Source organism: Hemitrygon akajei, chromosome 20, assembly GCF_048418815.1.
Source record: "Hemitrygon akajei chromosome 20, sHemAka1.3, whole genome shotgun sequence".
In the NCBI taxonomy this organism is placed as follows: domain Eukaryota; kingdom Metazoa; phylum Chordata; class Chondrichthyes; order Myliobatiformes; family Dasyatidae; genus Hemitrygon; species Hemitrygon akajei.
The window spans coordinates 51,275,684-51,679,932 of record NC_133143.1 but is presented as its reverse complement, the minus strand read 5'-3'; the positions used below and the strand labels follow the sequence as shown (position 1 = coordinate 51,679,932).

Sequence of the window (404,249 nt, the reverse complement as noted above, 5' to 3'; positions counted from 1 at the left end):
CACAATCTCCATCAGCACAGGTTGTGTGCTTTACCCCTGCTCTACTTGCTTTATGGTCATGACTGAGAAGGTAAGCACAGCTCCAATACTGACACCACCACTGTCATCGGTCAAATCAAAGGTGGTGGCAAATCAATATATAAGGAGGGAAATTGAAAATCTGGCTGAGTGATGCCACAACATCAACCTCTCACTAAATGTCAGCAAGACCAAGGAGTTGATTATTAACTTCAGGAGGAGGAAATCAGAGGTTCCTGAGCCAGTCCTCATCGGGGGATCACAGGCGGAGAGGGTCAGCAACTTTAAATTCCTCGGTGTTTTCATTTCAGAGTGTCTATCCTGGCTCCAACACGTAAATGTCTTTAGGAAGAAAACACAACAGCACCCCTAATCCCTTAGAAGTTTGCAAAGATTCAGCATGATATCTAAAACTTTGACAAACTTCCATAGATGTCCAGTGGCAAGTATATTGACTGGTTACATCGTGGCCTGGTATGGAAGCTCCAATGCCCTTGAATTGAAAATCCTACAAAAAGTAGTGGATATGGCACTGTATATCATGGGTAAAGCCCTCCCCGCATTTGAACACATCAATATGGAGCGCTGTCGCAGGAAAGCAACTTTCTTCATCAAGGACCCCCACCATCCAGGCCATACTCTCCTCTCGTTGCTACCATCAGGAAGAAAGTATAGGATCTTCAGGATCCACACCACCATGTTCAGAAACAGTTGTTACCCCTCAGCCATCAGGCTCTTGAACCAAAGGGGATACCTTCACTCAACTTGAATTGCCCCGTCACTGAAGTGTTTCCACAGCCTATGCACTCTTCATCTCATGTTCTCGATATTTATTGCTTATTCGTTTACTTTTTTTTTCTTTTCTATTTGCACAGTTTGTTATCTTTTACACATTGATTGTTTGTCCTGTTGGGTATGTTTTTTCACTGATTCTATTGTGTTTCTTGGATTTACTGTGTATGCCTACAAGAAAATGAATCTCACGGTTGTATATGGTGACATACATGTACTTTGATGGAACTTTGTTCTGCTGAGCACTGAAGGCATGCTGTGTTGGTGCCAGAATGTGTGGCAGCACATGCTGCTGCCCCCCCAGCACATCCCTGACTGCTGACACAAATGATGCATTTCACAGTATGTTTCGAATACATGTGACAAATAAACTTGAATCTCGAACACGTGAGAGACAGTTAAAGGTCAGCTGGTCAGAATTCAGGACCGGCATGTTCCTGTGAAGAAGGCTGACAAAGATGGCAAGGTTTGGGAATCTTGGATGACGGGAAATGTTACAAATGTAGGTGACAAGAAAAAGGAAGCCCATGTAAGATTTTGACAATGAAGTCAGACAGAGCCTTTGAGGAATATAAAGGAAACAGGAGAGCTTCTAAATGGAGAATCAGAAGGGCACTTGGTGAGTAGGATTAAAGAGAACCCTGAGACATAGTGAAAACAAGAGTAGGGAGAGGATAGGACCACCCAAAGAAAGGAAAGCATTTATGCCTAGAAACAGAGTACTGGACAAAGATTAATAAATACTTTGCAGAGTATTACATTGAGGAAAGGGAGATCAGGGCAGGATATGTATATTATGGGAAGCGATGTTGATGAAAATTAAAGTGGGTACGTCTCCAGAGTCTGATGTGATCCCTCCAAGGTTATTGAGAGAAACAAGAGAGGAGTTTACTGGGGTACTGACAAAGACCTATGTATCCTCCTTTAGCCAGAGAAATGGAGAATAGTCAATGTTGTTCCTTTGTTTCTGAAGGGCAGTTTCAACAAACCAAGAAATTATAGGTCGATGAGCTTTATATCAGTGTCAGGGAGACTATCGGAGAAGATTCTTCGGGATAGGATCTACTTGCATCTGAAGAGTGCTGACTTATTTAGAAAGGTCAATGTGGCTTTTCATGGGGAGGTCATGACTTACAAACTTGACTGAGATTTTTGAGGAAGCAATGAAGATGATTGTTGAGGGTAGAGCAGTGGGTGTTGCATACATTCACTACAGCAAGACTGTGTGTGTGTAAGGTCCCACATGGTCGGCTGATTCCAGAGGATTAAGGCATATGGCATCCAAGGGGACTTGGTAGATTGGTTTCAAAATTAACTTGGCCATAGAAGACAGGGGGTGGTGATGGAGGGCTGTTTAATCTGACCAGTGAGATCCACAATGATATACAGTATCTCACAAACGACAGAGCTGGAAATACTGGCAGAGAAATGGCAATGGAGTTTAATCTGAACAATTGGGCTGCTGCACATTGGGAGTTCGAATTTAACAGGAAATTATCTAGTATATGGCAGGTCCTGTTGACGTGCAAAGGAATCTTGGGTTGAGGTCAATAGCTCCTGGAAAGTAGTTATGAAAGTAGATAATGTGGTAAAGTTCTTTAGCACACTTACCTTCGTCAGTCAGTGTGCTGAGTATAAAAGAAGGGAAATCATGTTGCAGCGGTTTAAAATTACGGCGGGGCCACATTTAGTGTACCGTGTTCTGTTCTGGTTGCCACAATACGGGAAAGAAGTGAAGGCTTTGGAGAAGATGCCAAAGAGGTCGAACGAATTGTTATCACGACTGGAGGGTGTTAGTTTTATCAGAGGCTGATATATGTTTGTAAATTCATAATGAGCGAGATAATCAGCATCTTTTCCTGAGGGTGGATACTAGAGGACATAGGTTTAAGGTGAGAGGGAGAATGTTTAAAGAAGATTAACAGGGCAATTTCTTATTTTAGAAGAGTGGTGGTGCAACATGCTGAGTGGAAAAGTGGTGAAAGCAACTTTTAAGAGGCAATTAGAAAGACACAGGAACAAGCAGAGAATGGGAGGATACAGACTGTGTGCAAGCAGGTGAGATTAGTGTAGATTGGTATCACGATCAATTGTGGTTGGAAGGGCTTGTTCCTGTACCATAATTAGGAACAAGCCTTTGCAAACAAATAATAGTTTGATATTGGAAGGTTATACATTCATAATTTATAACCTTCTAACTACAAACTAAAAATATCATGTAGATTTAAAAAATGTCTGATCACATTCAAACCTAATACGAATTATGTTTTCTGATAATTAATGATATAAATATTATCTCTGAATTTAAATGCTTCCTTGATGTAAGGTAGTGAAACTACCATTTAGCTAGAAGTGCAATTACTCTATCTACTAGGTTAAAATCATGCATTGCTTATAAAGTTAAGGTACAGTAATAACTGTTTTATAAGACAATAATAATATATCCATTTTTAAGAGAGTTTTAAAATAAATTACTTTAATTTCAAGATTATGATGACAATTTTCTTTTTTTGACAACTAATTACAATTGGACACGTTTAAATGTATAATTATAATCCACTTAATGATGAGTGAAATATTAGATGTGACATAATGGGAACCATGTATTATGATTATGTACTGGATATAGAATTCTTAAACATTGCCTGACTTCATTTATTTCCATTTACATTTGGTAATTTATGATTTTATTCACCAGTTAAAGCTGTAAGTAATAGAAGGCCATGCTGTTCTACCACTCAGTAAAGATCTTCCTGAGTCTGTCTCTCAGTCCAGTTTTCCAATCTGTCACATCCTCATCTCCTCAAGTCCAAAACAACTTCAGTCCAGATCTTGAAGTTATTCAAATAAATGACAATCCACAACCCTCCTAGGCAGTGAATCCTAGTAATGTTTATTTTATTTTAATCTTATTTAGAGGGCATCAAGTGCTAGAGTCTCTAGCCTAGGATATAAGTTTCCCAGCATTGATCCAGAGAATCTCACTCCCTGCCCGTATAGGCTAGTCAGACAATCTCTGCCAATGGGACAAACCCATGAAGCATTGACAAGGCAAGTAGACCAATTCTTAGATGTTAAAACCAAAATTGCACGTTACTCCAGTTATATTCTAGCTAATACAGCGAATCTTTGTACTCTTGTACTGCAAGCCCTTTGGCACTATAGGCCAAAAGAGGGTTCACAACAAGCAGAGAATGGGGGGACATAGACTGTGCACAAGCAGGTGAGATTAGTGTAGATTGGCATCATGATCAATTGTAGTTGGAAGGGCTTGTTCCTGTACTATAATCAGGAACAAGCCGTTGCAAACAAAAAATAGTTTGATAATTTATAACCTTCTAACTACAAACTAAAATATCATGTAGATTTTTAAATACTGACCATTCTTATGAAGGAACAAATGAACTCTCTCTCCAAACCTTCTCCCTCTTTGTTCATGGCTTATTAATGACAGAATGATCAAAAAGTCCTCATTTCCCAGTTGGAACACTGGAGGAAAAATAAATTCAGTGAAAACAGGAAAATCTTGGAGTTAAAATAAAACTATAAATACTGTAGTGTTCTCGCACAGATGTAAAAGAACTCTGAACCAAACACCAAGCATAAACCAGTCAATGAGGCAGTCCCAGTAAGATTAACCATTTACTGTTCACTCTTCCATATTAACATATGGTGAAAACTGTTGATAAAACAATACAAAATATATACAGTATTTGTTTCCTTCTTGACATCACATTTACATCATAAATACTTGCAAAAGTAAAACTACAACAACTATATTACATTAAAGTGCAACATACAGTTAGAATCTACCTACGCCATCGACTGGCTTTAAATACACTTCAACACAAACTATCCGCAACTCTTTAAATAACAAAAAACATAAACTTTATCAACCGTCATTACTTTTAACAGAATCAGCGTTAACATTTTAAATTCAACATATCGATTATCTCATGAACTTATGGCGTTGCTTCACTAATGTTTCTAGTGCGTAGAAAGAAAACCTTTCTCGCGCTGATCCTGCACACATAAGCCCCCTCCTTCCCATTTCTCCAAACCAGTATTTTCCCACAAGACGCGGCGAAACCGGGTGTGACATCATCACATGCCGTGATATATCACAGACAACGAATTTACTTTAAACAACCTTAACTTTAACTAGAAAACAATAACAAATGAATTACTAAAGCGAAAATATAATAAACTAAACAAATGCCTTAAAGGCAACACACTCCCCGCCCGACCTTCGTAAGGTCACAATGAACATAATACAAAACTTCAGTCTCTAAATCAGTCCCTAGGGAGAAGTAGAATGACTTCTGCAACTGGCCTTTGGTAAATTTTTACATCACCTTGGTCAGAAGTTTTCAACTCAACCTTCCTGACACGTCCTTCCCTACTAGGGAATGTGGCAGTGATTCTGGCCATGTGAATGAGGAACCCAAGTCCTCTCACTAAAGAATTCAAAGTGGAGAACCGCTGAAAGCGTTCATTAGTACGTATCGATTCTTCGAGGTAGGTGACTCCTGTTTGTATTTGCGGCCTAATTTCCGAGTCTCTTTCGGGTTCGATCAGCTCAAATGTCTCACTCATTTGAGTTTTTTCTGTTGGTGGCTGATACAGAAAGTGGGGTCCGGTGAACCAGGATGTCTGAGCCAGGCGGGATGCAGGTAAGGATCTCGATGCGTGGACTGCAGGGTTATCCTCGGTACGTACATAATGCCATTGTTCGGGCTTTGATGACAGGTGGATACGTTGAACTCTATTATGAACGTACACGTAGAAGCGTTTTGATTCGTTATAAATATAACCAAGCACTACTTTGCTATCTGTGTAGAACTTGATATCGTCCAGCTCTAGGTCTAGCTCGTCCTGGATAAGATCTGCCATTTCCACAGCCAGGACAGCTGCGCACAGTTCAAGTCTTGGAATTGTCGGCTCGGACTGAGGAGTGAGCTTCGCCTTACCAGTTACAAATCCTACTTCAACTTGACCATCCTTCCCGACTACTTTCAAGTAAGCCACAGCACCGATGGCCTTGGTAGACGCATCCGAAAAAACACACAATTCTGTGTGCGCTGCCTCGGTGGGTGAGGTCGCAGTGTACCTACGTCGGATATGAAGCTGTTTTAGATCTTGAAGTGAATCTCTCCAAGCCTCCCACTTGCTTAGCTTGTCTTCTGGTAGGGGAGTATCCCAGCCAGAGAGCTCAGAGGTAAGTTCTCTGAGAAGGACTCTTCCCTGGATCGTAACTGATGCCAGTAGACCCAAGGGATCGAAAACACTGTTGACAGTGGAGAGAACTCCACGGCGGGTGAATGGCTTGATCACGATTGGCACGGAGAACGTGAATGAGTCAGTCGTAATCTCTCAAAGGAGGCCCAAACTCCTTTGTGTGGGTATGGTTTCTCCATCTAAATCTAGGTCTTTGATTGCCGGAGCACAGTCATCGTGTGGAAAGGCCTCCATTACTGCCTGACAGTTTGATGCGAACTTGTGCAAGCGGAGGTTTGACTCAGCGAGTGAGGCTTGTGTACGTCGGAGCAGATCGATTGCTTCATCTTCTTTCTGTAGTGATATCAAGCCGTCATCGACATAGAAGTGCCTTTCTACAAACTTAACGGTGTCATCGCCATGCTCCTGTGCGCCCTCTCTGATGGCTCTTCGCAGCCCATAGATGGCCACGGCAGGTGATGGACTATTGCCGAAAACGTGGACTTTCATCCGGTACTCAGTGACTTCCTTGTTAATGTCATTGTCCATGTACCATAAGAAACGGAGGAAATTGCGACGGTCCTCCTGTACTAAGAAGCAATGGAACATCTGCTGGATGTCCGCTAAGATTGCGACCTTCTCCTTCCGGAAGCGCAGCAGGACCCCGAGAAGGATATTGTTAAGGTTGGGGTCTGTTAGGAGCACGTCATTAAGGGAGATACCAGCGCACTGAGTACTGGAGTCAAAGACCACCCTAATCTGATTGAGCTTTTGTGGGTGGTAAACCCCAAATGTTGGGAGGTACCAGCACTCCTCGCCTTCCCTCAGTGGTGGTGCTACTTCAGCATGTCCATTAGCGAAGATCTTCTCAATAAATGCTACTATAATACTAATAAATGTTGCTGTATCTCAGGTTTCCTTTTCAGGGTTTTTTGCAAGGACGTGAACCGCTTGACTGCCTGCTCTTTGTTGTTTGGCAAGCGCTGGCATGGTTCTCTGAAAGGTAGTGGGGTGACCCAATTATTTGTTTCATCTCTGAAGACTTCGGTGTCCATTATTTTTAAGAAAATGGCGTCTTGTGCTGATGGAGCAAGTTTATTATCATGCTCAGTTTGAGCAAAGACTGACTGACCCAACGTCTTGTCGGTTACTTTACATTTGTTAAAGCCTTGTCATGCTTCCTTGATACACATGAAACTTGTGCAGGGTTGAAAAATGGAATGGCGGCCGCTCTCTAGCACATTGGTCTTGAGTGTGTTAACTGTCGGTTTGTGTACATTGCCAAAGCACACCTCTCCTATCACCACCCAGCCCAGATCCAGGCGTTGCGCAAAGGGGGCGTCGTGTGGTCCATTGACCTGCTGCCTAACCTTGTGCACCTGGAGAACATCTCTTCCTAATAGCAGGAGTATTTCTGCTTTTGGATCCAGTTCTGGGATGTGCTTGGCCATGTGGTGGAGATGTGGCTGGTGTAGCACTGCACTTGGCGTCGGGATCTCAGTGCGGTTATTCAAAATTTCATTGCACTCAAAGAGTGGAGGGAGACAGATAACAACTTTACCATCCAAGGACTTGAGCTGGAAGCCTTCTGCCTTCCTTCCATATGTTTCCATGCTGCCTGAGCAAGTTCTAAGGTAGTATGGGAACTGATTACTCTCAATGTTGAACAAGTCAAAGAACTCTGGTCTAACTAGTGAGCGATTGCTCTGATCGTCCAGAATTACATAGGCTTTGATGGCCTTGTCTTTGGCTCCCTTAGGGTACACCTTAGTGAGGCAGATCTTTGAACAAGAATGGCTTGACTGAGCTTGACCGCAAACTTCTGTGCAGCTCGAGCTGACAACAGTTGTCCTGGAGTGAGCCTCTCCCTCCCCGCCATCCTGTTGTGAGGGTGAAGGAGCTTTGTCAGTTTGCGGTAACGGGCCGGGATGCATGGCCCCATCGTGATTAGTGCTATTACATTCCGAGCACCTCACGGGGATCGTACACTCTCTAGCGAGGTGAGAGGTAGAGGAACAGCATTTAAAACATATTTTTTTCTCCTTGAGAAGGGCCATTCTCTCTTCAAGGGGTTTTTTCCTAAACGTTCTGCATTTTTTGAGGGGGTGGGGTTTGTTATGCAATGGACAATTCTTGCTAGGGTCATTGTTAGTTGTAAAGACTTCAGTTTTACGCACTGAGACAGGTTTATTAATGTTGAAATTATTCAAAGTGGATTTAACTGGCTTGGTGTAAATTGTACTGCTACCTGGACTCATGAAGCTAGGGTCGTTTCGCTTCTTTGCCTCATTGCACACAAACCTAGTGAAATACTCAAAGGGAGGAAATCGACCATCGTTCTCTTCCTTGTACTCTGAGCCAACAGACACCCACCTTTCCTGCAGCCCAAATGGAAGTTTGTCCACGATTGGTCTAATCCCGTATGAAGTATCTAGGTATGATAGACCAGTTAAATAGCCATCTTCTTTGGCGCTTTGAATCTCCATGAGTAAATCTCCGAGCTCTCTTAACTTAGTGTGGTCCTTGGCTGACACCTTAAGAAAATTTTCCAGACATCGAAATAGTGCCGTTTCAATAATTTCAGGGGCCGCATAGCCCTCCCGAAGTCTCTCCCATGCTTTGCGTAAGGCTAGCTTGGGGTTGTTAATGTACACTGAATGTATGCAGCTCACCTGTTCGCATGATTCTTTTCCCAGCCATTTCGTCATAAGATCCAACTCTTGGGTTGCTCCGAGCTGGACTCCGTGGATAGCGTTGGCGAATGAGGAGTACCATGCACGGTAATTTTCAGGTTTATCGTCAAACTGATATAGTCCTGAAGTGACGAGATCTCGTCGTGCTAAATACTGTGCCATGGGTTCAACTGCTACTGGCATGCTGGCTGGGGGAGTATGTCGGCGGGTATGTGACTGAAGGTGTACATTTGTTATGGAATTTGCTGTTCTGAATTCAGCCTTTGCCTCTCCTCTCGCCAAATCTGATAAGTTTGGTGTCGAGAAGTATTTGTCATCAGCCCTTTCATTCTTGAATTCATCGCGGAGTTGCAAGGGTAAATTGTCTTCCTCAGATGGATGTGATGCAATTGGGCCTCTCTGAGACTCCTCGTGAGGTGGGATGTTAGCATTTAAGTATGGAGAGTAAGAACGAATCTTCAAGTCCATTTGAGATCGGACACAGTCGCTTGTGCGTTCCAATCTGGTCTTTTCTGAAGTAGATTTTACGTCAACCAGAACATGCATTTCTTCAGCACTTTCTATTATCTCTGCTTCCACCCTGGCAGCTTCTGCTACTCGGTGTAGCATCAGCACTTCTAAAACTCTATCCTTACCTTTTCCAACTGGTTTTCGGCTTCTCTGGCAGCCGCTTCCTTTTTCGATTTTGCTTCTTGTTCGGCGTACAACGCTCGCACCTTGGCGGCTTCTGCCTTAGCTCTTGCTTGGGCAGCTTTACTTGTTGATGCCCTACTGCCCCTGTCGCTGGATGGCAACGACTTGATGCTGGATCGTGATGCCATCGTAGCACTTGAAACACCTGATAATGCCGCCTTTTCACTGTAGTGTTCTCGCACAGGTGTAAAAGAACTCTGAACTAAACACCAAGCATAAACCAGTCAATGAGGCAGTCCCAGTAAGATTAACCGTTTACTGTTCACTCTTCCACATTAACGTATGGTGAAAACTGTTGATAAAACAATACAAAATATATACAGTATTTGTTTCCTTCTTGACATCACATTTACATCATAAATACTTGCAAAGGTAAAACTACAACAACTATATTACATTAAAGTGCAACATACAGTCAGAATCTACCTACGCCATCGACTGGCTTTAAATACACTTCAACACAAACTATCCGCAACTCTTTAAATAACAAAAAACAGAATCTTTTAACAGAATCAGCGTTAACATTTTTAATTCAACATATCGATTATCTCATGAACTTACGGCGTTGCTTCACTAATGTTTCTAGTGCGTAGAAAGAAAACTTTTCTCGCGCTGATCCTGCACACATAAGCCCCCTCCTTCCCGTTTCTCCAAACCGGTATTTTCCCACAAGACACGGCGAAACCGGGAGTGACGTCATCGCATGCCGCGATATATCACAGACAACGAATTTACTTTAAACAACCTTAACTTTGACTAGAAAACGATAACAAACGAATTACTAAAGCGAAAATATAATAAACTAAACAAATGCCTTAAAGGCAACACAAGTACTGTAATACTCAGCAGGCAGGCAGCATTTGTGGAAAGAGAAACAGAGTTAACATTTCTAGATTTAAAATTAATCTGAACTGGAAAAAAAAAGTTTTGAATCCTATTTGACATTCCCTATCATCTGCAACTTTTGTCTGTTTTAATTAAGGTTTTCAGCATCTGCAGCTTTTAGATTTTCGGACCTCAAGTCATGTGACTCATGCACATAGCAGTTTCCATCAGTTTCTCAGCAGAAGACTGCAAGAAATAATTTGTCCAAATTAATCTTCTGAACATTGAACAATACAACAGAGGAATAGACTCTTCAGCCCATGATGTGTCGAACTAGTTAAAGTAGCAATTAAATGTCTATCTAATCCCTTCAGCCACCCCAATGTCCATACTCCTCCATTGTTTGCACAGGTGATGCTCATGTAAATGGCCAAAGTCAGACTCAAGAAATTCAGCCTAATCAATGGCACTACATATAATCAAGTCATATCAGTGTTCTATACTATGGTTCTGAAATTAATTCCAGAGATTTTGCCAGAGCTGAATTTTAGTTCATTTTATATCTCTTTTATGCCTGAGTTTCAAAGAGCTTCACCCCCTCCCCCCCCCAGGAACAGCAGAAAATAATCCTGCTGGTGTTTAAAATCTTATACAAATGGAAAATGCTCAGGCAGCATCTTTGACATGAGCACCAGAATTAGCATTTCAAGTAGGTGACCACTTATTCATAAAGGAGATAAAACAGGTTTTAAAATGCAGAGAAGTGGTAGGGGTGGAAGGGGAGTAAAAAAACAGAAGGGGAACCTCTGATAGGGTAGCAGGTAAGAGAAATTAAATGACAAAGGGATGATAGTACCAAGCAAGAAGTCAATTTCTTTCTTTTTACACATCCAAGAACAACTCCCTTATCCTGACAATCTCATATCTGCAAAAATTGCAGAATTAAGCTTTGCTTGAATGCCTGCAATCTGCTATCAGCATCCACCGCTGATTTTCACATTCAATAGAACAACGTGCACTTCACAGGCAGCAGTAACATAATTATTTTGTGTGCGATAAAAAGTCATTCTTCTCATGGAATGAAAAAAATATTTTAATCAGGAAGGGTAGAGATAAAATCACTGTGAAATTTCAGATGAAATTGTCAACATGAAAATTCAAACATAATCTGCTCTGAAGAGTTATAAATTCCTAGAATTATGTAGCACAGAATAACACCATTCTGCCCACTGTATTTTGCCATTTTTCAGAAAGCATTATCCAACTTTTCCTACTTCCCTGCTCTTCCAGTCAGCCTGTAATCTTCATATCTATTGAATCTAGTTATAGATAACACACTCCTGAATTTAATCCTTTCACTTATAAATAGCAAAGTCCTAACACAGGACTTGGTGCTCATTTTAGTTTTGCCACGAAACTGATAGTAACCTATAAAACGTGCACAAACAGAGTTAAATTCAGAGATTCAGAAGTTATCAACGGCCAATTCTAATCAAGTGCTGGAGATACTGCGAGGTGCCGTCTCCAAACAAGTCCATCTTGACACATTTCAATACATAGTTGGGGACTTCAACCAGGCTTGTTTGAAGAAAACCCTGCCCTGTTACCATCAGCATATAACCTGTAGCACTAGAGGTCCCAACACACTAGACCACTGTTATACTAAGATAAGGAAAGCCTACTGCTCCATGCCCACACTGCATTTCAGTAAATCAAATCACTTGCAGTCCTTCTACTTGCATACAAACAGCGGCTAACTAGCAAACTCCAGAGATTAGTACAACAAAGAAGTGGTTACGGGAGGTAAGGAGCAGTTATAAGATTGTTTCGAGTCAGTGGACTGTGCCGTGTTCAATGACTTATCTGTGGATCTGAATGAATACACCATGGTTGTCACAGACTTTACTAAAACAGTTGTAGATGAGTCTTCCCCAATCAGAAGCCCCGGATGAACCATGAAACCTGCAATCTGCTGAGGGTCAGATCAGAGGCATTCAGGCCAGGTGAACGAAAAAAAACTACAAGAGATCCAAGTATGATCTCTGGGAAGCCATCTCACGGGTGAAGTGGCAATTCCAGACTAAACTTGAATCAACAAAAAATACTCAACAGCTGTGGCAGGGCTTGAATACTATCACCTTTTATAAAGTTAAATCAGATGACAACAGGGCTCTGCTTCTAGATTAGCTCAATGCCTTCTATGCTCACTTTGACTGTCAAAACATGGAGGAACCATCACAAACTCTCAGAACCCCAGATGATTTATTGTGAGGTCAACGTGTGAGCAGCCTTCAGGAATCCAGCCCAAACGGGGTACTTGGCCAAATACTAAAGACCTGTGCTGATCAACTGGATGGAGTGTTCACTGAGATCTTTAACCTCTCACTTCAGCAGTCCGAGGAACCCACCTTTTTCAAGTAGGCTTCAATTATACCAGTGCCTAAGAAGAACGTGATAACCTGTCTCAACGACTATCATCTAGTCATACAAGGCTATATGCTTAGCCCTCTACTCTACTTGCTTTACACTTATAACTGTGTGGCTAAGCACAGCTCCAATGCCATATTCAAGTTTGCTGATGACATAACTGTCCAGGGCAGAGTCATAGGTGGTGACAAATCAGCATTTATGAGAAAGATTGAAAATCTGTAAGAGTGGTGCCATAGAACAACTTCTTACTCAATGTCAGCAAGGCCAAGGAAATGATTACTGACTTCAGGAGAAGGAAACTAGCGGCTCATGAGCCAGTCCTCATTGGTGGATCAGAGGTGGAGATGGTCAGCAATTTAAATTCTTTGGTGTCATCATTTTGGAGAATCTACCCTGGACCCAGCACTTAAGTGCAATGACAAAGAAAGCCTCTACTTCCTTAGGAGTTCAGGAAGATTTGGCAAGACATCTAAACCTTTGAAATTTTTAATAGATGTGTAATGGAGAATATATGGACTGCTGCATCATAGCCTGGTAATGCACTTGAACAGAAAATCCTACAAAAAGTAGTGGATACAGCAATGTCCATCGTGTGCAAAGCCCTCAACACCATTGAGCACATCTACACTAAATATTGTCACAGGAAAGCAGCATCCATCATCAGGGACCCCCACTGCTGAGGACATTGTCTCTTCTCACTGCTGCCATCAGGAAAAAGATACAGGAGCCTCAGGACTCACACCACCAGGTTCAGGAACATTACCCCTCAACCATCAGGCTCTTGAACCAAAGGCTATAGAGAACCTCACTCAACTTCAATTGCCCCATCATTGAAATGTTCCCACAACCTATGGACTCACTTTCAAGGACTCTTCATCTCAATGTCTTGATATTTATTGCTCATTTATTTATTACTTCTTTCTTTTTGTATTTGCACTTCATTGTCTTTTGCACACTAGTTGAATTCCCAAGTTGGTGTGGTCTTTCACTGATTCTGTTATGGTTATTCTTCTATTATGGATTTATTGAGTATGCCTGCAAGAAGATGAATCTCAGGGTTGTATATGGTGACATATTTGTACTTTGATAATCAATTTAGCTTGAAATATGATTCACTACCAGACCAAGGGTGTATCTATTGTAGTTTATCCAACATGTTCTTGAGCTTTCAGTTAATAAGAGCTTCAAGTATTCACTAATTGTTCCTGTGCAGAATACCTTCAATAAGTTGTGCTTTGCTAAATGAGAACTAGAGACCATAGGTTTAGGTAAAAAGTGAAGTATTTGAGGGATCTTCTGCACTGAGAGGGTGGTGCAAATGTGGAAGGAACTGCCAGTAGAAGTAGCGGATGTGGGTTTGATTGCACTGTTTAAGAGAAGTTTGGATAAGTACTTGGAGGGGAGGGGTATGTACAGCTACGATCCAGGTGTGGGTCGATGGGACTAAGCAACGTAACAGTTCGACACTAGATGGGCTGAAGGGGCCTGCTTCTGTGCCGTACTGCACAATGTCTCCACCAAGGATGTGTATCCACTGCAGCTTTTCCAACATGTTCTTGAGCATTCAGTTAATCAGTAAGAGCTCTAAGTATTCATCAATTATTCCATTCTGAAACACCTTTAAGTTGTGCTTTGCTACATGAGGTTTACGTGACTTTATATTGACGTATTAAGCTGTTATTACTGTTGAGCCAATCAAACAGCTGCAAAAAAAAGTAATTTTATATGTGTGGAATTCGATGAGAAGAACGGTTAAAGCAATCAATCATTTTTTTTAAAAAAAGAAAAGGATATATTTATTTTTTTCTTGACTTCTACCTTAATCTCACATATACTTCAATCTTCATTTTGCACTACAGGAGACATTTAAAATACCAGCAATAAATTGTGCTCCTGCTTCGTTTGCTGAGAACTTTGTGACATATTAGTTATCCAGCCAGCTCAATGACATCACTGTTGCTGGGTTCCAGAGATCCATTGAACAAATGTTTGCTAATAACCAAATTCAGAAAAGGGGGATTCTTCACCACAGAAACAGTCAGGTCTTTGTGCACAACTTTCTTCATGGGTATTGCTTAGTCACCAACCGGAAAATCCATGACTTATTTTTAGACAATTTCACAATGGAGGTCAAGGAAAATCTACAGCACAATACAGGCCCTTTGGCGCACAATGCTGTGCCGACCATGTACATACTTAGAAATTACCCAGGGTTACCCATAGCCCTCTATTTTTCTGAACTCCATGTGCCTATCCAGGAGTCTCTTAAAAGACCCTACCATATCCGGCTCCACCACTGTTGCCAGCAGCCCATTCCATGCACTCACCATTCTCTATGTAAAAAACTTACTCCTGACATCTCCTCTGTACCTACTTCTAAGCACCTTAAAACCATGTACTCTCATGTTAGCTGTTTCAGCCCTGGGAAAAAGCCTCTGACTATCCTCCCACTCAATGCCTCTCATCATCTTATACACCTCTATCAGGTCACCTCTCATCCTCCATCATTCCAAGGATAAAAGGCCAATTTCACTCAGCTTATTCTCATAAGGCATGCTCCCCAATCCAGGCAACATCCTTGTAAATCTCCTCTGCACCCTTTCTATAGTTTCCACATCTTTCTGAGCACAGTACGCCAAGTGGAGTCTAACCAGGGTCCTATAAAGCTGTAACATTACCTCTTGGCTCTTGAGCTCAATCCCATAGTTGATGAAGACCAATGCACCGTATACCTTTTTAACCAAAGAGTCAACCTGTGCAGCTGCTTTGAGCATCCTATGGACTCAGACCCCAAGATCCCTCTGATCCTCCACACTGCTAAGAGTCTTACCATTAATACCGTATTCTGTCATCATATTTGACCTACCAAAATGAACCACCTCACACTTATCTTGGTTGAACTCTATCTGCCACTTCTCAGTCTAGTTTTGCATCCTATCAATGTCCCACTATAACCTCTGACAACCCTTCATACTATCCACAACACCCCCAACATTTGTGTCATCAGCAAACTTACTAACCCATCCCTCTACTTCCTCATCCAGATCATTTATAAAAATCAAGAGAAGGGGTCCCAGAACAGATCCCTGAGGCACACCACTGGTCACCAACCCGTCTACAATCACTCTTTGCCTTCTGTGAGCAAGTCAATTCTGGATCCACAAAGCAAGATGCCCTTGGATCTCATGCCTCCTTACTTAATAAGTCTTGCATGGGGTACCTTATCAAATGCCTTGCTGAAATCGATATACATCTCCTGCTCTACCTTCATCAATGCATTTAGTCACATCATCAAAAAATTCGATCAGGCTCGTACGGCACCACCTGCCTTTGACAAAACCATGCTGAATATTCCTAATCATATTATGCCTCTCCAAATGTTCATAAATCCTGTCTCTCAGGAACTGTTCCATCAACCTACCAACCACTGAAGAAAGATTCACTGGTCTATAATTCCCTGAGCTATCTCTACTCCCTTTCTTGAATAAAGGAACAACATCTGCAACCCTCCAATCCTCCAGAACCTCTCCTGTCCCCACTGATAATGCAAAGATCATTGCCAGAGGCTCAGCAATCTCCTTCCTCGCCTCCCACAGTAGCCTGGGGTACATCTCATCCGGTCCTGGAGACTTATCCAACTCGATGTTTTCCAAAAGCTTCAGCACATCCTCTTTCTTAATGTCTATATGCTCAAGATTTTCAATCTGCCAATTCCTACAATCGCCAAGATCTTTTTCCGTAGTGAATATTGAAGCAAAGTATTCGTTAAGTAACTCTGCTATCTCCTCTGGTTCCATACACACTTTTCCACTGTACACTTGACTGGTCCTATTCTCTCATGTCTTATCCTCTTGCTCTTCACATACCTGTAGAATGCCTTGGGGTTTTCCATAATCTTGCTCGCCAAGGCCTTTTCATAGCCCCTTCTGGCTCTCCCAATTTCGTTCCTAAGCTCCTTCCTGCTAGCCTTATGATCTTCTAGATCTCTATCATTAGCTAGTTTTTTGAACCTTTCGTAAGCTTTTCTTTTCTTCTCGACTAGATTTTCAACAGGCTTTGAACACCATGATTCATGTAACCTGCCATCCTTTCCTTGTCTCATTGGAATGCCACACAAATATCCCATGAACATTTGCCACATTTCTGCTGTACATTTCCCTGAAAACATCTGTCCCAATTAATGCTTACAAGATCCAGCCTGATAACTTCATATTTCCCCTTACTCCAATTAAACACTTTCATAACTTGTCTGTTCTTATCCCTCTCCAATGTTATGGTAAGAGAGATATAATTGTGATCACTATCTCCAAAATGCTCTCCCACTGAGAGATCTGACACCTAACCACGTTCATTTCCCAATACCAGATCAAGTATAACCTCTCCTCTTGTAGGCTCATCTACATATTATGTCAGGAAACCTTCCTGATCACACCTAACAAACTCCACCCCATCTAAACCCCTTGCTCTAGGGAGATGCCAATCAATAATTGTGAAATTAAAATCTTTCACGACGACAACCCTGTTATTATTACACCTTTCCAGAATCTGTCTCCCTATCTGCTCCTTGATATCCCTGTTACTATTGGGTGGTCTATAAAAAACACCCAGTAAAGTTATTGACCCTTTCCCATTTCTATCTTCCACCCGCAGAGACTCAGTAGACAATCCCCCTCCATGACTTCCACCTTTTCTGTAGCTGTGACACCATCTCTGATCAGCAGTGCCACGCCTCCCACCTCTTTTGTCTCCCTCCCTTCCCTTTCTGAAACATCTAAAGCCTGGCACTCGAAGTAACCATTCCTGCCTCTGAACCATCCAAGTCTCTGCAATGGCCGCAACATCATAGCTCCAAGTTCTGATCCACACTCTAAGCTCATCTGCTTTGTTCATGATGCTTTTTGCATTAAAATAGACACATCTCAAACCATCAGTCTGCATGCATCCCTTCTCTATCACCTGCCTATCCTCCCTCTCACACTGTCTCTAAGCTTTCTTTATTTGTGAGCCAACCGCCCCTTCCTCTGTTTCTTCAGATTGGTTCCCACCTCCCAGCAATTCTAGCTTAAACTCGCCCCAATAGCCTTAGCAAAAATCCCTGCCTGGATATTGGTCCCCCTGGGATTCAAGTGCAACCTATCCTTTTTGTACAGGTCATGCCTGCTCCAAAAGTGGTCCCGATGATCCAGAAATCTAAATCCGAGGGGTGGTTGGGGAACTTCCATAATTGCTGGGTTAACAATAATAAGATTCACCTTCAAGTTGACAGAAGGTCATAGTAGTGGTGAGTGCAGGGATGAAAGAGGTAATTTCTAAACTTAAAAACTTGTGGATATCAGCAAGATATGGTTAAATATTTGCTTTGACTAGCAGATTCTGCCACGTCATATTCACATAAATTGACATAGCAAAGACTACTAAGCTGCAGAATCAGTTTGTTAATCCAACATTACTGAGTGTAACTGGAGAATCAGGTTGTTTTACTGGACCATGGCATCAGATTGTTGATTGTAAAGTCAAAATGGTGTGCTGAAAGATTAAATGAGGAGCATGTATCAGTAAAAAGATAGGACATACTCAACATTTATGCTCAGAAGTTGTTTTAGGCAAAAATATATTTTTGATCGTCGTCATTGTAATAATGTGGGAAATACAGAAATCAATTTGCACACAAACTCCCACAAGAAACAGTGCAATGACAACCAGATTATCTGATTTTCTGGTGTTCGTCAAGAGATAAAATTTGGCAGAAAACCAGGCATACTTCTCTGGCCTTTTCAAAAGTACCACTGAATCTCCTTTATTTTCATGGGAGAGCAGAAAGGGCTTTTTCTTGTTTCATTTAAAAAGCTCATCTAAAGAGTGAAGCACTCTGTCAGTACCACCAGGGAGATTTTGTGCTCAATATTCGACAGAGGGCTTTGAACTCATGACTTTCTGACTCATGCAAGAGCATTGTCATGTGAACTGTAGCTTTCATTAAATTAATTACATGGTAACTTCCAAGAGATGCTTAGAAAGAAATAAAAGGAAAGAATACGGGAAACTGAACAGGAAAATGTATGACTAAAGCATAATGATTGGTAACAATAATATTCTGAGCAGTTAACTGGGAATTTGCAATCACAGAGAAATAAATACCTATAACAGGAAATTTGGAGACTGCTGATGCTCAGGCCCAGGGAATATTTGACACTACTAAGTTGCGCCAGGCTGCTAATATGTAATAGTTGACAATCTCCCACGGTAGCCTTGCCTTAGAAAAATCATAAATAACTGTCTTTATTTGGCTCACATGTTACACCACAAAACTGAAAACCACATAGCTTCCTCAGGAATTGTTTGTTAAGCTAGAAAAAATGTTACGGGTTGAGAATTCATCCATTACAGTTCAGCTGGTCTGCAGTTTTTGAGGGCACAGACTTGGCATCTTTGAAATAAATAATGAAAGAAAAGTAAATAATTATCTACCTCAGAATATCCTGAAGTTCCTTACAATTAATGAATCAGTTCTAAGGAGCTGGCACATCAAACTCCTGTAAATAGCAATGCAATGTAGACCAGTTAATCTCCTTATGAGAGAAATATGGCAATAATTTTCTTCATAACTCATGGGGTCATTTGAATCTACCTGATAGAGCAATTGGGAGTTTTAACATCGTGGCTGAAAGAAGGTAATCCTGATAGTGAGCCCTCCTGTAGTGCTGCAATGGCCACTCTGCTTAAGTCTCTGGAATGGGACATCAATCCACAAATGTTTCAGATGCCAAAATGCCACAAACTGAGGCACAGTAGTGATGTTAGAGGCAACCAGTAGAGGTACTCAAATGATAGCCATGTGGTACAGACTTAAAGATAGCACGGTTGAAGTGAAAACTTATTATTTAGGAAACCTTTCTCTTAATTTTTAGAGAAGTGGAAGTAGCCATTAGAACTTTGGTCAAGGTGGTTTCAGATGGGCTGAAATGTCAAATACGTCTAATTATTTTATGTATATTCATATGTAATTTGCTGATGATTCTTATAGCCTGCTGCAACAATTTTTTTTGCAAACACACTTGAATGCATACATGTGTACAGATTCAAAGACACACACATACACTTACACACTTGCTCGTGTGCAAACTGCCTTTGCATATACATTAATATGTACAAATTAATCCAGTTGAAGCACTCAAAGGTTAATAAACATACAAACAGGAGCATACACACATGTATATGGACACATTTAATTGCACAAATAAACACAAAGATGTATTAGCGTACTTATATAAATACAATTGTAAAAACATGCAAATAAAGAGACCCGGAGCACAGAAAAGATCCCTTGGAGCCTCATGTCCATTGTGACCTTTATGCTCACCTACAGTAATTCTGTAAGCAGAGTGCTGAGTCTTTAATTTGAATCACCATCTCTTAGCAGCTTCTGGCCTATTTTTGTCCTACGGTTTAGAAATTTTGTGACAAATGCAATTTCAAGAAAACAGCAATTAAACAGCCAGCATTAAAATCCCCACCAGTCCATTAATGGTTTATGTAGAACAAGGAACTCTAGTTCCATCATTCACCTGTACTGTGATGGTTTCCAGAATACAGTACTTTCAATTATCTTCAGCTTCCGTGGTGTGTTCACTCTAGGTTCCCATTCTTGATCACTGTCCATTGCCCTCTGCTGGATTTCTTGGGGATGTCAACCAAAGACAAGAACCTAAAAAGATTCCAGTGAACTCATATTCTAGCCATCAGAACTTAGGGATGCTCACCTAATTAAGGTGTCAAAAGATAACTGATACTCCTGGAACTGGAACGCATTAAGAAGCCAACCCCTTCAGGTTAGGAGGGAAAGAGAATATTGACAAGAAAAACCAGGCAGCATTGACTTCTGTGGCAGCATCCCAAGTATGGACATGGCTGATAGCCATTATCATCCTGACTACACCCTGATGCCAGGAAACACAGAAATGTCACTGATAAAGTTTAGTATCATTTTCCATCCCTCACTGTCCCACAACACAAGATGCTTTATTAGTAATTTCAGACCACAGAGGCCAGAATATAATGACAACACATTTCCTTTCCTTATGAACATCGTTAAAAGCCATGTAGTCTCATGGTTACGATTTGTGATTTTATTACAGTTTCTTTTTACTTGAAGGTAAATTCTTCAGCTTCCATGTTGGAATGCTCCCAACAGTCTTATTCACCAGATATTTGCCTATATATATGATGGTAAATGGTTGTTGATGTTTTGGTTGACATCAGGATACTGCTGAGTAGCATACACGGAAGAAAAAGAGGTCAACCTCAGATAAATCACGTCACAGTCATAGGAAAAAAATGGAGTTCCCTGCTAAACCAATCATCTAGTATATTTAGTTTCTCCTATATGTTGGATGATTGATTTAGTTGACTAGTTTTACCCCACCTGTGCTGCAGGTAGAGGTGGGTGGGATTGCATTCCTAGAAAACAGGCTATATTGCAATTTTCCATAATGTAAAGCTAGTTCATGTGTGCAGGCATCAAAAACGCAAGTTGAAAAGAAATTGTGATGATTATTTCCACGCAAATTCCATGAGAAATTTTATTCAGTTCCCAAATTTTGGGTTGTGATTCATGAATTCTGTAAGGGCAAATTCCCATAGCCTGAACAGCCAGAACACAGAAACTGCCTGCAATAGGCATCAGGCTACCTTGAAGGGTCATCATGTTCAGCCCTGTGCATCTGAGCTAACTAAGTACAGGCAGATACTGACTGTAGGCATTGAGTTGAATCTGGTCTAATTTGGCCAACAACTATTTTGAGAACATGTTATGTGTAAAATGGCTGTCATATTTTATAGATTACAACAGTGGCTTCACTTCAAAGGCACTTTATCAGGTATAAAATGCTTTGGGACTCGTCTCTTTCAGGTGTGTGCTTAATGTTAGAATTTAAGTTCAGTTAGCATGGAACAAGTCTATGGAATCCTGTTGACAATGAATCCCAGCAAGGTTGGTTATATAGAGTTACGGAGTCATATAGCATCAATTCAACTGATCTTCAGCTTCTTTTAACTCTCAGCACCTCAAGCAACTATCATGTGCTGAAGTATAAGTTGTTTTGAACTAAGCACCTTTTTATCCCTTGTAGCTCATTTCGAACTACTAATCTAGTTTCCCATTTATATTAATTTGAATAACTTATAAAGCTTGAAACCAGTTAGATGGACCCCTAATATTAGACCATAAGACATAAGAGCAGAATTAGGCCGTCTGGCCCCTTGAGTCTGTTCTGCCATTCAATCATGGCTGATCCTTTTTTTTCCCTCTTGAACCCCAGTTCCCGATCTTCTCCCCATAACCTTTGATGCCATGTCCAATCAAGAACCCATCAACCTTTGCCTTAAATACATCCAACGACCTGGCCTCCACAACTGCATGTGGCAACAAATTCCACAAATTCACCACCCTTTGGCTAAAAAAATTTCTCTGCATCTCTATTTTGAAAGGGCACCTCTCTATCTTGAGGCTGTGCCCTCTTGTCCTAGACTCTTCCACCATGGGAAACATCTACCCTGTCTAGGCCTTTCAACATTCGACAGGTTTCAATGAGATCCCCCTTCATTCTTCTGAATTCCAGCAAGTACAGACCCAGAGTTATATATATGATAACGTTCCTCATATGATAACCCTTTCATTCCTGGAATCATCCTTGTGAACCTCCTCTGGACCCTCTCCAATCCCAGCACATCTTTTCTAAGATGAAGGGCCCAAAACTGTTCATAGTATTCAAGGTGAGGCCTCACCATTGCCTTATAAAGCTGCAGCATCCATCACATCCTTGCTCTTATACACTAGACCTCTTGAAATGAATGGTAACCTAGTATTTGCTTTCCTCACCACTGACTCAACCTGCAAGTAAACCTTCAGGGTGTTCTGCTCAAGGACTTCCAAGTCCCTCTGCGTCTCAGATTCCTGGATTTTCTCCCCATTTAGAAAATAGTCCGCACATTTATTTCTACTACCAAAGTGCATGACCATGCAATTTCCAACATTGTATTTAATTTGCCATTTTCTTGCCCATTCTCCTAATACAAGTCCTCTGCATCCTACCTGTTTCCTCAACGTTACCTGCTCCTCCACCAATCTTCGTATCATCTGTGAATTTGGCAACATAGCCATCAATTACATCATCTAAATCATTTATATACAGCATAAAAAGTAGTGGCCCCTACACCGGTCCCTACACTGACCCCTGCGGAACACCACTGGTCACTGGCAGCCATCCAGAAAAGGATCCTTTTATTCCCCACTTGCTGCCTCCTACCAATCAGCCAATACTCTAACCATGTTAGTAACTTTCATCTCATAACATGGGCTCTTAACTTGGTAAGCAGCCTCATGTGTGGCACCTTGTCAAAGGCCTTCTGAAAGTCCAAATATACCACATCCACTGCATCCCCTTTATCTATCCTACCTGTAATCTCCTCAAAGAACTCCAATAGGTTTGTCAGGCATGATTTTCCCTGAAAGAAACAATGCTGACTTTGTACTATCTTGTGTCACCAAGTACTCCATCACCTCATCCTTTACAATTGACTCTAACATCTTCTCAACCACTGAGATCAGGCTAAATGGTCAATAATTTCCTTTCTACAGCCTTCCTACTTCCTTAAAGAGTGGAGTAACATTTGCAATTTTCCAGTCCTCTGGCACCATGCTAGAGTCCAATAATTTTTGAAAGATCAATTCTAATGCCACCACAATCTCTAACGCTACCTCTTTTAGAACCCTAGGATGCAATTCATCTGGTCCGGGTGACTTATGTACCTTTAGGTCTTTCAGCTTTTTGAGTACCTTCTCTCTTGTAATAGTAACTGCACCCACTTCTCTTCCTTCACACACACTACAACTTCAGCCATACTGCTAGTGTCCTCCACAGTGAAGATTGATGCAAAATACTCATTTAGTTCATCAGCCATCTCCTTGTCCCTCATTATTACTTCTCCGGCCTCATTTTCTAGTGGTTTTATATCCACTCTCATTTCCCTTTTATTTTTAAACAGACTTGAAAAAAACTTTTACTATCCACTTTGATATTATCTGCTAGCTTGCTTTCATATTTCATCTTTTCCCTTCTAATGGCTTTCTTTTAGTTGCTCTCTGTAGATTTTTAAAAACTTCCCAATCCTCCATCTTCCCACTAATTTTTGCTTTATTGTATGCTCTTTATTTTACTTTTACATTGGCTTTGAGTACCCTCATCAGCCATGGTTGTACTATATTACCATTTGGGTATTTTGTCATTTTTGTATGTTCCTCATTTTCCCCAGAAACACACACTATTGCTGCTCTGCTGATATCCCTGCCAGCAGCTCCTTCCACTTTACTTTGGCCAACTCCTCTCTCATGCCACTGTAATTTCCCTTACTCCGCTGAAATACGTACTGCTACATCAGACTTAACTTCCTCCCTATTAAGTTTCAAGTTGAACTCAATCATATTGTGATCACTGGTTCCTAAGGGTTATTCTACCTTAAGCTCCCTAATCGCCTCTGGTTCGTTACATAACACCCAGTCCAGTATAGCTGATCCCCTAGTAAGCTCAACAACAAACCTGCTCTGAAAAGCTGTCTCTTAGGCATTTAACAAACTCACTCAAGATCCATTACCAACCTGATTTTCCCAATTGACCGGTATGTTGAAATCTCCCATGACTACCATAACATTGCCCTTTTTACTCGCCTTTTCTATTTCCTGTTGTAACCCGTGGTCCACTTCCCAGCCACTGTTGGGAGGGCAGTATATAACTGCCATCAACGTCCTTTTACCCTTGCAGTTTCTTAACTCAATCCACAAGGATTCAACATCTTCTGATCCTATGTCACATCTTTCTACTGATTTGATGCCATTCTTTACCAGTAGAGCCACACTACCCCCTCTGATATAGCGTGTAACCTTGGACATTCAGCTCCCAACTACAACCGTCCTTCAGCCACGATTCAGTGATGGCCACAACATCATACCTGGCAACTGGCAATATTGCAACAAGATCATCCACCTTATTTAATATACTATGCACATTTAAATACAATACCTTGAGTATTTGCTATCCTTTCTAATTCTGCATCCCCAATGATTTGATACTCAGCCTGTTGGCTGCAACTATGTCCCATCACCTGCCTGCCCTTCCTGACAGTCCGTCTGCATGCTATCTTTACTTTTTTACCATCTGTCCTGTCCTGAGTCCCTTCACTTCAGTTCCCATCCCCCTGCCAAATTAGTTTAAACCCTCCCCAACAGCTCTAACAAACCTGCCATGAGAATATTGGGCACCCTCGGGATCAGGTACAACCCGTCACTTTTGAACAGGTCATACCTCCCCAGAAGAGATCCCAAAGTTTCAAGAACCGGATGCCCTGCCCCCTATACCAGCTTCTCAGCCACAAATTCGGGAGGTCCTGCTTCTCAGCTTTCTACCTAGTTCTCTAAATTCTCTTTTCAGGACCTCATTGCTTTTCCTTCCTATGTCATTGGTACCAATATATACCAAGACATCTGGCTGCTCTCCCACCCCCTCCAAAATGCTGTGGACACGATCTGAGACATCCTTGACCCTGGCACCTGGCAGGCAACATACCATCCGGGTGTCCGTTCACGTCCACAGAATCTCCTGTCCATTCCCCTCATTATGGGGTCCCCTATCACTACTGCTTCTTTTTTCTCTCTTTCCTTTCTGCACCATGGACCCATAGTCAGTGCCTGTAACCTGGTCGCCATGGCATTCTCCCAGGAGGTCATGCATCACAAAAGTATCCAAAGCAGTATACTTGTTTTTGAGGGGAATGCCCACAGGGGTGCTCTGCTCTATCTGCCTTTTTCAATTTCTCCCAACAGCCACCTAGCTACTCGCCTCCTGCAACTGCGGGGTAGCTACTTTCCTGTAACTTTGATCAATTATGTCCTCACTCTCCCATACAAGTTGAAGGTCATCCAGTTGCTGTTCCAGATCCCTAACACGGTCTTCAAGGAGCTACAGACAGATGCACTTCAAACAGATGTAGTCCCCTGGGAGATTCTGGGTCTCCCAGTTCTTCAACATCTGGCACGAAGAGCAAACCAGAGCCATTTAAATGGTACATTAAGAGAGGAAAAAAGCCAAAAAGGAAACCTTAACAGACGCTTCACCTAGAGCCGATGCCTCTTTTGAGCCAAAGCCTGTTGCTTCTACTGTTATCACTGGCCTACCCCCAACAATGTCTGTTCCACTTATCCCTTCTGTACCTTTTACTTAGTTCGCAGAGCTCTGTTGGCGCCACTGATAGGCCCTAAACAATATTATTTCTGATTAAAAATTTCTGATTATTTAGAATGCTGATTTACTATAAACAAAAATGAATTGAAATATTTGGTTATAGATGCTGCACATTATAAAAGTTTATAGCAATAAATTAAGTTGTGCTGTAAGCACAGAACATATGACAGAAAAGACAATAATGCATGTAAATTGACCAGCTAATGAAAAACAAAAGAGGAAATCAAAAGATAAGTCAGGTAGTAGATAGACTAATATTCAGACACCCATTATCTTTTTAAAGTTGCAATAATGGGAAATTTAAAAAGCTCCTTTATTTTTTGTTTTTCAAATACAACACTACATTGTCTTTAAGTGTCACAACATTTAAACTATTTACAAATAATCTGTGAATCAGCTGTTCTCTCAGAGAAGATTAGTACATCTCAGTGACTATGTCACGTTAATGAGTATGCAACTCCTAGGAGTTAGTTTTTAAAGTCTACAAATTTCTATGACTTCATTTTAAAAAGCCATGATTTTAGAAGTACCACATTTACAGCATTAACTAGAATCAATCGTTCTTAATACTTATGCTTTTCTGTTTTTTAAACAAGTACTCAATAATAACTGCTGGCAATACACTAAATGTGTCCTCTTCTTGTACAAATGATATGTTATAGGAAAACTGATGTTAATCTGTTAAATGTAATTTAATTAGTTAATCAACAATAAGAACAATCTAGAAATGATTAAAAATTGGCCGCACATCATTGTGCGTAACTGGCAGGGAAAAAGGATTTATAAAGTGAGTCAAAATCTTTTGATATTGGAACATCTCACATTACTGTTCCTTGAGAAAATTATGGTCGTTAGCTAAATTTAGCTCTGTTCCTTCGGGTCATAGAGGTGTGTCGTAGCTCTCTGGGAGCTGGTCCAGTTGATACTGGCGCTGCTGTTGTTCTTGATGTTGTTTCATTATCTCTTTCACCTCATCCTCCAGTTCTGGGGGAATTATGAATTGATCATCTGGATCTGGCTGGGCAGGGGCAGCAAAATAGCCACCAGTCTTTTTCAAAGGTGCATCAACTGCCACCTCAATCAAATTATGGCTCTTCTCCGATGGGGCAACTGAACCATTTCCACGCCTCCTACCAATAGTCCCTGTCGTGGAATACTCGAACTTGCTCTTATCATCTCCTGGCCAGTCATTTTCACTGTGAACTTTAAGGAGCATCATTTTTTCAGAGGCTTCATCTTCATTTGCACTGATAACTATTCCTTCATCACATGCATCTGGAGGTGAGTGTAAAGCCATTTTTTCCTTAACCTGAATGCAATGTATGTCAACCTCAACTTCCACTCTGCTTCCATTGGAAAAGACCCCCTCAATGGGCTCCTCATCTTCACTGTCTAGTCCATTGTCTGAAAATGCACTAGAAAAGGTGGCACTGGACAGCTGCCGCTGGAATGAGTTTGTCAGACATACTGGGTGCAACATACAGCGCTGCTCGCTGTGGAAGATGGAGCATCCATCATTCATCGTCACCTGAGGTGGCTCATCTGAGGCTGTTGAACCCACTTCACTGCTCATTTCAGAGGTGGAGATTTCACTGCTGATCTCAGAGGCAACGCCACTGCTGGAAGATGGCATCCCTAAGTTATCTGCTGGCCTGTCTTTAATAACCACATTTACCGATGGTGGGAAAATGCCAGGGCTGGATGGAGGTACCCCATTCACATCACAACAACAGAAACAGTCCTCACTAACATTTAGCTGGACAACCACGGCACTGATGCTGTCATTGCACCCATAGCTCTGAGCCAGACTACAGAGCTTTTTGGCAGCAGCTTTGGCATCAGGTACATTTCTTACAGATTCCACAGCTTCCACATAGGAAATACTTTCCCATAGTCCCTTACTGCCCAGAATGAAGAATTCATCTTGTGGTGTGAGGGTAACAGACTGAACATGAGGTCGAGGTACGACGTATGGATGGAGGAATGCATAGCCTAAAATTCTTGTAGAATCAGTTACGCCATTGACTTTATTGTCCTGCAATGAGAGATGAATTATTAATTTCAGAACAAAAATCCAATTGGCAGATACAGAAGTCAAACAGATTTATGCAAATTCTACTTGGGGCTAAATATGCAAAAACAAAAAAATGTACTCTTTTTATAGACAACAGGTGCAGGAGTAGGCCATTCAGCCCTTCGAGCCAGCACCGCCATTCAATGTGATCATGGCTAATCATCTATAATCAGTACCCTGTTCCTGCCTTCTCCCCATATCCCTTGACTCTGCTATCTTTATGAGCTCTATCTAACTCTTTCCTAAAAGCATCCAGAGAATTGGCCTCCACTGCCACTTTTTTAAAGATTTATGTGTGGACCAAAAACGTGTGACTTCTTAATGTCATAATTTGCTTAAAACCAGGACAAAAAGTGATTATTTAAAACTATTTTCAGATAAAGTATCTAATCAGTAAATTATTAAGGACAATATTCACATCCCACTAACCTTTTTGTATCAATGAACCTCTCCAAATGTCTTTCTACCATAATTGTTCCTGTCTCTACCACTTCGTCTGGCAGTGCATTCCATACATCCATCACAATCTGTGTGGAAAATTGTATGGTGACCAGAACTACATAGAATATTCCAGGTTCAGATACATCAATGTCTTATACAGCTGTAACAAAATTTCAAAATGCTTGTACTCTATGCCTGTTGTGACATGCAGACCTTTGCCCTTTTCACTACCTTGTCCATCCATGTTGCCACTTTCAGGGTCCTATGCACCTATACCTTTGGGTTTCTCAATTCTACAACACCTCACAGTGTCCTGCCATTCACTGAATCCATCCAGCCCTGGTTTAACTTCACACATATCTGAATTAAATTTCATCTCTCACCAAAACAATTTGGTATCCACCCTGAATCCCATGTGATCTCACCTGCTGAACCAGACTACCCAAAGTGGACTAGAAAAGTCAAAGGCTTTTCTTGTCCACTTAGACAATGTTTAATGCCTTGCCCTCATCAATTGTGTTTGCCACCTCTTCAACAAACTCAAGATTGTTGGACACAATTTCCCATTCACAAAACTTTGTGGACTATCCCTAATGAGTCCTTGCCTTTCTAAATGCATAAGGATCCTGTCTGTCAAAATCTTTTCCAGTAACTTTCTCACCACTGATGTTAGCCTCATTGACCTGTAGTGCCCTGGCTTGTCCTTGCAGCCTTTTCTTAAATAAAAGCATATTAACCACTCTCCAATCTTCTGGTATCTCTACTAGGGCCTCAGCAATTCCTTGCCTGGCTTTCCACCCACTCTTGAATACAGGCCTGAGGCTTCACGACAATCAACACTTCCCCTTTCATAATACTGACATATTTCAGAGCAGCACTGTTCTTATCCCCTAGTTCCCTCACAGCAAATGCAGATGGTAAATACATCATTTTCTTATTTCTGTCAAATGGGATGTGGGGAAATAGCTTCAAGAGGAGAAGGAAGAAAAAGTGTTTTCTTTGCATCAATACTGGTTCTATTGTCTTTTTCAGCACTTTAAGGTGGAATATTGGTAATATCATTACCTTCAGGAATAGATTCCGATTTTATAAATTGCTCCTGGATAGCTGTAGCATTTTGCATGCCAACAGGTCAACCAATAGAGACATCCCCAAGCCAGAAAAAAAATTCATATTAAGCGTATAACCTGAATAGAACTGATACTTGAAAGACTAAAAACAGCTCATACTAATTGGGTTAATTGGAAAATCAGTTTCTGAAGGCTGAATACTGGATATTTTTACCTCAGTGACGATAGCTTTGTGCTTTTTAACCCTTTCTAATTCTTCCTCACAGCCAACAGTGTACAGCTTTGAGAGAGGCAATGGTTTTCCATCTCTGCACAGGACAGCCTGACATTTTCCAACATTAGCTGCAGTCAGCATGAAACAACCACTGGGATCCATAGGATCATGTTTTATGTGGCAAAGGACTGCAGAACCCCCCAGCTTCTGGCCAGCTGTTCCAAGTTTCCTAAAAATACAAGAAAAATGATTATTAATAACAACTTGGGTGAAGAGTAATTAAATAACCAACAGAATAAAAGAAAAAGTTTTCAAACACACAAGACTTAGTACATCACAAATATCATAGGCAATGAAAATTTTCTAACTTAAGAAATACATTGATGCCATTAGCTGAAAGAATCATCTATGGAGGTGAATAAAGAAACTGAGATGAACTATGCAGAATTATTCAGTTTCAGAATGTCAGCAATATATAGACATAAACTGGAAGCAATTCTGTTTACTGAGGCAGTTAAAATTAATTTTAAAATTATAAGCAAACAATGTGATTTCTCAGCTGCCAAATAACAAATGGCTCTAAATCTGCAACAATAATATTGCAATGATAACAGTGCTGTTTGAATATAAAAATTCATTAACATTATAGAACACAGCACCCAATATTGACTGCATAAAAAGAAAAGTCAAAACTAATTATAATAAATTTCACAATAAATCTTTATACACCTTAAACTAGTGATTGCCAACCTGTCGATCGCGATCGACTGGTCGATCTTTGAGACTTTCCCATTAGATCCCGAAAAAAAAAAGAAAAATAAATACTGTTGAGAGATTGTTTCCGGGTTGCGGGGTTTTAGTTCCGTTCTTTCTGCCCAGTGCGCATGTGTGTAGCTCCCCCGCCACACACTTGACTACACAATGTACTTAAGTGGTCCCCAACCACCGGCCCGCGAGGAAACGATACGAGTCAGCTGCACCTTTCCTCAGTCCCTGTCATGCCCACTGTTGAACTTGAATACACGTAAAGTCATCAGTTGCCTAACCGCAGTGATACCCTCACGCCAAGGATCACTGGTTGGCTTCGTGTGGCCGGCGGGAAGCGCCGTTGCTACTGGCCTAGAGTGCGGACAGACGGGCGCCGTCTCTAAACCTGTTTACCACACCAAATGTTCGTGGGGAACCCGGTGCTAAAATATTCGCAGACGACCTAATTTGGGCTCAGGATTTCGTAAGTAGCAGAGCAGCTACCTGAGCAGTACCTTGCTGCGATCTACTGAAGCAAACTCTTGTCAGCCGATAGATCCCACAAGGGGGGCGGGGACGCACCCTGTTGCACTCCCCGCTCGGTCGGTCTCTCTCTCCGGACGGCGAACGCCACGGCCCCGGCACGGGGACCTCCGTCCCTGACCTTGTCCTTTCACCCCACCCACAACCAGCTGCACCTGGCCAAGGCGTCTGGCTGGTGGGAAGCTGGCGTTCAGGCCGGGATGCTGTCTAATGAGGCAATGAAGCCCTCAAAACTGCTTCGGTACCTTCAGTCCAAGCACCCTGCACTTGAAGACAAACCCATTGAGTTTGTTCAGTGGAAAAAAACGTGAGCAAGCAGGACAGCAGCTAAGTGCTGAGAGCCACGAAAACTAAATTGTGGAATAGACTGGACATAAGGAACCTGCTTCGAGTATCGTGGTATTCCGATTGTGTTTAACACATCCCCCCACCCCTCCGCAAGAATATTGTCAACATCAAACCGGTCCGCAATGCAAAAAAAAGGGTGGTGACCCCTGCTGTTCATACATTATTTCTACTTCCGGGTTGCGGGCTTTTACTTCCGGTCTTTTCTGCCCCGGTGTGCATACGTACAACTAATCAATTTGGGGTCAATCTCACCTTTCACTAAGGCCGAGGTAGGGGATCTTGGGCTTAAAAAGGTTGGTAACCATTACCTTAAACTGAAGACTAATTTAATCAAATAGTTCATATTACTATTACAATAAAAATCCTCAAACTTGGATCTCATGTTTATACCATTTTTATTTACCCTCAGCCGTAAACAATTTTCCATATACAGTGGATTCTGGTTAGCCACACCACTAGATATGACTAACCATTCTTGACAGTGAAGAACTACATACTCTATTTACTGAGCAGGAAAATCAGGACCAGTACATTTGGCCCAATTAAATGGCTGCCCAGATTAGCCGAAGTTTCATGTTAATATTTATAAAGGTATAAAAAAGACAAACTACCATTTAATTAAGTAACAAATTGTGTATTTAAATGAACTCACAACAAATTGAAACAAAACCAATGCTGCTACAACACTATAACACTGTGTATTTGTTCCTAATAGTTATCAATGGAGGAATTGATCCAGTGTACACTGCTGTGTATAGGGTGTTCAGGGAGGTGTAGCAGCACTGGTGAAGGGGCTTGTTCTGTCTTTTCTGGAGCAGCTTACTCATCTTTGGTCCCCACTAGACACTCACTCTCACCAGTGGCTCCAAGTAGGTACGTGCATGCAGCAGCAGTCACACCCTGATACACTGCTTTGACAGGCATGCTGAACCACGTGAAGGTAGCCAATGGGCCTTATACCCTGGTGAAATAGGGGCACGCCTGTCCTAGCATGTGAAGTCAGCTCATGCGGGCTGGCTGGATGAGATGAACAGCGAGAGACGATGGCCAAGAGGGTGGTTCTGCAACACTTCGTGGAGAGTGAAGTACATGACAAGGCACAGAAGACATGGTTATCCACTGAAATCAAGGTTGACCTCAGTTTGTGACAAGTAATTGTAGCACTGGACCCAGACTTCCGAGGTCAAGAAAGTGGAACTACCCCAGTGCAATGGCTTTTCCATTTTAAAAACTCTTCCACTGAGGTTTCACTGTCAGCATCCTGCCATGTTCTTTTGATTGACTGTAAATGAACAAAATTAGTGCAGACGCCTAGTGTAGGTAATGGACTGCCTTCATACAATACTTCTGAAGAGTGCATCCTCCAAATATTCACTTGCACTGAAACATTCAAAATGTTTGTCGATACCTTCAAATTCATAGTTCCTAACTTGTTGAACTAGTGAAATGGTTTTGTTTACAGTCCTGGCATCTCCAAGCCACAGTGAGCAAAACAATTCTGAATTGTCTTACTGCTTATTTCTTGCCAGCTATAAGTGACAAAAATCACTGCTTTTCGAACACACACAAGTGTAACTGACACTATTTTAAAACTGTAACATGGTGCAGTTTCTAACGGCCACACAAGTTTACGTAATTAGTTTGAAACTGTTCGGCAACAATTTTCTGTACCAGTTAAGTAGCATCGTGCCCCAAACAAATGAAGAGAATCCCGGCTATTTTCTCAATTAGTTTTGTTTTTTTTAAAAAAAGAGTTGTTCCAAATAAGTGGCTGTTCCGATTAACCAGAATCCACTGTATACCTTTAATAGAAATCCTTATCCACAAAAGACATTCATATTTTTTAGTTCTACTTTTAAACTTCTTCCAATTTGTTAAATTTAAAAGACTTCAATGAATGGAACCACTTTCATATCCCTTTCAGGACATTTTTTAGCACTTCACAGCCAATTAAAGTTTTAGAAATATAGTAACAGTTGAAATGTAAACATAACAGCCAAAATGCACATTAAGTACACAATCTGTTCAAGTGATGTTGACCCGGGAGTAAATTTTAACCAGTAAATCAGGGAAAAATCCTTCCCTACCATGTCCAAGGATCCTTTCTAGAATTTTTGAGAATGGAAAGCTTTGATTCAACAGTTCACCTGTTTCATTCAGACAGCACCTCCAACAATGTAGTGTTCCTTCAGTGTCAAAGTATTAGTGTATAGTTTCCTTGGGTCTATATCGATTATGTTCAATAAGATTTTAAAAACAATCACATTTCCTTCAATAAGGAAATGTGGCATTTAGCCTCACATTTTTGTAAAATATTTCCCTTTAAGTTCTAATCATATGTGGTGGAGTTACTGCTTTATTCTTGCCCTTTACAACCCGAGTAAAGCATCATATAAGACCGTAAGACATAGGGGCAGAATATTTAAGTAACTGTACAGTTATTTAATATTTTCAAGACACATCTCAAAGTGCTTAAAGCAATTCCTAAGAACTGAAAAAAATTGATCCTCAGTTCAAATTGTTGCTATCAGCCAATGATAGCAAGGGTATTACAACAGGCATCTGTATTTCCGATGAAGAGATGGTAGGACTAGGGGGATGATGTAATAGCTCAGCTAGTGACACCAATTAAGAATAGTACCGTGTGCAATTTCCACAGTAATCAAACTGATTCCCTACTAATTGTTTTTAATAGTGGGGAGGGGGAAAGTGAAAGTCTTCAGATATACACTCAGCTCATGCTTAATTGGAATTGCAAATGAGTTTCCGTTCTTGAACAATCCAAGAAAAGATACAAGAAACTGCAGACGCTGGAATATGGAGCAATAGAAAACAAACTGCTGAGTGCTGGAGCAACTAAGCAGGTCGAGAAGCATCTGTGGAAGCAAAGTGGCAGTCAACATTCCTGATTGTGACAATGCATCAGGACAATCCAAACTTGGTACAGAGCTAAAGAACAGCTTGAATGATAAGCAGTGCTAATACGTAATACTAGTGGCAGTCCTTCGGAATCGAAGAAGACACGCTGTTGTGCAGTTCATCTGTGAACATGGAGGTGGCTCTGCAGTCCCAGTCTGGAAGCACAGAGCCTAGCACAATGGGGGCACTGGAAGTCCGTTGTTGTAATAATTGTGGCTGCTGTTCTGTGATGCTGCTCACAGTTTTCCAACAGTTTTTGGCAGCGCCTGTCTTCAAAACTAGTGTAGGCTTCATAGCACAAGGCTCGCCAGTGGGTACCGTCAGCAGCCGCAGCGTCTTTGTAGCGCTTGCGTGGACAACCTTGTGGTCTCTTTCTGGTCTCCAGTTCACCATAGAGTACCTGGCAAGACATACAGTGGTCGTCCATTCTGATGATGTGTCCCACCCACCACATCTGGGCTCTGATTGATTATCAATGCTGGTGGACTCCATGCAATCCAAGACCTCCAGATTGAAGACACGGTCTTGCCAACAAACGCCAAGGATGGAGCGGAGGGGCGCATGTGAAATTTCTCCAGTTGCTTGATGTGCCGTCAGTACAGAGTCCAGGTCTGACATCCACATAGGAGAGAAGGGATGACCACAGCTCTGTAGACTTTCAGCTTTGTGAAGATGCGGACGTTGTTGATTGAGCACTCTGGTACGCAGCCTCCCCAGAGCCTGGCTGGCCTAGCTGACTCTGGAGTCAATTTCTTTGTCCAAAGACCCATCACTCAATATGATGCTTCCCAAGTATTTGAAGCTGTTTACAGTGATTTTTGGTTCTATGGGGTTGGTGTTTGGCATGGGCTGGTGAAATACTTCAGTCTTGTTCAGGCTGATTGTCAGGCCAAAGGGCGTAGCAGCGTCTGAGAATTTGTTCAGCATCAACTTTAGATCACTGTCTTTGTGCTCCAGGAGCACACAGTCATCAGCAAAAAGGGTTTCTTGAATGACTGTTTGGAGGCACTTTGTCCATATGTTCAAGCAGCAAAGGTCACAGAGAGAGCCGTTCAATCGGTACCTTATGTCACTCCCTCCTTCAGACCTTGGACAGCACGTGACAACATGCAAGTGAAGAACAGATTAAACAGGACTGGGGCTAGTACACAGCCCTGCTTCACCCCATTGGAAATGGCAAATGCAGCTGATGTATCACCACTGCAAAGGACCTGTCCTGTCATTCTGTCGTGGAGCAGCTGAATCATCTTTACGAATTTCCTCAGGCATCTGTAATGTCTGAGGATGATCTAGAGAGCCTCCCTGTTTACAGTGTCAAATGCCTTTGTCAGGTCACTTCTCTTGGACTTGCCTCATGGCAAATATCATGTCTACTGTACTCCATTCTGGCTGAAAGCCACACTGAGCCTCCGGGAGGTTCCTTTCGGAGACAGTGACAAGTCTGTTCAGGAGAATGCAGGCAAAAATCTTGCCTGCGATGGGAGAGCAGTGAGATACCCCTGTAGTTTCTGCAGTCTGATTTGCTTCCCTTGTTTTTGTACAGAGCCATGATGAGGGCATCACGGAAGTCGTCAGGCATCTCCTCTGTGATCCAGATGTCTTCCAGGATGTCTTGGAACACCTGTAAGGCATTTGGGCCTAATATTTTGTAGATCTCAGCAGGAATGGCAGGATTGTGACAATGCATCAGGACAATCCAAACTTGGTACAGAGCTAAAGAACAGCTTGAATGATAAGTAGTGCTAATACATAATATAGTACAATTAAACACAGAAAGTGCATGATAGCTTGATTGAAAGACCCAGAGGTTTGACACTCCGATATAAAAAAAACGTGCATTGCAAGCTGAATGAGATGCCTTATATTCTTGAATCAGAAAGATACTGGGACAAAAGCCAAGAGCACATTTTCATTGTCATTGCTTTGTGGAACAAATGAGTTGCATGGGTTCATTGTTGCAAATGGCCACTTTTCTTGAGTGTATTATTTTAAGCATTCCATTTTCCTGTCTAATTTTAAACAAAGCAGTGAGCTAAGTCCCTGAGAATTAACAAGTGCATTTAGAACAGCGAGATTCCAGCTATTCACCATTTATAGAAAAATTGTTCTTTTTACACACCATTACATACAACAGTAAAAAATCTTTCTCACAGTTATAGTGGCACTGAACTTTAACATGACTAAAAACATATTGCTCTAGTGCATTATAATTCCACAGTTTTACATATTCATATAGCCTAAAAGAAGTCTATTTGCCAATTGGATCTTTATATTGACTATTTTATGGATCAGGAGTTCCACAGTACAAAAATGAATAAATAATCTTCCCTCCCTTCTCAATGAGTTATAAAGTATGAACAGCTTAAAAATAATCTGTACCACACCTGCACTTTGGATCCCTAACTTAAAAATAGTAACTTACAATAACGTGCACCTCACACATGAAAAATTCTTACTATTTCAAAGACTTGATTATAATAACAATGGATAAAAAAGCACCATTTCATTTGCTTGTCAATGCAGTTTATGAGTTTACTTTTTCCGAACACAAATGGTCATTCTTTCAGATACTGATCAGTTACCACACAGCAACTGTCCATTTGAGTGGAACTTATTCTGATTTCCCTTTCACTTTATAGGAAGGTTTTACCCACTCACTGTATCCTTGTTATTTCCTGCTTGGGGTCATGAACATAAGGAGGATTACTGGTGGTAATGAATGGCACAGTTTCACAGCATTGTGTTTACTGAGGTACTTCACTGCTTCTGTGTTATCAACATGCATAGAAAACATATTAAAACACTATGAGGAAAATGGCATCCTAAATTATTCAGGCTTCAGCACCAGCAGTAAAGACTTATTTAGTAGTAACTAAAATGAATGGAAAATATATTGATTTTTTTCTTCATAATTTAAAAGAACAAATACAATTAAAAGTACAGACAAATAGAACATGTTTGAACAGAGCAAGACATCTCATCATCAAATTACCCTCAGTTCAACCATGCCAGTTTAATTAGACAATTGATACCAGATAGTCAACTAAATTTCCCCATTCAAATAAGACAGTATTAAATTGCAGAAGTAAATCTAGCCAGGAACAATATCACATCATCATGTAATTGATTTCCAATGAATTTACTAACCTTTGCATGACCAGGAAAGTATTAGTCATTAACTCCTCATCAGTCTTTGATTTCTGCAGCTCATCTGCCAAAATGTCACTCATGGTGCACTGCAACAGGTAGGGCACTTCTACATTTCGATCACCATCAAAGACACCATACAAAGCCTCTCTGTTATCACAGAAGTTATTCACTGACAATGCAGCCACACACAACCTTGAGTGAGTAAAAACAGAAATACTGTTACCTTTCCCTTCAAAAATAGCTTTCTTACTTTTGATCAGTATATTAAGATTTGAAGCACTGTTCCAAATATACATCAGGTGGTCTGGGCACCTCAGAAATTGCTAATGCCCTGGGATTTTCACGTAGAAGTCTCCAGAGTTTACAGAGAACAAGTGGCATTTCTGTGGGCGAAAATGCCTTGTTAATGAGAGAAGTAAGAGGAGAATGGCCTGACTGGGTCAAGCTGACAGGAAGGTGACAGTAACTCAAATACCCCATGTTACAACAGTGGAGTGCAGAAGAGCATGACCATACACTCAGTGGCCATTTTATCAGGTATAAGAGGTACCCAATAAAGTGGCCATTGAGTGTATATACCAAAAGTTTAAAAAACTCTCTCAAAATAATTATATTACATACTTACAAAATGTAAAGTTTATTTTAATGCTTAACATTTGTTCTTAATTTTTCAGTTAAAACAGAAGAAGCCTTGCAATTATTTAGGCAGGCCAGTAGTTTGCAACTGATAAGCACCTAGTTTTTTATTTAAGCAATGCAGCTTGTTTAGGGAATGACATAGCCACTAAATATCTATTATTCAACTTGAGTTCCCTTGAATATTCATTTTGTGAGGATGCTTTATTTCTCCTTTCAATTCTTCTGTAAACTTACTTCAGTGGGACATAAAGAAGTCTTTGAATTTTGAAAATCCATTAAGACACTAGTCCTTTACTTCTGAAGACACAAGGATCTTATATAGATATAATGTGTCAGTTACTTACTGCATCCCAGCAACTGCATAGACAAAGAAAAGAATCTTCTGCAAAGACAAGGCCATATCACAAGAACGCAAACCTAGTTTCCGAGAACTGGTTTCTTCAGTAATTTGAAAAGTACTTTTTACGTGAGAACCTCGCAAACCAGGAGAATGTACATTACACAGCACTAATTAGATTTTGCTTTGCCATTATCACAGAATGACATACCTGTTTTTAACTCCAGAGGCTTCTGTGTAACCATGGCTCCACACAGCTGGTGCACCAGGTGCCTCACCAACTGCAAAGGATGTAGAGGATTGATCTACCTTGAAGCAGCGAATGTTACTGAGGGGAACAAGGCAAGAGGAATTAAAGGGAGAAAAAATTAAAACAAATAGATCACTTTTGACATTTATAAGAGATAATTGTATGCCCGAATAAACAGAATATCATTTGATATTTAAAAATAAAATCTGCAAAAAAGCACATTGCTTCTGGTGAAAGCATTTTATGAGGTTTCTGAAAATTGTTTTAAGTATAAACAGCCCATAAAACTTATAGCACAAATATCAAGTCACCTGAATGGTTCCAGTTTTTATATATAAAATATTAGTAGTGGTTTACTGGATTCAACATTCCATGGAGATTAACACCTAATAATTTATTTAAGTGATGCAAAAATAAATAATTTTCAGCTGGTATCACACAGTTTGTTAAATCTCTCAGCTTTGCAGTGAGCATGCCTTTATTCTTCAAAGAGTTATATCGTATTTTAAGCTCTGCTAGGCACAGTGATCATGATTTTAGGTATTTTTTATTTGAATATTATTATTCTGATTACTGAAAGCTTTTTTTAGCCAACTATGACAATGTTCAATTCTGAAATTCTGATATCAGAAAAGAAAGTGTTTTAAAGAATAATTGTGAAAAGTAAAAATGCTCTAATTAAATAAATATGCAGATCAATAAAGTTATTGAATTTACTTTCAATGCATCCTTTAAGCACACATATTCATTTTTACACAAAGTTTCCACCCTGGGAAATGTACTTTTTGTTGTGCTTCTGTGAGAAGTAGTAATTTAGACTCTACACAAGACAGGTCATAACAGGACTGCTTGTTGACATAATATTAAATTGGAATAGTGACTGCTTACTTCAACAGCTCCAGAGTTTTGTGATCCAGGACCAGTCTGGGATTTCCAGTCAGGTCTAGTTCTTGCAGTTTCGGTGGCAAATTTTCAGGCAGTGTGATCTCGTTCAGCTCATTACAGCTCAGGTCAACACACTGTAGAAAAAAAGCAGACAGGCAATGAATCTGGCTGGATTCCAGTTCACCAACCTACTGATTCCCATCTTTACTGAATTATGCAAGGCTCTATTAGCTCCTGCCTAGGCAAGAATCCAGCAGATTTATGAATTGCACTCTTGCACAAAATGAATACAGCTAAGCTTTCTTTCTCCCTATTGTAAGGATGGAGCAACAATATTAATTCTAGTTGAATAGGCTGGTAAAATAGCCAGTCATCTCAAAAAATAAAGAGGGGAGAACAGCCCATTTCCAAGTTTGAGCTTTTAATTTGTACTCATCAATTGCTTCAGTGAAACTTCGTTTTTTTGAGTATTGCATTACAACATAATTGTACATATTATTTTTACTATTGTTGCATTTATAAAGTATTTAACATGTACTTTTAGAATAATGAAAATTTAAAGATCATGGTCTTATAGAGGCTATGCAATTACAAAGAAGTCACAGTTTAAAAAAAAATTAATTCCACCTCAAGGAAAATCAAACTGAGCTTCACTCTTCATTTAATTTGTTCAAATGGCAAATATGTTGTGTACAAAGTATATTGAATTCAAATCAAACACATTATTTATAGTCTTCTTGGGAGTTTTATTAAAGAATCATGTTCTCGGAAAAGCTGTTTTATTTCCTCTGACATATGCAAATCCCTGTGCCAAATCCTGCATGCTGACCTATATCAGCATCAAACCCAGTATTACTGCTGGATACAGAGATTACATAGATAACAAAGATGATTCTATGAAATTAAGAATGTATAGCTCCATTTAGATTCTTTTTACTGTTAGAAATACAGTATTTCAAAGCTTATTTAAAGAAACATGCTCAGATAAAACTCAGAATATGATTACAATGAGCATTAAGAAAATATTTTTTGATACACTTAAGGTTTCCACAAGTCATTTTGTTATATTGAGAAGCCACAACATAATCCAAGCTCAGATTTGTGTTGACTGATAGAATTTCACAATTATATGCTTGCAAAATAACCATTTTTCCATGGATATACTGTACACACTTGGATAAGTCTTTACTGCTTTAATGTCTGTATGAAGGTCCTTTGATTTATGAATATGCAAGTTACAACTTCCTGCCATATCACAAACCAACTCCATAATGTACATATCTTTGATTTCTGAGTTTTTTTTTGCCAGGAGAATCTTTTACGTACTGTAAACAATAATCAGCTTCATCATTAAAGATCATTATCCTAATGCTGTAAGTTCTGCTCTTTAAGTAGACTTCAAAACCTGACAAAAGACACTGCAATCTACCACACAGAGCAATTGATTGTTGATACAATTGGCTGTAGGATTGTGTTATTTCAGGAAGTGTATCATGTACAGAAATAATAAAGGGTTTACAATGAAGAGAATGAACAAAAGTTAAACTTGTGGTTTGAGGTTTGGAGTCAAGGCTCTGCACATATTCAATGATGATCCAAGGAAGAATGAGTTTTTATGCAAGAGCTAGAAAAGCATGGGATTGGGATGATTCTTCTGGAAATGCTAATACATTCAAAGTCAACCACAGCTGGTTTGAATGCTTTGAGAGGTGCACAAATTTACACGTTACTTGCTTTGTGAGTGTGGCAGCGTGCAGAAAATACGGTGGCAAAAAATTTTCCAAAGGAGGAAAGTAACAATTCTCCTAATCAAGTGTTTAATGCAGATGAGTAAAACATTCTAAGATTCCAGACAGCCAAAAATCGTTTTACTCTTCATCTTGGAGGCAATGCCAAGGGCAGCTTTAAATTTAATTTTCTCTTAATCCACTATTCAGGACCTAAAGGACCTAAAGCAGTAACTCCCAACATGTCCTAAGGGGGCTTTAGGGGAAATAGAAGATGTCAGGGGGCGTTCAAGATTATTGGGGAGGGAGGACTGACCATTAGTAGAGCAGGCATTTCCAAAAAAAAGAATGAGGCACTGGAACACAGGGTGAACCATAGTTCTACAGGTGGTGAGCACTCGTTGTCACAACATGTCTAAAGCTCGGCAATCTCATCCAACCTTACCAACCAGACAGACATTACTGGAGATGCATAAATTAGCAACCAAGGTGCTCAATAGTTCCCCTTGACTCATGGCACGGAACGAATTGATGTAATTTAACAGTTGGTAAGTCAAGAACACCCTTTCAGCTTTTTCTACAGGTCTACAGAAAGCAGGTCACGCTACGATATGGCGCTGGCCGGAATTAAACAGTGAAATAGAGCTAATCAGTGAATCTCTAGAGGTGTTCAAAGTGACCGTGGCTTCATATGTGTAGTCAAGAATCATCTTTGGGGATTATGAGACCTTACGTGATTGCTTAATTGTACTAACAGGAATAGTATAAAGGTAGCTTGTTGAACACCGGCTCTATCCCGACTAACATTCAAGTTCTAATCTGAATCCTTGTCAATGCAATTTTTGCTTCAGTGATCATCATCATCTTTGCCTCGTCATTCTTTTGCGTGCCGCTACCGTTGTTCCATCTGTGTCAATTCACTGTCATCATCAACATCCGATAGGCATTCCCAGTTAATTTTTGTTTCAATTTAATCTTGATAATGATGGATAAATATGTACAGTGCTATCTCTTTGATCCTGAAGGTGGTGAAACCTTAAATTATAATCCTGCTAAGAAACAAAACTACAGAACGTGCGTCAAAACAATGTTACATACCTGAAATGTGGTTTTATTCCATCTTCATCAGATTAGCGGTGCCCCAAGTGTCTTACTTGTAATACTGTACTGTTCAATGAAGCCATGAAATCAAGATTGCAGGAACACTTCCATAAAAGACACCCTGAAAGGCTACTTATGCTATTACTCAGTTCCAGAAGATGAAAGAAGCATTTGAAAAGCATCGCACACTGAAGTCATTTGTCAAGAAAGCTATAAATGATCTTGATCGTGGTCTCACTGCTTCTTATAACATTTCCAATTAATAGCAAGTGTGGAAAATCTCATACAATTGGTGAAAGATTAATAATGCCTGCTATATCTGAAGTGCTCACTATTGTTTTCAAAATGGATACCAGTATATTAAAATCAATTCCTCTGAGTAATAACTCTGTAGCTTGTTGTATGCATAGAGCTACAAAAAACAGAATTTGGGACCCAACTGGATGAGTCAACTGTGCGAGACAATGAGGCATTGCTAATGGCATATGGTTTATCAAAACTGGAAAAGTTTATGAAGTGATTCTCTTTTGTAAAATGTTAAAAACAAATACCAAAAGGGAATCAATTTACAACCAGCCCAAAATGGATGTTGAGGATAGAAGTGTTCTGATTAGTAACATGATTTCTTGTGCAACAAATGGAGCTCCATATATGACAGATTGCCATGCTGGTTTAATGACATTGATGAAAAAAGAAATTCCAAGTCTGTTTGCAATCCATTGTGTAATTCATCATCAACATCTCGTAGCCAAAAACCTCAGCCAGCAACTTTCTTCAAACATGACTCTTGTAATATCTGCTATCAACAAAATTAAAGCTCCTCTGTTAAATAGCAGAATATTTCGCCAGTACACCAAGATAACGATGAAGTGTTTAAACGTTTACTTCTTCACACTGAAGTGCACTGGCTGTCAAAAGGCTGCTGCTTAAAACATTTTTTTGATCTTTTTAACATTGTGGTTGAATATTTGCTTAAAGTTGACAAGAGCTTGGGAAACAAGATTGAACGTCTATGTGGAGATGTGGCATACTTAGCCAATCTGTATGACAAAATGAACATTCTAAATATGAAACTGCAGCGTGAGAATTTCAATTTCATCTGTTACGAATGTGCCACAACTCTGAGGGGCCGAAGGGTACAAAGTCGCCCCCTCCTTTTTGAGAATCGCAAGATCGCTATTAATTCGGGTCTGGGACCCAGGAAATGAGAGAGAATCCACAAGGTTTGGAATGTGTCCTGGCCTCAGCGAAACAAAACCATTGATAACGGCTATTGTCTCTTGGAGACGGAATTGTGTATTGAGTACTGTACTATTCATTGAAGCCCTCAGGGGACGACCAGAGTGGGCTGGTTGAGGGATTGCATCATCCCAACCTGATTGACATCTGAGACCCCGTGAGTAAGGATAAAAGAGGGTCTGGGAAACAACCCCTTTAGACGCACCAGGAGAAACGCTGGAAATCCAGTGACAGCATTTTATAGCAAAAGCCAGTGGGGCCCGTGTGCGTCCTTCCCTTGCCTGGGTTGGCGGGCTCACCACAGAAGAACGGCTTAGCTAAAGGAGAGGCCACAAGTGTGGGATCGAAATCATAAAAGGAATCGGCAAGTTTTTCTCCAAATCTCTCTCTCTCTCTCCAACCATTGCAACCCAGCGGTCCCCAAAGGCTGCAGCCTGCATGAACTGAGTGACTTTTATATTTCCATCGGACAATACATTTTCCCCTAGACAACGATAGAGCTTATTTCTTATTGATTATTATACCCGCACTTTTAGATTTAGTATTGACGACGTATATTATCTGTATGTTTGCATTGATATTATTTTTGTGTTTTTTTACTAATAAATACTGTTGAAAATAGTATCATCAGACTTCAACGGACCTCTCTATCTTTGCTGGTAAGTGACCCAGTTACAGGGTTCGTAACACATCCAAGCAAAAAGTGCAGCTTCCACTCATAGTGGAAAATTGGAAATATATAAACAAAACATTGGGAGAAGAATGTTCTCACAGTTTTAAAAGATGGAAAGTATAGCACTCTCTTTCACAAATGGTGATTTGCAAGAGTACTTCTTACACCTGCAGTCACTGAAGGATTTTCAAAATTCAAGGATTTGAACAATCTGGAAATTCTGGACTGGGTAATGAACCCATTTCTTTGCAAGGAAGGTGAACAGTCAGAGAGCTAGCAAGAAGAAATTATCAAAATTCAGAATGATGAAGAAACAAAAATGTTTTTGCTTTTCAAAAATGTTGGCTTTTATGGTATGTGGTTCCATTGTCATAAGTAGTATCCTGGCCTCTGGAGAAGAGCCAACTGCTCTTCATTGCATTTCCATTGTCCTACCTTGTTGAAAGAACCTTCAGTGCAGTTTAACACATACTCACAAAAAACAGAATCTGCTTGGAAATTGTTTTGCGTGGTGACTTAAGGCCTTTGCAGTTACAACTTGAACCAGATATTTCAACTCTTGCTAAAAACCATCAAGCTTAAGGGTATCGAAGCTACTGTACAGTGCACAAGTACTGTGTAAGCTAGGTTTAAAGACAAATAAAAATTTAAAGCAGTATCATTTTTCTCATGTTAGCATATGGCAGACATGTTTTTACACTATGGGGGTGGCAGGAAGTATATTGTGCTTAAAAGGGGTGTTGGGAAGTATGAAAATGCTTTAGGGGTGTGTTGGCAAGTATGAAAAGAGGCTGGGAAACATGCGTCTAGAGGGATATTCAAAGGTCTATGTTACAGTGGTGTGTTCACTGTTCCAAGTAAATTTATTGTCAAAATACATATATGCCACCATATACAACACTGAGATTCGTTTTCTTGTGGGCAATCACAGCAAATACAAGAAACACAATGGAATCAATGAAAGATCACACTCAACAGGACAGACAACAACCACTGTGCAAAAAAAAATCCAACTTCGCAAATACAAAAAAAAAGATAATTATAATAATCAGCAATAAAGATCAAAAACATGAGATGAGTGTCCTTGAAAGTGAGTTCATAGGTTGTGAGAACAGTTCAGTGTTGGGGCAAGTGATGGTGAGTGATGGCAGTAGCGAGAGAGAGTGTATGGTCTGAATTGTGGGGGTCCTTGATGATGGATTCTATTTTCCTGCAACAGTGCTCTGGGTAGATGTGCTCAATAGTCATGAGGACTGCACCCATGATGGATTAGCCATATCCACTACTTTTTATAGGCATTTCTGCACAAGGGCATTCGTGTTTTCATACCAGACAGTGATGCAGCCAGTGAATATATGCTCCACCATACATCTATAGAAGTTCGTCAAAGTTTTAGATGTCATGTCTAATCCTTGCAAACTGCAAAGAAAGTAGAGGCACTGCTATTCTTTTTTTGTAACGGCACTTACTTGCTGGACCCAGAACAAATCCACTGAAATGATAACCCCAAGGAATTTAAAGTTGTTGATGCTCTCCACCTGTGGTTTCCTTCCCCTGAAGTCAACAATTAACTCCTTGGTCTTGCTAATATTGAGTGAGAGGTTTTTGTTGCAGCACCACTTAGCCAGATTTTCAATCTCCCACCTTTATGTTAATTCATCGACATCTTTGATTCGGCCAATCACGGTGGTGTCATCGGCAAACTAAAATATGGCATTGGAACTGCACTTAGCCTCACAGTCATAAGTATAAAGCAAGCAGAGGAGGGGGCTAAGCGCACAGACTTGTGGTGCACCTGTGCTGATGGAAATTGTGGAGCAGATATTTTTGCCAATCCAAAATGACTAGGGTCTGCAGGTGAGGAAACAAAGGATCCAATTGCAGAAGGGAGTATTGAGGCCAAGGTCTTGAAGCTTATTCATTGGTTTTGAGGTGAAGATATTATCGAATATTGACCTGTAGTCAATGAAAAGATCCTATTGTATGCATCTTCGCTATCCACGTTCCAGGATTGAGTGAAGAGCCAATGAAATGGCATCTGCTATTGACCTGCCTGTTGTGATGGTAGGCAAACTGGAGTGGATCCAAATTGCTTCTCAGGCAGGAGTTCATATGATTCATCACCAACCTCTCAAAGCACAACATCCCAGTAGATGTATAATTGAAGCTGCTTGAAGCAGGGGGGTACCTCAGATTGCCGAAGCAAGAGGTTAAAGATATCAGTGAACACTCCAGCCAGTTGATCAGCACGTCTTTAGTGCTCAGCCAGGTACCCTGTCTGAGCCAGATGCTTTCCATAGGTTCATCCTCCTGAAGGATACCCTCACGTCAGCCTCAGAGACTGAAAATCACAGGGTCATTGGGGGCTGTGGGAGTTCGTGAATGTGCTTTCATGTTTTGATGGTCAAAGTGAGCATAAAAGGCATTGAGCTCATCTGGGAGCAAAGCCATGTTGTTGCCAAAGTCGCTTAGTTTCATTTTATAAGAGGTGATAGCATTCAAGCCCTGCACAGCTGTTGAGCATCCTTCAGTGATTCAAGTTTGATCCAAAATTGCCACTTTGCACGAGATGGCTTTCAGGAGTTCGAACCTGGACCTCTTGTATTTCAGTTGGTCACCAGACCTGAATGCCACTGATCTGGTCCTCAGCAGATTGCAGATCTCAAGGTTCATCCAGGACATCTGATTAAGGAAGATTCGAAATGATTTTGTGGGAACATACCTGTCTACAGCTATTTTCATAAAGTCTACAACAATTGTGGTGCATTCATTCAGATCCTCTGATGCGTCCTTGAATATAGACTCGAAACAATCCCGCAGCCAATCCTCAGTCTCCTTCGACCACCTCTTTGTTATCCTTATCTCTGGAGCCTTGCTCTTTAGTCTCTGCTAATATGTACATGGGTACAGCTAAGTAATCAGATTTCCCAAAATGCAGTTAAGGCACGAAACTTTAAGCATTCCTAGTTGTGGTGTAACAGTGGTCGAGGGTGTTGGGATCCCTGGTGCTGCATGTGATGATGATAATCCCAGACAATGATTTGAAAAACCTCAGGGGTAGGCTGTTTCTTGCTTGCTAATTGTGGCATTTAGTACTTTGGGTGCTTGCTTAACATCTGCCTTTGGCGGTATGTAAAATGGGGTCAGGATCACACAGAAGAGCTCTTCATGGTAAGGAAAATAATTGGCACTTAATCAGATGGGGGTAACACCATAAAGAGTTTATCATGAAACACAGACCCCCACCTTTTGCCTCTTCCAAATCAGCAGTTTCTCCACTTAGAAGCCCTTGGGTCTTTCCAGTATATCCAGCATGTCTGAAGTGAGCTATGTCTCTACGGAACACAGGGCACAATAATTCTTCATGTCCCTCCAATACAGCAATCTTGCCCTTAGGTCCCCAATCTTGTTCTCCAGCAAATGTACCTTTGCTAACAAGATGCTGGGTAGAGTAAGTTACCTTTCCTGGCTAGGAGTCCTCCACTCCTCCCTCTCTTTTGTATCTTCATCCACTTACTTGTGTCACATGTGCTTGCTTGAGAGTTAAATTTGCTGAATCCTTCAGAAGATTGTGAAATCACTAGTTCATTAAGATGGTTCAAAAGTACATCGGTTAAAGGGAAATTATAGGCTGCAGATTGCAATGAGAGTAATTTGGAAGCAGTATATTTAGAAATTTTGTTAGCAGCCTGCAACACGTCACTGTAGTTCATCAGCAGTGCCATCTGGGTGTTTATAAACAGTAATGCTCTTCCAAGATTACATCGTATCACTTCTCTCCATCTTCATCAAGCAACAGCAGATGAGAAATAAACTGGACAAAAGAGCCACAGGGCACCTGACTAACACTGAGGATGTGCTAACAATGTGCATATGCGGTTATTGCCCACCATCAACACTTTATTGTTACAAGGTACAGACCAAGGAACTGTTGCTGCTTTCAGACATACTTTATTGATCCTGAGGGAAATTGGCTTACTACCTGCAGTGTGAAATGAATCAATATGAAACACATATTCCAAGAGGCCATGTGATAAGGAACTTCATCAGATAAAGAGGAAAGCTATGCAGAAATTCATTGACATTGTGCTTTAGTCTATTCATCAGCCAACCAAAAAATAGTCGCAGGAAGACCCCTGCATAGAACATTGCAACCTCCACTAAGTTCACACCGATATAAATACCATCTCTCACCCTGCCCTCCATGACCCAATATACAGTAGAGTTCAGGAATAGACCTTTAAGGCCATTGAACCATTCAATAGTATCGCAGTTCTTTGCCTACCACTCCAACTGTGCCAACTTGCATAAAAATTCCATCCTTACAGTTATCAAGAATCTATGTCAAAGAAGATTCTGCGTTTACAAGTCTTTAAGAGTTACAAAAACTCTCCACTCTCCAGAATCAAAATAACATAGCCAATGTGTCTATGTCAACCATCATACTTATCTATATGAATTCTATTTACCTAAATTTGTCTATAGCCACCTATGCTATTGCAATTTAACTGCTTGTCTAAATGCTACTTATTCGTTGTTTATAGCTTCAGATTCCTGCAGCTACAGTTTCGTGTCTCCTTCCTCTTATCTTGTAACTAAGTGCTCTTGATTTAGATAACCCCATGATGGGAAAAGGTTCTTACCATTTCCCCAAGATATGTTCCCCAAATCCCCAATTCTATCCTGTGAGCGGCAGGGCTGTGGGAGAGTAAATGAGATCCATTGGGGTTGTCCAGAACTGGGGGGGGGGGGAAGGGCAGGGTGGAGGCTTGGGGAGGCGGCTTAGGGAGTTAGCGAAAGCCAGTGAAGGGGAGGGTGGTGGTGAATAGTTGAATAAAAACAAGTTGACAGCTGCAAAGGTATGAGAATTCAGTTGCTCTGGGTGAATGGATGGAGAATGGCAGTGGCAGCGGGTGGAAAGGGAGACAACATAATACTCACTTAACATTATCCCATTCAAGATGTAATAATTCCAGTTTCAATACAAATCCTAGTGTTTACTTTCGGCACTTGTTACAGTTCATTGTAGATCATGGGGTCCTGGATTACTTACCTTTATTTCTGACAGATGCATCACTTCAGGAAAGACTTCAATACAGTTGGAATGTGCAATAATGGTGTGCATTCGCCTGCAATTCATTATTGTGGTTGGAATGGTTTTCAGTTTGTTCCCACTTAGATCAATTTCTTCCAACTCTTCAAGTTTTGCCATTCTACTGCAAATAAGAATGAGGAATGTTAATGAAAAGGCTCATAATGAGGGAGAAAACTAGCATCTTATTTACTTAGGGAACTAACAAATCAGGAAGCTACGTGGTGGAGCAATGGAAGTATAGGAGCTCTTCATCTCCGCAAGGGGGATAAATTTATGCTCAAGAGTAAATGGCCTTCACATCAGTAACAGACATACTGCCTACATAACAATCATCTTTAACACGGCAGTGGTTTGCTTTCACAAGTGAAGCATGTTGTCAACCCACACATTTATCCCAGTCAGTCATAGTTTTCAAGCAATTGGCCCATAAATCAATGGAAGCTTTGTAATGTTCTACCAAATTCACAGATGCAATTACCCAGGTTTCTCTCAAAACAGAGTCTGATCGAAAGAGACTTATCACATTTGAGCTGCTCGCCTGGGAAACCTTACCTGGCTGGAAAGCTCTGAAGTCTGTTATATGCAAGGTGCAGAACCTTAAGACAAGTGTGTCCTGTCAGCAATGGCACACATTTATCAGGGAGATAATTATTTGTTAAATACAGTTCTTGTAACATGCTGTGGCTGTCCTCTGACAGGCAGGAGGGAGGAATTATCTCCAGTTTATTTGCTGAAGCATTGAGACTACGTAAACTGTTGAGGGACAAAGAGAACTATTAGTATTTCAAACTAATCACCACATTGTTTTGATAATTTATTATTTCAAGATTTTACATAATATTACAGAAAGCATAAGTTATAAAGAATATACCACAGCAGGTCTCTAAATAGGTAAACTATGAAAGAACAGCAGCAATGCCAGAATATTTAAACTAAGATACAAAGAATCTTTATATTTAAAAATAATTTTTGGTTACTCATTTCCCTAAGGTTGAAACAACCTTAGAAAATATTGAACTATTTCTATGCATTAATTAGAAATAGGACTTAATAAAGTCTTGCATTTATTTTGTCTTTCTGGAATTTTATGATTTTATATACATCTTTTGTTAAAGAATTAACTCCTTGCACTCTACTTATTCATTGCCCGTAAGTACATTTTGAACAGGAAGGTAATCTTGGCTATCACATTTGAATTAATTCTTTGAACCACTCAAAAAGACAAGCACCTAGTAAATGGGTAAGCAATTTTCTTTGTTGCTCGCATAATCTTTAGAACTTGCATTGTGCTTCATAGGCCATGACTTCTAAGAGGAAAAATAAGGAAATAAGGCTTTGCAATAGGGCTTTAGGAAATGTGCTCTGTTAACTTGCAGATGGGGAGGCTTGAGAAAGTTACAAGAGAAATAAAAAACATGTAAGGGTTAAAGGAGCATAATGTCAATTATGCTTGGCTAAAAACGATGAAGACAGAAGACACAAACACAAGAAAATCTGCAGATGCAGGAAATCTAAAGCAACACACACAAAATGTTAGAGGAACTCAGCAGGCCAGGCAGCATCTATGGAAGAGCACAGAATCGGCGTTTTGGGTGGAGACCCTTCACGATGACTGGAAAAAAGAGAAGTCAGGGCAAGAGGGTGGGGGGAATGGAGTAAGTAGTACAATGTAGTAGGTGATAGGTGAAATCGGGAGATCAGGAGAGGAGGAGGGGTGAAGTAAAGAGCTTGGAAGTTGATTGGTGGAAGAGATAAAGGGTTGGATAAGGGGGAATCTGATAGGAGAAGATAGAAGACCATGGAAGAAAGGGAAGGAAGCGGAGCACTAGAGGGAGGTGATAGGCAGGTAAGGAGATAAGGTGTGAGAGGGAAACAGAAATAGGGAATGGTGAAGTAGGGGAGGGCAATTATCAGAAGTTGAAGAAATAGATGTTCATGCAATCAAGTTGGAAACTACCCATATGGAATATAAGGTGTAGCCTCATCATGGCAGTAGAGGAGGCCATGGACCGACAGGACAGAATGGGAAAGGAAAGCAGATTTGAAATGGGAGAAGACAATTTTCTCCCCAGTATAATTAATTTGATTTTAAGAAAGATGAAATCATGGGATTAGTCTCCTGAAACGATTAAAATGTGCATTGCATGAGCTTTGTAATACCCATTATCCTAGCTTAGTAGCTGACACTGGGCTGCATCTTGTTCAAACTGGCCAGTGGATGACAATTGACAATACTATATGCCTTGCAGATGAATGAGGTTGCATGAGATATGCCAACTACAGCTGGCTTAAACTAACAGGTCAGATCTAAAGAACATCTGTCTCCTCAGTTCAACAACTTATCAAATTACTCAATAGTAGTAAGCAGGCACTTCACTATGGAACTGGAAACTGACCAGCATTAGCACTCATCCTTGGATAAGGAGAAAGGAGATTAAAACATTACACAGACTTACATGTGGTTTCACTAGTACCCACATAATTAAAGCAAAACCAGAATGGGGGAAGATTTTTTTAAACACAGGCTGCCTACTTAGTGCTACAAGCAGATATAATATTGACATTTGAAAAGCAGTTATATAAACAAATGAATAGACAGGGAATGAAGGGATGTGGATTCATGTACAGGCAGAAGTGACTCAGCTTAATTCAGCACCTTGTTTGGCATAGACATCGTGGACAATAAGGCCTGTGCTGTATTGTTCTATATTTTATATTTTAACTTCCCTACTTTGAAATTCAATTCCCCTTAAAATACACATTAACATTCTGTGAGCTTACTTAATTAATTATACCTACAGACGTGCCTTTTGCAAATCATGTGTTAAGAATACCTGGATGTCTCTGCATTTTGAATCTCTAAAACACCTCCCCATTGACAATAGGCTCCTTTTTTAATTTCTTCTGCCAAATGGATGATCTTACATTTTTTGACATTAAGCTATCTATACTTGTAGCCTTGTTCCTCTTCACAACCAACTTTCCTATTAATTGTTGTGTCATCAGAAAATTTAGTAACCGTACTTTTAATAACTTAACCTACAATGTTTACATAAATTTTGAAAAACGTAATACTTCAGCACTATTCCCTGTGGTAGATAATTCACTACATCATGTCAACTAGGAAAAAAAAGCAGATTCTTACTCTCCTTTTCCTATTTGCCAGCTGATTTTCTACCCATACTATTATTTAAACTACACCAACAATTTTTAATTAACACAATAACCTTTGATATGGCACTTCATAAAATGTCTTCTGGAATCTAAGCATCCAAAGGACAAATTACTTTAAAGAATGCCAATAAATCAGTGGAACATGACTGATTATCTTGATGTTTTCCAAGTGCCCAGCTCCACTTTCCTTAATAATAGCTTTCAATATAAGCTTACTGGTTTATAGTTTTCTGCTCATTGCCTGTTGCTTTTTGAATGAGGGAGTTACATTTGCTGTTTTGCAATTTAATGAATTTCTCCAAATTATTTTGGAAAACTACAACCCACACTGACTATCTGACCAGCCACTTCTTTTGTGATCCTTGGAAGAAGTCTACAGTCTGCAGCTCCAACTACTTGCTCAGTATCATTTCTCTGGAGACTGGATTTTTCCACGATCCTATTTGTGGATGATATTTGTACCCTCTCATGGTAAAGACTGTGATAAAACATCTGTTCAATTCACCTGCCAATTCCTATTTTCCATTATTCCACTCCTCACTACCTGTAGAGCCAATGCTCCTTTCTTTTACTATAAACAGAAAATGTTGGAAAAACTCAGCAGATCAGGCAATATCAAAAGAAGGAGAAAGAGTTGATGTTTCAGATGTGGATCTGCAGTTTATGATAATGAAATATCTACTACCATTCAGCTTTTATGAAAAGGTTTGAGGGCAACTCGGTTAAATGGTTGTGCTGGATGTCAAGAACTTCGACTGGTGTCTGCTCAAGTCGCTCTGGAAGTCTTCGGAGTTGGTTGTGACCAGCTAGAAGTTTGCGTAAACTACCACCGCAGAACAACCTGATGAAGGATATACATACAACACTGAGTTCAATGCTTCTCATCAATGAATGTATAACTCTGTCAAGAACATTTGAAAAAATACAGAAAACAGAGTAAATTAAAGTAGAAATAATTAAAGCTTTACTTTACTCACATCTTAAATAAAACATTTACTGAATTAATCACATTACAGTATAAATGAACAGTGAGGCACAAAAATATCAGCCTTGATTTTGCTAAGAGGGCTCCACAGTCCACAATATACAAAGTATATTTGCATATCTAATTATCCTGTGCATTTCATGGGCATATATGCATAGAACATGTCAGACAAAAACCTCCTGACCTGATTGTAAAAGCTGTGAGACAGCAGGGCCAAAAATAACATAATCTGATCCCGTGAGTGGGCTGAAACAAACCCTGCATAAGAAAATGCTGAAAAACTTCGACAAACAGCAAAGTCATGACCTAGATTTGGCATCTGTCTAAGCTGTTAACTACTGATATTCACAAATATTTAAGATATATGAAAAAGTGTGTTAAGAATTGAAATATAATTTTAAAAATCACCCAAAATATTTTAAATTAAAAACATTACTGAAAAAATCTTGCCTTTCTTTCACACAATGAAAATCCTTCATTCACATGGATGTACTTATGAATGCTGCATCAAATATGCATGTAAATGCTCTAGTTTAAATGCTGAAGAATCCCAGCAAATTTATCCTTCATGTCCTGTACTGAGTTCAGGGCTTAAAAAGCATTCATCTAAATCAGCTTCGACCAAACTTATTGGTATACACATGACAGTTAACCATAGAGTTGTCAGCAAAATTATAGAAAGGAACATCCAACCTTGTTTTCTGGATTTTATATATCCCATTCTGTAATCACCATCTCTTCGGAAAAACTGAATGCAATCTCAATGGCTTTATCATGAGCTTACAAATCCCCTGAGCAATGTTATCTGCCCTACAGGATCATATGACTGGCTGTCCTATTCATTTTCCAGATATCTTAATAAATTAACTATCCAATCACCCACCTTGCTGAAAATTGTGAACCGATATGTCATGCCTACTGAGGGTGGCGGTTGACAGCTTTACATTTCAGTCACCGACAGGCAGTTTAGTTTTGCAGAATTAACTTTTGTTTCTTTGATAGTGTGAATGGCCAGTTGGAATAAATTGGATTATATATCTTGTCTCTTATTTATCTGCACTAATCACTACTTAGGGATCATGCCAACATTTTGAATGCAAAATCAATAATAATCACAATAAACTAAGAATGCAGAGTAGTTTCAAAGAAACTTCTTCTGCAAATGATTAATGGTTATGAACAGAAAAAAATGAGGATAGGAATGATATTTTCTTTGCATCAGAACTTCAAAACTGTGGTGCTTGACTGTACAAAGTTACAAAAATCAAAGATTGTAGCATATCTGCCAGCTGGGTCCCACTCTGGTCATCCTATTGCCGCATCATTTAGATTCATTACTTTTTCTTTATCCCCTTCTCTTTCAACCACTCTGACATTGTAACTTTTATCACCCAATTACAGGATGAGAAATCATAAAACCAACATTTGCTTGCCACTATCTATCCTTAAGGATAACATGGTGAGCTACCTTGAACTGATACAGTCTGTCTCAATGTTGTTACATTGGAAACACTAGAATTTTAATCTCACAAAAACAACAAATAGTTTCAAAGTTCTACATCAGGGTTATGCATGGTGTGGAGGAAAACTTTGAGGTGATGGTGCTCCCATGCACCAGATGTCACCCTTAGACTTCCCAGTGGTTAAGGCTGTGGTATTGGACAATGCAGTTTGAGAAATCTTGACAAACTGTTAGTGCTTTTGTACATACTAAAGCATAATGTACCAATGACAGGGGTAATGAAAATGGAGGATGGGTTCCAGTCTACTAGCTTTCAGTGTCATCAAGCTTCTCAGAAGTCAAGTTTTCAAGAGTATACTGAAACTTTCTGTCCAATCAGATTAGAATTTTAATAACAATTTTAATAACAAAATCCAGCAGTCTACATTGTGAGTTACATTGATTTATAACTATATACTGGGGCCTCTCTCTCAACTGCTTCAACCAATTCCAATCCTAGATCTCTTCCAATGTGAAATTTTTTGCTCTCATCTAAATACACAAAAGCAAAATATGAACTAAAAATATAAATGCTGGACATACAGCTTATGTGAAGAAAGAAATTAACTATTTCTCTCTTCAGTTGCTGTCTTATCTACTGAGTACTACCAGTAGTTTTGGCCTTTATCTCAAAATCACTTCTTCCAGTTGCTCCACATTTACTGTTTCCCTGAACTCATTTTATTCATGAAATACATGCTAAAAATAATACCTGATTCCTTAATCACTTACATTATTAATGTATCCTATCTGGCAAATCATTGCTTTTACTTTTAACTTGTTCTTGGGTTATGATAAAATTAATTTCCCTGCATTTTTTCCTCAGAAATTCTCTATCAAGCCAGTTACCTCTTTGGTTGTTACCCTTATAACAAAACTGCTGTTTACTTAACAAAAATCTGAATCTGCCTTCCCATCTGACTACGAATCGTAAGCACCACTGTGAGCACAGGCTATTTTTAATTTCCCTTATATTGCTTGTTCTTTTAATTCCTTGAAAGTAATAACCATCTCATGCTGCTGTAATATTCTTTTGTGTACTTCTGTGTCTATTTTCCACCTATATCTATGTTTTTTTGCCCCTTTCTGTGTCATCACAGTCAGCTCCAACATACCTGAAGGTTGATATTTATCCTTTATTCAGCTTTGTTAATGCTGATGGAGATGCCATTGCACCAGACTCCCTCTCTGGTGAAAGGCTTTTTAGGCTATCCCTCAGAATCAAGGATGACCTGCTTCATTGAAAACTACTACTATATTGACTGCCCAATAATGTGCAGTGATGTTGGAAAATACCACTGAATTTTTATCCATAAACATCACCTATGATCTTTGGTTATTCCAGCACTTTTGTGACCCAGATCATAAACTTTTCCAGTCATTATTTTATGCCAAGTATAGAAAGGCTATCCCAAATAAAGGTTCTCTCCTTACATCTGTTTCATTTCCAAACATCATCATTTTAATCAACAGTCTTACATACCAAGTCCCAAACATTACAATTTCAATTCTAAACCACATTTTAAATATTTATGATGGTAACTTATGTTTAAGTTTGTCTGTCACATCCTTAAGAATTCACCTGTGTTTACTTTTAATGGAACAGTTCATATAGATCTTGATTTTAGCATAGTATTTTTGGATAGCCAGAGGCAGGTTCTTAATTATACTGCATAGAGATGAATGAGTTATTTTTGTTGTTTTTTTCTGCTGTAGCTGTCATACAGTAAACAACACTTACCTTGCAGGCAACTCACAGAGCTGATTGTGACTGATATCCAAGACTTCCATTTTCTTAACTTCACACACCCATTCAGGTAAACTATCCAGTCTGTTTCTGTATTTGCAAAGCAATGTAAACACAGTAAATCACTGATAATCAAGAATTGCCTCTATTCTTTAATAACATTTCAATCCAAAGACAAGTAATTAATTTTCCTTTTTTTTCGGCAATGGTAATTGTCCAGCCACACAGACTGTCTTGTCATTTTTGGAAGTAATAAAAGGCTCGTTTGCACTAGCTGCATATTCAGTCTACTTAGCAATGCAAGGTTGAATGTGTGTGTTACAACATCAGAACAGGCTGAACTCAAGTACATTTGTAAATTATTAGCTCTCTCTGTTTTAAATTAGAGTTGACATTTTATGAATAAATGCTTGAATCCTTCTTCTTCTGTTAATTTTTGAACGAACTCCATGAATGGTACTTCATGAATCTTAATACTGTACTCACAATTTAGTATCCTAGTTGCTTCAAAGCTAATATAGGAACAGAAACACAACAGAAGCATAAAGGACAGCTTCTCTCCTTCAGTTTCCGTTCCAAAAAAAATTATTTTCAACGGGCTGAAGAGAACAGAAATATACCCTAAACAAATCAAACTAGAGATAATCTAGCTACAAAATGTCTTTAATAAAAACAGAAGGATCCAAAAACACATTGCAGTTCAGGCAGCATTTGTGGAAAGAGAAACAGAGTTAATGTTTCAGGTTAAAGTCTATTCATTAGAACTGCCTGTTCTACTGGGTGTTTCTTATACCTAGTATCTTCACTTCAGATTTTTAATGTCTGTAGTTTTTGTTTGATTTATCACCTACCTTGAGACATCCATGAAAGTGAGATTGTTTGGGACTGGATATATATCGATATATACAAGTTCTGAAACAAAGAACAGTTTAGTCATTTTATTTTAAGTGGCATAAGAATGTCAATTTTTATTTTTGTGTTTCTATATTAATTGTATGGTCTCTCTGAACAACATATTTCCTTGCATATCACACTTTCCTCATTTTTGTACTAATGATAACCTTGCTAATACTGGTAAATATTATACTGGCTACCTCAGCTCTGTGAGGCAAGAGGTATTACTTCCTTCCTGCAATGAGGCTGGCATCCAAAATTACGCATCTCCGAGTGTGTGCTATAATTAACATGCTTACTACCTCTCTGCCAAAAATGTACAGCCGAAATGAATGTCATAACTTTGTAATTCACTCATAAAAGAAATATGGATTCGCTGAGATTTGATTAACAAAGTTATGTTGGGGTGACATATTTGTAAATTATGTACTCAGATGAAATGGCAAAGTAATTATGTACAGTATTTATCCATGACTTTCTTCCAAAAACAGATGAACAAAATTGGTTATTTTTTAATATAAATTTATGCTTCAAAGAACATGTCTTACGAGATAAGAAAACAGACTGAAAAAGAGTTTGGCAAAAATCTACCTATGAGGTACAGACTTGTGAAAGAACTTCTTTCTAACCACCTTCTGATCTAAAGACTTTGACCTACCATGTGGGAACAACCAAAATCAAGATCTCAATAATTATGCAAGACTTCAGGGTTTGATAAGCATTACCCACATGATGCTAGTTTGCTTATAGAGGTCCGGTGTCTCAAGTTCATCTATGTCACCATTTGACTAAGCTGAATGTCTGTCATACTGTCACCACAAGGTATTCTATGCAATTCTTAAGTATACAAGTTGGAACTTCCATTACATAAAGCCTATTTTCAATGTAGTTTTCACTGTTTGATTTAAGGGTAATATAGTAATTTTCCTCCAATTATTACTTTCTTTACAGAAAGGCATAAAGCATTTAAAACAATTCAGCATTCTTCCTCGTCTATATGGTTGAGTTCCAGACCAAAATAAATAGAATCAGATTTAATATCACTGGCATACATCATGAAATATGTTGTTTTGCAGTATATAACAATAAAAAACTATTAATTACAAAAATACCTATATATAAAAAAATTAAATTAAATACATTTATCAATTAATCCAGAGAGGGAACTAGATGTGCAATGTGCTTCTGGAGATAAGGAAAGAAATAATATTTTTGATGATAAAAATGGCTACTATTGAGATCATGAGTGCAGCAAAGTACAGAATACGTACGGTGGATCTTTAGCACTGTGTTCCATATTTAACTGAGGGAATAGCATCCTAATTTCCAACACTAACTTCAGATTAAATCAGCAGTAGCATCTTGTGTACTACTGCCTGTGCAGCCAGCTGCCTTAATGGACTGTTCATAGAGCCAATGGGCAGCACAGATATGTCTGCTCTCAGGCTAAGAAGTCTGTCCAAGCCTGTAGGGCATTAAGCCAGGCACAAGAATGGCAATTTCCTTTTAAATAACTGGGAGACATTGGCACAAAGGAGAAAAGCAAGTAGTTGTATACTATATATTCTGGTTGGCTTTCATTAATGAATTAAAATTAGCATTTTAGCTTATTAATTGTAAATAAAATTTTAATGCTTTCAATTTTAGGCTATGTTTTTGCATAACCTGAGCTTTACTGAATGCAGAAAATGTTTAAAAGCAATCGATTTCTCAACTGCTCTTACACACACTCTGGAAGAAAGAGCTTAGCCAGTTGTCAAAGTGATTATTATAAATACTGCTCATTGTGCCACAGGCTATGTTTCACTGAGCCATGCCAAAGTGCTGGAAGCTGGGATTCACACAGAAGACCATGTCGCAGACTACACAAGAACAAAAAGTATGATCCAGGGCAGGATGACAACAATTTTTGCACAACCAAAAAAAAAGCCCCATAATTTTGCTCCCATAATAATTTATTATGGGAACTGCTGCTAAGTTAACAAATTTCACGTTGCATGCCGGTGATAATAAACCTGATTCTGATTCTACAAGATAATCAAAGCATTTTAGTTTAGTTCACATGCTAAGTAGTATTTGGAAATATAAACTTACCATTTGAAGCAGCATAAAGAGTCTTCAGAAAATATCCACTGACTTTAAGACTAGTTAGTTGGTTTCGTTCACAATGTAATACCTCAATATTCTGAAATACCGTGCAATCAAGGGCAATCAGTTTGTTGTCACGCAGATCTAGATGTGTGACATGCTGCAAGTAATCCATATCTGCTGCTTCCAACTTGGCAATGTAATTGAGTCTAAATTCAAATAGATAACATTAAGCTACCTTTTCACAGATAATTTGGATTTGTCAAACGGTTATTCCTATTATTTATTATATTTATATTATTTAAATATGATCTCTTCATATTTTAATTACAAATAATAGGCTGCACAATTTTTATTGAAGAAAATCAAGAAGTAATATGTCTAAAAAATTAAAAAGGACTATTAATAAATGCAGATGCTAAAATGACATGATGGCAGAAACAAGTCAATTTGTTTGGTGAGAAAGTTCAGTATTGAAAAGGTGAGTGAATTATGGATGTGAAAGCAAATAGACAGCTGCATGGATGCAATTGAAATTAGAACATTCATACACAAGTCAAAGTATTCCATCATTACACACACAAATGAATGCTTTAAAACATGAATCTCAAAATCACAGATGCAAGGACCTTCTTTGCACAGAATATGCATAAGCCACATGTGCAGAAAGTATGAAATACTTGATGCAACTTCATTCTCTCCCATCCATTCCCTCAAAGCTCTTTTTCTCTAATCTGAAAATACAGAAAGTTTTGGTCTGTTGGTTCCTGGGCTGGTTAACAAATAAAACTCTGAAATGGTTTTAAGGCTAGTACCTGGATGCTCTAGTTTCACCAGCCAGGGAGCAGCTGCATCCAGATTAATTTTGCATATAAGCACTCAAACAAAGATGGTAAGTGGCCAATAAGGAGCTTTATGAGCTGCAGAAAACATTACAATTGCTTGGATTTTAGGTAGTATTAACATATCAAAATGTCCCAAAAACATTTTACAGGATTGTTATCAATGGGAGACTCTGCAACTAGCCACTTGAGCTGATCAAAGACTTGGCTTAAGAAGTAAACAGAGTACTTAATGGATGCAAGTAGGTTTAGGGAGAGAAATCTGGAAGTTTAAGATGCTAGAACTGGAGAAATGGAGAAATGCTGCCTTTAGGGCCAACAGCATGGAGGGAAAATAAAGCTGAGATTCTTAAAATCAAAGATTTATTTAATCCAAAGATACTGCAGGTCATCAAATTTGGATCCCAGATCAATGGGACTTAGTGAGATTCAAAATATAACCTGTAGAGGTTGGATGAACACAATTCATGCAACGTAGGAGGAGGAAGCTGTTGAGTACTTTGAAAAGTCTGGAACTATAGAAGGTGTGAATGAATGTTTCAGCAGTAGATGAGATGGGTTAGAATCAGGTGGCATCACGGATATGAGAAAAACAATAATTGATGAAATGCACATATGGCTGTACAGTCAAAAAAGGTTATAAACTTGTTGTTGGTAACAGAAGTATCAGTATATTAAAAACAGTGAAGTAGTGGAGAAATTTGCTGTATAAAGTGACTGTGACTATCCTTCCTTATTCTTCTTGACCCATTTCCAGTGCTTGGTACAGTCAGACGCACCATTCATCTCCTCTAATGTTCAGTCAGGAAGAACTAACTCTAACCAGCTTATGTTCTTTCCTCTCCAATCCCTTTGTCATTGTGATCAAAAGTTGCTCAAATAATTCCCTATGACCCAATGTCAGCTTGCCCCTACATGCTAACTGTCCATCAGCAAAATCATCCAAAAATATACTTGGTTTCACATGAAAGTTAGCAAAATACTGCTCTATCTTGCCAATGCATTTCATAATAATAAATTACCTTGATATCCCAGTGTCTTTGATTTGACAAATTACTTGTCTGATACTAAGCATTAAATGTACAGCAATTTCCTCCAATATTATAAAGGTTGGTCAAAGCCACGGAAGGGAACACCAAAATTTACTGGGATGACAGCAGCAAACAGTATACAGCATACAGTCAGGGCACTGAATCAGTGTGCTGTAAATGGAGTTTTAATACAATGTTGTGAAGACAAGCAATTACAATTCAGAACTATAAGGTTGAAAACAACAACTTGACATACAAAGGATATGTTGAACATGGATAATATATAACATTGAAACATTGATTTCAACATCTTTATACAATTTCTAATTCAATACATACAAATGATCTCAAATAAAGATTCAATTTACTTCATGAAATATTAACCACTGACAATAATATTTGCCACATTTCTCTGATAAACATGGCTTTCTGAAATTGAAATAATTATCAATGCTGCTAGAAAAATCTGACCCGTTTAAACATGTCAGACTATCCTACTGATTCAAAGGAAAAAGAACATAAGCTTTTATTTGCTTAGGTTTTATTTCATCAGAGAGATAGAAATGTATTATGATGAAGCCCACAAAACTAAGCCAACACAAGAACTACCTTAAATCAAGATGTTTGATGTGAGACATTCTGCACAAACTTTGAAGGCTCAGGATCTCCAAGTAATTGCCTGACATACAAAGTCTCTCCACAGCTGTCAGGTCCTCCAAAACTTTTGGAATATTTTTGAACTCATTGAAGGACAGGCCCAGGTAACTCAGTTGCTTCAGGTTCCCCAGCTCCGATGGAAGAGAACTGAGACAGTTGCCATCCAGTAAAATTGTCTGTAGGCTACATTTCAGAAAGGTAAAGAAAAATAATATTAGTTTCTTTATCACCAACGCCTATTCCTATCATCTGTTCAACAGCATGGTACTAAGGCAATGTTAAATAAATTAATTATAAATAAAAACGTATATCATGAGATCTGGATACTTACTTATCCATCTTGCCAACTGTTGCTGGGATAAAATGCAGGGCATTGCAGGAAAGGTTGAGTTCTGACAGGGTGGGAATATCACAAACAGCAAAAGGAAATTCTCCCATGTGGTTATTTGACAGATTTAGACTTTTCAACTTCATAAACCTGCAGTACAGATTTAAAAAGAAATTTAATGTAAACTGAAGCAGCAATCTGACCTTAAAAAGTACACCATATACAATAAAGCATTGGATTGATAATTGTTCAAGTTTTATTGAAACTCATTAAAAAGAATCACTTAATCTTAGGTTTCCAAACAACAATCTTGATGAGCAGGCAATTTGCCATCATTGAGGACGGTCTCTTTAATATCTCAGCTTGAGAAAACCGGATACACATTACTTGCCTTCTTTTCAAAGTAAGGATTACTGAACATAGGCTCTATCTAAATATAGCTAAAGAGATTCTATTCAAAAGTGGACCATAGCCAAACCATATTAATGCATTTGTGACCCAAATGGGGCTAAAAACATATCCAATGTACAGCACATATGCTTACAGTTTACACAAGGACCGATCCACATCAGTAAAACATACCATAAAACATTTTTAAATGAATGTTATTAGCAGTCTCCATTTTCTTCTGATGTTCCAGGTATGAAAAAGTACTTGAGCACATGGAATTAGCAATCATTTATTACTGTCACACATGCAGAGATAGGGTGAAAAGCTAGTCTTGCATACTTCATACAGATCATTATCCAGTATTGAGGCAGTACAGTACAAGGTTAAATGCAGAATAAAGTGCACCAGCTACAGAAAAAGTGTGGTACAGATATTCAATAAAGTGCAAGATCGTAACAAAGAAGATTATAAGGTCAAGAGTCCATATTATTATACTAGGCAGGTGCTGTCATTGAGACTGGTGATACATACTTTGAGGTTTTTGTATTTTCTGCCCAATGAGAGAGGATAGAACATCCAGGCTGGGTAGGGTCTTTGATTATGAAGGCTGTTTTAGCAAAGCCATGAGACCTATAGACAGAGTATATGGAGGAACTGCTAATTTCCGTGATGCACTGAGCTATGCCCACAACTCTCTGCAGTTCCTTGTAGTCACATGCAGAGCAGTTTCCATATCAAAATGTGATACTTCTAGATTGGATACATTTCTCTGGTACATGCACAAATATTAAGCAGGAAAGTAATATCATAGTGAGTAGCTCTTAAAACTAAAATTGGAATTGTATATAATGGACCTATTGTGTAAATTGCTTGGTGTTTGCTGCAATATCTGTAATTGGTGCTACCTGATCTTCCTATGGTGTATGTCATGAAATTTGTTGTTGTTGTGCAGCAGTACATTGCAATAGACAAGAAAAAAAAGTAATGATTTAGTTTAGTAATGAGGATTTAATGTCCACTCTGAAATCTATTGGCAGAGGGGAAGAAGCTACTCCTGAATCTTTGAGTGTGTGCCTTCAGGTTTCTGTACCTCCTCCTTGATGGTAGCCATGAGAAGACGGCATGTTCTGGGTAATGAGCATCCATAATGATGGATGCCGTTTTTTTGGGGCATCACTCCTTGAAGATGTCCAGGATGCTGGGAAGGCTAGTGATGTATTAATTAAGATACATCACTACTGGAAAGGCGTGGTTAAGAATTCATCTTGCTTGGTTTCTGCAAGAATCTAATGTCAGCAAAATACAAGGATGCATAAAATCACCTCAACTGCCAAAACCAAACACAATGAAATATAAACTACGTACCTAAAAGGAAGGTAATGCCCCATGTTTGAGAATCTAGGTACTAATATTAAAATTTTCAGATCTAAAGTTATGTAAAGGATATAAATTTGGAACTCTTCTCAAATGCAGTTAATTTGTCACCCGCAAGTGCTTTTGTAAGAGTGTGCAGTAAATAAATGAAGTACAAAAATTTTCAAGTCATAATTAAAAGAACTTCAGTGGGTATTTATGTCTTATGGGATGGATCCAATAGGCATAGGACTAGTCCTTCAAATTATCATTCTTTCTGAAACAATGCAATTTGAATATTGTGTTTTTTAAAAAATTACATGGTCACAGAATTGCTTGCTGTTGCATGTAGTTAGATATTCCCTTTTTTTCTCCCAGAAGTCATTTTAATTTAAGCTCAATAAATATCTACTTCATAACTACATAGTACAGCCAGAGGTGAAATGAAACATATCCAACACTCCAATGAAAATGCAGCCTTTTAGAAAGTAACACTAAATGTAGGGAAAGTAAGATTAAGATCTCCCTGACAGGGATTTTAAAAATGGCAGCAGAATTTTTCAATTATATAAATCACCATAAAGCTATTCAACTATTTTTCATCTAGGAAAGATATGTATTCACCCCTGACTTCCTCATGGGTTGTCTGATTGCAACACAGCTTGATCAGTTATCGTCTGTGAAGGCTGAAGCCATTAACAGAAAACAAATAACTATAACTGAACAACTGCATAGAACCAATAAACCTCATGCATCACTGTGGAAAAATGGATCAAAACTATGGAGCCCTAAAGCAAATCTACATTGTGCCAGAGAACAGGGATCTCTCTCATCAATGAAGCAGCTGGTTAAAACAAAAATGATGCTAAAACAAAGTGCGGTCTTTCATTGACCACAAGATGGTAAAGAAATGGTCTTCAGAGGCCTTCGAAGCCTTGAAGGGGTGCTTTGAGTTTACTGTACTGACTGGAATGTGCCATGTGAACCATATGGGGAGGACATTAACGGACTTACTGATTGCATCATTAACTAAATCAGCTTCTGTGTGGACACTGTAATACCATCAAGGACTGTTCGCTGCTTCCCTAAAAACAAACCATGGGTCACCAGTGATCTAAAGGCTCTTCTCAATCACAAAAAGAGAACCTTTAGAAATAGACAATAGACAGTAGGTGCAGGAGTAGGCCATTCGGCCCTTCTAGCCAGCACCGCCATTTACTATGATCATGGCTGATCATACACAATCAGTACCCCGTTCCTGCCCTCTCCCAATATCCCTTGACCCCACTATCTATAAGAGCTCTATCTAACTCTCTCTTGAATGCATCCAGAGACTTGGCCTCCGCTGCCTTCTGGGGCAGAGCATTCCACATATCCACCACTCTCTGGGTGAAAAAGTTTGTCCACATCTCTGTTCTAAATGGCCTACCCCTTATTCTTAAACTGTGGCCTCTAGTTCTGGACTCACCCATCAGCGGGATCATGCTTCCAGCATCCAGTCTGTCCAATCCCTTAATAATCTTATATGTTTCAATCAGATCCCCTCTCATCCTTCTAAATTCCAGTGTATACAAGCCCAGTCGCTCCAATCTTTCAACATATGACAGTCCCGCCATTCTGGGAATTAACCTTGTGAACCTATGCTGTACTCCCTCAATAGCAAGAATGTCCTTCCTCAAATTTGGAGACCAAAACTGCACACAATACTCCAGGTGGGGTCTCACCAGGGCCCTGTACAGCTGCAGAAGGACCTCTTTACTCCTATACTCAATTCCTCTTGTTATAAAAGCCAGCATGCCATTAGCTTTCTTCACTGCCTGCTGTACCTGCATGTTTGCTTTCATTGACTGATGTACAAGAACACCTAGATCTCGTTGTACTTCCCCTTTTCCTAACTTGACTCCATTTAGATAGTAATCTGCCTTCCTGTTCTTGCCACCAAAGTGGATAACCTCACATTTATCCACATTAAACTGCATCTGCCATACATTTGCCCACTTACCCAACCTGTCCAAGTCACCCTGCATTCTCATAACATCCTCCTGACATTTCACACTGCCTCCCAGCTTTGTGTCATCAGCAAATTTGCTAATGTTACTTTTAATCCCTTCATCTAAATCATTAATGTATATTGTAAACAGCTGCGGTCCCAGCACCGAACCTTGCGGTACCCCACTAGTCACAGCCTGCCATTCCGAAAGGGACCTGTTAATCACTACTCTTTGTTTCCTGTCAGCCAGCCAATTTTCAATCCATGTCAGTACTCTGCCCCCAATACCATGTGCCCTAATCTTGCCCACTAATCTCCTATGTGGGACTTCATCAAAAGCTTTCTGGAAGTCCAGGTAGGAAGATCAGGAGGCAGGTAGGAACTGACACATGTGCAGAAGGAGCTAAAGGAGAAGATCAAGGTAGCTAAAGAATAGTACAGAAGCGAGCTGGAGGACAAGCTTGGGCAGAGTAGCACACTGTGAACAGGCATGAATTTGAATTGACTTTATTTCTTACATCCTTTGCATACACGAGGAGTTAAAATCTTTGTTACGTCTCCATCTAAATGTGTAATAAGCAATCATTGTAATTTATAATAAATACAACTGTAATAGATTGTGGTTGGGGTGACTTGGGTCTCCAATGACCCTAAAGGCCCTTTCTTCACACCTGTCTTTGTAAGTGTCCTGTATCATGGGAAGTTCACAACTACAGATGCGCTGGGTGTCTGCACCACTCTCTGGTAAGGGAAGTACAGTTCCCATACCAGGCAGTGATGTAGCCAGTCAGGATGCTCTCAATTGTGCCCCTGTAGAAAGTTATTAGGATTTGGGGGCCCATACCAAACTTCAACTGTCTAGGTGAAATAGGCGCTATTGTGCTTTTTTCACCACACAGCTGGTATGTACAGACCACGTGAGGTCCTCGGTATTGTGGATACCGAGGAGCTCTTAACCTCAGATCCACTGATGTCAACTGGGGTTAGCCCATCTCCATTCTTCCTGTAATCCACAACCAGCTCCTTTGATTTTGCAACATTGAGGGAGAGGTTGTCTTGACACCACTGTGTCAGAGAGACTACTTCTTCCCTGTAGGCCACTTCATTATTGTTTGAGATTAGACCAATCAATGTACATCACTGACTTCAACCAGCCTTGCTGTAGAGCCTCAGAATGTAACTGTGAATGGGCTAATAAGTTAAATCAATTCTTCAATAGGTTTGGCAATTGGCCTCCTGTTCACACCCCCTCAGGACACTTATCCAGGTGCTGAGGCACACAATGCCTCCCCTCCTCCAGTTCAACACATAGATTGACATTACAGGCTACCACTGTCTACAGCCCCTCCTTGTCCTGCACCAACCATCCACACCTCCACATACCAGCTATTACCGTCCTGAACTTCACATCCGCCAGCTCCCACCTTCCTGGTCATCTTCGCCTCACCTTCACTACTGAGCAGGTGAGAAGGGCTCTGGGGAAACTCAGACATGGCAAAGCATTGGGACCAGATGGTGTGAACCACAAAATCCCGAAGGAGTGTACTGAGCAGTTATGGGGGTTGCCCAGCGTATTTTCAATCTGAGTCTCAGCCTGGAAAGGGCCCCCTGACTGTGTGCAAAACATCATGTGTGGTCCAGAGCCCAAGAAGGGCCAATGAAAAGTCTTAAATGACTACCGTCCAGTGGCCCTAACCTCACACATCATGAAGACCCTAGAAAGGCTTGTACTCGCTCACCTTTGATCCCTGGTCAGATCATCCCTCAATTCCCTGCAGTTTGCCTACCAGGAGCACATTAAAGTCGATGATACTCTCAGTTACCTGATGAACAGAGTCTACTCCCATTTGGATAAGCAGGTCAGCACTGTCAAGATCATGTTTTTTGATTTCTCAAGTGCCTTTAATACCATACAGCCCTCACTGGTGGGGGAAAAGCTCCATTCATTGCAGGTTGGCATTTCCACTGTAACCTGGATAATGGACTACCTGACTGGCAGACCGCAGTTTGTGCGGCTTCAGAGCTGTGTGTCAGACATGGTTGTAAGCAACACTGGGGCCCCACAGGGACCGTATTGGCTCCCTTCCTGTTTACTCTGTATACCTTGGACTTTAAATACAATGCTGAGTAATGTCATCTGCAGAAATTCTCTGTTGACTCAGCAACAGTTGGGTGTATAAAGGGAGGATGGGAGGATGAATACAGGGCCCTTGTGGAGGACTTTGTCAAATGGTGCAAGTTGAATCATCTGCAGCTCAACATCAGTAAGACAAAGGAGATGGTGATCGACTTTAGGAAGACTAAGCCTGCACTGCTCTGTTACTATTGATGGTGATGATGTGGATGTGGTGAGGACCTACAAGTACCTGGGGTTGCACCTTGATGATGGACTTGAGTGAAACACCAACACAGAGGTTGTGTACAAGAAGGGCCAGAGTTGCCTCTACTTCCCGATGAGACTGAGATCCTTTGGAGTTTGCAGGCCTCTCCTTTACATGTTCTACCAGTCTGTTGTCACCAGTACAACCTTCTATGCAGTGGTGTGCTGGGGCAATGGCATCAACATGGGTGATGCCAACAGGCTCAATAACCTGATTAGAAAGGTTGGCTTTGTTGGAGGAGTCAAAATAGACACACTGTAGTCTTTAGTATAACAAAGGACTCTACAGAAAATCCTGTCAATTCTGGACACCCTCTGCATGCCTCCTTGGCTGAACAGAGGAGTACTTTTAGTAATAGACTAATACAACTGCGCTTTTCCAAAGAGCGCTATATGAGGTCATTCTTCCCCGTGGTTATTAGGCTCTATAATGAGTCAACCTATTGCTGTGGAAGTGATGACCCCCTCCTGTTAGACTGTTAATTAACTCCTGTTAATTTTCTAATATTTGTATATCTGTGGACTTACAATGTTATTGTGACAATGTAATTTCCTTTGGAACCAATAAAATATCTATCTATCTAACTCTATCTGAATTTATTATGGTTATTAGATTTATTGAGTATGACTTCAAGAAAATGAATCTCAGGGTCGTATATGGTGTCACATATATACTTTGATAATAAATTTAAACTTTGAACTCTAAACAACGTATGTCCCTGAAATTACAATAGATGTCTTCAAGTGAGTTCTCAATCTTATGCACTAGTACAGAAGGTATTATTATTCAGTCAGTAAATCCACATCTTGAAGTCCAACATCTTTGATCAACATCTTGGTCACTGGTACAATATATATATATTATTTATGGCTCTATATTAAATTTTGACTGAAACTGCTCCTGTTGAAACAACTTAATTACCTCTTTCATCACATTAACTGTAGTATTTAAAATAATTGCAATTTGTTTCTTATTGTTTCATATGGAGAGTACAATCATTCATCTAATCTGTCCGGATGAAGGACTGCGATATCATTCAGAGATTGTAGAATAACATTTTATGCGATTTACTTTGATTTCTAGCATCTGCAAATTTTCTCTCGTCTAGAATAGCATTTAGTGTTTTTTTATTTAAAGAAATGAGTCCTTCTAATTATAGAGTTGGAAAAAGTTTCCAGAAAACATGTATTCCATTAAAAAAACAAGTCCTTGTAGAAAACCTTGAAAAGATGTACAGCACAACTAAATCTAAGTCACAAGAAATTCTGCAGACACTGCAAATCTCGAGCAACACACACAAAACGCTGGAGAAATTCAGCAAGTCATGCACCATCCCTCCTATCTTATCACATGATTCCCTTTCAGCACCCTCCCCCACCATCCAACTAACTCCCCCTTTCACCTAGACCCAACAAGCTTGTGCTCCTCCCACTCCCCCTCCTTTTTATTCTGGCTTCTACCTTTATCCTTTCCAGTCTTGATGAAGGGTCTTGGCCCAAAACTTTGATTGTTCATTTCTGTCTACAGATCTTCTTGACCTGCTGAGTTTCTCCAGCATTTCATGTGTGTTACAATCAAAACTACCCTGCATTTGCTTTCAATCAGTTTCCATATTGTGCTGATTGTAATCATTGAGGTTTCTGAACACAGTAATATTTAGTAGAATATCAAAAATAAATACATCAATGTCATTTCAAGTGAACTTCTCCACAGAAAAGTGATGTGATTTTACAACACTTAAGTGTGAATGCAAGGAATTTTCATAAAAGTTTACTCTTAAATATTTCACAGTAGATAAAACTGTTCTGCCTGTATGAGATGTGAAAGAAACGTTCAGAAATAGCACTGATGTAGAGAAAAAAGTGATAATTACCAATGACACTTAAGTCCCTCAATACAAGGTCTTCAGTAACGGTGGACAGGGCAATTTTTCTCTTCCCTTGACCCATGGAACACCACAAAGCAAATTAATCTCTCTACACCATGTAGAACAGTGAAAATGAGGTCCTTGATGTCCACAACGCTAATGCAGAGACATCCATATATTTATTGGACAGTACAGCACAGGAACAGGTTCTTTGGCTCATGATGTCTTTGCCAACCAATCTAATCCTATCTGTTTGTTTGTGCTCTACGTTACTTGCCTGTTCGCATTCCTGTCTAAACAGCTCATTGTATCTGTTACCATTACTTCCCTTGGTAGCACATTTCAGGTACCTACCATTTCATGTGCACAAAACTTAACTCAAAACAGCATCCTGGTGAACTTCTTATTCTTTCTCTTTGAAGTCTTTGCACTTCCCTATAATACAGCAACCAGAATTGCACACAATAGTTCAAATCTGGTCTAACCAAAGTTTTACAGAGCGACAAGATGACTTTCTGACTTTTATACTCAACATTCCAACCAGTGAAAAAGCAAACTGCAGGTTTTACCACACTGTCTACTTGAGTTGCCACTTTCAACAAGATCCTTCTGTACATCAATTCTCTTAAGGCTCCTACGTCTTACTGTATCCTTTCCTCTTAAATTAACCTCCTAAAGTGCAATATCTCACACGTCCAGATTAAACTCCATCTTCATTTCAGTATCCACATTTCCAACTGGTCTCTCTCATGTTAAATCTTTTGACAACCTTCCTCACCACCTATTAGCTAATTTACTAATCAGATTAACTGCATTTGTGTTCAGCTGTTTATAGTGCTTATAAAAATATTCACCTCCCTTGGAAGTTTTCAAGTTTTATTGTTTTACAACATTGAATCACAGTGGATTTAATTTGACTTTTTTGACACTGATCAAAAAACTCTTTCCATGTCAAAGTGAAAACAAATCTCTACAAAGTGATCTAAATTAATTGCAAATATAAAATACAAAATAATTGATTGCACAACTATTCACCACTTCAGGTCAGTATTTATTAGAAGCACCTTTGGCAGCAGTTACAGCCTTCAGTCTGTGTGGATAGGTCTTTATCAGCTTTGCACATCTGTACACTGCATTTTTTCCCCATTCTTCTTTATAAAACTGCTCAAACTCCATCAGATTGCATTGGGATCCTGAGTGAACAGCCTGTTTTAAGTCCAGCGACAAATTCTCAATTGGATTGAGATCTGGACTCTGACATGGCCACTCCAGGATATTAACTCTGTTGTTTTTAAGCCATTCATGTATAGCTTTGGCTTTATGCTTGGGGTCATTGTCTTGCTGAAGAACAAATCTTCTCTCAAGTGGCAGTTCTCTTGCAAACTGCATCAGGTTTTCCTCCAGGATTTCCCTGTATTTTGCTCCATTCACTTTACCTTCTACCTTCACAAGCCTTCAAGTGTCTGCTGCAGTGAAGCATCCCCACAGCATGATGCAGCCACCACCATGCTTCACAGTAGCGATGGTGTGTTTTTGATGATGTGTGGTGTTTGGTCTACACCAAACATAGCATTTAGTCTGATGGCCAAAAAGCTAAATTTTGGTTTCATCAGACCATAGAACCTTCTTCCAGCTGACTTCAGAGTGTCTCACATGTCTTCTGGCAAGCTCTAGGTGAGATTTCTTATGTGTTTTTCCCAAAAGTGGCTTTCTCTTTGCCATTCTCTCATAGAGCTGTGACTATTGAAGAACCTGGGCGACAGTTGTTATATGTGTAGTCTCTCCCACTGAAGCTTGCAACTCATTCAGAATTGTCATAGGTCTCTTGGTGGCCTCCCTCACTAGCCCCCCTTCTTGCATGGTCACTCAGTTTTTGAGGACGGCCTGCTCAAGGTACATATTCTTTCTATTTCTTGATGACTGAATTTACTATACGCCAAGGGATATTCAGCGACTTGGAAATGTTTACGTATCCATCTCCTGACTTGTGCTTTTCAATAAGTTTTTTGTGGAGTTACTTGGAGTATCCTTTTGTATTCATGGTGTAGCTTTTACAGGATACTGACTCACCAGCAGTTGGATGTTCCAGATACAGGTGTATTTTTACTACAATCAGTTGAAACACCTTGCCTGCACACAGGCCTCCAAAAACAGATCTCCATTTAACTAATTATGTGACTTCTAAAACTAACTGGCTGTACCAGTGATAATTTGGTGTGTCACATTAAAGGGGGGAGGGGTTGAATACTTATACAATTATTTTGCGTTTTATATTTGTAATTAATTTTGATCACTTTGTAAAAATCGGTTTTCACTTTAACATGAAAGAGTCTTTTTCTGTTGATCAGTATCAATAAAGCCAAATTAAATCCACTGTGATTCAATGTTGTCAAACAATTAAACATGAAAACTTCCAAGAAGAAAAATATGTTTTATAGGTACTGCATATTATAAACAGCAGACATCCCAACACTGATCCCTGCAAAACACTAATGGTTACAGACATCCTGTTAGAATAACACCCTTCTGCTCTCTGTCTACTATGGCCAATTTAATTTTGCATGTGCCTTAATCTTCTGGATCAGCCTATCATGAAAGGCATTGTCAAAAGCTTCATTGAAACCTGTGTGTACAACACCCACTGCCCTACCATCAATCACCTTCATCACCTCCTCAAAAAACTCAATTCACTGGAGCACATCTTCATTTGACAGAGGAATGGCGTGAAGTACCTTAACCCAACTCAAGGAACATAGGAAACTGTATCAAAATCACAGAAAGAGCAAAACAACTTTCTAAAATATATATAACTACTGTGAAGATGACAAGCAAAAAAATATAATTAACATTTCTAAACTTCAAAATCACAACCATCCAGAGAGTTCACAAGACCAAAAACACAACAGATTGTTTTATCTGGTCAAATCAATGGCAATGCCTAATATTTAAATATCTGACTTGTGAGCTTTTTAAAAAATTGTACCAGAACATGAAATTTAAATATAAGTAAAAACCTAAATGGAAATCTGAAACAAAATAAAAGAATGTGCCATAAAAACTCATCAACTTTTAATGTCTAAAATAGTGGTCCAAATCAGACAAAAAAAGTGCATAAAAATGGGTGAGCAAACTCAGATTTTTAGTTCACTTGGCAAATGCTGAGATGATGTTATATCAGCAGCAGGAGAGTCTAAATGCTTATAAGGATAGAACATAAAGAAGGGAACTTGGATAGATGTCTGACGAAAATAGAACTTTCGAATAGTATAATTAAAGAAAAAAAGTTGAATATACTGTATACAGTTCAGGATGTTCCAAAATGCTTCTCAATCAAGTTTAGTTTACTGAATATTGTGTAAGTTTAGTGAGGTAAGGGGTACAATAAAAAACCTGCCTGCAGCAGCATCACAGACACATAGATTTAGATAATGCGCAGAATATAAAATATACATAAAGTTTATCAGTGAAAAATAGACTGCAAAATGAGATAGTAGTGCATGGAAAATAAAGCATTATCAGTAACAAGTTATCAGAGGTTCATAAGATGGTCTACAGTGTTTCGTTGCTGAGGTAGATTAAGGGTTGTGCAGATTGGACCAAGAACCTTATGGCTGTAGGACAACAGTTGTTCCAGAACTTGGTGGTATTGTACTTTGGGTTTCTGTACCTTCAGCTTGACAATAGCAGAAAGAGGACAGGATTCAGGTGGTGGGAATCCTTGATGGTAGATTTGTAGCAGCAGCTCCCGTGGATGCTCTTAGAAGTGGAGAGGGCTATGCCTGGGATAGATTGAGTTGGGTCCATTATCATTTGCAGCCTCTTATGTTCTAATGTGCAGGAATTGCCATACCAGACTATGATGCAAAGAGTAAGGATACTTTCTACAGCGTATCTATAGAGGTTTTATTGGAGTATTTGGTGACATACCAAAACTCCTCAAGCTTCTAAGAAAGTAGAGGTACTGGCACCTCTTCTTTATAACAGCATCTATGTGCTTAAGTCATGATTTTCTAATAAGGACCTAAAAACAAAACCAATCAGGCTGGAGAGCACCAAACTGAAATAAACAGTGAACACCACAGATCCAGATGAATGAATGGTAAAATTCAGAGGAATAAAATACTTTTGAGAGAAAAGAAAATCAAAGTTACCCCAATCAGAAAATGTTTGAGTCTTACCCATTAAAATGGCAAGATAAAACGAATATCCTTTCCCTCCCCAATTGCACCTAAACCAATCTGTTAAGGCTACATCATGAACAAAATTCACTTGCAAAGGGAAAGAGCCAAAGTCATCCAGATGTATAGTAGAATAGAGATTCTATGTGATGAGCACAAAGTCAGTCACAACCATAACTTAATCACAGGTCTCTATTCAATGTGTGACCTCTGACTTAACTTTTTAATGTATAATGTGAGTGAAAATTGTTGTATTAAAATAACTGTTATGAACGACACATTTTATTGGAGGTTGGAAGCTTCTAAGTGATCTATCTGCAGGTATTGTTGTTTTTCAATAGCTGCATAAAGCACAGGTCAAAATAACAGGACGTTCACTGAAGAAGCTAAGGAATGTATTGTGTCAGAAAATCTGTTAAAGAGCAAAGTTAAGAATGTTTTAAATAGGATGTCATGCAAATGCTTAAGTATACAACCTGCTATAAAGATTGATGGGTGTATTTAGAACTAACTGCATTCCACCCAAATATTTCATCCTATTGAAGTACAATATTTAGAATTTCACTGACACTAACACTGGGATGATGGCATCAAAAGCATGGGGATATCACTGTCTGGAAATTGCTCTCCAACTCACATATTATCCTGACTTGAAAATATCGTAGTTCCTTCATCATTGCTCAGTCTAATCCTGGAACTCTCCCCCAACACCTTTAGGACTGCAGCAATTCGTGAAGACAGTTCATCACTACCATTCAGGGCAACTAGGTATGATGCAACTAAATGCCAGCTCAGCGTATAAAGTCCATATCTTTTGAATAAATACTGAAAACAAAATAAGACCATATATTGAAAATAAAAATAGTTACCTCTGAAGGTCACTCAGTCCTCCATGTGCTCCAGGCTCTGAATTCTGCTTCAGAAAATTCTGCTTAAGGTTCAAATGAGTAAGGTCCTGGCTATAGAAGAGGTTACTTGGGAGAGTTTCCAAGCTGCAACACGATAAATCAACTGAACTAATTCGCTGGGACACAATCTGAAAGAACAAGCAAAAACGTTTCTCATTTTGGAAAGCCTATTTCACTGATTCAATTAGAGGAGCTAAGGAATGCATGGCAGCAGAAAATCTGTTCTACAGCAAAGTTAAGAATTGTCCCAATTGAAGATTTTCGTGAAACATTTGCATCTTCTGAAATCAAATGCTGTAGGAAAACCTTCAAATGGATGAGCTGTGAGACTTTTCTAACAAAGGCATAATATTATTGGCTGAAATAAAAAAAAGAGGATGTTAACTTCATACGGCACTTGTCAAATAACCTGAGCATAATGCATTTCATAAACTCATGCATAACAATCAAAAATCAAACAACTATATGAACTATTCATTGTAAAAATCATAGTGATTATATTATCGAAGGAGAATATTAGGCTCATGTTGATTTCTAATGTAAACCACTTTATTCTAGCCCCTCCCCCCAACGTTTTTCCTATGTCTGATTAAGTATTTTCCCTCAAATGGCTTTCCAAATAGCTTTTATTTCTACCAGACTAACAAATAATAAGTTCAAAATTATTTCCACTGTCTTTGTAGAAAAGTTCTTCCTTAAATCCTGTGTGCCTTTTGCCCTCACTTTAAATCCAAAGCAGAACAAATATGCATTTAAGTTTTGTGCATAAAAACCGGCTCTAGAGCAAGGTAAGGAGACAGTGTTGTAAGGCCAGACATGATTTCTGGCCCAACTCATTATCTATGCTAAAAGTACACGTGAGTGAGAATGCAAGCAACTCTGCTCAGCCTTGAGTTCAGTTGAGTTTTAATGGATTAATGCAGCAATAGTGGAAGACCTGGCAGTGGATAAAAAATGAAAACTGCCATTTGGATAATTTAACGCAGATTCAGAATCACAGAACACTACAGTACAGAAACAGGCCCTTTGGCTCATCTAGTTTGTGCCAAAATATTATGCAGCCTAATCCCATCAACCTGTACCCGACCATAGAACTCCCATCATTCAAACTTCTCCTAAATGTTGAACTCTATCTCACATCCACCACTTCTGCTGACAGTTCTCACCATCCTCAGAGTAATAAAGCTCCCCCTCATATTCCCCTTAAACATTTCACCTTTCCCTCTTAATATCTAAGTCTAGTCTCACCTATACTCAGTGGAAAGAGCCTGCTAGTATTTACCTATCCACATCCTTCATCGTTTTGTATACTTCTTTCAAACTCCCCTCACTCTCCTATGCTCCAGAAAATAAAGTCCAAACTAATTCAACCTTTCCCTATAACACAGGTCTCAAGTCCTGGCAACAATCTTGTAAATTTTCTCTGCACTCTTTCAATCTTATTGATACCAAAGTTAAGTTGGATGCCCATCTAAGTATATACACATTTTATCAGGATTATTTGCATTCCATTCAATGCTTTGTTTTACTGAAATCTTGATGGCACATTGAAGATATTTTTCTTTCTCTGCCCCTACTCAAAAAAGCTCTGTTACCAAAAGACAAAAGAGATATTTTTTAAGACTTGCTTGTACTGCCATAACAACAACATAAGATAATGTTATGACAATATAAACAAGTCTGAAAAAAAGTTTAGCATGCAATTATTTAATATTGAGAGAATGTTACTGTGGACACATATGGAAGGTGGAAACCAAATAAAAATCCAAATACTCTGGGATCCATCAGTTTTCATCATTTAAAAAACTTTCAAATTTCTGGACAAGTAAACAATTGTGAGGTTGAAATCTTATTGTGGCTGTGCCGTTATGTTCTGTTTTCCCCTTGATGCCCTGTGCCCTACCATAGCAGACTGTGGTGATTAAGACGGTGTAAAGATGGAGAAGAGGCATTGGCAAGAGAAAACTATTAAATAAACAGAATATTGACCAGTTCACAACTCAAATTATTCTGTATTGCCAATGAAACTATTTATATTATGGTGTTATCAACATAACAAAGTTGGAGGCAAACATCATCACTAAAACATTTACTGCACAGAGATCATATCATTGCCCATTCCAGTGTCACTTCATCAGCTGTTGGTAATTATGCTAATCCCCTGTCCTGCCTTTCCTCACCATATTCTTTTTATCAAATATATATGCAATGCAATTAAAAAAATATCCAGCTGAATTGAATTGACTTTATTTCTTACATCCTTCACATACATGAGTAAAAATCTTTATGTTATGTGTCCGTCTAAATGTGCAATATGCAATCATAGTAATTTATAATAATTTATAACAAATAGAACAGTCAGTGTAACATAGAATACACTCAAATCAGCCTGAGTTAATCAGTCTGATGACCTGGTGGAAGAAGCTGTCCTGGAGCCTGTTGGTTCTGGCTTTTATGCTGCAGGACCATTTCCCAGATGGTAGCAGCTGTAATAGATTGTGGTTGGGGTGACTCGGGTCCCCAATGATCCTATGGACCCTTTTTTTGCACTGTCTTTGTAAATGTCCTGAGTCATGGGAAGTTCACAACTACAGATGCACTGGGCTGTCCACACCACTCTCTGCAGAATCCTGCGATTAAGTGGGGTAGAGTTCCCATACCAGGCAGTGATGCAGCCAGTCAGGATGCTCTCAATTGTGCCCCTGTAGAAAGTTCTTAGGATTTGGGGGCCTATACCAAACTCAACCATCTGAGGTGAAATAGGTGCTGTTGTGCCTTTTTCACCACACAGCTGGTGTGCACAGACCACGTGAGGTCCTCGGTATTGTGGATGCCGAGGAGCTCTTAACCTCAGATCCACTGATGTCAACTGGGGTTAGCCCATCTCCATTCTTCCTGTAATCCACAACCAGCTCCTTTGTTTTTGCAACATTGAGGGAGAGGTTGTTTTCTTGACACCACTGTGTCAGAGAGATGACTTTTTCCCTGTAGGCTACCTCGTTATTGTTTGAGATTAGGCCAATCAATATAGTGTCGTCAGCAAATTTAATTAGCAGATTGGAGCTGTGGGTGGCAACACAGTAATGGGTATACAATGAGTAAAGGAGGGGACTGAGTACACAGCCCTGAGGGGCTCCTGTGTTGAGAGTCAGAGGGGTGGAGGTGAGTGAGCCCACTCTTACCACCTGCTGGCAATCTGACAGGAAGTCCAGGATCCAGCTGCACAAGGCAGGGTCAAGGCCGAGGTCTCTGAGCTTCCTGTTGAGCCTGGATGGAATTATGGTGTTGAATGCTGAACTGTAGTCCAATCACAGAATAACAGAATGGTTACAACACAGAAGGTCACTGGTGTTTTATGTACCAGCTAATTGCAAGAGCTGTCCAACTTGTCCAATGCTCCTGCCCTGTCCCCACACTGAACTCTCTTTTTAATGCACAAGAAAATCTCTTTCCACTACTACTCCTGGCAGCCACCAAAACATTCCATCAAAAATGTTGATCAAAAACATACAATCAAAGTTGAGAATCATGGTTTCCCGGATACAAAACCATGCTGATTATCCTTAAAAATATTTAAGCTTCTCTCAATGCAGATAGATCCCATCACTCAGAATCCCCTCCAGAAATTTCAATAACAGTTAGGTTCGTCAGCCTATAGTTCCTCAGCTTATCTTTGCAGTCCTTCATTAATTAAGGCACAATATTAGCCACCTTCCAGCCTGCTGGCATTACATCCATGGCAAGGGAAGATAGCTATAGAGGACAGAAATTTCCTCCCTACTTTCACATAATGTCTTCGGAAACACTTGGCACTTGATCAAGCCCTGGTGATTTATCCATCATTACGTTCCTTAAGACCAACACAGCTCCCCTTTTGTAAGTGGATGTTTCAGGAGATCACTATTCTCTTCTCTGAGCTTCCTACATTCCATGACCTATCCCATAGTGAAATAAATACAGATGAAAAATATTAAGTCCTTTCCCATCTCATACTGCTCTCCATATAGACAATAGACAATAGGTGCAGAAGTAGACCATTCGGCCCTTCGAGCCTGCACTGCCATTTTGAGATCATGGCTGATCATTTACTATCAATACCCAGTTCCTGCCTTGTCCCCATATCTCTTGATTCCCCTATCCATAAGATCATATATGATCATAAGATATATATGATCACACTGATCCTTAAGGGGACCTATTGTCTATACAGTTATCCTTTTGGTCTTAATATCCCTTCTGTACAATAATTCCAAACAAACTTATTTGCCATCTCATGGAGCTAGGACCTAGCACATCCACCTGCAACTAGATCATTGACTTTCTGACCACAGTCAGTGAAGAAAGCCTGCAACACCTCCACAATGATTACTTTAAAAAGGAGTAACCCACAAGGCTGAGTCCCCCGTCCCTTAATTTATGCTCTATACTCTCATGAATGTGATTCTGATCTTAACTCCATGTGGGCCAGATTTCGAATGCTGACAACATGGTGTACAGGAAGGAATAAGAGAGCCAGATAACCTGGTGTCAAGATAACAACTTTTCCCTCAATGTCAGCAAAACAAGAGCTGATGATTGACTTCAAAAGGAGGGTGGAGTATATCTCCTTATGTATTAATGGTGATGAGGTGGAGATGGTTTGAAGCTTCAAGCTCCTCGAGGTAAATATCACCAACAACTTATCCTAGTTCAACTATGTAGACTCTATGGCCAAGAAGCTCACCAACACATCTACTTCATCAGAAGACAACTAAGAAAATATGTCATGCCTAGTTGACACTCTTCCATTTTTATAGATGCACTATAGAAAACATTCAATCCAGATGCATTTTAGCTTAATTACCGTTTGGCCCCAAGGCAGCAAAAAATTGCAGAGTGTTGTGGGCATGGCCCAATCTATCACAAAACTAGCTCAACCTTCATTAACTCTGTCTACACTTCCCACTAGCCAGGAAATCAGGTAAAGACCCTTTCTACTCTGCTCATTCTCTCTTCTCCCATCTTCCATTGATACAAAGCATCCCTTATTTAAAAAAAATATAATTTTGCATTTTTCTTCATTGCTTGAATATTACCTTGAGTTTATACTCTGCCCTTATTGATTTTCCAATCAGTGAAATGCATTATTGATTTTTTATTCTTGTAAGTGAACCTCCTGGTGCAGTGAAGATCATCTGGGGGTTGATTAAAAGGTAGTACCCTAATACATCATTGAAGTAGTAAGTTTTGAGCAAGTTTGAGTGAGGTTAATGTTTATACTTTCAGCTGTGATGCCAAATCAGCTAAAGACATTCCATGTAAACATAAAACAGAAATAGAGAAGATACAAATGAAGCTATCTTTGAAAGAGCAGAGTGATAAATCAGCATGCAGAACTGAAAAGAAGCTGCTTCAGAGAGATTTGGGAATAAAAGCAACGGTTGAAGTTGTTGAGTTGGATGATGGGGAATCCAAGAAGATTAACTTGGATATAAGTACTAGGGAAACAGGATTGGATTCTAGGCTAGGATGTGAATAATACTTTCCATGAGGTTATGTAGGTTCGTGATTCTGATAAATTCACCATGACTAGACAGTGGTCAGCTTTAACTTGGTTTGTTTGTCCCTCCCTGCCAAAGGAGAGATCCAAGAATTGCATTTGCAATTTGGTTTTACTTTACATTTAATCTCTAAAAACTATATGTGCTTCACAACTACCCATGCCCCAACTCATTCTTCTTATAGCCTACTAACTGTGTACCTAGGCTGTCCTATCAAAGTAGTAACTGGAACTTAAACAAAAAAAACCTTCCAATGTTATTTTCATTACAGGCTAATTAACACAGAGTACACCTTGAAATACAAAATTGGTAAGTGAACTCTAGTAATCCTTTACAAAAAAAAAGCTGAATAAACAATTCAGTGGAATTTGCCAGAAGCAAATAAACAAGTTTTGAAAAACTGTTCTCGTGGTGCTCTGCTGTGCCTAAATGACTATCCAATCTTGAATCACAGCATGCAGCACATAAGAAATGTTTGCTTTCTTGCCAAAAGCAATAATTAGAAACACAAGGTTTGACACCTAGGGTTAAATGCACACCCACATACAGACTCACCTTTGATGCTTGCCGTAGCCAACGTAAATATTCTGAGAAAATATCAAAACTGATGTAATAGGACTGACCCTGTGGTCCTGATGAACTGAAAGCCAAACAGTGCTGGTATTTTTTCACTTCTTCCACCTATAGAAAAAAGAAACATCAGTTCCTTAAAGTGGCAAATTTTATATATCTCTGACTAATTCAAAAAATGTTGTAGATCTTCAGCTGTTGAGATCTTTGGCTGGCTCCTGCTTGCCAGTGGACCAATATTCCTTTCAGTATGATCCCAGATTCAATCCTCTGCTGAGAGCCAATGTAGGATTGTACAAACCAAGACCTTTTACTGAAGCAAGTGGTCGACTCTGCTAATAGTTGACATCTGGTGAGGTTATAATTATAAATGTATTCACTTATTCAAAATAAATTAAAATATAGAAGAAAGCCCAGAAAACAATTTAAAAGATATAATTAGTTAAATTAAGTACCACTGCTCACTTTAGCCCTGCAAGTAAATTTCTTCCAGTAATTCCTTACACCCACCAATCTCTATGTGAAAAACTTACCATTTAAATACCTCTCCTCCCATCTTAAACCTATGCCCTCTATTTTCAGACTTCCCTATTCTGGGGAAACCACTGTGACTATCCATCATACCTATGATTTCATAAACCAATATAAGGTCCATAAGACATTGGAGCAGAACCTGGCCATTCAGCCCATCGAGTCTGCTCCACCATTCCATCATGGCTGATACCTGGTCCCACTCAACCCCATACATTGCCCCCCTCTGGTGCTCCTCCCCCAACTCTTCTTGTTTCCATGGCCTTCTGTCTCTTTCACCAATCAACTTCCTAGATCTTAGTTTCATCTCTCCCCCTCGAAGTTTTACCTTTTGCCTGGCGTTTCTCTCTCCCCTCCCTCCATCTTTCAAATCAATCCTCAGCTTTTTTTCTCCAGTGCTGCCAAAGTGTTTTGGCCCAAAATGTCAACTGTACTTCTTTCCATAGATGCTGCCTGACCTGCTGAGTTCCTCCAGTATTTTGTGTGTGTTTGTATCCAATTAGCTATCTCACCCTGGATCACATGCTATCTAACCTTCAGGACTAACCCGCTATTTGAGATTTTGTTGGAGATCTTGATAAAGTTGTAGCTAGAGTTATGCAGACAACTACAGGAATCGTTCAGCATTATAACATCTCAAAGCCATTGCCCTTGTCAGTGCTCATAGTTAGTTCCTCAAAAAACTGCATCAAATTCATAGGACACTATTTCCCAAGCACAAAGTCATTCAGTTTATCCCTAATGAGTCCTTGCTTTTCCAAATACAGAAAGATCCCGTCCTTCAGAATCCCTTCCAGTAAATTTTCCACCACTGATTTTAGGTTAACTGGCAATATATATTCCTAGGTTGTACTTGCAGTCCTTCAAAAATAAAGGCAGAACATTATCACCCTCTGGTGTTCAGGTACCTTATCCACGGCTAAGATACACAAACCTCTGACTAATGCCTTATAAAGCGTCAACATTACTTGCTTACATCCTTGCTTTACTAGTCCTCTCAAAATGAATGCTAATGTTACATTTGCCTTCCTTACCACAGACTCGATCTGCAAGTTAACCTTTAGGGAATCTTGCACAAGGACTCCCAAGAACCTTTGCACCTCTGATTTTTGAACTTTCTCCCCTTTTAGAAAATATTCCATGCCTTTATTCCTTCTACCAAAGTGCATGACCATACAATTCTCGACACTATATTGCATCTGCCACTTCTTTCCTGCTTCCTCAATCTGTTTAAGTCCTTCTGCAGACATCCTGCTTCCTTAACACTATCTGCCCCTCCACCTATCTTCGCAGCATCCTTAAACTTGGCCACAAAGCCATCAATTCCTTCATCCAAATCGACATATAATATGTAAAGAAATGGTCCCAACACTGATCCTTATGGAACACCACTAATCATGATCAATCAACCAGAAAAGGACCTATTTATTTTCACTCTTTGTCTCCTACCAGTAGCCAATCATTTATCTATGCAAGTACCTTTCCTGTAATATCATGAGCTCTCATCTTGTTAAGCAGTCTCATCTGCGGCACCTTGTCAAAGGCCTTCTAAAACTCCAAGGAAACAACATTTACTGACTGTCCTTGAACATTATTTCCTCAAATAATTCTAAGATTTGTCAGGTAAGATTTCACCCAAAGGAAACCATGCTGACTTTCCCTATTTTACCATGTGCCTTCAAGTATCCTGAAACCTCATCTTTAATAATAAACCCCAACATCTTTTCAACCACTGAGGTCAGGCCAACTGGTCTATAATTTCCTTTCCTCTGCCTCCTTCCCTTCTGACATATGCAATTTTCCAGTCCTCAGGAACCATTCCAGAATTTAGTGCTACTTGTAAGGTCACTACAATCTACAATCTCTTTAGCTACTCCTTTCAAGCCCTGGGGTGTAGTCCATCTGGTCCAGTTGATATATCTACCTTTCACACTTTTCAGCTTCCCAAGCACCTTATCCTTAATAACAGCAACGACACTCACTTCTGCTCACATTTCCTGCATTCTGCCAGTGTCTTCCACAGTGAAGACTGACATGAAATACTTATTAATTTTGTCCACCATTCCTGTGTCCCCTATTACTATCTCTCTAGCATCCTTTTCCAGTGGTCTGATATCCCACTCTTGCCTCTTCTACTTTTTATATTTCTGAAAAAAACTTTTGACACCCTGGCCAACATATCTTCATATTATTGGCCAACATATCTTCATATTTCATCCTTTTTCTTTTTACGGCTTTTAGTTGCTTTCTGTTGGTTCTTAAAAGCTTCTTAATTCCCTACTTTCTCAATAATTTTTGCGATATTATTTCTCCTCTCTTTTGCTTTGATGCTATCTTTGATTTCCTATGTCAGCCATGATTGCTTCATCCTCCCTTTAGAATACTTTTTCATCTTTGAAATGTATCCTGGATCACTGGGGCCTCTTCTGCGGTATGACCTGTACAAAAGGACAGGTTACACCTGAACCCAAAGGTTCTGTATATGGTTGTTTGTCTGGTCTGCACTTGGTTTTGCTGACATAATCCAGATTGGGAGCACAGAAAGCAGTAAAAAAAGCTGGAGGTGCATGTGAATTTTTGCCTCATCTGGAAAGGCTATATTAATCTTGTTATGATGGTGAGGGAGAAGGTACCAGAACTAGTGCAGGGGATTATTAGATTTTTCACTTTTTCCGAAGGTAGCAATACTTTTCCAGAAAGTTTCTTAAACTACTTTAAAATTTAAATGTCAATTATATAGTATATTCCATAAGTAACAAGTATTGCTACAATACCTTTCCACCAATCAAAGGCAGTACATGCATTTTTCCAGATTGGCTGTTTTTCACAGATGAAACAATCAAACAAGTACCACACAGGATAACTTGACGCCGGGTCCACTTGTGAAGTTGCATTTTCCCCTTTCGAACGTTGAATAGCCCACTTAGTTGAATTCGCTCTAAGTGTTCAATATTGTAAGGTTTTCCTATAAGGCAAAGAAAACTATGAGCCATTTGGCTTGGGTAAAACAAAAAGATGAACTATTATTTAATTTGAAAATGGCATCAAAATAATTCAGAACAAAAGAGGGAGAACAGGATGAATGGGAGTGGGAAGTTGTGATACCTCATGATTGATCAGCTTGCTAATATCACTTAAGTGTGGTGATTTCAATAACCAATTGAAAAATGTAGCAAATCAATTCAGGAGACAAAAGACATTTCCAAACATTCAATATCACTGACAGGTTTGACAGCTAGTAAACCTTGAGGCAGGACTTTAATCAGCCGTCAAAACCACCTGTCAGCACAGATAGCTGAGAGAGGTCCTGTGCTACACTACGTTGTGACTCCCCCAATGTTCTAGGAGACAGATTTCCAGACGACTCAGCCCACAACTCTTATGAAGTGTCCTCATTACCACTGAGGGCTCAAAGTTCAAAGTAAATTTATTATCAAAGTATGTATATATTACCATATTTTAAAAATATCTACAGTACAATACAGGCCCTTCATCCCACAATGTTGTGCCAACAATGTAACCTACTCTCGAAGATGCCTAGAATTTACGTAGCACATAGCCCTCTATTTTTCTAAGCTCCATGTACCTATCTAATAGTTTCTTAAAACACCCTATTGTATCCACCTCTACAACCATTGCTGGCAGCATATTTCACGCACCCACAAATCTCTGTGTGAAAAACATACCTTTGACATTACCCTTATATCTATTTCCAAGCATCTTAAAACTATGCCCCCTCATGTTAGCCATTTCAGCCTTGGGAAAAAGCCTCTGGCTATCAACACGATCAAAGCCTCTCATCATCTTACACACCTCTATCAGTCACCTCTTATCCTCTGTTGCTCCAAGGAGAAAGACCAAGTTCACTGAGCCTATCCTCATAAGGCATGCTCTCCAATCCACACAACATCCTTGTAAATATCCTCTGAACTCTCTCTATATTATCCACATCCTTTCTGTAGTGAGGTGACCAGAACTAAACACAGTACTCCAGGTGGGGTCTAACTAAGGTCTTATATAGCTATAACATTACCTCAGGGCTCTTGAACTCAATCCCATGGTGATGAAGACCAACAAACCGTAAACCTTCTTAACAATACTGTCAACCTGCGTAACAGTTTAATAGACACAGACCTGAAGATCTTGCTGCTCCTCCACAATGACTAGAGTCTTCCCATTAATACTATATTCTGTATTCAAATTTGACCTACCAAGATGAACCTATTCACACTTACCTGGGTTGAACTCCATCTGCCACTTCTCAACCCAGTTCTGCATCTATCAATGCCCCGCTGTAACCTCTGACAATCCTCCAGACTATGCACAACACCCCCCAAGTTTTGTGTCATCAGCAAACTTACTAACCCACTCTTCTACTTCCTCATCCAGGTCATTTATAAAAACCACAAAGAGGAGGGGTCCCAGAACAGATCCCTGGGGAACACCACTGATCACCGACCCCCAAGCAGAATACGAACCATTTACTACCACCCTTTCTGTGGGCAAGCCAATTTGGGATCCACAAAGCAAGATCTTCTTGGATCCCATGCCTCATTACTTTCTGAATGAGCCTCACATGGAGATCCTTAGATTCACTTACCTTGAGATACTACCATGAGATTCATTTTCTTGCAGACATTTAAAGAAAAAAGAAATACAATATAATTTTCCGAATACTCTATATAAACAGACAAAGACTGGAAAACCCTTTGATCCAGCAGTCATGGACATAAATACCAGTACTTAGTTTGCACTTGGATAACAGCCAGATCAGCTCACTAGTTTGCCTAACACCGAAGCAAAATTACTTCCCTGCTGCTCACAGTTAGCTCCCCATTGCATCACTAGGAGCATGATGACCACTTTGACAACCTAACATATGATTAATTTGCAGTTTTATGCATGTGAATGTCGCTTTTATCATGTTATGTGCATGCAATGTAGCTGCAAGTATGTTCTTTGGTGAATATTTCCACTTAATTGTTTACCTGAAAAATATCCACCAAAAAGACTGATACTTTGGGCAAACAAGTAAGAGACAAGCTAAGTACAACAAGTGCAAGAGTTCAAGCAACATTTGTGGATGAAAGAATATCAAATCTGTCAACTTCCATTTCATATATCAAGCATTCTTCCCTTTTCAAATGAAGATCAAAGGTGGTCCTAATTTTCTAAAAATAATTTAAAAAAAATTTCACACTCCTACTTCCTCCTAGATGATTAACATGAACACTTGGTGATACTTCCCAATTGTCTCTTTTTGAGATAGGTGGGAGTAATGAGGCCTATGAAAGGAAGGAAGAGATGTCAAGACCTGCTGAACAGTTCAGATAATTCCACAAATAAACCATACCATATGCAGTCCAGCTTTCAACAGACTTATTAGTAGACAGCAAGCAACATTGCAAAATATCAGTGAGTTACAGGTGAATACACAACTAATTAGATGAACTGGTCTAACTTAACGCTGATTTTGATATGCCTCATAAATAAACAGCCACCACCCTAAACTGTTTTCATGACATAGAATGAAGAGCTACTTAGGGCCAATGGTGAAATATACGTTTTATTCAGATACTAAATTAAGTTTTTCTGTTTGTCACATGTAATTCCTTTTTAATGTCTGAGTATGCTAATAGAACTTAAACAGGCAATTTTGTTTTCATTAGATTTTTGTTGTTAATACCAATGCTTGCTATTCCTCCCACCACTGCTGACACCCATGAATGAATCATTTTATTTGAGCCTCTGACAACAATCCTCTTACTAAATATTGGTGATATCAGTTATATAACATATAAGACAACCTACGCAAATAATGTGTATTTTGTTTAATTGGCTAAATATGTTAGACAACCACCTCTGGCCAAAAGATTGATTGTACTCTTTATAGCTGACAAAAATCACTCCATATCTAAATATAGGAGAAGGATAAATGACTCATTTCTTGGTTACTATGTATGTAACTATTAGGAAGTACAGTAACAGCAGAAAATGCTACAATGTGAAGGCAGTAAATGAACAAGAACATAAATATCTTGAAAAATCTTAAAACAAAGTTATCAGAAGTCCTGGATTCTCAAAGTTAATCATGATCAAAACTTATTTGGAGCCAAAATCTGCACATTTTAGGAGAAAAACCCTCTAAGCACCCTGACAGCATATTTTTTAATATAATCCAAAGAGACCATTTAAAACTCTGCAAGTAATGGTGTGAACATTATTGAGTTTCCATTTTTGCAAATTCACATGTGACAGACCATAAATGACCAAGCGAAGGTTAAGCAGTTTACTGCAAACACATCTATACAGATCTTTATCTCATTGGTTGTTGAATACACAAGACTGTAAACAGTTTCCATTTTGGTCACATTGTAAAAGTATGGTAGAAACACAATAAAAATCAAAACAGTTACTGAAATTGGCTTATTAGCCATAGATTGCTGCAAAGAAATATAAAATACATTTTGCAATATAGCAGCAGGATGCACATCAGCAGGAACTGTGGGCTCTGGCACTTTTGCTAGCAACATTTTGATTCTAAATACTTAACTGAAATATGTTAGCAAAGATTTCAGATCAGTTTTCTTCTGCATAAATTATGACAAGCAAAGTCAATAATATTAATTTTGATGGCAATATATTCCTCTGAAATTCCAATGACTTAGAGGCATGTGATGTGGACTTCCAATTTAGACATCTGATTTTCTCCTTTCCATTCTAATAAATGTTGATTGAATTTCCTTTTCAGAAGACCTGGTCAGTATTACAACAAAAAAAAATCCTTTGACAGGGGTTTAAAAGATTTAATGAACTGACTAGATCCTCAGTTACTTCCAGATACAAGCCTAGCCAATAGAGTAGAATACTAGAACACAGCTAGAAAAAGATGAGAAAATGCCAAAGTGAGAAGGACACTCCAATAGGAACATTTAAAACACCTGTGATATTTCAAACAAAATAATTCGTTATTCATAGTTATCAAATGCTTCACAATATTCATTTAACAATAAATACAGTTAAATTCTGATAATCCAACATACAAATGTTTGGATATCTAGATAGTGTTGTATCTGACTTGAACTTAACAGTCCAGAGTGGGAGCAGGTGTGCAGCCAGAACCAGGGTCTGGAGTATGGCCTCAAGGAGGGTTCAGACTCTGAACGGAGTACTTGCCTGGAGTACTTGCATACTTGCATACTTCCTGTTCCCATTAAACTAGTGTTCACTGCAAAATTCATTATAGCATTGTGTAATGAGTACATAAAGTAAAATAATTGTGTTTTGGTATCAATAACGTCCAATAATCTGGAAAACTTGCTAACCTGATATCACCATATTCCCAAGGGTCAAACACGAGAAAATCTGCATATGCTGTAAATCCAAGTAACACACACAAAATGCTGGAGGAACTCAGCAGGCCAGGCAGCATCTATGGAAAAGCGTTCAGTCGATGTTTCAGGCCGAGACCCTTCAGCAGGACTGGAGAAAAAATATGAGGAGTCAGGGTTAGAGGGTGGGGAGAGGGGAAGGACAAACACAAGGCAATAGGTGAAACCAGGAAGGGGAGAGGGATGAAGTAAAGAGCTGGGAAGTTGATTGGTGAAAGAGATACTGGGCTGCAGAAGGGGAAATCTAATAGGAAAGGACAGAAGGCCAGGGAAGAAAGAAAAAGGGGGAAGTGCACCAGAGGGAGATGAAGGATACTCCCAGGGGTATGGGTTATCAGAGTTTTATTACATAAATGAGTATCAGTTCTTTGAACTACTACTCAAAATTGATGAAGTACTATATGGTATACAATTCTTAAAATTCAAGTAATTGACTTGTACTACTTTGCACACATTAACTGATGATGTTAAGATTTGTTGAGTATCAAAACTGCAAGTTATTTTAAAGATACTATGAACACAGAAAGTTTCTGGTATTTCAAGTTATGAGGCTCAGAGTTTGAGACCTTAATCTAGATTTAGGATGACAATTTTGGGAAACAAACACACACACACACACAAACAAACAAACAAAATGCTGGAGGAACTCAGCAAGTCAGGCAAGGCATCATCCATGGAAATAAATAGATAGTCAACGTTTCAGGCTGAGACCCTTCTTCAGGACTGAGAAGGAAGGGGGAGATGCCAGAATAAAAAGGTGAGGAAGGGGAAGGAGGCTAGCTGGAAGGTGATAGGTGAAGCCAGGTGGGTAGGAAAGGTAAAAGGCTGGAGAAGGAGAAATCTGATAGGAGAGGAGAGAGGACTGTAGGAGAAAGGGAAGGAGGAGGGGACCCAGGTGGAAGTGATGGGCAGGCAAGAAGAGGTGAATGGCCAGAGTGGGTAAGAAAAGAGAGGAGGGGGAGGGACATTTTTTTCCCAGAAGTTCAAGAAATTGACGTTCATGCCGTCAGGTTGGAGGCTACCCAGATGGAAATTAAAGTATTGCTCATACACATCTCTCAGTACCGGGGTGGAACGGCAGCGTAGTGGGTGGCATAGTAACGTAGCAGTTTGTATAATGCTTTACAGCACCAGTGATCAAAGTTAAATTCCCGCCACTGTACGTAAGGAGTTTGTGTATGTTGTCCCTGTGAGCACATGCACCATCTTTCCTCCAGGTGCTCTGGTTTCCTCCCATGTTCCAAAGATGTACATGTTAGTTAGCTGTACACATGCTATGTTGGCAACACTTGAGGCTATTTTTGCCGAAACCCTAAATATAATCTGCCATCACTACATAATTTTTAGCCTCCTTTACCTAAGAACTCCCCAGCACATCCTCATATTGTGTTATTTGTTTACACAAATTATACATTTCACTGTATGATACAATGTTGCAATGTAAATGTGACAAATAATGGTAATCTGTAATCTTATTACAGTGCATTGTTGACTGTGGCAGAAAGAAACCCAATTTGTCCTCTAGTTCAGCTCCCATGTTCTGCTGAAGCTAATGGTTGTTTCACTTAAATCAAGTACATTTACTTGTCATGGCACACGTTACCATTCAGACCATTATGTCCTTGCCAAAAAGGATTCCACCAGTTCCATTCCTTTCCTATTTTCTCATATATGTCTGTGCACTCCCCTTTGATTCTTTTGCCAGTTACCCAAGAGGTTCTTTACAATGGCCAATTAACCCTCCAGTACTTCTTTGGTATATGGAAGTAAATAGGATGGCTTGTGAAAATCTACATACTTATGGGAGATTGTGCAAAGTTTGCAAAGTCAGTGTCTAGGGTCAGGATTGAACCTGAATATTTGGAGTTGTGAGGCAGCTGCACTAACTGCTGCACTTCTGTGCTAAACTTAATATGCTATCTGTCACATTCTGCATGTTCCTAGTATTACTTTGTTTATGAGCTGTTCAAAAGCTTACAATGTATATACCTTCCATCTTAGCAACAGCAGCTGACTTGGTGCTGACAGAAGATGTAGTGCCATGAGATGGCAATATATTTCAAATATTCATCAGTTTATATTTGTTTATGTGTAATCTGATTTCAAAATCCCATTACAACTTAGAGTCTTTACTCCTAATGTTCCAATAAAATGAAATAAATTGGGATGTAAACATACAATTTAACTACTACTTCAAATAAATTGTACTGTCAGCATAAAATTTCAATACAAGTTTCCAATGGAATAGTGTACACAAATAATGAAAACAAAAACCTACAGATGCAGGAAATCTCAAATAAAAACATAAAATGATTGATAATTCAGCAAGTCAGGCAGAATTTGACAAAAGAGAAACAGGGTTTATGATTCTGGTGGAGACTATTCATCAGAACATACACACTTACGTAAATGGTACAGCCTCATAGGCCTGATTTTATTCTCACAAATCAATGAATCTGTTGTAAAAAGAAATCATTCCCAACTTGTACATAGTTCTTTCCTTTTGCTTGTTTTTCTTTCCACTCTTTTCTATAAGTATATACCTCAGATAAATACTTTGTGGAGATTTGTGATATATATGATTATATGATATATATGTACAATGTCTGAAATACATCTTATGGAAATGTTTGTTTGATGATGAACTTCAATAAAAAATAAATTACAAAAAAGATACAGCACAAAATCAATGTGGTGTTACTAACAATTCTCCCTGATTGACTGGACTCTGGTTTATACATGTTTCGTCTTATTTAAGCTACTGTGTTCTTGCTCAGCAGAAGGGACAACAGTGCATCCTTTTTGTCTGTCTTTAGTTTCAACCTCCTAAACCACTTTCATAAATCTTCTCTGGATTATGTGTATTCATGCAATTTATAGCATCCTTCTTGGTATGCCTATTCCAGTTAGAATTTTAGGCTTCAACAGCCTTACTACTGTTGACAATGTTCCTCTGGTTCTATAATCATCAGTCACAGGGCCAAGGGAAAAATAAACCTGGCCATTGGCATATGTTTCTACACCATGAAATTGAATTATGTGTCTGTGTACTTCTTTTGCTTTTCTTAAAAACAAGGCAGTGTTCTTGCAGTATTTCCATTTTTCCATTGATTTGGGGAAGTGTGGTGACCAAGTTCTTTTAATGAATTTCCACTTGGTAAAGTCATCTATAGAGAATTCTGTCATCGTAGGTCATAACTTTACCTGAGCTTTTAGCCTAAAAATGAGAGCTATTTTCCCCAAAACCCTAAATATAATCTGCCATCACTACATAATTTTTAGCCTCCTTTGCCTAAGAACTCCCTGGTACATCATGTTCAATCACAGGCTCAGGCTCATTTTGCCTTGCCTCCATAGATCTGCCTAGAATATATTTTTGCATGCTGTCTTTCATTATTAATCCAATACAGCAATTCTCAAGGTCTCCTCAAACATTCATTCTAGCCTAGCAGTGATGAAAATCTGCATCTTAAAATTCTCTCCTAAGATTTTAGTAGCATCATTGTTTCATTGCCAAAATAAAAAACTTCAGAATTGCTGAGCTTACCTCGCATGTAGAAGTATGGTATGAGAGTGTGGGAACTCCTGTTCATTTTCTGATAACTGTATACAATTCTTTCAACTCTAAGTCATATGTGTCTTATTGTAGCTTATTCATCAGAAATTGTGGTAACACATCATTCAAATTAGATACTTGAAGTCTGTGTGGCTTCTATTGGTTTTATGGCTGGATAATCCACATGACTCTATGTGCCCGCGAGGCACGTTTTACTCTTTGGATGGCTGACAATTTAAGCACAGAACCAGTCTATTTGTTTCTTTGGAACTTGAAGATTTTTCATTACTATCACTTCAAGGATTTTGTAATTAGTATTCAGGCTTTTTACTCATGAATCATAGGCTTTCTTAACCCTGAATGTCGCTATTTCTTTTCAATTTGGGCCCCCACTATTGTGTTGATGTTTTGCATGATAATTACTCAAAGATCCTCTGAGTTGACCCTTTGTCGAATCACCTCTTTTTGGTTCTTATTGAAGCATTGCTCTAACTCTGTCATGACCATTTCTTTAATTTGTTTTTCTGCTCGCTCATAATGTCTATCCAGCACTATTCAACATGTTTTCTTGCCAGTTGGATCAATGATTCAACCTCATCCAAATGGGTTAAGAAATTTGCTTTATTTGACAAACCTTAGGAAATACTGAAATAACAGTAACATCTTTAGGGTTTGGCATTTTTATCCCTACTTTCATCTTTGCCGATTTGTGCTTTGTCCATTTCTGTGGTAAATTTTCCAGAAGGTTAAAAGAACTTCTCAATGTTGAATACATTAAACTTCATTTTTGGCACCTAGCACACTTCAGGTATTTGCTCTGCTCAAATCTGATTAAATATCTTCAATTATTTTCATCTTTTCATCTAATTCTTCTTTGGTGCCTGATTCATATTATATGAATTCAGACATATCCTTAGCTTGTACAGTTTCTGACTCTAACTCATTTTTGTAATTGGTCTTTGATTGCTGGAAAATTTCCCAATAAAATGAAAATAGCCAAGGTCATTCCAATATACAAAGCTGGAGATAAACATGTATTTTCAAATTATAGACCAGTTTCTTTGCTCTCAGTTTTCCAAAATATTGGAAAAAGTATTTGTAAGAAGGTTAAATGATTTTATAACAAAACATAACATACTCTGTGAACAGCAATATGGTTTCAGAAAAAAACAGAACCACTACAAGAGCATTAATAGATTTTGTAGAAGAAATATCAAACGCTATAGAAAGAAATGAATACGCAGTGGGAATATTCCTTGATTAAAAAAAACATTTGACACCATTGACCATAAACTATTATTAACAAAATTAGAAAGATATGGTATTAGAGAGGTAACACATGACTGGTTAAGTAGTTATTTGGAAGACAGGTATTAGTATGTACATATAAACAACTCAAATTCAAAACTTTTGAGGGTAACTTGTGGGGTTCCACAAGGTTCAGTGCTTGGTCCATTGCTGTTCATTTTGTATATAAATGATATACGTATGGTCTCTCAGACATTAAAATGTATATTATTTGTTGATGATATTTTGTAGTGGGAAACATCTGAAACAACTTTTGGATACAGTGGAGAAAGAACTAAAAATTATAACAAAATACTAACAAATTATCACTGAATCTAAGTTAAACTAAATTCATAATATTTGGAAACCGTGTACCAAACTCATATAGTAAACTTGGAATAAATGATGTTGAAATTGATAAGGTATCTGAAACAAATTTTTTAGGAGTGGTAATTGATAGTAAAATAAGCTGGAAACCACAAATAAATTATGTCAAAATTTATTGCAATACTGTACAAAGCACAAGATTTCTTAAATCAGGAATCTTTGTACACATTATACTGTTCACTTATAGTCCCATACATGACTTACTGTGTAGAGGTATGGGGAAATACATACAAAACAAATACACAAATTCAATTTTTCTACTCCAAAACAAAGTTATAGGAATTGTAAATAAGACAAGTTATTATGAGCCAACCAAGCCACTATTTATTCAACTGAATACTTTAAAGTTCAGAGATTTTGTAGATATTAAAATAATACAAATTATGTATAAATTAAAAAATGGACGGCCACCACTAAGTATCCAAAGGTTGTTTAAAATAAGAGAAAGTCAACATGATTTGAGAGAAACATGTATATTTCAAAAACAAAGGATAAGAACAAATGTGAAAAATCATTGTATTTCAGTCAGAGGGGTGAATTTATGGAACAGTTGTTGTAAGAATTTAAAATATCTGTTTTTTGTTGTAATTTTGTCCTATGAAATCATTGTTGTAAATGATGCTTTTTGTTATGTTTGTACTGACCGAAATAAATTAATTTCATTCATTCATTTCTGCACATATGAACTTTGATATCCAAAAGGCAGAAGCTGCACCTTAGTCAGCTTTTAAAGCTTAGATTTCAGCTTTCATTTGACAACCACAGGTGTCCTGATGAAGAGTATTGGGCCAAAATGTCCCCTGTCTATTCTCCTCCATAGATGCTGCCTGACCTGCTGAGTTCCTCCAGCATTTTTTGTGTGTTACTTGTGTTAATTTACAGATGTTTTCAGTTCCTTCAAACACATCTGTAAATTCATCTGGGAGTTTATTTTGCACTTGAAGAATCAAATTCAATTTGTTAATGGGATACTAGCCTGTTAACTTGATTTTATTTCCATAGAGGTAATTTACAAGTATTGATAAGGGTAGTACAATTGATGCAGTCTACATGGACTTCAGTAAGGCATTTGACAAGGTCCCACATGCAAGACTAGTCCAAAAGGTATGAAGCCCATGGGATTCAGGACAATTTAGAAAATAGGTTGGTGAGAGGAGGTCAAAAGGGGCCTGGTTAAAGATTGATTTTGCAATTGGAAGCTGGTGATAAGTGGTACCCTTACTGATTATTGTATACATCAGCAAAATGGATGTGAATGTGCAAGGTAAAATTAGTAAGCTCAAAAGTTTATAGATGAAATAAAAATTTTCATAATAATAATCATGAGCTACAGAACAATATTAATAATTTGGTAAAATAGGCAGAGAAATAGCAGATGAAAACTAATCCTGAAAAAATGTGAGGCAATGCATTTTGTGAGAACTAATAAGGCAAGGGTATCCACAATAAATACCGGTACTAAGATTCTAGGAAATACTGAGGAACAGTGGGGTCTTGTTTTAAATGTCCAAATAAGTTAGAACTGCACATACTTAATGTCATTTGTAGTGGAGAACGCTGATAAGGGAAATAGATTGGGTGGACGGTGATAAGCCTTACACCAACCAACAGGATATTGCTAACCAAGGAGAAAAAAGATAAGGAGTAGGAAGGTTACAGGGGATTTGAAGATTTTTTTTCTTTCAGAGGGAGGTTAAAATTTAGAATTCACTGCCTGGGGTATGCTGAAGGTAGATTCATATATTAACACTTAAGAAGATAAGAACATAGGAAATAGAAGCAGGAGTAAGCCACTCAGCCTCTTATGCCTGCCCCTTTAGTCATTATCATTACGGCTGATTTCATTTCCTCTTCTGTGCCAGATCCCTACAGCCCTCTAATCCGATCTTTCTAATCTCCCACTGGTGGGAACATCTTCATATCTACCCTTGTCAAGCTCCCTAAAAATCTTACTTATTTCAATATCACTGCTCAGTCTTCTAAATTCCAGAGAACACAGATCTAATTACTTCAGCAACTGGCATTATGACAATGCTCACATCCTAGAATTAGCTTAGTGAGTCTTTTGGTTTGCCTCCTATAACAGTTTATCCTCTCTGTGCATTGTACTCCAAGTACATCCTCATTGGTAGCCTGCATTTATGGTGCACATTCCATTAATTTAGCCAAGCATGCTGTTTTGCCAGAATGTTTACATAATTTATGCTGTATCTGTTCTTTCAATCTGTGCTTCTCTGAATGACCTTGGTTACCACAAATCCAAGTTCACTAGTCATTAATAGTACACTATATGGAGCTTCAAGATCATGTAAAGTGCAACCAAACCTCTCAGATAGTCACAGCACAATCAACAAGCCAAAAACAAAATGGCCTACCTTTCTTTAGATTATGATTATGAAATTGACATGCAGCTAATTTATTCCCTAGCTTGTGCTATGCACAAAACTTTTGCTCCTGATACAAATAATTTTCTCATTTTTTCCTTGAACTCATGGATTAAAACCTTTAGCCTGAAGTTGCATTGTGGTTTACCTCTTTAATTTGCTGTAGATGACATGATGATCTCTACAGCCCTCCACTGGACTGAATAATTTATGAACTATGACTCATTCTATCAAAATTATGGAAAATGCAAAGTTTAAACCTCAGTGAAGTAGAAACAGACCTGCCCAATACAATGAGCATTTTTATTTTTATTTTAAAAAAATAAATGCCTCAATTTAAGAAAAACACCAGCTCAGATATGGGCAATAGTAAATAGCAAATGATACTGCACTTTGTGTGGGAAATCTATCTTGTGACACAAAACTACTTATCTTTTCTCCAAATGGAATTTGCAAGCTGTTAAAACCTAAAGTGAAAGTAATCATAAATCTAACATGAAAAATAACTGCAAATAGAAATTCTAATTAAGGCAGAAAATATGTCTCCCTCTTAGATTTTCAAGTTATTTAAATACCTGGCTGATCCTTATGACCTTTCCTCCTGGATACTATTAGCAATCAGGAACTGTTTTACCTATCTGTTTGTCTTGTAACATAACTGTTAAGGAACTTGAGTGGAAACTGTTATTCACATTTTTCAGCTTACTCAATATAAATACATTATGAATAGTTTTCTTCCTATTTGTTTAAAAAAGTAAAAGAGCTAAAGTTCTAATGTTAGGGCTGGTACTGATGTTTAAGTGGGCACGTAGTAGAGTAGTGGTTAGCGCAACACTATTACAGCTCAGAATGTTCTGGAGTTTGGAGTTTAATTCTGGTGCCATTCTGTAAGGAGTCTCCATACATACACCCCGTTGAATGTGAGGGTTTACCCTGGGTGCACTGGTTTCTTCCCACTGTCCTAAGATGTACCAGGTAGGTTAATTAGTCATTAGAAATCGTCCCATGATTTGGTTAGGGTTACTCAGGGTTGTGGGGCTGCTGGGGTGACATGGTTAGAAGGGCTGGAAGGGTCTACTCTGCACAGTATTGTATTGCGAAGCAAATAATAATAATAAATAAATCCATTTAAATCCATTTGGGAAAATGAACAATGAGCGTATAGTGATAGAAATACTTCCACCAGAAATTATTAAAGCTGAAAGATTCCACAGAGATGTTGTATTTCCAAGTGAATTAATGCAGTTTTAAAGTTCAGTAAGTAGATAGGCCTAATTTGTTAACTGTTTAATTCTAATTTGCTGAATGGTAGTTTATTATTAAATAAGTTTCATGATATTCAGTTGAAGGGCAGCACAACTGATGTGGTCTTAAATTCAATCTTTTGTAATACTGTGGAAAATAAGTGTATCGTGCACATTTTCTAGCTTTTTAGGAAGGAATGAATAATGACATTTTGGTCACCTAAAGTGTTTGTTGAAGAGTATGCTTAAAGTGTACAGACAATATAAAATACATCAGCAGCAGAGCTTACAACATTTAAGTATGCTGTATCAACATAACTCATCATTATTGACAATTGAGAATGAATGGCTTAACAGCTCATTATGATATGCTCTACTGACTCAGTTAAAAAACAGCCTTTGACCCCAAGCAGCCATTTTTTTTTGCTTTACAGAGCATAACTCTACTTCTGATAGCAGGATTTCTTTTATGAATAGTTGTACATTGACCCCTGTAGCATTACATAAAAAAACTCATTAAAGTTTTAGATTGAAGACAGCGATTAAAGCTTTAGCAATCATTGCATAGCATTCTGCTGTTCCAGTGATTTAAAAGGCCTTTATATCTGTAGCAGCTTATGGTATTCTCAAAATCATATTTTGCCGTGTAGCTAATGAATGCAAGGTCTCGTCAACTGTATAGTGAAGTTGACCTTTGTCAAGTGGCTAAGGGTTTGGCGGGGGGGTGGGGGGGGGGAGGGGAGGGTATATGGCAGCTAATCCAGGCTGATATTTCAGGCATTGTCAAATTCCATGACGAAGTTTTCATGTATCATGAAGTCCCAATGTACCTTAAAGTCAAGAACTACAACAGCAGCTACAGTATTGTTTTATGTTCACAATTTAAGTTAATTAAAAATTTAATTTTGTGACTTCAGACAGGATTTAAATCTCATGTTTTAAACACAAGCAGTCAGTTTCCCCAATACTAGAACAGAGAACATTAATAGGAGAAATTAATGCTTAACTAAGCTAGATCCTTCTGCCCACACAATATCCATATCTCTCCATTCTCTGAACATTCATGTGCTTAACAACCTTTTAAATGCCTTTCTTGTATTTGCTTCCTGCATCAATCCCAGGCCACGGCAATTACCGAGCACTAGACCTTGAACTCTAGTTTCACCGATTTGCAAACCCAAAGGGTCATTGGAAATCAGTTTCCTGACAAATAAAAGCAAACATGACATACACTTTCTTTATCACCCTGTCAACTTGGGCAGAAACCTGCAGGAAGCTATAAACTTTTTAAACAAGATCTTTCTGGATATCAATACTAAGAGGCTCCCTTTACATTTGATCTCCCAAAATACAAGGCCTCACACTTGGCCAGATTAAACTGCAAATTAATGTTCAATTATGGAAATGCTGCATTTTATTATACTCTTATACTTCTAATTAATGCTAGCTTATATAACCGTATAACAATTACAGCACAGAAACAGGCCATCTCGGCCCTTCTAGTCCACGCTGAAAGCTTACTCTCACCTAGTCCCACCTACCTGCACTCAACCCATAACCCTCCATTCCTTTCCTGTCCATATACCTATCCAATTTTTTTTAAATGGCAAAAATCAAACCACTTCTACCAGAAGCTTGTTCCACACAGCTACCACTCTCTGAGTAAAGAAGTTCCCCCTCGTGTTACCCCTAAAATTTTGCCCCTTAACTCTCAACTCATGTCCTCTTGTTTGAATCTCCCCTACTCTCAATGGAAAAAGCCTATCCACGTCAACTCCATCTATCCCCCTCGTAATTTTAAATACCTCTATCAAGTCCCCCCTCAACCTTTTACGCTCCAAAGAATAAAGACCTAACTTGTTCAACCTTTCAAATTTATATTATGTATTTTTACTTTTAGTGACGTGTATTCATAAATCTCTTTAGCAATGTACACCAAATGCTGCAGGAACTCAGCAAGTCAGGCAGCATCCGAGGAAATGAACAAATTGTCGATGATTTGGACCAAGACCCTTCTTCAGGACTTCCAGGACTGGATTTCTAGCATCTGCAGAATTTAGTGTGTCATAGATCTCTTTGTTCCTGTGTCCTGCAATTTTCTTAGCAATGTGTGGTTTCTTAATTTTTCTTACCAATATGTAGCATTTCAAAACTGCCCACAGGAGTTACTGTGTCCATTCTGCATGTTTTCCTGTAGTTTATCACAATTTACTTTAGTAATACCTCCTCCCAATTAGGAGTTTACTGCAAATTTTGATATAGTATTTCTCATTCCAGAGTCTTAATAGTTTATCTAAATAGTGAACAACAGTGGCTGTGGTATCAACTTGTTGAATTATTATATCCAAAATTGTTCCATCAGACCATATTTTGGTATCTGCACACATTCATTGTATGAGGGTAAAATGAGTTTTTTTTCCCCCTGTATCAAACCAATGTACAGAGGGACGTGTTTCAGTCAGCTGGAAGAACACTGATGGTATCCCATAGAAGAATCTCATTCTCACCATTAATAATAATAGAAGTATTCCACTAGAATCTGTTTCTTTTGCTGTTACATAAAGCTAAATCACATGGTAAATTAATATTGGTCCTCTTTTGTTATATTCATAAACATATTCTAGTATTATAATACCTTGCCACTTTTAACTCCGTGTCAGCTTGACAGATCTATGTTCTTCATTTCTGATTCCCAATCAACAAAAGACAAGAAATGAGAACAACTGATGCCATTACAATCCCCAAGTTTTATTTTCGCAAATTTACCAGGCCTATATGTGGGGTGCATTTATTCTACTTTTCCATGGGTATGACAGGTCTTTGTTGTACAATCGACAATGCTTAGATTCAGAGATCTTGAAACAAGTAGATGATTCTCAAAATTGCTAATACTAAGAGGTGTTTGAAAATCTAGAGATGCAAAAGGAAAATTTTTTTTACACACATACTTTAGAATATTTTACTGAAAATATAAACCCTTTGTTATGGAGAAATTAATCTTGAAAATTGATGAAGTCTGAGTGAAACAGAGGAAATTGTTATTTAAATTTAGACACTATACTGACTCTTACGATAACAGGAGGTGAGAGAGTGATTGAGTGCATGCATGCATATTGAAGGGTTAGTGGACGGAGGTGTTGGTGATTTCTGCTTGGCATTCAATTGGCTGTGTGTGAATATCAACAGTTAAAAGTGCAAGGTGTTGTCAGAAATTTTAGTGGAGGTTGGTAACACTACTTTTAACAGGGGAGTGGGAAAAGAGAGGTATTTTTCCTTGCCAGAGTTGCACAATGGAAATCTGAAATGCACTGAACACTTACTTTAATCTGTAGCCCGCAACCTGATGTGCAATCTTAATGGGTGCAACCCCACATCATAGCTAGAAGTTTGAAAATAACAGCTTTATACATTGTCACTATACACCTAACTCAAGGGTAAATACAAATTATTGCATGGCAGTATTAACATTGAGAAAAAATATTCACACAACAATGAAACTGTTAATACCTAAAGTTGTTTAACTTCAACATTATGACTGTGTATATGTGTTACAATAAAGCTATATTTGGAAGGTAATAAACAACTAGGGAAATAAAGAATTTCAAACTAGCAAAATATATTAATGCAGCTTATCTTAAAAGTAACCTATGACACAGAGGAAGGTGATTCTGCCCACGATGTCCAAATCATGGAAAGAGACGACTTTAATAAGAAATGCTGTAACTGAAACAACTTATTGAATTTGTATGTTACTTATCACAAGAATATTTTTTCTTAGATGGTTCAGGAACACGAGGAGGCCAAAATTAATTATTTATAAACATTGTTATTTTAAACATGCATATTCTTTCACTGCTACTGCTGTAGATGTTCTCTACTGGAGAATTTGAACTTTAAAATGAGCCAAAGCTCACATTCCACAGATACTGGTTTGTGAACCTGACTGTAAATTTTGAAGCAACAAATTTAACTGATCTTCACCTACAACCTTGATACCCACAAAACCCACATCAACTTTGCTGTAAGTTCCCCTTACCGTTGTACTTAAAGCTTCCTCTGTAGTAAGGTGTAGATATCATGAAGTCCATTTATAACAATTGTTTCTTTCAGGATCCACAATTACCGATCATGTGGCACACCCCTTCATTCAATATCACTTCAATTAAAATTAGTTCACCTTTCAGTGCATAGTAACTGAAGAATCACATTGCTAATGTTTTCATGACCTTCATTTTACCAATTAAAAATGAGCACTGAAATCCATAACAAAAAGAATCAATAATAAGTGGCTCATGTTAATAAAATCTTTGCATGGTAAAAATAAAGATGCATGGAATAATATGTATCAACGGTAATGTGCTCTGAAGATATACTCAAAATAGATCTATTTTCAAAAGTATTGTTATTTCTTTTTAAAAATATATGATTTAATTAATTGTATCAGGATAATTTCACTCAAAATACCAATACTTTAAAACAAATTTCTTAAGGTCTTATTTGTTCATGTGAATCATTACCATCCCAAACCCCTATGACTGCTGAAATTACTGAAGTTCAACACCCAAGAAATAACTCTAAAGACAGAACTAAACAAATTTGAAATATCCAGGCATAAATCACACACCTTTAATGGTTATCCTGTTCCTTTAAAAACCTTATTGACATAGGGGATGGGGAAGGGCAAGGAATAAGAACTGCAAGGGTAAGAACTCAATTACATTGCATGATCCATAACATGTCCATTTTGTCCACAAGTTTTACCTCAAACAGTTTATATTCAAACTTTACCCTTTCTTTTTCCAAATGCCAGGAGATCTGTTGTGCATAACGGGTTTGTAAATGTTTAGTTGGAGAAGACCCGAACATTCCAATTTACAGCTGTTAAACCTGGTTTAATATTATTCTGAATTATACACATCAGAAATGTGTCTGAACATTTATTTCTCAGTCCTCAATAAAATCACTTCTTTTTATTAAAATAGTGACTGTATAACATTCTAAATGATGGACATAAGCTCTTGGATACCCATAGAATAAAACAAACAAAAAGTCCACACTTAAAAAGACCAATTACAAACGTATTTGTTCCAAACATCCACTAGCAGCAGCTTTACACTGGCTGCATGACCCTCTAAAATTTCAATTGCAGAAGGTGACACACAAAAGAAAACCTTTTGTCTGCAGGGTTGTAAATTAAATTTGGACTTTGGCTAGTTTTTTAAAAACAGCCTTGTAAATGAATTAATACTAACTTACTGAAAGATATTATCGACAACCAAAATGCTAACATTCAAAAAGCAAGTACTTTTGTCTTCAAATATTGAATTTTAAACAATTTCTTTCACATGAAATATTAAAATGTTAGCATTTTGTACTACTATGGTATGTCATAGCTGAGATTGGCATGTCTGATACATCAGTTTCATTATTTCTGTACAACTTCTCACTGCAGGTTGGTGTAAATCCCAATGCTCCAAGTCTCCTGGGTTATAATGTTGCGAAACAAAGCAATAAATTATCCACAATAATATTTCCCCTGAGCAACACTGAACATCTGAATGCCTCAAGGAAATAGGAAATTGATGTTCTGAACATCAACACTACAAAGCAGAAATTCAAGCAGTTTGAAGATCTCGGTTCTTAAAACAAGACCACTGCAGATTGTGCAGCACCTTAGCTTTATGTTGCATATTGCAATGTCAAATCAGCATCTCACCTTTGACTAAAGACACATTTTTCCACCTTCTTTAACAATTAAATGTAAAGACTGTGATAAATAATGATGCAGTAATGGTCAGGAGTTCCAAATATACCATCAAAATGAGGTTTATTCTTCATACACAAGAAAACAAAAAGCTGTAAATACTCAGCAGATCAGGCAGCATTTGTAGAAACAGCAACATTTAATGTTCTAGGGCTGAGACCCTTGAAAAGTCACTGACTGGAAACATCAACTCCATTTGTCTTCCCTACTAGAATTCAAACAAATCAAAACTATGACTGACTTTAAACCTGAGTTTCATTACTTTAAAAGTAATTCCACCAATGGAAGGATAAAACTATTCCCCTTTTAAAAAAAAATCAAGTAGGCTTGATTATTGAGCTTCTCAAAAGATTGGAAACCAAAAGTATGGAATGCATAGAGCCTCAAGTAAACCATGTGTCAAGTTTGATCACTTAGAACAGCCTAGTGCAGATTTACCAGAAATATAAAAGAAAATTATGAGGAGTTGCACAGCTTGGTGTGCCAACTGTCTTCCTGTGACCACAAGAAACTGCAGAGTGTTGAGGACACAGTTCAGCACATCATGCAAACCAGCCTTCTCTCCATGAAGGCAGTCTGCTCTTCTTGTCTCCATTTTGTCTCCCTAGTACAGCAGCCATCATAATCAAAGATCCCACCCAACATAGAAAAGTAATAATTTTTCAATAACAGCAAAAAAGTGTTGCAAGTACCCTCAGGTCAGGTAGCATCTGTTTTCACTATTTCAGTTTGATAACCTTTCACTATAACTAAAGAAATACGTTCAGAAAACTGATGAGGTCAATAAACCAAAGGGAATATCTATGACAAAATGGAGATAAGTGAGGCTGAATTACACAAATAGTAATGACACAGTGAATAAGGGATACGGATATTACATAGTTGAAATAAACTAGTTTGGTTTAATTAGTTCAACACAACATTGTGAGCAATAAGGCCTTCTATGCTCTACTGTTGTATATTCCAATATTGGAGAAAATAAAATATGAGTATTAAACTACTGGCTGAATTCACAAAATTGAATTTTTAATAAATATAAATTATAAAGGTTTATTAATTGCAGATGTTCTGCCTGTAGTCTGTAAACTGTTAAATACAGGTCATGGAAAGTGCTGGATATCTTAAATACCCTGTACAATCAGGCAGCATCAGTGGAGAAAGAAAGAACTTGAGTTAATGTTAACAGGTTGATTACTGTCATCAACATTGGACAGTTCTGATACAACCTAGAAAGGCTGGTTACTTGCAATGTTGAACAAAGAATAGTACAGCACAGTACAGGCCCTGGTTGTCAACCAAGAGTGGTTGTCAATGAGACAGTAGTATACTAAATACATCTTTAGTTTTTGATTATTTTAGGAGATAACCATAACTATTTTTAAAAGAAGAAAACCGGAGTATTTTCAAAACTAATATATTTGTACTAGCATGTATTACTAGCTACAAAAATAGTTTGCATACACACCTAAAGATTCTGACGTGTTATTTCCTTGATCTTTAAGTTTTAATCAATTTACAAATTTTTGAACAAGCTGCTGCTGCAGTATCAATACTAAAGATTTAATTAAAATTAAATTCTCTTCATACAAGTATGAAATGATTCCAAATATGTTAATATGTTATACAAATATGTTAAGTGGTTTTAAGAGTATTAATTAAATGCCTTATTGTTGGATGCTTTTTGGCAGTGACATAGGCCATCTAAGATCTGAGAGTTCAGTTGCAAAACAACCTAATTTATAAAACAACACTGAGTTAATGTAAAAAACCATAAGCAAAGGTTGAAGTGTGGGGTAGAAATCAAAAAACATAATTGTTGAACCTTACTACAAGCAGAACTATATATATTCAAAAATACATAACTATACATTCATCAAACTTCAATGTACCACATGATATAGACAAAATGGGATTTTAGTTTCCCAGTTTAGAAGCAACAATTATGGCTATGTTCCCTTGAGATACTACTAGGCTACAAATCAGAATTTTTAATACGGTCAGGGATTGAAACCTTATCTCTAGAAGATGATCCACTTTGCTGAAATGTCTGGCTTTCTAAATCTGCAGACCAGTTGTTCAACTGCTTACAGCATTAAATAAAAAACTACACAACTGTCAATATATACAGTAGAACTTTGACCAACTCAAAGTACTGTAATCCTGGTTTGAAAATCTTCATCGATATGAGTATAGATTTTGCATCTAGTTTTCCTAGAGGCATTCATATTTTAGGGTAGGGTTACACACTTCCACAGAAAGATATGTCTACTCAGAGAATAATACATACAAAAATCTATCTGTTAACTCAACTGCAAAGATACCCACTTGTGCTTCTGTGATGCCAATGTACACTTCAAAATGTTAAAATATGGCAGAATATATAATCTCCATCAATTTTTTTCTGCCCTTCTGAGTTGTCAGACGACTAGCTATTTAAGTTTAGAATTCTGAATGGCAGCACATATTAATAAGCCATAAATCTAACAACTATATTATAACAATGAGCTGAACTGCTTTCCGTATCAAAAAGCCTATATACCAACAAGGCATATGTTGACTTCAAAGGTCAACTTAGATAAATGGGAAAGATTTCAGACAGTGCTTCCTCACATAACGGAAAAAGGACGGAAGGTTTTATTTACTTTGCTATATAGCATTTTCCTCTGATGCCTGTGAGAAATAAAGAAGGAACTACTAGGAAAGGTAAAAAGGTAGAATATCAAAGTCAAGGACAGTGGATTACAGTTAATTGAGACACATTGGGACCAGTGTATCTTGGCCGAATTAAGCGGCTACCCCAATAGCTAAAATTTCATAGAAATAACTAAAAGGCATTAGAAAAAGCAAACTACATTTTAACTAGGTAACAATTTATGTATTTAAATGAAAAACAGAGCAAATAAGATCACTACCAATACCTTCCCAGTAGTCTAAAATTCTATGTTCCTAATAGTTATTGGCAAAGTAATTCATCTGCCATGTTCTTTTGATTGACTGTAAATGAACAAAACCAGCGCAGACACCTAGTGCAGATAATGGACTGCCTTCACACAATACCTTCAATGATTGCATCCTACAAATCTTCATTTTCATTTTAACATTCAAAATGATTGCCAATACCTTCAAATTGTTTGCAGCTCCTAACTTGCTGAAGTAGTGAAATCATTTCATTTTCACTCATGGCTACTGCTGACATCTCTAAGCCTGAGTGCTTGAAACCATTAATTGAGAAAGTTGCTAGGAAAATTGATGAAGGCAAGGCAGTAGATGTTGTCTTCATGGGACTTTTGAAAGGTCTTTGACAAGATCTCAAATAGAGGGCTTGGTCAAGAAGGATAAGTTGCTTGGCATTCAAGATGAGGTAGTGAACTGGATTAGACATTGGCTTTATGGGAGAATGGTAGTAGATGGTTGTTTCTCTGACTGGAGGACTGTGATTAGTGGTGTGCCACTGGGATCCGTGCTGGGTCTGTTGCTGTTTATTATCTATATCAATGATCTGGATGATAATGTGGTAAACTGGATCAGCAAATTTGCAGATGATACCAAGACAGGGGTGTAGTGGAGAGTGAGGAAGACCATCAAAGCTTACAGCAGGATCCGGACCAGCAAGAAAAATGGGATGAAAATGGCAAATGGAATTTAATGCAGACAAGTGTGAGGTGCTGTTCTTTTGGGAGGATCAATGAGGATAGGTCTCACAGGTTGAGTGGTAAGCAACTGAGGAGTATGGTAGAAGAGAGGGATCTGGGAATTCCTTGAAAATGGTATTACAGGTAGATAGGGCCATAAGGAAAGCTTCTGGCACATTGGCCTTCACAAATGCTTCTTTTTCATGTAGCTAAAATTGGTATAAAATTGATATTTTTGCAATAATTTGTTACTCAGGGTCCTGAATTCAAGGCAAGTTACAATCTGATTCCTTTTATGTTAAAATATATTTACAAGTCCTCAAACACCTTTTTTAACTAATAACAGATACTGTTCTCTCATGAAAAAGAATATCCCCTCAAAAATCTGCTCATTAATGTTACTTCACTGCTCCATTAATCTGGCAAGATATAAATCTGCTCAGTCTGAGAACATTTCCAAATAATTCACAGCCGCTGTATTGATACTAAATGAGAACCCAAACAAATTCATGCTAAATAAGTTACTGTGGAATTTTTTAAGCAATACAGAATTCCAATTTTTTTATTGAAATAAATATTATTTCAATTATTATTTAATTTATAGATGGATAGAAGTGACACATAACTTTTCTGTTCACACATATATTCTTGTGCACAGTGCAATGTACAGTATCATTCTTTATTTATTCTGAAGACATCTGAACACTTACATAAACCTTGCATTTTTCCATGAACAAATAAAGATGAAGACACGACTGATAAAATTAGGCTTTAAACAAAAGGAACAAACTCAAAGAAACAACCCACATTAAAGAATTATGGGTGGCACCGAAGAGCTTTTACATGTATTTAATAATGACAAAAGATTATAGGAAATTAAAAATCATGCTGTTTTGTTTACTGTAGTCTGCAATGTATGGATGACCAGCTGAAAATCTAAAATGGAGATTAAGAAGAGTATCATTTCAAAGCAGCAGTTACACATTCATTGTTCCTTGTGAGATGTAAAGAGTAATATGGCTCAGACTGCTATGTTTCTGACTGCACTTAAGGTCCACTGTTTGTAAGTTCAGCAAAGCAGTAATTTGCAGATGTAGTATTCATGTACCTAGTTAATGCTGCTTCTGATTTAAGTTTACTGATTCTTGTCTTTGTACAATGCTTCAATTTTGAATTTTCCTAACACTGCTGTAATTTCCATCAATGCACTTTATCAGTTTCCTTTTTTGTACAATGATATCAATAGTTGTTTTCATGACTAAAATTAGAACAAATTACACTTATATCAGTCTTTTGGTTTCTTAACATAGTTCACTCAAAAAGCTTGACAAAACTTTAGTTAACAAAAAGCAGAGTGAACAGATTGTGCTAAGCCATGTTTAACATTTGTTATCCAGCACTGAAAACCAAACCCCCAAAGGTGTGTGTGCGCGCAGGCGTGTAAATAAATATAAACAAAATCTAGTTCCTGCATGGAGATAAATTCACAGTATTTTGAAATAAACATTACAGCCTCTTCTCTAATCTTGTAAAAACATTTCAATATTTGCTTAGTGTTCTAAATGATGCCTGAAAAGTTAACTGCAATTGAGCCTCTACTCTAAATGACTCTGCTGGATTGGAATATGAGGAATTCTTGCCATTGAGATGACTAGGTCATCATGGATTGCCTTTATATAGGTAAATGGCCTGGCTATTAACTTTTTTTTTCTTTTTTCTATGCTAACTGTATCCTTTATCCTTTCCCAGCCATCATCAGCTTGGCAGTACCTCACCTGCATATTGTGATACAGAGTTTCTAATTAAAAACAAATATGTGCAAGATGTTGCACGTGACACAAATACTGCTCACAGAAAAGACTATCCTCACAAATACACATAACCAGACACTGCCATTTCATGGGCCTCATACAAAGTCACATTAGTATTAATATTAAGCGGTATCAGAGACTAATGATTGGTATCAGAGGTTAATGATACCAACAACCTTTAGTTCTTTTACCACGGTAAACGGTTGAGAAGCAACAGCCAGTTTATTGTTCTAAACTGTTATACTGCAAACAAACAGAGAGTAGAAAGTAGTAGTCAAAGCTGCCTGCCCATGAATGTTCTTTATCACTTTCTAATGTGAAATCTGCACTTGCACATAGCCCAGCTCTCACAAATGGTCAGGAGTCAGATCTGGGCTGTTATAACCAATCCAACATTGAGTTACCAGTGCACAATAAAAATTCATTTGACATCGAGTAGTCTTGACATTCCAGCTTTAATAGAAAGGGAATAACTAGCCAGATTTTCATTTACAAAGATTAATTTTTGGCATTTCAGGGAAAAGGAACTGGGATGGGAATGGTAATTTCAATCTTTTGCAGGCTTAATGTTCTTGCTGAGCAGTAAAGGAGCTACCTCTACTATTTCTCAAACTCATAGTCTTGCACAAGCAAGCAGCTCTTGCTAAGTAAGTTTTGGGCAACAACTGGGGAGCCAGATATGACCCCACAGTCTAAGGAAAATAAGGAAAAGAACCACAGCTTTCCTCCAATTCATTACTTTTCTTCAGAGACATTATTTATGGCTTTCCCTCTCTATACCGTCATGATTTCATCCAAATTCCTGGCTTTCTGAGAAGTAGGGTCTTGGTTATTGGGTGATAGCTCTTACAACACTCAACAGCATGATCACATCAGGGCTATTAGCAATGTGCTGAGCCTTTTAAGCTCTCTTTATTCATTATCTGTTCCCTGAAGTCTAGGAATGGGTCTAAACTGATCCATTCTTGATAAAGGCAGGTGTCAAAAGAGGCTGTGTCATTACATTAAATGTTTTCAAAGTTTCCTTCACAATTCTTGTTGCAATGTTGTATCACACCTCCATGAAACTTCTTGTTGGAGATTAGCAAATCTTTCCAACTAACAGAGCTGTTGAATCTATTGTTTAATCTGATGTTGGATGACATTCTAGAACATCATCCAACCTCAGCAGTCAAACAACAGGTCATCGACAAAATCTTTACTGAAGCACACCAGATCCATAAGGCAAAAGTCTCTATCAACCTGCCTCCCCTGCACCAAACTATCCTTTGACAACATCAAGATCCTGGAAAACGTGAACCAGCTCTGTATCTCAGGAGAAACTGCTTGGCAAAAACAGAGATCAATTATGAAATTCATTGCTGCCTCAATGAGCTAACATAGCCTCTGGTCAATTAAGGAAAATGGTACTGAAGATCAAGACATTAAACCTGGCACAAACTCACAGTCAACTGCCTCTCTACATCTCTGAGCTTAGACTTTTTATGTAGGTATCTCAAGACACTGAAAAAAAACTCCTCCAGCTAAACTCCTTGAACTTCACTGGAAGGATAAGCAAAGCAATGCCTGTGCCCTCTCCTAGACTAACACCCTCATATGAAGCCTCAAATTACACACAGCCAGCCACACTGGACAATGCCTGACACCAGACCCTTGAAACACTTATTCCAGTTTAGGTGGTCATGGGAGCAGAAATAATTTAGAAAAACATACAAGTGTGAGCCAAAATCTTCCATGGAAAATATGTAAGATTCTCATTGAAACCTGATATTTCAATCTAATGACCAAAGTGGAAAAGGAACATTTAGGATGTTACATATTGTTTCAATATTAATCTTTGGGTGAACACTAGGACTCATTATACATGGTGGAATGGATGGATCACATCATAAACTACCCAGCCCATCACCTGTGATCCTGTTCATCTACAAAAACTGTCTGTAGTTTCCACAGTGGTCTCAATTTGCCTACCTAAAGAATGCATAAGATTGGAGTGGAAGTAAGTCATCCTCAATCCAGGGAACTGCCAAAGAAGAAATGTATTTAATGCAAAAAGAGAACATCTCTAACCACAAACATGAGAAAGTCTGCAAAAGCTGGAAATCCAAAGCAATACGTACAAAACATTGGAGGAACTCAACAGGTCAGGCAGTATCTATGGAAAAGAATAAACAGTTGATATTTCAGGCTGAGATTCTTCTTCAGGACTGAGAAAGAAGGGGGAAGATGCCAGAATAAAAAGGTGGGGGAAGGGCAAAGAGGCTAGCTGGAAGGTGATAGATGAAGCCAGGTGTGCGGGGAAGGTCAAGGGCTGCAGAAGAATGAATCTGATAGGAGAGAGAGTGAACCACAGGGGAAAAGGAAGGGGGAGAGACATATAACCGGTCAGCTTGAGTCAGAATCTTTCAACACTGCCTCACACCTCTCATCTGAAGTACATAGTCAGCACCTTAAACAAAGCATTTGAGCAGGGATGGAATTCACAATTATGTAACCTGAAGTTTATCCTACAAGATGATTTAGTTATGTTGTAAAAGGGCAAAGCAAGACTAAAGAAAGTATCAAAAAAAAGCTGCACTGCTCCCAGAGTTTCTGTGCCTTGTCATTTCTCATCTAAACCTAAAATAACTGCTCTGAACAAAAATCCTTCCTAAATATTGAACTAATATGATATTATATTATCAAAGCTAACTCCCTTTTTTCTACCACGTTCCTACTTCCATTCTAACTATCCAGAACATTAAAGGCCAAAGAATATTCAGATTCCTGTCTTCATAACCTTACAACAATGTCTCTATGATAGCTATGACATCATAAGACCATATAAGTGCAGAATTAGGTCCTTCAGTCCATTGAATGGTCTGCCGTTCGAATTTGGTTGATTTATTTTCCTCACTCTCCTGCCTTTTTCCCATAACCTTGACAACCTTATTAATTAACAAACCTGTGAAAAGCACATGGCCCAGACGTAGTCCCCGACTACATTTTAAGATCCTATATAGCAGGATTATTTGCAAAGATTTTTAACCTCTTCCTACTTCAACCTGAGATTCTCACTAACTTTAAGAATACCATTAACATTCCACTACTCAAGAAAACAAGGCAACATGCCTAAATGACTACCAACTGGTGGTCCTGACATTCTCCAACATGAAAAGATTGGAAGGGCTGATCATGGCACACATTAACTCGAGCCTCCCAGACAACCTGAACCCACTGAAATTTACCTACTGGTGAAACACGTCCATAGTGGATGCCACATCCCTGACCATTACAAGCAAATTCATCTCCATACTCTGAAACATGGGACTCAAAACCTCCCTTTGCAATGGAATCCTTGAGTTCCTAACCAACCAACAGACCACCATCAGTAAGGATAGGCAGCAATACCTCTGACACAATTATCCTCAACATTGGTGTTCCAAAAGGCTGCATCCTCAGTTCTCTACTTTACTGCCTATACACTCATGACTGTATGGCCAGATTCTGCTCTCACTTGTTATACAAGTCTGCAGATGATGCCAGCATAGTGGGCCAAATCGATGTGTTGAAGTTCAGGAAGGAGATAAAGAGCCTAGTGACATTGTGTCCCAAATTACTCCCAGAAACAGTGGCCACTGCTGATCAACTATCAACATTACCCTCCAATCAATTGTAGCCACCTCCTCTCTCATGCCTCTGCAGTTACCATTACTCAAATGCAATACAATTACGTTAGTACATCTTGCCTTAGGCAACTGCCAAACAGCTGTGCTATTAACAAGATACTGAACTTTAGACCAACAAACAAGCTCAAACAAACTGATTTGTTGTATTAATAACCTAAGGTCAAAATGCTGTCCCTGGCATATAAAAGTTAATGTACATCATAGATCAACATACAATTCTTCACTTTTCCCCCCAGAAAGCAATCCAGTAAGGCTATTTCATATAATTCCACTATTTATTCTTGGTAGCGGAAAACTCGTGCAGCGGTCCGATTTTCAGAATTTATTACTGATTTAACTGATTGAGTAGGTGTGTATTTTGACAAGGTATCACCTACAGCTAATTCTAAAAATTGTCTCAGTGTAAGATAATGTATACAAGGACACTGACATTCCTCTATTATATCAACTACATTGGCATATAAAAGTTTGGGCACCCCTGGTCAATATTTCTGTTACTGTGAATAGTTAAGTGAGAGGAAGATGAACAAAAGTCATAAAGTTAAAGATAAGACATTCTTTTCAACATTTTAAGCAAGATTAGTGTATTATTTTTGTTTTGTACAATTTTAGAGTGAGAAAAAGGAAAGGAGCACCATGCAAAAATTTGGGCACCCCAAGAGATTTGAGCTCTCAGATAACTTTTACCAAGGTCTCAGACCTTAATTAGCTTGTTAGGGCTATGGTTTGTTCACAGTCATCGTTAAGAAAGGCCGGGTGATGCAAATTTCAAAGCTTTATAAACACCCTGACTCCTCAAACCTTGTCCCAACAATCAGCAGCCATGCCCACAAAGCAGGAGACGGCTATAAGAAGATAGCAAAGCATTTTCAGGTAGCTATTTCCTCAGTTTGTAACATAATTAAGAAATGGCAGTTAACAGGAACGGTGGAGGTCATGTTGAGGTCTGGAAGACCAAGAAAACTTTCCGAGAGAACTGCTCGTAGGATTGCTAGAAAGGCAAATCAAAACCCCTGTTTGACTGCAGAAGACCATCAGGAAGATTTAACAGACTTTGGAGTGGTGGTGCACTGTTCCACTGTGTAGCAACACCTGCACAAATATGACCTTCATGGAAGAGTCATCAGAAGAAAACTTTTCCTGTGTCCTCACCACAAAATTCAGCATCAGAAATTTGCAAAGGAACATCTAAACAAGCCTGATGCATTTAGGAAACAAGTCCTGTGGACTGAAGAAGTTAAAATGGAACTTTTTGGCTGCAATGAGCAAAGGTATGTTTGGAGAATAAAGGGTGCAGAATTTCATGAAAAGAACACCTCTCTAACGGTTAAGTACGGGGGTGGATCGATCATGCTTTGGGCTTGTGTTGCAGCCAGTGGCACGGGGGACATTTCACTGGTAGAGGGAAGAATGAATTCAATTAAATACCAGCAAATTCTGGAAGCAAACATCACACAGTCTGTAAAAAAAGCTGAAGATGAAAAGAGGATGGCTTCTACAACAGGATAATGATCCGAAACACACCTTAAAATCCACAATGGACTACCTCAAAAGGCGCAAGCTGAAGGTTTTGCCATGGCCCTAACAGTCCTCTGACCCAAACATCATCAAAAATCTGTGGATAGACCTCAAAAGTGCAGTGCATGGAAGACGCCCCAAGAATCTCACAGAACTAGTAGCCTTTTGCAAGGAAGAATGGGCAAAAATCCCCCAAACAAGAAATGAAAGACTCGTAGCTGGCTACAGAAAGCGTTTACAAGCTGTGATACTTGCCAAAGGAGGCGTTACTAAGTACTGATAATGCAGGGTGCCCAAACTTTTTCCTTTTTTGTTATTTTGAAATTGTAAAAGATGGAAATAAAAAAGTAATCTTGCTTAAAATATTAAAGAAATTTGTCATCTTTATCTTTATGCCTTTTGGAAATCAGGTCATCTTTTACTCGCTTAGCTATTCACAGTAACAGAAATTTTGACTGGGGTGCCCAAACTTTTGCATGCCACTGTATATAGAACTTCCCAGTTTGAAATAAAGACAAATCAAATTAGAAAAAATCACAAAGAAACAAAACTTCAGTCGTAAGCTAATTAATCTTCAAGTCAAGTTGCACTCGTTAGTTTGCTTACATGTTTAATTATTTATTAATTGATTGATTGAGATACAGAATAGGCCCTTCTGGATCTTTGAGCCATGCTGTCCAGCGACCCTCAATTTAATCCTAGCCTAATCACAGGACCAATTAACTTGCACACACGGCATTGCGTGAGTGAGGGAGAGCAATGCATTAAAACAAATTCTTCCAAGGAAAGTTCATTTAAAATACACACACGTATATCCAACCAGGTGAGTTTGGAAAAATTATTTACACTTATTGCACTAGATTAAATGGAATACACTTTGGAATGACAGTAAGAAAATAAACTTGTTATTTCTATCACAAGTATCACTTTGAAGAATCAGGCGATTAGCCAGCAATCATCAAATCTGAGTGCACTTCTACCCATGACAGTGATCTGTTGTTGATCACAAGCTATCCCATAGGCAAAATATTAATACCTGTAACAAAGTAGATTTAACGCATAGGTAAATTTAAATATTTTACGGTGGAATGATAGTAAACATATTACAGCAAATTTTAATTCATGCCACGCCACACACAGCAACCCCCAATTTAACCCTTCCCTAATCATGGGACAATTTACAATGACCAATTAACCTATTAACCACTACTTCTTCAGACAATGAGAGGAACAGGAGCGCCCAGAGAAAACCCATGCATTCCACAGGCAGGATGTACAGACAGACATACTTTATTGATCCCGATGGAAATTGGGTTTTGTTACAGCCGCACCAACCAAGAATAGTGAAGAAATATAGCAATATAAAACCATAAATATTTAAATAATAATAAGTTAATCATGCCCAGTGGAAATAAGTCCAGGACTAGCCTATTGGCTCAGGGTGTCTGACACTCCTAGGGAGGAGTTGTAAAGTTTGATGGCCTTTACAGACTCCTTACAGATTATGTTGGAATTGAACTCCAGTGCCCCAAACTGTAATAGTGTCATGCTAACTGCTATTTTATATTCATACAGCATATTTATGACCATAAGACATAGGAGCAGAATTAGGCCATTTGGCCCATCGAGTCTGTTCTGCCATTTCATTATGGCTGATCCAATTTTCCTCTCAGCCCCAATCTCTTGCATTCCTTCCATATCCCTCCATGCCCTGAACAATCACAAATCTATCAACATTTGCCTTAAACATACACACAGACTTGGCCTTCACAGCTGTCTGTGGCAATGAATTCCACAGATCCACTCTCTGGCTAAAGAAATTCCTCCTCATTTTTGTTTTAAAGTGATGTTCCTCTATTCTGTGGCTGCGTCCTCTGGTCTTAGACTCTCCCACCATAGGATATATCCTTTCTACATTCACTCTATCAAGGCCTTTCACCATTCGATAGGTTTCACCCATCATTCTTTTGAATTCTAGTGAATACAGGCCTACAGCCATCAAACACTCTTCATATGACAAGCCATTCAATCCTGGAATCATTTTCGTGAACCTCCTTTGAACCCTCTTCAGTTTCAGCACTACAATCTTTTGAAGATAAGGGTTCCAAAACTGCTCATAACACTCCAAGTGAGGCCTCACCAGTGCTGTATAAAGACCCAACATTACATCCTTACTTTTACATACTAGACCTCTTGAAATTAATGCTAACATATTTGCCTTCCTCACCACAGACTCAACCCTTAGGAAATCCTGCACAAGGACTCCCAAGTCCCTTTACATTTCAGATTTTTGTATTTTCTTTCCATTTAGAAAATACCCTTTCATTTCATCTACCAAAGTGCATGACCATACACTTCCTGACACTGTATTCCATCTATCACTTCTTAGCCTATTCTCCGACTCTAAGTCCATTTGTAGCCTCTCTACTTCCTCAAATATTTCTCATTGGTATTTATTGTATCAACATCAAATACACACCATAAGAACTCCCATCAATACCAAGACTATCTTGAAGACCTGACTACTTAAAAGGTTGCACCATTCTTGCTGTTAATTATTCAGACTTCAAACATAACATTTTAAAAGAACACATATGGTTTGTTACAACTAAGAACCCTGTCTGTTCCAAATCCAAATGGGAGGTTTTAGAGACAAAGGGCAGCTAGCAGCAGTATCAGTACATGAGCTGTTAATGCTTTGCTCCCACGCACAATTCCACACCCGACCCAGTCTAAGCAGTAATAAGAATGGCTGTAAATTTGCTTTTGTCTCAGAAAAGTTTCATTAATAAACTAGCTATACACTTTCAATTGTCTTAGAAGTGCTTCAGATTAGCAGCAGCTGATTGAATTTATAAATGAGGCATAAATAAACTTTGTATTCACAGATAAAGGTGTTTTCATATTCACAGATAATGTGCATACAGGTGTCCCCTGCTTTATGAATGTTCACTTTACGCCACTTCGCTTTTACAAAAGACGTACATTAGTAACCAGTTTTCGCATTACAAAGTGGATTTTTGCTTTTATGAAAAATTTATCTATATAAATTAATGGTTCTTCACTTTATGCCATTTCAGCTTAAGAAAGGTTTCATAGGAATGCTCTACCTTTGTAAAGGGGGGGGGGGGGGGAGGACACCTGTATAAACAAATTTTGTACATCTACAGCAAATCACATTTTATAGCTTCTCAGTATATCTCCCAGCTCTTAACATTTAATTAAATAGTTTTTCAATTCCCTTATATATGTGATTACTATCCCACAAATAGCACTTGCTGAGCAGGAGCATTGGCCAGAGAACTGCAAGTGCTCACAGGAAGACCAGGGCATCAGATTACTAACTCAACCAAAGAGAGGTGCTTCAAAGACTGTGGCACTTCCCTGTTATTGATATGCCATTTTACATTCATATCATGGTCACATTTTGAATAATTACACACCGTCAACTAGGAAAATCCCAAAATGAACTTACAAAGAGACTTTTGAAAATAGAGCATTGTTTACTTTTATGAGTTTGCATTTAACAAATTCTTTTAACATTGCAACTCTCAGCTAAGCTTCCCAAACTGAGGCACAATAACAGAAGCATTCTCAGAAAAAAATTACACCACATATCAGAATAAGCTGGAAATTATAAGTTACTAGCACAATTTATGAGATCCTTAAAATAACTGGTGTAATATTTTTTGCTGTATATGCACTCCTCATTTGCAATTTCTGTTCTGCTTTTGTATTTTAAAAGCTGAAACTTCCATTGGCAGTTCCGGCATCTTATTGACTTCAACTTGACACATATTTGATGATAAGGTGATCAAATATGAAAGTCCTCTCTGCTTCAGCTGAGGGGTCAAACTAGCTTTTTAAAAACTGCAAATCTATGTTTTCAACAGTAACATCAGTGCTTTTCTGATATAGAAGCCATGACCTAGAATTGGGCAGTCCAAATGGACAAACAAGAGAATAATGCTATTATTTTCTACCCATTAAAAACAAGCACACAGGTGACCCACCAAATTTCCTGTGTTTATAACAGCAAATTCTGGATCAATTCAGACTGGGAGGAACTACAGAAACAATGCAAGTTTCAGGTAACAAATCAGATGAAATGGATTTAATAAACTTTATATTAACAATAGATTTGAGTAAGAAGCAAAAGGAAATAACTGACACACATGCATAGCCTCATTTTGTTCTTTTATAGTACGATTAAAGTTTTTAACTGTGTTTTCCCCTTGTGATTTTGTAAGAGGGCATGGCATTGCCTTCAATGTAAGTTTTATAAAGTCAAGGTGCATAATTTAATGATTTCCATTCATCTGACAACTAAGTAACACAACTAATCACAAGCAACACACACAAAATGCTGGTGGAACGCAGCACGCCAGGCAGTATCTATAGGAAGAAGTACAGTCCTTATGAAGGGTCTCGGCCTGAAACATTGACTGTAATTCTTCCTATAGATGCTGCCTGGCCTGCTGCGTTCCACCAGCATTTTGTGTGTGTTGCTTGAATTTCCAGCATCTGCAGATTTCCTCGTGTCTGCGTAACTAGTCACACGTTTTTTTCCAGTCTCAACAGTCTAAAACATGGTTTGAAAAGGGTTTGCAAATTATAGAAACTATTGTTTAAAATAGGTAAATCTAGTTTGCAAACACCAGCCTGAGCGAATGACTGAATTCTATTTCAAGTTCTCTAATGGAAAAATATTACTAAGTGGACATAGAAAAAGATCAAAGTAGGTGCTTAAATCCTCCTTGAAATTGCAACATATCTACCAGTTTGGCTTATGACCATTCAACGTGGAGAATAAACATTTGGAAAAGAATGTCCAGCTCAGGAATTAGATAGTCACTCACTTAGATAGTGTTACTTTAAAAATTATTTCTATAATTTGCAAATCCTTTTAAAATCATGTTTTAGATTTAGATGAAAAAAAAACTTATGGTTGGTCATCTGTTAATTTTTAAAAAAAATACTGTGTGGAACAGGCCCTCCCAGCCCTTCAAGCCACGCTGCACAGCAACACTTGATTTAACCCTAGCCTAATCATGGGGCATGATGCACTATTCATTTCTTCCCTAACTTGGAATCTCATCAAGAGTTGAAGTAATACATATTGATTTAAACTAGCTATTTTAAATAAGTTGTTGTTCAACTGTAAAAGAAACAAACCTGAGAACTGTTCTAGTTTCTTGATTGATTGTACCCGGGACCAGACAAGATTAATCAGTGGTTTTAGCTTGATATTCCACAAAAGACTACAACATCAAAGATAGTGTCTGCTTTGCCAACAAAATAGAGAAAATACTGACATTATATTAAAATATTGCCAACTGTTTTATCTTTACAAGTTGTTACCAGAGGCTTAAAACACAAAATCAACAAATGAATCAAATAAATAGTCCATATATTGCTCTATAACCAAAGGGCAGTAGTACACTTTCCAAATTAAAAACTGCATTTCTTCATTATGAAGTCAGTGTAAGAAAATGGCTAATCATTGTCTGTGATCACATGAAAAGTGACAACAATCTTTACTCTGGAAATGCTAGGCTTTAAGTTATCCTCTGAAAATAATGAACATCTTGTTTATTCATTTGTTTTGGTTCATATTTTTAAATTGCAGAGATCACTGTCTATATGTCGACTGTTGCTGCCCTTAGTAAAAAAGGAAATAGAATTCACCTTGGAAACAAATGTCATAAATGTACATTCACTTGAAACATATGTATAATTTAGACAGCTATGATATTTTCTGTGATGTTTTATCAAGTTGGTTAAAGGACTAGGGAAACCTTCATGCTCTGGCTGGGAAGGTGAGGGCAAGAGCAGTCCAGTAAACAGAAGAAACAAAATCACAGTCACTTTCAATTCAACAGTCTCCTTCTATAAGTCTACTCTCATCCCTCTCCTCCATGTCAGAGCAAGGATAGCATTCCCATGATCCCCAGATTCTAATCTACCAGACTCAAGATTCAATGGAGTATCCTTCAAGATTTCCACCACTTTCAATGAGAATTCATCACCTGACTCACATTCCTCTTAAGTCTGCAATGTGTGCAGCCTACCTTCAGCATCTTGAGAAAAGTGCAGGGGACCAAAGACAACTTGCAATGGAATTGAGAAATAAAGTGACAACTGGAAGCTCAGGGTACCCACTTGGACTGAGAATAATTGGTCCATGAAGTAGTCACTCCATTTCCATTCTTCTCTCATGGCATTATTCCATGCAACTACAGAAGAGGCAGTATCTCCACTTTTTACTTGGCCCTTGCTACCATCCAGAGTCCCAACCAGTCCTTTCAACTAAACAAACAACTTACTTGTACTTCTTCCAATCTAGTGAACTGCACTTAGTAATAACAAATAAGTTCTTCTGCAATGAAAAAAAAAACAAATGCAGATTAGGTGATCACTGTGAACCAACTTTGGTAAATTCAAAGTGAGCACACTGACCTTTAACCTACATGTCTGTAGCCTCCTGCACTTTTCTAAGAAGACCTAAGCTAAGCTTGGAATAGCATCCCAACATCTGATAACACAGCATATGGCGATGAAAGTAGTGTATGACACTCTTGCCTCCACCAACCAAGAATGGGATGCCACATTGCAACTGTAGAAAACATTGGCTAAGGACACACTTAGAACATTATGTGCAGTTCTGGTCACCACACAATAGAAAAGGTATGATTGAGCTTGAGAGATTTAAGAAAAGATTCACACAATTGATGCCTGAATTGGAGAGCTTGTGTTATAGTAACAAACTGGATAAGCTGGATCTGGTTTCTCTGGAGCAAAGAAGGCTACGGAGATTGCTGCATGGCTTGATTTGAAGGGCTGGAAGGGTAAAGAGTAATCAGAGAAAATTATAATGATTTCTAAAGTTTACCATTTTGCAGCTGAAGGTATGATCAATAATGGTGCAATGAGTATAATTGGGAATGCTCAGGAGGGCTGTGGAGTGTTAAGAGGTAAAAGTATAGAAAAATCATAGAGGGATTTTAAAAAGATGGGCATTTTAAAAAGGGATGTTGATTAACTGGGTCATTTGCTCCCTAAGCACCATAGTAAGTTCAACTTTACTGCAATTCCATTGAATTTCTTCCTCTATTGTTAATCTGCAATTCTAGATGGAAATTTCCTTATAGCTCCTGACAGCAAGATACATGACCCGATATTCAGTTATGTAGAACAAGCTTATTATCTGCGGGGGCTTACTAAGTGATGACAGCTTATCTAAATATTTTTAATGATGCCTAGTTTCAGGATGGCTTTGCCTCAAGGTTGGAGAGTGTTCCCTGTAATGTGCTACCTTTGTGCCCAAACATAAACCATTCTAATTTCTGGATGGTTATCACCCTATCAGAGATATCCTTCCACCATCCACTCTGCAACATAAGACCAACTTTTTCTCTTTTCCAGTTCTAAAACAGGGACATTGCCCCGGATTATTACTGCTTCTCTTTCAAAGATACTGCTAGAACTACTGTGAGCTTTTGGCATTTTCAGCTTTACTTCAGATTTCAAGCATCTTCATTTTTGTTAAAATTTCTCTTTACTGGACCATTGAATCAGAGCAATCTACAGGTTAATCTTATTGATCTAAGTAATTTCAGTCACAAAACTGGAGCATTGATAAGTTATTTGGGTGGTTTGAAAAGGAAACAAAAATCAAGCAAAAGAACCTTATTATATTTTTAAACTATTAGACTTTTAATTTCAAAGAAATAACTTCATGCAATCCATCCACTTATCCAATTTTCATTTTTAAAATAGTCATCAATGCTTTGAATGTGATTTTTGATCAAAATTCAATAGCCAGTTTATTCTTAACAAAAATATATTATTTTGCAAGAGCTCTTTTATCATAGTCCATGAAACCCAAATGTCAAACTACAATAAAGAGCAGCCAGCAATTCAAACAGTTGTTATTAGGACCATTTGTTCTTTCTCACTACAGCCAAGAGATAATAGCTTAACTCAGTAAAGAAATGCACAATTTAAACAAAATACTTATAGAATAATTTTCTCAGACTTGTAAGATAATGCCATTCTAAGCATATAAAGACCGTAGGAATCATCAGCAAATTTTACTTCTACTTGTAACAACATCAGCAAAAGGTCACACAGAGATACCAATAAATTTTGTAATTCACAATGCTGGTAAACTTGATTAACAAAAAGTTGGTCCATTACTTTTTAACCACACCAACTTTAGGAAGAATTTATTTGAACACATTCTTCTGCACTTTATTTTAATAAGGTGTACTGCATCTCAACTGTGTCATCTCATATATCACTAGACAGCATTATCATTAAAATCTTTCCCCCTTGGTACAGGTATAAAAGAAAGAGATTGAGGTGAAAGAGAAGAGTTTTAAAGGGAATTTGAGAGGAAAGGATTTTTTTTTAAATAAGCATAATAAGTGGTGGATGAGTCTGACACCTCACTTTATCTGAGAAACAATTTGACAAGTTTTTAAATACTAATGACATGAAGGATATAGATCCAATGTGGGGAAATGGGATTTGTGTAGATGGACGAGAAGATTTACAAGGATGTGGTGGACCAAAAGGCCTGCTTCCAAGCTTACAACTCTCTGACTTAAACTTCATCACAAATTTGAACCGCATCTTTAACTTTGTGAAATGTTTCAACTCAACTCAAATGAATATCAAACAGTGAATTATAAAAGAGCTATACGTCCAAAAGTTTTATCAATTCTTTTAGCAATCCAATGCCAGAGACTGAAGGGTGACCTGATAGAAATATATAAATTATGACAGGCATAGATAGTCAATGTCATTTTCCCCAGGGTGGAAATGTCAAGTACTAGAGACTACAGATTTAAGCTAAATGGGGGGGGGGGGGGGGGGGGGGGAGGGGGGAATTTAAAGGAGATTTGCAAGGCACATTTTGTTTTTTCACAAAGAAAATGGTAAATGCTTGAAACACGCTGCCAGTGGAGGTGGTGGAAGCAGATACGGTAGCAACATTTAAGAGGCATTTAGACAGGCAGGGATGGAGGGATATAGATCATGTGATTAGTTTAAATTGATACCATTGTTTATACAGACATTGAGTGTCAAAGGGCCTGATCCAGTGCTGTATAGTTCTATTTTTAATTCAATGGTCTTGAACATTCTGACAGAATAATGACATTTCAATAAACTTACTAAAGTTAGCAAGAAGACATTCTTTATCGTCCTATTACAATAGTAAATCACACTGATAACATTGCAGGTCACAGTAACTCAAATTCCTGATTTAACCCACAGAATTCTATTGTATTCTCTTTTCCTGCATAAATCTCTGACAAAATTGGTGATAAGAGTTAAGAAATTACAGAAATAGGAAAAGGACTCCATTTTGAGTTAAGGTATTTCAATGACACGCTGGTAACTTATAATTTATACTACCAAATCTATGTTTGCTGAAGATAGGTCAAAAATAAGCCATAAGAACAGGATAAACGAATGAGCAAAGAGGTTGCACATTGACAGTAATATGTCAGTATGCAGGGTTATACAGTTTGATTTGAGAAACAGAAAGACAACCTTTTTATATGGTGAGAAGCTAAGAAATGTACCGTAGTTGCAAAAAGGAATTTTGGCATGCTCATTCATGAATGCAGGTCAAGCAAGAAATTAGGAAGGCTAATGGCATGGTGGCTCCAATTACACAAGAAAGTCTAACTTAAATTGTACAGACCCATGGTAAGAACAATGTGAGAGTACTGTTTGCAGTTTTGATTTGCATACCCAAAGGGCATTAATTCCCTGTGGAGTGGTACAGCACACATTCAGTTGAGATGTGAGAGTTGTCCGATGAGGTGATATTGAGTAAAATTGTTTCACACTCTCTGAAATGAATAAAAGAATTAGAAGTGATCTCACTGGAATATATAAGGATTCTGAGAAGAATTGACAAGGCAGATATGAAACACCATTTCATCAGGCTGACGAAGCACGACACAAGTTCACATGATAAGGAAATGGTCACTTAGGGATGAGGCAAGGACAAACTTCTTTACTCAGAAGTGTGCCAAATCTCAGAGATTCTTGATCCAAAATGGCAATGGATGTTCACTCAGTACAAATTTCATATTTTCAATAAAAGTACGAAAAATATTTTCAACATTTTTAAGAACATATTTGAATCATTTCCACTTTCAGTTAAGTTTACACTACTGTTCTTTTCACTGGCTGTTAACTTTGTATTTCTTATAACTTGGTTGATGATCATTGCCATTGTCGTTTTCAATGCTTATATTTTTGCAATTGGTAAAGGAAAAAAACTTCCGTATAAAAACACCCAGGTCTCTCTCTCCAAAACTCAATATGCCTGAGGTAGATCAGCCATGGTTGGGTGGCACAGTGGTTCACACAACGCTCTACTGTATCAGCGATCTGGGTTCAATTTCCACTGCTGTCTGTAAGGAGTTTGTACGTTCACCCTGTGACAGCGTGGGTTTCCTTCCACAGACCAAAGACGTACCAGTTGGTAGGTTAATTGGTCATTGTAAATTGTCCCTTGGTTAGGATAGTATTAAATTGGGGGTTGCTAGGTGGTATGGTTTAACAGGCCTGAAGGGCCTGTTCCATGCTGTATCTTAATACATACATAAAAAAATGAATGTCAGTCTATTCCTGACCTTATTTTAAACTGCAGACATATTTGTTACATTGTCTTTCTCATAATAATGTCAACACAGTGAAACATTTTCTATCCACTACCATTTGATACTACAAGAAATCACAGAGAAAACAAACTGACCAAAAACCAGAAATTTACACCAATCTTGTATTAATCCCATTTTTTTATTCTCAGCATATTCTATTAGGGCAAGAATAAACTTTCCAATGTTACAAAGTAGAGCAAACTTCAAGCTTTGAACAGTGCAACACAAGAACAGGTCCTGCAGCCTGAATGTTTAGGCATGTTCCAGTTATTATACTAACAATTATTCATTAAAAACATTAAAAAAAAACACCAACTGGATCTACATAGCCCTGAATCTCTAATATTGTACAAAATTAAAATTCTCATTTTCCTGAAATTATTAATACAAAGTGCAAAACATTCAAAAACAAAACAAGTATTTATCAATGAGTGCTCTGGAATTCAGTTTAAATAACCCAATGGAGCAAATCCTTTATTTTCCAAAGAAAAACAAATATGCAGGCACAACCAAATAATAAATGTGTAACGGGCTCATGTGTACATAGAGAAGAGTGCATTTCTCATCAAAACTGAATACACTCAACAGCCAGAAACACACTGATCAAAGAACAAACAATTCCTCACAGAATGCAATAATGAACAATGAAAGCTGTTTAGGGAAATGACCAACTATATGTTAGCACTTTAAGCCCCATTACCCAAAATGAAACAACAATTTAAAAAACAAGATTTCAAATTCAATATTTAACATTACAAAGATTGAAGGATTACACGTTATCTACTTGGCAAACTGAAAACAACTGATGGCTGCAAGCAATTATTTGCTAGCTTGTGTTTTTGCTGTTAAATGTCACATTACAATGAAGCATTTCTTCAGAATGGAAAGACTGAGGAGAACATTTTTTTCACATATGAAAAAAAGCAAGTTTATTGATTTAGTTATCAATCTTTGTGCATGTTCTCCTGGCCTAAATCCTCCTTACTCATTCTTCTCTTGAATTCCTCAATACAATTTGACAAGGCATGAAAAAATACATTGCTAATTGCAGTGCTTTTCAAGGCATTTTAATGTTGTGAAAAATCACTTCAAAATCATTTTTCTTCCTTTCAGATAATGTCAAGTTTGACTCCCTGTGCACAATGTTTTGCTGGCTATTTGCTGCCTTTCATGACCACTTTCTCTTTTGCAATATTTAGAACTTGTTGCATAGTTCAGTTTTTTCCATTCAGAATTCTGCCTCCACAAGTTGACTTTCAGCTGTTGCTTTATTCTCTCTCTTACTGGTAACTTCCTCTATTCAATTAACTCTAACTGTCCTGAAAGCATGCAATTTCTCAAGTTTCTTCTTGGTAACCCAGCATTGTATAGTATGAACAACACACACAAAATGCTGGTGGAACACAGCAGGCCAGGCAGCAACTATAAGGAGAAGCACTGTCAAAGTTTTGGGCCGAGACCCTTCGTCAGGACTAACTGAAAGGAGAGATACTAAGAGATTTGAAAGTAGTGGAGGGAGGGGGAAATGCGAAATGATAGGAGAAGACCAGAGGGGGTGGGATGAAGCTAAGAGCTGGAAAGGTGAATGGCAAAAGTGATACAGAGCTGGAGAAGGGAAAGGATCATGGGACGGGAGGCCTTGGGAGAAAGAAAGGGGGAGGGGGAAGCACCAGAGGGAGATGGTGAATAGGCAGGGTGATGGGCAGAGAGGAAAAAAAACAAACAACTAAATATGTCAGGGATGGGTTAAGAGGGGGAGGAGGGGCATTAACGGAAGTTAGAGAAGTCAATGTTCATGCCATCAGGTTGGAGGTTACCCAGCCGGTATAGTATGATAGTATATAGTATGATCTTTGTTAATCATTTCTTTTGTTCTGAACTGTTGGTTTCAAGTTAATTAAAAACAAACTTTGTTCTTCTAACTCAGACTCAAAATTACTATATTGGCACAGTAGCACTCTGCACAGCTTCATAGCAGAGCTCTAGTCAGAACAAGGACATTATCTACACCAGGGGTGTCAAACTCATTTTAGGTCACGGGCTGGATTGAGCAAAATGCAGCTTCATGCGGGCCGAATCAGTCGGACGCGTGTGAACGCAGCTTTTGTTGCCTCCGTTTTTTCAGCCTGCTCTCATGTGTCTCAGTCTCTGCTATAACTACAAAGTGTTTCACTTTACAAATTCCGTTTCTTATGAAGAAGACTGCCGAGCAAGACTGCCGAATAAACACTAAAAACCCTGAAAACCTGGTACCTGAATAAACTCAGCATTAGCCATATCATACGCCATAGGCGCTTCGATTACTGGGGCCAGCTTTAATAGTAATTAGATATTATCTTGCGGGCCAAAGATAATTATCCGGCCCGCGGGCCTTGAGTTTGATATATATGATCTATACATTTAAAAAAAATTAAAAATCTAATTATGCTGCACATTGTGTGCCAAAAACCTGGGTATCAAAAACCTAGTGTAAACCCCCGTCCTCCTCACTGCTGCACAAAGCTCTATAGTAAATGTGAAGTAATCTCAGCCCTCCAGATTTGTATGCACAGCTGTACAAGAAAGCTGGCATGAACAGGAAGCTGTCAGCCACAACAGCCAGGATCTCCTGGTGGCCGCCAAGTTCAAATCAACTTCCTATTCTCACACTGACCACGACCTTGGCCTCATCTACTGCTAGGAGGCCAAATGCAGGTTGGAGCACCACCATCTCATATTCCATCTGGATAGTCTTCAACCCATTGGCATGTACATTGAATCTTCTGATTTCAGGTAACCTCAACCCTCTGTTTCTCCTACTTACATTTTTTTTTAAATTTCCCCTCATCCTGGTGAAACTCACACTCCTTCCCTTCTCCTCCACCCTCATGACCTGTCCAGCACTTTGCACTGGTTCCTCACCTCCTTCCATTTATTCCATGGTCCACTGATCTCTTCAATCAGATTCCTCCTTCTTCACCCCTTTATTTCTTCCAATTATCACCTCCTAGATTCTTATATCACCCCCCCCCCCCTTCACCTGGACTCAAATATAACCTGCCAGCATGTACTCTTCTCCCTCCCCTACCTTCATATTCTGGCATGCTCCCTTCCCAAAATGTCAGCTATTCATTTGCACATGTTGCTCCACATTTCCTTTGTCTACAAAACATTATCTATTAAAAAAACTTGTTGATAGACCATCTGGATCCAATAATCTGTCACATTATGATGCATTAGATGGGATATAATTTGCTTTCCGCCCCTTTGTGTTAGCCTATGCAGTTCTTCCTATCCTAGATCAAAGAGAGGAGAACTGTGTAACCAAGAGAAACAACAGATTCCATCACATTCAAGTGATGAGAGAAATTATACAATCAAGGTGATAGATGCCTGCAGCCCCTGCTAGTCTCCAAAGGTACACAATCATCAAACAATCCAGCCCAGACTAATACATCCAAGTATCCAGAAGTCACATCCCTCAGCTCAGCTACACAGTTCCAACCTTTGAAAACAACTTATCCACACTGGGTCATATGCAATTTATTACTATGGAGGTCAGTCAGCGCAGCATGCAACAAGGTGATGAGCAGGGGATCTGAATCACCCAGGCACAGCAATGGAGAGGTCAAGGGGTTGGCTGGCTGGGTTCAGTCTTAATCTTCAGTGCTACATGTGTGTTACTGGCAAGTGGTAGATGGAATACAGTGTAGGGAAGTGTATGGTCATGCACTTTGAGCAGAAAGAATAAAAACATGGACTATATTTTAAATGATGAGAAAATTCAAATATCAGTGACACAGAAGGTCTTGGGGAGTCCTTGTGCAGGACTCCTAAAAAGTTAACTTGAAGGTTAAGTAGGTGTTAAGAAAGGGAAATGCAATGATAGTATTCAATTCAAGAAGATTAGTATAGAAGATCAAGAATGTAATGCTAAGGATTTATAAGGCATTGGTCAAACCGCATTTGGAGTATTGTGAGTAGCTTTGCTCCCTCATATAGGAAAATATGTGCTGGCATTGGAGAGGGCCCAGAGGAGATTCACAAGAGTGATTCCAGGAATGAAATGGTTAATGTATGCCGAGTGTTTGATGCCTCTAGGCCTGTACTCACTGGCGTTTAAGTAAATGGGGGGGGGGGGGTGGGGGGATCTCACTGAAGTTTATAGAATATTAAAAGGCCTAGACAAGTGGATGTAGAGAGGATACCTCCTATAGAGGTTTGAGTCTAGGACCAGAGGGCACAGCCACAGAATAGAGAGACTTCCATTTAGAACAGAGATTGGGAGGAATTTCTGCAGCCAGCTGGTGGTGAATCTGTGGAATTCATTGCCAAAGACAGCTGTGGAGGCCAAATCATTGGGTATATTTAAAGTGGAGGTTGACAGGTTCTTGATTAGTTAGGGCATTAAAGATTATGGGGAAAACACATGAGAATGGGTTGAGAGGGATAATATATCAACCATGATAGAATGGCAGAGCAAACTCAATGGGTGAGTGGCCTGATTCTGCTCCTATGTCTTGTTCTGCCTAAGAATGCGTGGATTTCCTCTAATAAAATGGGATTAGTGTAAATGAGCACTTGACAGTTGGAGCTAAAAGACCTGTTTCAATGCTGTGTGACTCTATTCCAGAGTTTGTCTCAGGGTTCCAACACAGTAGTAGGGTGGGTGGGAATCGCAGCAGGTTTGCAGCTACACAACACGGGCAGAATTTCTTACCAAGTTCCCAACTTAGCAGGCCTTCAGTAATGCATCACTCCATTTATCTTGCTATTACTGTACTTGCACTTAGTTGACTAGCAGCCTTAGTTCTGGAGTACACCTAATATGCTAAGCAAAATACTAATGCAATGCAACAGTATATATTGCATTTTCTAGATAGAGTGGTAATGATATGCAAAATTTAACTACTGTGTACACAAATAATAATATGTAATCACAATAACAATAGCAGCAATGTTTCAGAGTCTTGTTACATTCCCTTTAAGTACCTAGCTAAGTACACTCAGAGGTAGCGGTAATATAATGGAAGACCACCTGAGAATACAAAGTCCAGTATGTTCAAGGTCTGAGGTAACCTGCTGTTCACCAACCAGCTGTTTCACACTTTTCAATGTGGTGATGGATCCCTGCTGAGTAGATCAGAATAAAATTGTTGAAAATTGTTGACATGTTGAAAAATTGGGTTGAATCATCTGGGAATCTAATAAACCATTTTGAAATGGATAGGAGAACAAGCCTTGATTGCAAGTTAAATAAATACTGCATAAACAATATAAAGCGATCAACTACAGGTCAGTAATGACATCAGATCTTTGTTAATGAAGGGTAGTACAATGGGTATAACTTGATCCATTAATGATACGAGATAATTTTTTCAGTCATGTATAAAACAAAAAAATTCTGTAAATCTGAATATTGATTTGTGAACTGAATGAACGAAGTGGCTACAATCTTTAACCAAAACTACTGTCTGAATAAACAAAGGTTTGGTAATTCCATTAAATTTAAAGTTTAACTTCTGAAGGAAAGAACTGATATGTTCAAATATAAAATAAGAACAGAAAATGCTGGAACTCCAACATCTTGACAGACTCCACCCATTGAAAGAGAGAAGCAAATTGAACCTTTTAGTTCAAAAAACTTGAGAACTGGGAAAATGTTTAGTTGCATAAAATTTTTTTGGGTGAGGAGGGAAGAGGGCAGAGAAAATGAAAGAAAGTGTGTGAGGATGTGAAGATCATGAAAGATTGAACACGTGGTGCTGCTGCCAGCTGAGAAGTGTTGATAAAGTTATTTCTGAATAGACGTTAAAAACAGAAGTGGATGAATGAAATCAGAATTAGCAGAGAGAAAAATAAAACAAGTGGTGGGAATATGAGATACAAGACTGGAATGGGTGATTATCTGTAATAATCAAATTTAATATCCATTCTGATTACAATAATATGCCATGTTGGGAGATAAACATTGCTCCAAGTTTACACTGAGCCTCAATGGATTATTCAGGTGATAAAGACAGAAGTCAGAATTGAAGTGGGAGGCAACAAGAAACCATGGGTCACTTGTGAAAACTGAATGGAGATATTCTGTATTTGGTTTCCCCAATGTGGAAGAGCCCACACCAAAAATACTGAATACAGTACAATAAAATTAAAGTGTTACGACTAAACTACTAGACTGCTAAACTGCTAAATCTGGAAAAAAGTAGTGTTTGTAGTCCCTGGAGGACAAGAAGATGGTGGTAAAAGAACAGGTTTTGCATCTCTTGGTGCCACAGAGCACAGAAATAAGCTCTTTGGCCTCAATGTCAATGATCAAGTATCTATTTATACTAATTCTGTTTATCAGCACTTTGAGAATAGCTATCCTTAGTGATTTAAGTGTTCACCTAGATAGTTCTTTAATTAGAGTACCCATTCAGGCAGTGTGTTCGAGCTACTCTCTGGCTGCAAATGTTTTGTCTATATGACATCTAAATGTCATCTCTCATAACCTAAGCCTTCTAATTTTACATTACAGAGTCATAGTGTGAATGGTTCCTTCAGAATGCTGAAAGGTGGTGGGTGGGGAAGAGAGAAAGAGATTAGGAGAAGATGCATCTAGTGGTGGCATCACATTCAAGGAGTCCACTGATGGAAATTGGTGAGGTGGAAAGTGAGGGTAACGAGAACTTGTTCCATTGGGACTGTAGGAGAAGAATGAAGAAATGCAGGAAATTAAATAAATGAATTCAAGTCCTTCCAAAGAGTTTTGGCCCAAAACGTTGACTGTACTCTTGTCCATAGACGTTGCCTGGCCTGCTGAGTTCCTCCAGCATTTTGTGTGTGTTGCTTGGATTTCCAACATCTGCAAATTTTTTCTTGTCTGTAAATGAATTCATTAACTTGCTTGAGAGGAAACAAATGTTAATGGAGAAAGGCACATCAGAAACTGCAGTATAGACAGCTTGTCAGAACATATACAACAGAATAAGAGACTGTGAGAAGGAATGACATCCTCAAAAGATTCAGAATGTATTGAAGTTATCTGTGGGAATCCATGGGCTCAGTAGTTTACCAATCTGGAGATCTATTCTGAGTAGTCAGCATGAATGTGACCACTCAGAACAGATTTCCAGATAAGTTGACTACTGGTTTATGTACTGAAGTAAAACACTTCGTAGCAAAGTTTCATAGTTTAAATACTAAAATAGTTGTTTGAACAGCAATTTGTGCTGTTCTAATTCCCAATACCCAACTAAATCAGCAGCTTTTATCAGAGGCCAAATTAATAAATTTACTGCAATTACCTTTGAGATCTTACAGGGTTTCAATTTATACAAAACAGAAAAATGAAGTTAATTTCTTACACTTTTTCCTCTTCCTGGGGAAATGAGTGTGCGTACCAAGTTATAACCTTTACACTTCTAAAAGAATGTACCGTAGATTCCGGATTTTAAGCCGCTACTTTTTTCCCACATTTTGATCAGCTTTGAACACTGCGGCCTTTACTACGGTGTGGCTAATGCATGGTTTTTTTTCATGCCGCCAAAAACATTTTGCCTCGTAACAGTAGACCAATAAAATTGATGAGTAGTTCACAGAGGTCCAATGAAATTGTACGATAAATCAAGCGCACTTACACAATTAAATTATTGTAAATCAGTCATTTGTACTCACCCTCATCAACATGGAAAACACTCGAAGAAAAGCATTGTGCTGCCTTTATGGCAGTTATTTAGTTTATAATATTTTCGCTTAGTAATTCATTTGTTAGTATGTTTTCTGTACTACAGCCCGGAATGCTAGACGTCACATCCGGTTTCGCCGTGTCTTGTGGGAAATACCGGTTTGCGATAAACGGGAAGGTGGGGGGAGGGGGAGCGGCGGAGCCAAAACGTTGCTTTTAAGTTAAAGGCGATCAATAACTTTTCCTGGTAGGCTGCAGTATATATATTTTTACCAGTCGCTAGGAGATATTGGAATGTATATGCAACGTAATGTGTGTGTTACCGATACGTATGTATATTTAAAAGTAGCCGTATTACAGGCACGGTTCGAAAAAAAGCATTTGCAATATGTATTTGTTTGTTACCATATGGATTTAATTAAAAGTTAAAAAATCCTCACGTGTAATATCTTTCTGTGTAAATATCTCATATTACAACGTGGGACACCTGCGGCCTAAAATCCGGTGCGGCCTGTACAAGTACAAAATTGATTTTCTTTCTAAAATTAGAGCCAGCGGCTTTTAATCAGGTGCGCTCTGTAGTGCGAAATCTACGGTATTTAATTTTTTGTATAAAATAAAATTATTCTTTTCAAATGCACCCATGTGAGAGACTCATTCCTGACAAGTACAGTGGTTTTTGTAAACACTGACATTTTCAACAAAAGCTTCCAAGCTTTTGATCACAAATTGTCTCCTCTGCATCCCTTCAAAGAAAAGGTATTAAGATATCCCCACACATAGAAAAGCCATTTTATCTGTGAGTCAAAGATTTCAAAGGTAAGTTACACTCATCACTATTATCAGGAAAATGATTTATTAGCAACTTAGGCATTCTGATTCTGTGAAGTGTTACGAATGTGCCACAGCTCTGAGGGGCCGAAGGGTGCGGGGTAGCCCCCTCCTTTGTGAGAATCGCAAGATCACTATTAAGTCAGTTCAGGGGACACAGGAAATGAGAGAAAGACATGCAGAATCCACAAAAGGGTTGGAATGTGTCCTGGCCTCCGAAAGGCGGACCCATTGATACCGGCTATTGTCTCTTGGAGATGGACTTGTGTATTGCATCCTGTACGATGCAATCGAAGCCCCAGGCAATGAAACGAGGAGGAGGTTGGTGGAAGGATTGCATCATCCCAACCTGAGACCCTGTGAGTCAGGATAAAAAGAGGGTCTGTGGGAACAGCCCCTCAGACGCACCAGAAGAAACGTTAGCGATCCCGTAATAGCAAAAACCAGTAGAAGGCCACGTGCGCCCGCTTCCATTTGCCCGGAATCAGTGGCCTTTGCCACGGAAAAACGGTTTTTAGCTAACAACGGGTAACTCAACTCCCAACGACTCTCGAAGGATTGACATCATAAAAGGAGTGGGCAAGTTTTAACCCGTCTCTCTCTCCAACCAAAGGCTGCAGCCTACAGCTTGACTGAACTAAAGTGACTTTTATATTTCCATCGGACAATACATTATCTCCTAGACAACGATAGAGCTATTTCTTATTGATTATTATTATACCCGCGCTTTTAGATTTAGTATTGACGACATATATTATCTGTGTGTTTGCATTGATATTATTTTTGTGTATTTCTATCAATAAATACTGTTAAAAATAGTACCATCAGACTTCAACGGACCTCTCTATCTTTGCTGGTAAGTGACCCAGTTACGGGGTATGTAACAGAAGTAAGGAAAACTTCTCAAATCTCCTCTATGATTCATTGAAATCATGCTTGATAGGTAACCATTTACCTGATATTCCTTAGATTATTTGGTTGGAGTAACCTATTAATGTCTCTTGGGATTTCTATCATTTCAGTTTTTGACCATTTAGAAAGAGTTCCCTTTGCAGGCCAAGTTCAATGATCACTCATTTGTCTGTTCTGAAATCCATCAGCCACAGTTCTGTCAATTCACTTCACATATTAATGTCACTTTGTAACTTTATACTTCCATATTCATTACTCACAACACTAATGATGTTCTCTGTATTGGCAAGCTTTTCGCTCACCCCTATAGTCCCTCTGAGGTGTCTTGTGTTGGACCCGGACTATTTGTGTACCTATTACCCGCACATTCAGTACGCTGCTTTTCACTCAAGGAAAAACACAGACCTAAAAATTGCTCACAGTTCTGTAAGTATCTATTTTCTCTTATGGGTGATTTTAATTGAACACTATTTAGAAGTTCCTTTGTAAATAACATACATACACATTCCACAATGGGATTGCATTTCACAATCTGGAACCCGACTCAGGCATTTAGGGATTACAGGAAAAAAAAGGTTGGAAAGTTTATGAGGAAACAGTATCTGGCAACCTTGAATGAAAAATGACCAAGTGAATGAAATGCAAACACTGCTTGTAACCTTCTCTCAGTAAGGTAATATTACAAAAGGGACTACATGCCATAAGTACTTAAGTTAACTCAATCATCTTGCGTGAAATGTGCCATATCAACCGAAGTTTCCCTTTTAATGATCATTATTTTATTAATGTCTATGGATATTACGCATAAAGTATATGGATGTTATTTCCATCTTTTCAACTATAACTCCTTCAGGATTATCAATAGTCACTGGTTTTCTAATCACTAGCCTGCTCATCTCTATTTTAAGCTTTTTATGTTATAAGGATATAGTTTAAACACAAATTATAATAAATAATGGCAGTTTGAACATAACAAGACAAAACCTGAATATGTTAACCTGAAAAACATTGACTATGGACTTTTCATTGTAAATATCCAAGAATAATCCTTTGTTTGTATGTTTTGTTTGAGGAAGAGGATCATTAAAGAAGTAGTAGAAAATTCAAGCATTCAGTAACACGGCAAATATATTAGTCAGGTAGAACATGAGTTTAAATGCCAGAACCAAGAGTTTGATCACTTCAAAACCTGGAGTTGCAAAACGTACATCTATACTGCCAAATTCTAACAAAGTACTTGAAAGCACTCCTAATGTGATTTATGAAGATTAATATTACATACTTTATTCAAAATTTGTAGCAAGTACAGCACCTGGAAATATTGGGGGACTACCATTGGACCAGAAAATGTGGTCCTGATGAGGTCTTCATATGAAGTGCAGGGGCCAAGTCCTCCCCTCCCTAGCATCCTTCTGGATAATGTGCACTCATTGAAAAAAAAGATAGGGGACCACAGAACAAGAATGCTTTACCAGAGGGCCATAAGGGACTGCTGTGTAATCTGTTTCTCAGAGCTCGCACCTAACTCTCTGGACATAGCACTTCATCTAAGTCTTCTTCAAAGATACGTCATCTAAGTATCACGTGTTATGAGATAACTATGTCAGGTGAAGGAAAAGTCATCGGCACCTGCTTTACATTAAGTTTGATGTGGTATATGACCGGACTGGTCTTGTCCCATTCTTGTTCCCACAACCTCGATGCTATCATTGTGATTGCAGTCTACTTCTCATCCTGGGCAGACATCAAGCTCGCATTTAAGGAACTAAATGCCATAATCATCAAGAATGAAGCAGTTTACTACGATGCCTGCCACGTTGTGGCAGATTATTTTAATCAAGCTAACTTGAAGAAGTATCTGCTAACCTTCAATCATACATCACCTGCAACACACTGAATCACTGCTATACCACCATCAGTCTACCACTCCATCTCTTGTCTGCACCATGATAAACCCAACTATCTGGCAGTGCCTCTTCTGCCTGCATATAGATAGGGAATAAAGAGCACAGCACTGGTAAATCCGGATGGGAGGCACAGAGTGTGAATTCAGGATTACTTCCAGTAAATGCACTGGACCAAGGTCAAGGATTCACCAGAAAATCTAAATGAATATGCCAAAGTCATCCATGAATTCACAAGAACATGCATGGTGAGCATGTACCCATGTAATCATTTCAAGTCTTACCCAACCAGAAGCCCTGGATGAACCAGGTTGCAGAGGTCTAGATGCCTGGCAGTTAGACCAAGCAGACTCAGAGTCATATAAGAAATTCTGGTATGACTTCCAGAAAGCCATGGTGACACCCATCAAGAGGATAACCCCACAAAAGGCATCAAGTTCAGAGGGTATGCATGACTGACTACTAAAGACTGATTTGGTTACAACTGTCTGGAGTATTTATGGACATATTCAACCTCTTGCTTTTAAGGTTTGAGTTTTCCATTTGTTTCAAAGAGGCATGTATTGTGTAAGTGCCCAAAAAGAGCCTGGTGACTTGACCCACCATCTAACAGAGATTACCGGTACATCAACTGCAATAAAGTACTTTGAGAGGATGGTTTTGACTTCTGCCTCAGGGATGACCTGAAGCTGCTTTAATCTCCCTACTGCCACAACAAGTCAAAACACATGTGATTACTCCTGGCTCCTCACTCTGCTCTGAAACATCTGGACAACAGGAACATGTGTATCTGACTGCTGTTCACTGACTACAGCTAGGTGTTCAAAACAATCATCCTATCCAAACTTATCATCCGGCTTCAACACCTTGGCCTCTATACGCCCCCACTTCAAATGTATTTTTAACCTCCTCAATGGCAGACATTAACAGAGAGGATTGATAACTTCACCTCCTCCTCACTGATCATCAACACAGGTACAACCCTACTCTACTCCCTATATACATGATTGTGTAGCTAAGCATAGCTCCAATGCCATATACAAACTCTCCAATGGCACCACTGTTATGGACACATCACAGATGCTGATGTATCAATATACAGGAGCAGGGCAGGACAAATGGTTTAATGGTGGAACAATAAGAAACTCTCGCTCAACATCAGTAAAACTAACAAGCTGGGAGGAAAAGGGGAGGAAAGTGAAAATATACCAGGATGCATTGATGGATTAGCGAAGCAGAGAGTCAGCAGCTTTAAAGTCTTGGACTTTAAGATCCCTATCATTCAGACCATGCAATCTTCTGTTATCTGCCATTTGGCACGAGGTACAGAAGGCTGAAGTCCAACAACAGCAAGTTCAGGAACAGCTGTAGTTCTTGGACCAACCTGTACAATCCTAATTGTACCTTAGTTACAGCAATATGATTACCACTTTGACCTTTTTGCACTACAATAAACTTTATCTTGTTCAAATGTTGTTCTTTCTTGTATAATTTTTGTTGTTAATTTATGATTTTCTTGTGAAAGCTATGTATCTGATGCTATGTGCCTGTGAAGCTGCAGCAAATAACTTTTTCATTGCATCTGTACCTTTTGTGTACTTCGGCCTATGAGAATAAACATGACTTTGATTTCTAAAAGGTCTACAACTTTGCAAAAAAATCTAATGCATGGGAGAAAGAATAAGGACATAATCCACAAAACTTCTCAAGAAAAAGTGTTTGTTACTGTTTGAAGTAACTGTTTGTTACTTCAAGGGTATTAAGACCATAAGACATAGGAGCAGAATTAGGCCATTTGGCCCATTGAGTCTGTTCTGCCATTTCATTATGGCTGATCCATTTTTCCTCTCAGCCCCAATCTCTTGCATTCCTCCCATATCCCTCCATGCCCTGAACAATCACAAATCTATCAACATTTGCCTTAAACATACACATAGACTTGGCTTCCACAGCTGTCTGTGGCAATGAATTCCACAGATCCACTCTCTGGCTAAAGAAATTCCTCCTCATTTTTGTTTTAAAGTGATGCTCCTCTATTCTGAGGCTGCGTCCTCTGGTCTTAGACTCTCCCACCATAGGATATATCCTTTCTACATTCACTCTATCAAGGCCTTTCACCATTCGATAGGTTTCACCCATCATTCTTTTGAATTCTAATGAATACAGGCCTACAGCCATCAAACACTCTTCATATGACAAACCATTCAATCCTGGAATCATTTTTGTGAACCTCCTTTGAACCCTCTCCAGTTTCAGCACTACAACCTTTTGAAGATATGGGTTCCAAAACTGCTCATAACACTCCAAGTGAGGCCTCACCAGTGCTGTATAAAGACCCAACATTACATCCTTACTTTTACATACTAGACCTCTTGAAATTAATGCTAACGTATTTGCCTTCCTCACCACAGACTCAACCCTTGGGAAATCCTGCACAAGGACTCCCAAGTCCCTTTATATTTCAGATTTTTGTATTTTCTTTCCATTTAGAAAATATCCTTTCATTTCATCTACCAAAGTGCATGACCATACACTTCCTGACACTGTATTCCATCTATCACTTCTTAGCCTATTCTCTGAATCTGTCCATTTGTAGCCTCTCTACTTCCTCAAAACTACCTGCCCCTCTAGCTATCTTCATATCATCTGCAAACTTTGCAACAAAGCCATCAATTCTATCATCTAATCAACGACATATAACGTAAACAGAATTGGTCCCAACACAGACCCCTGTGGAACACCATTAGTCAGTGGCAGGCAGAAAAGGCTTCCTTTATTCCCACTCTTTGCCTCCTGCCAATCAGCCATGGCTTTATCAATGCCAGAATCTTTCCTGTATTACCATGAGCTCATACTTGTTAAGCAACCTCATGTGTGGCACCTTGTCAAAGGCCTTCTGAAAATCCAAGTACACAACATCAACCAATTCTTCTTTGTATACACTGCTTGTTATTTCTTCAAAGAATTCCAACAGATTTATCAGACATGATTTTCCCTTGAGGAAACTATGCTGACTACATTTTATCATGTGCCTCCAAGTACACTGAAATCACATCCTTAACAATCGACTCCAACATCTTCCCAACCACTGAGGTCAGCCTAAATGGCCTATAACTTGGATAGACAGGGTCTAATTAGGAACAGTCAACATGGATTTGTGCATGGAAGGTCATGATTGACAAATCTTATTGAATTTTTTGAAGAGGTTATGAGGAAAGTTGACAAGGGTAAAGCAGTGGATGTTGTCTGTATGGACTTCAGTAAGGCCTTTGACAAGGATCCGTATGGAAGGTTAGTTAGGAAGGTTCAATCATTAGGTATTAATATTGAAGTAGTAAAATGGATTCAACAGTGGCTGGATGGGAGATGCCAGAGAGCAGTGGTGCTTAACTGTTTGTCAGGTTGGAGGCCGGTGACTAGTGGTGTGCCTCAGGGATCTGTACTGGGTTCAATGTTGTTTGTCATATACATTAATGATCTGGATGATAGGATGGTAAATTGGATTAGTAAGTATGCAGATGATACTAAGGTAGGTGGCGTTGTGGATAATGAAATAGGTTTTCACAACTTGCAGAAAGATTTAGGACAGTTAGAAGAGTGGGTTGAAAGATGGCAGATGGAGTTTAATGCTGATAAGTGTGAGGTGCTACATTTTGGTAGGAATAATCCAAATAGGACATACATGGTAAATGCTAGGGCATTGAAGAATGCAGTAGAACAGAGTGATCTAGGAATAATGGTGCATAGTTCCCTGAAGGTGGAATCTCATGTGGATAGGGTGGTGAAGAAAGCTTTTGGTATGTTGGCCTTTATAAATCAGAGCATTGAGTTTAGGAGTTGAGATGTAATGTTAAAATTGTACAAGGCATTGGTAAGGCCGAATTTGGAGTATTGTGTACAGTTCTGGTCACCGAATTATAGGAAAGATGTCAACAAAATAGAGAGAGTACAGAAAAGATTTACTAGAATGTTACCTGGGTTTCAGCACCTAAGTTACAGGGTAAGATTGAACAAGTTAGGTCTTTATTCTTTGGAGCGTAGAAGGTTGAGGGGGGACTTGATAGAGGTATTTAAAATTATGAGGGGGATAGAGTTGACGTGGATAGGCTTTTTCCATTGAGAGTAGGGGAGATTCAAACAAGAGGACATGAGTTGAGAGTTATGGGGCAAAAGTTTAAGGATAACATGAGGGGGAATTTCTTTACTCAGAGAGTGGTCGCTGTGTGGAATGAGCTTCTAGTAGAAGTGGTAGAGGCAGGTTCGGTATTGTCATTTAAAGCAAAATTGGATAGGTATATGGACAGGAAAGGAATGGAGGATTATGGGCTGAGTGCGGGTCAGTGGGATTAGGTTAGAGTAAGCGTTCGGCATGGACTAGAAGGGCCGAGATGGCCTGTTTCTGTGCTGTAATTGTTATACGGTTATATGGTTACATAATTTCCTTTCTTCTGCCTCTCTTCCTTCTGGAAAAGTGGAGTGTCATTCGTAATTTTCCATTCTTCCAGAACCATTCCAGAGTCTAGTGATTCTTGAAAGACCATTAGTAATGCCTTCACAATCTTTTCAGCCACTTCTTTCAGAACCCTGAGGTGTACACCATCTGTTCTAGGTGATTTATCTGCTTTCAGACCTTTCAGTTTCCCCAAGAACCTTTTCCCTAGTAATGGTAACTTCACACACACTTTATGACCCCTCACACCTGGTACTTCCATCGTATTGTCCATATCTTCCACAGTGAAGACTGATGCAAAATACATACACAGTTCATCTGCCATTTCCCTGTCCCCCATCGCTATCTCTCCAGCATTGTTTTCCAGCAGTCCGAAATCCATTCTCACCTCTCTTTCACACTTTAAATATCTGAAGAAACTTTAGGTATCCTCATTAATACTATTGGCTAGCTAATTTTTGTAGTCCATCGTTACCTTCTTAATGACTTTTTAGTTGCCTGTTGGTACTTGAAAGCTTCCCAATCCTCTAGTTTCTCATTAATTTTTGCTATATTATATGCCCCCTCTTTGGCTTTTATGTTGGTTTGACTTCCCTTGTTAGCCACGATTGTTTCATCTTGCCTTTAGAGTATTTCTTCCACTTTGGGATATATATATATATATATTCTGTGCCTTCCGAATTGCTCCCAGAAATTCCAGCCACTGCTCATCTGCCGTCATCCCTGCCAGTGTTCGTTTCCAATCAATTTTGGCCAACTCTTCTCTCATGCCTCTGTAATTGCCTTTACTCCACTGTAATACTGATACATCTAACATTAGCTTCTCCTCAAATTTCAGGGTGAACTTGATCATATTATCATCATTTTCCCCCAAGGGTTCTTTCACCTTAAGCTTTCTAATCAATACCAATTCACTGCACAACACCCAATCAGAATAGCTGATCCTCTAGTGGGCTCAACAACGAGCTGCTCTAAAATACTGTAGGCACTCCAGAAATCCCCCCTCTTGGAATCCAGCACCAACCTGATTTTCCCAATTTACCTGGATATTGAAATCCTACATGATTATTGTAACATTGCCCTTTTGGCATGCATTTTCTACCTCCTGTTTAATTTGTAGACCACATCCTTACTACTGTTTGGGAGTCTGTATATAACTCCCATCAGGGTTCTTTAGCTCTATCCACAGTGATTCAACACCTTTTGACCCTATGCCACCTCTTTCTAATGAACTGGATTATAAAACTTCTTAAGTATAAAAACAAAAATATCCAATTGTTCACTTGCATTTTCAGAAGGCCTTTTACGAGGTACTGCACATTAGGCTGATCACTGTATAATAGGAAAGCTACTAGCATGGACGTAAGATTGGCTGAGTTGAATATAATGACTTGAATCAACTAAACCGATTAACTGAACCAGAACCGGGTGCAGAAAGAATCAAACTGGGTGAAAGACAACCAAACTAAGAGGTGATGGTGCGGTAGATGTGACAGTTTAACCTTAAAATCATCAATTATTCCAGCATGGCAAGTGTGAGCATAGCAACAAGAGACGAGGTAATCATCCTGCATCAGCAAGGTCTCCCCCAAAAGCATAAATTTTGTGGCAGACAGGAGATTCAAGATATACTGTCCTAATTCTTCAGAAGAAGCACAAAGCAACAGGCAAGGTTGAGGACCAGAAATGCAATGGGTTGGCCACAGAATCTAAGTGCCTCAAACTAACATACTTTCTAAATCGGAAGTAGTACAGGACTGCTATCAGCTCTGAAGTCACAGAAACCACTGGAACCCAAGTACATCCTTCTACAGTCCAGAGAAGTCTTGTCAGAAGTGGTCTTCATTGAAGAGTTGCTGCTAAAAAGCTGTTCCTGCGAAGTGGAAACAAAGCCAAGAGACTCACCCACACACAAAAACACAAGGACAGGGGTGTTGAACAATGGCAGCAAGTGGTCTGAACTGACAAGTCAAAATTTATAATTTGTGGCTCAAACAGGAGGCAGTTTATCCATAAGAGAGCTACATAGTGTTACATGGATGAGTGCCTGCAGCTAACAGTGAAGCACGGCTTTCCTGCAGGTTTAGAGCTATATTTTTAAAAATGGAGTTGGTGATCCCGTCAGAATTAATGGAATCTTCACTGTTGAGAAGTACTAGCAGATTCTCATCCATAAGCAATACCATCAGGGAGGCATCAAATCAGTCCCAATTTCATTCTACAGCTGGGCAATGACCCAAACAGACAACCAAAGTCAGTGAAAAGGAGAACAAGGAGTTCTGCAACAGATGCTATAGCCTCCACAGAACCCTGACCTCAACATCATTGTGGTTGTTTGGGAAAGTGAGACAGCCAAAGTCTGCAGAAGAACTGTGGCACGTTTTACGAGATACTTGGAACAACCTACCAGCCAATTTTGTTATGAAACTGCATGACAGTGTACACAAGAGAACTAATGTGGTTTTAAAGGCACGAGGTGGCCACACTAAATATTAATTTTATTTTTTAAAAAACTATTTACTGCTCTTTATTGTATATTTTTGATATTTTTGAAAGTATCATCACTTTACAATTTTTTCAGAAGTGCCCAAGACTTCTGCACATTACTGTTTGTCAATAATTTGGATGATGATATTGATGGGTCTGTGGACAATACAAAGATAGTTGGAAGGGCAGGTAGTATTGAAGAAGGAGGCAGTTTACAGAAAGACTCTGTCACATTAGGGGAATAGGTAAAGAAGAGGCAGATGGAATACAGGATGGGGAAGTGTATGGTCATGCACTTTCTGAGAAGGAATAAAGGCATAGACTGTTTACTAACCAGCGAGCAAATTCAGAAATCAGAGGTGCAAAGGGACTTCGGAGTCCTCACGCAGGATTCCCTTGGCTTATTTTCAGAACCAGTTGGTGAAAAGGCAAATGCAATGTTAGCATTTATTTTGAGAGAACCAGAATATAAAAGCAAGAATGTAATACTGAGGCTTTATATGGCATTGGTCAGACCATAGTATTGTGAGCAGCTTTGGGTTTCTTATCTAAAAGATGTACTGGCACTGGTGATGGTCCAGAGGAGAGGAGATTCACGAGAATGATCCTGGGAATAAAAGGGTTAATGTATGCTAAACTTTTGATGGTTTTGGGCCTGTACTCACTCAGGTTTAGGAGATCGAGGGGCGATCTCACTGAAATTTATAGAATATTGTAAGGCCTAGAGAGAGTGGACATGGAGAGGACATAGTGGTGGAATCTAGGACCAAAGGGCACAGCTTCAGAATACATACAAGGATGACCCTTGTATGTATACAAGGTGAAAAGATATGGCAGAATTTCTTTAGACAGTGGATGATGAATCTGTGGAATTCATTGCCACAGACAACTGTGGAGGCCAAGTCATTGGGTTTATTTAAAATGGAGGTTGACAGGTTCTTAATTAGTAAGAGTATCAAAAGTTTTATGGGGAGAAGGCAGGAAAATTGGATGAAAAGGCTTATTAAATTAGTCATGATGGAATGGTGGAGCGAACTCAATGGGCAGAATGGCTTAATTATGGTCCTATATCTTATGGTCTTTTAATGTACCTCCATACATGCAACACTAATAAACTAATCCAACATGGATTTATGCTCCTGTACCTTAGCACACAGCCTTATATGTGCTAAAGTAATTTTTAAGTGTAGTCATTGTTTCTGCCTTCAATTTTTTAGAGCTGGATAATAAAATTCCTGTCACTGTGATTCTTTTTTTTTCAACCAGTTTAATACAATAAGCCACTTTACCTTAGCATTTTATTTTTCTATTAATTCAACCATGCCAGAAGATTTCCTGAATTGTTAAGATGTTATCCCTTATATAGTGAAATAATACATTTTTCATTAAATCCAATGAGTTGTAAGAGAGTATGGGAACTGAAGCTTTGGTAAGTGAGAAGGAACATAAAAATTGGTCCCCAGTGGGAGAGGGATCCAAAGAACACGGGTCCGAGTGAGAATCAGTATCCATTAATCTGGCTACAATTTGATCCAGATTTCCAAAAAGATGGATAGTTGGAGTTTTACTGTATATTAAATACAATATTCACACTGACACTGTTTATTATCATCTCAAAATATTCAAGTTTAATCACTAACAAATTTTTGTTGGTGGTTACAAACCCAAAGTCCTGATGAATGGTCTCAGCCCAGAACATCACCAGTGGCAATGAATTCAATAGATGCTGCCTTGACTACTGAGTTCCTCCAGAATTTTGTGTGGTTGCTGATGGTCCTAGTTCGCCTGTCCTCCTTTAAGTGAATTAAGCTTTAGATTTTTTCCAACAATCTGCATATCATTACTGACCAGCCTTTCTCCTTGCTTCAACAGCCAAAGAACATTGGCAAACTAGAGTCTGTGCTAACAGCTCCTTGATTTTTTTTGTGTAAGGAAGTTAAGATGCCTTTTAGCTGGGGCTGGTGGACAATATTTCTTTGAAGATGCCAGTCTTCTCTGTGTTCATCATGTACAATATTTCACTCTCTTCTTCCATCAGGTTCAAAAATCCAATTTAATGTCAGAGAAATGTATACAATATACATCCTGAAATGCTTTTTCTTTGCAAACATCCACAAAAACAGAGAAGTGCCCCAAAGAATGAATGACAGTTAAACCTGAGAGCCCCAAAGTACCCCCACAATTTCCCCCTCCCATACATAAGCGGCAACAAGCAACAATCCTCCCCACCCCTACTGGCAAAAAAAAAGCAAGCATCAGCACCACCACTGAGCACTCAAGCGTGAGCTAGGCAATAGCAAAGACATAGACTTGCAGTTACCCCAAAGACTTCGCATTTCAGCTGGCATTCAACAAACCACAGGTTCTCTTTCTCCTTAATAAGGGAGAGAGAGGTGTCCCCCATTTTCACAGCGACATAACAACATCCCCTTGGTTTACAATGTTAAAAGCCCGTTCTGTGGCTTTTTATGATCTCAGTGTCTGAAAATCACAAAGATCTCGGGTCTTCGGATCCACAGCAAAAGATTTTCCAGCCTCGCCAACAACACACGAGTCTCCTGCCGTAACACTGACCCTTGATCTGCCCATCTGTCATTAATGTTAATGACATTTTCACCCATCTCTTTTGTGCGTATAGATTTTTCTTTTTGAATTTTAAGTCCTTTGACTTCCTCAAAAGAGACAGCCATTTTGATCATTAAAAGAATGGCATACTAGGCTGATCCTCTATTTCTTCACATATTTTAAGAACATCGTGTGTTTTTTAAAGAAGCTCATCTTACTACTTTGTTTAAGCAACACTTCACGATTATAGACAGGAAGTCAATAACATTAATCACGTAGAGTTTTATAGCATAAATGCCTCATCCATGCCTTCGGCCATCTTACTTCTTCACACTGTTTAATTCTAATCTTCTAATTTTGTGTAGGGCATAGTAGCTAAAAGGCTACCAAAACATGCTGCATCATATTCCAACACCTTTGACAGTTATAATTAAAAACATAATATTTAGGAACACTACATAGTGTAAATGACCAGCAGTTTTAAGGAAAACTGCAAACCATGGAAATGAGAAATACAAACAAGAGAATGGTAGATTGATATTTTTGATGGGATCCAGCATCCTTCAATTGCTACTAGGAGAATACTATTAATCCATAGCAAATCTATTTTACAAAACATGTAAAATAATCCAAAATAAACTCAAAGGAATGGACTGTGTTTTGTATTGCCACAGAGGAGGTGGCTTATCTCCAAAATAATCAAGTTTTATATTTTATAAAAAATAGGTGATTTAATTACATCAAGGTTAAGAATGCAAAATCAATTGTGAAAATTTTATTACATGGAACAATTTTTATCATTTTACAAGCACAGCTCTTTCACAAATTGAAGGTCCATTTAAATACTGCTTTTGTTTGAAATAATCTTGCTTTTAAGCCTATTTAACTGGGAAACATCTACTTTAATACATTAAAATTGAGAAGAAATAAAATTGAAGAGGAATGAACCAGACTCTGATCATGGAAGCTTATTTCTAAACTGGAAACCAAAGCAAAAGGCCTCTTTGGGGTCTATACTGTATGCACTAGACCAGAAATGCAGATGCTGACTGTTAAGAACAAGACTGGATTGTTAGAGTCCCAGAGCAAATGTGCTGGAATACAAACAATATGTGAAGACACAAAAGACTGCATATGCTGGAATCTGGAGATCAGTGGGTCAAGCAGCTTTTGACAGAGGGCAGGGTGGTTGTCTGTCAAGATTTCAGGTCAAAACCCCACATAAGGGCAAACAATACTTGCCACAACAGGACAAGAGTTCAAATGCAATTAGAGTTCATGCCTGAGAGGCTTTTAGCTCAAGGGTTTGCAAAATTCAAGGGAAATGATGCAACATCGCCCGGAATCCCTTCTCCTGATTCATATTTGCTAGAGAAAATGCAAGTCTCATTATTTTCTAATATTTTTTTCTATTTAAAAACAATGCAATTTTTAAATTGTGCATTATACTGAGAGACTATTTTTTGTACATTTTTTTTCCTGGCCACAAATACAGTATTAAATAAATTGTTCATTCTTTGAACTGTATACAATCTCACATTCAATTAAACATAGCTGAGACATTTTGGCATTGGTGTATAATGTAACTAGTGTGACACTGTTAAGTACAGGTTTTCAGATGAAACAGTCATTATTTGCTGTGATAAAAATAGAAAAATACATAAGGAAACATTTGGACAGAATAAATGTGATCTATCATGCAAAGTGCCAGAAAATTTAAAAGGGAGTAGCTGCAGGAAGCCAGATCAAAGTGGTTAATTGAAAGTTACTTTGAGTAGAAGGACAAGCTTGTGATTATTTTGATTCAGTGAACTGTAAAAAAAAGCTGCATCCTCAACGAGTACATTGCTGAATATTCTCTGCAACAATTTAAGGTTTTGTCTGATTAGACAGTAGTAGCTGTGTGGAAAAGCTCAATTAGTTTCAAATAATTAAAGGTTCAGTTCATAAAAGCATTGTATAGCTAGAATGGACACATTTGCACTGTGGCATGTAATTTATTTTAATATTTTTGTTTTTTAATATACTCAAACTGTGGCTGGCTGACCACATGATGGCCAGAGTTATGCCAGGATAACTGCAAAGGAAGGTATAAAAAGAAAAAAATAAGCAAACACTACATTTTTTCCAGCATTAAGCAAACACTTCACTTGCAAGGTGTTTTAGCTTCAATCACTGGTCGACCATCTAAAATTTAACTCTTTGACCAGCTTCATCATGATTTACGTATTTGTTTTGATACAAACCAGCCAGCTTTTTATATAATTTAAGCTTTTCTTATTCAAATTTGCTAACCATTTTATAGTACATAACAAGGGATTCTGTGAAAATTCACAAGCTCTGAAATTCATACTTAAGGGATGGATGTGGAATCTCCTTTGTAGTCATGTGTTAAGTTAATTTCCTCTCATGCACATTATTGCCACCTTGTTTTCTGAAAGATCTGTGATGAAACCCAATATTACAGGCCTACAACTAATAAAGATACCAATCCTCCCTACCAAAACATCATGTTGCACATTTAACTAAAATTTTATATATTGTTAACTAGAAGCACACTAGTGAATTGAATTAAATTAGGTGCAATGACACAATTGAAAAGACATACCTTGAGGGAATTTTTAAAACATTTAAAAAGAGAGCTGTATTTAGGGAGGCATTTCCAGCAAATGTAATTAAGGAAGTCAAGCCCTGCCCCTACTGATAAGCTAAAGGAAATGCAGAAGTTGAGAGTGGGAGGGAGATAAAGATGTGTTTGGTGGTAGGATCCCTCTGAAGATGGCGGAAGTTGTGGAAAATGATGTGTTGGAAATGAAGATTCAAGAGGTGGTAGATGAGTATGAGAAAATATCACTGTTAAGGCAGCAGGAAGATGCGGTGAGCTCGGCTGTTCGGGAAATGGAGGAGATGAGGGTGAGGACAGCATCAAAGGTGGAGGAAAGGAAAGGCACAGCTGAAACAGGATAATGGAAGGCAGTGAAATGTTGAATTAGTCAACTTCGGCAAGTTGGTTAAAAGAAAGGAAGACAAGGCATAGACATTAATTTTAAAAGTGATATTGAATAAATGAGTGAAAAAAGAGAATTTCTTTTCCCACAGCACATGATAATGACTTAACAGAAGGGTAACCTGACAATAGCCACAACAAAAATATCAAACTGCAACATGAGGAAAGATTCAACAACTAAATATACATTTATTGGTATTAAATTATAAAGATGTTTCAGTAAGATTACTTAATTAAATAATTTCTGTGGTCTGAATATGTGGCAGGATCAGGTAGAATGACAAAGATTACTTACAAAAGTGAATTCTGATTGAATGCTTAAGCCCCATGAGTGCTACATAGCTCTGAAATGGCTTGGCTGTAAACCAAGTTATTGCTTGTTTTAACTTTCCAAGATAAGGTTTGAACTTTGTGTAAGGTACAGAACATCAGCATTCAGAAGAATAAATAATCAGTTTTAATTGCAGACATAAACAAATAGCATTCAATATCAGCATTACTTTTATTGATAAGTTGTTGCAGATAATTAAGACAAAACTAAAATTATCAACACATAACACAACTACATAAAAATTAGTTTTATTTGTTTGTAACATGTAAATCGAAACATACAGTGAAATGCTTTATTTGCATCAATGACCAACACAGCTTGAAGATGTGCTGCAGGGACCCTACAAGTATTGTTGCACTTCTGGCGCCAACAAGCGTGCTCACTAACCCTAACCCATGGGTTATTGGAATGTCATAGGAAGATAGATAGATAGATAGATACTTTATTGATCCCAAAGGAAATTACAGTGTCACAGTAGTATTACAAGTGCACAGATATACAAATATTAGATGAGAAGAAAGAATAAAAAAATAAGTTACCTCAAATAGTCTAACAGGAGGGTGTCATTCCTTCTTCAGCTGTAGGTTGACTCATTATAGAGCCTGAAGGTGGAGGGTAAGAATGACCTCGTATAGCGCTCTTTGGAGCAGCACAGCTGTCTTAGTCTATTACTAAAAGTGCTCCTCTGTTCAGCCAAGGAGGCATGCAAAAGGTGAGAAACATTGTCCAGAATTGACAGGATTTTCTGTAGAGTCCTTTGTTCTACTAAAGCCTAAAGTGTGTCTATTTTGACTCCACTAACAAAGCGAAGCTTTCTTATCAGTTTATTGAACTTGTTGGCATCATCCATGTTGATGCCATTGCCCCAGCACACCACTGCATAGAAGATTGTACTGGTAACAACAGATTGGTAAAACATGTGAAGGAGAGGCCTGCAAACTCCAAAGGATCTCAGTCTCATCAGGAAGTAGGGGCAACTCTGGCCCTTCTTGTACACAACCTCTGTGTTGGTGTTCCACTTAAGTCCGTCATCAAGGTGCACCACATAGAAGACTGTATGGGCGACAACAGACTGGAAACTAGAGCATTCGAGGAAACCCATGGAGTCAAAGGGAAAACGTACAAATTCCTTACAGACAGCAATGGTAAATGAACTCAGATCACTAATTACTTGCATCATAAAGTATTATGTAAACTGCTATACTACCATACTGTAATTGTGCTTTTTGATTATTGAAGAAATAACCACTTCCAGGAAAATAGTCTTACATATACTGAGATCACACTGTTTTGGCATAAGAAAGGCAAAATTTCTATTAAGAAATGTAAAGACTTCTACAGGACAAATTCAGTTGTTATTTTTGCCATAGATTTAAATGTGGCATTTCTAATTTATATAGTCAGTTAATTTCTTATTCAATTTTAGATTCCATTCAAAATGCAGAATTAAACTCAAAGTACAGCTGATTAAGAAATTAAATTGAAACCAAATGCAGATTCCATTTACCACATTACTTGTAATAAGACATTAAGGAAGATTTTAAAATCATGGTTCTATTTTATATATTGTACGATATGTATTTATTTCTCAATACCTGGGTATTGCTGACAAAGCTAGCATTATTCCCATCCCTAACTGTGCTTTAGAAGGTGGAGTTGAGACTCCACCTTGAACTACTGTTATCCTTCCAGTGTAGGTACTTGCACTATTATTGGGCAACAAGTTCCAGGATTTAGATCCACTGAGACAGAAAACCCAACAACACATTTCCAAATCAGGATGGTGAGCAGCTTGGAGGGGATCACACAAAAATTGTTGTTTCCATGTGCCCTTATCTCTCTTAGTGGTAGAACCACCATTTAGGTCATGATAGTTCAAGAGCTTTGTTGCCCTGTGGATTGAGTAAGGGCCACTTCATAGCAGTACAGATTACAGCTTCCATCACTGTGCTCATATACTGTACCTGAAGTTACCAACTGATTATTCAGACTACAGTACTGCCACTGAGCATCCAACTGCCAACAAAATACTGTATTGGAAAATCAATGCTTCATAAATCCCACTGCAATCCCTCAATTTGTTTTACCTCACCCAACAACCTTCCTCGAAAGATTGCAAGAGTGTCAATTGAGAACATGGAGACATCCAGAAAGCATACTTTTTGGTCTACAGTTGGCCTAGCTTCCATTCAGCTTCTGAGGACACAGATTTGTGATTACATGAGATTTCCCCCAGTATTCCATCAGCTTCACTAGCAAAATGGGAGAACTCTGAAGAAATACTACTTTTCCTAGTAAATTTTCAGAATAATGACATCACTGTAGAGTTTTTGACTTGAACATCCTAAAATTAAGCTATGATGGCAGATGGAAGGAACTACATGCTTGGAATGCTAAAAGAGATGATGAAGTCAGTAGTAATTCAAGATCAACAGAACGATGGGGCTACAGTACTACTGGAATAACTTATCTATTTGCTTGTGTTAATGTAAACAACAACAAAATATTTTGTGCTCAATTTTAATTGGAACTTTCAACATACCATTTCATTTCCTTCAGATTTTTTTTCTGGTAAAAATTTTTAATATACACTTTCCTTGTCCAAAGCATCCCTCCAATCTTTGGCCTGCATTGGCTCATTTGGTCCTTAGTAAATCTCACTAAGACCTCACCAATACACTTAATTCTTTCAATTTCAGTTGACTCTTTCAACTTTGCCCTAGGTGGTTCAATACACTTCTGAAATGTTTTACCACATCCTAAGGAACTCACAAAACCCTTCATGATTCATGTATAATTAAATTTGAAAGTAAATTTGATCAAAGTACATATATATATATATATATATATATATCACCATATACAACCCTGAAGTTCATGTTCTTGTGGGCATACTCAGCAAATCTACAGAATAGTAACTATAACAGGATCAATGAAAGATCAACTAGAGTGCAGAAGTCAGAAGCTGTGATGATTGTACGCTCTAGTATCAATTGTTTGGTAACAATAAAAGTAAAGTAAGTAAAGACATCACACTGTGCAAATGCAAATATTAATAAATAGCAATAAATAACAAGAAATAACAAGATAAAGAATACTTAAAGTGAAATCACTGGTTGTAGGAACATCTCAATGGATGGGCAAGTGAGTGTAGTTATCCCATTTTAATCAAGAGCTTGATGGTTGTAGGCTAGTAATTGTTTGTGAACCTGGTGGTACAAAGCCTTGTGCTCCTATATCTTCTACCTGATGGCATTATTCAGAAAAGAGCATGGAAAAGAGTGGGGAAATCCAATGATGGATACTGCTTTCCTATGACAGTGTTTCGTGTAAATGTGTTCAATGGTTGGGAGGCTTTACTCATGATGTACTGGGCAGAAATCACTACGTTTGTAAGATTTTCCATTTAAAGGCATTGGTGTTTCCATACCAGGCCGTGGTGCAGCCAGTCAATACACACTCCACTACACATCGATAGAAGCTTGTCAAAAATTTAGATGTCAATCCGAATCTCCACAGACTTCTAAGGAAGTAGAGATGCTATCATGCTTTCTTAAGTGCTGGATCCAGGACAGATCCTCTGAAATAGCAACACCCAGGAACTTAAAGTTGCTAATCCTCTCCACCTCTGAATCTCCAGTGAGGACTGGCTCATAGACCTCTGGTATCCTCTCCTGAAGTCTACAATCAGTTCCTCAGTCTTGCTGACATTGAGTGACAGGTTGTTGTTACGACACCACTCAGCCTAATTTTCAATACCCCTCCTGTATGCTGATTCATCACCACCTTTGATTCAGTCCACCACAGTGGTGTCATCAGCAAACTTGAATATGGCATTGGATCTGTGCTTAGTCACACAGTCATAGGTGTTAAATGAGTAGAGCAAGGGGCTCAGTACATAGCCCTGTGGTCCGTCTGTGCAGATGGAAATCATGGAGGAGATGTTGCCAATCTGAACTGACTGGGGTCTACAAGTGAGGAAATCCAGGATCCAAATGCTCAAGGAAGTATTGAGGGCAAGGTCTTGGAGCTTATTATATTTGAGGGGATGATGGTATGAAATTAAGGAGATTGAGAGGGGATCTGATTGCAATATATAAGATTATTAAGGGATTGGACAAGATAGAGGCAGGAAATATGTTCCAGATGCTGGGAGAGTCCAGTACCAGAGGACATGGTTTGAGAATAAGGGGTAGGTCATTTAGGACAGAGTTAAGGAAAAACTTCTTCTCCCAGAGAGTTGTGGGGGTCTGGAATGCACTGCCTCGGAAGGCAGTGGAGGCCAATTCTCTGGATGCTTTCAAGAAGGAGCTAGATAGGTATCTTATGGATAGGGGAATCAAGGGATATGGGGACAAGGCAGGAACTGGGTATTGATAGTAGATGATCAGCCATGATCTCAGAATGGCGGTGCAGGCTCGAAGGGTCGAATGGTCTACTTCTGCACCTATTGTCTATTGTCTATTTAGCAGTAATTGATAAAGTGCATTCTGATGTATGCATGTTAGTTGTCCAGATGTTCCAGAATTATGATCACATTTCATATTTTCACACAGCAGTCATGCAGCCTAACTAAGCCAGCAAAGGGGCTTCCTTTAAATATCTCTGTTAACAGTCGTCCTTCCAAAAACACACGATTGAGTATTACACTGGAATCTTGCCTATATTATGCACAAATCCTGTAATGTGGTTGGAAGCCAGACTCTAATGCAGATGAAGGCATTTTATCAACTAAACAGAAGTGACATTGATTGAGATCCACACAGTATTCTGTATAATAAGGATCTGACATGATCCTCACAGGTTTGTCATCTTATTTTCACCTACATATAGTCCGTATGTCTTTAAAATTCAAAACACAATGGAAAACAATTGAACATATTCAGAGGAGACAATATTTCTCCATGAACATCTCTATATTTAGTAGTCTCCATGATATAATGAGTTAAAGATAATTTGGGTCTTTAATTATAAAGTAATACAAAGATGATTTTGTTTATTTCTTTTTCCAGCAACACTGCATTAGACAGAAGGAACACAGCATTTATGTTTTAATAAATTGAATGAATGTGCAGAGACATTACATTCAGTTCAAATAATATAACTGAAAATAATGCATGTGATTAACTACTTCATATATTATTTAAAAATTATCCACAGGTACACTGGAAGCCATGACGGCCTGCCCTGGGGTTAGAGTACTGTGTATGGATGTGGGTGGGAGGGAAGAACAGGGCTTGTATTACTGTTGTTTCATTGCTTGTGTTCTGTGATGTTCTGCCAAGCATTGCGGGCATGCTATGTTGCTGCTTGAATGTGTGGCAACTCTTGCTGGCTGCCCCATCATGTTATCAGGTTACGCTGGTTGTTAATGCAAACAATGCATTTCACTGTATGTTTTCATGCACATGTGATAAATAAATGAAACTGAAGATGAAAAAGGAATGTTTTCAGAGGCTATTCCTGATTAAACTTCAAATTCAAAGAGGTGCATCTTTTTTATTAAAGGCTGTAAGAGCACAAAGCAATTAGAAGGGATGGACAACGAGGGTATATATACCACCAGACTAGACATGCCTAGGCATTATCCCTGATGAAGATGGCAGAGATCGTCATCAAAATGTTGGTTAAAATTGATAGCTGTACCCAGCTGGAAGACCAAGAAAAGTTTATTCATCGTATACACAAGATGCTTTTTCAAGATTTGGGATGTTAGAAAGGTGTACTGTACAAGGCTGGAAATAAGAAAAAGATGAGGACATTTAATACAATTAGTTGACTCTGGTGACCTAATTCCATAGACCTCTCCCTTTCACTAAAAGTTTAAAATTAACAATTAACCTACTTCAGAAAGCAGACAGAAAATGAAAAGGGAATTGGCGGTGAAGGTAGCATTGGCGTTGGTGACTGATAGCCAAAGGCAAGTTCTTCCTATGAATTAACATGAGCAATATTCTGTTAATCCAGATCAGAACATCAGACAGGCAATACAAGAGAAAAAAATAATCAGTAACAGTAGGGATCATGTATACAATGTGGACTGTACAATATATTTTCAGATGCTATTGCTAAAGGTCATAATGAAATGAAGAATAAAACTGACTCATGATCTTGCAATGGACCTGGAATCTATGTAGTCCACATCTCTATTTCATAGCAACTTTTAGCATGAATGCTTAAAAACCAGGTCCAGTCTTTATTTTCCAGAAGAAAGTCACCTATCTTACACCCAAATTAATACCATGGTTATACAAATGGTAACATTGTCATTTAGCAGAAGGATTTGATATTAGGTTTCTATTCTTCACATTTTCTTTTCCTTACTCAATTGCACATCTCATTCCTGAGTAGAGCTGATGATAATTTGCTATGTACATAATTTGCTATGTTCTCTTTGGAATCATTAGAATGCATGGCACAGAAAATATTGAATGGATTGTGAAAAGGCACCCAAACAATCATGGTGATTTAAGACATGTTATAATTAAGAGTATGAGAGTAAAAAAGGTTAACATATTCATGGGAGATTTTAATCTCTGTATAGACCAGATAAATTGGCAGCTCATTCCACACTCTCACCATCCTCTGAGTGAAGAAGTTCCCCCTTAACTATTTCACCTTTCACCCTTAACCCATGACCTCCAGTTCTAGTCTCACCCAACCTCAGTAGAAAAAGCCTGCTTGCATTTACCCTATCTATGCCCCTCATAATATAATATACCTCTATCATATCTCCCCTCAATTTTCTATGTTCTAGGAAATAAAGTCTTAACCTATTCAACCATTTGCTATAACTCAGGTCCTCAAGATTCTGCAACATCCTTGTAAACTTTCTCAGTACTCTTTCAATCTTATTGATATCTTTCCTGTAGGTAGAGAAGAGAACTGCACACAATACTCCAAAGTAGAAATGATGGATCTGTATACCCAGATCCCTCTCAAAGAGCCAAATAGCCTAATTTTCAATATTTTATGGTAAGATAATGTTAAAAACAATTGAAATTATTCATTTCAATGCACAAGAATGACAAGTAAGTTTTTTTTGAATAAGAGAAACTTGGTAGTGTTGATATTCAAAGGAACCCAAGTTTCTTGCAGAAATCACTACAAGCCTACTTACTGGTACAGCAAGCAAATAGATAAGCAAATGCTATGGAAGATTTCAGCACAGAAACAAGGATGTCTTACTGCAATTACAGTGTACAGGCAGTCCCCGGGTTATGAACGAAATCCGTTCCTTAGTCTGTCTTTAAGTCGGAATTGTACGTAAGTCGGAACAGGTTAGCCTATCCTTCGATGCCTTTTGCCCTAGTGCACCTTTTCCCTCTTTCGAAATATAGGTCCTTTCAGGCATAAGCCAGTCTTGTCTACATTAAATATTTGGTCTGGCAAATAACCTCCCTCCTCAATAATTCTTTTCCAACATTTTAGGAAAATCACTCGCAGCACTTACGTCGGCACTCGCTGCTTCACCTTGTACTTTAATATTATGTAAATTTGCCCTCACTTTGAAATGATTGAACTGACCCCTACTCACAAGTTCTTCATCACAATCACCTTTACTTACTGCACGTGCAGCTTTTAAATCATTGAAAAGGGTTCCAGCCTTTTCTTGCACTAAAGTAAGGCTAATAGGCATATTACGCTGATTTTGATCATCTACCCAAATTATCAATAGCCTTTCCACTTCAATAGTAAAATCACTGCATTGCTTAGTAATACTTATAGCTTTCATTGGGGTAGGGCTGTAGCCTAATGCTTTTCCAGTGACCGATGGTGTTACATGTCTTTCCGATCGCTTTATTATTTCCACTTTATTTCAATCCTGATCGTTTTCCTGTCCTTTTCTTTGATGCATCACCAGCTCTTGCATCGGATTTACGCTTTAGAGACATGGTTACACACACATAGCAAAGTCCCTGTAAATATAATTGTGTGGAGAGTGAAATAAACAGAAGATGGGAACTATCAATCCATCATTTTAACTCATTTACCGCGTCCGTCAACAGAACAGAAACACTGCAGATGCAGCTGCAGCCGCGGGCGGCAAGTCCTGGGCTGCCCCGGGTCCTAAAGTCCACCCACACTGAGACAGGTTAAATGGGACAAGTGGGGGCGGTGCTGACTGGAAAAGTGGGGGGGGGGGGGGGGGTCAGGGTGAATCTTGCTAAGAACAATTTAAGCCAAATAAAAGTTACACACTCAACACAGCGTTAATGGCAACGTGATCCGATTTAAAATGGCGGACAGCGTTCTCCTTCCTCGAGCTGATCAGTTTTTAATATAATTGGCTTTATAGCAGTCCATTTGTAAGTATGAGTTGTCTGTAAGTTGGATGTTCGTAACCCGGGGACTGCCTGTATAGGACTTTGGTGGCACTATATCTGGAATACTATGTACAGTTTTGGTCTTCATAACTAAAATAGATATAGTTGTCAGAAAGGGAAATTTACAAATTGAAGGATTTTTTTTCCTAAAAATAATAATGAGGAAGAACAAGTAGCCTAGCAATATATTTTTAAAAAAAATTTTTTTAAATTAGTTTTTCAAAACATTTTACAAAATTAAAAACCCCAAATCCCAATGAGGAGCATTAATACAGTGCAAGATTAAGCATACAATAACAATATGCTACAAAGGAAGAGAATTTAACAAAAAAGCACCTAAATTAAAAAAAACCCTAGTCAAGAGGAAGGTTATGAAAGTACTCGATAAAAGGTCCCCAGACCTTATGGAACTTTAGATCCGAATTAAGAACTGAATAATGAATTTTTTTGAGGTCCAAGCAGGCCATAATGTCATTAAGCCATTGCGCATGAGTGGGCGGGGCAACATCTCTCCATCTAAGGAGGATCAAGCGTCTCGCCAGGAGAGAGGCAAAGGATAGTATTTGGCATTTGGTCGGACCCAGACATAAATCTGTCTTGCCCCAAAAACCGAACAGAGCAATTAAGGGGTTAGGTTCTAGGTGCTGATTCAGAATACCCGATAATGTAGTGAAGACATCTTTCCAGAATTTCTCCAAGCTAGGACAGAACCAGTACATATGGATGAGAGAGGCCACGCCCCTCTTGCATTTATCACAGAGCGGACTAATGCCAGGGTAGAATCGAGATAGTTTAGATTTAGACATATGGGGCCTAGCAATATTTTAATATAGTTTTCATGCTATTGTCAGAATCAGTTTTTTTTATTATATATATATGCCAGCTATGCCACTTTCCTTTAAAAGAAGGCAAGTTCACTGTAACTAAAAAATGTCAATGGTTATCTCATTCTCTGGCTTACAGGTACTTTATAAAAGATTGCAATTTATTTTAACAAAATTTCACTTGGGGTGACCACTGTTGTACACATATTTAATTAACTTATGACAATATAACACTCCACTCCAATATTTATGCTAAACTTTTCAAATGCTTTGATGAAATGCTACAGAGTTTCAAACTATGGTCACAACACCCTGGCAACTGTGCTCATAACACAGTTGTTATTTTAAAAGCATACAGTAGCAAATCAAAGGTCAATTAGAGCAGTAAACTCTAAAGTACAGATTATCACAAGTAGCTCAATTGCTCTTGGAGGCAGTGGCGTGTTTTGCTAACAGTTGTTTCTCTGCTCTGCAGCTCTCTTTTCTCCCATGAATGTGAGAACTTCCTGTGTGTTCACTGTATTGTGAATAGAGTTTGGCAACAAGTCAGAAAGCCAGTCCAGAGCACTGCAAATGCATTAAATTCAAGTTCTGTCCTGCCACTAAATTAGAGGAATTCACATTTTCAATAATGTTCTGAATGGATTCTTTTTTAAGTAAGATATTACAATGAACAACATCCGGAGGAAAACTATTTGAAACAACTGTGGTGGGGTCATCTGGTTAGAATTCAATGTGGTTTCAGTGGCTGGCTTTCACAAAGTTTTATTTGTTTTTTTTCTTCTGATTTGATAAAATCACAGGATAGTATGGTTATAAGCAGTTTCCAATGCTCTCACCTCCTGTCTTCAACTCCACCCTAACCCCAAACATTTGTTTACCTATCAATCTTTACATATGTTACTATGGAAACTCTTTTGTGTTGTGCCACTATGTCTCTTTGATATTGATGTTTTCTACTGCTTCTATTCTGCTTTTAAGCAAAGCTGAACAATAGTTAAGTGTTTATATTGAGTTTTTGCTCATTTGGAGTTGATTTGACACCGAGATAGTAAAAATCAAAACATTAACTGGTGTATGAAAAACAATAAAAAGATGAGTATCATTTAAAATAGCTAAACTAATTGTGACAATGCACCATACTATTTCTTTCCTTCAATTATATTTACATGTGCAAAATTTGTATTCTTGATTTAGTCTCAACTGATCCTAATAAACAAACAATAAACACACCCTGAAACCTAGTTAAAAATATTATATTGATATTTTCCAACAACTAAAATTCCATGCAAGCAATAAAAGTCAATCATAACATGCTTTCAAAACATGGATACAGTTAACACAAACATGTTTGTCTGAGAGATCTGTGCTCTGACAATTGTGAAAAAAGCCAGAACAGTAAAAGATTAGTGCAAATAGGGTGAAAACAAAATAGGTATGTGCGATTACTTGACAGAAAATGATGATTTTGCTAAACAAATAATTAAGAGAAATGGCATGGCTGCCTTTTCTGAGGTGAGTGGCAAAACTACCTATTTCAGTGTACATTGACAGTGTTATACATACAAAATTTAAACATCCAGTCTCAAGCTCTGAAGGAATACAAATGCCACTACAACAAAAATGAAATATGAGAACAACTTAACTCATGAATTGCGTGGACAATGGTGCAGTTGGGGATTTCACACAGACTTCTTGAGAATCTTTTTCAATAAATAGTCACTAATGCAAGAAGCCTTCGAAAGGAAGACCTGTATTATAGCAAACCATTGTCTGAGGTTATTGAAATTATTTGCTATGCCCATCAAAAATAGCAAGTTAAAAAGCCAGTTTGTTTCATGTCTTCAGATAAATGGCAATATACCTGTAAACTTCTACTTGGTTTCTAAGACAAGAATGGGAGGAACTCTATGATGGCCGAAGTGTAAATTTGGAAAGACTGCAGTTCCCCCTCTCTATTAATTGCTTCAAAAATTTTTCAAAATATTCATTATTCTCTAAGTGCATTTCTGGAATAGTTATTTTAAAAAATACAAAGCTAACTACTTCAGCCACATGCAAGCAAATCATTCCCAAAACTGAAATAAAATTTAAAAAATTAAAAATTCAAGCTCAGCAGGTGTTTTTGAGTAATTACATTGTCCTTTTCCTACAATTACTAGCAGTGAGTTAAATGAACATCTTGAGGACCAGCAAAAATATAACTGCTACCAACAAATACCGAGTCACTAACACTGCAGTTTACATTGGCTGATGGCATAGACTGTCTGTACAAAGTGAAACAATGTGTTTCTGCAAGTATTGTCTCAATAACATACTTTAGATCACTTGCACTGCAATTAAATATGCAACAAGTTAAACATTATAGAAGCAAGTGAAAGTATTCTGGGTGTCAGCATTTCAAAAATTGTTTAAGCACCAACTCCCCATCTCAACCAAAACATTAGTTTGCGAATGAAGCTGTATGAAAAGTAGTGGTAAAACAACACAATGAAAAGCTAATCAGATATAAAACTGAAACCCAACCTAAATTTGACTGACCCACAAACTAACTTAGGAAATGGGCCAAAGACAGACAGACAGACATACTTTATTCATCCCGAGGGAAACTGGGTTTCGTTACAGTCGCACCAACCAAGAATAGTGTTGAAATACAGCAATATAAAACCATAAATAATTAAATAATAATAAGTTAATCATGCCCAGTGGAAATAAGTCCAGGACCAGCCTATTGGCTCAGGGTGTCTGACACTCCGAGGGAGGAGTTGTAAAGTTTGATGGCCACGGGCAGGATTGACTTCCTATGATGCTCAGTGTTACATCTCAGTGGAATGAGTCTCTGGCTGAATGTACTCCTGTGCCTATCCAGTACATTATTGAGTGGATGGGAGACATTGTCCAAGATGGCATGCAATTTGGACAGCATCCTCTTTTCAGACATCACCGTCAGAGAGTCCAGTTCCACCCTCACAACATCACTGGCCTTACAAATGAGTTTGTTGATTCTGTGGGTGTCTGCTACCCTCAGCCTGCTACCCCAGCACACAACAGCAAACATGATAGCACTGGTCACCACAGAATAGCAGACAGAATTTAACTTGGACAAGTGTGAGGCATTGCACCTAGGCAAGTTTAAATTTTTTTTTTTAAAACAAAATATACTTTATTCAAAAATGAATTATATACAATAAACCATTCAATGACTCTCAATTCTTTACAAATGTTTCTATTACGGTCTTTACATTTCCACGCTTTTTGCCACCTACATGGCACTCTGTTATTCCATATCTGCATACCCTTGTTGAGGGTATACACACGCCACCCCCCTACCCCTAAACTCCCGCGGGAGAACAACTCTAAACTGTGGTCCTTCCCCACCGGGCCCTTGCGGTGGCTGCACCAAGTTTCAGTGTGTCCCTCAGCAAGTACTCCTGCAGCCGAGAATGTGCCAGTTGGCAGAATTCTCCCATGGACATCTCCATGTGCTGGTAGACCATCAAGTTTCGGGCCAACCAAAGAGCGTCTTTCACCAAGTTGATGATCTGCCAGCAGCACCAGATGTTGGTCTCCGTGTGCGTCCCCGGGAACAGCCCGTAGATCAGAGAGTCCTCTGTTACGAAGCTGCTGGGGATGAATCTCGACACTGTCCCTTCCATCCTCCTCCACACCCTCTCCGCAAACCCACTGTGTGCAAAGAGGTGGGTCACTGACTCCTCCTCACTGCAGTCCTTCTGTGGGCAGTGGGCTGTGGAGACGACGTTCCGGGCATACAGGAGGGATCGGACTGGGAGGGCCTCTCTCACCGCCAGCCAGGCAAGGTCTTGGTGCCTGTTGGTGAGGTCTGCCGATGAGGCATTTTGCCAGATGAACTGGATGGTCTGCTCAGGGAACAACCCCACTGTGTCTATCATGTCCTTCTCCTGCAGTGCCTGCAGGACCTTACATGCTGACCACTGCCTGATGGCCCTGTGGTCAAAGGCATTGACCTGAAATAACTTCTCTACAAAGGACAGGTATGGCGGCAACGACCAGCTGATAGGGGTGTTGCGCGGGAAAGTGGCCAGACCCGTCCTTCGTAGCCAGGGGGACAGGTAGAACCTGGGCACATAGTGGTACTTGTTGCCCACATACCTGGGATCCACACACAACCTGATGCAGCCACACATGAAGCTGGCCATCAGGGTGAGGGTGACATTGGGAACGTTTTTGCCCCTGTTGTCCAGGGACTTGTGCATGGTGGTCCGTCTGACCCGCTCCATCTTGGATCCCCAGATGAATCTGAAGACAGCTCGGGTGATTTCCGAGCTGAAGGAGTGAGGGACTGGCCACACCTGCGCCAAGTACAGCAGCCCTGACAGCACCTCACACCTGATGGCCAGGTTCTTGCCCGTTATCGATAGGGAGCGCCCTCCCCACAGTCCCAGTTTCTGTTTGACCTTGGCAGTCCGCTCCTGCCAGTTCTTGTTGCACGCCTCGGCCTCTCCAAACCAGATCCCCAACACCTTCACGCAATCAGACCTGATGGTGAAGGGGACATTGGATCGGTCAGGCCAGTTGCCACCTAGGCAAGTTAAACAAGGACAGGACTCACACAGTAAATGGGAGGATCCTGAAAAGTGTTGTTGAACAGAGAGAACTAGGGGTACAGATACTCAATTAACAAAGTGAAAACACAGGTAGACAGGGTGATGAGCGTATCTGCTTGTTTGCCTTTATCATTCAGGAAATTGAGTACAGGAGTAGGAATTTCATGTTACAAATGTACAAAACATCGGTGAGATCATCACTGAAAGACCATGTGCAAATTCAGTCATCAGGGTATAGGAAGGATGTTACTAAGTTGGAAATGGTGCAAAAAAGAATGATGAGTATGTCACCAGGGTTGGAGGGCTTGAGCTACAAGGAGATTGGATAACTGGGACTTTATTCTTTGGAGCATAGGAGACTAAGGATTGGATAATGAGCTTTATAAAATCATAAGAGGCATAGATAAAGTTAATAATCAGTCTTTTCTCCCAGGGTAGGAGAGTCCAAACTTAGTGAGCATGGGGTTTAAGCTGACAGGGGAAAAATTTAAAAGGTATCTGAGGACAACATTTTCACCCAGAGGGTGCCATGAAGTTAAAAGTTCAAAATAAATTTGTTATCAGAGTATTCACTTTCTTGCGGGCACAGCAAGTACAAGAAACACAACAGAATGATTGAAAGACTCCATCCAACAAGATGGACCACAACTAATTTGCAAAAAATAAAAAACTGCAAATTCAAAAAGAGAGAAATATTAATAATAAATAAGTAACAGATATCGAGAACATGAGATGAAGAGTACTTGTAAGTGAGTTCAAAGGTTGCAGAAACAGTTCAGTGATGGAGTGAGTGAAGTTATCCCCTCTGGTTCAGGACCTTGATAGCTGAGGGGTAATAACTGTTCCTCAAGCTAGTAGTGCAGGTCCTGAGGCTCCTGAACCTTCTTCCTGGTTGCAGCAGCAAGAAGAGAGCCTGGCCTGGATGGTGGGCATCCTTGATGATGGACACTGATTTCCCACAACAGTGCTCCATGTAAACACGAGGAAATCTGCAGATGCTGGAAATTCAAACAACAACACACACAAAATGCTGGTAGAACACAGCAGGCTAGGCAGTATCTATAGGGAGAAGCGATGTCGACATTTCGGTCCGAGACCCTTCGTTAGGACTAACCGAAAGGAAAGATAGTAAGAGATTAGAAAGTGGGGGGGGGGGGGGGGGGGGGAGGGGGAAATGCAAAATGATAGGAGTAGACCGGAGGGGGTGGGATGAAGCTAAGAGCTGGAAAGGTGATTGGCGAAAGTGATACAGAGCTGGAGAAGGGAAAGGATCATGGGACGGGAGGCCTCAGGAGAAAGAAAGGGGGGGGGGGGGGAGAGCACCAGAGGGAGATGGAGAACAGGCAAACAACTAAATATGTCAGGGATAGGGTAAGAAGGGGAGGAGGGGCATTAACAGAAGTTAGAGAAGTCAATGTTCATGCCATCAGGTTGGAGGCTACCCAGCCGGTATATAAGGTATTGTTCCTCCAACCTGAGTTTGGATTCATTTTGACAATAGAGGAGGCCATGGATAGACATATCAGAATGGGAATGGGACGTGGAATTAAAATGTGTGGCCACTGGGAGATCCTGCTTTTTCTGGCAGACCGAGCATAGGTGTTCCACGAAACGGTCTCCCAGTCTGCATCGGGTCTCGCCAATATATAAAAGGCCACACCGGGAGCACCGGACGCAGTATACCACACCAGCCGACTCACAGGTGAAGTGTTGCCTCACCTGGAAGGACTGTCTGGGGCCCTGAATGGTGGTGAGGGAGGAAGTGTAAGGGCAGGTGTAGCACTTGTTCCGTTTACAAGGATAGGTGCCAGGAGGGAGATCGGTGGGAAGGGATGGGGGGGACGAGTGGACAAGGGAGTCGCGTAGGGAGCGATCCCTGCGAAAAGCAGAAGGGGGGGGGGGGGGAGGGAAAAATGTGTTTGGTAGTGGGATCCCGTTGGAGGTGGCGGAAGTTACGGAGAATTATATGTTGGACCTGGAGGCTGGTGGGGTGGTAGGTAAGGACAAGGGGAACCCTATCCCGAGTGGGGCGGCGGGTGGATGGGGTGAGGGCAGATGTGCGGGAAATGGGAGAGATGCGTTTGAGAAAGGTGCTCCATGTAGATGTGCTCAATAGTGGGAGGGCTTTGCCCGGGATGGACTGGGCCATATCCACTACTTTTTGTAGGCTTTTCCATGCAAGGGCATTGGTGCTTCCATACCAGGCAATGATGCAACCAGTCAATATACCTCCCCCCACCACCACACATTCATAAATTTTTCAAAGTTTTAGTAGAAGTCAAGTAGAAAGTGGAACAATTACAAAGTTTAAAAATATATAAACATGGATTGTTATCACTTACAGGGATATGGGCCAAACATAGGGAAATGAGACCAGCTCAAGGATGGAACTTATTCGGGTAACGAGTTCGGGTGAAGGGGTTGTTTCCATGCAGTCTATGGCCTTAACCCAAACCTGACCTGACCCTCAAGGAGCCACTGGCACCTATAATCCCAATCTGGCACAAACACAGTGCTTGAACCCTCTCACCCAAGCATTATGGAAGCCCAAAATATTTCCTCTATAATGCATACAGGAGGCTTTATATAGAGCATTTACTTATGAAGTCTTTGTTATCAGTACACTTACCTATAAAAGGCCAACCTGGCTTGATTTGACCTCTGAATTATAATTTATTTTCATATCCGACTTGACACACATAATTGAATATGGTCACACTCAGGTTGGGTGTAATTGCAGGGTACTTCAAACAAATTTGTCACTGAACCACTTAAGGAAAAAATAGAATAGATGAGCAAAAGTTTCCTCAAGGAGTGAGATTACAATGAGCTATTTAGGGAGATTTGAGAGAAATCGAGAGATAATTGCTTGGACAGATGAAAGCATAATTGACTATGGTGAACTGCTATGTAACAGAGTAATATAGCATTATCCAAGCACCCAAGAGTATTTAGTACATCTCAAACACAGAAAAGGTAGCTGGCAGGGGGAGGAAGCAGCAATTTGTTACAATGGCACCAATAGACTCAAGCAACTAATTCACTAATGGATGAGAGCTGATCATTCACTGTTTTAGCAGGTGAATGCAGGGAAAGTACATCAGCCAATTTATCTTTTTTTTACTCTGAAGAACAAGACAATTACCAAGGCAGATATCAGGATTAAAGGAACTACTAGCATGATTGCAACAGCTTCAGGATATACTTGATGAAGAGTTAACTTTCTCCTAATCCACCTATTCGGTCACCTGCGGACACAGACACAAACTGTATTTGTTCTGGTTGCAAGGCTAAATGCCAGGACAGAGATCAGTAGAGAAGGATGAACGGTCAAGGGAGTTGCACGGGGAGTAATCCCTGCGGAAAGCACAAAGTGACAAGGGGGGAGGAAAAGATGTGTTTGGTGGTAGGATCCTGTTGGAAATGACAGAAGTTGTGGAGAATTAAGTGCTAGATGTGAAGGCTCCAGTCCTGATGAACAAGTGCTACACCTGCCCCCTACACCTCCTCCCTCACTACCATTCAGGGCCCCAAACAGTCCTTCCAGGTGAGGTGATACTTCACCTGTGAGTCTGTTGGGGTCACCTACTGTATCCAGTGCTCTCAGTGTAGCCTCCTGTATATCAGTGAGACCCGATGCAGATTGGGAGACTGCTTTGCTGAGCATCTACACTCTGTCAGCCAGAAAAAGTGGGATCTCCCAGAGGCCACCCATTTTATTTCCACTTCTTGTTCCCATTCCAACATGTCAGTCCATGGCCTACTCTACTTTGCGATGAGCCCACTCTCAGGTTGGAGGAGCAACACCTTATATTCCGTCTGGATAGCCTCCAACCTGATGGCATGAACATCGATTTCTCGAACTTCCAGTGATGCTCCCCCACCTTCACCATTCCTATTTCCCTCTCTGACCTTATCTCCTTATTTGCCCATCACCTCCCTCTGATGATCCTCCCCTTTCCTTTCTTCCATGGTCACCTGTTATCTCCTATCAGGTTCCCCCTTCTCCAGCCCTTACCTCTTTCACCTATCAACTTCCTAGCTTTTTAATCCACCCTTCCCCACGCCCAGTTTAACCTTTCACCGTGTGTTTCATCCTCCCCACCCCCCCCACCTTCTTATTCTGACTCCTCACCCTTCTTTCTCCAGTCCTGATGAAGGTTCCCAGTCTGAAACATTAACTGTATTCTTTTCCATAGATGCTGCCTGGCTTGCTGAGTTCCTCCAGCATTTAATGTGTGTTGCATGAATTTCCAGCATCTCTCGTTTGTGATTGGTCACTATTGAAATCGTCAGTAATCTTTGCAATGATTTAATAATAGAGATTCAATCACTGTGGAATCAATATTCTCTAAATTTGGAGTTACACCTTTATTGTATTATTAGTCAATAGCTTTGGGTGGTTAGAGATGCATGGCAGAACCAAAAGTCAGCATTGTGATATGATTAAATGGGACTGCAATTTCTTGTATCAGAATACGCAAATTTAAATGCTAATTCTGTATTCAGATATCAGATAACCTGATCCTGCACTCTAACAATCAGATCTACCTTGTACTTATAAACATCTTAACTCATGAGTACGGACACTTCCCAACTAAAGGTGCCACACATTAAGTCGGATGAATACATTCATTTGCAGGTGCATTTGTCACACTATGATAATTAATAGTTGATGCCAAACCACATCTTTGGCCCTGGAAATTTAATTTTACAAACACGGAGTCTTATTTTTCATGTTAATTAGCACTAGCAGTTACAAATCTTGTAGTCTTGGCACTGGAATCTACTGGTCATTTCCAAATTTTATTTCGTTATGGGCTTTAAATTTAATTTCCACCTGTTTAAAATTCTAGCTATTTCAGAAAGGATCCTTGCATTCAATTGATAAAGATGCCTTGGTACTTTATTCTTTGCTCACAAATGCATTTGTGTGTACCTGGGCTAGATCAGATAATGTGTGCTGCACCCCAGGACGTGGGAAGTGTGCTTTGTCAGGAGAGTAATGTACAGCTTTGAGCAACACACCTACTGCAAAAAAGAATGATGCAATTTGCTGAGAAATAGGAGAAAGTGAAATAAGCATAAACTACTTTGGTTGTGTATGTGTGGATGAGGGTGGGGATGGGATGAGAGGTGTGCAATAGACTCCTCAAAAAATTGTTTTTTTAAGTTCTCCTCGGTCCCATAAGTTGAAACGTAAAATGCTGAAGTAAGCAGCAAATGACAAAGAACACAAAAAAAAACAAGCTGAAGTTGAAAAGAGATTTTAAGAGGAAAAAAGTAGCAAAATTCATTGATTAAACTCCAATCAGACTGGCGGCCCAGAGAGGATAAAAATCAGGCTAGAAAACAGTGATCAGTCTTCAAAATCATAGTCCATAAGACATGTTAGCCATTGCAATAAGGAGCTCCATGAAACATTGTTGGAGAGTCAGAAACTACTTGGAGAGTCTGCACATTTCTTCAACAAATCTATGAAATATCATACTGCATACTGTTTATTCAGATCTTCAAAATACAATTTCTACGATTTTCATTTACACGTGAAGTTACTTTTGTAAGTGATCTTACTGCAATGAAACACGTTGGGCTTTTTGTAACAGTCCCAAAAAAAAGACCAGCCAGCAAATTTTTCACAAGTCATAAATTCTACACCCTCTTCTTTAAACCCATTCCTGAGCATCATCTCAGATGTTAAACACAGACTGCTCACAATCTCCATATCCTTACCATCTTCATATTGAGCTTCATATTTCAAATCTTGTTATTAGAAATAACTTGAGTCAATCTCTCTTATTCATGTCTTTGTCCTTCCCAGTCTGGCTAAGACAACATTTTGCTGCCAACCTCTTACTGTGCAATCTGCCTCAACCATAAAGTTTACCCAAAACTTTGATGTATACACTATTAACAATAGCCATGCACACATGCAAGATTTGTACTTTGCCAATAAACAATTAGAAATATTGTACTTAATTTTCTTAATGGCCTTGCCATCTCCGACCAGCAATACTCCCTGCTCTTTCAAGCTCTCCTGTGACTTTAAAGTTATTCTCCTTCCTGTATCTTGTGAAATAAATCATGATCTTACATTTCTTTGGTAAACAATTCTATCTTTCCAATAGACTCTCCTCTAAGACTCACATTATAAACCCATCCAACCACATTTTGTATGCATTTATTTACTGCTCATAAAAGTAAAATTTATTAAACTTTACTACCTTACAAGCACTAAATACAGAATATTATATTTTTACATATCCCTTACAAGAAACAACTAATTAAAATTTATTTTCCTTAGCACAACAGAAAACACTGGAAAAATAGATTACAAGCATTACAAGTATACGTGAAACAAAACATTGCTAATCTGTTTGAAGAAATGTTAAGTCCTTCAGAAAATTAGTTAGCCCAAGTTAAAGGATCAGCTCATATTAGAAGCCAGTATCTTGGACTTAAGAGCTCCATTATGAATCACAAAAGGTTTACCAGAAAGGTGATGTTTTGAACAATGATGACAGTAAAGTTATTCTCACTTAAGAAATATAGTTCAGAATCAGAATCAGGTTTATTATCACTGGCATGTGACATGAAATTTAACTTAGCAGCAGCAGTTCAATGCAATACATAATCTAGCAGAGAGAGAAAAAATAATAAAACATAATAATAAACAAGTAAATCAATTACACATATTGAATAGATTTAAAAGAAAGTGCATGCACTGTTTGATATTATGCAATTAAATGATTGAACTTTATAAATCTTAATCTAGATAGAGGGTTAGTACAGAAAATAAAAAGTAAAAGGACCCATTTAAAGAAAAAAGTCTATTGCGCATCATTGGAGCTCACTGTTCATTCATTTGCTCCCGTTGGACCTCCACATGTGGCCGGCCCTCGGACCCTCGCTCCTCAGTCCAGTGATCTTCTAACTCTCTCCATTCACGTCCTCTCTCTCCATCGCTCCCCAATGAAAGATCACCAAAATCTCTCTTCCAGACTTATGAGAAAGAACAATATTTCTCCCCTTGGATAACATATATTCCAAAGCCCTGTTATCTCTAGTTATAACCTAAACATTGCTGCTACAGAGAAACTATTACATTAGCAGTGAAACATTACATAGAAGCCATTACATTAGCCTTAGCAGTGAAACCTTACAGCGTGTTACATGCAAAAAGAGAAATACTGTAGGCTTAAAAAAAAGTGCGTAAGTGTCCAAAACTTCAATGACCATTTAGGAATCAGATGGCAGAGAGGAAGAAGCTGTTCCTGAATCGTTGAGTGTGTGCTTTCCGGCTTCTGTATCTCCTACCAGATGGTAACAGTGAAAAAAAGGCATGCCCATTATGCTGGAGGTCCTTAATAATGGACGCTGCCTTTCTGAGACACGGCTCCCTAAAGCTGTCCTGGTTACTTTGTAGGCTAGTGGCTAAGATGGAGTTGACTAGATTTACAACCTACTGCAGCTTCTTTCAGTCCTGTGCAGTAGCCCCTCCATACCAGACAGTGATGCAGCCCATCAGAATGCTCTCCACAGTACAACTATAGAAGTTTTTAAGTGTTCTTGTTGACATGCCAAATCTCTTCAAACTCTTAAAAAAGTATAGAAGTCTTGCCTTCTTTATGACTACATCGATATGTTGAGACCAGGTTAGATCCTCAGAGATCTTGACACCCAGGAACTTGAAGCTGCTCACTCTCTCCACTTCTGATCCCTCAATGAGGATTAGTATGTGCTCCTTCGTCTTACCCTTCAATCAGCTTTCATCTTACTGACGTTGAGTGCCAGGTTGTTGCTGCGGCACCATTGCACTAGTTGGCATATCTCACTCCGTACGCCCTCTCGTCACCACCTAAGATTCTATCAACCATGGCTGTATCGTCAGCAAATTTATAGATGGTGTTTGAGCTATGCCTAGCCACACAGTCATGCGTATATAGAGAGTAGAGCAGTGGGCTAAGCACACAACCCTGAGGTGCACCAGTGTTGAGCATCTGCGAGGAGGATATGTTATTGTTAGAGTGATTTTTGGGTTTAGGTCATTTACATTTAGCAAATGGCTTTGACCAACAGTCTTCTATTCCTTGACAATGGACTGTGGATTTAGCCTGTAACAATGCATTTCCTAAAAGCTGTGAATACCAGTCGGCAGACGATGCTGGTGCCTGTGGGATGGACGTGAACCAGAAGGTGTGAAGTTTGCACGTAGCTTCAAAGGTAGCATTATCTATACTTTGTAAATATGGATTGTCCTTCATGTTAAGCACATAATACCAAATAAATGCATTGTGTATTCAGTTTGGAACTATGGATTCCTAAAAGCCCAGTCCAGACACTGCTGGCACCTGTGGGATGGATGTGAACCAGAAGGTGTGAAGTTTGTATGTAGCTTCAAAAGAAAGTCTTGTCTATACTTGTAAATATGGAATTGTCTTTTGTGTTTAGCAAATAAATTTCGAGCCCCACATTGTGCCGGCAGACCTTTCCACTGTAAGCGTCTCCCTATGATGAAGCTGCATTGTGTCTACCAGTAACTCTCTCTCTGGTGATTTCATTCATGCAACAACAGTTATCACCAATCTGCACAGACTGTAGTCTTTCGGTTAGGAAGCTGAGGATCCAATTACAGAGGGAGGTACAGAGGCCCAGGTTCTGCAACTTCTCAAACAGGATTGTGGGAATGATGGTATTAAATGCTGAGCTTTTAATGAACAGCATCCTGATGTAGGTGTTTGTGTTGTCTAGGTGGTCTAAAGCTGTGTGGAGAGCCATTGAGAGTGTGTCTGCCATTGACTTATTGTGGCAGCAGGCAATAGTTTATTTTTAAATGTCTAGGTCAAGTTAACTTAATAAGTACTTTGCTCTAGTCTTCATGTGGAAGACACTAGTGGTATGCCAGAGGTCTGTGAGTGTCAGGGAACATGAGTAAGTGCCATTGCTATTACAATGAAAGAGTCCAAGACAAATTGAAAGGTCTTAAGGTGGACAAGTCACCTGGACTAGAAGGTCTACAAGCCAGAGTTCTGAAGGAGGTTGCTGAAGTGATAACTGATGTATTGGTCATGATTTTTCAAGAATTACTTGATTCTGGCATTGTCCCAGAGGACTGGAAAATTGCAAATGCCACTCCATTCTTTAAGAAGGGAGGAACACAAAAGACAGGAAATTATAGGCCAGTTAGCCTAACCTCAGTAGTTGGGAAAGTGCTTGAAGTCCTTTATTAAGGATGACGTTTTGGGGTACTTGGAGACTAGTGATAAAATAAGCCAAAGTCAGCATGGTTTCTAGAAACATAGAAAACCTACAGCACAATACAGGCCCTTTGGCCCACAAAGCTGTGCCGAACATGTCCTTACCTGAGAAATTACCTAGGGTTACCCATAGCCCTCTATTTGTCTGAGCTCCACATACATGTCCAGGAATCTCCTAAAAGACCCTATCGTATCCGCTTCCACCACCGTCACCGGCAGCCCATTCTACACACTCACCACTCTCTGCGTAAAAAACTTAACCCTGATATCTCCTGATACCTACTTCCAAGCACCTTAAAACTATGCCTTCTCGTGCTAGCCATTTCAGCCCTGGGAAAAAGTCTCTGATTGCCTACACCATCAATGCTTCTCATCATCTTACACACCTCTATCAGATCACCTCTCATCCTCCATCGCTCCAAGGAAAAAAGGCCGAGTTCACTCAACTTATTCTCATAAGGTATGCTCCCTAATCCAGGCAACATCCTTGTAAAGTTTCTGTAAAGGAAACCTTGCTTGACAAGTCCATTAGAAACCTTTGAGAAAGTAACAAGCAGGGTGAACAAAAGAGAAACAGTGGATGTCATTTACTTAGATTTTCAGAGTCCATTTGATAAAGTGCCTCACATGAGGCTGCCTAACAAGATAAAATCTTATGGTGTTACAGGAAATATACTGGCATGGATAGAGGAATGACTGACAGGCAGGAAGTAGCGAGTGGGAATAAAAGGGGCCTTTTTTTGTTGACTGTCAGTGACTAGTGGTGTTCCTCAACGGTCAGTATTGGGACCGTTACTTTTCACATTATCAATGATTCAGATAGTGGAATTGATGGCTTTGTGGCAAAGTTTGCATATGATATGAAGATAGGTGGAGAGATACGTAGTGCTGAGGAAGCAGTGTGATTGCAGTAGGACTTAGACAAATTGGAAGAATGGGCAAAGAAGTGGCATATTGGATACAGTTTTGGGAAATGTATGATAATACATTTTGGTAAAAGGAACAATAGTGCAGATTATTATTCAAAATGGAGAGAAAATTCAAACATCAGAGGTGCAGAGAGGCTTGGGAGCCCTCTTGCAAGACTTCTAGAAGGTTAATTCACAGGTTGAATCTGTGGTAAGGAAAGCAAATGCAATGTTGGCATTTATTTCAAGGGGAATAGAATACAAAAACATGGAGATAACACTGAAGCTTTATAAGACGCTAAGGCTGCTCATGGAGTATAGTCAACAGTTTTGGGTCTCTTATCTCAGAAAGGGTGTATTGTCATTTGAGAGAGTCCAGAGGAGGTTCACGAGGATGATTATAGAAAAATTATAGTTAGTTAACATATGAGGAGTGTTTGGCAGCTTTAGGCCTGTTCTCACTAGAATTTAGAAGACCGCTTGGGCATCTCATTGAAACCTACCAAATGCTGAAAGGACTAGATAAGGTGGATGTAGAGAGGATGGTCCCTCTGGTGGAGGTATCCAGAACTAGAGGGCACAGCATCAAAATTGAGGGGCGACCTTTTAGAACAGAAGTAAGGTGGAATATTTTTAGTCAAAGAGTGGACAATCTGTGGAATACTCTGCCACAGACGGTGGTGGAGGTCAAGTACATGGGTATATTTAAAGTGGAAATTGATAAGATTCCTGATTGGTCTGGACATTGAGGTATATGGTGAGAGGGCAAATGTATGGGGTTAAATGGGATCCAGGACTAGCCATGATGAAATGGTGAAGTGGACTCAATGGGCTGAATGGCCTAATTCTACTCCTATGCCTTATGGTCTGGTTAGCTTCCAAGATCCAGACATTTAATTTTAGATCACGATTATACCACATTGAATATTGAGCTAGTGTGACTCATTTCCAGTTTATAACTACCCCCCATGTTGTCATTGTTCAGGTAACAGAAGTTTGCCTTGACAGATTTCTCAAAATCCAACCCAAAAATTTGAGATCTAGAATAAAATTTGCTCTCATTGAATTCATGTTAAAATAAAGAAACCCCAAAATTTGTTTCTTAACACATAAGCAAATGGCATAACTTTATATAATGGAAAATATTGATACGGGCCTTTTACTTGGAGTACAGCCCTCCTCTGCTCCCATAAAGCAGGAGTCACCTGTATTTTCCTACTCACATAGTGAACCAATTGGTTTTTAACAATGCAGTTATCCAGCAGCCAAATTAATACCATAACAAGCTTTCAACCACCTGCAAAGTAGTTAGTGCTCAAGATTATTTTGAGTCATGCTATGAAAATTAAAGGCTAATATTATTAAATTTATTTGATTTTTCAATGGTATTATTTTACAGTTGCTGCATTAATAAATCCAGCTTGCAAAAATCCATTATTTCATTTCTTCTATGTACAAATCCTATTAAAAAGGTGACTTGTGGATACTTAGTAACTGTAGCATGTTTACACAAAGCATACTATTTGGAATTTTAATAATGGTAACTATTGAAAATGCCAGTAAATCTTTTTGCACCTCTCATGAAGTCATCTTATGTTAGAATTGTTCAGAGAACATTCAAAGCACGACCCTAAATGATAAATACATCTAGTATAGAATGCAGCGTTATGGTTGTTTAACCGTCACAGGAAGAATTACTCTCAGAGCCAATTCTGAATTGAGTTTAAAGGGCTGATCACAACTTTGATTGTCACTATGGTAACCCTGGCCTGGTCTCAAGAAATAACATGGGTCTTAAGAGGTCCCATCTATTGTAAGTTATTCCTTTCAGACTGTGAATCAGGCTACCAAGTAGAAAAGACAATTATAAAGAGTATTTATTTTCTTGCAGTTTTCTGAAGGAGCACAGCACCAACCATAAAATGTGACTTCATCAGTACACCAACACTGTAACTCCAGCAAAAACTTTGCAAATTGGAAACATGAAAACAGCTCTCTAGATCTCCAATAATAATACAAAAAATCACACTCACAGCCATTTGTTGAGAAACCACAAGTCTCCAGTACCAAAAATAAAACTGAATTATCTTTTAGTTCCAGTTCACCTACATTTCCATTTCAATATATTGTCCCAATTTGCCCAGCTATATGTTCAAGTAAATATATTTTTAAATAATTTTACTACCCTGTATTCTTTAATATATTAAATTAATGGTAAAGCACATTTGCAAACATTCATAGGTAATAATTTAAGAGATATATTCAATGAAGTTTCATGTGTTTACACATGGTACAAATACACCTTCTAAGTTTATCATTCACATTATCAACTGATTAAAATAACAGTGCCAAAGATACCAGCTGATCTTTGTTGTGACAACATTTGGTTTTGCACTAAGACCCAGAGGCTACATTAATTTAGGATGATCATTCTATCTCATCTGATTCAGCTACTGACACAGAATTTAATCCTGTTTGTGCTAAATTAGCTCATATTAGTTAGATGAGGCAGTAAAACACTATAATTTGTCTAATTATCACAATGTTACAGAAGGCAAAAATCACCTATTTTTTTCTTCTATCATCTTCATCATAACTTCCTGTTACATAGAAAACTTACAGCACAATACAGGCTCTTCGGCCCACAAAGTTGTGCCGAACATGTCCCTACCTTAGAAATTACTAGGCTTACCCATAAGCCCTCTATTTTTCTAAGCTCCATGTACCTATCCAAAAGACTCTTAAAAGACCCTATCGTATCTGCCTCCACCACCATTGCCGGCAGCCCATTCCACGCACTCACCACTCTCTGAGTAAAAAACTTACCCCTGACATCTCCGCTGTACCTACTCCCCAGCACCTTAAACATGCGTCCTCTTGTGGCAACCATTTCAGCCCTGGGAAAAAGCCCCTGACTACTCACACGATTAATGCCTCTCATCATCTTGTAAATTGTATGGAACAGACCTGAAATCATAAGACCACAAGACATAGGAGCAGAATTAGGCCACTCAGCCCATTGAGTCTGCTTTGCCATTCCACCATGCTGATTTATTATCCCCCTCAACCACAATCTCTTACCATCTCCCTGTAACCTCTGATGCCTCGACTACAAAGAACCTATCAACCTCTACTTTAAATATACTAAATAACTTGGTCTTCTGCAGCTGTCCATGGCAATGAATTCCAGTTTCACAACCTTCTGGCTGAAGAAATCCCTTCACATCTCTGCTCTAAATGCCTCTATTCTGAGGCAGTGACCTCTGGTCCTAGACTCGTCCAGTATAGGAAGCATCCTCTCCACATCCATCCTGTCTCGGACTTTCAATATTCGACAGGTTTCAATGAGATCCCCCCCTCCTCCTTTATTCTTCGTAACTCCAGCAAGTACAAGCCCAGAGCCATCAAACACTCCTCAAACATTCATTTCCAGAATCATTCTCTTAGCTATAGGACCCAAAACTGCTCACAATACTCCAACTACAGTCTGACAATGCCTTATAAAGTCATCCAAATTATTGACACATAATATCAAAAAAGTGGTTCCAATACTGACCCCTGCAGAACACTACCGGGTAGTCACCTGCAGCCACCAAGAATAGACTCCCATCAGCCCATCTCTTTGCCTCCTGCCCATTAGCCAATCTTTATCTCTCCTGTAATACAATTGGTTCTTATCTTGGTAAGTAGCTCATGTGCAGTACCTTCTGAAAATCCAAGTAAACAACATCCACTGACATCTTTTCTATATCTTGTCTGTTATTTCCTCAAAGAATTCCAACAGGTTTGTCAGGTAAGATTTGCCCTTAAGAAAACCAAGCTGACTTTGGCCATAATTATCATGTACCTCCAAGTACCCTGAAACCTCATCCATAAATAACTCCCAACATTTCCCCAACCATTGAAGTCAGGCTAACTGGCTATAATCTCCTTCTTTCTGCCTCCCTCCCTTTTAAAAGAGTAGTGTGATATTTGCAATTCTCCAATCATGAACCATTCCAGAATCTAGTGATTTTTGAAAAATCATTACGCCTGCCTCCACAATTTGTTCAGCTACCTCTTACAGAACCTTGAGGTGTAGTCCATCTGGTCCAGGTGACTTAACTACCTTCAGACCTTTCAGCTTCCCAAGCACCTTCTCTCTAGCAATACAATTGCCCTCACTTTTGTCCCGACACTCACAAATTTCTAGCAGACTGCTCATCTTCCAGTGAAGACTGACACAAAATATTTAATAATTTCACCCGCTATTTCTTTGTCCCCCATTACAACCTCTCCAGTGTCATTTTCCAGTAGTCCAATACCCATGCCTGCCTCTCTTTATATATCTGAAAAAAATCACTTTTGCATCCTCTTTGATATTTTTGACTAGCTTGCCTTCATAGTTCATCTTTTCTCTCCTCATGGTTAGAAACATAGAAAACCTGCAGCATAATACAGGCCCTTCAGCTCAACATGCTGTGACAACCACGTACTTACTTTAGATATTAACTAGGGTTACCCATAGCCGTCTACTTTTCTAAGCTCTATGTACCTATCCAGGAGACTCTTAGACTCCTATTGTATCCACCTCCACCACAGTCACCGGCAGCCCATTCCACGCACTTACCACTCTTTGCATAAAAGATTTACCCCTGACAACCCCTCTGTATCTACTTCCAAGCACCTTAAAACTGTGCCCTCTCATGTTAGCCATTTCAGCCCTGGGAAAAAGCCTCTGACTATCCACACAATCAATGCCTCTCATCATCTTATACACCTCTATCAGGTCACCTCCCATCCCCTGTCATTCCAAGAGAAAAGGCCAAGTTCACTCAACCTATTCTCATAAGGCATGCTCCCCAATCCAGGCAACATCCTTGTAAATCTCCTCTACACCCTTTCTATAGCTTCCACATCCTTCCTGCAGTGAGGTGACCAGAACTGACTACAGTAATCCAACTGGGGTCTGACCAGGGTTCTATAGAGCTGTAGCATTACCTCTCGGCTCTTGAACTTAATCCCACAGTTGATGAAGGCCAATGCACCATATGCCTTCTTAACTACACAGTCAGCCTGCATAGCAGCTTTGAGTGTCCTATGAACTCAGACCCCAAGGTCCCTCTGATCCTCCACACTGCCAAGAGTCTTAACATTCATACTATACTCTGCCCCAACCTTTGTGCCATCAGCAAATTTACTAACCCATCCCTCCACTTCCTCATCCAGGTCATTTATAAAAATCATGAAGGGAAGAGGTCCCAGAACAGATCACTGAGGCACACCACTGGTCACCAACCTTCATGCAGAATATGATCCGTCTACAACCTCTTTTTGCCTTCTGTGGGCAAGCAAATCCTGGATCCACAAAGCAAGGTCTCCTTGGATCCCATGCCTTCTTAATTTCTCAATAAGCCTTGCATGGGGTATCTTATTAAGTGCCTTGCTGAAATCCATATACATTACATTTACTGCTCTACCTTCATTTAGCCACATCCTCAAAAAATTCAATCAGGCTCTTAAAGGAACCACCTGCCTTTGACAAAGCCATGTTGACTATTCCTAATCATGTTATGCCTCTCCAAATGTTCATAAATCCTGCCTCTCAGGAACTTTTCTATCAACTTACCAAGCACTGAAGTAAGAGTCACTGCTCTATAATTGCCCGGGCTATCTCTATTCCCTTTCTCAAATAAGAGAACATCTGCAACCTGTCAATCCTTCGGAACCTCTCCCGTCCCCATAAATGATGCAAAGATCATTGCCAGAGGCTCAGCAATCTCCTCCCTCGCCTCCCACAGTAGCCTGGGGTACATCTCATCTGGTCCCGGTGACTTATCCAACTTGATGCTTTCCAAAAGCACATCCTCTTTCTTAATATCTACATGCTCAAGCTTTTAGTCTGCTGTAAGTCATCCCTACAATTGCCAAGGTCCTTTTCCGTAGTGAATACTGAAGCAAAGTATTCATTAAGTACCTCCACTATTTCCTCGAGTTCCATACACACTTTTCAACTGTCACACTTTTGCTCTTCACATTCTTAGTTGCCTTATGTTGGTTTTTAAAATATTCCCAGTCCTCTAACTTCTCACTAAATGTTGTTATTTTATATGCCCTCTCTTTACTTTTATGCTTTGACTTGCCTTGTCAGCCACAATTGCCTCATCCTCCCTTAAGAATACTTCTTCATCTTTGGGATATATCTCTCCTCACATTCTGAACTGCCCCCAGAAATTACAGCTACTGTTCTGCCATTATCCCTAGTTGTGTCCCCTTCCAATCAACTCTGGCTAGATTCTCTCTCATGCCTCTGTAATCCCCTTTACTCCAATGTAATCCTGGTACATCTGACTTTATCTTCTCCCACTGAAACTGCAGGGTGAATTCCTTCACAGCATGACCACTGTCTCCTTAGCATTCCTTTACCTTCAGCTCCCAATCAAATCTTGTTCATTACACAACACCCAAACCAGAAATACCTTTCCCCTAGTGGGCTCAACTACAAGTTGCTCTAAAAAGTCATCTCATAGGCATTCCACAAATCTCCTCTCGAGATCCAGACTAATTTTCCCCAATACACCTGCATTCTGAAATCCCCAGTGACTACTGTAACATTGCCCTTATTACATGCCTTTTCCATTTCCCGTTGAAATTTATATCCCACATCCTAGCTACTGTTCGGGGGTCTGTATTTAACTCCCATCAGGGTCATTTTACTCCTACCCACTATACCCACTATTTAACTATACCCACAAGAGTTCTACATCTTCCAATCCTATGTCACCTCCTTCTGAGGATTTGATTTCATTTTTTTACCAACAGAGCCACCCCAATCTCTCTGCCTACCTGCCTGTCATTTCAATACAAGGTGTATCCTTTGATGTTAAGTTCCCAACTGTGAGCTTCTTTCAACATATCTCAATGATGCCCACAATGTCATATCTGCCAATCTTTAACTGTGCTACAAGATCATCTACTTGATTCTGTATACTGCGTGCATTCAAATATAACATCTTCAGTCCTGTACTCATAACTCTTTTTGATTTTGCCAACATGTTATATTTCAACTCATCCCATTGATTACAATTTTTGTCCTATCATCTGCCTGTTCTTCCTCACAGTCTTATTGTATTCTGCATCAACTTGTATACCAACTGACCCATACTCAGCCTTAGCACTCTGGTTCTTATACCCCTGCTAACTTTGTTTAAGTCCATCCCTCTAACTATTGAGACCCCTTTCACTACCACTCTGCCTGACTTTACCCACCCCTACTGAGCCACAGTGTGCCACTGGGCAGAAGCTGCTGCTGTGCCTTAATCAGTCATCAGCCAGCGGTATCCAAAGCTGTATATTGTTGCTAAGGAGAATGGCCACAGGGGAAGCCTACAATGACTACTTACTCTCCTTACTTCAAAGTTCATATATGTCACCATAACAAGCCCTGAGAATCATTATCTTGTGGGCATACTCAATAAATCCATAATAGAATAATAATCATAATAGAATCAACTTGGGTGTTCATAAATCAGTGCAAAAGACAACAATCAGTGCAAATACAAAAAGATATAATAATAACAAATAATTAAGCAATAAATATTGATAACATGAGATGAAGAGTCCATAAGTTGTGGGAACATTTCAGTGACGGGACAAGTGAAGTTGAGTGGTTATCCCCCTTTGTTCAAGAACCTGATGGTTGAGGGGTAATAACTGTTCCTGAACCTGGTGGTGTGAGTGCTGAGGCTCCTGTACCTTCTTTCTGATGGCAGCAGTGGGAAAAGAGCATGACCTGGCTGGTGAGACACCTTGATGGTGCATGCTGCTTTCCTGCTTCAAGGACATTGGTGTTTTCATACCAGGGTGTGATGCCACCACACGGCTATAGAAGTTTATCAAAATTTTAGATGTATGCCAAATCTTCGCCTTCTTTATTCTTGCACTCATGTGCTGCCCGTAAAAGGTCCATTGAAACGATAACACCGAGGAATTTAAAGTTGCTGACCCTCTCCACCACTGTCTCATGGACCTCTGGTTTGCTCCTCCTGAAGTCAATAGTCTGCTCTTTACTTTTGCTGACATTGAGTGAGGGGGTGTTGTTATGGCACCGAAGAACTAGATTTCCAATCACCCTCCTATATGCTGATTCATTACCATTTTTGATTTGGCCTATGACAGTGGTGTCATCAGCAAACTTGAATATGGCATTGGAGCTGTGCTTCTCTTGGTGGCCACCCATTTGCTATCTGAATCCTGCACTCTGAGTGTGACCACCTCAGTAAGAGTCTCATCCCTGAAGTTTTCAGCCTCCTAGATAATCTTGAGTGCATCCAGCTCCAGGTACTTGACCTAGTCAGTCAGTAGCTAAAGTTGGGTGCACTTCTTGCAGATGCAGTCATCAGGGAAACCATTAGGTACCCTGAAATTCCACCTCTCAAAGGAGCATCCCACTACCATCCTGCCTACACTTGTTATATCTCTAACATCTCGAGCATAATTTCTAGTCTAAGACTGGCCACTCTGCATAAACCCCACTTTGTTTTATTGGCTCTTGTTAATTAACGCTAGTTACTATTAACTCAAACAATCGCACACACTGAAGACAAGTTCTGACCAGCCCTGCTAGCTTCTTAAAACTGGTGCAGTTTTCAAAAATCAGCAGATATTGGCTGCACAATTTATCATGCAGTTTTGTATAAAATTTTGACAGTAATTATTCTTCACAGTAACCAAGCTGTAATTGTTCATTCAGTACAGAAGTCAAGAACTTTCGGCATAAGAAAAAAAACTGCTTACCTGCAACTCTGCTCATATTAAAAGGACAAATTAAAAACAAGTTCCAACATGGCTTAGCTAACCAGCTGCATATCATAGGAAATCACCGTACTCACAAATACATTTAATGGATACTTTAAGTATGAGTAACAAAATGCAGAGCAAACAAATGAAGCTATACTTCTAAAGTTTATCAAAGTGACTGCAAAGATAACGGAGACAAAATGTGTCAGGAATATTCTGTTAACTTAATGCAATGAAAAGCACTTTTATAGATTGTGGTAAACGGTATATGATCATACTCTTCAGAAAACAATGCATCTTAAAAGAAATTAATTTCTCATTAGTAGTTTTATTATTCATCTGCAAGCTTTGATGGGTTATTGAATAAAATTATTCAACAGTAGATGCTTTTTTAGATTCTGCTCTGTGAATGGACACCTGAATAGCAGTACCAAGATAAATAGAACTCTAGTTGCAATGAAGTCTACATCTCTAGTTCATTTTCTACCATCTTGAAGATGACACACAATGAAAATCAAACAAGAAACTACAGATGCTAGAAATCTGAAATAACAGCAGAAGATGTTAGAATTATCATCAGCACGGGCAACATCTTCATCCCAAAAGTACAGCTGTGTTTCTTTTTTAACAAATGCTGGAAAAACTCAGGCAGCATTTTGTTTTTATTTTATTTTTAGATTTTTGGCACCTGTAATTATTCTAATTTTCAATCACTACTAAGATTATTTTGAAGACAAACTCACTTCCCATTCATTGCATGCCTTTTTTGTCTTGCTCATCGCAGTGGTTTGACTTTTCCTGTTAGTCTTCAACAAACTTTTGACTAAAACTGCCTTCCACAGGTGCTACCTGTGAGTGTTTTCAGCATTTTCTGTTGCACCACAGTTTCAAATACTACACAGTACAGAAAGGAGTGATCACACTGGAGGAGCTGCAGAGGAGATTTACAAGGATGTTACCAGGATAGGAACATTGTAACTTTGAGAAAGATTGTTTTCTGTGGGAAAAAAAGCTCAGGTGTTTAAAATTATAACACATGCAAATTATAAAGTAGGAAAGATTTATTTCCCTAAGTGAAGTGATGAAAAACTAAAGGGCACAGATTTAAAATTATTGGCAGGATAATAAAAGTTTGAAAAAAACTTTTTTCCTACAGAGATTAGTTGAATCCTAAACTCACTGCCTGAAAGAGTAGTAGACATGACTGAAAGGCCATGCACCCCAAGCAGGGAGGTGGGATAGGACTGGATTACTATTTTAGCCAACACAACTACAGTACAATTGGTTGAATCCTGATATGATTCCACCAACTAAACAATAATGAAGCTGTTGACTAACTACAGCTACTAATCAATTAGAATACAGCAGATACAGGCTCAAAAGGAGAAACTAATTTAGTACAGTGTGTTTTTGGATTTAAAAAGTTTTAAAGTCAACTGCTTCTCCAGAACATGCTGTACTTAACATACATCATGTCTCAAATTGCTCAGACACTGCATAATAAAATTATATTGATTATGCTACTCTGTCATTAAATTATGTAAATTTGTGGTAGATCCAATGTGTATACAACATGTAGATATGGCCACATATTCCATGAACATCAGAGAAACGTCAGAGCACGAGATGCGTTCCAAATGAATGAATGAAGCTAATTATTGGCTGTGGCAAGGTTGCAACATTTGAGGAAAACACCTGTAAGAACAACCAGCAATATTTTTTTTATTGCAAGAAACTTTATTGGCACTACGAGCAGACAAATTCTGCACTGGAATTGCACACCAAACATGTTTCAATGATGAGCTGATGATACTTTTCAATACTTGTCTCCCAGAACTCTGCTTATTTTTCCTCCCAGGATTATTCTAGTCTTTTCAATTTAAACTCTTTTGTTGCAGTTTAATAGTTTCATTAAGGTTTAGTTCATTTCCAAATCTCTCATGCCATTTTCATTTTATCTATGTACAAAAGCAAAGAACTGTTTAGCTATTATTGAAAATTAATCTCAATACTGCAGTTGAAGCTTGAAACAAAATTGAAAAGACAAATGAATTCAAATAAACCTTTTACATCTCAATTTCTCTCAGCATTTTGGAAATTATACCCCTTACAGTCTTGGTATTACTACCTCGCATTTATGCAGTCCAGTCCCTTGAATGTAGCATGACTGATGTGTTTATTGGCATTAATTGAGTGGAGATTTTTCCCCACTCTGAGGCTATGCAAAAATTATAATATACATTAAATATTTTGTTGGACTATCTCTCTTATACACTGAAAGTGACGGCTGGCAAAACTTATGTATGTTCCCACAAGTGACACAATATTATTGAAAATTTATGTGAACATACATAAAGAACATTGATCATGCAAAACAATGACAAAAATCATGTAGATTTTTACATCATGTGTTATTTTACATTCCTAAATACAATCTGTAGTGACGAGAAAATCCATTACTATCTCCAGTAAACATATTTGGAACATAGTGAATCTCAATCCAACAACTCAGGGATAATATGGCCAAAAAAGCATGTATATAATGGCAAGCAATAGCAAAATTCAACAGTTCTGTGATTACAGTGTTGTTCTTCTTTAAGTCCTCTGACAACATCCTACAACTATGGAAGGACAAGCTTGAATATTTGTGAACATTTAACAAGTTCTCCTTTCTGCGATACAAGGCCACTACCTGACGACACGAATGCCCTAAAATATTTGCCCAGAAAATACAGCAAGCAACAATTTTCCATCTACTATTTTCCCTTCCTTCAGTGAAAATTAAAATTAATATTCATTAAAAAGTTGATTGGGAGGAAGTCATGCTGTAAATGGGAATAAAGCAAGTTCATTAAATTTGATGACATTTCCATGCGCCTTTGCCAACAAACTTTATCAACTTCCATTCACCTTTTTCACAAAAGAAATTGCCAGCAACTGATGAATGATACACAACTACCATACCTGTATAAAATCGAATCAAACAGCCAATTTCAATGTCCATTCCTTCCTCTTGTATCCTGTAAGGATCCTTAAATCCAAGGTTAAAGAGGTACTCATTTTGAACTTCAAGAGGAGTTTCATGTGGCTCCAACCTCCTAGTTGTTTCACCATGAAGCTGCACATACATCACTGGTGTAAGCAAACCGTCATTCGTCCCCATTCTCCAAGTGCCAAAAGACAAGGGCTTCAGCCTGCTATCACGGTCTTGCCTCAGCTCAGGCTTGTCCAGACATTCGTCCTTGGTCACAGTATCATTTGTAGCATCACCATGCACATAATGAATGTGCGGTGTCAAGCTATCCAGCGAAGGTCTATGCCTAACAGCCTCAGTGTCCACGGTCATCAGCTTCACGACAGAATTATTTAATGATTTGAGTCGATTAGTGTTACCACTCAAAGACTTGAGGTTGCTACTTTCAGAAGCAGATTTTGGCGCCTCTTGGACAGTGCCAGCTACTGAATGCGCCTGTCTGTGGCTCACAGTGTTTATTTCTTTCTGCACGGCATTGTTATTCAATGACATCCCAACCCTGGTGAATGTGACATTATCTTTCCTGCACCTAATGGTATACATATTTAAGCGCTTCCCAGTGTTGGTGCCAGTGCCCAATGACGATCCCATTTTTCCACGAGCAGGAACCCCTAACTGTCCATGCCTATTGGCAGCAATTCCTGATCTTGTGCTCACAGAATCCGTCTGCCTTGGCCTGGCCAATAAGGCAGGTGCAATTTTTCTGGGTGCCCCCATCCTGCCACTGTCCATGGAACACAACTTGGCGGTTCCTCCGCCGTCAGCTGGAATCGTCTTTACCTTGCACCCTCCAGTCTGCTGGCCAGGATACAGCAACCTGGCAGCTATCTCGGCTGCAGTGGTGTCCAGGGTGCAGGTGACAGGTCGCAGGTAGGAGGACAAGTACCTGTCGAAGACGTGCAGGCAGCCCCTACGGACATCGGCACGAACCCACTCTTTCTCAGCCGCACTCAACGCCCTCTGCCTCAGTCCCGGCATGGTCTTGCGGTCCAAGCTACGAGTGTGACAGCAAGGAGCCGCCGTGGAAAGGTTCCTCCGTCTCCTCCTCAGAAGCAGCGAGTTAGAATGGCCACTCCAACTGACGGCACCGCCGAGCTTCCCACCGGGAAATAAGACCGCCGACGAACGGGAAGGCGAGACATGTCCTCCCCCTTCTCTGCAGGAATCCAGTCGCTGCACTTCATCGGCGCTCATGCCGCTGCCGCCGCCTTTCACTTTACTACTTTTGCACCTCGCAACGCCCGAACTCTGCCTCCGGAGCGCGGGATCCATGTTCCCGACCAGTTGTCGCTGTCTCACACGCCACACACGAAAAAAACAAGCAGGGAGAAAGCGAACAATAACAACTTCTTAGTTTTCAAGAAAGATAAAATCCAGCCCGGGCCATGTATCTATTTCTTTTGAATTTCGGACCAGAATAGCAGCATCCTGGGAGTGTCAGTCCGCTGTCACTCCGTCCCTCCCTCAGCCACTGACGCCATTACGGAATGGAAGTTGGGACACGGAACGCGGGAGAGGCGCGCGGACGCCTCGTGAATAATGCATCAGCTCGCGCCGCTGATTTAAACCATTCCTAAACTTGTTCTCTCCTCATTTGGATTTTTTAATAATATATCAGAACAGCAGATATTTCATGAAACACAACATTTGAGAAGCAGCCGATGCTATCACCAAAAGGGGCTTAACGCATGGATTTAACGTTACGCCCCGTTAAGCGCCGCTGAATAGAGTAGCGGCTCCGTGACGTCATGACGGTCATTCTGTGGGGCGACATCACGACGGACAAGGCGGTGTTACTGACCGTGGTGCATCGTGGGAATTGGAGTTTCATTGACAGAAAATCTTTCACAAACCATATGAGCAGCTCCCGTAAAACGGAACTGCATTTCCCGTCGTGGGGTGCAATTCTCCAGCAGGCTAACGTGATCTGTCCATTAATCCCTTTTACCATAATGGGTGCGAGCTGCTGAGAGTAGAAAAGAAAGGGGAATAGTCTCCAAATGGAAAAGTGGAATTGCACCATCGGGACTGGATAAGGAATGCAGTCTTTTTCATCTGGCACCCTTTCACCAGCTCTGGATCGTTAGGGGACCACCCTCATTACTTTCGTCTCTATTCCTCACCATTCATGCTTTCAAAGTCGACCTCGACCTAGCCTGCATAGTAGGTATACTTCTCCCGTTAAAACTGATTACATTAAAGTTCACATTGTTATTGGTTTCATCATTGCAACATTTTAGCTCCCACGTTTTTCTAAATTTGAATAAGACTTCTGGGTTAACAACATATTTGTAATAATATCACTGCATTTTAAAATTTTAAACTGGCTCATTATTACAGAATACACGCAATGCATGCGTAAAAATGACAATTCGCTTATTACTCTTTAATAAACCAAGTGTGTTAGAATAAGGATATTGTGTTTTCACAATGAGGTATAATTTGAATGGGAACAAAATCAGTTAAGTTTAAATGTAGCAACGTGCGAGGTGGAGTACTTCAAGAAGAATCAAAAGGCGCACACACACAAGTTCGAGGTACACTGCAGGTCAGACAGCAGTTATGGAGAGGAATAAACATTTGCTGTTGTGACCAAGGCCACTAATCAGGACTGGAAAGGAAGGGAGAAGCCAGAAAAGAGCGGAGGAGGGGAAGGAGTACAAGCTGGCAGGTGATAGGTGAGACCAGTTGAGAAGCCAGGAAGTGTGTGTATGAAGTACAGAGGGATTGGTAGTCGTGCAGGAATCACAAAAGTGTTAAGCAAATGCAGTAGGTAGTTACAAAGGCAACAGCTGGAGTTATTTTTTAAAAAAAATTGTACCGCAATGGTAGCAAGAGCACTTCTGGAGTATTGTGCAGGGTTTTGCTTCCCTTAGGAAGGATATAGAGATTATAGGAAGCAATCTAAGAGATTCACCCAATTCCTAATCTTGCCCTATCAAGACTAAATAGGTTGGGTCTGTATTGTTTGGTATTTGAAAAAAATGGATCATTTTTATGTAAGATCTAAAGAGGCAGTAAGATACTGAGATGTTTTCCAATCATGGGGGAATTCCTTCATTTGGGAAGTCTCAAACAGAAAGATTTCAAGGAAATGGTGAGCCATTTAACATGGCTGTATGGAAATTTCTTCTTGTAAAGGGCAATTAATCTGAAATTCTCTAGATAATTTAAAACATTTAAAGTTAGAAAATATTTGAAATATCATAGAATTGAGTTTTGTAGGGGAGTTGTAGCTCAGAGCAGATCAGCCATGACCATATTGAATGGAAGGATAGGCCTGAGAGTCTTGGTGGTCTCTGCCATTTTCTAAGGCCTTACCATGAATAAAACAATTTATTAACATCTATATTACATTATTCAGCTCACCTCTGTTTTTCTACACCACTGTGTAGATGCTTTACCTGTGATGGACTGGGCTGTGTCCACTACTTTTTGTAGGAATTTTTGTTAAAGGGCAGTCCATATTGACTGGCTATATCACAGCCTGATGTCTTCACCACCACATGTCTATAGAAGTTTGTCAAGATTTTAAGATGTAATGCTGAATATTATTGGCAAACTTCCAATTAGGATGCTCCTATGCTTTCTTCATAATTGTATTTACATACTGGACCCAAGACAGGTCCTCTGCAATGATATTACTGAGGAATTTAAAGTCGCTGGACCTTCTCTAACTCTGCTCCACCAATGAGAATGACTCATGGACCTCTGGTTTCCTCCTCCTTAAGTCAAATAATCAGCTCCTTGGTTTTGATGTCACTGAGGCAGTGTTGCCATGGCACCACTCAGCCAGATTTTCAAGCTCCCTCCCATATGCTGATTCATCACCACCTTTGATTCAGCCTACAACAGTGGTGCTGTCAGCAAACTTAAATATAGCAATGTAGCTGTATTTAGCCACACAGTCTTAAGTATAAAGCGAGTAGAGCGGGGTGGGGGAGCTAAGCACAGAGCCTTGTGGTGCACCTGTATTGATGGAAATTGTAGAAATGTTGCCAATCCAAACTGATGGGTCTGCTAGTGAGAAAATTGAGGGTCCAATTGCACAAGGAGGTATTGAGGCCAAGATCTTGAAGTTTATTGATTAGTTTTGAACTATCAATAAATAACATCCTAATGTTTTCATCTTTACTATCCAGATGGTCCAGCATTTATGAAGACTCAAGTGTTTAATGAAGAAGTATCTGCTGTGGACCTGTTGTGCTGGGAGGCAAATTGGACCAGATCCAAGTCGCTCCTCAGGAAAGAGTTGATAGGTTTCATCACCAACCTCTCAAAACACTTTATCATTGTGGACACGAGTGCCACTGGATGATAGACATTGAGGCAGGTTACCACGTTCTTCTTAGGCCCGAGTAGGCCCGAAACGTCGACAGTGCTTCTCCCTTTAGATGCTGCCTGGCCTGCTGCGTTCCACCAGCTTTTTGTGTGTGTTATTTGAGCCAGTTGATCAGCACAGGTCTGTAGTAATCAGTCAGGTACCCCATCTGGGCTATATGCTCTCTGTGGGTTCACCCTCCTTGAGGTTGAAGTAAACCAGTGGTACTAAATACCTAAGAATAAAATGCTTGATTGTGTGTATTATACTATTATGCTTTTAATTTCTACTGAAGCATTTACGCGTGCCTTATTGACCGTACTCTCATTTAATTGATTGCACAACGTAAAAGCCAATTGGAAGCACTAATGTTGAACACTTCATTATCTAGTGCAAACGTCAAACTAAGTAAATGTGAAAAGCAGCAGTCTCAATGATGGAAAATAGCAAACAATACCAGGCACAAGGTGGGTACATAGAAATAGTTTAAACTGCATCTGAGTTGTGGACATCAATGTTGGGTAATACATTGAGACACAAATATATTTCACGACAAACAAGGAATGAAGACACTGAATGGATTGTGATTGCATGTAAGCAGCACATTCATGGCTTAAAGTGAACAACTGATTCATAAATGGCTCTTTAGAAGATCTCTAAAAAAAGTATCCATACCCTCTCCCTTCATTTCTTATATAACATCCACAAAGATATAATACAAATAGACAAAGATGCAAATATATTGTAGCATATTAAAACTACTTGAAGACAATTTTCAGTAAAGATACAACACATTGCACTGAACTGTGTTTTTTCCTTCTTGAGGAATTAAAATGACAAAACGGTACAAGTTTTACAAGCTTTACGTGTCCCAGCTATGTGCAAAGCTGGATCACTGTCATGAGTGGATGTGAACACAACATTCTATTCATGTGTGAACTGGCCACATTCTATTGTGCAAGTCAAGGGAGTGAAGATTAAAGATAAATATTAGCTTTGTCATGTGTACGTTATCGTGAAATGCATCCTTTGCATCAAATAAAATCAGCAAGGATTATGCTGAAGAGTCTGCAATTATTGCCACAGTTCTGGCTCCAACATAGCATACCCAAAACTCACCAGCTCTAACTGTGTCTTTAGAATGTGGGAGGAAACCCACACGGTCATGGAGAGAATGTACAAACTCCTTACAGACAGTGGCAGGAATTGATCACTTGTGCTGTAAAGTTTTGCGTTAACCGCTAAACTATTGTGCTAGTAACAGTGATAACACCTAAAGACAGCAAATTTGTTTACATATACTCTTCCAATTTCTAAAGACTATGGGACAAGATACTTATTTATACAGTATCTGAACAGAGAAGTCAAAGTAATTTTGACTTAAACTATGCCTCTGAACATGTTGATTCTGCACAGATGTTTGGTGCCAAAGTTGAAGTAGTAGTTATACAGAATCTTATTGATCATGTTGCTTAGTTCCAACTCCGAATCAGCACTGCTTCTAGCATTGGAACAATGATGTACATTTTTATTTGGTTAATTCTTACCCAAATAGCAAAAGCACAATTTTCAAGAAATTAGTTTATCAATTACAGCAGGCTTGTTAACTAACTAGGTATTCTTTCTCCCGAACATTTCTTTGTGTTTATGTAGATTGTACCGTAGCTGTGAATGTTTTAGTACAATTTAAGATAATAAATTGTTCCTTCTTTCTAAACTGCCTTCAATGGTAGTCTCATTTTTAAAAAAAAAATCCGCACAAATTCACTGTTTCAGCTGATCCATTTAAGACAACTTGAACCATAAGCAAAAAGCATAACAATTATTTTAAAGCAAATAGCTAGGGCTGCAATATGCATGTGGGTCTCCAAAGGAAGTCTCATCCTTATTACTATTGTGAAGATTCCAATTTTAATAGCTCCTCTTACCTTTGAATGCTCCAAGCACTTTACAACCAAAGCTATTTTTGCAACATATGCACTGATAAATATAGGCAACAAAAAAATGCATAACGAACATTTCCCCCCTCAAGTTGTTGTTTGAGGGATGAGCATTGGCCAGAAACCAGAGGACAACTCCAAAGGGATATTTTGTTGTCCACCTGAATGAACAGTTTAAAAATGTTTTATTCTCCAAACTGCAAGAATTCATTAATGTAATTGGCTACCTAGCCAACTTGAATGCATGACTGCTCCCCTTCAAATACATTTCTTTTTCCTTCTGGGCTTATGTCATAATTGTCTCTTATTGGTTACCACAGGCAGGATTAAATTTTTGCATTATGTAACAAACAATTAACATGCTTACTAAATTTCTCATTAATCGGTATTTCTTGTTCTACAAAAAGCAATTGATCAAATTTTGTGAAAACAGCTACTACTGAAGGCAAAAGCTGCAAGCGTTCAGACAAAAAGACGAAGTGCTCATAACATTTAATGGTGAGTGGGGTCCTCTAGTGGTCAGTAAAGAAACAGCTAATTTCTAAATCTTATTAACAATGCTAACAGAAAGAATGCTTAATATAACGCTGCAGATAAATTACAAAATAGGAAAATAAGGAAATGTTTAGACTATATTGTAGTAACACCAGAAATACCACACGTGTATTTAACCCACAAAATTGACAGCAAATTCACAAGCTGCATCGAACGCAAGTGCTGTCCATCCATGTTCCTCCATCGACTCGTTTGTAGTCAGTCCCAATGAAATCAAGATCATTAAGCTAGCAAACTCTGACCCTAACAATACAGTTCCAAAAAATTCCCCAAAATTTTTTACATTTAAGATCTATCATGTTGTAAATTCTACGGTGTACGTATTCTAATATTTAGCAGTAAAGTTTAAAAAACATATTCCCTCTTAAGTCTGTAAGAATTGACAAGTGTCCCCCAGTTGTGGTTTGAAAAATGACGATTTTCACAATAGACATCACAAAAATATTAACTATATAAAAACAAAATATTTTTTTAAAAAGCACTCAGAATGCAGTGTTTCCTTTGGCCTCCAAACTCATATATAACATTAAGGTGTTAAAAAGGAGAGGGAGAGGAAAGTTGCGAGAGTATAATTCTAAGTTCTAAGCAACTTAATTGTGCAAATAGGTTCATGGGTGCTTTAAATGCAGTTATGGGGTGGTTTACAGAATAATCTTGAAAGCAGATCATCTTCATTTACTCCTACTGGAAAAGTGAGGGAGTACACCGTCTATGGAACAGCAGCAGCCTTCATAATGCACGTTGATTCTTTTTGTTGTACAAGGGGGAGTCTGGACTAATTTTGATAACCTTTGTACATTAGTTTTCCAAGGAATGCTGATATATTGGAAAACATTTGCAGAATAATTTGGTTCATATAGGACTTTGAAATAACAAAGGACTGAAGTGATGATATTTAAGGGGTATATGGAAATTAATCAAAATAATAATTAAAGCAAACAAAATGCCTTCTCCCACCTCCTCTATTCCAGGATTCACCATACACCAAAATTCAACTAGATTGGGCACGTAACTACTATAGCTATAAGAAAAAGGTCACAGGCTGGGAATAGAAAAACAAAGTGACTCACCTCTTGATACCTCAAGGATTTTCCCCAATTTATTAGGCACTAGACAGAAGTATGAATGATGGAGTACTCTCCACTTGCCTGAAAGAGCGCAGTTCCAGCAATTCTCAAGCAGCTTTGCATAACCCTGTTCACTGGCTTGACTCCAGCTACCCTAAACACTGGAACCATGTGGTCAGTGTGTACTATCTAATTGAATGCTCTGGCAACATCTGCCAATCAGTGAGGGTGACCGGCATACCAGGGACATGGAAGCAAACACCTGCAAGATCTCCAAGTCTCATAACTTTGAGCTAGAAATACATCCAGTGGCCACTTTTTGGTACAGTCATACACCTGCTAGTAACACAAATATCCAAACAGCCACAACTCAAAGTATAAAATCATGCTGACATGGTTAAGAGGTTCAGTTGTTGTCCAGATCAGACATTTGAATGGGGAAGAAATATGATCTAAATGACTGACCATGGAATGATTGATGATGCCAGATAGTAACTTGAGCATCTCAAAACTGCTGATCTCCCAGGAGTTTCCACGCATAGGTCTCTAGAGTTTAAATAAAATGGTGTGAAAAACAAAAAAAAAAATCCAGTTATGTGGTAGTTTGGGCAATGTTCTGTTTAGAGTGGTAATTGGGTGGGTGAAAATGCCATGCTAATCAAAGAGGTCAAAAGAGGATGGGCAGACTGGTTCAAACTAACAGGAAGGTGACAGTAACTCAAAAAACCATTTCAACACCGGTGTACAGTAGAGCATGTCATAATGCAACAACTCATCAAACTTTGAAGTGGATACAGCAGAAGACCACAAACAACTATAGGTATATTTGAAAGACACTAACTTCCAACAGTGTAGCATTCACTGAACCACATGCTGGTAAGCTATTATATTGGCTTAATTTGATATTGAAAATTCACCAAGATCTCATTCAACAAGCTGCAATATTTACAGTACTTTACACCAAGACTGTGTATAATATAATAATAAAAAAATAAAGTTAATCACAAGAGAAAACAAACTTTGATACTTTTGAAGTTTTAAACTTTGCATAAAAATTAACAAAAACATTGATTTAGAATTTTTCAAAACATCATAATGGTATAGATTGGTTAGTAGGAAATGACAGTCATAACTGGATCATTTTGTGGTTAAAGCTCAAAGCACATGTAATATCAAAGTATGCATACTACATATAATCTTGAAAGTTGCTTTCTTGGAGGCAGCCACAAAACAACGGAACACCACAAAGTGGTTTGGAACCTCAACTTTTTTTTTGCAACTTATAGATAGCATGGATGAAGGATTAAAGATATGATTGCTAAATTTGTTAATGTCCAAGACAGTTGAGAAGTGTCTTCTACACAAAAAGAAAACTGCTGGAGGAACTCAGCAGCCCAAGCAGCATCTGTACTGGAGAGGAGTTAACAATGCTTCAGGTCAAAACCCTGCATCATGAGAGGGAAGAAAACTTGCTTAAAGAGTGAAGTGGGAAGGGGCAAGACAGGGCTAGTAGTTGAACTAAAGGAGGACAAAGCATGATGGGCAAAAGGAACCAGATGGAGGGGGAAAAAGGCTTTTCCTCGATTATGTTTTGCTACATTACCCGAAACTTCTCTATCCATCTTTTACATCTGCCCTTTTCCTCTTTATATTGATATCTTCTTTCTCATTCAAAAGGGTCGTGACCCAAAACATTGGCAATTTCTTTCTCCCACAGATGCTGCATGACATACTGTGTTCCACCAATTTATTGCTTCAGATTCCAGCATCTGTATCTCTTGGAACTCAGTACAAGTTTGCAAAGGGATAGACATGGATTACAAGTAAAGACCTGGTTAAAAAAGAAAACACGATTGGTGTAAAAATATAGCATATGTGATAATGTTTCAGAAAATTTGTGGGGTAAAATCTAGTTATAATACTAGGACATATTCCTCTGCTCCAATTCAAATAACCAATGTGAAATCTATCATATCCTGAGGTTTATTACACCTTAAATCTTAAGTAATCTGCTTAATTTCTCATCTGAAAGTGGGACTACTGATAGTACAGCATTTCCTCTTTGCTGCGTTGGTACATTAGCTACATATAGAATCTATTTCCTGATTGAGAAACAAGTGCGAAGGGAAAGATAAAAGATTTTAAGAAGTTGATTAGATACAGTATCTTTGAATAGATGTTTAAAATTCTTAAGATATTTATTGCTCCTTCTTAAATCATAATGGGCTTCTCAGCCCAAAATGTTGTGCTAACCAAAATAAAAATTATTCCATGACCAATCTAACTCTTCCCTCCTACATAGCCAATAATCCTTTTTATACATCCAAGTGCTTAATTTAACAATCTCTTAAGATGTCCCTCATGTATTAGCCTTAACTACCATCTCCAGCAGTGCATTCCCATGCTCTTGCCACTGTGTTCAAAAACCCGACATCTCCACTCATCTTAAAAGCATGTCTTCTGGTATCAGCCATTTCTGTCCTGGGGGACAGGATGCTACCTGTTCACTTTTTACCCCATCTTATATATTGCTCTCAAGCTGCCTCACATCTTCCTACATTCCGAAGAGAAAAGCCTCAAGCTCATTCACCCTTTCCTTTGCAGACATGCTCTCTAATCCAGGCAGCATTTTGGTAATCTCTCTGCATCTTCTTTAAAGTTTATGCATCCTTCGTGCAATGTAGCATCCAGAACTGAACCCAGTACCTCAAGTGTAGTCTAACCAGACTCTCAGAGCTACAACATTACCTAGTGGCTCTTGAACTGAATTCCCCAACTAAAGGCCAACACAAAACTCAGAGCCAGAAGAAGCTCTGCTTCTTGTCTATGTCCTTTTATAACCTACAACCTTCTGCACAATCCACATCAGCAACCTGCCATCTGCAAACTTACTAACCCCACATTCCTTCCTCATCCAAGTCATTTAAAAAAGATATACAATAGAATTGATGAAAAACTGCACACAAAGACAGAACAACAACCAAAGTGCAAATATAAAAGAAAAATCAAAATAGTATTAATAAATACACAATAAATAAAGAAACGAGTTGAAGTGTCTTGAATGAGAGTATATCAGTTGTGGGATCCATTCAATGTTGGGGTGAGTGAAATTATCACCTCTGGTTCAAGAGCCTGATGGTCGAGGGGTAATAAGTTCCTGAACCTAGTGATGTGGCACCTGTGGCTACTGTACCTTCTTTCTAATGACAGCAGCAAAGAGAGCAAAGCCTGGTCCTGAATAATGAATGCTGCTTCTCTGTGACAGTGCTCAGTGGTGGGGTGGGCTTTACCCTTGATGGTCAGAGCTGAATCCACTACTTTTTGTAACTGTTCTTGGGCACTGCTGTTTCCATACCAGGCGTGATGCAACCAGTCAGTATACTCTCCACCGCACATCTATAAGGTTTGTCTAAGTTTTAGATGGCATGCTGAACCTTCACAAACTTTTAAGACAGTAGACACACTACTTTGTCTCCTTTGTAATGGTACAGTACTTGCAATTCCTCTGACATGATAACCTCGGGGAATTTAGAGCCCTATCGCACAACCTGTCTTCATTAGTAATGTCCTTTAGACCAGGTCATAAGTAATAGAAAACAGCTTCAATTTTTGCATAGTAGGGGAATTAAGGGTAATGGGCAAAAGACAGGTAGGTGAAGATGAGTCCATGACCAGATCAGCCACGATCTTACTGAACAGCGGAGCAGGCTTGATCGGTCAGATGTCACACTCCTGCTCCCATTTCTTATGCCCTTATGTTCAATTAGACATTTTGACTACCTAAAACAGTACATCATATATTCTCACCAGTTGAAACCTCATTTCATTACAATAGCCTGGACCATTTTGAATGTTGTAGCATTGATCATGTGGATAGTCAGAGGCTTTTTCCCAGGGCTGAAATGGCTAACACAAGAGGGCACAGTTTTCAGGTGCTTGGAAGTAGGTACAGAGGAGATAAGAGATGTCACTGATAAGCTGCTTTAAAAAAAATGCAGAGAGTGGCGAGTGTGTGGAATGGGCTGCCGACGACGATGGTGGAGGTGGACAAGATAGGGTCTTTTTAGGGACTCCTGGATAGGTACGTGGAGCTTAGAAAAATAGAGGGCTATGGGTAACCCAAGGACATTTCTAAAGTAAGGACATGTTTGGCACAGCTTTGTGGGCCAAAGGGCCTGTATTGTGCTTTAGGCTATGTTTCTATGTTCTATATTTCATTTAAAGTATTGTAAATCTGAATTTTCTGGTCCAATTTTGATGCAAAAATGTGCCAAGAATCAGAAATTAACAAATCTGAAGGTAGGGCTTTGGCAGATCTGGAAGCTTTCATAAATTTTGGGTTCAGGGCTTCTTCAGTGTAGTACTGGAAGCTCTACCAAGAGTCAGGCTTTGTTTAGGATTAGTTAAGTATCAGCCTAGGATAACTACAGGTATCAAGCCAACAGCAGTAGGTTTCTACCATTGTCATTTGGTTGCCTGACAATTTGCTAAGTAATTTAAGATTTGCTTCCAGTGAGTTGACGTTCCTCTGTGCAAATAAAGCACAAAAAAAGTCTCTTCTAATATCACTATTTCTTGAAAGAACATGTATAATTTCTTGCCACAGTTTAGTTCGGACTTGTGCATTTTGAATTATCCTTACTTAAACAGTGTTGGATATGTAACTAATCTCACCAGCATATGAAGGATCAAAAATTTACACAAATAGCACAAGTTAAAGGCCTTAAGAACTCAGTATGTATTTGGGTAGTAAGGTTAAAAGACCTCTGAGTATTGTTTAAGTTGCTACAAATTGTTTAAGTAGAATCATGGCTGTTTTTCCAATGAGAATTTAACATGCTGAAGTTACAATGGCAACATTTAAAAGTCTGAAGATAAACATTGTGTTACTTTTGGAACTGGAAATTCTGAGTTAGTATGCATCACAAATAGCATTAATGGAGTATTACATTCTATGTATATCACATTATCCCAGGAAGCTCAGCATCATATCCTTGCTTTTACAGTATAATCCTCTTGAAATGAACACTAACATTGGATTTGCCTTCCTTACCACCAACTCAACCTGCAAGTTAACCTTTAAGGAACCCTGCATGAGGACTCCCAAGTGTCTTTGCACCTCTAAATTTTCATTTAGAAAATAGCCGAAATACTGACAGTTCATTCTCCAGAGAAGTATTACATAAATGCAAAGGGTACCTGTAACTGACTCTTCATATTTATCCAATACAACTAAAGCTAACAAAAGTTATGGCAAAATTGTTAAAACAGGTAGATTTCCAGAATGACAATCAGGAAAATATCTTAAAAGTTTATGTTAGCAACTTCAGTATTCTTGATTTGTCTAACAATTTGTAATTATTCATTATTGGGTCAATGTTATAGGATGATGTTTGTTACCTTTTAGAAAGGAAAAAAAAACATTTGTTTCCAGGTAGACTTTAACATTTGCAACACTTATTACCTTAGACATGGTATTTGGAGAAGCACCTAGATCTGTGCAGGCACGAATAATCATCCCAAGAGCAGATAATTTCCCCAAGGCCCATATTCTTGCAACCAACCATGCTTGCATTGCAAGGATCAAAAGTAACAAGTTAACCAGAAGTCATCAATTTATCCATCAAAAAAGGTAAACAAAATAAAAAGGGCACATCAATAAAAAGGCATGTCTTATTTGTGCTTGATACGCTGTTTCTTTTAGTGCCTTTAACAAGGGCCCTGGAAACTTCCACCAAAAATATGTTTTGGGACAACAGAATAAACTTGGAACCACCAAACCACCAATTAAGACACAATTCTGAGATTCAATATTCTTCTCCATCTGTATTCTGCTCACTGAACTGCCTATTCCATAGTTAATGTCAAAACATTAGATTTGAGTGCATTACAGGCAAGGACAAAGCTTAAAATAAGAAGCTGTAATAAAAGATTTTTATTTTTTATTGCTATTAATTCAGGGGAAAAAGTTGCATAAAATCCCAAAATTGTTCTAGAAATATAAGTGACCTTTCCAGTACATAACATCTTGAATATCAAAGAATGCCAGTAAACAAATGAACAAACTGAAGGTAGCAATATACCTCCTATATACAGTACAGTTTTTAAGCCATAAAATTAGTTCTAATACAACCAAGTTATTTAGAACACATCGTCTTACAGGCTCATGTAGTTTCTCAGTCTCTCATTCTAATTTTAACAGCACAGTCACACTAAGATAGTTACTTTGTATTCAATTGGTCGTCCAAAAATCCAAGTAAAAGAAATGTGCTTTAAGGAAATTAACTGCCACACTTCATCTGGAGATTTGAAAATAAGTTATTAACTGATTTACTCAGGTGGCAGTTTTCTTTTTAAAATCATGCAAGAAATAATTCAGGTCGCTGTCCTGTACACAAAGTCTAGCTACTCAAAGCAGCTCAACTAGAATAACCAAACAGATTAAGCCAGCTTCATTTAAAAAAAAAATATTGTAAGCATTTTGTTGACATGGGGCTTTATGACAAGACTTGTAAAATCCTACAAAAAACTCATATCCTATGACACTGTTGCTTTGTTTCAAGTCAACAAAATACATCAGCCCACTTGAGGGGATACTTCATTTAAAGAAAAAGCAGACCACTGCACACAAATATCATAGTTCTGTATATTTCCATTAGAGTTAATGTTAAAGGAATGCCAAACAAGATTAGACAGCAATCCTTGAACCAAAATGCAACAACCCTCAAAAACCACCATCATCTTGTGAATGTCAGTGCACTTTTAAGAAATAAACCCAGAAATACAAATAGTGCATATTGGCTTTTTCTCTCAAAAAACAAAAAAGCAGCAGCATAAATTAGGGGCATTGCTGACATGATTTAATACCATCTAAAATATTGAGTGTCAATCTTCACATTGTAGTAGTGGAAAATTCATACGAATTGGTAAATATCAATTTGCAGAGCTTATGCTACCTAAATAAATGTTTCAGTGGTTTCTCTAATCATGGTACTTTAAGATTTTTTGTATCACTAAAAACACAAAATTAGTTTTACATTAGAAAATCCAAGTAAACACTGCTCTAGGAAGGTCTAGCTTAATGTTTTTTTTCAGTCTCTAAAGAATTAAGTAATTTCCAATGTTAGTTAATGGTACAGTATAAAGAAGGGGTTCAGAGAGAAAGAGGTGCAGCTAGCTGTTCAATATTCTACCCAAAGTCAAAGGGGAGAAAAAAAAATTGTCAAATTCAAAGTCAAAATAAATATCACCTAGAGTAATAGGAGTAATTAGCCTCTCTAAATATTTTTTTTTGAAATCAGTATGTTTCTAAGCTCTACTGAAAAAGAACACTAACCAGACAACTTTGAAAACAGTGTTTCCTGTTTTATATATTTTTAAAAAAATCAAGATTATTACAGCAATTTTCCAAAATGTTTTCTTCAAAAATCATTATAAAAGGTATTATCCATGCCAATGTCTAGATTCTTTTTCTTTTTCCAGTAGGTCAAGGAACTTTTAAATTCATGTCTAATTTTGAAAGTGGAGTTACTTCTACATAAACTGAAAAAGGATAATATTAAATGAGAACAAAAAGAAATTCAAAACACAAAGACAATTTGATGCAGACAAAAGATGTAATACGATGTAAGATGTGACCTAGCATTTCAACTGGCAGCTGTCTGCTCATTCCAGCTCAGTGTCTACTGGACAGGTAGATTCTGAAACACTGCCATAAATTATTACAATGTACATTGCACGTGCCACTTGGTACAATACATTCATCAGTGCAAAACCAGAGGTCATTATTGTAAGAATTTCTAGGACATTACACAAACTGCTCTGCTTGCTGCAGAAACACTGTAGCCAAAACAGGTGAAGAGTGTTCAGATGAAACAAAAATGCCAAAATTCAAGGCAATCCAGACTTCAGTGACCATGTACTAATCCCAAACAAATGGAGAAAACCATTTAATTTTTTTTTTGCTGAATGAAAAGAGGATCAGAAGTGTGATTAGAGCCCACATTACAAGCTCACTGCTTATGATGCCAAATTTTCTAGCTTAGTCGGCTGAATCCAAATCACGAGGTGGGGCAAACTTTAACTTGAAGGCACCTGTTTTAAAAAAGATGGTATTAGTTAAAGTTCACTGCAGGATTTATTACAACATATAACCATATCAATAATTTAGAGATAAGAACTTTCAAATTGTATAATAATTTAGACAGTACATTCCAATATATCAAAGATGATTGCAAAGAATACTTTTGTTCAAATGGTTTATTTAACAAGGGACTATTTCTGTTTTGTAGCGATGGAAGAATTTGGAAGCAATCTTTAGCTCTCACTTTCTACTTCACAGAGATATGGCTCTCTTCCACCCTCCCCCCCACCCTTTGCTAGAGGTGCACAGTTGTTTGCAGGTGGGGATAGCAACCAAATTTATAGTGTTTCAACTATTTACAGCAATGCACTAACATCTTTACAAAACTACCGTCAAAGATTGTCTTTTGTTCTAGTCAAATAATATCTGAATACGATCTGGTTCATATAGTTATGAAATGTTTTTGCCAAACACTCCCAACTTCAGCACAACAACAACGCAAAGAAATCAGAGCAATGTGAATTAAAAAGCAAGACACTAAATGAAGATAATGCCAAGAACATTTGTTCTATGTGGAAGTATGTAGTCTGACATTTACCCCTGGCATCCTATTGTTAAAAGAAAAAAAATCCAGAAATTGCTTCTGATCATTAAGAAATCAATAAAATGGTCAGATTTGCAAAGTAGAGGCTGAATTATATTGAATCCTGGAATTTTCAAAGTTGTACCGAACTTAACTTTCAACTCATTTAATAGACCTGCAGGAGATGGTGAGTTTGCTGTTCCTTGTAATGGCATAACACTGGTTTTGTTACCTGTCCACTGTCCAAAACTTCAATCAAGATTCAATAATTCAATTACATTGGTTAACATACCATAACTCTCAGTACTTATAAACTCAGATACACAGTTTACATACAGGGAATATGTAAAAGCCCACTTTAAAGATTCTAGTAGTGTGACAACCTGATAATTCTGCAACAAGTTTTATTTGTGTTAAATACAACACAATGCTTACCTGGCTGACTGGCCTCCATGGATGGCTGTTTACAGTCCTGTGCATGGTGTCCACCTATACCACAATTATAACAAGATACAGTTCCATTCTTTTTGGGTCCTAACCCATTACCATTGTTGCCCATGTTGGTAATCGGATACGTGAATGGAAATCCTCGGATAAATCCTGGAATTTGTTGCATCCCATAGTTTGTCTGATTTGCCATAGGGTCATGTATTAGTCCACTAGTGTAAGGATTTTGATAAAAGGGCATCTGGGTTCCATTGTTTTGATGTGCTTGGTTGAGGTAGCTACCATTACAAAGTGAAGTCATGCCACTTAAAGGGATCAATGGAACTCTGATAAACTGGCTAGGTATTGTACTAGGGTAGTAGTAATTAAACAGTGGATTACTATTGGTCCCACAGCTACCTCGGCACCCACAAGAACTACAAGCTCCACAAGCAACCTGCTGAGCTTGTTGAATGGTTCCATTAGTATTAGTATTTCCTATTGTATTGATATAAGAGGTGCTATCACTCTGAGCTGTGCTATGAGTTAATGCGGTATTGAGGCTTGGTACAGGACCCGGAGTGTGGGTAGGAACTGAAGATCCAGTGGACTGGGTTTGACTTGCAGGAGATGGTGAGTTTGCTGTTCCTTGTAAAGGCATAACACTGGCTGGAGTTCCGCTCAAGTTGTATGAGCCAGGTGGAGGTGGCGGCAGCCCAGCAGCAGGAAGCATTACTTTTAAATTGGCAGATTCAGGTGCTGCTGCTATACTTCCATCTGTCTGAGGCAACAAGGTGTTCAGTCCTGCTAAGTTCTGTATTGAAGGTTTAGCGGTGGGATCTAAAACAGAAGATGGTGCAAGCTTCCCAGATGGAGAGTGGCTGTGAACTGGGATAAAGGCAGTGTTGGCCGACCCAATATTCACAGTGCCTGCTGGTGGTTGGGGTCCAGGAACATGGCAGTTCTCCAAATTAATCTGTGGTGCTGTCATTTTATGTCTATGCACCATTGGATGTAAAGCAGGACCAGCAGCCTGCAGAAGGAAAGGAGCTGCCACAGACAGAGGTGAGGGCATTAGGTCCAATCTCTTCCCTGCTTCTGCAGCACCAACTGACGATACATGTGAAGAATCTCGAAGAGAGACGGCAGCAGGAGGGACAGTCGCAATCATCCCCACAGTTTTACCATCTACTGGAGAAACATAGTCTGGTTTTGTTCCACCATTTTGCATCATGTAGTGTATTGGAGGCATCATGGGAATGCGAGGAACCAAAGGGGTTGCCAGATTTCCTGGAATAGTACCATTCTCACTCTGCACTGGTGCAACCTGAGCGGTCGGTCTGCTGGTAGATCCACGGGAAGAGTTACAGGCAGCACGCTCCTTCTGCCTATCCTTCCCAGAATCCTCTGAAGTGCTGTCAGAATCTGTTCAAAGAAAGTAAGACAATAAAGATAGTGACAATATAAAGGCATTGCACTGGTAACATTATCAATTGAAGGATCTACATTAACCTTTATGAAATAAGAGCTGCTAAAGCTTCATAATGTTCAAACAAAAACAGCCATGGCAAAAAATTGTGGTATTGTTCAATAAACAGCTACAATGAAATGGAAAAATAGGTATTTTCCACAATTAGCAGATACAATTCACAAAGTCTGATCGGATACAGCTTTGCTTGAAGAGCAAAGATGCAGCCACAAAGCCCAAAGCCCATTTTGTCAATTGCATGACTTGCATCTTGATTGACCGCTCAAACCTTCTACTCCCTTTATACTTTTTCCCCGACAAAAATGTCAAATACAGATAAGCAACACAAAACCAATATACTTCTGCATGTGTGTTATTCATCCAGACTTTGCATACAACTGCATTTAACAATGTATGCTGGGGTAAACGTTGGAGAATAACCATTATGTTTGAATAAAGTATTTTAAATATTTATTTGTGTTGGCATCTGTGGTACCCTGCATGGTCCTCCAACTATTTCCACTGTACCTGGTTCTCACCTCTTTATTTGAGGCATGTCTGTGCTACATCTAGGATACCCTCTAGTGCTCAATATTGAACCAGGGTGGGCCCCCCTGCTGTGACAGCACTACTGGAGTGAGAAATACGCTGACATAATCACAGACCGCAGTGGAATTCAAGTTTGTGCAAATGATGCACATGGGCCTCACAGATGCACCACCTTGCATTCTGAATCTACCCCCTTTAGCATCCCTCATTACTCCTTCAAACTTACTCTGAATAGCATATCCTTCACAGGAAAGTTGCCTATGAGGCATTCCTTGAAATAAACACTGAAGCCCTCACTTAGTTATCTATTCTATCTTATTTTCAATACTCTTTACAAGTGGCATTCAACACAGAAGTGCCAATTCATCAGTTGAAATCAGCATGAAGTTTTCCTTGACCATGTTTTGTGAGAAGGCATGACAGTTCATGAAGAACTGAATCATTTCCTCCTAAGAATCTTCCACTGTGATACCACTTGTAATTGTATAGTTTTATTTTAAATTGTAAAAATTCTCAGATATGTTGCACAGAGTCAGGATACTAATAGAGGACAGGAAGAGTTAAGGAAGACATACATTGGCAGGAAATCTAACTAAAACATCCTGTTCAAACAATGGAGAAACCAAACTGCTGCAGATTTTTCACAATATTTACAGAAGCGCAATCATGAGCACCAGCCTTGCTCCACAGTTGTGTCAAGATTGTGGGTTGAAGACCCACTATTACTTCCAGATAACAATGAATGACAAAATATGGTTTGAAAGGACTCCCCATTTACAAACGGATGGATGGATCCAAGGCCCTATTTATCTGGCGGAGGCAAACAGTTATGCAATTAATTGTACAGAACATAAGTTTACTCTTCATCCTGGGAAATATGCATTTCTCTCACTGAAATGGTCTTAGAGATGATCTGCCAGATGCTCTGTCCACCAGAGAAAGCAGGATCTCCCAGTGGCCACACATTTTAATTACTGTCAAGATGAAGCCACACTCAGGTTGGAGGAACACCACCTTATATACCGTCTGGGTAGCCTCCAACCTGATGGCATGAACATTGACTTCTCTAACTTCCTTTAAAGCCCCTCCTCCCCTTCTTACCCCATCCCTGATATATTTAGTATTTTCCCCCTCCCCCTTTTTTTCTCTCTCTCTGCCCATCACTCTGCCTGTTCTCCATCTCTCTCTGGGTGCTCCCCTCCCCCTTTCTTTCTCCCTAGGCCTCCCATCCCATGATCCTTTCCCTTCACCAACTCTGTATCCTTTTGCCAATCACCTTTCCAGCTCTTAGCTTCACCCCACCCCCTCCAGTCTTCTATCATTTCCCATTTCCCTCTCCCCCTCTCAAATCTCTTACTATCTTTCCTTTCAGTTAGTCCTGACGAAGGGTCTCGGCCCGAAACTTCGACAGTGCTTCTCCCTATAGATGCTGCCTGGCCTGCTGCGTTCCACCAGCATTTTGTGTGTGTTGTTGTTTGAATTTCCAGCATCTGCAGATTTCCTCATGTTTGTGATGATGTGCCTCTTTGGCTACGTGCAAATTAGTGTAACTCTCGGTTCGGCTAGCAGTTTAATATAGGGGATGATAGCTCCCGGCCTGGCCAAACTTAAGAAATCTTGTTTGTGTGGATGCTGAACAATGTGTTCCATTACAAATGAGTACCACAAAATAACTAGTACAGAATATGTGATTAAATGATTGAGCTTTATAATTCTTGATTTGACTATATGATTAGTAAAGAAACAAAAAAAGGGGCCATTCTCATGAAACAGTCTAATGCGCAACGTTGAAGCTCACTGATAAGGCCGTTCATCCACCATCAACCTCCTCCAATCATCGCTAACCTTTGGACCCTCGCTACAAGTCCACTCCATCCAGCGGTCTACCAACTCTCTCCATTCACGTCTTCTCTCCTCATCTCATCCCAGCAAAAGACCATGAATTCTCGGCTCCCAGATACACAAGAACAACATCCCGCTCATTGGCTAACACGCCCCGTTATCTCTAGTCATAACCCAAACATTGCTGCTACAGAGAAACCATTACCTTAGCAGTGAAACATTACAGAAGGGCCATTACATTAGCAGTGAAACCTTACAGCGTGTTACATTGGTTATTAGATTTGCTACTGCACCATTGACTAATATTCCAGAATAATTGATTTGGTCTGACACAACAGTATGTACTTAAAACCAAAACAAACAACTTTGACATAAATAAACAAGTTACTCAATTCCTTTCTTACTCCTAAATTGAATAGGTTAGGACTTTATTCCCCGGAGTATATAGGAGATGAGGGAGTATTTGATAAGGGTCTACAAAATTATGAGAGGTAATGATAGTATAAATGCAAACAGTCTTTTTTCACTGAATTTGGGTAAAACTAGAGCTAGAGGTCACAGGTTAAGGGTGAAAGGTGAAATATTTAAGGGGAACCTGAAGAGGAACTGCTTCACCCAGAGGATGTTGAAAGTGTGGAACGAACTGCCAGCAAAGGTGGCAGACACAGGTTCAGTTGCAACATTTTGCCTTAGTAAAAGGATGGGAGGGGTATGGTCCAGGAGCAGGTCGATGAGACTAGGCAGAATAACAGTTCAGCATGGACTAGATGGACTGTATGCTGTTTCTGTGCTGTAGTACTCTACAACTCCAAGATTGTTTCAAGTCATTTCTAGTGCACAAGTGTAAAGAAAAACAATTTGTTACTCCAGATCAGCAGCAGCACAAAAAAAAACACAATAAAATAATGAACACAATAAATATAATACACAAGATAGTCTACATACGTAGATTGAATATACATAAAGTGACACCAAGTACAGTAACTATTTTCAGTCCTGTTGGTCCTGGCATGAATGCAACATAGCCTCTCTCTGAGTGGGACCAACAATTCATGAGCAGGGTGAGTGAAATCTTCTGAAAATCAAAGTCAATTAATGATCGAAGTACAATATGTCACTATATACAGTACTGTGCCAAAATCTTAGGCGCATATATAGCTAGGATGCCACAAAACCTTTGCACAGTACTGTCATTTTATGTATTACACTGTACTGCTACAAAATAAAATAAATAAATAACATGACACACATCAGTGATGATGGGTCTCTATTGTGGGCTCATGAGTGGGAAGGGGGCAGCGAAGGGGAACCATGATTGGGGAAAAGGCGGAGAGGAGAGGAAACCACCAGAGAGACATTCTGTAATAATCAAGAAACGAAATGACCTTGCCTGGTACATCAGGGCTGGTTGTACCTGCACTCGTTCCATCCCCTGCCCCGGCATTCCTCTGCTATCTGCCCCACATACGTACCATGGCACTCCACCCTCAGCATTCCCAACAACATTTGGTCCTGCCATATTTTCAAACTATCTCTGCTCTACATTGACAAATACAGTACAGGGCAAAAGTCTTAACACACTCTGGCTATATAAATGTGCCCAAGACTCTTTGCACAGTATTGTACAATCCTGAAATTCATTTCCTTGTGGGCAATCATAGCAAGTACAAAAAACACGATTGAATCATTGTAGATTCATGCTATTGCTGGCCATTTTCTGGCACTATTCTGTATACAAATATACATGTATGTATATTTGGTATATCATATATATATTCTAAAGTATTAGCAGAAGGTCATCAAAGATGAACCTTGTGCATTTTGCTATATTAAAGGCAAGATGTTTTTAAACTACTGAGGTACTAAATGATTTTGAGGAAACTGAAAAGTCATGGAATTTAACAGAAAGGGTGATTATTGAGATTTACAGATTATACATGCTGTCATAGGGCATCAGAGGGTGGTGCAAGTGTGAATGAGCTGCCAATGGAAGTGGGGGATGCGGGTTTGATGTCAACACTTAAGAGAAGCTTGGAAGGGTATGGTGAACTAAAGTCCAGGTAAAAGTCAATGGGACTAGGCAGAATAATAGTTTGACACAAACTAGATGGGCTGAAGGGCCTCTTTCTGCACTGTAGTACTTTGATTCGATGACTATTTTTGTGAGCCATGAAGAAACTACAATGTGCCATAAATCAGGCATGTGAATCATTCCCTCCAAAAATCTGCTTCTTATAAGCCCACTTACCTATCAGAAGCAAACAACCAAGCAATTTATTATAGAGGAACAGAAAGCTCACCCTCTGTCATGGGAAATAATCATTCCTCTCACTGAAATGGTCTGAGTGATGATGTGCCTCTTCGGCTATGTGCAGACTGGTTACAAGATTTGCCACTGCACCACTGGTTTACTCATTCCAGAGTAAATGATTTGGTCTGACACATTAGTATGTATATATGGAAAAAGCAACTTTGAAAAAACATTTTAACCAATTCCTTTCATACTCCTTCCCAACTCTGGCTTTCACATTCTAAATTTATCTCTCAATTTCTAATCTCGGGTGCATAGTGTTAAGAGAATCACTGCATTCAAAGCTTTGATTACATGTTCTTTAGTTCACCCTTACAGGGGAGAAAATGAAGACAGAAGTTAACAAAATACAAGGAATGAAATTTCTTGATACATGGTATTAAGGCCAAAAGAGTTAATGTTAATGGAGCTAGGATACTAAGGAGCAAGCCAGCATAGGAAGAGAAATGAGAGAAAATCTGCAGATGATGGAAATCCCAGCATTTTCTGTGTGTTGCTTGAGGAACTCAACAAGCCAGGCAACATCTATGGAAAAGACTAAAAAGTCAATGTTTCGGTCCAAGAACCTTCATCAGGATTGAACAGTCAATGTTTTGGGCCAAGACCATTCACCAGGACCTGATGTCGGCCCAAAATGTCGACTGTTTACACTTTTCCAGTGGAGGAAGATTGCTGGTTAAGGGGGGGGGAGTCACAGCTGGATGAAAAGACAATGATTTGAAACCCTTTAATGAATTATTATATCAAGACAGATGTAAAGAAAGGACAATGCGCCGTGCAGGTACCATTCTAAATCACATTAAGTAGTGAAACAAAGTAGAGAACGCAACAAACTTAATTTACTAGAGAATTTCAGATGGGTAGGTTAATAGTTTTTGCATTCAGGTATTTTGTCTTAATTGCTTGAACCACCTTTAAGTATTTCAGAGATTTGTTAATTTAGTGTTAAAGTTGCTCACACTGCATGATATCTAGTAACAAATTGAAATGAAATAATGAATAAAGGCAATACAGGTCCACAATCCCTTATCCAAAATTCTGAAATCCAAAAAGCTCTGAAACCAAAGTTTTCTCTGCCATAAGCTGACGTCACTCAGGTGTGATGTGGCAGCACTACCAGAGGCCGCCAGAGGTCTGTTGAGGCTCAGCGCTCATACTGGTTACACTTGCATTTGTTGTTTGCTGATATTTTGTGTTCACTGTTGACTTTATGTTTAATTTCACTGTGAAAATGTCAAAAAGAGCTGCAGATACCCCTATGGGTAACAATGAGTAAAAGAGAAGGGAGCATCTATCATTATCAATAACACAGGAAGTGGAGTTACTGCAGAAGCTTGATCGTGGTGTGTCTGTGCGGTGTCTTACTGAAGAATATGGTGTCAGAACTACCATTGTTAAAGAAACAAAGTCAAGTTACTGAAGTTTTATAGTGACAGTGATGTTCTACATTTATTCCAATAAGTCATTTACCATGTGTTTGATTCGGTTTGTTTGAAGCTGTATATTTTTATGTTTTATTGAAAGTTTTTGTTGGAAATATTTTTTTTTCTTGTCCTTGGTCCCTAAACAATACAGTTTAAGAACTATTTACATAGCATTTACATTGTATTAGGTATTATAAGTAACCCAGAGATGATTTAAAGTACACGGGAGGATGTGTGCAGGTCTGGAGCTCTGCTGGGTCCTAAAGTCCATCCACACTGAGACAGGTAAAATAAGGGTCTTGAGCATACATGTTTTTTGGTATCCCCAGGGGTTCCGGAAAATTCTGAATTCCAAAATGCAACTGGCCCCAAGGATTTCGGATAAGGGATTGTGGACCTGCATTATACATCAGTATTTATTTGCAATACTTAAAACAAGCACAGCAAAATACAAGTAGCTCATTAGGGTGGTTAAAACAACATCCCCATCCTGGCTCTTATGCTTCAATGACAATATTTTTGAGTTTTTCTATCTTCAGGAGTATGAAAATTTAAAACTGCCACAAACCTGTAGGATTCAGTCTGCAACTATTTCAGTTGCATCAAACACCTAATTCAGATTTCCAATGCAGTGTTACCCAACAAATTCAACCCTCTGTTACAGATTGAAATATAGTACATGCACTTGCAAGTCAGCCCATTTCAACAGCCTTTGTGTCAGAAAATTCTAATTTGACTGCAGGAGATTAAAAAACAATCTAGCAAGATTTTAAAATTGCAGAATAACTCACCTTTGTCTTTCTCATCTTCACTTTCGCAGCTCTCTCTTCCATCGTGTCTTGGGCTAGAAGGAGAACTGTAGCTTTCTGAAGAGCTGTCTCCACATGCCTCTAGACCACAGCCAACATCCCTTAATTCTAAAACAATGACGTAGATGCCATTGAGTAATAAAGCAAAGCCAATTACTTTGCTTTACAAAGTCTGTGGCATAGTATTCTATGGCATTATTTTACAAAACCCCCCTCTTGCCATCCTTGTTATTGTACTGGCCAGTTTGAACTACACCCCTCCCCCCCATTCTTCCCAATTTCACTCCAGAAGTAGAGATCAGATGCAGGAATTAATTCCTGAAGAGGAAACTCTTCTATTGTAAACCCCAATACAACCGTCAGTCCCGTAGCAAACCAATTAGCAGATTGAAAATGAGCATCTTCTAAAAATTACTAGACATTGCAAAATGTACCAAAAATAGACACAAGTGCAAATACTTCTTGAAATGGTGATAAGGCTGCTTTCATTGAAAACAAAATGAGAAATTAATTCTGCAGAAAGAAAACCATCCTGAAATAGCACTTGCATTATCTGAGAATATATATTAAAACGTCAATTGCATTAGATACAATTAGTACTACAAAAGAGCAGTAAACAGGTTGGGGATTATTTAGTATTAGCCACTAGATGGTGTAACAACTTCAGCAGTAAAATAATGTATTACTGGAGAACTGGCCACAAACTCCAACATACACAGGGCGATACTAACTGTCATTTTTCACAAATTGAATTCATGACTGTGATTTAATTCTAATCAACATTGGTTGATGAAAGGGAAACCAGGTTTACCAAATAGGCTAGTTCATCAAAAAGAAACAGAAGAGTAAACAGAAGGGAATCTATAGATGTAGTGAACAGCACATGACAAGGCACCACAAAAGGCTGCTGCACAACACACAAGCTCATGGTACCAGCTTTTTCAGGTCTTAGGGCATCCACAATGTAATTGTAAACAAAATGAATTAATCCTGAAACAAAACCAGAAACTACACTGTCCAAGTGTGCATCCATTAGGCCAAAGAAGCTGTCAAGTTGACAGTAACAGTTCTACCCACAACCATTTTATGAATACCAAATATGTGCCTTCTTTTTAATTTATCATTAGTTTTCCAAACAACCATCATGGCTGAATAAAACTCTGGTATCCTTCCATTGTGAAGCAGACTCCCTTGGCAAGCAGCAAGTGAAAACACTGCACTGCAAATAAATAGGAACGACTTACAAAAGGAGGAAAATGTTTGAAGAATACAAAGAATAGAGAAGTAGCAGTGTTATCCAAAGTTATCTCATCTAGATTTAAACTTACATCCATCCTACGAAAACTGGTTAGACCCATTCAGCCTTCTGCCTGACCCACCTTTCTGTACCTTGGCTAATCTTTTTCTCAGCTACTTTCCTGTATGAACTCAATATTCCACAATTTCATTCATATGTGAAAACTAATTAGTCTTAAAAAATAGTCAGCAACTGACCCTCCATTGTAATACAAGGCAAAGATTGGTATTAAGTGAGATAATAAGCAATGATCACACGACTGCATGAGGCGTATTTGCTAAACCTTTTTTTAAAAAAACATTTCTTAGAAATAATTTGAATGCACTTCTATAGAGATTCAAAAACTGTAAAATTGCTAAACAGCTTTCAAATTTCTGTTTCAAAAACTTCAAGGAATTCCAAAAGATTTCCAAAATACAGTCACAAAAAACAGCACGATACTATGCTGAGCAATTGTGCGAGCAGGGTTCTATAGTTTTAAGTTGAATACCAAAGCCAATATAATACTGCTGCTGTTCATCCCAAACAGGAAATCCACTTACTTTCCAGTGATAAGCACACAGCAATAAATAACACATATTCCTACAGCACATCTAAAAAGGATGACCAAATCTGCATGGCATCTTAAGAATTAAACTGACTTGTCTTGGAACCCATCTTGGCAACAGCCATAGATCAGAGCATTTGCAATCAGCTGATGCACTTGATATTCTTTGCAACTGACCTCACAATGAGACAATATGAATGCCCCCCAGGATGGAAACCTTTTGGAGGCCACTCACTTTTGCCACTTTCCTGCATCAAACCTATACCCCAGGAGTCCTTAAGTAACTGAAATTCTACAATTCTCTGCAGCAAGTACTTTTGTAACTGAGTTTCTATGGACCCCTTATATAGAGAATGCTAAATACTCAGTGCACGCAAGGTTAAAAAAAAAGTACACGTTCTGAAAGGCAAACCCCTTTTTAGATAGATAGATAGATACTTTATTCATCCCCATGGGGAAATTCAACTTTTTTCCAATGTCCCATACACTTGTTGTAGCAAAACTAATTACATACAATACTTAACTCAGTAAAAAATATGATATGCATCTAAATCACTATCTCAAAAAGCATTAATAATAGCTTTTAAAAAGTTCTTAAGTCCTGGCGGTAGAATTGTAAAGCCTAATGGCATTGGGGAGTATTGACCTCTTCATCCTGTCTGAGGAGCATTGCATCGATAGTAACCTGTCGCTGAAACTGCTTCTCTGTCTCTGGATGGTGCTATGTAGAGGATGTTCAGAGTTATCCATAATTGACCGTAGCCTACTCAGCGCCCTTCGCTCAGCTACCGATGTTAAACCCTCCAGTACTTTGCCCACGACAGAGCCCGCCTTCCTTACCAGCTTATTAAGATGTGAGGCGTCCCTCTTCTTAATGCTTCCTCCCCAACACGCCACCACAAAGAAGAGGGCGCTCTCCACAACTGACCTATAGAACATCTTCAGCATCTCACTACAGACATTGAATGACGCCAACCTTCTAAGGAAGTACAGTCGACTCTGTGCCTTCCTGCACAAGGCATCTGTGTTGGCAGTCCAGTCTAGCTTCTCGTCTAACTGTACTCCCAGATACTTGTAGGTCTTAACCTGCTCCACACATTCTCCATTAATGATCACTGGCTCCATAATTTTGACTGCAATTCCCTAGTTCTAGTCACCCCAGTTAATGTAAGCATTCCTGTATCTATTCTGTCTAGGCCATTGATTTTCCTTTGTCAATGTCACAATGAGATAAGCTTCCATTCTTCAAAGCTCAAGTATCAGAACATCTGCCTATTCTCACTTCACCCTTGCCCACAACTGCAGAAATTAAGCTGGTAAACTTTCACTGCACCCACAACCCCCATCACAAGTATATTCTTTTTTCAAGATGTGAGACCAGACTCAATCATAATATTCCATGTGTGATCTCACTGGACCCCTGCCTAATGTGATAAATCATTTTTGCTCTTCTGTTCAAACCCTATTGCAATAAAGGCCAATATACCTATAAGCTTTCCAAACTGTTTCTTGTACCTGCATATTAATTCTCAGCTTTGTGTACCAGAACTCCTTCTGACTCTCAATACCTTTCAATCTCAAGAATTCAAAATTCATTTACCAATTCCTCACTAATTTATTCCATCCTCTTCATGGTTTCTCTCTCCCTCTACTTAAATAAAGAGTTTACATTTGCTACATTCAATATGTACACACCATCTTTAATCCTGAATTTTGGACAATGGCATTCAGCGTATTCACTCTCTCTCCAGCCACCTCTTGAACATCCATAGATGCAGAGTCCTCAGTCTTGAGGAATGATCAGTTTTCAGTCCTAATAATCTCTAATACTTCAAAAAAAAAAAAGTAGTTTCTACCATCTCCTCATTCATACTTGATCTGTGATTTTCCACTATTTCCTGATTTCCGGGGATGGGGAAATTACCACTGCTCAGTAATTCCGTATTTCCCAAAATAAAATCTGCTCAACCTTCACCTTAGTCTTAGGCACGTCATCAATTCCCATGCTCGCTTGTTTTTTTTGTTTAAAATCTTCCTCTAGAACTCTAGAATGGGCAAGCAACACAGACTTTTGAACTCTTACCTGCAGAGAACAGCATCTATGTTACTATGCTATCACTATATGACTACACATACTTTTCCACTCTAACCTGAATTTACCCTTGTACCACACAGCCTGCTGCTTCTGCTCTTTTTTGCCAGAAGCTTAAAGGAATGAGATTCCCAAGCTGCTTTACTTGTACTCATGCTTTCCTGACCTTATTGATTAAACAAGTCTATAATTCTTAATCAATGGGTTTAATTACCCCTTGAAACAAAGAATCAAGCTAACAGTCTTCCTCTCAGTACATCAGAGTTCAAATCTTGGACTATAGCTTATCAACTCTACAGTGCCTTGAAAAAGTATTCAGCTCCCATGCTATTTTCACATTTTACTGTCATTTTCTGCATTTTATATATACTGAAGTGCGGTTTTTGAGCTAATCTATGAAATATTGTGCATCATGTCAAATCAAGAAACATTCCAAAACCTGCGAGCAATCTACTAGATATTAAAAACCAAAATTGAGAGGCTGGAAAAGGTATTCATCCCCTTTATAATTACTATGCAAATTTTCCTCAGTAGCAATACATTACCCTACCAACTCATCCAACTTGTTGATGTAGAAAATTGAAGATCACCAGTTTTCAGTGAATTCATAAGAATAAATACCCCCTCTCTCAGTAAGGTCCAACAGTGTGGTACATTTTCAACAGACCAAACCAAAATGAAGACAAAAGAGCATTCAAGACAAGTCAGGGAAATGATTATAGAAAAGCACAAATCTGAGAAAAAGTACAAGAACCATTCCAAAGACACTGAATATACCACGGAGTTCAGTGCAGTCCATCATAACCAAGTGAAAAAAATATGAAACCATAGCCACACTGGCTAGGTCAGGCCACCACTCTAAACATAATCACCAGAGAAGAATGGCACTTGAAAGAGAGGCTACTGTGATGTCAACAGTAGAGAATGAGGTGCAGAAGTCAGTGGCTGTAACAGGAGCTGCACAATCTCTAAGGCCTTGCAAAAAAAAAAGGGGTACTTACAGAAGAGTGGCAAGGAAGATATAGCTTAAAAAAAAAATGAACAGCATATCCTTGCCCATAAAGACTGCAATGTGTTACTTAGAAGATACTGTACAGATGTGGAAGGTATTGTGGTCAGTTAAGACTGAAGTGGAACTTTTCAGTCTCAACCTAAGCAGTATGTGCGGCATAAATCTAATACTGCACATCACCCAGGTAACAATCCCTACTATAAAGTATGAGAGAGGTAGAATCATGCTATGGGGATGCTTTTCAGCAGCAGGGACTGTAAATCTGTCATGACCAATGGAAAGATGAATGCTGCTAAATATAGAGATATCATGGTTAAAAACCTGCTAGCCTCTGCCAGAAAGCTTAAACTGGGGAGGAAGGTCAACTTTCAGCAGGACAACAACCCAAGCACACTGCCAGAGCAATTGTGGAATGGCTTCAAATGAAGAAAATTGGTATCCATGAGTGGCCCAGTCCGAGTCATGCCCTTAACTCGATCAAACACCTCTGGCAAGACCTCAAAATTGCTGTCCACTGCCACTCCCTAACTAACCTGGCACAGCTTGAGCAATTTTTCCAAGGAGGTACAGGCAAATCTTGCTTCATCATGTTGTGCAAAGCTAATAGAGACTTATCCATAAAGAATACGGGGGGGGGGGGGGGGGTAATAGCTGTGAGAGATGGTTCAACTAAGTACTGAGTGGGAAGTGAAAACTTCTGAAATGGTGACATTTCAGTTTTTGAATTTTTAGTTTTTCAGACTTTACAAGTTTGGGCTCTACTGTAGGGGGAAGAAAAGGAACATGTGATTCACAAATAAAAATTCTCAGTTAAATTGATCAAAATCCCTGGTTGTCAACAAAAGGTTGGAGACTGAATTCATATTCAAAGCACTGTAGCCAATCACCATGGACTCCATCAATTCCCAGACACAATAGCTGCAATACTCATATTGCTCTATCATACTGATTTTAATATAATTTTATATACGAACAATTAAATAAACTGAATTACTTTGTTGTATTTACCAATCCAAGTGACTTAAAAGTTTCCACTCTAAATACTGCATTTGGCAGGCAGTACCCATCGAGCCTAGGCAGAACCCACAGGTTTTGTATTCCTTGGTTCAACAAACTTTCAAGCAGCTGACTCGAGTTGACTATTCCTTAATAGTTACTACAGGATGACAAATTATTAAGTGAGTTCTATACCTTTTCCTGATCCAGTCCATATACGATGTACAGAAGGAATTCTGAGAATGCCATTACCAACTGGTGTCCTTTGATTGCCACGGTCTACCTTGTTTTTGCTGTGGTGAAGCAAACAGAATTTGATTAAAAAAAACACCTTCCCCCACCACCGCAGTTTCCTCCCTGCTGCCCATTTCAAAATTTCTCAAGTCCTACCCTTAAATACACAAGTCAAAAAGATAATGAATCATCTGTATGACAAGTGCTTTCAGTTATTGTTATTTTAATGCTACATCATTGCTTCTCAACCCAAGGATAGCAAAGATTTTTGTTGCACTGGAACATACCACTTAATTTCTCTTCCTGATTTAGCCTTCCAACTCTCCCTCCCGGTGATATTCAGTTAAAATTAATTCCTTGCCTCACTCAATGCTTAAACAGTTTTAATTACAAATGATATTTAAATACATACACATCGATCCGAGTGTTCAGCTTTTTATTCCCAGAAGCAGTATTTCTTTTATCTTCTGTCAAACACTACAGCAGTCAAACAAAAATAAATGCATGATTAGTATTCACTGGACATTTAGTCATGGAGTAAGGTACAGGGAAAATAAACCAAAGTGGCTTTTTTGTGCATCCTGTACTCCAATATTCCAGCATATGCTTTCAACATCCAAGTTAATTCATAACTAAAGAAAATAAAATCCTTTCTCTAAAACATTCTGAATTATAATATGAACTAAGTGGCATAATTTTAAGACAATGCAGGAATAAATATGAAAATATATGCAAAAATCTTTGAAGAGGGCAGTTACATTTAGGGAGATTGTTTTAAAAAAGTATTCAATATGAACAGGTATATTTCTATAATACCCTACAAATAAAAGGTCATTCATCCCACTGACTATGCCAGATGAGATTGATCCCATTCTCCCACTCAATTTGTCCTAAAGCTCATTAGTTCCAACACTCACCTACAGAATACAGTCATTGAATTGCGTAGCACCATCAGGCCCTTTGGCCTTCTTGATCTCTACTAACCACACCCAATTACTTTAATCCTGCAGTTTCAGTATATTTTAAATACATGCTCCTTTTTACAATGGTAAGTACAGATATGGTATAAGACAATATATAACTGATATTGTGATGTTCTCAATTTGCGATTTGAAAATTAATATACTAATAAATAATGGAAGTTAAATTCTTTCCAGAGTACTTACTTGCAGGGCTCAAGAACTTAAGATAAGAATTTATTATGTTAATATAGCAGAAATTTATTACAGGCACAGAGGAAGTCAAAGGTGCCAGAATCATGGTACACCTCCAGCCCATCCCATATTATGAACGTTCTAATTAAAAGATGAAAAATTATCTATTGGATTAACAGCAGTAAGTCAGCCATGATCAAATGGCAGAGTAGACACAATAGGTCAAATGCCCAAACTCTGCTCCTATGTCTTGTGTCCTACAGTCAACTTTTCAGTCCCGTAAGACATAGAAGCAGAATTAAAGCTATTCAGCCCATTGATACTACTCTGCTATTTCATCATGGCTGATCCACTTCCCGCTAAACGGCATTCTCCTGCCTTCTCCCCATAACCTTTCATGCCAACTATTCCAAGAACCATCAACCTCTAACTTAAATGCACCTATTGACCTGGCCTCCACAATCGCCTGTAGCAATGAACTCTACAGACTCACCACACTCTGGCTAAAGAAATTCCCCCTCATCTGTCTTCTAAATAGAATCCCTCTATTTTGAGGCTGTGCTCATCCACAAAAGGAAATATCCTCTTCACATCCACTCTAACTTGACCTTTTAACAATCGATATGACCACCAATAGACTACTTTAGCAGAAGGAAATTAAGTCCAAATATATCCTTACATATTCACACAGTTGCATATCAAAAAATGTGAATCCTGACTCTGTATCCCCTCATTATACATTCTACATTATACATCTTATAACATCATAAATACCTGCAGCAAATTACATTTTGTATTTACTTAGCTACAGACTAGCATTAAATATACTAGCCAAGATCTCTTCAGGCCCCTTCCTTACTTATTTTCTCAGACAGTTCAAACATGCTGGTACCTTTGACTTTTTCTCCCAACTATGATCAGCAGCATTTCACTTGTGGTGTCATGTCCTTCATTAGATGCCTGCACACATATCACAATCATACTTGTACTGATTCCTCATCTCTGCTCTGCATGCTATTCCAAAAAACACAACAGCTTCTGTTACAGTGCCTTCACTAAAGTTCAACTCTCAGCCCCAGAGTTACCAGTTGCATGTTTGTCCAGCTTTTACATCCTGCATCCTCCAAGTCACTTCTTCCAGCCACATAAAACATAGAATCACAAACACGAGAAAATCTGCAGTCCCGATGAAGGGTCTCAACACGAAACGATGACTGTTTGCTCTTTTTCACAGATGCTGCCGGACTTGCCAAGTTCCTCCAGCAAACTGTGTGCATTGCTCTGCACATTAAATGTAGTTTCAAAACTAGACAATTTATCAAGAGTCACTAGTCTCCTTATCTTCCTCCATGTTGCAAAAACAAAGGAGCTGGTTGTGGATTACAGGAGGAATGGAGACGGGCTAACCCCTATTGACATCAATGGATCTGGGGTTGAGAGGATAAACAGCTTTAAGTTCCTCGGCATCCACAACACCGAGGACCTCACATGGTCCGTACACACCAGATGTGTGGTGAAAAAGGCGCAACAGCACCTCAGACAGTTGAGTGATTGGTATAGGCCTCCAAATCCTAAGAACTTTCTACAAGGGCACAATTGAGAGCATCCTGACTGGCTACATCACTGCCTAGTATGGAAACTGTACCCCCTTAATCGCTGGACTCTGCAGAGGGTGGTGCAGACAGCCCGCATCTGTGGTTGTGAACTTCCCATGATTCAGGACATTTACAAGGACAGGTGTGTAAAAAGGGACTGTAGGATCATTGGGGACTCGAGTCACCCCAACCACAATCTATTCCAGCTGCTACCATCCGGGAAACAGTACCACAGCATAAAAGCCAGGACCAACAGGCTCTGGGACAGCTTCTTCCACCAGGCCATCAGACTGATCAACTTGTGCTGATCTGATTACATATTACATTGACTTTTCTATTTATTATAAATTACTATGATCGCACATTTAGACAGAGACATAACCTAAAGATTTTTACTCCTCATGCATGTGAAGGATGTAAGAAATAAAGTCAATTCAATTCAATGCATGCTACACAAATGACAGCAGCTTTTGGCAAGGTGAACTAAAGTCCAAGAAAACAAATGAAAAGTATTGAGTTCCTAATCTACCAAACCAACAATTAACTCAACCACAGAATTCCAACCAAATTTCCATTAAATTTGAGGATCCTCAGTTTATCCATATTTCCTTTAATGAACTATCTGCACAAGCACTCCAAAAATTCCAACATACTTACTGATAAACAGCATGTAATTTAAGCTAGTGAGGCAAGAGATGGAAAATTCAACTTTGAAGAACTCTGTAATGAAATCTCACCAGTCAAGTTTTCCTAACATAAGGTACTAATTTCAAACATTAAAACATTGTAAATTCCAAAAAAGCTTCAACAGAGTTTATTTTAGGGACTTGATGGAAAATAAGTCAGAACAATTACACACTGAACAATAGTTCTCAATCCAAATTACGGTGAAGCATGTTGGAACAGTTTTGATTTCATTTCAACAGAGGCTGAAGATTGACAATGTACTATATATTAGCTAGTCCTTATGCTGCCAGCTCAAGGTTTTGGCAAGTATAGGGCACATGCTGGCAGAAACTCCCTAACCAATCCATTGCCAGAGATTTCCTATTATAACTTTCACTAGAGATCAGAATTGCTTGCTCTGACAAGGAGGAGGAGGTACAATAATTAATATTATGTTTAATAACTTCTGACATTATTGGCAAAACTAGATGTCAAAAAAAGCCAGCAATGCTGAGGGAGAACAGTGAATGTTAAAGTGGGAAACAATATTTACAAAATAATCAGTCCAACCCAATAATTTATTTCAAGTCAGAGGTTCAGGGTGGGGGAAGAATAAAGCTCAGGGATTTTCTAAAGTTAGTCACTATTTAAGATTTTATGATTGCTGCAAGTTAATCAGCTTCAAACAGTTGAATTAAGATTAAGGCAGAAAGTGCACCAAATTCACAGCTCTACTGGATAAAGGAAAGTCCACGTGTTCCTCCTTTTGGGAGAAAATACTTAGAAACAGAAATCAGAACCAAATAGACTATGGGAGTCTTTAAGGGCCAGACACAGTAGTGTACTGCAAGAGAAAATAGGAGCTCCCGAACATTTGTATACCATGGACCAATACCATTAAACAAGGGGTCTGTGGACCCCAGGCTGGGAACCCCTGACTTAAATAGTAACATTTAATGAAAAATCAAAAAGCAGAGAAAAACAAAAGAGACAGTGCAAAAGATGGATAGTAATTTTAAAAATCAAGAGTGCAAAATGTTCGACAAGAGCAATAAGATTAAAGCAAACAAAATCCTACACCTACATGTTCCATCATAGCTGTACAGTGCTCAGTGCTGTGTTTTGTGCTATAGCCCCTTTTCCTCCAGTCCAGTGCACCATTCTGTTCTGAGTGCTGTAAACCAGCTCCCGGGGATTTAACACTAGGGACACTGTAAATAGAAAGGAAAAACAGTTCAGGGGAAGCACACTAATGAAGTGATAATTTTTTTTAAGCATGACCAGAAATAATATTCACAGCCAACGATCTCCCCCATTAACCCATGTAATAGACAGTGGGCATATACAGCATTAAAAATAAATATAGTCTACCATTTGAAAATAAGTTATTTTTCTCATTCCTTCACAATTCTGCTTCAATCTATGAATTCAAAAATGCATTTGAAAAGCAACCTCGTACATTAAAAGGTGAAAGTTTTAATAACATACACCAACTTCACAAAGAACTTGAAAGCAGTACTTTAATGTTAAAAAAGCAAGATTAAATATGGCATTGTATTTGCATGTTTAAAATAGAAATGAATGTAGATTTCTCACTTTCTTTTGAATTGCAAAGCCACCAGTAATGGTTTGCATTTCTACACCAAACAATTCTTACATAACCAAGAAATGTTACTGGTCTTACCTGCAGCCTCTAGCTTTTCCCATGTTTTTGTAATGAATCGTTTGCTGCTTTCCATCTAAAAAAAATTTAAAATCCTACTTAAAATTATTGCCCAATCTTTTCTTCTCTTAAAGTAGTTATTACTGAAAGGGGCAATTTCCATTCCCCATGCTCAATTTTGAGATACCTTCCAGCATCGGAAATACAATTTCCTATATAGCTTTAAATTTCACTTTCCTGTTCAAAAATAAAATCCCAAGTTACATTTCTCAGTGTTGCATTCACAAAAAGGATTGGAAATTCAGGGCAAGATATAACCAATAGATATGGACTACATTGATGAGGACAGAGACTTAATAAGCCTCTGGAATGGCAAAAATGCATGATAAGAACACAAGTTGTGGCTTCACAATGTCAGACATACTTTACATATACCCGGTACTAAATATTGTTAACAATTTAAGAAATTAGCTGCCAACATATCCACTAAAATGTGCTGTCAATACTGCAGAATTGCTTTAGTCAGCTCAGTTTTACAAGATATGTTCAACACAATAAATCATGAAGCTTTTAAAACGATCTGAATATACAATTGTATACATGTAGCATCATTACCAATTGATCAAATTAAGCACCACTTCTACTTTAAAGTCACATCAGAGCAGTAATTTCTGCTCCACTACATTAAATTCATTTCCTTGATTAGTTCTCTATGCAAAAGTGACATAACATTAAGTTCAACTGTATTAAATTAGAGATTTATTTGGGGGGGATGGGGAGAAAGTGGAAGGTGAAGGGCTAACACAAGGAATGTTGTATGAGCAACTATTTATCTATGGGAGACTGAATAAGGCACAGAATTTGTCACAATGTGCCTTCGCCATCTACACCTTATGTACTGGTATTCAAAAAAATTGAAAAGCCATTTTCACAGATGCACATTACATACATTTCTATCTAACCACTAACATTTAGTAATTCCTATTTTCTAAACAGCTAGTTAACATTGTTCCTTTTTCCCGGATCTGCATCCTAAATAAACAATTTACACAATTGGTGTCAGGCTGAACTCCAAGAACTCAACACCACAGATCCATGCTACCATTACAACTACCCACTTCTATTCTCATCATGACAAATCTGCTCATGCCCTAGTTCATCTGACTCTGAAAAAGTTAGACATCTTTAAACTCCATTCTGTTCCCTGCAAACTTGAAATTGCACAAACCCCTACAGGTCTTCTCCTAAATTACCCTCAGTACCACTTAGTCATCAAGCTTCCTTCCTGACATATTGACTCCCAGTTAAATGCATTAATTTGGAAAGTTTTCACCCTTGTGTTCAAATCTCATTTTGATCTTTCCTCTCCATCTTCTCTGGCCCTACATCCCATAAGAGTTTCCACATCTCAAATTTCAACTTCTTGATCATTCCCAATGCATCCATGTTTTCATCAACAGCTTCATCTTTAGTGAAATTTCTAGAATACCTTCATCTTTTTTCCCTGCCCCAAGAGGCTCTTTACAGACCTCATCAGGCTTTTCCTTGTCTGCCTAACATACCTTTGTTGACCAATGTCACATTTTATTTAATACTCTTGCTGTACATTACTTTGCGACACATTGCAACCACAGTAGTGTAGGCATTAATGTAGCGCCATTCCAGCTTAGAGCAGAGCTCAATTCCAGCACCATCTGTAAGGAGTTTGCACGCTCTCCCTGTGATGTCATGGATTTCTTACAGGTGCTCTGGTTTTCTCCCACAGTCCAAGCTGTATTGGTTATGTTAATTGGTCATTGTAAATTGTACTGATTAGGCTAGGGTTAAATCAGCGGGTTGCTGGGCAGCACAGCTCGTTGGGCCAGAAGGGCATATTCCGTACCATCTCTAAATAATTAAAGACAATGTATAAACTCCAAACAGGAAGGGATTATGAGTTGCTTTCAGGGGTAACAAATCTTCATTATGAGGAAACATTGTTTAAGTTGTGAGCATCTCTGTAGAATGTAGGTTTAATTGAGACATAGGAGAAACAAAATGAACAACCCAGTCAGCCTGTCACGCCTACTTCAATCATTCAATAGATTCATGGCTGATAATCTATCCCGATTAGATATTCCTACTCTTTCCCAATTCCTCTTTGTGTCATTGACTCTACATAAGTTTCAAATATTCAGCAGTTTTACCTCCACAAAGTTAAAATTCCATATATTTACCGCACTTTGACAAAGTTTCACCTCCAACCTGTTGTAAATCATTTGTTATGTAACCAGAGACAATGATCATTGGCTCTGGGTACACAAGAGAAACATTTTCCCCACATCCAACTGTCTAGCTCTGTCAAGACCTTATAAATTCTAATTAGATTCCCACTCATTCTTCTAGCTCCAATGAATACACACCTGTCTATTTAATATCCTCATACTGCAGTCTCACCATCCTAGGAACCAGTTTGGCAAACTTTTGTAATGTTATTCTCAAGCAGACGAATATCAAAATTGTACATAATACTCTAGATGGGGTCTCCCACAGGCCTGAAAAAATTTGGAAGACTGTCTTGCTACTGTACTAAAATCCTCTTCCTACAAAAGCTAACAAACCATTTCTTAACACCATAGGCAAGAAAGTTAATCAACAATTCTACTTCATCAGGAGGCTAAAGAAATTTAGCTGGTCCCCAACAAAATCTGAAACTTAAAGCAAACCATAGAAAGCTCCTACCCGGATGCATTGTGGCTTGGTGAGGTAACTGCTCTGTGACTGAATACACAGTCACAGTTGTGGATACAGCTCAAAACATTACAGAAACCAGTCACCCCTCCATGGACTCAATCCCTCAGCAAAGCAGGCAGCATAATCAAAAACCTCACCACCCCAGGCAACAAAGAGGTACATAATAATGACACTGATTGGCTGAACGGTGTCACAACAATACTCTCTTACTCAGTGACAGGAAGATCAAGGAATTGATTGTGGACTTCAGGAGAGGGAAGTTGGGAGAAAGCACACCAGCTCTCAGAAGGGTCAGTGATGGAAAGAGTGAGCACCTTCAAGTTCCTTTCTGTAGGGCCCAGGATTGAACTGCTGAACTGCTGACAGCCTGATGCAATCACAAAGGCAGTACGTCAGCAGCTCTACTTCATGAGGAGATGGAGGAGATTTGGTATGTCACCAGAGACTCCTGCAAATTTCTACAGATGTATGGTGCAGAGCACTATTACTGATTGCATTGTAGCCTGATGTGGAGCCTCCAATGCACAAGATCACAAGAGGATGCAGAGGACTGTAGGCTCAATCAAGTCCATCATGGGCACAACCCCATCCTTGCTTCCATTGATGACATCTTCAAAAGTTGGTTCTTCAAGAAGGCAGCATCTTCATTAAAGGTTTTCACCATCTCAGATATTTCTTCTTTGCCATATCATCATGGAGGAGGTAAAAGAATCTTAAAACCCACATTTAATGTTTTAAGGAAAGCTGCTTCCCCGTCATCAGAGTTCCAAAAATGCACGAACCTATGAACAGTACCTCATTATTCGTCTTTGTACTACTTATTTTTGTAGCTTATAGTAATATCTTGCACTGCACTGTTGCTGCAAAATAAATTTCATACCGTACATCAGTGATAATAAACTTGATTCCGATATTCTATTTTGTCCTCTCCCATTGGGCAGAAGATACAAGCTTCCATGCACTGCCACACTCGAGCAGTTTCTATCCTGCTGTTATAATATAATTCCTCTGTAGCTGCTGCACTTCATTATGTTCTATTATTGTTTTAATTTATACTATTTCAATGCAATATGCAATCAATTGATCTATATGAGCATTAAGCAAGACAAGCTTTCCACTGAAAATCAGTAAATGTGGCAATAATAGACCAATTCCAAATACACTTGCATATCTGAGTCTTGAAAATGAATATGAAGGACCCATTTTCCCCAAAAGAAAGGCCAAGAACTAGAGAACACTGATTTAAAGTGATTTCCAAAGAATCAGACAAGAATTCTACAAAAAAATTCAGTCAAGCAGTGATGAACGTCTTTGACTCATTGTCTGAAAAAGTGGCAGAGACACAAGACATCATTACATTTGATGCGTCAATCTACAAAACTACAGACAGATCTGGGAAGTGAAATTAAATTAGAATGCTCTTTTAGCCATCACACAAGAAACCTAAAGAGCTTTCTGTTTAATTTCTACATTTAAGTTGCCATATCTGTGATTCCATCTCACCCAAGATTGAAATTGGTGGAACTCAATTCCATATGAACATTTTTAAAAAAGTGTTCGAATTTTGTTTTGACAGTAGCAATTAACTGGAAATAAGCAGTCCACATTTCAATGCTTATATTCTAGTTGGTGACCTTTCCAGATCAAGGGCTTCACAATCCAATTAAAGCAATTGTAATTAACTTTGAAATGACGTGGTTTCTCCAAACCATCCATTGTCGACATTATATATTCTGGCACACTGGAATTTAACAATGCTTGCATTGTTAATGCCCTTGAAGAAACTGGTTGAAATACCCATTCAACTCTACAGGTGTTGTACTCAATTAACAGGATCAATGTTAAAAAGCACAAGCACAGAATGCAAAGACATGTACCTTCTTCCTGACTGGAAGCTTCAGAACTGTCTTCTTTGAAGTGCTCTGCAGATTTAGACAATTTTAACACTGGCTGTAAATCTGCTGCAAAAGTACGAGGCAATTTAAACAACAAAAACCCAAATCTTCATTATTCAGTGAACATCATCAACCTAGCTACGCAAAGACTATAAGTAAAAGGCCTCATCAGGTTGCAGTGAAATAACTACAAGTTACTTGCCCTCATGAGAGCATTTTCTTTCTTCACAAACTTTTTTTGAGAGTTTGAAAAGCCTCAAGGACCCTTCAACATATCAGATTTTTTCTCTTTATGAAACAAGACCATTTCTCTAACCCAACTCAGTTCAATTGCTATTGAAACCATCTTTGTTAATCACCATCATATCCAACTATTCCAATCAAATTCTACAGCCCAACCCATACAAGGACTTCAAGAGCCAAAACTAGAATAATCCAATTCTCAGTATTTAAATCTCCAGCTCCAGTGTCTATCCCCACTTCTGTAATCTTTTACAAAAATGACCTTGGAATTCCTACACCCAGCTCATGGGAAATGGAGTAACTGTTCAGCCACTCAACCCAATTCATCCACTCACCATGATCATGACTGAAACTCAAAAAATAACTGCAGATGCTCAATATTCAAAATAAAAGTCTGAAACTGCCGACCCATTGTTATCCGGTAAATCTGCAGATGCTGCATGGCCTACTGAGTGCTTTCAGCATTTTCAAAGATCATGACCAATAATGGTCATATATCCCTTAATACTGTACCTTCTGCTAACAAAACCTTTAGCCTTAGATTTAAATTAATTTCAATCTCACACACCTATTTTCCACCCAATCATTATACAGCCATATATTAATCAATGTGTTCAGTTTTCTGTGATTTCCCCCTCTATTGCTCCAATGCCTCTACTTCCATCAAAACTAAACATTGAGGTAAGCAGGCCAGTTTACGAGGAATACTAATTATTGGAAATTAAAGATCCAAAGTCACATTTCACATTGGTGTTTCTGGAAAAAAAATCATGCATGTTGTGTTAAAAGGGTAGATGTAATACTTACAGAAGGCTTTTGATACAGTACAGCATTAGAGGTTATGGTAGAGATTGAAGCTCATGATGCAAGAGATAGCATTGGCATGAATAGAAAGGACCTTTCTCTAAATGGTTAACTCATAATGAGTATGTGGCACAAGGATCAATGTTGGGGTATACATTTATTTTGCCATGTATACAAATCATTTGGATGAAAGTACTACATCTATGGTAGCCAAATTTGCAAATTTCACGGTAGGAAAACAACTTGTGAAAAGGAGCACGCAATATGACAAAAGGTACATAGGTAAGTTAAGTGAATGGCAAAGAATTGGCAAATGAAGAATAATGCTGCAAAATGTGAAATCCATTTTTTGCAGGAAAAGGGTAAACAATCATTTCAGTCATGAGAGATTTCAGTGACTGAGTGGATCATTGACAAATAACTAATTTGCAGGTTAAAGCAAGTAATTAAGAATGCTAACATGAAGCTACTGTATTGCTAGAAGGATTGAATACAGAAACAGGGAGGTTGCATTTCATAGAGCATTGTTGAGACCACATTTAGAGTAATCCCTACAATATTGGTCTTCCTATTTCAGGAAGGGTTAGGGTGCTGAAAGCAGTTCAGATGTTTATTAGACTAATTATGGAATTGGAAGTTAGTTTTAAAGAAAAGGTTAGACAGACTAGGCTTATATCTGCTAGGGTTCAGCAAAGAGAATATCTTCTCCAGTGAAAGAAACTGGAATTTCTCCCATATTCCCATGGGAGAATGAGAAGTGGTCCATTTAAAATAGATGAGAAATATTTTTCTGTGAGCAGTCAGTACTTAGAACCCTTCCTCAAAGTGCAGTGCAAAGAGTCTTTGAAGATTTTGAATTTAGAGGTAGACAGTCTTGATAAGGGCATGGGAGGGTATCTACAATAGACAATGGTATAATGTCGATCATTTTAACCACAACCTTATTAAATGGCAGAACAGACTCAGAAGGCTTCCAATGCACAACTTATGTGTAAAAGGCTCAATACTGTTATGTGCTTTCAGATCATTTAATCCCCATTTGCAATTGCAGTGCCAATTATTACGATTTCTTTTGATATTCTAACATGTTTTTCCGAGTCGAAAGAGTTACAGCTGAAATGTTAATATTTTCTCTTTCCAGAGTATGTCTGACTCAAACACTTCTAGCATTATGGTTCTTCAGGTTCCCAGTGTTTTTTTTAAAAAAAACCTGAGTTATCTCCAGGAGGCAGCTTATGATTAAAAACCTTATGAAGATGTTTCTGCAAGAAAACAGTTGAAGAATGCACACACGTCAATGACTCCATAAACCTTACACAACATTGATTACTTACTGTGATACTGACTGTGGTCAGAAGACTTCCCAAAGAATTCATGAACATGCTCACTTTTCAAGAAGGAATGAGGTGATGCCGAGAAGAGTTGCCTAATGGATAAAGATCAAGAAATAACTTCACTCTTTGCACTGGACAAGAGCGGAGCAACAATCACACCAGAAGCAAAAGACGATAAAAAAAAAAATCACTATTTCGCAGCAATAACAAAGTCAACTTAAATCTGCTGAGAAGTGACTACGTAAAATTACAAAGAACAAGAATCTAAACTAATTACCATTTGACACTATGTATATAGTGTTTTTCCAAATAACAAGCTCCATTCATGCAGCAAAGGCTTCCACAAATATGTACTTAAGATATAAAGTCTGATCATTAAAGATACATTTATATTTTGCTTAGATTAAAGGTAGTTTGCTCTTGCAATCCAAAGCAATAGAGAACAATGCAAAGTTTTAAAGGGCTACAATTTCATTTCATTTTGCTCTAGAGAACAGACACGAGACTAGAAGGATAAATGAGTACCAAGGAGCAGCAAAGAAGTGAACTGCTCAGAAAATGTGGTAAAATTGTGGAGCACGGAAAGAGGCAGCTCTAAAACTGGTTCCCTTCACCTGGGTCACAGAGTAAATTATGAAAGCAAAATAGGGTAGCATAGTTTGTAACACTCTGGTCTCAAGAGTCAGAAAGTTGCAGATCAAATTCACTCTGAATGCTTGTTCAACAAGAAAAGCATTCCAGACCCTTTTGGGGATGCTGACTTTCAGATGAGCTAGCCCCAAACTCAACACTCAAACTGGCTATACAGAATTCCATGGCACCATTCTGAAAAGCAGAGAAATTATCATTGTTTTTGTAAAAAGTCCCCTGTACACTGACTAGCAGCAGCATTTCCCAATTGTAGCAGTGATTATACTTTAAATACTTCATTGACTTGTAAACTGCTTTGGAATATCTAGAAAAGAACACAAAATACACCATAGAAATGCAATTCTCTTTCAGATAATGCAAATTTTTAAATAGTCAGCACATCAAGCAGCATCTATGAAAGCAGAAAGCACAAGTATTTCAGACAGCTGATGCTGACAGTAGCAGCATGATTTCTCTCTGCACAGATGGTGCCCAATTTGCCAACATGTTTTTTTTTTCCATAATAACAACTTTGAATGTGAACTAAACTAATAAAGGTGCACAGGCTGATTAATTTGCAGGGCCATGAGGAACAGATGGACTGGAATTTTATGTATTAACCTTAAACTAAACCTATAAAATAGGGTGAATGGTCTCCCAAGATTCTGCTGAATCAAACATTAAAGTAATGTTTTAAGTAGAAATACCATCAATAAGATTTTATATTTATTGAGATTATCTACAAAAGCACTGATGAGTGAATGTAGCAAGGATCAGGTTAGAAACAAATTACAACAAAGCTTCATTAACAGTAATGCCGTGGGAAAAAAGGAGAAGGATGTCGAGAGAAATGAGAAATCAGGTAAGGAAACCGGACTGAAATATATTAGAAGGACAAAGTATGGAGGAGTTGTAAAGTTTTAAATGTCCATGCTGCAATTACAATCAGGAGACCCATGTTAGATAGCCAGCTCCATAAAGAACTATGTATTTTTCAGCCTAGTGTCAGCAGTTTCTTCATATCCTTGTAAGTCTGCATTATTAGTTTATCATAGCTAGCAGTCAATCTATGATAAACTAATACTGTAATGCAGAATCCAGAAACACAACTGATGTGATTGTACCTCTGAAGACAGAAAATCAAGGTTTTCTTTTGAAAACTCATTAGTTTGATGTTTAATTACTTAAAGATCCTGTTTTTAGTTTCAACAATAAATTTTAAATAACTTATTGCACTTTTTAAGATTTCCAAATATCAGATAAAAAAAACTTCAGTTTACATGGATTTCAAAGATGGTTGGAACTTTAACAGTTAAAGACTTCCAGAATTGTATGGGCAGGCCTTTATTCATGGGCACTTGCTTAAATCCTCAATTGGATTCTTGCTGGAAATATTTTCTTTTTCAAAATCAAATAGGGAAATTCTCCATGCCTGAAATAAAAATAAAAAGGTGAAGATACTCAGCAGTCAACCCATACTGTTAACTATCCGAACCTTTTGTTCTTTGGGGAGATGGTAAGGGTGAAGTTGAGTTATATTCTCGAATTCGAAATTGGAATGCTTCCTGTGTCTGTAATGCCCGGGCTCATTTTTACTGTTATGCTACATGTATTTCATTTAGCAGCTCTGTAAGAGCAGTCTATTCTGTTTACAGCTTGTTTGGGTTATTGTTGAGGATAAAAGATGAGAAATGTGTGCCAACCAATTGGGATGGTCGAATTAAGAGAAGGTTTCTCTGGTGAGAGACACTAAGGTTGGGTTTGGAGTTTTTACTCGAGAGGAGATGAAAAGAGAAGACGCAGGAGAGAAGTCGTAGGATTCGACTCGTGAGTCGATGACGCCTGGGGCGAGATCAATTGAGGATTGGTGCTGATGGAGAAACTTTGAGCTCCAACTTGTGCACCTTTGACTGTTCAATTAAAATAGGCCATTTCTTTTTTTTTCGTTCTTTTCTTTACTAATCCTTTAGTCGAATTAAGATTCATAAATATAATCTTTTAATCGTATGCAGTGTACTGAATGTTATTTCATGGCACCACCTTGTAACAGGGTAGCAAATTACACAGCATCCATACAAACAGGATTGGGGTGGCAGAGCACCTCAATCTCAAAAGTTTGGCGGGGCCGGAAGTTGTTCTCCCTTGACTTTATGCAACCAAGGAAACCAGGGGGTTTGATGTCTAAGAAAATACACCTACAGTAAGGCAAATAATCCAGCAATTGAACCAATCCAAATAGGGGATTAACAATGATGGGGAGGAAGGTATCATTATTAATTTTCAGTGTGCGAATTAAAATTAACACAAGCAAAGTGAAATGCTGGGAAGGATTAGGGTTCAGAGGAACAGACAAATAATTAAAATCCAGCGGACAAAACTAAAGGTCAAAAAGAAAACAAAACTGAGGAACAGCAAAAAATAAACAGAATCTAATCAATGAGGATGAGGAATAGAAACCGGATACTTAAAAAAAGAGCTACTATTGCAGGAGGGACCTCAAAGACAAGCTGCAATAAAACAGACTTTGCTGAAGGAACTCTGAGGCATTTTTGCGTTGAAGCAGAAAGAAAATTTACAATGTTCTGCTGGGGTTTAAGAGTGAATTAACAAAAAAGGGTAGAAACAACTGCAAAAAATTAAAAAACCTTGAATGATCCCTTTGATTTCCATTAAAGCTTTTTATTTTCACTACAGTTTTGATTTTTGGTCATTTAAATGAAAAATTAACTTTAAATAGGTATTCACGAAGTAAAACAGAAATGGTTATACCTAAGCAGAGGAAACATCAATTTAAAAAAAAAGCTGTCAGTAACTACCTTACAAGTGACTCTAAATCAAGGTTCTTTCTGTCTTCTCTTGTCTGGGAACTGTGACTGAATGCCCGCAAAACAGTCTTGCCAGAAGTATCAATAGAAAGATCCTTGGGAAGCTGCATGGAAAGAAAAACAATGGTGGTATCAAAAAAATATCAAGTGAGGACTTTGTAATTCACAACTTTTTCAACTCACAACATAACTCCCAAATGTCCTGACTAATAAAAGTGATATAAATGGTAATTGCAAATACAAATTAGACCCAGTAACTACTTGATTATTAATATCCACAGTTAGAATTGTTATACAAATACTGAATATTTAACTTCCAACAGATGATCAGCAATATTTCAGGAACCAAGAATTCTTTTTTTAAAAAAAAGTAATTTTTAAAAGGATATCCACATTTCAAGAAATGGGGTCATTTTAATTTCCATCACTGACAGTCCTTAGATTGAAGTTAAGAGCCAAGTATAGTGATGGGTGGGTGTGCAGTCGATAGACTAGGCCAGGTAAGGAGGACAGATGTCTTTCTCTGAAAGATGGTAATAAGCTACACCAGCTTCACCTCAGTTCAGTAGATTTATGGTCATTATTGCTGAGATTAAGTTTTCTTCTCAATTCCAAATAATTTTACTTAATACTAATACAAAATCCCCAGCTGCCATGGTTAGCTTCAAACTAACTTCTCTGAATCAATTCATCCACTAACTTAATTGCTACTGCAACAGTGCAGGAAGAACCAAAACAGATCTGACTCACATTTAACACAATCTCCTCTTAGCAGATTGTACTACAACCAAAAGTGCCTATATAAATCTGATTTAAAGTCTTATGGAAATATTGCTGAAGGATGGGCAGATAATTGGTTGACTGGCCTGACAACAAACATCTAGGGAAATTATTGGAATTCATTATGAACTTCTAAAGGTCAAAAGACATGAATTCATGCCCATGTTTTAGAAAAGAGATATTGTTAACGAACATAAAACATTGGAGAAAATCAGCAGGTCAGACAGCACATATGGACAGGAATGAACAATCGATGCCTCATGCTGAGATCCTTCATCTAATTCTTTAAAAATACACATTTTTATTACTTTCTGAAATCGATGTTTCAAGTTGACTTTTGCTCCCCATTCTTTGGTAAGTGTAAACAGTTTGAAAACATGTATTCATGTATTTATCTTCAATTGCACTACCTTAAAAAAAATAACATGACCTTCCCAAATAGCCTGACATGGCATGTTGTTACAAGAATGGCTAGTAAGAAAAACACAGTTAATTTCTGCTCTAAACTAACAAAGCCGGGTCTCTGAGTTCGTCATTTTTAATAGCAGTATGAATTCTAACTATGGAGATTTTTCAAATGGCATTTGATAGGACCCTGCATTCACTACTACGGGGAACAAAGTTTTAGGATTGTTAAAACATTAAAATGCAAAATGAAGTACATACACTATCAATCATCTCAATGCACAACTTTTGAAGCATCTAATAATTAGAACTTAATTATGGAAAATGTTTCTCCCTGCCTACAATTCTGCTTGATTTAATAAAAAAGCAAATTAACAATAGAACTTATAAAATTAAATGCACAACTTTGATTGCTGTCCTGATCAAGCAACTCGGTATGGGTCAAGGAGCTCATTAATGTTCTTGTTTTAGGTTTAGTTATTAACATCATGTTGGGCTTCATTTCAGAGAATGTTGAACTGTATAACAATCCCAGAAATAAATGCAAAGAGTCTTTTGGGGTTTGTAAAGCATATCTACAGACAGTAAACATGTCAATGCCATTCACAGGATACCACAGTTGGCATATGAATAACACTTAAACTTGCTCAAATTGCTTTTCACATTGTCAGTACGATTACTCCTCCTGTTTGAAAATAGCAATTTGCAACTAAGGAACCTGGCACCTCAGCAGGTCACCAAATAGGTGGAATTTTTATACAGTTCCTTAGTCCTACACCAATTCTTGGTTAGGAATTGGTATTATGTAAAATATCCAAGGTTGCGTGGAAACAAAGTTCAGCAGTGAACAAACTGTAAAGATATAATGAAATACAGCCTTTTAAGCAATGGAGAAAACGGGTGCCAGATAGAGTGTAATGTAGGAGTGTGAAGTTGTCAATTTGGTATGAAACTGAATGTTCCATGCTCAGCAATGAAATCAACTCAAAAATAGTTTAACTTGGAGGAACAGCAAGCAATTAGTTTGGTAAACTGCAAACCAGGCTGGACTGGAGAGCGTAAGTAGTCTTTTTGCAATGTTGCAGGATCTTGATAAAATCAAATTATGTTGGAGTTTGTTTATCTTAGCCATACACAAATATATTTTGTCTACAGTGAATACAAAATATGTTCAGTGGACAGATTTCTTTAATCAGTTGGATGGGAGCAGAGAAGGGAAATGTGCAATGTGTATTCCTCTGAACAAAAATGATATAATATTTCGAAGAGTCAAAATCATAGCATGAAAAAAAAACTTTACAATCTGCCAACCATCAAGTTCCATACACTAATCCAATTTTATTCTCCTCAACTGCTTCCAGATTTTATCACTCACCCACATGATAAGGACAATTTACAGGAGCCAAATAACTTACTAAACCATAGTCATTTTTGATGTGGGAGGAAAACTGAATATCCAGAGGAACCTCAGTCATGGGGAGAATATGTAAACTTACACACACAGCATCCGAGGTCAGGGCACTGTGAGACTTTACTAGGTCTACAGCTTTGTTACCATATTTCGCTTAGGCTTTAAGGTTAGAAGCTAGGACAATGGTTCTGCTGGCAGCTACATTATCACTGGATGTGGTATTAGCCATCAGAGGTGACTAGTTTCTTCAAATAGCTGCAGTTCTTTGTAATTCTTTACACCAAAGGGCTATGGATTCTCATCAACTGTGGTCAAAGCCAAGATTGAGCACTTTGGGACAATAAAGAATCAACAGACATGAGACTAAGAAATATGATTATCCATAATCTTAATGACTGGCAAATAAAGATCTAGAAGTTCTCTTAAATATTTTCGATTATAAAAAGTAGGTTATTAACTATGAATTTGCCATTTTATCAAAAACAGACAACAAATTGGAAATGATTTGGAATTTCCTCATCTCATACCAAAATAGCCAAGCGAGCGTTCAATTTACAATTAAGACAAAATCCAGAAATAAAATGAAAAATGCGGAGATAGTACTAGTAGATGATAAAAACATTTCCCCAATTAGCAAAAAAAACTTGTAATTTTATGTAAGAAATTGGCATGAAAATTATAAATTAGACTTTCCTGTGAAAGAATTTGTTCCATTCTTGCATCACCTTTGTGCAAATTTATAACTTCAGACAATAATACTTACTTTAGTTATAAACTCTTGAAGATCATGCTGCGTTTTTCTCACAGTACACGTTGAAAAATCAGTTCTAACAACCTTATATTAAAAAAAAAAGCAAAACAATATTAAGGTTACAAATATCAAGGTGTGCTAGCAGCATATTAACAGTACAGGAACCCAAACTAAAATTTTGTTTTTAGTTTGAAAAAGCCTACTTTTTCACTCCCCCCCACCCTTATTTTTCAATAAGCGTCTCGAAATATCTGACTAAATTTGCTTAAGATTACCTTTACTCAGCTACTATCTGTTAGAAGTTTCCATATTTAGAATATTTTTTTTCTCTTTATCCATTTAATTCTTTGGAATCATCTTAAAGTTGCACTGCTACTGTACTACTAATATTTTCTCTTTTAATCTTTTTATTAGTATTAAAAATATTATGAACAAAATACAATTAAAATATTAATAATGGATTACAAACATATAAACTCCCATTACACATGAAGGAATACATAAACAATGAATACAGTATAAGTAAGCTTTCCCAAAACATAAACCATAAAGTATATATATTGAACAAGGTAAGTCTAGATATTCCATAATAATATAAAAAAAAGAGAAAAAAAAATAAATCTATATATGAAAGTTAACTAATCTACTAATCTAATATCTAAGAAAAAAAACAAAAAAGGAAGAAAAAACTAAAAAAAACTAAAAAAAAGAGAAGAAAAAAAAAAGGGGCTGTTAATAGTATCTCACAAGCATACATAAACATCAATGTCGTCAACTCCGATCCTCTCAACATACATATGATTAAGGCTGAAAAAACCAATAAGCCTGGCACAGGGCCATTACATCATATGAAAATATTGAATAAATGGTCTCCATATCTTTTCAAATTTAATAGAAGTATCAAATACAGCACTTCTAATTTTTTCTAAATTTAGACATAACATAGTTTGAGAAAGCCAATGAAATACCGTGGGAGGATTAATTTCCTTCCAATTCAACAAAATAGATCTTCTAGCCATCAAAGTGAGAAAAGCAATCATTCGACAGGCGGAAGGAGATAAGTGAAGTGAGCCCATCATCGGTAAACCAAAAATTGCGGTAATAGGATGGGGTTGTAAATCAATGTTCAGTACCGCCGAAATAATATCAAAAATATCTTTCCAATATTTTTCCAAAATCGGACATGACCAAAACATATGAGTTAAAGACGCGATTTCTGATTGACATCTGTCACAAATAGGGTTTATATGAGAATAAAAATGAGCTAATTTATCCTTGGACATATGGGCCCTATGCACAACCTTAAATTGTATTAATGAATGTTTGGCACATATAGATGATGTATTAACTAATTGAAGAATTCTATCCCAATTCTCAATAGAAATAATAAGATTAAGCTCTCTTTCCCAATCATTTTTGGTCTTATCAAAGGGCACTGAACATATCTTCATAATTATATTATAAAGTTTTGATATAAGCCCTTTTTGAAAAGGGTTTAATTCAAACAAACTCTCCAAAATATCTGAAGACACAAAATTTGGGAATGAAGGAAGTACCGTACTTAAAAAATGCCTAACCTGTAAGTATCTAAAAAAATGAAATCTAGGCAAATTATATTTATTTGCTAATTGCTCAAAAGACATAAAACAGTTGTCCAAAAATAAGTCAGAAAATCTTAATAATCCCTTAGTTTTCCAAGCCAAAAAAGCTTGATCTATAATTGAGGGGTGGAAAAAACAATTAGATACAATAGGACTATTTAACACGAATTGAGTCAACCCGAAAAATTTCCGAAATTGAAACCATATACGTAAGGTATATTTAACTATCGGGTTGTCGATTCGATTCGGCAATTTAGAAAGAGCAAAAGGGAGAGATGTCCCTAAAATAGAACCCAGAGCATAAGCAGATACCGATTTAGTTTCCAAACTCACCCAATGAGGGCCAAAAGGACCATCCCATTCTTTCAACCAACATATCAAATATCTAATATTAACTGCCCAATAGTAAAATCTGAAATTGGGTAATGCCAACCCACCATCCTTCCTTGTCTTCTGTAAGTATATTTTACCTAACCTGGGATTTTTATTCTGCCATATATATGAGGAAATTTTTGAATCAACATTAGTAAAAAAGGATTTTGGAATAAAAATTGGTACCGCTTGAAAAATATATAAAAATTTAGGTAAAATAACCATCTTAATAGCATTAATCCTACCTATCAGAGACAAAGATAATGGTGACCACTTAGTAAACAAGCCTTTAATCTGATCAATTAAGGGTAGAAAATTAAACCTAAATAATTCTTTATGGTTTTTTGTAATTTTAATCCCTAAGTAAGTAAAAGAGTCTTTAACTAATTTAAACGGTAAAATACCATAGTTTGGGACCTGTCTATTCAAAGGAAACAATTCACTCTTATTAAGATTTAACCTATACCCAGAAAACTCACTAAATTGAGCCAACAATGATAAGACTGCTGGAATAGATTTCTCAGGGTTAGAGATGAATAATAATAAATCATCTGCGTATAAAGATACCTTATGAATATCTGTTCCACGATTAATACCCAAAATATCCTGTGATTCTCTGATGGCAATTGCCAAAGGTTCTAAAGTGATGTTAAATAGTAATGGACTAAGAGGACAACCTTGTCTAGTGCCCCGAAATAAACGAAAAAATGGAGATCTTTGATTATTAGTAAACTCCGAGGCTACTGGAGTTTGATATATCAGTTTAATCCAAGAAATAAAGGTCGGACTGAAATTAAACTTCTCCAGCACATAAAATAAGTAAGGCCATTCAACTCTATCAAATGCTTTCTCCGCATCTAATGAAATAACACATTCTGAAGTATTGTGTGAAGGAGTATAAACAATATTCAATAATCTCCTAACATTGAAAAAAGAATAGCGATTTTTAATAAAACCGGTTTGGTCTTCCGAAATAATTTGGGGTAGTACCTTCTCCAGTCTGGAAGCCAGTAACTTGGAAAAAATCTTAGAATCCACATTCAATAAAGATATTGGTCTATAAGATGCACAATCAGTAGGGTCTTTATCTTTCTTCAGTATTAAGGAAATGGAAGCTCTATAAAAAGATTGAGGCAAATTCCCCAATCTAATTGCTTCTTCAAAAACCTTGCATAGCCAAGGAGATAGAGTAGCAGAAAAACATTTAAAAAATTCTACTGTGTACCCATCTGGACCTGGTGCTTTCCCAGAATTCATTGAGGAAATGACCCCTTTAATTTCCGCATCCGTAAACGGAGTATCTATTACTGAAAGATCATCAGATGATAGTTTTGGAAAATTCAATTTCCCAAGAAAATCACACATGGTATTATGATCCTGAGGGAATTCAGATTGATACAGGGAGGTATAAAAGTCTTGAAAAGACTTATTTATCTCATCATGGTTAACTGTCAAATCCCCGTTCTGCTGACGAACCATAGTGATTTGACGTTTAACTGAAACATTCTTCAGCTGACTAGCTAACAGTTTTCCCGATTTATCACTATGTATATAAAAATCAGATCTGGTTTTCATTAATTGATTTTCAATCGGAGATGTGAGTAATAAACTATGTTCCATTTGAAGTTCAACCCTTTGTTTGTAAAGCTCCTTGCTAGGAGTAGTCGAATATTTCTTGTCAATCTCTTTAATTTTATCAACCAATAAAAGAGTTTCCTTCTTAATGCGTTTTCTCAGACCAGCAGAATAAGAGATAATCTGTCCACATATATACGCTTTAAAAGTGTCCCAAAGTATTCCGCAAGAGATATCCTCCGTGGAATTAGTTGAAAAGAAGAAATCGATCTGTTCCTTCATAAATTTAATAAAGTCCGGCTCTTGCAATAAGGTAGAGTCAAATCGCCATTGTCTAGCACTTAAAGCTGTATCCGTAAAATTAATAGAAAGTTTTAATGGAGCATGGTCGGAAATAGCTATAATATGATAATTACAACCAATTACCGATGGAATAAAACAAGAGTCAATAAAAAAATAATCAATTCTCGAATAGGAGTGATAAACATGTGAGAAAAAAGAAAACTCTGTCATTAGGATGACGAAATCTCCAAATATCAAAAACTCCATTATCAGTCAAAAAGGAGTTAATACAAGTGGCCGACTTATTGGGTAGAGTCTGAATAGGTGTAGATTTGTCCATCAAAGGAATTAGACAACAATTAAAGTCACCACCCATTATTAACTTATATTCATTTAAATTAGGTAAAGAAGTAAATAAGGACTTAAAGAAATCAGGACAATCCACATTTGGGGCATAAACATTAACCATAGCAACCTTTTTATTACCGAGTAAACCCGTAATTAACAAAAATCTACCATTCGGATCCGAAAGGATATCATGTTGAACAAATGTAATAGAGGAGTCAATAAAAATTGAAACTCCCTTAACTTTGGCATTCGAATTCGAATGATACTGTTGACCCCGCCAAGACCTAAAAAAGCGATATTTGTCCTCCTTCCTCACATGAGTTTCTTGTACAAAAATGATATGAGCATTAAGTCTTTGGAATACTTTGAAAATCTTCTTTCGTTTAATCGGATGGTTTAATCCATTAGTATTCCAAGACACAAAGTTAATGGTTTGAGCCATGTTTCTAAAGTCATCCCTTTGGTATATAAAGGGTTAACCATGTTATAAACTCATGCACCCGGAAGAGGAACAAAAATAAAGAGCGGACCCGGAAGTGACGACATCGTAGACATATTTGTAGTTCAAGTACAGCCCAAGTAAAAAAACTAAAACAAATTGATAAGAGAAAAATTAAAAAGGAAAACAGACCAACCCCCACCCCCACATGAAAAAGAAAAAAAGCCAAAATATGGCTAGAAAAAAGAAAAAATGAGACTAACTCTACCCCCATATCAGCGGCAGACCACTCCGTGTTTAAAGGATATATATAAAAAAAACCACCCGAACTTTAAGAATTATGATCGCAGTACTAAAAACTACGCTTCTTAATATGCTGAGTTGTAAAGAAAAAGGGAGTATAATCACTAAAAGTTTATAAATCGGGTTATAACCCAAACAAATCAAGAAGTATTTAAACTATGATAAGCGATGCATTATAGGAAGAAGACGAAAAAAAAGAAACAATAATGCCATCTTAAACAAAACCAATACTTTGCAAAAAACCATTATCTTGATATTAAACAAAAAATTCACTTCGAAAGGTTAAAAATATACCTTCAAGGGAACAAAAATAATAGACAAGAATATAGTATAGTAGTTAAAGTGTATAAGACAAAGCGATTAATATAACGAAAACACACTTTAACTTAAATATGAAGTATAGGATAAACCTACACCAATAACCAGAGACGAATCCTGGTTTAAGGAATCGAAAACCATCTTTCACGATCAGAATCACTCATTTAATGGAGAGTAGTAACTGTATCAGTAGGGAAGTTCTCCTCCAAATACTTTTTCGCTTCAAAGGTAGACAGAAATACTTTACGCGGAGCATTCGGGGGGGGGGAGATCCTGAGCTTCGCCGGGTATAAGAGCGCAGGTTTTAGATTTTTCTCATAACATTCAGACATCAGAGGTTTAAAAAGCAGCCTTTTCTTCATAACTTCTGGGCTAAAATCTTGCACCAAACGAAAACAATACTCATGAAATTTAATCATCCCGGCCCTTCGAGCTTCACGAATGAGTTGTTCTTTGTCGTGTACGTAATGAAATCGGACGATTACCACCGGGGGCTTATCTGAAACCGTCGGTGAACGACTCCAAATTCTATGTGCTCGGTCAAGTACCGGGGGGTTTTCTGGAAAAACCGACGGAAACGCATCTTTTAGAAATTGAGCAAAGTATTTCGAAGGATCACCTTTTTCTATGCCGTCTGGGAGACCAAGTATGCGTAGGTTGTGTCTTCTGAACCGATTCTCCAAATCGACACTCTTGGCTTTAAGTGTCTCCACCAGTTTAATGGTCGAAATTAAATCCTGTTGCAATTTTTCAATTGTCAAATCTCGTTTCCGCGCTTCATGTTGCAGAGACGCGATAAGCGCTTGCTGCTGGTTAATTACTGAATCCGTCTTAACCATATAATCTTGAAAAGCCTTTATATCTCGTTGAAAAGCCTGATGTTGTTCCTCAAATTTTTTATCCAAAACCTCCATAAGCAGTTCATAAGTTAACTCAGTGCGTTGCGGTTGAGCTAGTTTCTTTCCATTACCGTTCGGGTTTCGCCCCGGTTCTCGTCCTTTGGATCTAAGAGCCATTTCTGTTTGCATATCTTCCAAAATTCACAATAAAATCTTAACGATAAGCCCGAGAAAGTAGCAAAAATCTTTTGGTGTAGGTAACAATAAGTTGAATAAGGGTGATCAAAGGTTAAAAAAAGTAAAGGTTATGGAGCGGATCTGAAACAGTACTCACTCCATGAGCGTCTCCCGCTGACTGACTAATATTTTAATGAGACATTACCTTAAAGAAAATTATCAGGCCGACTCTTAAACTTTTTCAGCCCCACAGAAAAGGATCTTCTCAAACTATTATTTGGAAAGTGGTCTCCAGTTTAGTATTATATTCACTTTGTTTTAAGTGATTCTCAGACATGAAATGAAACTTGTTTCTGTCCTGTCACATTAGAAAGTTGCTTGCCCATAGTTCCTGCAGCTGATGTTTATACTCATCAATCCTATTTATGAAGAACAGTCCAACAAGAGCAAAACTCAGCCTCTGAGGTGGAATAGGGGTTGTGGCAAGGAGGAAATTGAGAGATTGATGACAGAGGAACAACATGAACAGGTACTTCACTTCTGGGATTAGTATACGAGGTCTGCAGCTTCTTTCTAGCATACATTATGCGGATTCTGGATCTCAAAATTAATAAAGCAAGCAAACCAAGGAAAATAAGGGAGGGGAACAAGCATGAATTGGTGTAGACATGACTTTACAAAAAAAAAAAATCAGTAACACCTTCCATTATATAGTAATCAAGGATGATAGTGAATTGGAATTGCAGAATTGCCAGACAATGCTTCAGAGTAATAATAGCAATGAAACATTAAACAATGTGGTCAGAACAATAGAATAATTAATAAGAAAAATTGCCAAACTGTGCAGCGTTTTAATCAAGTGGTTATCAAATCACAGCTTATAAGCTGCACAATGCCCTTTCACAAAGATGTAAAGCAATTCAATTCAGGGCAAAAAACAGAGTTAAAACTTCAGAAGACCTGTAAATCAGGAGGACAATGAGATCCAGAACAGCATCTCCAATACAAGTAGACAAACATTGGTGGGGTAGGGGGGAGGGGTGGAGACAAAATGAAATTAAGCAAATGTTGCTCTCCAATCTCAGAATTGTCCTAAAGCAAGCAATGTACCATTATGCAACTATGTCATAGTGTCATAGAAAATTACAGCACACAACAGGCCCTTTAACCCATCTAGCCCGTGCCAAACTATTTAAACTACCTACTCAATTTGACCATAGTCCTCCATACCCCCTACCATTCATGTACCTATCAAAACTTCTTTTAAATGTTGAAATCCAGCTTGCATGCCCCTCATGTTCTCTTTTAACTTTTCATCTTTCACCCTTAAAACATGATCTTTGGTTGAGTCCCACCCAACCTCAGGGGGAAAAAGCCTGCTTGCATTTATCCTACCTATATCCCTCATAATTTTGTACACAACTATCAAATCTCCTCTCAAGGAATAAAGTTCTCACCTATTCAATCTTTCCTTGTAACTCAGGTCCTCTAGAGCCAGAAGTATCCTTATAAATTTCCTCTGTACTCTTTCAACCTTATTTACATCTTTCTTGTAGGTAGGTAACCAAAACTGCACACAACTTGGGCAAGTTCTTATACTCAATACTTTAATTTATGGAGGCCCAATGTGCCAAAAGCTTTCTTTACAACCCTAACTAGCTGTGGTGCCACTTACAAAAAATTATGGACATGAATTTGCCAGATCCCTTTGTTCTACCACATTCCTCCGTGTCCTACTGTTCTCTGTGCAAGACCTACTGTTTGGTCCTACCGCAGTACAGCACCTCACACTTGCCTAAATTAAATTCCGCCTGCCATTTTTCAGCTGGTCCAGATCCTGCTGCAGGCCATGATAGCCTTCCTCACTGTCCACTACACCCACAATCCTTGTGTCATCTACAAATTTGCTGATCCAGTTAACCACATTATCATCCAGATCATTGATATAGAACAGTGGTCCCCAGCTACCGGGCCGCAAAGCATATGCTACCAGGCTGCGAGGAAATGACTTGATTTGGCAATATGAAACGATATGAGTCAGCTGCACCTTTCCTCATTCCCTGTCACACCCACTGTTGAACTTGAACGCACGCGAGGTCATCAGTCGATCACTAAAATCAAACGACGCTTGAGAGTTTCTTTGGAAGAGGTGGTAGGGGACATAAAAGGCCTAACGATGATGATAACACAGAGACAGCTGAGGCCGAGACTGCAAAAAAAGTTTCCTTCGACAGAAAATACGAGTTGTACATAAAATGTGGCTTTAATGCGGCCAGTGACTCGCACTCTCCAAGCCCTGTGTGTGATACGTGGAGACAAGCTGTCTAATGACGCAATGAAGTCCTCAAAACTGCTTCAGCACCTTAAGTCCAAGCACCCTGCACTTAAAGACAAACCCGTTGAGTTTTTTTGAGCAGAAAAAACGTGAGCAAGTGGGACAGAAGCAAGTGCTGAGAGCCACCACCTCCACAAATGCTGCTGCTCTGAGAGTATCATACTTAGTGGCTAGCTGTATTGCTAAGGCTAAGAAGCCTTTCACTGTTGGTGAAGAATTGATTCTGCCTGCTGCCAAGGACGTGTGCCGTGAACTGTTGGGAGAAGCTGCAGCTAACAAGATGACACAGGTTTCTCTTTCAGCTACCACAGTTTCAAGGAGATTCGATGACACAGCGGAGGACATCGCAGCACAGCTGTTGGAACGGCTTAACAAGTCACCATGGTATGCTATCCAGGTCAACAAGTCTACTGATGTCGACAACAAGGCAATACTGCTGGTTTATGTGTAATATATATTTCAAGACGATGTGCACGAGGATATGTTATGTGCACTGCTGCTGCCAACTAACACAACTGGGGCAGAACTATTCAAGTCCTTGAATGACTACATGTCAGGCAAACTGGTCTGGTCATTCAGTGTTGGAATATGCACAAACGGGGCTGCAGCTATGACTGGACAGCTGTCTGGTTTCACTACCCGAGTCAAAGAGGTTGCTCCTGAATGCCAGTCAACACACTGTGTCATACACAGGGAAATGCTGACTAGCTGAAAAATGTCACCTGATCTTAACAGCATATTGAATGACATTGTTGAAGTTATCAATCATATCAAAGCAAAGGCCTTTAACTCACGTCTGTTCAAGCAGCTTTGCAAGGAAATGGATGCAGAGCACAAACGCCTTCTCTTACACACTGAAGTCAGGTGGCTATCAAGGGGGAGAGCCCTGGCCAGGGTTTTTGAGTTAAGAGAGCCACTACAGAGATTTCTTTCAGGAAAAAAGTTACCACTGGCAGCACACTTCAGTGATGCGGAGTGAACAGCAAAACTTTTATCTGTGTGGCATCTTCAACCTGCTCAATGAACTCAATTTGTCACTTCAGGGGAGAATGAGAACTGTCTTCAAGTTGGCAGATAAAGTGTCTGCTTTCAAAGTCAAACTGGAACTGTGGGGATCGCAAGTGGACAGGTGCATATTTGACATGTTCCCAACATTAGCTGGGATTTTGGGAGAGACTGAGGCTGCACTGTCCTTCTCACAGCTGGTGCGCGATCACCTATCTTCGCTGTCGACAGAATTCAAGCGTTACTTCCCAACCACAAATGACCCAAGACGTGCAAAGGAATGGGTCCGTGACCCATTTGTGAATGTCCCCGGTGAATCATCCATGTCATCACAGGAAGATCAACTCCTCGAGCTTGCAAATGACGGTGGGCTGAAAAGTATGTTTGACATAACATCTCTGCTGGTATTCTGGATCAAAGTCAAGGCTGAATATCCTGAGATAGCCACAAATGCACTGAAAACATTGCTTCCATTTCCAACATCATATCTCTGTGAAGCGGGGTTTTCTGCAATGAATGCAACAAAAACTAAATTGTGGAATAAACTGGACATAAGGAACCCCCTTCGAGTATCGCCATCTCCCATCACCCCTGATGGGACCATCTTGTTGCAGGGAAACAAGCCCAGAGCTCCCACTGATTCAGCGATATTGGTGTGTTGCAATGATTTTATATGTTCATACAAAGAAAACATGCGTTGTGTGTTTAATATCCAAACGTTACTTAAAATGTTATGATGCTATTGACTTATAAGTGACTTATAATTGGCTTATCACTATATTCATGTGAGGAAAATATGTGGTGTGTTTAACATTAAATTTGTTAGATAAACTCTTTTAGAAATGAAATTGAGTGTATTAGCTACTTATAACTGACTTATAGTTGACTTATCACCTATATTCTGGTCGTGATTAATACCCACCCACCCCGGTCGCCTGGTCCGCAAGAATATTGTCAATATTAAACCGGTCTGTGGTGCAAGAAAGATTGGTGACCCCTAATATACAAACCCCATTTCCAGAAAAGTTGAGATATTTTCCAAATGCAATAAAAACAAAAATCTGTTATATGTTAATTCACATGAACCCTTATTTAACTGACAAAAGTACAAAGAAAAGATTTTCAATAGTTTTACTGATCAACTTAATTGTGTTTTGTAAATATACACAAATTTAGAATTTGATGGCTGCAACACACTCAACAAAAGTTGGGACAGAGTTAAAAAAAGATTGAAAAGTGCACAGAATATTCAAGTAACACCAGTTTGGAAGACTCCACATTAAGCAGGCGAGGTATCATGACTGGGTATAAAAGTAGCGTCCATCAAAGGCTCAGTCTTTGCAAGCAAGGATGGGTCATGGCTCACCCCTTTGTGCCAAAATTTGTGAGAAAATTGTTAGTCAGTTCAAAAGGAACACTTCCCAACGCAAGATTGCAGAGAATTTAGGTCTTTCAACATCTACGGTACATAATATTGTAAAAAGATTCAGAGAATTCAGACATCTCAGTGCGTAAAGGGCAAGGTCGGAAACCACTGTTGAATGCGCGTGATCTTTGAGCCCTCATGCGGCACTGCCTAAGAAACTGTCGTGCTACTGTGACAATTACAGTCACCTGGGCTCTGGAGTACTTCAGAAAACCATTGTCACTTAACACAGTCCATCGCTGCATCCAGAAATACAACTTGAAACTGCATTAAGCAAGGAGGAAGCCATACATCAACTCTATGCAGAAACGCTAGCGAGTTCTCTGCGCCCCAGCTCATCTCAGATGGACTGAAAGACTGTGGAACCGCGTGCTGTGGTCAGATGAGTTCACATTTCAGCTAGTTTCCGGAAAAAACAGGCGTCGAGTTCTCCGTGCCAAAGATGAAAACGGCCATTCTGATTATTATCAGCGAAAGGTGCAAAAGCCAGCATCTGTGATGGTATGGAGGTGCATCAGTGCCCACAGCATGGGTGAGTTGCATGTATGTGAAGGTACCATTGACTCTGAGGCGTATATTAGGATTTTAGAGAGACATATGTTGCCATCAAGGCAACGTCTCTTCCCAGGACGTCCATGCTTATTTCAGCAGGACAATGCCAGACCACATTCTGCACGGGCTACAACCCCCAGTGTGGCTTTGTAGACACAGAGTGCATGTGCTTGACTGGCCTGCTGCCAGTCCAGATCTATCTCCTACTGAAAATGTATGGCGCATCATGAAGAGGAGAATCAGACAACGGAGAACACGGACTGTTGAGCAGCTAAAGTCTTATATTAAGCAAGAATGGACAAAATTTCCAATTGCAAATCTACTACAATTAGTATCCTCAGTTCCAAAACGATTAAAAAGTGTTATTAGAAGGAACGGTGATGTAACACAATGGTAAACATGCCTCTGTCCCAACTTTTGTTGAGTGTGTTGCACCCATCAAATTCTAAATTTGTGTATATTTACAAAATACAATTAAGTTGGTCAGTAAAACTATTGAAAATCTTTTCTTTGTACTTTTGTCAGTTAAATAAAGGTTCACGTGAGTTAACATATCACAGATTTTTGTTTTTATTGCATTTTGGAGAATATCCCAACTTTTCTGGAAATGGGGTTTGTAGAAGACAAACAACAGAACCTGCACCAATCCCTGTAGCACTCCACTAGTCACAGGCCTCCAGTCAGAGGGGTAACCATCTACTACCACTCTCTGGCTTCTCCCACAAAGCCATTATCTATTCCAATTTACTACCTCATCTTAAATGCTGAGCGACTGAACCAAACTCCCATGCAGAACTTTGTCAAATAGCTTACTAAAATCCATGTAGACAATATCCACTGCCTTGCCTTCATCAACTTTCCTAATAACTTTCTTAGCCATGCTGACTATCCTTGTTAGTCCACATCTATCCAAATATTCATATCTGATCGACAGAAAACCTTCCGATAACTTTCCCCATTACTGATGTCAGGCTCACCGGCATATAATTTCCTGGTTTATTTTTTGAGCTTTTCTTGAACAGCAGAACAACACTGGCTATCCTCCAATCCTCTGGTACCTCACCTGTTGTCAAGTATGATTTAAACATCTCTGCTAGGGCCCCAGCAATTTCTGCACTTGCCTTCCACAGGGTCTGGGGAACCCTCAAGACTTTATTCCACCAACATGGTTAATATTTGCATTTGCGACCACTATGCAGAATGTTTCCTTGGAACACAAGGTCTGTGCAATACAGGTTTTGTGTATTATTCTTAAGTATTTAACCTAATTCTGTGGAGTACAGTTGGTTATCAACAGAAACCGGTGTGAAAAAGTAAACAAGCTTTATGCCCATGATGTTGCAGTTACTTGTAAAAGTAACAAACTACTGTACTTTATTTGTGCAGAATTGTTCACCAATTCCAAAATTCCACCTAAAACATGAATGGAATCTGATTTTCAACTGCTCAAATATATTATAAAATTTGTTAAGTCCCAGAAGTAGCTACAAATTAAGATCCAATGAAAACAAAGGAAATTCCAATTCCACACAGCAATACAGAGATACATCTCCCAGATCAAAAGCAGATGTCAAGATTCTCAAAACTGTGGTCAAGAAAAATGGCCTAAAAATGAATTGCTGGAATACCAGGGAGGACTGGGCTTTAAAAGGCAGCACATGAATCTTTTAAAACTGAATTCTGGATGTAAGCACCAGGAATGAAGGATCCTTAATTCAAGACCACCAGTGCGGGATGCATTTCACTTGCTGCACAAACTTCTATGAATCATTGCATTCCACACAATGGTTTGCAAAAGTGAAACAAAGTAGCACTGATGCAAACTAACAGATAGTCAAATATATCCACACAACTTCTTGAAAACACACCAACCACATTTCCAGAACCTAATGATCAGAATGAAGTTTCAACACAAATAGATTTGATGTTATTTGTCTTTAAGAGGTAGAGTGCTAGAAATAGAAGTGCATAAAGAAAGTGCTTCATGGCTCTCAAACTCCAGAACATTACTACATGTAGATTTGCAAGCCAGTAGGTTTGGTCATTTTTACTTAAAGTGAACAACATGCACATTGCAATTTTGGCTACTAGGACACAGGGTATCATTTAAGCACTTGCAGTGCAGAAAAATTCCACAAGGTTAGCCACAGTCCCTCAGTTGAAGGGCAAAAGGAGGGGGAGAAAAAACACTTTATTGAATGCCATCAGGAGAAGGAAAAGATAAAAGGGCAAGTAACACGCAAATTTAGAACCAGGGCCTAAAGTTCTTTACTCAGATTTACTCTGACAGGGCAGTCACCCCATATCCAAGCTTACTTATTCCAGGTGCAGACTGCCCATCATGTTGAGTCAATGCATCTCAAGACTCTTGCGAAGTAGCCTAATAGTCCTGGGCCCCCAATAGTAGGTTGAGAAAAACAGCAGAGAACATATTGACAGCGAGCATAGCCCCATCCCAGCTTTGCCTCTTGTCAAAACACAAGGGTTTCAATAAACACCCAGAGGCTCTTAAAATTATTTTAAAACGCTTAAATAAGCCGAAAACACCTAGAAAAGTTAGTAAGAGAGTTCACTTTCTTATTTCCTCTGAATCCCCAATAATACCAGTATGTTCATGGATCTGTTAGATGTAAAATAACAAATGCATAACAGATCAATCAGCATCTGTGTAGGGAAAAACAATGTTAATGTTTAAGATTGATAAATGTTGATGCAAAACATTGTTTTTATCTCCACAAATAGTATCTGATCTGTTGAATATTGCCAGCATCTTTCATTTTTGCTTTAATATACTGTCTCTCTTCCATCACAGGATCTGACACCACATCATTAGCATAAATCTGAGAATCTCATCAAGACTCAGCTGTGCTTTGTAATCCATGGAATTCCAGTAGTGAAATATTTAGACAGACATTCCTAATTTTTCCATCAAGTTCAGGGCCCAGACAACTGAATACATTTATGTACTGTACATATCCCAGACTTGGCCTCTGTTTAAGTAAATGACAGCAGTACCATTTTGAACAAAGTAGACCAATATTTTCCTTGAAAGCTTTGATTCTATACCTCTTGAGAAACAGAATTTAACGACAATTGCCCTTACTATCAAGTCCACATTTGAAGCTACAGCATCAATGAAACACAATAAAACTGAAGCTAAAGGGAATCATGGAGCAAATACTGTACTGGCTGGAATAGTAACAAACATAAAAAATTGTTGTGGATATTAGGGGGCAATCAAAGGTCCTCCTCTCTGTCAGTTTCTTGGGCAAATGCCCCAGGCAGAATAACCTTCAATTACTTGAATGTCCTTTCCTCAGTCATCATGTCGGTCATAGCATTCAGCTCTATGTACAACTCTGTAGATGCATGTAACGAGATGGAAACAACATTGAGGATTAATTAACTTCAAATACATTGCACCAAGTGCTGGGCAAATGATCCCTCCAACTCTCATGACACTCAATGTCCATTACCATCACATAGTTCATAATAATCAAAGCTAACAACATATTGCAGCCACACAGCAGACAGAGTACCTCTCAAAGTCCAATCACATGTCCCTGTTGTGAGAGGTGGAAATAGGCAAGGCCAGCCAACAGGGCTCTGATCAAGCTGTAAAGGTCAATCCCCTCTACAGTGGATACAATGGATTACAGAATCATTGATGAACTTTGATCATACCATCAACTTTGTAAGAAGCTCTTTGACGAGTGAGCACATGATGCAGCACAGGGAAAATCATCAGGATCCTGCACAGCCAACTACTCTTTTAAAGTCCATATCAATCTTGGGTACCTGGAATGTGAGAACCATATACCAGGCAGGGAAATCCACCATCGTAGCAAAGGAAATGGAGGTGGATTGGCCACATCTTGAGGAAGCCAAGCAACATCAACAGGCAGGCATTAAAATGGAATCTCCAAGGAAACAGGAAAAAGGAATGTCCAAACAACACATGGAGGAGAGATGTTGAGGAAAAAATTAGATGGGGACACTCCTGGTCCACCCTTGAGAAAATGGCTCAGAACAAAGTACATTGGAGGCAGGAGGTCATCAGTGGCCTATGCTCCACTGGGAGCTAAGGGCCTAAGAAGAACAGAGTATGAGTATTCTTAAGCAAGTGGTTCACTGCCCAATTTAACAAATTGCTAGAAACTACCGTAGATTCCGTACTACAGAGCACACCTGATTAAAAGCCGCTGGCTCTAATTTTAGAAAGAAAATCAATTTTGTACTTGTACAAGCCGCACCGGATTTTAAGCCGCAGGTGTCCCACGTTGTAATATGAGATATTTACACAGAAAGATATTACACGCGAGGATTTTTTAACTTTTAATTAAATCTGTATGGTAACATAAACAAATACATAATGCAAATGCTTTTTTTTCGAACTGTGCCTGTAACACGGCTACTTTTAAATATACATACGTATCGGTAACACACAAATTACGTTGCGTATACTTTTTTACTGAACAGTGCACGAACAACATTCCAATATCTCCTAACGACTGGTAAAAAAATATATTCTGCAGCCTACCAGGAAAAGTTATTGATCGCCTTTAACTTAAAAGCAGCGTGTTCGCTCAGGTCTAATATGCTCGCCCCCTCCTTCCCGTTTATCGCAAACCGGTATTTCCCACAAGACGCGGCGAAACCGGATGTGACGTCATAGCATCCCGGGATGTAGTACAGAAAACAAATATACTTAAAACACTTCTAACTTTAACTAGAAAATACCGTAGATTCCGGATTATAAGCCGCTACTTTTTTCCCACATTTTGAACAGCTTTGAACTCTGCGGCCTTTAATCCAGAGCGGCTAAAACATGGTTTTTTTTCATGCCGCCTCGCAAACATTTTGCCTCGTAACAGTAGACCAATAAAATTGATGAGTAGTTCACAGAGGTCCAATGAAATTGTACGATAAATCAAGCACACTTTCACAATTAAATTATTGTAAATCAGTCATTTGTACTCACCCTCATCAACATGGAAAACACTCGAAGAAAAGCATTGTGCTGCCTTTATGGCAGTTATTTAGTTTATAATATTTTCGCTTAGTAATTCATTTGTTAGTTAAAGTTAGAAGTGTTTTAACTATATTTGTTTTCTGTACTACATCCCGGGATGCTATGACGTCACACCCGGTTTCGTCGCGTCTTGTGGGATATATACGGGAAGGTGGGGGCATTACGCGAGCGCGTCAGACCCGATTAGACCCGATCGCGTTACGCGAGCTCGTCAGACCCGAGCGCGTCAGACCCGATTAGACCCGATCGCGTTACGCGAGCTCATCAGACCCGAGCACATCAGACCCGATTAGACCCGATCGCGTTACGCGAGCTCGTCAGACCCGAGCGCGTCAGACCCGAGCGCGTCAGACCCGATTAGACCCGATCGCGTTACGCGAGCTCGTCAGACCCGAGCGCGTCAGACCCGATTAGACCCGATCGCGTTACGCGAGCTCATCAGACCCGAGCTCATCAGACCCGAGCACATCAGACCCGATCGCGTTACGCGAGCTCATCAGACCCGAGCGAAAACGCTGCTTTTAAGTTAAAGGCGATCAATAACTTTTCCTGGTAGGCTGCAGTATATATATTTTTACCAGTCGCTAGGAGATATTGGAATGTTGTTCGTGCTGTTCAGTAAAAAAGTATATGCAACGTAATTTGTGTTACCGATACGTATGTTAAGCCTAAAATCCAGTGCGGCCTTTACAATTAAAAAATTGAATTTATTTCTAAAATTAGAGCCAGCGGCTTTTAATCAGGTGCACTCTGTAGTCCGGAATCTACGGTACTAACAAATGAATTACTAAGCGAAAATATTATAAACTAAATAACTGCCATAAAGGCAGCACAATGCTTTTCTTCGAGTGTTTTCCATGTTGATGAGGGCGAGTACAAATGACTGATTTACAATAATTTAATTGTGAAAGTGCGCTTGATTTATTGTACAATTTCATTGGACCTCTGTGAACTACTCATCAATTTTATTGGTCTACTGTTACGAGGCAAAATGTTTTTGGCGGCATGAAAAAAAAACATGCATTAGCCGCACCGTAGTAAAGGCCGCAGTGTTCAAAGCTGTTCAAAGCGTGGGAAAAAAGTAGCGGCTTATAATCCGGCATCTACGGTAGGCATAAAATGGAATATTCATTTACCTTCACAAGCCAAGTTCCAAACAAAAACCTGGACAAGTGAAAGGCACCCAATTTTGCCATATAAACATTAATTCTATACACAAGGATGAATCCATATGATGCACCAATACTAGAACAATTGCAGTTTGGTAGTAAATGGCCCTTTGCAGCAATGCAGTGTGAAAAACAGGAGTGAGACAAGGGATTGAAGTACCCAGAAATAGATCAAAGACCAAAGCCTAAGAATCTAGAAGGACTTTACTGCCAATTAAATAGAGATGACAAAAAAATGCAAAAATCAGTCTGCAGGTCAGAAGCATTTGTTATAAAAATAGCACTGGTGCTACAGTTTGATGACAAGTGAAAAACAGGTTTTAAGTTGGAGAAGTGGTGGTGGGGGAGTGGGGGAAAAATGGACAGGACAAGGGAATCTCCTTGATACGGTGAGGTCAGGTTTGCAAAGATAAATTCAGTGTTTACACCATCACCTGGTTTAGGAATTAGATATGATTAAGGGTTACATCAACTCCCCCTTTCCAAGAAGCGTCCTGGCATGCTGAATGCATCTAGCATTTTGATTTAATTTCAGATGTTCAGCAATCGCTGTAGGCATTGCTGTAATCCAAGATAACAAAGCTGCCTATTTAAACTCTGCAAAATCTCATGAATAGCGATTTAATAAATATTACAAATATTAGCAAAAATATTAAATGAAATGCACTTCAATAGTGAGCCTTAACATTTCACTTAAAAAAAAAACAGAATATGTGACCAAGTATGTTAGTCATGATAATGGACATGTCCCTAGAGTCTGAACACTCAGCCTCATGGCACACAAAAGCCAACAAGGCAAATTAGCCAAGACTCTTTATTATTCATTGTAATTACAAGAACCAGATAAACCATTTTCAACTTAAAAGAAATTTATTAACTAAATGTGAGCTCCAGTGTTCTGATTATTATGTCTTGTAAACAATGACCAGATTTAACTCCATACTTTTTTGTTCATATTCTCCACTCCAATTATATTATTCAGCACGAAAGCAAATTTCAATCTAAAAATATAGTCCTGTCACAATTACACCACTTTAAACAGGAATCCCATGCCTCTGCCCCCACACTGTGATATTTATTTTCCTTGCATCAAATTGCTTTCATTGCCAAAAGATGAATCATCAGCCTGCTAAGCAACAAAGTCATACTTATTTAATTTGCCTTCATTATATTTTTGCTCTGGGATAGATTTCTTCAGTACAAAATGGGAAGCATAGGTCACAGTTAATAAACAAAATACTATTAAGAACTAGTAGTGTCATGCCAAAAGCTTAGCTATTGAACCTTGTTAAACAGGAATTCATTAGGGTCCATACTATAGCAAGTTGGGAACTTGAGCAAATTGTATCAAAAATTTTAAAAGTCACTCAATCTTGCTACTCATGTTGAAGGCCACTGTCATCAATCAACATTCTTGGACAGAGATGAGCTCCTGAACCAAGTAGTTCTATTCACATACTTAATGTAAAGCAGATAATGAGGCTCAAAACAAATTTCTCACCATAAATATGACTAATTTTAGCATTTAGCTTTTATTCTAGGATTTTCTGCCTTTCCATTATTTTTTAAATAAAGTAATAAAAAAAATCTACTCACATCGAATGTGTACTCCCAGTAGTTTTCTGGTCTCTTCTTTGTTACATTCTTCAAGGTAATATTATCAATCTGCACTCCTGAAAAATTAAACATCCAGGATTTCAAGATGCAAAATATACACCCAACAATCAGTTGGAAATAACTCCTATTCACAAGGATACAATTTACCATTGTTCTTACTGGTTACACAATTAACTTGTATGTCATTCCTAACCACTTTGCTGAATGGAGCTATTGCAAAACCTTGTACTTACTTATTTTCCAGAGCAACTACAAAATGTTTTACAGCAATCTGTAATCTTGTAAATGTACTTGCACACTAATATGGCAATTATTGCAAAAAAAGTCATTTAACTCATTTACTAATCAGAAGAGATCCCTCAGAATTTACATCATAAGCAACACCGTGGCCAAACACTCACAACATCTCACTGTTTTGGAATTATGCCAAGAACAGTATTTACAATTTTGTCTTAGCAACCAAAATGGAAAATAATTGTCAATGATATTAAATGCAAAGGGTAATGAAAAGAAAATGGTGCTGATCCCAATACTGCTCTGTCATCAACAATGCCTTACACTTAAATCTTATTTCTTTACTGCACAAGATAATAATTTAGCTATGCCTGAGCCCCAGGATACAGAATGAAGTCATGGAAAGATCACATTTCAGAAAGAAAAGTCAGCTTCAAATAAGACTAATTTTTATTTTAAGTATTTCACCACATTCCATTGGGTTAGGCATTTCATCTCTTTAGTCACAATACTGCTGGAATATACTGAAGGTGCTGGAGCAAATTAAAACACCATTTCCTACATTACAAACAATTTTAAGAGTCTATTTACTTCCAAAAAATGTGTAACGGTACAATCATGCAGCTATTTATAATGCACAATAACGGAAACTTCATAGAAAATTTATGACAGAAAGCTATTGAGATTTTTGAGTTTCTTCCAGTTGAAAGGGAGCAATCCCAACATCAAACCACCTTGCAACACTACAGTGCTGCAAGTCACAACTTTAATACATGTACAAATAATCTGTGCCTCTACTACCCTTTCAGTGAGCCTTAACTGACTTAAGTGGTTTTCCCCAATTCCCCTCTGCCTCCAATTAAATTTATACCCACTGACTTTCTACAGATGTGCAGTAAAAAACATTCTGACCAGTCGCATCACAGCCTGGTATGGAGCCTACAATCTACAGGATCACCAGAGGTTGCAGAGGGTTGAAAACTCATCCACTTCCATAACATGCACAACTCTCCTTGCATTTAGGACATTTTCAAGAGGTAGTAGCTTAAAAAGATAGTATCATTAAAGACCCTCACCATCTGGTGCATGCCCTCTTTACGTTACTACCATCAGGGAGGAAGTACACCGACACTGAAGACCCACACTCAACGTGTAGGAACAGCTTCTTCCCCCCATCAAATTTCTGAACAGTCCATGAACTCGTCAGCACTTTTCTTTATTCATCTTTCACGGTTTATTTTAACAGTAATTTTTATGTCTTGCACTGTACTAAACAAAAATTACAATACATGTCAGTAATAAATCTGATTCTGAGCCTCTGTTCCGAACAAGTACCCCAGTTTTACCAATTTTTCTTTATAGCTACAGTTTTTCCAAATCTGAACATCCTTACAAGTCTCCTGAGCATTCTCTCCAATCAAATCAGATCTTTCCTGTTACATGAAAACCAGATCTCCATGCAATATACAGGAATAACTTATTCTGGACGTTAAGTGAAGGAGGAGGCTGTATTAACTTTTCCAAATTTACTAATTTACTTCATTTGCCTTTCAGTTGCTTTACAGAAAATCTAGCTCCATGCAGAACATCACAGGTTCTTGGTAGGCAAAAATTATTAACATAGAGCAGTACAATGCAGAACAAGCCCTTTGGCCCACCATGACGCCAAAATAACTAATCCCTGCCTGCACATTTGCCTGTTCATGTATCTAAATGCCTCTTAAATGTTGTTGTTAGAATCTGCTTCTACTGCCTATCCTAGTGGTATACTGGGCACACCTACCATTGTGGGGGGAAAAATCCTGAAAACTCTCTTTAAACTTTTTCTTTCATCTTAAACCTACACCGTGAAAAAAAAGAGCAGACAACTTACCCTTTATACCCAGAGAAATCAAAGTCTATCCCACCTCCCACAAGAAATATTATCCAACATCCTGGCAAACCTCTGCTTGCACCATCCACATCTTTCTGAACATGCGGCATTCAAAACCTCAAATACGGCTTAAGCAAAACTTGGTACAACAGCAGCATGACTTGCCAGCTTTTATACGCAATCCCAATGAAAGCAAGTATGCCATACATTATCTTTACCACCCTATCTACTCATGTTGCTGCATTCAGCGTGCTATGAACAGCAGGCTCACCCTGCACATCAATGCTCTCAAGGATCCTGACATTTCTGCATACTTCTCTCTTGCATTTGAACTCCCAGACGGCAGCGCCTCAAACTCATTTGGATGAAATTCCATCTGCAATTTCCCTGACCAAATTTCTAAATGATGCGTTACCTGCTGTATCGTTTGACAACATTCCTCATTATAAACCAATTTTCAAGTTCAAGTTGAATTGTCATTCAACCATGCACATGTATACAGCTAAACGAAACAGTGTAGCTCTGAAGACAAGCTGCAAAACACAGCACAGATCATTATGATGGCTCATATTCACCAGAGGGGGGAAAAAAAACAGTATGAGCACAAGTCCCTGAGTGGCATCGTCTGAAGATTGATGGTGCATGGGATGTTGTCTTGGCGCCATGTTCCTACACGAGCAAGTACGCAACAGTTCTTCATCTCACACTGGTTCAGCAATCCGAGGCAAATCAGCTTGTCTCACGCAGGGTCAGTCGCAAGCAATCCAGCCTGTCTTCCAGGGAGCAAACACTGGAGAGCAGCACCAATAGGAGGGGCCAACCCCCAAACCAACATGGATTCCAGCATACCCACCACACCTCTGTTATCTCCCACACTGTCTCCAGCATCTCCTCTCTAGGTAGCTGTGACAGACAATATCGTGGCATAACAGCCTGGTCCGCACGACAAAGAAGGCCACACAGGTCCCCAGCTGTCAGCTGCACTGATGACCTAGACTTAGTATTTTATATTACCAATATCCAGTAGGGTTGATCACAAGAAAAGCGTTTAAGGCACACATTTCCACTACTTGTTGGACCCAGAGAGGCTGCTATGACCAAGCAAAATTACATAGATTTTCATCTAGTTCATTTATATACATCAGTTTACTCAGAGAGTGATAGCTGTGTGGAATGAGCTTCCTGTAGAAGTAGTAGAGGCCAGATCAGTTGAGTCATTTAAGGTAAAATTGGATAGGTATATGGATAGGAAAGGAGTGGAGGGTTATGGGCTGAGTGCGGGTAGGTGGGACTAGGTGAGATTAAGAGTTCGGCACGGACTAGGAGGGCCGGAATGGCCTGTTTCCGTGCTGTGATTGTTATATGGTTATATGGTTATAAACAAGGGGCCCATAAGCACATAAGAAATAGGAGCAGTAGACCATCTGGTCCATCAAGCCTGCTCTGCTATTCAATAAGATCACAGCTAATCTGGCCATGGACTCATCTCCACTTACATTTTCCCCAAAACCCTTAATTCTCCTACTATGCAAAAATCTATCCAACCTTGTTTTAAATTGCAATGACACTTGCAGAACACCACTGGTCATACACCTCCAGTCAGTAAAACATTCTTCTCATTGGAGACCTCAGCAAATGTTTTACTAAAATACATTTTAACAATATCTATTTCTCTACCCTTATCAATTATCTTCATCACTTACCCATAAAACTCAAGCAGATTGGGCAGGAATTACATTCTCCATACAAAGTTACACTGATTGCCAATAAGCCCATGCTTTTCTAAAAACTTGCCTACCAGTAATGGAAAACATAAGGAAACTCTATTTTATTCAACAAGTCTCAAATGTCTCATTGAAAAATTCTCACCAATTCAACCATTACGTAATCTCACAGCTAATACCAAATATGAGCAAAGTCCCAGATTAATTCTGCTTGTCATTCTGCCTCTCAAATGACTGAGACACCACTTTTGCTGTACTACTAAGAATAAGGAAGAAACTAGATTAAAGGTGGAGTGAGTGAAATGCAAAAATGACAGATAAAAAGGAAAAGGCATTAAAATAATGGACCACAAATTTTCAAGCAAGGCGTTAAAAGAGAACAAGAACTATTTTTCTTATTTATCTTGTAGTACTTGGATGCACATGGCCAATAAGAACAGCATTTTTTCCCCCTATCTGACTTTCAAATCCAGCCAAAAAAGTAGATGGAAGAACGTTTTGTACAAAATTCCTTATCACACATAACATTATCACCAAATCACTAACTTGCCAACCATTAAATCATTTGCACAGCTAGTTGACAAGCTAAGAGACTAAACATTTAAGGCCTCTAATCTCCTCTTGATCTTTTCTAGATCTGGACGAGGCAGGTCTGTGTTCCAGCATGTAACGCCTTGCTAACAATACAGACACACCAAAACAACCACAGCAAAATTATCTCTTGACATCAACAAAAATACACAGGAAAACCCAAACAGCAAGGGCTCCCTTTAGTTCCCTCATTCTTCCCCTTTGTTAATAAAACTTTTCCATGAGATAACTTTGGCTCTGATTCACCTCAAAATTTCCAAATGGAAAAAACAAACTAAAGACACAGCTAGTTATTAATCTTAAAGGCTAGTCACTTGGGTCTCCAATCTGACTGCTGCTTTTTCTGGTTAAATTAGGGTCAGTTTTAGATCTGAGGGAGAATGAACAAAAACCTTGTAAAAGGACAAAACTGCATTATGTGCTTCACTGAAATTCTACAGTGATTATGTCGTATTAGTATCTATTTGTAGATACTGCATCAACAAAATGGCATGGAAAGACTGATGCACCTACAGAGCTTGGATTTAATTCTTTTTTTCTAGAAGAGAGAATATGTATTTTATTGCATTGTCTAAAACCCAGTCATTCATTATACAATACTTTCCAAGTTTAACTGCGCTTGTCAAATTGGGGTCAGTACTACATCATGAGAACAAACAGGATAAAAATGGAAGTGTTCAATAGGTCAGAGAGAATCTGAGGAAAGGGAAACAGTTAACATTTTACAATTTGAAACTGGTAATTAAATAAGTTAAATTTGTAAAGATAGGTATGGAAAGAACAATGAGGAAGGTCTAAAGACAGAGAGAGAATGAATGATTGTGGTGCTGTTTCCATTATAACAGAATACTCTATTTTCTTTCTGCCCCTAACCCCAACCCTCTCCCACAAATCAGTGGCTTCTGCTGTTTTAGAAACGTCGCTTCTTTCTTACACATCCGAGGCATTTTTCATTACTCACTAACCTTCACCACCTTCTCAATGGGCCTCATCTTCCATTCTCTAATTTTCCCTGAAGCTTTAAACTAGCTTCATCTCTGTTAAACGAACAACACAAAAATGAAGCACTGCAGATGCTGAGAGTCTGCAAAAACTGAAAATTCTGGAAATACTCAAACACCAGGGAGGACTTGAGAATGAGTATTCCCAGCATTTTCTGTTTTAGTTCCATCTCTTATGAAATGCTGCACTAGATGCTGCCTAACTAGCTAAATATTTCTAGCATTTTCTCCTTGCATTGTAGATTTTCAGCATCTACAATATTATGCATTTACTCTGCAAGATTTTCCCCCCCACACCTCTGGGTTCATTCAACAAACAGGAAAGGCCTCTTGCTTAACTGCAAGTCAATGATCTTGTGATCTTTCAGAAGTACAAAAACAGTGACCAGTCTCAAAGAAAATGTTATACTACAAAATGAGTGAGAAATGCACAAGCAACTCAAGCAAGATCAAAGATTACCTGGTCGCTGGGTGACTGCATTTGCCCCTTCTTCAGAAGATGGGGGAGTCCTCTCATAGTAATTATTCTCTGTTCCCAAAGAGTAATTTTTCCTGGAGAAACGCTCCTTTTAAAACAAAAATAGAAAGCAATAACACATAAACCCAAGGAAGTATTTAAGAGAAACAACCATTATATAAAAGTTGGGAAGTCATAATGCAGCATTATAAAGCTGTGGCTAAGCCTTATTTCAGAGTATCATGTACATTTCTGGTCACTGCATTACAGGAAGAATGGGCAGACTTTGGAAAAGATGCAAGAGAGGTGGACTAGGATGTCACCTGAATTGGAGATTATTAGCTGTATAGACAGGTTGGGCAAACTAGGGTTGTTTTTTTTTGGAGAGTAAGAGGCTGAAGGTAACTTGATGGTAGTTTATAAAATGAGAGACAAAGATAGATTAGAGCCTTTATCCCCCAGAGCACACACTGAAGGATGCCAAAAGGACACAGATTTAAGGAGGGAAGGGTAAAGTTAAAATTTTAAATATTTGTGAGGCAATTTTTAGTTTTATACCAACATACGTATGTGGTCAGCACGAATAGATGCAACTGCAATATTCAAGGGGTAATTAAACAAGCACATTAACAGGCAGGGGATGGATGAATACAGATCAAGTGCATACAAATGAGATTACGTTAAATGTGGCACAGACATTGTAGGCCAAAAGACCTGTTCCTGTGTTGTACTGTTTGATTTTCTATACTGATAATTAACGTTAATTAGAGCAAGCTAAATTTGAATGCTGCAATTTTGTAAGGATGCAATAAAGGACTGAAGCCTTATTTTTCCTCCAAATGAACTTTAATCTGGAGTTTTATTCATTATGTACAATTTTCTAAAGGATTATTTAAAGAGGCTTTCCCCAAATCAATAGCAAACATCCATAACTTACACATAAATATGTAAAACTTTTGCTGGCACAAATGTGTTATCTGCTATTGTTGTAATTATGCTTTCTGCTGAGCTTGAAGGAAGCTCCCCAGAGGATAACTCAATCAGCTTCTAACCATTTCCATGACCAAAACTTTCCCCATTGGCTAGGCATGACCTGTTTCTACTCTGGTTCTCCACTTCTTAACTGATTTTTAATAATTTTATGTCTCAATGTCAAAGCCATCCAATAAACCATTGAGACAGATCAACTACTGAACATGAGACTGCTACCCACGAGTGTAGTGCCCTTCCTACACAAATGCTTTAACAACAGGAAATAACAATCAAATTCTTACAAAAAGCTTCTTAAAATCAATTCTTACAAATACCTTTCACAATTAAGGCACTAGAAAATACTAAAATTGTGCTTCCAATAAATGCAGCTTGCTTCCAAAGAAATAAAACTGAAGTTTTGAAAGAACACAAAATGCCAGGCACATCCAGCACGGGACTACAGTTATGTGGAGAAAACACATTGGTTATTAACCTGGAAAAAGTGAACTAATTTGTCATCATTGTTGCAAGAGCACAAAAAAAAAATCGAAACATCAATCTAACATTTCTCTGTTAAGACATAAAGACAACTTGTCAGCTCAACAAGTGATAGAATGCTTCAGTGATGTTAAAGATGTGGCTCATAAGTTATACATAATGCACTGATAAATAATAGCTTGCCCCTTTTAAAAATAAAACGGAACCATTTAAAAATGAAGTGATCATCACATATTTGACTATCCCGTCATCGTTTATTTAGACCACAAGACAAAGGAGCAGAATTACACCATTTGGCCCATTGAGTCCGCTCTGCCAGAACATCGAGTGATTTATTATCCCTCTCATCCACAATCTCCTGCTTTCTCCCCAAAACCTTTTACACCCTTACTAATCTAGAACCTATCAAACTTCTACTTTAAATACACTCAACCTCCATAGTCATCTTTGGCAATTAATTCCACAGATTTACCACCATCTGGATAATCCTCATCTGTTCTAAAAGGACATTCTTGTATCCTGTGGCTGTGCCCTCTGGTCCTTTCCTCCATAATGAGAAGAAACATCCTCTCCACATTCAATGCCACCAGCATGAGAAAACTGTCTCAATATCCCCAGTAACACGCACAAATAAGGGACTGTTAAACTTCTAACCATAAATTAACAATTTTCCTTTAGAGCAACTTTAAGGGTTTTTTAAAAAAAACATCTCTGCTGAAATAATGCTCAAATTTAAGGGTCAAAGTTATAGTTTAAAGCTAATGGTTAAGTTATACTTTAAACATCTAGTCCTTCAAATCAAGAAGTATGACTGAAGGACAGATTAAACTATTTATAAAGCAATGAAATTGCTTAAAGCATTAGCTTGCCTGTCATAATGAAATCTCAAATTTCATGCCTCTATTAAATCCCAAGCTTCCAAGTCTGGAGCTAGGAGACATCGGCAGACTTTTGAGCTATTAATTTGCTGCTGCACACAGAATAAGATTGATGAATTTCCTCAAATTCACAACTACTATGTACAGTTGCATCGTTACACCACCAAGGTGAGATTCAAGAGTCGAAGATGAAGGATCATTTAGACACAAACTGAATGTGCTTAAGCAAAAATTTGCTTTGTATAAATGGAAGCAATTACAGTTTCTAAACTATATACAAATGAATGAATTGCAAGGGGAGAGCACAGGTGCAGCTAATGATGTAAACACTTCCTCCTCTTTCATACCTTGAGATCAAACAATGAAACATTTAATTTTAAATATCCATTACGACAAGTCGAACCATGGCACTGCACAATCATTTGCGCCCACCCGTTTAGGGTTAAAAGCAAAGGACCGTGGACCAATCATTACTGATTTTATTCATTTAAAACGAAACGTGATTTTTAATGAAGGTTCTGCAGGACTGGAGAAAAAATGATTTTTTTTTCTCTCCAGTCCTGCTGAAGGGTCTCGGCACTTCTGTTTTTCCCATAGATACTGCCTGGCCTGCCGAGTTCCTCTATCATTTCGTGGGTGTTGCTTGTATTTCCAGCATCTGCCAGTTTTTAAATGAAGGCTGGTTGTTTCGTGGTATGTGAAATGGGAATAAAATCAGGATCAAAGGCTGACAAATGACTTTGCATGCAACTTCTTCCACCCACCAACCGAAGCCGACTCCACGCCGCCACCCCGCCACCCCATTGGCTAATTTCAAGCGCCAACGACCCATTTAAAAATACACAGGCACCGCCTCCCCCCGCCCCACACACCCGCTGGGTGCCCGCCCCTCGCGCCCAGCTGCCACCAATCGCCGGCTTGCGACCGCCCCGCACGAGCCCCGTCCGCAGCGTCATAGCGGCGCACCCTGGCGGCGGGGGGTCCAAACGACACGTGAACGGGAGATGGAACGGAGGGCGAAAAGAAAAATGAATTGCACATTTAAATGCACACGGATGTGTTTGCTTCTCACATGCATAACCCAATCATAAAGTTGTCTTATAGACCGCGCTCTCACCCCGGGGGGAGAAACCGGCGGGGCTCGCGCTCCTCCATTTACCTTGGCGACGGTGTTCTGGAACTTGCGGCCGTTGGCGGGTCCCCGTCGCTGCAGGTCGGCCAACTGCTCGCGCAGCGTCTCCTTCTGATGGAAGGAGAAGGCCGGGTGGTTGGACGCCATGGTGAGCAGCAGCAGGAACTCCTGCACGCTGCGCTCCGTCAACTGCAGCCCGTAGTTGCGGATGACCGTGTCGATGCGGCCGAGGGCGCGGGCCAGCACCGTGGCCGCCTCGCGGTTCTCCGAGCCCAGCAGCGCCAGCGACACCACCAGCTTGCTGCGCACCACCTCGTCCGTCACGTCGCCGATCGCGGCCAGGTCGGCGGCGCTGTTGGCACGGATCTCCGAGTCGCGGAGCGAGTGGTAATCTTTGCGGGCCAGGTCCTCCAGGCAGCTGCCGAGGAAGCGCAGCTCCAGCGGGTGGCACAGGTCCAGCAGGCCGCAGCAGAACTCCAGCCGCTGCGCCGATGTGAGCGCCGAGCCGAACCACTCGTAAACCGCCTCCTTCTGCGGCTCCGGCGGCGGCATGGCGGGAACAGCTTTCACCCCCTCCTCCTCGTCGTTATCCTCTTCTTTCTCGTCGTCATCGTCCTCCTCCTCCTCTTCTTCGTCCTCGTCCTCCTCTTCTTCGGGGTCGGGCAGCTTCATCAGCACCTTCATCTTCAAGTTAGCGCAGCACCCGCCACCCAAAAAAAAACAAAACACACAAACAGCTAATTAGTCAAGTGGAACCGTCCGCTCCGCGCACATTCTCAGTCTCGGTTACAGATCGATTAATTTATTTTTCTTTCTCTCCAACCCCTCCCACTCCGCTCAGCAACGGAGCGCCGATTGAAGTGGAAGTCTCGGCCCCGGCTGTCAATCATCCGTGCCCTGTCCCCACCAATCAATCACTGGTGGCCCCGCCCACCGCCGGGCTTGGCCCCGCCTCCCCTCCGCTCCGTGAGGCAGGTTGAAGTGCGGCGGTATGTAATATCGTCCGTCCGCCGCTCCCGTCCCGCTCACTCATTACCTACGCCCACTGCTGGCAACCATTCCACTTTTAGAAGGAATGTTCCTCAATTTAAATGCTTCCTTCACAAGTATCTCGCTTCTAACCAGGCATCCCTCGCTATTCCATCCGCAGCTCCCCACCTCCGGCGGTTAACATCTATATATCCATTATCCTCCAAGCGATTAAATTGTATTTTTTCCCAAATATAGTTAGATATTTATAAATGCATGTATAATTTATTCACTGGCTTCAAGTAAGTCGCGGTCACCTGGTCTTCAATTATTGGGAGAGGGGAGAACAGGAGGAATCACAGAGAAAGTAGTCAACGGACCTGTCAAATTTTATCAGATCTGTCAGAGCAATCTAGCTCCTCCCGCTTCACTGTAGTCTTTCCTCAAAGCTATAGATATTTTCCCCTTTCTGTTCCATGTTCTGCTCTGTAGTCAATGCTGCGATTGATTTGCCACCCTTTACTACCCCTACCAAGTGCATTACAGGTCAGTGACATGTATTTTCTTCATGTCATTGTTTCAGCCATTCAGCTTCACTCCCTAATCTTGACCCCTCTGGCAAGTGAACAGTTTACATGAAAAGTTAAACAAAAGCAGCAGAGATAAACCTCTCAACTCTGTGCTCCCTGAATTATTCAGAAAAGATATGACCAATCATTATCTCAAACCATAACATCAGTCTCAGCCTTTAGCTCTTGATGCCTTTTATGACCATAAGATTCAGGAGCAGAATTAGACCATTTGGCCCATTGAGCCTGTTCTACCACTACATCATGGCTGATTCTGACCCAAGAAGTTTATTTACTTCTTTCTTAAGTGACTTGGTCTCCACAACTGTATATTGATGTGAATTCCACTCTCTGAGTAAAGAAATTTCTCTTCACCTCTTTCCTAAATTTCTTTCTGAGATCAGGATCCATTATTCTATGCACATTTTACAGTGCAGTCTAATCCTGGCAGACATTAGTAATTTTCCATTAAACTTTCTTAAATTATTTTAAGATCCATTGTCCTTAACTGTTCACTGTCTCTCTGTCTGCCTACATCTTTGCATCCTCCTTCTTTAGACAATAGTGTGTTGTGTAATTGGGAAGAGCTGCCAGACATAGTGGTGAAAGCAGGCACATGAGCAACCTTTAAAAGCCGTAGATAAGTACATGGATAGGAAGGGTTTAGAGGGATGCAGGCCAAATAAATGCAGCCGGGACTAGTTCACTTTGCAACTCAGTAGTTATGGATGAGTTAGGCTGAAGGGCCTATATGCTGTATCCATGCTGTTTGACTCTACACATTATAAATGGTTATACAGCGGAATATAGCATGTGTTTGTGGGGTTCTAGAGAGTGTTCTAAGGTATTGAGGAAGCAACCTTGTAGGGCACTAGTGTTGAGGGTAATAGTGGAGAAGGTGTTCTTACTTATCCTTATTGATTTCTACCCTTTTCCTATAATTTTTGACGCCCTTACTAATCAAGAATCTTTCAATCTCTGCTTTAAATATACCCAATGACTTGGTCTCCATGATCTATGCCAATTCCATTCACCACCTTCTGGCTAAAGAAATGATTGATGATTTGCTGGCAGCGCTTGATTTTTGTCTCCATGTGTCCCCGGGATCAGAGAGTGCTCTGTCATGCAGCTACTTGGGATCAGCGACTGCAACACAGGCTCTTCCACTATTCTGCACATCCTCTTCGCAAACCCACTGTCCTCCAGAACCAACAAATGCTTCTCATACATTAACTCTTTAATTCTCAGGATTATTTTCATAAACTTCCTCTGGCCATTCTCCAATCCCAGAACAAACATTCTTAGATATGGGGCCCAGAATGGCTCACAATACTAAATCTGATCAGACCAATGCCTTATAAAATCCTTGTTTTAATTCTAGTCTTCTCAAAATGAATCCTAACATGTTTTCCTTCTTACTACCAATTCAACCTGCAATTTAACCTTCAGGGAATCCTGCACTAGGACTCCCAAGTCCGTTGGCTCTGATTTCTGAACTCACTCCCCATTTTAAAAATTGTCTTAATCTTTATTTCTTCTATCAAAGTGCATGATCACTCACTTCCCTACACTGTATTCCATCTGCCACTTCTTTGGCCATTTTCCTAATCTGTCCCAGCTGCAGAGTTCTTTCTCAACACTACCTGCCCCTCCACCCTTCTATCATCCACACCACTGGCACCAGGATGATATGGTTTTCTTAAAGCATCGTGGAATTGTAGACTCGAGTAAGAAGAGGTTAAAAATGTCAGCGAATACCACTGCTAGCTGACCTGCACAGAACTGGAGAACATGGTCAGGTGTCCATCTAGCCAGTCACTTTCTGTTCACTCTCAGTAAGGCATATCTGACATCTGCTATAGTGACTATGTGTATCAAAGGTGCATCAAAGATTGTCAGGGTAAGCGGTGTCAATTCATTTAATAATTTTCTTCTACATATTCTCTAAAGCCTTCAAACCTTTCCTAAGTATGGCACCAAGGATGGATCCAGCTCTGAATCAGTGTTTCATAAAGGTTCATTACAGTTTGCTGGTTCTTGTGCTCTATGTCTATATAAAGAATCTGGGCTGCCTTCTACTTTTCGATGATTTACTCAACTGGGCTTTGCAGCTTCAATAAAATATGCAGAAGCAGTCTGAGATTTTTTGCATTCTTGTATCTTAAAGAGTTGTGCCCAACTTCTTAATCAGAAGAGTGGGGTAGACATCCTCATGGAATGGCTCTTGGCCAGGCAACAACGGCTATAAATCAGGACAAGCATTTGGGATATTCAGGTTGCATTTAACCTGAACACCATTTGCACTTCTGTGGCTATAGGTATATTCATGATAGGGAATCCTTGAAGAGGAAGTACATGGTATCTGGATGGTATTATCAACTTTACTGTTTTGCTTTAAGTTTCTTTCAAATAAACTTTTTCATTGTGAGAAAGATGAAAATTAACCAGTATAGACTGAATAGAGATGGCATCTGCTTCAATAAAACAGAAGGAGAAAAGAGGGGCTAGTTCATATGGCTTAAAAACTGGTAAAAGTGTTTGTATCCATCACTGGCTCATTACATTCTGAACTTTAATAAGAAAATGGAGGACAACCTTGTTTGTATGGCTACAAATTAGGGAATATTTGCCCAGTTGTGCTTCATTTGGTAACTTTTGCCTAACTTTAATTGCAGAAATATGTTGGCAAGTAGATACAGTTAAAGTATGCATCAGCCACAAAAAAATTGAAGTGCCAATGGTGGCTAAATTAGTAGTACTGTTGCCTCTTTGTCAGAAGGTACCTAGTTCATCCTGCTCCAGTGACATAGGCACAAACATAATATACTTAATTGTTGTTGTGAGGGAATGCTGCAATCAATACAGAGAGGCTAATATTTAGCTTTACTTTAGCAGGTTGAGGAAGAAACTCCTTCATTACTAATTAGTGCTTTGTAGAAGGGATTGTGAAGATTATATTTAATCGAGCAGGAATGAACTTGGACTTCGAAAACATTAAGAAGGAGTTCTTGTTTTGATTATACCTTTTGGCTTCAAGATAAGTTTTATGTTGGAAGGTTGAAATTATTGCTTTCAGTTTCATTTCCAATTACGTGGAAAGTAAAAGTCAAATACTGGATGGGTGATCGGGGAGTCAAAGATAAACAATTGATTATTAGATAAAGTGGGTCATTTTGATCAAATTGAGAAGGTAGAGAAAATTTTTGAAACTAGTGTAGGGTTTTGCATAAGTAATTTTAAATTGTTAGTAAGCTTGCAAACTTGTAAAATTTAGAATGTATAAGTCTGCCACTTAGCCCCTTATTGCTGCGCTTGTTTAGAAATAGTTAATTTACAACCTAACAAATTAACTGTGCTCTTTGGAATAATACCTCAAAATATCCATGGTATTTTTTCTGACCAACATGTTATTGCGTTTGTTACATTGATAGCTAGGAGGGCCATTCTGTTGAAGTGGAAGGATACGTCGGCTCCCACTCTTCACAATGGTTCACTCAAGTGATGTTATGTCTTAGTTTGGAGAAAATTAGAAGTCTAACCTTCGAACCTCTGTATGATTTTGAGAAAAGATGGGGTTCATTTGCTCATTACTACCATTTGAGTTAATTGATAGATTTCTTCCACGATCTAATTGTAAATTTTGGTATAATTTTTTTTGCTGGTGGTTTGATGTTTATCTTTAGAAGCTTTTTGTATGACATATGGCTCCAGGGTTGAACACCTAATGGGTTCTTTTTTTCTCTCACTTTTTTCTCGCTTTAGTAGGGTTTTTTTTACTTTCCTTTTTTTTGTCATCATATTTTTCAATCCTTAATATTGCTTTTTTTTCTCTTTTGAGACATTGTAAGTGTTACTTACTTCGATGTACTCTTGTATTTTGGATAATAATAATAATAAAAAGATTTGAAAAAAAAGTAAGAGCTATCTAGTCCCATCCCAGCGTAGTCACAACTATTCAGTGCACGTCCAAGTTCTTTTTTAAAAGCATCTTAGCCTCTACTATTACATAAGGCAGTGAATTGCATTTTCCTTTGTAAAAGAAAATCTTTGCTTCAACTTTTGAATCTTGTTCTTAGCTTCTTAGGTTTGTGGATAACTTACTTCCATCAGAGTTCTGTAGGATTGGAGCCTGCTTTTTTCCTATGTGAGATTCATAAATTCTTCCATAAGTGGAGCAGGAGATGCTTCTTTGGGTGGTTGGGTAGGTAGAACAGGAGACTGCATGCTCCCTTTGTTGTTTACACGGGGCTTATCTTTGCTCCTGACATCCTATAATAAATGCATGATGACTGCCACTCAGTAATCTAAGCTTTTCTAAACAAAAGTTCATATTGGATTGTTTGCCCAACAAATTAACAAGTCTGTTATTATTTGATATATTCTTTCCTCCCCAATTAGTCCTCCAATCCTCAGGAAGTATCAAAAAGTTAACTTAACCTTCTTCTCTCAACAGTTTAGGAAAGGGGTGGTGAACCTAAGGCGCACATGCCCTAGATGGAATGTACAAAAATGTTGCAGCAAGCAGCATGCAGTACACTCGATTTGTTAAACCCCATCCACAATTAAAAGATACATAATGATTATCTTTCCGGCTAAATGAAGCACTGAATTGCTTTTCACAAGAAACATCTCATGCCTACTTAGCGCCAGCTAGATCATTGTGAGAACACGTAACTTTGGATGATACATTTTGAAATCCTTGCAGACCTGGTGCACATATAAGCATTTGGAGAGAAAGTGGTTACAGTCACAACACTATTTAGAAATAATGTTATTTTTCAATTGTTTTTTAAAAGATTAATATTAATATTTTATGGTTATACAGTTGGATCTGTTGAGCAGACAGATCTGCTTGCAAGCATAGCACCCATCTCTTGACGTAATCATTCTATTCCAAGCATTGTCATGGAAAAAGATTCTCGGGTGCTTAAGAGAAGAAATTCAAAGCCATGAAGAAATGCAACATGCAAACAGACTCAATGATTCTATGACTCCAGCAAACTCTGACCCATTACTAATCAAAATGGAGAAGGAATATTCAGGAAAATATTGAGACTCTCAAAGCCACGTATTGTGAGAACAGTTCCTGTACACAAAGAAGAAGAAATAGATCAACTCAAAAACCATTCATCTGCCTGCTTCTTCTGTGGAAGATTCAGTGGTTCCCATACTTGCCATATTAGTCACCTCAGAACATAAAACCAGGATGGAAATGCATCATTCTCCTCTCTGCAGGACAGCATAAAATGTAATAAATGCCACACCCCAGCATATCGCAATACTAGAATATAGAAGGTATTCAAGCTAATAGCAAAGATTACATCAGATCCTGAAAGCAATAAAGTGTCTCAGGGTGTAGCCATACAATATTTTACAGTTTTTAATTTTTAAAAAAGCTGCATTCAAAAAACATACCGTCTTCACAATTGAATGTGAATACTAACCATGATTCTTCATGGTGTATATCATGAAAAAGTGAACTGACAAGACTTGGATATCTTCAGATTGGTGCAAAACCTGCCCAACCATAACCAGTGTTGAATTTCATTGCCACAGCTGCTTCAAACTTTATACAGCATAGTTAGCTTTTGAGTTCAGCATTTCGGGTTAGGATGCCAAAAAATAAGAAAGAAACACAAACAATAATTAATAATTGAATTAACCTAGAAATTCATCATTAGTCATGAGGGCTAAAGAAGGTAGAAAACAGGTATCATATTAAAAAGGGTCACTGGGGAGACAAAAGTGCTGTCTGAAAAAATACGGGCTGGTAAAATTGGAGAAATTCATTTTCCTATTCTGTATTAATAGGATGAAAGAATATTTTGGGATATGAGATTGCATGCCATTGTGAAGCAGAGGTATGATGACGTTGAATTTCTGTGGAATTCCGAATTTGAGGAAATCTGGATTGATGAAGTTATCACTTTGGGGAGAAGGCAAGTTTCCATCAGGTCTTACTCATGCTTGTTAAATCGTATTTATAGATTTGAAATAATCAACAGTTCTGATACATTCAATTTCCAAAAATAAAGCACAGTATACTTACATTTTTTTAACGTTCGAATTCACTTTTAGATCATAACTACATTTCAGTCTTAACGATCACAAATGTTGGCAGCTGTAGACATACAAATGTAATATTTGTTTAAAATTTTAACTTATTTTGACATCTGTTACTTTTAAATCTAGTCTTTATGTTCAATGGTCTTAAAATGCTACGTGTTGATTTTGATTGACATGAACTAACCTTTTCTGTGCAGAGGCAGCTCTGTCTCTTCTCTTCCACATCATCCATGATCAGAATTTAAATTATTTTTCACACTCAAGAGCCTTACTTGCAATGCATACACAAAGTAAAAAGGTTATGTAGCATTATAGTTCTAGATCTAATCATGATTGAGCCCAAAGATAGTAACAAACCACTATGGATGCTGAAAATGTGAAAATGAAAACAGATAATGCTGGAAATACTCAGCAGATCAGGTAGCAGCATCTATAGAAGAAAGACATTGATGGCATTTTAGACCATATACCTAAGCTGAAATATGTTAGAGATGTAACAGATTTTGAATAAGTTCTATTTCTATTTATGTATTTCATCTGGATTGAGAATGACTTGCTCCCATCCAGTCTGGAATGACTGATGTGGCCCATTTAGCACTCACAGAGTTTGGCACAAATGGGACTGGATGTGCTTGGCAGGGCAGGGCAGGTGATTAATTTGGGAGCTGGAGTACTCCTTCCATTTTTCACACTAGGCTTCTGTGTGCTCTTCTCAGTTCTATCCTAAATATTCTCTGGTCATTTTGAGTAGTTATGGGCCCAGAATTCTCACAAGTCACAGGGTGTTAAACTTTTCCATTGAAGTTTTGCGAACATTTTTGAATCATTCCCTCTCTCTACCAAGTAATTTCCTGCCATGGTGGAGCTGAGAATAGAATGTCTATGTTGGGATTTTGCAATTGGGCAGGTCAAAATTGTCTTATCTAAATGAGACAACTGAATGTAATTGGCTGAGGATGTTAGTCTAGGAAAGGAAGCTAATGTAGCTCACTTATGTTGCCCATGGATTTGGAGGATTTTGTGGCGACTGTGTTGGTATATCTCCAGTGCTTTGAAATGCCTGCTGAATATAGTCCATGTCTCAAAACATACAGAAGAGTTGGGATAAATGCAGCCTGGTAGGCCCATGTTCTATGTACAGGGTTTGAGGTTTTGATCTTTAAACACCATTTTCATCAGTCAGCCAAAGGCTGTGCAGAAAAGACAGCGAAGTTCAGATCCATGGCTGCCGTTATCTTGCAAGGCTGTTCTTGAGGTCCACATTTTCCAAACTCTTTATTGTTGGACATTTGTTTTGTATAAAAGAGCTATTTTTCAAGGATCCTTGTTTGGTAGTTGTTGATGAGCAGTTTTATCAAATCAACCAAAGGGTATTAGTGAAGCATGGTCTATATCCATCCATGTTGACCAGAAAACACCAGCTTAATAAGTGATTAATGATTTAGCAATAAAACTAATTAATCATAAATAACATGTTATGTGTATGATATATCATCCAGATCTCAGGTTAATTAAATATATTTTAAAATCCATGTTATATTTTGACTCATCTTGAATTGCATTTATTAATTTGACATTTAAGTGTTTGCTAATTTAGTTCCTTCTATCTAGCTAGTTAAATTTCCTTCATTTGGCCAGCTAGAATGATAACAGTTACACTATGTTTCTCATGGAAATCAGAGCTAGGCTGTAAAATTATTACAGTTGTCTGTTTGTTCTGCTCACACAGAATACTAGATAGAACATAGAATGGAAGAGTAGTACACAGGAATAGGCACTTCATCCCACAATGTTTTGCTGAACTAATCAAATTAAAAATCAAATGTCCAATTAAATTAATCTCTTTTGCTGACATAATATCCATATTTTTCCATTTACTACATATTCACCTGCCTATCTATGAGTCTTTCGAACACCCCTATTGTATGTGCCTCCACCTCGACCTCAGGCAGGACCTTCCAGGCACCTGCCATTCTGTGTAGAAAGACTTGCCCTGCACATCTCCTTTGAACTTACCCCTCTCACCTTAAATGCATAACCTCTGGTGTTAAGATATTATAATCCTGGGTATAAAAGATACTGGTTGTCTATTCCCCTATGTCTCTTATAAACATCTATCTAATCTTACACTAAAGACATCCCATTCCTTAAAATGAAGAACAGGCTATTTCATCCCATTGTCATGGTTGATGCTGATTATTCAAATGATATTACTGATAGATTATTGTAACATTTTACCGTGCAATTTGCTGAAGTTTGTTGTGAGCAGATTGTTAAGTTTCCTACATTGCAAAGCTGATACTAATATATTTTTACCTAGCATCTTTCTCCTTCAATACCCTATAAGCACTGAAAATAAACTGATCATCTTTACATTACTAAGATTCAAAGACTCAAAGTACATTTATTATCAAAATATGTATGCAATATATAACCCTGAGATTCGCCTCTCCGCAGAGAGCCACAAAACACAGAAGTAACATAGAATTCCACCTTTTCATCACTTCAATGTGTAATGCCAGTACCTGTGTGCTGTACATTATAAGCCCCACAATAAGCTGATTCAATGTTATATGGGGATGCCGTTTGTTGGAAGTAATGTGCATCCCAGTACTCAGAAATCCTTAGGTATAGTCGGGACATTGTGATTAATCTAAAGTCAGGTTGGGGTTGGATAAGTTATTCACATTTGAAAAGTCTTGTATCTTTTGAAAGATCTCTATCCTGGCCACTTAAGGCAAGACAAGCTATGGGTTAGCAACTCTATCCCATTTCAAACTAAATAGAAATATAGGAGCAGGAGCTGGCTACTGTTCCCCTCAAGTCTGTTCTGCCGTATATATGATCATACATATGATCCATATCCTCACCTTTACGTCATCTCCCTTAGCAACTCCAGTGAAAAATATATATCTCAACATTTTGGTTTGAAAATGAACAATTGTCTCCACATCAAATTGTATATTTGGAAGAGATTTCCATTCTTCTGGTTCTCCTCTTTGTGGACACATGCTTTCTACCAACTCCTGGAAGTCCTTGTCATTTTCTGACTTACTGCACAACCAGCAGACATTGTTTCTTGCTAATTATCCCAGTCACATATAAAGCAGCCTTAATTGCTAGATTACTGCATAAACATTCAATGCTCAGTTTCATCCAAGGAAAGATTCAACAAAAACAAAATTATCACTGGAAGGCGTTGCCAGTGATTGTGCTCACGTGTGTCATTTAACATTGCAGAGTGGCAATCAAGGTAACTCCCATAAGAAGCCAGAAACTCATCACTAATATTGTTCAGCTCTGACATTTAATCTACGGAGTGATGCACCATCAATAAATCACTCTGAGACGTAAAAGCGAGGTATCGGCTTTTATTGACTGGAAGAAGGAACAAGCAGTGAGTGACCACCATACTACATCCTGGAGACTGAGAGGCTGGGCTCAGACCTCCATCACCTTTATACAGGGGTTAGTGGGAGGAGCCACAGGAGCAGTCATCAGGGGGCGCGTCCAGACAGGTATATGTAGTTCACCACACGGAGTTAATCACAAACTCCAGGACTGAACTGCCCTCATTGTAAATAAGGTGAACCCAATAACAAAAAGCCAAGAGTTGTTGAGCTTTGGGAAGTTTCCTACTAAAAGCTGTTATGAAGTGCAGGTTATTTCTGACAATGATTAAGCAGCCTGCTCTTTACAACATCCTGCTGAGACTGAGTCTGATCCTGTACTAATAAAATTTATATAAGGAGGAGTATAAATACTCATCTAATCTGTCCAAATGCATAAATTCTCCATAGGAACAAAAATAGGGAATGTAAATGGCTAGCTTTGGTGTTTCCTGAAGCAGTACATAAACTTCCAGCTGAAATACTCTGAAAGAAGATAAGTGTTGTTTGATTATACATTTGCCTTACACGTAACATGAATGGTGCCCATTGTAGATATCAGAAGCATTATATTTGGTACTGCAAAGTGAGGGATGTACAAACCAACTGGAGTTATTTTAAATACTAAAAAGTCAGTGTTTGGATTGGTGGTTGTGCAAAGGTTTGGCAAAGCTAAGGCTGGCAAAGAGCCAACTGTTCAGAGACTGAAGGCAGCTTTTTAATTTAAGGATTTTGGTTTGGTGTGAAATACAGTTTAAAAAATACTTAAGTGTGAGTCAGCCTTCCCTATCTTTCAGTATAAAACATACTAAAGATTGAGGGTATAAATCATAAAATCACACTTTAAGTTGAAAATCGTGCTTTCAGTTTTGGCTTTGCCAGTGACACCAATGTTGCAAGAGAGAATTTTTTTAAAAAGCAGTAGTGCTTTGAAGAGAAGAAGAAACTGTCACAATATAAGTCAGGAGCCAAGGGATTTAGGGGAAATTCACTATGTGGTTCAGAATTGGTTTCCCCTTAGAAGTCAGCATATCCTTTCTGGAGGTCAGTGACCAGTGGTGTTCTACAGTTGTGAGGACTCCTGCTCTTAGGGATTTTTATAAATGAATTGGATGAAAAAGTGAAAGGGTGGTTTAGTTAGGTTAATAAGTTTGTGGTGGTGTTGTGGATAGCGTAAAAGTTTGCTGTGGGTTACAATGGGACATTGACAGGATGCAGAGCTGGGCTGAGAAGTGGCAAATGGAGTTTCATCTGGAAAAGTGTGAAGTGATACCCTTTGGAAACTCTAACTTGAAGGCAGAGAACAAGGTTTAAGGCAGGATTCTTAACAGTGTGGAGGAACAGCTGGATCATGAGATCCATGTCCATAAATCCCTCAAAGTTGCTACACAAATTGATAGAGTGGTTAAGAAGGCATATAATATGTTGCCCTTCATTAGGCAGGGGAATGAGTGCAAGAACCAGAAGATAATAAAAACCTTGGTTAGATCACACTTGGAATATTGTGTTCAGTTCTGGTTGCCTCATTCTAGGAAGGATGTGGAAACTTTACTGAGCACACAGAGGAGATTTACCAGGGTGCTGCCTGGATTAGAGAGCCTGTCCTATGAGGAGAGTTTGAGCGAGCTAGAGCTTTTCTCTTTAGAGGAAAGGAAGATGAGAGGTGACTTGATAGAGGTGTATAAGATGATAAGAGGCATAGACGAAGGCTTTGGGCTTTGGGCTAGCAATCTGAAGGTCGTTAGTTCGAGCCTCAGCTGAGGCAGCGTGTGTATCCTTGAGCAAGGCACTTAACCACACACTGCTCCTGCATGTTAACAGCCCAGTGGCGGCAGTTGGTGCAATATGGACAAGACAAGAGTGGACAGCCAGTGCCTTTTTTCCAGGACAGAAATGGCTAATATGAGAGGAGATTATTTTAAGGTGATTAGAGGAAAGAATAGGGAGATGTCAGAGGTGTGTTCTTCACACAGAGAACTGTACATGCATAGAATGCACTGCGGGGGTGAAGATAGTGACTGTAGGAGTCATGCATCTGTTTTCTATATGCATTTTATTCTGTGTTGCGCATTTATGTTTATTATGGTAGCTAGCCACGTGAGTGAGGGGCATAGTAAAAGTGAAGACAATAATTTATGTATTTGTGCTTTTTTTCTGGGCGTTTTGTCTCTGGGGACCACCAGGTGACATATCTTTTGCTGAATGCTTAACTACACTTAATTGCATCGTTTCAAGTTTGTATGTTTTGCTAGTTGCTAATCAAGGATCGAATACATTTCTTCGGCTTGTGGAACATTATTATTGGATTGATTGGAGGGTGCGTCATACAAGGATAATGATGCCAGCAGCAACATTGGTTTGTTAGCATAGCTGCTACAATGACATGAGTGAAATTTAAGAGACTCTTACATAGGCACATGGATGAAAGAAAAATAGAGGGCTATGTGGAATGGAAGCATTATATTGTTATTGGAGTAGATCAAAGGACCAGTATAACATTGTGGGCTGAAGGGTCTATAATATTCTACTATCCAATAGTAATCCATTTACAGGCAATCTGCCATGCTACAGTGTCCTTATATTGTACTATAATAAATTGTTATTCTAATTAATGGTGAGAACTGTGTTATTTAAGCACATCAATTGTTTTCTATGTAATTCATCTTCAGAAGTACTGAAGGGCAGATTGATAAATTCTTTATCAGTACAGCAGTATCTTAATCATTATAGGTTTAACCTATTTGTACTAATTGCATCACCCACTTTCTTATCAATACATCAAAACAGCTTGTACTGGATTATTTTGACCTCCGCACAGTCTTCAATTCCTATGGGCAAGCTGCAAAGCGCATGAAGTGCATTGATCTCAACACAATTATAGGTTAGTGCAAAGCATTCCCTCACTAACAGGGGCAATAAAAGCATGACAGTTCTCACTCTTACATTTCCATTCCTTTGTCATGCGCTCATGTTTGCAAAATACTTTGGGATGTACAGAAGGGAGCAATTTTGAAATGGAAGAAGGTTTTTTAAAAAAATTACCCCTTTTATTCCTGCTGTTGTTGTATAAAATAAGAATAAAAATTGGGCAAAATATTTCTTTCTGGTACGTTTTGAGTAAGCTGGACGATATATTGCAAGGAACCTGTTCTAAGCAGTTATTTTATTGCCATTTTAACTTTGGAGCTCAGCCTTTCTGCACATCATTTTAGAGTATATAGGATATTGTGTCTAGGTGCTCAAGGAAATCATAACAAAGGCAATAATATGTTGGTAAATGTATATTATAGTTAAATATTTGTATCCATTCTTTCAAGTGGGAATTCATTTCTCATGCCTATATTAATATAACCAACTTTCTTGTAACACCTGCGTATGAGTCTTCTGTGAATTATCATTAGGACATCCAGATCTCTGCATCTGAGACCTCTACAATCTCTTACTGTTCAGATCCATGGTTCCCAAACTGGACAATATTGGGAATGTCTAAGGGTAGGCAATAAAAATAAAAGGGGCAGTGTAGGGAGGGGAGACACTTGGCAGCTGAGGAATTACAGGTTTAATTTAAATAAATAAATTACTTATAAGAATTTGATCCTCAGTGCCTTATAATTGACTGTAATTATCATATTATCACTTCATTTCTTGCTAACCCACCATTCCTCTTAGTCTTTGCTTGAAGTGCATTATAGTTGTATTTTGCATATCATGAGAAATCTGAACTGAAGAAATTGTGTTATTTATGCATTATTGCTGTTCACTAATGTAGTGGAGTATTAGCTAGTAGGATTCCCATACTCTAATCACACAGTGACGCATTTCCTATGAATTAGGGTATGGCAATTTATGGGTTAAAGTTCAGAGTCAGCTCTTTCAAATGGTCTTGACAAGCTTTCTCTAGCCCAAAGCCCAATCGAGATATTGCTGACCCACTTTATGGACCTTCAGGCAGAGAGTCAGGTTTTGCCTGAGCTATAATGATGTCATAACTTTCCCCTTTGTTCATTGCAGTGCTTGAGATTGGATTTCAACAACTGGCGATTGACCATGTTATTAATCCATAACAAAAAGGCAAAAACAGACTAAACCAAAAAATAAGTGTAGACAGTATGGTGTGGAGTATCTAAAATATGGATTTATACCAGCACCAAGCAACCAACAGCAGCCAATATGTCTGTTACCTAAAAATGTTTTTTTTTTCAAATGAGGCAATGAAACTGTCAAGGCTTCTTGAACATTTGAAAAGATAAAGTAAACAAGAACTTCGGCCATTTTCAGTCACTTCGTGAAAACTTTTAAAAATGGGAAAACACTTCAAAACATGTCTGCTAGGACTTCACAACAGAAGAGTGATTCATACAATATTTCATTGCTCATTGCTAAATCTAGAAAACCCCAGACAATTGAAGATGAACTGATTCTGCCAGCAGTAATGGAGGTTCTGAGTATGGTTTGGTCGCCAGACCAAATAATTAAGGCAATTCCACTCAGCAACAACTGAGTTCAAAGACGGATAGATGAACTTGGAAGACATATTGAGCAACATACTGAGGGCAACAGAATTTGCTCAGCAGTTGGATGAGTCAATTTTGCCAGGCAATAAATCTTTGCTTCTCAGTTATGTTCACTGCATAAAAGATGAAAACACAGTACAAGGATTGTTATTTGCAAAGGGCAAGAAACAAGTATGAAAGTGGAGTTGATATTTTGAATAGTTGAGCAATTTTCAAAGAGAAGGACATTTCACTCACATCATTCTTGCTTTTGCAGCTGATGGACACCATCAATGACAGGATGCCACTGTATGGTTATTGCTTTCTTGAAAAAAAGCTGTTCCTAACATATTTACCATTCCCAGGCAACATCTTGTCACAAAAAGAAACCATGATCGGCTGCACAAATGATTAAATATTGTTATCACAGTGGTAAATAAAATCAAGTCCCATGCTCTTGATTCTCAACTACTTTGAGAGCTTTGTATTGAGAATGATGAACAGTTTGAATGTTTGATGTTGCACACAGAAATGAGATGGCTCTCAAAAGGAAACTGCCTGAGACACTTTGATGTGCTTTTTGAAACTGTGGTAAAATCCTTTGAGGACTCGAATGCTTCATTCAATAATCAATTCAAGAATAGGCATGTCATTGCTTAATTATCAGAGTTTTTTGTAAAGTTTTATGAACTCAATCTTCAAATAGCAGATAATGATCTTCAAGTACACTGTGGCCACTTGAGTGAGCTGAATAAAGACATGTCAGGGAGATTTCAGGAACTTCTCTCAATCCAAATTCAATCCAGGGTAATAAATCTATTCCTGTACATTTGTAATGAGGAATTAGCAAAATGGATGGAGGAAGAAGTGATCTCACTAAAAGATGACTTTGAGCTGAGGTAGAGGTTCAGAAAATCATATCAAGACTTTTGGTTGCAGAAAGAAATCTCAAAATGCTATTCTGCAATTAAAAAAAAGTCAAGATATTCTTTCTTGCCTTTCCAACATTATACTTAACGGAGCACGTTTCAGTGCAGTCACCCAACTTCTTTCAAAGCAACAAAACACTACAAATTACTAAGCATGGGGATTTGAGACTCCTTCTCAGTGACATTCAGCCTGATGTTGACAAGCTGATATCATTGCACCAAGCCAGTACATTTAATTGAAAGGTGAAAAAGCAGTTTAGTGAATTACTGAACTACTAATGTATGCTCTAAAATTGTTGATGAAAGTTGTTTTTACTGTAATTAAAGAAATATATTTTATATGGCTTTAAGTAGATTTGAATATTTTTTACATGAATTTGTCTACTTCCTGATACTTTCTACATCTCCTTGTAAGCTCTTTATTTTCTCTTCATGACTTACTTTCCTAGGTCTTCATGGAAGTCATGATTAACAATTATTTGCATGCATGAGAAATTTGCCTTTATATTGAATCTATGTGACAAAGTGCTTTCCACCAAATTAGATTTACTTTTCTAAAGCATAGAAATGATAAAAGTAATGATAAAAGAACTAGGGCAGACAATCTTCACACAGGTATTTTCACAATTATTCCTTTACTATTCGTCAAACCTCTTATTGCCTGAGGGAGTGAACAGTGCCTTGCTTTAACGTAACATTCAAAACACAATCCTTCTAACGTAGTGGTCCTTCCTTAACATCGTAGTGGAGTGTCAGTCATGATTCTGAATCAGATTCCGGTTTAATATCACTGGCATATGTTGTGAAATTGTTTTGTGGCAGCAGTACATTGCAATATTCAATAATAAAAAAACTATAAATCGCATTCAATATACGATATGAAGTAAAAACAATAAATTAAATAAGTAGTGCGAAAAGGGAGAAAAAAGTAGTGAGGTAGTGTACATGGGTTCATTGTCCATTCAGAGAAATCTGATGACAGAGGTAAAGAAGCTGTTCCTGAGATGTTGAGTGTATGTCTTCAAGCTCCTGTACCTTCTCCTGATGGTAACAGGGCGTGTCTTGGATGATGGGGGTCTTTAATGATGGATGACGCCTTTTTGAGGCATTGCCGTTTGAAGGTGTCCTGGATGCTAGGGAGACTAATGCCCATGATGGAGCTGGCTGAGTTGACACTTTCTGCAGCTTTTTCCAATCCTGTTCAGTGGCCCCTCCATATCAGATGGTGATGCAACCAGTTAAAATGTTCTTCATGGTACATCTGTAGAAATTTACAAGTCTTTAGTGACATACCAAGTCTTCTCAAAGCCTCCTTACTCCATGTGATATCAAGAGGTAACTGAGGTAATGGGACTAGATAACATCTCAGCTGTAGTACTCATGATCCATACTATATAACTATCTCTCTAGACAAGCTGCTCCAGTACTTTTACAATGCTGATCTATCAAACATGTAGAAAATTATCCAGGTATATCCTATTTACAAAAAAAAAATTACAACCCTGCTAATTGCTGCTCAATTAATTTATCCTCAACGCATCACCGAAGTGAAGGCAGTTATCAGCAACAATACTACCAAGGGGTATTTGTTTGCCAATAACTGGCTTATCAATGAGCAATTTGGGTTTGCTATGATCATTTTGCTCCAGACCTCATCATGTGATCCAAGCATGGATCACAGTTCTGAATTCCAAAAGTGAGGTAAGAGAGGCTGCCCTTGTCATCAAGTCAATATTTGACAAAGAGTGCAGTATCAAGACGCCTTGGTAAAATTGAAATTAATGTCATCAAAGCAAAACTACTCTTGTTCCTTCCAGGGATGCCTACTCTGAAGATACTTATACTACATGGCAAAGTCTCTTCCAGGGGTGCCTACCCTGAAGAAGTTTAAATCTTCCCTTCAACGGGAGCTCAGTGAAACCCTCTCACACTGTTCCCTTTGTGATCCCTGCTGCCCTTTGTCTCTTCAACCACGTGATCACATTGTGTTTTTTCCTCCACACCTCCCCCCACCTTCTTACTCTGACTCCTCAACTTTCCTCTCCAGTCCTGATGAAGGGACTTGGCCCAAAACATTGGCTATATTCTTTTTCCATAGATGCTGCCTGGTTTGTTGAGTTCCTCCAGCATTTTGTATGTGTTGCTTGGATTTCCAGCACCTGCAGAATTTCTCTTGCTTGTGATTGGACTACTACACTGCACAGTTGACTATTTTGTGTTGGACTTCACGGTGGAGAACATGTCTGACATGCCAAAGAGAGATGTATGGATGTGATGGGGGGTGAGGACCTTGATACAATAGCTATATCTGAAGAGGTAGTGCTGAACAAACTTGTGGGCCTACAGATAGGCAAGTCCCCAGGCCCTGATGGAGTGCATCCCAGGGTACTGAAAGAAATGGCGGAGGTTATAGTTGAGGCTTTGGTGATAATTTACCAAAATTCTCTGAACTCTGGACAGGTACCGGCAGATTGGAAGAAGCCAAATGTCATGCCACTGTTTAAAAAAGGATGTAGGCAAAAGGTAGGTTACTAGAGGCCAGTTAGTTTAACATCTGTAGTTGGGAAAATGCTTGAAGCTATCATTAATGAAGAAATAGGCATCTGGAAAGAAATGGATCTATCAAGCAGAAGCAGCATGGATTTAGCAAAGGCAGATCATGCTTGACAAACTTACTGAACTTCTTTGAGGATATAACCAGCGCAGTAGATAGAGAGGAACAAATGGACATTATTTACTTGCCTTTCCAGAAGGTGTTCAATAAGATTAGGACGCATAGAGTTGGGGGTGATGTATTAGCATGGATAGAGGATTGGTTAACCAATAGAAAGCAGAGAGTTGGGATACATGAGTGTTTCTCTGGTAGGCAATCAGTGGTGAATGGTGTGCCGCAGGGATTGGTGCTGGGCCCGCAGTTGTTCACAATATACGTTAACAATCTGGAAGAGGGCCTGAGCGTAGTGTATCTAAGTTTGCTGATGACACTAAATTGAATGGAAAAACAAATTGTGCAGAGGATACAGAGAGTCTGCAGAGAGATATAGATAGGTTAAGTGAGTGGTCAAGGGTCTGGTAGATGGAGTACAATGTTGGTAAATACAAGTTCATCCATTTTGGAGTGAAAAATGGAGATCAGATAATTATTTAAATGGTAAAAGATTTTAGCATGCTGCTGTGCAGAAGGACTTGGGAGTCCTTGTGCATGAATTGCAGAAGGTTGGTTTGCAGGTGAAGCAGGCTGTCAAGAAGGCAAATGGAATGTTGGCTTTCATTGCTAGAGGGATTGAATTTAAGAGCAGGGAGGTTATGCCACAAATCTACAGGGTACTAGTGAGGTTGCACCTGGAGTACTGTGTGCAGTTCTGGTTTCTTTACTTGAAGAAGGATATACTGGCTTTGGAGGCAGTGCAGGTTCACCAGGTTGATTCCAGAGATGAGAGGGTTAGACTATGAGGAGAGATTGAGTCACCTGGGACTGTACCCATTGGAATTCAGAGGAATGAGAGGAGATTTTATAGAAACATATAAAATTATGAATAGGATAGATGAGATAGAGGCAGGAAGGTTGTTTCCACTGGTAGGTGAGAAAAGAGCTAGGGGACATAGCCTCGATTCAGGGGAGTAAATTTAGGATGAAGATGAGGAGGAACTGGTTTTCCCAAAGAGTGGTGAATCTGTGGAATTCTCAGCCCAATGAAGCAGTGGAGGCTACCTGAGTAAGTATATTTAAGACAAGGTTGGGTAGATTTTTGCACAGTAGGGGAATTAAGGGTTATGGGGAAAAGGCAGGTAGGTGAAAATGAGTCCATAGTCAGGTCAGCCATGATCTTATTGAATGGTGGAGCAGGCTCGATGGACCAGATAGCCTACTCCTGCTCCTCTTTCATATGCTCTTTTGTTCTTCCAGGGATGCCTACCCTGAAGAAGTTAAAATTTTCCCTTTGACAGGAGTTCAGTAAAACCCTCTCTCACTGTTCCACCACTGTGATTTCTGCTGCCCCGACTCTTCAACCACGTGATCACCTTGTGTTCCTTCCTCCCCACCCCCACCTTCTTACTCTGACTCATCATCTTGTTTTATTCCAGTCCTGATGAAGGGTCTCAGCCTGAAACATTGACTGTGCATTCTTTTCCATAGATGCTGCCTGACCTACTGAGCTCCTCCAGCATCTTGTGTGTGCCACTACTCTTGTAGTTGGAGTCAAACCTTGCACAATGAAACAAAAAGCTGTGGTTGTTGAATGTTATCATTCTATCCTTACTGCAGGAGATTTTCAAGGCAGTAACCAAGGCCCAACCATCCTCTGCTGCATCAACAATGACTATCCTTCCATCTGAAAGTCAGAAGAGAACGTTCACATTTGCTTAATTCTCAAGCAAGTGAAGTAGTCAAAAACAGACAACGTCAGGCATGGGCTGATAGGCAGCAGATACCTTTCACAGTGCAATAATGTCAGGAAATGAATTATTCAAATTAGAACTGACCACCGACCTCAGCTATTATTACTGCAGAGTTCTCTGCCATCAACAGTTCTAAAATCAGATTAAGAGCTGGATATCCTTCAGCAAGTGACTCTACTGATGCAAAGCATTTTCGCCATCTACATGATATGTCATACTCTACTTGCCTGGAAATCCAAGAACTCTGAAGAAACTCATCACCTCCATCACCTGAGCTAAGCATTCTTTCCTTCCATTACCAGCATACAAACATACGGTGAAAATAATGAGTACCATCCACAAAAATATGCTACCGTTACAGACCCAGGCTATTCCAACAGCACCTCTCAAGCACCTGAAATCTACCAGAAAGGACAAAACAGCAGGTGCACAAGAACACAGCCACCAGGTTCAGGAACAGTTATTACACTTCAACCATCAGGCTCTTGAACCAAAGGGGATAACTTCACTCAACTTCACAGGCCCCATCATTGAAATGTTCCCACAACCTATAAACACACTTTCAAGGACTCTTCATCTCATGTTCTCGATATTTATTGTTTATTTATTTATTATTATTTCTTTCTTTTTGTATTTGAACAGTTTGTTGTCTTTTGAACACTGGTTATTGAGCCTGCCCACAAGAAAGTGAATCTCAGGGTTGTGTATGGTGACATATCTGTACTTTGATAATAAATTTACTTTGATCTTTGTGTGGCCATTCCTTCATTGTTGCTGGTCTGAATTCTGGAACTCCCTACCCAACAGCCCCGTGGGAGTACCATCATCAGAGATACAACAACGACACATCACTGTCTTAACAAGGACAATTAAGAATAGACAATAAATTTTGGCCTTGTCAGCAACACCCAGATCCCAGACAATGAATAAAATTTATGGAGTGGAACGTGAATGTGCAAACTTTAATTCAGATGCTGTACTCTCTTCAGTTGTCCTTTGTGAAAGAATGTTTCTTATAAGCAGCTACAAGAAAAAGAAATCACCACATTTCCTTGCCCCAGCATAAACCTTGATGCAGGAATTTGCGGACTGTGCCAGCATTGTGAGTGGCACTGCCCCACAGCCAAATGAGTCTGCAAGGTTCTTTAGCATGGCCTGCTAATCCTAATGGAGCTCTGTGTTTGTGCACAAGGAATTTTTGGCAAAGGGCTACTTCCTGAATGCTCTACTTAGCAGTCTGCAGTAGCAGAGAACAGGAAGTAAATAACCAGGCCAAGCAGACGATGAAGGCACAGAATATTAGAAATTTATGCCACAGAAGTCAGCCTTTTGGCCCATTATTCTGTAGTCTGAGAGATACCAAAGTGAAATAAGCAAAATGAGGTGCAGTATATTTTTTTGGGCAAGGGTTAGGAAACTGGGAGAAAATGTAGATTTTAAATTATTTAATCACTGTTGGGTTTTTGTTCTGCCACATCTTAAATGCTAGAAACCCTTGAACTACTCACTTGATTATTACACCTGTAGGACGTTGATTTGTCTCCCATTTTAAGTCAAATCTCTGCTGCTTGTGCAACTGAGTTTTCATGATCAAGGTTAAGTATCCTAATTTCATTAACCAGAACTGTCACAGTACCCACTTCTTCAATACTTGATGGAAGGGAAAGAGGGTTAGGTGATGGGCCAAGCAGCCATTTGTGCAAAGAACATTATCACTATTACTGCATTAATCATTGGAAATGGACATTAACCATCTCTACCACTAGAAATATTGCTTGAGTAGAACCAAGAGCCTGCCTGATTTTTGAATCTCTGGCCAAAAGTCTAATCTATCTCATGGAGCTTGTACTTAACACTTGGTGTAACCTATCCAGAAATGTTCTCCTTCTGTTTCCTGGCACTGTGGAATCCAGCTTGCTGCTTGCCCTGGATCTTATATGTTTTCACTTTTAGACTTGGCCTACCATTGGGACATTATCTAACATCTTGCTGAAGTCCATGTCGGTCTATATCGAACATGTTACTATCATCAGCCATCCTTGTTCTTAGAAAATGTAATCTAGTTAGTCAGACATGACCGACCTTCAGACTATTTTTGACCAGTCTGTGCCTTTCTAAAAGCCAATGAGTACTATCTGTTGGAACATTTCCAATAAATCTCCCTTTAGTTTACACTGACAGGCCTGTAATGAGTCTATCCCTCTTCAGTACCATGCTAGAAATCCTCCAATTCTCTAGCACTAGGCCTGTTGCCAAAGAGCCTCGCCAGCTTACTTCCCTCCTCTCTTAACATGTTGGCTGGATCTTGGTTCAGTCCCTTAATATTTCATTCTAATGATTCACACTGCTTCTCTTTAGTAGCAATATCTGAATCATTTCCTCCTTTATATCTGGACACATATAATTAATTTAGAGCTCTATCCATACAATTGGGATCCACACATGAGATATCACTCTGACTTTTAAGAACCAGGAAATAACAGAAGTGGAGCTTTTCCTCAGCCTTGCTTGTCAATAATTTTCACACAGCCATTAAGTTTCCTTTTTAATTTATCACTGATAAATTGATCCCATGGGTCAGTTAATTGATTAACCAATCCTTGCATCAATTAGCATTGATTTTCTGAAGTATTATTGTCCTACTCCTTCACAATATGAAGCTGAATTGTATGATAATAACAATCCCACTGATGCTTTTCCATCTTACCCACTTTTCTTTCTCTAAACTAGCCTCTTAGTTGTTCAACACGTTACAACTAATTTTTATTAATATATTTAGAAGTTCTTTTGGGCAGCAGGGTGGAGACATGTCTCTACCAAAGGAGATGTAAGGCACTTCTTCCCTCCGCAAGCCTGCAGGCCACCTCTGAGCCTTGCTTCCACACTCGAGCAGAGTCATGTGAAACCATGGGAGCAGGTGGTGGACAGTCGTATGAGCAGCTGGTGCATAGCACAAGTCCTGGTTATGTGACCACTGGCACCAGGCAAACAATCTCTGAAGAGTATTGATGATGACTGGGGTCACCTGTCTTGTAAAGACACTGCCCAGAGGAAGGCAATAGCGAACAAACCACTTGTGTAGAAAAATTTCCCAAGAACACTCATGGTCATAAAGATCATGATCACCCACATCATATGACATAATGATGATGATGATGATTTAGATGTTCTTTACCCTCTTATACTGCTCCTATTAATATTTATAAATTATGTCTATAAATTGTGTCTCAGCTGCAGTGAACTGGTTCAGTTCTGGCCTCCAGTAATATCTGTACGGAATTTGCACATTTTCTCCCAAGACCACAGAGGTTTCTTCCTACATCTCAAAATGTGTGGGTTGGCAGCTTAATTAGTTACCAGTGTGTGGGTGAATGGTAAATTATGGGGGAAGATGATGGAAATGTGGGAGAATAAAATGGGATTAGTGTAGAGAGAGTGTAAATAGGTGTTTGACTGGCACAAACTCAGTGGGTCAGAAAACCTGTTTCTGTGCAGTAAGACTTTATGACCTTATAACCTCTCATTAATGAAAGGGACTATGCTTAGTCTGTGCAGTGGTTCCAATCCAAACAATATCCTGGATAAAGCTGGATGCCTTTAAATATGAGTCATTTTCTAATCTCTGGTGCTTGTTGTTGCAGTTCTGGGGATGTATATCAGAGTCATAGAGCAGTATAGCTCTGAAACAGACCCTTCAGCCCATCTAGACTGCAGTGAACTATCATTCTGCCTAGTCCCATTGACCTGCACCTGCACCACGGCCCCACCATATCTCTTCCATCTATATATTTATCCAAGCTTCTCTTAAATGTTGCAATTGAACCTGCATCCACCACTTCTGCTGGCAGCTTGTTCCACACTCGCACCACCCTCTGAGTGAAGGAGTTCCCGCTCAGATTCCCTTTAAATGTATCACCTGTCACCCTCAATATATCACCTCTAGTTCTAGTCTCTCCCAACCTCGGTGGAAAAAGCCTGCTTGCATTTACCCTGTTTGTACCCCTCATAATTTTGTATACCTCTATCAAATTTCCCCTCATTCTCCAGGCAATAAAGTCCCTACCTATTGAATCTTTCCCAATAACTCTGGTCCCCTAGTCTTGACAACATTAATGTATGATGAAGACCATAGATATTACACATCAGTGCTTCTATGCACTTACTCTCTTCAGAAATCAGGATTCAAAGCTGCACAATGAAAAGGGAAAAATCAACATCTGAACTGAAAGATGACATTATTCATATCTAGTTTAAGAAAGAGATTTAGTATTATAGTTGACCAGAAGAACACTAATTGGTCATAATCAATTCCAACCAGATTTTCTAACATTCTTTTGATTATTAACAGAAATTAATCATTTCCTACCTGTGAATTTTTGTTATGAATCTCTTCATACTCGTATTTTTTTTAATTTCCAGTAGTGTGAAGTGCTGAAAGAACAGAAACCTATCAGTTTCTCGCTCAATGGTCATTTTTCAATAGCAAAGGCAGATGATCAGTTAAATACTCCTGTCAGCTTTCAATGAGTGTAAGTGAGTTGCTAGCAAGTGGGAGCTAGAGATTGCTCCACCACTCATACCCGGATAATTTTCTTGTCCTCTTTCCACTCATGCTAGATGCCACATTTAGACAACCATCAGTCCATTCCCCAGTATATAACAAAAACACTATCTCCTGCAGCTAGTTGAACTATATGATATGAATGTCAGTCTCCACTAGTCTCACAAAACACCATTTGTTGAAATGCACTGTATTTATGCAGCACTTGGTTGTAAAGTCTTCAGGATCTTTGGAGCTTACGAAAGGTAGTATACAGATGTAAGTCTTTGTTCAAATGAGAATGATGATAATTTAAAAGAAAACACTGCATGGAACAGCTGAAAATATCAAATGAGAATATTACTTCAATGTTTGAAAGTCTACAAAATGGTTTTATGAATGTCTTTAATCTTTTTAATAATTAGGTACTGTTTTAAAGCAATTGCATAAACAATACGGAATAGAATGTGGCACATCTTGTGGTATTTGACTATTCAATATACTGAAAAGTGCTAAGGTATATCTTATTGTTCAACTGATTTAAGATTAAGATCAGTTTCATTTGTCACATAAGCTGTCCCCTGCTTTTCGAACGTTCCCTTTACGACATTTTGCTTTTATGAAAGACTTACATTAGTACCTGTTTTTACTAACCGAAAGAGGATTTCCGCTTTTACGAAAAAAGACATCTGCTTTAAACTTGTGTTTACCCCGAGAAAGACTACCATGACCATGAAGCCTTGTGTGGGCAGGTGTGTGCGCATGTGTGTACGTGTCAATTTTTTTAAACTAATAGGTTTTGGCTCAACCTTCCCGATTCTGGTAAGTGAAACTGCACTGTACATACATTATTTCTACTTTATATAGGCTGCGTATTTATCATATCATTCCTGCTTTTACTATATGTTAGTGTTATTTTAGGTTTTATGTGCTATTTGGTATGATTTGGTAGGTTATTTTTTGGGTTTGGGAATGCTCAAAAATTTTTCCCATATAAATTAATGGTAATTGTTTCTTTGCTTTAAACCATTTCAGCTTGCGAACGGTTTCATAGGCACTCTCTACCTTTGGATAGCGGGGGAAACCTGTACATTGAAACACAGTGAAATATGTTGTTTTATGCATCAACGACCAACACAGTTGGTGGTATTTCCAAGGCCATTATAACATTCTCACAACTCTCTAAGCCTAACAGCATGTTCTTTTGGACTGTAGGAGGAAGTTGGAGAACCCAGGGGAACCCATGCTCTCATGGGAAGAACATACAAAGACCTTGCAGACAAAGGCAGGAATCAAACCTGGATCAGTGATCACTGGCACTGTAAAGCATTTGTACTAACCACTGCACCACCGTGCTGCCCATTTAGTTGTACTGTAGCATTTTAAACCACATATATCAAAATTCAGTAAGCCATAATTCCAATCTCCACAAGTACAGAAAGGGTTTTGTATTGAAATGTACATTTATTTACACTAATGACTGTTCGGCTCATTTAGCAGGCAGCAAGCATTGAGGATCTGTTAGCCAAACAGAAACTAGTGCTATTAATAATGTACATCTTGATTTGCAATTGTTCAATATTTTCCTCTGAGTTCCTACATATTCTATTGCTGTACAAAATTAATGTACCAGTTTACAAGGACCAAGGCTGAATAAAGATTGGCTGAAATGTCATTAGCTCAAGAGTTCATAAGAACACACAAACTCAGCATGTAGGGTTAGTAAAAATATTCACATTAAAGTTGAGTAAAGCAAGGGCATGTGAAGTTTTAAAAAACTGTAAAAAAGCTAATTAAGCTTTTGACACCCATTAAGAATTCTACTTATGTCTATACTTCTAGCTACCTCAGTAAAGCAGGCAGCATTATCAAAGACACCCCCCCCCCCCCACCCAGTCATTCCCTCTTCTCCCCTCTCCAATCGGGCAATGATACAAATTCTGGAAAGCACATACCACCAGGCTCAAGGACACATTCTACCCGGCTGTTATACTGTAAGGTTATTGAATGGTTCCCTACTAGAATAAAATGTACTCACATTCAACCTTGTCATGACCTTGCACTATATTGTCCACTGGCACTGTGCTTTATTCTGCATTCTGCAATTGTTTTATCTTGTAGTACCTGAATGCATTGTGTAATGATTTAATCTGTACTAATAGTATGGAAGATAAGTTTTCACTGAACTTAGTACATGTGACAATAATAAATCAAGTCCATTTCCAATTCCAGTCAACATTTCTACAACAAGTTATCTGGACTCTTGTAATACTGCAGTTTGAGGGGCCATACCATTTGAAAATTGTCTGCTGCATTTCTATCAACTACACATCAAAAGTATTTCATTGTACATTGAGGTATTCTGAAAGGTATGTGATTGGTATAGTAAGAATGCAAGTCTCTTTTTTTCTGGACGGCAAAGGAAAGTTCAAAGTTCAAAGCTAAATAAGGAATAGAGTCACTCAGTATATTCTGCTCACCATGTCTGTGTTCACCATCAAGAATCTATCTATGCTAATTGAACTTAACAGTACTGGTCTATAACCTTAGTGATTTTCAAAATATATGTTGCTTTTGGAAAAATTATAGAATATAGCCTAACAATTTAAAATAGCAAACTTATCTACATGTAGGGCAACCAAATGTTAACTGTTTTAGATCTCTAGTGATTTAATACACATCATTTCAATTCTTTTGATTAGATTTGGGATAGGGTAGATTTTTGGAGTGTACTATTGCATGTGTTTTATTCTCAGGAGAACAGAGAATAAGAACACCTTGCTTCTGAGAAGATGACGAACACAAAATAAATATATGTCGAGATAGAAAGAAATCCAAATCTGAAGCAGTGTGTTCATGTATTAAAATAAAATGCTCATGACATTTTATTTTAATACAGTAGTGTTCTGGATAAGAGAGAATGAAGCCATTATATAAGAGCTCAACATATTTTCCCCAACAGAAAACCTTCTAATTAACCTTATTAAACACATTGATCTTAATCCGGTTTTCATGAAAGCAATGCTGTTTAAGATTGGATACGCCCATCTCTTAGTAATTTCCTGAGATTGTTTATGATCATATTTTTTACAGGTCTGTGTAATGACTTACATCAGGTTTAAGTACTTTTTCATACGTGGTTTAGTAAAAGGACATTTGTAAAACTGAGAAAACTTCAATAATAATTTAGGGATTGACCTGCCAATGTGTTGCTAATTTGCTTCTTTTATATCTTTAATATAGTTGCCGCCCTTATAATTCTCTCTTCTCTAATTCCCCTCTTAACACTCACTTGAAAGACAAACTATCCATACACTCAGTGGCCATTTTATTAGATACACCTGCAAATATCTGTTTGGCCAATCATGTGGCAGCAGCTCAATGCATAAAAGCATGCAGACATGGTCAAGAGGTTCAGTTGTTGTTCAGACTGAACATCAGAATGGGGAAGAGGTGTGATCTCAGTGACTTTGACAGTGGAATGGTTGTTGGCGTGAGACAGGGTAGTCTGAGTATCTCAGAGACTGCTGATCTCTTGGGATTTTCACACACAATAGACTCTAGAGTTTACAGAGAACGGTGTAAAACACACAAAAAAAAATCCAGTGAGCATCAGTTCTTCGGGCGAAAATGCCTTGTTAATGAAAGAGGTCAGAACAAAATGGCCAGACTGGTTCAGGCTGATAGTGGTATGTAGAAGAGAATCTCTGAATGCACAATATGGTGAACTTTGAAGTGGATGGACTGAAGAAGCAGAAGACCATGATCATACCCTCTGTGGCCACTTTATTAGGTACAGGAGGTAACTAATGAACTGGCCATTGGGTGTATATGCCCTCTCTAACTGTTTTTCTACCTATTTCATTTTTTTCCCAGTTCATTTTCTCCACCGTGAGAGTGCCTCTTGGCAGGAGCATTGACAATGGGGTTAATTTTAACTAGAATGCAACTGGACGAGTCACTTATGGACCAAGGTTACAGAGACACATGAGATACTATGTATTTTGAACCATGTGACTCTGCTCCTGGAACCCAAATTCTTTCCAGCATTAGAACAGCGTGAACCAAGGGGATGATACAATGCATGTCAGTATAAGTGTATCAGTACTGCTTCAATAACTGAACACCATTCAAGACAAGGTAGTCGGGTAACCCAACACCACTTTCAGGTGCACTCCATTAAGTTGCATTGTAAAACAGCTGAAAAATGGACTGAAGCAATCCCTCTTCCCCAGATCTTCTTCAATGGCACCTTCCAAATCCCTGTTTTCTGTCAAATTGAACAAGTATGTTGTAGAGGAGCCTGGCCAAATCCTCAATCAGCCCGACTTAGGAAATATCTCTTGGATGTTACTGGGTTGGAAATCTACAGCAGCTTGTTGCTGAAGTTGATAGGGTGGTTAAGAAGGTGTTTGGGATATTGGCCTTCATTAGTCCAGGGGATTGAGTTCAAGAGCCATGAGGTAATTTGCACCTCAGTAAAATTCTGCTTACACTACACTTTGAATAATGTGTTTACTTCTGGTCACCTCATCCTAGAAAAGAGGTGGAACCATTAGAAAGGATGCAAAGGAGATTTACCAGGATGTTTCCTGGATTAGAGATCATGAGAATAGATTGGAGTAAAGGAGAATGATGTTGACAGGGATTTATAAGATGTTAATGGGGATAGATCGAGTAGATCGCAAGCACCATTTTCCCAGGGTGGCAGTGCTAATATGAGAGAGCATAATTTTAATGTGATTATGGTTATGGTTACGGCTATGGATCCCACAACCCGCCTCGGCACTGTATGGACAAGCACTGCACCAGTTGCTTCCATCTCTCACGGTTGTGGGCAAGTGCCAGGGTTGCAGCAAAGCTCTCTCTGGTCCACTCTGTAACTAAGCTGATTTTTTTTTCTTTTTTTGCACTACATTTTTAATTTAATTATTTTTATATGTATACTGTTGTTATTTATAGTTCTTTTATGCACTGTACTGCTGTTGCAGAATAAAAGATTTCACAACATGTGCCAGTGATATTAAACCTGATTTTGATTCTGAAAATATAGGAGGGGATATCAGAAGTAGTGTTTCTACACTGAGGGAGTAAATGCGAGGAACGTAATTCCAGGGGTGGTGGTAGAGGCAGATACACTAGGGGAATTTAAGAACCTCTTACATAGACACGTGGACAAAAGAAAAATAGAGGCTTATGTGGAAGGGAAGGGTTATAATGATAAGACCATAAGCCCATATGATATAGGAGCAGAATTTAGATATTTGGCCCACCGAGTTTGCTCCACTGTTTAATCATGGCTGATCCAATTTCCTCTCAGCCCCAATTTCCTGCCTTCTCCCTATCCCTTCATGCCCTGACAAATCACAAATCTATCAACTTCTGCCTTAAATATACCCAATGACTTGAATTCCCCAGCTGCCTGTGGCTAAGAATTCTTCAGATTCACCACCCTCTGACTAAATAAATTCCTCCTCATCTCTGTTCTAAAAGGATGCCCTTCTATTCTGAGGCTGTGTCCTCTTGTCTTAGACTCTCCCACTATAGGGAACATCTTTTCCACATCCACAATATCAAGGCCTTTCACCATTTGATAGGTTTCAATGAGGTCACCAGTCATTCTTTTGAATTCCAGTGAATACAGGTCCAGAGCCATCAGACGCTCTTCATATGACAAGCTATTCAATCCTGGAATCATTTTCGTGAACCTCCTTTGAACCCTCTCCAGTTTCAACACATTATTTCTAAGTTAAGGGGCTCAAACCTGCTCACAATACTCCAAATTGTGCTTTATAAAGTTTCAACATTGCACCCTTGCTTTTATATTCTAGACCTCATTGAAATGAATGCTAACATTGCATTTGCCTTCCTCAATACAGACTCAATCTGCAGATTAACCTTTAGGGAATCCTGCGCAAGGTCTCCCAATTGCCTTTGTGTCTCAGTTTTTTGTATTTTTCTCCATCTAGAAAATAGTTAACCTTTAATTTCTTCTACCAAAGTGCATGACAAATGTGGTAAACTATGTGTATACCTGTCTGGACATGCCCCTCTGCTGACTGCTCCTGTGGCTCCTCCCACAGACCCCTGTATATAGGCGATTGGAGGCACTGCTCCTCCCTCAGTCTCCAAGATGTTGTGGTCACGTTTGCAGTTAATAAAAGCCTATCTTTTGCCTCCCGTCTCCGAGAGTTATTGATGGTGCATCAACAATACAGTTCCCGACACTATATTCCATTTGCCATTTTATTGCCCATTCTTCTAATCTATCTAAGTCCTTCTGTGGCCTTTCTGCTTCCTAAAAACTACCTGCTCCTCCACCTATCTTCATTTTGTTTGCAAAACTTTGCAAAAAAAGCCATCAATTCCATCTTCCAAATCATTGACAAATAATGGAAAAAGAATCGGTTCCAACACAGGCCCCTGGGGAACATCACTAGTCACCGGCAGCCAGCCAGAAAAGGCTCCCTTTATTCCCACTGTTTGCCTCCTGCTAATCAGCCACTGCTTTTTCCATAGAAAATAGAACATAGAACAGTACAGCACATTACAGGCCCTTCGGCCCACAATGTTGTGCCGACCCTCAAACCCTGCCTCCCATATAACCATATAACCTCCCATATAACCCCCCCCATCATTTTTCCATGCTAGAATCTTTCCTGTAATACTATGTATTCATAGTTAAGCAGCCTCATGAGTGACATAAAAGGCATAAACGATCCATGTACACAACATCAACCAATTCTCCTTTGTCTATCCTGCTTGTTACTTCTTCAAAGAATTCCAACAAATTTTTCAGACAAGATTTTCCCTTGAGGAAACGATGCTGACTACAGCCTATTTTATCTTGTGCCTCCAAGTACCCTGAGACCTCATCCTTAATAATCAGCTCCAACATCTTCCCAGCCACTGAGGTCAGGCTAACTGGCCTATAGTTTTATTTCTTCTGCCTCTCTCCCTTCTTGAAGAGTGGAGTGATATTTACGGAGTTTCAGTCTTCTGGATCCATTCCAGAATCTAGTGATTCTTGAAAGATCATTATCAATGTCTCCACAATCTCTTCAGCCATCCCTTTCAGAACCCTGGTGTGTATACTATCTGGTCCAGGTGACTTATCTACCTTAAGACCTTTCAGTTTCCCAAGGTCCTTCTCTCTAGTTATGGTAACTTCACACACCTCATGCTCCCTGATACCTAGAACTTTCACCATACTGCTAGTGTCTTCCACAGTGAAGACTGATGCAAAATACTTATTCAGTTCATCTGCTATTTCATCGTTCCCACATTACTACCACTCCAGCATCATTTTCCAACAGTCTCATCTCTTTCTTTCACTTTATATATCTGAAGAAAATTTTAATATCTAGTATTATTGGCTAGCTTACTTTCATATTCTATCTTTACCTTCTTAATGTCATTTTTAGTTGTCTTCTGTTGGTTTTTAAAAGCTTTCTAATCCTCTAACTTCCCACTAATCTTTGGTCTATTATATGCCCTCTTTCTGGCTTTTATGTTGGCCTTGACTTCTCTTGTTAGCCATGGTTGTGTCACTTTTCCTTTAGAATTCTTCTTCCTCTTTGGGATGTATATATCCTGTGCCTTCCAAATTGTTTACAGAAATTCTAGCCATTGCTGCTCTGCTGTCATCCCTGCCAGTGTTCTTTTCCAATCAATTCTGGCCAACTCCTCTCTCATGCCTCTGTAATTCCCTTTACTCCACTGTAATACTGATATATCTGACTTTAGCTTCTCCTTCTCAAGTTTCAGAGTGAATTCAACCATATTATGATCAGTTGCCCCAAAAGGTTCTTTTACCTTAAGCTCTGTAATCAATTCTGGTTCATTGCAACAACACCCAGTCCAGAATAGCTGATCCTCTAGTGGGCTCAACCATGAGCTGCTCTAAAAAGCCATCTCATAGGCACCTTGGAAATTCCCCCTCCTGTAATCCAGCACCAACTTGATTTTCCCAATCTACCTGCATTTTGAAATCCCCCATAACTCTTGTAACATTTGCCTTTTGAAATGCATTTTCTATCTCCCGTTGTAATTTGTAGGCCACATCCTTACTCTTTTGGGGTCTGTATACTACTCCCATTAGGGTCTTTCTACCCTCGCAGTTCCTTAGCTCTATCCACAATGATTCAACACCTTCCGACCCTATGTCACCTCTTTCTAATGATTTGATTTCATTTTTTTTACCAACAGAGCAACGCCTTTCTGCCTATCCTTTTGATACAATGTGTATCCTTGGACACTAAGAACCCTGCTATGATCTTTCAGCCATGATTCCCTGATGTCTACAACTTCATACCTGCAACTGTGCTACAAGTTCATCGACCTTCTTTCACACACTTCGCACATTCAGGTGCTACACATTCAGTCCTGTATTCATCCTTTTTGATTTTGTCGCAGCACGCTCAACCTTTTGATTCCTAGTTTTGTCTGAGGTCTTACCAACATCCGCCTCCACAACCTCACCACTAAATGTTCTGGCACTCTGATTCCCATCCCCCTGCAACTCTAGTTTAAACCCCACCGTGCAGCATTAACAAACCTTTCCACTAGGATATTAGTCCCCCTCTAGTTCAGGTGCAAACCATCCCTTCTGTCTAGGCCTCACCTTCCTTGAAAGAGTGATCAATAATCCAAAAATCTTATCTCCTCCTCCTACATCAACTCCTTAGCCACATATTAAGCTGCATCTTGGAGTAGGTTACAAAATCAACACAACATTGTGGGCCGAATGGCCTGTGCTGTGCTGTACCATTCTAAGTTCTTACTATGGCGGTATGGAAGCAGCTTCACAGCATTTACAGCACGTCAAGAAGGAGGCTCATTACAGGGAAAATTAGGGATGTGCATTAAATGTTGGCTCTGCAGTTATGACTGAACTTAAAAAAATCAGAGTGCAGTTTTTATTACCTTATGATAATGCATTATTATCATAGTGTTTGTGTTAGATACCTCCATAATGTATTATGGGAGACAGGTTCCATACTTAGCTAGGTATGTGTCTGGACCCGGCTTTCCTGTAAAGATTATAATACAATTTGGAAACCCCAGCATGCTTTATTCACAAAATGTCAGATGAATCTAATCTGGCAAATTCCGTGTATTTGTACATAAGACAAACGTGATGGAAATTGTTACCAGCAATCCTATTAAGTAGCACATAATGTAAGTCATCAATAACTAACTGTCTGATATCCAATTCCGGTTTTGCCAGGGGAACCCCACATGGGTTAATAAACAGTGTCGTGGTTTCTTGAAATAACCAGGAGACGCAGAAAATTCTTCGAGAAGTTTAAGCCTTTATTTGCAAACAAAAGCTGAGACAATTAATGAGCATGTCACTAATTGTCCGCCGAGCCCTAGTTCACAGTATTCTTTATAGTAATTTCTTATCTTAGTTGCATTAGCATATACTTGTTCTAGTGCCTTGACTGGTCCCCATACCATCACACCACTCCACAATCCCGTCTACCACCGTTATCTCTACATGCTTATTTTCACTGTTAGCTACATTCTCAAGGCATTGATGTGTTCAATAGTACAGAGACAATACAGAGATTTCATTCTGGAAATAAGCTGGATACATAGTAAATAAAAGGCTGGTTTCTCACTGTTACCTACTTTCTTAAGGCTAGCTACATTCTTAAGGCACTGATGTGTTCAATAGTACAGAGACAATACAGAGATTTAATTCTGGCTAATAAATTGAATACATAGTAAATAGCAAACACAAGGCTGGTTACATAGTTTTGGTTACACAGCAAACAATGCAACTTTAGTCTCCAATAACAGCAGGTATCATTTGTGCCACAAAGGTTCCAGGCAATGACCATCTCCAACACGAGGGAGTTTAATCACCCACCCTAGATACACAATGGTTTACTATTTGCAGTGAGGTCAAGAAGTTATAGGTGAATTTAAGAAAAAGGCCTCTAATTTGGAAAGCAAAAAAGCACATGTGGAAAAAAATCTTTTCTCTTTCAAATTCTTTAAATCCAAAGGATCTCTTGCTTTCTGACCATATATTACAAATAAACTCTTCTTGGCCTTCCAGCCAGGTACAGGTATCAATTGCAATTGATGTTTCAATGACAAGCACTGCCAGCTTCAAGGATGATGCATGATGGCAGAGTTTGTCATTGAATCGTCAGTTATAATTGACACCTGTACTTGGCTGGAAGGCCGAGAAGAGTTTATTCGTCTTTAAATCCAGGTAAATAGACGCAAGGAAATGGTTTATAAACAGAAATCTACGTATGATATGTAAGGGTTGCTAATTTCTTTTTTCTAAAACTTCATATTAAAATAGTACTAAAGTGTAATTACTTGCTTTTCTAGGAGAATAAAAGACATTCCTTTCACATAGCACAGGTCTACTGTTTACTTTTATTAATTTAAAGATGCAGCACAGTTAAAGGCTCTTCCAGCCCAACAAGCCTGCACAGTTATATCCATGTGGCCAATTAACCTATGAATCCATCTGCACATCTTTGTAACGTAGGAGGGAACTGGGGCACCCGGAGGAAACCCATACAATCACAGGGAGAATGTACAAACTCCTTACAGACAGCACCGGGAAATGAACCCGGCTCATTGGCACTGTGATAGCACTGTGCCAACCAATACACTACTCATGCCACTGTTTGCAGAGATAAATTGAATAGATCAAAATAAGAATGTAAGGCAGCTCTACCTCTGATAACTTGATGAATATATTTTCTAGGTCCTTTAGTCGCCAGTGGCACTGTGGTTGCCAAGCACTTCAGCAATTATAAGGAAACAGCAGTGACATCACAATATCAAATTCCATGTCACATTATGTTCTAGTATCCAGAACACCTCTACTTTAAACTAATGTTTGCTTGATGATGCCATGGTGAAAGGTAATTTGGTGAGCGTAACCACAACATTGATTAAATAAATGGAAGTGAATGATATCACACTATTGTTGTTTGGAAATTGGATGATGAAAGACTGCGGACAATTGAGAAAGAGCATTTAAACCACCTATTGTTGTTTTCTTCTAATCTACTTCATGGAGTTGTTTTGTATGGCAAATAAATGTTCTATAATGTATTGACCAGAAAGATAGAACAGATATTGTACTTGCATTTATTAGTTCTCAGTTAGTGAAGCAACTATAGGGAAGATTCAGGATAAACTTTCTCAGTCCATGCATTCAGTGGGTCGGCTGGTGATGCAGTGAGATCAGTGCCGGGCTCGAGAACGGATGTTCCCGAGTTCGATCCACTGACAGACCACTCCCGAGTGCACTCTCCATCCATGCCAGGTTGATGTCAAGCTCACAACTGCTTGGGTCCTAGTGCCCTTCCCTTGGACAACATTGGTGGCATGGAGATTATTTTATCTTCCCAGTCCCGTCATTATTTTCCAAATGCTTTTAATAGTAGCTTCAGGTATTGTCACCACTATAGATGTCAGGTTAAGAGGTTGTCTTCCTATTTTCTATCTGTTTTCTTTTTGAAATAGCCAGGTTATATTTGCCACCTTTTAAACTGTGGCAACCATTCATGAACAAGTAGAATTTTGGAAGAAGACAACCAGTTGCCATGGCCACCTCCTTCAACATCCGATGGTACAAGTTGTCATATCCTGGGGATTTACTTTATCTTCAGTCTGAATCATTTTCCCAATGCTAGTTTCTTCCCCATGTCACTCCTTAGAGCTTATTTCACTCTAGATCTATAGTTCGCCATTTCACTGCACCCTTTTTATGGAGGCAGTCAAAATCCTTATTTAATTCCTCTGTTGCTTCCTTATTTCCCAATATAATTTCTACTTTCTCCATCCGTAAGAAAAACTCACTAGCTTCAGCTATTTCTTTGCTCTTCTATACTCATCTTTTGCTAGATTATTCTCATATTCTACTTTCCTTATCAAGGCCTTGACTTCTTTTGCTGAGTTCTGCAATGTTTCCAGTCTTCAGGCTTGTTACTTCAATGCCAACATTACAAGCCCTTTTCTTACATTTTACTGTAATGTTTAACCTTACACTATGGTCACTGCTCTAGCACTCTTCCTGTTGTAACTTTTTGTTGCCTTAAATGGATATGTAAACTATGTATTCATTCTTTAAATACTCACTACTGCTTATCTGCTGTCATAACTTCTAATGTAATTGCCCAAACTACAGTCATTTCCTGCTTTATGCTTTTATATTTAGCTTATTCAGATGTAAGTATCTTGTTTAAGGTTGAACTACAAGATTTATATGTATGATATAAAATTCTGCTTTACTATACTCCTTGATAAAGTCTCCAGCACCAGACGACCATGCGAGGCTAAACAGGACTGTGGAACACCCAAATGACAGCAACAAACATCCAATTAGCTTTGCATGTTGACTGATGATCTAACTGCTCTGCAACCTTCTGCTCAATATAAAGTACGTATGTACTTTACCCTTTTACCAATGTCACACACCAGTTGGGTTTCACACCAGAAGTCCTCGGTATAAAAACATAAGAAATAGGAGCAGGAGTAGGCCATATGGCCCATCGAGCCTGCTCCGCCATTTGGCCATGGACACATCTCCACCTACTTGCTTTTTCCCCATAAACCTTATTTCCCCTATTATGCAAAAATCTATCCAAACTTGTCTCCACTGCTTCATTGGGCAGATAATTCTACAGATTCACCACCCTCTGGGAAAAGCAGTTCCTCCTCATCTTTGTCCTAAATCTACAACCCCAAATCTTGGGGCTACGTCCCCAAGTTCTAGTCTCACCTACCGTGCATCTTCTGAGGACACTATAGAATCCTCCAACATGGCTTAGCAGCCAGAAATGGTGCTTGTGAGTGCAATTTCACTCAATCCAATTTGCAGCGCCCACAGTACCCGGGCAAAAAGAGTCCACATTGCACTGAGGAACCATGTCAATCCCCCTAATCAAGCAGAGACCTCTTAAGGTGAAAAGTTGTACTTATAACATCAGAAGTACAAAGATGCAATCGTATAACAGAACTGAGGAGAGTTTCTTTTGCCTTTGCAATTAGTCCTCATACCAATGGTATAAAGGGAATCAAAATTCACCCTAGTGTCATTTTATTTTTCACTTTTGTCATTAGTCAGAAGGTCGTGGGTCTACTTTACACTCCAGATAGACAAATAAAAAAAATGGTTGGCAGATAGCAGTACAATACTGGCAAAGTGCCACTCTGTCTAAGGTGCTATCTTTCAGTTTGTTAAAGCAAGCCTACATCTGCACAAATAAGAATAATTCATGACACTTGTTTGCGGAACAGCAGCAAGCAATTCCTGGTAATGATCAAAAAACCTGTCAGTGCTGGTAATCTGAGTCTGATAAGGGTCCTTGACCTAAAACACTAACTGTTTCTCTTCCCACAGTTGTTGCTTACTCTGCTGAGTTTTTCCAGTGTGTTTGTTTTTCTTTGTTACTTCTGGCGTTCTGTACATATGATTACCTCAAAAGGCATCTCTAAACTTGATTAACTGATCAATGGCTATTTGTGGGGGGGGGGGGGTGGTTACTGTGTGGGAATCAGCTGTCTTGGCTCGCAGTTTACAACAATGGACTACAGTCCAAATGTCCTTCAATGGCTGCACCATTGTATTGTAAAGGGTTAACCTTTGTGCTTGTCAAATGTCCCACCACCGTGGCCTTGAACGTAACAGAACTGACAGCAGAAGCTTTGATTAAGAGTTTGGGATACAATACAACCGTGAGAATGCAAGACTATGGGAATACAACCGTGGGAACATGAAAGTTAAGTGAACAAAGGGTAGGTTTCATGAGGAGTGGTGATAAGTGAGGATTGGTTCTGTTTTGGTGGATTGAACTGGTGCTAGTATATTTGTCCACTTACTGCAGCATTTCATATCAGTGGAAAGGACGTAACATTAGGGCCGTTGGGGGAGTGGGGTTTCAGGGTAATTTTTCGAGGCTTCACCAACAGACTGGTTGTGAATAGCACCATGAATTGGCAGAACAGGAGGTGTTCTGAACTGAGAGAGGCCTGTGCACACCTAGATAAGTGTTTTAATGAGCATAGAGCAGGCCCTTTGGCCCACAATGTTGTGCCAAACCAATTAAATTAGTCATCAAACGGCTAACTAATCTCTTCTGTCTACATAATGTCCATATCCTTCCATTTTCCTCTCATCTAAAGTTCAAAGTAAATTTATTATCGAAGTACATATATGTCACCATAAATAACCCCGAGATTCATTTTCTTGTGGCTATATTCAGCAAATCTATAGAACAGTAACTATAACAGGATTAATGAAAGGTCAACCCGAGTGCAGAAGACAACAAACTGCAAATGCAAATATAAATATATAGCAAAAAATAATGAGAGCATGAGATAATGAGATAAAGAATCCTTAAAGTGAGATCATTGGTTGTGGGAACATTTCAATGATGGGGCAAGTCAGTGTAGTTATCCCCTTTAATTCAAGAGCCTGTTGATTGAAAGGTAGTAACTGTTCTTGAACCTGGTGGTGTGAGTTGTGAGGCTCTTGTACCTTCTACTTGATGGTAGAGCATGACCTGGTTGGTGAGGATCTCTGATGATGGACGCTACTTTCCTACAACAGCGTTTCATGTAGATGTGCTCAATGGTTGGTAGTGCTTTATCTAATCATCTCTTAAAAGTCCCTAGTGTTTCTGCTTCTACCATCACCCCAGGCAGAGTGTTCCAGGCACCCACCACTACCTGTGTAAAAAAACTTGCCCGTCATATCTCCTTTAAAATTGCACCCTTTTGCCTTAATACATGCCCTCTGTTTGGACATTTCAACCATTGTAAAATGATACTGACTGCCTACTCGATCTATGTCACTCATAATCTTATAAAACTCTCAGATCTCCGCTGCTCCAGAAAAAACAATCTAAGTTTGTACAACCTCTTGTTATAACACGTGCCCTCTAATCCAGGCAACATCCTGGTAAATCTTTTCTGCACCTTCTTCAAAGCCTCAACATCCTTCCTATAATGGGGCAACCAGAGCTATGCAATATCCTAGATGCAGCCCAACTAGAGTTTTATAGTGCTGCAACTTTACTTCCTGACTTTCGAACAATGCCTGGACTAATAAAGACAAGCATGCCATGTGCCTTCTTAACTACCCTATTAACCTGTGTAGCCACTATCAAGGAGTTATGAACTTAGACTCCAAGATCCCTCTGCTCATCAACACATTTAAAGGTCTTGGCTTTGACAGTGTACTGTCCCTTTACACTTAACCTACCAAGGTGCAACACTTCACATTTAGCTGGGTTAAACTCCATCTGCCATTTCTCCGCCCATAGGTGCAACTGAAATATATCCTACTGTATCCATCACCAGTCTTCTGTGCTATACACAACACCACTAATACTTGCATTATTCTGTCCTAATAACCAACATTTTGTAGTTCTAAGTAGATAATTGGAATTTGTGTCTTTCTACTTATCCAAACCAAAATTATAACTCTGCAGGGTTTGGCAGCCTGTCTAATTTGCTGGTGGACCATGGTACAGGGACATAATCTCTTGTGTCCGTACTAAAAGGGTTAGGGTTCTCAGAGAAGAGGTGAGCTAGAGAGGGTCTTTTTGGTTGTTGGCAGCCATCATAAAATGACAGGAAACAATCTCTTGAAAGAGGAGAAAATAGGGAATCTCAAGCATGAGCTGGAGGTACTCTATCAGTGCTGGCAACATCCCCCTAAAATAGCCCGGTGTGGCTGGTGTGGTAGGGGGTAGAACATCACAAATGATACTAGACCTTAGGCAATTGTATAAGCACATCCTGCACCTCATAGCAGCTGTCCCGGACGACATAGGGGGTAGAGAGGGAAAGCATTAGTATGCTGTAGTGGATATGCCAAAACTTTCTTTTCCTTTCCACTGAGCCTTGAGTCCCATAACCAGTTTGCCTTTACATGGAAAGCTTATGTCGTTTTCCACAGGGATATGTATACAGCGCGACCTTGTACCATGACATCACAGCTTGAGACCTACAAGGATCTCAGTCAACCCAACCATCTCAGTATCCCATTGGAGGGGCCTTGGAGGAGACAATAGGGGAGGCAATAGACAAGCTGGTTACCTCCCTGAGGGAGAAGGATGGTCTATTAAACCCAACAAGGTTCAAGCCCCCAGCCAGAATGTATTATTTTTGGGAATGCAATGGCACTCTGGATAGGGGGAAATATTGGAAAAGGCCAAATGAAAAATATTAAGGGCAGCAATCGCCACCTCTAAAAAGGAGACCCAGCATTCTGCGGGGCTAGTTGGACATTGGCAAAAACTTACTCCTCACCTAATGATGATACTGAGGCCATTACAGAAAAAGACCCCTTTCCACAGTGTTATATTTTGTAACTCCAGAAACTAATCAAAAGAAAACACAGGAGCCCACAATAGCTTATCAATGTATTCAGTTTCTCTTTAGTAAGGCACTCACGTAAGATATGGTGGTGGAATGATGTATGTCATTCATATACTTCTTACAGATAACTCGTAATGAATTATGTAAACAAAGAATGTTCCTCCCTGCTTGTTCTGCCTCGCTTCCTTCTTGAAGAGCAATTTTTCAGTCTTCTGGAACCATTTCAAAATCTAGTGATTTTTGAAAGATCATTACTAATGCCTCCATAATCTCTTCACTACCTCTTTTAGAACCCTGGGGTGTACACCATCTGGTTCAGGTGACTTACTTACCTTCAGACCTTTCAGTTTCGCAAGAACCTTCTCTCTAGATAGATAGATAGATAGATAGATACTTTATTCATCCCCATGGGGAAATTCAACATTTTTTCCAATGTCCCATACACTTGTTGTAGCAAAAACTCCTTACATACAATACTTAACTCAGTAATAATATGATATGCATCTAAATCACTAACTCAAAAAGCATTAATAATAGCTTTAAAAAAAAAAAAGTTCTTAAGTCCTGGCAGTTGAATTGTAAAGCCTAATGGCATTGGGGAGTATTGACCTCTTCATCCTGTCTGAGGAGCATTGCATCGACAGTAACCTGTCGCTGAAACTGCTTCTCTGTCTCTGGATGGTGCTATGTAGAGGATGTTCAGGGTTTTCCATAATTGACCGTAGCCTACTCAGCGCCCTTCGCTCAGCTACCGATGTTAAACTCTCCAGTACTTTGCCCACGACAGAGCCCGCCTTCCTTACCAGCTTATTAAGACGTGAGGCGTCCTTCTTCTTAATGCTTCCTCCCCAACACGCCACCACAAAGAAGAGGGCGCTCTCAACAACTGACCTATAGAACATCATCAGCATCTCACTGCAGACATTGAATGACGCCAACCTTCTAAGGAAGTACAGTCGACTCTGTGCCTTCCTGCACAAGACATCTGTGTTGGCAGTCCAGTCTAGCTTCTCGTCCAACTGTACTCCCAGATACTTGTAGGTCTTAACCTGCTCCACACATTCTCCATTAATGATCACTGGCTCCATATGAGGCCTAGATCTCCTAAAGTCCACCACCATCTCCTTGGTCTTGGTGACATTGAGACGCAAGTAGTGGTAACTTCACAGACTTCATGACCCTTGACTCCTGGAACTTCCACCACACTGCTAGTGTCTTTCACTGTGAAGCCAGATGCAAAATTCTTATTCAGTCCGTCCACCATTTCCTAGACCCCCATTACTACCTCACCAGCATTGTTTTCCTGTAGTCTGATATACACTCTCACTTCTCTTTTACACTTTATGTATCTGAAGAAACTTTTGGTATCCTCTTTAATATTATTGGCTAGCTTACTTTCATAGTCCATCTTTACCTTCTTAATGACTTTTTTAGTTGCCTTCTGTTGGTTTTTAAAAGCTTCCCAATCTTCTAACTTCCCACTAATCTTTGCTTTATTATATGCCTTCACTTTCCCTTTTATGTTGGCTTTGACTGCTCTTGTTAGCCATGGTTCTGTCGTTTTTCCTTTAGAACATATACGTCAAACTCAAGGCCCGCGGGCCAAATCCGGCCCGCAGTGGAATTATCTTTGGCTCGCGAGATAATATCTAATTACTATTAAAGCTGGCCCCAATAATCGAAGCGCCTATGGCGTATGATATGGCTAATGCTGAGTTTATTCAGGTACCAGGTTTTCAGGGTTTTTAGTGTTTATTCGGCAGTCTTCTTCATAAGAAACGGAATTTGTAAAGTGAAACACTTTGTAGTTATAGCAGAGACTGGGACACATGAGAGCAGGCTGAAAAAACGGAGGCAACAAAAGCTGCGTTCGCACGCGTCCGACTGATCCGGCCTGCATGAAGCTGCATTTTGCTCAATCCGGCCCGTGACCTAAAATGAGTTTGACACCCCTGCTTTAGAATATTTCTTCCTCTTTGTAAGGTATATAACCTGTGCCTTCCAAATTGTTTCCAGTAATTCCAGCCATTGCTGCTCTGCTGTCATCCCTGCCAGTGTTCTTTTCCAATCAAGTCTGTCCATTTCCTCTCTCATGCCTTTTTAATTCCCTTTACTCCACTGTAATACTGATATATCTAACTTTAGCTTCTCCTTCTCAAGTTTCAGAGTGAATTTGATTATATTATGATCACTTGCCCTGAAAGCTTCTGTTACCTTAAGCTCTCTAATCAATTCTGGTTCATTGCACAACACCCAATCCAGAATAGCTGATCCCCCAGTGGGCTCAACTATGAGCTGCTCTAAGAAGCCATCTCATAGACACTCTAGAAATTCCCCCTCCTGGAATCCAGCACCAACCTCATTTTCCTAATCTACCTGCATTTTGAAATCCCCCATGACTATTGTAATTTTGCCCTTTTGACATGGATTTTCTATCTCCCGTTGGAATTTGTAGACCACATCCTTACTACTGTTTGGGAGTCTGTATACAACTCCCATCAGGGTCTTTTTATCCCTGCAGTTCCTTAACTCTGTCAACAATGATTCAACACCCTCTAACCCAATGTCACCTCTTTCTAATGATTTGATGTTTTACCAACACAGCAACACCACCCCTCTGCCTTCCTGTCTGTCTTTTTGATACAATCCTTGGACATTAAGTTCCCAGCTATAATCTTCTTTCAACCATGATGCAGTGATGCTTACAACATCATAATCTCTCCCTGACACCAACTTTTTAGTCACATATTAATTTCCTAGTTCTGCCCTCTCTAGCACATGGCATGGGTAGCAATATTGAGATTACAACCCTAGAGTCCTACCCTTCAACCTAGCACTGAACCCCTTGAACCCCCTAAGCAGAACCTCATCACTCGTCCTACCCACATTATTGGTACCCATTTGGAACATGACTTCTGGCTGATTACTCTCCCACTTAAGAATACTGAGGTCTCAGTCCAAGATATCTCGGACTTCGGGATCCGGGAAACAATATACCACCCGGGAATTTTGTTGCCACCCACAGAACCTCCTGTCTGTTCTCCTAACCAATGAATCCCCAATCATCACAGCATGCCTCTTCTCTCCCCTTCCCTTCTGAGTGACAGAGCTGGACTCAGTGCCAGAGACCTGACCACTGTGACTTTCCTCTGCTAGGCCAACCACCTGCCCCCCCCCCCCACCCCCCAACAGTATCAAAAGTGATATACCTGTTATTGAAGGGGTGGCCACAGGGATATTCTGCACTGGCTTCTTAATCCCTTTCCCCTTCCTGACTGTCACCCAGTTTCCTGTGTCCTACACCTTGGGTATAACTAACTCTCTATATGTCCGATCTATCACCCCTTCAGCCTCCCGAATGATCCGAAGTTCATCCAGTTCCAGCTCCAACTCCTTAGTGTGGATTTTTAGAAGCTGCAGCAGGATGCACTTCTTGCTGTTGTAATCATAAGGGGCACTGGAGATCACCCTGCCTTCCCACATCCTGCAAGAGGAAGATTCAACTATCCTGCCTGGCATCCCTACTGAACCATCTCTACTGAACTAGATGAGCAGATATAGTGAAGGAAAGAAAAAAAATTAACCTCGAGCTTTTCTTTACTTTGCTTTCTCTGCTTGGAGTCTCTCGTGGAAGCCCCGAAGAGTTAAAGCTTCAAGATCACCACTCTGACTCTGTCCACTCAGACAATGGCTGCTGCGATGACAGTCACTGCACTTGCTCCTGCCTACCTTTAATTTGCTCTTGCTAATCACTCACAAACACTGATTGATCACTGGTCAGAGCTCTTTTTTTTGCTGTAGCAATCCACGACTGCCTTTTTTTTACTTGGGCAGTGGACCCGATTGAAATCCCCTCCTCTCAAAACCTCCGATGTCTGCATTGGTCACTGGTCAAAGCTCTCTTTCGCTGATAGAACATGATAACATGTTCCTTGTCATCCCCACCAGTAACAATGATGTAATTCAGGTAACACTGAGTGCCTGAGAAGCCCGGAAGCTCCTGGTCCATAGCTCTGTGCCAGAATGCAGGTGCAGATGCTCCTCCAAGAATAACTCTGTTATACTGATAAAGCCCATTGTGAGTGTTTCTGGTGAGATACACTTTGGACATTTCTTCCATCTCCATCTGTAGGTAGGCCTCGGACAAGTCCACTTTACTGAAGTGTTTCCCTCCAGAAAGGTTTGCAAAGATATCCTCTATCCTGAACAGAGGGTACTAATCTACTTTCAGTACTAGATTGATGGTGACCTTAAAATCAGCACATAAATTGACAGACCCATTCTTCTCAGCTACTTTCACACAGAGAGTGGTGGGCATGTAGAATGTACTGCCCATGACAGTGGTGGAGGTGGGTACAATATGGTCTTTTAAGAGACTCCTAGATAGGTATATGAAGCTTAGAAAAATAGAGGGCTATGCGTTAGGAAAATTCTAGGCAGCTTCTAGAGTGGGTTATATGGTTGGCACAACATTGTGGGCTGAAGGGCCTGTAATGTGCTGTAGATTTTTATGTTCTAGATTTCTACTGGGAACACTGGTGTTGCCCATGGGTTCCACTCAACCTTAGAAAGAATTCCTTCAGCCACGATGTGATACAGCTCACTGGATACTTTATCACAGATGGTATGAGGAATCAGATAGGCTTTTCAAAGCTTGGGTGTGGCATTTTCATTTAGCACTATTTTACCCTTGTTATGTTTGAGTTTTCCAATGCCATTCAGGTACACTGCTGTGACAGCATTGCAGTACTTAATTTGCTTTCAGTTCATTTTATTACAAGGGAAGCGGCATGCAAATGGTGAATGCATCTCCAATCAAGTTGTAGTTACCTCGGCCAATCATGGCCCCGCAATGCTGGCCCTCCTGTATTTATAATGTACAAGACCAATGTGTCTTGTTGGTTGTTGTATTTTACTGTTATAGATATCATTGTCACAGGAGTTAACTTTCCTCCAGTATAAATTCTTAGTTGGATATCTGCAAGCTTCAGTTCTCTGTCTTTGAAATGGTATTCAAACTCATTTTGTGGAATGACTGAAACAGTCCAGTTCCAATTCAATCAATTTGCCATTCACTTCTGGTGTAAGCCATATTGATTTTCTCTTGTTGGTTTTCACATTGTAAATCTCAAGTCCTGTGTCACTCCCATCATTATCAGATTTTTCACCAACAGCATGCAGACTATTGCTCTTCTTGAAACTTCAATGTGACTTTTTAATCTTTTTCTCTTCCCTGTGCAGTCGATATATTTGTGTCTGCCTGACATGTATATGTCCTGCTTTATTGCATTTTCTACAAGTTTTGCCTTTAAACCTGCATTGGTCTGATGTATATGGGCCACAGCCACATGGTAACACAATCTGTTTGCCCAAGCAGGTTTCTGTTTAGAAATTGCAATAACGTTCACAATCACTTTCATTCTTGATTGCAACTCAATTGCGTCTCTGGCTGCTGTTTCCATTGACACAGTGGTTTCAACTGCTCTCTTAAGTGTGAGAGTGCTTCAGTTAGGAACTACTTATGACTATTTTTGGTCATGTAAGATTCCACAAACTAAATGGCCTGTCAGTGAATCATTAAGCCATCACAGAATTGACAATGCTTGGACAATTTCTTCAATTCAGCTACGTAAACTGAAATAGACTCCCCTTTCTTTTGATTCCACTTATGAAATCTAAAGCACTATATAATCAACAATGATTTTGGTTCTAAATGTTCCTGCATTACTGTCATGATATCAGCAAAGCACATTTTGGTTGGTTTGGTTAGGGAAGTTAAACTTCTAAGTAAAGTGTATGCTTTCTACCTATTGCACTCAGCAACACTGGCACTCGTTGTGTGTCAGCTATTTCATTTGCTTCAAAATACTGCTAAATTCATTCAGTATATATCATCCAGTTATCTGTTGTGCAATCGAATGCATCCATTTTTCTGATGTAGCCATTTCCACTTTTTAAAAACTTATTATTATTACCACCCGGTACTCACTGTTTATGAACCCATGGCGTATTGTTGCCTGTTAATTTTGTTTGTTTTCTGCCTTTTTTTTTTAGCTCAACTACCTCTGTCCTCTTCTGAAGAAAAACGTTCTGTGCTTTTTGTTAACTTGAACATTTCACTGCACTTCAACAGGTAGGTAGTCATCTTGAGTTTGTTCTAAAACTACCTTATCACCACTATTATGTTTTGTAGCTGCAGAAGCTAACCAAAAGAAAATGCAGGAGTCTGGGTTAACTCGTCTACGTATTTCGTTTCTCTTAAGTGAGGCATGACATATAACATGGTGGTATACATGCGTATGTCATTCATGCACATATTACGTGTAACCCATAATGAATTATGTAAACAAGAATGCTTAATCAAACAATATATTTACAATATCACTCAAATATAACTGAAATATTAAATACGCTACACATTGGGGTTCTGACTAGCAAAATGCCTTTGTGACTGCCAAACAGACCCTTGGCCTTGAGACAATGTGATACCTTTTGAACTGCAGGCCTCTGCCTCTTCTTGAGTGGCTGAATGAAGTCTGTGGCAGCTAATGAAAGATCGTTGGGTCCCCTTGGGGTTTTGGATTAAGTCCCTTCCCGAGGTTGCAACCTGATGCACCCCTTTTGAGACACATCTCTTATCCTGTTACTAGGCCCTCTTAGCCCCCGAGCACCAGACAGGCTCAGAGGCGGTGACCTTGAGACCCAACGTACACTTTGTGCAATGGGCGAAATCCGATAACATGACCTACAAAGAAGGACAAGCTCAGTACACTTCAATATTCTAACGGAAATGGTACAAAGCAGGTCGAGTGAAGAAAGAACTTCCTCAGTACTTTTTCCTCTCTTTTAGCACTACTTATTTGATTTATTTTTCCTATACCTCTTATTGTAATTTATAGTTTTTATTAATATGTATGGCATTGTACTGCTGCCGCAAAACAAAATCTCTCACAACATATGCTAGTCTGATTCTGATTCTGCTTCTGAAAGGCCCCGATGGGGTGAGCCATCTCCAAGAGCAGGTAATGGCCCTACGTGCAGATGACCATAACACCTCCAATGAGGTTCTGGCTTTCAATTCCTCGCCTATAAAATGGGGCAAACCACATGATGACCTAACCCTGGAGGAGAAACAGCCTGTGTGGTTCCCTGACACGTGGCAGGCTGCTGCCCTGCACCATGAAATGAGGAAAGTGGTACCAGCCGAGGGGAGGGAGGATCCAGCCAGCTAGCAAAACTATTAGTTGCCTTGACTTGCAGTTTACGACAGTGAGCTACAGTCAAAATGTACTTCAATGACTGAACCATGCTTTGGGAGCTTTTGAAATTGTTATAAAATATAAGCCCCTTTTCAGTGGTTAATTTCCTATTGATTTCATAGCTTTGAATGATCCCTACCAGAACTGTCACAACCCCAGCAATACCTTTTGATGTGCAATTCATTATTATTCAAATTTGGTTCAGGATAGCATCCAAACTCCCTCTAGTGGAGCTAACCTGAAATATTTTCCTCTTCAACATTTTTACATTTACACTAGAAGAAAATTTGCTTTCTCTGAAGAAAGCAAGACTTGTATATATTATATGGCTTTCTGTCCTCCAAAAACATATCAACAATGAAACATTTTTTTTGTGCTGAGCTTGCTGTTCTAGGAGATAAACAGTACCTAGTCCTCAGTAAACAAGCTGCTATGGAGGTGACGTGAAAGCGTAGGGCGATGGCACGGTGAAGTGTGTGGGGTGGATGGTATGTGCGTCACTGTTGCATTGTGGTTAGCGCAACTCCTTACAGTGCCAGCGGTCAGGGTTCAATTTCAGCCACTGTCTGTAAGGAGTTCTCTCCGTGACCACAAGGGTGTCCTTTGGGGGCTCCGATTTCCTCCCACATTCCAGTGACGTACAGGGTAGGGTTAGTAAGTTGTGGGCTTGCTACGTTGGCAACCGGAAGCATGGTGACATGTTTGGACTGCCTCCAGCATGTCCTCAGATTGTGCTGGTTGTTGACGCAAATGATTTATTTCACCGAATGTTGCACATGTTTTGATGTGCGTGTGGCAAATAAACCTAATCTTTAAAAGAGTCTGATTTTGTCTATAATTCATAAACAAAATGATGCAGATATTGGAAAGCTGAAATAATACCTCTACTAGCAGCAAATGTGAAGAAAGGAACAAAATTAATATTTCCAGCTGATGTTAGATCTGTCTCCCTTTTCAAGGAAATCTGGTTTATTTTACATGAATTTTGATGAACAGATAAATATTGACCGAGAACACTAAGGATAAAACACCAATGAAATCAGAGCATATTTCAATTTTACACCAAGATTACATCTCCAAGAATGTTGCAGAACTGTACTAGTGAGTCAGATTTGTATTCAAGATTTCTGACTCAAAGGCTAAAGTTGCATCAGTGACCACTGTTGGCAGTTGAAACGCTATAAAGGCACTCGTTTTTTAGAAATAAATCTCAAAAACACAAGAATAGAGAAACAAAATCACGAAAGGCTGCTTTGCCTTATCTGACCCATTCTAATATGTAATATCTAGCCAATATCTGACTATTGATTGATTGATTGATTGATTGATTGATTGAGATACAGCATAAAATAGACCCTTCTGGCCCTTTGAGCCATGCTGCACAGCAATCCCCCGATTTAATCCTAAATTTAATCACAGAAAAATTTCGAATGCCAATCAACTTACCAACTGGTACATCTTTGGACTGTGGGAGGAAACTGGAGCACCCAGAGGAAACCCACATGGTCATGGGGAGAACGTACAAACTTTTCTAGGCGGTGGTGAGAATTGAATCTGGGTTGCCTGCACTGTAAAGCATTGTGCTAACCACTATGACTAATCATGTGATATATACAAAATATTTACCCAAAAGATCTCTGTCCAAGGCGATGAACTTGGAGGCTTTTGAAAAATGATCCACAATGACCACGATAACAGTCTTCCCCTTGAAAGGAAGATGATCCATGACAAAGTCCATGGAAGTGTGTGCCCATAGTCTGTCTGGAACAGGCAGAGGGTGGAGAAGCCTTTCAGGTTGGGTATGGGACTCCTTGTTCTGGGTGCACGCCTCATATGCCTGCACGTACCGCTGACCTTCCTTCATCATTCTGCGCTGCCAGTACCTGCTTTTGATAAACTCAAGGGTCCTGGCAACCCCTGGGTGAGCAGTCATTCTCGAAGAATGTCCCCATTGGAGTATCTGGGGCCGGATGGGACAGCCAACCCGGAGGACTGTTCTTAGGAATCTTCCCTTGCGCTTGGGCCCTGCAATCAAGGGCATCGATTCCCCAGTGAATTGGCGCTACTATTTTGGCTTGGGGCAAAATGGTGGTGGGCTGCTCTTCTCGTTCCGGTTTGTCAAAATGACAGGTCCCATTTTGGTTGCACCTAACCGTGACCTTCCCTTCATCATGGAGATGGATACCTCAGTCATTGGAGTAGATGCAGTGTCGTCTCCACGACGGACACCTTCAGACAATAAACTGCCCCCATGTGCGTACTTTTCCAGGTAGCCTTCCTGGCAGGGGTGCACCTGGTTTCTGGTTCTTTGACCTGGTCAATAGATCAGGATGAAATGAAAGTGGTTAGAGAACAAAGACCATCTGCCCTGCTTGGAATTCAGCCTCTTGCTCTCCTGAGTATCAGCAGGTTCTCGTGGTCTGTCCAAACAATAAAAGGGTTCTTGGGCCCCCGCTAGCCAGCGCCGGCTTTCCTCCAAAGTGAATTTAATCACAGGAAGCTCCCGACTCCCGATGTCATCGTTCACCCCTGCCAGGAAGGCTACCTGGAAAAGTACGCACATGGGGGCAGTTTATTGTCTGAAGGTGTCCGTCGTGGAGACGACACTGCATCTACTCCGATGTCCGAGGTATCCATCTCCATGATGAAGGGAAGGTCACGGTTAGGTTCAACCAAAATGGGACCTGTCGAGAGCCTTGTTTGAGCTCGGTGAGTGCAGTTTCCGCTTTGGTAGTCCGAACTAAAAGGTCCGTGGATCTCTTGGTTAGTGCTGTCAGCAGAGCTGCCACTGAACTTGACATTTCTGATGAACATTTGGTAAAAGTGGGCAAATGCCAGGAATCGTTGGACTTGTTTCACATCGGGTGGTTCTCTGACTGCCTACATCTTAATAGGGTCCATCTCGAGATTGCCATTAGAGAAGCCCAAAAAATGAAATGGTGGTTATGTGAAATTCAGACTTTTCCAGCTGTCCATGATCAAGAAGCTTCTTTAGGTTATCTCTGACATGAGCGACTTCTCCTTCATGGACATCAAGAAAATTAGGATGTCGTTCAAGTAGACGAAGGTGTACGTATGGAGAGCATCCCAGAGCACATCATTTATAAAGGCCTGGAAAACTGCTGGCATGTTGACAAGGCAGAAGGGCACGACCAGACACTCACAGTGTCCTGTAGGTGTGTTGAATGCCGTCTTCCACTCGCCACCCTCCTTTATGCAAACCAGGTTGCAAACACTCCGTAAGTCTGGCTTCGAGAATACGTTTGCCCATTGGAGGATTTCAAAGGCACTGTTCATCAGTGAAAGAGGGCACCAGCTGTTGATTGCTATGCGATTCAGCCCTCTATAATCAATGCATGGCTGCAGACGGTCTGCATGAAGAAGAAAAGGTGGCTGGAGAGGTAGAGGGCTGAATGAATCCCAAGGCAAGAGCCTCCTGTATATACACCTGGGAGAGCGTATAGTCGTCCCCAAGGAGGACAAGTACCGGTAGATCTAAAACACAGTCGTAGGGTCAATGCGGTGGAAGAGTCAAGGCCTTTCCCTTCCTGAAGACCTCTTCCAAATCCTTGTAGACAGAAGAGATTCCTACTGGCTTGGGTGCTGCAATTACACCTGAACCTTCCTCCATGGACAACTCCTGAGGCTCCGTCGGTAGTGGGGGTGATTTGGCAGACCCCAGAGACTGCCCATTGCTCTACAAGAGTCTTTACTGAAAACAGAGGCTGCATCACAGTCCAAATCCTCATCTGTATCCTCGGAAATCGGCAGTAAGGTTCGACAAATGGTCCCTGTGCTAGGACTATTCTCCAGGGGTCTCTGTTTTGGAGCCTTCCCCTTTAGATGGAACCTGGCAACTGGATTCCTTTGGCTGAGTTCTGTACTGTTTGGGAACTTCCTTGGTTTTGCTCCTGAACTAGAGATCTCGTTCAGCGCACCCCTGAGTGGACTGGGTCGGGACTCGCACGGGCCTATTGGCTGGAGCCGGCTTGTCTTCCCTTGAAGGTAGGACCGGGTTTCCTGAAGGTTCCAGGTAACCCTGAGCAGGTCTGTCCTCTCTTTGGCTGCTGGTCTCTGGGGGGTTCGAACACTAAGCTGAAAACATACCTTCTTGTAGCGACTGGTCCGTATATTGATCCTCCCTTCCTTCCCATTCACGGAAGGGTTACACTGGGACAGCCAAGGGTGCCCGAGAATCGGGGGTACATGAGGAGACTCAATGATCAAGAAACTAATGTCCTCAGAATGTTCCTCTATCCTCATCTGCAAGACTAATGACTGCTTCCGGATCTGCCTGGAACCAAGTGGACGGCTATCCAAAACAGTTGTGGGCGTGGGCTGGCTCAACTCCTGCAGGGGTATGTTGAGCCGATGGGCGGTGCCCAAGTCCAGGAAATTTCCCACTGCTCCAGGATCCAAAAAAGCATTCATCTCTCATCGGCTCATAGCCCAGGAGATTTCCACCCTCAGTGTGACACCAAAACCTGAGGTATGAGGGTGGTGGCTGCTACTGTCAAAGTCCCCCTGACACTGTATGGTCTGAACAGTTCTTCTGTCAGCTGCAGCTTCGGACATTCGGCCCACAAGTGACCAGCTTCCTTGCAGTAATGGCAGCAACTTCGATTCTAATGCCGGAACCTTTCATTGGCGGAGATTCTTGTACAGCCGATATGCATGGGCTCGACAGGACCCCGAGCAGGAGATGGGCTGGTCATGGTCTGAGGTCAGGGAATGGAACAACGATGCATTGAGTCTAGGTTTGGCCTAGCCCTCTTCAACTTCTTCATGTAGTCCCACTTACATTCTGCCAGACGATTATCAAGGTGAATGGATTGGTTAATCAGATCCTCCAAGTCCTTGGCTGGTTCTCCCAAGGTGAAAGTATCCTTCAGTTCATCTTGGAGTCCATGGCAGTGTAGCTGGGTCAAAGCTTCCCCATTTCAACCACTCTCTTTGAGCCAAGGTCCGAAAATCAGTCGCATAGTTGGCTGTTGACCTTCCACCCTGCTGAATCTTCATCAGGTGGTCTGCTGGCTCCAGTGGAGTGACAGAACACCTTCCTCATGCAGCTAAGAATTCCTCCAAATCTGAGCAAATCTCTGGCCTGTGTTCCCAATGTATGGTGGCCCAGGCCAAGGCTCTCCCTGTCAGAAGAGAAGCAATGAAGGCCACCTTTCCGTGCTCCGAAAGGGACCAGGACAGCTGGAATTCCAATGCTAATAAGCACTGGATGAGGAAGCCATGGCGAAAACCTGGCTCACTGATGAACCTCTCCAGGGTTGGAAGATGGAATGGCTCCATAGAGCAACTAACAGCCTCATCTGAGTTACTTTGGCTTCTCTCCTGCAATATTTGGCGCATGGTGACCTGGAGGTCATGTATCTCCAGGCTCTGTCTTGAAAGTTTCTAGCTGTGGTTGGTCACAGCTGGCGAAAGGCTCCAATACCCTGCTGGATCCATGTTGCTTTAATCATACTGTGATGAGAGTCCTTGCGGTGGATGGCTTGGATCCAAATGCTGGAGCATCCGAAGCAAGGACCAAGACACGGTATCAAACTGGATCGAGCACTGAGCACAAAACAAATGCTAGACGATATCATTAGTAAGGCTTACGATTCAGCACCAAATCTCAGCTCAGATATTCCTTAAATACTAATTTCTTGGCACTAAAACATGATTGCCAATTAGCAGGAGGGTCCAGAACCTTTAAAGAGGCTGCACCAGCTATCCACACTCCGGGGAGTTAGAGCGTCTAAACCCCGGGAGCTGGCGTGGTTGGGGGAGTGTCATAACACTCAGCCAGCATCAACATCAAATGCCTCACCTAGTGTCTCTTCCTGTCTACCATATCTTAGGTAGTCATCTTGTTTTCCCCACTCTTCCTCTTCTCTTACATCTTAAAACATTCATGTGTTCTAACTTTTTTTAGTTCTGATGAAAGGTCAGCAATTTGCAAATACATGGTAGTGTAGTGGTTAGCACGACACCTTACAGTATCAGGTCCTGCTGCCATCTGTAAGGAGTTTGTAAGTTCTCCCCATGGCTGCATGGGTTTCCTCCTGGTGCCCTGGTTTCCTATCACATTCCAAAGACATACTGTTTGGTAGGTCATTGTAAATTGACCTGAGATTAGCCTAGGGTTAAACTGGGGGGTTGCTTGGTGGTGCAACTCAAAGGGCCTGTTCTGCATTGTATCTCAATGAATAAACAAACATTAACTTTGTTTCTCTCCTCTTAGATGTCACTTGACCTGTGGAGCATTTCCAGTGTTTTCTGCTTCGATTTGTGATAACATCAATGTTCTCTGTTCAAAGTCTCAATTTCAGAAACTTTTCAATTTCAGCCCTCTCAGATGATGTCACTAACTTCAAAGAAGAATAGAGACCTTCAGAACAATCCAGAGATAAAAGAATGACAAAGTTGTTAACTTGTTACATTGCTTTTCTCTCTTCTGGTGGCACCCATCCTTGTAATGACTGCTGTGTTTTGCAGCTTGAAAAATTTCAATGATCTCTGAAACCAAAAACTCTGAGGTCCTTTTCCTGCTTTTCAGAGTTGAAGAAATGTGAAACCGAAGGTTAACTGTAAAGTTCTTCGAGATTTAGGGAAATAATTCAATTAAAGACACATAAATTTCACATCAACAGCTTCTAATTTCCACAAACAAGAGAAAATCTGCAGATGCTGGAAATCTGAGCAACAGACACAAAATGGTGTAGGAACTCAGCAGGCCAGGCAGCATTTATGGAAGCATCTATAAAAGGTTTTGGCCTGAAACACCAACAGGACTTTTTTCCATAAAAGCTACCAGGTGTGCTGAGTTTCTCCAGCATTTTGTGTGTATAGCTTTTAATTTCATTCTCCTTTTGCATCCTCAAATCCCATAGGAGGAAATAGAGATTGCAAGAAAATCCAACTATGAAAGTGAATGCTTAGTCTGATTTTATGGCCAGTGTCAGCTTGTATTTGCAGTTTTTCTTTATTAGAATAAGAAAAAGTCTTTTTGGAACTGTAAGTTACTTGTTAACTCCTGGAAAATATGATCCAGTGAAAGATCATCCTTCAGAATTTCAAGCTACGTGCTGTAGGGAGATAGAGTGCAGAAAGAGAGAAATATGGCTCACTGAGTTCATATTGACCATCAAACACACATTCCAGAATTCCTACAATAATCAAAAGTGTTCTCCCCAGATTCTCTTCAATTTCTCCCACATTCTACCACTCACGTACACACAAGGAGCAATTTACCCCTTGGAAGGCCAAGTAACCTTCCAATCTGCACATTCTTAGAACGTGGGAGGAATCCGAAGTATCGTGAGGAAATCCAGTCTGTCAAGGAGAACATGCAAACTCCACACAGACAGCAAGCAAGTTTAAGGATGAGCCTGGATCTCCGGTGCACTGTGGCAGTGGCTCTACGAGCTACACCACTGTAGCACTCCTGTGCCAAAAGGCCAAAACAGAAATTCAACACCAAGCGTCGTCTGCTTAGATAAAAACGTTCAGGGAAAACAAATTTGGTGATATGAAGAGTTCCAAGATAACCAAATCATAGAATGAATGGATTGTGCCTTCAGACCATCCTCAATATGCCTTTAGCCACTTAATAAATACACCACACACCACAAATAAAAATGTTATGAATATTGGTTATATATTTTCAGTCAGATTTCCAATCATTGGGTTTCAGGTTTAGCTCTTGTTTATGATATTTGAATCATTTTGCTTTAAATATTAAAGTTTAAATAATAATTCAAAGATTGGTGTTTGTGACTAGAGACCAACAGACGTGCACATTACACTAAGCTGACTTGACTCATAAAAGGGCTGCATTCATGCTGCATTCCGTTCATGTAACATAGGATTCCATGTTCTAGTTACAGCTGTGAGGATGGGTGATGGTGGAAATAAACTGTGTGCATTTATGAACGTTCTTCAGAAGTAACCACATGTTTACTACGGCCTTTGCAGCTTCCAATGGATTCAGAACCAAAAGAGGGGTGGTCCTGATAATTCTAGTGCCTCTAAAGCCAAATGTAATCGTTCAGTCTTTCCACAGGGAAATAAAAAAACACTAAGAATCTTTTCATCTAATCTGATTTGAGAAACGCTGGCAAATGGGTTTTCCTACAAGCCATTTTGTGACTCCATTTCAATGAACATTGGGATGTTCTGAGAATGAGAAAGATGTCCAAAAAAGGGAAGTTCTTTATTTTGGTTCTGTTACCAACATACATATGGACTTCAAATGCAGGAACACTTCATTAGCTCCAAGATAGGCTAGGTTCCAGGGCTATGATCTAGGGAGAAGAGTTTGAATCCCATTATTACACTTGCATTTCAATCAAATAAACTGAATGTTCTGGAATAAGAAAATTGTTGCAAAGACTTAGCTGGTTTACTAATGTCCTTTGGGGAAGCAAGTCTGCTATCCATAACCAGCTTGGTAACTCCAGACCTTTAGCAATGCGCTTAATAGCCTTTTAAAAAGATTTGGCAAGCCACCGGGTTCATATGCAGCTGGGAATGGGCAGTGACATGCAAATTTCATTGACAAATCCGTTTTAAAATTTGCCAATTATTCTATATTTTTATAAGAAAATCATATTGTCAATTATTTTAAAGGATACATCAATTCCTTTGTTTTGCTTTCGGTCTCTATTAAAACAATGAAATAATTTTTTTATAATCACATTAGCCAATTTGTAATTAATTTAATAATTGTTATCTCACGCTTTCACGACCTCATGATGTTTGTTAGTGTTTTGCAACCATGTGAGCACTTTTGAAGTGTAGTTACTGTTGTAACAAAGCAACATAGTAGTGAATATGTACGGAACAGGCTCCCAGAAATAGCAAGATGACCAAAGCAATTTGATCTCACCATTCAGTAATCACTTGCTGTAACTCTGGGGAGAACTGACCTACACTTCTTTCAATTACATCTTTATATGTTTTAGTTATCCAGGCTGTTAAGGTTTAGGACCCTTCATCAAAGCACTAGTGATAACCTTGCTTCTTTTTCCATAGATCCTGGCTGACTGATTTTATTACTACTTCCCTTGCCCTGACTTGGTTGGTGGTATATTTACACTCAACAGAAGCAACCCAGGATGAATTTCTATCACAGTGCATTTTGGTCAGAAGGAAAGGTTCACTTTTTATTCAACAATAAAAGCAATTTGCTGGTGAGTGTTTGTATTATACAAAACAATTTCAAAAGCATTTGGAGTTCTGATACAAGGTCATTAACTTAATTTCTCTCTTTACAGATGGAGTCATAGTCAAAGAGTTATACAAAGAATTGTCCATGCCAGTTAAGGAGCCTACCAAAATCTAGCCCCATATGATTGCATTTGACCTAAATCTATCCAGATATTTCTCTCTAAGTGAAGGTTCAGGAATAGATACTACCTCTCAGCCATCAAGCTCTTGAACCAAAGGGGATAACTTCACTGAACTTCACTTGCCCCCATCATTGAAATCAGAACGTAAGAACATAAGAAATAGGAGCAAGAGTAGGCCATCTGGCCCATCGAACCTGCCCCGCCATTCAATAAGATCATGGCTGATCTGTCCGTAAACTCAGCTCCATCTACCTGCCTTTTCCCCATGACTGTTAATTCCCTTACTGTGTAAAAACCTATCTGACTGTATCTTAAATATATTTAGTAACGAAGCCTCAACTGCTTCCCTGGGCAGAGAATTCCACAGATTCACCACTCTCTGGGAAAAACAGTTTCTCCTCATCTCTGTCCTTGAGGTAATGACCCCCCCCCCCCCGAATCTTGAGGTAATGTCCCCTAGTTCTATTCTCATCTATCAATGGAAACAACTTTCCTACTTCTATCTTATCTATCCATTCCAACATTATGTATGCTTCTATAAGATCCCCTCTCATTCTTCTGAATTCCAAGGATTATAGTCCCAGGTGACTCAATTTCTCCTCATAGGTTAACCCCTTCATCCCTAGAATCAACCTGGTGAACCTCTGCACTGTCTCCAAAGCCAGTACATCCTTCCAACAACCCATGAACTCACTTTCAAGGACTCTTCACTCAAGTTCTCGATATTTATTGAGTATTTATTTATTATTATTATTTCTTTCTTTTTGTACTTGAACAGTTTGTTGTCTCTTAAACACTGATTGAACACCCAGGTTGGTGCAGTCTTTCATTGATTCTATTAGTTATTATTCTATAGATCTATAGATTGATTCTATAGAGAAAATGAATCTTAGGGTTGTATATGGTGACATATATGTACGTTGAACTTTTGAATTGTACCTTCCTCTACCACTTACTTTGGCAGTTTGTTCAATACACCCATCACCCTCTGTGTGAAAAGCTTGCCTCTCTGATCTCCTTTAAAGTTTTCACCTCTCAACTTAAATCTAGCTTTAGACTCTCCTATTCTAGGGGAAAAGTACTATGACTCTCTACCTTATCTATTGCTCTCAATTTCATAAACCTCAATAAAGTCACCCTCATACTCCTTCACTCCAGGGAAAACAGTTCCAGCCTATCCAGTCTCTCCTTTTAACTCAGGCCCTCCAATCTCAGAAACATTCTTGCAGACCTTTCCTGCATCCTCTTTAACTTAATCACATTCTTCCTGTCATATGGCAACCAGATACTTTGCTTTCAGCATTTAATACAAAAATTTTGAAATAGTTTAAAATGGGAGCAGCCACTGACCACCGATAGATTCAAAACTCAGAACAATTAACACAAGGCAGGAGACTTCAATTCAATCTTATCATTGCTTTCAGGTGCACTTCATTGTATATACATGCTTATGGAAAATGAACTGTATTACTTTGGGAGCTTCACATATTATACTTTATTCTCAGAACATTTATAAGAATGAAAGAGAATAAAGCCAATACAAATCAGATTCTCCACTCGGTTTATATACAACATGGCTCATTTCATCTGCCCACTATATTTCAATATTTTATAGGACAATGTTCTCACAATTAATCAAAGCAATAAAGAAAATGGTACTGAGCTTGACTAGCAAGTGATATGTGACAGGATTTGAGAACAGCCATCAAATCATTGAAATTTACAGAACACAAGGAAAGTATTGAATCCAAGCCAGAAGAAAAAGGCCATCTATTGTAATTCCACTTCATACTTCAAGGCCCCTAGTAACACAGGTTATAGCACCTCAGAGGTAATGAGGATTTCTTCCATCACCACCTTACCTTGCAAACAGTCAGTGCTAGGTACTCAGTATCTGCCTAGGAGAAAGTAAAATTCTCCTTAACATTCTCTAATGCTTCCTCCAATTCCTTCAAATCTATACCTCTATACCTATAACTGTTCTTTTGTTTTTAGCTAAAGAGGGCAAAAACATCCTAACTATCCAATCTTGATCTTTTCTTAATTTTGTAAAACTTCAATTACATTTTCTCTTTGTTCCCGTAAAGGTGTTAACCCAGAGCCTCAGCCTCGATTGGTATTTTGTCACACTATTTAGTCACAGAGTGGATGGAGTTAGGTGTTTTAGTGCATGAATTGCAAAATATTAGAAGGCAAAATGCTTTTCAACTAAGTTGGAGTTTAGAAATGAGGAAGTATGATTAAAATTGTACAGGATTCTAATGAGGCCTTGTTTGGTGTATTGGACAGTTTTGGGACACTTACTTAGGAAAGGAAAAACTGGCATTAGATATGGTTTAAAAGTGATTTACTGGGATGAGAGGGTTTTTCTAAAAAGATACTATATCTATCTTCTTTAGAGTATAAAAGAATGAATGGTCATATTGAAATATAAAAATACTGAGGTGGCTCAGAAGTACACTCCTTGGTTACCAGCACAAAGGACTATACACATTTGCGAGGCAGGAGCCCCACACCCCCACCTTCACAAAACTGTGCTGACTCCTCCTAACCAGTGCCTGCCTTTGCAAGTGAACAAAGATCCTGTCCCTCAGAATCTTCTCCGACAACTTCAAAATCAGAATCAGATTTACTATCACTGGCATGTGTCGTGAAATCTGTTAACTTAGCAGCAGCAGTTCAATGCAATACATAATCTAGATAGGAAAGAAAAACAAAAGTAAATCAATTACAGTATTGAATAGATTTAAAATCGCGCAAAAAACAGAAATAATATATATTTAAAAAGTGAGGCAGTGTTCACGGGTTCAATGTCCATTTAGGAATCAGATGGCAGAGTGGAAGAAGCTGTTCCTGAATCACTGAGTGTGTGCCTTCAGGCTTCTGTACCTCCTACCTGATGGGAACAGTCAGAAAATGGCATGCCCTGGGTGCTGGAGGTCCTTAATAATGGATGCTGGCTTTCTGAGACACCACCCCTTGAAGATGTCCTGGGTACTTTGCAGGCTAGTATCCAAAATGGAGCTGACTAAATTTACAACCCTCTGCAGCTTCTTCTGGTCTTTTGCTGTAGCCACACCCCCCCACCCCACCCCATACCAGACAGAGATGCAGCCTGTCAGAATGCTCTCCACGGTACATCTATAGAAGTTTTTGAGTGATGCAAGGCAAATTGACCTGTAGATTCAGGCTTATCTCTTTTTGAACAAAGGGACTGTTCTGGTACCTCACCTCTGGTAAACGAATTTGCAAAAATGTCTGGAATTTTCTACCCCAGGCAAGATCATTGGACACATTAAAAAAAAATTGGTACCTGTTTCAAACGTCAAAGAATTGAGACTATGGGAAACGGCTGCAGAAGAAGAGATAATGTCTGTGGTTGATCAGTGATGATCCCTTTGAATAGAGGGTCAGATTTGAAAGATGAAGCATTAGACTCCTGCTTCTACTTTCTTGTGATCTGAATTTTCCAGGAACACTTCCTACCTTGAATCTGAAGTTCAATCCATTGACTTCAATTGAATGAATTTTAGAGACAGAGCTTAGGGTTCTCTATCTAATTTTTAGTTGAAATAGCACCATCTTATTAATAAACTTGAAAAATTTCAGTGGAACTTCTACCAGCAAAGTGCTGTAATTTATTATAAATGCACTTCTCTACATCGACTTCGTATCAGTAGCCTTTTTCCATCACAGGTAGAAGATTCCCAAGTCACCAAGTCTTATACCACCAAACAAAAGGCTGTTGAGAAAAAGTTGAAAATTATCCAAATAATGTGAAGATACAAGTGCTTCAGGACTCGCACCACCAGGTTCAAGGACAGTTACTACCCCTCAACCATCAGGCTCATGAACAAAAGGGAATAACTACACTTATTTAAGAACTCCTTTATCTTGTCATTTCATACTCGTTATTTATTGCTATTTATTTATTATCTGCATTGGCACAGCTTGTTTACAGTTTATAGTTCCTGATGCTTATAGTGTACAGATCCTGCCTACAGTTACTGTTCTATAGATTTGGGTAAGTATGACCACAGAAAAAGAATCACAGGGTTGTATGTGGTGACATATATGCACTCTGATAATAAATATTACTTTGAACTTTTTGTTGAGTTACATTTTCATAGAGCTCTATTTTTAAAATCACACAGAAAGATGAACAAAATCAAATATCTAATAAAGTTGAAGTATACAAGAATACAATTAAGCAGGAACAGGAGTAGGCCATTTGGCCCATCAAGCCTGTGCTTCTAATTGATGTGATCATTGGTTGATGTGCTCTCGGCCCTGTCTCTTCTATTGCAGTTCCCTGTAGCCCTCAATTCCACAATCTTTCATAAAATTACCTACCTTCTTTACAAGTACCTCCAGTGATTTAGTCCCCACAACCTTCTGAGATGGAAAGTTCCAGAGATTTGTCATCCTCTGTGAGAGGAAGTTCCTACTCACCAGTTTTTAATGGTCACCCTTTATCCTGTAACATGCACCCCCTCATTAAAGATCTTCCAAGATCTTTCTCAGCATCTACCCCGACATGTCCTTTCATGATCTTCTACAAGTTCACCTCCATTGTTATAAATGCCAATCAATGCGTTTCTATGGCTACAGCATTCATTTCTAGGTTTGCTTCCCTGAACCCTTCAGACAGCTTTGCACTTTCTCCTCAACTTTAAGGTGGTTTTGAAATTCAGATTTAATGAAAAAACTTCTGTCCATTTTGTCATAATGTGAACAAAGTCACCGGAGAGAAATAGCTGGTAGATATAAAAGCAGTCTTTTATTCAACAAAAAGAGACACAGCAGTCATCATATTGAAACCCTTTCAGAGGAAGAGGCCTCCTCGACCCAATATTACAAGACACTTTATATGCTAAAGGTTAACGGACATTCTATATTTACAATGTTTCTACTATGCTTCTTTTAAATTACATATAACTTTCACACCTCCTTCTTCACATCAGTTCTACAGACACCTAAATTAGGGTTAAATCAGCATTGACTGATCTTCTAATTAATTGGCTCATGGCTCTTTGGAACCCAATGTTCAGAGCTGCATTTTGAATTTAATCTACAGTTCATATTCAAATTTGAAAATTGGTGGTTGAAGTTAATCTTTTGCTATACATCCTGTCCAGAATTTGCTCTAATACACCTGTTCTGATATTTCATTTATGGCAGTGTTTAGCTGTAATTGATACTGTTCCAATGAAGGCACTTAGGATATTTAATTGTGTCATGTAAGTTTGAACTACTGTTATTATTGTCCTGTGCTGTGAGTAAAAATCATTATCCATGCACTGTCACAATACTAGATATTAAAATAATTTCCACATGGCAGTGAAGATGGCAAAGAGTAAAAAACACAAAATGCTGGAGGAACTCAGCAGGTCAGGCAGCATCTACAGAGAGGAATAAACAGTCGACGTTTCAGCTGAGACACTTCATCAAGACTGGAAAGGAAGGAGGAAGAAGTCCCAAGAGGAAGGAGGAGTGGGGTTGGGGGGGGTGAAGTGTAGCTGTACAAGCTAGCAGGTGATAGGTGGAGCTAGGTGAGGGGAAGGCAGGTGGGTGAGAAGTGAGAAGCTGGTAGGTGATAGGCGGAAAAGGTAAAGGGATGAAGAAGAATGAATCTGTTAAGAGAGGACCATGGACATGGGGGAAAGAGACGAGGATGGGCAGTAGGAGGCAGTAGATGATACGCAGGTGAGAAGAGGGGGAAAGAGGAGAGCTAGAATGGAAAATGGAGAAAGACAGAACGAGTGGGAGGAGAAATTTCTTCTTACCCCTTTGAAAGCTTCTGTGATCTCGTGTTTAAGGTAGTTGATAAAAAGTTTAGGTAACTTTAAAAAATATACAAACAAAACAACTTCCTTTGCCTCCAGTGTCTATAAACAATAAGATTTAGCATCTCTCATAAAATATTAGTATACAGTCTAAAGCATCTTTGAAGTTACATTTTTTCAGAACTGCAATGAAGCATTTTGAGATTAGGAGCTCTGCTCATCGATTTTCTTCCTCTTTTGGTAAATGTTCAGATTTTCCATCTTCTTGCATAGGAAAGGCATTTATCCTGGGATGATAGCAACAGTCCTGGTCTACTGTTCTACCAGCAAGGGTCAAACTTCCTTCCAGGCTTTGCCTGCTGTTTCTTTGCTCTTGAATGGGAAGGCTGTCCCTATGGTTATACAGACTGATTTGCTCTTCTTGCACAGGGAAGGGCACAGCTTTTTGAGACTGTTCTTGTACCGGCAATCCCGGGTGAACTTCAAAACCACACATACTGCCTGGTTTCTCCTCATCGATGGGAAATCTGTCACTTCCTCTAAAATCTTCGGTGGTAAATTTTGCTCTGCCATTTACACCCCCCTTATTGCCCTCATCTGTGCTGTTATTCACTTTGACAATTACGTTGAAAATGACCGAACCGCCAGCACTCGATACTGATTGGCCACTGGTGTTATGCATCATGTTACCACCACGTGAAAAGCCTAGAGTTAAGGAAGAAAAGATTTCATGTACAGTAAACTCAGCTCTTAGTTCTCAATATACCAGCAACTCGTTTATCCATTGTCATTTTTCACATCAATCCAAATAATAAGATGCCAAAGGAAGATGTTTAATGGTATTTTTACAGTTAATAATTTCTGAATGCTACTGAATATCAGGGAAAGTTTTGCTCAGCAATTTTATGGGTGAAACTTCTCTAGATGACAAGAAAACATGGTTTATTTTCAATTGCTCATGGGATGTGGATGTCATTTGCAATGCTAGTATTGTCCATTGCTAATTGATCATGACCTCCAGAGGTCAATCACACTTCTGAGTTTACTTTCACATATGGGGCAGACCAGAGAAACACTTTCTTCCCTGAGGACAATTAGTTTCATGGTTACCATCACTTGGACACACTTCTTTCAAGAAAAATCAACATTTATTTGGTTACTTGAATTTAAATTCTCCAGCTAACATGGTGGGATTTGAGGACATGGTGTATCATTAGCCCAGTCTCTTAACTGCCCACTATCATGCCCTCTGGTGGAAGCCAATAGCACTGAAAAGGACTCCACCATTTGGGTCTTGGAGGTTCTGACAACAAATGTCAGCTCCAGATCCAGGCAAGGTGAAGGGCAATGGGAAATTCAAGCAGCAAGCACAGACTGCAGGCCTCACTTGGCAAGAAAAGGGCAAATGCCAAAACCTGTGCCAGAAGCAATCAATGATCAGGATTCACTTTCTGCTGCTGTCTGGAAGGAGTTTGTATGTTCCCCCTGTGACTGTGTGGGTTTCCTCCCATATTACAAAGACGTATGAGTTAAAGTTAGTAAATTGTGGACATGCGCTGGTGCATTGCAACACTTGCCGGCTGCCCTCAGCAGATACTCGGACAATGCAAATGACTCATTTCACTGTATGTTTTGATGTTTCAATGGGAATAACTGCCAACTTCCAATGGCAAATAGTGATGAAGAAAATAGACATAATGGACTAGGAATCAGTTCAGCCTGCATTATTAGCTGTGGACAATTGATTTTGCTTGCTAACTTCAATTCAGGTTATTGATACGTATGCTGTATAGGGATGGTGGGAATGACGGGGTAGGGAAGGAAAGCTGGAAGCAAATTACATTGCTGGCTTTATCACTGGATGTGCATAGTGTTCTTTTTAATCATCCAACGTAGGTTTTGGAACTGACACTGGCTCTAGGATCGGGGTAGACAATAAACCTGCAGAAATGGAATGATTCTGACACAGCAGGTGGCAAATTGGAAAGACTATCTAGTAATTTGCAGTAGCTTATGCTGAGGATAAGCAGCAGAAGCCCCAAGAACAATTGCCAGGTAAAGGCACAGGCTTATTGCTCTCTCAAACTGCCTTTGGGTATACTAACCAGAATCAATTATCCATGTTTATATTTAAGAATGTTGTTTTAGAATAATGCCCAACTACTTGATATGTCTGATGCGATCTGGCCGTAAGTAATGTATTCAAGTTGCATCAAGTGCATACCCTGATAATATATATAGTTTAGGAAGGTTTAGTCACTTGGCATTCAAGATGAGGTAGTAAATTGGATTGGATATTGGCTTTGTGGGAGAAGCCAGAGAGTGGTAGTAGATGGTTGTGTCTCTGACTGGAGATCTGTGACTAGTGGAGTGCTGCAGGGATTGGTGCTGGGTTCATTGTTGTTTGACATCTATATCACCGACCTGGATGATAATGTGGCTAACTGGATCAGCAAATTTGCAGATGACACCAAGAATGGAGGTGTAGTGGACAGTGAGGAAGACTATCACGGCCTGCAGCAGGATCTGGACCAACTGGAAAAATGGGCTAAAAAAGTGGCAAATGAAATGTAATGCAGACAAGTGTGAGGTCCTGGTAGGACCAACCAGGGTAGGTCTACAACTAGAGGTCATGGGTTAAGAGTGAAAGGTGAAATGCTTAAGGGGAACATGAGCGGAAACTTCTTCACTCAGAGGGTTGTGAGGGTGGGGAATGAGCTGCCAGTGAAAGAGTGCATGCAAGCTCAATTTCAACATTTAAGACAGGTTTGGATAGGTACATGGATAATAAGGGTACAGACTGCAATGGTCCTGCTGCAGGTCATTGAGGTTAGTCTGCTTAAATGGATTCCGCATGGACTAGATGGTCCGAAGGAACTATTTCTGTGCTGTAATTTTCTATGACTCTATGATATGACATTTGAGTTTGATTCGGTTGGACCTTGCTGGATTGGATCAATATATGGCTGGCGTGTTTGGTATTATTGTTTGAGTCACGTTTTCATGTTTGTTGTAACATATGCTCAGTGGCCACTTTATTAGGTACACCTGATCATTAATGCAAATATCTATTCAGCCAATCATGGCCAGCAACTCAATGCATAAAAAACATCGGTCAAGAGGTTTTATAGTTGCTCAGAGCAAACATTGGAATGGGGAAGAAACGGGGAAGACTTTGACCGTGGAATGATTGATGGTGCCAGACGAGGTGGTTTGAGTATCTCAGAAACTGCTGATTTCTTGGGATTTCTACGTACAACAGTCTCCAGAGTTTACAGAGAATTGTGTGGAAAACAAAAAAAAAAATCAGTGAGCTGAAATCCTGTGGGTGAAACGTCTTGTTAATGAGAGAGGTCAGAGGAGAATGGCCAGACTGGTTCAAGCTGACAGGAAGGTGACAATAACTTAGATAATCAACTGTGGTGTGTAAAACAGCATCTCTGAATGCACAATGTATTGAACCTTGAAGTGGATGGGCTACAGCGCAGCAGAAGACCACAAATGCACACTTAGTGCCCACTTTATTAGGTACAGGAGGTACCTATTAAAGTGGCCACTGAGTGGAGACGGTTGCCTTTTGGCCCATTGAGTCTTCGTCAGCTCTTGGTGGAGTCATAGCAAACCCATTCCCCATCTTGTATCCCTCTGACAGAATAGAGAAGAAGAGATAAAAATTTGTCCTCAGCAGTTGGGTTCAAGTTTTATAGAGAATAATGGCAATGTAATCCACATCAGAAACTGAACACCATTGACCTCAATGGCAGTAATTTCCATTACAGAGCCACTACAATGATATGGCTGGTTAACTACTGGGGATAGGAGAGATCTCGATGCCATAAATAGTAAGACAGTCACCTGTACATCCAAAAAGGAAGTCAACGGAAATTTCTTTACTCAGAAACTGGTCGGAAAATGGAACATGACATGAAAGGGAACATCTGAGCTGAATAACCTGAAGGAAGTCATTCGGGGCATGAGAGAGAAGCAAAGGGAAATATTAACGTGGCTGGAGGAGAAGAGGCTGAAAGAGGCCGTATGGATGGTAAACAGCTGCATGAACTGAATGGCCCATTTCCCTGCTGCAAGTGCTTAGTAAAACTACAATTAGACCATTTGTCTAGAAGACAGGAACAGAATTAGTCCATTCAGCCCTTTGAGTCTGCTCCACCATTCCATCATGGCTGATCCCGGATCCCACTCAAATCCATACACCTGCCTTCTCGCCTTAACCTTTGATGCCCTGACCGATCAGGAAACGACCAACTTCTACCTTAAATATAAGCACAGACTTGGCCTCCACTGCAGATTTATCCTCCTTACTTCTGTTCTAAAGGGTTTCACCTCAATTTTGGTACTGTGCCCTCCAGTTCTGGATTTCCCCCCATCACAGGAAACATCCTCTCCACATCCACCCCATCTAGTCCTTTCAACATTCAGTAGGTTTTAATGAGACCTCCCCCTTACTTCCTTAGCACTACCTACCCATCCACCTATCTTTGTATCATCCGCAAACTTTGCCATAAAGCCGTCAATATCATTATCTAAGTCATTGACAAACAATGTGAAAAGCAGTGGTCCCAATACTGACTCCTGAGGAACACCACTAGTCACTGGCAGCCAACCAGAAAAGGCCCCTTTTGTTCCCACTCGCTGCCTCCTGCCTGTTAGCCATTCCACTATTCATGCCAGTATCTTTCCTGTAATGCCATAAGATTTTACCTTGTTAAGTAGCCTCATGTGTGGCACCTTATCAAGCACCTTCTCTCCTTAAACTTTGACACCCTTATTAATCAAGAATCTATCAATCTGTGCTTTAATTATATCCAATGACTTGGCCTCCACAGCCATCTGTGGCAATGAATTCCATAGTCTACCCTCTGGCTAAAGAAACTCCTTCTCATCTCTATTATAAATGAACAATTCTCTATTTTGAGGCAGTGCCCTCTGGTCCTTGGCTCACTCACTATAAGAAACATCCTCTCCACATCCACTTTCAATATTCGATATGTTTCAATGAGATCCCCCCCCCCATTCTTTGAAACTCCAGCAAATGCAAGCCCAGAGCCATCAAACACTCATCTTTCCTGGAATAATTCTTGTGAATCTCCTCTGGACCCTCTCCAAAACAAGCACATCCCTTATTAGATAAGGGTCCCAAAACTTCTCACAATACACTGCAAGTGTGGTCTGACCAATTCTTGCGCAATTTCACGGGATAAACAAGCAAGCTCTCCACTGCCCTTCTCAGTGCTTAATGTCAGTGAAAATGCAGTAAGTAAGATGGAGAAGATAATTCTCACTGGACTCTTTCTGTGTGCGAGAAATATTGTGTGGAAACTGCAGACAGTAGTTGCTGGTAAGTTTCAGTAGGCCAGTGCTACTCAATAGAATAAATTCATGTGGAAGTCCAGGACTGGAAACAGAACATTGAAGGGAGTTGGGAACACCTTTCCCTCTATGGTCTCTGTCTACACTTCTCACTGCCTGAGTAAAGCAGCCAATATAATCAAAGACATTCTCTCTTCTCCCTCTCCCATCGTGCAGAAGATACAACAGCCTGAAAGCATGCTCCACCAGGCTCAAGGACAGTTTCTATCCCGCTGTTATTATACTCTTGAAAAGCCCCCTTGTAGAATAAGATGGACTCTTGGCCTCTCAATCTACCTTGTTATGATGTTGGACTTTATAGTTTATCTGCATGCACGTTCTCAACAACTTTTACAGTTTATTCTGCATTGTTGCTGATTTGCCTTATTACGAACTGTGTAGTGATTTGATCTGTATAAACAGTATGCAAGAAAAAAATTTCTAAGTTTCTTGGTGTATGTAACAATAATAAATTAATTTTATTTATTTTTTATTTATTGAGATACAGTGTGGAATAGGTCCTTTTGGCCCTTCGAGCCAGCTGGCCAGCAATCCCTGATTTAATCCTCACCTAATCACCAGATAGTTTACAATGGCCAATCAACCTACCAAATGGTATGTCTTTGGACTGTGGGAGGAAACCCACATGGTCATGGGGAGAACGTACAAGCTCCTTACAGGCAGGGGTGGGAATTGAACCCTGTACTGTACTGTAAACTAAATACTATGATACCGTGCTGCCCAGTTCCTCGATTATTACATTCCATAGCCAGAACCATGCCATGAGTTCCTTGCTGTCCACATTTAATCATTTTGTTTCTAGAAATCTACTGGTCTAGTATGTCTGAGTCCCATTTGACAAGGCCTTTGAGGCAGCAAAAATCTATACAATGGAATCTGGTCACATGGATGGCCCGGTACAGCCTCTGCTCATGGAATTGCCAAAATAAGTCTTTTAAAAGGCAGACACAATTCAGGATTTAAAAAAAAATACAACTAAAATTAAAAACAAAACAAATCGCTTAAAAAATTAAAATCATTAAAGAAACTTATTGTTGTCCTCTTTCCAATGGCCACGAATTGGCTTAGAGATCAAGTGCAAGATTTAACTTGCTGTAGGGTTAATTGATGGACTCCCTGATAAGGTTCTTCTCAGCATTTGGAATCCCTGCAGAGTTCAGTGGTGGAACACAGCTAGGAAACAGCCAGTAAAGCTCAGTTCCAAGCTCTGTAGGGCTGGGAACTCAATAGGTTTTGCTGCATCTCTCGAATCTGTGAAATCCAAATCTGGAAATCACAGACTGAACTTGACTAGCACTTGTGTGAGAGTCCCAAGCTTGCTGGCCCTTACAGGTAGAAGTCGTGACTGTTTGCTAGAGAACTGTGGGCATTTCCCGCCATGCAGTGAATAAAGTTCATGGATGGGTGCTAAGCATGTTCCTTCCAAGTAGTCAGTCCCTCATTTCCACCTCCCCTCTCCCACCAAATGAGAAAAGAAGGAAGTTAAATGTTTAGAGCTGAGATGAGGACAATTGTTTTCACTTTGATGAATCAGAATTTTTGTAATTCTCTATATGTCATTCAATTATGTTTATTCAAGATTAAAATCTGTTGACCAAAGGAATTAAGGAATAAGAGTATGGATGAATGGACGTAAGAATTAAGAGCAGGATTAGGCTCAGACCCTCCAAACCTGCTCACTGGTCATTAAGATCATGCGTATCTTCAACCTCAGCTCCATTTCCTCATCCTGTCCCATTATCCCTTCATTCATGTTATATCAAGAAATTGATTGATCTCTCTTTGAATTACCTCCAGTGACTGAACCTCCACAGCCATCTTGGGTGGGGATTTCCTAATAGTTACCAGTCTCTGGGTTAAGAAATTTCTCTTCAATCTGGTTCCCAATGGTTTGCCCCTTATTCTCAGACTGTGGTTGCTGATTCTACACTCCTCATTCAGAGGAGACATCCTCCCTGCATTTACTTTGACGGGCCTTGAGAGGATTTTTGAGTTCCGGTAAAATTTGAACAGGAACGTTAACGTGGAAGAGATAAGCAATGATATTACAGGGCAGAGCAGACAGTAAGAGCTTTCCAGCTTAACAATGCTCTTGCATTATAGAGGCGCTCTTACCAAGCAAAGTGTCTAAAATAAACAGATTAACTTACCAGAGGGCGCTGAATTTCCTGACTTCAGTCCATTATCATCACCCAGCTTTGTGTGGTCAGAACCATGGTTGCTGGTATCAAGTCCCTCAATATCCTCAGCGGAGCTAGAGGTGTTGCTTTGACAACACGCATGACAACCGTGTTTTGGAGTACAATGTATGCCCGACTGAGTGGAGGAAAATACGGTTGTACTGTGCGAGGCCGGAGCTTGCTTTTGGCCATTTCTGAAGGTGCAGACGCCGCTTCTGCCTTGTGTGGATGGGTCACTGCAAACCGCCTCCTGCAGTTCATATCTCGCAGACATCAAAGGATTTGGTAAAGTTCCACTGCTTGCATCTGCCAAACCAATTGTGCTGGAACTTCCCCCTTTACTCTTCATGTAGCAGGCAGTGTCGGGATTTTCCTTTGGCATCATTGGCGAATGTTTGGCAGTCCATAGAGTCACATCTCTTTCATAATGATTCCACAGAGGGCTACAGTCTGGACATTCTGCAAGCGTGCATAATATAGAACCATTGCTTTGACTGGTTGCCTCCACCCAATTTTTGTGTTTTAGAAATAACTCACTCTCTGGATCCCATTTGTGGTTCTTTGTTCTAATCACTGGATGAAAAGGAGCTTCTCCCTGGAACGCAATGGAAAATCCTGAGTGGCATGGCAGGAAAAGCACTGGTGAGCCGAAGTGAAGGTTTAAAGTGGAGACAAGAGAGAGCAGATGCTAGAATCTGGAGCAATGTACAAAAAGCTGGAGGAATTCATTGGAACAGACAGCATCCATTAATGAAAATTTCAAGATGAGACCCTTCATCTGGACTACACTGAAGTCCTTTAAGGCTTTAGCCAGCAGAATAGATTATAGCAAAACAGTGTTGTGGGATATTTGGACTTCTCATTTTCATTTTTCAATCTTTTTATTGATTTCCAAATAAAGAATATACAATTTGGAAGAGGAGTTTAACAAGTAGATAATATAAAAGACATATAAACAGCGATAGTAAAAACAAAAAGAATATAATATCATAATCAAATAAGTAAAATATTATGCTGTTATATATACAATAGTAAAAAAAAACTACAACTCCTCATAACAATCACAAGAAAAAAAGACTGGAAATTTTATTGATAAGGAAAAAAAAACCCACTAACTAAACTGAAACAAAAAAACAAAAAAAAGAAAGAAAAAAAAGGAAAGAAAAAGAAAGATTGGGCAGTCCAATTGAGGATAAAATTAGAAAAAACAGAGAAAGAGAAAAAAAAACACATCCTTCCAGTCATCTCTGAACCTACATGGATAAGGATTTTCCCCAAAGAGAATAAAAAAAAATAATAAAAATAAATTAAATCATGTGAAAATATTGAATAAAAGGTTGCCAGACTTGTTCAAAATTAAAGGATGTATCAAATGTCCAGCTTCTAATTTTCTCCAAGCTTAGACATGACATAATGGAGGAGAGCCAATAGAAAACAGTAGGCGGGTTGGACTTCTAATCCCTCCCGTTTAGAAAATGACTTGAATTGATTCTTTTTTTCCAACAAAGCTGATACCCTCAAAATGTTATATTCTATTATATTCTCTATGTTCATTTGCCTGAAACTTCTCTGCATCCTCCTATGACAGCCTATGGGACAACACAAGAAGCAGAGCACATGATATCAGGGGTCACATGCTGGTGTGGAATTTGAGTTGGTTTACACAGACAGGAAACAGACAATAGGAATAAAAAGCTAACTTACAGATTTGATGACTGAGACCAAAAGAGGGAAACAGCCCTTGTGAAGGGAGATGAAGAGGGGATTAGTTTAATTTAGCAAAATGGTTGGTACAGACATAGTAGGCCAAAGGGCCATAAGACCATAAGACAGGAGCAGAATTAGGCCCTGTCTGCTCCGCCATTTCACCATGGTTGATCCTGGATCCCACTCAACCCCATACACCTGCCCTCTCACTATAGTCCTTGATGCCCCAACAAATCAGCAATCTTATCAACTTCCACTTTAAATATACCCATGAACTTGGCCTTCACTGCAGTCTGTGGCACAGCATTCCACAGATTCACCACACTTTGGCTGAAAAAATCCTCCTTACTTATGTTCTAAAAGGTCACCCCTCAACTTTGAAGCTGTGCCCTCTTGTTCTGGATACCCCCACCAGAGGGAACATCCTCTCCACATCCACCTTATCTAGTCCTTTCAACATTCAGTAGGTTTCAATGAGATCCCCAAGTGTTCTTCTAAATTCTAGTGAGAACAGGCACAAACCTGCCGAAAGCTCCTCGTATGGGGCACCTTATCAAATGCCTTCTGAAAATCTAAGTAAATAACATCCACTGCCCCTCCGCTTGTTACTTTCTCAAAGAATTCTAACAGATTAATCAGGCAAGATTTCCCTTTACAGAACTATGCTGACTTCGACTTTATTTTATTATTATTCTGTAAGTACCTTGAAACCCCATCCTTAATAATGGACTCCAACACTTTCCCAGCCACTGAGGTTAGGCTAACTGGCCTATAATTTCCTCTCTTTTGTCTTCCTCCCTTCTTAAAGAGTGGAATGACATTTGCAATTTTCCAGTCATCTGTGACCATGCCAGAATCAAACAATTCTTGAAAGATCATGACCAATGCATCCGTTATCTCTTTAGCAACCTCTTTTAGGACTCTGGGGTGTAGTCCATCTGGTCCTGGTGACTTCTACTAATCCTGCTAGCTTGCCCTCATATTTCATCTTTTCCCTTCTTATAGCATTTTTAGTTGGATTTTTGAAAGCTTCCCAATCATTCTACTTTCCCACTCACTTTTGCTATCTTATATGCTCTTTTCTTGGCTTTTATGCAGTCCTTAACTTCCTTTGCCAGCCACAGTTGCCTAGCCCTGCCATTTGAGAACAACTTCTTCTGTGGGACATATCTATTCTGCTCCCTGTGAACAATTCCCAGAAAGTTCAGCCACCTCTGTTCTGCCATCATCTCTACCAGTATCCCCCTCCAGTCCACCTGGGCAAGCTCCTCTCTCATGCCTCTGTAATTCCCTTTATTCCATTGTGATACTGATTCCTGTGACTTATGCTTCTCCCTCTTGTTGCAGTATGAATTCAGGCCTGTCCTGTTTTATTACTCTTCTCAGTCCAATGAATATAAAACTCTTACGACCCCTGCAACTGTTTCATTGACTCTTCCATTCCTTTACAGCTTCAGTTTGTACTTCTCAGCACTGCAGCCACATTGCAGCTGGACTTCACTTTCAAACCATCAGTCATCCATATAGCAAACGTACCTCATTTCCCTTTTTCCCATTAATACTGCACCAAGCATGTGCAAATCTTTGTTGAATAGAGTCTGCATTAAGATTAAAAAAAGCAAGGTTATGGCCAAATACTAATCCACGACACAACCGCAAGAACAGTACTGATGAAATCGACAGTAATTCTACTCATCTGCTTGACCAATAACATTAATATTGTGAGATACACAGGGAATAAGATAGTTATCCTTAATTTTCAAAGGTAATAGTCAGGAGTCCTAATGGCATTCTTAGATGGAATCAATCCAATAAACTACAATGATTTTGCAAACTAGCATGATTCCTGCAAATGGAAAGTTTATTATATGAGAAGAAAGTAAAAGGACTGGGTCTTTACTCTCTTCAATATGGAGTGATAGATTATGCCACAGAAATGTACCAAGTTCTTACAGGGCTGGATAGGGGAAATGTGGGATAATGTTTTCCCTTTTTGCTGGTTGGGGAAATACAGCTACTTCTACAGTCCAATAACTAATTAACAAAGTTTTAGTGCAATATTGAAGCATCAAGCTATGAGCTGTGGTGCATTTAATTCATGAAGTACTACTGACAGCATAAAAAGGACAGTAACTACGAGCCTATCGCTGGTAGGAATTTTTGCTGCTGAGACACGTACTGTCAGCAGGGGTCAGCAGAGATCAGCTCTTCAAACTGACATCTTGATTTCTTCATTCTCCAACAATATACTTCATTGTTTCTGAAGTGCATTGGGGCAGGCATGAAGGGTGTTAAATAATTGCAAGTCTTTATTTCCTTTAAAGCAAACTGAGTACAGGGAGCATTGCCAACGAACATCTTGATGAACGTCCCTTGTTCTATAGCGAGGAACGCAAGCGTAATTTCTCTCAGAAAACATATTTACTACTTTCTGTGAAACATAGATAGAAATTATTTCAAAGTACCTGTTAGAGTCATCAGGGTCTTTCTGTGGAATACTATGGCACATACAAAGACTAAAAGCATTGTACCTCCACACGCAAGGCCCACAACAATACTCAACACTGTGTCATCTACAATGGAAGGAGAGAGTGAGATTATAATTGGATTTTGTCCACAGAAAACTCAACTTCCCCTCACTTCCCTTTATAATGTTGCACCAGCATCATTCTCAGCCCAACCCAATGGCTCAATTTTCAACAATTCTGTATCTTCTCTCATTTATCTTTCTGTGGTACTTTTGAGTGCAGCTGGAGCAATGCAACATCTGTCTTTTTGCTTCCTTTATCACCACCTAAAGACCCGAACAGTCTTTGTTGATGATGCAGCCATTTAGTATATTTTATTAGCTTTTCATGACACGGTCTTCATTGCCCTGTGATATCAAACATAGACTGGCTGACTATTTTGCTGAATGGCTTCACTTCATCTGTGAGGCATAACTCTAACCCTCGGTGCTGTCCCCAGCTTGTCCTCCTCCTAGAGCGTTCTGATGTATCTCAACATAAACTCAAGGAACAGCACATCTTTGCACAGATATTTTTCCAATATTTAAAACCCATCCCATCACCTCCCTCCAAGTAAATACCACAAGGCCTTTCCCACCATGTACATTCTGCTCAGGGACTCCTGCTTATTGGTTTTGGTATGCAATGTAATTGGGCGAGAATTCCTGCTGGGAATCTGAAAAGAAATAGACATTATATAGTGCCTTTCAAAACCAGTTCCTGCTGACAACACAAAATTGGCAGATTGTTCAGATTGATTAAACTGTGAGGCTTACAGAGGAAGCTGAAATGAACTCCAGGAAATGTAGAATTATTCTGCACATTTCCACTCCGGCAAAGTAGTTAGTGTTGTGAAACTGCTTTTAATTAAAATGGAAGTGTGTTCCGTGATGACTTCAGGTTAACTGCTGTGATATTTGTAACGTATGATGGTATAGGGAAGGTGGGTGGACAAGCAGATGATAGTGTGATAGAGATCTAGATGGAGAGATACAAAAAAGGTAAGACTGTTTACTCCTGATAAGGCTATTTGCAGTGCTAGAAACTTTTTGAGACAAATGATATGTTTAAGGGTAGTACCCTGAAAATATGCAGTAGGTCATTATTATCGTGACACTGTGAAGTTATAACATCATTAGATTTTAATTCTTTGCAACCCTAGCTCTGGTTCCTTAAAGAGAATTCAGCTTCAGGAATCATGATGTGTGGAAATTGAGCAGCTTGGCTGCCTTGTAAAATATTTTCAAACATCTTTCAAAATAATCTGCCGGCATTTATGTGTTCTGGTCTGAATTTTATGTAATACTTTAAAGTAATTGCCTAGGTGATCAATAGATAAATGATCTGGCAAGTGTGAAACCTGTAAGCAACACGCAGGCCACCATTACTGGGTCATCACGGAGAGATGCAGTGGAAACACTTTGGACTAATGGAATGCTGTGCACTTGTGTGGAGCCATTGATTTTGTAGCCAACTTGGGAGCATCATGCTGAATACATCTGGAGTTCTCCACTTGACCTTTCCGCTTGCTTCTTGTCCCTTCTAACTTCACCACAAGAGTTAGTGAACTGTGAGTTGCTTGGGAATGCCAATGGCATACTTGCAGATGGCCTGGGATTAAAGGCACGTTGTATGGAGAACACTGGAGAAAGCAAGATTAACATTTCAGGTTAGTGACCTTATGTTAGATCTTTTCTGAGAGTTCCATTTAAACTTAATCATTGAAAGATCTTCAACAACTCTCAGAAAAAAAGCAGAATATGCTACAATTCTGCAGAAGTACTCCATCCTAGAAAAGACAAAGTATCTCAGGACTGGACATGTTAACCCTGCTTCTCTTTGGACAAGTGCTTCCAGACTTACTGAGTCTTTCCAGCTTTTTCTTTTTATTTTCAGATTTTCAGCATCTACAGATTTGTTCTAGATGTTTCATTGTCGATAATAAAGATGTTTACTGTATATTTCAATGTACAGTGACAAATAAAGCTAATCTTTATCTTAATCTAATCTGTGTGTAGCACACAGCTGAAGAACCATCTCAGATGGTTGCTGGAATCATGGTGGTTCAAAGATGATGTAGACAATTGTAATGTGTATCTGTCAATTTGTGATTCCCAAATAAGTTAAGATCTCTATTTTTGGAGCATTAAAACATGGTTCACCCTGCCAAATCATCTCACTATATTAAGGTCAGGGACATAGCTCACTCTTTCTGTGCTACAGTGCAGGTTACTGGCAAGGCTTGCAGACAAAGAAAGCAGTGTGGATGCTGAGAAACCTCCCTTCAGTGTTGTGCAACTGCTGGCACAGAGCTACACTGTAAATAAACCTGGGATTCAGGGCAATAACATGATTGATGAATTGCATATCATGAATGGAGATCCCTTCCTTTAGAGCCCAGCATGAAGCTCGTACTGATCCCGTTGTGGTGAACTACATATACCTGTCTGGACACGCCCCCTGATGACTGCTCCTGTGGCTCCTCCCACAGACCCCTGTATAAAGGTGATGGAGGTCTGAGCCCGGCCCCTCTGTCTCCAGGATGTAGTATAGTGGTCACTCACTGCTTGTTCCTTCTTCCAGTCAATAAAAGCCGATATCTTGCCTTTACGTCTCAGAGTGAGTTATTGATGGTGCATCACCCGTGTTCAATGCTTTTTGACACACATAGTCAAACACTTGAATACTAGCTTCATGTGTCATACATCCAATAGTGGGAGAGTCTAGGGCCAGAGGGCACAGCTCAGAATAGAAAGATGTTCCTTTAGAACTGAGATCATTTCTTTAGCTAGAGGGTGGTGAATCTGTGGAATTCATTGCTACAGACAGCTGTGAAGGCCAAGTCATTTGGGTATATTTAAACGCAGAGGTTGATAGGTTTTTGATTAGTAAGGGCATCAAAGGATACAGGGGCATGGCAGGAGAATGGGGCCGAGAGGGAAAATAAATCAGTTATGATCGAACGCAGCGCAGACTCAGTGGCCCGAGTGAGTCCTATGTCTTATGGTCTAATCACGGTTTTATTGTTTTGAAACAGTACACCATTCCAACTTGCCTGGACCAAGATATCTGCTGAAATATATTCAGGATGAATCCAGAAATAATTGTAACAAGATCAGCCTCAATAGTAATTGTTCCTCCTTTTATTCAATCTTTTTATTTAATATATGTTGGAGAATTCATCTGTGAGTTGTAAAATGTAATCTATTGATATATTTATCCATTGGAACAGAAAAACATAACTTTCTTTTTTTATTACGCATAACTTTGATTTGATTAACACCGAGTAATAGTCATAATTGCTGAGCACTTACATACTTTGGACTTCAGCTGGTATTTTATCAGACTTTTACCATTTATCTCCATCTGACATGCAATAAAAGAATGTAAGTGCTGTCAGCTGTAATATTGTGGTATGCTTGCAAACTTGCTTGATTTATTTGTATACTCATTTTAATTTACTTCACTAAACCAGTTATTCAACTATTATCTCAAAGTTCAAATATTGTGGATGCTGGAAATATGAAATAAAAACAGAAAATCCCAGAACTGCACAATGGGTCGGACTGCATCAGCGGAGTCAGGAATTATGTAAATAATATAAACAGTCAACTGCACAACGTAGCAATGCATTGACCTCCATGTTTGAAGTGTGATGCTGCTTTCTTCAGTGAAACAGTATTTAAGAATTGAATCAGCGCATATTCATCACTGCATCAGAACAAAAGATGGTCAGGTGCTTGGGAGGATGGAGGCATAGAGAGATCCCAGTGCATAGATACAGGTGGATAAGATGTGAAGAAGGCAGACAGTATACTTGTAAACACAAGAGATTCTGCAGATGCTGGAAAACCAGAGTAACACATACAAAATGCTGGAGGAACTCAGCAGGTCAGGAATAAAGAGTCGACGTTTCAGGCTGGGACCATTCATCAAGTTCTGATGAAGTGCCTTGGCCCAAAATGTCAATTCTTTATTCTTCTCCATAGATATTGCCTGACCTGCTGAGCTCCTCCAGCATTTTGTATACGTTATATAGAATATTTACTTTCGTTAACTGGTGAATACGATATAAGAACGAGAAGGCTGAGGTAAAATGTTTAAAACATTGGTAAGGCCACAGTTGGAGTACTTTTGTGAAGTTCTGCTTGCCGCACTGCAGGTGAAGGTGCTGGGGACGGTCATCAGATTGTTGCCTGTGATGGAGTATCTCAGTTATGATGAGAGACACTGGATAGGTTGGGCCTGTTTTCTTTGGAGAGAAGAAAGTCGATGGGGGGGAGCTGACTGAAGTGCACAAAATTATTAGGGTCATAGACAGGGTAGATTATGAACTTCCCTTTCGTAGAGCAGAACACAATCAGATAACATTGGTTTAAGGGTAGGTGGTAGGATAATTAGAGAGGAATTGAGAAGATTTCTTTTTACGCTGGAAGGCATTGTCTGTGGGGGTGGTGAGGGCAGGCATTCTCACTGAAAGTCAACTCTGTGCTTAGGAAGTACTTAGGTGAGCACTCCATGTCCCAGAGAGCTGCAGGCTGATGTGAGAAAAAGGGACGAGAATAGATAAGTATTTCAAAATTTACAGTTCAAAGTCAATTTATTATGAAAGTATGTATATATCACCGTAGAGATTCATTTTATTGCAGGCGCTCACAGTAGAAAATAGAATCAATGTAAAACTACACACAATGATAAACTGACAAGCCACCAATATGCAAAAGAAGACAAAATGTGGAAATAAAAAAAATGAATAGGCAAATAAAAAATACTGATAACATGTATTGTAGGGTCCTTGAAAGTGAGTCCATAGATTGTGGAGTCAGTTCAGAGTTGAGCTTCAGCAAAGGGCTTGTTCCTGTGCTGCATAGCTCTAACTTTAGGGCTTTAGATATTGGATTGCAAAGCAGAGTTCCAAATGATTAATTTATCATCACCCCACATAAATGCTATATTCTCTACCTGAACTGAGTGATGTTGATGCACCAACTGCGAAGCATACAGCATCAGCTGTAGAGTTGCCCGGCACTTTCTCCATTAGTCCAAGGACTGTGCAGCTAGGAGAAATGAAGTCAAATAAAAATATTCTTTTGTGAAATTATGTGCCATTGTTACCCGAACAGTATTTTTATTATATATGCATAGTTTAAAAAAAAGTGAGTAAGTTAATTGTACATTCCCGTGCTGGGGATTTGAGGAGGAATATTTCTACACAGCAATGGAACTAGAACAGGATGTGGAACTGGTGATCTTTCAGAGAGGGAGAAAGCGTAGTCTCCAATGTGGCACAGACACGTGGTTCAAAGCTTATTTGGACTCAAGCACAACAGAAACTCTCACTCGTTTGAATGAAACATCAACCACTATTCCTTCAGATGTGAATACAGAAAAACAGCTTGCGGTTACTGTGCGTAGTGCCTCTGATTACCTCAGGACATCTCCAAATCCTTCACAACCCATGGAACACTTCTATTGTAATGCAAGGAATTTCCACAGGCAAGCTGCATCGGCCAGGCCAGCAAAATGTGCACCAAATACAAACGTAACAATTTATTTATTAAATTAAATGATGTTATCAGAAATATGTTGCAACCTGATATCTTTTTAATATTTCAGATTATTGTTTTGTCTCAAACAGAGCTCCAATAGTTCACAGAGCCAATTTATCTGATGAAATGATGAAAATTTTATTTCTTTAAATACGTTAATGATATTTTCAGAGTTTCAGTTACTACTAAAGCAAGTATTCATTTATCTCACTGCCAGCTGAGTGTTTTTGATATTGTCAGATTTGAACCTTCTCTGACTTGCCTGACCAATCTCTCATTTTCCACCTCGCAGAAAGTTTCAGCCAACTGGAACTCTGCTTTCTGTGGCATAACTTGGAGTTATGGTGCACTACAACACAGAAACAGGCTGTTTGGCCCATCTAGTCCATGCCGAACTATTATTCTGCAGAGTCCCATTGACCTGCACTTCGACTATAGCCCTCCATACCCTTCCCATTCATATACTTATCCAAACTTATCTCAAATGTTGCAATTGAACCTGCATCCACCACTTCTGCTGGCAGCTTGTTCCACACTCTCACCACCCGCTAAGAGAAGAAGTTCCCCCTCATGTTTCCCTTAAATGTTTCAACTTTCACCTTTAACCTATAACCTCTAATTCTGGTCTCACCCAACCACAGTGGAAGGAGTCTGTTTGCATTTACCCAATTGGAACTCCTCTTTATTCTGTTCACCTCAATGAGTCAATGAAAGACCACAGCCAACAGGATGGACAAAACAAAATCAATGTGCCAAAGACAACAAATGGTGCAATACAGAAAGAAAAAAGGAAATAATCATAATAAATCAATCAATCAATCAATCAATAAATAAATAAATAAGCAATAAATGTCGAGAGCATGAGATGAAGAGACCTTGAAAGTGAGTCCATTGATTGTGGGAACAGTTCAGTGATGGGGTGAGTGAAGTTGAGTGAAGCTATCCCCTCTGGTTTGAGAGCCTGGTAGTTGAGGCATAATAACTGTCTCTGAATCTGGTGGTGTGGATCCTAAGGCTCTTGTACCTTTTTCCTGATGGCAGCAGCATGAGGAAACTATGGCTTGGATTGTGGATTGTGGAAGTCCTTGATAATGGATCCTGCTTTCCTTGACAAAGCTCCGTGCAGATGTAATCAATGGTAGGGAGGACTTAACCCCTAATGAACAGGGCAGTGTCCATGACTTTTTGTAGGTTTTTCCATTTAAGGGCATTGGAGTTTCCATACCAGGTTGTGATGCAACCAGTCAATAATCTCTCCACTACACATCTATATAAGTCTGTCAAAGTTACAGATAACATGCCGAACTTCCACAAATTTCCAAGAAAGTTGAGGTGCCACTGTGTTTTCTTTGTAATGGCACTACATGCTGGACTCATGACAGATCCTCTGAAATGATAACAGCAAAGGAATTTAAAGTTGCTGACCCTCTCCACCTCCGGTTCCCCAATGAGGACTGGCTCATAGACCTCTGATTTCCTCCTTCTGAAGGTAACAATCAGCTCCTTGATCTTACTGACATTGTTGCTGTGGAACCACTCAGCCAGATTTTCAATCTCCCTCCTATATGCTGATTCATCACCACCTTTGATTCAGCCAACAATCATGATGTTGGCAGCAAACTTCAGTGTGGCACTGGAGCTGCGATTAGCCTCACAGTCATTAAGTGTAAAGTGAGTAGAGCAGGGGGCTGAGCACACAGCTTTGTGGTGCGCCTGTGCTGATGAAGGTGGTGATGGAGATGTTGTTGCCAGTCTGAACTGCCTGGCGTCTGCAAGTGAGGAAATCAAGGACCCAGATGCACGAGAAGGTACTGAGGCCAAGGTCTTGAAGGTTATTGATTAGTTTTGAGGAAAAGCTAGTATTGAAGGCTGAGCTGCAGCCGATAAGGAGCACCCTGACGTTTGCATCTTCACTGTCCAGGTGTTCAAGGGTTGAGTGAAGAGCCAATGAAATGGCATCTGCTGTTGACCTGTTGAGGTAGCAGGCAAATTAGAGTGAATCCAAGTCGCTTCTCAGGCAAGACTTGATATATTTCATCACTGTGGATGTGAGTACTACTGGACGATAGTCATTGAGGTAAGTTACCAATTCTTCTTAAGACACCAATATAATTGAAGCATATGGGTACCTCAGACTGCCGAAGCCAGAGGTTAAAGGTATTTGTGAACACTGCAGCCAGTTCTTTAGTACTGGGCCGGATGAATTCTATGGGTTCACCCTCCTGAAGGATGCTCTCATGTCTGAAATCATGGGTCAATGAGGGCTGTGGGAGTTCATGAATGTTCCTCCACATTTTGACAGTCAAGGCAAGCATAAAAGGTATTGAATTCATCGGAGTGAAGCCTCGTTGTCACCTTTGTCACTTGGTTCTTGCCCTATGTGCATCTTAAATTTAATCACTTTAGTAATATTAAATGTAGTTTTAAGGTTCTGGGATTACCTTCCTGAATTTCTGCTTTTGAATATCTCTTTTCAGAATAAAGAAAATGTATTTATCAAAGTAAGCAGATGTTATCATATAACTTACCTCATGTTTCAATTTCTTGCGGGCAGTTATAGGAAAAAGGAAAAACGACAGAATTTTATGAAAAATTGCACATAAACAAAGACTGACAGACAACCAAAGTGCAAAAGACAAACCATGCAAATAAAAATAATACTGAGAGTATGAATATTAAAGAATCCTTGAAAGTTCATCTTTAGATTTTTCTCTCCTAAGGCCAGCAATATTGTTAGCTGTGGCTCAATGGACAGCATTTCTCTTCCTGAATTAGAAGGTTATGGGTTCAAGTTCCATTCCTATTCAAGCTCTATAATCATCGCTGCTGTAATTAGGGAACAGTGATTAAGGCATTAAGACTGTCACTCATTAAGGATAATGTATTGTGACTAACTGCTTTTTGGGCTGCAGTGATATTGATTGAAAGCTCCAGAGGAGAATGAGTAACGTACAGTTAATCTGAGCTCCTTGTGTCTCACATACGTATACTCTACCACGGGCCATAAAGTATGTGCGTTGAGAGGCTGGAAGCATTGAACACACGATAAATTGTAGCAAGTGTAAGCTGTTGCCATGAGTATTATAAAAATACTGTCAGAATGGAAAATAGTCCAAAATGTAAATCTCAATAGTTACAACAAATCAAATATGAACTGGATTGAGATTTTTTAAACTGATTAAGATTGCCAAATTAGAGAGTGTAATTGAAAACGCTTGGAATGATACTGTGCTCAAAACCAAGGAGGTGATTCATCTGTTAGACGCAGGGCAAGGTTCTCCCACAATGTGACAAACTGTCTTGCATTGTAGAATGATTGATGTTCCACTTAACAAAGTGAAAGAGAAGGTGCAAAGACAGAGATGGACATTGTGAAAAGTTATGCATTTGGAACACAGAATCAAAGGTCGGGGACATGATTAGATTACCAAATTATCCAGAATAACACAAAAAGTTTAGAGAGGGATAAGAATTTAACTTCAGACAAGATGGAGACAAAATTGAAAAGAAAGGCAACGAATACAGGATTTAAGGTGTCAAATTTGAATACACACAGTGTATAAAATAAGGTAGATGATAACAATAAGACATAGAATCAGGGTCAGAATCAGGAGCATTTGGCCCATTGAGAATGATCTGCTCTTCGAACATGGCTGATACAATGAGAGGTGGAGGGGCAAAGTTCAAAGTAAATTTATTATCAAAGTACATATATGCCACCATATATAACCCTGAAATACATTTTATTGTGGGCATAATTAATAAACCTATAATAGAATAACAAGCATAAAATAATCAATGAAGGACCACACTAACTGGCCATTCAAATAGTTTGCAAAAGATAACAAACTGCAGAAATACAAAAAGGAAGAAATAATAATAAATAAATAAGCAATAAATATTGAGGGCATGAAATGAAGAATCCTTGGAAATGAGTCCATAGGTTTTGGGAACAGTTCAGTGATGAGGAAGTGAAGTTGAGTGAACTTATTCCATCTGGTTCTAGAACCTGCTGATTGATGGGTGTTTAATGCTTATTTATTTATTATTATTCTTTCTTTCTTTTTGTATTTGCACTGTTTGTTGTTTAATGCACACTGGTTGAATGCCCAATTGATGTAGTCTTTCATCGATTCTATTATGGTTATTATAGATTTATTGATTATGCCCATAAGACAATGAATCTTGAGATTGTGTACGGTGACGTACGTGTATTTTAATAATATATTTACTTTGAACTGAACCAGCCGGCACAGCCATAATCATTACAAATAAGTTTGACTATTTTGATTACTTTGCACTAAAATAATTTTTCTCTGTTCTAATTGTGTTCTTGTAAAATTTGTATAACTTAAGTTGTTCTTGTGAATCCTATTTATACGATGCTATGTACCTGTGATGCTACTGGAAATAAGATTTTCATTGCTCCTGTGCATATATTTACCTGTGCAGATGATAATAAACTCAATTTTCAGTTTAACTTTAAATGTGCTGTATAAATACAAGTAGATGTTAATCAATGAGGAGATTCCCTGTGGAAATCTGACATCATTCCTCTGAGAGCAAAGCTCTGCTTGTTGGACTGAATTCTCAGCAAAGTCCAAACCAAACTCTAACCAAGCATTTATTTCTAAGCCTCAATCGAACTGAAAATGGAAGACATTCAGGACCCATGTGGCAGTTTGCCTATCCAATGTTCCTGCACAAACTTTGCTTTCCCCCCCAAATATCTACAATGTCAGGCATGCTCACAAGTTTGGCTGTACCAAACGGGCAGATTTTTCAAGCTGTTGGATATAAATCCAGTTAATACTCCAGCACACTTTCAAGCCACTTTTATGTTCAAATGTTACAATTGTATGATAAATGTCAACCCCGTAAGTTTTAAGTCGGTGTAGTGACCTGGGCCCCAGTGTCAGAACTGGATCCCTGGTGAGCTGGAGATCAGCACAGCAACTAGAGCACTGGTGAATCCGTATGCAGGTCTAATCCAGGGCTCCAGTGATTTTGAAGGCATGTGGGAACTGGAGGTCCTCAGTTATCAAGTGTGAGGAAGCAGCTCATCACACCTTATGTTTAAAAATATATTTGTTTAGTGAATGTGGACATCACTGATAATACCTTTACTGTTTCCTTGAATTGTGTCCTCAGTTAAGTGTCACTAGAGCAATAAGACCAGGTTAAATATGGGTCAGTTCATTAAAAGATCACTGATATTCTTGCTTTGAGGATATTAGTGAACAGGATGGGCTTTATTTCAAGATTCAAGGTTTATAGAAACATAGAAAAACTACAGCACAATACAGGCCCTTCGGCCCATAAAGTTGTGCCAAACAAGTCCCTACCTTAGAAATTACTAGGCTTACCCATAACCCTCTATTTTACTAAGCTCCATGTACCTATCTAAAAGTCTCTTAAAAGACCCTAACGTATCTGCCTCCACCACTGTTGCCAGCAGCCCATTCCACACACTCACCACTCTCTGAGTAAAAAACTTACCCCTGACATCTCCTCTGTACCTACTCCCCAGCACCTTAAACCTGTGTCCTCTTGTGGCAACCATTTCAGCCCTGGGAAAAAGCCTCTGACTATCCACACAATCAATGCCTCTTATCATCTTGTACACCTCTATCAGATCACCTCTCATCCTCCGTCGCTCCAAGGAGAAAGGGCTGAGTTCACTCAACATGTTTTCATAAGGCATACTCCCCAACCCAGGCAACATCCTCGTAAGTCTCCTCTGCACCCTTTCTATGGCTTCCACATCCTCCCTGTGGTGAGGCGACCAGAACCGAGCACAGTACTCCAAGTACTCCAGTACTTCAAGATTGTTTAATGTCACTTCCAGTACACAAGTGTAAAGGAGAATGAAATTATTGTTACTCCAGATCCAAAAAAAAATATAAGGAACACACTAATAAAAAACAGAATAAATATAAATACATAAGATACCTGATATACATAGATTGATTGTATGTCCATAAAGTGACGCTAAGCCAGGCAGTGTCTGCACATAAGGTGACTCTGACAGGAAATGATAAAGTAGTGGTGGTGTTGGGGAGCTGGGGTGTGGCAGGATGGGGTAGTGGGTGGAGGTGTTGATCAGCCTTGCTGCTTGGGGAAAGTAACTGTTTTTGAGTCTGGGGATCCTGGCATGGATGCTACAGAGGCTCCTCCCCGATGGGAGTGGGAGAAACAGTCCATGGGTAGGGTAGGTGCTTTGTTTCATGACGTCACTGGCCCTTTTCTGGGATCCTTCTGTATATATGTCCTTGATGGCCGGTAGGCAGGTACTGGTGATGGGTTGAGCAGTTTTGACTACCCGTTTTAGAACCTTCCTGCCTGCCGCAGTGTGGTTTCCATACCACACAGTAATGCAGCATGTTAGAATGCACTCTACTGTAGAATGGTGTGTATGGAAGAGCATGGTCCACCCTCCCGAGAAAGCAGAAGCTTTGCTGACCTTTCCCGGTCGTGTAAGATGTGTTCTGGGACCATGAGTGCTTGTGTGCACTCCAAGGAGTACGAAACTACTGACAGTTTCTGCAGCTGTGCCACCGATTAAAACGTGGCCACCTTGACTGAGAAATTTTTAAGTTCCTTATTTATTTTGTTGCTTGATCGTGTGGATAGTCAGAGGCTTTTTTCCCAGGGCTGAAATGGTTGCCACAAGAGTACACAGGTTTAAGGTGCTGGGGAGCAGGTACAGAGGAGATGTCAGGGGTAAGTTTTTTACTCAGAGAGTGGTGAGTGCGTGGAATGGGCTGCCGGCGATGGTGGTGGAGGCGGATACGATAGGGTCTTTTAAGAGGCTTTTGGATAGGTACATGGAGCTTAAAAAAATAGAGGGCTATGGGTAAGCCTAGTAATTTCTAAGGGAGGGACATGTTCGGCACAACTTTGTGGGCCGAAGGGCCTGTACTGTGCTGTAGGTTTTCTATGTTTCTAACTTGGGATTTGAACTGTTGTTTCTGCATTATAGTCCAGTATCTTCTTTACTCATCCAGAACGATTCAGAGGAGCTTCTCCACTAATTTAATCTGATTTAAACTCGTAACCAAAACACTTTGTTCTCAATAGAGGAAATTGCCTCTGATATAATCTCTTATATTCTAATTTAAAGTTATATCTGCATGGAAACACTACTTTGGCAGGAGAGCAGCAAATGTAACACTACTATTCAAGAAAAGAGGAAGAGAAAAAGTAAGGAATTACAAAGTAGTTAGTCTGACATCAGATATTTGGAATCCTTTATTAAAGATGTGATAATGGAACACCTGGTATATTCAACATAGAGTTTATGAAAATGAAATTGTGCTCACCAGGTTCCCATTTCTAATGCTATATATATATTTTAAAAAAGTACAGATATACTTAATTGCATGAATTTAAAATCCCCTAGCTCTATGTTCCCTCTAAGCGGTGCGCGTGTGTGCACGCACACACGTTTTTCAACCAGTGCACAAAGGAGATTAATGTGTGCACAAAAGGTTAGTTACCTAAAATAATGTAGGAATTAATAATTATACTTACTGAAATAATCTTTTAGCTAAATGTTTCTGTTAACTAGTTAGTTGGTTTTTCAAATACCACAATGTACGTCACTAATTTACGCCACCTCACCTTTCCTGTTCCGGTTTGTACAGCTGTATCACGGCGGCAGCCATCTTTGGCGGACAGTGTTCATATGGTAAAGTTTACAAAGATCTGTTTCAAATCCTGTAGATAGCTTACTAAGTTTTTACTGAAAAAAATATTGATTCACTATGTCGAATTCAAAAGAAGCGAAGGGCGTGAAGCGCAAAAGAACTGCAAATTTGTTTAAAGTTGAATGGTTAACAAAATAGTTGAAACTGCTACACCGAAAGCTCATGAAGTCATGAACGTTCAGCTACGAGAGATATTTATGTATGATTCGGAAACTGGAGTTATCTGCTTGCATTTTCGTGATGCGAAAGTTGCTGGAGAATTTGCTAGTGGAAAGAAGTGGGATGATATTTGGAAACTTGACTTCTTGAAGCATCATTTGGCAAGTAACTTTGCTCAAATGGTCGCATTTGTACTTCAAAATGAACAGTTTTGCAACCTTGCACAGTTGATGGACATTGGGGGAACCTTTCTTGCATCTAGTGCGGACTGTGAGCGAGGTTTTAGCCTAATGAATCAACTCAAAAACAAGCTGAGAAACCGTTTAGGTGAATGTCATTTGGATATGTTAATGAGAATCAAAAGCTATCAATTGGATGGAAGTTCTATTAGTCTAGATAGAGTTTACAGAGAATGGGTAAATGCCAAAGACAGGAGAGAGAAAAAGTAACTGAGTGACTTAAATACATATGTTATTTTGTTGTTGTTCTGTGCAGTTTTATGTCAAATATTTTGTAAACCTACATAAACCGTGCCATATGTGCATTCAGTGCGCACATACCTCTGTCACAGGAAAAAAATTCGTCCGACATAAGATTTTTGCGCACACTGACTACTAAAAATTAGAGGAAACATTGCCCCAGCTGCCAAGGCAGAACTTGGGAGCTAGTCCTGCAATTTAACCACTGCAATCTCATACCTCTGTCTATTTGTCCCAAAATACTATTCACTTCAGTGGGACCATCTTGCATTTCCCTAGACCTTGGGGAATCCGGACTCACTCATTTCTGTATTTTGGAATATCCTTTTTTAGAAAAAGAAGGAATATGATTTTCGTTGTTTCGCACTTACTTTGTCCTTTGCACACACTTCACCGTAAATGACGTCTCGTTTGAAAAATGCATTGGAGGACACGGTCTGCACTCAGTATCAGCTTTCCTGTTTGCTGTGGAGTAAGAACACATTTCTTAGAAATTGGAACGCAAGGAAAACCATCGATGTCTGAAGCATGTTCCCGAGAGGTGGATGTTACCAGATGGGCTACAGTGATTTAAAACAGCCATCTACCAAACTCAGCCAAATGCAATTCTGATCATGCGGATCATAACTATAAAAAAAAAGTTCTGGAATGCCACTAAATTCTGATGAAATGTCCAAAAGAAATGCACCAAAATGAAACAAATCCTTTGCTGTCCATGAGATGGGGAAAAAAAAGTCTGCACTCTATCACAGTTCCATTGCTGTGACAGGTGGGCCATATCACTAAAGAAACAATTAAAACTTGTTGCAGTGGGTTTGATTACCTGGGGCTGGACCAGGCAAGCAGCTGCATTGTGCTCTGTGCAGCTGTATGTACTGTGTTTTACACCTTGGCCCGAGATGAAGCTGATTTGTTTAGCAGGACATGTGCGTATGCTCGAATGACAGCTAAACCTGAACTCGGTTCAACAGCAGGAGAAGCAAGCTTTAATGTCAGTGAGTTCTCCTCGAAACAGGAACAAGTTAGATGGATAGTTCTTAAAATTTACATCATTTGCACATTTTTGTACTCAATTTGCATATTAGTTTTGTAGTACACTTCATGCTGCATTAGCAATCATTTTGCATCAGAGACCGATGGGGCACTTAAGCACTTGATCCATGTTAGGCTGACATTTTCCCAGCATCAGGGAGACTCTTCATGATATTTTCAATGTACATTTGCATGTAATTGAAGCAGGAGGGTATAACTTCACCCAATCCTGGATACTCACAATTCAAGCAGACGTATGTTGTGTTATAGAGGCATAGATCACTACAGCACAGGTGCCAATCCGTTATTCTGCCTACTCCCATCGACCCACTCCTAGACCACAGACCCCCATGTCCCTCCCATCTCTATACTCACCCAAGCTTCTCATTAGTGTTGCAATTGAACCCACATCCACCACTTTTTCTGGCAGCTCATTCCACACTCGTTCCAGTCCCTGAGTGAAGAACTTCCCCTTAATTATTTCACCTTTCATCCTTAACCTATGACCTCTAATTCTAGTTATGGTGTTGCTTTGCTTGTGATTTAATTGAACACTCTTCAGACATCATGTGACCTGATTGGACACATTCAGAAGTGACTGTAGGTTGTTCAAACACCTCCCAAAGTTTCCAGACTGCGCTGCAACTGGCAGTGGGTGTTTTTTGGAAGAAGTATTAATTTCCTCAGAAGGGATACTATTGGCAACTATACATAAACAAAGACTGACAAACAAACGATGTACAAAAGAAGAGAAATTGTGCAAATAATAAAACAAATACTGAGAACATGGGTTGTAAAGTCTTTGAAAATAAGCCTGTAGATTGTAGAATCAGTTCGGAACTGAGGCGAGTGAAGTTATCCACATTGGTTAAGGAGCCTGATGGTTGTTGGGTAATAACTGTTCCTGAACCTGGTGCTCTAAGACTTCCGTATCTCCTGCCCAATGATAGTAACACGAGATCCCTACCGCCTTTCCCAATTGTTCAGCACTTGTTAACATAGCCTGCACTACCTCTAACTTTTTCCAGTTCTGCCATAAGGTCAGTGACCTTAAGCCTTAACGTGTGCAGGGAGACCCAGCAGGTCAGATAACAACTGACGTAAAATTTACCACATGTAGTCAATGAGGTACAGTCACCATGGGAACAGGCTTGAGATAAAAAATGTTTTAAGATACAGGAGAAGTATTAATACTTAATCTACCTGGTGTATCTGATTTATAAATATATAGATAATATTAAAGACACCTTTTAGACTTTCTTTATTCGTGGTTTCTTTAAGGATTATATAGTCTATAAATAATGTCAACTTTCAAAATGGTAATTTTCAGTTACCACTGAGCAGTATGGAAGTTGGTTTGGAGATAGCAATGTCTCATTTAAATCAGCACACTAAGACATGTGCTAGAGTTGAAGTGCGATGGCTCCATTCTGAAGATATAGTACAATTAAGTCATGGCAGAAAGAGTGTCTTTAACACTAATGAGTAGACAGCAATTGTGCATTGAATTTTCTAATTTAGAATTCATGGTGATTAAAGCCCTCTCCTTTTTTAAAAGAAAAGATAATTGATTGTCCTGCCATAAAATCTCTTTAACACACTGGAAAATCATTCCAAAGTATAGCAGTAATTAATGGTACTTTGTCTATATTGCTTGCTGAGGTTGTCAGATCCAAAACCTGCCTAAAAATGATTGCTGGTTACTATAATGAACAATGAAATTAGTATCCATCAGACAGTCTGTTTTAAGTACACCATGGCTTTGACAGAGGTATATTGGGAGCCATTATTCAGTAATCATCTCTCTCAACTCTGGCTATGAAAATAAATTAGCCATCTAATTTCAAGTATATTGCTTGCCAAATGTACTGCATCTGCCCTGCAAGACAGGACTTTCAGTCCTTTGTTTTAACTTGCATTTGATGCAAGAGGCTTGTATTGTCCAGTGATCAATGCCCAACGAATGCCTGACATTAGAGAGAACAGTGTGAAGAAGGGTCATCTGAGCACAAGGTACAATGAGCCGGGGCTCTCCTATTCTGCAGAAGAGTACATTTGATAGTCTGGAGGACTTATCAAGTTCCTCCAGCATTTTGTGTGTGTTGCTTAAGATTTCCAGCATCTGCAGAATCTCTTGTGTTTGCTTTTCGTAGTCTATTGCTATCTTGTTCCTCAAGCTGTACTTTTCTCCCAGTCCACAGCAGACTGACATGGACCTTCTCAGCATTTCTGTAATCAATTTTTGTTAATGTGTTGCATAGATTGATAGTAAAATTTCCAATGAACAAGTTAAGAGGGCAGAAAATGCTAAAGAAACTGAGCAGGTTTAGGCAGCATCTGCGGAAAGAGAAGAAGAACAGGATTTCACACACTTGCTCACCTTTTTCTTTCACTTCAAACCCCGGGAAGCAGGGGTTGTCCCTGAGACAGTATTCACAGTCCTGCGAGCAGTGGTAATTTGCCTTGCATGTGCATTGCGTAGCAGTCACTGCATCTCCTATACGGAGAACCTCAAATCCCTTCACTGTGAAGTAAACAAAATATCTTCAGGCACAATAATAACAAGCGACCACACTCATGCAGTGTTTATACCCGTGCATGGTATAACCATCGCATTTAGCCATCTCACACAGTGTTTATATCTGTGCATGGTATATCCATTACAGATCTGCCATTAGTGATAAAAACTAATATTTGCTGTTTTTAAAACTACTTAGAATACTACAAAACAAGAGTTAAATAAAAGATAAATTAGCAACTCATTGATACAAGAGGTTGTTACGTACATCAACAAGTTACTTCTATGAGTCTTGGATAAAACATACTTTTGTTTCATTTTATTGTTAATAGGAAGACTTCCTACATCAATTTAATTTGCTAATGCTTCTTACTTCTCATTGTTGCCCAGGTTCAATTCTAACTCAGCAAATTCCATCCCTATGTAACAGGTGTCACCATGGCTCAGCTGGGTAGCTGAATGAAATCGATGTTTCACCCATGATATCACTGGTCCTCACCAGACATTTCTCCGGGGTTCCAAAGAGACAGGTAAGGGGGCAACTGGGGTCAGATTTCGACAGACAGGAAAATCCGGGAACATAATAAATATGTATACGTGACTTAATCTGCATTGTGTGTTCGTAAGTCGAGTTGAAGTGATCTTAGTTCCGGAGGGAAGGTTTATGAGCTTTCTATTCCTGTTGATTTCTGCCCTCCAGTGGGGAGCCTGCTGGAAGAGCAATTGAAGCCTTGTAGCAAGCAATATTGAGGAGATGCTTGGATCAAAGATATATAGGCAGACGCCATTCTGGACTCTGATGGGATCTATGGTGCATCCTTTGATGAAGATCAAAGTTTATATAGACATCAGAACAGAACAAATTCGAGCAAGATTTGGCTAATCAGCCCCTGGAATCTACTCTGCCATACAATAAGGTCATAGATGGTTGAATCTTAGCATTTCTTGCTCTCTTCCCTTGCTCCTTCACTCTCTTGAAGTTCAAATATCCATCAACATCCATTTTGGAAATACCCATTGACACCATCTCCACATTTATCTTGGATAGAAAACTCTAAGAAGTCAGAAGAGATTCTTCCCCACATCCATTTTTAATATGCAATCCCTTCTGCAATATGCCTCATCACTTTAGATATCCCAACCAATGAAACATCCTCAACGCATCGACTTTATGATGCCCGAGGATGCCATGTTTCAATAAGTTCACTTCTCAGTCTTCCAAATTCTAATGCCAACATATTCAACCTTTCTTAATTGATCAAACCTTCTCTGCATTCCCTGAAATGAAAACTTCTCCTCCTTTAACTAGAGACACCAAAACTGTACGCTGTACTTCAGCTGTTGTTGCACTAGTGCCTAAAAATATCAAAATATCTTAACTTCATATCTCTCACACCAATGCTGGATCTGCATGCCCTAAAAGGACTCTTGTACTGTCTTGTACTACAATATTTTGTATTCTCATCTTTTTCCTCGGAGAATAACCTATTTTTTAGGTTATTGGAGGGAAGTATAGAGGGGATGTCAGGGGTAAGTTTTTTTACACAGAGTGGTGGGTACACAAAACGCCCTGCGGATTGGTGACAGAGGCAGATACATTAGGGTCGTTAAAGAAACTCTTCGATAGGCACAATGATAGGAAAATGGATGATTCTGTAAAGGAAAGGATTAGATTGATCTTAGGGTAGGTTATAAGGTTGGCACAACATTGTGGGCAGAATTGCCCGTTCTGTGCTTTAGTGTTGTATTTCTATTTTTGCTGCATTATATTCCATCAATTCCTTGTCCATGCACTTAAACTAGCTATGTGCCTTTACAGGCTCCTTGTCTTCTCCTCACCAGTTGAAACCCGATTTGGCTGATGCCTGATTCCAGAAACGATTGTTCTACTTGCAGGAGGACAAAGTGAACACTTCGGCAATGAGACATTTTAAACCTTGACCCAATGTAAAATCCTCAATGAAATCACTGGAGTTATGAAAATCCTTCGCTCAAAGCTGCTTAAACTGGCACAAGGACAGTTGAGAAGCACTTTGTGTCTCTCGGATGAGGGCCCGATGGAAGAAAAGTGGCAACAGTGAAAGGAAAGTACAACAATCCTAACAGCACGTTCACCTGCCCACTCAAACCCCACGGAAGCAGCATTTATGGATCCTGGAGAGGACTCGTTACTTCAGTCCATTGAACTGGAGTGGGAATAAGATATCCTTTTCCTCAGAGTACTACCTGTGGTGAACTACAGATACCTGTCTGGACACGCCACGCCCCCCCCCCCCCCCCCCACTGACTGCTCCTGTGGCTCCTCCCACGGACCCCACCCGGTATAAAGGCGATTGGAGCCTGGGCCCTGCCCTCAGTCTCCAGGATGCAGTGTGGTGGTCAATTGCTGCTTGTTCTTTCTTCCAGCCAACAAAAGCCGATATCTCGCCTCACGTCTCGGAGAGTTATTGATGGTGCATCACTACCCAAGAAGAGAAGACTTGTCTAATGCTGGATAGACTGTCTTATATAGGTTAGAGTAAATGTTACATCCTTAAGCCAACAGGCACTTGTATACACAGAGACAAATGTGCAATGCACATGTTTCAGTTCTGCGTTCTTTTCAGAATCATTCTCAAAGGGTAACAACTTTGTAATTGTCTGCAATTATGGTCATAAGTTCCTGGGCCATTTCTTAGGGCAATGAAGACTACTAGACCACAGATTTGGAAGCACAAAGGGGCCAGATCAGGGAACGGAAACAGATTTCCTTCCTAAAGGACATTATTGGACCTGATGGGTTTTTATGACAACTTATTGGGCAGTAGTTTCACGGTCACCATCATCAATACCATTAATTTGAAATTCCTGTTTACACAATCATATAAATTTAAATCTCCCCCGCTCCCAGCTCCCATGATGGATTTCAATTTATCCTTTCAAATGATTAATTCAGGTTATTACTTATTTTCCAACTGTTCACTCTATTACATTAGCAACTGCTTGGTTTTGGACCAGTCTACAAGTAGATACTAACTTTCATCACACTCCACCTGTTTCAAGCATTCTGTCTGAGAATTATTGTGGTCCAGGTACTCGCCTTCTCCGCAAGGTCTGCATTCAACCGGTTTCTCCGTCGTACATGGAGTTGAGAGATGGAAGCCTGAAAAAAAGTATCCAATGTTAACATCGGTACACCTTATAGGACAGCGACACATTTTGGGAAAGGAGAAAGCAGATGGGGTCAAATCTGAGGTCAGTGCATTAATTTATGCCAAATGCATTAGAGTAGATTATTATGATGAAAGGAAGTCTTCCTTACGCTGAAGCCCTGACAGTCAATACCCACAATGCAACATGCACTACAGAAACAATCAAGACAACAACTCATTCAACCTGATTGCTTCCCAGAATTCAATGCGGCAGTTGTCCAAACAGAACTCAATTCCCATTTTACGTGAAATACACACTACTTTAATGATTCATCCCACAGTTGAGGCTCCCGTTGCGACCACTAATGTAAAATGCACAGAAAATAAGGTAACATCTTAATCAGGAAAATTCTTTGTTCCAACTGCTTATTTGTGTTTTCGGGCTTCAGCATAACTGTTGGCCATGGCTGCATCAGGAGAACAAAGCCATCTATTGCCTTAATATAGGTTGAATTTGATATGACGCAAGAAGGAATGTGGCACCATAAACCGATAAGTGATTGAGAGAGAGAGAAAACAGAAGACATGATAACAGGGCCTCCTGAAATTGGAACAGGATTAGCAGTAAAGAGGTCAGAACTGTGTAAAAGGAGCAAGTTGCCATCAGACTGAGAATACAGCATATATTGTCAAAGCACAAAGATGATGGTAAAAGGACAAGAAATTAACCCATTAACCCTATGAGGGGACACTTTAAATGAAAACAAAATGCTCTGTTAGACCCCAAAGGCTGATGTGCCCTACTAAAAATCACCAGAAAGGGAAAGACTACGTTGACAGTTCAAGGCTCTTTTTAGCTTGGCAGACACTTTTCTTAATGTGCCGGCAAAGACTGAGATTTCAAAACAAAGAAACACAATAGAATTCATGAAAAAGCCCACACCACAAAGACAGCTTAAACATCCGAGGTGTGAAAAAGAAAGAAGAAATCATGCAAGCAATGAGAAAAAGGAAACGATCCACAGAATGTGAACTACAGAGTTCCTGAAAGTAAGTCCACAGCCACGTAGCCAGTTCAACATTGCAGCCGGTCCAGGAGCCCGATGGCTGCAGCCCACAGCCGTGGACCCAGTTTAGAATTGAGACAAATGCTGATGTTTAACCGTAAGCTATTTCTCTCAATCTATTTTCACCAGGTCTTCTCTTATGCGACTGAAACCATCAATTTGTGACCTTAACTTGAGGACCAATCTTGCCATAATCCCTTGCCATATCTACCTTGTTGTTGGCTCTTCCCATGATGGTCCAAATAGGAATTGTCCACTTTGCACAACAGCTGAGAATTCAGTATGGAAATGTGTCTCAGGCAGCTTGCACTAAATCGTACAGATTCAAGAGGAGGTCGCAGTTCCTTCCAAAATTCAATTCCATTGACATCAATTTTTGGAGGCTGAACATGATGCCAGGGCATTAATTGTTCTCAGCCACCTGAGAGTTTCATGCAAGCAATTAAGGATATTTTTTTAAATTGCCTAACCCTTCAGTAGCTCTGCTGCTGGAGTTGCAGTGTGAGTGGGTGGGAAAACAGGGGAATTTTCAACCTGTACTCCTTGAGGAAACTGCTTTTTCACTGTGAGCATAATCGAAATGTGTAAATGTCCATGCCACAACAAATATCCGCAGTGGTAATGCTATGTATCTTACAGACAAGAGGAGAAAAAGCTTCACCTGCTTGGCACTCATTGCAGCAATTCCTTGCTTTGTCAAAATGGTGAGCACACCCTGAATTCAGTTGCTGTGGTGTTCCCTGAAAAATATAAAAAGCATGTTAACAAAATTAATGATCTTGTCTGCAAAAAATAATGTCGATGGATGTCGTCAGCTGTGGCTCAGTGGATTGCCTCGGAGTCAAAAGTCTGTAAACCTGTCACAGCACAGAAAACTGTGCAAAGAATTCGGTCTGGTGCTCTGCACAATACTGGGGAACTGCTGCACAGTTGGAGGTTCCATCCTTCAGTAACATTACACTTCAGCTCCGAGTACTCTCTCAGGTTGATGTAAAATATTCTATGAGGAAAAGCAAGAGAAATATCCCCAGTGTACAATGCAATACCTTCTCTTCAATCAATGCTTAATGTGGGCTTGCTGTGTTACAACTAGATGCTGCCTTTCCTATATTAGATACCTTGTTGGCTATAAAATGTATTGAAATATCCTGAGGTTCCAAAATAACACAAACCAACACAGAGGGTACAAGGAGTATGTTTCACTTTCACAACTTTCTTCTCACGGTACAGTATATATTGGACTCTTATGGAGATATTGGCTGTGGCCAGAAATACTGGTGCTCAGCTGTTCCAAGGTATCTGATCATTAGACTTGCACCAAACCTTTGTAGGTTCAGGATAAGATTATGTGTGACAGAGGCTGTTATACCTGTTAACCTGCTGTGTTACAGGTCAACTCTGTCCTGTGGTGCTGCAGAAAGGCAGACATGCTGAGGTTGTCAGTCAAGCTAGGATTCCTCAGCACTGTATTGGGGAATTCAGCTCTGATTGTAAATCTAGTCAGCTCCATCTTGGACACTGGCCTACAAAGTACCTAAGACATCCTTAGGGAGTGGTATCCATTATTAAGGACCTCCAGCACCCAGGGCATGCCCTTTTCTCACTGTTACCATCAGGTAGGAGATACAGAAGCCTGAAGGCACACACTCAGCGATTCAGGAACAGCTTCTTCCCGTCTGCCATCCGATTCCTAAATGGACTTTGAACCCTTGGACACTACCTCACATTTTTTAATATACAGTATTTCTGTTTTTTGCACTTTTTAAAAATCTATTCAATATATGTATATTTTGAATTGATTTACTTACTTATTTATTATTATTTTTCTTTTCTAGTTTACGTATTGCATTGAACTGCTGCTGCTAAGTTAACAAATTTCATGTCACATGCCGGTGATAATAAACCTGATTCTGATTCAATCCTAGACCAGTCAGACCTGGCACAGGATTGGAGTACCTCTTCAAATGGAAAAAAAGATACCATTTATTCTTTTCTTTATATTATACTTTAAGATATTTTAATGATTTTCCCTATATTATAATAGAGGTGGCATAATAGTGTAGCAGTTAGCACAATGCTTTACAGGCACCAGTGCACACAAATATGGGTTCCATTCTCACTGTTGTTGGGAAGGAGTTTGTGAGTTCTGCCCGTGACCACATGGGTTTCCTCCCACGTTCCAAAGGCATATGGTTAGGGTTAGGGTTAGTGAGTTGTGGGCATGCCATGTTGGCACCTGGTGACACTTGTGGCCTAACCCCAGCGCATGTTAGAACTGTGCTGGTAGTTAACACATCACCACGTTTCACTGTATGTTTTGATGTACCTGTGACAAGCAAAGATAATCTCTTTAATTTTAATTCACGGCAATTTTAACACTTTCTGGTAGTTGCTAAATATCAGGGATGCTTAGAAACTGTTAGGCGAAGCTTCCCAGCATTGACATGAAGGAAGGCTCCATCCCAGACAAAAGCTGCCGCAGCAGGATGCCCTCTGAGACCCACGTACTGCTGAGGTCTCACCACGTTCCACCCTCTGGCTCTGCTGAGAGCAGAATCACCAGATTGAGCCCTTTTCTTCCAATTCGAGCAAGTGTCGGTGAATGGGAACTGGAGGTAGCAAGTCCCACTGGCGAGCTGAATCCCGTCATCCCTCCCCAATATGTATTCTCCCTTCCGCATATTCAGTTTAAATGCCTCGTTGGACAGGGCATGTGTCCACTCAGGCAGTGCTGCATCTGTTTTCTCACTCGTCACCTGCACTAAACACACTGTGGCCCCATGAGTCCTTCCCTTCATTACAGCTACCTACCCACTTTGGCAGTTTTAAATTTCCAGGCAGGCAACTTACTTTCCCATTCATTCCGTTGAGCTTATTTTTAGTGAGAATTATGAATCTCTAATAAGCGTTTCAATAGGTTATTAGAGTTATAGAAACATGTAATAGAGAAACAGGGTCCATAACCCACCAAATGTAGACCAACCATTAAATGCCCTTTCATATTAATCCTACACTAATACCATTTTATTTTCCCTATTGACTCCCGCCAGATTCACTCACATACACTGGGACCAATTGACTTTGGATAAGTCACTAACAATTCTTCGGAGCATGAAAAGACGAGAAGGTAACCCATATGGTAACAAGGGGAATGAGCAAACATGTAGACAGCGTCAGAGATTCTGCATGATCTTGGGCTGCTGGAGCTGTGTTCCACCAGCAGGGGGCTCTCCTGTGCCATCATGACTTGTCTGTCACAATTTGGCACTGTAGAAATAGTTTGTACAAAGTTCTTTATTACAATAAGAATGAATCGATCTAGTTGGCTCATCGGATGCTCTCCCTTATCTGGGCACTAACGAATGAAAGGCTGTATTTTGTCTGGACGCACAGCGGCTTGGTAAAGCAACGGCCCTGCACATGACTGCAAGAAACCGCAGGGAATTGCGAATGCAGTTCAGCACATCATAGGAACTAGCCTCCCCTCTTTGTTTCTTGCTGCTTTATTAAAGCAACAAAAGGATTTATTTGAGGAAATAATTGGCAGGATTGACAAAGGAGAGTCGGTGGATGTTGTTTATTTGGATTTTCAGACAACTTTGACAAGGTGCTGCTCATAAGGCTACTTAACAAGAACCCATGGTATCACAGGAGAAGCACTGGTATGGATAGAAGAATGGCTGACTGGCAGGAGGCAAAGTGTGGGAATAAACGGGGCCTTTTGTGGTTGGCTAGTGGAGTGCCGGAGTGCATCTTTTCGCATTATATGTACTTGATTTGTATGATGGAATATAGCAGGCCAGGCAGCATCTATGGAAAAGAGTACAGTCGATGTTTTGGGCTGAGATCCTTAAATAGGACGGGAGAAAAAAAGATGGGGAGTCAGAGTAAGAAGGTGGCGGGGGGGGCGGGGAGCAAGAAACACAAGGTGATAGGTGAAACCAGGAGGGGGAGGAGAGGTGAAGTAAGGAGCTGGGAAGTTGATAGGTGAAAGAGATACAGGGCTGGGGAAGGCGGAATCTGACAGGTGAGGACAGAAGGCCACAGACTAACGTTTTAGAATAGGAATGGGAAGTGGAATTAAAATGCGTGGCCATTGGGAGATCCTGCCTTTTCCAGCAGACGGAGCATAGATGCTTGGCGAAATAGCTTATATTCTGTTTGGGTAGCCTCCAACCTGATAGCATGAACATTGATTTCTTGAATTTCCAGTAATGCCCCCTTCAACGTTCCCCATTCCCATTTCCCTCTCTCACCTTATCTCCTTACCTTGCCATTGCCTCCCTCTGGTGCTTTTCTGCCTTTTCTTTCTTCCATGGCCTCTGTCCTCTCCTATCAGATTCCCCATTCTCCAGCCCTGTATCTCTTTCACCAATCAACTTCCCAGCTCTTTACTTCACCCCTTCCCCCTTCCCAGTTTCACCTAGTGTTTCTTCTTCCCCTCCCCCCACCTTCCTTCTCTGTCTCCTCATCTTTTTTTCTCCAGTCCTGATTAAGAGTCACAGCCTGAAATGTCAACTGCACTCTTTTCCATCGATGCTGCCTGGCCTGCTGAGTTCCTCCAGCATTGTTGTCTGTTGTTTGGATTTCCAACATCGGCACATTTTCTCGTTTGTGAATGATGGAAATTGATGTCTTTGTGGCCAAGTTTGTACAGAAATAAGTGGAGGGACAGGTAGTGTTGAGGGAGCGAGGTGTCTGCAGGAGGACATAGACAGATTGGGAGACTGGGCAAAGAAGTGGCAAATGGAATATAGTTTATGGTCGTGCACTTTGGCTGAAGGAATAAGGACATGGACATTTTGCTAAATGGGGGGAAAATTCAAAAATCTGAGGTACAAAGGGACTTGGGAGTCCTTGTGTAGGATTCCCTACAGGTTACCTGCAGGTTGAGTTGGTGGTAAGGAAGGCAAATTCAATGTTAGCATTCATTTCAAGAGGACTAGAACATAATATCCAGGATGTAATGCTGAGGCTGTATAAGGCATTGGTCAGACTGCACTAGGAGTAATGTGATCAGTTTTGGGCCCCTTATCTAAGATGTGTTGGCATTGGAGAGGGTCCAGAGGAGGTTCCAGTAATGATTCCAGTAATGAAAGGGTTAACATATGCGGAGTGATTGATGGCCCTGGGCCTGTACTCACTGGAGTTTAGAAGGATGAGAGGAGATCTCATTGAAACCTTATTGAATATTGAAAGGCCTAGGTAGAATGGATTTGCAGTGGATATTTTCTATAGTGGAGGAGTCTAGGACCAGAGGCACAGCCTCAGAATTGAGGGACATCCATTTAGAACCGAGATGAAGAAAAATTTCTTTAGCCAGAGGGTGGTGAATCTGTGGAATTCTTTGCCACAAGCGACTGTTCAGGTCAAGTCATATTTAAGGCAAAGGTTCATTTGTTCTTGATTAATTTTGGGTATATTTAAGTATGTTCTTGATTAATCAGAGCATCAAATGTTATGGGGAGAGAGCAGGAGAATGGGGTTGAAAGGGATAATAAATCAGCCGTGATGGAATGGCAAGGCAAACTCGATGGGACATTTTACTCTTTGAAAAGGTCACGTTAAAGCTGATTTTAATTCAAAGCCGATGTAGACATCCCATATTGGCACAGAAAAGCAAAATGCTGCAGATATTGGAAACCTGAAATAAAAAAAAAACAAAAAATGGATATTCAATAATAACTATCACACATAGCACTAATACATCAGGACCGGATGGGTGAGAGATAAAATGGATGAGTTAGAGAAAAAAAAGGCTGGTACTAGTGTGGCGGCCCGCACACACGGGACTCGAACCGCCATCGGGAGCCGCAGGCAGACACGCGGAAGCGCGATTGGAACTACCCGCTTGGGGCGGACCTTCTGGGGACAGTCTGATGTCACGTCCACCCCGTGGGTCGCAGGGGCCCAAGGGAGGGGAGATTTAAGCGTGCGATTTTGAATCAGTAAAGGCATTCTGAGTTCAGCTCTCTCTGCCTCCGTGTGTTCCTTTAGTAGCGCGTTGCGCGCGACTACACTAGCTTCTTTATCTAACAAAAATATACAATTCTTTCAGTCGCTACTTCTTGCAGATAGACAACATATCTGTAATGACGTTTACTCCCCTCCGTAGATACTGCGTTTCTCCAGCATTTTGTGTTTGAAGCCACAGCGTCGGTTTCACAGATGAGGTTTAATGGCGGGGCAATATGGAGGGGTGTCCTTTTAGAAGGCAGATGAGGAGGAATCACTTCAGCCAGAGAGTAGCGAATCTCTGTTGTTTGATGCTACAGGGTGCTGTGGAAGCCAAGTCTTTATGTATATTTAAGGCAGAGGTTGATAGATACGTGATTGGTCGGAGGGTGGGGAAGGATGGGCAGACAGGAGAGGACAAATAAATCCACAATAACAAAATGGCAGAAAAGAATCGATGCGGCAAATAGCCTAATTCAGCTCCTATGTCTTATGGTCTTAATATAAAGAAAATAAAACAGTAAGCAAGCTGGAAGCAGAATAATCTAAGGCAATTACCTAATACAAACCTTTCAATGTCCATTCCCATAATATAACATCAATATTTAATACACATCCTTAATTGTGCTTGAAAATGTGGTGATGGTCCATTTTCTTCAACTGTCTGTGTGTTGAAGGTCCAACAATCTGCTGGGTTGGCATTCCACAAATTAGCGTTGCTGATGATGAACGCACTGTAAGTTATTTCCAAGCCAGGGTGGGTGTGTGACCGTGTGAGGAGATGTAAAGTTGTGGTATTCCCATGCATGTGAGGCTCCGTTTCCCGCACTCCTTTAAAATCACTGTTACCTTCATTCCATCTTAAATCACCAGATTCTGATTCTTGCTTTTCCTTTAAACTCATTTGCTTCTTTGAAAAACGTACTGTTCCACAGTGCAACATTCATATAACATAAATTAAAATGAATCAGTTTATTAATAGTTGTGTATTTAATATTTCAGTAATATTTGAGTAATCTTTTATATATTATATAGTTTGATTAAACATTCTTGTTCATTTAAATAATTTATTACAGTTTATATGTATAAGTATGTGAATTGTGTGTGTTATCATGTTACCATGTGATTCATGTGATCCTCACTTAAAAACAAAGAGTGAAGTTAGACTTGCATTTCCCATCTGTCTTACTTTCCTTTTAATTGGTTTAATGTTTTTAAATTATAAAACATAACAGGAGTAATATCCAAGAGTTCTGAAAATCTGAAATCAATCTGGGTCCCACTAAATATCCTTGTGGTATCCCACAATCAAAACTCTCCTGGTTTTCTGGAGATTATAAAGTAATACTTAACTAAGCAATGAAAGATTACCAGTTCTCTGCACGTGTCATGTAATCTCACTGCAGATTTTCAAAGGTAGAGAGTTTTTAAGAAGTTGGGCCGCTATTACGTTTTTAAAGGTGGATAAAGAAAACCAATATGAAACTTTGATTGTAACTGCCATTAAGGAAAAAATCTCTAAGCATGAGAAGGGTATTTAGTCAAGTTTATTGTCATTTAACTATATACATGTCTATAATATATATAATCATATCATGTATATAGAAATGAGATATTTTGCTGAACCAGCGTGTAAAGCACATTGGTACACATAACACACAATAACTTATGAAGGAAAAGATAAAATCTACAGATGAATCAGACATAACTAACAGAGTAAAAGTGCATTAGTTTTAAATATTGTACAGTACGGAACAGATTAACCAGTGACACTTCAACTATGATGCTTCAGGGTGTCCAGAAGCCTAATGGCCTGGGGGAAGAAACTGTTTCCTATCCTGACCGTTGATGTTTTTATGCATCGGAGTCTCCTGCCTGATGGTCAAAATGCTGGATGGATGGGTGGGATCCGTAATAATACTAAAGGCCCTGTGTATTCAGCGCTCCTGATAAATGTCCCTGATGAATCCTCTCAACTATTCTCACAGTCTTTTGTCCGATGCTCGACTGCTCCCGTACCAGATAGGATGCTCTCGATGGTGCTTCTATAAAATGCAGTTAAAATGGAGGTTGGGGGACAGCCTTACTTTCCTCAATTTTCTTAGGAAGTGGAGGAGCTGTTGTGCCTTCTTGTTCAGGGAGGTGATATTAAAGGACTAGATGAGGTCAACTGTGACGTGAACTCCCAGGAACTTGGTGCACGTAACTCTCTCTATGGAGGAGCCATGTATTTGCAGAGGGGATGGTTTGTCTGCACCTTCCTCAAGTTCACAATGATTTCCTTTGTCTTTTCCACATTCAAGCGTAGGTTGTTGTTCTCACACCAATCCATCAGCTTCTCCACTTCCTCTCTATACTCCACCTCATCACAGTTCTTGATGAGACCAACCACTGTTTTGTCATCCACAAACTTGATGACAGGGCTTGAGTTGGATCCTGCAACACAGTCATGCATCAGCAGTGTGAACAGTGGCAGGCTGAGCACACAGCCTCAGGGAGCCCCAGTGCTCAGTGTGATGGGACTAGAGATGTTGCTGCCCGCAAAGACTGACTGTGGCCTTACTGTTAATAAATCCAGTATCCAATTGCAGAAGGAGGTGTTGAGACCCTGTGAGGACAGTTACCCCGCCATTTTCTGGGGTACGATGGTGTTGAATGTTGAACTGAAATCTATAAGCAGTCTGGCATATGAGAACCAATTTTCCAGGTGGGACAGGACAGTGTGGAGGGGAGAGGCTATTGCATCTTCAGTGAATTGATTTGAACAATAAGCAAACTGGGAATGGTCCAGCGTAGCTGGGAGAAAGGATTTAATGTACTCCATGTGCTCACAGCTTTTCATAATGGTTGATACTAATGCCATCAGATGATAGTCATTTAGGCAGGACACTGTTACCTTCTTTGGCACTGGAATCATGGTTGCTGCCTTGAAAACCGAGGGGACAATATATTGTTCTAGAGGGATGTTGAATATATCCATCAGCATAATTTAGAAGCACAATTCTAAATTCCAGAAGAGCAATTGTGTGTTTCTGAAGAAACGAGTGGTTTATTAAGGTCTGACGGCAGATGGGGTGGATGTAATAGGTCAAGGAAAAGGCTGAGACTATTGTTAAGGTGAGGAAACTCAAGACCAACCCCTATCCTGATCCTTAGATAGCCATAGTGAAATACAGCACAGAGACAGGCCACAGAGTGTGTGCCAATCATCAGCCACACGTTTTCAGTAACCTTGCATTAATTCCATTAAACAAATTCTCCACAGAAGGAATCAGTTCTGAATAAAGCACATGAGTATATTTTGACTAGCTGGACAGATTCAGATATGTACCATATACTTACAAAAACTGTATCACTTCCTCCTTGTAAACAGTTGAATTAATTAAACAACATCCAAGTATTTACAGGTTTATCCAACTCACTGGCCTATGAATTATTTTTGGTCTTAATTTTCTCATTGTTAATTTTAATAGTCTTGACTATATAATGTACATATGGAAACAAGAACCCTTCTTGTCACAGATTCGGCATGTCATGTTAGATTTTGGTAAACTTCTAAAGAAGCGCACTGCAGAGTACCCTAACTGGTTGCATCACAGCCTGGTATGAAAACACCGGTACCGAAGAACAGAAGAAAGCCTACAATAATTGTTGGATTAAGCCCAGTTCATTACAGGGAAAGCCCCCCCACCCCGACCCTCCCCCCCAGCCAACCACTGAGCACATCTTCAAAGAGTGCTGGCACAAGGAAGCAGTACTCATCATCAAGGACCCCCAGCATTCAGGCCATGCTCTTTCAACACTACTACCATCAGGAAGGAAGTAAAGGAGCCTTAGGTCCCATACCAACAAATTCAGGAACAGTTATTTCCCTTTAACAATCAGGCCTCTGAACCATTGTGGGCAACTTCACTCACCACAAGGCTGAGCTGATCGCTGAATACTACACACAGACTCACTTTCAAGGATTCTGCAAATCATGTTCTCAGCATTATTTATTTATTTATCTTTTTTTTAAAAAATCCTTTGGTTATTATTTGTTTTTTATTTGCCGAGTTTGTCTTCTATTTGCACATTTGGTTGCTTGTCGAACAAAACTACACACTTTGTGTCTAGCTCTTTGATTGATTCTATTGTACTTCTTTATCCTACTGCGAATGCCTGCAAAAAAATAAATCTCACGGTGCTATTTGGTGACATATATATGCGTTGATAATAAATTTACTTTGAAGCTAGCACAAATTTATTAAAATGGTACAATAAATGATGGCAGAACAGTGAGAGAGACAGCAGTTTTTAACACTTGACCCAGTTGCACATAACTGAACCACAACTTGCATCTTCTGTAGTCTGCAGCTGATGCTCCAGTTTGGCTCACTTGGAAGAGCCAGGAAGTTACCAAAACCCACCTCACAGAAAACCCTGGGGTTACAAAGCTGTTTTGGATGATAATTAGGCACAATTACTTGACCCATTAAATAATAAAACAACTTTATGTGGTATTGAAGTTTAATACAGATACTTGAGACTTCTTCATGGAAATCCCAGGGATTATCTTGCCGAAAATTGGTAAAATCCCAAGTATCTAGTTCTCTCCTAACAATGTGTTAGTTCACTTTCTAATGCATGGAAGAAGTATGCTATTGTCGAAGGAGAGGTGTTGCATTGCCAAAGCTCTGGTGTGACAAGTAAGACAACTGACAGAAAACGACAGTAGTTGTCAAAGTAGCTTCTGTTCGAATAATTGACAGTAACCCACAATCTTGAATGGTGACATAAATGATAATAGACAGTAGGTGCAGGAGTAGGCCATTTGGCCCTTCTAGCCAGCACCACCATTCACTGTGATCATAGCTGATCATACACAATTAGTACCCTTTTCCTGCCCTCTCCCCATATCCCTTGACTCCGCTATCTATAAGAGCTCTATCTAACTCTCTCATATATTTAATTATACTAACTCATACATGTAATGGAAATATATATATGTATATATATATATATATATATATATTAAGCAGCAGTGATAGGATTTTGAGAAGAAAAATGGGATCTAAAAACAATGTTTATTGTCGCAGTAAAAAAGCAGCCCAATACATCTCCGTTAAACTTTCACCTTTAAATGGACGTACTCTCGTATTTGTCATTTCTACCTGGGGAGGAGATTCATTAGAGAAAACTGTACATCAATCAAATTATAAAATGGATAATTAGAAGCTTTGTCAAAGGCTCAAAGAGGTGTCTGAAAGAAGGAGATAACTCCAGGGCATAATACCTTGGCATTTGGGGCTCAGTCGCTAATTAGATTTTCAGACCAGAGAGAAGGTAGAACTGCAAGGGTACAGAAAACAGAATTTACAGCATTAAGGAGAAGCAAAGGTTTGTATTCACACTTGGAAATTTTAAGTTGGTAGTCAAAAAATATCCTGCAAGTAGATAAACCATCATCCATATTTCAGAATAAATGCACAACTAGGGAGAGAGCCAGAACAAGCATTCAGGTGGCAGTCGAAGAGCTGAAGGAGTGGTGGGGTGGTCAGAACAGTAAAGAAACTCACGTGTATTTCAGTAACCTCCGAGTCTTAAACCTGCAAAAGCTGCTTCTAAGTATGCTTGCAAAGAGGAGTGTCTCCAGTTATGAGAAATCCCAATGCCCTTGAAGATGAGAAATATTTTTGGTTTGTCTAAGTGTCCTGTTTTTTTCCCCAAAGGGATATTCCACAACTACTGTGACAAGACTGTGAAGTAAAAGAATCGCTCATGATACCATTGCAGCTCAAAACGAAGCCATTCAGTCTGTCCGGCACACATCAGCCTTTTTTTTTGTCAGAGTAATTGGGTTAGACACATTCCAGGTTACCTTGCCGTACTTACCAATTCCTTTATCGAAGTCTAAATTTTCTCCCCCTGCCCTTCCAAGCAACATATTTCAGATTATAACTACTTGCTGTGTGGAAATACGTTCAAAGTAAGTTCATTATCAAAGTATATATATATGTCACCATATACAGTGCAACCCTGACTTATGTCTACTTGCGGGCATACTCAGGAAACCCAAGAAACATAATAGAATCAATGAAAGACCGCATCCAAACGGATAGACGAACAACCAATATGCAAAAGACAGCAAACTGTGCAAATACAAAAGAAAAACCAAAAGGAAGAAATGATACTAATAAATAAATAGACAATATTAAGAACAAGAGATGAAGAATTCTTGAAAGTGATGGAGGGAGTGAAGTTGAGTGAAGTTATCCCCACTGGTTCAACAGACCGGATAGCTGAGGGGTAATAACTGTACCTGGTGCACCACAAGGTTCTGTGCTTATCCCCTGCTCGACTCGCTTTACACATGACTGTGTGGCTAACCACAGCTCCAATGCCATATTCAAGGTTGCTGATCACACCGCTGTCGTAGGCCGAATCAAAGGTGGCGATGAACCATTAGATAGGAGGGAGAGGAGGGAGACTGAACATCTGGCTGAATGGTGCCATTAACACCAACCTCTCACTCAATATCAGCAAGATCAAGGAGCTGATTATTGACTTCGGAAAGAGGAAACCAGAAGTCCATGAGCCAGTTCTCATCTGGGGATCAGAGGTGGAGAGGATCAGCAGCTTTAAAATCCTCAGGGTTATTATTTCAGACAACCGGTCCTGGGCCCAGCATGTAGGTGCAATTATGAAGAAAGCACAACAGTGCCTTTACTTCCTTAGGAGTTGGTGAAGATTCGGCATGACATCAAAAACTTTAACAAACTTCTATATATGTGTAGTGGAGACTATATTGACTGGCTGCATCACAGACTGGTATGTTAACATCAATGCCCTTGAACGGAAAATCTGACAAAAACTAGTGGAAATGGCTCAGTCCAGCACGGGTAAAGCCCTCCCCAACATTGAGCACATCTACACAAAGCATTGTCAAAGGAAAACAGCATCCATCAGCAGGGACCTCCACCACCCAGAAAATACTCCCTTTTCACTGCTGCCATCAGGGCAAAAAGAACAGGAACCTCAGGATTCACACCACCAGGTTCAGGAACAGTTATTGCCCCTCAACCATCAGGCTCTTGAACCAAAGGAGATAACTTCACTTGCCCCTTCATTGAAATGTTCCCACAACCTATGGACTCAATTTCTAGGACTCTTCATCTCATGTTCTTAATATTTATTATTATTATTTTTTTCTTTTATATTTGCAATTTTTTTGCACACTGGTAGAACGCTGAAGTTGATATGGTCTTTCATTGATTCTATTATGGTTAGTATTCTATTATGGATTTATTGAATATGCGCACAGAAAAATGAATCTCAGGGTTGTATATGTTGGCATGTATGTACTTTGTAATAAATTTACTTTGAACGTTGACAGTGTGGGTTTCCCTGAGTGAAACAGTTTTCCTCTCACGTCCTAAAATCATCTGGGTTTGTAGGTGACTTGGCTCCTGTAACTTGTCCTTCGTGTTTAGGTGACTGGCGGAATCTGGGTTGGACTTGATGAGAATGTGGAGGATAAAAAAGCTTTACACTAAAGTATGAGTAATGTAAATGGATGGGTGATTGTTAGTGTGGACTCAGGGGCTGAAGAGCCTACTTTCCTGCTGTATCTAAGACTTTAATCGAACCACAATGCTGCTATTGATTTGTCTCAGTTGACTTTGGTTCTTCTGACAATCATTTCATTGCCATTGGCTGAATCAAGGGTGGGGCTGAATCAGCATATAGGAGGGAGAATGAAAATCTGGCTGAGTGGTTCCACAACAACAACCCCTCTCTCAATGTCAGCAATACCTAGGCGCTGATTATTGTCAACAGGAGGAGGAAACCAGAGGTCCATGAGCCAGTCCTCATTGGGGGATCAGAGGTGGAGAGGCTCAGCAACTTTAAATTCCTTGGTGTTATCATTTCAGAGGATCTGTCCTGAGGGCAGCACATTTGTGTTATTATGAAACCTCTGCTTTCTTGGGAGTTTGCACAGATTCAGCATGCCACTTAAAACTTTGACAAACTTCTTTAGATGTGCTGCAGAGAGAATATTGACTGGTTGCAACATGGATTGGTATGGAAACACCAATGCCCTTAAGCAGCAAAGTCTACAAAAGCCCAGTCCATTACAGGTAAAGCCCTCTCCACCATTGACTATACCTGCACAGAGTGCTATCAGAGGAAAGCAGCATCCATCAAGGACTCCCGCCACCTAGGCTATGCTCTCTTTTCACCAGGAAGGAGGTACAGGAGCCTCAGGACCTACACCACTAGGTTCAGGAACAGGCTTTTGAACCATTGGGGATAACTTCACTCACCCCGTCACTGAACTGTTCCCACAACTTATGGACTCACTTTCAAGGACTCTTCATCTAATGTCTCAATATTTATTGCTTAGTTTTTTTTTGTATTTGCTCAGTTTGTTGCCTTTTGATCACTGGTTGAACGTCCAAGTTGGTGCAGTGTTTCACTGATTCTATTGTGTTTCTTTGTACTTACTGTGAATGCCCACAAGAAAATGAATCTCAGTGTTGTACATGGTGACATATATATACAGTACTTTGATAATACATTTGTCTTGAACTTTCTGAATTTGGAAATCCGAATCCTCTAGTCCATGGCTCTCTGCCATTGAGGACAGCTGTTTTTTTAAAAATTTACTTTGTCAAGATCTTTTATGATTTTAAGCATTTTTATCAGATCACTTTGCACCATTTTCTACTCTAAGGAAAGTGCAATCTTTTGCACAAAACTGTATTGCCTCATTCTCTGGACCAAAGTACTTCTGCAGCCTTCCAAGGTCTTCACATTCTTCTTAAAGCGCAGTGTGCAGAGCTACACAATACTCTCTCTGTGACTCAACAAGCATTTAATTAAGATCCAGCATTGCATCTCTATATTTGTAATCTATTCAACTAATTATGAAAACCTGCGTGGTTTAACCAATTTCTGTGATCTGTGAACTTCAAGAATTTCCTGCCACCTACAGTTTCTTTTGTAGTCACAAATGTAGCGTTCACTGGGCCTAAGTAATGAATGCACTGCATTTTCTGCTGAGGATCCAGGAACATCATGCGCTTGGCTCCAGGTATTGCAACCCTGGGTTAAACATGTTTAAATGCAGATTGGGAGCTGCTAAACCTAAAAAGTCACAGCAACTATGTTTTACAAAATAAGGTATTGTTTTCATGTGGTCATTAAATATCCAAGGCCATTTCAAAGTTCAAAGTAAATTTATTATCAAACTACATATATGTCACCATATACTACCATGAGATTCATTTTTGTAGGCATTCATAGTAGAACAAGGAATCAATGATATACTACACTTAAGGACTGACAAACACTCGTGGAATAAAAGACAAACTGGACAAACTGTGCAAATACAAAAAAGAAGTATATGAATAATACTGAGGATATAAGTTGTAGAGTCCTTGAAAATGAGTCAGTTTGTGGAATCAGTTCAGCATTGGGGAGAGTGAAGTTATCCATGCTGGTTCAGGATCCTGCTAGTTGAAGGGTAATAACCGTTCCAAACCTGGTGGTGTGGAACCTACGGTTCCTGTACCTCCAATTTACAGCAAATATCCTCTTTTAAAGAGCCATCTCTTTTTTGACATGGACATACTAAGAACAACATGATAATCACCAGGTAAGATGTCATAAAGTATTATCAAGAAATGAATATTAGCTATCAAACTCTCCTTCAAAATAATTCTCATCTATATTCACTAATTTGTACACAGAATAAATGTATCACTGGTGCTGCTCTGGAATTTCAGCCTTTGCTTCTGTGCTAGACTCTAGAATAGGACTTTGGTTTGAAATGTTTGAATCCGAGGCAAAACTGCTGACCATTGTGTCAGAGTTGAAATTATGGATATTTCTTACCCAGTGGGTACAGGTACACACACAGCACAACAGAACACCTTTCTACTTACATTGTCTCTGGCTGGTCACTGTATTTTTCATACAGCTCAATTTCACAGCTCTTATCTTACACTGTTTATGTTTTTTTCAGTATATGTACTTCTCTTGAAAGCTACTATGAATTTGACCTCTGCCATTACTTCTGTTATATCATTCGAATCCCTAACAACTCTTCCATAAAAATTATCTTTGTTCTGCTTCATTTTGTTATCCAATAGTTTTAACTTATTGTTGCCAACACAGCGGGAATGCATTCTTTCCCACGTGGTGCATCAATGAACCACCTATGGAAAGAGATACAGTTGATCTTCACAGCCTGGAGGAGCAGCTAGTGGTTCTCATGGTTTAATGGATACGTGAGGGAAAACAGGTAGCAGGGATATAAGTGAGAAAATAGGACTGAAAAGCATGATTTGAGAACTGGCAGAGACTCAAAAGGCCAAGCGGCCTCCTTCCTTGTCACAAGGAAATAGAATAAATGGGGAATATTTCTTCATCCACTCTTTTCGTTCTTCAGCTCCTTTTTCTAACCTTTCTCTAATTCGCCCTGTTCTCTGTTGTCTCTGCACCTGCCTTGTTTTAATGGTTATAGAAACAAACCTCATGCAGTCCTCATGAAGCCTCCAGATGTGACACTGACATTGTTGTGCAGTTATCAATTGAATTACAATAGTCTGCAGCGCAGAGGAAATGCAGTCTCTAGTGTTAAATACAATGTTATTCAGGATGTTACACCAATTTACATGCTAACACATTATTTCACAGAAACTCAAATTCAAAAATTACTATTGCATTATAGCTTATAATTCATAATAATAATAATTATTATAGGTTAGGTTTTTCAAATTTGAGTCCAACTTGTAATCAATGGCATCATGCACCCTGTGAGCTATTTAACCACAGCAACAAATGTAATCTATCCCTTAAACCAATTCCATCTGTAGACCACACACAGTTTTCCCTCCAAATCTTCGCAATCTTCAGGGAAGAAATAACAGCTCAAAATAAAAGCAATGAACCTAATTCAATCAATAGATCGGTTCCTACGAACTTTTCTCCAAAGAAATGCCGCAATACCATTGACATCATGATTATTCCTTAAATGCAGCGGACACTTCTAAAATGGACAAAAATGCAGCAAGCAAGATTGTGTTTAAAGCATCACTACTGTTGAAAGCAGACTTCGAAATGAAATAACTTGAAATCGGAAATTTGAATTGTAAGTGGAAAGAAACACAACATAAGAAGATTACAATCCTGCATTGGAACTGATGTGAAGAAATAGATTTAGAAATTGTTTCAACTGAAAGCTGTTAGCATTACCTTATTTCATGCCAGCAACCTGGTTTCAATTCCCACTGCTGCCTGTAAGGAGGTTGTACATTCTACCCATGACCACATGGATTTCCTCCAGATAATTTGGTTTCCTCCCACGTTCCAAAGACGTACGAGTTAGTAGGTTAATTGGTCTCATGGATGTAATTGGGCAGCATGGTCTCATTGGGCCAAAATGATATCTAAATAGGTCATTGTGTTGAATAGGGTACAGTAGCACAGCGATTACGTTAATGGATTAGTAAAGCACTGACCTGGAGAAATGTGAGTGGGTTTGACTCCGCTGTAAGTAGCTTGGGGATTTAGAGTCAATAAATTAAATAAAAGGAAATCCGTAATGAAAAATGAATGTAGAACAACAATCCACGTCACAAGCCTTCACTGGTAATGCTCCCCAATTCTTCCTGCGCTACATTGATGACCGCATTGGTGCTGCTTCATGCTCTCATGCTGAGCTCCTCAATTTCATCAACTTTGCCTCCAGCTTCCATCCTGCCCTTCAATTCACTTTATCCATTTCTGACACCTCTCTCCACTTTGTCTCTCTGTCTATTGACATCTTTTATAAACTTACTGATTCCCTTGGCTATCTTGACTATACCTCTTCCAACCCTATCTCCTGTAAAAGTGCTATTCTCTTTTCTCATTTCCTTCAGCCCCATTGCATCTCTTCCCAGGATGAGGCTTTCCCTTTTAGAACATCAGAGATGTCCTCATTCTTCAAAGAATGGTGTTTTTCTTCCACCACCATTGATGCTGCTTCAATCTCCTACTTCTCCCGTATCCCTTTATGCCCTGACCAATCAAGAATCTATTGACCAATCAAGAATCTATCGACCTCTGCCTTAAATATACATAAAGACTTGACCTCCACAGCTGCCTGTGGCAAAGAATTCTACAGATTCATCACCCTCTGGCTAAAGAAATTCCTCATCTCCATTCTAAAATGACGTCCCTCTATTCTGAGGCTGTCTCCGCTGGTCTGTAAGTTCACCTGCACCAGGACAATAGCCCTCTTTATTCCAACCATCCACGTACCTATCCAAACTTCTGTTAAATGTTGAAATCGAGCTTGCATGCATGGCTTGTGCAGGTAGCTCATTCCACACTCTCACGATTCTCTGAGAGAAGAAGATTCCCCTCATCTTCCGCTTAATCTTTTCACCTTTTCATCCTTAACACATGGCCTTCAGTTGTAGTCCCACCCAACCGCATGGGGAAAAGCCTGCTTGCTTTACCCCCTCATAACTTTGTATACCTCTAACAAATCTCCTCTTAATCTTCTACGTTCCAAGGAATGAAGTCCTACCTATTCAATCTTTCCATATCACCCATGTACTCCAGATACAGCAAAATCCTTGTAAATTTATTCTACTCTTGCAACCTTACTTACATCTTTCCTGTAGGTGTCAATGTCGATAAATCTCTGCTGCACAGGTGGGTCCATATACTGTAATGACCAACTATTGTTACCACTTGGACAACTGGCCAAAATTATGTTCTAATGCCAGCTTTCGCCATCTGAATCCTAGATCTGAATCTAGGTTCCTTGTCTCAGTTAAAGTTTGTGGGGTCCGGCTGTGTAAATCTGGTGATGCTAGCTGGAAGATTAATGCTGACTGGATGCTGTAAATTGTGCTGCTCTTCACAAATATTGTCGTGGGATGCAGCAAATTCAATAGTTCATTTGCATCAAGTCTCTGTTTAAAAAGGAGAGTACGAGGATGAAACAGCATTCTCCCGGTTTTGTGGGTTAGTTTGCATTGAAGTCTCCAGAATGGACATTAAACACACTTATTTCTGAAGTGTGTTTGAGAATTGGGTGGCAGTGTGGGGATAGGACCCTACCAAAGGAGGTGTAAAGCACTCCTTCCCACTGCTAGTGGTTAGGTCACCCTTGGGCCAGGTGCGGCACCTGCTTCACCCCCACCGATCAGGATTATGTGAAGCAGTGTTAGAGGGTCATATGAGTAGTTGGTGTACATCAGAAGTCCTGGTTCTGCCACCACTGACACCAGGCAATGTCTGAAGAGTACTGATAATGGCTGGGGTCACCAGTCATGTAAAGACACTGCCCAGAAGATGGCAATGGCAAACCACCCAAAATGCTGGAAGAACTCAGCAGCTAAGCAACTATGGAAAAGAGCAAACAGTCGACATTTTAGGCCAAGACCCTTCACCAGGTGCCCTTTCCACATATGCTACCAGGCCTGTTGAGTTCCTCCAGCATTCGGTGTGTGTTGCTTGGATTTCCAGCATCTGCAGATTTTCTCTTGTTTGTCAATGGCAAACCACTCCCGACGAAAAATTTGCCAAGACAAATCATGGTCAAGATCACGATCGCCCACGCCATACGTCAGGGCACATAATGAATGAATATTTGAGTGATGCTCCCAACCGCGCAGTTTACCGTAAGGGTCACGGGTAGATTCGCTCAAACTGTCAGTTACTTTGTTTACACTTCTGGATTACATTCTGCTCAGGGTTTTGCACGACCAAGTAAATTAATAAGCCGCCCTTGTCAGGATAAAAACATTTCAATGGCGGCCAAACACGCGCGATGGGAGGGCTTACAACAGCAGCCAGCCCGTCTCCCCGGTGAGCGTCCAGCAGGGACGGACTTACATGTGCGGCGAACGCGTAGCAACACAGGAAAATCCCAGTCCAGGTCCGGAGAACGGGGCTTCTTGGCGCCATGTCAGCGACCGACGCACCGGAGGAGTCCCAGCGACGTGGAAATGTGCCCAGCGGGCGGGCAGTACCTCGCAGCCGACCCGGTGGAGACCAAGCAGGGTCCGGGAACCTACCCCGGTGACCATGAGCTCTCGGTACAGACTCGCACGAGGAGCTGATGTTGATGCAAAGACTTTACAACACGAGTTTGCGGAAGTTTCCCACCCGGTAACTCGATACTGGCATAACTAAATGTGCGACGGAGAAGTTTGCTTGCAGGCATGTCAGAATCTGAATCGGATTTATTATCACCGGCACGTGACATGAAATTTGTTAACTTAGTAGTAGCAGTTCAATGCAATACATAATACAGAAGAGAGAAAAAAATAGTAGTAATAATAATAAATAAGTAAATCTTATTCAGTATACGTATATTGAATAAATTAGAATCGTGCAAAAAGAGAAATACACTATATTAGAAATAGTGAGATAGTGTCCAAGGGTTCAACGTCCGTTTAGGAATCGGATGGCAGAGGGGAAGAAGCTGCTCCGATTACCACTTTAAATCCAAAGAGAAGTTATTTTTATTTCAGAAAATGATAGATTTTGTCCTCAGTGTAAATTATTGAATCAACTCACACAGTTTAATATACATTTTGGATTCACTTTCCTAACTTCGTTAACTCCCCACTGGTTCGTTTATTTTTGCATCATCAGTATCGATTTCCAGTTCCCTCTTCTGCATTGCTCACCGTTGACTCGTCTCCTTGCGTATTTGCTTCTGGCTGCAGTTTCAGTAGCGCTGGAGTTCGCCGATTTTCGTCTGTTTCCCAGTCCCTCCAGGAATCTGCTCCTGCAGTTGGAGGTGGGCGGGCGGAGTGGAAAGAGGGAACCTTTTCCACTGGCGGGGCAATTTTCAAACCAGAGTTATGTTATCCAAAAAGAGGAATTTTCTTCCCACAGTGTCTGATCCGAGTGTGGAATCCCTCCCACAGAAAGCAACGGAGACGTGTTCAGTTTATATCTGAATTCAAACAGATGGTTGCCAGAAAAGGGATATGTGCATCCAGCTGCAGTTTCTAACACTCCGCGTTGAGGAGCTGGAACTGGATGAACTCCGGATCATTCGGGAGGCTGAGGGGGTGATAGATAGATAGTGACAAAAGTTTGTGTAGGGGAACACTTTGTATCTAGTGATCATAATGCCATTAGCTTCAATGTAATTATGGAAAAGAATATGTCTGGTCCGTGGTTTGAGATTCTAAATTGGAGAAAGGCCAATTTGATGGTATTGGAAAGGATTTGGCAAGTATAGATTGGGACAAGCTGTTTTCTGGCAAAGTTGTACTTGGTAAGTGGGAGGCCTTCAAAAGTGAAATTTTGAGAGTACAAAGCTTGTATGTGTCTGTCAAAATAAAAGGTAAAGATAACAGGTATGGGGAACCTTGGTTTTCAAGAGATATTGAGGCCCTGGTTAAGAAAAAAAAAGGAGCCGCATTGCAGGTAGGAACTAATGAGGTTCTTATGGAGTGTAAAAAAATGCAAGAGAACATTTACAAAAGAAATCAGGAGGGGTAAAAGAAGGCATGAGGTTGCTTTAGCAGACAAGGTGAAAGAGAATCCTTAGGGATTCTATAGGAAGGTTAAGAGCAAAAGGATTGCAAGGTCCAAAATTGGTCCTCTGGAAGATCAGAAAGGTAATCTCTGCAACTATATTTACTTGGGAGACGGACACAGAGTCTATAGAAATGAGGCAAGGAAAGAGTGAGGTCATGCACCCTATACAGATTACAGAGGAGGAGGTGTTTGCTGTCTGGAGGCAAATTGAGTGCAGAAATTGTAGAGGTTCTAGCAGAGGTATTTAAGTGATAAGCTGGTGAGTCTGACATCAGTTATGGGAAAGTTATTGGAAAGTAATCTAAGGGACTGGATAGACACTGTAAGTATTTAGATTAACATGGACTTATTAAGAATAACTTTGCTTTTGCGCAATGATAGGTTGTCTCTAACCAACCTTATAGAGTTTTTTTGAGGAAGTTACCAGGAAAATTGATAAAAGCAAGGCAATGGATTTTGTATACATGAACTTCAGCAAGGTATTTGACAAGATACCTCATGGGAGGTTAGCCAAGTAGGTTCAGTCGCTTGGCACTCAAGGTGAGGTAGTAAATTAGATTAGACATTGGCTTTATGGGAGAAGCCAGAGAGTGGTAGTAGATGGTTACCTCTCTGACTGGAGGCCTGTGGCTAGTGGAGTGCCACAGGGGTTGGCGCTGGGTCCATTGTTGTTTGTCATCTATATCAGTGATCTGAATGATTATGTGGTTAACTGGTTCAGCCAGTTTGCAGATTACACCAATATTGGGGGTGAAGTGGACAGCAAGAATGACTATCGACGTTTGCAGTGGGATCTGGACCAACTGGAAAAATAGGCTGACAAATAGCAGATGGAATTTAATGCAGACAAGTGTGAGGTGTTACACTTTGGTAGGACTGACCAAGATAGGTCTTATATAGTGAACGGTAGAGCACTGAGGAGGGCTGTAGCGCAAAGTAATCTGGGATACAGACCCTTAATTCATTGAAAGAGGCATCACAGGTAGATAGGGCTGAAAAGAAAGATTTTGGCACATTAGCGTCATAGATCAAACTACTGAGTGCAGCAGATGGGATGTTAAATTGAAGTTGTATAAGGTGTTGGTGAGGCCTAATTTGGAGGATTGTGTGCAGTTTTGGTCATCTACCTACAGGAAAGATGTAAATAAGTTTGAAAGAATACAGAGAACATTTACAAGGACTGGAGGACTTGAGTTTTAAGGAAAGATTGAATAGGTAGAACTTTATTTCCTAGAACATAGAAGAATTAGGGAAGATTAGGTAGAGGTACACAGAATTATGTCAGGTACAGAGAGGGTAAATGCAAGCAGGCTCCTTGCACTGAGGTTGGGTGATACTACACCTAGAGGTCATAGGTTAATGGTGAAAGGTGAAATGTTTAAGGGGACATGAGGGGAAACTTCTTCACTCAGAGAGTGGTGAGAGTGTGGAACCAGCTGCCAGCACAACTGCTGAATACAATTTCAGCTTCAAAATTTAAGAGCAATTTGGATAGATGTACGGATGGAAGGGTATGGAGGTCAATGTTATGTTGTTTATATAGTTCAGCATGGATTTGGTCCAAAGGGCCTACTTCTGTGCTGTAGTTTTCTATGCCTCTATGAAAGAGTAAATAAATACAAGAAGATAGAGTTTGGATGCAGTCTGAATGGAGGAACAAGCAGGAAAGGGTGAAATAGTCGGCTCTATATCTATGTTAAACATTTGTTGGCAGGTCAGGATGCTCTTCCCTTCCTTTAAGGAGATGGGAGCATCTGTGTGGGAAGGGAAAAAGGGAACACGACCCACTGACTTAATATACCCTGCCTGATTTTCTGCAGAAAAAGATACCACGCTCTTAAGTGTTTTTTCAAAAAAATAGCTTGTCTACCTCTCATAATGTTCCATAGCATTTAGACTAGAGCTTGAGTACTGCTTACATTTCTTGTTAATGTGCTATAGGCAGGATGCTATTGCATTGGAAAAGAGACTTACAAAGAAGTGGCATAGACAGGAAAATCTGCTACCTGTATAAGAAAGGACTGGACAGAGGGGAGTTGCCTTTGCAGCAGAGGAAGCTGTAAAATGATATAACTGAAGTGTACGAAAGTACGAGGGACCTAGACAAAATAAAAGAAAACAGACTTATTTCCTTTAGTTTACAACTCAAAGACCAGGGTGCATAGATTTACAGTAAGCGGCAGATGGATTAAAATGGAGATAAGGAAGACAGATCACGGGAGTATGTGAGGGGATTGGAGGCTCAAAGGGACAGAAATCCTCATCGTATGTAAACAGTGCTCAAACAGATTGGCACAGTAGCATAGCAGTTAACTTAATGTTTTACAGTGCCAGCAATCCGGGTTCACTTCATGCTGCTGTCCATAGAGTGTTTGTACTTTTCTCACCCTGATCGCAGGGGTTACCTCTGGGTTCTCGGGTTTTCTCTCACTTTCCAAAGACATACGGGTTGGGGTTAGTAAGCAGTGGGCATTCGGGGTTGGTGCAAGAAGCACGGTGCCATTTGCAGACTATCCCCTCAGCACATCCTCGAGCTGTGGTGGTAGCTGACACAAATGGCGCATTCCACTGTATGTTTCGATATGTTGATGTACCCGTGACAAATAAAGCCAATCTTGAAACGACGTTCACAGGAAGAGCTGCCAGAGTAAAATCCTAGTCCTGGAAGGTGGGATTAGTTTAACATACTTTTGCCCGTAGTGTGAATATGAGCGATGGAATCTGGGTGAAGTGGGGGTGGGGAACAATGAGCGAAATGGACTCTTTCTGTATCATCAGTTTTCAGTGATGGTGGCAGTAGCTAATACAATAAGCAAATTATACACAACTCAAAATAAAGCAAAAATCTAAGAAGCAAAGATAATTAATTTTTCGAAGTGTCATTGAAGGAGAGGTATTGCCCAGATGTCATTGATATACACTCTATCTGTTTTCAAAATAACATTGACAGATGGGGCTTCAGTTCACTTCTCATCTGAAATTTACCTCTCTAGATTGTGCAGCACGCCCTCTCTAAGCAAGCAACATTAGGTGAGAACAAATAACCCTCAGGTTTAGCAGCAAGAGAGTTACCAACCACAGCAAACACCATTAAAATGTGTTGTTAATAGAACAACTGCTGATCAAAGCACTGGGGACAAGATAGTGCTGACTTTTCCTGAAAAAAAACTTAATTGAGACAGTCCCTTGTACGAGCAAAAAAAATGCCGGTGTTTTTTTAGAACTCCTGGGTTTGAAACTGCTGCTGCTGTTTCACATCAGGATCAGTGCCAGACCACAAGCAGACACAGCACTCATCAGTTGGAATCTGTGATCAGAACCTTTTTGAAGGAAAGATTTGCATAAGGCTGCTTAACTGCCACTTTACTTTTCTGTCTTCTCTTTTTAATAAGACTTTCTTTCTTGGTTAATTCATATGGTATTTTTGCCAGGCTGACGAGGATGACACGCAGACCTCTGAGATCCTGAGTACAAAGGGACCTTGCAAAGTTCCTTTAACTGCCAGTCCAGTTTTGAATGAGAAATTTCTGTCACAGTTGCAAATTATTGCCGAAGCTTTTCAGCTCAGTTGTCAGGCACTGGATAACTTCTGCCATATAGTTATAAAGTGATAGAGAGAGATACAACTCAGTAACAGGTCCTCCAACCCACGAGGCCTGCATTTCACTGATCCACTGATCCTACACTAACTTACTTTATTCTCTCCACATTCCCATAAGCACACCACCATTGTCCCCCCTCACCCTGCCCCGCCACTGATTCTACCATTCAGCTACACAATGGACAGTTGACATCAGCCAATTAAACTTCCAGCTCTCGAATTTCTGGAACGTCACAGGAACCTGAAGCACTTGGACATGACAAGTGTGGTCCCCCATTTCCAAAACCGGACAGCAAGGGAAAAAAAAAAGCCTGGAAATGACAGACCTGTGAGCCTAACAGGGAAAGTAGCAGGGAAATTATTGTAAAAAAAATTCTGAGGGAGAGGAATAATAATTACTTGGTAAGACTGGAACTAACCAGAGACAACTAACTAGCATGATTTTTTAAAGGTCAATTCTGGTCTGACAAATCTGATGGAATCCTTTTTGAGGAGGTAACAAAGTGTATTGATAAGGGCAGTGTAGTAGATGTGGTTACATGGCTTTTGACAAGGCCCCCACATGGTAGACTAATCGAGCAGGTTATAGCCAATGAGGTCCAGAGCTAATTGGTAAGTCGGCTTGGTAATAGGAGCTGGAGGAAGATGCTAAAGGTTTTTTTTTTGTGACTGTATGCCTGCGATTAACGGTGTTCCACAGGAATTGCTGCTGGGACTTTTGCTGATTGTAATATAGACGAATGATTGGAAAATGGATGTAGGTGGCATCATCAATAGCTTTGCATATGACCTGAAGATTGGTGGAGAATTTGACAGTGTGAAAGGTAGTCTTAGGTTACAAGGTGATATTGATCTGCTGGTGAATTGGGCTGATAAATGGCAAATAAAGTTTAATCCAGCTACGTATGAAGTGAGGTATTTTGGGAATACTAATAAGGCTGGGACAAACGACAGTTTAAGATGGCGCTGTTGAAGGTGAACACCAGCTTACTGGTAGTTCGAAAGGCAAGAAAGTAGATGAAAAAATATTATTAATAACACCTTTTCTGAAGCAAACTATCACTGCAAACAATGAAGAAGGGAGTGAAGGCGATGTGAATTCGAGGGATGAGTCATGCTAGTGTGTTGCAATATTGACGCGGATGGAGTTGGAGTGAGCAATTTGGAGAGGAGGAGTTGAGGCAGAGGAGTTTCAATGCCCATCCAACTAAGTCAGGTGTGAGGTTGGATTGCTCTAAGCACTGAGCCGACTTGGAGAGGTTGAGAACGACTTCGGGCTGGGTGGCGAGATCTAGGCCCGGAGCAAATCACTGGGTAGCGTGGCGCAGGCCTGGAGCATTTCACTGCAGTGGGGCCTGGGTCCTAATGCGCAGAATGATCCGCTGTTAAACACCGGCCCAGATAGACTGGAAAGGCAGGGTGTCAGGACCGCAGGCGAGAGTTGGTCCAATCTTGTTCACTCTCCTGTGATGTTCACTTGTCTCTCCATGGCACTGAGGCTATGAGACTGCCCCAGCTGCTGTGCCTTGTGTCTGCAAGCTTTGTAGCGATTTGCCCCACTAAAATGATGAACTGAAACTGAGGCTTTGGGCCTACTCCGGCTGCACCAGAGATATATGGATCTAAGGACTCAGTCTGGTTCAGAATGCTGTTCTTTGCTTCTGTTCCTTGCATGATTTGTGTTTTTTTCTCTTTCTCTGTGCATTGGGTGTTGCCTTTATTATTTTAAATTGGGTTCTTTTGGGTTTCTTGCTTTGTAGCTACCTGTAAGCAGACAAATCTCAAGTTGTATAATTTATACATTCTTTGATAATAAATATACTTTGAATCTTTGAAAGGGATGGTACTTGGGATACTGAGGAACAGATAGATAACATGGTTGTAAAGGCAAATGGGACACTGGCTTCATTTGTCAGGGTACTGAATATAAGAGAAGGGATATTATGCCCAACTTTATAAAACATTCATAAGACCTCAGCTTTTCTGGTCACTACATTATAGGAAGGATGTGATAGCGCTGGAGAGAGTGCTAAGGAGATTCACCTGTATTTTGCCTTGGGTGGAGCATTTTTGTTAAGAGGAGAAGGTCAGATTTTTTCCTGGAAGTGGAGGAGGTTAAGAGGTGCATACAGTTGTAGTTTGTAAAGTTATTATGGGTATAGACGGGGTAGGCTGCAGGGATCTTTTACCCTTATCACATCTGGATAAAAGAGGCAAATAGTTTTTGAGTAAGTTCTAAGAGATTTAGAGGGGATTTGAGGGGAACCTTCTTTCACCCAGAGAGTGATGAGTGTCTGGAACCCACTGCTGGAGGGATATACGATTTGACAGGTGACTGGATGGCCATTTTGAATCACTTAAGCATTGAATGCTGTAGGTTAATTGCTGGAAGATGGGATTAATATTGAAGGGTGGAATAGCTGCATCCATGCTGTATGAATCTATGACTTTATGATGTAGGACTTTGACTTTTTTAGGAAACTTCTATAGTCACAGGGAGAGTCTGCAAACTCCACATAAACAGGACCACAGATCCTGTGGCAGTGTGAGGCAACATTTCTGTAAGCTGTGCTACTGTAATCTTCAACTACAACCATTTTACTTGTGAGAATATCCAGCTGTGCCTAAAAATACATATACGTCACTGAAAACTCCTACCAGCAAAAGTAATATTAGAACTGTTGTGAAGATGACTAATAAACAGAAATCACAATGTTTATTGGGCACATGATTCCAAAGCTTTCTTTACCAAGTTTTTGGCTTTTACCTTTTCATTAATTTGAGGTTATGCAAAATTCTACTGTTTGCTTATTACCCAGAAACAGGTTCCATTCCTACTTCACCCCTGTATTATTCATAATATTTAATATATTTGTTTATAGTCTCTCAAAATTTCAATGTAAAAATTTCATCCTGAATTTCAAACCTTTTATGTCTCACACCATTCTTATTTCTCCAGCTTCTTCCAATCCTAAAATCCTCCTAAATATCTCTGCCCCTCCAATTCTAACCTCCAAATCATCCCTGGTTTCCAGCGAACCACCACTAGTGGCCATTACTTGCAGCTGACAAAGTCCCGAGTTCTCAAATTGCCTTTGAAACTGTGTCTGTCCCCCATTCTAATTTAAGATAGTCCTGAAAATGTACTTTTTTGACAGAACTACTGGTTACCTGCCCTTATATGCCACTTTACAGATATTATTCTCTTATCAAACATCTAGGTTGCTTTCATCGTGTTAAAGGTTTTAATATACTGGTTAAATCACTAGAGTAAAGTCTAATACTGCTTGTATCTTATTGAAACAGCTATAGAGCATGTTGTTTTGACTTTAGCTGGTAGTGTAAAATGGCAAATATTTGAACTAATTACAAAGCAACATATACCATGGTTTGGAAAAAGAAAATAAATATATATTACTGCTATGCTACCGTCTATAAAATATATGACAGCAACTTGCCAAGTTTAATCCGACGGCACCTCCTTAAAACACAGACTGTACCACTAAAACAGTCAATTGTCACAGGTTTTTTGAAATACCACTAAACCCTAGCTGGCCTCACTCAGATATATATTGCTATTCCGTCTGCAATGATGGATAGTATCTCCTTCCCAACAAAAATGTGGAAGTACTTTTACCACAGAAACAGTAGTGGTTGAAGGGTTGGCTCATTACCATATTCTCAAGGATGAATGTGTGTGTGGGTGCTGGCAACGCTCACATCCTGTAAATGAGAACATAGATAAAATGCAGTAGTTCCTTTTGAAACTGATGTGTTCTTGCTGCCAAGCGTCTTATTTGTCTGTTAAGAAAAACGGAACTGTGTATTTTCTAATCTAAAGGTAAAATTCTGATTCAGAAACAAGAGATGGATAAGCAAAGCTAGTTTATACTTTGAAACAAAAACATAAAGTGCTGGAAGAATTCCAAAGGCAGAATCTGTGGAAAAAGAAACAGCTGACTGTAGCTCACTTCAGATCAATGGCACCTTGAAAGGTGGCAAATGCAGTTACTTCCACTATAAGAAGTGTTGATTTTAAACAAGCAAGCAACTTCTGGCTAATTGAGGTCCTCCGTTGGTCGGGGTCGGGGTCAACCAAGGAGTTTGCATCCCAGCCGATTACATGACATGCGAGCCATGCCCATGGAGAGCCAGCTGTTGCCAATGCAGCCGGCACCCCCTCTCCACGCATCTAACGAACCCAAAGGAACGGCAGAGACCAATACAGTTTGCCACCAACAGCGTTGCAGGAGTTGCCAGTCAGCGTTGAACTCAACGTAGAACAGCCTTAGGGACTCCAGCTCTGGAATTTTCCTTGGGGGTTTATTCCCAAAGCCTTCCTCATGAGTGGGTATAGCCGCAAGGCAGCAGAGATTTAATATCAGAGTTTTCCTTCTCCTAGATGAGCTGCTAACCACAGCTGATGAGCCCCATCTGCCTGAGGTGACTGGTTTTAAGGCACCAAAAACCCACCTTTGCTCCTTTTCCTGTCGTTATTGAAAAGGTTTGGCCAGCTTGGTAGCTAAACCACACATGAAGCCCAGGAGTTGGACTTGGTTGTCAGAGGCTACCTGGGACTCACAGCATTTGGAGCATTTGATAGGTAGTAGGAGCTTCCCTAATACAACACCGCTCCCCCCCCCCCCCCCCCCGCAGCTATGCCAACCTTAAAGAACCTTCTGCTAATATCCAGAAGTTAACCAAGTTACTTGAAAAAAGAAACTGAATTGAACTTGCACCATTTGTATGCTGGAGGATCAGTGTCAGGTGGTAACTGCGACATGGAACTCTGACTGTCAGGTGATGATGTTTACTTTTCTAATGTAATTTATTGTAGTTTGAAGAAAACAGCATTTTGTGTGTTTTTCTTTCTTTTAATTTAAATCGCATATTCAAAACCCACTGTGGCACTTGGAATGAAACATTAATTTATCTTAAATACATTACAAAACTGCAGTCATTCAGTTCATCAGAAATTATTAATAAATTACCTGGGTATGAGAAACCAGTAGCAGCAGTGATAATTCTGAAACCGTTGCAAAAATACACGTGGACGATCAGTCTCCTAGAGTCTGAGTGATATATTGACATCCAGCTTCCCTCTGTAATCTCCCAGCAAGCCTGACAAAATCACTGTACACGTGGAATACCGTAAGACCAATTTTAGACTAAGGTGATTCAAGACAACTCACCAGCAAGAGTTTCTTCTGGACATCAAAGGATCATCAGTGAATACTGCCTTTGCCAGTGAAAGTCTCACGCTATATAATAAAGTATGATTTCTACGGAAGCATAAGGTCGCATGTTGCTACTAACACAGGAATATATTGTTAAGTTAGCAGTGGTCTCCAACATATCACAAAAATATGGTGAGATATAATACAGAAATTAAGTACTGTCAAAATAGTAATTTAAATGTAGCAATGAATGTGCCAATATTGCTAGCGGGGAGGAGAAACGAAATTGCCTCTGAAACAAAGTAAGCTAGCAAGAATACATCTCTGTTATCACAACAGATTCTGCTGATGTGGGAAATCCGGAGGAACACATACAAAATGCTAGAGAAACTCAGTAGGTCAGGCAGCATCTATGGAGGGGGATAAGTGTTGTGCCGAGCCCCTTCATCAGGACTGAGAAGGAAGGAGGAAGCAGTCAGAATAAGATGATGGGGTGGAGAGGAAGGACTGCAGGCTAGCAGGTGATGGGTGAGACCAGGTGAAGGGAAGTGGGGTGGTGGGGGAGGAGGAATGATGTGAGAAGCTGGGATGTGATTGGTGGAAGTGGTAAAGGGGTGAAGGAGATGGAACCTGATAGGAAAGGGCATTGGATCATGGGAGCTTGGATTGTAAGGCCCTGCAGCGGATAGTGAGGTCAGCTGAAGGGATCATCGGGGTCTATCTTCCCGCCATTACAGACATTTACACTATACGCTCTATCTGCAAAGCTAAAAGCATTGTGAAGGACCCCATGCACCCCTCATACAAACTCTTCTCCCTCCTGCCATCTGGGAAAAGGCACCAAAGCATTCGGGCTCTCACGACCAGACTATGTAACAGTTTCTTCCCCCAAGCCGTCAGACTCTTCAATTCCCAGAGTCTAGTCTCACACACACACACACACACACACACACACACACACACACACACACACACACACACACACACACACACACACACACACACACACACACACACACACACACACACACACACACACACACACACACACACACACACTCCATTCCACTCCCTTTGCAATTTTTGCTCATTTCTTTCTCAATTGCTACTAAACATGGTTTACATTTATATTATTTATTGTTATATTGTAATTTGCCCTTTACTGTGCCTATTGTCTTGCTTATTAATTATTGTACTGTCTGCTCTGTTTTGTGCACTTTATGTAGTCCCGTGTAGGTCTGAAGTCTAGTGTAGTTTTGCGTTGTTTCATGTAGCACCAGGGTCCTGGAGGAACATTGTTTCATTTTTACTGTGTACTGTACCAGCAGTTATGGTTGAAATGACAATAAAAACGACTTGACTTGCCTTGAGAAGGTGAAGGAGGAGCACCAAAAAGAGGTGATGAGCAGGTGAGAAGAGGTAAGAGGGGAGCCAGAATGGGTAATGGGAAAAGAGAAAAGGGGGAGGGGAGAATTTACTGGAAGTTAGAGAAATCGATGTTCATTGTGTCAGTTTGGAGGCTACCTAGATGGAATATCAGGTGTTGCCCCTCCAACCAATGTTTCTGTGTTTGATTGACTGGCAAGATGGCGTCCTTTGGACACGTCTGTAAACAAAGCTGAACTATTAAGTTACTGTGTTATTCTGAACCCAGTGCTGAAGTATGGAAAGCAATGTTCATGAAACTATCCATAATGAAATTTGACTCTAGGCCACTGTTTTTCAGTTGATATTCATAGTAATTTGTGATGGCTTTCTCCTCGAGGCTATAACTGAGCAAATTTCCTTTTAATTCCAAGAATGCTTGCCTGATATGAATGCTGAGTGAAGCAAATTGGGAAAATAGAGGGAGGGCCATTCAGTCCCTTCAGAATGGTCTAGAGTGTGATCTAGATCATAGCTCATATTATTCTCACTCATTCCTACCTTTTGAGAAAGTATGATTTTCCTTATTTTTTTCCTTTAAGAAAAAAATGTTTTGAAATTTTAGAGATGAGCTATTTCTACCCTTGTATCTATTTGCTTTTTTTACACAAACGTTTTGACAGTTAATTCAGGAGGAAATTAATGCATGAGTATGTCACTATGAAAATGTTCTGTTTTTATGTTAAAAATTGCAAAGTCTGTTGGGAAAGTTGACTTTTGTTCCTCAATTTTAATCCAGGAGGTACCCATCGGCATGAAAGGCTTTGTGTCCTACCCCTGCTCCAATAATAGATCCATTACCTTAGTTTTATTTGACATTTTTGAGTCAGTTTTGTGTACTTAACCCCCCGTTTGGATAGGTAGTTTACCACCAAAGTTCAACCAGATGACGGTGTGGTGAACTACATATACCTGTCTGGACACGCCCCCCTGCTGACTGCTCCTGTGGCTCCTCCCACGGACCCCGGTATAAAGGCGATTGGAGACACAGCCCTGGCCTCAATCTCCAGGATGTAGTGTGGTGGTCAATTGCTGCTTGTTCTTTCTTCCAGCCAATAAAAGCCTATATCTCGCCTCACGTCTTCGAGAGTTATTGATGGTGCATCAGACGGGCAGCAAAAGACTTAGTCAGACTTCAGAATCATAGAATCTTACAACCCGGAAACTGGTCCTATTGACCACTGGTCCGTGCTGACCATCACGCCTCCCTCATTGGACCACACGAGGCCCATATCTCTCTGTGCTTTTAAATATTGCACCATCTCCTCCGGCAGCTCGTTCCAAATAATCACCACCTTCCGTATCCCTCAACATCTCTTTAAATATTGCCTCTCACTTTAAACCTGTGCCTTCTACTTGTGGACTCCTCTGCCCTGGGGAAAAGACTCTCTTTATTCCATGAGTGATCCTCATTATTTTATAAATGTCTTCAAGGTCACCACTCAGCCTCCTTGTTTCTGTGAGAATTAACTCAATCCTATCCTATATCTCTTTACAACTAATCTGGCAACATGCTGGTGAACCTCTTCTGCACTCTCTGCATTGCCGTCATATACTTCTTGTAGTGTGGCAACCAGAACTGTTTACAATAATCCAAGTGTGCCCAGCCAACGTTTTGTAGAGCTGTTATATGATGCCCCAACTGTTATACTCAGTGCCTCAGCCTATGAAGGCAAGCATACCCAATGCATTTTTCGGTACTCAAAGAGACCCTTTGCTACAACTCATCCATGCCAACTATGTTGTCCTTACCTCAGTTTCAGGGTGCTATGGACTAACACCAACGATCTCTCTGTACATTAATGCTGCTCAGGTCTCTATGTCCTACCAGAATTTGACTTACCAAAGTTCATTAAGTCCCACTCTGCCCAACTCTCCAGTGGATTTATCTCCCTCTATCTTCTTTGCTATCTATGACTTCAACTTTTGTGAACTCTGTAATAAATTACAAACAAATTAAGTGCAACAATTTTAGCCACATTTTTAATATCATAAGTGTTAAATGTGTACAATAGAAAACAAATTCCACTTAATAATATAGGTAAATACCAATCATATTGGTATAGATCATCATCTCCACTTCACTGTGAAGTTTACGTTGTCTTGTCTGGATCATAATAATGGAAATTGGTTTCAAATATTCCCATTTTGGTTTGACAAATTTACACACATACAAATGATCTTTATTTGCTAATCTGTGCAAATTAGGGGTAGAATTCCACTGGAGACTTAAAATAAAGTAAATGAAAATGCTGGAAACACTCCAGTTGTCCAGACTTCATCTGTGTAAGGGGAAAAATAACTAATATTCCTGTATGACGGCCTCCTAATTAGAATCAGGAAAGAGAAACGGCAGAGATTAGAAACAAAAAAAGGCTTTTCACAGTTTATAGGGTGGGGTGTATTACAGATCTCAGCAGGAAAAGGAGAAACAAACCTGTATCAGGGCCATAAAGGGGAGTATTATACCAGGGTATTTACATCTCCCAAATATTAACTGGGATTGCCTTAGCTTCAAAGGCTCAGAGTGGGTGGAATTTTTGGGTTATGGCCAGCAGAGCTTTACAACACAGTAGTAGACAAACCAACAAGGGAAGGAGCATTATTGGACTTTATTGTGGGTAATTTACCTGGTGATATGGAGAGAGCATCAGTTGGTATCATTTTTGAGGTAGTGATCATATACTTTAATGTGGTTATGGGAAAGGATGGGAATGAACCAGTAATACAAATCTTGTGACCTTTCATTGATTCAATTAGGAATTCTTTAAGCAAGCCTGCTAGAAAATGAATCTCAAGATTGTATATGGTGACATATATGTACTTCAAAAATAAATTTACTTAGAACTTTGAATTAAAGTGGGGGGAGGGGTAGTGGGAAGGGAGACCAATTTCATTAATTTAAGGGAGAATGAGCAAAAACAGATTAGGAGCATCAGGTAAGTCTCCATTTGCATAGTGGGAAGCAGTCAAAGGAGAAATAACAAGAGTTTGAGGCAAACATATTCCTGTAAGGGTAAAAGTTAGGGTGACAAATATAAGGAATTGTGGACATAGAAGATTATTGTGGGTTGGATTTAGAGGGGGAAAAAAACACACAAACAGGTTTTGGGAACAAATGATGGGCAAGACATGTCAAAAAGTATAAAAAATGTAGGGAGATGCTTAAAAAGAAAATTTGGAAGGCAAAGAAGGTCCCTGATAAATCACTGGCAGTCAGAAATAAGTTAAATTTGTTAAAAAATAGTAAATGAAAAACTAGGGAAATATACACACCATTATGGGCAACATTAGCAAATGGTGCATGGAGCACAAAGTAAAAATGAGTCCCAAATAAATAGATATAATTAACATTCATAAATGAAACAATTTGTAGTTGGGGAATTCAGTAAAATGGTAGATGAAAAACTCGTACAAGTCTCCATAAAAAAAGGAGGATGTTTTGCTGGACTTAAAGGTGGATAGTCTGCAGGATAAGATGGGGATGTATCTCAGGCAGCTGTCTGAGGCAAGGGAAGAATTTACTGGGGCTCTGGCTGAGAATTTAAACAAGTAGAGATGCCATTGACTGGACGACAGCAAGTGTGTTCCCCCTTTTCAAGAAAGGCTGCAGGGAAAGGTTGTCGTTATGTTCCTAAACTCTCTCTCTTTCTACTTGCTGTTGTACTCCAACTCATCATTGTTTGAGATGTGGCCCACTGTGGTGTTATAACCTGCAAACAGTACATGTGTTTCCCCTTTTCAAAACAAGCTGTAGGGAAAGGTTGTTGTCATGATTCCATGTTACTCAATTCTCTATCTTTCTCCTTCCTGTTGTACTCCCTGATCATCGTTGTTTGAGATATGACCCGCTACGGTGCTATAATCTGCAAATTTGTAGATGGAGTTAATAAGGTCATGAGTGAACAGGGAGTAGAGTAGTGGGGCAAGGATGCAACCTTGCTAACACCAGTGTTCAGAATAATTACGGCAGAAGTATTGATGCCTATCTTTACTAATTGTTGTGTTTTGGTCAGGAATATGTTGAGTCCCAGATCTTGGAGTCTGGTAATGTCTCCTTGGAATTATAGTACTGAAGGAATCTTCAGTCAATAGATATAGTCAGACATAGGTGTCTTTTTCTTACTGTTACCATCAGGTAGGAGGTACATAAGCCTGAAGGAACACACTCAGCGATTCAGGAACAGCTTCTTCCCCTCTGCCATCCGATTCCTAAATGGTCATTGAACCCTTGGACACTATCACATTTTTAAAATATACAATATTTCTGACTTTTGTACATTTTTAATCCACTGTAATTGATTTACTTTGTTATTTATTATTATTTATTCTCTTCTATATTATGTATTGCATTGAACTGCTCTGCTAAGTTGACAAATTTCACGTCACATGCCGCTGATAATAAACCTGATTCTGATTCTTTACTATCCAGATGCTCCAGAGATGAGTGTACAACCAACAAGACATCTATTGTAGACCTGTTTTGGGGGTTGATGAATTGCAGTGGGTGGGAACCTCAGATCAAAACAAAGATAAGTTAAAAATATCTGCAAATATCCCTGCTGGCTGATCTGCACAAGATCGAAGAACGTGACTACAGCCAGATGCTTTCCATAGGTTCACTCTCTGGATAACTAGTCTTATGACCGTTTGGTGAGTGGTGACTGTGGGTTCAGGTGCATTGGAGGTAGTGATGTACCAATCTCTTTCTGTTCAAAACATGCATACAGTGCATTACACTCATCAGAAATGGATGTTGATGATGCTGATTTTTTGTAGCCCATTATTTCAGTGCTCTGTGCAATGATTATACTGTATGAACAGTATGCAAGACACGTTTTTCATTGTACCTTGATACAAGTGACAATAATAAACCAATCCCAATAAGCTTGGTAATGAGCCTAACAACATTGGTGTGAAGATACTGGAAAATGTTCTGAGACAGAAGATTAACAATCACTTGGAAAGCCAGAGACTAACCAGAGACAGCCAATATTGCTTTGATAAGGGCTGATCCTGTCTAACCAATCTGAGTGAATTCTTCAGAAGTGACAAAGCATATCAATGAGGGCAAGCAGTACATGTGATTTACTTTGACTTTAGTAAAGCCTTTGACAAGGTTCCACACTGAAGACTGGTTCTAAAATTTAGGGCCCAGGGCAAGCTAACAAATTGGATTCAAACTTGGCTTGGCAATAGGAGACAGGGTGTGATGGTAGAGGCCTGTGAATAGTGGTGTCATGCAAAGATCAGTGCTGGGACCCTGGCTGTTAGTAATATATGTAAGAGCCCTGAATGTGGATCTGGGAGACAAAAGCAGTTAAGTTTTGCAGATGACACAGCTTTGGCAGAGTTGTTGATAGTGTGGAAGGTAGTTTTCGGCTGCAGATGTCAGTTTGTTGGTGAAACGAGCTGAAAAATAGCAGATGGAGTTTTAATCTAGAATAAATGTGAGGTAAATGCATTTTGGAATATGGTTACGCTATAGATGCCATGAATAGATGTATTGCAGGGATTATTGAGGAATAGAGATATCTTGAAATATAGGTCCATAGATCCTTGAAGATGTGAGTAGAATGGAAGGCATATGGGCCACTCCTAGGGTGGAGGAGCAACGCGTTATATTCTTTTCAGTTATAAAGAGAGACTAGAGAAGCTAGGTCTGCTCTCCCTAGAGCAGAAGTGGTTAAGAGGAGAGATAATCAACGTATATAAAACTTTGAGGGTGTACAGCTAGGGAAGACTGTAATAAAATTTTCACAATATCAGAGGTAGATAAAAGACAAAGGTTTAGGGTAAGAGGCAAGAGATTTAAAAGGACATAAAAGGGAAAGAAACTCTCTCTATCCAGAGAGTGGCAAGTACTTGGGATACACTTCCTTAAGGAATAGTTGAAGTAGGTTTGCTGGCATCACTTAAGCATCCGGATGCTGTAGACAGAGTGCTGAGTGATGGGATTAACATGGAAGGGTGCTCGCTGTTTGAATTTGGCTACGGCACAATACTAAGATTCTAAGAGCAAAATAAATCAGTTGCAGACATGTGAGGTGGTAAAGATAGTGAAAATCTGTGATAGAGCAAGTCCATGGGATAAATAATTTTTGATGAATTAGTGGCAACACATAGAGAGTCATAATGAAAAACTGCGTAAAATGTTGCTAAAAGCCTGGCCATTGTGCTTCACTACTTGCTCGGCCTGTGTTAATAGAAAGAGAAAAGTGTAAATATTACAGATAACACACACAAAATGCTGGAGGAACTCAGCAGGCCAGGCAGCATCTATGGGAAAGAGTGCAGTCAACATTTCAGGCTGAGACCCTTCATGACTGGAGAAAAGGATGAGGAGTCAGGGCAAGAAAATCTTTTTTTCACCTCCATAACATGAACTTGTGTTCTGCAAAACAGCCTCTGGTTTGCATTTTGATTTTCTGATGTAACAGAAATTACTTTGCGAACACTAAACGTAGTGCACCACATTGAAAAACAGGATAAGTGGTAAAAGTGAGGAGATAGGATGACAATAGATCATAGTTTTTTCAGGAAGGCAGTACAGGGACCCATCAAAGTGTTTCTTCTTTGTAGTTGACCACCTTTGGGTGGTACGGTAGCATAGTGGTTAGCACAACACTTTATGGTACCAGCGACCTGGGTTCATTTCCCACTGCTGTCTGTAAGGAGTTTGTAGGTTCTCCCCATGACCACATGGGTTTCTCCTAGGTGCTCCAGGTTCCTCCCACAATCCAAAGACGTACCAGTTGATAGGTCGATTGGTCATTGTAAATCATCCCATGATTAGGCCAGGGTTAAATTGAGGGTTGCCGGGTGACGCGGCTTGAAGGGCCTAAACTGCACTGTATCTCTAAATAAGATTTCAAAAATATCCTCCACAGTAAATTGTGTGAATTGCAACAGTAGTATATTATGATATAAAAAAAAATCCAATACTGAATATGCATAGTCAGACAGTAGGATATACAGAACATTAATGTCATTCTAAATTTATTCTATAATGAAATATAGAGCATGAAGAGTTCTATTAAAATAGGGAACTAGTTTAATAGTCTAAATAGGGACTAATTTAAATAAAACAAATATAGCCACTGCTTTATGTTACATGGTTCTTAAAGATGTCCTATGTAGCATCTAATAATCTTTCAATTATCTTACGGCGTTAAACATTCTTTAATGTTTACTATTGATCCAGTGGCAAATTGCTTTTCCCTTAGGGTTGAATATTGCTTTAAAAGTATTGTTAGTGTTATACTGAATTCTCAAACTTCAGATCGTTGTTTACCTGTGTGATTTGCAACTCACACCTGTTCTGTTGTAATCAACATTGTGCGATACCTCCAGTCATGCCTTTATTATATTCTCATCTAAGTGTCCACCACTGGCAATTGCAATCCAACCAAGCTGATACTGAGTGTTGACAATTTCCTCCATTGAATGTTATTTTTTTGGAATTTCCCCAAAGCACTTCACATCTAGTTCTGGGTCGTCATTTTGCTGACACAGCCAAAACTGCAAACGGACTGGAAATATTAGGCTCAACATTGCAAAGATGTGAAAATGAGCCCTGAAATACTGTGTATTTCTCACTATTAAAGAAAATGGCGTTTTATTAAGGGTCAGGGTACGATTTACATATTTTATCCGAAGCCAGCTGTTGTATCAAACTGCAAGTACAAACAAGTAAATTCTAAACAGAATGGTCCTATCAGAAAGGCAGATAAATGTCTGTTGATCTGTTGACCAGAGCCAAGCCGTCCATGGGTTTGCCATTGTTTTAATGCTTTGGGAATAAAATAAACTTTTTAGCACTAAGATAAATAACAGACCCAATATAAGACCTGCAAGATTTTGCCAGAGCTGATTAATCTTTTCAAAACTTGGATATATCCTGAGTTTGCTGTGAGTGGTAATAGTACTGTGCAAAAGTCTTTGGCACCCTAGATATTTTATATAAATTTTGTTTTGGTTGTTTATTTTTGCATTAGTGTGTCAGTAGAAAAGAGCAAATTTTAAGATTTCCAAACATTCATTTCCCAAAAAATTAAAATTTTGAGACATTTTTTACACTTTGTTAAAGAAAATATAAGTAATGGACTATTTTTAAAATAAAAATGATTACTTTGTAGGTATACAGTCCAGTGTATGATTAAGCAAAGATAACAAGCAGATGCTAATGATCAATGACATTACGCATTGAATGAGCTAAACTGATTAACTGAATCAGAAACGGGTGTAGAAGGAATCAAACTGGGCAGAGGACAACCAAACTAAAAGGTGAGCGTGTGGTAAATGTGAGATTAATCTTGAAATCATCAGTTCTTACACCATGACAAGTGTGAGCATAGCAACAAGACACAAGGTGGTCATTTCGCATCAGCAAGGTCTCTCTCAAGCAGAAATTTCATGGCTGACAGGTGTTTCAAGATGTGCTGTCCAAGCACTTCTGAAGAAGCACAAAAAAAACCGGCGAGGTTGAAGATCAGAAACTAAGTGTAGCAGACTAGCGATACATGAAGCTGACATCTCTTCTAAATCAGAAGTTGTCCAGCAAGGCCGTCACCTCTGAACTCAGAAACCACTGGAACCCAAGTGTACACCTCTACTTTCCTGAGAAGTCTTGTCAGAAGTGGTCTTCGTGAAAGAGTTGTTGCTGAAAAGCCATTCCTCTGAAGTGGAAACAAAGCCAAGCGACTCACCTATGCACAAAAACACAAGGACTGGGGTGTTGGACAATCGCAGCAAGTGTCTGAACTGACAAGTCAAAATTTGAAATTTGTGGATCAAACAAGAGGCAGTTTGTCCGTAGAAGAGCTGGAGACTGCTTCATGGATGAGCAGCTGCAGCTAACAGTGAAGCAAGGTAATGTTTTCCCAGGTTTGGGACTGCATTTCTGCAAATAGAGTGGGTGATCTGGTCAGTATTAATAGAATGCTCAATGCAGAGAAGTACAAGCAGATTCTCATCCACCACACAATTCCATCAGGTCCCAACTTCATTCTGCAGCAGGACAATGAACCCTAACACACAACCAAGGTCATAAAGACCTATATTCAATGAAAAAAACAAGGAGTTCTGCCATTGATGGTATGGCTTCCACAGAGGCCTGATCTCAACATCATTGAGGCCGCCTGAGATTATCTGGAGACAGAAACAAATGACAGCCAAAGTCTGCAGAGGAACAGTGGCAAGTTTTTCAAGATGATTGGAACAGCCTGCCAGCTGATTTTCTATTAAAACATGACAGTGTACCCAAGAGATCTAATGCAGTTTTAAAGGCATCACACCAGTGATGCAGTGATCATTTGCAGTGATCACACCAAAAGGTGACGATTTAATTTTTTTAATTATATACTGTTCTTTATAGTATTTTTTGATATTTAGAAACTTTTCATATTATTTTTGAATTCATCTTCACGTTACAGAATGTGTTTTTTTTTTACATTTGCCTAAAACTTTTGCAGAGTATGGTATATACATGGACACCTTTCCGTCATTCGATCGGCATCATTCAACTTTGCTACAATGCCTTTTCAGGTTATTAGAGAAAGTTTGACTTTAGTTCATAGGTCTTTTACAAGACAAAATGTTACAATTAAAAGTAGATGACGTAAAGAGCTTCCTAAAAGAAATGAACACGTACGTGGTTGAAAACATGGAAAAATATCAGAAAAATTAGGTATCCAATTCAGTGTACAAATTAGAAAAGAACGATGAAATTTTGAAAAAGCAATGATTAAGAAATGCTACTGTTCAAATGTCTTAAAACATGCCACAAAGCTAATGATCAAGTGCAGCTAACAGGTATGAATTGACAAACTATATAGTAGCCTTTACCATGAGATTGAAGAAGTCTTACTGTAATCGTATGAAAATTCAGGATGACCACACCAGAATTTTTAGTCTTTGTCTGTTTTGAAAACAATTAATATACTTAGCACAGGGTGTTCTGAAGAACTACCTGACCAGTTCGTGCAGTGGCTGATCTGCCTTATGGAGGAGAGATTAGATAGTCTCAGCCTGGGTTCTGTAGAGTTTAAATGAGATCTCATTTGAAACTTAAAACAATTTGTATCTGGTGTGTGTTTCCTTGGCTGATGGATTTAGAAACAAGATTCAGTCTCAGAACTGATATACTTTAACTGGAGAAGTTTCTTTCATGCAGATCGTGGCAAGTCTTTAGCATTCTCTACCCCAGAGTACTGTGGGAGCTGTTGTTGAATTTTTCAAAACAAACAACGTTAGATTGCTGGGTG

The 404,249-nt window shown here is 39.4% G+C and overlaps 3 protein-coding genes across 5 annotated transcripts; all 3 read right to left on the bottom strand.

Annotated features, from left to right (window-relative positions):
- Positions 1–26,229: 26,229 nt before the first annotated feature.
- On the bottom strand, positions 26,230–187,088 carry LOC140713778 (PH domain leucine-rich repeat-containing protein phosphatase 1-like). The gene is made up of 17 exons (XM_073024300.1): positions 185,477–187,088; positions 85,142–85,332; positions 81,822–81,947; positions 75,688–75,854; positions 62,663–62,809; positions 62,284–62,514; positions 59,808–60,010; positions 57,671–57,731; positions 56,814–56,909; positions 53,272–53,427; positions 49,965–50,165; positions 49,371–49,533; positions 39,581–39,711; positions 38,654–38,770; positions 37,464–37,658; positions 29,760–29,988; positions 26,230–27,995 (listed from the first exon to the last, which is right to left on the bottom strand). Exons 1-17 carry the CDS (start codon positions 186,816–186,818, stop codon positions 26,841–26,843), a joined length of 4,911 nt encoding a protein of 1,636 aa, XP_072880401.1. The 5' UTR covers positions 186,819–187,088; the 3' UTR covers positions 26,230–26,840.
- A 12,258-nt stretch (positions 187,089–199,346) lies between these two features.
- Positions 199,347–265,642, bottom strand: LOC140713775 (zinc finger CCHC domain-containing protein 2-like). 3 transcript variants are annotated; one of them, XM_073024295.1, is made up of 14 exons: positions 264,769–265,642; positions 261,265–261,370; positions 255,361–255,437; positions 236,004–236,075; positions 232,636–232,748; positions 229,190–229,281; positions 226,791–226,835; positions 222,202–222,256; positions 221,602–221,728; positions 217,515–217,579; positions 217,064–217,161; positions 210,907–211,032; positions 202,531–203,946; positions 199,347–201,523 (listed from the first exon to the last, which is right to left on the bottom strand). In XM_073024295.1, the coding sequence occupies exons 1-14, from the start codon at positions 265,423–265,425 to the stop codon at positions 201,471–201,473; spliced, it is 3,102 nt and encodes a 1,033-aa protein (XP_072880396.1). In that variant the 5' UTR covers positions 265,426–265,642; the 3' UTR covers positions 199,347–201,470. The 3 variants fall into 3 exon arrangements, with proteins under 3 accessions (XP_072880396.1, XP_072880398.1, XP_072880397.1); XM_073024297.1 differs by lacking the exon at positions 210,907–211,032; XM_073024296.1 differs by lacking the exon at positions 226,791–226,835 and having other exon boundaries at positions 264,769–265,641.
- Positions 265,643–329,074: 63,432 nt separating this feature from the next.
- LOC140713938 (uncharacterized) lies at positions 329,075–382,527 on the bottom strand. Its single transcript, XM_073024633.1, has 10 exons — positions 382,117–382,527; positions 362,945–363,023; positions 361,102–361,227; positions 357,948–358,091; positions 354,907–355,000; positions 345,602–345,696; positions 340,598–340,705; positions 339,669–339,730; positions 336,396–337,020; positions 329,075–329,562 (listed from the first exon to the last, which is right to left on the bottom strand). The coding sequence occupies exons 1-10, from the start codon at positions 382,186–382,188 to the stop codon at positions 329,075–329,077; spliced, it is 1,893 nt and encodes a 630-aa protein (XP_072880734.1). The 5' UTR covers positions 382,189–382,527.
- Between the last annotated feature and the right edge of the window lie 21,722 nt (positions 382,528–404,249).

Coding starts and splice junctions, on each gene's coding strand:
- LOC140713778 (XM_073024300.1), bottom strand. CDS start 186,818: ATGGATCCCGCGCTCCGGAGGCAGAGTTCGGGCGTTGCGAGGTGCAAA. Junction 56,910..57,670: donor ACTTTCATGGATGTCTCAAG/GTAGGTGATAAA, acceptor TTGCAAATACAG/AAACAGACTGGATAGTTTAC. Junction 49,534..49,964: donor CTTCAGAGCTTTCCAGCCAG/GTAAGGTTTCCC, acceptor TCTTATTTGCAG/TAGAATGGCAAAACTTGAAG.
- LOC140713775 (XM_073024295.1), bottom strand. CDS start 265,425: ATGAAGGTGCTGATGAAGCTGCCCGACCCCGAAGAAGAGGAGGACGAG. Junction 217,580..221,601: donor GTACAGCTATGATGGAACAT/GTAGGTGTAGGA, acceptor TGACTGCTGTAG/TGTTTGACAGAAGATAAAAG. Junction 201,524..202,530: donor CATGGAGGCCAGTCAGCCAG/GTAAGCATTGTG, acceptor TTTTTAAAACAG/GTGCCTTCAAGTTAAAGTTT.
- LOC140713938 (XM_073024633.1), bottom strand. CDS start 382,188: ATGGCGCCAAGAAGCCCCGTTCTCCGGACCTGGACTGGGATTTTCCTG. Junction 337,021..339,668: donor ATGGGAAAAAGGGAAATGAG/GTACGTTTGCTA, acceptor ATTGCGTTCCAG/GGAGAAGCTCCTTTTCATCC. Junction 329,563..336,395: donor AGGAAATTCAGCGCCCTCTG/GTAAGTTAATCT, acceptor CCTTAACTCTAG/GCTTTTCACGTGGTGGTAAC.